The sequence below is a fragment of the Rhinatrema bivittatum genome, chromosome 1 (genome assembly GCF_901001135.1).
Source record: "Rhinatrema bivittatum chromosome 1, aRhiBiv1.1, whole genome shotgun sequence".
Lineage (NCBI taxonomy): Eukaryota > Metazoa > Chordata > Amphibia > Gymnophiona > Rhinatrematidae > Rhinatrema > Rhinatrema bivittatum.
The window spans coordinates 592,573,166-593,149,881 of NC_042615.1; the positions used below are offsets into that span (position 1 = coordinate 592,573,166).

Consider the following 576,716-nt stretch of genomic DNA (forward strand, 5'->3'; position numbering starts at 1 on the left):
TGATTTCATAATTTTTTTTATAAGATGTATGGTAATTGGTGCAGTTCGGCATGATGCAATATTACTACAGTTAAATATATTAAATAAGTGTAGTCTTGGCTCATATCAGAATCAAATGAAAAATCAAAATACTTCTTTGTTTTATGATTTTTACTTACAATTTTCTATTACCTGACAGTATCTGCACTTGGTCAGTATGTAGCATAACTTGTCATCCATAGTGCTTTCTGAGGATCCTGCCACGGAATACCATCTTAAATGTTCCTGGATCCTCAGGAAGCAATACTGTTGGTAGGAGGGAAAAGCCTCCTACCAACAATATCCAGCTATAAGCAACGTTACTTCCAAAACTAAAATAAAAACAAAATGATTTAATAGAAAAAATAAATAATTGATTTCAGCTATTTTGTTACTTCTTCTATTCATTAAATAAAGCCATTTACAGAAGTTAATGATGAAGAATGTCAATGTGTAATTTGTTATTTCAAGTCAAACAAATGATTGGATTGTAGCTTTAAAAATAATTTGGCGTCAGAATTCTGTATAAAGTATAAATAGAAAGGAGAAGGACTACAGTACTGTGTTGCTAATAATTAATTTCTGAAACTTTAATAAAGTGTCACAACAAAAGTTGACCAGGTATACAGCATTAGTGAATTACTTGGAATTCATGAGTGAAAAGCATCCTATATTATTTCACAGACTACATGTTTCCCTGGTATGCATATTTAGATATATTTTATATAATTCTGTACATATATGTATATACATACACACATACTTCATTTGGTTCTTGTGTTACAGATCAATAGAAATGGTTTCATCAATGGGTAGAACTTTTAAGGGTGGATACCTGTGTACATTTTTAAAATAGCAGCACTAAATCCATGCCCTATGCTCTATACATGAGTATTTCAACATGGCTCTATATTCTCTGTGACAATCACCCTTCTCTTCTGTTATTCAAACCTTGCCACAGCAAAACCTGTCATACACACTCCTAACAGTTACATAGCAGAAAGTTTATTCTGGATCTACGTTAAAATGTTTTAACATTTTCCTCATATTGGGATTACAAAATATATTTCTGCTGTATACTGGCCTAATTTTTTAAAATTCCGACAGCACACATATGCTGCAACAAAGCCATATCTGCTTTCTTTTAACAGAAATACCTTATTGGATCCATACATATGTCTGTAGAAACCAGTAGTAAAAAAGAAAAAAATGATTTACGCCTCAAGTGACTACATAACACTTATGGAAAGCATTTTACAATCTCAAATTATGACTTCTTTAAGCTACATCTTGCCTCACAGCTTTCTCCTTCAAAGGAAAGTTTACTGAGCATTTTATATTTGATCAAATATTTAGCATAAAATATATTTCCTATGCATTCTTGTCACCAAAAATGTTTGCACAACCAGTAAAATGACCTAGTAATGAATTCAACAGTACTATACAAACATTAAATATTTTTACGCAATCTATCCTTTAATACTAAAAAAAAAAAAAAAAAAAAAAAAAGGATAAAACAATGCTGCTTGTATTGACTATTAAGGCATCTTTCTGGAACGGACAAGCAGGTTTAATGCTAGGTTGTATTGAAAAGAAGTTGATACACACTTGCAAACGAATACAACAGGCAATTAGCAGTTATTCTTAAACATACCATTTATGGATTGCAACTATTTCTGAAGGATAACCAAACCTGAGAAGTAGTTAAATAGGACTAGATTTTCCTCTTATATTGTATTGATATTTGAAATAAACTTGCCTTAAAATCTTCACTGAACAAGTAGTCCATTTAACCATTTCTAAAAAAATTCAACAGAACTTTATTTTAACCAACATACATTAGATGGCATAATGATATTCCATAGAGTGTTTACCAATGTATTCTGTTAGATTGCATCACTAAGTTTGCAATGATATCTGAACCACTTTCCATTTTAAAGGTTTACAACAGAGTAATGCTAAGATTTAGAAGTCGAAAGCTAGAATAGGTGCTTAACTTTATTTAGAAAATGAAAATAATTCATAAAATGGAATGTGGTATGCTGCACAAATTGAGTCTGGAGACTAGGGTTAGTAAAAAGATGGCCCCATTAACCTTCTCTAGGCTGCCCTATAAGGGAATTTTTATATTTAAATAGAACAAAGAAAAGCAAAAGATTTAACCAGATAAGGCTTGCCATCATTTTATTTATATGAAGGTTTTGTACCATTTATATAAGACAACGTTAATAGCTTAAATTCTTTGATAATTTAATCCAGATTTAATTGAAATAACAGACCTATTTCATTATTCCCGCTTGTGCCTCATGTAACAAACGACTTAAAAAGCACTTAGAACTATTGAACACATTCAACACAAAGACTTATGGAAGACCCAAAAAGCAGCATTCATTTTAATTGTAAAGTGGAAGAGACTAGAAACAAAAACATGTTTGATCTAACGTCTTCGTTGAAGGCAAAATTTTGACATTCTACACAAGTAATAAAATAATAAAGTGTATGAATGGAATTTGGTTAATTTCAGAAGGCACCTCAAGGCTAAAAGGCTTTTATAAATGTATCATCCTTTCACTGGTCAAAAGTAAAACACTTTTATTGCTGCTATTCAAGTACCAAAGAAAACTCGTTTACTTGTACTTCAATCTAATACAAGGAATCTCAAGGTCCAGCTCTATTTACAGGAACAAGAGTAAAACTGAAGATTTCAAAACCCTAGATATACATTGATTTCCCCTTGTGTGCTTTCAAGTCACTGGAACAGTAAAAGAAAAGTCATAATGTGCCTTTTTGTGAAGCAAATAGTTTTGAGAGGCTCCATTACTCTTCTCTAGCCACTGAAGTACCATCTTCTCAGGGCTGCAATGCTATGCGGCTTGTTTAGGAATAAAAGGTAAGGACACTCTGATGATTCCCACGGACAAGGAGGATGGGTGGTAGATCTTTAGAAAGAGCTTCTAACCAGGCCATGTAGAGTGCACTGGATACCGCTCCCTTTCGTGCAACTGGCAGACTCCTATAATCCAAAAAGATAAATTATAAAACAGTATGAGTGAAATGGAAAATATTTTTTAAACATACAGATGAAAAGTACAATTAAATATTTTCAAGCATAAAGCTGGTTATTTATATTTAGTTACTAAAAAAATTCCTACATTATGTACAAGTAATTTTTGATTTCTAGATATCAGAGAAAATACACAATTCCGTTTTGTGGAACCACAAGTATTAAAGAACCACAAATATTAAGAGTCCAGAATTGTGGTTTATCCCTAATTTAACTCTCTCAGCAATTCATTAGGAACCATCTTTATTTTAAATGCTTTTGTTGATGACTGAAAAGAGTTCTTTTACATTAAAACTAGTTTCAAAACATATGCCTTGAAGGCCAGATTTAAAAAAAGGTAAATATGTTTGTACATGGTTCATATTTAAGTGCTAATAATATATTACACAAAAATAACATGGGAAAAAATCTTATAAAATCCTATAATTAATACAATATAAAAATCACTGAAGTGCTCAGGGATGAGATAATTAGAACAAAACACCATATAACCTCCACTTACATGACAATAATATTGGCTGTGCTCGAATGCTCCTGCAGCAATTCATTCAGTCGGATTTGTCGGTGGGTCTGGAACACATACACAAACGCATTAGGAAGAAGTGATCAAGGATGATCAAGTATTTTTATATCTTCCACAAAAACAAGGAAAACTGGAACAAGCCCTGAAAACGTTTCTGTTTATTCTTACCTACAATCAGAAATTAGCTTTAACAGCTTAGGGCACTCTGGCCTGTTAAGTTTTTATCCAGCTCGAAAGCTTAACAACATCCTGACAAATTTATTATTGTATTTCTACCTTGTTAATAGTCCAGCAATGTTTAAGAGCAGATTTTTTATTTTATTTTTCCTTATCATTTGATTTGATTTTTATCATTATCACTGTCTCACTTTTAGACTATGTATATTTTTATCTTGTAATCCACTTTAAACATTTTGTATGTGATGAAGATAAGAAATAGCAATAAATGCTAAAAGCATTAAGAACTGAGTTTCCCCAGACAATTTTGTTTTTCTTGGCATACTACAAATAGCTGCCCATATTTGGGACGTTTCAAGAAAACAGGACTTCAAACCAAAGTTGAATATCAACCAAACTAAGGAGAACACTGTTTCTGCTTCTCACAAGTAGAGATACCACCAAAATGAACACAGATTTGTAGCATTTTTAATTGATCACAAAATGAAAAGAAAATTGTCAAAGAATAAATCTCTCAATATACTTATAAGTAAATATTTTTATAAGATAAATTAATCTTACTAGGAAATTGTTTTACTAAAATAAGCACTCAATTGCAAAATGTACAAAAAAACCATACTTTTGAAGTAGAAAAGAAATATTGAAAAATTCTTTGAATTATGATTTCATCTTTTTCAAGTTCTGATGATTTTTGATAAAGAAATGCCCAATAAGATATACTTCAGCAGTTCAGGGAGGTTTAGCTGCTCCTAAATTAGAATAAGATCATATTTGGTATGTCTCCGAACCACTAAATGTTATGCTGTGCAAATAAAAAGACTCAAGTTCTATATTTGCCTAGGTTACACATGCTCAGTTTTCTAGCCAAAGTTTCTTTTATCCCTTTAGTTACTACCCCAATAAAACTATTCAGTTTGATAAAGTATAACAAAGGCTGTGCTAAACAATTACCTTACTATACGATGTCAATAAGAGGGAGAACATATTGGGCTGGATTTTTAAACCTAGGCGTGCGGGGTTCATTTGGGCGCGCTACCTGGTGCGCACAAATGTACGCCCGATTTTATAACATGCGCGCGCAGCTGCGCACATATTATAAAATCCAGGGTTGGCGCACGCAAGGGGGTGCACACTAGTGCACTTTGCGCGCGCCAAGCCCTAGGGGAGCCCCGATGGCTTTCCCCATTCCCTCCGCCCCCCCCACACCTACCTAAACCCCCCATACCTTTATTTCATAAGTTGCGCCTGCCTCTGGGCAGGCGTAGGTTGCGTGCACCTGCCAAGTGCCAGTGCGTGATCCCCCAGCACAGCCGCTGTGCCGGAGGTCTCAATCCCGCTCCGCCTCGCTCACAAAGCCCCGGGACATACGCGCGTCCCGGGGCTTTGTGCGCATCACTGGGCCTATGCAAAATAGGCTCGGCACGTAACCCTTTTAAAATCCGCCCCATTGAGCGTAATTTGAAAACAGCCCGCAAAGTGGTAAAACACACACTTGCATACATAATGTAGAGATAACTTACCTGATAATCTCCTTTTCCTTAGTGTATGCAGATGGACTCAAAACAAATGGGTATAGTGTGCTCGTGCTAGCAGTTGGAGATGGATCTGACGTCAGCACGGATACATATACCCCCACAGGAAGTGTCGCAATTCAGTAATCTTCCTTGCAAAAGCTTTATGGATATGTGTGTGACTGACCGATTGTTTAAATGAACAGGATTACCCTGACCAATTGATGGTAGCTGGAGACCGCCAGTGTACTCAGCCGGAAGGCGTTGACATCCGGCAGGGTGGATGCCCTATATAAGAAAACATGGTTTACCGTGAGTCGGCAAATCCCCATGTATACCGGCAGCCGGGCGGGATGCTGAGTCCATCTGCATACACTAAGGAAAAGGAGATTATCAGGTAAGTAATCTCTACATTTCCTAGCGTGTAGCAGATGGACTCAAAACAAATGGGATGTACAAAAGCTACTCCCGGACTGGGCGGGAGGCTGCCCGAGGACCTTGTAGGATTGCCCTCGCAAATGCTGTGTCCTCCCTGGCCTGGACGTCCAGGCGGTAGAATCTGGAGAAGGTATGGAGGGAGGACCACGTCGCCGCTTTACATATCTCTGCCGGCGACAGCATCCTAGTTTCTGCCCAAGAGGCCGATTGCGCTCTGGTAGAGTGAGCCTTGACCTGTAGAGGCGGTGGTTTTCCCGCCTCAACGTAGGCCGCCTTGATAACTTCTTTGATCCAGCGAGCGATGGTTGGCCGTGAGGCCACTTCCCCTTGCTTCTTCCCGCTGTGCAGGACGAACAGATGGTCTGTCTTTCGTACTGCTTCTGACATTTCCAAGTATCTGGCCAGTATTCTGCCGATGTCGAGATGACGCAGTATTCGACCTTCTTCTGACTTCTTCAAACCTTCCGTGGTAGGCAAGGTTATGGTCTGGTTGAGATGAAAATGTGAGACCACTTTGGGTAAGAAGGAAGAAACCGTGCGAAGATGGATAGCTTCTGGAGTGATTCTGAGAAACGGATCACGGCAGGACAGTGCTTGTAGCTCTGAGATGCGGCGTGCTGAACACACAGCCTGCAAGAACACCATCTTCAAGGTTAACAAACAGAGAGACAGGCCTCGAAGGGGCCTGAAGGTGGATCCTGCTAGAAATTCCAACACTAGGTTGAGGTTCCACAAGGGCATTGGCCACTTCAGTGGCGGGCGAATGTGTTTGACTCCTTTCAGGAAACGTGAAACGTCTGGGTGTTTGGCAATGGTGTTGCCGTCACTCCTGGGACCGTAGCAAGACAGTGCTGCTACCTGAACCTTGATGGAGCTGAGGGACAGACCCTTCTGAAGTCCATCTTGTAGAAAGTCCAAAATGATAGGAATCTTAGCGGCATGTGAATTGGTGCTGTGAGAGTCGCACCAGGCTTCAAAAACTCTCCAGATCCTGATATATGTCAGTGATGTGGAGAACTTGCGTGCTCGGAGGAGTATCTCTATTACCGGCTCCGATTATCCTCTTTTCTTCAATCTAGCCCTCTCAATGGCCAGACCATAAGAGAGAATTGAGCTGGATCCTCGTGGAGGATGGGACCTTGCCGCAGCAGGTCCCTGTGTGGAGGCAGGCGTAGAGGATTCCCTGCCAGTAGTCTTCTCATGTCTGCGTACCAGGGTCTTCTTGGCCAGTCCAGGGCCACTAGAAGAACTAGGCCTCTGTGTCGCTGAATCTTGTGTATAATGGCGCCCAGCAGGGGCCTCGGAGGAAAGGCATATAGCAGGATTCCCTGAGGCCACTGCTGTACCAGGGCATCGATCCCCTGGGATAGCGGATCCCGCCTGCGGCTGAAATATCTGGGTACTTGAGCGTTGGACCTTAGCCGCCTTTTCTCCTTTCTTTGCTCCCCCAAACAGGACAAACAAATGATCAGAACGATGGAAAGCGTTAGTGACTTTCAAGTAACGCAAAACCACTCGTCTCACATCCAAAAGATGAAGCTTGTGCCCCATCGAGGGATCCCGAGCCCAATCCAGAAACCCGGGCAACTCCACTGATTGGTTCACATGAAAACCAGACACCACCTTAGGAAGAAACTAAGGTACATCTGTAAAGACACCTTATCTGAAGATATCCGGAGGAATGGATCACAGCATGAAAGTGCCTGCAATCCAGATGCACCGCGAACCACAGGCGACGAGGCCACTCTGGAGCCACCATTATCACTGACCCTGCAAGGCCCTATACTCGCCTGAGCACCTTCGCTATCAGTAGCCATGGAGGAAAGACATACAGGAGGACCCCGGTAGGCCATGGACATACCAGGGCATCGAGCCCCACCGCCCCGGACTCCCTCCGGCAGCTGAAGAACCTTTGTATCTTGGTACTGAGATTTGTTGTCATGAGATCGAACTGCGGGGTCCCCCACCGCTCGCAGAGGAGCTCCCAGGCCCCCTGAGAGAGTTCCCACTCCCCTGGATCTAACTGTTGCCGGTTGAGGTAATCTGCTAGGATGTTGACGACTCCTGCGACGTGGGAGGCGGTGATTCCCTCGAGATGAAGCTCTGCCCACTCGAACAGCGCTGAGCCTCTGCGCTACCGCAGGACTCTTGGTTCCCCCTCTGGCGGCTCATGTAAGCTACCGTAGTAGAGTTGTCCGAGAAAATTCGCACCATCCGATCGCAGGGTAGAAACTGCTCCAGAGTTCTGTGTACCGCTCTAGTCTCCAGGCAATTGATGCACCATGCCTGCTCTGACGTTGACCAAAGGCCCTGAGCAGACTTTCCCAGACAAACCACTCCCCAGCCCTGAAGACTGGCATCTGTGGTGACCACCACCCAATCCAGGACCTTGATAGGCACGCCCTTCTCCAGATTGCTCCGTGTCATCCACCAGGCCAGAATGGACCTGGCCGGCACAATCAGAGACAGGGGCAGAAAATATTGTTGCGACAGAGGATTCCAATGGGACAACAGTGCTCTCTGCAGGGGCCTCAAGTGGGAAAACGCCCACGGCACTAGTTCCAACGTGGACACCATCGAGCCCAGGACCTGTAAATAATCCCAGACCTTCGGCACCTGCAGACGAAGCAGATGCGCTATCTGTCCCTGAATTTTGTTCACCCTGTCGACTGTGAGAAACACTCTGCTCCGCTGGGTGTCGAAACGGGCTCCCAAGTATTCGAGGGAACAGGAGGGGACCAGATGACTCTTCTACACATTTATGACCCAGCTCAGAGGTTCCAGGAGGGACCAAACTCGGTCCATGGACCGTACACACTCCTCTAGTGATTTCGCCTGGATCAGCCAGTCGTCCAAGTACGGGTGTACCAGAAATCCCTCCTGTCACAGAGCCAACGCAATTACTACCATTACCTTCGTAAAGGTCCGTGGGGTGGTGGCCAGTCCGAAAGGAAGCGCTTGAAACTGATAGTGCTGTCCCAGAACCATGAATCTGAGAAATTTCTGGTGTTCCTGACGGATGGGGATATGCAGATAAGCCTCGGTGAGATCCAGAGACGCCAAAAACTCTCCTCCCCGTACTGCCGCAATTACAGTGCACAACGTCTCCATCCGAAAATGTGACACCTTCAAACTCTGGTTGACTTTCTTCAGGTCTAAGATAGGTCGAAACGTGCCTTCCTTCCCTGTTCGGACATCGGTACTGGCATCACCGCCTCCAGACTTAACAGCTGAAGCGTTTCCTGGTCCGCTGCCTGCTTGCTTCGGGAAAGACAACGCGACTCCAGAAACATTTACCATAGAGGGCGAAAAAATTCTAAGGCGTCTCTCACCACGCTCAAGACCCACCGATCGGAGGTTATCTTGTTCCACTCCCCGTAGAACTGGGCCAGTCTGCCCCTGATTACCAGCGACGAGGAGTGGACCTGCTGGATCTCATTGTGAGGACTTATTGCCACCCGTGCCCTGGGTGGATCTGCCTCTAGATGTCCTGCCAGCCCCCCAAAAAGGACTGCTGCCTGTGCAAGGACTGTCTTGGGGCCAAGGCCCCAAGGATCTCGGTGGACAAAAACTTCTTAACTCCCAAAAGTGAGGCCGAGAGGAGAAAGGTTTCCTGCCAGACTTTTGATCCTCTGGCAGCCTATTGACCTTTGTCTCTCCCAGCGACTTCAACAGACTATCCTCACCAAACAGCAGCTTCCCTTGAAAGGGAAGATTAGAGAGCTGCGATTTTGATGACAAGTCCGCTGACCAGTTACGTAGCCACAAGTGTTGTCTGGCCGCCACCACCGACACCATAGTGCAGGCAGTGGTTCTCACTAAGTCATACAAGGCATCCACGCCATAGGCAACCCCCACCTCCAGGCGGGCCGCCTGGACTAGGGAAAGAGTCCCGGAGGCCGACTGCTCCTGCGGCTTCTGGATCCAACACAAACAGGCCCACTGCATCAGGCTTGCACAGACCGCCGCTCGCAGGCCGAGCCCCAGGACCTCAAAAGCTCGCTTGAGATGCACTTCCAACTTCCGATCCTGAATATCCTTCAGGGTGGAAGCACCAGCAACCGGGATAGTGGTCTTCTTAGTGACTGCTGAAACTGCCACATCCACCTTCGTGACCATCCAAATGGTCCTGCAGAAGAGAATAAAGCTTGGACATCACCTGCCCACTCACAGACCTGAGTTGGGGGAATCCCACTCTCGGTTGATCAACTTCTCCGTAGGCCATCCAGAGTTGGATTAACCCCCTCAGCATCTGAATCCTCCAGGGTGAGCTTAATCCCTAACTCCTCCAACACCGGTGGTGGCGGCCAGATAAAATTTGAGGTATGAGCGGGCGAAGCTCCTCTCTTTTGAAAAGAGGGATCACCCACGGATTATCTCCTTCAGCCTCCGGACCCTCCAAAGTCCCCTGTTCCGTTTTAGAGTCTCCTGGGTCCAGAGGGGGCCCGCCAATCGGGTCCCTATTCCAATCGTCGTCCGAGGAAACCTCATCCGAGTCTTCCGAGGCAGATTCCAAGCGCCAGACGTCCCTCAGGAGGCGGGATTCGGTCCCGCCGCGCCTTTAGGGGGAACTTTCCCCCGTGACCACCGGGCTTTCCGTGACACCGCACTTACCTGCCTAGCCAGGAAGGCCTCATGCAGCAAAAGTACAAATTCGGGAGACCCCCCCCCCCCCCCGGAGCCGCCAAAGGGCTTTTGGGGCTTCTAGGGCCTGAGATATCCGGGTCTTTCACTCTCGATCGAACCATGGGAGACAGGAGCGGAGGGAACCCCCGGAACAACCCCCCTATCTGGCTCCACGGCCATAGCCACTCCCTCCTGCGCCCCTAGCACCACCGCCGTGGTCCGTGAATGGCTCCGTGGCTTTAATTGCATCTCTGACCCCCCTCCAGCACACTCCATGCAGAGGAGGAGGTCAGTCAGGCAGACCGATGGGCTGCCCCAGGCCCTGCAGGTCTCCCTGAGCTGCATGTCCATCGTAATAAGCACCAAAAAATAAAGGCAAAAATAAAAAAACAGGCAAATCCTATGCTTGCTGCACTGCCACACAGCCCAGATCGCGAGGGGGAGGGGCGCACCATGCGGCAGCTGTCAAATCCTGAAGAGGGCGCACTGCCTGAAGAATTTCCCAATGGCGCTCTGAACAGGCTGCCTCTGCGACTGAAAACCGCGCTGCGTGATCGGGAGCACAGCCAGCCCCCACCGGAGTGAAACTGTCTCCTCCAAATAATTCCCTGATCCGCCCACTTACTGCCTGGCCTGCACCAGACAATCCCGCTGAGGTGTCTGCCTGCTAGGCCCCTCAGACTGCTCACTCGCGTCTGTTATTACAAAAGCGGACAGCTGCAGATGACTTTTTTTTTTTACAACATAACCATAAAGGCCCAGATACACAGGAAAGCACAAAAAACAAAAGTAAGGGCACTTCCTTGCTCCTGGCCCTGTCAGAAAATGTGTTATTAAATTGGGTTTATTGGTAATTACCCATATTCAGTGTGTTCAGAAATCAATAGGTCATAAGAGAAACAAAAGCATTGATTGTCATGTGCTTTTCTTTTTTTTTTTCTAAAGCCCAGAACTAGACAAGGGCCTCTTTTGGATATCTTCCAACCCCCACCCCAGGCCTTGAAAAGGCTGCATAGGAAATGCAAAAAGAAAAAGATCTTGTTAACTGTTATCTCTATGTCTTGTTGTAAAGAGGCCCTCTTTATTTATTGTTTATTTTATTTACCGTATTTTTCGCTCCATAAGACGCACTTTTTTTCCCCCAAAGGTGGGGGGAAAATGTATGTGCGTCTTATGGAGCGAATATAAAAAAAAAAACAAACAAAAATCTAACAAACACCCCCCCCCCCCCCCGACTCCCCCAAGACCTGCCGACTTAATTTCCTACAACCCCCCCCCCCAAGACCTGACAAATTAATTTCCTGCAACCCCCCCAAGACCTGCCAAACGTCCCTGGTGGTCCAGCGGGGGTCCGGGAATGATTTCCTGGGCGTGGGCCGTCGGCTGCCAGTAAACAAAATGGCGCCGACGGCCCTATGCCCTCACTATGTCACTGAGACCGACCGCTGCTATTGGTCGGTCTCAGTGACATAGTGAGGGCATAGGGCCGTCGGCGCCATTTTGTTTACTGGCAGCCGACGGCCCTATGCCCTCACTATGTCACTGAGACCGATCGCTGCTATTGGTCGGTCTCAGTGACATAGTGAGGGCATAGGGCCGTCGGCTGCCAGTAAACAAAATGGCGCCGACGGCCCTATGCCCTCACTATGTCACTGAGACCGACCAATAGCAGCGGTCGGTCTCAGTGACATAGTGAGGGCATAGGGCCGTCGGCGCCATTTTGTTTACTGGCAGCCGACGGCTCACGCCCAGGAGATCGTTCCCGGAGCGCTCCTGGACCCCCGCTGGACCACCAGGGACGTTTGGCAGGTCTTGGGGGGGTCAGGAGGGTGGGGGGTTGCAGGAAATTAATTCGGCAGGTCTTGGGAGGGTCAGGAGGGTGGGGGGTTGCAGGAAATTAATTCGGCAGGTCTTGGGGGGGGTCAGGAGGGTGGGGGGTTGCAGGAAATTAATTCGGCAGGTCTTGGGGGGGGTCAGGGGGGTGGAGGGTGTTAATTTAAAGGGTTGGGATGGGGGGGGGGTGGTTTTTTGGGGGTTCCCACAGAAAGAAAAATTTTCTGATCTGGGGAGTGGACCGAAATGGCCCTCCCCAGACCCGAAAACAAAATGGGGAGAAAAAAAAAAAACTATGCACTCCCCTAATTTGCTCCATAAGACGCCCAGACGCAGAGCCGGTTTAGCACAATTTTTTTTTTTTTTTAATTTTCCCCCTCTGAATCCTAGGTGCGTCTTATGGTCAGGTGCGTCTTATGGAGCGAAAAATACGGTATTTAGTGCTTTTTTGTACTGGCGTTCACGATACAATCTTATGTCGGTTTACAGGGAAACGGGGTAAAATAACCTTAAACAGTAACATAGCGAGAAGAGGCAAAAGTTACAATGAAACAGGGGTAAGGGAACTGGGGGAAGAAGACGACAAAGCAGAAAGTAACTCAATGAGAAAAACAATTATTTACAGTGTGCTGAATGTTCGGAGGTGCTAGCTATGGCGGATCGGTGATTTAGGGAAAGGCCTGTTTAAATAACCAGGTCTTAAGCCTTTTTCTGAATGTCAACAGGCATGGTTCTTGTCTGAGTTCAGGGGGAATAGCATTCCATATAGTTGGTCCCGCTGTAGAGAAGGCCTGTTCTCTGGTGGTTAGATGATGGGTGGATTTGGTTGGGGGGGGGGGGCGTGCAGGGATCCTCTGAAGGCTTCTCTGATAGGTCTAGACGAGGTGTGTAGTCTGAGTGGGAATTGAAGGTCAAGAGGGGCTTGGTTATGGATGGTTTTGTGGATGATGGTGAGGGACTTGTGTAGAATTCTAAAGCTTATTGGTAGCAGGTGTACATTTCTGAGGATGGGTGTGATGTGGTCTCTTCTGCAAGTGTTTGTTAAGATTCTGGCCGCCACGTTTTGAAGCATCTGAAGAGGTTTGATGGAGGAGGCGGGGAGACCTAGCAAAATGGAATTGCAGTAGTCTAACTTGGAGAATAGAACGGCCTGGAGATCAGTTCTGAAGTCTTTAAAGTGTAGAAGTGGTTTAATTCTTTTTAGTACCTGCAGTTTATAGAAGCAGTCCTTGGTTGTGTGGTTGATGAATGTTTTTAAATTCAGACTGTTGTCGATTAATACTCCCAGGTCTCTTGCTTGGGTGACAAAGATGTTAGTGAGTGTCCTTTGAGGGGGATCGCTGTTGTCCGGGGAAATGAGGAGGCGTTCAGTCTTAGCTGAATTGAGTATCAGGTTTAGGTTAGTGAGGAGGAGGTTGATCTCTCGAAGGCAATTTTCCCAGTACTTGAGTACTTGTACTTGAGTACTACTTCAGATAAACTTTTGATTAGCCACCTGGTTTCTTGGAAAGCTCAGAAAGCTGAATTTTTATCTGTGTCTAGTTGGAGAGGGGCCCCTTACAGAATTGTTTTTCTAAAGAACAGAAGGCATTCCAATTAAGGACACTTGGGGTCTTTGGAAAGACCGGAATACATAGTTCTTATCTTTGCTTAGCTAGGAAAAAAAAAAAAAGCAAGAGCTGTCTCCGCCTTGCTCTGCCTGTATGAAGAGATTTCAGGCAAAACTTTAATTAGCTAAAAGAAACCTCCTTAGCTACATATCCTGGCTAAAGCAGGAAAAAAGTAATTTTAATGAACTAATTTGAAACTTTAAGTTTCAGACCCCTCTTCTTGGAAAGGGGGTCCGATACGTTTTATTATTTTATTTTTTTAGCTCACGCAAATTGCTACAAACGAGACTGAAGGGAGACCCCTGTGGCTGAGAATATCATGGCATGCTGGGCATGCTCAGTGTGCCCACAGTGCCAGCCAAAAGTTTCTAGAAACTCTTGACACAAGTTTTCCGTACCAGGGCTCCATCTGATCATGTCACCCATATGTGAGGACTAACATCCTGCTTGTCCTGGGATAAGAGGAAAACTAAACCCATGGAAGAGAGAAGAAAATGAAGTAAAATAGTATACCTTTGTTTTGTAAAGTTCAAGCTCATTATCTGTAATTCTCCAGGGTTCATCTTCTTTCATTCTATCAGATACATCTTGTTCTTTATCATCTTCATGTAGTCTAAAAGGTTCAATCATCTCTTCAAAAGCTGTAACACTAAGGAAATATACACTGGAATCAACATTTGATAAGACTTATGTCTTGAGCTTGTAACAAAGATGTCTACCAACTTATGTTTTTCTGTCAAGTAGCATGATGTATTCATTATAGATAAGCAAAGATAGTTACCTTACATTCACTGGACCTGATTGGTCCACATGAGATATGCTGTCACAAGTAACATCGCACACAGTCACTGCATGAGCCAATGCTACCCCTATTCTATATAATGTAATTTGAAACAGTGTCCTCAATAGGACTGCCCAGTGTTTCAGAAGAACTACAGGGAATCTGTGTAAGAATTTTAGAAAATTATCTACTAGTAATCTTTTTAATTGACAGATGTTACTTTTCAAAATAATTTTTGGATTACTGTACAACATACAGGGTGAAACTTTAAAAGAGCATGCTTGTCTCCAATGCCACAAATTTTATAACCTACTTCTATTACAGAAGCAGCCAACAAACATACTTTGCCTCTTGAAACTAATTTGTTTTACAGATGAGTTACAAAATCAAATTCATCAACAAAAGGAAAGCACTTTTGCTTTCTGTTGCTCTCTATCATGCCATCACTGAGTACTGACCAACTAGGCATATAAAGCTAAACAGTAGTAAGTAGTAGTGAATGCAACAAAATACCCTGGTTAACCTGTAATGGATTCTATGAAGTACTACATGGGTATAAACTTTCCCTTGTATTAAACCAAACCAGAAAGGGATACCAAATGTGGCTTTATGTGCATCCATAGCACATTCAAGATGTATATAAACACAATAAGGAGACTGAACATTTCATGATGCCTGCTTACCTTTTTTGATCACAGGCACTAACTACTCTACTTCATAATGTGCTCTGACTTCTCTGAGATCTCAACTAAACTGAACAGGCCAGTTTCCTTACAGAAAATAAAAAGAAAACATTCTAAACGTCAGGTGTGTTGAGGGCACAAGAAAAGTACAAGTTGAGGGTTGCTGAATGCTCTATTTGTAGCACAAATTTGAATGCAATTGGATGAATGGTTTAAAGGTTACTGGGGATATAAGGAGGAAAACAAACACGGTGTCTCTGTCTCACACACATCCCAGTCACCTCCCTGCCCAGTCTCTGTCTCTCACACTCACCCCAGTCACCTCCCTGCTCAGTCTTTGTCTCTCACACTCACCCCAGTCACCTCCCTGCCCAGTCTTTGTCTCTCACACTCACCCCAGTCACCTCCCTGCCCAGTCTTTGTCTCTCACACTCACCCCAGTCACCCCCCTGCAGTCTCTCTCTCACACTCACCCCAGTCACCTCCCTGCCAAGTTTGTCTCACACACACCCCAGTCACCTCCCTACCCAATCTGTCTCTCACACTCACCCCAGCCACCTCCCTGCCCAGTCTCTCACACACACCCCAGTCACCTCCCTGCCAAGTTTGTCTCACACACACCCCAGTCACCTCCCTACCCAATCTGTCTCTCACACTCACCCGTCACCTCCCTGCTCAGTCTTTGTCTCTCACACACATCCCAGTCACCTCCCTGCCCAGTCTTTGTCTCTCACACTCACCCCAGTCACCTCCCTGCCCAGTCTTTGTCTCTCACACTCACCCCAGTCACCCCCCTGCAGTCTCTCTCTCACACTCACCCCAGTCACCTCCCTGCCAAGTTTGTCTCACACACACCCCAGTCACCTCCCTACCCAATCTGTCTCTCACACTCACCCCAGTCACCTCCCTGCCCAGTCTCTCACACGCACCCCAGTCACCTCCCTGCCCAGTTTGTCTCTCACACACACCCCAGTCACCTCCCTGCCCAGTCTCTCTCTCACACACACCCCAGTCACCTCCCTGCCCAGTCTCTGTCTCTCACACACACTTTCCTTAGAGCCCCAATGCTGTGTCCCCCTTTAATTTCATAGTGGCAGATTTCACAGTGCTGCCGCTGCCTTCTCAGTCACACTGAAGCAGCAAGCATTTATTTTAGAAAAATATGCCACAGCACTCATGCCTTTCTTCTGGCTGTGGGGATATCCCTAGGCTCCCGCGGCCCCCCATCTGCCTGCTTTTATGGCTACTTCGAGCTCCAATTGCCCCATCTGTAATCAGCATGGCTGAGTGCTACTTTTACTTTAATCGCGGCTTTGCCGCGCTCACTGTTGCATCGGGGGTGGTGGGGGGGGTGGTGGTGGAATCCCCGGAGTAACCGGTCTCTTCGTGCTTGTGACTCACTGCCGCTTTCAGGAATCCCTACCCTACCGCGGTTCCCTGCCACTTTGGAAGTGGGAAATCCTGGCACGGTTAGCCTCTTTTCTTTGTGGTTCGCCGCTGTGTTTAATTTCAGCACTTCCAGCCCATGGCTGCCACAGGCCTGGACACTGTCACTCCTCCCAGGCTCCCTCAAACCACCCCACCCCCGGGCTGTGAGATGCCCCCCTTCTTCCTGCCCCACTGGCCAATCAGCGGCTTCCTCCTCCCACTGGCAGGAAGAAGGAAAGAGGCTTCCCATTGGCCCACGGGGGCAAGGAAAAGGTAAAGGGAAGTAAAACTGGGGCTATGGGTCACCGGGAGCCGCAACACATCAGCTGGTGCTTGGCAACACATTGGTGTGTCGCGACACACCGGTTGAGAACCGCTGCCCTACAGTGCATGTTGCCAGTGTTCCTGTTCCTTGTCTCGTCCAGCCTTCCAAGTCCAGCCTCATCCAGCCTATCTTCCTTGTTTCCATTCTCGTCATTTCCCTTGGCTTGCTGATCCAGACCTGATCTCAACGCTGGACCTGACCATGATTGCCTACTGCTTGGACTCTAGCTACAACCTCTGTCCCAGGGCCCCGCCTAAGTCTTGCCAGCTGCCAGAGCTCAACCCAAGGGGGAGGCAGCTGGTATAAGTGAAGCTTCAGTCTGGCCTGAAATCAAGTCAGTTTGCACGCTGCCGGGTAGGCCTCGGGTTTCGCCCTCGAGACTGCGTCAACTATGCTGCAGCACTAAGAGCTCACACACCCCATATCCATTAAACAGCCTCAAGCCTCTCCCCTTGAGAGGGAAAGCAACTGTAGTGCCCTCTCCTTGAGGAGAGGCACTCTGGTCATCTCATAACTCCTTGTGAGCCCCTCTAATCTCCTACCGCCAAACTCTGAACTAGACATATAGTTCTCAGGATACTCTCTCTATATGATCATCTTCCCCAACCTTCTTAAAGATACACTCCATAGATACCCAAAATAAGTTCCATTCAGAACCTTCCTATTAGGTGACACATAGAAAGTTAGTGCATAATAGGTCAACTTGATACCTTTTAGTGACTGTTCAATGTTTTTGCAAACATAGTAAGTTTTTTCTACCAAACACTCCAAGAGAGAGATCTAAGGGTTTCTTCCTTATCCAAAATCTCTCCCTAGTGACATAGGCCTAATTTAGGGGCCTGTCACATGTTGCTACTGATGCTAGTGGCAGTAAATAAGGAGCACATTTAATAATTTCTCTACACTGCATGAAATTCAATTTGACAAAATGCCTGAAAAAGTTGAGTGTATCAGGATAAAACACACCAAATCCATAGAGAAAGATCAAAGCAGCTGAACAAAAAGAGAGGGAGCAAATGAACCACAGAATGCAAAGGTCAAAGAAACTATTTATTCTTTTTGTCTGTAAATCTTTGAAAACACCTGGTGGTTGCATCTTGAGTATGAACTCTTCCCAACTGAGTTGATATTATAAAGTATAATCTAAAATGACTACTGATCCCCAAACTTTATCATTTACCAATCTTTATAACTAAGCCACTTAAACAATGTACACAAATTCTATTTCTCTTCATTAAATATTATAGTCGCCTGTCCTAGTGGTTAGAGCAGCAGGCTAAGAATCAGGAAGCCAGAGTTCAAACCCAGCTGCCCTTGAGAGCTTGGACAAGTCAATTCACTAGGGATGTGCAGAGCAAAATTTTATGTTCATATTTCTTATGTCCGAAAGGGGGTCCCACTTGCGGCCAATATGGACATAAAAAAAATCTAATGAGTTGGGTATATGTACATATGTCGCCCATTAAAGTCAATGGGGGAAGGATTTCCAGCCTATTTTTGGCTGCAGAATTGTGGTTTTCTTATCAATTGGCCCAGGAGAGAGTTCCCTTTCCTTTGTGCAGGGAAGTACTCCCTGGAAAGGGTCCACCCCTAGAGTTGTGTGTACCCGGTGTTTACATTGGCGTCCAGTGAATATCGTTGGCGTCTAGTGAATTCCGTTGGCGTCTAGTGAATTCAGACGGTACTTACGCACTTCAGCAGATGACAAAGGAATTGGAGGATCTCTCAGAAATAAGAATACGTGTGGGAACACAAGGTCTGGATGAACAGGCAGGCACAGCAATGGAGTTAAAACAGCAGTAGGAACACAAGGCCTGGATGAACAGGCACTTCATTCGAGGACAGAGGTCAATCCCAGCTAGGGACACAAGGCCTGCAAGAACAGGCACAGGAACTAGGTTAAAACACTGGTAGCTCGCCAGCATCTTTCTGATGCATGCTAGAATATTGGCAGCGGTATGGGCATGGTCCGTCAGGTGGGTGTGCAGTAAAGCCCACCTCCACCCTCATGCTTGTTCAGGGAAGGACTCCCTGGAACGGGTCCACCCCTAGAGTTGTGTGTACCCGGTGTTTACATTGGCGTCCAGTGAATATCGTTGGCGTCTAGTGAATTCCGTTGGCGTCTAGTGAATTCAGATTGTACTTACGCACTTCAGCTGATGACAAACGAATTGGAGCCTAGGATCTCTCACAAATAAGAATACGTGTGGGAACACAAGGCCTGGATGAACAGGTACATCATTCGAGGACAGAGGTCAATTCCAGCTAGGGACACAAGGCCTGCATGAACAGGCACAGCAACCAGGTTAAAACACTTGTGGGAACACAAGGCCTGGATGAACAGGCACAGCCACTGAGTTAAAACACCTGTGGGAACACAAGGCCCGGAAGAATGGGCACAGCAACTGAGTTAAAACACCTGTGGGAACACAAGGCCTGGATGAACATGGATACTCGGATAGTAATTATGTGTTTTTTTAATGTATTTATATTTTTATTCGAAAACGTTTCTAGCACGTCATACTTGATTACACTCAGGTACTGTAGGTATTTCCCTATCCCCAGAGGAACACAAGGCCTGGATGAACAGGCACCGCCACTGAGTTAAAACACCTGTGGGAACACAAGGCCTGGATGAACAGGCAGGCACAGCAATGGAGTTAAAACACCAGTAGGAACATGGATGAACACTGATACTCGGATAGTACAATTTTTTTTTTATGGATTTATATTCTTTTTTAAAAAAGTTTATAGCACTTCATTTATTTTTATATTTATTTGTCATTTTTATATACTGACATTCTTGTATTCAATGCAAATCATACTTGCTTACACTCAATTACTGTATGTATTTCCCTATCCCCAGAGGAACACAAGGCCTGCAGGAACGGGCACAGCAACGGAGTTAAAACACTTGTGGGAACACAAGGCCGGGATGAAGAGGCGCAGCAGTCGAGCACAGAGGTCGATCCCAGCTAGGGACACAAGGCCTGGATGAAGAGGCACATCATTCGAGGACAGAGTTCAATCACAGCTAGGGACACAAGCCGCGGAGGAAAAGACACTAACCAGGATCCTCCAAGCCCTCATTTTCTCCAAATTAGACTACTGCAACTCTACATTTCTTGGACTCCCTTCCTCATACACAAAACCACTCCAAATGGTTCAAAACGCAGCAGCCCGTCTACTAACAAACACTAGGAAAAGAGACCACATTTCCCCAGTCCTAAAAGACCTCCACTGGTTACCAATTCAGTTCAGAGTCATTTACAAATCCATCACCTTGATATACAAAATCTTTCACCAACACACCATAATCGACCTACAAATTCCTCTCCGTTTATACAAATGCACAAGACCGACCAGGGAAGCCTACAGAGGATGCCTCCTTGTTCCACCCTCCAAAACCACTTATCACAGCACCTTTAGAGATTGAGCCCTTTCCACAGCAGGTCCACCGTTATGGAACTCCATCCCCCCAGATCTCAGAAATGAACCTTGCCTCCTAACCTTTCGGAAAAGACTCAAGACATGGCTTTTCAGGCAAGCCTTCCTGAACTGCACCTAACACACACCATCAATAAATTCTCAGCTCAGAAGCTGTATATATTGGACGCCATATTTGTAATGTACTCTTGTATATTTTTATATTCTACACATGTATATAATTAACCTCCTCTATCCCTCTTTATTTCTTACACTCCCAGTTCATAGCCCCAGTTAATTGTAACTGCATCTCTTCACCACGTGTATTTATGTTATAGGTTGTTTTCTTTGCACCCCTGTTTTCTGTAAAGCGACATCATGTGAACGATTTCATGAATGCCGGTATAAAAAAACCTTAAATAAATAAAATAAATAAGTAAGTACCGCAAGGGAAAGTTGAAAACAACTTTGAAGAGGGAGTTCAAGAGGGCGTGAAATTGTGAAGAGGTAAATGGGTGGGGTCCGTGCAGTCCGCCCGCAGGATTCAACCCGGCGGGTTCGGTCGGACCGGGGTTTCGGCGGATCCCCCACCCCCACCCCTTTCGCGGGGGGTGGGGGAGGGGCGGGGAACGCCTCCCGGACGGCCCCGGCCCCCGCAGGGCGCATTTCCTCCGCGGCGGTGCGCCGCGACCGGCAACGGGTCGGCTGGGAAGGCCCAGGGGGGGCAGGTGGCCCGCTGCTCCGGCGGCGCGTGTTATAGCCCCCCCTCCCGGCGTTTCCTCCTTCCCCTTTGGCAACTGTTAACTTGTCTTAACCTCATTCACTACATCTATGCAGACGATGTTCAGATTCTTATTCCCATAACAGAATCTATTAACAAACTTGGCTATTCTTACAAGCCTTCCCTGATCCTTCAAACTTTCACTAGATAAGTACAGCTACTCAGCTTTGAATATGGAACTTCGCCCCTCCAATATTCTCCTCATTTAGCTACCCTACTTATGCACTTCAGAAAATGACAAAGGAATTGGAAGATCTCTCAGAAATAATAATACGTGTGGGAACACAAGGTCTGGATGAACAGGCAGGCACAGCAATGGACTTAAAACACCAGTAGGAACACTAGGCCTGGATGAAGAGGCACATCATTCTAGGACAGAGGTCAATCCCACCTATGGACACAAGCCGCGGAGGAAAAGAAACTAACCAGGATTCCCTCCGTAACGGCGAGTGAAGAGGGAAGAGCCCAGCGCCGAATCCCCGCTCGTCTGGCGGGCGCGGGAAATGTGGCGTACGGAAGATCGCCTCTCTGGCGCCGCTCGGGGGCCCAAGTCCTTCTCATCAAGCCTCAGCCCGCGGACGGTGTTAGGCCGGTAGCGGCCCCCGGCGCGCCGGGACCGGGTTTTCTCGTAGTCTGTTTGTTTGGGAATGCAGGCCAAAGTGGGTGGTAAACTCCATCTAAGGGTAAATACCGGCTCCGGCGCGTGTTATTGCCCCCCCCCCCCCGGCAGCAGCTTCGCCGTTTCCCCCGGACAAGGGTCCACCTCCAAGTTCAACAATTTCTTACTCTTTACTTTGTCTGTCGAGGCTTGACGTCTCTAAAAGGGTTTGACCTGGAATGCTGTGCATGTCCATCCAATATCGCATACAATATAAAGTGGCATGTTTAATTCAAAATGTTGTACACGGGGAGATCTCAGAAATGAACCTCGCCTCCTAACCTTTCTGGAAAGACTCAAGACATGGCTTTTCAGGCAAGCCTTCCCGAACTCCACCTAACACGCACCATCAATAAATTCTCTGCTCAGAAGCTGTATATATTGTATATACAGGTGGCCCGCCGCTCCGGCGGCGCGTGTTATAGCCCCCCCTGGCAGCAGCTTCGCCGTTTCCCCCGCCATTTCCTCCTTCCCCTTTGCCAACTGTTAACTAGTCTTAACCTCATTCACTACATCTATGCAGACGATGTTCAGATTCTTATTCCCATAACAGAATCTATTAACAAAGCCATCGCACTTTGGAACAACAGCTTACAAGCCATCACTAATCTCCTCAACAGTCAAAGCATGAGATCTTATTAAGAAACTGACATTATCCTCAACAAATTCTTACTCCTAGCAAAACCTCTACCAAGTAAGTACACAGGGGTCTGTATTTTCATACCCCAGTGCTTGCTGTTTGAATACCGCTCTTGCCGTACCGACCCGCAGGGACCACCTAGGGACACAAGCTGTGGAGGAAAAGAAACTAACCAGGATTCCCTCAGTAACGGCGAGTGAAGAGGGAAGAGCCCAGCGCCGAATCCCCGCCTGTCCGGCGGGCGCGGGAAATGTGGCATACGGAAGACCGCCTCCCCAGCGCCGCTCGGGGGCCCAAGTCCTTCTGATGGAGGATCAGCCCGCGGACGGTGTTAGGCCGGTAGTGGCCCCCGGCGCGCCGGGACCGGGTCTTCTCTGAGTCGGGTTCTTTGGGAAATCAGCCCAAAGCGGGTGGTAAACTCCGTGTAAGGCTGAATACTGGCACGAGACCGATGAAACAGCTAGTAGCAATCGGAATCTCTGGATTGGCGCTCGCCTGGTTCAAATTGTTGCTAACCAACAGAGGTTATAAGGTAAAAATCCAGAACAAAGAATCACCACGCCACGACTCGGCCATCGGAGTCCCACAAGGTTCCTCTTTATCCCCTAAACTCTTTAATATTTACCTCCTACCACTCTGCCGACTCCTTACCAACCTCAATTTAATACACTTTCTCTATGCAGACGACATCCAGATCCTGATCCCCATCAAAGAATCATACACAAAAACCCTCGAATACTGGGATTCCTGTCACCTAGAAATCAAAAGCCTCCTCAAAAGCCTAAATCTGGTACTAAACTCCTCTAAAACTGAAGTATTACTCATAACTCCTGACAACAATCTCACAGCTTGTCTCCCAACCAACCTACAAACTACTCATGTGAGGGATCTAGGTGTGCTAATCGACAATTAACTGAACTTGAAATCCCATATCAATAAAACCACCAAAGACTGCTTCTATAAACTGCAAGTTTAAAAAAGGATAAGACCACTCTTCCACGCCAAAGACTTCAGAACCATCCTCCAAGCCCTCATTTTCTACTACTGCAACTCTACATTACTTGGACTCCCTTCCTCATACACAAAACCACTCCAAATGGTTGAAAACGCAGCAGCCCGTCTACTAACAAACACTAGGAAAGGAGGCCACATTTCCCCAGTCCTAAAAGACCTCCACTGGTTACCAATTCAGTTCAGAGTCATTTACAAATCCATCACCTTGATATAAGAAATCATTCACCAACACACCATAATCGACCTACAAATTCCTCTTCGTTTATTCAAATGCACAAGACCCACCAGGGAAGCCTACAGAGGATGCAATGCCGGTATAAATAAATAAAATCAATAAGTACGTAAGGGAAAGTTGAAAACAACTTTCAAGAGCGAGTTCAAAAGGGCGGGAAACCGTTAAGAGTTAAACGGGTGAGGTGCGTGCAGTCCACCTGGAGGATTCAACCCGGCGGGTTCGGTGGGACCGGGGTTTCGGCGGATCCCCCACCCCTTTCGCGGGGGGGCGGGGAACGCCTCCCGGACGGCCCCGGCCCCGTCCAGGAATAAAAAAATAAAGTAAATCAATAAAATCAATAAGTACGTAAGGGAAAGTTGAAAACAACTTTCAAGAGCGAGTTCAAAAGGGCGGGAAAACGTTAAGAGTTAAACGAGTGGGGTGCGTGCAGTCCGCGGCCCCGGCCCCGTCCAGGAATAAAAAAAAATAAAGTAAATCAATAAAATCAATAAGTACGTAAGGGAAAGTTGAAAACAACTTTCAAGAGCGAGTTCAAAAGGGCGGGAAACCGTTAAGAGTTAAACGGGTGGGGTGCGTGCAGTCCGCGGCCCCGGCCCCGTCCAGGAATAAAAAAAATAAAGTAAATCAATAAAATCAATAAGTACGTAAGGGAAAGTTGAAAACAACTTTCAAGAGCGAGTTCAAAAGGGCGGGAAACCGTTAAGAGTTAAACGGGTGAGGTGCGTGCAGTCCACCTGGACGATTGAACCCGGCGGGTTCGGTGGGACCGGGGTTTCGGCGGATCCCCCACCCCTTTCGCGGGGGGGCGGGGAACGCCTCCCGGACGGCCCCGGCCCCGTCCAGGAATAAAAAAAATAAAGTAAATCAATAAAATCAATAAGTACGTAAGGGAAAGTTGAAAACAACTTTCAAGAGCGAGTTCAAAAGGGCGGGAAACCGTTAAGAGTTAAACGGGTGAGGTGCGTGCAGTCCACCTGGACGATTGAACCCGGCGGGTTCGGTGGGACCGGGGTTTCGGCGGATCCCCCACCCCTTTCGCGGGGGGGCGGGGAACGCCTCCCGGACGGCCCCGGCCCCGTCCAGGAATAAAAAAAATAAAGTAAAGCAATAAAATCAATAAGTACGTAAGGGAAAGTTGAAAACAACTTTCAAGACAGAGTTCAAAAGGGCGGGAAACCGTTAAGAGTGAAACGGGTGGGGTGCGTGCAGTCCGCCTGGAGGATTGAACCCGGCGGGTTCGGTGGGACCGGGGTTTCGGCGGATCCCCCACCCCTTTCGCGGGGGGGCGGGGAACGCCTCCCGGACGGCCGCAGGGCGCATTTCCTCCGCGGCGGAGCGCCGCAACCGGCTCCGTGTCGGCTGGGAAGGCCCAGGGGGGGCAGGTGGCCCGCCGCTCCGGCGGCGCGTGTTATAGGCCCCCCTGGCAGCAGCTTTGCCGTTTCCCCCGCCGTTTCCTCCTTCCCCTTTGCCAACTGTTAAGTAGTCTTAACCTCATTCACTACATCTATGCAGACGATGTTCAGATTCTTATTCCCATAACAGAATCTATTAACAAAGCCATCGCACTTTGGAACAACAGCTTACAAGCCACCACTAATCTCCTCAACAGTGTAAACCTGGTCCTCAATGCCTCTAAAACTAAACTCCTCTTCATTTCCTACAAGCAAGAAAACCTCCCATCTCAGATCCATCACAAACACCTTCTCACCCACAACCATGTGAGAGACCTGGGAGTAATTATAGACAACAGTCTTTACCTAAAGAATATGATCCAAACCACAACTATAAGATATAATATTATATCTTAATGGGCCTCGACAAAGGAAACTCTTTCCTATTGATCTTGTTAGACCTTTCCGCAGCGTTTGACACGGTCAACCACGCCATCCTCCTAAACCAGCTTTCGTCCATAGGAATCAGCGGCACCGTCCTATCCTGGTTCAAAACGTTTCTCAATTACAGAGGTTACAAAGTTGAACTCCAAAACAAGGAATCCTCAAGATTTGACTCTGTCATAGGAGTCCCTCAAGGTTCTTCATTGTCTCCGACCCTATTTAATATCTATCTTCTTCCTCTCTGCCAACTTCTTACCGACCTCAATCTAAAGTACTTCCTTTACGCAGATGATATTGAAATCATCATCCCTATCAAAGACACATACTGTAAAACTCTTGAGTACTGGGAAACATGCCACCAGAAAATCAAACAAGTAGTAAACAACCTACACCTCATCTTAAACTCATCCAAGACAGAAATCCTACTCATCTCTCCTGAAAACAATATCTCCAACACTACTCTTCCCACCAACCTACCTACCACACAAGTTAGAGAGTTAGGAGTGATAATAGACAACCGGCTAAACTTCAAGGCACATATCAACAAAACAACCAAAGACTGCTTCTATAAACTCCAGGTTCGGAAGAGGATAAGACCTCTTTTCCATGCTCAAGACTTCAGAACGATCATCGAAGCAGTCATTTTTGCGAAATTAGACTACTGCAGTTCCCTATTGCTAGGTCTGCCCTCATCCTATTCCAAACCACTACAGATGGTTCAAAATTCAGCAGCCCGATTACTAACAGGCGCAAGAAAGAGAGACCACATATCTCCCATTCTGAAAGAGTTACATTGGCTACCCGTCCACTTCCGTATCATCTATAAAGCCAGATGTGTCATTTTCAAAACTATTCATCAACGCATCTTATGCACTTTAGCTGATGACAAAGGAATCGGAAAATCTCTCAGAAATAAGAATACGCGTGGGAACACAAGGTCTGGATGAACAGGCACATCATTGGAGGACAGAGGTCAATCCCAGCTAGGGACACAAGCCGCGTAGGAAAAGAAACTAACCAGGATTCCCTCAGTAACGGCGAGTGAAGAGGGAAGAGCCCAGCGCCGAATCTCCGCCACTCCGGGTTCGGGGATCTGAACCCGACTCCCTTTCGATCAGCCGAGGACGACGGAGGCCATCGCCCGTCCCTTCCGAACGGCGCTCGCCTATCTCTTAGGACCGGCTGACCCATGTTGAACTGCTGTTCACATGTAACCCTTCTCCACTTCGGCCTTCAAAGTTCTCGTTTGAATATTTGCTACTACCACCAAGATCCGCACCCGCGGCAGCTCCACCCGGGCCTTTGGCCCGGGCTTCCGTGCCCACCGCAGCAGCCCTCCTACTCGTCGCGGCTTAGTCATTATTATTAGTTATATTCCGGGGTGGGTATGTTGATACATAAAGATTTCCATTTTGAACTTAAACAGTGTGTGCCAGACCCGGAGGGGCGTTATCTTATGCTGCTCATCTCGGTGGGAGGGGAATTGCTCACCCTTGTATCAGTTTATGGACCCAAGTTGCATAAAGAGTAGTTTTATTCCTCGTTAAACACACGTTTAACTAATGTGCAGGAAGGCTTATGCATTATAGGGGGAGATTCCAATATTACTCTTCAGCCCAACCTGGACAACTCAGCTGGGTGAAGAACTGATTCTAAACAGGCCAGGAAATCCCTGAGGACCCTTATGAATAGCCTGGGCCTCGTGGATGTATGGCGCTCTAGATATCCATGTTCAAGAAACTATACGTTCTACTCTCACCCGCACGACAGCTACTCACGCATTGACATGTTTATGTATATATTTGTTCTTAATAAAAAGGGTTAATAAAAAAAACAAAACACTTGTGGGAACACAAGGCCTGGAGGAACAGGCACATCATTCGAAGACAGAGGTCAATCCCAGATAGGGACACAAGGCCTGGAGGTACAGGCACATCATTGGAGGACAGAGGTCAATCCCAGCTAGGGACACAAGTCGCGTAGGAAAAGAAACTAACCAGGATTCCCTCAGTAATGGCGAGTGAAGAGGGAAGAGCCCAGCGCAGAATCTCCGCCACTCCGGGTTCGGGGATCTGAACCCGACTCCCTTTCGATTGGTCCAGGGCGACGGAGGCCTTCGCCCGTCCCTTCGGAACGGCTCTCGCCTATCTCTTAGGACCGACTGACCCATGTTGAACTGCTGTTCACATGGAACCCTTCTCCACTTCGGCCTTGAAGAAGAATGCTCAGTCTGTTTAAAATAAGAAAATGAACGGACCCACTCTGAAGGACCATGCTCAGTCTGTTTAAAAGAACAAAATTAACGGACCCACTATGAAGGTCAATGCTCAGTCTGTTTAAAATAGCAATATCAACAGACCCACTCTGAAGGACAATGCTCAGTCTGTTTAAAATAACAAAACGGAACTGCCCAGCTAGGGACACAAGGCCTGGAGGAACAGGCACATCATTGGAGGACAGAGGTCAATCCCGGCTAGGGACACAAGGCCTGGAGGGACAGGCAAGCACAGCAATGGAGTTAAAACACCAGTAGGAACACAATGCCTGGAGGTACAGGCAGGAACAGCAACGGAGTTAAAACACTTGTGGGAACACAAGGGCTGCACAGTAGATGCCGGTCAGGCACAGCGATTCATGTCAAGAACATGTGCTGCAGTGCTTACATTATCTTGAGCATAGGAGGCAATTGGAACTGCTGCAAGGCTCCTTTCAATAGCTTTTATTCATCTTGCCATTCACAAGGAAAATCGGGAAAGCCAAGCAATGGCAGGTTTACTTTCAAAAACACTAGCATTTCCATCAAGACCGGTGCCTTGAGCGGTGAGGGCTCATGATATCCCCTGTCATTGAAAAAACACGTTCACTGGGCACACTGGTTGGTGGACATGACAGATATCCTTCAGCCACTTTGGCTAGGTGTGGCCAGACAGTGGACTTGTGTGCCCAATATGCCAGCGGATCTGTCTGCGTGTTCTCTATCGGCTCTGAGAGATACCGTGTCACTGACAGCTCTGCTGCTGTCTCCTCCTGTGCTTGGGAGGGCTGAGAGTCACTCAATCCAGTTACTTTCTCTCTCGCCCGTTGCACAACTGATGTATCTTTATGGCCAACATGCCTTGGGTGTTCTGACGTTGAGGTGGACGCACTAATAATAGTATCTGTCACTGACACAGTCCTTCTCCTGCCAGGGCTAGCAGCAGCACAACTCTGTGACGTGCCTGCTGTTTCCACCTGTGCTTCAAGCCTAATCTGTCTCCGCCTATGGTGCTCCTGTTCACGGACCTGTGCTAACAACAGCTCCTTCACAAATGACAGACAATTGGTCTGTAGGGCGAGTTTACCTTTCACACGGGGATCACAGACAGAGGCGAGCATGTATGTGCTGTCCTCTGTTAAAGGCCTTAATCTGTCTTTCACCTGCTGCTGCAAAACGTCCACACACTGCAGCACCTCAGCAGTCATTCCCTCTTGCCGTTTAATGCCTTCCAAATGGTCATCCAGGAATTTCACTATAGGGATGATGTCAGCCAAGGTGGAACTTCTGGAACTCAGCTCCTCCGTGACGTCCTTGAAGGGCTGCAGGATTTTTACCAGCTGACTCATGACTAACCAATCGTGATGCCCTAGGGGATTCTGCACACCTATGTCTATTGTACCAGAAAGTTCATGAAGGGGTGTCTGCAGCTCCAGTAACCTCTCCAGCATCATAAAGGTTGAATTCCACCGGGTGGCAACGTCTTGAATGAGACGCTTCTGAGGCATATCCAAATCAGTCTGCTTTTCTCGGAGAACCTGCCCCGCCCTGACACTTCTGTGGAAGTGTGCTGCTATGTTCCTGCACTTGTGTATTAACCGACGCAGGTATTCAGTCTCCTTGTCCTTGGACTCCAAGCCCAAACCTGACTTCACTACCAGATGCAGAGTGTGTGCAAAACATCGGATGTTCTTAAACCGCCCATCGCTTATTGCCTTAACCATGTTTGCACCGTTGTCTGTGACAAAAAAGCCTGCCCGCGTTTTACTGTCTCGCTGGTGTACTTTCCAGCTCGCCAGCATCTTTCTGATGCATGCTAGAATATTGGCAGCGGTATGGGAATGGTCCGTCAGGTGGGTGTTCAGTAAAGCCCACCTCCACCCTGATGCTTGTTCAGTAATAGAGCTGCTGGCTGCCCCTGCCTCTGCCATGTCCCACCAGTGTGCTGTCAGAGAGAGGTAAGAGTGTGCAGCATTCATGGCGGTCCAGATATCGCAGGTGAAATGCACTCTTCCGTCTGCCTTACCTAGCAATGCTTGCACGCGACTGACACAGTGCTTGTACAGGCTGGGGATGACCTTTCTACTAAATGTGGTTCTGGAGGGGACTTTGTAATTTGGAAGTACGACCTTCAAGAAACGTTTGAAACCCACATTCTCAACTAACTGCAGGGGCTGGTCATCAAGGGCAATCATTTCCCCAATGCTCCTGGTTACTACTTTTGCGGCTGCCTGCCTCCTACCCCGGGATAGCGTTACCGCACTCCACCCCATTTCCTCCATGGTGCATTGTCGCTTCTCCCACATGTCAGTGGGTTTCTGGCCTGCCGCCTGACTGCTAGAAGGGTATGAGGGCGTGGGCTGACTCTGCTGCTTTCCTACCACTGCACCCTGGTTGGAAGGGGAAGGGGTCCCCTGACGGAAAATGCTACCATCCCCAGATGGCAGTAATCTTGTTGGGTGTTGCCTCTTAATATGATACTCCATGCCAAAATTTGACAGATGTCCCAGTTGCTTGCCTCTGCTAATATCCCTGGCACAGTAATTACACCGAGCATAACGCGGGTCTTCTGTCACTTTAAAATGTGCCCAGATCGCAGATTTCTTTTGTGATCCTCCTCTCTTTCCCGCCCTGGGGGTGGATGGTGGCACTGGAGTTGAGGTACTACTGGGTGTGGGTGGTGCACCCACTGCACCCGGCGAAGCAATGCCAGCGGGGGCAACAGTCACCCCCTGTCTCCCTTCTGACAGCTCTTCCTCCTCCTCGATATCAGTGGAATGTCTCCCCTGCCGCAGATTTCTGGAGGTGGAGGCTAAAACAGGATTAACTGACAATTCTACCGAAGATTGCTCAGGTATTACATCTTCCGTTTCTGATGAGAATCCCATCCAAGAAGATTCTTCTTCTGAATCAGAAGCTAACAGTGCCAGCGCTACCTTGTCACCGCAAAGTTTTGCAGGACACTTCTGTCCCCTGGCTGCTCTTGGGTGTGTAACTTTTGTCTGGCTAGACTCTGCCTCCTCTTCACTCTCCTCCAAAACTACAGTGCCAGAAACACGTGCTGGCGATTGCAAAGTTTCATGGTCTGATTTCTTTTTTTTTGCCATGGAACTGCCATCCCCTACAAAGACGTTTGATTGCGACAGTTGCCTTTTTACCTGTACTGGTGGTGTTGCGCTGGTGTCTTTTGCGGTGCCTCCGCTGCCATTCCCACTAAGTCGCTTGCATCTCCCTTTCCCTGACATTATGGATTTAATGTCAATGAGTACTAGTGGTAACACTGCCCACTGTCCCACAATAATAATGTTTGGTCAGTTTAAAATAACTAAATTAACAGACCCACTCAAGAAGAATGCTCAGTCTGTTTAAAATAACAAAATGAACGGACTCGCTTAAGGTCAATCTTCACTCTGTTTATGCCCACTGCCTGCCTGGCAATGCACGGAATGTGTCTGTCTGTGTGTGTGCAGTGAGTGCACAGAGAACAAGCTTCCTTTTCAGTAGATATGAGGCAGAGTACTGCCAGTGCCAGCCCTGGCACTGCCCACCCAGCACTGAACCACTCAAGGAGAATGCTTTTAAGTCTGTTTAAAAATAGCAAATGTAACAGACTCGCTGAAGGGCAATGTTCACTCTGTTTACAATGCCCACTGCCTCACTGCCTGCCTGGCAATGCACGGAATGTGTCTGTCTGTGTGTGTGCAGTGAGTGCACAGAGAACAAGCTTCCTTTTCAGTAGATATGAGGCAGGGTACTCCCAGCCCTGGAACTGCTGCCCACCCAGCACTGAACCACTCAAGGACAATGCGGTTAAGTCTGTTTAAAAATAACAAATTGAACAGACTCGCTTAAGGCCAATCTTCACTCTGTTTATGCCCACTGCCTGCCTGGCAATGCACGGAATGTGTCTGTCTGTGTGTGTGCAATGAGTGCACAGAGAACAAGCTTCCTTTTCAGTAGATATGAGGCAGGGTACTCCCAGCCCTGGAACTGCTGCCCACCCAGCACTGAACCACTCAAGGACAATGCGGTTAAGTCTGTTTAAAAATAACAAATTGAACAGACTCGCTTAAGGCCAATCTTCACTCTGTTTATTCCCACTGCCTGCCTGGCAATGCACGGAATGTGTCTGTCTGTGTGTGTGCAGTGAGTGCACAGAGAACAAGCTTCCTTTTCAGTAGATATGAGGCAGAGTACTGCCAGTGCCAGCCCTGGCACTGCCCACCCAGCACTGAACCACTCAAGGAGAATGCTTTTAAGTCTGTTTAAAAATAGCAAATGTAACAGACTCGCTGAAGGGCAATGTTCACTCTGTTTACAATGCCCACTGCCTCACTGCCTGCCTGGCAATGCACGGAATGTGTCTGTCTGTGTGCACTGCAGTGCACATAGAACTAAAGTAGATATGAGGCAGGGTACTCCCAGCACTGGAACTGCTGCCCACCCAGCACTGAACCACTGAAGGAGAATGTGTTCACTCTGTTTACAATGCCCACTGCCTCACTGCCTGCCTGGCAATGCACGGAATGTGTCTGTCTGTGTGCACTGCAGTGCACATAGAACTAAAGTAGATATGAGGCAGAGTACTCCCAGCCCTGGAACTGCTGCCCACCCAGCACTGAACCACTCAAGGAGAATGCTTTTAAGTCTGTTTAAAAATAGCAAATGTAACAGACTCGCTGAAGGGCAATGTTCACTCTGTTTACAATGCCCACTGCCTCACTGCCTGCCTGGCAATGCACGGAATGTGTCTGTCTGTGTGCACTGCAGTGCACATAGAACTAAAGTAGATATGAGGCAGAGTACTCCCAGCCCTGGAACTGCTGCCCAGCCAGCACTGAACCACTCAAGGAGAATGCTTTTAAGTCTGTTTAAAAATAGCAAATATGAGGCAGAGTACTGCCAGCCCTGCCTGGCACTGCCCAGGATAAAATGTACAGACTCACTCAATAAGAATGTTCTTTTTTTTTTTTCCCTAACAAAGAATCTGTTCTGTGTTGTCTATCAAATCTGGTTCTGTTCTGTGTTGTCTATCAAATCGGGTTCTGCTATCTTCTCTGCCTCAGCCTGCCTAAGCCCACCCTGCACGATCCCGATCCCACCTCCCCACTGAATCGCTGACAATGTCCGTCAGTCCTCGTGCTGCTGCTGCTTTTATAGTGCTGCTGGCTCGTCAGGAAATCCTCAGAGAAGCACGGAATGACAGCGCGATTCGCTGCATTCAGTGCTTCTCTGAAAAGGTGAACGCAGATTCGCTGCGTTCCGGTATCCATGCCGACCTGTCCCACCCTTTCCTGTGAGTCACTGAGACTCACAGGACAGGGTCAGACAGGTTGGCATGGTTACCGCAGGGGCGCCGCCATTTTCAGGTAATCCGGGGCTCCGAGCTAGAGTCGCAGGTAATGGCGGCGAGAAAGCGCGCGCATGGCGATTCGCCGTATCCGACATATCTATGTTCATTTATGTCGGAAATCTGCTCGTATACGCCCCATCTTTTTTTTAAGTTAAAAAAAAATATTGAGTTGCGTTTTCCATATGCGGTCAATCCGAATGCACATCCCTACAATTCACTCTCTATTCCCTCAAGCACAAATTTAGATGATAAATCCTTTGGAGGACAAGGAAATACGTATTGCACCTGAATGAAACTCATCTTGAGCTATCAAAGAAAAGGAATGTATTAAATCTAAATGAGTAGATTTCTTTGCACTTGCAGATAAGTTATTTAGTCCTACAAAATATCTCAACACAAGTATAGTTTATGGTTTTCAGTTGAAAATTATGGAATCCATTCACACTGGGATACTTAAAAGGCACTGACAGCAATATGCATATTGTTCCCAATAGATTTTCTTTAACACTTACTTTGCCTTCTTTGGTTTTGTATTGATATCACCCAGGACCATAATATCTGAGAAATCTATCCGAAATTTGCTGAGCAATGTAGCCATCCTAAATTGACATAAAAAAAATAAAATCTGTAACTAAATATTTGTTGTGACATCATAAACCTTATTTGCAAAAAAACTTAGTGAGATTTCAAAAACCAAATTTAGACAAGAAAAAAAACATCACTGTAATCATCCTTAACCACATGCATTGAGTGTCCCTTAACCCTATTCTGCTAGGATATCTTTTAAAGTGAAATATTCTATATTAATTCCAGCTGTGATAATGGTTTTGAACAACAGATATTTTATAGAAATAAGTAAGAAAATTATTCCTTACCTGCTAATTTTCGTTCCTGTAATACCATGGATCATTCCAGACTGTGGGTTATGTTCCATGTCCAGCAGATGGAGTCAGAACACAAAATTCCCAGGGGAGGAACCATATAACCACGCCTCCCCTGTAACAGCTCTCAGTAACTAGACTAACAAAGCCCAAAAGAGAGAGACTAAAAAACAGAAGGATCAAGTAATCAAAGAAGGAATTGAAATAACCGCTGTCCAAATAAACAGCAACTAAATTCTGAACAGTGAACTTGCAAACAGCAGTGCGTGAACAAAAAAGACGCGCAGTATTCGAAATACAGAGTAAAAGATTGTTAAGACAGGTAGGCAGGGATGTCCCACCAGCAAAACCCCCAAACTAAGGGAGGGTGTCTGGAATGATCCATGGTATTACAGGAACGAAAATTAGCAGGTAAGGAATAATTTTCTTTTCCCTGTACATACCAGGATCATTCCAGACTGTGGGATGTACCAAAGCTTTCCCATCACGGGTGGGCCGCAGACAGCCCTGCTCGTATTACCTTGTCTCCAAGCTGACCGCCCGACGAAGCACCGACATCCAGGCGATAATGTCTCGCAAAAGTATGGATCGACTTCCAGGTGGCCGCCCTACAAATCTCCTGAGTGGAGACGGAGCAGCTCTCCGCCCAAGATGTCACCTGGGCTCGAAGAGAATGAGCCTTGACAACCAGCAGAGGGGACTTACCTACGCCAAGGTTCGCCGCTATGATTGCTCCCTTCAACCACAGCGCTATAGATTGTTTGGAGGCCATGCAACCCTTCCGGGGTCCGGACCAGAGGATAAAGAGATGATCGGAGAGCTGAAAATCATTAGTCACCTCCAGATAGCGTATCAGAGACCGCCGTACATCCAGTCTACGCACGTCTCCAGACTCAGAAGAGGCAAAAGATGGTAATTCCACCGATTGGTTGAGGTGGAATGCCGAAACCACCTTAGGGAGAAAAGAAGGAACCGTCCTCAGCGAAACCCCTTCAGGCATGAAACAAAGGTATGGTTCACGACAGGATAGGGCCTGCAGCTCGGAAATACGTCTTGCTGAACTGATTGCCACGAGAAAAATGGTCTTGAGAGTGACGTCCTTGATGGTAGCCAAGCATAGAGGTTCGAACGGCGAACCACAGAGGACTCTGAGAACCAGATTCAGATTCCACGACGGACAAGGTGGGCGAATCGGAGGCTTCAAGTGTTTAACTCCTTTAAGGAGACATCCGGATGCGAGGACAGAAACTCCTTATTTCCTCTGCGAAGAAAAGCCCCCAAGGCCGCCACCTGAACCCGAAGAGAATTGTAAGCAAGACCCAAATCCAAACCTGCCTGCAAGAAGGAATGGACTTGTGGCACTGAGGCCTGCATGGGAAGAATGTAATTCGCTCCACACCAATCCTCAAAGACCTTCCAGACTCGAACATAGGTAACAGAGGTGGACATCTTACGTGCTTTCAGTAGCGTTGAAATAACCGGCTCCGGGTAACCGCGCCTTCTCAACTGAAGCCTCTCAAAAGCCAGGCCGCAAGACAGAAGCGATCTGCCTCCTTGAAAAATATTGGTCCCTGGCGTAGAAGACGTGGCAGCTGACCGAGACGAAGGGGACCCTCCACCGTCAAATTGTGCAGATCCGCGAACCACGGTCGTTGGGGCCACTCTGGCGCCACAAGGATCACCGGCCCTTGGTGTGCCTCTATCCTGCGGATGACCTTGCCCACGAGGGGCCAAGGTGGGAAAACATATAGGAGACAGTGGCGCGGCCAGGGTAGGACCAGCGCGCCCACGCCCTCGGCGCCGCGCTCCCACCTGCCGCTGAAGAAGCGGGCGGCCTTTGCATTTCCGGCGGTTGCCATTAGGTCTACGTGCGGTGTCCCCCATCGCCGTACTATTATCCGCATCGCCTGCTGCGAGAGCTCCCACTCTCCGGGATCCAAGTTTTGTCGGCTGAGAAAGTCCGCCTGTACGTTGTCCACTCCCGCTATATGCGAGGCCGCTAGTCGTTGGAGGTGAAGCTCTGCCCACTCCATCAATTTGTCGGTTTCCAGAGAGACCAACCGACTTCTCGTGCCTCCCTGGCGATTGATGTACGCCACTGTAGTCGCATTGTCCGATAGCACCCTGACTGCTTGATGGCATACTATGGGGAAGAAACCCTGTAACACCAGATGGACCGCCCTGGTCTCCAAGCGGTTGATGGGCCACTTCAACTGTTCCTCCGTCCATCGACCCTGGATTGAGCTGTCCCGACAGACTGCTCCCCAGCCTGTGAGCTGGCGTCCGTGGTGATAATCACCCAATCCGGGTCCTCCAGCGACACCCCCCCTGAGCTAGGTGCCGCGGTTCCAGCCACCAATGGAGACTGATGAAGGTTCCTCTCGGAATCGGAAGGATTGCCTGAAAATCTCTAGACACCGGCTGCCACCGGGAGAGTAGGGATATCTGCAGAGGCCTCAGATGCACAAATGCCCAAGGAACCAGATCGATGGTCGAAGCCATGGTCCCCAGTACCTGCAGGTAGTCCCAGGCAGTGGGCGTCTCAAGCGCCACAAATCCTTGAATCTGCTGATGCAGAGAATGAGCTCTGTCCGCATGCAGAAAAACCCTGGCATTCTTGGTGTCGAAGTGAGCTCCCAGAAAATCCAACGACTGGGACGGGACCAGGCTGCTCTTGGTGACGTTGACAATCCATCCCAGAGATTGCAGAAGTTGTACCAATCTGTCGACTGCGAGGATACACTGCGCTCGTGACTTTGCATGGATGAGCCAATCGTCTAGGTAAGGATGCACAAGGATGCCTTCCTTGCGCAAGGTTGCTGCCACTACCACCATGATCTTCATGAAAACCCGTGGAGCTGTGGCCATGCCAAAGGGAAGAGCGCGAAATTGGAAGTGTCGACCCAAAATTTTGAAGCGTAGGTAATGCTGATGAGCTTGACAAATTGGTATGTGGAGATACGCCTCCGTGAGATCCAACGAAGCCAAGAATTCTCCCGGATGAACTGCCGCTAACACTGAACGGAGTGCCTCCATGCGGAAACGAGGAACTCTGAGGGACCGGTTGACCTGCTTGAGGTCCAGGATAGGACAAAAAGTACCTTCCTTCTTGGGAACCACAAAGTAGATTGAATAATGCCCCCGGCCCAGTTCGGCGGCTGGCACCGGCACTATGGCCCCCAATTGAAGAAGACGATCAAGGGTCTGCCGCACGGCTCCCTGTTTGATTAAGGACCCGCAAGGGGAAAACAGAAACCGGTCCCGAGGAGCGCAAACAAAATCCAAAGCGTAGCCACGTCTTAGAATATCCAGAACCCATTGATCCGACGTGATTTGGACCCACTCTTCATAGAAGAGAGCAAGGCGACCCCCCAGTCGAGGGACCTCCTCGAGGGTCCGTCTGGCATCATTGGGTAGATTTAGCGGATGCACCAGCACCCTGCGCTTCCTTACCCTGGCGGCGCCCACGAAAGGGCCAGTTCCAGGAGTGCGAACGAGAAGAGGGAGCCCGAGGTGGCTGTTGCCTCTGAGGACGCGCTCTCCGCTGGTTACGATAACGGTTTCTGGAGTAATTATATGATCTTGACGAACGGGGTCGATCTTCGGGCAACTTGTGCACCGCGTTCTCATTAAGGGACTTGATGATCTGATCCAAGTCTTCACCAAAAAGATACCTACCCTTAAAAGGAAGGGACCCCAAACATGTCTTGGAAGAGGCATCAGCCGACCAAGTGCGAAGCCAAAGGAGCCGACGCGCTGAGACCGCCGCCACCATGGTTTGGGCTAGGACCTTAAAAGATCATATAAGGCATCCGCTCCATAGGCAACAACGGCTTCCAGTCTGTCCGCCTGGTGAGCCTCAGCGTCTGGTAAGGACTGGGAGGTGAGAAGCTGCTGCACCCACCGAAGACCCACTCGCTGTGCGAGGGAACTGCAGATAGCCGCCCGCATCCCTAAGGCCGAGACCTCAAAGATATGCTTGAGGTAAATCTCCAGCTTCCGATCCTGCATATCCTTCAACGCCGTCCCTCCAGTGACAGGAATAATGGTATGTTTTGTGACCACTGATACCGCAGAATCTACGGCGGGAACTTTGAGAATTTCCAAAAAATCGGCCGGCAGAGGATACAATTTTTCCATGGCTCTACCGACCCTAAGGTTGGCCTCCGGGGAATCCCATTCCCGAGTGATCAACTGCAAGATCCTGTGATGAGTGGGAAAAGACTTGGCTAGAGGCCGCAGTCCTGTTAGGAGTGGGTCCCCCTTCTTGAGAGCCGGGTCAGGCCCCACCGGTTCTGGAGGGGGATCAATATCCATTTCCTGGAGGATGTAGGGAATGAGGTCATCTAACTCCGCCGCTTGGAAGATGCGGAGGACCCTAGGGTCGTCGCCCTCCACCTGGGCCGCCAAGGTGGGGTCGTCCACGTCAGGGTCCTGGGATTGTCCTTCCCCCAGCGAAGTCTGTATTATCGATGGTGTCCTGGTAGGGCCACGAGAAGTCCCCGCTCCCCCACCTACTAAAGAGGGGCGAGTCTGAGGGAGGGTCCCACCCAGGAGGGGGGTAGGACATGGTATCTTGGGGGGAGAGGGTCCCCAGGTCCCGAAGGTCGTGTCTCTGCTCTGAAGAAAAGCCCTGTGCATCAGGACTATGAATTCAGGGGAAAAGGCCTGGCATCCTGAGGGGTCACCCCCCGGGGGATCCCCCCTCTGCCTACCAGGATTAGACTGAGTAAGGATCTAAAACGGGCCTAGAAGTGGGGAATGGATTATCCGTGTCCTCCTCAGAAAGCGTGGCATCAGAATCTTGCAACAAAATGGCCGCCGTTCCCGCGTTGAGAGGGAACAGGGCCTGGTGCTTCCTTCCCACGCAGTCTGCAGCTCGAACATCCTTGTTAGTAGCTGGCGCACATTCCCCCTCAGGGAAACCGCCTGAGCACAGACTCTCTTCAGAAAATAATCTGGCCCTGTTGGAGCCCTCAAGGCGCCGCGGACTGCATCGCTGTAGGGAGAGAGAGAGGGGGGGAGGCTCTACAGGTGGCTCGTGCCTAAAATGAGCGCCGACCCGGCAACGGACGCTTGCCGCGGACCCCCACCGACCTGAAGAAGAACTGACGGGGAATTAACCTCCCGACAGCAGGCGGCCCCGGGGAATGGTGCTTCGCGGGGCCGCAGGTCGGGACGTCGGTCGCTCCCCAAAAGGGAGGGGGGAAAACCTGGGTCAGGAGGGAGAGGCCGGCGCTACCGACTTTCACCTCAGAAAGCCGAACGGAGTCCAAAAAATTGCAGTCTTCTGCTGAAAAAGAAGATGAAACAAAAATACACTTACCCCAACTGAGCCCTCAGTGAGGAAAATGAGAAAAGAAAGAAAGAAAAACAGGCAACAGCCTGTCAGCAAGTCACCAGGCTAGAGAGCGATGGAGCCAGCACCAGCGGAGAGCTCTCCCCCTGCTGTAAGGGGAGCCGCAGGCCCGGCAAGTCGCCTGCCGGGGCATGGTCTGCCGCGGAGCGGGAAGGAAAAGCCCGCAAAGAAAAAACTGCACCGAGCCCTCCCCTGATCGCTGCGCAAACCAGTCACCCGACCGCGAGGAGCGAGAGAGAGAAAGATGGCAGGGAACAGCACAAAAAGAAAAAAACAGGCACTCACTTTTTTTTTTTTTTTTAAACTTTACCTTGGATCCGGAGCCAGCTGGGGGGAGTGAGCCGGGATCCCCGGTATCACCCCCAGAACTGCAAGTGCCGGTATATGGGGATCCCCCACTCCTCAGCAGCCTCAACCAGGGGGAACAGTCCCCTCAGGACCTTACCCTCCCCTGGGAGGCTGGGACTGGGACCAGCAGGCAAGCCTCTGCGGTCCTTCCCCTCCTTACAACAGAAAACACCTACCTTCTAGCTAACTTTTTTTTTTTTTTTTTTTTAAATCTACCACCTAAAAACCTAGGTTCAACACAGACTGTAGGTTTGCACCCTCTCCACCTGCTAGGAGACAGAAGAATACTGCCATACTGTAGGTGGCACCAGCCTAGATATAGGCGGAGTTTGGTTTTGTAAACTTCTGTCTCCATCTGCTAGAGAGGGGGCAAAACCCAGGAGTCTGGACTGATCCTGGTACGTACAGGGAATACCTGTTCATTGAATTATTAATGTCCTGCATTTTTCTTATTTCCAGTTTGGCTATTACAGTACTGTACTTAGTGTAGTAATTAAAAATCTACTTGCAAATATATTGTGTGTTTAAATTTTAAAATGATATATGGGGGTGACAAAGAAGTTTATTTATCTGAACTACTGCCCCTTCCCCTCTTCAGCATCCCACATTCCTCCCCCCATCTCCTCTCTCTCTTGCTCTCTCCACCCTGGTCCCATCCCCCCTATCTCCCTGCTACCAACCCCTTCCCCTCCACTCTTCAGGTTCTCTCCCTCTTGCCCTAAAAACCCTACCCACCTAACCCAAGAAAAGCAACAAAGGCTCAGGGGCCCCAACATAATACCATATTATGTGGATGCTGTCAAGATTGTCATTTTCTTGTGAAGGGAGTTACGTAACATTACAGCCTTCATGCCCCAAAACAAAGACTGGGCTTGTCTTAGTCTGGGAGGAAATGCATGTCTGTTTCTAGTGCTCCAGGGTTGTATTGCATGCAAAGTCTGGCTTCTTGAGGTTATAATTATAGCTGTTTGCATATTTTTGTTTTTAATTTGTGATCTATTTTGTATTTGTTGGGGGTCATTTTGCATATGACTAAGGTGAGGTATTCTGCTAGCATGTAGTTTCTTTGTAGGGATCTGTGGCAGTCTTGTTCATTATGCGTTACTAACAGGAGATCTAGGGTTCGGAGTAATATTTGCAGTATTGCCTAATCATAGGTAGAGTTGTTGCTTTTATGAGTTAGTGCTGCTGTAGTATGGCAGCACTAACATACATACATTATGTGCTACATTTATTTTCCCAGGATTTTGTATTATTTCAGCATGTGCCCTGTAGTGGAGGAAATGTATGCTTCCGTTACTTAGATGACACCAGAATTATTTTGTATGGTGAGATGTAGGGGAAAATATTCAACTCTGTCCCCATTGTTAAAGGACTGTATATGTGTTCAGGGGTGGTCTGTGATCACAAATAGTCACTTAGTACTGACTTTTCTATTAGTAATGCTATTTTTGTTGTTTTCTTATTTACCAGTATGTCTGGGTTTCTAGCATCAAGCATTTAATTGTTTTGGGAATGAATTATACTTTGATTTATGCAAAGAATGTATGTGAGATAGAATAATTAACAGTAAAACATTGGCAGTGGAAATGTGGATGGAGCTGGGGTGGAGCTTTGTTTCTCCCTCTCCCCACCCACCAAACCTAAAAGGCGTTCCACTGCCCCTGCTAGTATGCTCAACACTTTTTGATCCAAGCAAGAGGTGAATGAATGCAAGATCTTATGTCTGACTTTTTTTTTTTTTTTACACTTTAAGGTAATTTAATCATAAATGTTTAGAAAAGATATGCAAATACAGTAGCTAGGGTTGAAGCCTTGAAGATTAACTCCTTTGCTCACAAGTTTTTAACTTGTTCTAATTGAACCCCTTTGTAAGTGCTGCATCCAACATATGCACAATATGTTTCTACCCAGAAAGCCATTTAGAAATTAAAACTTCTCATACAGATGTTTCCATAAACTTACGCTCTTCTATCATGATCTATCCTGTTGATTTTTCCACCGATAAACACTCTGATTTTACATTCTTTCCACTTTTTCTTGGTAGTTAGCAGATAAGGGATCAGCAATGTTAAGCCTGTGTTAGAAAGGAAACCAGCTTACATCAAACTGCTTATATGCAATGCTGAAAACTCTAAAGCTTACATAAAAATGAATAACTAGTAAATACAAAAAGCAGAAATATATCTAAATCAAAGGGGTACAAAACTACTGAATTCAGCTTGTCTGCATGGATTAAAATATATTTTTCACTCTGCAGCCACATAAGTAAAAGTCACACTAAGAAGAAAGTGAAGCAAAAGAATTCAGAATCATTTAACTACAAACAGGACAGTTCTAGCAGCTTTATTGGTCCAGGAGAAAACTGGAGTTGTATCTGTGTAGTTTGCTGTTGCTCCACTGGGGAAGCCTCCTGCAGAGTTGGCAGGAGGCAGGTATTGGATGGAGCAGAGACTTAAGTATAAGGCCGACAGCAGGAGCCAAGATAGGTTTGGGTTTTGAGTACCAGAGTGGTACAGGCAGCAAGGAAAAGGTTCAGTAGCAATAGCAGCAGCAAAGTAAGATTGAGTGTGATATGGCAATTTTATGGAGTAACAGAAGGCATGAAAGAAATTGCTGGATAAGAAGTGGCATCAACAACAGCTAGAAACAGGGACAAATTAAGGAGCAATGGCAGTAATGGGGGACTCAAGGAATGCACTAGAGCAGGTAGAAGGAGGGATGAGGACAGAATGAGGTGACAAAGGAACAAGGATCAAAAGAAGTGGCAGCAGCAGCAGCAGCATGAAGTGAGTCTTGGGGACAGTGGATTAGAGAAATGGTGTCAGCAACATGAAGTGGGGGGAAAAAAGTGACTGCTAGGGAGATAGTGGAGGTAAGTGGCTACAAGTGTATGGGAATTCTGGAGGGAGGAATGGCTGAAACTGCAGAGTGGTTGGAGTGGAGGTGACTGGAGGTAATGCCTAGTAAACAATTTATTTATTTAAAGACTTTTCTATACTGATATTAGTGGGGACATCATATCGGTTTACAGCAGAACTACAGAGTGGAGATTACAATGAACAGGTATCGGGGAGGGCTCACATAAGAACAAATAAATAGCAAGGAAATAAAAGAGTACAAACGCGTGGGGCTGCTTGGATGTTTTCTGATTAACAGTGGAGTTCTCCACAGACATTTATTGGGTGAAAATTATATTAAGCAAAAAAGAGAAATGTACCTTTGCATGATGCTTTTAGTATGCTATTGTCAACATTTATATATTTGGACACAACAATTGATTCAGAGTTTAGTATGCAAACTCAGATTATTTATTTATTTTATTTAAAGTTTTTTCTAGACCGACATTCGTTGGGAACATCACATCGGTTAACAAAGAACAGGATATGCAGCGAAGGTCTATACAAGGAACTGCGAACAATATAAAATAATGCAAAACAATAAATAACGTAGAGCAGATTGCTTAGGTTACAGGGCATTGAACTTCAGTGCCGGGAAAAATAGTGGAAACTATTCTCAAGATCAAAATCGTAGCGCATATAGAAAGATATGGTTTAATGGAACACTGTCAACATGGATTTACCCAAGGGAAGTCTTGCCTAACAAATCTGCTTCATTTTTTTGAAGGGGTTAATAAACATGTGGATAAAGGTGAACCGGTAGATGTAGTGTATTTGGATTTTCAGAAGGCGTTTGACAAAATCCCTCATGAGAGGCTTCTAAGAAAACTAAAAAGTCATGGGATAGGAGGCAATGTCCTTTCGTGGATTACAAACTGGTTAAAAGACAGGAAACAGAGAGTAGGATTAAATGGTCAATTTTCTCAGTGGAAAAGGGTAAACAGTGGAGTACCTCAGGGGTCTGTACTTGGACCGGTGCTTTTCAATATATATATATATATAAATGATCTGGAAAGGAATAGGACGAGTGAGGTTATCAAATTTGCGGATGATACAAAATTATTCAGAGTAGTTAAATCACAAGCAGACTGTGATACATTACAGGAGGACCTTGCAAGACTAGAAGATTGGTCATCCAAATGGCAGATGAAATTTAATGTGGACAAATGCAAGGTGTTGCATATAGGGAAAAATAACCCTTGCTGTAGTTACACGATGTTAGGTTCCATATTAGGAGCTACCACCCAGGAAAAAGATCTAGGCATCATAGTGGATAATACTTTAAAATCGTCAGCTCAGTGTGCTGCAGCAGTCAAAAAAGCAAACAGAATGTTAGGAATTATTAGGAAGGGAATGTTTAATAAAACGGAAAAAGTCATAATGCCTCTATATCGCTCCATGGTGAGACCACCCCTTGAATACTGTGTACAATTCTGGTCGCCGCATCTCAAAAAAGATATAGTTGCAATGGAGAAGGTGCAGAGAAGAGCAACCAAAATGATAAAGGGGATGGAACAGCTCCCCTATGAGGAAAGGCTGAAGAGGTTAGGGCTGTTCAGCTTGGAGAAGAGACTGCTGAGGGGGGATATGATAGAGGTCTTTAAGATCATGAGAGGTCTTAAACGAGTAGATGCTACTCGTTCAAGGACTAGGGGGCATTCCATGAAGTTAGCAAGTGGCACATTTAAGACTAATCGGAGACAATTCTTTTTCACTCAACGCACAATAAAGCTCTGGAATTTGTTGCCAGAGGATGTGGTTAGTGCAGTTAGTGTAGCTGGGTTCAAAAAAGGTTTGGATAAGTTCTTGGAGAAGTCCATTAACGGCTATTAATCAAGTTTACTTAGGGAACAGCCACGGCTATTAATTGCATCAGTAGCATGGGATCTTCTTAGTGTTTGGATAATTGCCAGGTTCTTGTGGCCTGGTTTGGCCTCTGTTGGAAACAGGATGCTGGGCTTGATGGACCCTTGGTCTGACCCAGCATGGCAATTTCTTATGTTCTTATGAATTAAAGCTAGAAAGTAAAGGGGGGAGAAAATAAGGGGGAGGATGTCATACATTCATGATTTACAAATACGAATAAAACAATGAATAACATAGGGCAAATTGCTTAAGTTACAGGGCATTTAACTGAGGAATTAAAGCTAGAAAGAAAAGGGGGGAGAAGACAAGGGGGGGGGAGGAAGTTATACATTCATTATTTACAAATATGAATAAGGTGACAAATTGTAGATTACAAATGTAGTGAGATTTTCATTTTTGCAGCTGTGGGCTATTTGCAACTTTCACCCATATTTACAGAGACAATTTGCCATCTTTGATATACATTGATCAATACCTGTTTAGATTACTGCCAACTCATATGCAGGACTCAAAGATCCAGTTGCATAGATTACATCTTATCCAAAACACTGACTGACAAGGAGTACCGCTAAGTTTAGTTTAAAGCCCTAGCCTTAGTCCTTATTTAACTAACTTCCATACCTTAGAGATTCCTTAGAAGTTTTTATTGCCATGAAATCACTGCATTCCTCTGAAGAGACTTTTCAATGCACTCCTCTCTACTGAAAGAGGTTAAACTGACGAAAAATGGAAAGAAATCTTTTTCGTAGTAGGGCATAATTTGTGCAACACAAATCCAAAGAAGTCAAGACTCTCTGGAAGATCTGGGTTTTAAGAGGTGGGGAAAATAAGTAAAGCCTGGCTCTTTAATTTAATATTCAGTGGAGAAATACGAGTTAATTTAAGAATGGACATTACATGGAATTGGGACATTACTGTTTCTTTTTAATACAGTTATTTATTGATTTTAGTATGTTATTGTATTAACCTTATGAAAATTTGCAAAACTATTTAGAGTTGTGTTTGGGGGGGGGGGGGGGGAGGGGTAGACTGTCCATGAGTGGGTTAGAACATTATGGATATTACATTTGTTTGTCTATTTTCCGCTTTTAGCTTTTTACTTTGTTTTATGATATAATATTAAAGATGCATACTCTGGGATGAGTTAGGTTTTCCTATTCGTGGGCTAGGTTTTATGTATTAGAATAATACATTATAGTAAAAATTACAAAAAGTAACAAGATAAAGTTGATATTTTATGTTATTGCTTACTATTTTGTGTTTTTAGATTTCTGGTTTATTTACTGTTAGCTAGTTAGGCAGCTGTCAATTGTTTTAATGTTTCTGACTGTAATCATTGTTGTATGACCCTTTTTGTTTTCTAAATTGCAATTACAGTTGAATGTTTTATTCTCCACTTTGAGACCAGATTGGAAAGATGGATTATAAATCTAAGCAATTACCATTATTTTATTTTATTTATTTGGACTTTTTGACTGCCATTCCCAAAAACCGTGAAACTGAATGTTAGTGAGTCTAGAAAGATTTACAAGAGGGTCATAAAATAAAGCCCTAATGTTGTCACTCAGCCAGGAAAATTAACTATAAAAGCAGGCCAAGATACCAGTTTGAAAACATCCATCACCTTTACGGCATTCAAATTGCAAAAAAAATACTTTAATTTGAATTTTAATATGTGGCAGGCCCAGTGATTTTGTTAGAGTTTTAAAGTAGGTCTTGGAGAAAGATCTGGAGACCACTGGTTTATATTTAAGACTTTTCAGCAGCAAAATTTTGTCTAGAATAGCTAGCAAAGTCCCTAAAAATAAAAACAAAAAAAAAATCAAGTTTGCTTACTGTAAACGGTGTTTTCCATAGATAGCAGGATGATTTAGCCATGTTCTCTCTGGGTGACATTATTCGACGTCACGAAGGTGGAGCTCTCTCTCCAAGACTGTAGAGTTTTGGTTGTGCGCCTGCGCAACTCTTCCTGCGCACTGTCTGCCGGTCTCTTCAGTTGATGATAAAGCTCATTCCATGCAGTAATGTAGATGGCTGCCCAGGGATGAAGGCGGGATCACATGGCTAAATCAGTCTATCTATGGAAAACACAGTTACGGTAATCAAAGTTACTTTTTTCCATCAATAAGCAGACTGACTTAGCAATGCTCTCAGAGTCACAAGTTTAGGGTTGCCTTGACTTGTATGAAAACACCTTGCATTCATGCTTTTTAGGAGTTAGACATTTCTTATTTTACCATTCTTTCCTTTTATTTTTTTTGCAACCCGTCCTCCTTGTGGATAGTGTCTTCAAGTTCTTGTCATGTGGATTAAGACTGCTGATCCCACCAAGCTGTCAGCTGCTGAGTGTTGGTCGAGACAATAGGGGGATGCGAACGTATGGATCGATGACCATGTAGTTGCTTTACAGATATCCTGAATTGGAATGTTGTAGAGATGCGTTCTGGAGACGGCTGTTGCTCTCACTTGGTGAATTTTAATGGAACCCTCCAGTTTAGCGGTGTGTGCAGAGTGTCCACCTGGCCTATAAGACGATGTCCTCCTTACTGGATCCGGATGGTAGTATTTTGGGCCTGGGGACGAATTTTTTGGAGCGGTCATTGTTGTGTGGAGCAAAGGGAGCATAACTTCCCATCATCGTTGATCCCTCCTTCAGCCTGGCAATCTTCGCAGTCAGTTACCTCGTGAGCAAGGAAACATCGGGCCGTAGTCCCGACAGGAGGCCTGGTCTTGTTCAGGCCCGAGGCATAAACAATAATTATGCCCATCAGTGATGGACAATCTTGCTGCACTGGCAATATTTAAATCCTGGTGACTTGCAGGACATATTACTGTAACTCTATCCTACTGGGCCTACCTTCCTCCTATACTAGACCCCTCCAGATGTTACAAAACGCTGCGGCAAGATTACTGACAAACTCCAGGAGGAGGGACCATATATCTCCAATCCTAAAAGATCTCCACTGGTTGCCTGTTCACTTTAGAATCCTCTACAAATCTCTTTCCATAATATACAAAACCATCCATCAACACACCCCACTCGACTTACAATTCCCATTCCAAATTTATAACTCCGCCAGACCAACAAGAGACACACTCAGAGGATCTCTTCAAGTGCCCCCAGCCAGATCTACCAAACACATTACCTTGAGAGATCGGGCCTTTTCAACAGCCGGCCCCCTTCTATGGAACTCCATCCCACCGGACCTTAGACAGGAGCCCAGCCTCCCAACCTTCAGGAAGAGACTTAAGACCTGGCTGTTTAAAAAAGCTTTCCCGGACACCGATTAATTCTATTCAGCCAGATTCTACCACTTCCACATGTAAAAATGTTATTACTAATGTAAATACCTATATCTAATGTTATTCTCTCCCTTTTCTTCTCTCCTCCCAGTTCTTTTACCTTGTTATTTGTAACTGCTTCCTTCTACACAAATAGGTTATTGAATTGTTCACTGTACACCCCTGTTATATGTAAACCGGCATGATGTGTTTGCAACATGAATGCCGGTATATAAAAATTTTAAATAAATAAAAATAAATAAATATTAGTATTGAAAAGTGCTGTTTTGGGCTTCACTATTGTGAAGGAGTTGAAAAAAAGGAGAGAAAAAAATGGAAATGTCTGCATAGCCATGAGGAGGTGCAAAAAAAAAAAAAAAAAAAAAAGAGAGGAGACTGGCAGAGAATGCGTGGGAAGAGCTGGACAGGCAAACAAGCAAAACTCTGCAATTTTGGAGAGATAGCTCCACCCCTGTGATGCCAAATGAAGTCACGTTAACATGGTTAAGTCAGCTTGTTTATTGACGGATAAAACATTTATAGGCTTTCCTAAATGCATGAAATAGAAAACGGCAACAAGAGATGAGTTGAGGAAATCAGAAGGATATTGTGATCTGTGGTAAAAATATTGCTCTAATTTCATTTTGCTTGAAATCTATAACTGTTCACATTGGTCAAGAGTTTTAAAATATTTCATTAGTAAGTATCTTTTCTCATAATAGTTCAAACTTACCTCCATCATCAAAAAGCCACCATACATCAATAGTGCTTTTGCCTTGCTTCTTTTTAAACAGTTTGCTAGCATCAAGTAGTCTTTGGTCAGTTATGTTTAAAGGAGTAGCTGGACCTTTGGATTCTGGTGTTTAAAAAAGAAGCCAAAAACAATAGAAATGACAAAAAAAAGAAAACAAAAAACTATTACACAGTTTCAATTTCTAAACAGTATATATGTTTTGTTATTCATGTGTGTGTATTCACACAATTTGTTTTCATATGGTAAACTCATCTCTGAATATTGAAAATGTTAATGTTTTACTGCTGTACTTCGCTTTGGGCCTGATCAGGGTAAGACAGATTATAAAATTTCAAGAAACTAAACTAAAATGGCTCTTAAAATACATAGCACTGCAAATATCCAAGGATCACATATTTAGAAAATAGGTTTTGTTAACTTTATGTCTTTTAAATCCCTTAATTTGTATGAATATTTACATACAACTTAGAACTATAAACTGTCTTTGAAATTAATTAATTTCTTCTACAGGTCCCCCTTATAACATTTATAAAGTTTCAATTGTGATCCAATCATCTGTTCCTACAGAACTAAGTCATGAGTAGGAAATTAGTATTTCAAATGACAGCAGGCAACAGAAAACCTAAGAACAAAAATAATGGTCTTATGCAAATAGCTTTAAGAATAAAAGGAAAGCAATTTTTATGTGCTTAATACATTTTTATAAATTTCATTTTTTGGCCATTCCATTTTTTTTTTTTTACAAACAAATCTCAATTTGTTTTAGTGCTTTGGTTATACAGTTTATATATCAATTTCTAAGTCATTTACAGATACTTTGTAACAAGGCACTCCAGTATGACTGCCTGTCAACAAGCAGGCATGAATAAGCCAAATATGTGTGGGTGATGTCATTGATGGCACTAACACAGCCTCATTTCTCCTAAGCTCAGTAATGCTTTATAGAGCATGTGTGGAAACTCCATTGTGCACATGCTCCTTCGCGAGTCCCTCAGTCTCTATTTATCCAAACTATCACACAGATTTCCATTCTCTCTTTCAAACTTTTCTACCTCGAGGCCTAGTGCTTCCTTGTTGTTTGTCTTGTTGCTAGCATTTTTACACGCTGCCTCAGTGAAACCCCTCCAACAGAATTTTTAAGTTCTAGGTAAAAATTATATATGAAGCCAGAGAAACCCAAGGCCAGGAAGCCCACAGTAAGCACGCTTAAGGGCTGCATCTGTGGGTGCTGTATGTCCATCACAAATACATCTATTATCGATGCTTGACCTGGACCACAATGCCTTCAAACTGTTATATCTGTGGTCGCATGTCTGCCAGGGTGCAGCAGTATAGTGCCTGTAAGATGAAGTCCATTCAAAAGGTGCTGATGGGTAAGAGCCCAAAGTATTGGCATTAGACCAAGCAGAATAGCCACTCTTCATCATGAAGGCTCCAGGCACAAGGAGTTCAGGCGAAACTTCCCCCTTCTAGATTCCCCACCTATATGGGACTGCTCCCCTTCCCCTGGAATCAGACTCCAGATTCATACCAGGTGAGATGGTGAAAACTCCTGGCACCTAAGCAGCAAGGGGAGCCCCTCTTCGGGGCTATCCTCATTGGATCCATAAAGCGAATTGATACCACTGCAGAAGTGGGCCCCCTTTAATGCCAAAAAGGGATGCAGCCTCTTGGGTGCAGGTGCCATTCTCATTTCTGACACAGAAGATTCCCATGGCACTGAGTCACCTGTTCTACACAGACCCAGAGCAGACAAGAGCTCTGTGTGCGCCATTAGCATGGAGCATACATTCCAAGGCATTATCTACTCTTGGTGTGGCAATCTGCGGTGCTGGAGCAGTGCACTTAGACATGTAAGTTCAAGAGTCTCTTTGTGGATATCATGGTATGGAAAGAACTACCAGCGCTATCTACAGCGTGGAGTGCTAATCCTCAAAAATGACTGACAACTAGTGTACATGCAGCACCTTAAAGCCAACTGCCATCACAACTCTGATGCTGAGCTCTTCTTCAGCCTTACCATCAACTCTAACTGAAGACGAGCCCATCTAAGTTTCTGAGGAAACTCAGGCTCAGAGGGACTCCCAATCAGTGGGGAGCCCAATCATGAGAGCTAGTGAAAAATGTCTTTGCCTCCTTAACACCTAGAAACAGGAGAGCAAATTAGAGCCTCTACAGTCCAAAATGGAGGAAACATTCCTACGTAGTGTACTTGCTTCAAGTCCCATGCTGATGCATGATTCGCTGCAGGAGTTGTCGGCACTGGGTGTAAGTCATCAGGGAGGTCCTTTCATAGATCAGAGGATGAAGAAGTGGATTATCTGGTCCGAGCTCCTTACAGATGAGGCCAGATGAGCCCTCCACCTCAGTCGCTTTCTTTATTGGGGGCATGGATTTGTGTTCCCTCATGGTCAGGAGGTAGAGGCTGCTTCCTTGGGGATTCCATATAATCTCCTTCCAGACTTAACAGAGCATACCTTCCCTGAGACCACCCCCTTCCCCCAAGAGGATCTTTGCTACTCCAGATTCTTGGATAAATTGGCTAAGACTCTAAACATTAATTTTAGGAAAGAAAAAGGATCCAAGAATGGACATCTTAATGTTTTTTTCAGTTTCTGCAATTTCCAGCAAATTTTGTAGCTATCCTGGTTCATACGTTTTGCCAGGACCTCCAGATGAGGTTGCAGCAGATACCTATATCATGTTTCCCAGTGGCTTGGAAACTGGACAAAAATATTAGAGGATAATTTTCAAACCTATTCGCAGTACAGCAGTTATACATGTAAGTGGACGTGCAGAGTTTTACCCGAGTATTTTATGAATTGTGCTGTGAGAGTTGCAGTTTTATAAAATACCATGTACTTCTGCTCTGAAAGTATGCATGTATGTTTCAGTATACATGAATATTTGCAATACATTGAAAGTGCATACTTTATTTTAGAAATATACGTGCATATATTTTACGCATACACACAAAAAAAAAATATCATACGCACAAGTAAAAACCCAGATTTATATGCATAGGCAGATATAATTTTAAAATATGTGCGCGTACTTGAAATCACCAATTTGCCAATACTTTTCCCAGTTCACCCAGTCCATCTCCAGTTCACCTAGACCCTCTAATACTTCATCTAGACTTCCCATCCAAAAAAATAGCAGACATGTCTGATTTCACTTGTATTAGTCAATTAGCAGGTGTAAAAATGCACAAATAAGTTGGCTAATGTATATTGATAAACTTTTTTTTTTTTTTAATAATTTCCATGCATACCTCTTGATCTTGCCAGGAATATCCTTAGACCACTTGTATTGCACCAGTAAATGAATATGCAAAACTGAAAATACACATGCAATTTTGATGTTCATAAAGTAGCATGTATGCGAGTACAGCTACTTACACATGTATATGATAACTTTCTGCATGTAACCGTTCTGAAAATTTACTAAAAAAAAAAAATCAAGCCGCTCCTGATTTTGGGGTAGTCCAACTCCTGTACCACTTAATGGTGGCTGAGTCAGCAGTGAACTGTGCTAAGTGCTTCTGTGACCATTGCAAAATGCAACTGCAAAATGTAATAAATTTGGGGTGTGTGAGCTCGTAAGTGCTGTGGCGAAGTTGACGCAGCCTTGAGGGCAAATCCATGAGGCCTATGCCAGCAGCGGGCGAACAGTAAGCGTGATTTCTATCTCTCTTCTGTCAATCAGTGCAGGCTCCAATCCCATTTGGGATATCTTAGATGCTCGCCATGTAGGAGAAAGGCAGACTGCCATCCGCATTTGACATCACCGGCCCTCTTAGCATGGATGCTGAACACACAGTAGTCTGTTTCTTTTGAAGGAAACAGAGGATATACTGATTTTGGCTAGAACTAGGATTTAAACCAGGGGGTCCTACACTTTCAAGTGGGAAAGTTTTTCAAGATGATGTGAGACCAGCTGTTTGGATCCCTCCTCCTGTGGCCAGAGGGATTTATTTCAGTATAGTCTTCCTTTCATCCTCTAGCCTTAATATCTTGTCAAAGCTTATCTCAGCATATCATCAGTAAGTGAGGGGCTCCCTTGCATCTGTTGGTTTCCAAATTCATGAATGGATTGCGGCTTTTCAGGCATTGGGTCAGTAAACCTCCAGAGTCTTAGAGCTCAACTCATGAAACCTCATTTCAAACTTCTCGAGTTGGTGGACTTGACATTTCTCACTTGGAAAGTGGTCTTTTTTGTAGCCATCACTTCAACTCAAAGAGTGAATTGTAAGCTCTGGTCTTCTACTCACCATACTTGCAGTTTTTTCTACAACAGGGTGGTTCTATGTACTCACCCTTAAGTTCCTTCGAAAAGTCATGTCTGCATTCCTCATTAACTGAGCTATCTACTTTCTTCCAAAACCATATATGCACAAATTGCTTAGCCTGTGAGAGAGCCCTGGCCAATTTCATCGTCAAACTTCTCAACTGTTTGTATCCTTTGATCCCAACAGACTGGAAATGGCAATGGCCAAACACTGTCCAATTGGCTAGCTGACTGCATTGCATACTGTAGTATGCTGCCTGGCCTATAGATTCCAAAGCTGTCAAGACTCAAGTGAGAGCCATGGCAACTTCAGAGGCTCACTTCAGGGCCACTTCCATCAAAAGCATTTACAAAGCTGCTACCTGGTCATCTACGTACACCTTTATGTCCCTCTACTGTCTGGACATATTTCTAAGTGACAGCAATTTTGGACAAGCAGTTCTGTGCAGCCTGTACTCCCAGTAGTTCACTCTTATTTGGTGGGCTGGACTATCTAAGTACTTCTGCTGTGCAACCTTCATCTTGGGACTAATGGCTAATTCATGCCAGCTTTTTGACTGAGGTTTGAATTTCTACAAACCTGATTTCGTTTTGTCATTATGGGGTATTGTGTGTTGACTGAGGAGGGAAAAATGTGTATTATCCATTTTAGAATAAGGCTGTAATGTAACAAAATGTGGAAAAAATGAAAGGGTCTGAATACTTTCTGAATGCACTGTATGTTTACTTAATCCTAGTAAACCTTTATAAAAATTTGTAGGATGCTATAGCTTAAGGTTTTCAAATGTACTTATTGTACAAACAATTTAAATAAAATAGATGAGTTTAGATTTAAAATCTACAAAGCAGAAAGACATACAAAGTTTGAGAAATTATAAGTTTTTCTAATCTGAAAAACATAACTCGTGATTATTTAGAAAGCTACTATAAGCCTTCCCAGAATCTGCAGCTACCAAGACAGAATTAAAAAAAAAGAAAAAAGTGAAGTGTATATGAACAGCAATTGTACTGAATAATATCCACAAAGGGATGTTGCTATTATACTGTGTTTTAACCTGAGTGCTGTACAGAAAAGGAAAACCAATTATACTTAAATAGTGAATGTGTCAAAACAAACCCAGTACTACGGTAGTTCTGTACTCAAGACTGACAGCTGTCATAGTACTCAAACTGTTCTTAGCAAGTAGCGTTTGAATGCTATGGTAGCTGTCAGCCTGAGTAGGACCCAAGTGCCAAAGTTATTGAGGTAACAACAGATAGAAATGCTCTTATTGAGGACAATTTTCAAAATGTTTAAAATAATTTACCCACATAGATTAGCTGTCTGAAAATTGCCAACCCTCAAGATGGGTAAATGACCACACATTGTTCCACAATACACATACTTTTACACGCATTGAAAGGCAACATTTCTAGGGATGTGTTAAGGTCAAGGAAGTTTTCAAAGCTACATACATTTTTACACGCACAAAAAGCAGATGCAAGTATGTGTGCGCACTTTGTACCCTCGGCAATTTTCAAAGTAAAAGTCCACATGCAATTTCACTTTGAAAATTAGGGCATAGCCCACAGATAAAAAGGATGATGCGAGGACTTTGTATCACTGCAGGCAGTTTGACAATTACCCACTATATCTATTTGCTTGTGACCTTTATGTTTTACTAACTACAGACTGCACCACCACTTGTATTTGACCTAATTAATTTCTCCTAAGATTCTAGATTTTCACCAGACCCATGTCTTAACATGCATAGGCTTTTTCTCGCTTGTTATCTAAATTTCTGAAATCATTAGTGTGTATAAAGCAAGATTCTAAAGTAAAGAGGAATTATGTACATTACTGCCTTATAGTTATTTATGTGATTGTATAGATGACTAATCACACCAGAGAAAGAGCTTCAAGCAAGTACTTGGTTGATTTTTGAAATATGTATGAGAATGAAAATAAATCTAACAATGTAAGTGAGCCACAGAAGATGGATGGTAAGATGGATGGATACAACAACAACTCTGCGGTCAGACTTCCCTATACTACTATACATTTTAAAAATATGTACTTTAAAACAAATAAGAGGAAGAATTAAAATGGCAAGTATTCATCTCAGTTCAACACATCACAAACACACCACTACATTAGAACATGTAAAGAAATTATAGGCTAAAATAATTTTTAAAAAGACAGAACATCCCCCAAAATGAGATTAAATAAAAAAGATGGAAAATGCCTGCCTTCTTTCAACAGAGGTTGTGTTGGAGTCTTGCCATCTTCTTCCTCATCTGGATTATGTTTAAAAAATACAAAATAATTGTTAGTCTCTTTTGTACTGTAAAAGTAAATAATGAAAAAAACAGCACATTAACAAAACACACTATGATGAGCAATCCATGAGAAAATAAACAAGCATTTAGGAAGCTCCAACTTCCTGCTAGACCAACACAAATCCATCATACAGTTTGCTCAGTTGAGTCCATACTGCTAAGGATATATACCAGCTGCCAGCCAAAGAGTGTGACTGCTTGTAAAGTATCACTCCTTATTCACAACAGTCTGTCTTGCTCCTTTGTACTCTACCATGATAGGCAGAAAAGAAAGCAACTTCCCCTCAACACTCATCCCCTCCCATGCCCAACCTCAAAACTCTGTAATCTAAATCAGTGGTCCCCAACCCTGTCCTGGAGGCCCACCAGCCAGTCAGGTTTTCAGGATATCCACAATGAATATGGCATGAGAGAAATTTGCATGTTCTGGAGGCAGTGCATGCAAATTTTCTCTCATGCATATTCACTGTGGATATCCTGAAAACCCGACTGGCTAGTGGGCCCCCAGGACACGGTTGGGGACCACTGATATAAATAACCAGCAGCACTAGCATGGACATTGCCTGAACATCCAGCCTCTTAAGGCCCTTGCATAGCCTACCAGACAGACCTGGCTAAGCAAGTGTCTGCATTTAAGCTAGGATTTCAAGAGCTTGATATTCAAAGATATCTTGTTAAATGAGTTAGCCAAATATGATTTATTCGGCTAACTCACATGGGATATTAAGCTGCATGGTTATCCAACTGAATATTCCTGAATATTTTGCTAGTTAGCAGGATAAATCTTATCCGGCTAACTTTAGACTTGCTATTGAGCATGTCTAACTTAATCAGTTAACAGACAGATAAGTTTGAATATGACGACTTACCCAGCTATGTTAACTGGATAAGTAGCTCCTCTCCAAAATGCCCATTTATCCAGATAAGTACTTACCTAGCTAAGTACTTATCCAGATAAGTGGTAGCCACTAAAAACGGCCAGATATTCAGCCATGCCAATTAGATGGATAAGTCCTTAATTATCTGGCTAAGTGGTGCTGAATATCGATGATTGAGTTATTTCAGAATTGAAACCTGCTAGCTGATTCTACCATTGCTGCCTGCAACAGAAACCCTGGGGTTGCCTTATTTCCTCTAGGATTTTAACCATTTATATTAACCACTTTATCATTCATTCTGGCAAACGCCAACACTCATTGTTGAATTAGGTGAGTATGCGTTATAAACACTTAAATACATTCCACTCGGCTGAAAGTGAATACAGCAGAAAATACAGCCTCAGGTACAAAATTAGATTGTAAGCCCTGTGGGGATAGGGAAATACCTATAGTACCTGAATGTAATCGGCTTTGATGTACACTTTGAAGTGTAGAAAAGTGGAATATAAATAACTAAAAAATAACTAAATAATTAAATACATACTTGGAAGGTATTAATGCACATTGTTATCTAACCTGTTGCTACTTTCTATTAAGGAATATGGGGCCGATTTTAAATATTATGTGCGTGGGGTACATTTGTGCGTGCTACCCGGCGCGCACAAATGTACACCCGATTTTATAACATGTGCGTGCTGCCGCACCCGTTATAAAATCCGGGGTCGGCGCGCGCAAGGGGGTGCACACGTGCACCTTGCGTGCGCCAAGCCCGAGGGGAGCCCCGATGGCTTTCCCCGTTCCCTCCAAGACCGCTCCTAAATCGGCGCGGCCTTGGAGGGAACTTTTTTTTTTTTCGGCCTCCCACCTTCCCCTCCCTTCCCCTATCTAACCCACCCCCCAGCCCTAACTATATCCCCCCTACCTTTGTTTCAAAAGTTACGCCTGTGCGCGCCGGCCAGCTGCTGGCGTGCGAACCTCCGGCACAGCAGCTGTGCTGGAGGACTCAGGAATGCCCCCGGCCCCGCCCCGGATGCCTCCACGTCCCTGGACCATCCTGGACCACCAGCACGCTCCCGGACCGCCCATTTTTGAAAGCCCCGGGACATACGTGCATCCCGGGGCTTGCGCGCGCCACCGAGCCTATGCACGTAACCCTTAGAAATCTAAACATATAGGGGTAGATTTTCAAAGTCTCCTCTCATAAGGCTTATGATATATACTCCTTAACATTGCTAACCCTTCTCTGGATCACTTTTTATATTTTTCTGAAAACAAGGCCTCCAAAATTGAAAATATCTCACCAAAGATCTGTGTAATGGCATCACCACATTCCTTTTTTTCTACTAGTTATAGTTCTCCCCTATGCACTCTAGCATCCCTCTGACTCTGTCCCTACCTTGAAATCATCAGATATAATCATGTGTTTCTACAAACTAATGAACTAGTGTTACTAATTCTGTAATATTTCCAAATATTTATATATAGTCTCCCCATTTTTATTAGGATGGTTTACAATAAAACATACAGTACATAAAGTAAAAAAACCCAAAAACATTACAACCATTCATAAAAGTGATTTCTTTTATCTTAACACAAGCTATTGCAAATTTATGACTTAAAATATATTTCACAAGCTGCACACACTATCTGCTTGATTTATTAAAAGGCTTTTTTTCCCCATTCTACCTCTATGAGGGAAAAACATTCAGAATAGGCCTTGTATGTTATATCACTTGGGGTTACAACCACTACACCAAAACTACATTAGTTATCTGTACAGTAACCCATAATTTTTGAAGTGCAAAGTGCTGAGTTTTTATAATTTTTGCCAGTTTGCCTTGATTTAGCCAACAAAGTATGTTTTCATCTGCACATTCTTGGTTTATTCCCTCATACACTTTTGTAAATGTGATGATTCAATGGTAAAACAAATTTGGCTAGCATATCCTCAGAAATCCAAGTGAGGTTCAATAAGCAAATTGGCTATGAATGTGTATGCCAGTTTATATGGCTTATACCCATTCCATGCTCAGATTTTGATGAATATAGTATCTTTGAAAAAGGACAATTATTGCTTTGCTTCTGGGCGAAATAAATGTAATCAAAACAATGAAATTACTGTTTGAATAATAATTTAACTGAAATACAAAAGGTGTTTGGGTGTAGAATTTCCCAAAGAGCACTATAATATATCACAAGGCAGTAGAAATCTCCTCTACCATGCTGAGGCCTGTTCTCTCTTCCACCACTCACCAGGCCTGACCCCCAGCGGCCTATAATCTCTAATCTGCTGCTGCTGGGGGAAGTTGTCCTCCTCTCTTCCTGGCACACGTGGGCTGGATACCCCCCCAATGCCACCGCCTCCTCCTGGCCGCATTGGACAGATGCTCATCATGCATCTGTCCAATCATCATGCATCATCATGCAAAAGAGTAAAATTAGTTCACTACAAGTTCCATGACCACACCTCAAGTTCCACGACCGCCCACACCTCTTCAAGGCCCGATTACACCTCATCTGGACAACCCACTTACAACCCACTTGTAGTGAAAGCCACCTCATCTGGACAACCCACTTACAACACACCTGTAGGGAAAGCCTCCCGCGTGGATGCACTAATTCTTTAGTTCATGCATTACTGATATCTAAACACATAAACATTGGTCACTGTTCAGCTCATCATTTATTTTTAGTTATCTCCACATGAATCCACGTTATTTGACAGCCCACCTGTTTGATTGTTCCACTTGTGGATGCATTAATTCTTTAGCCCATGCATTACTCATAACCAGGCCCATAAACATTGGTCCCTGATACCTGTATATCCCAAATTAACACATCATTTATTCTTAGTTATTCTCTACATGTTTCACGTATCATAACGAGTTACTGTTGTCTTTACATATATATTTTATACTATTCTATTTATTTTATTTCAAGTTAGTTATTTACACCATTATCTATTTTATTACATGTTATTTACTATATAAATTCTCGTCATTTGATGAGTCACTGTTGTTTATTTAATATTTATTCTCATGTTCTGAAACTCCGTTTATTGTAACGCCTCACCGCGATTGTTTTGTTTTATGTAAACCGACCTGATTTGATATTTGTATCGAGAACGTCGGTATATAAAAATGCTAAATAAATAAATAAATAAATGCCTCTGCCTCCTGCTCCTTCCAGCCCATATGGGTCTATGATGCAGCTGATACCCCTGCTCTACCTCCCATCAACCATGCCAAATTCTGCACAGAATTTAACAATTTTGCATGGGAGGAAAATTCTGTGCCATTCTGCATTGTACAGTGGTGTAGTACTCCCCCCTTTAGTAATGACTGCTAAAGGTGAAGCTTTCAAAATAAAATACAAGCTGATGAAATTCTTGAAAAATCAAAAACTCAAGCATTACAATTAGCACTGTGCAATACTGATAGCTGTATAAAAAGCAGTACCACTTTCTATCTGAATTGTAAAGTTTTCTAAATAATTATTTCCAAACATACAAAATCTAACTACAATGGAAGCTTATGGGAAGAGTTAACTTTACTATTCACTTTCTCCACTTCTATACCACCAAAACAAACTAAATCAGTTTTAACTGCTTTTTAGGATTATATCTTCTCAAGCCACAATCACTTATGGTGTTCTACTTGCAAATGAAAAAAAATCTAACATATCACCACTTCTAAGACTCTGCAGCTGAAAACTTTTATATATTTCTCAGTATATCAGGGTTCCAAAAAACAAGGTTTTTAGAAAGTATATTCACATTATGAAAAGGAGACAGATGTACAATGGTTTAAAAATCAAACAAAAAATGGAGCTTGCAAATGGGTCTAAAATAGGATGCTGTAAATGAAAATAAAGCAAACCTATTTGTCTGATCTAAAAATAACCTTCAAATATATATGGCTTCTTGTGCAGTATTAATATAGGGAGGGTTGCAAGACATACTGTTTTGTTGCTTTGACCCTGTCTACACTGCTCAACTAATATTTATTTCTGTCATACAAAAGCAGAGTTCTCCTTAAATATTAATAAACCTCCCCAATGTTTTTTTTTTTTGGTGTCTGTTGTCTCTTTCTTGATTAGGTTGTAATCTCCAAGGAATAAGGACTGTCCATAATGTGTATCTGTACAATGCCAGGCACATCTGATATGCGCCAAATAATAATAATGACTATAATGAAATGCTAAGAGCTGTATACAGCATCATAGTGAACGATATCTCCCACCTATCAGCCATACAAGTTTAATTGCTTTCTTCATAGCTAGGCTAATTTATCCCCTTTTTTTGAACAGTTACTCTCAGTTAAAGCTAATTTAAACAATATGATCATACTGAGAGATTTCAATCTACCACTGAATCTTGCTCCTCAAACCAAGCTATTGCACTTTATTCTTGGATATTCTCTATTAGGATGGTCTTAGTTCACCCCTCTACCTATCAGCAGGGTCACTCTCGATCTCATGCTTTCTCTCACCACCTTCCTCTCTCACACACACATTCTCTCTCACCGGCATGCCACGAAGATTAAGGCTCGGGCGCGCCGTCCGTGGCACACAGGGGCCTTCTATCTTCACCGCGAACGGAGCACACTCCATTCGCGGCACACGGGAGCCTTCCCTTTTCGCCACGAACAGCGAGCCGGGCCTTCATCTTCGCCGCGAACGGAGCATGTTCCGCGGCACACACAGACGCACTCCGTTCGAGGTATGCCAGGGTCTCCTCGGCTAGTTTCTGCGCAGAATGTGACAATTCTGCGTGGGGGGGGGGGGGGGAATTCTGAGAAAATTCTGTGCTCCACAGTAGTGCAGAATTCCCCCAGGACTAAGAACTATATGGTTATTCTGTAGAAATTGGCTTTATCATTGCTCCATTTTGGCCCGCTATCATTTTGGGTAGATGAGCATATAAATTTCTAAATCTAGTCTGACACCTAGGCTCTCTATTTCTTTTACCCTCTCTTCTCCACTACAACTGTTTCCACTGCTCTGTCCCAAGCATGTTTAAATTTGGTCATAGCTTTGGTAACTAACATTTGCTGGTAGACTATTCCAGGTACCTCTCACCCTTTCCATGGAAAGGGTTGAAGGGATTAATTTGAATTATGTAATTTCAGGGATAAAGGTTTGGATGTTGGTTGTGAAGGAAGAGTGGGATTTGGGATTTTTTTGGGGAATTGTAATCCGCTTAGTGAGTTTTTGGCTTAGGTGGAATACCAAGTGTAATTAAAAAAAAAAATCAAATAAAGCAGTATTTCTTCATTTTCCTTAGTCTACCTCCTTTCGGCCTTATATCATGACCACTTGTATTTTTTTAATTTCCCCCCCTAAGGAAATACGCCAAATCTCTATGCTTTATTGAAGGTAGCTACATATTTGAATATTCCTCTCATTCTTTTCTCCCCTCCCTTCTCTCTTCCAATCAGCATATTTCAAGTTCAATAAGCTTTTTGTGTAGGATTTATTACAGGTCCTATGCTATTTTGTTGGCCCTTCTCTGAGCTGCATTCTTTATTTCAATGTCCTTACGAGTATATGGCCTCTAGAATACATCAGTACTCAAGGTGGGGCCTCTCACTAGTGAGCTATACAAGGAAAGTATTACCTCCTTTCCCCTGCTGACAATACCTTTCCTTTTGGACTAGTGCATACTATTAGCTTTCCCACACTTACTTGCAACCTTAAAATCTTCATAGATGATTACTCCTAGATCCCTTTTCTGCTTGATAGTTACCAGGTTCTTGTCCTCCCATTGGATAAGTGGCTAATATGAAATTTCACAGCTCAGATTCAAAATTGTATACTTTTATTGCACTGAAGCACAGCTTCTAAACCCTTGTCTTTCATATCCCCTTTCATTTTTTTTTTTTTACACTTTTCTGGTGTTTTCACTGTTAAAGATTTGTCTTATCTGCAGACAGAATATTTTTTCCTTCAAGTTCCTCTGCAATGCCACTAGTAAAGATATTACAAAGAACTAGCCCTACTGCCAAGCCTTCTACTAGTCACTCCATTAACCACGACTGAGCTCTGCTGCTTAACCATTTCCTTACCCAGTTAACAGCTTTGTCTTACCTCTAGTCTAATTAGTTTACCAGTCTATATGGAAATGTTTCACAAATCTAATTGAAGTCCAGATAAATCACAAATACACTGCTCCTCTGATTCACTACTTTTAATTTTTAAATAATTATCCAGAAATGTTTGCTGTAACAATTAACTTTAAACTGAAAATGCTTTTATTTTACATTTAAAAGAAATAATCCCTCCCCATAAAGATCCATAGAACTGTAGGGATAACATATCATACTTGAATGAGCATGATGTAATTTATGGACTCTAGTCTGATTTATCATCCTTTGAATTTGTTAGAAAATTTAACTCTTGAGATATAGACCTGTAATCTACTAAATAAATTCATCAATTGCTGCCCTAGACTTCCTATTTAAGGTCACATGAAATCTGAATCTATTTTGCACAAATGTATTCAAAACATTTTTATTCTGAAAAACAGTAAAGAATAAAATGTATGCATTAGAACAGTGCTTTTCTAAACTCACTCTGCATTAGATGCTTCCCTTTTCTAACTTCAGCATGGCCATAAGTTTACTATTTTACTTTGAACCTTCAGGAATCAAAATTAATTGTGGAGAAAGTCAGATTTTCAAATAGACTAAAAATTAAAAACGTCCAAGTATTCACAGGTAGAGACAATGTGAATTAAGGAAGCTGAATGGAAAATTACCTTTCTGTATGACAGGATTCTTTTCACTGGATGAAGAAAAAGGTTTTGAAGAGTCTTCATCTTTCTTGCTGTAGTCAACGTTCACTACAACATCTTTAGAGCTTGGAGATTTCTCTTGTAACGACACCTCTTCTGCAAACACAAACTCACTGCAATAAGACTCAAGTCTTCTGACTTGGACATATGACATGTTTCTCTTCAGATACTGTTTTACTAAAACAAAAAGTTGCTTACCTGTAACAGGTGTTCTCAGAGAACAGTAGGATATAAGTCCTCACAGGTGAGATGCTTTTGCCATGCTCTAAGCATGTGCGGGCTGTCCCATGTCAGACATTGAATGGGTAAAATTATACAACAACAAAAAACTCAAAAATGATATGGCATGGGGCCAATTAACTGCACCTGCTTTGAGTGTACAACTGAAGCAGTAATCAAATCCAAATAAATTTGGATCAAGGGAGTTCAGACAGTCCCCTTTTTCTATGAAGGGAATTAAGGTGCCCAAGGAAATCATTTTGAACTTTTCTTTTAACAGAAATTGTTTTCAAAGTCCTGAGATGTGACTGAGTCGCCCTGTTTTCTTTGTAATCAGGAAGTAGTTGAGAGTAAAATCCCCACCCTCCTTTCCCTAATAGAATGGGTTTGAACACATTGATCTTCAAGAGCGAGGAGTTCCCTTTGCAGCAGTTACTGATGCTGAGAAGCAGACCAAGTGCTTTGCTGAGGGCAATTTGTCAGGGTTTCCAAATGAAGTAATCTGTATTCATTTCTGATTCTGCTGAGAACCCAAGTGTTCGAGATTATTCAGGGACAGCGGTTTATGTTAGACCTCAGCTTTCCCCAACAGGAAGGTTCTTGGGCAAGGATACTGAGATTGTGCCTATGCTCTCCTGAGTGATGTCAACACCCAGTTCCAGGTTTTGGCTGGGATACTGGTTGTGGCTTTTGGGGTCTGTCTGGGATAAATGCACTCCCTGCTGCTGAGAAGGGACAAGGAGGGCAATGGGTAACACCTCCTAGGAGGATAGAAATGTTTCCTCAGTACTCCACTTGAATACCTCCTACATGAAGAGAGGGTCTAAGTATAGCCCAGTGACTTTTAATTTGAGTCACCACGCCCAAGAATTTATTATCTAAAAGATTTCATCTATTGAATGGCAAGTCAGTCATTCATGGACATCTTGTCTGAGGCCTACAACTATATGAGTTTGCAGGCTACAATACCTATTGCTGAGACCCTTATGGCATTATAAAAACAAAGTAGGTTGAACAGACTGTGCTTTTCACATGCCATACCCCTGTACATTAGTTATTCTAGGGCAAGGTGTGCAATTTCGGTTATCTGAGGCCACCAACAAGTCAGATTTTCAGGTTACTCCTAATGAATGTATGATATATTTACATACAGTTAAGCAGTGTACATGCAAATCTCATGTATATTCACGCCTACTCTAGGGTATTTATTTTATTTATTTAGTAACTTTTATATACCGACGAACGTTGGGAACATCTCGTCGGTTTACATATAACAGAACTGAGCAACAGGCTTTACAATTTTTGCGTAATTAGATAATTAAATAAGGAACATTCAGAGCATACAAATAACAGATTAGATTATATAAGTAAAATTATAAAAGTGTGATACATGAAAGAGGTTATCTAAACGGGGGTGGGGGGGTGGAGATTCTGATATATAGGAGGGTATCCACAATTAAAGGAGGTATATATACACGTGATTGGGAACAAATTTTTTATATATAAGTTTTTTATATACAATATGTAGTCCTGATAATTCACTTTATGGGGGGTGAGGGGGAAGAGGTAGTTTAGAGTAGAGGGAGGGGGTGAAAAGGAGGTGGAAAATAGGTGAGGGGAGAGGGAGGGGGAGAGGTTAGGAGTTGTAGGGGGGTGGGGTTAGAGTGGTTGTGTGAATATAAGGGGTAGAAGTAATTGAGGAGCTAGGATTGGAGGAGATGCTCTGCCACCCTCTTCACCTCTTTCAGTATGTTTTGCATATTTTGGCCCATGAAACATGAATAGGATGCTATGTGGGTAATGACCTTAGCACCCTGGTAAACTTTTCTCCCAATCAGATTAAGGGTATGAGAATCCTTCCCCAGGGGCATTAAGAACATAAGAAATTGCCATGCTGGGTCAGACCAAGGGTCCATTTGAGAGTCTTTTTGACTATAACTGACCAATGAGGCAGTTGTTGCTTCTTGAATCTAGGTGCTTTCTAGATATGATATAGTGTCTGTCTTCTTACTGAGAACACATTAGGAGGAGGGGAGAGAGTTCTCCCATATTATCTGTCTCTTTCAGGTTTTCATGGAGGATGTCAAGCATTTTTACCCTGGACACCTCCTTTTGTAAATTAAATGAAATAGTCTCCACCATTCTATTTATAGAGTAATGGAAGGAGAGATCTTCCACAGATTTCCTCCTTTCCTGTGGAGATGACAATTATTCAGTTGTTAAAACTGCAACAGAGAATGAGAAATTGCAGAACCACCTTGCCAGATGTGCACATTTTTACACTCAGAAATTAATGCCTGCCCCAGAGCAGGCGTTAAGTTCTGAGAAGCCCCTAAAGTTGACAGAAAAGCAGAAAATACTGCTTTTCTGTAGTTCCTCCGACTTAATATCATGGTGATATTAAGTCGGAGGAACTACAGAAAGGAACTGAAAAAAGAAATTAGGTAAAAAAAAAATAATTTTTTTTAAGTATGCTATGGTCAGGTTAGGGAAAGGGAATCTCAATTAATGAGTGTCCATTTTCCTAATCCGTGGCTGTGCACAGGTTAGGAAAACGGACGCTTGTAAAACTGAGCACCTGTTTTCCTAATCCACTGACAGCCACCTCTCCTGAGCACTCGCTGCAAAGAAGACACTAGGGGTGCACATTTGTCCCTATCACCTCATTTAAATATTCGATCATGTGCCCAGGAGAGGTGGCTGAGCGCACATTAAGAAAGTGGGTGCTCAACACTGAGTGCCTGTTTCCGCACAGATTTATTGATCAGCCTGCTTAAGCACTGTATGCAGCTCTGGTTACACAATCAAGACAGATACAGAAAAACTAGAAAAGGAAGGGCAAAAAAATGACAGAGGTTCGAACGGTTCCCCTATGAAGCAAGGGTACACAGGTTAGGGTTCTTCAACCTGGAAAAGAGATGGCTGAGAGAATACATGATAGAAGTTTATACAATTATGAGAGAACAGGTAAATAAGAGACTTATTTACCCTTCCATATAATACTAAAACAAGAGGACACACCATAAAACTAACCACTAGCAGATTAAAAACAATTTTTATTTAATTTATTTACAGGGTAATCAAGGCAACTATCATAGTGAGGTTTAAGAGAAGCTTGGACAAGTCCATAAAACATTTGCCAAGTACACTAGAGAAAACCATTGCTATCCCTAGGAGTTAGTAAGAACTAGAGCTACATTTTGGGATCTGCCAGGTACTTGTAACATGGACTGACCACAATCCAAAAGGATGCTGTACTCTATTAGCCTTGGTCCATGTTCTTATGAGACAGGAAATTTGTTAAGATCAGAGATCAGAGTAGTACTCAGAGCCATAGCATGGCCCCAGGAATACTTAGACTGAACCAGTATCAGAGTTAGGCAGTTTGGTGTGAGTGTGTATTCGGCTAGAAGATAAGGCCTCTGTGAGTGGCCCCTTTTTCTGCTGGTATCTAAACCACCAATTTCTGTGCCTTGGGGGAAGCTTCCTCCCCTGATGCACTGAGAATTGTCTTCGGTAGCAGTTCCTTTCCAGGAATTGCTATCGAGGTCATTCTTCCAGATACCATGAAAATTTTCAGCAGAGGCTGGACCTCAGTTTGAAATACTACAGATACTGAGGTTGATGCATTGATGTTTGAAGCTCTAATCTAGTGCTGTATGGATACACTTCACCAATTCCTTGTAAAAAAAACTGACAATGCCAATACTATATGGGAAGCAGGAGTGATTACATCTCATGCAATGCTTGAAGATCAGTGGCTGGCATATGGACCCTTGGAGGCTGCTGCAATTCCTGAGATTGATACTAGGGTGAACTGCCCTTTATCAATGGCCACAGCCAGAATCTCCCCCACTCCTGGCATCATACTGATCATCGCTCCCCAAAGTATCTGTACTCAATGCTGGAACAATAAAGCAGAATCCTTTTTCATTAAATGGGGGGAGCTACACAATGGTCTATCTCCCTGGCCTCTTAGTGTGCATAGTATTGAGGGAGATTGAGGCATCAATGTTGATGCACCACCAGCATCTGGTGCAGCTTCTGAGCCCTGCAAAGCCGATGGGCTAGACTTTTTATGGAGAGCTTCTCCACAAGCTCAAGGCAGGGAAGACATCCTCCAAGGGTCATTTTCTTACACATGGAACAATCCAAACACTGTGGTTGTCCTCCAGGCAGTGCACATATCTATCATGGGGATCTGTAAGATAAGGCATACCACCCTCTGCACTGAGAACACTTGTTGAAGTCATTGTGCCTCTTCTCTATTTGGGACAAAAGATGAAAAATGGAGGCAAAAGTCATAACTGAAAAATGGCAGATAAAGCCCAAAATGGTCTATCTAGTCTGCCCAGCAAGTTTTTTTTGGGTAGAAACTGCTGCTCCATGCAGGTTACCCCCAAGCCTTCTGTTAAGGGTAGTAGAAACTGCCCCTCCATGCTGGCTACCTCCAAGCAGAAATGTAAACTTTAGGTGTAATAGAAAAGTTACCCCATTTCTTTATTTCCATTGTCTTGTCAGCAGGGATCCTCTGTTTATCCCTGTGAGGAGGGAGATGAATGTTGGATTAAGTATGGGATTTGTGAGAACCAAAATGGAAGATGACCTTTTGAATTCCATTACCATTCTTGTCTTCACCACCTCTTCCAGGAATGCATTCTATGCATCCACAACCCATTCCATGAAGAAATATTTCCTGACTTTGTTCCTGAGTCTTCCCCGTTAAGAGTTTCATATCGTGACACCTAATTTTTACAGCTTCCTTTTTTCAAAAAAGATTTGAATTCTAAGCATAAATTCCTTTTAGGTATTCAAAAGTCTGTAACATATCTTCCCTCTCTCTTTCAGGGTATAAATATTAAGGTCCTTCAGTCTCATCTCATATGGCTTTCTTCACAGACCCTACACCATTTTAGTTTGCCTCTCTCTGTACTGCTTCCATTCTGTCCTTACCTTTTTTTGAAATGAGTTCTCTAGAATTGACACAGTATTCCAGGTAAGGTCTCATCAAGGATCTGTAAGTGGCATTATCACCTTTTTCCTGCTGGTTATGCCTCTTGATGCAGCCCAGCATCCCTTCATCCTTAGCCATCACGTTGTCACATTGCTTTATCACCTTCAGATCCTCAGACACTATTATGCTGAGGTCTCTCTCCCAGTTCTTGATTATCAGCTTTTCACTCCTCAACATATACAACTCCTTTGAATTGCCATTCCCAAAATGCATGACTCTGCACTTCTTGGCGCTGAATCCCAACTGCCAAATATTAGACTACTTCTTGAGGTTTTCTAGGTCACCTCTCATTCTCTCTACTCCTTCAGGTAAGTCTTCTCTGTTGCAGATCTTAGTGTCATGCACAAACACAAATTTTACCTTCTAATCACTCCACAATATCACTTGCAAAGATATTGAACAGAACAGTTCCCAGAATCAATCCTTGAGGGATTCCATTTATTACTCTTCTTTCTTCTCTACTCATTGATGTCTGTCAGTAAGCCAATTTGTAATCCATTCCACCACCTTGGAACTCACTCCCAGGCTTCACATTTTATTTATGAACCTAAGTGAAATATCACTTGCTGAAATCCAAGTAAACCATATTCAGCGCTCTTCCTTCATACAATTCTGTAGTCACCCAATCAAAAAAGTCAGATTTGTTTAACTGGACCTTCCTCTGGTAAAACCAGATTGTCTTGGATCCTGTTACCTATTGGATTATAGATAGCTCATACTTTCTTTTAGCAGCCTCCATTAATTTCCTCACTATGGGGATATTTTAACAAAACCTGACGAATGCTGTCCAAGCAGACAGCAGTCTATGAAAAATGTAAGAAAACTAACACGACTGAAAAACTTAACTAGTGAATCAAAGAGGAGCAATAAGGCGAACAGAGCATCCACACAACAAAAACGCACAAGCACCCAAACATTAGACAGATCACAAGCTACTATTGCTTATTAATTACCATCATAGCAATTTATGGATTTATCCTCTAAGAACTTATCCAAACCTTTTCTAAACCCAGTTACAGTAACTGCTGTAACCACATCTTCTGGCAATGAATTCCAGAGCTTAACTATGCACTGAGTGAAAAAATATTTTCTTCGATTTGTTTTAAATGATCTACTTACTAACTTCATGGAGTGCCCCCTAGTCCTTCTATTATCTGAGAGAGTAAATAACCTTTTTCAAGTCCTTTCATGATTTTGTAGACTTCTATCATATCCCCGCCCCCCCTCAGTCATCTCTTCTCCAAACTGAACAATCCTAACTTCTTTAGCCTTTCCTCATAGGGCAGCCATTCCATGCCCCTTATTTTGGTTGCCCTTCTCTGCACTTTGCCCAGTGCAGCTATATCCTTTTTAAGATGCGGTGACCAGAACTGCACACAGTATTCCAGGTGCGGTCTCACCATGGAGCAATACAGAGGCATTATGACATCCTCCGTTTTATTTTCCTTTAGGGCAAGTGTTTTCAAATTCTCTCAGATTTAAAAAAGTAATGAAGCAGGCTAACTTGCAGTGCTTATACTCTTCCATGTTTTCCTCATTTTGACCTGCTTTCCATTTGTGAAAAATACCCTTTTGGCTTTAATTGCCTTTTACTTCACTATTAAACAATCCAACATTCGTTTGGTTTTCCTTCAGCCTTTTTTAAATGAATGGAATTATTTTGTATGGGCCTGAAGGATGATAATTTTAGACAACGTTCACGCCTCCTGCAAGATTTTAAATTTTTGAATTGCTTCTTTCAGTTTTCTTCCAACAAATTTCCTCATTTTATCATGGTCTCCCTTTTGAGAATTAAATGCTATTCAGTAGTTTTACTTTGTATTCACCCTCCAGTAATTATATCACATTTTATTACATTGATACTGTTGCCGAGCGAATCCACCACCTTTATCTTTTTAGTACCAGGTCCCACACTTCACTGAGAACTAGATTTCATACAGTTCCCCCTCTTGTTGGCTCCATGATCACCTGCTGCATTCAGCAGTCATTGATGGCATCTAGGAAATTTACCTCCCTTGTATGTCCTGATATGAAACAGACATGATGTTACTAAACGAATGTCGGTATATAAAAAACCTCAAATAAATAAAATAATAAATAAATATGAAATTTACTCAATCAATATTCAGGTAATTGAAGTCCCCCAAGATTATTGTGTTGCTATTTTAGTAGCCAATCTAATTTCTGTTAGCATTTTGCAGTCTGTTTTCTCATCCTGGCCAGGCAGGTGGTAATATGTCCCCACTACTGTTCTCTTCCCTTTTATTCTTGGAATTTATATTCATAAGGATTCCAAAGTGCAGTTTGTCTCCTGCAAAGCTTATCCTGCTTGGCTCTATGCCATCCTTAACATATAGAGTGTCACCCCTACACCAATTTTATACCCTGGTAACACAATGTCCAATTGGTCATCCTCCTTCTACCAAGTCTTCGAGATGCATATACCTTCCTTCAGCACCATACATTCTAATTCTTCAGTCTTATTTTTCAGACTTCTGGCATTTGCAAACAAACATTTTAAAGTAGTTTTATTTCTATTTTTATGTGTATCCACAACCTGCTTATTATCTGATCATACAGGCAGTTTGGCGTCATTTTTATCTACATGTTCTGCATTTAAATACATCTGGGTTTTTTCATTTTACAATTATCTTCATATTGAGACATTAACTTACTTGTTTTGTCACCCTCCCTCAAACATGCACTGCTGAGCGACTGTCTGTTTTCCCCATATTCTAGTTTAAAAGCTGTTCTATCTTCTTTATAAAACTTAGCACCAGCAGCCTGGTTCTACTTTTGTTAAGGAGGAGCCCATCCCATCAGAATAGACACCTCCTAACAAATCTACAACCCTCTTCCCTGCACCATCATTTCATCCACACATTGAGATTCTGGAGCTCTGCCTGTTTCTGGCATCCTATGCATAGAATGGGGAGCATTTCTGAGAATGCAACCCAGGAGGCTCTAGATTTCAATTATCTACCCAAAAGCCTAAATTTCCAGAACCTAAATTTCCTGCACTTTCCTATGTCATTGGCACCCACGACAATCTTCTCTCTGCCTAGCACGCTCTAAAACCTTATTTAAGTGGTGCATGAAGCAGGAAAGTTATCATGAGATCTGGACGCCCTCCAGCCACCCAGATATCTACCTTCATAATGATCAAGTCACCCACTATAAAGCAAATGTTGCTTACCTGTAACAGGTGTTCTCAATAGGACAGCAGGATGTTAGTCCTCACATATGGGTGACATCATAGGATGGAGCCCAATCACGGAACACTTTTATCAAAGTTTCTAGAACTGACTGGCACCTACTGGGCATGCCCAGCATGGCACTAAACTTGCAGCCAGCAGGGGTCCCCCTTCAGTCTTGTTTAAAGCTACAGGAAGTGCCGAAAAATTAAAATAAGAAAACGTAATGAACCCAACACCGCTGGGTGGCGGGCGGGTTGCATGAGGACTAACATCCTGCTGTCCTGTGAAAACACCTGTTACAGGTAAGCAACATTTGCTTTCTCACAGGACAAGCAGGAAATTAGTCCTCACATATGGGTGAGTACCGAGCTGAAGTTGTCCGAGAAATGCACCAAATGTACCCAAGATGTGCAAGAGGCACAAGGACTGGGGTGGAATTTGGTAGAGGGCATCCTGAACCCTAACGGGCAGGCAGAAGGGTGTTGGTACATCAAGTTGTAAAAAGGATGCGCAAGACAGACTGGCCGAAGATCAAATCTTGTCTTCCGGCCTTGTCTAAGCAATAATAGGCTGTAAATGTATGGAGAGAACTCCAGGTAGCAGCCCTGCAAATGTCAGGAAGCGGCACAGAGTGTAGGTGTGCTACTGAAGTCGCCATGGCCCTCACAGTGTGTGCTTTAACACGGTCTTGAAGTGGAATGCCTGCTTGCTGATGATAGAAGGATATGCAGTCCGCTAACCAGGAGGAGAGAGTCTGCTTTCCCACAGGCTGCCCCAATTTGAAGGAATGGAAAGAGACAAGCAATTGAGTGCTTTTCCTGTGGGCAGCTGTACTGTCTAGACAGAATGCTAGAGCACGTTTACAGTCAAGGGCATGCAGAGCCTGTTCTCCTGGACTGGAGTGGGGCCTGGGAAAGAAAGTAGTATAATGGATTGATTAATGTGAAACTCCGATACTACCTTAGGTAAGAACTTAGGGCGAGTGTGGAGTACTGCTCAGTCCTGCAGAAGTTTAGTGTAAGGCGGATAGGTAACTAGGGCTTGTAACTCACTAAACTCTGCAAGCAGATTTGACTGCCAAAAGAAAAATCACTTTCTATGTGAGATAGCGAAGATCACAGGATTGGAGAGGCTCGAATGGTGGTTTCATGAGCCGACCCAAAACCAGATTGAGGTCCCAAGAAGAGGCCGGAGGGCACTGTGGAGGCTTGAGGTGAAGCAAGCCCTTCAGAAAATGTGTTACGAGGGGTTGTATTGAAATAGGAACATCCCCAACACCTCTATGGAAGGCGGCTACCGCACTGACATGCATTCTGATGGAAGAGGTTTTTAGACCTGATTCTGACAAGTGCCAGAGATAGTCTAGATACTTCGTGGTGGAACAGGTAAAGGGATCAAGGGATTGATAAGAACACCATGATTTAAACCTGTTCCATTTGTAAAGATAAGATTGTCTTGTGGAAGGCTTCCATGAAGCAATCAGGACATGGGAAACTGGCTCCGAAAGGTTAAGTGGCTGAAGAATCAACCTTTCAACATCCAGGCCGTCAGAGACAAGGCCTGAAGATTGGAGTGGCCTAGGCACCCGTTCTGAGTGATCAGAAGCGGGTCCTTTCCCAAGGGAATGTGCCTGCGAATGGAGAGGTCCTGAAGTATTGGAAACCACACTTGGCGAGGCCAGCGAGGTGCTATCAGGATCATGCATCCCTTGTCCTGACGTAACTTCATGAGAGTCTTCGAGAGAAGTGGAAGTGGAGGGAATACATATAGGAGACCGGTTGCCCATGAGAGGGAGAACGCATCTCTTGGCTGAGAGTGTTGGCTGCGAGTGAGAGAGCAAAAGTTCTCTACTTTGCGGTTTTGAGGTGACGCAAAGAGGTCTATGTGAGGATAACCCCAACGTTGGAATATTGAGTCTGCTACTGTGGGGTTGAGGGACCACTCGTGCGGTTGAAAGGCGCGACTCAGCTTGTCTGCCAACACATTGTCCACTCCCAGCAAGTAGGTGGTCCTGAGGTACATCGAATGGGAGAGGGCCTCCGCCCATATCTGCGCAACCTCCTGACACAGTAGGTAGGAGCCTGTCCCTTCCTGTTTGTTGATGTACCACATGGCCACCTGGTTGTCTGTCTGAATCAGGATGACCTGGTTGGAAAGGTGATCCTGAAATACCCTGAGAGCATATCTGATTGCTCGCAGCTTCAGGAAATTGATTTGGTGTTTGGCTTCCTCTGGAGACCAAGCTCCTTGTGTCTGCAAATTGGCGACATGAGCTCCCCAGTCGAGGTTGGAAACATTGGTGATGAAAATTATTTGAGGGTCTGGAGCCTGGAAGGGTAGGCCTTGGAGATTGATCTGATTTTCCCACCAGGCTAGAGACTGATAAATGGGTCGGTGATGTGGACAATGGTCCATAGAGGTTGGACGGATTGAGTCCATTGTGACATTAGCATCCACTGCATGACTCCCATGGCCAAGTGGGCCATTGGGGTCTCCTGTACTGAGGACGCCATGTGTCCCAGCAAGATGAGGAAGTGGCATGCAGTCGAGCAGTGGTGAGACTGTAGCTGGTGTGCGACAGAAATGAGAGTGAGAGCTCGCTGTCGAGGCAGCAATGCCTTTGCTTGAAGGGTGTCCAAGTCTGCCCCTATGAAGGACAAAGTTTGAGATGGAACTAAGCAGGATTTCTCGTAGTTGACGAGAAATCCTAGCGAAATCAGAGTGTGTAAGGTAAGATGTAGGGACGACAGAGCAGTTTGCTGAGTGGAAGCCCTGATCAACCAATCGTCCAGATAGGGGTAGACATGAACACCTTGAGTCCTGAGGAAGGCTGCTACTACTATGAGGCACTTGGTGAAGACTCGTGGTGCAGATGCCAGACCGAATGCTAACACTCGGTACTATAGTGCTTGGGGCCTACCAGAAATCTCAGAAATTTGCGATGAGATGGAGTTATCGCAATGTGTGTGTGTGTACGCGTCCTGGAGATCTAGAGAGCAGAGCCAGTCTCCTCTTTGCAGACGAGGAAGAAGGGAACCCAAGGTTACCATCTTGAACTTTTCTCGGTGGAGGTACTGGTTGAGGGCACGTAGGTCCAGAATTGGACGAACGCCACCTGAATCTTTGGGGATTAGAAAGTACCGGAATAGAATCCTAGGCCTTGTTGGGAATAGGGCACTGGTTCTATTGCTCTAGACTGGAGGAGGAGGGAGACCTCCTGTTCCAGGAGTGGTGAATTGTCGGATGTCCCCACGTCAGCAGAGGTGGGGAGTCCGGTGGGATGGAGAGAAAGTTCAGGTAATAACCCTGAGAGATTATGGCAAGGACCCACTGTTCTGAGGTGATTGTGTGCCACCTGTTGTGGAAATGGCACAATCAACCTCCCACTAGTATCTGAGGCAGTGGAAGCTGGCTGCTGCTGCTCTCTATGCAGGAGTCAAAAACAGGAAGCAAGGCCCGGCTGAGGAGCTGCTTGTGGCTTTGTTTCAGAGATTGATGAGACTGGGCCTTTTGAAAGATCTCGTGGAACAAATTCTAGACAGTGATGGATAGGGACTTCTTTGGACGGAAGAATGGCTTTTTAGTATCCTTCCTGAATGGCTGTTTGGAGGAATACTCAGAAGACATCAGAGCTCCTTGAGTTTCTGCCACCGTCCGTTGAATCTGTTCGCCAACAGATTTGTCTCCTATGCAGGGCAGATCAGACATCTGTCTTGTACTTCAGGGCGCAAGTCCGAAGACTTACCCAGGCCCATCGTCTTGCAGAAATAGCAGCTTGGCAGATACCCTGGAAGTGGTGTCAAAGATACATAAGAGGATCTTATTTCATGCTTCCCTGCCTCAAAAACTCTTGTGTACCAGGGTTTGAAGCGTTTCCTGAATTGCTGAGGCAGGGACTCTGCAAAGTCCTGTATCTGCTTGAATAAGACCCTATTATATTGGTTCATATAGAGCTGGCAATCCGAGAGATGAGCATATGAACCCCGGAAGAACACAAACCGGCCAAGACATCCAGGAATTTCTGCTCCTTACCTGGGGAAGGAAGAATGGGGTTTTGAGCGTTTTGCCCTCTTTTGGGCAATTCTACAACCACAGATTGGTGATCCAGTTCTTCACGGAGACCTGGAGCAAGCAGCCCCGGCTCCGGAAGGGAAGAAGGAGGTAGAGACATAGCCGGAGGGACCACCGTTAAAGGCGGAGTCGCGGCTCCCGCTACCCGTCCGGATGAGGGGTGCCTCGGTGACCCGGTCGCAGAAAGGGTCGATGCCTTTTCTGGACGGGGTTTCTTCGATGGCGGGGTCAATGATTTTCTTTCATCGATGGTCCGAGACTTCCGGTGTCGATGCCGATGTTTCTCTCTACGATCCCCTCTGTCCTGAGGGGGAGTAGAGGTGGTCGAAGGCCGAGAAGTCGACGCCGCCGGACAGTCGAAAGAGGGACCCCTGTGGGGTATGAAAGTTTTTAGTAATTCCGTGAGGAAAATTCTGTCAGGAATCTCTGAGGAGCTCCTTAAGCCGCTTGGCTACTGCTGTGTGGAAAAAAGAAAACTGAATGGGGACCCCTGCTGGCTGCAGGTTTAATGCCATGCTGGGCATGCCTAGTAGGTGCCAGTCAAAGTTCTAGAAACTTTGACAAAAGTGTTCCATGATTGGGCTCCATCCTGTGATGTAACCCATATGTGAGGACTACCATTCTGCTTGTCCTGTGAGAACAGCTGCTCTAGACTTTCCCTCCTGGTCAGGGACTGCTGGCCACATTCTCTGTGCAAGAGGATAAAGCATCACCTGAAAGACAAGTTCTAGCTACAGGATCACTACCTGCTATACCATGGTAATCGCCTCCTGCCAGGTGCCTTGCTCCTCCAAAGCAGCGCAAGGGTTGCTAGACTGGAGTTGGTACTGTTCTATGGCCCTCAAGGACTCCTGTCTGCCTCAGCTCTACCAGAGCTTGGACTTGTTCAGAGAGCTAGCAAGCTCTTTGCACTGGGTGCACACATCCAATCTCTCGCCAACAGGTAGATAATCATACATGTGATATTTGGTGGAAAAGACTGAATAGCCCGCCATCTCGCTGCTGGGCTTGCCTGCCTCAATTTGTTAAGTTGATAAAGTCTTGGAGTCTGATTAAGGAGTATGTATACCTCAATTTAAGGGTTGTTAAATGATTTGGGCTTTTAATTTTGTTAGCTTTCTTAAAATCTTTCAATTTGAAATTTGATAAATAGGTGATTAATTTAAGTTAGTGAATGATCAGCAGGACTAAAATTAGTCCATCACTAAAATCAGGGCTAATCGTATATTACTTTATGTAACTGACTTATTTTGAAGATTTCTTTCCTAGTGGGGATAATTTATATATATCAAAATATGAGACAAGGATGGTGGTAATCAATCTGGTAACTAGTTGCCCAGGAACCAGTCATCTCACTTTCTCAGATCAAGTAACTGACCTTTGCAAACTCACAATTCTAACCCTGGCAAACAATATCTTTTACTATCTCTGAGAATCAAAAGCCTATTTTCCCACTTCACAGAGAATTTTAGCACTGGCAAACAAATACTAACCTAAAATCTAGCAAACAGCCAGTAACAGTTAAATTCTATAAGAATTAATCTTTTAAAATTTTGTCTCAAGATTTAAGCACTTGTTCCCAGCAAGTCCAAACTTACCTCAGCAGATGAAGTTTCTGCTATCAGAACTCTTAAGGAAATACTGACAAATAGAAATTTCATCTGCTGGTGGTAAATTTGTATGTGTAGTTTTTGCCCATTCTTCTTGGCTGAAGAACTCAAGTGCTTTCAAGCTGGCTAGAGATCAACTGTGGACTGCAATCTTCAAGTCTTGCCAAAGATTCTCTTTTGGATGCAAGTCTGGGCTTTAATGGCACTACTCAAGGAAATTCACTTTTTTCTTGCTGAGCCACTCCATTGTTGCTTTTGCTTTGTAATTAGAATCATTATTCTGCTTTTGCTTTATGCTTAGAATGAAAGTCCTGCAAAAAGGTGAATCTTCTCCCCTATCCCAGGTCTATGGCAGAGTGGTACAGGTTTTCCCCCCAGGATCTGCCTGTGCTTTGCACTATCCATCTTTCTTGTGATCTTAACAATCCTTTCTATCCCCACTGCTGCAAAACATACCCAAACATAATGCTGCCAACACTATGCTTTTCTTTAGGGATGATGTTAGCAGGGTGATATGCTGTATTTTATACCACACATCATTTAACAATGAGATCAGAAATTTCCACTTTGATCTCATCAAACTACAAAAACGTACTCCACATGTATGCAGTGTCCCTTTGCAAATGCTTTGTGGAACAAGGTATCTTATATCTTCAGCAATGGATTCCTTATTACCACCTTCCCATACAGGCTATGTATGTGAAATAATACTGAAATTGATGAACAATTAACATTTTCCCCAGAGTCAGCCATCTTTCTCACTATTTTCCTATCATCTTTATCTGTTAAAAACATGTGTCACAAATCTATTTTGAATCACACAAATATTTAGAAATGGAAATAGGTGTTTCTTAATTTTCACAATTTTCTGAGCAATTTGGCATTTTTGTTTTACTTTTTACACATGAAAGAACATTTGAAAGCAAAAAAATGTACCTTGTCCTTGCAAATGAGAAATGTCCAAACCCTCTTTTAATCGGAGGACAACTATTCCATATTGGATGTCAAAAGCATCACTGCAAAGGGAAAATAAGATACTATTTACTATTAAACAGATTACTAAACAATCATTCTGACAACAACGTCTATAAATCAAAACAAGTTGGTAATATGTATGCTTGCAGCGTACCATAAAGTAGATGCAATTTGTGGTATTTCTATAGGGAAATGGATTTAGCAAAAGTTCCTCATTAAATTCCTGCTGGTTTTTTTTGTTTGTTTTAAGCTTTAGCTCACACCTTTTCTTTGGTAGCTCAATACAATTTACATTCAAGGTGGCCTAGGTAATTCCCTGTCCTCAAAGGGCTTAAAATCTAAATTTGTACCAGAGGCAATGGTGGGTGAAGTAACTTACCCAAGGTCACAAGGCGAATCAATGAGATCTGAACTCTAGTTGTGAGTCTTCCAATACTAATTTCAGCCATATGGTCCCGTGATACATGGCTACAGACCTTCCGGGCAACCCTAATATTTGCTTTCGCTTTGATATGAAGCAAGCCCAAAAACTAGAGGTAGATAATTTGTTGCTTTCCACCCAAATCAAACATTTAAATACTATTCCAAAATAATTTTAACTGTTTTAAAATGTATTGCATATTTGTCTTCCTCTTTAATAAACCTGAAAGAAGAATTCAAAATACTCCGAATAGAATATTGACTTTAAAATATAAACTATTTTAAGCCTAGTTTCCTATAAAAAAAAACTGGCATTATAAAATTGTGTGCGCATCTACCCTCCCCTAAATAACTTCTGAATGATTCATCTAATTTCATTCAAATACCTGCTACAGATAGAGCACCTAGTGAGCCCCGGCTCACAATACTTATGTGCTCCCTACATAATCTACACTTAGAATTGTTTGTTTTTAAAAACTTTGTGCCCTGTAGGAAAGCATTTCATATTTAATTTCATGGAGGTCAGAGCACATTGTGATGTCATCTAGGACTTTTAAAGTTGCGTGTATGGGACATATTCCCAATGGAAGTGGTGGGGACAAACATAGTAATGAAATCCAAGAAAGCATGCGATAAACACAGAGAATCCCTAATTACAAAGAAGTTATGAGTTACCACCCAGGAAAAAGATCTAGGCATCATAGTGGATAATACATTAAAATCGTCAGCTCAGTGTGCTGCAGCAGTCAAAAAAAAAAAGCAAACATTATTAGGATTTATTAGGAAGGGAATAGTTAATAAAACGGATAATGTCATAATGCCTCTGTGCTGCTCCATGGTGAGACTGCTGCATCTTGAATACAGTGTGCAATTCTGATCGCCATCTCTCAAAAAATAAATAAATATATATATAGCTGTACTGGAGAATATACAGAGGGCAACCAAAATGGAAGGGCCACATAGGAAATTTAAAAGCAAGGGAGCGGGGGGGGGGGGGGGGAAGGATGGGGTTGGTGTGAGATAGTCAATAGGGCCTGGGGCTCAATGACTGTTGGATAAAGTGACCATTGTCAAAAATACAATATTTTAGGTCAGGATAAGGGACTAATCAGAATCGGACAACTCAAAAGTGGCTTTCACTGTCAGAGTAGGAACCAAACCAATGTCACATGATGCAATAGGAGCTTTGGTGGAAGACTTCAATTGTATGACACCTCGCATGAAAGAACAAAGACTCATGCATGCGCAGGGTTGATGCACAAAAATTCCCGCACATGCTCAAAGTTCTTATGTTGTACTCAGAGCTTTTCAGGGCCAGTGCAGTCAGATAACATTACCCACTTGTGTATATGATTCTGTCATACATGTCCACAGAGAAAAACTGACTCAGTTCTAAGATCTGTTCTGCAAAAGCTCTTAACCTGATGAGTTATGTCCAAATCCCTCAAGAGGGAATTATATTGGTCTCTGCTAATAAGGGAAAAGATGATCATAGAACCTTGGTTTTTCCCTGAATTTTTTTGAGTGTCTTAGTTACAAGGGTTCTCAAACTTGCTTTGTCTACCAAACTGTTCTTTCTGTGGACCCCTGGAGACAAGAAAATGGATCCTTTTTCTCCATATTTGTTCAATTACTACATGATTACTCAGTTTACCATCTGATTTCAGAATGGCCTTCATCACTTTCTTCAGAGCTGTTTCTACCACCACCAATTCACACTGAAGTTGCGCCTTCTGGAGCACAGGACAAGATTGCACTTTGTACTTTAGGTCTAACTTTCTTGCTACGAGCAAAGTGCACAGTAGTGTCTGCCACATTCTTGCCTGGAGGTTCTGTAATACCATGTGTATTGGAACAGCATGTACTTGTTTAAGGACCTGATATATTTTAGTACTCCAAAAATATCCTCTCTAGGCACTGCTTTTTCCTGCACTGTAAATGGAATAGCTTTTGCCATTTTTTGCAGAAAAGCTGGATATGATATGTCCTCAGGTGAAGATATGATTCTGGCAGAATGAGTGAAGAGTTTGATGGTAGGCCATTTGGTATAACAAAGAATTTTAAGATAATTGCAACTCTTCTTAGGAGTTGAGAGTACTGTTGATAGCTCCTATTTTTAGAAGAATGGATTCTTTGAGACTTGGTAGGAGGATCAAGTTGCAGAATACCATATTGGCTTGATATTTTATTTATTATTTTTTTATATACCGACATTCGATCTGAGATATCACATCAGTTTACATTCAGGTACTGTAGGTATTTCCCTATCCCCAGAGGGCTTACAATCTAAGTTTTGTACCTGAGGCAATGGAGGGTAAAATGACTTGCCCAAGGTCACAAAGAGTGACAGTGGGACTTGAACCCTGGTCTCCTGGTTTGTAGCCCACTGCTCTAACCACTAGTCTATTCCTCCTCCTCCCAGATATGGTGGAATATTAGACAGACATTCAGCCTGTAGGATCAACGACTACAAAATAGGAGATTACAGTTGAGGAGCAGGAGAGCCAATGATGATTCTAAATTTTTTTTTTTTTTAATCTGTCTAGTCACATCTTCCTTACAAAAGGGTGGCATAGATTTCTTAGAACTGGAAAAGGCTTTCTGATTGGTCTGCACTAAGAAATAGCTATTGCTGACAAGAACATGGGACCTTTACTTGTTGATGGAACCAGGGAGGCTTCGGAGCCCAGTAGCAAAGTGTCCTAATTCTCTGTGCCAAGACGTCATCAGCTCAGACCAGGTCTGTCTTGGCACCTAAGTTATTTCAGGTCAGAGGGTTATATTTTCTTTCCTTTGGTCAAGGAGGAATAATATCTGCATTGAGACTTCTGAGAGTCAAGGTACTTAGCATGAGAGGACTTTATTTTTTTTTTAATTTAGGCACTGGTTCCCCGACTGGATGGTTTTTTTTTTGTATTGTTTAAGGTTGAAGAGAGCTTATATATATTCTTTAAGCATGAAACTTCTGAATCTTAGAGTTCTTGGAGACATTCAGATGCAGGAAGCACAACTAGGGACATCATATGATGGCCTCAGAAAGTGCAGGGAGTGGTCAAAGATCCAGTATGGAAATTTGGGGCATCTCTGGAAGCCTGATTGTTTATTCACTACAGCAAAGAAGACTGAAGCCAAGTCAAACTCATTTTTTGTAAGTTTATGAAATAAAGAAAAATAACCCCCTCATATGAGATAGTCACATAAGAAAAAGGAATAGAAAAACAGAGAACTATAAAAAAGAAATAATAAAACTAGCGATAGAGCAAAAATCATATCCATTATCCAGATTAGAAGACACTGAGGAGATTCATGTGATGGCAGGTATATCAGAAACCTCCGCTGTCGGAGGCATTTCCTATCATTAAAAAATAGGATCTTAGCTATTGGTGCAATTTTTTTTTAAAGTTTCCTTGCAAGTGTTTTGTTTCATACCAGGCTAAGAGATTTATTTTTACTGACCCTTCTCACTTAGAAACATTTCTAGAAGATAAAAAACTTGAGGGATGGTCCTTCTTAGCTAAACTTAGGTTAAAAAGGCAAATACGTATTTAATCTCCTCTCTGCCTCACTATGATTTGTTTTTTTTCCATGGATGTTTAATCTTTCTTTTCTCCCCCAAATTATTGGGTTCAGTAATGCAGGGTTCTATTTGTTGCATTGATTTTTACTTTGAATTTGTATTTACTTACTGCATATACTGTTTTTCTTGAATTTTGTATATTATATATAATGAAAATCAATAAAGAAAAAATTATAAAAAAGAAACCTGTCTTTGAGATCAGAAATCGCTTTTCAGTCTGATTCATTGGATGATGTCACCTATTTCAGTAGTTGATTACTGTCCTGCTTGTCCACAGAAAACTGTCGATAGTTTGTAAGAACAGCATGTGTTTTGATTTTCTATTTAAATTCTGAAAACTGAGAAATTGCAATGTTTGAGCAGTATTCACGTACTCCAAGAAATTCATATTTTGTATCTGCTGTTTTTCACAAATCATTGTGTCATATTATACTAAAACTGCTGCACTGAGGCATTGAAGCAACAGATGCAGGAGAGCTTGGATACTGCACATTGGTAAAAATAAAAATTAGAATTAATTACCAATAAAAGGTATAAATGCTATAAGGTAGTCAAGCTCCATTTGTTATACTCACTGTAATACATTAATGTAGTTTTCCACGTCCTTCATATCAGACTGTAACCAATTTTTCTTAAAACCAATGACAAGCGTATTTGGTCTCATTCGACCCAAACCTGCAGCCTAAAATACAAAAAAATAAAGAAACCTCAAAATGCTAAAAATTCATGTATTTGGAAGAAAAATAAATGATGAGATTCATATTCAAAAGCCATTTAGACTGATAACTTAATAGTTATTCATCTAAATAGCTAACCCAGCTATATTCAAGCTGAGTTAACTACCAATCTAGAATTTAGCTGGATAAGGGGTGGGCAGGAGGCATTCTGGGAAGGAGCAGACTTATGCAGCGGAGTTAGCTGCATAAGTTAATGGGCTAACTCTGGTCGGGCCAAAGAGCTGCCCTAAAGTTAGCCTGTTATACATACACAGCTAACTTTAAGATAGCTAGGTATATTCAGCAGTGTAACCACTGAATAAATCCTGCTAGTTAGCCGGTTATGTATAACCGGCTAACTAGCACAGCATCTGAATGTGGACCTCTATATGGAAAACATGACAACTGAAGTGCTAACAGCAGCAGTTAACTATTCTCAAAGTTATATGTAAAAGAGTATTCCTTACCATTAAACAAATGGTACAAAATACAGTGGCACTTCCTTTCAAATAGCACTGTTTTTAATAAGTTTATACATGATCTATCATAGGGGTTCCCAAACATTTTTGTGTCATAGCATACCTAGTATTGGGGTTCACTTTACCATGTTACACACTAGCTTTCCCTTCCTCTCTCCCCACTTTTTTAGAACCATCACTTTTTCCTGCTCCTCTCCATTCCCTTGGCAAAATCACTTTTGCCTTCCTTTTCTGCCCCCACCCCCTTCCCACCCAAGTAATCATCTTTCCTCCAGCTCCCCACCTCATGATATCCTTCAACCAGCAGTGGACATCAAAGAAGCCACATTTACCTGCTGCTGCTTCCTCTTCTGTTGGCTTCTTTCTGCAGTCAGAACATGTGGCTCCACCAGAAGTGGAGTGGAAAGTGAAAGTGGAAAGTGGAAAAGTGGAAAGTGGAAAGTGGAAAAGTGGAAAGTGGAAAAGTGGAAAGTGGAAAAGTGGAAAGTGGAAAAAAGTGGAAAGTGGAAAAAAGTGGAAAGTGGAAAGTGGAAAAGTGGAAAGTGGAAAAGTGGAAAGTGGAAAAGTGAAAAGAGAAAAGTGGAAAGTGGAAAGTGAAAGTGGAGTGGAAAGTGAAGTGGAAAGTGAAGCCTTTCCAGATACCAACTGAACCCACTCTCAACTCAAGCAACTAAGAACTCCCGTCAGGGTAATCAACAACCTTTGACAACTCAATAATGTTCTTTCTTTTTAATTTGGCAGGTTTTATTTACCTTGGTTATTCTTTTGTTATCTCATTGTTAATCTCTCTTTTGCCTTCTCTACATTCCAAGTTGCATTTTATCCCTGTTTATTGTAACTGCTACCTTATTCTTCTATCACATGTTAATGTTTTAAGTTATTAAGTATTTATTCTTTTGTCACACCTTGTTATTTGTAAACCGGCATGATGCGACTCCCATCGCGAATGCCGGTATATAAGAAATTTAAATAAATAAATAAATAAGTGGAAGCAGCAGCAGCAAGTGAGTGCTACTCAGGTCAGGGAGTGCAGGGGAAAAAGAGGAAGACTTTGCAGCTGCTGGAAAATTTTGCCTGATGCAATTCTTTTCCCTCAGATGACTCTGGCAAGTTAGAAATATTTTGTAGTACACCTGTGCTTCTGACACAGCACAATGGCTGGGATAGCAAGTGTTGCTTACCTGTAACAGGTGTTCTCACAGGACAGCAGGATGTTAGTCCTCACATATGGGTGACATCATTAGGATGGAGCCCAATCACGGAAAACTTCTATCAAAGTTTCCAGAACTTTGACTGGCCCCTAATGGGCATGCCCAGCATGGCATTAACCCTGCGGCCAGCAGGGGTCCCCCTTCAGTCTTATTTGATAGCTACAGGTAGTGCCGAAAAAATAAAACAACAAAACGTTACGAACCCAACACCGCGGGGCGGCGGGCGGGTTTCGTGAGGACTAACATCCTGCTGTCCTGTGAGAACACCTGTTACAGATAAGCAACACTTGCTTTCTCACAGGAAAATCAGGATGGTTGTCCTTACATATGAGTGAGTACCGAGCTGAGGATGTCCGAACAGGCACCAAATGTACCCAACGGCGTGCAACAGGCACAACAACTGGGGTGGAATTTGGTAGAGGGTATCCTGAACCCCACCGGGCAGGTGGGTGTTGATATGTCACGTTGGAAATAGATTACGCAGGACAGATTGGCCGAAGATGGAATCTTGTCTTCCGGCTTTGTCCAAGCAATAGTGGGCTGCGAAGGTATGGAGAGAGCTCCAGGTGGCAGCCCTGCAAATGTCAGGAAGCAGCACCGATCTTAGGTGTGCTAATGAAGTCGCCATGGCCCTCACAGAGTGTGCTTTAACACGGTCTTGAAAAGGAATGCCTGCTTGCTGGTAGCAAAAAGATATGCAGTCCACCAACCAGGAGGAGAGAGTCTGCTTACCCACAGGTTGCCGTAATTTGTTGGGATGGAAAGAGACGAATAACTGAGTGCTCTTCCTGTGGGCAAGTGTACGGTCTAGATAGAAAGCTAGAGCTCGTTTACAGTCAAGGGTATGCAGAGCCTGTTCCCCTGGATTGGAATGGGGCCTGTGAAAAAAGGTAGGCAGTATGATGGATTGATTAATGTGAAACTCCGAAACTACCTTGGGTAAAAAGTTAGGGTGAGTGCGGAGTACCTCCCAGTCCTGCAGGAGTTTAGTGTAAGGCGGATAGGTAACTAGGGCCTGTAACTCACTAACCCTGTGAGCTGAAGTGATAGCTAAAAGGAAAATCACTTTCCATGTGAGATATTTTAGGTCACAGGAGTGAAGAGGCTCGAATGGTGGTTTCATGAGCCGACCAAGAACCAGGTTAAGGTCCCAAGAAGGGGCCGGAGGACATAAAAGTGGCTTGATATGGAGCAAGCCCTTTAAAAATCGTGTTACGAGGGGTTGTACTGATATAGGGACATCCCCGACACCTTTATGGAAGGCGGCTACCGCACTGACATGCATTCTGATGGAAGAGGTTTTTAGACCTGACTCTGACAAAACCAGAGATAGTCCAAAAACCTTGGGATTGGACAGGAAAAGGGATCATGGGACTGCGAAGTGCACCATGATGTGTACCTTTTCCATTTATAGGAATAAGATTTTCTTGTGGAAGGCTTTCGTGAAGCAATCAGGACACGAGAAACCGAATCTGAAAGGTTAAGTGGTTGAAGGATTAACCTTTTAACATCCATGCCGTCAGGGACAAAGCCTGAAGACTGGGATGGCGTAGGCAGCCGTCGTTTTGAGTGATCAGATGCGGGTCCATTCCCAAGGGCATGTGCCTGCGGATGGAGAGATCCTGGAGTATGGGAAACCACACTTGGCGTGGCCAGTGAGGTGCTATCAGGATCATGGTTCCTTTGTCCTGACGTAGCTTCACAAGAGTCTTCGAAAGAAGAGGAAGTGGAGGGAATGCATAGAGAAGACCGGTTGCCCACGAGAGGGAGAATGCATCTCTGGGCTGAGAGTGCTCGCTCCGAATGAGGGAGCAGTAATCGTCCACTTTGTGGTTCTGAGGGGACGCAAAGAGGTCTGTCTGGGGGTATCCCCATTGGCGAAAGATTGAGTTCGCTACCGAGGGGTTGAGAGACCACTCATGTGGCTGGAAGACGCAACTCAGTTTGTCTGCCAAGACATTGTCCACTCCCGGCAAGTAGGTGGCCCTGAGGTACATCGAGTGGGAGAGCGCTTCCGCCTAAATCTGCGCAGCTTCCTGACACAGGAGGAAGGAGCCTGTGCCTCCCTGCTTGTTGATGTACCACATGGCCACCTGGTTGTCCGTCTGAATCAGGATGACGTGATTTGATAGGCATTCCTAAAAAGCCCTGAGAGCATATCGCATTGCTCGAAGTTCTAGGAAGTTTATTTGATGTTTGGCTTCCTGTGGAGACCAAGATCCTTGTGTCTGTAGATTGTCCACGTGGGCTCCCCACCCGAGGTTGGAAGCATCGGTGGTGAGAATAAGTTGAGTATCTGGCACTTGAAAAGGCAGTCCCTGGAGGAGACTGGTCTGATCTTTCCACCAGGCGAGAGACAGACTGAGTGAGTTGGTGATCTGGACAATGGTCGACAGAGGCTGAACAGCTTGAATCCATTGTGACTTCAGAGTCCAATGCATGAGTCTCTTGGCCAGGCGGGCCATTGGAGTAACATGGATGGAGGATGCCATTTGTCCTAGCAGGACGAGGAATTGGCGAGCTGTTGCTGTATGTTGAGACTGCAACTGGTGAGCGAGGGCCACGAGTGTTAGCGCTCGTTGTCGAGGTAGAAAGGCTTTTGCCTGTAAAGTGTCCAAGTCTGCCCCAATGAACGACAAGTTTTGAGATGGGGTTAAATAGGATTTATCCACAAAGATAGTGCAGATCAGAAATAATAAGTCCCAATCAGGAGAATTCATCAAAGTTCTGGAGATCAAATTCTTTTATTCATTTAATGCGGCAACTCCACTGACTTATAGTACAAACATCTTAGAATGCGTCCCCCGACACGGTCCCGTGTTTCGCCTAGGGCTGCATCAGGAGGGAGCACAAATTTCACACAATAAGCTGTAAAAGACATATTAAAGATTAGGACATAGCAAAGGACTTCATGCCGACATAACTCATACCGTATCAAAAATATATAGGTCAAACATACCTGAGTGCAGAATCACTTTACACTTGACCGGGAGTGCATACATCCTACGTGCAGACAGGTATTTGAACCTAACAGAGTTGGCGCAAATTCAGGTGGACAGATCACGTGGTCCCAACGGGGGCCAATCAAAGGGCCCCCGTTCCTGAGGCGCAACTAGCAGTTCGACCAACAGGTGGCATTGACGACCCTACCAGGTTAAGTAAATAGATGCCACTCAAGTTCCCGATTTAAACCTTTGGGAGCTACTGTATCAAGTTGAAAGATCCATCTTTGTTCTATCCGACCAAGCTGTTCATTATAGTTGCCGCCCCGGGAGGGGCGGGGGACCACTTCAATAATACAGAAAGACAAATCAGGGATAGTGTGTGACTGCTGAACCCAGTGTTCTACTAGCGGTTCATTTTCCCGGGCGTTCCGGATGTTTGAGCAATGCTCAATCATCCGTGTTTTCGTCATTCTTGACGTCTTCCCGACATACAATAAGGGACAGGGACAAGTCATAATGTATATAACGCCTTGAGTAGTACAATCAGAAACTGATCTGAGGGGAAAGGTTTGTTGTGTGACCGGGTGTATAAAGGATGTAAGACACACCGTATGTTTACACATAGAGCAGTGACCGCAAGGTTGGTGTATAGCTGAAGATAAAGGCATCATGACATTCGAATGAGAATCTGCATGAATAAGCCTATCGCGTAAGTTCCGACCCCTGCGGTATGTAAAACGGAGAGGACCCGGAAATAACCGATGCAAAGAAAGAGACTGCCAATGCCTCCGCACGATGTTAGTAACTTGTCGACTTAAAACAGAGAACGGTAAAATACAATTATTTACCGTATCGGACGACCGGGACCGCGGAAGGAACAAAAGATCACGGTTCACAAATAGTGCACGCTTTAAAGCATTTCTTACAACCTGTTTCGGGTATCCTCTAGATCAGTGTTTCCCAACCCTCTCCTGGAGGCACACCTAACCAGTCAGGTTTTCAGAATATCCATAATGAATATGCATGAGAGAGATTTGCATACATTGGAGACCCAGGGTATGCAAATCAATCTCATGCATATTTATTGCGGCAATCCTGAAAACCTGACCGGCTAGGTGTGCCTCCAGGAGAGGGTTGGGAAACACTGCTCTAGATGATAACCTTAAAGACATCAGGTTGGCTTGTGCCACAAATTCATCCCGGGTTGAGCAAAGTCTACGAAGCCTTAGGAATTGCCCTATCGGGATATTCCTCCTTAAAGCCCAGGGGTGACAACTATTAAAGGAAAGTAATGTGTTTCTATCTGTTTCTTTACGGTAAATGGTAGTGATAAAGTGACCATCATGTACAGAAATTAGAATATCCAGGAAAGCAATCTGTGTAGAATGGATACAGAAATTAAACTGGAGATTACAATCACAAGAGTTTAACCAGTCGAGAAACAAAGAATTGTACATCAGTCCCTTGCCAAATCAGAAAAATATAGTCAATAAAGCGCAGCCATAAAGGAATCGACCGAAACCACTCAGATGGGTACACAAATGTTTCTTCGAACCGAGCCACAAATAAACAGGCCACACTGGGGGCCATTGTCGCCCCCATCGTGGTGCCCTTGATTTGTTGGTAAAAACAATCTTTAAACCGGAAAAAATTTTTTTGTTAAAGCTAATTCTGCCAGTGTCTTTAAAAAGGTTGTAGGTACACGACAAGGCATCGGTCGCGAATTCAGAACATCTTCAACAATATTTAGTGCCTCAAACTGGGGAATGTTCGTGTAGAGCAGGGGTCGGGAACCCATGGCTCGCGAGCCAGATATGGCTCTTTTGAGGGCTGCATCTGGCTCGCAGACAAGTGTCGCCACACTTCGCGGTTCCCCTGCTGACCCAGCTGCTCCCCGGTCCTCCGCCGCCCGGGCTTAAAATGCTGTCAGCCCGGGTGGAACGCGGCGGGACAGCTGGAGTCAGCGGCACCGGCGTGCTCTCTTCTCCTCCTCCCCCCCCCCCGCGGCCCGGAAGAGGAAGTGGTGAGCATCGGGTGTCTGCGCGGAAGAAGAGACGGGGCCTCTTGGGGGGGGGGGGGGCCACTAACCCCGTAGCCCCCTTCAGTCTCCTTTTTTCCACAGTGCTGTTGCCTCGTGGTTTGTGGAGCTGTGTTTCAAAATTTTTTCCTCACTGAAGAATTTGACATTTTTTCTTCAATTTTTCCCCGCCTCGGGGTCCCCATCGTGAATCGATTCCTCTGGCGTTCGGCATGACGTCTGTGTCCTGTGTCTTGGGCCTTCCCACGATGTCCGTCGGTTTCTCAGCTGTGCTCAGATGACCCCCAAAGATTAGTACGCCCGTCTGGACAAGATGGAGCACTTGTTTGGTTCCAAGCAATTGGCTCCATCTTGCCCAGACGGGCGTACTAATCTTTGGGGGTCATCTGAGCACAGCTGAGAAACCGACGGACATCGTGGGAAGGCCCAAGACACAGGACACAGACGTCATGCCGAACGCCAGAGGAATCGATTCACGATGGGGACCCCGAGGCGGGGAAAAATTGAAGAAAAAATGTCAAATTCTTCAGTGAGGAAAAAATTTTGAAACACAGCTCCACAAACCACGAGGCAACAGCACTGTGGAAAAAAGGAGACTGAAGGGGGCTACGGGGTTAGTGGCATACTGGGCATGCTCAGTGTGCCAGTCAAAGTTTCTAGAAACTGACAAAAGTATTCTATGATGGGCTCCATCTGATGTTACCCATCTGTGAAGACTACCATCCTGCTTGTCCTGGGAGAAATACTCATCATGATTTTTTTCTCAATTAAATGTGGGTTTAGTCTTACAGACCATTCATAATATATATTATGATTTGTTAAATATCATTATGTGACTGTCAGTCCTCTAATGCAGTCAACACCTTGATGCAACGATCAACTTGATGCAATGCACATGTACATGCATACACATATATAAAAACAATTAATTAAATTGCAATTGTGTAATGCTCAAAGGTGGCATTGCCTTTTTTCAATAATGTTCATAGAAAAAAATCTTCATCCAATGGGCAACAGGTACTAATTTTCTATATATATCTTTCTATCTGCTATATATTGATTTTTTTTTTGCCAGTTAGCAAAAATTACATATATTCCAAATATTACCTGCATTAGATACTGTGCGCCATCTCTCAAGTCCTCAGCATGCACTGGTGTATAAAAAGCCTTCATTTTGTTTTTAATAAGCCATCTCTGATATCTTGACTGATCAGCGGATATTTCTTTTATGACTTGTTTCTGAGGACCCTTTAAAGGAACAAACTTTAAAGTTAATATCTTAAGCGCTACATACATCAACGAAGATATTTAATCAAATTTATTTGCCATCTTCCTGAAAATCAATCAAGGCTGGTCACATTATATAATAAACTAGCTGTTAAGCCTGTTAAAACGGGCGAGATTCCATCGTTCAGACCGGCACGGTTAGAGCTGCTCTGTTCTCCACAACTTCCCTTTTCCTTCCATCCCCTCCCACCTCCCACCTCCTCCTCCACAACCCCTTCCCTCTCCCAGCCCTCCTCCACCACTCTTTTTTCTCTTCTCCAGAACTTCTTACCCTTCCCACTTGTTCGGTCATATCCTCTTCCCTTTTCCTTCCCCTCTCACCTTCCCCTTCTACCCTCTCCCTCAGCCCTCCTCCACTCCCTTTTTCTGTACTCCACAACTTTACCCTCCCCACTTACTCACATCCTCTTCCTTCCCCTCCCACCTCCTTCACAACCCCTTCCCTCTCCCTCAGCCCTCCTCCACTCTTTTTTCTCAGCCGGCATCGCCTGAACCCAGGAGAATGGGAGCTGCCGGACGCGGTCTATCGCCTCATCTGCGACAGATGGGGTCGGCCACAAATGGATCTGATGGCCACCGCTCAGAACGCAAAGGCTCCGCGGTTCTTCAGTCGGAGGTGGGAAAGAGGGGCCGAAGGCGTGGACGCACTGGTTCTTCCCTGGCCCACGGACGTGTTGCTGTATGTGTTTCCTCCTTGGCCCTTGATAGGCAAGGTGCTGCGACGCATAGAGGTACACCCGTCGGAGGTGATTTTGGTAGTGCCGGAGTGGCCAAGACGACCGTGGTTCGCGGACCTTCTACAGTTGACGGCGGAACCGCCACTTCGGTTTCGCGGGGACGAGCTCCTTCTTCGTCAAGGACCCGTCTGTTTGGAGGATGCGGATCACTTTTGTCTCGCGGCTTGGCTTTTGAGAGGAAGCGTTTGAAGTCTAAGGGGTACTCGGATGCGGTGGTAGCCACCTTGTTGAGAGCTAGGAAACAGTCCACGTCCTTAGCCTACGTTCGGGTTTGGGCGGTTTTTGAGGACTGGTCGTAAGGTGGACCCTATTTTGTCATCCGTGCCGGAGGTCCTAGCCTTTCTGCAGGAGGGTCTCGCTAAATGGCTATCGTGCAGTACCCTTAGGGTCCAGGTAGCCGCACTTGGTTGCCTCAGAGGCAAGGTTCGAGGGGTGTCGTTGGCACTACATCCGGATGTGGCGCGTTTTCTTAGGGGAGCTAAACATTTGCGTCCGCCGGTGCGGAATCCTTGTCCTTCCTGGAATCTAAATTGGGTTCTTTCGGCTCTGTGCATGGCGCCGTTTGAGCCTCTGAAGAGGGTGACGCTGAAGGATCTAACCTTGAAGACGGTCTTTCTGGTCGCGATTACGTCGGCTAGGCGTGTTTCGGAGTTACAGGCTCTTTCTTGTAGAGAACCGTTTTTGCGAATCTCGGATTCGGGAGTTTCCCTAAGAACGGTTCCGTCTTTTCTGCCAAAAGTGGTCTCTGCGTTTCACTTGAATCAGTCTGTTGAGCTTCCCGCCTTTCCGGACGTGGTGGGTCTCGACAAGGAGTCCAGAGATTTGAGAAGACTTGACGTTCGTAGGGTTCTTCCTCCGTTACCTGGAGGTCACGAATCCTTTTCGGGTTTCCGACCACCTCTTTGTTTTGGGCTCTGGTCCTAAGCGGGGTGCCGCTGCTTCTCGGGCCACGATTGTGCGGTGGCTCAAGGAGGCCATCGGGTCCGCGTATCTGCTTCGGGGCAAGTCGGTCCCGGTGGGCCTCAAGGCTCACTCTACACATTCACACGCTACGTCGTGGGCGGAGACCTCTCAGGTGTCCCCACAGGAGATCTGCAGGGCGGCAAATTGGAAGTCGTTACATACGTTTTCTAGACATTACAGGCTTGATGTCCAGGCGGCTGATTCTGGGGAGTTTGGAGGGAGAGTGATCCGAGCGGGACTCTCTGCTTCCCACCCTCGGTAATTAGCTCTGGTACATCCCAGGTGTCTGGACTGATCCGGGTATGTACAGGGAAAGGAAAATTAGTTCTTACCGGATAATTTTCATTCCTGTAGTACCACGGATCAGTCCAGGCTCCCGCCCGTCTGTTCTAGTTGGTTGATTTATACTGAAGTAACAGAGAGTCCGCTCGATTGGATTCAAGTTTTCAATTATTCAGTTTTGAAGGATTACAGTTCGCCTCTGGTTCTGGCAGTTCTGTTCCAGCTGGGGGTAGTTGAATTGGCCTGTATTAACGGGTTTTAGTTAGTTAGTCGGGCAGTTTTTGGTTGCTTTGACATCCTGTAAGACTGAGGGGCTGTGGGTGGCACCTTACTATATGTAGGGAGCCCGACAAGTTTTACTCTGTCTCCATCTGCTGGTGCGGAGTCACAACCCAGGTGTCTGGACTGATCCGTGGTACTACAGGAACGAAAATTATCCGGTAAGAACTAATTTTCTTTTCCCTCTCCCTCAGCCCTCCTCCCCTCCCTTTTACTGTACTCCACAACTTTACCCTCCCCACTTACTCACATCCTCTTTCTTTCCCTCCCACCTCCTCCACAACCCATTCCCTCCTCCACTCCCTTTTTCTGTACTCCACAACTTTACCCTCCCCACTTACTCACATCCTCTTCCTTCCCCTCCCACTTCCTCCACAACCCTGTCCCTCTCCCTCAGCCCTCCTCCACTCCCTCTTCTTTTCTCTGGCCCGCCTGACACTTAACCGCCGCCGCTGCTCCTCCATTGGAGGTCTCCGGGGGTCGGTCTCTCTCTCTCGCGCGCGGGGAGAAGCAGCGGCGGCAGCACAGACACAGAAATGGGAGGTCTCCGGGGATCTCTCTCTCTTGCGCGTGCACTGCTCCACAGGGCTTGGTGATGAGGCGCGCGCGAGAGAGAGACTCCTGGCGACCTCCCATTTCTGTGTCTATGCCGCCGCCGCTGCTGCTGCTTCTCCTCGCGCGAGAGAGACCCCCCCCCCCCCCCCCGGAGACCTTCTGTGCTGCCTCCGCTGCTCCTTCTCGCTGCTTCCAAGACAGCCGTCCGCTGGGCTCCCCTCTGACCGATGTGCACTCACGCTTGCGCAGTAGAGCTGCTCTCTACTGCACATTTGCGGCACGTCGGTCCAAGCCCATTTATATGGTAGATTAAATTAAATATATAAAAAAACAAAGCATAACCTTCATCAACTAGTAGGATTAAAGCCACCACTCAGTTTCAGATCCATTAAAATGATCAAAACACACCCAATAATCCAAAAGGTTTATCAACCTTTTCTCATCTAATGAACTCTGCTTCACTCCCTGTCTTTATACATTAACCACCTCCACATATTAAAATCAAATCTTCAGGGAACTTCTAAAGCCCAATAAAGAATATGCCAACCTGATTTCCTGAAGAAAAGAATTCCATAATCCAGGACTAGTCAATGAGAAAATCTGCTTCCCAGATCTAACCAACTTGATACAGAAGTTATCTATGCAGTAGTATTCTGAACAGGTCTATAGAATCAAGTTATTGTGGTAGCTACAAGAATAATAATAAAAGGCAATCTAAAGGAAATGAATGGCTAAATGGATTTGTATAGGCATTTTAGTTACAAGTCACTAATTTAAATCCAGTTCAGACTGGTAGTGATTGAAAAACATATGAAAAGTGTACTGCCTTAGTCCAGTCTCCAAAACACAGGTGTGTACATGGTTTAAAAAAAAAAAAAAAATCACCAGCACAATTGGACTCATTTGCACACTTTTTGGCTCTCTCAGCAGAAATGACAAACACTGACAGGCATGGAGACTGAATTGCTTTTACTTTTTGAGGTGGCACTTTCAGAACAGAATTAAGGTGCATGTCAGGCTCCCCTGTCCTGCATATCTTTTCTCTATATCTGCTTTGTGACTAAAGAAAGGATTTAATTTTCCAGTGCTGTCAATCCATCACCTTTTATGAGCACTAAATTCTTTAAAAATGTATTTTTAAAAAAGCCAGAAAAAAACATTATGAAAAATTACTAAATGTTACAAAATACCATCAATACTTACTATATGAACATGTCCACAGATCATCAAACCAACATTCTTTGTGAAAGCGTGAACGAGATTAAGTAAAGGAGGACGTGAATTTGGAGCACCTATTAAAATAAGGCATTGAGGCCTTATAAGAGATTTGAAAAGAAAAACAATATTAGAAAATTAGCTTTGAGTGTATGCTTTGTAATGGATCTCAGTTACATAGTAAATGATCATGCCAGGAGGATAAGAGAGAGGTTTCATGGGATAGGCAAGTCATTTAGCAGCATCGGGTGTTTTCCTAGAACAAGCAATCAACCAGACCTCATAAGTGGGTGATATATGTAGCCTGACATGGAACTTTGAGCATGCCCAAATGGGCATGTGCATCATGCCATACTGTCACACATCCAAGCTGGGGGGTAGGGGGGTGTCCTTCAGTCTATAACTTGGGTTTTACAAATATAAGCTAACGCCATGGGGAGATGGACAGGTTTTGGGAAGGCTGCCACCCTGCTGTCCTTGGAGAGGTGAAATAGATATCTTATATTGTAACTACCTGAAGTTTTTCACGTGATCTTCCACTCCTGCAAGACGAATAGAGTGCTGCAGTGCATTCAAGTAGGTCAAGGCTTGTGTTGAGGATCCCCAGTTCACATCTGTTAAAATGTAAAGTTAAAAAACATTAATCAAAAATAACTAGATGAACTCACTGGTGTACCCAAAATAACCAATAATCAATGTGCAAATATACACCTCACTATCAGGGTCATTCATCAAAATGCACTATGGCAGTAACACATGCGATAAGGCGTTAACGCCATAATGCTTGCAATAACTATATTACCGTATGGCGTGAATGGAAATTTTTAGAAGGGGAGGGATTGGGGAGGGTGGGATTAATGAAAATGAGGGGCAATATCACACGGTCTTAACGCTGGCGAGTCATACCTTAAAAACAGATGTTTCCAAGTACAAATTAAAAATACACTTTCGGACAAAGTCACACTGCTAACTGGTGTCCCACAGGGATCGGCCCTGTCGGCAACACTCTAACATTTATCTCCTCCCGGTATGTCACCTACTAGCAGGACTTGGAATCATACACTACTTATACGCAGACGATATACAGCTACTGCTACCAATTGTAAACACCATTGAAGAAACAATGAAACTTGCTAATATGTATCTTGAGATAATTAAACAGCTCTTAAATCAGATGGAACTCGTAATAAACATCGACAAAACGGAATTCCTACACCTTGAACGTAAAAACATACACCACATCCAACCAACACTCACAACTAAAAATAACCAAACCGCTGAGCTAGCAACTAAAGTACGAAATCTAGGAGTAATAATTGACCCTGAACTAAACATGAAATAACACATCTCCTTGAAAATAAAGGAAGGATATGTGAAACTAATGATCCTAAGATGACTTAAACCTCTACTAACACTAAACAATTTCCGCACAGTTTTGCAGGCAATGATATTCGCAAGTACAGACTACTGCAACTCCCTACTTTTAGGACTACCACAATCCACAATTCAGCCACTACAAATATTACAAAATTCAGCTGCTAGAATTTTGACTGGCAAAAAAAGCATGATCACATTACAGTAACGCTTGCCGATCTACACTGGCTCCCAATTGAACAAAGAATTCAATATAAGGCCTTATGCATAATACATAAACTAATCCATGATGAAAAAGCTGACTGGCTTAACACAGCACTGTGCGTACATGTCCCACAAAGAAACCTAAGATCTGCTAATAAGGCTCTACTAACTGTTCCCTCTTGTCAAAACAGCACGCCTCACGCAAGTTAGGGAGAGAGCACAATCACTGGCTGGCCCCGTGCTATGGAACACCATGCCACTCGAAATAAGACTGCAGAGAAACTTCAAAATATTCAAATCCAATCTGAAAACCTGGCTATTTAAACAAGCTTTTTATAAAGATAAAGAGAAGGAAAAAAACAGTTGATTGATTAGGATGCACAAAACTAGAAATTGTTATTTGTAACCTACAAATGCACATTAAAGTTAAATTCTTTCCGTCTAATATGCTCCATACAAACTTAATGTACACACATAGTTTATTGAAGTGAATTGTTACCGCACTATGATGGCATATGATTAATTGTAATCTATACCACTTACTTTATTCATTATCGTGCCTTGCTGTAAACCGTTGTGATGGTTATCTAACTTAATGACGGTATAGAAGAGCTTTTAAATAAATAAATAAATAAAATAAAAATATAATTTTTGGAAAATATACACAGCAGCTAGCAAAAAGGATACCATGCATCAATAAAAAATCTCCAAGTCATTTTTTGAACTTTTTTCATCTGAGCTAGCCATATTTGGAATAGTGTCAAATTATCTCATCTGAAATGGGTTTAGAACAGTTAATGCACGGATGCTAATAAAGCTTTCTCAAAGCCAATGAGAGAGCTAACTAATGTAACTTCCGAACATTTGGAACCAAAGATGCTCCAGAAAGCTTAAAACATTTCTATTTAACAGCACCTTCAGTGAATTAATTGCAGCTTAATTGGTTGGGCTGGATGCTAACAATGTTTCTTTTACAATGGTACATTGGCTCCCCGATATATCTGGTCCAATCCCCTATATTTGTTTAATTTGTATGTTTGTATATGCAATTTTGTGTGTGTTTTTATGTTATCTAACCCAGACTTTGGTGGGTGTAGGATACAAGCAATTTTAAATAAATAAATTGTACTCTCAAACATTAAGTGGAATTGTTAGATTGTTGCTTATGAAATTTAAAAAAAAATGTCAACAATTTTCATCTGACAAAGGGTAAATGCTACTAATAATATGTAGACTTTAAATATGCCACAGGACACCGAGGGCTTAATTTTAAGGCACCATAAAAAGCAAAATACCTAGAATTACTAATCTAGTAGGTGCAAGGGTCAGGGAACTTCATTTTTCAATTAGAAGCAGTATCTCCCATGACAGTAGAAATGCCTATGAATGTCACTTGGGATACCCGTGTGCACCATAGAAAAACAGACCTTGCAGATCTCTGTAATAAAATATTTTGTTAGCATACACATTGAACTAATGGTAGTACCACAATAGTAACAACTAGTAATCTTCTTTACCAATTCAGTTAAAAAGTTTTATCACCATACTGACCTGGCTTCTTGTAAGTAACATAAATGAATAATCCAGTGACTATGACATATGTTAGCAGTGCTGCCCACCAGTTAATGACAAACATCACTCCGCAGCAGAGAAGAGTTCCAATTAATGAAACCCACATGTTGTAGTACTTGAAGGAAGGGCGCCAACCTAATTATAAAACAATGCAATAGATTATGACCCTTATTCAATAAAGAGCTATTCAAAAATTTTCCAGTCTACTGAATGATTAGTTAAAGAAATTTCTTTAAATTGTTGCTCTAATACGTAAAATAAACTTTTGTTATAAAGGAATCTATTGTACTTCATTACATTTGACTTTTCTCCATGTTAAAACAGTTTGATACAAACACTGATGATAATTTCATATTCAAATGTCAACTTCTGTAAAGGTTCTACACAAAATTTGGCCAGTTTTCCACATACCTATGGTCAGGTAGTCTGTTTTGCTTTTTTAGTTATATTTATCTATTAAATAAATCCCAAGTACCTCAGGAGTTTTTTCATTTTCTTGTTGCATGTCAATCTAAGCTTTTACCTCCAGAGTCAGTGATAGAGGCTAAGTGTAAATTTACAAAGGATTCGGATAAGCTGTGATATGAAGGGAAAGCTGGGATCTAGCATATTTCAACAAGCACACAAGTGAACTCAGGAATTGTAGAAGGATTTTGTAAGACTGGGAAAATGGGCATCTACTGTAAATGGCAGATGAAGTGATGCACATAAGGAAAAATCTTAACTGCATGTACCCATTTCTGAGATCACTGTGGATAATACATTGAAATCCTCAACATTATGCGCAACAGTGATCAAAAAGCAAATAAAATATTTGCAATTATTCAGAAAGCAAGAGACAAACCTTAATATTGTAATGGCTCTCTATGGGACTGATGTAATAAGCAGCGGTAATGCTGCAGTGGGTTTTAGCACATACTGTGCATTTATATGCGCAGTTTCCATACAAACCCTAAATGGGTATGTAATAAGGGTTTGTACGCAGGAAAAATGTGCATATAAACCTGCTTACCAACCTGCAACTTGTTTTGAATAAGTGCATGCAAATGGCATGTAAATGAGGGTATTATCTATTCAAGGGTAATGCAGGGAGCAGCGCTAGCTGAGAGAATGGTTAGTGCGGGGTTCTTTTATGCAGGTTTTTGGCGCCTGGGTCAGAGCATGAGTTAAGTGAAAGCTGAGATTCGGGGGCCATTTTACTCCGTTGCTTGCATTCCTGTGGTGTAGCTGTGTGTCTGTGCAGCTCTGGTGTAATCATAGATTATGTTCATTTGTTCTTGATGCTGTGTTATATCTTGAGGGTCAGCCGAAGGATTACTGTGGTAGACATTATGACAGAGGTCGTGGCAGGAGACAGAGGGTCAGAAGGAAACAGGCAGAAAGAAGGGATTGAGAGCAGGTTTTTCTGGGTGAAGCAGTCCACAGAAGGGCTCGGAGGAAGCGGATATTCCGCCTCAGGACAACTCTGCTGGGGATGCCGGAGACAGATGTGGTGAGGACATACAGACTGAGCTCCAGATCCACTGACAGATCGTGGACATGCTAGTTCAGGCCTGGTGAAGCTGCTTGGAGCCCTTCATTTCCTGGCCACCAGCTCCTTCTAGAACACAGTGGATGTGGTGGTTGGCATGGAGCAATCAATCTTCTCTAGGCATTTCAATCAGATACTGAGGGCCATGCTGAAAAGGGTCAGGCAGTACATAAGATATCCACAGCAGTGTTGGGCATGGCAAGAGATGGAGAGCTTTATTTGATATAGCCATTATGCCTAATGTGATAAGCACTATTGATTGTACCCATGTGGCTCTCACCCCATCCTCATGGCAGAGAAATGGCATATTGAAATAGGACACAGCAAATAATGGAGTGGAGAGAATGATCGGCATACTGGATGGTAAACCATGTAGGAATGGTATAGTGCTAAGGGTTATAGGAACCTTGTAAAGGTGATCAAATCAACCAGTCATTAAAGATGTTTTTTATGCATTTCCAACTTTTATTCACAGTGTACAGTAAAGTTTTGGTCCCCCGACATGGACAGTGTTTTGCCACATGGACTGCGTTGGGAAGGACAGAAGCCTGAGATGTTAACTAATTGCACTGCATTCTAACGTCTCAGACCTGCTGTGATGGGGAACCGCAAATATAAATCTTTTGACGTCGCTATCAGTTTCTTGTGTGGTCCTCGCCTTGCCTGTCCGGGCACCCATCGTTACCATTTGATTCTATTTACTCAATACTTTCTATTAGACTGTAGAATGCTGCTTAAACCCAGCAAGATTCCTTGACCATCATCCTGAGATACCACTGCAAGGGCCGTTCTTTGAATCTCCAGACACCACTAGCATTTCCAATGTATGTGTATGGAGCCGACTTGTTTGAAAACCGCTGGGGCACCGTGCAACTAGTTGAATTCTTGGGCTTCTGTCCCTCCTGATGCAGCCCATGTGGCGAAACATGGTCTGTGTCAGGGGACCAAAACTTTCCTGTACACTGTGAATAAAAGTTGGAAATGCATAAAAAACATCTTTAATGACTGGTTGATTTGATCACCTTTACAAGGTTCCTAGAACCCTTAGCACTATACCATTCCTACATGGTTTATATTGAAATAGGAAACATTATCACTATGAACATTCAAGTGGTGTGCAATGCTCACATGAAGATACTCAGTGTAATGTTGAAATTTGCTGGAATCAGCCATGATTCCTTCATCCTGGCACAGTCAGCACTGGCACAGAACTTCACAGAGGGGACATATGGTGAAGGCTAGTTGCTGGGTAAATGTGAACTAGAAGTCAGTACAAGTAATTAGAATATGTTTCGATCAACTCTGTGGATTCAGGGGTGTGCACTCACAATTTAAAAGGTATGCTGGGATGGGAATCTAAGGCATGTTAATACATGCATTTTGTACAAAGTGCATACTAATCTGGCTAATCTTGTGAGCTCACATGTTTAACAGATTAGTAGTTGCTTTTTGAAAAATTTTGGGTTTGGGGGGAGAAGGGTATATTGGACTCATCTTTTTACTTTTGTTATGCATGAGAAAGTAAGGGATAACTCCGCAGCTTGCATTTATTCTATGTGGATGGAGTTAGTGGAGAGGGAGAGGATAATGTAGAAATTAGCATTTATTTATTTTTTTGCTGGGCTTGAAGGGGTTGCTTTCATTGGTAGCCCCATGTTGTTGAAGGTGGGTAAGGTAGACAGCCATGAACATTTTTTTTTGTTTGTTTGTTTTTTTTTAACATTAGTTGCAACTGTTTTTTTATTGGCCTATATGGCCTTTTAAGATTATGGAGTTGAGTTGTCTATCAAATGGTAAAGGCTTGGCCAAATTTCACTGACTCACATGAATCTTGATAGAAGGTACAAATCTGCCTATTGGCATTTATAGTAAAGGCAGCTTTATCCTGCTGCAGGCTGCCAGTATGTCTATTAACATGTAGCACATTAACAGCACAGGGGTGCGTTCCAAAGACAGAATAGTAAGGGCCAGTTTTTCTTTTTTACTGGGGGGGTGTCAGCATACACAAAAAATTCTTACAGATGTTAACTTGCAGGAAGGGAATTTAAAGAAATCTAGATGACTTTATGCCAAACAAAAATTTTTTTTCCTACAGGTGATGCTGGGTATGGATGTAAACTTTCTAAATACCATCAAGTTAATAGTGCTTGCTGTAGCCTGAATTTTTGTAAACAGTGAGACCTCATAAAATGTGGCGGGCTCAAGCGGCAGTGTCTGGGAATCGTAGGTATTAAACATTGTGTGATTTCATTTAAAATGCAGTTTTGCAAGGAATTGATTACCTTGTTTTTCATTTTCCAGTAGTGGCATTGTGCGGCCCCTGAGGAAGCTTTTGACAGAAACACGAGCCGTGTCGGGCCAGTGCCAACGCTCCATATCCCTACTGCATACTCCGCTTCAATACGCTACGATAAGTGACACGCTATGATACTGAATTTTCACTGCCTTACCTTGTAGCAAACTGACACAAGTTGCCATTACCCCATTGTAAATCTTAAACAGAGAGACCGATGATTTGAATTTCTTTGACGGTGTATTCGAAAAATTATCACCGCACTACCTTGAAAGTGGCGTTCCGGGCGCTCACACGGTGAGCCCGCCACATTTTATGAGGTCTCACTGTTTACAAAAATTCAGGCTACAGCAAGCACTATAACTTGATGGTATTTAGAAAGTTGACATTATAAGATTCCATCATTTGTTTTGTATAGATTTTGTTTTCTACGGGTATGGATGTAAAGCATGGCTGGTAACGCCACTGGCCGTGCCACATATTGCTGTTGAAGGGAGGTACCAAGGGGCATGTATTAGAACAAGGGGTGCCATCAAAAGAACTTTCAGTCTACTGAAGAGTTGTTTCAGCTGCCTGGATCGATCAGGAATGGCACTCCAGTATTCTCATGAGAAGGCAGAGGATATTGTGGTTGCCTGCCTCATGTTGATAACATGGCACTTCAGCATGATATTCTACAAGACATCCCAACCTGGAAGAAGAACATGAGATGAGCATTCCTGGTTCAGAAGAGAACACCACAGCAAGGGGGAATGAGGTCAGGTACCAGGTAATCGCTGAATGTTTTGGAGAACAGCATCCTCCCCATTGATGACTGTGTCATAATGCAAAACATGTTATAGGCCCTGATTTCTGTTGTTGAACATATTTTGTTTACTATATTCAGGCCGATACACGCATTTGGACGCACGTTTGACGCGCTAGCTTTCCCCTTATTCAGTAAGGGGTAATAGCGCATCAAAAACGCGCGTCCAACCCCCGCCCCCCCCCCCGAAACTAATAGCACCCGCAACATGCAAATGCATGTTGATGGCCCTATTAGTTATTCCCGAGCGATACAGAAAGTAAAATGTGCAGCCAAGCCGCACATTTTACTTTCAGAAATTAACGCCTGCCCAAAGGCTGGCGTTAATTTCTGCCGGCACAGGGGAAGTGCACAGAAAAGCAGTAAAAACTGCTTTTCTGTGCACCCTCCAACTTAATGTCACGGCGATATGAAGTCGGAGGCCCCAAAAGAAAAAAAAAAGTAAAAATTAAAAAAAAATAAATTAAAAATCGGCCCGCGGGTCGGAAGACGGACACTCAATTATGCCGGCGTCCATTTTCCGAACCTGTGGCTGACAGCGGGTTTGAGAACCGATGCCAGCAAAATTGAGCGTCAGCTGTCAAACCCGCTGACAGCCGCCGCTCCTTTTACCGCGGGCCCTAATTTGCATAGGCCACCCTCCTGAATCGCGCGCGCCCAGGAGAGTGGCCTGTGCGTGTGCCGGGAGAGCGGGCGCTCGCCAGCTCTCCCGCGCGTTTTTCTGAATCAGCCTGATTGTTAATAAATGTTTACTTCTTTATGAAATACTTGTCTTTTAAAGTTCTCTGTCTGTATTGGATGCTGTCCTTAGTATGGGAGGTCTTTGGGGGTTGCCAGCCTAGTGTCCACAGGCTTTCAGAGCTAGGCTGGCAGCACACATAGCACAGCTATGCCAAGCACAGCAACCTGGCTGCAGTTATTTTCCCTCCACAGTGGGGTGGTAGTCTCTGGGTTCACGGATGTTAGTTCTCTGATGATAGGGTCCTGGATCTGCAGTTTTCCAAGCTGCATTTGCCCTAGGTGGCTGGGAGGGGGGAGGGAAATGGGAAAAGAAGATGGAAATAAGAAGGGGGGTTTGGTAGAGTTACTATTGGGAAGGCGGGTTGGTAGTAGAGGAGGAGGATGGGGAAGATGTTAGGAGAAACCCATGTTTGGGGGATGGAGGGGGAGAAATGGGGTTGGTAGAGATTAAGGTGGGGGAGGGATGTGTTTTCTGCAAAAGAAGTTTTGCCCCTTTGCCTACCTCCCATGCATATCTTTCACCTTCCCTATCCACTCACCAAAACCCTAAACTCCCATTTCTCCCTCTCCCAACTTCCTCCAATACATGCCTCCTCAACGTCTTCCCACCCCCAATGCAAAGTCTTCACTTTCCTTTACCACCAATCAATACCTCTGCTTTTTCTAACCTAGAGGATGAAAACACAAACAGAAAAAGACGAAAACACAATAATGCACTGCCAGCCCCACTCTCAGACAAGAGATGAAGGAAAGGGTAAACAATTAGCACAAAAAAAAACCCTGCATTCAGCAATCGCAATAAGCTCCTAAACTACCACTAGCCTCTAATCACCTTCTCCTGCTCCAACCAACTCCTAACACTCACTCTAGGCTACCATAAGGAGCTGCTTTTTAGCCCGAAACGGGAGAGTCCTGTAATTGACATGTGTGTACAGCAATCACAACTCTCTATAGATCATGCCACTGCACACAACCAATGAAATGTGCTACATTTTCTCACTTTCACCTATACAGTCAAATCTGTATTTCCTGCGCTTACTGATACAGCCAATAAAAAAAAGACTGCTAGTTTTACTTACACCCACCATTATAGCTACCACGCGGTTTTATTTATCACACGTTAACTAAAAACATAGGTCTGCAAACCTTCCATCATATTTCTGGATCACAAATCATCCCAACAGTCGAGCCGAGATGCATTCACTATTCTCCACATTTGCACAGATTCAAACATGGTTTATTATGTGACACTGCTACCGCGCATTTATGCGCGGTTATTATATTTCTGTGCTCAAACATTTGCACAAATATTTTTTACATCCCATGGAGGCACCAGCTTGTGCCGGCGTGCTCAACAAAACCCGCAGAGACAACACACACCTGTTTCACTGAGGGTCTTACATCAGCCCCTAAAAAATCCATGATGCAACCATAGCTCAAGCAGAGCCAGATTTAAGGTTAGACCCATAGGCATCATTGAAGATTGGGAGTGAAATGCTCTGGAGATCGGAAAGTGTAGGGGGGAGGTGGGTGAGGAGAACGTCCCCAAGTGCCGGAGTGCATTAGCAGTTCACCTTTGAAGTGGGTGGAGGTAGCAGGATTCTCCTTAGCCCGGGTATTTGGTGTCTTCAAAATTTGGTGCCCTAGACAATTGCCTATGTTGTCTTTGCCTAAATCTCAGCCTGACCTTAAAGACTGTGTGCAGTTCTGATTGCCCCATGTCAAAAAAGATACAGAAGGTTCAGAGAAGAGCAATAAAAATGAAAAGGGAATGGAACGGTACAATTCTGATATGAAGGAAGATTAAACCAATTTAAAATATTTATTACCAGTGGAATAGCCAGAACACATTTTTTGGGAGCCCCCCAAAGTTAACTTGGGTAGGCAGTAGGCATACAGGTCTGAGCCCTACTAATTGTACCCTTATCCATAAATAATGGCTTAGAGGGCACCTGACAAAGAATTTCTAAGACCAACAGCTGTTATGCATCAAGAGAGAAACGTTAAAGTATTTTAACTTATTTCAAGCACTTACCAACATTAAAAATTCCTTATTAACATGTATTAATTTCATATTTATTGCAGTTTATAAATACACAAAAATATCATGTAAAAAACAAAGAAAATAAACATCAGATCCAATCAATTATGTAATAAAACATATCAATGTTTTCTTTCATGAATCTTCTTTCTAGAAAGGCAGAGATCATCATAACTACAATAAAATAGCAATAATCATAATAATCACATGAACAAGTGCAGAGCAGAACTAGGTCAGTTCACATTACAACCCAACATGCAAAAGATATATATATTCAAATTATGGAGTCACCTCAGCGAAACAAAGTCCTTCCACTGCTCACCACTTTGTGAAGTAACAAACCCCTGCACAAAAAAAAACAAAACACAACTACACCTAGAACCTTGCCATACCATACAATCACAGTACTAACTCTCAGGAATCAAACAGCACCATTATTTATGAAAAGGCAGCAATACAAATATTACATCAGGCCCTAGAACAATAACACCCCACCTACTGGGCAAAGAGAACAAGCCAGACTGCTACCAATCCCTACAAAGAAAATTCACACTAGCAGAAATACTGCACTTCAATCACACACAGGCAGAACACAGACCCACCCTTAACTAATACAGATATAAGGGGCTACAAATTGAAACAGAAACATGCAGATAAAATGGAAGAGATGGGGAGAGGAAGCCGAGGGAGTGAGTTGTTCCCATGCCTCCTACCTTCTTTTTCACAACTTTTCCCCCGCATCTCCTGAGGCCTGTCACATCACCATGGTCTTCAACCCGTGGGAGGTGGTATGCTTGCGGGCCACTCTGTCCTTACCCTGCCCCCCCGCAGGATGTAGACAACCACAGGCCAGTGTGGTTCTCTACATCCCACGGAGGGTAGGGTAGGGGGTGGTGGAACCCTTGTGAGCAGGTTTTCACTGTGCCGCGGCCGTGCTTATGTGCTCATGGGAAGGCGGGGTAGGATCATCGTCTATGCGCTGCCGTGGGACAGGATTGTCATTTACCATGTCACCGCAGTAACTTCTGCTCACGTGCTTGCGGGGGGGGGGGAATCCCTGTGAGCACGTCATCATTGCGCTGCTATGGCATCAGTAAAGTGGGTGCACCCAGGTGCACCCGTGGCTATGTCACTGTTTATTACAAGCTTATTTTTAAAAAATTATGATTTACAAAAGTAGCATGGTTGTAGAATCTAGAGACCCACCCAACTCAAAGTTAGTGTTCTTCTGCTCAAAGAAAAGTCATCTGAGGTGGAATGTAATGGAAGTTTATAAAATCAGCAGTGGTGTAGAACGAGTTGACAGGGAACAGTTATTTATTTATTTATTTGTGGTTTTTTTATATACCGAGGTTTAGCAAAAGCCTTCATCCCGGTTTACAATAGAACAAATTAATTACATAGAACGGTCAAAAAAGAACAAAGAAAGGTTACAAGGAACGGTACAAGGGGGAAAAACGGAGGAAAAAAACCGAGGTTTATGAGACCTCGAACTAAATGACTAATAGTCGGGAACTGAACATAAACATATGAGCAACATTTGAGCAAGGATGTCAAGAGCAGATTAGAAACATTGTTAGCATAGCTAACTCAACTTGGAAACTTTGCTGGTTCAGGGTGGAAACTTTGCCAGCGCAAGATGGAAACTGGGAAGAATATTGGAAATTATGTACAGGGTTATGTGTCCGGGGGGTGGGGTGGGGAGGAACGTTACAAGGTTAGGGGGTAAGGAGGGGAGGAAAGGGAGGGATCGTATCATCATGGATTCATGGTGTGTTTGTCTTGTATGGGAGATGTTAAAGATGGTATTTAGGGGGTCATTTTCAAAGGAGTTACGCATGTAAATGTGACATACTATCGTAGCAATTTTCAAAAGCTATTTACTCGAGTAAAGTGCACTTACTTGAGTAAATCCTATGGACAATTCAATGGCATATATTGTAGCAATTTTGAAAAGCCCACTTACTTGAGTAAAGTGTATTTACTCGAGCAAAAACCAGTTTTGCTCGAGTAAATGCTTTTGAAAATCTGGCCCTAAGGGATTAGCCTGCGCCGTCTCTGAATGTTTTTGTGAATAACCAGGTTTTCAGTTCTTTTTTGAAGGATTTGCTGTCAGTTATAGAGCTTAAGTATTGAGGTAGGGAGTTCCAGATGTGAGGTCCTGCGATTGAGAAGGCTCTGTTTCTTGTGCACGTGAGTTTAGCCGAAGGCAGTGTTGGTATTTCCAGTAGTAGTTTGTTGGTAGATCTTGTGAGACATTGAGGTTTGTGTTGGTTTAACATGCTGTAAAGTGAGTTGTTTTGTGAATGCCGTTGTGTACTAGAGTAAGGGTTTTGAATTCGATTCTCTGATCGATAGGGAGCCAGTGAAGACTTTTTAGAACGGGGGTGATGTGATCCGTTTTTTTCTTTCCTGTAAGGATTCTGGCAGCGGCATTCTGTAGAGTTTGGAGTGGTTTTAGTGAAGATCTGGGTATCCTTAGTAAGAGCGCGTTGCAGTAGTCGAGGCTGTTGAAGATCAGCGATTGTAGCACTGTCCGGAAATCCTGATGGGGTAGGAGTGGTTTTAGATGCTTCAGGACTTGTAGTTTGTAGAATCCCTCTTTGGTTTTGGTTGCGATGGTCTTTTTAAGATTGAGGTCTTTATCAATCCAAATTCCGAGGTTCTTTGTATTGTTTTTTATCTTGATGTTGATGTTGTCTATTGTAAGGGAGTGTGAAGTGATGGTTTGTTCTGGGATGTTTCTTCCAATAAGGATGCATTCAGTTTTATTCATGTTCAAGCATAGCTTTAATTTGTAAAGCATGTTTCTGATTAGTGTTAGATGTTTTGCTGCATTGGAGAGGGCGTCTTCTAATGTGTTTGTAATTGGGATGATGAACTGGATGTCATCTGTATACATGAAGTATGTTAGTCCAAGGCTGGAGATGAGGTGGCATAAAGGTAGAAGATATATGTTGAAGAGGGTTGCAGATAGAGCTGATCCTTTAGGTACACCGGTATCAAGAGGAAGGGGGTTCGAGGAATTGTTTATTGAAACCTTGAAGAATCTGTTTTGAAGGAAGGAGGAGAACCAATTGAGGGTACAGCCTGTGAGGCCGATGTTGGCTAGACATGATAGAAGGCTTTTGTGGTCAACGGTATCAAAGGCCGCAGAAAGGTCTAGGAGAATTAGGAGATGGTTTGTTTTGTTGTCGAGTCTTCTTAGTATCTCATTCGAGAGGTTGACGAGTAGAGTTTCTGTGCTGCGGTTTTTTCTGAATCCGTGTTGTGCATCGTGTAGAATCTTGTTGTTTTCAAGGTGTTCGTTTAGTTGATCCAGGGCAGCTTTCTCTGTCAATTTGGCAAGTAGAGGCAGGTTTGAGATCGGACGGTAGTTGTTCAGGTCATTGGGGTCTAGATTCTTCTTTAAGATTGGGGTTATGGTTGCGGTTTTTAATATGGTTGGTAGCTCACCTTCTTCGAGAGATTTGTTAATGATGGCGGCTATGGTTGGGGCGATTATATGAGCCATCTCTTTCAGGTTACGGGTGGGGATGGAGTCTAAGTCGTGCCGGGCAGGATTGATTTTATTTATCATTTTTTCGGCTGTGATGGAAGATATCGGAATGAATTGTGACCATGGTGTTATGTGCGTTGGTTCAAAATGACTATCAACAGTTGTGGGGTTGGTGAATGTTTTAGTTATTCTGTTGATTTTGTCTTTGAAGAATGTGGCTAGGTCTTGAGAAAGATTGGTTGCATTGGTATCTGGGGTGATGTAACTTTTATCCTCTGTGAGGTTCTTTACGATGTTGAATAATGCGTTTGAATTGTTAGCTGAGTTTTTTTTATCTTGTTGCTGTAGTAGTTTCGTTTTGTGTTCATGATCATGTTTTTATATGCGGCTAGATGAGTTCGGTATCTTTGTAGGTCTTTAGGGGCAGTTTGATTTTTTCCATTCTTTTTCTAATTTTCTGAGTTTTGTTTTCATCGATTTTAGATTCGAATTAAACCAAGGGTTGTTTTTGCCACTGGTAGATATTCTATTCCTCGTTTTTTCTGGGTTTATCTTGTTAGCAGTCTGTTCTGTGAGTTGGTGCCAAGATTGAAATGCGATGTTGATGTTGGATAGGTCTAGATTTGCCAATTGTTTTCCGAGCTCCTTTTGTAGTAGGTCCTGTTGAAAGGGAGGTCGGTATTTGTAGGTGTTAGGTTTGCTTTTAGCAGTTATGATTCTTGGTTGTAGGCGTGAGTTGCATTGTATGAGGAAGTGGTCAGACCATGGTACTGGGTTTGCTGAGATGGATATATCGGTGAAGTGTTGATTGGTGAAGATCAGGTCTAAGGTGTGACCAGCTTTATGTGTAGGGGAGTTTACATGTTGATCGAGGTTACAGGTGGACAGCATGTCTAGAAGTGTTTGGCAGCTCTGTGTTTTAGGGTTGATGTCGGTGTGGAGATTGAAGTCTCCGAGGATTATCGTTGGCTTTTTTTGTGCTGATGTTGGTTATTAGGAATTCAAGGAGTGGTGATAATTCCTTGTCGAGGAGGTTAGGAGGGCAATATATAAGGCATACTTGTAGATGTTCGGAGTCGAAGAGAGCGATTTCGTATTTCTTTGGTAGGTTGTTAGGGGTCAGTTTCAAATACTAGGACTAAAAAATACTAAAGGAATAGGTGCTGCTAGCTTTGCTAATTTATTTTAAATTCCTTGGTTGCTTTTTTTTTTTTAACAGGAGAAATAAAGAGGCTTTTACCTACAAGAGTTACTGAGTGTAGAGTATAACTTGCACAGCAGGGGGTGTCCAATCAAGGCACTACTAAAATTGTTAGAATTAGAATTCAAAGCATATGTGGCTCGACTAGGGCTGAACAGCTTTCCTGACTGCTGCTTGCATAAGTTTGAAGAGTAAATTTATTTTACTTTTAATTTTGACAATACATATTGATTTTATTTTTATTGCTGGACTATTAAAAAAATCACTTTTTTCTAGGTGCTAGAAGCTTAATTTTGTCTGGGGCGTTGTACTCTATACTTAAGGTCTATATTCCTAGTTATTGGTGAAACAGAGGAGTTTTCCATATTTTTGCTTGAAGAGCTTGCATAGGTATTTTTTTGCTTGCTTTGGCAGCTGAATAAGTGTTAAAACTCCTTGGAAATCTTCAGTAACTTGAGTGTCTTCCTCAAGTTTAAAGGGACATCTCTGCCATTTTCTGTTACAATGCTGGGTGTGATGTCCTCTGAGGGAATAGAATTTCTGAGAGGCTCTAGAGACAGATCAGTTGGCAGACCTGCTGACTCCTTTTGAAACTGATAAGCAAACAAACCCTAAGAATAAGTTTATTCTTCAGAATTAGACAGCTGAACTAGAGAATCCTTTTCAGCTTGCAAGGCAGAAGAGGTGATTTCCGTGGATTCAGATATGGCATCAAGAGAGACGGGAATAAAGCCTTTACAATATAGGTTGTTTTGGAGAGTCACTCAGAATTTGACGGCATTTAAGCCATGTAGGTTTTATACAAATTTGACCACAACTTCCATGCAAAGCTGTGGCATTCAGGGAGAGGAGGAAAAGGGACCTCATGTCATCATCTCATTGAGGAAGAATCTGATTCTGTAATTAAAATCTAAAGAAAATGTTTGTGCAAAGAACTACTGTGGTGTCAAATTTGAGAAGACTTTTCAGTGCCAAAAGAACTTAATGCAGTGCGTTTCGATGCTGACAGTATATTCTCTGACAAAGTCATAGTAGATGATGGTGCAGGCAAATGGTGCGAGTGACACAGATGCCTCCAACACTGACGAAGTCAACTCCATGATCACAGATGATACAGATTTCTCTTCTGGTGTTAAGCTATCTTCAGTGCAGTGTCTTTTCCTTTGGCACTGATAGCGATCAATCTCAGGATCACATTTTGGTGAGGCGAGACAGGGAGGTATTTTCTATCCCTGTGAGACACTGACCATTTAAGATTGTCTTTTTGGAGATTTATTTATTTATTTTTAATGCCAGCTGATATTTCAGTTTCATCTCTCAAAGCTTATGCTCTAGGCAACAAATGCAACAAAATACCACAGCTTGTAATTTTGTTTGTTGTCCCTATACAGCTTAAGCACATATCATGCAAATCTTGGCTTGCATCTGGAACATAATTTAAAAGGGGACCTTGGGGACTTCTCAGCCATGTCGAATAAATGAATGTCTAGGATTTGGGCTTCAGTCAGCCCAGGAATGAAAATTAAAGTAAAAAAATTTTCTGGTAAAAATTGGTGGCATCAGATGGAGCCTGGCGCAGGAAACTTTGACTGGCAGACTGAGCATGCCCAGCCTGTCACTATCCGCACCGTCCACACGTGGTCCCCCTTCAGTCTCTTCCTTTCCATGGTGCACTAGCCTCGCGGTTGTGCAGCTCCAAACCCTTGAAAGCGTTTTTGCTGAATTTTTGGGTTTTTATTTCTGCGTCGGGTCCCCCTTCGCATTCGGTTCCTTCGGTAGGTACCTGTGGCTTTTGCCATCTTTTTTTGCAGTCTATTCCCGATTCCCGCCTTGGGTTCCCGGTCATCGACTGTGCACCGGCCTCTTTTTTCGCTGGCGTCAGGTTTTCAATGGTGCCCCCAGTGTCCGTGGACCATGTCCATCATGGATCCGCATGAGGTGTGTATCCTCTGCCTGGAGGCCTCACATGACATTCGATGACCCCCAAAGGGCATCGTGCGTGCCTAGACAAAATAGAGAAGCTCTTTGGCTCTCCAAAACCCTCCACTTCATTGTCTGTATCCTCCATGCCTAAGGACCTCGGGGAACTGTCTCCATCGCTCCCCCTGGCGGTCCCTCTCTCCAGTAGCCCCTAGATGGTCTCTCCCCTCCCCCTAACCTCAGGGTCATCTTTATCTTTGGCACTGGGGAACATCCGGGCCGAGCACCGGAAACCCAGGAAACAGAAACTGGTCACCATCCCAACACGGTTCTGAGTGGCATCAGTGGCTGCCGAGCTGCCATCAAAGTGGCACCGGCCACCGGAGGCCCCATCCTACGGTGCCCCCCGGTAGCCTGAGGCATTCCCACCAACCAAGGTGCTGGGCACCATGCCTCCTCGCGATCCCTTCGAAGATGTGCCGGTGACATCTTGTCCCTCTCCATCAGTCCTTACTACCCAGGACTTTCAGGAGGAGCTGTACCGCAGAGTGCAATCGGCGTTGCGCAAAGCGTTTCAGAGCATCGAGCTGCTGGCGCCACCAGCCCCCATACCTGAGGTGCCCGGGCCTCCACCTTCATGGTTCGCACCTCTGCTGGAGCGTCTGGACGTCCTTCTAGGCATCCTACCAACACAACCGGTGTTATGCAGTTAGTGTAGCTGGGTTCAAAAAAGGTTTGGATAAGTTCTTGGAGGAGAAGTCCATTAACGGCTATTAATCAAGTTTACTTAGGGAATAGCCACTGCTATTAATTGCATCAGTAGCATGGGATCTTCTTAGTGTTTGGGTACTTGCCAGGTTCTTATAGCCTGGATTGGCCACTGTTGGAAACAGGATGCTGAGCTTGATGGACCCTTGGTCTGACCCAGCATGGCAATTTCTTATGTTCTTATATTCTTATGTCTGAGAGGCCTCCGATGCCTCCTTGGCCACTGATGCCCTGCACCAGAGCAATTCCGATTCCCGGGTCCTCTGAGGAGGATGAGGCATCGGGGACTGGGCGCCCATGCCCGCGGCTCCCCAGGCCGCCATTGATTCCTCCCAGCGTATCACAGCTGATGCCCCCCTCGATGCCTGGGGGTCCATCGATGCCACAGGTGCCCCCATGGTCTTCGGTGCCCTTGAGGCCCAGGCCTTCCGTTCCCCTCCCTCGGTGTCCGGACCCTAGCGAGGAGCGTCCCTATGACCCGTGGGGCGATGATTCCTCGGACGCATCCTCCGATGACCCCCTCTCGGAGCCTTCCCCTCCAGAGGAGCGGCGATCTCCACCAGAGGATCTGTCTTTCGCCAGCTTTGTGAGGGACATGGCAAGCCATTCCCTTCCAGCTCCTGTCAGAGGACGACTCCCATCATAAGATGCTGGAGGTCCTCCAGTTCATCGATGCTCCACGACATCTTTAAAGAGCTCCTCCTCTGTGTGTGGGAACACCCGGTGTCGGTTGCCTCGGTGAACTGGAAAGCTGATGTGACTAATCTGGTTCAACAGGCAGTGGGTTTTGAACGGCGGCACTTATCCCACTAGTCTGCAGTGGTGGGAGTCTGCGCTTAAGAAAGCCAGATGCTCCCGGCACATGCTCGACGGCATAGGGAGGAAAATGTTCCAAGGGGCTATGCTGGTGGCCCGTATTGCGGCCTACTAGCTGTACACGACCAAATACAATTGCAACCTAGGGAAACAAGTTCAGGAGTTTGCAGAGGGCATCCCCCAGCAATAGCAGGAGTCCCTCGCAGTCACTGACTCACTGGGACTCGAGGAGGGTAGACACGAGGTCAGGTCTACCTATGAGGTCTTCGAAACCAGTGCCCGCCTAGTGGTTCCAGGCCTCCGACCTCCATCCGGAGGTTCAGGGCAGGCTGCGGACCTCCCCTGTACAGGAGAGAACCTCTTTGGGGAGAAGGTAAAAGAGGTCATGATGCAACTGTGTCAGTGAAAGTCAGGATATGCTCTGCTCCTATCCTACCTTTCATAAGACCCTCCAGCCATTATGGAAGGAATTTATTATTTAGAGATGAGAGTTCCCCAATAGAGTTATTTAGAGAAATAAACCAGACTGGATGTATGAAAATAATAGTCTCTTTATTCAGATAAAAGTTATAATCTTTTAAGGCATATAATTAGCTTTATGAAGCGCTATACTTCTCAAATCTTATCTAAATCAAACAGTACAGAGCTATAAGTATGATAACAATAGTTACTGCAACTATAACAATTAATTAGATAAATATCTACTAAAGCCATTTTTCTTGTAAAATAAATGCTATGCTTTCTAGTACATGATTAGCTAATGCTAGCTAGGTTAATTATACTAGCTAGGGTTCTCTTATGCAGAAATAATTATTAATTACAAGCTTACCAATGTCATGAAGCAATTAGCCCATTTACTGTCTGTCTTTCTCGTGCGGTCAGTCAGAGTTTATCTTGCTCTGCTACCGTTCCTCTCCCCGTACTGTTCTTAACAGGGGTTTAAATAGACAGAACAGCCAGGCCGGTGGGGGCTCAGATTTTCAAGTCCCCCAAGGACAAAGATAAGAAAGTAGGAAGGCATCCCAAATGAGGAAAGTTAACGTTTTTTGCCCTCCCCCCCCTGCAAGAGTAGCCAGGTGGGGGATCTCGTTTTCTAACTCCCCAAAAAACAAAGATAAGAATTAAAGTTTCTTATACTTTTTTTAAGCCTCCAAGGACACAGGTGTCTGAAATTGGAAGGCATCTCAAAAGAGGCCCTCATCTAATTAATAGTAAAAATTGCATTTCATATGCTTCAATATAAACGTGATTTAACTGACTACACCGTACATGCATGATTACAAAGAACACATTTTCTAACACATTTTCTGACAACTGAAAGATCAACCTGATACTCTTCAGCAACTCTCGCTAGCCCTTCTGCTGCCAGGAATTCCTCCAGGCCGGGCTCTTGCAAGCCCTATCGGTCAAGGAAATACTTCCCTCCGGCTGCCCGTATTCGCCCGCCTCAGCCCAGCCCTAGAGGCCGTGGCCAGCAGCAGCAAGTTCCGAAGGTGCAACCAGCTCCCCAGCAGCCCCGACTACCGGCTTTTAACTGGCGGCGAGGGGGCACGAGCCAAATGCCAGTTCCCATGGCGGCCGATCCCCCCAGTTGGCAGCAGGCTTCCCTGCTTCGCCCGCTGCTGAGAGGCGATCACTTTGGACCGTTGGGCCCTCTCCATTGTCCGCCAGGGCTACCATCTGAATTTCAGCAGGCGCCCAGAGACCGCTCCCCCATGTCCATCGTGGGTATGGCCGCCCATCAGGTCGTCCTTCAATTGGAACTTTCCGCCCTTCTAGTGGCAGACACGGTAGAACCAGTTCCCCGCTTGCGCCCCATTCTCTTTTTTTTTTTTTTTTTTTAATTTATAACTTTTACTAATACATACATGTATTTTGTCATAAGAGATATGCATAAGCCATTACAATTATTCATTCCAATGAATAATTGTAACATTATTATGTTACATTTCTCATTAACAGAAAGACTAATCGGAGAAAATTATTTTTCACTCAACGCACAATAAAGCTCTGGAATTTGTTGCCAGAGGATGTGGTTAGTGCAGTTAGGTTCAAAAAAAGGTTTGGATAAGTTCTTGGAGGAGAAGTCCATTAACGGCTATTAATCATTTCTTAGGGAATAGCCACTGCTATTAATTGCATCAGTAGCATGGGATCTTCTTAGTGTTTGGGTAATTGCCAGGTTCTTGTGGCCTGGTTTGGCATCTGTTGGAAACAGGATGCTGGGCTTGATGGACCCTTGGTCTGACCCAGCATGGCAAGTTCTTATGTTCTTAATGGCTTATTAATACATCACAATTCATTAATTACTGATGGAGGCGGATAAAGAGGAATTCAAAGTAAAATACTACCAAGAAAAGGTATAGTCCTTGATAAGAGACGCTTACTTCCTATTTTGGAGACAATGAGATACCATTCAAGAAGTATGTGAGTCAAGAAAAACTCTTAATTGTTCTGGTACAAAAAATATATATGAATCATTATCCTTTTTTACTACACATTTGCAAGGGTACCTCAATAAAAAAAGAGAGGCACTCAATGATATTACTTCTTGTCTCATTAAGAGGAATCCTTTACGTCTTTCTTGTGTTACTTTTGAAATGTCGGGAAACAATCTTACTACAGAGTCATGAAATGGTATATTTAAATGTCGGAAGTAGGATGACATCAGTTTACTGAGGTCCTGTTCAACAACAAGAGAGACCAATAAAGTAGACTTTCAATAGCCAATGATTCCAAGAAAGATGTTAGGTTTTGCATATCTAATGGCAGCCCTCCCGGATTCGCAGCGGATGGTCTCTCAGCTAGTGATTTGGGTATGAAATATACTTTATTAATCGAAGGTGCTTCAGGCATTTGGAGTATCTTACTCAGGTACCTCAAAGGTAATTTCTGGCATTTCACCCTGGAAAGTTAATCAATCTCAAATTTTAGATGACAATTCCAATTTTCAAGGAGCTCTAATCTCTCTATTTCTGCTATGGCAACTGAAACCTTAACAGCTTCCAAGGAGTTTTCATGGTCAGAAATTTTATTATTCAGAGACAGTTAAGTGATCCATTTTAGTATTACAAGCTTTTATAGCAATACACCTGCAGAACTCCCAAAGGCTCTCCAAGGTTACAACCGCTGGTTTGACTGGGGGTTAATAGTTGCTCACCCGAGCAGAGGGAAACCTCCACCCCAGGTGTCAGCTGCTGTCCTCCAGCCTCCATCGCAGCGGGGAAATCCCCCCCCCGGCTTCCACTTATCCTGTTGACATGAAGCGCGTTATTAGCGCCTGGTCGATGAGTTGTGTTATTGAGGGAAAAAACCCTCACTTTTCCTTTCCTTTTCGGTGGCATTTCAGCAGTAACACTTGCTTTCCCAGAAACTATGAAGCCAAGCTGCTTCACGTCGAACGCTCAGGACGCCATCTTGCCTCCGTGCTTCGCCCCATTCTCTTACGAGAAAATGTTTCAAGATGGTCTCTCTGGGCACGCTGATCGCGCTCCTCCGAAGAGGAAACTGACCTCTGCTACCACCTCGACTTGAAGGAGGCTTACACCCATACTGCAATTGTCCCCAACCACAGGAAGTACCTCCGCTTTCTGGTGGGGACAGCACATTTTCAATACAAAGTGCTACCCTTTGGGCTGGCTTCAGCCCCACGAAATGCTTGGCAGTGGTGGCTGCCTACCTCAGGCATTGCTCGGTCCACGTCATTCTATATCTGGACAATTGGCTGATCCAGAGCGACTCACCCTCCGGGCCCTGAATGCGCTGGCCTTGACAGTTCAGACCTTGGGATTCGTTATCAACTTCCCCAAGTCATCTCTCGCTCTGTCTCAACAGCTGGACTTAATCGGTGCCATGTAGGATACGGCACAAGTGAAAGCTTTCCTGCCCAGGGAGCGAGCAGTCACCCTTCTCCTCACTGGCTACCCTTGTTCGCAACAGAAAGAAGGTACCGGCCCGTCTGCTGCTCAGTCTGCTGGGCCATATGGTGGTCTCGGTCCACGTGACCCCCCGCATGAGGGACCCGCAGTGGGCCTTGCAGTCCCAGTGGTAGCAGGCATCTCAGAATCTGGAAGCGCTGGTGACTGTCACGGACCCTCTCCGTCTCTCCCTAACCTGGTAGGAGGCCCGGTTCAATCTGGAACTCAGGGTCCCATTCCAGCTCGCACCACCCCAGATGACCCTCACCATCAATGCCTCACCTCAGGGGTAGGGGCCCACATGGACGGCCCTACATACCCTGGGCCTCTGGACTGCGGCCAAGTCCCGCTGCCAAATAATTTTTTGGAGCTGCAGGCGATCCGGTACGCCTCGTGGGCCTTCCAGGACAGGCTGTCCTCCAAGGTCCTACTCCATCAGAACGGATAACCAGGTAGCGATGTGGTACATCAACAAGCAGTGTGACACGGGCTCCTTCCCCCTCTGTCAGGAAGCGATACAGGTCTGGGACTGAGCCCTCTCCAGGGGGATGTATCTGCAGGCCACGTACCTGCCGGGCCACCTGAACACACTGGCAGGCCACCTCAGCCGGTCCTTCCAGCCACACGAGTGGTCCCTGAACCTGGCGGTGGCAGCCAACCTTGTTCCTTCGCTGGGGCCCACGGGACATGGACCTTTTCGCCTTTCCCCTTATCACAAGTTGAGCAATGTTTCTGCCGATTCCAAGGAAGGATCGTCCGGCCTGTGACGTGTTCTCCCTTCACTGGGGACAAGGTCTCATGTACGCATACCTCCCTATTCCGCTTCTCTTGAGGACTCTGACGAAGCTGCAAGAGGATGGGGGGACCATGATCCTGGTGGCACCTTCCTGGCCAAGGTAGGTATGGTTCCCTCTGCTCCAGGACGTATCCATGAGAGCATCAGTTCCGCTAGGGATGGCTCCCGACCTCCTATTGCAGAACCAGGGCACCCTGCACCACCCGAACCTCCGGCCCTGGCCCTCGCTGCGTGGATGTTGAACGCATGATCCTTCAGCCCCTGAAGCTCTCGGATGGTGTTTTCAAGGTCTTGAGTGAATCCCAGAAACCTTCCACTCAGAGATCTTACAGCTCAAAGTGGAAGCGTTTCTCCTCCTGGTGTGGGGGACAAAGACTGGACTTTTTCTCCTGCCTGCTCCCCCGCCTGCTGGATTATCTGTTGCACCTGTAAGAGTCTGACCTCCAAACCAACTCGGTCCGAGTACACTTCAGCGCCCTCAGCACTGGGGCGCCCAATTCAGTCCAGCCACTGGTTAGGTGTGTCATTTGGGGCCTAGTTCAACTGAAGCCCCCGCTTATCCCACCGGCAACCCCATGGGATCTCAACATTGTCCTAGCGAGGCTCATGTGACATCCGTTCGAGCCTCTCAAATCCTGTGATCTGAAGTTCCTTACCTGGAAAGTTATGTTCCTGGTGGCGATCACTTTCTGCTCGCAGGGTCAATGAGATCCAGGCCCTGGTTACATACGCTCCCTACACAAAATTCTTCCATTGATCATGTAGTGCTGCGTATGCATCCAAAATTTCTGCCGAAGGTGGTGAAATGCTTTCCACATCAACCAGTCAATAATCCTTATTGACTGGTTGATGTGGAAATGTGATCTTCACACCCTGGACTGCAAGCGGGCGTTCGCTTTCTACTTGGACCATACAGGGAGGCACAGACAGTCCACCCAGCTCTGTGTGTCCTTCAACACCAACAGGCTGGGAGCAGCAGTGGGGAAACAGACCATATCCAATTGACTAGCGGATTGCAATTGGCCTTCTGTTACGAGCAGGGCAGGCCTCCAGCTGGTAAGGCAGGGTGAAGGCCTCACTCTGTGCGGGCTAATGGTGGCGTCAGTGGCCCATCCTGCAATGCGGGTCCCTATCACTGAAATCTGCAAAAGCCGCTACCTGGAGTTCACTCCACACATTTGTGGCTCACTACTGCCTTGACAGGGATAGTCCGCCAAGACAGTGCTTTTGGCCAGTCTGTCCTCTGCAACCTATTCTAGTCCTGAATTCAACTGTTCTCATCATGCTCTGTGGCGCCCAGACTGCCCCTATTTCTCACACAGCATCGCAACTGTGTTGTGCCCATTGGCACCCTTGCTTGGCTACTATGGGTCCCTCTGATCACAGGAGGCATTTGCAGAGTGGATGAAATTAAACATTTGTTGCAGCGATGGCAACGTAAGAAAACCCCGCTCATGCACAGTGGAGTAAAGATTTTGCTTCTGAGCTTGACAAAAGTGGTCTGCTCCAGTGCCGGATGACCCCAACTTTTGTGGCCTTGTGTCTGTTTGCCCATGGAGAACAATTGATGCTTCAATAGCTACCCCTGGAAAAATTGATCAATTTTAGGTTGAGATGTCTGAAATTACTCTCAGACTTCGACAACCTAAGATAAATTACCATTTGATCTTGTGAAAACATCACCTGCATAGTAGTAAATTTCCCAGTTATTTCTTCCATGCATCCACTCTCTTGGCAAGCTCTTCTACAGTTTTCCTTTCACAGAGGATTGGAGCTCGATCATGGGAAACCACTCTGGCAATTTCATCAGAACGTTTGGAAATAGCGCACTCAAGTTTAGTAAGTACTGTCCAAATAGTATCCACTATTCTAACTGGTGGTCTTACCAGAAATGAGCTCTTCTTTAAAACCTTAGGGGGAGAAGACACTGCTATAACAAACATTGTTCTAGTCATCCCTCCATGGGATCTCCTTCCCATTACAAGGCCAAGCTGTAGAGACTACTTCAATCCCGGAGTCTGCAGTACAGGGTTGCTCGATGACTTGGTATGCTGGATGAATAGCCCCTGTGACACACTTCTTTTCACAGGGGACTCCCCAACAGACAGAAACCATCAGCAAAACAGACACTCCAAAACTGCTCCTCACTCCCACACCAAACATCTCTGGAGTAACATTTTGCAAATCTGGGTTGAAATACACCTCTCTAGTTTGGGCAGTTTCATTTCTAGATCCCAACAGCAGAACTTTCCCCAGGCATCACTGAACCAGAGGTAGGGTCAAGCCAAAGTGGTTATTGAAATCTGTTTCTCTATACCAAGAATAAGAATTTTTTTGGGGGGGGGGGGGGATTTACTCCTTACCATCCCTTTGTGTTTGGATGAAATTAAGAATCAGAACAAGCGAACCAGGAAAATAGTTCAAGAGCTAACCAATGCATCCACTTCACACCATGATCATCTTGGTTCATCCGGGGCCCAGTATTTGTATTTCAGGTTCTGTGCTGTACTGGTTGGGAGCCTGGAAAGACTATACTGGATCAGGAGGCCTTCAAACTACTGTTTCTTACCTGAAGGGAAAGAATCTATTACTTTCCATAAGGATGTAATTTAATATTGGAGGGTGGGGAGGCGTTTCACATAAGAACAAAAGAAATTTGAGGGCTAGCTTTTTAAAGGGATATATCACCTGTACTTTTGTTGTCAAACACAAAGGGTTGCTCTCCTTACCTTAACAGAGCAGTTGCAATAAAGTTTTTTTAGGTCTATTTCCCAATAGAAGAGTAGGAGGTCTCCTACTAGCGGCAAAAAAAAAGAGCTTACATTTACATCACACCCTGCAAACTCAATACCCAAACTAGAAATTGGCCTTTTTAAGTCATCTCACCTACAAATTTGTCTTATATACACCCCCCCCCCCCTCCTGGAGAACAATGCTTTAACACTCACAGAATTGATAATGCAAAACATTGATCTGGACAGCCTTTCCATTATTCTTGGGAACTTCAACCTCCACGTCGATGCTACCCCCTGCACCCCCAACATGCAAAGCCTTCCTCTCCTCACTCACAGCCATGGGATTCATCCAAATAGTTAACACTCCCACCCACAAAGCTGGCCACAACCCTTGACTTAATATTCATTAACTCCCACATACAATCCAATGCAAGCCCCCTCTTGTACACCCCTATACCCTGGCTCGACCACTCTCTTCTAACAACCCCTTTCTTGATAAGCTGCAATCACCCAGATCCCCCATCCAACAAAACTATCCAATTCAGGAAATCTTGCAGTAGAGACAACTTAATCACCACCCTCTCCAACAGCCTAGATAAACTTGACTTCACTGACATTGAAACTGCCATCTCATCCTGGAACGAAATCACCTCCAACATTGCCAACTCGCTATGCCCCCTCACCACAAAAACACTAAATACATCCACAACACAAAAAAACACCTTGGTACACTACCGAACTCAAGAAACTTAAACAAGCCCGTGAGACACCTTGAAAAGAAATGGCGACAAGACCCCACTCCGTCCCTCGTCTCAACTACAAGTCTGCCCTACAACAAATACCGAACAGCCACCTTAAAACTAAAAAAAGACTTCTATGCTATCAGAATACATGACCTACAATTTAATGCGAAAGCCCTCTTCACACCTATGTAGCTGAGCTCACCAAGGCTCCCAAGTACCACCCCGACAAACTCGGAAACAACATCGAAATGCGATAAACTTGCCTTCCACTTCAGTGAAAAAATCTCTAAACTCATACAATGCTTTCCTTTCACAGCTCTGCCCTTCCACAACCCCTCACAACTACCTCACAAAACTCCCTTTAACATCTTTGAACTAACCTCTTCTGCCGAAACAAACGATACTCAAGAAAATGAAACCACTCGACACCCCTCTGACACCATACTCACCAAAGCTCTACTATCTATCCCCAGCACCATAGCAAAACCTATTGCTGATATCATAAACTGTTCTCTGTCCTCGGGAATTATACCTGACCTCCTTAACCAGCCACCGTCAACAACCCCTACTTAAGAAGCCCAATCTCGACCCTAATGACCTCTCTCAATTTCCCGAACCATATCTAACCTTCCATTCCTATCCAAAGTACTTGAAAAAGTTGTCAATACTCACTCTCTGATCACCTTGAAAAAACATAACATCGTCTTCCTGTCTCAATTCGGTTTCCAAAAACTATACAACACAGAAACCCTCTTACTCTCCCTCACAGACACCATTCTACAACACTTTGACAAAGATCACTCATACTTTCTGGCACTACTTGACATTTCTGCGGCCTTTGACACAGTAACCACAACATACTCCTAACACGTCTCAATGAAATTGGTATTTCTGCAACCCCCCTCCTATGGTTCAAATCATATCTCACCATAGACTCTAAAAGTTAAAATAGATTACCATGAATCTAAACCCATCCACCTCCACAGAGGCGTACCCCAAGGATCCTCACTGTCTCAACCCGTTTCAATATATATCTTCTTCCCCTCTGCCAACTTCTCTCAACCATGACCTCGCCCACTTCATTTATGCGGATGACGTGCAAATACTCATCCCCATCACTGACTCCCTAGCCTCCACTCTTTAAAGATGGGAAAACGCACTATCATCGATAAATAGCCTCCTCACCTGCCTTAAACCTAGCCCCTCAACTCCTTTAAAACGGAACTACTCATAATCTCACCGCCTCATCACACCATTAGTACCCCCCAAAACCTCTCCTTCTCACAGCATGCACGAAATTTAGGCATCATAATCGATAATCACCTCAACCTCCAAAAATTAATTGGATCGACTATGAAAGATTGCTACTTTAAACTTAAGACTTTAAAAAAAAAAACTCAGACCACTCCTCCATCTTAGTGACTTCCAGACAGTTTTACAATACACTATTCTCTCCAAAATAGACTACTGTAATTCCCTCCTCCTTGGCTTACCCAAAGCCACGATTAAACCCCTTCAATTACTTCAGAATGCCGCTGTCAGAATACTCACCAACTCACGCAAACTCTTCTCCACATCACTCCCATTCTCAAATATCTTCACTGGCTCCCCATCCACTACCGTATAACTCACTATCATACATAAAACCCTCCACAACCAGAACATCCACTGGTTGAAAGTCTCTATCCACTTCCACACATCCAATAGATCCACCAGATCATCATATAAAAGGAATCCTCCACACTCCCTCTCCGAAACATTTACACCTCAACTCCAAAGAGCGTGCTATATCCATTGCTGGCCCTTATGCCTGGAACGCCATGCCACCTCAGCTCAGACAGGAGCAGTGCGCACAGAAATAAAAAAAAAAACCCCTCAAAACATGGCTATTTAAGCAAGCCTACCCCTAACCCCCACGTATCTCAACCCTCCCATGGATCACCATCAGCGAATATAGCTTTCCCACACGCTGTACTTCCACCAATTTTAGTTTTCCTTCCTTGCACGTAATCAGTGAACTCCTCTTTTTCTGTTATATGCCTCTACTTTACACTTCCTAAGACATTGAAACATGATTTGTATATAGTTTTCGATTGTTACACTTTCATTAAATGCCTCTGTATCAGTTTTTATATCTTATTTATGCCCTTCCTCCACACTCCTATGCACCTTACTTTTGCATCTCCCAATTTCCTGCTCCCTGTTTTTTGTAACTGATCTTTCTATGTTATTTACCATTGTTTCGATGTAAACCGGCATGATGTCCCTGATGAGTGTCGGTAAAAGAAAATCCTTAAATAAATAAATAAATAAATAATGCGTGTGCCTATTGTCATGTTTAGTCAGTCTGTCAATATATATCAGAAGCCTATTTTGTGGATGGATTCAGCTGAAAGTTTGTAGAAGAGTGGAGTACTGTGGTGCCACCACTCCTACCACATTTCAGCCACATCCACTAAGTGGGAGAGCCCTGGGGTCAGAAGAGTGGGTTCTTCTGTCATTTAAGAGCAAGGAATCCACAGCATAAGAGTAAAATATGTTGAATTGTGCCTTTTGTATGTGTAAAGTTATAAGCATACAAGAGAGCAGGTGTGTTGCAAAAGAAACTTGCATATGGTCCATAAACCTAACAATGTAGGAGACAGATTGTCAAATAAAATTTGCTATGTACAAATTCTGAAGGCAGCATTGCCTTCTTTTTATTGTATTCACCTACATTGTTAGGTTTATGGACCATATGCAAGTTTCTTTTGCAACACACCTGCTCTCTTGTTTCATTTAGTGTGTTTGCTCGCCTTTCCACAATTTGTGTGGTATCTCCAAGTTATAAGCATATACATCTGTTACTTGTTTTCTAATGGAATGAGAGGGCATGGCATCCGAAAGGAAAACCAAAAATTACTAAATGTTTTTATTAAATAATCATCTCCCTTCTGCAAAAAAATGAGTTATTTTCTAAATGTACATCTCAGGGTAACATTTGAATCTTGTTGACTTTCAAATTTGCTAACATGAAGTGTTGACTTAAAAGAAACAAGTTTGGTATAAAAATATTTGCTAATCCTCCAATCATCACAAACAAATAACCACAAAGACTGCGCATTTCTGCATAGTTAGATATTAATTAGAAACTCTTACCTGGGGACTTTGCAAGTGACGCATGGAATACAGAGAAATTAATTAAGGCATATGAAGCCAAGAAGAAGTTGGAGATTATCGGCGCAATTACGTTTAATTCAGCTAAAAACAAAACAAAACACAGAAGAATGTTTAGTTTGCTTTTACAAGGTTTAAGGTTTTCATGAACATATTCTGGTCACAGCACCAACAGTGCTTAAGGGCAAGCAAAAAATATAAATCCATCACTGCTTTAGAGGCAAAATGACAATGAAGGACTTCTTTAGAAAATTTGGTCAAACTACATTACTTAATATGGAAATCAATTTAGAAGTTTAAAAAATAAAGTTTGGTTATGCTAATAGCCACTTGGATACACATAAATAAAAGGTTAGTAGCAAGCTGCAGGCAATACCTTTTATTAGACTCTCTTTATCACCTTCATGCAGAATGTGTTATGGATTATCCTGCTCAAAAAAACAAACAAAAACAAAAACCAAGTAAAAAATACAATAATCTATATCGGATTCTGCATGACTTGATAAAGGGAGCACAGCTTTCAAAGCTAGTTAACAAATGAAGTACACTAGTCTAATAAAGAGAAAATACTGTTTACTTGATAATTTTATGTTCTTTAGGACAAATTGATGAATCCAGAACCAGTGGGTTATGCACCTCTACCAGCAGATTGGAGATGAAGCAAAGCTGATATCACAGTATATATACCCCTTCAGTGACATCTGCCCACCACTATTCTCTGCAAAAGCAAACTGTGGACAGACTAACAAAAGCTTAATACCAGATAACCATTCCAGTACTCAGTCAACAGGAAAACACTGAGCTTAGATAAAGAATATATCAACACTAGTCTAGGGACTGGAACCCGCGGCCACGCAGGACCACCATAGCACAATCATTCGGCAGCTAAGGACGGGAAGCTGAAGTCATCTGTCTGTCCTAAAGAAAAGGAAATTATCAGGTAATTAGTAAATTCTCATTTCTTAGCATCCAGACAGATGAATCTAGAACTAGTGGGATGTACCCAAGCTACTCCTGAATAGGACGGGAGGCTGGCCCATGGTCGTCAAAACTACACGTGCTAAGGCTGCATCCTCCCAGGCCTGCATATCAAGACAATAACACCTGGAAAAGGTGTGTAAAGAGGACCATGTCGCATCTTGGCAAACGTCGACAGCAGACAACAATCTAACCTCTGCCCATGACACTGTCTGAGTCCTAGTGGAGTGAGCCCTAACTGAACTAGGCAATGGCTGCTCAGCATCCCACATACAGAGCTGTAAATACCTTCTTAATCAGCAAGCTACTGTAGCACCGCGAAGACGGGTGCAATGTTTACCTCCACCGTGAAGGACAAACAGGCAACCTAGAAACCTCCAGATATCTCACGTCATGTCTCTTAATATCCAAGGATCTGATTCTCTAAGGATCTGGCTGAAAAAATTAAGGCAAAAAGAAACAGCATTCGAGAAGTATACAGAATCTAAATAAATAGGAACACAAGGAAGAATATCTGTTAAAAATGAGGGAAGACAAGAAAGAAATCAGGAAAATAAAACTCGAGCGGAAGAAACGAACTGCCCAAAGAGGTAAAGAAAGGAGACAAACATTTTTCAGATATATCAGAGAAAGAAGGAAGGCCCGAATTGGTATAGTGAAATTGAAAAGTGACAAGGAGCAAGGTGTGGAGAGAGATGAAGATATGGCAGAAATATTAAATACTTCAATTCGGTATTCACTAAAGAAGACCCTGGAGAAGGACCGGTGCTGGTTGTCAAGACCATAGATGGAGATAGGGTAGATGAAACTCCATTTACAGAAGAGAACATATGGGAAGGGCTAGGAAAACTGAAAGTGGGCTAGGAAAACTGAAAGTGGACAAGGCCCATGGGGCCGGGGGAGGTTCGTCCCAGGATGCTGAGGGAGCTCAGAGATGTGCTGTGGGGCCCACTGCCTGACCTATTCAATAGATCTCTGGAAATGGGAGTGGAGCCGAGAGATTGGAGAAGAGCAGTGGTGGTCCTGCTCCACAAGATTGTTAGCAGAGAGGAAGCTGGAGACTACTGGCTTATTAGCCTCACCTCGGTGGTGGTAAAATTAATGGAGACTCTGCTGAAGAAAGGATAGTGAACTATCTACAGTCAGAGGACTGCTGGACCCAAGGAAACATGGATTCACTAGGGTAAGGTCTTGTTAGATAAACCTGAATGATTTTTTTTGATTGGGCGACTAACGAATTGAAATCGAGGAAGAGAACTCAATGTCATCTACTTGGATTTCAGCAAAACGTTTGATATGCTCCCGCATAGGAGGCTTGTGAATAAAATGAGACGCTGGGAGTGAACGCCAAGGTGGTGGTGTGGATTACAAACTGGTTGATGGATAGAAGACAGTGTGTGATGGTAAATGGAACCTTCTCTGAAGAGAGAACGGTGTTAAGCGGAGTGCTACAAGGTTCGGTGTGGGGACCGGTTCTGTTCAATATCTTTGTGAGAGACCTGCTGAAAGGGATAGAAGGTAAAGTGGACATGCCGAAAAGAGGAGAGAGAATGAGATGTGATTAGCTTGAACAGTGGTCGAAGATATGGCATGTGGGATTCAATGCCAAGATACACAGAGTCATGCATCTGGGGTGTGGTACTCCAAAAGAGCTTTATGTTATGGGGGGGTGAAGGGCTGTTGTGCATAGAGCGAGAGAGGAACCTTGGGGTGATAGTGTCTACTGATCTGAAGATGGCGAAGCAATGTGACAAGGTGAAAGCTAAGCCAGAAGAATGCTGGGCTGCATAGAGAGAGCAATAACCAGTAAGAAAAAGTAAGTGATAATCCCCTTGTACAGGTCCTTGGTGAGGCCTTACCTGGAGTACTGTGTTCAGTTCTGGAGACCATATCTCAAAAGGGACAGACAGGATGGATGTGGTCCAGAGAAGGGAGACCACAATGGTGGGCGGCCTCCAATGACCTAAGAGGAGGGGGGTGAAGGTCCTAAATATGTATACCCTGGAGAGGCGGTGAAGAGGAGATACGATATAGACGTTCAGATACCTGAAAGGTTTTAATGATGCACATCAACAAACCTTTTTGCTTTGAAAAGAAATCATTAAAACTAGAGTCACAAAATGAAACTCCAGGGAGGACACTCAGAATCAACATTAGGAATTATTTCTTCACGGTGAGAGTGGGTGGATGCCTGGAATGCCATTCTGGAAGAGGTGGTGAAGACAAAAGCTGTGAAAGAATTCAAAGGGGCATGGTATAAACACTGTGGATCCTTAAAGGCTAGAAGATGGAAATGAGAAAAGAGTGCATGGGGGTAAACTTGCTGTTACCGGCAGTTACTACCTTTAACCAATAAGCCTTCATACTGTTGATGCAACTTCATCATTGCTCTCTGCTTCAATGGCAGGGAGTAAAAGGGGAATTAGATTCAGACAGCAACCAACAAGGACACAATTTTAAGGTTGAGAAAACAAATAAGCATGGGGACAACTTGCTGATGTGGCTCCAATGCTCTCTGCTTCAACAGCAAGAGGTGACATGGAATTGGACTCAAACAGCAACCAACAAGGGTTCTGACTTTGATGGTCTGGGAAACTGATAATATGGAGTGACTTGTATGGCGCGACAGATACTACCATAAGCTTGCTGGGCAGACTGAATGGACCTTTGATCCTTTTCTGCCGTCATTTCTATGTTTTCTATGTTTCTATGTAAGGTCGCAACAGGTGATATTCCATCGCATCTCTCCCTCTATCCAGAGACGGCTGGGAAATGGACGGATTCAGTGAAAATCCAACACCACTTTTGGCAAAAAGGAAGGAATAGTACGCAGTTGTATTGACCCTGGAGTTTACTCAAAGCAACAGCTCCTGGCAAGACAAGGCCTGCAGTTCAGATATTCTATGCACAGAACAAAATCGCTACAAGAAATGCCATTTTCAAGGAAGGGTTACACATCAGACAAAACATAGGGTCCCGCTAAGAAATCCAAAACCAGATTAAGGACTCCACAAAGGCAACCGGTAACCGCAAAGGAGGACGAATATGTTTCACTTCTTTCAAGAAAACCAGCCACATATCTGAATGAGCCAACAAGGGTCCACCATTCACCTGACCCCTGAAACAGCAAGAGTAACTTGCCTGTGTTCAGGGGTCAGGTGAATGTCCTGTAACTTAAGGAATTAAGAGCCAACCCTTTATTCAATCCATCATGCAAAAATTCCAACATGAGCGGGATCTTAACTGAACACAGAGATACTCTAGCAACTGAGATGCCTGGAGATTGCTCTTGGCCAGATTCACCAACCCAATCTAACTCTGCAACAAGGAGATCACCTTGTGCGAGACCCAGAGGCTCTCTTTCAGACTCTTGGCCCAAAATCAGCCAGTCATCCAAGTACGGGTGTACCAGGATACCATCCTTCTCAACTCTACCACCACTACCATAACCTTGGAAAAAGTTCTGGGTGCAAAGGCCAAACAAATAGGAACTGCTCGAAACTGATAATGATGCCCCAAAATGGCAAAACACAAAATCATTGAGGCTCTAGTCTGATGGGAATATGCAGGTATACCTCGGACAAATTCAGAGATGTCCAAACTCCCCGACTATACTGCCATTATCACGAGTGCAATGGTTTCCATGCAAAATGAGTTACAACGCAAATGAAAGGTTGACTCCTTTGAATCCAGGATGGGAGGAAGAGAGACCGGCCTTCTTGGACAACAAATTAAATGGAATATCAGCCCATATTTCTTGAGATGTGGGTAACTGGAACCACAGCCTGCAGGCTAAGGGGTCTTGACAATGTACATGCCACTGCCTGTCTTCTGTGGAGAGTTGCAGGGAGTCACCATAAACATGTGCCCGAGGAACACTGCAAAACTCCAGCGCACAGACATTTCATTTAACCTCCAGAAACCACTGGACTGTGCCGACCCACCTCTGATAAAAAAACAAAGAGGCGAACTCCTATCTCCTGTTTCCAGAGGTAGGTTGGCACTTCATTGGGAAGTTCTGGATGCTCCACAACCTGAGCCTGCTCCTCGTCTGGGCCTGCCTAGGATGATGAGACTGAGATCTACCCAAGGGTCAATTCCTCTGAAATGCCACTCTTCTGTAGGGCCGAAAACATCAGAACCCCCCTATTACGACCTCTCGAGCTGAAGAATCATGGTGCTTGTTTCTTATCCTCTGGTAATCAAGAAACCAAGGACTCACCTCACTTATTGGCCATTTTCTCCAGCTCACTCCCAAACAAGAGAGACAACCTTTAAAGGGAAACTCTGTAAGGTTAGACTTTGAAGTTGTATTGGCCAACCAATTTCTCAGCCATAGCCGACGCCTAGCTGCAACTACCCGAAGCCACCATTTCTGGCCAAAGTGCAGACCAAATCTCAGCCTGCATCTGCCAAAAAGGCAAACTGCTGGTTCTATCACCTGCGCTGGAATTTATATCAGACTCATCGACCTCCTGATGCGAGCGGCAAAAAAGAGCGAGCCACCAGGGAACAACAAGAAGCTATCTGCAAGGTAACTGCCATTTCCTCAAAGGCTTGCTTAAGAATAGCATCTATTCTCTATCCGGTGCATCTTTCAAAAGCTGCTCCCCTCCTTCGATGGGAATAGTCATCAAGACAAGCACATCCACCTTCGGAAACCAACTGCTCTCTCGCAACTCATCCCCTTTAAAATTAGCTTCCAGGGCACCCCATTCAAGATCAATTAATTCTTGAATAGCCTCCATAATAGGAAGGAAACACGAGGCTTTATGCAAGGAAAGCAGAATGGGATTTTTCTTTGGCTCAGACAATGATTCAGCCCCAGGTACTCTCAGCATCTTCAATCTCTAGAAATGAGTTCTGGTAACTCATATCTATGAAAAAGTTTGCAACATAGTTCTATAAGGTTCCAATTCCGGAGGAAGCTCCACATCCTGCAGGAAGTAAGGATCTGTCTCATCATCCATGTCATATGGATCCTATCAGGAAAACCAGTTCCAGGTAAACTTTGATGCTTTCCCACAGCGCCAGGTATGTGGGATTTCACTGTCTGTGACTGAATAAGATTGGCTGCAACAGAGGACTGCATCTTAAGAAAAGACTGCAGTCCTTGAAAGATTTCCAGCCAAGAAAAGGCTGAAGGATCCATGCCAAAGCTGGGGACAGGTGTCCTGTGCATACTGAACTACCTTCCCCTGCTGACAAATCAGTTAAGGGAGCCCAAAATCAGGCGACCCTTCTGGCAGCTTTTTTGCCATTACTGCACCAGGCTGGGAAGAATTGGGTTTAGTAAAATCAGAGAGGGGCAACTCCCCTGTGCTTCCAAACAGCACTGACAAGTTAGAAGGAACACCAGGCTGAGATGCCCAAATATGAAAAACCAGGCATAGGGTTTCTTCGCTATAGGTGCCATCAGATAAGGTGCATGACTCTGTGCTGAAAAAAAAGTGCTCAACTTGAGCTATGGATGCTCAGAAGATATGCGCAAAACAAGCGCATGCGTGGAAAAAAAGGCGCATGCATGCACAAATATGCCCCTAACTAGGCATACAACCAAACACACAACAGGCCGCAGAAGACACGATCTGACGGAACTAAAGAGGGTAGTCTACGGTGCAACAAAAAGTGAGTGAAGGCACCGCTGCGACCTACAAAGCAGCGAACCAGCTGAGCCTCGGAGTGGGGCCTAGCTGCAAGGGCTGCTCAACCCACCAATCCCCCAAATACCACCAGAGGAGGAACAGCCATCAGATTGCTCGCCAAGCTTGGAGACTGGGAGGGGATAAGGAATTCCCTACTCAACTCTTCTCTTCGTAAAAAACATTTTTTTTTAAACTTTACTTGAGCTTAGCTGTCCTAGCTGAGTAAAAGAACAGTGTCTGGCTGCGGGGGGAGAGGATATATACCTTCACCGCCATGCTCGTCTTCCTGCACCCACTTGCCTTTCAGCTTTTTTTTTTTTTTTGTTTACAGCTAAGTCCACGCCAGTTAAAAAAAAAACCTCCAGCTATCAGACCAAGGCACTCATCTGAGGTACCCATGGAAATCACCTCAGGAATTCTCAACTGAGGGAGGGATCATAAGGTAGGGCACATTAATTTCCTTCTTTTCTCCTAAACTTTAAAGCAATCCCAGTAGGGAGAGGCATGTTCACCATCTGCTGGAGACTGAGAATACTGGTGGGCTGTCACTGCAGGGGTATATATACTGTGATGTTAGCTTGCTCCATCTCCATCTGCTGGTAGCAGTGCATACCCCACTGTTCTGGATTCATCTGTTTGGATGCTAAGAAACAAGGTATTACCTATAACTTTATAACATATGACCTTTACTTTTAGTAATTTTTAAAGAAAACCACCTCAATTATATACCAAATTATGTTTTTTGTAAACTGCCTTTAATTTCTAATTGCAATGTGGTCTATAAATTTGTAACTCAAATTAAATTACAGTTAATTTAACAATTTTATTACTTGCAACTACTTAAAACACCTTTATGATTTGAATCAGCAAACAGCTGTGGGGGAAAATAGGGCTGAGATTTTGAAGGAGACTTACTGAAGGTGTACCGTATATACTTGTGTTTAAGTAAAAAACTTTTACCCCCAAAAATCTGTCCTTAAAAGCACGATATTCTTATCCATGGGTCAATCCACATAACACCAGTACCGTAATAGAAGATGCATGATTGAATTGTTTGCACAACTACTCCTCCCGATCCCATAACTCGCCTGCTGCTATGAGGACAACAAAATATTTCCCAAAAAAACACTTTTTAAAATTTCAAAGCATAAACCCAAGGAATACCCACTTCAAAACCCAAACCTATACTCACACACCATTCATACTACCTTTCATACATATATTTTCTAAAAACCTTGTTTTCCCCAAAAAATTCTCTTATATATTAAAATTCTGCAATATTTTTCATTTTCAAAATGAATTTTTCTACAAGCAGAAAAAGATTCTTATTACAATAAATTTTGTAACCGCCAAAAGATCAAATCCTTTTCTTTATATCAACAGTTATACTCTCTTCATCCTCCAAGTCCTTCTATATCCACTTCATCCTCTCAGGATAAAAATTTATTGTAATAAATCTTTTTCTGCTTGTAGAAAATTTGTTTTGAAAATGAAAGTAATATTTGCAAAATTTTAATTTATAAGAAAGGTTTTTGGGGAAAACAAGGTTTTTAGAAAATATATGTGTGAAAGGTAGTATAAATGGTGTGTGAGTATAGGTTTGGGTTTTGACGTGGTATTCCTTGAGTTTGCACTTTGAAATTTTAAAAGAAGTGTTTTTTAGGAAATATTTTGTGAAAACCAAATAAAGATTATAAAATATTATATGTCACTATATGTTTTTGTTCACTTGATTGTTTGTGATATATTGTTGATTTGCCAGTGTAGTTGTATCGCTATAAGGACAACAGCAGCACTTGTAGTTGCTAAGGTGCATCCTTTCTCTTCCCCCATGTTGTTCCATGAGGCATTTGAACAGCTTCTCCTCTGTACCCCTCCCTATTCCTTAACTCACCAGCTTGCTGCTATCAGAATGACAGGACTGAGGGTCTTGACTGATGCACTTAGAACCACATGGTTCAAAGAGCACCTCTGGGACCCTGCAGGGGAAGAGGGAGGACAAGCTTGTCATCCTCATAGCAGCAAGCATTTGAGTTTTAGGGATCCAGAGGGGTTGTGGGAGAGAAGCTGTCCTATTGCTACACTGGGACAACCACGGGGGAAGAGAGAGGATGTTCCTGAGCAACTGCAAATGCTGACATTGTCCAGATAGCAGCGGGTTAGGTTAAGGAATCGGGATAGGGGAAAGATTCAAACAGGAGGAGCAGTCATTGGGGAGGGAGGGAAAGATTCAGGCACCAGGGACAACCATGGGGGAGGGAGGGAGGGAAGGAAGGATTCAGACAGCAGGGACAACCATAGGGGTGGGGGGGGGGGGGGGGGAGGGAGGGAAGGATTCAGACAGCAGGGACATTTTCTTAAGTTAAATGATGTTTTTTATGAGACTTTTATTCTGTTTTTAAAAAATAAATAAAAGCAATTTTCTTAAGTTATTGATTTGTTTTTTTAGTACGATTTCACTGGAGGGTTTTACCCTCCAGTTATCCATGGGTGACAGATAATTCTGGATTCTGGGGCCCATAAAATAACCTCAACTTATACATGAGATTGACTTCCATGAGTCTATATGGTATTTTATTCTTCCATGTAAATTTTTCTACTACATCTGTCAATTTATCATATATTCTATATAGATTAGTGACAATGTGCACACATTTAAAGAATGTATATATTGAGGTATGTATATGTGTGGAGATGTATTAATTATGCATGTGATGCTGCTTTCAAAATACTAATGGTCAAAGACAAAAAAATAAAGCCTGTTCTTTGAAAGATTGCAGAGCCCTGGGTTAGGCAGTATTTCTTTCCATAACTTTGATTAGGGGTTAGATACACAGAACAACTTGGAATTGGTTGGCAGAGAAACGTAAGGAAGTAATTTACATTAACTGTGTTCATTTATGAAAACAGAACACAAGATCTGGGAAGCTTAATTAGTAATATAGTTGGATCCTTCAGGTAATTCAATTTTAGTTGATCTGACTTTCTGAATTTAACACAATAAGATTCTTTAGACTACACAACCAGTTAGACAAAAAAATATATTTTATTATAAACTAAAAAGATGTATTAATCCATACTTCATATTGCATATGCTCAATCAAAACAGGTCTATACAAAGGAAATCCATGTGTGGTGCTAAATTTCACAGAAAGGAAGCCAGATGATTATTCTTGCAAATCAGCTGAGGAAAAGGTAGGGGGGATTTGGTAGGTCTCTTTTCTAATTTTTTCTACAGGTACCAAAGTCCTACAAGAGAAGGATGGCTGGAAAACTGTGTCAAAGCTGCTACCACACTTACTACTTCTGCCTCTATCCAGATGGATTTCCTGATCTACAGCAAGGAACTGGTTTAGTGTGAAAGATGCCTGCAAGTCAACTCACTCAGGAAACAGGCAGAACAAAGAAGTGATGAGTCTTAGAAGCATCTGCATCAATGAGGAATACATCAATGAAAAGCTTCTTGAGGCATCTAAGATGGAAAATCCTGTGGAGGAGAAGGAGAAACTGGACTGCAAGAAAATAACTATACACAAATTACCAAAGCCAGTAGTAGAATCCTCATCCCAACCCCACCTTCCCTCGAGATGAAGAACTGGTATACAGCCCTGGAAGTGGAGAAAACTATCTCAGAATGAGGAAAACCTAAGGCTCACAAGTCCTGAAGCTGCAGAATTAGCATCCAATGTGTCTAGGAAGCAAAGTGTAGTGGTAGTTGACTTCTCTTCTGAGGGGCATAAAGCCATTAATCTGCTGACCAGGTTATGCTGTCCCAGAAAGAGTGCTATCTGCCAGATGTTAATAATCCAACACATGATGGAGAGATTGCAGAGAATCAAGTCTACTGATTACCATCCAATATTGTTCATCCATGTTAGCACAAATGATACTGCTAGGTATGCCTGGAACATAAATGACTTCATATTTCAGAGAGAAGATAAAACAGATCAGTGCACAGGTGGTTTTCTCCTCAATTCTTCCTGTCAAGGATAAAGGCATAGGCAGAGAAGCTTGCATTTTGGAGGTGAATAATGGTTGCATAGATTGCAATCAAACGAGAGCATTTGTGCTTCCTGGACCATGGGATGGTATTCCAAGGATTGCTGAGCAGAAATGGTGTCCACCTATTGAAGAAGGGATGAAGCGTCTTCCAGAACAGACTGGCAAACCTACTGAGGAAGACTTTAAACTAGACTTGGGGATGATTTAAAAAACCCTTATGTATTTAAAAAATTAAATACTTGTATAGAAACAAGAAAAAAGGCTAACATCTGAATGGCTATGTATACTTATGCCCATAGTATGGAAAATAAAGTTCCAGATCTAGAGGCTGTCATGGATATAGTGGCTGTCACGGAGATGTCATATATGGAAAACCATGACAGAGGTATATATTATTTCAGGCTACAAACTATTTGAGAAGGACAGGATGGAAAGAAAGGGAAAAAGTGGCATATATATACCTCTCTTCTCTTCCTTGGACCATGCAGCTTACACGTCTGCTGCTTGAACAGTGCAGGTCTCCATAGATATAGAGCACTGTGTGGTACTAAAAGCTGATCAGTGAACCTACATCAAGAAGAGAAGCAGTGATGCTGCTATGGGAAGAGGAGAAATATGTAGCTACTAGGGGATGGGGAAAGAGCATTGACTCCCAGGACTGTTAAGTTCTAGTGCTTCCATTGCCCCTGGAATGCTGTATAACCTGGCACAAGAATCTTCTAAACTGAAAATAAAGTTAACGTGGAGTACAACACTGCAACACTATTTTCATGTTTCCTGGGTGGGTAGGGGATGGAAGAATACAAGGAAAATTTGTAGAAACTACTAAAGGCACATTGATTACAGCAAAAATTTGAAAGTAGCAAAAAAACAAAACAGCAGCCAAGCAAATCAAGTGCAAAAAAACAGTAATGTTTTTGCACACCATATTATTTAATGTCAAATAAGAAACTAACGTTTGGAAGGGTGGGTGGTCAAATATTTTAATTTGCACTTGGCTTCCCATACATCCCATATGCTTATCCAAAACAACCAATCAAGCAAAATCACACCCTATAAACATGAGGGCTCAATATTGCCTGTATTACACTTCAGTATGGACCTTGCTTTCTATCTAAATTTAGACAGCTTAAGCTTGAACTTTGTTACTTTGTAATATTTGTATTTGAAGAACTTACCAATCAGAATAAATCCTAGTGCAATGAAGAATGTTAGAAGGTAACCACGCAGAGGTTCATTGTTCTTTCCGTATCCTTTAGAAAACATCTCAAGACCTGGATAGATGTTATCCTTGCACAAAGCCTGAAAAAATAGGGCAAGTGTACATGTTAGTATTTTAATTAAAAAAAAAAAAAACACAGTGATATGAAATGGGTAAAGATGTAACAGTTAGGATTTTCTTAGTTGCACGGAACACGTGTGGCTCTGAAAAAAAATAAATTGTGAAGCACATATGTGCCCTTTATGTCCTGAAAATCTGGATACAAAACAAAGTTATTGGTGGACATACACATATTATAATCTCATAAGAACATATGAAACTGCCATACTAGGTCAGACCAAGGGTCCATCAAGCCTAGCATCCTAGTTCCAAGAAAGCAGAGTTTACAATTTTTTGCATAATTTCGATGGCAGGGTCCTATAAAATCCTTACTAGGAAAAAATGGACATGGGTCAAAAGGCGATGAAGTACATCTTATAGCAATTATAAATGAAGTAATCTCCCTCAGAGAAAGTGGATAAAAATCTGACCAAGTGTATACAATTTTTGGCATTAACACCACCCTACAATTACTAATTGTGCCCAATTCATTTTGTACTGAAGAGATTTTATTCTCAAATTAGGCTGCAAATCTGTCAGAATCAGGGTCCTAATTACCTAAAACTACAGGTCTGGCTGTGATGGCTCATACATTACCAATACTTGAATCTCACTTCTCTTCCTCACTGTGGCATTTGCAATGAGGAATAATAGTTTCCAGGAAAGGAATTTTCACTCTGCACGTCCCACTAGTTCAAAAGCAGCTTTCCTCAATTGCAAAAGACTACATTTAAATCCCATTGTCCTGCTGGTCTCTTGACTGGTGGGCACAAGTAAAGCAAACCTTGCCATTATCTTATGAGATACCGGTAGACAGACTATTTGCTGGTTATATGCACCAACAGCTCTTAAATATACCCAGAATTAGTTTTCAAACCTGAATTTGATAGATGCACAAGATACTACAGGAATTACTAATGTTGACTAGTAGAATGGATCTTCCTGATTATGACACCAAAATGTAAATCTTCTGCATTTGAAATTATATGAACATCTAGTGACTGTTTTTCTCATCACTAAGATCATTTGTTCTACTTCATTGGAAGCTGTTCAAAGTAGAAAATCCTTGGAAAAATCCTTAGTCAAATTGGAGGGAATACAGTTAGTCTCTGAAGCCACAGGAACTATACCTGATGAGGCCAATTCACATTATGAGGATCATCATCATCCCTTTCTCATCTCAGCTTTTAGTAATGCCTCTAATTCCAAATGTATCGGTAGAAAAGCATACTTGAACTTTCCACTCCAGGATATTGCAAAAGCATCTGGTGCTAGGGAGCCTTCTGCTGGTTTCTTGGAGTACTAAAGAGGAAGCTTATGATTGTGGGGAGATGCAAACAGATCTACGTTTGGAGCTCCCCAGGATTGAAATATTTCTTTTGGAGTACTGTAATAAAGAAACCATTTGACAGACTGAAGACAATGACAGAGCATTTGCCAATTCGATGATTTTTTTTTCCAGGGAGATATCACCATCAACTATAGGCTTCTTAGAACAGCCCAATCACATATCTTGAGAGCCTGCTTACATACAATTGCTATCTGATTATCTGTTCAAAGACTCAGTACTCTGAATATTGCTGTCAGTACTAACACGTGGAAATGAAGAAAAGGGAGATTTTTTTGTCCTACCCTTTTGAGACCTTGGCTGATTAGGCACTTGACATTCTGGCAAAGATCTTAAGCTTTGACTGTCGATACCTTAATATTAATTCTCTGTAAGCCCATAGTCTAGGTGACATTCTGCCACAAGGATAGCATTCCAAAGCATCAGGAGATAGCAAATGTTGCTTACCTGTAACAGGTGTTCTCACAGGACAGCAGGATGTTAGTCCTCACATATGGGTGACATCACAGGATGGAGCCCAATCACGGAAAACTTCTGTCAAAGTTTCCAGAACTTTGACTGGCCCCTACTGGGCATGCCCAGCATGGCACTAACCCTGCAGCCAGCAGGGGTCCCCCTTCAGTCTTACTTGAAAGCTACAGGCAGTGCCGAAAAATAAAACAACAAAATGTTACGAACCCAAAACCGCGAGGCGGCGGGCGGGTTTCGTGAGGACTAACATCCTGCTGTCCTGTGAGAACACCTGTTACAGGTAAGCAACATTTGCTTTCTCACAGGACAAGCAGAATGGTAGTCCTCACATATGGGTGAGTACCGAGCTGAGGATGTCCGAACCTGTACCAAATGTACCCAAAGGTGTGCAACAGGCACAACAACTAGGGTGGAATTTGGGAGAGGGCATCCTGAACCCCACCAGGCAGGTGGAAGTGTGTTGGTACTTCACGTTGTAAACAGGTTACGAAGGACAGACTGGCTGAAGATGGATTCTGTTCTTCCAGCTTTGTCCAAGCAATAGTGGGCTGCAAAGACATGGAGAGAACTCCAGGGTGCAGCCCTGCAAATGTCAGGAAGCAGCACCGATCGTAGGTGTGCTACTGAAGTCGCCATGGCCCTCACAGTGTGCTTTAACACGGTCTTAAAATGGAATGCCCGCTTGATAGCAAAAGGATATGCAGTCCGCCAACCAGGAGGAGAGAGTCTGCTTACACACAGGTTGCCCTAATTTGTTGGGATGGAAAGAGACGAATAACTGAGTGCTCTTCCTGTGGGCAACTATACGATCTAGCTAGATCGCTAGAGCCCGTTTACAGTTAAGGGTATGCAGAGCCTGTTCCCCTGGATTGGAATGGGGCCTGGGAAAGAAGGTAGGTAGTATGATGGATTGATTAATGTGAAACTCCGAAACAACTACCTTGGGTAAAAACTTAGGGTGAGTGCGGAGTTCCGCACGGTCCTGCAGGAGTTTAGTGTAAGGCGGATAGGTAACTAGGGCCTGTAACTCACTAACTCTGCGAGCTGAAGTGATAGCTAAAAAGAAAATCACTTTCCATGTGAGATATTTTAGGTCACAGGAGTGAAGAGGCTTGAAAGGTGGTTTCATGAACCGACCAAGAACCAGATTAAGGTCCCAAGAAGGGGCCGGAGGATGTAAAGGTGGCTTGATATGGAGCAAGCCCTTTAAAAAGCATGTTACAAGGGGTTGTACTGATATAGGAACATTCCCGACACCTTTATGGAAGGTGGCCACTGCACTGACATGCATTCTGATTGAAGAGGTCTTTAAATCTGACTCAGACAAATGCCAGAGATAGTCCAAAAATCTTGGGATTGGACAGGAAAAGGGATCAAGGGACTGCGAGGTGCACCATGATGTGTACCTTTTCCAGTTATAGGAATAAGATTTTCTTGTGGAAGGCTTCCGTGAAGCAATCAGGACACGAGAAACCGAATCTGAAAGGTTAAGTGGTTGAAGGATTAACCTTTCAAAATCCATGCCGTCAGAGACAAGGCCTGAAGATTGGGATGGCATAAGCATCCGTTGTTTTGAGTGATCAGATGCGGGTCCATTCCCAAGGGAATGTGCCTGCGGATGGAGAGATTCTGAAGAATTGGAAACCACACTTGGCGTGGCCAGTGAGGTGCTATCAGGATCATGGTTCCCTTATCCTGACGTAACTTCACGAGAGTCTTCGAAAGAAGAGGAAGTGGAGGGAATGCATAGAGCAGACCGGTTGCCCACGAGAGGGAGAATGCATCTCTGGGCTGAGAGTGCTCGCGCCGAATGAGGGAGCAGAAATTGTCGACTTTGTGGTTCTGAGGGGACGCAAAGAGGTCTATCTGAGGATACCCCCCATTGTTGGAAAATGGAGGTCGCTACCAAGGGGTTGAGTGACCACTCGTACGGTTGAAAGACGCGACTCAGCTTGTCTGCCAGCACATTGTCCACTCCCGGCAAGTAGGTGACCCTGAGGTACATCGAATGGGAGAGGACTTCCGCCCAAATCTGTGCAGCTTCCTGACACAGAATAAAGGAGCCTGTGCCTCCCTGTTTGTTGATGTACCACATGGTCACCTGGTTGTCCGTCTGAATTAGAATGACCTGATTGGACAGGTGATCCTGAAAAGTCCTGAGAGCATATCTTATTGCTCGAAGTTCCAGGAAATGTATCTGGTGTTTGGCTTCCTCTGGAGACCAAGAGCCTTGTGTTTGCAGATCGGCTACATGGGCTCCCCACCCGAGGTTGGAAGCGTCTGTGGTGAGAATGATTTGAGGATGCAGAACCTGGAAGGGCAATCCCTGGAGGAGATTGTTCTGATTTTTCCACCAGGCGAGGGACAGACGGAGTGAGTCTGTGATGTGGACAATGGTCGACAGAGGCTGAACAGCTTGAATCCATTGTGACCTCAGAGTCCAATGCATGAGCCTCATGGCCAGGCGGGCCATTGGTGTGACATGGACTGAGGACGCCATGTGTCCTAAAAGGATGAGGAATTGGCGAGCTGTTGCTGTATGCTGAGACTGCAACTGGTGAGCGAGAGACACGAGAGTTAGCGCTCGTTGTTGAGGTAGAAAGGCTTTTGCCTGCAAGGTGTCCAAGTCTGCCCCAAAGAACGACAAGGTTTGAGATGGGACTAAACAGGATTTTTCGTAATTGACAAGAAATCCTAGAGAAATTAGAGTATGTAGGGTCAAATTGAGGGATGACCGAGCGGCTTGCTGGGTTGGAGCCCTGATTAACCAGTCGTCGAGACAGGGGTAGACGTGAACACCTTCTTTCCTGAGAAAAGCTGCGATAACCACTAGACATTTGGTAAAGACTCGTGGTGCCGATGCTAGGCCGAACGGAAGCACGCGGTATTGATAGTGCTTTGGGCCTACTAAAAACCCGAGGTACCTGCGATGAGCTGGAGTTATCGCAATGTGTGTGTATGCGTCCTGAAGGTCCAGAGAGCAGAGCCAGTCTCCTCGTTGCAGAAGAGGTAGAAGTGAGCTCAAGGTTAAAATTTTGAACTTTTCTCGCTGTAGGTACTTGTTGAGAGCACGTAGGTCCAGAATTGGACGAAGTCCCCCGGATTTTTTGGGATCAAAAGTATCGGGAATAGAACCCTAGGCCTTGCTGTGAGAGAGGGACGGGTTCTATTGACTCTTAACTGGAGAAGAAGGGAAACCTCCTGCTCCAGAAGGACAGAATGGTTGGATACTCTCCATGCTTGCAGAGGTGGTGAGTCCGGTGGAAGAGCAGAAAGTTTAGGTGGTAACCCTGAGCAATGATTGCTAGCACCCATTGGTCGGTTGTGATTGATTGCCACATGCTGTGAAAGCGGCACAATCGACCTCCCACTGGTATGCTCGGCAGAGGAATCAGGCTGCTGCTCTCCAAATGAAAGTAAAAAACCTGAAGCAGGCCCTGGTTGGGGAGCTGCTTGCGGTATTTGCTTTCGGGCCTGGCGAGGCTGAGGTTTTTGAGAAGGCCTCGTAGTTCGGGATCTTGCCAGTGGAGGGTAGTACTTCCTTGGACGGAAGAAAGACTTCTTAGAGTCCTTCCTAAAGGTCTGTCTTGAGGGGAAGTCGGAAGGTATCGATGAGAGCTGTTTAAGGGTCTCATGATGGTCCTTTAATTCAGCTACTATTTGCTGGATCTGTTCACCGAACAGATTGTCTCCTACACATGGCAGGTCAGATAGCCTGTCTTGTACTTCTGGGAGAAAGTCAGAAGATTTGAGCCAGGCCCATAGTCTTGCCGAAATGGCAGCTGCAGACACTCTAGTAGAGGTGTCAAAGATATCGTAAGCTGTTCTTATCTCATGCTTTCCTGCCTCAAACCCCTTGTTGACAAGGATTTGAAGTTGTTGTTGGAATTGGTCAGGCAGGGTTTCAGAGAAGTCCTATATCTGCTTGAAAATGACCCTATTGTATTGGGTCATATACAGCTGGGAAGCAGCAATTCTGGAGATGAGCATGGCCCCTTGGAACACTCGTTGACCAATATTGTCTAAGAACTTGTGTTCTTTAACAGGAGGGGTAGATGAGTGAGGCTTCGTCCTTTTTGCTTTCTTTTGAGCAGATTCCACCACCACTGAGTGGTGGTCGAGCTGAGATTTTTGAAAGCCAAGGGCTGATTGTACTAAATAGGTAGTGTCAGCTTTTCTATGGACTGGGGCAATGGATCCAGGGTTTTCCCAGTTCTTTTTGAGGAGGTCAAGAAGAACTTGATGAATGGGAATAGAAGTAATCACTTTAGGGGCATCCAGGAATTGGAGGAGCTCCATCATCTGGTGCCTATCACTCTGCTCCGTCTGAAGCTGAAAAGGGACCAATTCTGACATTTCCTTCAAAAAATTAATGAAAGAGAGGTCCTCTGGAGGAGAACGCTTTCTACTTTCAGTAGGAGAGGGAGGTGAAGGTAAGTCATCGGTGTCTGTGGAAGTATCATCACCCCAGGTGTCATAAGGATCAGCAGACTGACCTGTAGGAAGAGAAGGGAGTTGGATACCCGAAGGCCCCGGTTGAGGCTCCGAGAAAAATCGAAGGAATCGCCGGGGGCACCGTGGATGGCCTGGAAGCATCGGTGCCGGCATTGATGGCGCCGATGTGTGTATCGCCCCCGATGAATGAATCTGTGGCGAGGGATGAATTGGCATCGATGGCTGAGGCAGTACTCCCGAAGGAGGAATGCGGAACAGTGTTTCTCTTCCCGATGAAGCTGTCAACGGGGAGCGCACCGGAACCATCGGAGACCCAGGAATCACCAGTGGAAGGGTGGTCATGAGTGCCTCCATCCGGGAAAGCAGCGGTGCCAGCGCTGCTGTCATCGGGTCGGTGACCGGTTCCATTCTCGGTGCCGGTGTCGGAGGAACCTGGAGCAGTTGCATCGCTTCGTCGATGGCCTCCTGGACCAGCTGGACCAGTTCTTCCTGGAGCAAGCAGCCCCGGCTCTGTTACGGAAGAGGGAGGCGGAGGCACAGTCGGAGGGACCACCTTTGCAGGCAGAATCGCGACTCCCAAACCCCGATCGGGTGAGGGTGGCCTCGATTTCCCGGTCGCAGGAACGGTCGGTTGCCATTCCTGGACGGGGCTTCTTCGATGGTGGCGGAGGTGGATGATTTCGCTCCCTCGACGGTCCGAGACTTACGATGCCGATGTTCTCTCCCTACGATCCCCTCGATCTTGAGGGGGAGTAACTGGAGACGATGGCAGACAGTCACTGGATGGTGGTCGATGCTGGTGCGACTTCGATGGTACCGGTTCCGATGACGTTGATGCGATGCGACGGCGTCGGGGTGTGAGCAGGGAAGAGGAGTCCCATCCTCTCCATTCTGGCTTTGCGACCTTTTGGTGTCTTGAGGCCACTTTTGGTTCAAGTCAGGACATCATGCTCACAGCCTAAACACATCATACAGACACCATGAGGGTCTGTGATAGACATGGTACGAGTACAGTCTGGGCACCGACGAAACCCCGACGCCATGGCCATCGAAAAAAATCAAACCATGGTACGGTCGACGGCCAGTAGGCCACGAGGGCCAAACTCGACGGTAATCGATGAAAGACGGTCAAAAAACTTACCGGAGTTCCGCGGTCTGAGAAAAGTTAGAGGGACCCCTGTGGGGCAATTTAAGTTTAATTAACTCCGTGAGGAAAATTCCTGTCAGGAATCTCTTCAGAGCTCCTAAACCGTGAGGCTACTGCTGCGCGGAAAAAAGACGACTGAAGGGGGACCCCTGCTGGCTGCAAGGTTAGTGCCATGCTGGGCATGCCCAGTAGGGGCCAGTCAAAGTTCTGGAAACTTTGACAGAAGTTTTCCGTGATTGGGTTCCATCCTGATGAAGTCACCCATATGTGAGGACTACCATCCTGCTTGTCCTGTGAGAACTATTATATCATCAAATTATTTCTACAACGCAGCATTTCATGTTTATCTCAAACAGCATGTCTTCAGATTTTTTTTTAACTGCTTACTATCTTTCTGGGTGTGCAAATCAGCTGGCATTATGTTCCATAGCTTCGGGCCAGTGATTGGAAAGGCCCTTTCTTTCTTTTCACTTAATTGTGCAGAGTGCAGTGATGGGACTTTAAGTAAGCCTTTATTGGAGGATCTCAGGTTTCTGGATGGGATGCATAGATGTAATGAAGCATTTAGCCATTCTGTATTATTATTATTAATCATATTGCGAAGAATCGTAAGAACTTTATATTGTTTTCTAAATTTAACTGGTAACCAATGTAATGATTTCAACACTGGTGTTATATGGTCATATTTCCTATTACCTGATAATATTCTCATTGTTGTATTTTGTATTAACTGTAGTGGACGAATTGTATTGCCTGGTAGACCCACGAATAATGCATTACAGTAATCAAATTCTGTAAAAATAAGGGTTTGAAATACAGTTCTAAAATCATCATATGGGAGGGGCTTTAAATGTTTTAAAATGTTCAATTTATAACAGATTTTAATTTTTTTTTACTAATGTTTTTTCATTAACAGGTTACTATAAATTAAAACACCAAGATCATGACCATGATCGGTTAATTCTATTTTTATCTGATCATTCGTAGTAGTTAGAGGGGATGTAATTGGAATCTTTCTATTTAATAATATTTCTGTCTTTTGGGTATTTATATCTAACCATGTGTTTCTATAATTGCTTGCTCAATGAGATATATATCAAACAATTTTAGTGAATGAGCAATTGAAATATCTATTAGGATAAGAAACTGTACATCATCTGCATATACCTAATAGCGGATACCTATCCCAGATAGTAATCGGCATGGAGGTAACATGTATATGTTAAAAAGGGTAGCAGACAATGCTGAGCCCTGTGCAAAGCAGAGTTGATTACCTGTAAGAGGGGTTTCTCCTAGGACAGCAGGATGTTAGTCTCACACATAGGTGATATCATCAGATAGAGCCCGGCATGGAAAACCTTTGTGAAAGTTTCTAGAACTTTAACAGACCCACTGAGCATGCCAGACATGGCACTAGCCATGCGTCCATGTGGCTAGTCTTATAATATAGAATTCATGAAAAAATTAAAATACCAAACCCAAAGAAAAACCAGCTCCACAGGGTGGCGGGTGGGTTTCGTGAGGACTAACATCCTGCTGTCCTAGGAGAGCCTATTACAGGTAAGCAATTCTGCTTTCTCCTAGGATAAGCAGGATGGTAGTCCTCACACATGGGTGAATACATTGCTTCAGGCTGCTCCTGAACAACAGACATCCAATCAGGTGCCAACAGGCACAGCCACCTTGATGCTGTTGGCCACAGGAGGAGACAGCCTGAACCTGAAGAAAGGGCCCAAGACAGGAAGTGTAGGTTTTCATGGCTGAAAACGATTACAGAGGACCGACCAAAACTGCTGTCACGTTAACCATCTTTGTCCATCTTTTGACTATGAGCTACGCCGCCTGCCATGTCCCTTGCCTGGATACAGACTACGAGCTTTTTGTGACCTTAAACCTGAAATAAGTACTATAGTAAGCTTACACTTACCTGGAACACTTTGGGAGCACTCACTAAAGATGCTAATGCAGAAGAAAGTGTGGCTGAAAAAATGCCTGCAGTAATCAGAGGGGCAAATCCAGACACCATGCTCATTACCTACAGGAAAAATGCACAGAAAAATCACACACTAAAGTTACAACGCATTATATACTAGTTAGTTTGAATTTTACTCATTGAACACAATTCTAGACATAGAAATTAAAATCATTTTATTCACTGAAAATTAAAAATATGCCTCTCAGATATATGTCCAATTATCTCCAAGCATCCCACTGTCTGAGCTAATCCATAGTATTATACTGGTGTCCCAAATGTGGTTACACTTGCTATGATAGTATCAAAACTCAGGAAGGTATAGGATAAACAGAGGATACCATCTGCATCATGTGAATTCCATATCATGGGCACTATTCTGTTTTTCCTATGTTATCATGAATTTCAAAATTTTTTGCCAATACCATTTCCATGAGTGCATGTATGGGGGCGGGGCATGGAGGCTATTCAATGCATATTCCACCATTTCTGTGCAGAAAGATCAGTCCTGAATTCAGTTTTCATGATATTGCAGAACCGCTAACAAGAAACTTTTGCCTGTCTGCAAAAAAAAGACTTGTTTGGCGTGGATAATCCAAGTGAAAAGAAAAAAAAATGGTGTGATCTAACAGCTTAAAGATGGGTCAACAGTTTGGCAACCTAGATTTAATGTACAGAAGTGTTAAGTTAAGCAGAAATTAAAGCAGACAGTACATGATTTGGACAGGGTGGGAGTGGTACTGATGTGCACCAAACAGGAGAGATCTGAGGGTGAAGACATTGAAGATATAAAGGTTGCTAAACAATGTGTCAAGGCAGCAGCGAGAACCAGAGGAATATGAGAGTGCACAAGGAGGCGATAATGCAGCAGTTCACAAACCTGCTCTCAGGTAATAAACCTAGTCATTTTCAGAATATTCACAATACACATGAGACTTACATGCACTGCCTCTGTGTGTAGGTCGGCCTTTCATTAGGTGAAATAGACAGTCACCTACAGCACCAAAATTTGGTGGGCCAGCAAAACTCTCAGAATACTTTGGGTGCTACCCACCCACTTTTATGGAAGATATAGCATGCGGCTATTTTTTTTTTTTTTTTTTTTTTTTTTAACTTGCAACCAGCATTTTCCAATTGCTGATCTTGCAAGGCATGAGATCAGCAGTCAGGATATCAGACATGCCGTAGTCCATTAGTTTACGTATTTCCAGTGGCAGTACTAGGCTGCTGGTACAGTTCATCTCACCAGAAGCCAAAGACTGCAGGAGACCCTTCATACCCCTCTACCCCAGAGCCCCTGTGCCTCTTCTCTATAGTATATGTATTTAATTTCTTAATTCTCACTTCATAGATTATAGACTCTATACCATTTTGGTAGTCCTTCTCTAAACTACTGCTACTTAGACTATATTATCCTTTTGGAGACACAGCCTCCAAGAAGTTATGATAAGGCTCAAAGCAGAATATAAGGAAATATTTCCTCACAGAGGGGTAGATTTTCAAACTATGCGAATAGGCCTACTTTTGCTGGCGCATCAGGCGCAAGCAAAAGTACGCTGGATTTTAGTAGATACGCGCGGAGCCGCGCGTATCCACTAAAATCCTGGATCGGCGCGCGCAAGGCTATGAATTCTGTATAGCCGGCGCGCGCCGAGCCGCGCAGCCTACCCCCGTTCCCTCCGAGGCCGCTCCGAAATCGGAGCGGCCTCGGAGGGAACTTCCTTTTGCCCTCCCCTCACCTTCCCCTCCCTTCCCCTACCTAACCAACCCACCCACCCGGCCCTGTCTAAGCCCCCCCCTTACCTTTGTCGGGGGATTTACGCCTCCCGGAGGGAGGCGTAAATCCCCGCGCGTCAGCGGGCCTCCTGCGCGCCGGGACGCGACCTGGGGGCGGGTCCGGAGGGCGCGGCCACGCCCCGGGCCGCCCCGGGCCGTAACCACGCCTCCGGGCCCGCCCCCGAAACGCTCCCAGCACGCCCCCTAAACGCTGCACAGTTCGGGCCCGCCCCCCGACACGCCCCCCTCGGAGAACCCCGGGACTTACGCGAGTCCCGGGGTCTGCGCGTGCCGGTGAGCCTATGTAAAATAGGCTCACCGGCGCGCAGGGCCCTGCTCGCCTAAATCCGCCCGGATTTGGGCGGATTTAGGCGAGCAGGTCTCTGAAAATCCGCCCCATAATATTCTTCACACTGAACAGTGATTCAGAGGAAGTGGAGGTGGCCAACACAGTAATGGAAATCAGGAAAGCTTAGTATAAATACAGAAGATAACTATTTGCAAAGAAGTGAAAATAATCGAGTAGAGTCTGTAGTAGTAGATCAAGCACTTTATAATACTGCAACAAGAAAGTAATATGCATAGAATAAATAAGCCTTATGGTCTTTATCAGCCACCATGTTTGCAGTTTCTAGGAATACTTCCTTTAAAACATAAGAACATGCCATACTGGGTATGGTCCATCAAGCACAGCATCCTGTTTCCAACAGTGGACAATCCAGGCCATAAGAACCTGGGAAGTACCCAAAAACTAAGTCTATTCCATGTTAACGTTGCTAGTAATAGCAGTGGCTATTTTCTAAGTCAACTTATTTAATAGCAGGTAATGGACTTCTCCTCCAATAACTTATCCAATCCTTTTTTAAACACAGTTATACTAACTGTACTAACCACATCCTCTGGCCACAAATTCCAGAGTTTAATTGTGCGTTGAGTAAAAAAGAACTTCCTCTGATTAGTTTTAAATGTGCCACATGCTAACTTCATGGAGTGCCCCCTAGTCTTTCTATTATCCGAAAGAGTAAATAACCGATTCACATCTACCCGTTCTAGACCTCTCATGATTTTAAACACCTCTATCATATCCCCCCTCAGCCGTCTCTTCTCCAAGCTGAAAAGTCCTAACCTCTTTAGTCTTTCCTCATATTTCACAACTATCACCTTCCAGATTTCTATCATGTATGCACGTAATGTAGATGCAGCAGAAACTTGCAGCTTTCCCAAGTGACTCTGGTTTGCTGCAAGTCAACCACAACTGTCCTAGTAGTTCACAGACAGAGAACTGCAGCGGACCGCTGCCAACCCCTCTAGCATTCTTCCCACTATCACTGATTGCTGCCTGCATGGACCTGATTCAGCAGATACTCCTGCCTTCCACTTGTGTCACTTACTCCTGCTGCCCAGGCTTTGGCCTATGCCCATTATTTTATTTATTTATGCTTTTTATATACCGTCATTCCAACACAGGATCACAATGATTTACATAAATTGCATTCAATTACATTGTAAAATATTGTATAACAGGCTCTTATTTAGAGTAATGTTATGTATTGTAATACTATTGATTAATCAAAACATTCAAAGTTAATCTAATATTGATTATTACTGTTTAGCTTGGAATAGATTTTATTCAAATATTTTATGTGCCGAGTAGTAATATTTCTGGAGTAATAATGTTTACTAAGTGGATTTTGATATCTCTTTACATTAGTTCATAGGCTTTTCTGAAGAGCCAGGTTTTAAGTTCTTATTTGAATTTCTTTTTTTCCCCGTTAACAATCTTATTGATCCGGGTAGATCGTTCCATAGTTTGGGTCCTGATATTGTGAGCATTCGTTCTCTTATTTGGGTTAGATGAGTGTTCAGATTTGAAGGAATTGTAAGAAGATTTTTGTTTTGAGATCTGAGATCTCTTTGTGGGCTGTAGCTTTTTATTATTATTCCTGGAGGAAATGGATCATAGTTGTTTATGATATTAAAGATGAGGGATAATACTTTGTAATGGATTCTGAACTTTTTTGTTCTGTATTTTATATTTATCATTTATATTTGTGATTTATGTTTGTTATTTGTAAGTAATTTTATGTTTTTACATGTTTAACAAATATGTTTTATAATTATAATAGCCCCTGAAGCAGCTCGGTCACAAGGGTGAAACTCGGCCAGAGTCAGGCTTTACTGGTTACTGCAATCTGTGATAACACAGACATCAGGAAATAGCCAAATGTTTTGACCCATAAACATCTTTATGACAAAAAAAAAAGCCTCATGAGTACTAGATTCAAACACGAACAAAATCATCAAAGTGGTACAGTGAGTCATCTCTTCAGTTAACGTTTACAAAAATCAGTCAAGTCCAGATTACCCACAGATACTCGTGAATGATCCAATTCAGTCCTGGCTTCCTCTTGACACTTTTTAAAAGGCAGATAATACACTATTCAAAGGAGGAATCACATCTCCAGATGCATGCACCACATCCAACAGAAATTTCTTAAACAACTCCCTTAGGGAAATAAGTGGAACACATGGAAATTTCAGAACTCTAATATCAAAAATGTAAGCTTATTCTCTCACATTTCCAATTTCCGCTGTACAAAAACGTGACAGACCCTCCGATCCGACACCAAATGGCCCTAGATCCGTTATCACAAATAACAGCTCAGTGAGACTTCCATTCCTTTTCAGTCCCTCACAACCTGGAGGGCTGTGATTGGTTGCTTCAGGGTACTTAATGAGGCAATCAGTAAGAACATAAAAAATTGCCATACTGGGTCAGACCAAGGGTCTATCAAGCCGAGCATCCTGTTTCCAACAGTGGCCAATCCAGGCTACAAGTACTTGGCAAGTACCCAACAACTAAGTAGATCCCATGCTACTGATGCTACTGATGACTTAGGGAATAGCAGTGGCTATTCCCTAAGTCAACTTTATTAATAGCAGTTAATGGACTTCTCCTCCAAGAACTTATCCAAACCTTTTTTAAACCCAGCTACACTAACTGCACTAACAACATCCTCTGGCAACAAATTCCAGAGCTTTATTGTGCATTGAATGAAAAATAATTTCTTGGATTAGTTTTAAATGTGCTACTTGCTAACTTCATGGAATGCCCCCTAGTCCTATTATCTGAAAGAGTAAATAACTAATTCACATTTACCCATTCTAGACTCTCATGATTTTAAAGACCTTCCTTGGTGGGGAGGAAGGGGGGAGGGCCTGGGTCGGGCAGTTATATTTTTACAGTTAAAATACATTTCTTTGGGTTGGGGGATTTCTTGGCCAGTAGGGGGTTGGAACTTGTGTTGGGAGTGGACATTGGGCCGGGAGGTCTGCGACTTTGGGTTTTTTTTTTTTTTGGGGGGGGGGGGGGTTTAAGTATGCTACTTACCCAGACACCTCTGAAGATATCCGGGTGGGTAGCTAGATATCAGGCCTGCTCTGAAGCACACCTAAAGCTATCTGGCTAACCCTGCTGGATATATCAGACATTTGGCTAAGCTGGCCGGATAACTCAACCTTTCCCTGGAACCCTGCAAGCTGAATATGCCAAATTTGTCATTTAGACAGATAACTTCAGTTATCCACCTAAATGGCTTTTGAATATGGACCTTGATATGACTATTAACATTACCTGTGCTACCCACCATGTTTTTATTTCTTACCACGCCATGAATTCTGCTTCAGTGAAATAAACAGAAAAGAAACAAGAGCTCAGAATTTGTCCTTTGTAAGCAGAGATTTTCTGGCACTGTGTTAACTGTTTTGTTTTTTTTAAATTTAGACTGGTCAGGCTGCCCACATATACAAAAGCACCAGAGAGCTCTTCCTAAATGCACTTCCATCCAGTCGACAAGCGGCAGAAAATCCAGTTCTATTTATCCATACACTCAGTCAGATGTGGTTTATACTTTATCTCTCTAAATTTGTTGATGTACACACAGAATATGCCAGTTTCCAGAAAAGTTAATAATGATATTAAAATTGAAGCTTCAAAATGAGGTTCACTTATGCAGCTTAGGTGCCACCATAAGTTGATTACAGATCGCCCTCAACAAGTTAATATCAATCATCAATCCCTACACAATTCCTTCTGGCGTTCCCCAAGGATCTTCATTGTCTCCCATACTATTCAATATATATCTTCTTCCACTTTGCCACATCTTATCTTCACTCAATTTACAATTCAAAATTTATGCAGATGACATTCAATTTCTGGTACCCTATAAAACTTCCTGGTCTGACACCCTATCATTAGTTTCACTCTACCTATCTACCATTAATTCTTGGCTATCTCATAATCGTTTAAAATTAAATCCATCAAAAACTGAATTGGTTCATTTAACATCCATTACAGATTCCTCTATAGGTCCGCCATCCCATTTCACATTCAATGGTTCAACCATCCCAATTAATTGTCACGCCATAAATCTAGGAGTAACCATAAATACAGATTTATCCATGAAACAACAAATTTCCTCCCTAACAAAGAAATCATTCTATAAATTACAGCTTCTGAAACGTCTTCGTCCTCTTCTTTCTATCGTGATTTCAGGACTGTCCTTCAATCTCTCATTTTCTCTGGTCTAGACTATTGTAATGCTCTCTATCTAGGTCTATCTGATTCATCAATTCATCCGCTACAACTAGTTCAAAATAGTGCTGCTCGCTTATTATCCGGTACCTCCATTCGCAATCATATTACACCCATCCTACATTCTCTTCATTGGCTACCCATAAAGTACAGGATAAAATATAAAGTAATCTCAATCATTCACAGTCTAATTAATAATTCCTCATCCACCTGGCTTTGCACCTTACTCCGTATTTACAAACCCACCCGACACTTAAGATCACTTACTCAAAATCTCTTAGACATTCCATCACCACGACAGGCCAGACTAGACATCACCAGGAAAAGAGCTTTTTCAGTAGCAGGACCATCACTCTGGAACTCACTACCCAACCCTCTCCGCTTAATATCAAATCCTCATCATTTCAAAAAAGCTTTAAAAACATTCCTCTTTCAACAAGCATTTAATACTTCCACTAAGCAACCCCCTGATCATAAATGAAGCTTCATCTCCCAAATTTCTCTCATCAGTTACATGTCACTTTAACTTCTCCCTTCCCCTATCATCCCATTAGTGTTCTTTAAGGATATTACAATTCGTCCCTTCTCGTTCCCCTTTTACCCTCCCTGCCCTCCTTGCTCAAGGCACGCTACCTTTATTTTATTCTAATTTTAATTAATAATTTGTTTTTAGCTAGTTATCATCTAGCTATTTAGTCAAATTTATGTATTTAAGTTTATTTTAGTTATATTTTATTTTTATTTTATTTTTAACATGTTGTAAACCGTTTTGATAAAATTTTATTTTAAAAAACGGTATATAAATACCTTTAAATAAAATAAATAAATAAATAAGCCACTTTCATTCTTGGATGTCTTCTGATGGGGAATCTGGATGGTAGTTTAGAACACGTCGAGTTGTAATCAGAATGTCACTGCAGATTTGGGGAAACATCTGTTATAGCAGTGTCTAGCTTCTTCCAGGGTTTTCCTTCTCTTTAATATTCAGTGACTATTTTGTTTTGCCATCCTTAATAATAAGTTGATGGCGCAAATATCCATCCCTTAAGAAATCACTCTCTCAACAAGGATGTATCCGACTGTGCCTTCTTGTCGGGTTTCCCTGCTGTTTGCATTATTTTGCCTTCATGGGTAATATTTCTGAGGCATACTTTCAGGTAAAGAGCATATTTCACGGTGCACACTGATGAATTTGGTACTCATGAAAAAGGTTTGCCATATTGCTTCAAATTCTTTAGTGCTCTGGGCTTTGATTGCTTGAGAACAAAGACGTAGCATGCTGGGTCGGACCAAGATGCATCCTCCCTCTGACAGTGACCACTCCGGCTGTAAGTTTGGTGTGGTCATTTTTAGTTAGCTCTTGGTAGAGGAGGTTACCCTCAGTACACTCCCTGTCAGAGGGCCTGCCTTATTTTTGGATGAGAAGTAGATTTTTGCCAGATATCTTTTTGAATTTTCAATTTTGGGGAAAACCTTGGCTCCTTTTGGAGATGGACATGCCCAATCCTGAGTCCAGGTGTTGAAGACCTGTGAGCCATCCCTCTACTCCCTAGGGGAGGCAAGCACCAGTGACAGCACTACCCAATCTCAAAACTTATCCTAGTTTTGAGATTGGGACTGTTTAATCCTTGAACCCTTTTGGAGAAGACAACCCCCCTAGACCCAAAGGACAAGGGCTGGAGACCTGTGAGACTCCTTTCTACTTCCTAGAAGAGGAAAGCACCAATGACAGCATAACACCAGCCACAGACAGATTTTTGAAAATAAGAAGGTATTCCATTTTGGTTGTAGGTAGATTTTTTTGATCTATCCCTCCTCACTGGGAAAGCCAGTTTCCCATTCTCCGCAGACCTTTCCTTCAGAGAAGTCATAGACCACTGAAATTCAGGAAGGATGACCAAGATCATGGAGACCCTTCACAGGATCGCCACCTAAAGGGACCAGGACACAGGATGGGTGACAGATTTAACAATTGGACTCAGGTAGGATTTTTCCGGTTCCAATGGGATTCCCCCTCAAGTAAGGTTTCCCTGGCTCCTTGTTCACTTAAAGCATAAGTGAAATTCAACCCCAGGAACCAAATAGATATTAATCTTTCGCTGGGTATGTGTCCTAAGTCAGACAGCTGTAATTGCACACATTTGGATAAAGTGGACTTTGATTTAACTTTAAAGAATTGGAAAACTTTTATTTTAAACACCCACTACCGTGCTCTGCTTGTTTGTCCCAGTAACAACATAACAGTTACTAAGGAAGGAGCTAGAAACTCACCACAGCTGGGCCATAAGCTTAAATTTTCCCCAACAGAAAGGATCCACCCACTGGGACAAAGATAGGAGAAGCACTAGCCGGAGTAGCCCCAGAAATAGAAAATTATTTTGTATGCCCTCAGGAAACAACTTTCCCAGACAAAAGGGTTACAAAAAATCTTGTATGTTAGCATTCTTAAAATCTGAAAATAAATTCTTGCTGCAATTCCTCAATATTTCCTGTATGCTCCTGTTTCCCAGCACTTTAACCTGCTCCTTGATGTTGCTTACAGAGGTAGCCATTCCTTGCAGCCTGCCACTCACTGTCTTTTCAAGTGCTACAATGGCCTGCCAAATGTCCTTCAGCTTTATATCGGTCCAGCTGGTCTAACAAAGGAGGTCACCCAGGAGGAAGAGGAGGACTCACCAACAGTGGACAAATCTCCCACATCTCAGCAGGATGCAAGATGTTATTCCCTGCAGTAAATCTTCCCAGGTTAACAGCAGCTCCAGAAACACTTCCTGGGGCCGCATCTAACCATGCGCAGCCAATGCCTCACCCACACAGCTTGCCTTCACCACCAAGATGCTTTCGAGGGAGCCATCTCACCGCACACGAGCACAGGTAAGGACTCAAGGATGTCTCAAGATGTAGCTGGGATGTGCTTCCCTCAACATCACCATCAATGAATGACGACTGATCGGAGCACCACACTTCTGGCCATATGCTAAATGGATGATCACCTGAATGGGGGGGATGAGAAGAGGCAGCAATGCCCCATCCCAGCATTTTCTCCTGTTTCACCATTAAAAAAGGTAGTGATGCAAGAATTAAAGACAAAAGGAAGGATTCTGCAGCAAATCAGTGTACATTAGCTCAACCTCTCAGGGCCATCCTGAATCCCACAGAAAATGACAATTTTTATACAGAAAAAAAATTGCATTATGTAAAATGAAAATATGCAAAATTATGCAAATGTGCCACAACTGTTGCAAAATCTTGAAAAATATGCCACAGAAAACCAGGAGTTCTGTATATATGCACTCTAAGACTGGCCAGTAGCGTTCATTGTCATGCTATGATCTGTCCATCCCTCCTCAAGTTCATTCTCAAAGAATTATGAGTGCTGCACTCCCCCTAGCATTCACTACTTCTTCTGACTCAAGGAGAAACCACGCTTGGCAAACAAACCCAAATAGTCTAATTGGTAGAGCACTCAGAAGTCAAACAAATCCGAAATTCAGAGTCATCCTTGCAGTTTTTTTAAATACTGATGCAGTGAATGTCTGTATAATAGATTCCTATTTTGTATCTTTTGATCCCATTCCTTTGCATCTTTCCCATTATGGTCTTCTCAAATTGTAAACTCTTTGGGTTAGGGCATTTCTACATTTTAGGCTCACTGGTCTCCTTATTCTTTATCATGTTATAAGCCTTTATTTTATTTAGCTATCATAATCTCTTCTAAATATATAGTTCTCTATATACTGTGCTTTCTATAAAAAAAAAAAAGTTAATTTACAAACTTCTATGCTGAAGTCATTATAAGGCCACATATGCCTGTGTGACAAATACAGACAATCATTTCATAATGTTAGTTTAAAAACACTAGCCATAGTTCTGAGCTAGAAAATCTAGGCTATTGCTTAAACTGTGTGAAAGCAGAGTTGCTTACCTGTAACAGGTGTTCTCCAAGGACAGCAGGATGTCAGTCCTCACACATGGGTGACATCATTCGATGGAGCCCGGCATGGAAAACCTATGTCAAATTTTCTAGAACTCTGAATGAGCCTCTCTGAGCATGCACTGGTATGTAATATACCACGCATCCATATAGGGTCCCCTCAGTCTTAACACAGAATTAAAGAGAAAATAAAGAATAAACCCACAAAGTGAAAACCCAACTACACAGGAGGCAGGCAATTCTTGTGAGGACTAACATCCTACTGTCCTTTGAGAACACCTCTTACAAGTAGGCAACTCTGTTTTCTCACAGGACAAGCAGGATGAAGTCCTCGCACATGGGTAAATCCCTTGCTTTTTTTTGTTTGTCCACAACAAAAAAGGAGACCAACAAAACAGGTGCCAATAGGCACAACAGCAACAAGGTTTTGTTGGAACAATGGGAGGGTAGCCTGAAGAGAAATAACAGGACCTAGGCAGAAACAGAGTTGGGTTCGAAACCACAAACAAATGCTGAAGGACGGACTTGCCAAACCTGCTACTGCGGCCATCTCTTCCCAAACAGTAATATGATGTGAATGAGTGGATGGAACTCCACATCACAGCCTTGCAGATCTCTTCCTAAGGGGTCTACTCACAAATGGGCCATGTACGCTGCAACGGCTTGAACAGAGTAAGCCTTGACATGATCTTCCAAGAGGGAATCCGGCCTGGGGATAATAGGAGATGATGCAGTCTGCTAGCCAACTGGAAAGCATCTGCTTGGAAATGGCAATCCCCGCCTGTTCTGGTCAAAAGAAACTAAAAGCTAGGAAGACATGTTGAAAGGCCTTTGGGGAGGTTTCAACTCAAGCAGACCGCACATGAAATATACAACTATAGGCTGTACAGAGATGGGTTTAACCTCTACACCATGGTGATATGCACCAATCCACTGAAATTAACCTCGAGTTGCTCTCAAGACCAGCTTCAGATAGGTGCAGAAGGTAGTCAAGCAGTTTTTGTGCTGAGCAGGAGAAAGGATTGAGGGCCTTTCACTCGCACTACATGCAAACCTCCTCCATTTCATTCTGTAGGATTTTCTAGTGGAAGATTTTCTAGAAGCCATAAGGACACAAGGCACCTCTTCTGAGATATTGAGGGATTGCAGGATCAATCTCTAAACATCCAAGCTGTGAGTGACAGGGCCTGAAGGTTGGGATGTTGCAACCTGCCTCACCCCAGATCTCATCATCTAGGTTCAAGTCTCCAGTCTGATTGGTATCTGGATGGACAACTCCCGAAGGTGTGGAAACCATATCTGCCTTAGCCAATGAGGAGCTGTGTCCCTTTGTCCTCCTTTAGCTTCAGCAAAGTCTCCGCCACCAGCAGAACTGGAGGATATGCATACAGAAAACCCTGGCTCCAATGCAGGGCAAAGGAATCTGAGGCTAGTTTGCCACATGTCCTGTCTATGGAACCCTTCCTGTTCCAGGAAGCCACAAACAGATTCACATGTGGGTTTCCCCAGAGGTTGCTATCCCATGATCCAGAGACCATGCATGGGGTCTGAAGGAGCAACCCTGTCTGCTATCCCATTCTCTGTACTGGCCAAACAGGGACAGAAGCTGATGCTTCTTCAGCTTCCCTCAATGCTCGGCTCTGTCCTTCCCTGGTGCCAAGGCTGAAGACGATGAACCAGATGTCTTTGACCTGGAAGAGGACAGCAATGGCTCATCTCTGGTATCCCTGGAAGCCATAGATGCTGACTGAGCCAATGACTGTGCCAGTGTCAATGGCTATTGATGTGGCTCTGAGGTCCCTTGATGTTGAGGCCTCAGATGCAGGTCCATCTTATTTAGCTGGGCCAGCATCCTTTTGAGGTCATCTGTGTGCCCTTGATGCAACCCCAGACGTCACGCAATGCCCCAGGCTGAGGACAATCTATCATAGGGTTCCGTGATAGACATAGTCCTCGTGCACAGAGGGCATCACTTAAACCTGGTCAATGACATGCCATCATGAAAGAAAAGGGATGTGATGTCAAAAGAGATGGCAGTGGTTATCGATGGCCAGCAGGCACTAAGCACACTGCTACCCCAGGAGATCAACTGTGAAAGCAAACGTAACGAAAAACCTGACAGAAAATAGAGGGGAGAAGTGGGGGAACCCTGCGTCTACTGCACGATCCCGATTATGCAAAATTACTGTGAAACCCAGCAAAAAATACTCCAAGGAGAGAAAACTAGAGAGACTGAACTTCGCCACAAGACACTGGGCTCCTAGGAAAAGAGGAAACTGGGGGGACCCCGCATGGACATGTGGTATATCATGCTGGAGTATGCTCAGAAAGGCTCAGTCAAAGTTCTAGAAAATTTGACAAGTTTTCCATGCTGGATTCCAGATTATGCCACCCATGTGTGAGGACTGCCATCCTGCTTGTCCTCGGAAAAATTGCATATCTTCTCACCCGGCTCTACCTAAGAAACTATGGCTAATAAATATGAACATGACTAACATTATGGACAAAACCTATCAAACTGCAATTGTCAAATTAATCTGACAGACAACGAACTAGCAGATGTTAAATATCAAATAGTATTAAAGTTATACTTCAAGGGGCTTTGCCACTGCCCTCATTGTATGAATTGCCATTTAATAGACACAGGATCTGATTTATTAAAGGACTTATCAAATCTTGTCATTACAATAGCCTCAAGATACCTGGAGAGAAGAAAATATTTCCTAGTGTTCTAGATTATGTCCTTACTATATTTATCATTTCTACAGCATTACTAGACATATGCAGCACTGTACAATACACATTTTAAAAATTTTTAACCTGCACTGATCACAACATTCCAGGCAGGGTAGAACATACTAAAACCAACCCTTCAATACTACACAGCTATAAAAAAGTTACTCATCTTTAATGACGTGAGTCAGAGCTTTGGGAGTTTTTTTTAGGTACCAACGTTCCACAAGTGGAACATTTTTTCATATACTTTTAATTACTTGCAAATTTTTTTATACTATATTTATACTATATTTGGGTCTAGTTAACTAACATATGTAAAAAGAGGCATCAGGAAATAATTCCTTCAATGAGCAGGATCTAAAAGGTTAAAGATGTGTAAATACTGCTAGAAAAAATATGGTTTTAAATGTTTTCTGAAATGCTGGACACATGAAATTATCCACAGCTGTTCAGGTAGATGATGCCAAAAAAATTAGTCCTGCTGATCTAGTCAAGACAAATATACATGACAGGGGACCTACCAACTTGCAGCTGAACTCCCAGCCTTCCACCAGGCATGGAGGAGGACAACCGAGGTCGTTATACAGAATTTAAGCAGCGTGCTGGTGGCTCGCCGAAGCTGCACGCCAAAGGGGCATGCCCCTTCTGATGATTTTCTCCCTTCGTCAAAATGGGGAAAAAAAGAAAGAGGAAAGTAATTCCTACCTCCCCTATAAATCCACCCATACTTGGACCTATGGATCAACATCTTAGAAGAATATCAGCTCAAAGGGAGAAAGGTGAAACGGAAGAAACTGAGATCTCAGGTGAGTTATCGTTAAGTATGGGTGGAAGGACTCCTCCCCCTGCCCCTCTATTAGAGGCCCCAGTTGATTTGATGGACTCTGGATTTCCCGCCAACGTAAATTCAAGGGATTTAATGTTTCAACAGATTGCTTATGTCGATCGTGGTGCATTAGCCTTAACTAGTACTCCAACAGCTGCGGGTCAAGTTGTGAATACCTTACTTAATATTGGCTTGAAAACAGAGGATGAATACGTTGGATTGAGGGCTCTGATTTCAGAACCTGTCATTATACCTTTAAAAATAAAATCACAATTGACTGGAGACCTAGAAGAACCTGAGGATATAACCTTAAGAGACATATCAAAAGTACATAACATAAGAAATTGCCATGCTGGACCAGACCAAGGATCCATCAAGCCCAGCATCCTGTTTCCAACAGAGGCCAAACCAGGCCACAAGAACCTGGCAATTACCCAAACACTAAGAAGATCCTATGCTACTGATGCAATTAATTCACCAACTCCAACTTACAAGGGAATCCTTGTGCGGTGATAATCTTGCACGGAGGTATGTGATGAGGACAACCGATTTGCAGTTGTCCTTTCTTTTACCTCCGTCTATTATTCTTTTTATTAAGGTCAAAAAAATGCTTTTTTTGTGTGTTTTTTCTTTTTTCTTTCTTAAAATCCCTTCTCCCCTGCTGCTTTTCCGACCCACTGCTAATCTTTTGTTATACTTAACAAGGACATCGCCTTTGTTGATTTCTCATGGGTACGGAGCTGCTCGTCCGACACGGGCCATGTTTCGGCACGGGTGCCTGCTTCAGGGACTTTGGGAGAGAGTGCTGTGTCCTATATGGGGTTCACAGCATTCTGAAGTCCTTCAATACATAAAAGAGTTTAATTGATCATCAAAACTTTGTATTGCATTCATACATTGCTTCTCCGATTGTTACCCACCTTGTCTTTGAAAAACTTACTTGTCTGCAGTTTCTGCTATCTCTCGTGCGACGCCTTCAGTGTTTGCCTGGGCGTCTGCTCTATTCTCTCTGTTCTTAAAAGCCTGGTTGGAACAACCACCGCCCTCTCTGGCCAGACCGAGGCTATCTCAGGTGTGTGTTATGAGGTGTTTTAATTCTGTTTAAACTCACTTGTACACTACTGAACCCTTATACTGATACTGCTAAGTTTAATAAATGACGTGGCAACATATTATATTATATATGTCCTCTAACCATGTTTGACTGGTGTTGATTCCGGGGGTTTTTTTTGCTTAATTTTCTATAAGCGATTTGAGAAAACCTGATAGAGACCCCTCCCAATCAGCAACTAATTTCCTCTTTGGCTAGGGCGGATCTGCTTCTAACACGTTTGGTGCTGATGGGCGTTTCTAGGGCGGGGCGTTTATGCCGCGCCCGCCGACAATGCTAGTGGGCGTTTTCCGGGCAGGGCACTGATGCCGCGCCCCTCTGTAGATTAGCTGTCCACGATCTTATTACTTTAATGTTCAATCAAGGTACTGTGCTGGATTTCTCTAGCGATTCAGATGAGCCACCATCGAAAACCGGACTGATGTGAGTTCCATATCGTCTGAGAAATTCTCCGTTTTGATCTTGACGTGTCCTACTCGAGGTTATTGATGTACTCTCGTCAGGTCATGATTTAGTCATATTTTTTATTCTTTGTTATTAAATGCTTTTCAACTTCTATTCAGTAATGCTTTTCAACTTCTATTCAGTATTAATAGAAGTTGAAAAGCATTTAACAACAAAGAATAAAAAATATGACTAAATCATGACCTGACGAGAGTACATCAATAACCTCGAGTAGGACACGTCAAGATCAAAACGGAGAATTTCTCAGACGATATGGAACTCACATCAGTCCGGTTTTCGATGGTGGCTCATCTGAATCGCTAGAGAAATCCAGCACAGTACCTTGATTGAACATTAAAGTAATAAGATCGTGGACAGCTAATCTACAGAGGGGCGCGGCATCAGTGCCCTGCCCGGAAAACGCCCACTAGCATTGTCGGCGGGCGCGGCATAAACGCCCCGCCCTAGAAACGCCCATCAGCACCAAACGTGTTAGAAGCAGATCCGCCCTAGCCAAAGAGGAAATTAGTTGCTGATTGGGAGGGGTCTCTATCAGGTTTTCTCAAATCGCTTATAGAAAATTAAGCAAAAAAACCCCCGGAATCAACACCAGTCAAACATGGTTAGAGGACATATATAATATAATATGTTGCCACGTCATTTATTAAACTTAGCAGTATCAGTATAAGGGTTCAGTAGTGTACAAGTGAGTTTAAACAGAATTAAAACACCTCATAACACACACCTGAGATAGCCTCGGTCTGGCCAGAGAGGGCGGTGGTTGTTCCAACCAGGCTTTTAAGAACAGAGAGAATAGAGCAGACGCCCAGGCAAACACTGAAGGCGTCGCACGAGAGATAGCAGAAACTGCAGACAAGTAAGTTTTTCAAAGACAAGGTGGGTAACAATCGGAGAAGCAATGTATGAATGCAATACAAAGTTTTGATGATCAATTAAACTCTTTTATGTATTGAAGGACTTCAGAATGCTGTGAACCCCATATAGGACACAGCACTCTCTCCCAAAGTCCCTGAAGCAGGCACCCGTGCCGAAACATGGCCCGTGTCGGACGAGCAGCTCCGTACCCATGAGAAATCAACAAAGGCGATGTCCTTGATAAGTATAACAAAAGATTAGCAGTGGGTCGGAAAAGCAGCAGGGGAGAAGGGATTTTAAGAAAGAAAAAAGAAAAAACACACAAAAAAGCATTTTTTTGACCTTAATAAAAAGAATAATAGACGGAGGTAAAAGAAAGGACAACTGCAAATCGGTTGTCCTCATCACATACCTCCGTACAAGATTATCACCGCACAAGGATTCCCTTGTAAGTTGGAGTTGGTGAATTGTTGAAAAGGGAAAGAGGTTGGTTAGCGATTAGTGAATACTGATGCAATTAATAGCAGTGGCTATTCCCTAAGTAAATTTGATTAATAGCAGTTAATGGACTTCTCCTCCAAGAACTTATCCAAATCTTTTTTGAATCCAGCTACACTAACTGCACTAATCACATCCTCTGGAAACTAATTCCAGAGCTTTATTGTACATAGAGTGAAAAAGAAGTTTCTCCGATTAGTCTTAAATGTGCTTCTTGCTAACTTCATGGAAGGACACCTAGTCCTTCTATTATTCGAAAGTGTAAATAACCGATTCACATCTACTCGTTCAAGACCTCTCATGATATTAAAGACCTTTATCATATCCCCCCTCAGCCCTCTCTTCTCCAAGCTGAACAGCCCTAACCTCTTCAGCCTTTCCTCATAGGGGAGCTGTTCCATCCCCTTTATCAGTTTGGTTGCCCTTCTCTGTACCTTCTCCATCGCAACTATATCTTTGAGATGCGGCAACCAGAATTGTACACAGAATTCAAGGTGCGGTCTCACCATGGAGCGATATAGAGGCATTATGACATTTTCCTTTTTAACCATTCCCTTCCTAATAATTCCTAACATTCTGTTTGCTTTTTTGACTGCTGCAGCACACTGAGCCGACTATTTTAAAGTATTATCCACTATGATGCCTAGATCTTTTTCCTGGGTGGTAGCTCCTAATATGGAACCTAACATTGTGTAAGTACAGCAAGGGTTATTTTTTCCTATATGCAACACCTTGCACTTGTCCACATTAACTTTCTTCTGCCATTTGGATGCCCAATCTTCCAGTCTTGCAAGGTCCTCCTGTAATGTAACCACAATCCGCTTGTGATTTAACTACTCTGAATAATTTTGTATCATCCGCAAATTTGATAACCTCACTCATCGTATTCCTTTCCAGACCATGTATATATATATTGAAAAGCACCGGTCCAAGTACAGATCCCTGAGACGCTCCACTGTTTACCCTTTTCCACTGAGAAAATTGACCATTTAATCCTACTCTCTGTTTGCTGTCTTTTAACCAGTTTGTAATCCACGAAAGTAGTCTTGCAGACAGAGACTGCATTATCCGTAAGTCTCTCAATTATCTGATTATTCTAAGAAAGTCTCCAAAATGTTTTTGGATATGGAACACAGAATTACTGTATTAGAGGGGCAACTGGTTACTATTAATCAAACCACTAACAATATACAGTCTGTTCTAGAATCTAACATTAAGGATAGTCTATTTTTGCATAATAGATTAGAGCAGTTCGATAATGTAATGAGGTATAAGAACTTAAGGTTTGTGAATTTTCCGAAAACCAGATTATTGTCTTCGGTTGAATTGTTTAGGAAGTATATCAATAAAGTATTACACATAGCTCAAGATAGAAAAATTAAGCTCTCTAAATTACTATCTTCCGGAATATAAATCTATACAGGGTCCTGAGGGGGGCATTGATGGATGAATCTGAGTTTTTACAGGATTCACAGGATATTATATCTAAGAAAGCAACTTTGTTGGTTACCTTTGTAACAGATAGGGATAAGGATTTAATCTTTAGACAATACTTTAAAACAGTTGAATTTTGTGGTCAAAAGGTTTGCGTTTTCCCAGATGTCTCTTGTGAAACAATTTCGTAGAAGACAATTCCTCTCTTATAGACAGCGTATGACTTCTCTTGGGGCTACTTTTTTCCCTTAAGTTTCCCTCCAAGTGTTTAGTAACTCTCCAAGGGAAATCATATGTGTTCCGAGATCCAGCACATTTGGAGACCTTTCTGAATGATAAATCTTCTGAAAATAGTGAACATTAAGCAGGGGGTGGGGGTCAGTAGTCATATGAATTAATAATACAGCTGCAATATTTGTGGAGAATTTTTATTTTTATTTGCCTGTGGAATCGCCCAAAATGTGGACTTGAATTCTGCTTAAATTCTGCTTATGATAGAGTATCCTACTAAATTGTATCTTTATTTTCTTATTTTTGTACAAGCAGAATATGCCTTGATTGTTTATTCATGTAAATGATTAATAATTCAATAGAAATAAAATTTTAAAAAAAAGACAAATATACATGACAAATGAGTGCATGGGAAATACGTGTATTGGGGTGAAGTGGTTAGGATTTAAAAGCAAATTCAAAAATGTTATTTTTTAAATGGAATTTGGATGTGGCCAGAGAGGGAGCATGACTTACTGGAAAGTACTTTAAGAACTATATAGTCAGTTCAAAGTCTGCAAAACTATTCATAAACCAGAATACTTTTCTAGGTCTCTAGCAGACATACCAAAACTATAAACAGCATCTCCAAACATTAATATAGTACTTGTTATATTTTAATGCACCAATACAGAGAGAAGTAATAATCATTTCTTCCATGCCTTCCTTTCTGCTAGAAGCCATTACCCAAAAGCCAGTTTAAGCTTTTATATTCTTATTTACAAAATACTAATGTCTGGCAACAGCTCAATTGAAGACCAGAATAGATGGAGAGTTTAAGACAAATGCTTTTTTGTTGATTAAATATTTATAGTCACCACATGAGTTATTCAGTTGACTTTCATAATCCTAAAACATGCCTCCATGCAACTGATGCAATTTTCCATTAATTTGGGCAAGTCAAGAATGCTTGCAAAAAAATGTTAAATCTACTATAAACCATAGGAAAACTAAAAGGTGGTAACAAAAGGAAGCTTAATAAGTAATTCCAGTAGTACTTAGGTACTAGTTTGTTGTGCATTAGTATAACTTAGGACCTGATTCACTAAGGGGTTTTCCCACAGACACAAAATGTGAGAAAGCAAATGTTGCTTACCTGATGTAACAGGTGCTCTCACAGGACAGCAGGATGTTAGTCCTCACAAATGGGTGACATCAAGGATGGAGCCCAACCACGGAAAAACATCTGTCAAACTTTCTGGAACTTTGACTGGCCCCTACTGGGCATGCCCAGCACGGCACCAACCCTGCAGCCAGCAGGGGTCCCCCTTCAGTCTTGTTTCAAAGCTACAGGCAGTGCCAAAAAATAAAATAAGAAAACGAACCCAACACCGCGGGGTGGCGGGCGGGTTTCGTGAGGACTAACATCCTACTGTCCTGTGAGAACACCTGTTACATCAGGTAAGCAACATTTGCTTTCTCACAGGACAAGCAGGATGGTTGTCCTCACAAATGGGTGAGTACCGAGCTGAGGATGTCCGAACATGCACCAAAAGTACCCAACGGCGTGCAACAGGCACAACAACTGGGGTGAAACTTGGTAGAGGACATCCGCACCCTACCGGGTAGGCGGAAGGGTGTTGGTACGTCATGTTGGAAAAAGGTTACGCAAAACAGATTGGCCGAAGATGGAATCCTGTCTTCCAGCTTTGTCCAAACAGTAGTGGGCTGCAAATATATGGAGAGAACTCCAGGTAGCAGCCCTGCAGATGTCAGGAAGCGGCACCGATTGAAGGTGAGCTACTGAAGTCGCCATGGCCCTCACAGAGTGTGCCTTAACAAGGTCTTGAAAGGGAATGCCAGCTTGCTGATAGCAGAAAGATATGCAGTCCGCTAACCAGGAGGAAAGAGCCTGCTTACCCACAGGTTGCCCTAACTTGTTAGGATGGAAAGAGACGAATAATTGAGTGTTCTTCCTGTGGGCAACTGTACGGTCTAGATAGAAAGCTAGAGCACGTTTACAGTCGAGGGTATGCAGAATCTGTTCCCCGGAGTTGGAGTGAGGCCTGGGAAAGAAAATAGGTAGTATGATGGATTGATTAATATGAAACTCCGAAACTACCTTAGATAAGAATTTAGGGTGAGTGCAGAGTACCGCCCGGTCCTGCAGGAGTTTAGTGTAAGGCGGGTAGGTAACTAGGGCCTGTAACTCACTAACCCTGCGAGCTGAAGTGATAGCCAAGAGGAAAATCACTTTCCATGTGAGATATTTAAGGTCACAGGAGTGAAGAGGTTCGAAGGGTGGTTTCATAAGGCGACCAAGAACCAGATTAAGGTCCCAAGATGGGGCCGGAGGACGTAAAGGTGGCTTCAAATGGAGCAAGCCTTTAAGAAAGCGTGTTACAAGGGGTTGTACTGAAATAGGAACACCCCCAATACCTTTATGGAAGGCGGCTACCGCACTGACATGCATTCTAATAGAAGAGGTCTTTAGACCTGATTCTGACAAATGCCAAAGATAGTCCAAAAATTTAGGAATTGGACAGGAAAGAGGATCAAGGGACTGAGAAGTGCACCATGATGTGTACCTTTTCCATTTATAGGAGTAAGATTTTCTTGTGGAAGGCTTTCGTGAAGCGATGAGGACACGAGAAACTGAATCCGATAGGTTAAGTGGTTGAAGGACTAACCTTTCAACATCCATGCAGTCAGGGACAAGGCTTGGAGATTGGGATGGAGGAGGCATCCGTCGTTTTGAGTGATCAGATGCGGGTCCTTTCCCAAGGGAATGTGCCTGCGTATGGAGAGATCCTGGAGTATGGGAAACCACACTTGGCGTGGCCAGTGAGGTGCGATCAGGATCATGGTTCCCTTGTCCTGACGTAGCTTCACAAGAGTCTTCGACAGAAGAGGAAGTGGAGGGAATGCATAAAGGAGACCGGTTGACCACGGTAGGGAGAATGCATCCCTGGGCCAAGAGTGCTGAGTCCGAATGAGAGAGCAGTAATTGGCCACTTTGTGGTTCTGAGGGGACGCAAAGAGGTCTATGTGGGGATAACCCCATTGCTGGAAAAGAGAGGTCGCTACCAAGGGATTGAGTGACCACTCGTGTGGTTGGAAGACACGGCTCAGCCGGTCTGCCAAGACATTTTCTATCCCTGGCAAGTAGGTGGCCCTGAGGTACATCGAACGGGAGAGGGCTTCTGCCCAAATCTGCGTAGTTTCCTGACAGAGAAGGAAGGAGCCTGTGCCTCCCTGCTTGTTGATGTACCACATGGCCACCTGATTGTCCGTCTGAATCAAGATTATGTGATTTGATAGGCAATCTTGAAAGGCCCGGAGAGCGTATCGGACTGCCCGAAGCTCCAGGAAATTTATCTGGTGTTTGGCTTCCTCTAGAGACCAGAATCCTTGAGTTTGTAATTTGTTTACATGGGCTCCCCAGCTGATGTTGGAAGCGTCGGTGGTGAGAATTATTTGAGGATCTGGTGGATGAAAGGGAAAGCCTTGGAGGAGGTTGGCTTGATTTGTCCACCAGGCAAGAGACAGATGGAGTGCATGGGTGATGCGAACAACGGTCGACAGAGGCTGTGTGGCTTGTATCCATTGTGATTTCAGAGTCCACTGCATGACTCTCATGGCTAGATGGGCCATTGGAGTCACAAACTGAAGAGGCCATGTGTCCCAACAGAATGAGGAATTGGCGAGCTGTTGCTGTGGGTTGAGACTGCAACTGGCAAGCTAGGGACACAAGGGTTTGGACACGTTGATGAGGAAGGAAGGCTTTTGCCTGTAAGGTGTCCAAGTCTGCTCCAATGAAGGATAAGGTTTGAGATGGGAGAAAGTAGGATTTCTCGTAGTTGACAAGAAATCCCAGAGAAATTAGAGTTCGAATTGTCAGGGTCAGGGAGGACCGAGCTATTTGCTGGGTTGGGGCCCTGATCAACCAGTCGTCCAAGTAGGGGTAGACATGGACGCCTTCCTTCCTGAGGAACGCTGCAACCACTACGAGACATTTGGTGAAAACTCGCGGTGCGGATGCTAGACCAAATGGGAGCACTCGGTATTGATAGTGGTTTTGGCCTACTAGAAATCGGAGGTATTTGCGATGAGACTGAGTTATCGCAATGTGGGTATAAGCGTCTTTGAGGTCTAGAGAGCAGAGCCAGTCCTCTCTTTGCAGCAGAGGGAGAAGCAAGGCCAGGGTTACCATCTTGAACTTTTCTCTGTGAAGGTACTTGTTGAGGGCCCGCAAGTCCAGGATTGGTCGAAGTCCTTCTGACTTTTTTGGGATCAGAAGTACCTGGAATAGAACCCAGTCCTTGTAGGGAAAGAGGAACGGGTTCTATAGCGTTGGACTGGAGGAGAAGAGATACTTCCTGCTCTAGAAGAACAGAGTGGTCGGTAAGTCTCCACGCTTGTAGAGGTGGAGAGTCCGCAGGAAGAGTTAGAAAGTTTAGATGGTAAACCTGTGCAATTATCGCTAGCACCCAATGATCTGTGGTGATGTGATGCCATTTTTCTGTAAAGTGGCTTAGTCGACCTCCTACTGGTATGTTTGGAAGAGGGATTAGGCATCTGCTCTCTAATTGAAAGTCAAACCCCGACGCAAGACCTGGTTGCGGAGCTGGTGTGGGTTTTTGCTTTCGAGGTTGGCGAGGCTGAGGCTTTTGATACGGCCTCGTTGACCTGGACTTGGTGTGTGGGGGGATAATACTTCCGTGGACGGAAGAATGACTTTTTAGGTTCCTTCTTAAATGGTTGTTTAGAAGGAAAGTCAGAAGGAATCGATGAGAGCTGTTTAAGGGTCTCATGATGATCCCTTAATTCAGCAACTATTTGTTGAATTTGCTCACCAAATAAATTATCCTCTAAACAGGGCAGGTCGGAGAGCCTGTCCTGAACCTCCGGGTGAAGGTCAGAAGACTTAAGCCAAGCCCAGCGCCTTGCCGAGATGGCTGTAGCAGACAGTCTAGTGGAAGCATCGAAGATGTCATAAGATGTTCGTATCTCATGCTTTCCGGCTTCAAACCCTTTAAGCACAAGGGTTTGAAGCTGTTGTTGGAATTGTTCTGGTAAGGTATCTGAAAATTCTTGTATCTGCTTAAAAATGACCCTGTTATATTGGGTCATGTATAGCTGATAAGAAGCTATTTTAGAAATAAGCATGGCCCCTTGGTAAACTTTTCTGCCTATACTATCTAGGAACTTACTCTCCTTAGTAGGAGGTATGGATGAGTATGGCTTCATTCTTTTAGCTTTCTTTTGTGCTGACTCCACAACAACAGAGTGGTGGTCTAGCTGAGGTTTTTGAAAGCCAGGTGCTGACTGTACGAGGTCAGTAGAGTCCGCTTTTTGTTTACTGGAGCAACAGATCCAGGAGTTTCCCAATTCTTTTTAGAAGGTCCAGAAAAAACCTGATGAATTGGAATGGAAGTGATGACTTTTGGGGCATCCAAAAATTGGAGTAATTCCATCATTTGGTGCCTGTCATCTTGCTCCGACTGAAGCTGAAAAGGGACCAATTCCGACATTTCCTTCACAAAATTTGTGAGAGGTCCTCGGGAGGAGAACGCTTTCTGCTTTCAGCAGGAGAGGGTGGTGAAGGTAAATCATCAGTATCCGTGGAAGAATTATCACCCCAGGTGTCATAAGGATCAGGTTGTTGACCTGTAGGACCCCGAGGGGGTTGGATACCTGAAGGACCCGGTTGAGGCTCCGAAAAACCCGAAGAAATCACCGGGGGCATCGAAAATACCCTTGGAGGCATCGGTGCCGGCATCGAAGGCCTCGTTGGAGCTGATGTACGTATCGCCCCGGAGGAATGTATCGGTGGCGAGGGACGACATGGCTCCGATGGAACTACTCCCGAAGGAGGAATTCGATACGGTGTTTCTGTACCCGAAGTTGGCATCGGGGAGTGCACCCGGTGCTGTCGGTGACCCGGGTATTACCGGTGGAAGGGTGGTCACGAGCGCTTCCAACCGTGCGAGCAGCGGTGCCAGAGCTGCTGGAATCGGGTCGATGACTGGTTCCACTCTCGGTGGCGGAGTCGGTGCCGAAGGAGTCTGGAACCGTTGCATCGCCTTGTCGATGGCCTCCTGGACCAGCCGGTCCAGTTCTTCCCGGAGACCTGGGGTAACAATACCTGGCTCCGCGGAAGAGGGAGGCTGAGGCTGAGCCGGAGGGACCACCGTCACCGGTGGAATCGCGGCTCCCAAACCCCGATGGGGTGAGGGTTGCCTCAATGTCTCAGAAACAGAAGTGGACGGTGCCGCTTCTGATCGAGACTTCTTCAGTGGTGGCTCGGATGGTACAGAGGTCGAAGACTTCGATTCCTCGATGGTCCGAGACTTACGATGTCGATGCTTCTCCCTCCGATCCCCACGATCCTCGGGGGAAGGGACGGGGGTCGATGGCCGTGGAGACGTCGATGGCAGACTGTCACCGGAAGGTTGCCGACGATGGAAGGACTTCGACGGTGCCGGTTCCGAGGACGTCGATGCGATGGACGGCGGAGTGTGAGCATGGAAAAGGAGTCCCATCTTCTCCATTCTGGCTTTGCGACCTTTTGGTGTCATAAGGGCACATTTGGTGCAAGTCAGGACATCATGCTCACTTCCTAAACATAATACACAGACTCTGTGAGGGTCTGTGATAGACATGGTGCGCGTACAATCCGGGCACCGACGGAACCCCGACGCCATGGCCATTGACCAAAAATTTAGCTGCGGGACGGTCGACGGCCAGCAGGCCGCGAAGGCTAAACTCTACGGTAGCCGGTGAAAAAACGGCAAAAAAACTTACAGAAACACCGCGCACTAAATGTAGATAGAGGGGGGACCCCTGTGGGGCGTATTTAACTTCAAAGAAGTTCGAGAAGAATTTCCTGTCAGGAATGTGGTAAGAGCTCCTTCACCGCGTGGCAGCTGCTGCGCGGAAAAAAGAAGACTGAAGGGGGGCCCCTGCTGGCTGCAGGGTTGGTGCCGTGCTGGGCATGCCCAGTAGGGGCCAGTCAAAGTTCCAGAAACTTTGACAGAAGTTTTTCCGTGGTTGGGCTCCATCCTCGATGTCACCCATTTGTGAGGACAACCATCCTGCTTGTCCTGTGAGAAAAGCCTTAATTAATCTGGCCCTTAGATTGGTCAGGACAACAGGCTATTGTACCTTAAGAGAGCATCTCAAATATCTGATTTTTTTAAATTAAGTAAAATCAACACTTGTGCCTTTCAAATGTCCTATTTCATATCTGCATTAGAAAGGTCTACAATGAATACAGTACTACTTTTCAACATGAAAACCACCTAGTCATGGCTTAAAAAAAACCAAACTTCTATTATATGTTAATCTGTTTCAATATTTACATCTTAAACACAATGATTAGTCTTGAATTCTGTGACATTTTACAGAGAAGAATAGAAGATTTCATTCTGATAGATTACACTTTGTTCTATTTTACAACCTGATGGGCCAAAGTCAAGGATGTTAACTTAAAACTAGTGGTCAATCCAATTCTCTGTTTCAAAAAAACAAACACACACACAAATCAACAATCTGAGCTTGACTGGCCCATGGAGATGACCACCAGAAACAGGTCAAAGCAGTCTTGCATGGAAGGAAGGAATATTTAGAAAAGGCACCAGTAGCTTTCAGAACGGATAGTTGCATAATGCAATTAGATTTTATTTAACCAAAAATTAAAAGAAAATAAAAATAAACTAAATTTGTGACTTAAGTCAGTTGCTTTAAAACAGAAATGAAAAGAAATAAAAGTTCAAGGGTAGTAAAATACAAATTAGGAGGGTTTTTTTTTTTTATGTTGCCATTTCTGAATGCAGATTTGTATTGATTTATCCTTTTTAATAGGGACTCACCCATTTGTCCTACACTGACAGCAAAAGGTACATAGCTGGCAAGTGGCATATATATATTAGAAGAGGAGCAGGGACCAGACCCTGCCACAACCTAGATGCCAACTTTGTTCCAATATCTACTCTGGCAACATTACTGTGGAACCCAATACAGACTACAACATTTAGGGCACATTCACTTGCTCTTCTAATGTAATATATATGCTGCCATCTTCCAGCAGTGTCCTTCTGTTGTCTACAAAGAACAAATACAGTACTTTGTAAAGGTTTTCGCACCCTGTGTGCAATTCTGGCTCCAACTCAAAAAGGATATAGTTGCATTGGAAAAGGTGCAGAGAAGGGTGACCAAAATAACAGATGGAACAGCTCCCCTATAAGGAAATGGCTAACAAGGTTAGGGCTATTCAGCTTGGAGAAAGACTGCTGAGGGGCATATGATAGAGATTTATAAAATCATGGTAGAATAGAATGTATGGTTAAATGTAAACTGGTTATTTACTCTTTCATAAAATACAAAGACAGCAGAGTTGCTTACCTGCAACAGGTGTTTTCCCAGGACAGCAGGATCTTAGTCCTCACATATGGGTGACATCAGGATGGAGCCCTATCACAGAACCCTTTTGTCAAAGTTTCTAGAACTTTGACTGGCACACTGACCATGCCCAGCATGCCACTAACCATGCATCCAGCAGGGGCTCCCCTTCAGTCTCGTTTGTAGCAAACGTACGAGCGAAAAATAAAATAAAACGTAAGCGAACCCAATTCGCGGGGTGGTGGGCGATTTCGTGAGGACTAACATCCTGCTGTCCTGGGAGAACACCTGTTACAGGTAAGCAACTGCTTTCTCCTAGGACAAGCAGAATGGTAGTGCTCACTTATGGGTGAACAGCGAGCTACAGGATGCCCGAGTAAAGTGAACCAAAAGCACCCAATGACGTGCAACAGGCACAACAACATGGGTGGTTTTGGGTATGAGGGCAGTCTGAGTTTCACAGTGGGTCACAGGAAGGAAATTGGGTTATTAAACTGGAAACAAGTTATGCAGGACAGCCTGGCCAAAGATGCAATCTTGCCTGCCAGCCTAGTCAAGACAATAATGAGCTGCAAATGTGTGGAGAGAGCTCCATGTGGCAGCTCTGCAGATGTCAGCAAGAGGTACAGAACGGAGGTGCGCTACTGATGTTGCCATGGCTCTTACTGAATGCGCTTTCACTCGTCCCTGTAGCGGAAGGCTTACTTGTTGGTAGCAGAAGGTAATACGGTCCGCCAGCCAGGTGGACAGGGTCTGCTTGCCCAGCGAAACTCTCAGTTTGGTTTTATCGAAGGAGACAAACAGTTGGGTGGACTTCCTATGAGCTGCAGTGCGGTCCAAATAAAAAGCGAGCGCACATTTACAGTCCAAGGAATGCAGGGCCCGCTCACCTGGGGGGTGTGAGTGAGGTTTCGGAAAAAGTGTGGGTAGTATTATGGATTGATTTAAGTGGAAATCAGACACTACCTTTGGCAAAAATTTAGGGTGAGTGCGGAGTACCACACGATCGTGGAGAAATTTTGTGTAAGGTGAGTATGTTTCCAGCACCTGTAGCTCACTGACTCTGTGAGCCAATGTTAAAGCAAGTAGAAAGAGCACTTTCCAAGTGAGATGACGTAGCTTGCAAGAGTGCAGAGGCTCGAATGGAAGTTGCATGAGCCGTGCAACTTCCTCAATGTCCCATGCCGGTTCCGGCATGTGAAATTGAGGTCCCATGCCGGAACCGGAGGACGCAGTGGAAGCTTCAGTTTAAGCAAGCCTCTCAAAGCACCCTACAAGGGGTTGCGCCGAGATAGGGGCATCTCCTACACCTTTGTGGTAAGCGGCTATGGCGCTGACATGCACTCGGATGGAGGAAGTTTGTAGACCAGACTCCGAAAGGTACCAGAGGTAGTCCAGGAACCTTGGTGTGGGGCAGGAAAAGGGATCTATTTCTTTTGTCGTGCACCGCAAGGAAAATCGTTTCCATTTTGAAAGATAGATTTCCTAGTAGAAGGCTTTCATGAAGCTACGAAGACCTGGGACACATTGTCTGAAAGGTTAAGGGATTGTAGTATCAACCTTTTAACATCCATGCTGTCAAAGACAGGGAGTGGAGGTTCGGATAACGCAATAGTCCGTTGTTCTGCATTATCAGAGTTGGATCTGTGCCCAGGCGAATTGGTTGCTGGACTGATGTCGCGTAGGATGGGAAACCAAACCTGCCGCAGCCAGTAAGGGGCTATGAGGATCATTGAGCCCTGGTCTTGTCGTAACTTCACGAGAGTCTTGCTGATGAGTGGAAGTGGAGGGTAGGCATATAAAAGACCCTTTGTCCACAAGTGGGCGAAGGCATCCCTCGGTGGTGTCTTGCAGCTGCGGTGAAGAGAGTAGAAGTTTTCCACTTTGCGGTTGTGAATTGATGCAAAGAGGTCTATGTGCGGGCGGCCCCACTGGTGGAAAATTTGTTTCGCTACCGTGGGATCCAGGGACCATTCGTGGGGATGAAAGGTCCAGTTAAGGTTGTCCGCCATCACATTGTGCCCACCTGCCAGGTAGGTTGCTCTCAGTATCACAACACTGGGAATGTCTCCTCCTAATGTGGCTAAAGTGACCTTTCAAGCTTGCAAAATTAAAATCTTGAAAACTAAATGAAATAATGATTTTAAATATTAAGCTTTTATGTGATGCTAAAGCATCAGCTCTGCAAGGATCAGAGTTAAATTATTTAGGACTTATAGTTCAAAATTAAAAATCTAAGAATTTAAAAAATAAGAAAGGTTAAACCAGATCAATAGACAAGTCAGCATAAACAAATATTTGGTATGAAAATCATATGCAAGTTTTTAGTAGTCTGTAGAAATATGATAGAAAATTAACAGTAGATAATATGGATTATACATAACATTGCAGAAGTTTGTTTTCATTATTTTAATAGTGCACTTTAAACTGAAAACATTTTATAGTACAGAAAATGAATTTTTCAAATAAAAAAACCATAAGCAATTGCAAGATGTAAAACACAAGAATAAACCCTTTAAGTGTTTGAATTTAATGCATAATTAACTTTCAATTTTATGATTTACAAGGCTTTCACAGTAGAATGAGGGCCATCAAGTAGGTATCTATACAATGCGAAATATATTAGACTAGAACAGGGTGCTTTCATTTTGAAACCATATTATAGATACAGTTATACTTTTCAAACATTTTCTTTTTAAACAAACTATATAGTTTCACCCTGAACCTTTTAGGAAGAGAAAGCTTAAACAAGCACTAAATGAGATTAAGATATTCATGCTCACACATCTTACCTGGAAGTCTTTCATTAGACCATATTTGCATTCTTTTTACATGAGAAGTCAAAATTTAATTTGCAAGCTATATCTGTGCAGTTTGTCAGCTGAGTTGTTAGGGTGTCATTAAGGTTTCCTGAAGCATCCCGGACAACACAAGAACCTGTACAGACAAAATTTTCAAATAGCAGTTACTTATCAAAGATACTGAAATCAATGAACCTCTGTCTTTCTTCCTTCCATTAAGGGTAGGAATTCCTAAACTCAAGATGGAACCCCATGTTTAGTTGATAGCATTAAAAGCCAGGAAAAACCACCACGACACTCTATAGAATGGGAAAAGAAACTGATATAGTAAAAAATACAATAAAAGCTAAAGCATTCATGGGGAATAGGGGATGCTGGTTAGTCAAATATGCCAACTAGCTGAAAGCCATCTGATTCCTGTTCTAGCCAGGTAACAGGAGAAGAGTGGGTGTGACTAGAGAGGACAGAGCAGATCAAAGAAAAACTCTACTTCCCAATCCAACCTCTTCCCCCCTCCTGTCATCTCCCTCAATTCCTCACACTGAAGGTGCTAACTTGTACTAGATGCTGGTTAAAAGCTTGTTCTTGATGGTAAAGTGCTGGATAATGAAACTTACTGCATCTACACATTTTTTAGTTACTATTCTTCAATGCTCCAGCAGGGTTAAAAATCTAAGAATAAATGTTATCTATTAGCAGTCAGAAAATTTTATTATGATCATTGTTCCTCAGCAATTACTTACTATGCATTTGTAGATATCCCTTAATTTGCTTAACTAAATTTGATCTTGACTACAGAGTTACTATCTCAGTTTAGTATTGATATCTATCTGAAATAATTCATAAGCGCATATTATATAACTGACTTTTAGAGAAAGGGAGGAATCAAATGCACATTTATTAGTTTTTATGATGAAGAAAAAGTGAATTATAATATTTGAGTGTATAACAATTTTCTATATTTTACAATATTTGTAAAAGAAAACCATGAATATAAACATTTCTGAAGAACTTTTTGTGCAAGAAAGGACTCTGATGTTTGCTATCTGCTAAGAATGTTCATTTTCTACCATGGAATTTAACCAGTTTAACTTCTTTTTTTCAAGTACTATAGAAAAATCACTCTTACTGTGGCATGACACAAGGAGTCTTTTTCTATTTGTTTCAGTAACAATTTGACAGACTTGCCCACTAAAGATTTCTAGGAAGAAGCACAGAAGATTACAGGGCCAGTGCAACCGGATGTACATACTATGCATTTGCACCCTCGACACCTCTATCCATGTTCCCTGAGCCCTAGTGGAGCATGCCCGAAGGCCTGATGGCACCCTTTTGCCTTTCAGAATAGAGGCTGTGCCAATTGTCTCCTTAATCCTTTTGGCCAGAGGTGCATTAGAGGCTGCCTCCTCTTACATGCACCACCAAGAAAAACAAACAGTCTGTTGGTTTTCCTGAACAGGTTGTGATTTTGAAGTACCGCAGTAATGTCCACCTGACATCCAGCGCCCATGGCAGTGGGTTCCCCAACCTAAGGTGCTGGCATCTGTGGTCATTGTGATTCATTCTGGTGTGGCTAGGATTGAGGACGGTGACCACTTAGAGAGCAGGGAGTCTTGAGGGGATGCATGTGTGCCCAGGTCCCGGGGACCAGATCTATGGCTGCTAGTATGAGGCCTAACAGGTGCATGTAGTCCATGGCCATATAAATGGGCTGGGTTTTGGAAGCTTCTTGTGTGGGAAATTAATTTTTCCCGCCTCTTGCAGGTGGAGAAACACCCACCCGGCTTCCATGGTCGAATAGTGCTCCCAGAAATTCCAGGGACTGAGAAGGCACTAAGGTGCTCTTCACATAATTCACCACCCAGCCCAACTGCTCCAGCAGGTGGACTACAGAGGAAATGGCCCAAAGAATTTTCCCGGGTAGTTTTAGCCTGAATGGGCCAGTTGTCCAAATAGGGATGGACTTGAACATCTTGCTTACACAGCCTGGCTGCTACCACCACCATTACCTTGGTAAAGTTCCTTGTGCAGTTGCAATGCCAGAGGGAAGGGCTCGAAACTGGAAGTGTTTGCCCAATACACAGAAGCATAAAAGGTTCTGGTGAAATTCCCTATCAGCATGTGGAATTATGCCTCGGATAAGACTAGGGATAATAGAAACTCCCCTTTTCTTCACTGCCGCTATAACTGAGCACAGGGTTTCAGTGCGGAAATGCGGGACCCTGAGGCATTTTTGATCTTCATGATGTCTAGTACAGGCTGGAAGGAGCCATCTTTCTTGGGCACCACAAAACAGATAGAACAGGTTCCAGTGCCCTGCTCCCTAGATGGGACAGGACAAACTGCTCGTAGTTTCTGTAACACTGGCTAAAGTAGCTTCTATCGCTACCGCCATGTCTGGTGATGAGCAGGGAGAGGTAATAAATATCTGGAGTACTGACCTGATCAGTTCGAGTACATACCCTACACAGATCACTTCAAGTATCCAGTGATCTGAAGTGCTGTCTGTCCACTACAAACAGAATCCCTGCAGTTGCCCTCCCACCTGGACCACGCTCAGGGGGACCCAGACTCTTGACTCTTGCCATGGGGTCGTACCTGGAGCACCTGGCCCCTCGAAAAAGCTGATTCCTTGGCCTCCTTGCCTGGTGACCAGAGGGGCTGCTAAACTTGTGCCTACGATAGTCTCAGACATTTGCGCCTCTGATGCCTAGTGCTGTGCCTTGGTCTGTCCTCGGGGAGCCTCTGGGGCTTCGAATCCCCCAGGCCTTTTCCTAGTTTATCTAGCGCCTCCCCAAAAGCAGGCCCCTTTTAAAGGAAACATACCCAGGCCTCATCCACAGCCCAGTTCCTGACCAGAGCAGCCTCCTTATGGCCACTTCCAAGGCCAAGGTCAAGCGGCCATCCTGAGAAGGTCATAAAGGGTATCCGCCAGGAAGGCACCTGCTGATTCAATTGTGGCTGAGTCTTCCAATCCTGGCCACTTGCTGGACCCAGCAAACAACTGCCCAAGCAACATAACCTCCACAAATGGAAGCCTGTAGGGCCCATGTATTGGTGACAAATGATTGCTTCAGTAAGCTTTCAATCTTCCTGTCCTGTTGGTCTCTCAGGTCCGAACCTCCTTCTACAGGGATAGTAGTACTCCAGGTGACTGCTGATACCAAGGCACCGACCTTAGGGAATTTGAGGAGAGAATCCCTCATATCCTGAGGCAAGGGATAGATTTTACCTAGGATTTTGTCCCTCTGAGAGGGCCCTGGAGGGTTTCCCACTCCACCATAATCATATCCTTTAGGGCTGAGTGAGAGGGAAAGGATTTCTGGGACTTCTTTCACCCCCAGGAGAATGGGGTCCCCTTCTGGGTGGTCCTCCCTCCTGGGATCTGCAATCTTGAGAGCTGCCAGGGTACTAGTAATTAGCACTCTCAGCTTCTTCCCTGCGAAAAAGGCGCACCACCACTGCGTCTGCCTCGTCCTCTGAGTTCTCTTGTTCCTCTGATGAAAACAGGGCTGGAGAACATCCCCTGGACTCTGGAGTCCTTGAGGAATGGCTCGGACTCTTAGAGGGTCTGGGACATTTATGGGGTGGCCCCTAACCTACGGGTCCCCGAAGAGCCTGGGGGAGCTTGGTTTTTCTGCATAGCTTGGAATACTTGGTGCATTAGCAGCACAAGACTGCTGAAAAACCACCTGGAGGACCCCCAGCAGGAGGATCCATGCCTTCCGATTTCTCTTGCATGCCCCCTGGAGATGCCAGTGAGGGAGGACCTGAGCCCTCCCAGACCCCGAGGATACCGCTTAGCTGGAGCATTGCTACTTCTTCCTGTCCCTTCTTCTTCCTGCATATGGAAGGCTCACCGCCCGATTGTTCCACCGGGGGCAGGGCTATTTCACCTGCAGGCAGATGTGTATCAAAGAGGAGGCAGAAGGAACCTGTCACAGTTGGGAGCCTCTTTGGTCCTGCAGGCAGGACATCTCCTGACTCTTAATGCGATGCAGAATGCCAGCTTGCTGACGGGATAAGCAACGGTAGTGCTTGTGAGATTGCTGCAGAGATGCCCCCACCTGAGTAAGAGGGCCTGTGTCTGAAAGCTTTCGCGCCGAAGCTCTGAAGCGAGGAGCCGCTCGCCCCCTTAGTTCCACCAGGCACCAAGCATGCTTTACTGGCACCTACTTCCTGTTTTGCCTCCTTTCCCTTTTTAGACTTTAATTTCTTACTCACTGTGATTCCAGAGGCGGGAAAGGGACCGCGACGGGACAAAGCACTTGGTCCCTAGACTTCCAGTCTCCCCATGGGGAGGGTAAGTCCCCTACCAGGGTAGTCGCTCCAGCCCTCGTGAGGGCTTGGGGCACAACCCGAAAGATATCGCTGGGGGTGGGGGGAGCCAGACTACAACCTGGGAATTTAGGCTGACTGGACAGGCCCCAAGAGGTCGAGTTGCCAATCCTCAGAGGAAAACAAAAAAAGTTTAGACATCGAACAGCATTTATCTGTACCTGATGTGAGACAAGAGAACTACTGGGGGACTGCCACAGCAACAGCTTGGAGGCATGTTCTCTGACTGCACCAGCTACAGAAGAGGAAATCCCTATAGTGAGGACTGGTCTAGCAGGGAATAAGGAAGGCAGAGTTTTATATAATTTAAGGTTAAGAATAGAAGGCACCTCAGTATGAATGTCATGAAAATACTTAACCTCTGGAAAAATGTGAAATATACCTCTAAAGTGAAATGAATAGCTAGAAATAAGATTTAAGGAGCTTGTTAATATACAGAACTTTACAGCATGTAGTTTATTTGATATTCAGTTCACAATTTTTAGTGACAAGCATATGGCAGCATTCAGACAAAAAACAAAAGCCAATACTTACCTACAGATACTGCAACTCCCATGTAAACTATTGTAGTTATTAAAATGGCCAACATTGTTCCTCTAGGTATGGCTAATTGAGGATCCTAAAAAAGTAATGAGTAACACATTTTTACTTAATGTGTGCATATTCCTAAAAAGTCTGGCAGATAAAAACATGGGATATTTTCTATTATTGATACAGTGATGTTTCATCCTACTCACCGCAAGATCACCTGAGATATTTGCTCCTGCTAATATACCAGTAGCAGCAGGGAAGAAAATAGCAAAAACGGTAAAGAACGTTTCTCCTTCTCGAAAATCTGGTCCAAAGTTTTCAATGAATATATCAGCTATCAGGAGACGAAACAAGGATCATGTTAATGTAATAAAATTATACATGTACATTTTGAATCCAGGACATACAGCAAATGTACAGGATTAGATTAGAAAAGATGCAAGGGATGAGTTCTGTCAAGGGTATAATCATTAAAATTCTAAAATACCAAAAGAAATGTTAATCTGCAATATTATAAATTTAATTGGTTGCCCTGATCAACTATAAATTGATAAAAGTTACTGGTAAGTAAGATTGGAATTTTAAATTTAATCAAGCACTAGAGAAGAGATAATATAATACAAACTTTAAACATTTAAAACTGCACTTTGGCATAAAAATTCAGTTAAGCTGAAATGCTTTCAATTGATATATATTTCTGTACAGAAATGGGAGATATAAACAGTTTCCATAATTTTAGAATCATACAGCAGATTTAAACACCAGTTTGGAAGCACTTTAAATGCATGGTTTTCAAGGCAATGATAAAAAGTTGCTTTAACATTTCTATTTTCTCAGCAGGATGCCAATACGCTTACATACCACTATAGCCAAAGAAACCTTTAGGCTTCTTTTCTTCCATCGGGATAAATGTTCCAATGACAAATCTCCAATAGCTATTAATAGAATTACCAACAGAAACAATCTGGGCCTAAAAATATAAAAAGTTAAAAATAAATCTGTTGTTTTTCTGAAATGAATACACAAAAATATTGTGGAATGAAAACTTGATAAGCAGTTTTAAACTTGCTGAGGTGCACTACTGTCTTTTCTAGTAAAGAACGCTGTTCAAATTTGTTAATTTTTATCTCCATTCACATCACCCATTCACCTCCCAATATTCAGTTTATACCTATTTGAGAATTTATATATATGAAAATCTCTCTCTCTATACACACACCCACAAAAACGAATTTAAGTCTGGTCACAGGTTGTGCTCTGTTGTAGTTTTAACTAACTGTAGATCCACAATATTTCCACAACACAACATTTATAGTTTATGATCTTTTCAATCAAATTGATGTAACATTCCATCTTTGAAAAACTCACATGTTCTTTTAGGAGAAACACTAAGCACTTAGAAATTATTCATTTGGTTTTAAAACCACATCAGATACATGAAAGGCTCAACAAGGCAAAGTTTAGCACATCTATTTTAGGACCTTTTTCATTGGCTCAAACCCATGCACTGCATCTTACATTGGTTCAATAAAAATGTATATCTACAGCAAGTCTGCTACCCGTAAAAGGTGTTTTCCATAGCTATCAGGATGAATTAGCCTTACATGCGGCTGTCATCAGACAGCACAGAATGGACTTCTCTCAACCGGTAGTGCTTTTGCTGTACAGACCATGTGGAAGATTACTGCTCGGGCATTGCTTCGTGAGCCCCTCGGTCAATATGAGAGCTGATTTTAATTAGGTAGTCTATTCTCCAGGGAGGCAGGTAGGCGTTTAGTATGGCTAATTCATCATGCTATCTATTGGAAAACAATGTTTACAGTAAAGAAACTTGCCTTTTCCATCGATAAACAGGGCTGAATTAGCCATTACATGTGGGGAGTCCCAAGCTACGGGTTGCAGGGAGAAATTACTACTTACCTGATAATTTCATTTTCCTTAGTGTAGACAGATGGACTGAGGACCAATGGGCTTATGCTCCCCTGCCAGCAAATGAAGATGGAGCAAGCTGATATCACAATATATACAGCCCTGCAGTGACCCCAGCCTGCCAGTATTCTCTTCAAAAGCAACTCTGGACAGACTAGCAAAAAACTTGATTTTAGAAACAGTCAACCAATTCTGTACTCAACCAACAAGAAACAAACTCAAGCAACAAATGTACATACCCCAATCTAGGGACTGGATGAACACTTACCAGTAATCCTCTGGAACTCGTAGCCCCACAGGAGGACCATCAACATAATCATTCAACAGCCAAGGGCGAGAAGCAGAGTCCATCTTTCTACAATTTTGTTTTCATTAGTATCAGGTAAGTAGTAATTTCTCCTTTTCTAGCATGTAGACAGATGGACTCAAGACCAGTGGGATGTACCAAAGCTACTCCCGAATAGGGCAGGAGGCTGCCCACGGTCCAGTCAACACTTCATGTAAAGGTTGCATCCTCCCGGGCCTGCACAGCCAGACAATAAAACCTGGAAAAAGTGTGTAAGGAGGACCACGTTGCAGCTCGGCAAATGTTGATGGGAAACAACGAACCAACCTCTGCCCATACAACTGCCTGATCCCTAGTGGAATGAGCCCTAACCTGAGTAGGCAACGGCTTTTCAGCATCCACATATGCAGCCGCAATTACCTCCTTAATCCAATGTGATATTGTAGCTCATAAAGCTGATTTGCCCTGCTTCTTTCCACCATGAAGGACAAACAGGTGAGCCGTCTTTCGGAAAGGTTTAGAAACCTCCAGATACCTCACGACATGTCCTCTTGACATCCAAGGAATGCAAGAGGCGATACTCCTTCACATCCTTGTCCTTATCCAAGGACGGCAAGGAACATGGACTGATTTAAGTGAAAATCCAAGACCACCTTAAGTGGAGTTGTAATGTCCCTGGAGTCACCCGAAGGAACAGCTCCCAGCAAGTCAACACACAGAACATATCACCAGGAACACTATTTTCAAGGTCAACAACTGCATGGAAAGGCTAAGTAGCAGTTGAAATACAGGGCCTGCCAAGAAATTCAACACCAGGTTCAGACTCCACAATGGAACTGGAACCTCAAGGGAGGCCAAAGATGCTTCACTCCTTTCAAAAAATAGGCCACATCAGGATGAGATAAGGATTCACCATTCACCTGGCTCCAGAAACAGGCAAGAGTCGCAACCTGAACCTTCAAGGAATTAAGGGCCAAGTCTTTATATAACCCATCCTGCAAAAATTCCAAAGTGAGCAGGATCTTAACTAAAGAGGAAGAACACCTCAATCCTCACACCAGGCCTCAAACACTGCTGGCAACCAAAATGGGGATTCTTCTTTGGCTCAGACATGGATTCCACTCCAGGCATAACCAGCATTTTCATGTCTGGTAGATCAGGGCTGGCAGTTCAAATCTATGAAAGAACCGCAACATGGTCTGATATGGTTCCAGTTCCAGAGGAATTTCCCCATCTTCCAGGGAGCCAGGACCTGCTTCATCATCAGTGCCATCCGGGGTCCCCTTGGGAATACCCACATTTAAGCGAGGTATGCTTTGGTGCTTAAACATAGGATTGGAAGAGGGAGGGACCGCTGGCTGAGGATCTGACCTAACAAGATTGTTCGAGATCTGCGCCTGAAGAAATGACTGCAATCCTTGAACAACTACTCAAGAAATGGCAGAAGGATCCAGGCCAAAATCAGAGGGTACTGGAGAGGGGCCCACTGAGCTGCCATCCTCTGCGGAGGAACCAGTCAAGGAAGTTCCAAGGTCCGGTGTACCGCCAGACAAATCCTTAGCCAGACCATCATCAGGCTCGGAGGAACCAGGCTTAGTAAAATCAGAAGACAATTTTCCCTGAACTTCTAAACAGTGCTGACATGTTAGAGGACACTCCAGGCTGAGATGCCCGAATATAACAGGCAACACAGAGAAAGGCTCGTAGGTTTCTTATTCAACCGGCACCATTAGTTCACAGCTTAAGGAGAACGGCTGAAAAATGAGGCAGCCTGAAATCACGAAAGGTTGGATTGGAAGGAGTTGGATCATGCTGGAAACAGTTCTTTAAGACAGATTGTCCATAGGCTGAATCTTGTCGTCCTTCCTTGTCGAGTCAGTAGTGAGCCGCAAAGGTGTGAAGAGAACTGCATGTTTGCTGCTTTACATATGTCAGTTATTGGTACTGAACGATAGTGTGCTATTGAGGTTGACATCGCTCTTACTGAGTGAGCCTTTACTCGCCCCTGGAGAGGAAGGCCTGCTTTTTCATAACAAAATTGTATACAATCTACAAGCCAATTAGATAGAGTTTGCTTGCCCACCGCTTTTCCAGGTTTGTTTGGATCAAAAGAAACAAAGAGCTGGTTGGATTTTCCTATGGCCGTAGTGCGATCTAAGTAGTATGCAAGCGCACGCTTACACTCCAAGGTGTGTAAAGTCCCCTCTCCTTGATGAGAGTGTGGCTTTGGGAAGAAAGTAGGCAAGATGATGGATTGATTTAAGTGAAATTCCGTAATTACCTTGGGAAGAAATTTTGGGGGTGTACGGAGTACCACTCAATCATGTAGGAATTTTGTGTAGGGTGAGTATGTGACAAGTGCTTGTAACTCTGCTAACCCTTCTAGCAGATGTGGAAGGCTATTAAGAAAATAGTCTTCCAAGTGAAAAATTTAAAATCACAGGAATCCATGGGTTCAAAAGGAAAACGCATGAGTCGCGTTAAGACCACATTAAGGTCCCATTCTGTGACTGGTGGTCGGTGTGGAGGTTTAAGTTGAATTAAATCTCTCATAAATCTACTAACAAGGGGTTGCACTGATATTGGTGCATCTCAGACAGTGTTTGTGATAAGCTGAGATTGCACTTAAATGTACTCTTACAGATGAGGTCTGTAAACCAGAGTCTGAGAGGTACCATAGGTAGTCTAATAAAGATGATGTAGTGCAGGAAAAGGGTCAACACTGTTTTGTGTGCACCACGTGGTTAACTATTTCCATTTAGCACAATAGTTCTTTCGTGTTGGAGGGTTAACGTGAAGCTACAAGTACTTGAGAAACATTAGTTGAAAGATTGAGTGGTTGCAAGATCAAGCTTTCAACATCCACGCTGTGAGGGATAGGGATTGAAGGTTGGGATGACGCAACCTGCCCTGATCCTGAGTTATGAGAGTGGGTGCTGTGCCCAGGCGAATTGGTTCTCTGATCGAGAGGTCTAGAAGTATGTAAAACCACACTTGTCGAGGCCAATACGGGGCTATGAGTATCATGGACCCTTTGTCCTGTTGTAGCTCAGAGTTTTGGTTATTAGCAGTATCGGGGGATACGTGTTTAAAAGGCCTGAATTCCAGGGGCGAGCAAAGGCGTCCCCTGGTATGTGGTTTCTCTACTTGACAGGGAGCAATAATTGTCCACTTTGTAATTCATTTGTGATGCAAAGAGGTCTACTGTTGGGTTGGCCCCAATGTGGAAGATCTTGGTCGCCACTTCTGGGGTTGGAATTGACGACTGAGGTGATCCGCTAACTACGTTGTGAATGCCTACTAGATAAGTGGCCCGTAGAAAACATTGAGTGTGTTAGAGCCCATCCCCAAATCTGTGCTGCTTCTCGACAAAGGAGATACGAGCCCGTACCTCCCTGTTTGTTTATGTATCACATGGCTACTGTGTTGTCTGTTTGTATCACAACAGTCTTGTGGGAAAGACAGTCCTTGAATGCATGCAGCGCATAACGTATAGCTCGAAGCTCTAGGAAGTTTATCTGAAATGTGGCTTCAAGTTTTGTCCAAGTACCTTGGGTCTGCAGATGACCAATGTGTGCTCCCCAGCCTAAGGTGGATGCATCTGTAGTTAACATCACTTGCGTAATTGGTTGTTGGAAAGTTGGGCCTTTGCGCAAGTTGTTCATGGTTGTCCACCATAGGAGCGAGGACCGTAGTTGTTGAGTTACTTGAATTGGATAAGACAGTGGTTGAATGGCTTGTATCCACTGTCTTCTGAGTGTCCATTGAGTGAGTCTCATGGCTAATCTGGCCATAGGAGTGACGTGAACTGTGGAGGCCATGTGACCCAGGAGAGTGAGTCATTGATGAGCTGTCACCTTGCCAGTGAGCGTAAAGAGCCTGCTAACAAGGCGAGTGTCTGTGCACGGTTTTTTTGGAAGGAAAGCTTTTGCTGTTATGGTGTTTAATTCTTGCTCCGATAAATTGCAACAGGCAAGATGGTGTGAAGTGGGATTTCTGGTAGTTGATTAGGAATCCCAGTTAATGGAGTAGAGTTATTGTGAGCTTGAGGGAGTTGAGAGCTCCTTGCTGTGTTTGGCTTCTGATTAGCCAATTGTCGAGGTAAGGAAACACGTGTATGCCTTCCTTGCGCAGGTGGGCAGCTGCTACGGCTAGGCACTTTGTGAACACTCGAGGTGCTGAGGCAAGACCGAATGGTAGCACCCTGTATTGGAAATGATTATGTCCTACTAGGAATCACAGATACTTGCAATGAGGAGGGAAGATTGAAATGTGAGCGTAAGCATCTTGAAGATCCAGGGAACAGAGCCAATCTTCTTTTCGAAGTAGAGGGTAGCATGGTGTCCAGAGAAACCATCCTGAATTTTTCTTTCCTCAGAAATTTGTTGAGATTTCTGAGGTCTAGGATGGGACGTAGGCCTCCTGTTTTCTTTGGAATGAGGAAATAACGGGAGTAGAATCCTCTGTCCTGCTGAGGCCGGGGAACAGGTTCCACGACCCTGGCTCTCAGAAGGGTGGATAATTTTTTCTGTAAGAGTGTGGATTGGTTGTTTACTGTCCAAGACGAGGTGGGTGGAATATCGTTTGGTACAGTGAGAAAATCCAAGTGGTACCCTTGAGATGTGACGGAGAGTACCCATTGGTCCGTGGTAATGTGTGACCAATTGTGTTGGAAGAAAGTAATCCGACCTCCTACCGGCAAATTTGGGGTTGGATTGGTAGACAGGCTGCTGTTCCCTGGTAGTATTTCAAAACCCCGATGTTGCTCCTGTTTGCGGAGGGGGTTGAGCTCTGGGCGCTCTTGGTTGCCTAGGCTGTGCTCTTTGAGGTGGATAGTAATGCCTTGGCCTGTAGTATGGGCATTTGGAATCTTTTCTTGGGAGTCTTCTTGCTGATGTTTGAGACTCCTGAGGTACAGAGGACAGTTGTAGCAGTGTTTCTGAGTGCTCTTTTAGCTGGGAAACTGCTTCTTTAACTTTATCCCCGAAGAGATTGTCTCCTACACGAGGGAGATCAGCCAGTTTCTCCTGTATTTTCGGTCTCAGGTCGGAGGCCTTGAGCCAGGCCCATGTTCGAGCACTTATACCTGTGGCCAACAGTTGATGCAGTATCAAAACAGTCGTATGCTGCACGAACTTCAAGTTTGCCCGCTTCTAAGCCTTTGTGTATTATGGAAGTGAAAGAATCCTGGACCTGCTGGGGAGAGTTTTCAGAGAGTTCTTGAATCTGTTTCTATAAGTTACGCTGATATTGCATCATATATAATTGGTAGGACGCAATTCTGGAAACTAACAGATCTCTGAAACATCTTCCTGCCTATGTTGTCCAATAATCTATTGTCTTTACCTCGTGGAGTTGAAGAATGAGGCTTTATTTTTTTTTTATTTCTTTTGTGCTGACTCAACTACTACTGACTGGTGAGGTAGTTGAGTCTTCTGGAAGCCTGGGATGTGTTGGACCAGGTATGTTGCATCAGTCCTTTTATTTACTGGAGGTATGGTGCAAGGATGCTCCCATAACCTGTGTAACAATTCCATGAGGACTTCGTGTACTGGTATTGCTAACACCTCTTTACGTGGGTCCACGAACTGCAACACTTCCAGGGTCTTTTGTCTGGTGTCCTCCTCAGATTGCAGCTGAAAGGGAATGGTGTCAGCCATGTCTTTGATAAAATTTGAGAAGGATAGACCTTCTTGGAGGGGATTGTCTTTCCTCTGGAGGAGAGGGTTCAGAGAAGACTTCCTCTGAGGAGGTATCAGATCATCCCATGTATCAGGAGTAGGCGGTCGAAGAGGCGAAGATGGCATGGGCATCTTTGGCATCGACTGTTCTTCTCTGGGTTTGGACGGGAACAGTGGGGAAATTGGTGGATATGGACGTGGAACTCCCGATGGACCTGGGAGTGGTTCCGGAATTGGAGATTCTTCTGTAATGTCCTCTCCCCTCGGTGTTGGCATCGGTACTTCCTGAAGTTTCACTGGAATGGCACAGATGAGAGCATCTAATTTTGCTAAAATTGGTGCAAAAATATATATATTGGGCATCGGCATTGATGGAACCGGCGATGGGGTTGGTAATGGCATCGATGGAACCGGTACTGGCAATGGCGCTGGCCTCAATGGTGGACTTGGAGCTGGCATCGGAGTTATGTTGAGGAGCACATCCCTGACTGCCTGGCGGATATACCCGTCCAGTTCCGCCCGCTTAGCTGGTGAAACCACAGCAGCTATGGGGGGAGGCAGCGAAGGCGATACCGGTACCTCCGCAGGGCCCTGGGAAGGTACGGTTCCCGGCACAGATATCGGTGGGGATTGCCTCAAGGTGGAAGGCGTTTGCGTCGCATTGTCTCTCCGAGGCTTTTTCGGCGCTGATTCAGGATCCGATGGACCACCGGTTATTGGATCGGTCTCAGGATCATGAGGCCTCCGATGTTGATGCTTTTGCCTGTGCTCGATGCCCTTTTTGATGATAGACGTCTATTTTATCGAGGACTTAGAAGGGGTTGGCGACGGCCGATCCCCCGCTTCATCCGGTCTTCGTTTTTTTGAGGACGACCTTTCGTATCGCTCCAGCCAGAGACGACTGCGTGGACGTCGATGGCATTAGTTGTAAATGGAACAGGTGCTCCATTTTCTCCATCCGGAGTTTTCTGCCTTTCGGCGTCATCCTGTCACATCTTGGGCACGTCGAGATGTTGTGTCCCTCGCCAAGGCAGAGTACACACTCTAAGTGTGGGTCCGTAATGGACATAGTACGGCAACAAATCGGGAATTTTTTTAAACCCGTAGCCATTGTGAGAGTTGGACAGCCGTCGACTACTTTCAGGCTAATATACACGGTTGCAGAACAGATGGAAAAAACGGAAAGACACCGCGATGGTAAAAACGGGAGACCCCCTACGGTGTCAAAGTTTTTCCGAGTTTTTTAACAAATTTTTTATATGGTGAAATTTCACCACACAGGACTCCTAGAACCGCAAGGCTAACGGCTTCGCGGAAAAAAGAAGACTGAAGGGAGACCCCTGTGGCTGAGAATATCATAGCATGCCGAGCATGCTCAGTGGGCACACTGTGCCAGTCCAAAAGTTTTTAGAAACTTTGACAGAAGTTTTTCCGGAATAGGGCTCCATCAGTGATGTCGCCCATATGTGAGGACTAGCATCCTGCTTGTCCTGGGATAAAGACTAAAGAAGTTAGGGCTGTTCAGTTTGGAGAAGAGACTTGGGGGGGGGGGGGGGGGGATAGATAGAAAGTCTACAAAATCATGAAAGGACTTGAACAAGTTAATGTAAATCGGTTCTTTTCTCTCTCAGATAATAGAAGACCAGGGGGCACTCCATGAAGTTAGCAAGTAGCTCATTTAAAACAAATCAAAGAAGATTCTTTCACTCAGCACCTAGTTAAGCTTTGGAATTCATTGCCAGAGGATGTGGTTTATAGTAGTTAGTATAACTGGGTTTAAAAAAGGTTTGGATAAGTTCCTAGAGGAAAAATCTATAAACTATTACAGAAGTGAATAAGCAATAATAGTTTGTGCTTTATCTAATGTTTGGGCACTTGCCAGGTACTTATGACTTAGATTGGCTACTGTTGGAAACAGGATACTGGGCTTGATGGACTCTTGGTCTGAACCAGCATGACATATCTTATATTCTTGTGTAGTACTGACAAGTGCTGTTTGAGACTGCTGAGGTAATGAGGCAATTTTAAAGACTAAAATTAATGAAAATGTTATAGAAAGAAAGGCAGATACAGGTAAGAACATAAGAAATTGCCACACTGGGTCAGACCAAGGGTCCATCAAGCCCAGCATCCTGTTTCCAACAGAAGCCAAACCAGGCCACAAGAACCTGGCAAGTATCCAAACACCAAGAAGATCCCATCCTATGGATGCAATTAGTAGCAGTGGCTATTCCCTAAGTAAACTTGATTAATAGCAGTTAATGGACTTCTCCTCCAAGAACTTATCCAAACATTTTTTGAACCAGTTACACTAACTGCACTAACCACATCCTCTGGCAACAAATCCCAGAGCTTAATTGTGTGTTGAGTGAAAAAGAAGTTTCTCTGATTAGTCTTAAAAGTGCTACTTGCTAACTTCATGAAATGCCCCCTAGTCCTCCTATTATCCGAAATCGTAAATAACCGCTTCACATCTACTCGTTCAAGTCCTCTCACGATGTTAAAGACCTCTATCATATCCCCCCTAAGCTGTCTTTTCCAAGCTGAACAGCCCTAACCTCTTCAGCCTTTCCTAATAAGGGAGCTGTTCCATCCCCGTTATCATTTTGGTTCCCTTTCTCTGTACCTTCTCCATCGCAAACTATATCTTTTTTGAGAAGCGGCGACCAGAATTGTACACAATGTTCAAGGTACGGTCTCACCATGGAGGGGATACAGAGGCATTATGACATTTTCCGTTTTATTAACCATTCCCTTCCTAATAATTCCTAACATTGTTTGCTTTTTTGACTGCTGCAGCACACTGAGCTGATGATTTCAAAGTGCTAGTGCTCTGATGAAAAAAAAAAACTGAGGGGGAGTCATGAGGCAACACCCAAGTGGTAAATCCTGCAGATGCTAACTAAAGCAAAACTCTACCAGCTAAGAGAGGTCCATTTGGTGCCACCAGATGATATCACCTGCATGTTATGGCTAATTCAGTCCTGCTTATTAAACAAAAATTAGATTTGATTTTTAAGATGAAATTAATGGCACAGCTCAATTACTACTATCTCGGCAAAATCTGACTCATTACATTTTTACAGTCCTCTCTATTGCAAAACAGCACTGGAAAAGTATCCATAAGGGACAAAACTGAGAATCCAATTAAAGTTTTTTTTTTGCTATACAAAGCACTGTAAGTGACTCTAGATTTCTGTCTGGGATACATCAAATATATTTCTTGTAGTAAACATAAAAATTAGAGGGGTTTTTGTGGCTGGTTTCCTAGTTCTGCACCATGCCAAGAGCTGAATCACTAAAAAAACAAAACAAAAAACTCTATGGTAAATATTTGCCACAGAAGAGGCAATCAAATTTAACTGCTGGAGAGAAGACAGGCTCAAGCCCACTAGCTGAACAGATAGTAGAGGAGCTAGTATGGCTGGTGGGGTTCACTAGGTCCTGCCAGCTGACGAAATGGAGGAGCCAGATCAAGTATTCAGCCCCAAATGGGACCCAAAAGGCAGCAATAGAGGAAGTGGCAAAGGCTTTGTCACCAGTCAGGGCTCAGGTGAGGAGAAAGGTATCTTTGTCTAAATGACAGCCCGGATATAGCAGCAGGTTGGAGAACTACAGTAGGGGAAAGTCAGAGAAGAGAGAGAATACTGCAGTGGGGAATGGTAAAGAAGAGAAGGCATGCAGAAAATTGAGGGCCGAGGGAAAAAAGCAAGTTTGCTTACCGTAAATGGTGTTTCCATAGATAGCAGGATGAATTAGCCATGCTGTCATGGGATCTGTCAATCAGGTCCGGGAGGCAGAGCTTTTCTAAGAGAGGTTTGGTTTTTAGTCTCTGCGGCTGCGCATGTGTTCTTGCGCAGGAAAGTAACAGATTCTCCTCAGTCTGTGATTAAGCTGTAGTTGAGTCGAAGATGACGGTGACTGCCAGGGAGGAGGGAGGGTCAGCATGGCTAATTCATCCTGCTATCTATGGAAACACCGTTTACGGTAAGCAAACTTGCTTTTTCCCCGATGATAGCAGGGCTGAATTAGCCATGCTGTCATGGGAGTCCCAAGCTCCTGATCACGTTATTTGTGGTATATATGGTTGAACGTGATCTTTAGTCGTGTGGTAGTCACCGTGGACAGGAGATTGCTTGCTCTATCTTAGCATCCGTGGTTGCTTGTTGATCAAGGCAGTAGTGAAATGTGAAGGTATGGAGTGATGACCATGTAGCTGCCTTACAAATGTCTATGGGTTGTTCATTTCTAAGGTGTGCCAAGGAAGCCACCACAGCTCTGACTTGATGAGCTTTGGGTATAGAAGAGATGTAATTTCTGTTTGTCGTAGCAAAATTGAATGCACTGTACAATCCAACTAGAGATGGTACGCTTGGTTACTGGAAGTCCAGGTGCCTTTGGGTCGAAAGACACAAATAGTTGAGAAGCCCTGGAATCCGATTTTGTTCTTTCTTTGTAGTATGTTAATGCTCTTTTCCAATCCAGTGTATGTAGCAATTTTTCCCTATCATTAGAGTGAGGTTTAGGGAAAAAGATTGGTAGTTCTATGGTTTGATTGAGATGGAATTGAGAAACTACTTTCGGTAAGAATGATAGGCGAGTCCTGAGAACTACTTTTTAATGATAAAACTGCAAGTATGGAGTATAGTGAACTAAGGCTTGCAATTCACTGACTCGTCGAGCTGATGTTACCGCTACTAGAAATACCACTTTCCATGTAAGATATTTTTATGTGTGCTGAGTCCATGGGTTCGAACAGGGGAAGCATGAGTTGTTCAAGAACTATGTTGAGGTTCCACGGTACTGAAGGTTTTCAAATTGGAGGACGAAGGTGAATTAGTCCCTTGATGAAACGAAAGAGTAAAGGGTGGTTGGAGATAGGGATATCATTTATTGGTCTATGATATGCCCCCATGGCACTGAGATGATACATAGAACATTTAAGCTTGACTGTTCACTGACAAGAATGATTTATATAATTATCCATTGACTTCTAAAATTAGTTTCTCAAAGGTAAATCGAATGTTTGACGTCCACTTCTTTCCGTTAAAAATATATTTCCCCCCCCTTCAATGATAACACAATCCAAATTATATAAATTAACCCACTCTAAGTTGTTGTTGCTGTTGTCTTTAATTTACATAAGTTCAATCAATTTGTTGATCATTACCCGGTTTGATCACAGTTATACCCTGTTTGTATTAGTTGTTGGCAAAATGTACTAAGTTGTTATATCTGTAAATCGGAGTGAAGGCATCTAGCTATACTTCAGTATAAAAAAAAAAACATTTAAATAAAAAAATTTAAATAATGGAAGATGTGGCTAGCCCAGCTGTGTACAGCGTATGTAGGTAATCCATGAGTATTTCCAGTGCACAATCCAATGGTGGTACGCCCTTGGATATGCACCAAGTAGAATATTGTTTCCATTTGTAGTTGTAGTTTCTTCTCGTTGAGAGTTTTCTGGATTCTAACAAATGAATTGTGTTGAAGCGGAAACTCCTTGTTCTGTTAAAAGGAGCCATTCAACCTCCATGCCGTCAAATGGAGAGATGAGTGTAGTGGGTGTAGAAGTGTCCCCTGATCCTGGAGCAGGAGATGTGGACGGTTCGGTAGTCGAATTGGATCGTCGATAGAGAGCCGGAGAAGGAAACTGTACCATGGTTGCCTGGGCCAGGCTGGAGCTACTAGTATCATTTGAACTTTGTCTGCTATGCACTTTTGAACTGTCCTTGTTATAAGTGGTATTGGAGGAAAGGCATACATGAGGCCTATCGTCCAGGGAATGAGGAAGGCATCCTGAGCGACTGAGTGGGCTGGACCTGATTGACAGATCCCATAACAGCATGGCTAATTCAGCCCTGCTATCAACGGGAAAAGGGAGAAGAGAGAAATGAATCTGGTGATAAGGAGAGAAAGGACTACAGTAGGGTTGGGTGGGTTTGCAAAATCACACACCTGTTCGAATGGGCAATTCTGCTAATATAAGGGAATTATTTCAAAAGGTGGTAATTGTCTCCACTTGCTTTCTGAAGATTTCATCCACACAGTAACACCTATACTTAATATGAAAAACCTCTATTCTTCTTTGTACCACAACTTCTATTGCCAAATATCAGGCCAATGTCTTTTCAATTGTTATGAAAAAAAAAGACAAACTGATCTTCCTGAAGACAAGACATGGTCCCAAATACTTAAAAAAAAAAAAAAAAAAAAACCCCACAAAACAAAACAGATAATAGTCATGGAATGATAAGTAATCTATTATATCATGCACCATCATAAAGTAGAGTTGCTTAACAGGTGTTCTCAGAGGACAGCAGGATGTTAGTCCTCACACATGGGAGACATCATCAGATGGAGCAGAGACCCGGAAAACACTGAGCCCTATATCACTCGTCCACCCAGGGTCAATTAGACAAATTTAAAAAAACAGGAGAAACCTAACTCTGTGGGCTGGCGGGCGGGATTCTTGAGGATTAACATCCTGCTGACCTTAGAGAACACCTGTTACAGGTAAGCAAACTCTGCCTATCCGAGGTCAAGCAAGATGGTAGTCCTCATGCATGTGTGAATTCCTAGCTACAGGCTTGTCCCCCCAACATAAAAAGGGGACCAACACCCAAACCAGGTGCCAACAGGCAAAATACCACCGGTGTTGTTGGTAACAGAGGGGAGACAGCATGAACTCAAACAATGGGCCCTTGGAGGGAGAGAGTTGGGGTCTCCACCGCAAACAGATTCCAAAGGACAGATTGGCCAAACCTACTATTGCATCAGCCATCCCTATCCAAGCAATAGTAAGATGTGAATGTGTGAAGTGAACTCCATATCATCTGAAATCTTCATATCTCCTCCAAGGGAACTGCTAGCAAATGAGCCACCAATGCTGCCATGGCTGGGACAGAATGAGCCTTGACATGAATCCCAAGATGCAGTCCTGCCTTGGCATAATGGAAGGAGTTGCAATCTGCTAGCCAATTCGGTAGTGTGTTTGGTGATGACAATGCCCAATCTATTTCTATCAAAAGAAACAAAATTGGGTGGACTGTCTATGGGCTTCTGTCCGCTCCAGATAGAAAGATAAGGCTCACTTGCAGTACAAACTGTGCAGGGCTCATTCGCCTTGGTGCGAATGGGCATTGGGGAAAAAAATGTTGGCCGGACGATGGACTGGTTGGAAGTCAGTTACCACCTTAGGCAGGAACTTAGGTTGTGTAGGCAAGAGTACCCCTGTCATGATAAAATTTAGAGAAAAGTGGATAAGTCACTATGTCCTGGAGCTCGCTGACCCTGCACGCTGAGGTGACTGTCACCAAAAATATGACCTTCCAGGCAGATCCTTCAGGTCACAGGTGCACATTGGCTCAAAGGAGAGCTTTTATTAGCTGAGTTAATACCATGTTGAGGTCCCAAGACAGAGAGAGGCCTTAGGGGAGGGCTTCAGTTGAAGCAGGCCCTGCATGAAACATAGAACTATAGGCTGCACAGAGATGGGCATACCATCTATACCATGGTGGTGTGTGTCAATTGCACTCAAATGAACTCTAACAGAGAAGGTTTTCAAGCCAGCTTCTGAAAAGTGTAGAAGGTAATCAAGCAGTTTTTGTGTAGGGCAGGAGAACGGATCAAGGGCCTTCTGCTCAGACCATAAGAAAAACCTCCTCCACTTCAGTCCATAGGACTTTCTAGTGAAAAGCTTTCTAGAAGCCATCAGGACCCAAGATACATCTTCTGAAAGATCACGTGGTTGCAAAACTAATCTCTCAACATCCAGGCTGTAAGTGATAGGGCCTAGAGGTTGGGATGTCTCAACCTGCCTCGATCTTGCGTGATGAGATCAGTCTGGGAAGTCCCCAGACTGATCGGACTCTAAATAGACAACTCCTGGAGGAGTGGAAACCAGACCTGTCTTGGCCAGTAAGGGCTATGAGGATCATAGTTCCCTTGACCTCACGAAGCGTCAAGACAGTCTTTGCTACTAAGGGAATCAGAGGATATGCGAACAGAAGACCTTCACCCCAATGCCAGGTGACTGTGTCTGAGGCTGGTTTGCTGTCTGTCCTGTACAGGGAGTATAAATGGGACACAAAGAGATCCACATCTGGGCTCCCCCAGAGACAGAAGATCCGATCTGGAAACCCTTGGTCCAGAGTCCACTCATGGGGTCTGAAGGCATGACAAGTCTGTCCGCTAGCAGGTACTCAGTTCCAGCCAAGTACATAGCCCTAAATACCATCCCGTGGGACAGGGCCCATTACCAGACGTGGAATGCTTCCTGACACTGGAAGTATGACCCTGCAACTCCCTGCTTGTTGACATACCACATCGCCACTTGGTTGTCGCTTTGAATCAAGACAACTTTGTTAGACAGCCAATATCTGAAAGCCCATAGCACATACCTGATTGCCCAGAGGTCCAGGAAATTGGTTTGGCAACAGCGTCCCTGGCAAGACCAGAGACCCTGGGTGCTGAGCAATCTACATGATCTCCCTAACCCAAGGTGGAAGCATCCGTGGTTAGGACAATTTGGGTAGGAGGACTTTGGAAAGAGATCCCCCGATCCAGATTCAAAAGTATCCATCACCAGGACAAGGAGTCCTGGCAGAGTGAGGTGTCTCGGATGACCAACCCTAGTAACTCCAACACAGCTGGGCAAAACACATGGACTTGACGGCCCCTGCTTGAGAGGTACTCTTACCAGCCAATCCTCTAGATAAGGGAAAAACATGCACCCTCAGCCTGCGGAGGTGTGCCGCCACCATGGCCAGGCATTTTGTAAAGACACATGGAGCTGATGCGAGCCCAAATGGCAACACCTGATACTGGAAGTGCTGTTTTCCCACCACGAACTGGAGGTGCTTCCGGTGACTTGGGAAGGTCTCAATGTGAGTGTACATGTCCTTCAGATCAAGGGAGTATATTCAGTCTCCTTTTTGTAAAAGGGAGATCAAGGTGATGAATCAGTTCAAGGCTCTTAGGTCTAGAGTGGGGATCGGAGTCCTCCTGTTTTCTTTGGAATCAGTACATACCTGGAGTAAACTCCCCAATCTCTTTGCCCTGGTGGAACAGGCTCAACCACTCTAGCTGTTAAGAGGGAGGAGAGCTCCATTAGTAGTACCTCCTGTTGCGCTACGGCCCCCAAAACTGGCTTAAATGGCAATTTGGCAGGGCACCCAATAGGTTCATCAGTACCCTTGACGGGTGATAGAAAGAACCCACTGGTCTGAGGTTATATTGAGCCATTGGTTCGCAAAGAAACCGCAGCATTCCCCCTAGGTGGCATATCCATCACCCCCAGGTATGAGTAACTGGACTACGTACCCTATGAGCCAGTCAAAACCCCATCCCTGGAGTTGACAAGAGGCACCAGCTGGAATCTTGGAAGTTCTCTGCTGCCTGAGACGGATGCAGGAGCTCTGATGCTGCTGATGGGAAGTGAGGGGACAGAGGATAGTATTTCTCCAGCGAAAGACCTTCTGCCCCCATTTCACCGACTTCTTAGCAGAGGAAAATAGGTTCAGAGTGCTGACAGAGAGAGTTGTTTGAGGGTTTCATGGTGGTCCCGGAATTAGAGTGAAGGATGCTGTGGCCCATCTCCGAAGAGATTCTCCCAGTATAAGGCATGTCAGCGAGTCTTTCCTGTACCTCTGGTCGGAGATCCGAGGTCTGCAGCCATGCCATTCTGCGGGCATTGATTCCCACAGCAGAGGACCCTTGATGCCATTTTGAAAACATCATAAGTCACTTGGTCCTCTTGTTTTATACACTCCAGACACTTATGCACCGCACCAGCAACATGAGGGTGTCTTGCTGCTGCTGAGGAAACTGCTCGGCCACCTCCTGCACCTGCTTCTAGATGTCCTGCAGAGCTGGTAGGAAACTATGTGGGCAAACCGCACGGCTCCCTGAAAAATCTCTCTTAAGAGCATCCATTGCTGTGTGATCCTTCCCAGGGGCGGATTCGACTACCATTGATTAGTGGGGGAAGCTGGCACATCGAATCTGGGATCCTTTTGAACAAGGTAAACTCCATCAGCCTTCTTGTTCACAGGAGGCACCACGTGGGGGGCATTCCCACATCCTCAGCAATAACTCCTTAAGGATGTTGTACACAGACTGCCACGACCCTCCTTAGGAGGCTCCACAAACTGAAGGATTTCAAGCATTTTGTGCCCGGCATCATCCTCTGTCAGCAACTGAAACTGGATGGCCTCTGCCATCCCCCAAACAAAACCTGTGAAGATTAGGTCCTCAGGCGGAGACCTTCTTCATTGCTCTGGAGGAGCTGGGTCTAAGGGGAGACCATCAGAGCCATCGGTAGAGGACTCCATTGTGTCATCTCCCAGGGGTCACAGAGACCCTCATCCTCACATATTGATAGGGGATGGGGCCCTAGGCGCTCGGCCTTCGTCCAGCGGTGCAGACACTTACGGTACTGGAAGGGAGGGCTGCAGGCCTCAGTGTCTCCACTGGCCTAGGTGGAGCTTCCTCCTCCGAGGAACTGGTCACAACCACATCGGCAGGGGAGGTTGCGGTGCCCCAATGGGCACCAACACCAACCCAGTAACTGATGCTAGCTAGATCAATTACGCACTGATGAGCACATACAGAGCTCCAACAATGGCTTCCAGACAGACAGTACTGGCTCCTGTGCCGTCTGTGCTGCAAGTCCAATGTCCCACATCACCCGCTCGACTGCCAGCTGTACTCTCCTCTAGCTCCTCGTCAGACATTACTGATGCCAACAAGGACAGAGGAAGGAGAGGGTAACCAGATCCTCTCCAGAACTGAGAGGATGATCGATAGCTGGCACCTAAACCGTTGGAGACCATCACGGAGCCCTGGCACCGATGGAGGACTGGTACTCCTAGCTGAAAGGTCGCTTCGGGGGCATTACAGCATGAGCTGCCATAGACCTGCGCCCGGCACTGTGCACAGACTGAGATAGATGCCGATGCTTCTTCAGCTTCCTTTGATGCTCGACATGGTCCTTCCTCGGTGCCGAGGCAGATGACTAAGAACCCAGCGTCCTTAGCCTGGAGCAGCCCAATGATGCCCCACCAACCAACAGAACTAATGGTCCCGCCAATGTTGATGGCTTGGTGTCCATTGGTGCGGCTCCGTGGTCCTTTGATGCCGCCAATGCCTCGGACTTCATCTTGAGGTGAAAGTGGTCCTTTTGGGGTCACCTGGGCACATTTGCAGCAACCCCAGATGTCATGCAATGCCCCCAGATAGAGGACATCATGAGGAGGATCAGTGATGGACATGGTCCTCAGGCACCAAGAGCATCGCTTAAACTCAGACACAGCCATGATGGGACAAATAAAAAGGAGGCAAGATCAAATTGATGGCGACAGACATCTATGGCCAGCAAGCACTAAAGCACCGCTGCTGCGGGGAATCAACCATGAAAGGAAACATACCAATAAATGTCAAAAACCTTGAACTAGGCAGGCTATATGGAAGATGGAATGGGACCTGGCATTGAAAAGCAGGTGGCTACCATTGCAAAACATGCGGTACAACGAAAACTGGAAGTTTTCCAAAAAAAAGGCCACAATAAAGATTGAGGCTCACAAACCACGATGCTGCAGCACCGCGGAAAAAGAGACTGAAGAGGGATGCCACATGGATGTGTGGTATAGGGCATGCTCAGTGTGCCAAGTCAAAGTTCTAGAAACTGTGACATAGGTTTTCCGTGTTGGGGCTCCATCTGATGGGGTCTCCCATGTATGAGGGCTACCATCCTGATTGTCCTCTGAGAATAATCTATTTTCACATAAGGACCTTCATGTTAAAAAGTATATATATTAATTTTACATTTTGAACGAAATAGCATACTTGTGACTTACTTTTGCTTCCCATTCCATTCCTGCTACAGAGATACCCAAGAGTACCACTACTGTTATGGCTCCAATTATCTGATGTCATTCATCTCATCCAACATAAGCGCATTATTATCCTACAGAAGAAGAGATGGGGTAGAAAGCAGATAATGTTGTTGAAATTACCACCAAAATGTACAGATCTAAGGTAGTGACAACTCATCTCTAGGTGTGGTTGTACAATAGCATCAAAAAACTAAGAGCAGACATATCAAAAGATAATGAAAGAAGATGGCAGGGGACATGGAGAGAGAAAAGGATGTGAGAAAGAAAAAGGATGGAAAGTGGGTTATCAGGTGAGAGGAGGAGAGGAAAATGGAGAGAATACCAATTGCCACTATTCTGAAAGATAAATACTGAACACTCAGCTCAAACACTGGAGAAATATTCTTAGTGGCCCAGTAAAGCACAGAGTGGCCTGTTTTCATCCCAGTTTAGAAAGTATTATGACTCTACACAAGTGCTTACTTAACACCTTTACAATTTCTTTGATAAATCCCTTTAAAAAAAGCCTCTTGTCTGCCCATCTAGCCAACTACTCAATTCCTTTACAATTCCTACCACTCCCTCAGAGATCCATGTGCTTATTCCATGCTTTCCTGAATTCAGATACTGTCCTAGTCTCCATCACATCTACTAAAAGGCTGTTCCATGCATCCCATATATAAAGAATTATTTCTATTACACCTTAGGCTACCCCCTTTCACCCTCATCTCTGTTGAAAGAGGCTTGCCTCCTGTGCATAGATAACTTGGAAGTATTTAAATGTCTCTCCCCTCCCCCCTCGCCTTTCCTCTAGTACAGAGGTTCTCAAACTAGTCCTGGAGGACCCCCATCCAGTCAGGTTTTTCAGGATATCCACAATGAATATGTATGAGAAAAAAATTGCATGCTATGGAGGCAGTGCATGTACATTTTTTATTTTTTTTTTATATAAGCATAATTGCAATTTTCTTGATATTTGCAAAAACTTATTTACTATTTTAAAATTATGTACACATTTTTAAGTGCTTATATAAAAAAATTAAAAATACTCTAAAATATTAGGTGTTATATACACTCAAGTATATTAACATTTTTTTTATGGAGGTTGAACAGTTGATGGTTAAAAAAAAAAACCAAACTAAAATCATTACTGGGTGGTGATTGTTTAAATATGAAAACCTGCCACCTCGTCCATATATATTATTGGGTCTTAACGGTTTTTATTATTGGCATAGCATTTTTTTTACAATTTAAAATTCTTTAAAAAAAAAAAAAAAAAAACAAAAAAAAACAATCACAGAAGTGTTTAGATTTGGAAGATGTAGATTTTTTTTTGTAAACATCAAAAGCAATTAGTCCAAGGACCTATCCCTGCAGCACACCACTAGTAGCACCCCTCTCATTGCCATGACAGGAAAATTAGTTGTTACCTGTTAATTTTCGTTCCTGTAGTACCAAGGATCAGTCCAGACTGCTGGGTTATTTATTTATTTATTTATTTTAAATTTTTATATACCGGAATTCCTGTATGCAATACAAATCAGTCTGGTTTACAAGTAACGAAAGAGGTTGCCCTGGTCTGGGAAGTTAGACCTGGGTTTTTTTACATAGAACATGGAACAATAACAATAAACCATTGAACATTATTACAAGTAACATAGAATGTAACAATAGCATTTAACAGATTTAACTTTTTTTACAAAGAACTTTAGGAAGCGAATATGGTCTGCAGTAGACGGTTATATAAAGGTGAATAATGACTGTTAGAATTGCGAATAAGCAAGTACGGTATGAAAATTAAGTGGCAAGGTGTTGGTGACACCCTGCAATGGTTGGATCTGAAAGTCAGGAGGAGGTGCCTATTGGAAAGCTTGCCTGAAGAGCCAGGTTTTTAACCTTTTTTGAACTCTAGTAGATTGGGTTCGAGTCGAAGGTCTGGTGGGAGCGCATTCCATTGGTGTGGTCCCGCAGTGGAGAGGTGCTCTTTTCTTAGTGTTGATTTGGCAGGAGCTGCGGCTAACGTGCCTTTGTAGGCGCTTCTGATGGGTCTGGAAGATAAGTGTGGACGAAGTTGGGTTTGTAGAGATATAGGTGCGACGTTGTGAATTGCTTTATGAATGATGGTTAATGTTTTATATAGGATTCTCTGTTTGATGGGTAGCCAGTGGAGGTTGCTCAAGATGGTGGGGGGGTAATATGGTCTCTTCTCTTCGTGTTGGTTAGGATTCTGGCTGCGGGCATTTTGTACTATTGTAGGGGTTTGATGCTGTTGGAGGGGAGGGCCAAGTAAGATTGAGTTGCAGTAATCAAGTTTCGAAAAAAATAATGGATTGAAGAACGAGGCGAAAGTCATTAAAGTGAAGGAGTGACTTTAGTTTCTTTAGGACCTGTAGTTTAAAGAAGCAGTCCCTGGTGGTTGTGTTTATGAATTTTTTTTAGGTTAAGTTGATTGTCCAGCCATGCTCCAAGATTCCTGACGTCAGCAGAGAGCTCATTGTTAAAGATGTGGTTTGTGTCAGGTTAGGTGTGTGGGTGTTCGGGTTGTGTGGAAATCAGTAGCAACTCTGTTTTGCTGGAATTTAGAATCAGGTTCAGGCTGGAGAGTACTTGTTTAATTGGTTGAAGACAATTCTCCAAGTAGGCGAAGGTTTTTGAATAGATTCTGTGATAGGGATGAGGATCTGGATGTCGTCTGCATAGAGGTAATGAGTAAGTTTGAGCTGTGATAGCAGATGGCAGAGGGGGAGGAGGTAGACGTTGAACAGGGTGGGAGAGAGGGAAGAACCTTGAGGTACACCTTGGTCTGATAGGATGGGGGTTAGAATCCTTGTTATTAATTCTGACCTGGTTAAAACCTGTTTGATAGGAATGATTTGAACCAACTGAGAGCTGTGCCTTTAATTCCTATGTTTGATAGTTGTTCTAGGAGTTGTGAGTGATTTACCGTGTCGAACGCTGAGGATAGGTCTAGTAGGACCAGTAAGAATGATTGTTTTTTCTTCCAGGTTCAAAAGTAAATTATCAGTGAGAGAAAGCAAAAGTGACTCTGTGCTTAGTGATTTTCGAAAACCATATTGTGCAGGGGGAGAGAATGTTGTATTCCTCGAGATAATCGGAAAGTTGTTTATTTACGGCTTTTTCCATCAATTTGGAGATCAGGGGCAGGTTTGCAATGGGTCTGAAGTTAGCTGGGTCCGTTAGTGATGCATTGGTTTTTTCAGTAGGGGTTTGATGATTGCAAGTTTTAGTTGGTTAGGAACTGTGCCCATGGCCAAAGAGGTGTTGATTGATTTCTGCAATAGGTTTTGCGACGGTGCTAGGGATGGGCAGTGAGCAGATTAGTAGGGAGTGGGTCCGATGGATGTGCAGATGGTTTAATTTTTTTTAAGTAAATTTTCAATCTCCATGGCGGATGTGGGCTCGAATGACTCTAGTCTAGAATTCAGAGTGGGTTGGTATGAGCTATGAGGTATTGGTAGAGTTTGATGGGTTGTGAGGGAGCTAGTAAGGTTTGAGATTTTTGTTTGAAGTAGGTGGCTAATTCGTTGGCCTTGCTGAGCGCTAGTTGGTCTGGAATGGATGGTGGTGTCGGTTTGGTGAGAGATGATACGTAAGAGAATAACGCTTTAGAGTCGAAGATGAAGTTATGAATTCTTTTTGCATAGAAGTCCTTTTTTGTTTTGTGTATGGCGTTTCTGTAGGTGTTAAGGGTGGCTTTGTAGTCCAGTCTGGATGAGGGTGTAGGGTTGATTCTCCAGCTTTGTTCTTTGTTTCGTAATTTTGTTTTAGGGCTTTTAGTTCCGGGGTGAACCATGGTTTTCTGTTGTCTCGTGCCGACTGGATTACTTTTGAGGAGGTTGGACAGAGTTGATCCGCTATTTTGTTCGTGAGTTTGATCCATGAGATGGTGGCTGTGTTGGCGTCTGAGAGGTCTATTTGTTTGAGATCTTTGGAGCAGTGTTCTGTGAGTAACTCCAGAGAGCATGGTTTCCTGAAATGAATGGTGGTTTCGGAGATGTTTGGAGGTGGTGAGTTTTTCATTTTGAGGGTTGTGTCTATGATCTGATGGTCTGACCAGGGGATTGGTGTGCAGGTGGGATTGGTGTGGATGGACCAGCTATCGTTGATAAATATGAGGTCTAATGTATGACCTGCTTTGTGGGTGGGCCCGCTGATTATTTGTGAGAATCCAAGGTGACTGAGGGAGGAAAGGAAGGGTTTCGCAGTTAGTAGATTGAGGGATGGAGTCCACGTGAATGTTGAAGTCTCCCAGTATGATGGTTGGTTTGTCTGAGTTTAGGTGTTTGGCTATCATCTCTATTAGAGGGGAGGGGTTAGCCTCTAGAGTTCCTGGTGTGGCGTAGATGAGGAAAATTTGTAGATGTTGAGATTTGAATATGGAGCATTCAAGATTTGAAGTGGCGTATGATAGTTGTAGGGTTATGCCCAGTTGTTTTTTTGCAGCAAGTAGAATTCCTCCTCCTTTCTTTTTTGGTCTAGGTATTGAGAAGAGGTCGAAGGATTGTGTGGGTAATTGGTTAGTTAATGATAGTTAATGATAGTTAGTTAATGCCTCCCTTCCAGCAGATGGGAGTCAGAGAAAAGCTGAAAGGCACCTCCCATATAACCTGGTGTGCCACCTGCGATCCCTCAGTATAATCAATATCAAAGCAGAATGAATGTAACATATGGTAAACAACCAATGACTAGATCATTGGTTGTTTACCATATGTTACCTCTGAAATAACTATAAACGTTTGACAAAAAGAACCATGTCGTGTCTGAAAGAATGTTCTGAAAAAATCTACAAAGAGAAACAATACGGTACAAGCAGACGAGCGGGAATCTCCTTCCTCTGGGCGGGTATCTGGACTGATCCTTGGTACTACAGGAACGAAAATTAACAGGTAAGAACTAATTTTCCTTTCCCTGTACGTACCAGGATCAGTCCAGACTGCTGGGATGTACCCAAGCTGCCCTAAAGGGGGTGGGACCTAGAAATCCCCGCTCGAAGCACACTGCTGCCAAATGAATCCATTTTCAGATCCCGCACGTCCAAGTGGTAATGCTTGGCAAACGTGTGCAAAGATTTCCAAGTAGCCGCCCAGCAAATCTCTTGAGGCGAGACCCATTCGCTCTCCGCCCAGGACGCCACTTGCGATCTAAGAGAATGTGCCTTAAGTCCATCCGGTACTAAGCGCCCGTGACATATGTAAGTTGAAGCAATAGCGTCTTTCAACCAGCAGACAATAGTAGCCTTAGAAGCCTTAGTCCCTTTCTTAGGACCACTCCACAAGACAAAAAGATGGTCGGACAATCGGAAAGGATTAGTAACTTCCAAGTACTGCAAGAGAACTCTGCGACCATCCAACCTCTTGAGATCCTGCGCCTGAGGAGCATTCCTATCCTCATCTGAGAATGCCGGCAATTCAACTGTCTGGTTGACATGAAAAGCAGATACCACCTTAGGCAAGAAGGAAGGTACAGTCCAAAGGGAAACTCTCGAGTCAGTGATGCGCAGGAAAGGCTCCCTCTACAGGACAATACTTGAAGTTCTGAGATCCTTCTAGCTGAGCAGATAGCCACGAGAAAACACCATCTTAAGTGTTAAATCCTTTAGCGTCGCTCGCTTCAAAGGTTCAAAAGGAGGACTACACAGGCCTCGAAGAACCAAATTCATACTCCAAGACGGAAAGATCAACGCACCGGCGGCTTTAGGTGCTTGACGCCCTTCAAGAATCTGGCCACGTCCAGGTGAAGAGCGATGGAAGTACCATCAACCTTACCTCGAAAAGAGGCCAGGGCTGCTATCTGTACTCGCAGCGAGCTGTACGATAAACCCTTCTTTAGGCTGTCCTGCAAGAAAGCAAGAATGTGACTAATGGTGACCTGCTGCGGGGACACACTCAACCCACGGCACCACGAATCAAACACCTTCCATACCCGAACGTAGGTAAAAGAAGTAGAGGTATTACGAGCGTGAAGGAGGGCAGTAATAACCGCCTGAGTAACCCTTTTTTCTCAATTGCCTCCTCTCATAAGCCAAGCCGCTAGACAAAAGCAATCGGCCTGATCGAAAAATACTGGGCCCTGCCGGAGAAGGTTTGGTAGATGGCAGAGGAGTAGGGGGCCGTCCACTGCCAGGTTGATCAGATCTGCGAACCACGGCCTTATTGGCCACTCCAGGGGTCACCAGAACCTGTCCCCCGGTGGGATTCGATCCGGTGCAAAACCATCCCCACCAGCGGCCATGGAGGGAACACGTAAAGGAGAATATGTGGAGACCAAGGAAGAACCAGAGCGTCCACTCCTTCTGAGCCATGCTCCCTTCTACGACTGAAGAAACGAGATGCTTTCGCGTTCAAACGAGTTGCCATCAAGTCCAATCAGGGAGTCCCCCACCGGTTGGTAATGAGCCGCAGTGCCTGGTTTGATAGCTCCCATTCTCCACAGTTCTAGCTTCTGCCGGCTGAGGAAGTCCGCCTGTACGTTGTCGACCCCAGCTATGTGGGATGCCGCTATGCGAGACAGATGGTGTTTCACCCAATCCATCAACATGTCCGCTTCGGAGGCTACTAGCCGACTTTTTGTGCCCCCTTGTCGGTTTATGTAAGCCACGGTGGTCGCATTGTCAGATAGGACCCGTACCGCCCAGTGGTGAACCAGGGGAAGAAATTGGCACAGCGCCAAGTGAACCGCCCTGGTTTCCAAGCGATTGATGGACCACTTGCTCTGTGGCAGCGTCCAAAAACCCTGCACTGACTGTGACTGACAGTCCGCCCCCCAACCTGTCAGGCTGGCAACCGTCGTCACGACTATTCATTGAGGGGGCTCCAGGTCCACGCCTCGAAGCAAGTGATCTGGGATCAACCACCAATCCAGACTGGACCTGGCCGGTTCGAGGAGCGGTAATGGCAGTTGGAACTCTGCCGACTTGGGGTCCCAACAAGAAAGTAGTGCCCTCTGCAAAGGCCACATATGAGCAAAAGCCCAAGCCCAACTCCAGGGAAGATGCCATAAAACCAAGAACCTGCAAATAGTCCCACACCACGGGAAAGGGAAGAGCTAACAGACGCCGAACCTGAGACATTAGCCGCTCCATCCTCACCAGTGGCAGGGAAACCTTGCCCATACAGGTGTCGAACTGTGCTCCCAGAAATACCAATACCTGAGACAGAACCTGGTGGCTCTTGGTATAATTGACAACCCAGCCTAGGGAACTCAGCCGACCCAAAACTGATTGCTCTGCGAGAACGCGATACACTTCAGACTTCGCTCGGATGAGCCAGTCGTCCAAGTAGGGATGCACCAATATGCCCTCTCTCCAAAGGCTCGCTGGTACCACCACCATCACCTTGGCGAAGACCCTCGGAGCCGTCGCTAGCCCGAAGGGTAGGACAGAAAACTGGAAACGCTGCCCCATGATCATGAACCGTAGAAATCTGATGATATTCCTGGATCCCTATGTGGAGATAAGCCTCCATTAGATCCAAAGAAGCCAAAAACTCGCCTTTGTGGACAGCTGCAATGACTGATCTCAACGTCTCCATTCGAAATCAAGGGATACACAACACCCTGTTGACCTGCTTCAAATCCAGTATCGGGCGGAATGAACCCTCCTTCTTGGGAATGATGAAGTAAATGGAGTAGCGACCGATCCGACACTTGGCTGCGGGAACCAGAACAATGGCTCCCAGGGCCTGTAATCGAGACGGCGTTTGCAAAACCACTTGCTGCTTCGTCTGAGACCCGCTGGGAGATACGAGAAACAGATCGCAAAGGGGTCGTGCAAAATCCAAAACGTAGCCTTGATTTATAATGTCGAGAACCCACTGGTCTGAGGTTATCTTGGCCCATTCCTCTCTAAAGCGGAAGAGTCACACCCCCCCCCCCCCCGATCTCCGGAACTGAGGAATGGGCCAGCGTCTCTTCATTGGGACGCTTTGTTGTTGGCAAAGGCATGAGAGGTTCCAGCGCGCTGAGGCCGCCTGCCACGAAAGGAATGCGCCCATGTTTGAGACCTTGTGGGCGGCTGCCGAGGGGCATAGAAGGAAGAGCCCCTACCTAAGCGGAAACGGCGTTGTCCTCGAAAGCAGCCTTCTCCCCCAAGGAACAAACCAGCTGCTCTAGCTCGTCTCCGAATAAAAGCTTGCCCCGAAAGGGAAAAGAACCCAACTGTGACTTAGAGGAGGGATCCACCGACCAGTTACGTAGCCCTAGTAGCTGCCTTGCGGAAACCGCTGAAGCCATAGTCGGGCCGAGGTGCGGAGGAGATCATATAAGGCATCCACCGTATATGCCACCGCAGATTCCATGCGGTTCGCCTGTTCAGCTTCCTCCGGAGGAAGGTCCTGTGCCGTAAGCATTTGTTGTACCCAGCGGAGGGTGACCCTCTGCATCATGCTGCTGCAAACCGCGGCCCTCACTCCTAACGCTGAAACTTCAAAAATCCGCTTAAGCAAGACTTCCAGCTTCCTATCCTGAAGGTCCTTGAGCGCTGTGCCTCCTGTCACAGGAATGGTAGTATGCTTGGCAATGGCCGTGACTGCCGAACCGACCATGGGATCTTAAGAAGATCCAAGGACTCATTAAGAAGTGGATAAAGCTTTTCCATGGCTCTGCTGACACACAGGGTGGCTTCAGGAGTATCCCATTCCTGGGACACGAGCTGGAAAAGTTTTGGATGGAAAGGAAATATTTGCAGCGGAGCGCAAAGCCCCGACAACACTGAGTCTCCCGGCGAAGCATCCGGAATCACCTGTGGAACTGGGATCTCAAGTTCCTGAAGCACATGTGAAATCAACGGGTCCAGCTCCTCCTTGTGGAACAAACAGAGTATCTGTGGATCATCCCCCTCCACTGGATCGGCACTGCCCACATCATCACCCACATCATGCGTGGAGGGGTCCCTGAGACATGGGATCTGCAGATGGGGAGGGATGGTATGTCCATCACCCTGGACTGTGCCAAGCACCCTCGACCCAGGGCTCTCCTGGTCTGTTGTGACCTTAAAACACTTAGCTTAGACAGAAGACCTATTTTATTTATTTATTTAAGTTCTTTTAATATACCGATGCTCAAGACAAGTCTTATCGAACCGGTTTACAATGAACAAGGGAAGAAACCAATTAACAGCAAGGCGTATAAGAGTTACAATAAAACAGGGAGAGAGTAACTTGGTCATTAGAAAATGAGGGATAGATTAAACAGTAAAAAAACAGTAAGAAACAGTAAAATAACAATGAGTAGAGAGCTATTGATTAGATAAAAAAGCTAGTACATTCATTTAGTGGTTCATTTAGTGCTTCTTAGTGGAGTTGGCCGAACAGTTGGCCAAACAGTTCTATAATTAGGGGGGGGGGGGGACTGAGGGAGAGACAGGAAAGGAAGGTGGGAGGGAGGGGGTGTGGGGCAAGGAAGGGAGGTAATAGGGAGAGGGGAGATAGACGGTGCTGGAAGAAGACAGTATCTTCAGCTGTATGCTTGAGTGAATAGTCAGGTTTTCAGTTTTTTTCTGAAGGAGAGCTGGCATTTTTCGTGGCGTAGATCATGGGGGAGTGAGTTCCAGTGATGCGGTCCGGCCATGGATAGAGTTCGTTTTTTAATGGAGTTGTGTATAGTGGATTTGTTAGGGGGGACCTGGAGGGTGTCTCTGTAAGCGGATCTGATTGGTCTTGATGAGGCGTGAAGATCAAGAGGAATGGTAAGTTGTAGTGAAGATTGCTGATATATGGTTTTGTGAATGATGGTCAGTGTCTTGAAGAGTATTCTATAGTGGATGGGTAGCCAGTGTAGAGATTTTAAGATCGGAGTGATGTGGTCTCTGCGACGGGTATTTGTGAGGATCCTGGCTGCTGCATTTTGCAGCATCTGTAGAGGTTTAGTGGAGGAGGCAGGGAGACCGAGTAGTAGCGCATTGCAGTAATCGATCTTTGAGAACAATATGGCTTGAAGGACTGCGCGGTAGTCATGAAAGTGTAGGGGGGGTCTAATCTGTTTTAGGACCTGTAGCTTGAAGAAGCCTTCTTTAGTGGTGGCGTTGATGAATTTTTTGAAGCTCATTCTAGAGTCCAGGATGGTCCCCAGGTCTCTCACCTGGTTTGTTATTGGTATCATGGCGGTGCTGATGATATGGTTATCGTTGGGGGAGATGACCAGGAGTTCGGTTTTTGACGTATTAAGAATCAGATCATGACTGGTGAGAAGGAGATTGATAGCGTGAAGGCAGCTGTTCCAAAAGTTTATGGTGTTGGAGATTGTGTCCTTGATGGGAATAAGGATCTGCACGTCGTTGGCGTATATAAAGTGGGTAAGGTTGAGATTATTGAGTAATTGGCATAGTGGGAGTAGATATATGTTAAATAAGGTAGGGGAAAGTGAGGAACCTTGGGGTACTCCTTGTTAGGATGGAATGGTGGGGGGATTCTTTTTTCGATATTTTTACTTTGTAGTGTCTGTTGCTTAGGAAGGATTTTAGCCAGATGAGTGCAGAGCCTGAGATGCCAATATCCATCAGGCGGTTGATGAGGATAGTGTGATTTACAGTGTCGAATGCCGCGGAGATGTCGAGCAGAGCTAGCAGGTAAGATTTTCCATTGTCTAGTCCCATTAGGATGTTGTCAGTTAACGAGAGTAGGAGAGATTCTGTGTTTCGTCCTTTTCTGAATCCGAATTGGGAAGGAAAAAGAATGTCATGGGTGTCAAGGTAGTCTGTGAGTCGAGTGTTTACTAGTTTTTCCATTAGCTTGGCTACGAAAGGTAAGTTGGCAATGGGCCGGAAATTTATAGGGTTAGCCGGGTCCAAGTTTGTTTTTTTCAGTAAGGGTTTTATAGAAGCGGTTTTTAATGCATCCGGGACCAATCCTTGAATGAGGGAACAGTTTATGATGTCTGCCAGCAGTTTGGCAATGGTGTTCGGGATTGTGAACAGGAGTTTATTAGGTATTTGGTCTATAGGGTGTGAAGGTGGTTTCATTTTCTTGATAATAGACTCAATTTCCAAGGATGAGGTGAGATCAAAAGATTCTAGAGATTGATTGTGGATCTTAGGAGAGTAGCTTTGGCTATTTGGAGGCTGGGTGTTTGGAGTGGCGTTGGATGATGTCAGAAGTGTAAGTAGGTTTTTTATTTTGTTGTCAAAGAAGGCTGCCAGCTCTGATATTTGTTTAGTGCTTCTTCTTCCGGGATGATTGAGGAACAGGGGAGGTAAGGGCTGCTACAAAGGAGAAGAGTGTTTTAGGGTCGTATAGGGAAGCCGTGTATTTTTCGGCGTAGAAATCCTTTTTTGTGCGGGTGAATGGAGGTCCTATATAGACTCATTACTGTTTTGTATGAGGCCTGTGTGGTAGGGGATGGATCCTTCCACCAGCGTTGTTCTTTGTGTTGCAGTTCTATGAGTTTCCTTAATTCTGTTGTGAACCAGGGTTTTTTGTTGGTACGATCTGGATTTATAACTTTGGAGGACATGGGGCATATGTTATCAGCTACTGAGCGTGTGATATTTAACCATGAATTCATAGCAGTGTCAGCGTTAGTGAGGTCCAGGTTGGTTAGGTCCTTGGAGAGGCTGTTGCTGAGGGCGTCCATGGAGCAAGGTTTTCTGAATTGGAATGATGATTTAGGGATGGTGGGAGACGTTTTTTTCTTTATAGATAGTTCTGTCGTTATCAATGAATGATCAGACCAGGGAATGGGGGGTGCAAGTAGGGGTAAAAGATGGTGAGATGTGTTCATTTATGAAAATAAGGTCTAGTGTGACCAGCTTTGTGTGTAGGTTTATTTATAATTTGTTTGAAACCCATGGCTTGGAGTGAGGATAGGAGGGCTTTGCAGTTGGCAGAGGGGGAAGGGGAATCGAAATCTCCTAACAGGATAGCTGGTGAGTTTGTATTGATGTGTTTGGCTACCATTTCTATGAGGGGGGACGGGTCTGATTCTAGGAGCCCAGGGGGGGGGGCGTAGATGAGACAGATTTGAAGCTGGGTGGATTGAATAATCCGATTTCAAGTTTGGTGGGTCGAGTTGATGGCTTGCTGTGAAAGACTCAGTTCTTTTTTGCGGCCAGCAGTAATCCTCCCCCTCTTTTTTTTGCTCTGGGGATAGAGTAAAAGTCATACAGTTGTATTGATAGTTGGTTGATTAGGGCTATATCAGCGTTTTTCAGCCAGGTTTCAGTTATTGCACATATGTCCGGTTGGGAGTCTAGTAGGAGGTCATTGAGTAAGTGTGATTTTTTTGTCAGTGATTGGGAGTTAAGAAGAGTTAGGGTGATTACAGACAAACCTAGGAATTGGGTTAGGGGGGATATCATGATGGGGATCAGTGATCTCTTGGAGCGGTGATAATTGAGTGTGGGGGCGTTGACTCTGTGGAGGAGTGAGTGAGGGATAATAGGTTTCAGCTTCTACATAAGCCTTATGTAGAAGCAATACAAACTGGGAAGAAAATGGGTGAGGTCTCTAAGGGCCCCCCCGTCGATAAAAATGGGGGTGGGCCTGAGTCCTGCTGAAAATCACGTGGCCTTTGAGGACTGAGTGCCGGCAGGGACAGAGGAGGAAGCTCCTCTCCCTCCCCTATTAATCTACATCGCGTTCTAAATGGGACATGATGGACGCCGCGGGATCAGAATGAGGCAAGATGGCCGCCGCTCCCATGCCGATCAGGAGCGCGTCGGACCTCTGCCTCTGAGGAAGCGGCTCGCTTCTGTGTCCCCCTCAGGCGCGGCAGAGCTGTTCCCCTGCCCGAAATCGGCTGCTGCGAAGGCCCCTCGCCCCAGGGGATACACCGGGAGCAGAGGCCTTTGCGGGAGAGCCGGTACTTCCGGCTCCCCACACGCCGTGCAAACGGCTCCCCACGGCATGATAAAAGCGCGGCGAACTCTGTTGAGTGACAGGTCACCCCTTCCAGAGACCCGGGAGATCAAGATAGACGAGGGGCCAAAAAGGTTTGTGTTGAAATAAAAAAACCTCTCTCTAATAAAAAAGTCTTTTTTTTTTTTTTTTTTGTAAATAACTTTGATAAGCCTTCTAACTCAAGGGAATAACCTCCCCTGAACCACTAGGAAACTGGACCAAGCAAAATTGCTTACCTTGTAATAGGTGTTATCCCAGGACAGCAGGATGTAGTCCTCACATATGGGTGACGTCACTGATGGAGCCCTATTGCGGGAAAACTTTCTGTCAAAGTTTCTAGAAACTTTTGACTGGCCCTGTGAGGCCACTGATCATGCCCATCATGCCATGATATTCTCTGTCACAGGGGTCTCTCTTCAGTCTCGTATTTAGTAATAAGCTTTAGCAAAAAATAAAATAATAAAATGTATCGGACCCAACTCCGCGGGGTGGCGGGTGGGTTTCGTGAGGACTACATCCTGCTGTCCTGGGATAACACCTATTACAAGGTAAGCAATTTTGCTTTATCCCAGGACAAGCAGGATGCTAGTCTTTGCATATGGGTGGATTAGCAAGCTAGAGGCTGACTCATTTCGTAGTGGCAACAGTGAAGTATTGTTGGTGAAAATGAGGCAGCCGAAGATCATAGCAGGTTGGATGTAGAAGGAGTTGGGATTAAACATGTTCTTTAAGACAGATTGTCCATAGGCTGAATCTTGTCGTTCCTGTTTGTCCAAACAGTAATGAGCTGCAAAGGTGTGAAGAGAACTCCATGTTGCTGCTTTACATATGTCAAGGATTGGCACTGAACGATAGTGTGCTACTGAGGTTGACATTGCTCTTACTGAATGTGCCTTTACTCGCCCTTGGAGAGGAAGGCCTGCTTTTTCATAGCAAAACTGTATGCAATCTGCTAACCAATTGGATAGAGTTTGTTTACTCACTGCTTTACCCGGTTTGTTTGGATCATAAGATACAAAGTGTTGAGTGGATTTCCTGTGCACTGCAGTGCGGTCTAAGTAAAATGCTAGTGCACGCTTACAGTCCAAGGTATGTAAGGTTCGTTCTCCTTGGTGAGAATGAGGCCTTGGAAAGAATGTGGGTAAAACTATAGATTAGTTCAAGTGGAATTCCGTAATTACTTTGAGAAGGAATTTTGGATGTGTACGGAGAACCACTCTGTCATGTAGGAATTTAGTATAGGGTTAGTACGTGACAAGTGCTTGTAACTCACTAACCCTTCTTGCTGATGTAATGGCTATGAGGAAGATAGTCTTCCATGTGAGAAATTTAAGATCACAGGAGTTCATGGGTTCGAAAGGAGAACGCATGAGTCTTGTTAAGACCAGATTCAGGTCCCATTCTGTCGTTGGTGGCCAAATTGGTGGTTTAAGGTGAGTTAAACCTCTCATAAACCTGACAAGAGGTTGTATAGATATTGGTGCATCTCTCATCTTGTTATGGTAAGCTGAGATTGCACTTAAGTGTACTCTTACAGATGAAGTCTGGAGACCAGAGTCTGAAAGATGGCATAAGTAGTCTAGTAGAGAAATTGTGGGGCAGGAGAAAGGATCAATATTCTTTTGGCTGCACCACATAGTAAACCTTTTCCATTTCGAAGAATAGTTCTTTCGTGTTGAAGGTTTACGTGAAGCTATAAGCACTTGAGATAAGAACATAAGAACATGCCATACTGGGTCAGACCAAGGGTCCATCAAGCCCAGTATCCTGTTTCCAACAGTAGCCAATCCAGGCGTTAACAACCTGGCAAGTACCCAAAAACTAAGTCTATTCCATGTTACCGTTGCTAGTAATAGCGGTGGTTATTATCTAAGTCAACTTAATTAATAGCAGGTAATGGACTTCTCGTCCAAGAACTTATCCAATCCTTTTTTAAACACAGCTATACTAACTGCACTAGGACAAGCAGGATGCTTGTCCTAGTGCAGTTTAATTGTGCGCTGAGTGAAAAAGAACTTTCTCCGATTAGTTTTAAATGTGCCACATGCAAACTTCATGGAGTGCCCCCTAGTCTTTCTGTTATCTGAAAGAGTAAAAAAACAATTCACATCTACCCGTTCTAGACCTCTCTTGATTTTAAACACCTCTATCATATCCCCCCTCAGCCGTCTCTTCTCAAAGCTGAAAAGTCCTAACCTCTTTAGTCTTTCCTCATAGGGGAGCTGTTCCATTCCCTTTATCATTTTGGTAGCCCTTCTCTGTACCTTCTCCATCGCAATTATATCTTTTTTGAGATGCGGCGACCAGAATTGTACACAATATTCAAGGTGCGGTCTCACCATGGAGCGATACAGAGGCATTATGACATTTTCCGATTTATTCACCATTCCCTTTCTAATAATTCCCAACATTCTGTTTGCTTTTTTGACTACCGCAGCACACTGAACCGATGATTTCAATGTGTTATCCACTATGACGCCTAAATCTCTTTCTTGGGTAGTAGCACCTAATATAACTATAAATATAGCATGGGTTATTTTTCCCTATATGCATCACCTTGCACTTGTCCACATTAAATTTCATCTGCCATTTAGATGCCCAATTTTCCAGCCTCACAAGGTCTTCCTGCAATTTATCACAATCTGCTTGTGATTTAACTCTCTGAGCTATTTTGTATCATCTGCAAATTTGATTACCTCACTCATCGTATTTCTTTCCAGATCATTTATAAATATATTGAAAAGTAAGGGTTCCAGTACAGATCCCTGAGGCACTCCACTGCCCACTCCCTTCCACTAAGAAAATTGTCCATTTAATCCTACTCTCTGTTTCCTGTCTTTTAGCCAGTTTGTAATCCACGAAAGGACATCGCCACCTATCCCATGACTTTTTACTTTTCCTAGAAGCCTCTCATGAGGAACTTTGTCAACTGCCTTCTGAAAATCCAAGTATACTACATCTACTGGTTCACCTTTATCCACATGTTTATTAACTCCTTCAAAAAAGTGAAGCAGATATGTGAGGAGAGACTTGCCTTGGGTAAATCCATGCTGACTTTGTTCCATTAAACCATGTCTTTCTATATGTTCTGTGATTTTGATGTTTAGAACACTTTCCACTATTTTTCCCGGCACTGAAGTCAGGCTAACCGATCTAATTTCCCGGATCTCCCCTGGAGCCCTTTTTAAATATTGGGGTTACATTAGCTATCCTCTGTCTTCAGGTACAATGGATGATTTTAATGATAGGTTACAAATTTTTACTAATAGGTCTGAAATTTCATTTTTTAGTTCCTTCAGAACTCTGGGGTGTATACCATCTGGTCCAGGTGATTTACTACTCTTCAGTTTATCAATCAGGTCTACCACATCTTCTAGGTTCACCGTGATTTGGTTCAGTTCATCTGAATCATTACCCATGAAAACCTTCCCCAGTACGGGTACCTCCCCAACATCCTCTTCAGTAAACACCAAAGAAAAGAAATCATTGAATCTTTCCATGCTGGCCTTATCTTCTCTAAGTGCCCCTTTAACCCCGCGATCATCTAACGGTCCAACTGACTCCCTCACAGGCTTTCTGCTTCGGATATATTTAAAAGAGTTTTTACTGTGAGTTTTTGCCTCTATGGCCAACTTCTTTTCAAATTCTCTCTTAGCTTGCCTTATCAATGTCTTACATTTAACTTGCCAATGTTTATGCATTTTCCTATTTTCCTCTGTTGGATCCTTCTTCCAATTTTTGAATGAAGATCTTTTGGCTAAAATAGCTTCTTTTACTTCCCCTTTTAACCATGCCGGTAATCATTTTTCCTGCTTTCCACCTTTCTTAATGTGTGGAATACATCTGGATTGTGCTTCTAGGATGCTATTTTTTTTTTTTTTTTTTTTTTAACAATGACCACGCCTCTTGCACACTTTTTACTTTTGTAGCTGCGCCTTTCAGTTTTTTTCTAACTATTTTTCTCATTTTATCAAAGTTTCCCTTTTGAAAGTTTAGCACGAGAGCCGTGGATTTGCTTACTGTCCCCCTTCCAGTCGTTAATTCAAATTTGATCATATTATGATCACTATTGCCAAGCGGCCCCACCGTTACCTCTCTCACCAAATCTTGTGCTCCACTGAGAATTAGATCTAAAATTGCTCCCTCTCTCGTTGGTTCCTGAACCAATTGCTCTATAAAGCTATCATTTATTCCATCCAGGAACTTTATTTCTGTAGCGTGTCCCGATGATACATTTACCCAGTCAATATTGGGGTAATTGAAGTCTCCCACTATTACCGCACTACCAATTTGGTTAGCTTCCCTAATTTCTCTTAGCATTTCACTGTCAGTCTCACCATCTTGACCAGGTGGACGGTAGTATACTCCTATCACTATAGTCTTCCCTGACACACATAAAGATTCAATTGTGCATTTAGTCTCATGCAGAATGTTTATCCTGTTGGACTCTATGCCATCCCGGACATAAAGCGCCATACCACCTCCCGGGTGCTCCTCTCTGTCATTGCGATATAATTTGTACCCCGGTATAGCACTGTCCCATTGGTTGTCCTCCTTCCACCATGTTTCTGAGATGCCAATTAAATCTATGTCATCTTTCACTGCTATACATTCTAATTCTCCCATCTTACTTCTTAGACTTCTGGCATTAGCATACAAACATTTCAAAGTTTGTTTTTTGTTTGTATTTTCATTCTGCTTTTTAATTGATAGGGATAAGTTAGAATTTTTTAGCTCAGGTGAGTTTTTAGTTACAGGCACTTGGACTACTTTTCTTATTATTGGAACCTCACTGTCGGGATGCCCTAATTCTAATGCATCATTAGTATCCTTTGAAGATACCTCTCTCCGAACCATGCGCTGCTGAGCGACTGTCTGCTTTCCCCTTTGTTCTAATTTAAAAGCTGCTCTATCTCCTTTTTAAAGGTTAGCGCCAGCAGTCTGGTTCCACCCTGGTTAAGGTGGAGCCCATCCCTTCGGAAGAGATTCCCCCTTCCCCAAAAAGTCCCCCAGTTCCTAACAAAACTGAATCCCTCTTCCTTGCACCATCGTCTCATCCACACATTGAGACTCTGGCGCTCTGCCTGCCTCTAGTGACCTGCACGTAGAACAGGGAGCATTTCAGAGAATGCTACCCTGGAGGTTCTGGATTTAAGTTTTCTACCTAAGAGTCTAAATTTGGCTTCCAGAACCTCCCTCCCACATTTTCCTATGTCGTTGGTGCCCACATGTACCACGACAGCCGGCTCCTCCCCAGCACAGTCTAAAATCCTATCTAGGTGACGCACGAGGTCTGCCACCTTCGCACCAGGTAGGCATGTTACCAGGCGATCCTCATACCCACCAGCAACCCAGCCCTCTACATTCCTAATAATCAAATCACCTACTATGATGGCCGACCTAACCCTTCCCCTCCTGGGCAGTAGGCCTTGGGGAGATTAAGTGGTTGTAAAATCAAGCTTTCAACATCCATGCTGTCAGGGCTAGGGATTGAAGGTTGGGGATGGCGCAACCGACCCTGATCTTGAGTTATGAGAGTGGGAGCTACACCCAGGCGAATGGGATCCCTGATCGAGAGGTCTAGAAGTGTGGGAAATCATACTTGTCAAGGCCAATATGGGGCTGTGAGTATCATGGACCCCTTGTCCTGTTACAGCTCATAACCAAAACTCTAGTGAAGCTACATCAGAGAATACGCGTATAGAAAGCCTGAGTTCCAAGGGCGCGCAAAGGCATCCTTGGCTAGTTGGTGATTCTGGCTGTGTAGAGAACAGAATATGTCCACTTTGTGATTCAGGTGTGACGCAAAGAGGTCTACTGTTGGTTGTCCCCAACGTTGAAATATCTTGGTCGCTACTAAGGGATCAAGGGACCATTCGTGTGTTTGGAACTGACGACTGAGTCGATCCGCTACTACATTGTGAATGCCTGCCAGATAAGTGGCCCGGAGAAACATTGAGTGTGCCAGGGCCCAGTCCCAAATCTGTGCAGCTTCTTGACAAAGGAGATACGAGGCCGTACCTCCCTGTTTGTTGATGTACCACATTGGCTAACTGTGTTGTCCGTTTGGATTAGAACAGTCTTGTGGGAAAGGCAGTCCTTGAACGCATGCAGTGCATAACGTATAGCTTGAAGTTCCAGGAAATTGATTTGAAACGTTGCTTCGAGTTTTGTCCAAGTACCCTGGGTTTGGAGATTGTTTATGTGAGCTCCCAACCCAAAGTGGATGCATCTGTAGTTAAAGTTATCTGTGGGACTAGTTGTTGGAAGGGTAGACCCTTGCGCAAATCGTCCTTGTTCGCCCTCCAAAGAAGAGAGGAACATAGCTGGGGGGTTACTTGAATTGGAGAATGCAGTGGTTGAATGGCTTGGATCCATTGAGATCTTAATGTCCATTGCGTTACCCTCATGGCAAGCCTTGCCATAGGAGTGACATGAACTGTGGAGGCCATGTGGCCTAGTAAGGTTAGAAACTGATGAGCTGTTGCTTGTTTCTTTGAGTGAATCGAGTTTGCCAGTAGGGAAAGTGTTTCTGCTCAATCTTCGGGTAGAAAAGCTTTTGAGAGGATGGTGTTCAATTCTGCCCCAATGAATTGAAACAGGTGAGACGGAATGAGATGGGATTTTTGATAATTGATGAGAAAGCCCATGGAGTGAAGTAGAGTAATTGTTCGAGTGAGAGAGGCCAGAGCTCCTTGTTGAGATTGACTTCTGATGAGCCAGTCATCTAAGTGGGGAAAGACATGGACATTTTCCTTGTGCAAGTGTGCTGTAATTACTGCCAGACATTTGGTGAATACTCTGGGAGCAGAGGCAAGTCCGAATGGTATGTCCGAATGAATGGCAAGTCCGAATGAAATGTTGATGACCTACTATGAAATGCAGATATTTGCGATGAGATAATATTGGAATGTGAGCGTAAGCGTCTTGAAGATCCAGGGAACAAAGCCAATCTCCTGTTTGAAGAAGTGGAAGAATGGTGCCTAGAGAAACCATCCTCAACTTTTCTTTCTTCAGAAATTTGTTGAGATTTCTGAGGTCTAGGGTGGGACTCAGGCCTCCTGTTTTCTTTGGAATGAGGAAATAACGGGAGTAGAATCCTCTGCCCTGCTGAGTATCGGTTGTATAGCCCTGGCTCTCAGAAGGGTGGATAATTCTGCTTGTAGATGAATTATGTGAGATTCGTCTAGTGGATAAGGTCTCGGCGGAGAATCTGTTGGGATTGAGAGGAAATTGAGTTTGTAACCTCGAGAGACTATGGAAAGTACCCATTGGTCTGTTGTTATTGGAATCCAATGGTTGTAAAGTAGGATACTAGACCTCCTACTGGTAGATCTGCTAAAGGTCTGAAGAGATGGTTTTGTTCCCTGTTGGCCTCAAAAGCCTGCAGCCAGTCCAGTCTGCGGTGGGGGCTGAGGCCGAGCAGTCTTTGGTTGCCTGGGCTGAGTTCTTTGTTGCGGCCTAGTGGATCTACCCCTCTATGCTGGAGGGTAGTAACGTCTTTGCAGTTCATGTCTGGATTCACGTCATGAAGAATGGCGAGATGGTTGTGTAGAAGAGTCCTGTGGAACTAGTGATAGTTGGCACAGGGTTTCTGTATGTTACACATCTTGGACTTTTGAACCGAATAGGTTGTCACCAACACATGGCAAATCCACTAATTTGTCTTGGACCTCAGGCCTAAGGTCTGAGGCCTTAAGCCATGCCCAACACACCTAGCACTAATCCCAGAGGCCGCTATCCTGGAGGTTGTTTCGAAGCCATCATAAGCAGCCCTGACGTCATGCTTGCCAGCCTCAAGTGCTTTATGAATGATCGCTTGGGCTGCTTCTTGATATTGCTGTGGTAATGATGTAGTGAATTCCTGCATCTGTTTCCACAGATTCCTCTGATACTGAGTCATGTATAGTTGGTAAGAGGAAATTTCTGGTATTCAGCATGGCTCCTGATATACCGTCCTGCCCAGGGAATCTAAAAATCTATGATCTTTTCCTGGGGGAGTTGAAGAATGTGGTTGTATTCTTTTTATTTCTTTTGCGCAGATTCCACAACCACTGATTGATGGGGAAGCTGTGACTTTTGGTAGCCAGAAACAAACTGTACCAAATAAGTAGTGTCCATTCGTTTGTTAACAGCAGGTACTGAACATGGGTGGCTCCCAGAGTCGATGTAGTAGATCTAGGAGAACCTCATGAATAGGTATAGCCAATAACTGCTTTGGAGGGTCCACAAATTGGATGACCTCCAACGTCTGCTGTCTAGTATCTTCCTCCGCTAAAAATGTGAAGGGTATGGTGTCCGCCATGTCCTGAATGAAATTTGTAAAGGATAAATCCTCTGGTGGAGATTTTTTCCTTTGATCTGGAGGGGAAGGTTCTGACACACTCTTCAGATGAAGTATCCATGTGTTTATTGTCCCAAGTGTCATCTGGATCATCCTGATATGGAGTTAGCAGGGAGGATCTTGGTGGATGAAGGAGTCCCGATGGACCTGGTTGCGGGTCATCGAAGGGTATCCTTGTAGTAACGTCCTCTGATGGTTTGGGTGGAAGGGTACAGACTACCTCATCAAATTTCTTCATGAGAAGTTGAAAGAGTGCCAGTTCCGGATGTCCTGGGTCCCCAGGTGACATCGGCATCGATGGCATGGGGTTTGTCGTCGGTGACGTAATCGGTGTTGGCATCGATGGTCGCCCCAGCATCAGTTTAGATAATGGCGTCAGCATCGGTGTCGGCATCGACGTTAAAGGCACCGGCAAAGGCGCCGGAGTCGACACTTGTTCTTTAAGGGCCTGAAGTACCGCTTGTCTGATAAAATCAGACAATTCCTTTGTAACAACTGGTGTACACAGAGCAGCTGTCCACGGTGGCGGAGGCTGTGTTGTTGTTCCCTCCACAGAGTCCTATGGAGGTTCAATGATCGGCGTGTGTTCTTGGAGTGAAGGCCCCGGTGAAGGAACCGGCGTTTCCTGGGTCCTTTGGCCACTTTGCACTCGAGTCCCCCAGGAAGAGAGACGATTCTGATGTCTATGGACGTCTGTGTCGATGATGATGCTTTGATCTGTGTTCGACCGCTGACTGTACCGATGCTATCGACTATGTTGACGATGGACGGTCTCCCGATCCTTCCGGACGACGTTTTTTGAAAAGTACACATTTGGAGACTCCGTCCGGAGACGATTTCGTCGATGTAGAGGGAGATGGTAGAAGTTGCAGATGGAATAAATGCTCCATCTTCTCTTGGTGGGCCTTTCTTCCCTTCACAGTTATCTCTGCACATTTAGGGCAGGTATTGACATTGTGTTTCTCCCCCAAACGGGACATTTTTTAAAACCCGTAGCCATTTCGTATCGCCAGCCGATGACAAAAAGAGAAATCGTGAGAGAAAAAATTGTTTTACTCAGAGTAAACGAGACACAGATTTACTCACCAGCCGGTGGAAAACCAGAGAGATCCCGTGTGGGAGAAATAAACTGAGAGAAAATATGACTTTTTGTCAGAGAAAATTTTGAGTAAACTCACAAAGGCTCCTAAATCCGTGATGCCTACAGCAGCGCGGAAAAACGAAGACTGAAGAGAGACCCCTGTGGCACAGAATATCATGGCATGCTCAGTGGCCTCACAGGGCCAGTCAAAAGTTTCTAGAAACTTTGACAGAAAGTTTTCCCGTAATAGGGCTCCGTCAGTGACATCACCCATATGTGAGGACTACATCCTGCTTGTCCTGGGATAATCAGAGGAAGTAGATACTTCTCTGGAATAGCTGTGCCTCAGTGTGCTGCTTCTCTGTAGGAGGGGGAGTGTGACCGGCCCACCAGTGAATCCTCCCCCTGATAGCTCACCGGGTAGGGGACAAAAAGTTTCTCAGGGAAAAGGCTGTAGGGCAGTGCCCTGCCTTTCCTGTCTGTGTCCTTTTAGGTTTTTTTTTTTCCTAAGAATTGATCTAGTCAGAGGATTCTCCATTAAGTTTAAACCAAACCTGTGAGAGGAACCTTCCCAATTTAGAGGTGATCAGGACCGCAGGTTATGCTCTCTCAATCTGCTGGAGTCAGAGAAATACTGAGGGATCGCAGGTGGCACACCAGGTTATATGGGAGGTGCCTTTCAGCTTTTCTCTGACTCCATCTGCTGGAAGTGAGGCATAACCCAGCAGTCTGGACTGATCCTGGTACATACAGGGAACTCAATTTACCACTACCCCTTTGTCAACTAGTTTCTAACCCAATCAGTTAATCAATTTAGGTCCAATAAGGGTCCTCAGTTTACTTATAAGTTGCCTATATAGAACCATGTCAAAGGCCTTACTGAAATCTAAGGACACTACATATAGCATTCACTCCGATCCAATTCTGGTATTTTAATTTTAAAAAATTTGATTAGGTTTATTAGACAAGGTCTTACATCATGCTTCCTCTGTTTTAGTAGATTCCATTAATTTATTCACCAGAGGTCAGACAAACCAGCCTGTAGTTACCAGCCTCCTCTTCACTTCCATTTTTTATCATAAATTAAATGTGAATTACCTATATTTAATATTTATGAACTTCCTCTCTACCTTGCATAGTAAACACTAGCTTTATATAGTTCTAAAATCCTGCATCTTATAATCTATGATAGCTTATTAAAGATAATCCCGCTAACACAATGCCTTTACTGCAATTCTTTCCACAACTTATTTTTAATGGGCCAATCCTTTTTCTAGTTTCTGAAAACTCTAATACAGTTATTCCCAACTTGGGGTCTGTGGACCCACAGGGGTCCACATGATCAATCCAGGGAGTCTCCAGAAGGGAAGCAAGAAAGTTCAGCTGAGAAGAAAAGGAGTTGCTACTACTTGTGCTAAGCTGAGCTATTGCCACAGCTCAGGAGAATAACAGGGCCCATTGCTGCAGCCCAGGAGAAGGAGCAACAGGGAGGAGCCATTCATACCCAATAAGGAGCATCAAACCGCGCTGCCACATGTCAGGAAGAGAGGTACTGATTGTAGCCCTTGAGAGTCAAACCCCAGTGCTTCACATCATGAGTTGTGGGGGGAAGAGAGACAGATTGTGGCTGTCAGAACCTGCAAAAGCTACTGCTGACGAAAGCAGGAGAAAGGGTGATCACAGCAGTGAAGTATATCCCTCTACTGCCATTTGCTCTGCCACTGCTTGACAGACAGAGGATACCTGCACCAAAAAAGTAAGTAGAATGGCTCAGAGGAAGAAAGAAGGAAATAAGACTGGGGGTTGACAGAATGAAAGGAAAGAATAAAGCAAAAAAAAAAAAAAGAGGAGGATAAGGAGGAGGAGACAGAAACCCATAGGACTGTGTTTTTCATCTCAAGGGATTTGTTGAGCTGATAAAGAAAAGTTACACGTTATGGAAACTTTCAATGCTGGCTTCAGTGTTCTACAAATGTATAAAATAGATTTTCACAGAAGTGGTCAAGAAATGCTTATAACTATTTTATTAAATGTTTAGAATTATACCAGTATAACAATTGCTATACAATGATCAATAGTTCTATTCTAAAGCAGTTTATAAGTGAATTAAACTAGAAAGCTGTAACTTTAGTTAAGGAACAATTTGTACCAATATAGATACATAAATTCTAGCAATCCCTTTTTGACACAGTTATACCAAGACATCTGGAATATCATTTTAACATCCAGCCCCATTACCAATTCTGGAATTGTTCAGCTTTTTACTGAGTTTCAAACCTGTGATAATTCAACCCCTGTGTGTATGTATGAACCAGCTGAGCACAGCAATGATGTTACCAATGAAGGAACTTTGGGATATTAAGCACCACAAAAGGCAAAATACATATTTAACACCCCCAAAATTATTGCAATAGAAATATTTTGAACTAAGAACACCCATAAAAGCATGTAAACTACAATATTTACCTTTAATAGGTCTACAACTGTCTCTGCAAAGCCAACCACATACATGGCTACAGCAACAGCATTAGCAAATGCAAATATAAGACCAATTGCACCTCCAAATTCAGGTCCCAAACTTCTGGAAATTAAATAATATGCACCTCCTAGAATAAAACAAAACAAAAACATAGGTAATACAGTTCCAAAATGATTTGCTGCATTAGAGAACGAAAAAAGTAATTAAGCCCAAATTTCATACTTTTAATACTGCATTTTCTTCTATTAGGCACATAAAGCAAAGTTGATTATCTGTAACAGATTCTCTGAAGAAAGCAGTTCAGTCACACATGTAGGCCAAGTGACTGCTTAGCACCAGAGATATGAATCCTCAAACATTTCTGGAAAGGAAAGCCTCTCTCAGCACATGTGCAATAGTTCTGATGCTCCAGCAGTCTCATGGTTCACCTCAGTTCTAGATATTTGACTTGACTGGGGGAGAACTTTTCCAAAGAAGCGGAAGGATGTGTGTGACTAATGAACTTCTGTCTTCAGAGAAGATCTCCTCAGGTAAGCACTTTTTCTCAAAACAAGCACTTCAAGGAATATGTGGGACTCCATGTACAAGAATTGTCTTCAACACTGGGGGGGAGGAGGAAAAAAAAACAGAGGGATATCAAGTATTGCCAAAAGGCCGGAAATATTTTTATGGGAAGAATCAGTCTTTTAGAAAAATTTAAAAAAAAGAGGGAAACCCCAAATCCCTTTAAGTAAAACTAGAACTCATAGAAATGGGACCTCAAACAGAGAAATCACATACAAATGTGCTTCCAGGTGGCCATGTTACAGTAAGAAGATATGAATGTTTGACAGGAGTTTCACATCCCAAATTTCCTAATTTCCCCAGTGGAGGTAGAGTTTAAATGGGTAGCCAATGCTGCTATGGCCCTAACACTATGAGCCTTTATATGCCTCTCTAAGATTACACCTGCCTGAATATAATAGAAGATTAAATCTGCTACCCATGTAGTAATGTTGTGCTTGGTTACCACACTCCTAGAAGAGGCATAGAGGAAACCCCACCACCGCACCAGAGGGGGATCCCCTCCCCCCACAACTACCAAGCAAGCTGTGAGGGGGATTCTGGGGCTCTCCTCCCCTTCCAAGCCCGTTCCACCACCAATGGCATTAGCTCAGCTGGCTATTTAAGGCCAGCTGGAACACACATCGGTGCCAGAAGATAAGGCCAGCAGCCATGGGAAGTGTCACAGAGAGAGAGAACCCATCACCAAAACCCAAGGGACTCCCCTCTGCACCACTACCCACCCAACACACAGCAACACGGAGCAAGCTGGGGGGGGGGAGGAACGGGGACTTCCAAAATAATCCTGCACCAAGCCTGCCATCCGTGCCATCAGCAGCTCAGCTGAGCTATTTAAGCCCAGCTGCAGTAGATGCTGGCAGCTAGAAGAGGAGGCCAGCAGCTGCAGGAGAAGCACAGAGGGAGACACCACCACTGCACCCAAGGGGTTGCCCTCCCCCAACTATCAAGCAAACTGGGTGGAGGGGGGGGGACGGGACTCCAGGGATCTCTTCCACAAGCCCCCCACCCACCTACAATCATCATCAGCTCAGTAGGATCCTTTAAGGGCCTACTTCTGGCAGGCCAGACACCAAAAGGCTTGCCCCTTTGTAGCAACTTTACTTTGGGACTTCTATCAATCATTTACTGCCTCAAGTGTCCTATCACCTGCAACACTTCAACAACTGTAAATAGCCTCCAATCTTCATTATCTAAGAAATACAGAACATCTCTGACTGATGATCACCCCCTGGAATGCCACTGAATTCTCCTCTCTCCAACCAGTATCCTACTTTATATCTATTGCTCCCACCAACCTTTTCTGACAGTCTCATAGCTCATATTTCTCCCTGAGTAGGGAAATCATTCCATCATCATCTGGCCATTCCCCTTTCATGGATACTATATCATTACCCTAAAAAAATAAATTTCCTTTTCCTCTGTCCTACGTGTCTGCTCCTCGAAGAGAAAAGGAGTAAATCTCACAATTACACCACTAAAACCTACAAGCAGATTGGACTTGTAGAAGCACAGGTGACTTGGGGGAGGAGATCTCTCAACCACTTAAACAAATCTGTACAAAGTTTCTTCAGTCTATCCTATTACATCTTTGTGAGCGACATGTGGAGGGGATCGAAGGAAAAGTATGCCTTTTTGCAGATGCTAGTAAGACCTGCAACAAAGGACACAACTGAAGGAATAGAGAGAATGAAAAGTGATTTAAGAAAACTTGAAGAGTGGTGGAAGATTTGGCAGCTGTGATTCAATGCCAAAGTGCAGAGTTATGCACCTGGGATGCAGAAATCCTAAAGAGCTGTAAGTGATTGGAGATGAAAGACTATCATGCACAGAGCAGGAGAGGGACTTTGGCTGATTGTATCTGGTGATCTGAAGGTGGCAAAACAATGTGACAAGGCGGTAGCTAAAGCCAGAATGATGCTGGGCTGCATAAAGAGAGGAATAACTAGCAGAAAAAGGGAAGTGATAATGCCCTTGTACAGATCTTTCGATGCCAATGTCACCTGGGGACCCAGGACATGCGGAAACGGTCCAGAGGAAGGTGACCAAAATGGTTGTGTGTGTGTGTGGGGGGGGGGGGGGGGGGGGGGGGGGGGGGTGTCTGTTTCAGAAAACATACAAGGAGAGGCTGAAGGATCTACATATGTATACCATGGAGGAGAGGAGGTGCATGGGAGATATAATACAGACCTTCAGATACCTCATAGGTATTAACAATGCACAAACTTCAAACCTTTTCCACTGGAAAGAAACAGTAGAACTAGGAGTCATGATATGAAACTCCCAGGGGAAGACTCAGAACCAATATCAGGAAATATTTCTTCATAGAGAGGATGGTAGATGTCTGGAATGCTCTCCCAGAAAAGGTGGTGAAGATGAGAACAGTTAATGAATTAAAAGAGGCATGGGACAAACACTGCGGACCCCTAAAGGCATAAAGAAAGGGATGAAGTAACATTTCTGCATAGGATTAACTGCAAGAAACGGCAGTTACTACCCTTAACAGAAGGCTTGGGGGTAACCTGCATGGAGTTGTAGTTACTATTTATTTTATTTAGATTTTTTTTTTTTGTTACCATAAGCAAATTGCTGGGCAGACTGGATGGACCATTTTGTCTTTATCTGCTGTTACAATGACTTCCACCCAAGCCAAACAAATCATCTCATCAACTTTCCCTTCTTAATTCATGCTCTGCAAACAACAAATCCCATCGCATCCTGAACTTCATTTACAAGTTCAAGCTTAATATCCTATGCCTTACTGAAAACTTGATAGGACAGGGCAACACTGTTTCTCAATCAACTATACCCACTTGGCTATCTAATCCAACACACACGCCATCTCATGTGCCATGAAGAAGTTGCTATCATCTTTAAAGACATGCTGGCCCTTGACTTAGTTACTACTAACCAAACAGGCAAATCTGATTGCCTAGTAATTAAATTTCAAGGCAGCAAGGACCCAAAATTTGTACTCATCTATCAGCCTCCATAAAATCATAGACTCCTTCCTCAAACTCTGAATTCCTACAGGATACTACTACCATCACCCATAATTTCTTGGTTCTGGGAGTCTTTAATTACCAAGCAGAGGCCCCTATCCCTCCCCCAAAAAGGCTATGCTGCTACTTTCCAGTAAAACACAGATAAACCTTGGTCTCACTCAGATAATAAAGCTCTCTCACATGCAAACATGGGTACTCTTGATATAACTTAGCATTCTGCAACCATTAGGCTTGATCTCAACACAATTTCAGTGGTCTCTATCTCCTGGTCAGACCACAGACCAATCAGACACACTATTCCTATGCCCAAACTAACTCCTATCCCCACACCCAAACTTCCCATTAGGAACTTTTCTGCAATTACTAGTAAAAACTTAAGTGAACTCCTCAACATACCAGCAACAATTACCACTACAGACCAACCCAAACTTCTAGCTCGGCAATGGAATAATAATGAATTCTCCTCAGTCATCTTTCTCAAACAGACCACTACCCACCTACAAACTCTCCTAGGTTCCACAAAGATTTATCTCCTCAAAGCAATCCCATTAACTCGAATGAAGCTTTGCAAAACAAACACACAGATGCCAACCTTCATCTCTGCAAAGTACATGCCAAAAAAATACAAATCAGCCATTTGACAAGCAAATATAAAAAGCCATCTCCAAACAACTTGAACTAGCCATGAATCACCACGAGTAAACTCCAAACTTGTTCAGATACCTGAAATCCAACTGCCCTCCACTACCAGAGAATGAAACATCAGAATAAACTTTGGCCAGGTCTTCATGGAGAAAATCCAAACCATGGGATCATCCTTGGGATGCCCCCTCCTCCACCTCAGCTCCAGATCACCTGACAAGGATATTACCACCCTCCCCATAACTTGGACAAACCAACACAACCCCTCCTCGATAGTAACCAACTATCTGAATTATCACAACCCTACAAGAAATGGATAAAATGCTCCAAAGAATTAGTCCACGAGCCTGTTAGATTCCATCCCCTCGCCCCCCCCCCCCCCCTGCCCAACACTAATATCAATCCGAAACACAACTTAGCTCCCTGGCTACAGACTATAATAAGTGTCAGTCTAGCCCCAAGGCTCCGTTTACCACTCACTCAAAAGACAATAAACTTATCCTGAAGAAACCTGGCTCTTATCAAAAAACAATGGAGAACTATGCCAAGTTTCCAGCCTTCCCTTCTTGTCCAAAATAGTGGAAAGAGAGTGATTTACCTCCAACTCCTCAACTTCCTACAGGGAGGTAAGAACATAAGAACATAAGAAAATAAGAACATGCCATACCGGGTCAGACCAAAGGTCCATCAAGCCCAGCATCCTGTTTCCAACAGTGGCCAATCCAGGCCATAAGAACCTGGCAAGTACCCAAAAACTAAGTCTATTCCATGTTACCTTTGCTAGTAATAGCAGTGGCTATTTTCTAAGTCAACTTAATTAATAGCAGGTAATGGACTTCTCCTCCAAGAACTTATCCAATCCTTTTTTAAACACAGCTACACTAATTGCACTAACCACATCTTCTGGCAACAAATTCCAGAGTTTAATTGTGCATTGAGTAAAAAAGAACTTTCTCAGATTAGTTTTAAATGTGCCACATGCTAACTTCATGGAGTGCCCCCAAGTCTTTCTATTATCTGAAAGAGTAAATAACCAATTCACATCTACCCGTTCTAGACCTCTCATGATTTTAAACACCCTCTATCATATCCCCCCCCTCAGCCGTCTCTTCGCCAAGCTGAAAAGTCCTAACCTCTTTAGTCTTTCCTCATAGGGGAGCTGTTCCATTCCCCTTATTTTGGTAGCCCTTCTCTGTACCTTCTCCATCACAATTATATCTTTTTTGAGATGCGGCGACCAGAATTGTACACAGTATTCAAGGTGCGGTCTTCACCATGGAACGTTACAGAGGCATTATGACATTTTCTGTTTTATTCACCATTCCCTTTCTAATAATTCCCAACATTCTCTGTTTTTTGACTGCTGCAGCACACTGAACCGATGATTTCAATGTGTTATCCACTATTACGCCTAGATCTCTTTCTTGGGTTGTAGCAACTAATATGGAACCTAACATTGTGTAACTGTAGCATGGGTTATTTTTCCCTATATGCATCACCTTGCACTTATCCACATTAAATTTCATCTGCCATTTTGATGCCCAATTTTCCAGTCTTACAAGGTCTTCCTGCAATTTATCACAATCTGCTTGTGATTTAACTACTCTGAACAATTTTGTATCATCTGCAAATTTGATTATCTCACTCGTCGTATTTCTTTCCAGATCATTTATAAATATATTGAAAAGTAAGGGTCCCAATACAGATCCCTGAGGCACTCCACTGCCCACTCCCTTCCACTGAGAAAATTGTCCATTTAATCCTACTCTCAGTTTCCTGTCTTTTAGTCAGTTTACAATCCACGAAAGGACATCACCACCTATCCCATGGCTTTTTACTTTTCCTAGAAGCCTCTCATGAGGAACTTTGTTAACCACCTTCTGTAAATCCAAGTATACTACATCTACTGGTTCACCTTTATCCACATGTTTATTAACTCCTTCAAAAAAGTGAAGCAGATTTGTGAGGCAAGACTTGCCTTGGGTAAAGCCATGCTGACTTTGTTCCATTAAACCATGTCTTTCTATATATTCTGTGGTTTTGATGTTTAGAACACTTTCCACTATTTTTCCTGGCACTGAAGTCAGGCTAACCGGTCTGTAGTTTCCCGGTTCGCCCCTGGAGCCCTTTTTAAATATTGGGTTATATTAGCTATCCTCCAGTCTTCAGGTACAATGGATGATTTTAACGATAGGTTACAAATTTTTACTAATAGGTCTGAAATTTCATTTTTTTAGTTCCTTCAGAACTCTGGGGTATATACCATCCGGTCCAGGTGATTTACTACGCTTCAGTTTGTCAATCAGGTCTACCGCATCTTCTAGGTTCACCAAGATTTGATTCAGTCCATCTGAATCATTGCCCATGAAAACCTTCTCCAATACGGGTACCTCCCCCACATCTTCTTCAGTAAACACCGAAGCAAAGAAATCATTTAATTTTTCCGCGATGGCCTTATCTTCTCTAAGTGCCCCTTTAACCCCTCGATCATCTACGGTCCCAACAGACTCCCTTCACAGGCTTTCTGCTTCGGATATATTTTTAAAAGTTTTTACTGTGAGTTTTGCCTCTACGGCCAACTTCTTTTCAAATTCTCTCTTAGCCTGTCTTATCAATGTCTTACATTTAACTTGCCAACGTTTATGTATTATCCTATTTTCTTCTGTTGGATCTTTCTTCCAATTTTTGAATGAAGATCTTTTGGCTAAAATAGCTTCTTTCACCTCCCCTTTTAACCATGTCGGTAATCGTTTTGCCTTCTTTCCACCTTTCTTAATGTGTGGAATACATCTGGACTGTGCTTCTAGAATGGGGTTTTTTTGTTTTGTTTTTTGTTTTTTAACAATGACTACGCCTCTTGCACATTTTTTTTACTTTTGTAGCTGCTCCTTTCAGTTTTTTCTATTTTTCTCATTTTATCAAAGTTTCCCCTTTGAAAGTTTAGCACGAGAGCCATGGATTTGCATACTGTTCCTCTTCCAGTCATTAATTCAAATTTGGCCATATTATGATCACTATTGCCAAGCGGCCCCACCACCGTTACCCTCTCTCACCAGTCCTGTGCCCCACTGAGAATTAGATCTAAAATTGCTCCCTTTCTCATCGGTTCCTGAACCAATTGCTCCATAAAGCTATCATTTATTCCAGTCAATATTGGGGTAATTGAAGTCTCCCATTACCACCGCACTACCAATTTGGTTAGCTTCCCCTAATTTCTCTTAGCATTTCACTGTCAGTCTCACCATCTTGACCAGGTGGACGGTAGTATGCTCCTATCACTATAGTCTTCCCCGACACACAAGGGATTTCTACCCATAAAGATTCAATTTTGCATTTAGTCTCATGCAGGATGTTTATCCTGTTGGACTCTATGCCATCCCGGACATAAAGCACCACACCGCCTCCCGGGTGCTCCTCTCTGTCATTGTGATATAATTTGTACCCCGGTATAGCACTGTCCCATTGGTTATCCTTCCAACATGTCTCTGAGATGCCAATTAAGTCTATGTCATCATTCACTGTTATACATTCTAATTCTCCCATCTTACTTCTTAGACTTCTGGCATTAGCATACAAACATTTCAAAGTTTGTTTTTTGTTTGTATTTTCATTCTGCTTTTTAAATGATAGGGATAAGTTAGAATTTTTTAGCTCAGGTGAGTTTTTAGTTACAGGCACTTGGACTACTTTTCTTATTATTGGAACCTCACTGTCGGGATGTCCTAATTCTAATGCATCGTAGTATCCTTTGAAGATACCGCTCTCCGAACCATGCGCTGCTGAGCGACTGTCTGCTTTCTCCTTTGTTCTAATTTAAAAGCTGCTCTATCTCCTTTTTAAAGGTTAGCGCCAGCAGTCTGGTTCCACCCTGGTTAAGGTGGAGCCCATCCCTTCGGAAGAGACTCCCCCTTCCCCAAAAGGTTCCCCAGTTCCTAACAAAACTGAATCCTTCTTCCTTGCACCATCGTCTCATCTATACACTCTATACAGCCAACAATTTAGTTTTAGGGAAAGGCTGTGGAACCAAATTCATCCTATTGACCATTTCAAATGTATCCAACTACATGCTGATTCAGACAGCAGATCTGCTGCCTTGGATATCACTGACCACCAACTCCTGATTCAACACTTAAGAGACATTGATATTGAAGACATTGCCTTTAAATACTTTAAGTCATTTCTCCCTAACATAACAATCTGTTACTTGGACCAACAATCCCTCTAAACCCAGAGAGCTTGTGTGGCGTACCCCATAGCTTAGTCCTCTCTCCTATCCCTTTCAATGTTTACCTTCAACCAATCTGTGAACTCACTGTGTTAAAGAACTGAGAGTAATATCTTTCTGCAGATGACAACAAGCTCTGTATCAAAATTAAATCTAACCAAAATTTCTCCATTGCTGACCTTGATAATTGTCTCATAGCAGTAGCCCAATGGCTTAGTGGAGTAGCCGCCTAGCGGTTAGAGCATCGGGCTACGAACCAGGAAAACCAGGGTTCAAATTCCACTGTCACTCCTTGTGACCTTCGGCAGTCACTTTATCCTACAGTGCCTAAGATACAAACAGATTGTAAACCCTTTAGGGATAGGTAAATACCTAAAGTACCTGAATGTAATCCACTTTGAAGTACCAAAAAGCAAAATATAAATCAGATAAATAAAAATAAAATAAATTAGGGACCATGAACCCCTTGTGATTGCTACCTTCCTTATTAGGTACCCCATTATATCCCAAATAGTCTGTGCAAAAGCCTAGGGGATTCAACTTGATTAGAATCTCAGCATGGAAATTCACATCATGGAGGTGGTAAGAACTTTCATGCATCTGCATCAGATCCGCCAACTGTGCAACTACTTGGACAAATAGAATCTTACCACTGTGATCCATGCATTAAATTACTAGAATGCACTACTGCAACAGCATCTCATAATACAGCATGAAGCACCTCCAAATTCTACAAAGTACAGCCACAAGAATTCGAGGAGGAGCCAAAAGCAACAGACTACATTAAACCAATACTGCATTGGTTTAATGTAGTCGAGAGCAAGATAAAATTCAAAACACTCTTGCTTCATCTTCAAGCGTGTGAATAAACAGGCTTCAGAGTACCAATCCAGCCTTCTCTTTTTCACCCTCCAATTGGCCAATTTATTCTCTCCTCCTCTGCGAGACTCTGTGTCTTCAGCTGCCACACACTAAAAGCCTAGAATAAGACTCTGCTAACTTTATGTCTTGTGCCTACCACCTCACATTCAGAAAAAAAGCTAAAGCATGGCTCTTCACCCAGACCTTCTCAGCAGAAAGCAAATGTTGCTTACCTGTAACAGGTGTTCTCACAGGACAGCAGGATGTTAGTGTTCAAATATGGTTGACATCACAGGATGGCGCCCAATCACGGAACACTTTTGTCAAAGTTTCTAGAACTTTGACTGGCACCCACTGGGTATGCCCAGCATGGCACTAAACCTGCAGCCAGCAGGGGCCCCTCTTCAGTCTTCTTTAAAGCTACAGGAAGTGCCGAAAAATAAAATAAGAAAACGTTTCGAACCCAACACCGCAGGGCAGCAGGCGGGTTTCGTGAGGACTAACATCCTGCTGTCCTGTGAGAACACCTGTTACTGGTAAGCAACATTTGCTTTCTCTCAGTACAAGCAGGATGGTACTTCTCACATATGGGTGAGTACCGAACTGAGGATGTCTGAGAAATGCACCAAATGTACCCAAATGTGCAATAGGCACAAATATTGGGGAGGAGTTTGGTAGAGGGCATCCTGAACCTGAACGGGCAGGCGGAAGGGTGTTGGTACATCAAGTTGTAAAAAGGTTTCGCAAGATAGATGGGCCGAAGATGGAATCTTGTCTTCCGGCCTTGTCTAAGCAATAATGGGCTGTAAATGTATGGAGAGAACTCCAGGTAGCAGCCCTGCAAATGTCAGGAAGAGGCACCAAGTGTAGGTGTGCTACTGAAGTCGCCATGGCCCTCACAGAGTGTGCCTTAACACGGTCTTGAAGTGGAATGCCTGCTTGCGGATAGCAAAAGGATATGCAGTCCACTAACCAGGAGGAGAGAGTCTGCTTACCCACAGGCTGCCCCAATTTGGTGGAATGGAAAAAGATAAACAATTTAGTGCTTTTCCTGTGGGCAGCTGTACGGTCTAGATAGAAGTCTAGAGCCCGTTTACAGTCAAGGGTATGCAGAGCCTGTTCTCCTGGATTGGAGTGAGGCCTGGGAAAGAAGGCAGGTAGTATAATGGATTGATTAATGTGAAACTCTGATACTACCTTAGGTAAGAATTTAGGGTGAGTGCGGAGTACTGCCCGGTCCTGCAGAAGTTTAGTGTAAGGCGGATAGGTAATTAGGGCCTGTAACTCACTAACTCTGTGAGCAGATGTGATTGCCAAAAGAAAAATCACTTTCCATGTGAGATAGTGAAGATCACAGGATTGGAGAGGCTCGAATGGTGGTTTCATGAGCCGACCCAAAACCAGACAGAGGTCCCAAGAAGGGACCGGAGGGCATAGTGGAGGCTTGAGGTGAAGCAAGCTTTTCAGAAAACGTGTTACGAGGGGTTGTACTGAAATAGGAACAACCCCGACACCTTTATGGAAGGCGGCCACTGCATTGACATGCATTCTGATGGAGGAAGTTTTTAGTCCTGATTCTGACAAGTGCCAGAGATAGTCTAGAAACTTCGTGGTGGAACAGGTAAAGAGATCAAGAGATTGAGAAGAAAACCATGACTTAAACCTGTTCTATTTGTATAGGTAAGACTTTCTTGTGGAAGGCTTCCATGAAGCAATCGGGACACGGGAAAATGGCTCCAAAAGATTAAGTGGCTGAAGAATTAACCTTTCAACATCCAGGCCGTCAGGGACAAAGCTTGAAGATTGGCGTGGTGTAGGCACCCGCCGTTCTGAGTGTTCAGAAGTGGGTCCGTTCCTAAGGGAATGTGCCTGCGAATGGAGAGATCCTGAAGTATTGGAAACCACGCTTGGCGAGGCCAGTGAGGTGCTATCAGGATCATGTGTCCCTTGTCCTGACGTAACTTCACGAGAGTCTTCGAGAGAAGTGGAAGTGGAGGGAATGCATATAAGATACCGGTTGCCCATGAAAGGGAGAACGTATCTCTTGGCTGTGAGTGTTGGCTGCGAGTGAGAGAGCAAAGTTCTCTACCTTGCGGTTTTGAGGTGACGCAAAGAGGTCTATGCGGGGATGACCCCAACGTTGGAAAATGGCGTCTGCTACTGAGGGGTTGAGGGACCACTCGTGCGGATGGAAAGTGTGACTTAGGTTGTCCGCCAACACATTGTCCACTCCCAGCAAATAGGTGGCCCTGAGGTGTGGGAGGGCCTCCGCCCATATCTGCGCAGCTTCCTGACACAGTAGGAAGGAGTCCATCCCTCCCTGCTTGTTGATGTACCACATGGCCACCTGGTTGTCTGTCTGAATCAGGATGACCTGATTGGAAAGGCGATCCTGAAATACCCTGAGAGCATATCTGATTGCTTGAAGCTCCAGGAAATTGATTTGGTGTTTGGCTTCCTCTAGAGACCAAGTTCCTTGTGTTTGCAAATCGGCCACATGGGCTCCCCAGCTGAGGTTGGAAGCATCGGTGGTGAGAATTATTTGAGGGTCTGGAGCCTGGAAGGGCAGGCCTTGGAGGAGATTGATCTGATTTTTCCACCAGGCTAGAGACTGACGGAGTGAGTCTGTGATGTGGACAGTGGTTGAGCGGACTGAGTCCATTGTGACCTTAGAGTCCACTGCATGACTCATGGCCAAGCGGGCCATTGGGGTAACCTGTACTGAGGACGCCATGTGTCCCAGTAGGATGAGGAAGTGGCGTGCAGTCGTGCGTTGCTGAGACTGTAGCTGGTGTGCGAGAGAGATGAGAGTGAGAGCTCGCTGTCGAGGCAGAAATGCTTTTGCCTGCAAGATGTCCAAGTCTGCCCCTATGAATGATAAAATTTGAGATGGGACTAAGCAGGATTTTGCATAGTTGACGAGAAATCCTAGCGAAATCAGAATGTGTAAAGTAAGACGTAGGGATGACAGAGCAGCTTGCTGAGTGGGAGCCCTGATCAACCAATCGTCTAGATAGTGGTAGACGTGAACACCTTGAGTCCTGAGAAAGGCTGCTACTACTATGAGGCACTTGGTGAAGACTCGTGGTGCAGATGCCAGGCCGAATGGGAGCACTCGGTATTGATAGTGCTTGGGGCCTACTAGAAATCTCAGGAACCTGCGATGAGATGGATTTATCGCAATGTGCATGTACGCATCTTGGAGATCGAGAGAGCAGAGCCAGTCTCCTCTTTGCAGAAGAGGAAGGAGGGAACCCAAGGTTACCATCTTGAACTTTTCTTGTTGGAGGTACTTGAGGGCACGGAGGTCCAGAACTGGACGAACGCCTCCCGATTTTTTCAGGATTAGAAAGTACCAGGAATAGAATCCTAGGCTTTGTTGAGAGTAAGGTACTGGTTCTATTGCTCTGGACGGGAGGAGGAGAGAAACCTCCTGCTCCAGGAGTAGTGAGTGGTCGGATGTTCCCCAAGCCGGTAGAAGTGGGGAATCCGGTGGAATGGAGAGAAAGTTCAGGCGATAACCTTGAGAGATTATGGTAAGGACCCACTGGTCTGAGGTGACTGTGTGCCACCTGTTGTTGAAATGGCACAATCGACCTCCCACTGGTATTTGAGGCAGTGGAGGCTGGCTGCTGCTCTCTATGCAGGAGTCAAAAACTGGAAGCAGGGCCCAGCTGAGGAGCTGCTTGAGGCTTTTGTTTACGAGGTTGCCGAGACTGGGCCTTTTGGAAAGGCCTCGTGGAACGAGTCCTAGACTGTGGTGGATAGGACTTCTTTGGACGGAAGAATAACTTCTTAGTATCCTTCCTGAAAGGCTGTTTGGAGGAATACTCAGAGGGCATCAGAGAGCTGGCGAAGGGTCTCATGATGGTCCTTGAGCTCCACCACTGTCCGCTGAATCTGTTCCCCAAACAGATTGTCTCCTATGCCGGGCAGATCAGATAATCTGTCTTGTACTTCAGGGCGCAAGTCCGAAGACTGAAGCCAGGCCCATCTTCTTGCTGAAATAGCAGTTGCAGATACCCTGGAAGCGGTGTCAAGGATGTCATAAGAAGATCTTATTTCATGTTTCCCTGTCTCAAAACCCTTGTGCACTAGGGTTAGAAGTTGTTCTTGGAATTGCTGAAGCAGGGACTCTGCAAAGTCCTGTATCTGTTTGAATAAGACCCTGTTGTACTGGGTCATATATAGCTGGTAGGAAGCGATCAGAGAGAAAAGCATCGATCCATGGAAGACACGCCGGCCAATGGCATCCAGGAATTTCTGTTCCTTACCTGGGGGAAAGGAAGAGTGGGGTTTTGATCTTTTTGCCCTTTTTTAGGCAGATTCTACAACCACAGATTGGTGATTCAGCTGAGGTTTCTGGAACCCTGGGGCTGACTGGACCAAAGTAGTAGTATCAGCTTTTCTGTTGACTGGAGCAACAGAGCCAGGGTGTTGCCAGTTCTTTTTGAGGAGATCTAAAAGACCCTGGTGAATAGGGATGGAGGTTATTTCCTTGGGAGCATCCAGGAATTGTAACAGCGTTCAATCATTTATGCCTGTCATCTTGTTCAGTCTGCAAATTGGAAGGGAACCAATTCAGACATTTCCTTCACAAAGTTATGAAGGATAGGTCCTCTGGAGGAGAACGTTTCCTGCTTTCAGTAGGAGAAGGTGGCGATGGCAAGTCATCGGTGTCTTGAGAAGAATAGTCTGTCCAGGTGTCACAGGGATCAGGACCTGCCACTCTAGGAGCCTGAGAAGGACGGGACAATGGTATTCCTGAAGGTCCCAGTCTAGGCTCCGAAGGCATTGAGGGAAGTGCTGGAGGCACCAATGAAGGCATAGAGGGCATCGATGGATGGATCGGTGGCACTGATGGGCACATCGGCATCGATGGTTGCGGCATCGCAGGGCTCCCGATGGAGGAATGCGGAACGGTGGTTTCCCCTCCCGATGACAGGGTAAGTGGGGAGGGCACCGGAGCCATCGGTGACCCAGGATCCTTCGGTGGAAAAGTGGCTATAAGCGCTTCCATCTTCGAGAGCAGCAGTGCCAGTGCTGCCGGAATCGGATCGGTGGTCGGTTCCAAAATCTGCACCGGTTTCGGTGTCTGAGGAACTTGGAGTCTGTGCATCACCTTATCAATGGCCTCCTGAACCATCCAGTGCAGTTCTTCATGGAGATCTGGAGCAAGCAGCCCCGGCTCCGGAAGGGAGGAAGGAGGCAGAGGCATAGCCGGAGGGACCACTGTTAAAAGCGGAGTCGTGGCTCCCGATACCCATCTGGGTGAGGGTTGCCTCGGTGACCCGGTCGCAGAAATGGTCGGTGCCTTTTCTGGACGGGGTTTCTTCGATGGCGGCTCTGACAATGGCGAGGTCGAAGATTTTCCTTCCTCGATGGTCCGAGACTTGCGGTGTCAATGCCAAATGTTTCTCTCTACGATCCCCTCGGTCCTGAGGGGGAGTAGAGGTAGTTGAAGGCCGAGAAGTCGTCGACGCCGGACGGTCACCAGCCGGTGGCAGATACTGGTGCGAAGTGGATGGTGCCGGTTCAGACGTCGATGCAATGGACAGCATCGGAGTTTGAGAACGGAAGAGAAGTTCCATTTTCTCCATTCTGGCCTTGTGACCTTTTGGGGTCATTAAGGCACATTTGGTGAAAGTCAGGACATCATGCTCGCACCCGAGATACATTACACAGACTTTATGGGGGTCTGTAATGGACATGGTGCGAGTACAGTCCGGGCACAGACAGAACCCCGATGCCATGGCCTTTGAAAATTTTAGCCACGGTACGGTCGGCAGCCAGTAGACCATGAAGGCCAAACTCGACAGGAATCAATCGAAACAGGGTAAAAAAAAACTTAGCAGAGTACCTGTGGGGTATGAAAGTTTTTAGTAATTCCGTGAGGAAAATTTCCTGTCAGGAATCTCTGTGTAGCTCCTTAACCCGCGTGGCTACTGCTGCGCGGAAAAGACGACTGAAGAGGGACCCCTGCTGGCTGCAGGTTTAGTTCCATGCTGGGCATGCCCAGTAGGTGGCAGTCAAAGTTCTAGAAACTTTGACAAAAGTGTTCTGTGATTGGGTTCCATCCTGTGATGTCACCCATATGTGAGGACTACCATCCTGCTTGTCCTGTGAGAAACCTCTTCTGCTGGCATAACCACATATCTTGAACAAGCCACACACCTTTGGATTTTTACTGCTTAACCAACTGGGAAGAAACCAACTATAAATTGATTCTAACTATAAAACAAAGCTAAATTGGTTATTGTCTTATTAAATTTGTTGTAATCTACCTCAAAACCATAGTAAAAATCAGAATATCAAATGTCTAAAATAATAAATAGATCTAACTAGATAAAAAAAAAAAAAATCAAAAAGCTGGTGGAATTTCTATTCTATTTTCTATTTCTACTCAAATAGAAAACAATGGCTCTCTTGCATCCGATATGTATTACAGGAAAAATGTATAATAGTGACTAAGGAGAAGTCCAGTACCACCTTAGATAGCAATGTGGACTGTGTGAGAACCACCCTATCATGAAGACACCTGATAACAGATAAATCACTAGAGCCTGAAGCTCAACAACTCTGCAGGCTGAAGTGTTATAAAAAAAAAAACTTTCCAAGTCAAATACTGTATCTCGCAAGAGTCTAGAGGCTCAAAGCCGACTTTTTTCAGTTAAGAACCATGATGCCTCCCCATGACACTGTGGGAGGCTTCAAATGAAGCAAGCCCTGCATGAATCTGACGAAGCTACTCAAAAATGGGATTTCCTTCTGCATGCTGTTAAGCATCAAATACATTAAGCTAAACCTTAACATTTATTTTCATCCCAAAGTTTGAAAGTTGTAGAAAGTATTCATCCAGTTTTTATCTGGAACATATCAGATGGCAAACCAATTTTAAAATATAAGATATCCCAGTGGATTTCTTTTTTTTTTTTTTAAACTTGAAACTGTACTTGAAACTGTACTGGAGAAACTGAGGAACTATTATATCCCCATCACTCTCTAAGATAGGTGGGGTCAGAGACCAGATATTAGGGTGGAGCAATAATCCCTGTTCTATGTGATTAGTGTTGGGAAAGTTCCTAACTTGATTGATTTCTTCAGGGATAAATCTCAAAGAAGTGACAACCAAATCTGTATTGGCCAAAGGTGGCTATGGAAGAACATGGTTCACTGACCCCTTCTGAGTTTTAAGATTTAAGCCATCAGTGTTAAAAACTTTATTGGCTCCTGACTGAACAACAGATTGTTTAAAATTGTACTTCTGATACATAAGTTGCTGCAAAATTGATTATTTGCCCTAGATTAACCAAAGGCTGCTTATTTACAACCTCATGTGGCTTTAGAGTTCATCTCAGCGAAGACTTCTGATGTGTCATCAATCTGTTTTACTTCGGCTTGCGAAGTCACAAGAAACATTTTCAGCTGCTGGGCCTGTTCTATGGAACTCTCTACTTTTTGCACTTCAGACTATGGAGTGTACAAAGACTTAAGAAGTCACTGAAGCCTTTTTTTTTTTTTTTTCCATTTCATCAAGCGTATGATTGAGATCTTGCTAGAGCTTGCCGATGCTGTCTGCCTGAAAGGCTTATGACCGCCAGCAACAGCAAGCTGGTTCAGGTCACAACTCTCTTTGATCTCCCCCAATGTTCCCTCTAAGCTGCCTGCATGTACAGCTGTGCAGCAACTCCTCAGGTGGCTGCTCACACCACACCTCATATAGCACAGGACCTGAAGGTGAGCAATGAGACTGCACAGATAAAAAGGAGCAGTCCATAGCAGTAGCCAAAGGATGGGCTTTACTGCTGAGTCAGTCTCTGCTTCCTTCCTGTCCCCAACAGTTGATTTGGCCCAATGGGATGGGGCTCCCACACTGTCACAAGGATTGCAATTTAAAGGGGTAGCACACCAAGTAAATAAAAATAATAATTTGAGACACTAGGCTGGCTCCGTTACATACTGCAAGAAAACATGGAGGGATGGGGGCAAAGCAACAAATGCCCTGCTCCTACACATCTTTTGCCATCTCAACCTCCCTCTTCTATGATCAGCAGCAGAAGAGCAGTGACTGTGCCAGCAGTGTTTCTAATCTATTTTTCCTGCTGCAGCTGGAGTCTCTTCCTCCCATGCAATTCAAATTGCAATCAACTGGGGAAAGGGGAAAGAGACAAGAAAGCAGATGCTGGGGAAGAGAAAAGTGAAGGGCTGCTAGTGACAAGTGATAAGAATAGAAAAGGCGGCATGATATTGATGAGGCAGCCTAGGGTAGGGGAAGGGGTGGGATGAAGGAAGTGAGTGAGGGGATTGTTCTCTCTCCTGCCACCACTCTTATCCCTACCCATATCCCTAACCCCACAATCAAAACAAAGACTCACTAAGCCCAGCATAGCACCATATTATATTGGAGCCACAAAGCCTTTGTTGTTTATCTTCGGGAAAGACCATTGCCTGGCCCCAGATCTCTCCTCTTTCTCTCCTGCTTCCACAGTAGCGATCTCCTCTCTCTCTTCAGCATCCCACTTATATCCCCATCCCCTTTCTCAGCATCCCACCTCTCTCCCTATTCCCACTCCTTTTTGCTCTCTCATCTCACTCCTCCACTCTTCAGCAACCCACATCCCTTCCCCATCACCACTCCCTCCATCATGCTCTCACCCTTTGTCCCATCCCTCGCCTCTCTTCTCCCTAATCCTCCTGTCCCCACCCCTACATACCTCCCATAAGAAAAACGACAAAGGCATAACTAACAGCCCTCACTCCCCAGAACAATGATTAGGGCTTGGCTTATTCTACAAGGAAATTCATGTCTGTTTCTAGTGCTCCAGTGTAGCACTGCATGCAGAGTCTGGCTTCTTGAGGTTACCATTCTAGTTTTTGTCTGCATACTGGTTTTAAAATTTGTCATCACTTATTTTGTATTTGACGACTGTCATTTTGCATGTATGACTAAGACGAAGGAGAGGAATATGTAGAGGCTGATGAGGGAAAAAATTGCTTAGCAAAAATTTTTGTTTGTTGTTCACTATGGAAGGGTCTGGAGCAGGACCACAAACACAAATAAGACTGGAAGTGAGGTAAACCTCAATCGATTTTTAGAACAGTGTATTCATGAGGAGCTAACTAAACTTTAAAGCAGATAAGGTGATGGGATATATCAGAGGGTACTAAGAGAACTTAGAGATGTCCTGGCAACTCCGCTGGCGGACCTTTTCAACATTTCTTTAGAGCTGGAGTAGTTTGAGGACTGGAAAACTGGAAAAGGGCGGATGTGGGTCCTATTCATAAAAGTGTAAGTAAGGAGGAGGCTGAGCTCTGTGATAAGCAAACTAATGGAATTGCTGCTAAAACAGAGGATAGTGCAATTTTTGGAATCCAATGGATTGCAAGATCTGAGGCAGCATGGTTTTACCAGAGGTAAATCTTGGGTGACCAGAAAGTTAGATTAAGGGAGATCGCTAGACATAGTGTACTGAGATTTCAGTAAGGCCTTTGACACGCTTCCGCACAAAAGGCTTACAAACTGTGTGCCCTTGGTATGTATTCTAGAGTGACTTACTGGGTTACAAACTAGCTGAGTGGAAATAATAAAGGGTAGTGGTAAATGGAGTTTTCTGAGGAGGGGACTGTTACTAGCGGTGTGCCTCAAGGATCAGTCCTTGGACCGGTTCATTTCAATGTTTTTGTGAACGACATTACGGAAGGGTTGTTGGGAAAGATTTGTCTTTTTTCTGATACCAAAATCTGTAACAGGGTGGACAGTCAGGAAGAAGTGGAATACATAAGGAGGGATCCAGTGAAGTTCGAGGAATAGTCTAATGTCTGGTAGCTAAGATTTAATGCTAAAAAAAATGCAGAGTAATGCATTTGATATAAAAATCCAAGGGAAAGATACAGTATTGGAGGTGAAATTCTTCTAAGCATAAAGGAAGAGGAGGATCTGGAGGTAATTGTTTCTGAAGATCTTAAGGTGGATAAAGCAATGGTAAAAGACAGAAAGATGATTGGCTGCCTAGGGAGAGGAATGGTCAGCAAAAAAATGGAGGTGATATTGTCCCTGTTTAGGTCCCTGGTGAGACCTCACTTGGAATACTGTGTACAGTTCTGGAGACTGCACCTTCAAAAGAATATAAACAGGAAGAAGTTGGTCCAGAGAGTGGATACCAAATGGTCAGTGGTTTTCGTTCTAAAGCATAAAGGGATAGACAAAGATGTAAACATGTATTCTTTACAGGAAAGGCTAGTTAGGGGAGACATTCAAGTATCTCAAAGATTTCCATGCACAGGTGGTGAGAACCTTTTTCAATGGAAAGGAGGCTTTAGAGCGAGGGGTCATGAGATGAGGCTGTAAGGGGGGGGGGGGGGGAGAAAGACTCAGGAGTAACCTTAGAAAATATTTCTTTAGAGAGAGGGTAGTGGATGTGTGGAATAGCCTCCCAGGAGAGGTTGTAGAGACAAAAACAGTATCTGAATTCAAGAAAACATGGGATAAATACAGGGGATCTTTAAGGAAGTGAAAATTAAAATGCTAAATTAATTGGACGGATGGGCCATACAGTCTTTTTCTGCTGTAATGTTTCTATATTTCTATTCTACCTGCATATAATTTCTGTGTAGTGATATGCAGCAGTCTTGTTCATTGGGTTTTCCCAACCGGTGGTGTGTGTTGGTGTTCCAGGGCTTGGTGTAATATATACAGTGCTGCCTAATCATGGGTAGAATTGTTACTTTTGGATTCTTGTGAATTAGTGCTGCTCTAGTATGCCAGGTTTCCTACATTTGTGCTGAGTATTTTTTTTTCCAGGATTTTGTATTTCACAATGTGCCTGGTAGTAGAGGGAATTTGTGTTTCTGTACTTGGATGACACCAGAATTTTTTATATGGGAGGTGTAGAGGAAAATACTCTGCTCTGTCCCCATTAAAGGAATCCATGGATGCAGAGTATATATTTACAGTAATGGAGGTACAGGATTTATATTGGGATTGTCTTCCACATACAATGTCAAAAATGAACTTCTTTTAACCCAGGTACAGTATGCTGGATTTGACGTCAGTTTCTCAAATTTACTGCTAGTGCTGCTCTTAATACTTGCATTGTGTCAAACAAGCAAAACACTGAGGTGAGCTTGGAAGTTTGTTTTTTTTTTTTTAAACACACTGCTCTTTATTTATGCAGTTTTAAATGTTAACAGATATCAAAATATAAAATAAGAAAATACATTTAAAGAAATATAAGATCTAAGTACATTGTCAGATCACAAAGTAGGGAATCCAATACAGAAAGAGGGGAAATAGGGAAGTTCTTTTTAATCAGGTGTGTGGTGTCCAAATAAATGGGACTGTTTTTCTGTATCTCTAGGCCACATTTTCTTGGTCTTTGATATAATTCTCTCTCTCCATATATAGTGTAGAATAGTGCATAAATCGGTCACCATTTTACTTGGCAAGTTAGCAAAAGAATCGTATCCTGTGCCACTCAATATATCCACCTAACCTAAAAGTTAGCCGAATAAGTTATCCTGCTAGCTCTGAATACTGGAGTTAGCCAGGTAACTCAGATCCTCCTGATTACACCCCAGAAACACCCCTAACATCCAGCCAAATTTTAGCAGGATACTAAGTTATCTGGTCAGAATTTAGTCAGATAGGTGTCCAAATATTTCTTTTGTCGGGTAACTTCTGAGGGAGGCAGAGGGTTCAGATGGGTGCCTAGTATTCTATATGGCATAATATTCAGTGGGGTGTGCCACAGGGGTCAGCACTTTCTTCAATACTGTTCAAACATACTCCTTTCCCCTTTGTGCTCTTTGTTACAATCTTTAGATGTAAAATATTTTATGATGCCGATGTTGTTCAGTTTTTCCTACCTTGTGACCTTCATGGTGAACTACCAGAGATAAGACTAAGATATAATTAAGAAGGTAAAGGAGTGGCTGACTGACCACCATTTGTTTTTAAATATGAATAAAACTCAGATTGTTTGGGTGGGAAAGGGTTTTGATGAAAAGTATCTCGTAGAAGCCCTATTGGCAGATAGTTTGTCTATTCCTATCCAAATGGAAGTGAAAAGTTTGAGAGTATTTTTGGACTCTTAGTTGACTTGGAGGAAAAGTCCATTACCTGCTATTAAGTTCACCTAGAGAATAGTCACTGCCATTAGCAATGATAACATGGAATAGACTTAGTTTTTGGGTACTTGCCAGGTTCTTGTGGCCTGGATTGGCCACTGTTGGAAGCAGGATGCTGGGCTTGATGGACCCTTGGTCTGACCCAGTATGGCATTTTCTTATGTTCTTATGACTATGAAGCAGAAGATTCTTCACGATTCAAAAGTGGCCTTTTACAAACTTAAAATGGCCAGACCAATAAAAAGTTTCTTACCCCAAGATTTTATCATACAGTGATACAGGCTTTGGTCTTTAGTAACTTAGATTATTGTAGTGCCTTGTGTGTGGGTCTACAATGTGTTAGAATTGACTCAGATTACTGCAGCCCAAGTCTTGGCTGGTCTCTCAAGAAGAAAATATGTTACCCCACTGCTGAGAGGCCTATATTGGCTCCCCATTAAGTGGAAGGTAAGATTTAGGTTAGTCATTGTCTTTAAGCTATTGAAAAATGTATTTCTCTGGGCATCGAGAGGTTTTATTGACTGGTATACACCAAAGCGGGTTCTAAGATCAGAGTACTTACTTATTGGCTATTCTCTCAGCTACCGTAATAAGCATATGAGGGCAAAGGCATATGACATATGAGGGCAAAGGCTAGCGCCGGCGCCATTTTGAATACTGGCAATACGGCCCGCGTGCAGGAGGTCGCTCCCGGACCCCCATTGGACTTTTGGCAAGTCTTGTGGGGGTCAGGAGGCCCCCCAAGCTGGCCAAAAGTCCCTGGGGGTCCAGCGGGGGTCCGGGAGCGATCTCCTGCACTCATGCCATCGGGTGCCAGGAACCAAAATGGCACCGATAGCCTTGCCCTTACTATGTCACAGGGGCTATCTGTGCCATTGGTCAGCCCCTGTCACATGGTAGGAGCACAAGATGGTGCCGGCCATCCAGTGCTCCTACCATGTGACAGGATCCAGCCAATGGCACGGATACCCTGTCACAAGGTAAGGGCAAAGGACGGCCCAGTAGCCGGAGGACAGCCCGGAGCGGGAGATCGCTCCTGGGACCCCCACTGGACCACCAGGTACCTGTAAAAAGGTTTTTTGGGGGGGGGAAGCTAAGGGGTTACTTTTAAAGAGCCGGGGTGGGTTTTTTTTTTATCGGCTGGGCAGCCGATAAACAAAACGCAAACGTGCCCGATGGGAAAAAACCCACATGTGAATCTGAACCGGAATCCGAACAGATTCCGGTTCCGATTCACATCTCTATCTAAAAGTATTTAGGACAGGTCTCGACTTTTTTGAAGCAGCATTCAGATGAGTTAGAAAATGTTTAGCCTAGTTGTGTTTTATTTTATTTAATATGTTCTACTGTGATATTTTGACTGTACTATTGTAATCCGCAATGGACAGATACTAGGAAGTTGTAGAATAGAAGCATTTTTAAATAAATAAGGGGTGAGGGAGGCAGGGTCGAGCCTTGGGGGCTCCATGGAAAGGAGGAACGAGTCTGCTTAGGACCTGTATTCCACAATTTGTTTGTTTTTTTTAGATTGCTACTTAACCAGCTATATTTATTTGAATATAGCCGGTTATGTGAAAAGTTATCTGGCCACACAAGTCTGGATAATTTTAGACCTACTCTAAAGCAGGTCTAAAGTTATCTGGATAACCAAGCTGGTTATACCTAATATGCCGCTAAGTTAGCCGAATATCTCAGCACCTCCCCGGAACACCCCCTTTTTTTCTGGCTGAATTATAGATAACTACTTATCCAGCTATAATTTCCATTCTCAACTGAAATTAGTAGTAAAAAAAATGTGATGGGGTGGTGGGTGGGGATATTTAGGGTTTTGTTGGGAGTGTTGAGGCCACTGTCCACTATTGCATTGTGTCACTGTATATTCTGTTTTTTGTCTGTTAAAATTCAATAAAGACATTTACACAAAAAATAGCTTTTTTAAGCCGAGAATGTTATTGCATATCAAATATATTTTAGAACGTAATGACTTCAGATGTGTTATTCTGGCTTTTGTCCTTTCTGTGTTTGACTATTGTAACACCTTGTACTTGAGCCTACCTAAGGGACATTTGGCAGTCTTACAACTACTTATGAACGGAGCAGCATGTCTGGTTTCTGGTAGCTCCTTGCATGATCACATTACCCCATTTTGAAAGCCCTACTTACACTGGCTTCCTGTTGAGCAGAGAATTAAGTTTAAAACCTTAACCCTGACCTTTTGGGCTCTCCATGACAGATGCCCTGCATATCTCACAGATGTGCTAAAATGGTACCACCCAGCAAGAGCTCTGTGTTCTGAGAACCTATTTTTACTTGTTGAGCCTAACAAACGAGTTTGTTTCAAGGAAACCTGTCATGCCTTTTGTATAAGAGCACCTCATCTATGGAACAGTCTCCCACTAGCTATTTGTAAAATCGATTACAAAAGTTTTAGGAAATGTTTAAACATTTCTTACATGAAGTATTTGCTAACTATGGTTGACTTTCAGCTGTTTGGGGTTATTTTTAGTATTCTGTTTTGTAAGTTTAATTATTTTATTGTTATATGTATGTTTTTACACACTTGCAATGTAATTTGAAATATGGAAATTTTATGTTCTATGTTTAAATACCTGGAATCTGCCTAGAACAGTATCTGGTAATGGGAAGAATACAAATTATTGCAAATAAATAAAATAATTTAGCCAAATAAGTGGCTGAATAAATCACATTTACCATTTAGATGGATAATTTGAGATCCAGGGCCCCAGGATTCCTCAAATTCCAACTCATAAAATATTGGTTTCATAGTGACCCAATACCAAACCCACCCTCAAGCAGAGGACCTCTGAGGCCTAAAATTCAGCTCTTTTGAGCTTCAGAACAGAGAGATGTTAAGGAAATGGAGAAGCATCTGGTACCAAATCTGTTTGAGGCTGTGCATATGGTGCCAAGACAGGTTTAATGCAATTGCCCTCAATTGGCACTGGAGACGCCAATAGGAGGATCGGTCAGTGAACCAAGGGAGTCAAAATATTCAATGCCAGGACCTCAGTTTTTCTGATTCATCAAGTGAACAGTTCAGCTATCTTACTGTTCCAACTCTGCCTCAAAGAGTGCCAATGAATGCACTGGAATTCTCCTAGTAGGGGAAAGGACATCCTCCATGGATCTCTAAAGGACATTATCAAAGGATTCAAACTAGACCGCTAAAAACTAGCATAGTGTTGTCTGTGCCTAACTCGCAGACTTTTTTCAGTTGGGGCCAGTCCCAAGGCTCAGTTTTGGGAAGGAAGCATCTACAGCTGAATGTTAATGAGCTGACATAAGATTGAATGTCTGTTCTGCTCTCAGGCCCTGCATCCCATATGAAAGCCAGGAGGAATGGAGACATAATGGGGCCTGAGAATGGAGCAGACACTGGCCCCAACTGGAAAATAAATGGGCCACAGAATAGGGCAGGGTGAGGGAGGGTTAGGAAAAGTCTCTGCTATGATGCAGCCTACACTGCAGCTACAGGCCAGGTCTTATTTTCTGCTCATCTTCCTCCAACCATGATCTCTCCACAGATGGCAGAAATGCTGCCAGGGACTAGTGGTGGTAGAGAAATATTGACTTTGGACATAACCCTGTAGTATTTGAAACATCCAGATTCAGAGACTAATTCACATAGCAGCTTGGTATTCTTGATTAGGATGTCCCCTCCTCTTGAAAAACACTATGAAAGTTGATATCACATCATAATCAGTAGCTCTAAATTGTTACATATGTTAGACTAAACTTTCAAAACTGATAAAATTAAAAGTAGATGGATACTATGAAACTAGATGAATACACCAGAGAATCTGACAGAGGAAAGAGCATGGAACTTGTCAAACATTGTGCACGAAAAATATAATTCACTCATTCTTTTTGGTTTCCAGAAGTCAAGCAATGGAAAAATCTTCAATAGCAAGTATCAAAATTTGATATTCAAGAGAGATTCAGCAAAGAGAAAATGATCACAATCTGAAAAAATATTCACAATTGCAGGCATCACCACCATACTTGCTCAACATCCTCAGCTCCATCCACAGTCATGTTGACAAACACCCTCTCAATCAAATAAACTTTTTCTTTATTCACTTTCTTACAGCCCAAAAACCAGAACATAATTTATTCTGGCTACAGTCTTGCACATGACAAGTAAAGGGTGCTGCTGCAGCCACAAATGCAATACTCTTATCACTTTCTATGGGAGCAAGTTTGTATTTATTTTTACTTAAAATAAATCCATTATGTTTTCAAAGAGTAAAACAAACTCCTTCTGGCTAATTTAACTTATCACATAACATTACAGGAGAATGACAGTTTAACAAATTCAGTAATACAACATCATTTGTTTTTCCTTGCGTTTTGCTATTCTCTGAAGAGCGCATGGTGCAAAATGTTTACAAGCAATTTCATAACAAAAATATTGTTGCCTTCCCATTTTTGTTTGAATTCAACCTTTAAGTGTGGAATTCCCACTTGTATAGCCTAATCACCCTGCTTGTCGACAAAGAAAGCAGAGTTGCTTACCTGTAACAGGTGTTCTCCTAGGACAGAAGGATGTTAGTCCTCACACATGGGTGACATCAGATGCCAGGCTCCATCTGATGTAGCCCATGTGTGAGGAATACCATCCTTATTGTCCTAGGTGAAAACTAAGTTGCTTTCAGGTATTTTCTGCAGACAAATGGTCTATCAGTTCCATATGCACTCCCATCTTCCTTTTTGGAAATACATTCTTTAAAGCCCTTCAATGCAGTAGCTTCACAGAAATCTAGTGCAGGTCCAAAAGATTCTAAGCTTTGCCATAGCTATGGACAAAAGTTCTGCATCAGTACCAGACATCCCCCACTTATGTGGTTAGTCATATCTAGGGAGCAAGGGTGAGCAAAACTGCAGGGGGAGGGGTGGCGCCTGAACAATCCTGAAGGGGGATATGTTATCCAATTACGTATTTTAAAAAGTGGCTGCACAGTTGAGTCTCAGAGATGTGAAAGCACCGCAAGCTCAGGAGGGAGAGAGCTACCAGAACAGTGACATTGTAAGCATGCCACAGCTTAGCCAGGCATCTTTTGGTGAGTCAGAGGGAGGAGCTGCTTCTGCTTTAGTAGGCCCAGGTGAGGAGCTGTTTACTCTGTAGCACAACTGGACATGGGAGCATCCATAACCCAGGAAGAGTGAGAGAGTGAGAGAGTGAGAGAGTGAGAGAGAGAGAGAGAGAGAGAGACAGAGACAGAGACAGAGACAGAGACAGAGCAATGAGGAGGAGGTGGGTAAGGGAAAGAAAGGCAAAAAAAAAAAAAATGTAAAAAAAATCACAAAAGCAAATAAGAAAATAAAGAACATAAGAAATTGCCATGCTGGGTCAGACCAAGGGTCCATCAAGCCCAGCATTCTGTTTCCAACAGAGGCCAAACCAGGCCACAAGAACCTGGCAAGTACCCAAACACCAAGAAGGTCCCATGCTACGGATGCCAGTAATAGCAGAATCCATTCCCTAAGACAACTTGTTTAATAGCAGTTAAGAAAACTATTTAAAAAAAAATTAGTGAATACAATAAAAAAGCAAAAGGTTGAGCAGGGTGAGGTGAAGTTTCTTAGCTCCTAAAACATTTTGAATGGCACTTCAGTTTTTTGAAAAATGTCAGTCCTTACCATGTGTAGCCAGTGTGTCTGGGTACAGGGCAACCGTGTAGATCAATATAGATAAATGTCTATAAAGTTAGACATCATGGGGGTGCCCAAACCAATTGCATGAATGGAAAGAGCGCCTTGGCTCAAAACGTTTGCTTACCCCTGGTATGGATAACACCTGTTACAAATAAGCAACTTTATTTGCTCTTCCTGCCTCATTTTCTCTCCATTCCTCCCCTTCCTTCCTAATCATCTTCACTTGTCCTCCATTTTCCCTCCTCACTCTTTTCTTCTTCCCTCCAAAAACTCCTTTATCAACATCAGGCTGGTAGCTTCTTAAAACTGGTGATGCAAACTCTACAGAGCCAGCTGCAGAAAGGAGAGTTCAGAGCGACTCCTTTCCTGCATGATTTTGGGTACCACCACTACTCCTGTGTGTCTCGGAGATGCTGTTCTTATCAAACACCACTCCACCACTCCACCAGCCAGTGCCCATCCTAGCTCTATGTAGGTGGCCCACCTGAAACTTAATTATTTAAAGACCATACAAATATTTGGCAAGAACTGTGTATGGCTCTTTATGCTCTTGTAAATGGCTCGTGACTCCAAAAAGAGAAACTTCACAGGTTTTAAGATTTCACACACAGATTGCAAAAGACTTATTGAAACAAAGGACTATAAAAATATACTCAAAAGCAGGAAACTCAGTCATAGACATGAGAAATTCAAAACACTTAAACCAACATAAAAATAGCACCTTGCACCAAAGGAAAACAAATGAAACATGCCAAAGAAAACTGGTAGATATACATAGAAACTAAATGTTGGGTAAAATTAGTATAAAAGATTAATATATTGTTCTTGTGACATCATCAAAGCAGCTGGAAGGGAGCCCAAAGCCCATCAGCACATGAAAATAATAAAACCCGACATGAAAGCATTGGGCCAGCAGGGAGCCCAAGCCCTGCTGGCCCAAGAGGAGCACAGGAGCAGCAGGCAGGCAGTGAGCCCAGGCCCTGTCGGCCAAAGGAGGAGTACCAGAGGTACTATCAAGGAAGGGGAAGGAGAATGGGTATGCAGTGGGGAGTCACCCACACCCCCACCCCATAGATATATACACACAAACTGCACAAGACAGCATGTAAACTAACTTTTTATTTTAAAACCCACATATAAAAGTTCAGCATACATTACAATTTCACATCTTATCTGCCCTCCCTGGTTAATACCAGTGCACCAAATCATAATGATAAAATACCCACACTCCCTAATTTTGGTATCCACCAACATCACCTAATTGCCTGAAAAATAAATCCCTAAATTTGCATTTTATAAATCCCTTGAATCAAAAGCCCTAATAAAAACACTTTGAGCACCAAATGTCAAAAGACCATGAAGCATTAAATCTGGACAAAAAGCATTAGCAATGGTAAAAAAAAAAATGGAGAAGGAGCCAGCAAACTAATGAAGAGTAATCAGAAATTGCTTCAACAATAAAGGACTAAAGAGCATTTGCTGAACAGTCCATAGTGAGAAGTCAGCTTCAACTTCAAAAAAAGGCACGTAACTTCTCTGTGTACAGACACCACCAGGAAACAAACATATTAAGCAGAAAACGATGTACTTTTTGCACCTAGCAACTTCCTCAGCACTTAAATTCTAAATATCCAATCTATTTTGGAACTATGTTAACTATTCAAAAAAACTCACGCGAGTCCTCTGAGGCAATATGAATAAATGGTAAGAACTACTAAATGTTCTAAAATTTGAAGCTTGGGAAGCACCTGAGGTAGCTAGTGGCAGAGTCAAGTGACTCAATGTGAACCCAATGAAAGTATTTATTTTTGAAAAATTATCTATAACTGAAGTTAAATGTCCCAAGTCAACTCAGAGGATATTCAACAAAGTAAAGGGCAACTGCTCTAGCAGCAAAATACATAAGAGTACTGCCCTCAAAACCTGCTCTCTTTAAATACCCTTCTTGAAATTTCAAAGTTGTTTACCTAACTGGTGATCTCGACAGACAACAAGGCAAAACAGCCACACAAATAGTCGATGTCACTGAATGTGCTAATCTGAGCATACACGGGAGGTTGTGTGCACTGGCCCTACATGAGTCTCTTCAGTTTTTTCACTAAGTGACTTTCATCTCCAAGGGAAGAAAAGTGGGATTGTGTGGCTCTTTTGCCTTGCTATCTATGGAGAACACCTGTTACTTTGCTTTCTCCATGGACAAGCAGGCAAATACAGCCACATAAGTAGGGATTCCCAAGCCGAGGGTTGTCTACACTAATATTTTTCCTTCTGTGACAGATATGCCATGAGACTGTGGAAGGAGAAGAGCTGAAGATACTGTCTGCCCAAAAGCAACCATCCTAGCAGGATTGCTCTTCTCTAGTTAATATTACCTTGTAAAAGTATGTACTGAAGACCATGTGGCAGCTTTTACAAATATCTTGTAATGGTGCCTATCAGAGAAATGCCACTTTATCCTGGCAAAGGAATGCCTGCATCCTGATAGCAATGGGAAATGCAGTCCAACAAAGAGGATAAAATGTTCTCTCATTGGGAGGCTTTTACTTAGATTGAAAGAGCCAAATAACTGAGAAGACTTTTTAAATATTTTCCTTCCATCTATATAAGAAAAGTGAACTCTTCTGCAGTCCAAGGTGTGTAGGGCTTGTTCTGTTTTATTGGAATGAGATTTTGGTACAAAGCATGAGTTCTTAGTACTACTCTGTTCTTAAAGATTGGAGCATAAGAAAGGTCCACAAATAGGGTCTTGTAGTTCACTCAAATTGCAGTCACTGCTATTTAAAACTTTCCATGCTACAAATTTGGTTTTAGATGTCAAGGGTTCAAAAGGCTGTACTCAATATTATTGCTCTGAACGACCCCATCTTCTTTTGATGGGAATTGCTGATCGATACCTCAACTTTGAAAACAACTGTATTCCCACAATTCAACAATAATTGTATAGACGCTTAACTTTTGATCATCATAATAGGCATCATCGTTTAGTGCTGTTAGCCTTTATTTCTCAGCCTTATGTTTAATCATAGGTCAGTGAAATGAAATGTCAAATTATCAAAGGGAAAGATTGAACTTTGATGGATTTAAAATAAAATCTGGGAGGTATGAACAATTAATTCCCTTTCTTTTTTTTAAACCAATAGCTTCTTCCTACTTCTAGTTTCAGAAGAGATGTCATCCTCAAGTATGGTCTTCAAAAAAGTTTTCAAATAACTGAATAATTCTTTGTATATTTTATAACCTATATGACAAGACTTCTACTACTTGAAAATTTCTTCCTAGTTTTTGTACTAGCCCTACAATTAAGTTATTGCTCTGCTGCTGTTCCTTCCCTCCAATTTACCAGTGCTATCATAGCCTCTTTCCCTCCCTCTCACCAAATACTGCTAAGGCCCAGCCAAGAATTATTACTCTGCTCTACTAAACAAGGCAGTGAACATGTGCTGCGTATGTTAAGACTATGTCCTGACTTGCTACAAATTGTGTGAATAAACAATGTGGTACCAGTAATAAAAAAGAGAGGGAGGAAGCTGCAGTGAGTATGGCCGGGGGGGGGGGGGGGGGGGGGGGAAGGAGGAGAATAAGCTGGAGAAAAGAAAAAATGCTAAAGGAAAAGCAAACACAAGAAGGAGGAGACTCCTAGAGAAAGTGAGAAAGGAATGAAAAAAGTGAGAAAGAAAGAAAAGAAAGAAAATGGAGATGTTCACCAAAAAGGACAGAAAACAATGGAAATTAGTTTTGCATATGAAATACAAATTATAAGCATATTTGTGCAAATATACAAATTTGGAAAAAAAACCTGTTACAAGGTCTGTTGCAGATGTTGGTGATATGCTAAACAAAGTTTAAAAAAAAAGTGCCAAGACAAGGGTGTTAGTATTTTTCCATACATATGCACATATACAATTTTGGAGAATCTAAAAACAAGTGGTATATACAATCTAAAGCTATCTAATAGCAGTGTTATATACCAGAGGCAGAATTATCGTATCACACTTAAACTCACCTATTTGATGAAAGGCGCTATATTTTTAAATAAACTTAAGTATTTATTCCATAATTACTGTTCTAGCCTCACCAAACAATTAATTTACACAGTATTAGTACTGTTTTGTGAAGATAAAAGCTTTTTTGGTGCTAAAAAAGATAATAAAATTATACAATTAAAGGATATAACAAAACCTTAAATGAGCAAAATGAAAGCTTCCTAAAACAGAAAATTTTTTTAAGCACAGTCATAAATTAAGTCATGGAAAAGATAAAAGTAAAGTGAAACCAACATCTACAATGTGGGGACATTTTGGTAATAGAAAGAACACTTTTCATTGTGAATGTCCCTTTAGGGAAAGGATGCAAACAATAGCCTATTAAAATAGTTAAAATAAAATGTGCTGGGGTCACCACCCTTTCGAAGAAAACTAATAAGCATTTTATACTTTATATACATAAAAATCTTACCTCCTCTTACAAAGCCATTGGTAGCGATTGCAGACGTAGACAACCCTGTGATTGTTGTCACAACAGTAGCCATTGAAATGACTACAATGGACAGACCTTATAGGAAGAAAATGTACCAGAATTTAATTGCATAGGCAATATTTGGACATAATGAAACAGACTATATATGCAAGAATACACTAGCAAAAGATCTGACACTGTTTGCATCAATGTTTAAAAACGTTCAAAGTGCCAGAATGGTTTCCTTTTGAATTACCCACTTACTTGTCAGATAAGCACATTATTTGTATGCATATATCTTGTAGCTAGTTTTCAAAGGGAAACTACCCAGCCAGTTTTCAAACAGCACATGTACTTTGCAGCGGTTGATTAATGTGTATATTTGACAATCAAAAATTATGTGCACTATTTTCTTCCCCCCAGCTAAATACATCCCAAGGAACACCTTTTTACAGTAGCTAAAATTATACAAGCTATTAAAGCCTCCATATATAATTTTAGCTACTATCAACCAGGGCAATCTACCTAGGTAAGTCTCTTTCAAATAGTCTTCTAGAAGGGCAGGTAATTCAGACCTTCATAATACTCACATTAGCTAAGAAAATGGCTTACATAATCTAAGAAAACTGATCTAATAATTTGTCCAGTTTGGCATTTAATAAATAGGATGAATCTGAAATTAGTTAGCTTTATATTACATTTGGCTTCCTTTTGTCAGAGAGAATTCAAAATGGACAGGAATAACTTTTAGACACTAGTGAAACTTCAATCTGTATCAGTGCATTAGTCATGTTCATGATAGAAAGAGCAAATTTTTACACATACCTATCCCAGCCTGTCCCACAATCCATGATAATCTGATGAAGAGCATCACACCCCAAATATTTAACATACATCGTACCTGGGAGGAGGGGAGGAAGAAAGGAGAAGATAAAAATGAATGCATGATGAAAGACAAAAATAGTAAAACAAATGATCAACATTCTACCACTAAGAAAAGAGATGTGGGGGTATGAAAAATAGACTAAATACACACTTTCCTACAATTTTCTATATAGCATATATTTTTAAATATGGCTTCTTCTGAAAAACATGGGGAAAGAAACAGAGCCTGCAAATCTTTAAAAAAACATTTTATGATTTAATCCATTTCTGAGCTTGGCTCCAAACAGATATGCTTAACTGCAAATTTATATATATCAAAATACCTGCCATGAAAGCACGTTTGCTTACCGTAAATGGTATTTTCCATAGATAGGATGAATAAGCTATTACATGTGGGTAGTGTCATCCAGCAGCACAGACTCATCTCTCCTAGCTAGTAGAACTTTGAGCTCTACTGAGTATGTACGGGAGATACCGTGTGAACGTTGCCTCATGAGCCTTCTCAATTGATAAGAGAGCTAATTCCAGCTAGGTAGCTGACTCTCCAGAAAGGCGTGGGATTTCCATGGCTAATTCATCCTGCTACCTACAGAAAACACCATTTATGATAAGCAAACTTGCTTTCTCCATTGATAAGCAGGCTAAATTAGCCTTTACATATGGGAAGTTCCAAGCTGAGGGTTGCAGTGGAGCATTTATTGAGAAAGCAACCCAGACTCCACCATGGAAAGTAGACTACTGAGAAAATAGATTGTGCAAAACTGCTTGTCCAAATTTACTATGGCTCTTTCTTCTTCCCGCACACCCCACTGCATATCACTTCCTGTTCCGGGCCAGGGAGGGGGCAGGTGCGGGAAGAAGAAAAGGCCCAGCCACAGTTGCCAGCCTCCACTAAACACTGCTGCCGTTCCCATCCAGGCTTGAACGTGCTTATAGCCCGAGTGGAAACAGCAGCAGTGGAAGATAGCCTGCCTCTCGCTTGGTGAAGGAAAAGGGGGAAGAGCAGCAGGAGACCAGTAGCAAGCAACACACTTGCCGCTGCTTGGCGACACATGGGTTGAGAAGCGCTGACATGTAATATGGCTGCCACAAGTCCCAACATTTCCATGAAGGTCTTTGCAGGTGCTGATGTTCGATTGAATATGCTTTGAACCTTGAGAATTAAGATTGTGCATTATTTGCGTTCCTTTCTACATATTCAGACATGCACAGAGGAATTCTATTTGATATGACAGTGAGAGAGAGGATTTTTGATAATTTATGATTAATTTCAGAGAGAGGAATGGTAAAGAACATGTTCTTTAAGGATATGTTCAATATTATTTAATATTAGTACAGAAAAACCACAACATTGTGTTTCCTGAGATAAGCTACTACTGCTAGGCATTTGGTGAAGACTCTTGCAGCTGTAAAAGGCCAGATAGTAGGACTTTGTACTAGTAATATTATGAAGCAAAAAATAATTTCTATAGTCTGTGAAAATGCGAATGAGTGCAGGTATCTGAGATTGAAGGATGTCAGCAAGTTATCTGATTATAAGTGTGGAATGACGGTACTGTGAGAGTTCAACATTCTGAACTTTTTCTTCTTGAAACACTGGTTTAAATTTCTCAGATCCAGGATTGGGCAGATACCACTGGGATTAAAGTCCATTGTGTTACTCTCATGGCTAGTCGAGCCATTGAGGTAACGTGAACTGCAGAAGCCATGTGCCCTAGCAAGGTTAGCAGGAGACAGCTGTAGTAGTACGGCGAGTCTGTACTGCACTGGCTAAGGTTGACAGTGTGCGTACTGTGTCATTTGGGAGGAACACTCTGGCTTGAATGGTGTTGAGATCTGCTCCAATGAATGAAAGGGTGCGTGATGGAGTCAGATGTGATTTGGGATAGTTTATGAGAAACCCCCAGGGACTGTAACAGGTGTGTGGTAAGACTAAGGGATTGAAGTACTATCTCCTTGGATGGACCTCTGAGCAGCCAATCATCTAGATACAGATAGACATGGATACTGTGCTGCCTTAGGAAAGCTGCTACTACTGCCAGGCATTTCGTAAACACTTGGGGTGCTGACGCTAGGCCGAACAGCAGCACTCTGTATTGGCAATGTCTGTGACCTACTATGAATCTGAGGTATTTTCGATGAGGAGGGGATATGGCTATATGGGCATATGCCTCCTGAAGGTCTAGAGAGCAGAGCAGAGGAGAGGGAGCATGCCGATCTACACTGGCTCCCAATTGAACAAAGAATTCAAAATAAGGCTTTATGCATAATACATAAACTAATCCACGATGAAAAAACTGACTGGCTTAACACTGCTCTGCACGTACATGTCCCACAAAGAAACCTAAGATCTGCAAATAAGGCTCTACTAACTGTTCCCTCTGGCAAAACAGCACGCCTCACGCAAGTTAGGGAGAGAGCACTATCACTGGCTGGCCCCGTGCTATGGAACACCATGCCACTCGAAATAAGGCTGCAGAGAAACTTCAAAATATTCAAATCCAATCTGAAAACCTGGCTACTTAAACAAGCTTTTTATAAAGATAAAGAGAAGGAAAAAAACAGTTGATTGATTAGGATGCACCAAACTAGAAATTGTTATTTGTAACCTACAAATGCACATTAAGGTTAAATTCTGTCTAATATGCTCCCTACAGACAAACTTAATGTACACACATAGTTTATTGAAGTGAATTGTTACCGCACTATGATGGCACATGATTAATTGTAATCTATACCACTTACTTTATTCATTATCGTGCCTTGCTGTAAACCATTGTGATGGTTATCTCTAACTTAACGACGGTATAGAAGAGCTTTTAAATAAATAAATAAATAAATAAACAAACAAACAACCATCCTGAATTTTTCCTTGTGGAGATGTTTGTTTAGGGCACGGAGGTCCAGTATAGGATGTATGCCACCTGATTTTTTTGGAATTAGAAAATATCGAGAGTAGAACCCTTTTCCTCACTGCACTCAGGGAACAGGCTCCACAGCATTGGACTGCAGGAGGATTGAGAGTTCTGCCTCGAGAAGTGGAGTATGGTCGGTTAGACTCCATGCCAGACGTGGTGGAGAGTCCGGTGGTAATGTAAGGAAATTTAGATGGTAACCATGGGTCACTACCGAAAGGATCCATTGGTCAGTGGTGATTGTGTGCCATTTGTTGGCAAAGTGGCACAGGCAGCCTTCCCACAGAGTTCTCCGAGCAGGACTCTCTGGCTCCCACCCATAGTTGTGTGGCTCTGGTACATCCCAGGTGTCTGGACTGATCCGGGTACGTACAGGGAAAGGAAAATTAGTTCTTACCTGATAATTTTCGTTCCTGTAGTACCACGGATCAGTCCAGGATCCCGCCCGAGTATGCAGTGTTCGAAATGCTGATCAGTTGAGTTCTGACGAACGGAGAGTCCGCTCGGTGAATTCCGTTGTTAAGGTTCGGTTTGTTTTCCAAATTGGTTGCCCTCTGGTTCTGGCTGTTCTGTTCCAGTTGGGGGTTTGGTTGAATCGGCCCTTGTTAGGGCGGTACAATTAGTTAGTAGAGTTGGCAGTTTTGCTTTGACATTACGTAAGACTGAGGGGCTGTGGGTGGCACCTTACTATATGTAGGGAAGCCCGGCAAGTTTTGCTCTGTCTCCACCTGCTGGTGCGGAGTCACAACCCAGGTGTCTGGACTGATCCGGGTACGTACAGGGAACTGAGCTCCCACCAGGCTGCCCAGATAACACGCGTAAATAAGTGCGCTTGTGTACCAGGCTCACAACTGGATGCACAGCCAGGTGCACAATCATGAATAGACGTAACTGAAGAGGGCAGCTTTACGCATGAAAAAAGCTGCGGCGAACACCACAAGCCTGAGAGCAGGGCCTAGCCAAAAGGTTGCTTAACCCGCCAGGCTGCTCACGTCCCCCAAGCTCCCCCACAGGGGGGAACAAACGTTGGATCTGCATGCCGAGCATGGAGCCAAACGCAAGTTCATCACTACAGACTCATTCCTTGATACAGTAGTACCTAACCTGCCAAACACGATAGCCCCCAGTACTCAAGAAACTATTGATAAATGGAATTTAGCTATTTCCTCCTCATTAGACTCAATTGCTCCATTAAAAACAATAAATATACATTCAAGCAAAACCAAACCGAACGCCCCCTGGTACACTAAAGCACTACATTCATTAAAAACTTCACTTAGAAAACTCGAGCGTAAATGGAGAAAGAAAAAAACCCCTGAAACAAAAAATGCTTACTATTCCATCCTACGTCAGTATAATAAAAATATAAACTTAGCAAAAAAATCCTACTATGCAAACCAAATATCCAAAGCAAATGGAAATCCCAATATATTATTCAACATAGTAAAAACCTTAACAACCACTCAGAAAGAATGTCCCACTAAGTTTGATACTGCCTTATGTAATAAAATTGCTAACTATTTTAAATCAAAAGTTACAGATATCTCAAATCAACTTTCCAAATTTCCGCTACCGTCATATAATGATTTGGAACCTACCTACACATGGTCAGAATTTACCTTGGTCACAGAAAATACTATACAAACCATCATTAGAAAACAAAACCCCTCCAACTCCCCTAATAACCCTTGTTCTGGTGCTTTCTTTAAAGCATTAGGCCCACATGCTAGCAATTTCTTAGCGCAATTAGTGAACCAATCTTTAGAAACTGGCTCCTTTCCATCTTCTCTCAAAAAAACTTCCATACTTCCCATCATAAAAAACAAGTCTAAGGAAGATTTCGACCTTAGTAATTTCAGACCTATTGCCACATTAACATCCTTAGCTAAGTTAATTGAATCAGCAGTATTATCCCAATTATCAGACTATCTATCAGAAAATGACATACTACACACAAATCAATATGGATTTCGCAAAGGTCACTCCACTGAAACCCTTCTTCTGACTTCCTTTGACTCTATATTCCGGGCCTTTGACTCTTACACGGATCACATCATTGTTTTCTTGGATATATCAGCAGCTTTCGATACCATTGACCACCAAATTCTTATTTCCATTCTTAAATCTATAGGTATTACAGGTACTGTATTACAATGGTTCATCTCATTTCTATCTGACCATATTCAACAAGTCAATATAAATAACTACTCCTCCGATCCATACTCCATTGCATCAGGTGTTCCACAGGGTTCCTCTATCTCCTATTCTTTTTAATATCTATCTGTTACCTCTCTGCCGCATATTAGCCTCATTAAACATAAAATTCAAAATCTATGCTGACGATATACAGTTCATGGTACCATATAACACCTCTTGGACCCATACATTATCTTTAGTATCACTATATCTCACAACTATTGACACTTGGCTTTCTCATAATCGCTTGAAATTAAATCCAAAAAAAAAAAAAGAAATAGTTCATCTCTCATCAATTACTGATTCATCTATAGGCCCCCCTCCTCAACTTATATTCAACGGAATAACCATTCCCATATCAAAATCTGCAAAAAACAGGCATAATAATCAACACAGACCTCTCATTAAAACAGCACATATCCATGATAACTAGGAACTCTTTCTATAAACTTCAACTCTTAAAACGGTTACGTCCTTTACTTTTCTTCCATGAGTTTCGGACTATACTTCAATCGCTCATCTTTTCCGGACTGGATTATTGTAATTCTCTATATATAGGTCTTCCAGAAAACACACTTCACTCACTCCAATTAATTCAAAATGCAGCAGCACGTATCCTAACAAATTCTTCAATAAAAAATCATATTACTCCAATGCTTCAATCCTTACATTGGTTACCAGTCAAATACAGAATACAATTCAAAATTTTATCCATTATACACTCTCTCATTTATACTCCCAATTCGGTCACTCTATGCTCCATTCTTCGAATATACAAACCAACCAGACATTTAAGGTCACTGGAAAAAAATCTTCTAGACATTCCCTCACTTCGACAAGCCCGCCTCGATATTACTAGAAAAAGAGCCTTTTCAGTCATAGGTCCCATTCTGTGGAATGCATTACCAGACTCCATCAGATCCATATCCAACTCCAAACACTTCAAAAAATCTTTAAAAACTCACTTATTTCAAACTGCATTTCATATACCACCTACCAAATAATCACATTACATTCCCAGAATACCCGCAAATTTAGTTTGGCACCCGATTTTTTTTTACCTAATTACTGATTTGTTTATGTTACCTATTTTATTTCAAACAATCTATTATTTTATATTAATGAAATTTTTGTAATTTTATATTCTCTATAAGTTAATTTACTCTTAATTAATCTTCTGTCTTTTTATTTCATTATTTTATTCTATTTTATTTGAATACATGTAAACCGTTTTGACTAAACACTGTTTGTAAAGACGGTATAGAAATACTTTTAAATTACTCTTTACCTGAGCTCAGCCTTCCCTGGCTGAGTACAAGGTCGGACTCCAGCTGCGTGGAAAGGGCAAGGACCTTCACTGCCACACTCTGCTTCCTGCACCTGCTTGATTTCAGTTTTTTTTTGTTTTGTTTTTTTTCAAAAGCTAAATCCACGCCAGCTGAAAAAAAAAAGCTACCGAACCAAGGCACTCATCTGAGGGAGGAATACAAAGATATCACCTCAGGAATTCTCAACTGAGGGAGGGACCATAAGGTATCACCACATGAGAGCAGGGAAAATAAGTCCTTTTCTCCTTTGAAAACGTTTAAGCAATCCCCAGTAGGTAGATGCACGTCCATCTGCTGGAGACCGATGTTAATGGTGTGTATATATATATACCCCTGCACTATGTCAGCTATGCTCCATTTCCATGTACCTCTAAAAGCAGATAATCCACTGGTTAGGATCCACCTGTCAGTATGCTAAGAAATCATTTTCTGTAATGAATTACAGAGGTATTGCATCATCTGGAACTGGTGAGGGGAGATCCTGCTTTGAAGCATTGCTAATTGAAATATTTTCTTCCCAGCAGTGTCTAAAAGTCTTAGGTCCTTCCCTTGAGGAGTGTTGGAAAACATTTGATTTCTTAGCTCTTTTAAAGAGCCAATTTGACAACTGAATCATGCTGAAGTTGAACTTTGTTATGGCCTGGACTATTTCTTACTCTGTATTTTAGGTCTATTCTGGCTACCAGCAAAGTAGCTGAGACGTTTCCCACATTTTGGTATGAAGCACTAGTAACACTTTATGGGCCGGTACTGTATGTCATTCTTTTGGGGATTTCATATATTTTAAAACACCTGGAAAAGCTTTAGTCAATTCCAGCTTTCCCTCTATCTGAAAAGGTATGAATTGTGCCATTTTCTGGGAAAAAAAATTAACAGAAAACTGGGTAAGAAATATTTTGTTTGATTGAAGGGACTCCAAAGGTATGTCTGGAAGTTTTTGATTAAAGACAAATGGAAGATTGCGATTCAATCTCAGAAGAAAATCTTTTCAGCACTGGGTCATCAGAAGATAGAGGCAAAGTCTATGGAATTTTCTTCATGTAAATTGCATACAAATTCTAGCCAGATCTTCTCTTCTGGCGATGGAGAAGGTACAGAGAAGGGCTACCAAAATGATAAGGGGAATGGAACAACTCCCCTATGAGGAAAGACTAGAGAGGTTAGGACTTTTCAGCTTGGAGAAGAGACGATTGAGGGGGGATATGATAGAGGTGTTTAAAATCATGAGAGGTCCAGAACGGGTAGATGTGAATCGGTTATTTACTCTTTCGGATAGTAGAAAGACTAGGGGGCACTCCATGAAGTTAGCATGGGGCACATTTAAAACTAATCGGAGAAAGTTCTTTTTTACTCAACGCACAATTAAACTCTGGAATTTGTTGCCAGAGGATGTGGTTAGTGCAGTTAGTATAGCTGTGTTTAAATAAGGATTGGATAAGTTCTTGGAGGAGAAGTCCATTATCTGCTATTAAGTTCACTTAGAGAATAGCCACTGCCATTAGCAATGGTAACATGGAATAGACTTAGTTTTTGGGTACTTGCCAGGTTCTTATGGCCTGGATTGGCCACTGTTGGAAACAGGATGCTGGGCTTGATGGACCCTTGGTCTGACCCAGTATGGCATTTTCGTATGTTATGTTCTGTACTAAAGTATGGGTTTCTTGTTTAGGATGACAGAATGTGGAAGATGAGTCAGATTCAGGAACAAGAACTGATGCAGAATCCAATTAGTATTTTTGGCTCTGAAGTAGATAGTGCCAATGGCTTTGTGCCATGATGAAGGGAGATTATTTTGGTCAGTGTTGATGCCCTGTGCCTCAAAGATTTGTCTGTGCAGGGCAAGATGTATTGAAGGCGAGTCTCCTTACTTCTGGGTAGTTGGAGCAGTTTAACTCCTCTTAGGAGACTGACTTTTTTTTGGTGGGGGGGGGGGGTCTGATCTGTCCAAATAGTTGGCTTTTTTTGACGAATATTCTTGAAATTTAAGAGTTCTTGGTGACATCCATCTACAAGCCTCACAACTATCACTATCTTAAGAGGGGCCCAAACAGCAGGAACAAAATGCCATGCAAGTCCACAGTAACCATCTTGTGCCTGCAAGAAGCTCAAAGTTTGAAGGGTCTTCTGTCAGATATGCTGAAGAACAGAATAATTTTCACTTTTCAATAACTGAGAACTAAAAAACTGATGGTGGTGGAATATCTTCCTCAAGCACTAAACCCCGATATGTATCAGTGAAATTGGTAGGACAGAAGAAATTGGGTCCAGGGTTTGTACACAGCAGCACAGTTATAAGAGGGTAGAGAGAGAGTCCTGATGGATGCGTAGGAATGAGCATTTTGGGTGGTAGAATGGCCGCCCTTAAGATGTCCTGCCACAAATCCCTGTCTGAGTGACAAGAACTTACTCGAGATGGAGGCCTTAGGGAGCAAATGTCTGATCCCTCTCTGCTCTTTTGGCTGAATTTGTGCCGTTTTGCACAGTGGGTTTTCTTAGCCAGTTGTTCTTGCATGATATGCGCCGATGCAACTCGAAGTACTGAAGATGAGTCATGGCTGGAAGAGGAGCTGTGCGCTGTTGATGTATGACGCATTGCCTCACAGCACATCGATGTGCATGAGTCGATGCGGTGTGCACCAATGCACCATATGTCGATCCGCTGTAGGTGGATGCTGCACCTGCACGGCAACTGTGCTGAGCAGCGATGCACCATGTGATTTTTTTTTTTCCTTTGGTGGTTTTTTTATGGGCTCCCAGACTTGTGGAAGGGCATTTAGATAAGGTCTTTTGCACAGAATCTGGCTGTGGAGTGGGTGAAACATGATTTTTTTTTTTTTTTTTAACATTGCCCAAAGAGGTACCTGTAAGCTGACTGACGTCTGTTTGCAGACAGGCAATTTTCTTGGCTCTTTGGCACTGAACTCCTGGGGACATGCGGGCGAGTTCTGGCAATTTGGTTGATTATAGTGTGGGCCGAAGCAGACATAACAAGTATGGCCATCCATTTTGGACATACATACATGGGCAAAATATTTGGAGCATGCTGTGGGGCATGAAGCCACTGTAGCACTAAAAAGTGCTTCCCCCCCCCCCCCCAAAGAAAGAGTTTAATGACGTAGAAAGAATCTCCTGCATCTGTGCAAGGCATGGATGAAACTGTTCTGGAATGGTTGTTCACACAGGAAGTCCTACGCATGCTCAGTACATTAAAAGTTAACAATCTTGAGAGACAACTCCGCAACGTGCCGCCCGATGTCGTCATCCATGGAGCATGGCTAATTCTGCCTGCTTACTGACAGAAAGACTCCTCAGGAAATTATAATCATGGGATAGGAAGCAATGTCCTACTGTGGACTGGTAACTGGTTAAAAGATGGGAAACAAAGGGTAGGACTAAATGGTCAGTTTTCCAAGTGGAGAAAAGTCATTCGTGGAGTACCACAGAGATTAGTATTGGGACCTGTGCTGTTTAACATAATAAATGATCAGGAAAAAGTGAATAACGAGTGAGGTGATCAAATTTGCTGATGACCATTACACAAAGTTGTTAAAACAGCAGCAAACTGCGAGATACTGCAGAGGAACCTTGTGAGACTAGGATACTGGGCATCTGGCAGATTAAATTTAATGTGGAAAAGGGTAAAGTGATGCACATAGGGAAAAATAATCTTAACTACAGGTACACAATGCTGGTTTCTGTACTGGGAATCACCACCCAGGAAAAAGACCTTTTGAGTTCTTGTGAACCATATGCTGACAGTTCAGTGTGTGAGGGCGGTCAAAAAAAAGGAAACAATGTTAGGAAAGATCTGAAAAGGAATGAAGAATAAAATGGAAAATATTTTACCAATGTATTGAGGCACCTTGAATACTACATACTGTTCTAGTCATCCCATCTCAAAGACAACATAACAGAAATAGAAACCGTGAAAAGGAGGGTGACAAAAATAATAGGGATAGAACAGCTCTCCTGAGAGATACTACACAGACAAAGGCTCTTCAGTTGGAAAAGAGAAGGCTGAGAAATTTATAAAAACGAGTGGGGTGGACAATTATTTACCCTTTCAAAAAAACCTACTAAAACAAGAGGACACTCCATAAAACTAGCAACCAGCAGATTTAAAACCAATAGTAGAAAGTACTTATGCACTCGGCACACAATTAAGCTGTGGAATCTATTACTAGAGGACATGGTCATGGTGTCTAACATATCGGGGTTTAAGAGAGGTTTGGACAAGCTCCTAATGCACCATTAACCAGGTATACCTAGGAACGCTATTACTGTCCCAGGGAGTGAGTAACAGGAAATACTTCTAATTCATGGGATCTGACAGGCATATGCAAGCTGGATTGGTCACTATCAGGCAGGATGCTAGGCTTGATAGACCCAGCATGGCATTTTTTATGTTCTCATTGAAAGATTAGCACATGATGAAAAAGCATGGGCTACATAGAGAGCAAAATCCCGTCTGATCGCTTCGGTGGAAGAAATTAGACTGAGAAGACTTGGACAGAGCAGCTGTATGGGAATTCCCATATATGCCCAAAGATCTAGTCTTTCTGAGCTCTAAGAGCACATCTTTCTCAGCACTGTCAGATGAGCTAGTGTTGCTGAAATTGTCCCTGCTTGTCTACAAAAGAAAAAAAAACACAAACACACTCTTCAGCAATTGTTTAAGATCACAAAGAACAAATCTAAAGTTCAAAGCAAAAGCAGCACAGAATTACCATACATGGATAGTAAGACTTTAGGTCTTTCCAAAAAGCTGTGGAAAAATCCATCTGTTTGGCACTCAGCACAGTCGTATGCCCCATGTGACTACAGTGAACTGCTCCCAGAATAGGTACAGGACAGTCAACAGCATGCACACAAGCTGCCCCACTCTGTACTGCTCTCTCCCACACAAGTATCAAGTCTGAATTATAAGCGAAATCTCTCTGAATGATGGTCATGAAAACCCAATTCTACAATTGTTGAGAACAAAGGCTCCAATTAATGATAACTTATGTGATGTCCATTAGAAACTAAGCAGAGAACATTGGCAGGTGAACTAAACATCTTTAAATAGAAAAAAAAAAGTTATTTTACAATATTTAAAATCTACCAAATATTTTTAGTGCTCATTTTCCAGTTACTAGATGCTTTCTAAAATCATTATGAACAAAGCGAAGAAATTCAACATTTCCAATTACAAATGTAATTCACTTATGTAGTATTACCATATGGGTTCATCTATTTCTCCGATTGCTATTGCTTTTCAGCTTTATTCTGGGATTTCCAAAATTTAAAACAGATTTGGTTATCACCTACTTTCTAAAAGACTCATTCTGGGTTTCAGGATGGCGGGATAAGCAAGAAAAACAGTTGATGGGACAAAGTACATGCACACATTTAAAGTAATCAATATTTACCAATACACCTTTAATCCAGCCAAACTTCACCACATCAACAACAGTTGCACCTTCCCCAGTGGGTATGCTTTCTTCTCCATTGGCAAATCCATCTTCAAAGGGTTCCTATGAATGAAAGTACAAACAAGAATTTACTACTCACATTAGCAAAAGCAAATATTCATACAATTAAATGTAGAAGTTAAAATAAAATCCAGGTACACTGACAATTACACAGAGAGCTGTTCATGAAATGATACTGTAAATGGCAACAACTTTTATAAGAACTCTCACAAGTAGAAATCCAGGCAGAGTAAAGATGTGTCTTACACACACAAAATGGGGTGACTTTTTTATATATTAGCAGACCATTATAAACCTGCAGGTTCTATCAGTCTGGAACTACCATAGGATTTCAGACTGAATTATATATCTAGCCCCACATCCTAATTTTAATCCATGGCTTGCAAATCTCACCTACTTATTTACCTTAAAATGTAAAGAGCAAAGAGAAAGGGAGCAATTTTAGAAAAGGAGGTCACAGTGCTACTTTTTCCCTATATAAAAAAGTTAGCAAGTAGTCTTATCCAGCCCATAGGCTAAGTCAAATTCAGGTTAGATTAAATTACATAATTTGGCTGGCAGCAGCAATATAGGAACATAAGTTATTTGAAGAAATTTAACCTTTATTAAATTATACATTTATCTTCCCTTTACATTTTGAGAGGGAATGGGAGTTGTTAGGAAAATCATGCTGTAAATTTTGTGCACAATGTAATGCTCTAAAAGGCAGACTAAGTGGCTAGGGTGGAAATTTCTTGGTAGTCAGCTCAAAGGTAACTTGCAATAGAAGGCTGGTAAGTAATTTGGCAGGGCAGCACTATCTGAAAAGTGCAAGCCAGAGAGGCAAGCAGGAGGAAGCACTCCTCCTAAGGAGCTGTTGCTGCTCTCTTCTCTCACCACCTATTGGTTTCAAAAACAAGAGAGTTCAAAACAAATTAGGACCAGGAGGAGGCAGCAAGTGTAGAAGCAATGAGGGAAGATGTTTCCTGCCTGATCTCATGTATGCTGGAGTAATAGTATCAAAATGATATTACACTGTACCGCATGAAAAAGCGCATAAAGTGAGGCAAGAAAAAGTCAAAGAAGTGAAAGTCTAAGTCCCTGTAACAACCAAAAGTTTGATACAGAGAAAGAAGAACAAAATCAGATGGGTGTCTGCTTCCTTCATTTTACTTTGTTGGTGGCATCTACTTCCATAAAAAGAGCATCAATGCTTATATAGCAATTCGTACCACTACCACGGATCATAAAATGGTGACAATTTCCCAACCCATATTTTCCCCTCCATTTAATCAGTTACGCTGTGCTATTACAATATGGTGATATATGCACTGTGAAAGTTCCTTACAGCTTTCAATCCAATCTATGCTAAATGTTTTTATCCTGTCATAGTGGTCATAAGGAAATGCAAAAATTTAAAGGCCCATACTGTGGTATCATATTGAACTAGTTGCCATGCCTTTTCCAAAGGTTCAGCCTCTGACTCCTTATCCAAGGCCTGCTAGATTCTCCTATCTTGTTCCTCCTCAAAGACTGCCAATGCTAACAATGGTTGGAAGGTCACGTCTTCCTGGGAACCCAGAGGTGTATCTATGGCAGACACCCGGACTCCAGGACACTTATGCACCAATGGAGGCAGACGTCAATGCTTCTTTGCCTTCATTCAATACCCAGGATCAGAACTCCTCTATGCCTGAGTCATATAGGCCCAACCCTTGGCCTTCTTAAGGCAGGAAGAGTCAAACAGTCTGTGTCTCTATAGTCTTTTCTGATGCTCTATGGTTGAGAGGGTTCGATGTGTAGGGTAAAAGCCAGTGACCCCTCAACCAGGATGTGCAAAACTGAACCTGAGCCTGCAGCCATGCACAGACTAAACCAAAGTGCAGGCCTATGCAACACAAAAATGGAGTCTTCAGTCACGTGATGATTTTGGCAGCTTCATATGGGACTGTGAATCACACAGAGGAGAAGAAAGTACAATTATTCTTCCTTATCAGACATCTGCTTGCACCTCCCCATTGTAAGACATTTACTTGTCATTGTTATTGTTGAGAATGTAAACCGAATTGATCAATAATTCTGTTATTGGAAAGTCGGTATAGAAAAAAAATGCTAAATAATAAATAAATGTACTAGAACCCCTAGGACACAAACTGTGAACATGTCCTTGGTAAAAACTTTGTACCTAGCCATGAAACCAGCTATGAAATGGGCAGCATTCAACAAATGTCCACTGATGAACTTCATTACCAGCAGTGAGAATATTCATATGCATTTGGTCTCAGAATGTCAATCCTGTGTCTATAGATGACTACATCCAATTAAGATCAAACATTGGATCCTATGGAACTGAATATGCAATGAAGTTCTGAACAGAGAAAAGAACACTAAACTATACAGACTGTGGACATTTTCCTTAAGGACTTTTCCCCCAAAGGATTTTTCCCAAGGAACTTTTCCCAGGTGATTTTGTTCCCCAGAACTTTGACTGTAGCAGTTCACTATATCCGTGAACTAGCAAGCTTGAATTCTACGTTTAGCATAGCCTGCTCCACTAATCTTGAGTAGGTGCCTTGTCAACTTATTCCTTGAGAGAACTTTAGCAAGCCAAGTACTTCTTTACTCTGTTACTGCCGGGCATCTCTCAGACCTCTGGGTTCTATTTTCCTGACATTTGCTGGATGGGTTACTGGATTCTCTGTAGGAGTATGACCCACCAATGGCTAAAGGTGAGAAACTAGCTTAATCTTTCAGCTGGGTTAATTAGTTTGGCACTGTTTATTCATGAAGTGCAAGTTGACTTGGTGATAACACGTGAGTTTATGCTCATTTTTCATAACCGTGCTTGCTCTGTAAACTTTAGAAACTTAGAAACAAATACATGAACTGTATTAAAATCTTGTATACTTATGCTGCTACAAGAAAACGAATTACTTCACAAAAGTATAAGCAACTGTTCCCTCAAAACTACTGAATTCGTATCAGATTATCAGTTCACTCTTTTAATCATCTGCAGCCACTATCTAGCCTACAGATACCCTCCTGGCGTTGATGCATCATCCTGGATCCCTTGGTGTCAATGCATTCGATGTTAATATGCCAGACTAACGATGCCCAACATGCTTCTCATTGAGCACCAAGCAGAACAGTCGCCCCCTAGGCGGTCATGGTCCTGTGAAAACATCCCGGAATATCACAGGACACATCTTTCACAGGGATACATGGTAGACATGACCCTGTCGCACAGAGGGCACCTTTTAAAATGGCTGGTAAATTTATCAATGGCCAGAGGAAAAACTAAAAGGGCAAAACTGAAGAACTATGACCATGTATTGGTCAATGCTTCTTGGTATACACTAAACAACCAAAATTTACAAAAATGTCTGAAACATTTTATTTAAGGACACTACAAAAGAGAAAATACCATTGGGCCCCATGATGAGCAATTCCTGACAGTCCCTGAGTTTTTTTGTTTTCTGGAACAGGCAGGAGAGTAGACGCTGCAGAAAATAAATTGAGGGGTTCCCATGTGGAATCATGCCAGTCTGTGTATGCCCAGTAGGGCACATTTAAATTTCTAGAAACTGACAAATGTTCCAGGCCAAGCCCCATCAGATGTCACCACTTCTGACAACTGCCATCCTGCTTGTCCTTGGAGAAATGTGTAATAAAATGGGATTTGTAAAAGCTAAGGTTTGTATCTAAATGATTAATCTACAACAGAAGAAAAACAATTAAGCAAGTAGTAGTTACTGTCTCAGCACAATCTTAAGAGCAGGACAACCAGCTAAGGGATTTGGACATTACTGAATGTAGTTAAAACATTACAGATGCAGTCCCAGAAGTTCCTATTTAAGGAAAATTTTCCTTCCAAAAGGTCAACTATCAGCAGCTTTGACATCTATTTACTCTGTTTCAAGACTATGTAGACTGGAAGTCTAAAGAATCAGAGACAGCCAGAAGGGGGGAAGTTCTATAGCTCTATAGTGTAGGTAACAGCCTTGTATGCACATGCACATAGGTTCAAATCCCACCATTTAACAGGATTGCCTCCAAACTTAGAGAAAAAGGGGGAGCACTCACACACACACCAGGCCGCCATAGTGGCAAGACAATCCCATTTTGTTTCTCTTCAACCTGCTAGAAGGAGTAAGCTCATATATACACATACAGGCACAGAGAGGCAAACACCCATCATACATACAGTTACCCCATACCAAAACTCACCCCACCCAGACTCAAAGACACCACATCTAAACACACATCACCAGTGGCATGGGCTGAAAATTGTCAAAAAAAAAAGTTTGGTGCCAGCTAAAAGTTTTTGGGAGCGATGAAAAACTCCATCCCATCCTGCTCAACTTTTGTTTTTGCTTTTTCACTGTATTCACTCATTTTTCTCGTTTGTATTTTCTTAGTTTGCCTCTCTTATTTTCTCATATTCTGATTTGCTTATTTAACGTTTCACTTTTTGCCTCTTCTTCCTTCACCATCGCCTCATTCTCACTGGTCTCTCTGCCCATTCCCCTCCCCTAACTCAATACTCTTTTTTCCCCCAGGCAGGTAATAGCTGTGATCTCTCTCCCTGAACCGTTACTTGGCAGCAACAGGAACTCCTCCTGGGCTAAGGTCTGAAGTGGCAGCTCTTCGTGGATTGTGAAACACCGCAGTGGATGTTCTCATGTCCAGTTCTTCTACAGAGAAAGCGACTCCCCACTTTGACCCACCACAACAGAGGCAGTTCCTCTCTTTGGCCTACTGAAAGACACATGGTTAAACTGTGACATGCTTAGGCAACTACCTCCCTCCTGACCTTGCAGTGTCTCCACAGCACAGAGTTGAGAATGCAGTTGTTTTTTTCTTCCCTTATTGGGTAACCAGCATGCCCCCCTCATGAAGGGCCAACCCCCAGTTTGCTCACTCCCTTTTTAAGTAATAAGTTAAACTGATCTGAATGCATAACAAATCCTTTTCTAAAATTTTTCAGCATGTTTAGAATTTATGAATATAGAAATCAGGAAATGTATGTGGTTTGTACATAAGTTTACCCACAAGCTATGAACTTCTTTGTACAGAATAAGGCAAAACTTGTTTACCTGCAACAGGTGTTTTCAGAGGACAGCAGAAGGCCAAGCCCTCACAGGTGGGTGAGGTCATCTGACACAGCCTGGAGAGTAGAGTTTAATAGCTTCTAGAAGCTTTTGGCATGCTCTGAGCATGAACATGCTGTCCCGTGTCATAGATGTCAAAGTCCTCCTCCCCCCCCCAGTCCATGCTTAACTTAGCTACAAATTTGTATAACCAATTCCAAGGAGAAGTAGGTGGGTTCTGCAAGGAATTATATTCTGCAGGCTACTGAGAAAACCTGTTACAAGTAAGAAACGTTTACTTTCTGAGATCAATCAGGCTGTTAAGTCCTTACTATGGGCACAAACATTTTGGGTGGTAAACCACTTTTTGCCATTTTCTCTTAAAAAAATAAAAATAAAACAGCAATGAAACAATAATAAATGGGCCCTAGTGGGGATGCAGATGGATTGTAAAACTCAAAGACAGGACAGATAAGTCTAACTTGCATTTAAGTCTTTAAACAATAAAGAAATGTGTGAGTGTCAGTGTGCACATCACAGATTTGCTAATCTCCTCCATGGAGGCCAATCTCAGGTGGCACAATCAAACCTGCCTGAGCATAACAAAAACAATGCCATCTGCTATCCAATTAGAAAGAATGCATATGACAACAGCAGTTCCAGGACTGTTGGGGTAAAATTAAAAAAAAAAAAAAAAAAAAAAAAAAAAAAGAGCTAGATGGACTTTCAAAGGACTTTATTCCACACCAGAAAGAAATCTAAGACTCTTTTGCCGTAATCGTGAAGCTCTAAGAGGGGGGGGGGGGGAATCTACCCAAGAGCGCAGGAAAAAATGTCTCCTTATGAAATCTGAGATGGTAGCTTTAGGTGCTTCATTTGCTGTTAGACACCCATGCAAAATGTATTGTAATACTTAATGCCATTAGATATGTTTTCTTTGACCCAAGTTGCAGGACTTCATAGAGGCCAGATGTACTACTCCTTCTTACTCCATCTTAGATGATTTTTTTTTTTTGTATAAAAGAGGGCAGTGCTAGTTCTAGGCAGCTGTTATTATTCTTTTGTTACCACCTTGAATTGTATGGTCGATTTGCTCTAAGACCATTTTCTCTCTCTCCCATTATATATGTTTACCATGAGAACACTGCTGACATTTTCTTTATTATATATTTTTTCTCACAATGTACCAGTCTTTCTTTTCAAATATGTTTGTATTTGAAATAATGTTAAACTTCAATAAAAATAAAGTAAAAAAAAAAAGACTTTTGCAATCCAAACTGTACAGGACTTTTTCACCCTTGTGGACATGTGACCTGGGGAAAAATATGTTGGAAGGATAATTAACTGGTAAAGGTAGAAGTCAGACACCGCCTTAGGTAGAAATATAGGACGTATACACAATCATCCCATTAAAAAAAAAATTTCAGGCAAGGTGAATAAGAGACAAGGACCTTGAACTCACTGACTGTGTGCTGAAGTGACCGCCACCAGAAATTTGATCTTCAGGTCAGGGATTTAAGCTCATGGAAATATAATAGCTCAAAGGGAGCTTTCTTCAGTTGAGTGAACCCTCACTGAGGTCCCAAGACATAGCAGGAGGCTTAATGAGATGTTTCAATTGAAGCAAGCCCCTCGTGAATGACAAGAAAAGGCTGTACAAATATGGGTTTACTTTCTACATTACATTACACCAGTCCTCAAAGACCTTCACTGGTTACCAATCCATTATAGAATAATTCATAAGTCCCTCACCACAATCTACAAGAATATCCATGGGCTGGCTCCACTCGATCTACAAATAGCTCTCAAAAAACACTCCTCCAATAGACCCATCAGAGAAGCTTATAGAGAATATCTACAGGTACCACACAACAATACCACCCAACATATAACATTGAGAGATCGGGCCTTCTCCACAGCAGGTCCCTCACTATGGAACTCAATCCCCTTAGAATTAAGACAGGAACCATGTCTCCTAACCTTCAGAAAGAGACTGAAAACATGGCTGTTCATGAAAGCATTTCCAGACCCTTAAGGATTCACTTCCAGCAATTGCAGCAAAATCTAATACAGCAATACTGAACATTTTCTATCAAATAAAATATTTATTTAAAAGAACAATTACTTAATTGAACATTCCCTTCTAAACGGAATCAATCACTACAAACCAATCACTACAATGTTCTAATTCTTATTAAACTTGTTTATCTTTCCTTTAACTCTAATCCCAGTTAGAATAACCCCTGTTTATTGTAACTTTCTCTTCCGTGCACTTGTTTTATACTACTGTAATGTATACTCTTATGTTTTAGTTATGTATGTTATAATGTATTGATCACCCCTTGTTTTATGTAAACCGACATGATACGTACTCCCGTGAATGCCGGTATAGAAAAACACAAATAAATAAATAAATAAATACATGGTGGCGGTAAGCGCCAATTGCACAGAGATGAACCCTAATAGAATTAGTCTTCAGACCAGACTCAAAAGATGTAGATATTCAAGCAGTTGTGTGTGGAACAGGAGAAAGGGTCTAGAACCTTTTCCAGTAGAAGGTAAATCTTCATTTAAAACAATAATATTTCATTGTTGTGGAGTCTCTCTCACAAGCAAGAAGAATTTGAGACATCTTTAGACAGGTTAAGAGAATTCAATACTTCCTCTCAATATCTGCCTGTAAAAGCTATAGATCTGACCTGAATGGCACTGTTTCCAAGTGATGAAAATTGGAGAATTCCCCAACCTGAATGGTTTCCTGATGGACAACTCCTGTAGGAGTGGAAACCAAATCTACCTTAACCAATACCGGTCTTTCAGTCAGTTTCAGCAAAAGGTTTTTATACCATTAGAGGAAATGAAGGATAAGCATACACAACACCCTCTCCCCAATTTAGGAAGAAGGCATGTACAGCAAGTTTTCCATAAGTCCCTCTCCTGAAGCAGAAGTTTGGGATCTTTTTCTACTCAGATATGACACAGACCGGATCCACTACAGGTATACCCCCACTTGTGGCATACTTATCTTATTTGCTACTCCCTCTGTTCAAGGGACCATGTGTGTATTTCCAGGATCTGACAAGTCTGTCAAAACATTCTCATTGCCTGCCAATTACATGATACTTAAGACCATTCCTCGAGGATGTGGCTAGGCCCACATCTACACAGCTTCCTGACAAATCAAATTATGAACTTGTTCCTCCCTGCTTGTTCATGTAGAACATTGCTACCCAATTGCCAAGATGAGGACAATTCTGTTGGCCAACCAAATCTCTTTTCTAAGCAGACAAAAAACTCAAGTGTGAAGCCATTCTACATGAGCTCCCCAGCCCAGGTAGGACATCTTATGGTTGGAATATGGAAAGCCATATTTGATTGAATCAGCCATCGGGACAGAGTACTTGAGATGGATAACTTGGATGTTGTCCCAAAGATCCTGAGTAGCCAGAGATCACTGCGATTGTAGGGTCCACTGGGCTTATCTTATATGGAGAGCTGCCAAGGGAGTGAAGGGCCTCGTGACAGTGCACAACCACTTCAACATACCCCATGGTAATGCCTGCTGATCATTTCTCCCACTGCAGAGTCAGTGTGCTGATCTTTTCTTACGGAAGAGAGGTTTTTTTCCATATCTAGCACAGCTTTTTCCAACAGTAATGCTTTTAAAATGGTGTTTGAGATAATTTATGACAAACCCTAGCAACTCCAACACCAGGATGATTTTGTTCATTCATTCTATGGCAACTCCTTGAAATATGCTCTTGACCAGCCAATAGTCCACGTAAGGAATGTAAACAGACATTCTGTGAATATATGTAACACTAATGATAGGTCAAATGGCAATACATGATATTAGAAGTAGTGTTTCCCTACTACAAGTCTGAGATGCTGTGACCTGGAAATATCTGAGGAAAAGCATCCTTCAAATCCAAGCAGCATAAGCCAATCCCATTTTTCTATGAAGGAAATCAAGGTGCTAAGGGTAGACCATCTTGAACTTTTCTTGAGAACAGATTCATGGAAAAGCCCTTATGTTTGGGATAGGAAGGGATTGGCCCCTCTTCCTAACATACACACACACTTTTTTTTTTTTTTTTTAAAGAATAAGTTCTTAGAATAAAATGCATCTCTTTTCCTTGCAGAATGGGTTTGGCTAAATTAGGAGGCATGTTCCTTTTGCAGCACTTCCTGATGTTGAGGGATTTGGCAGTATTTCTAATACATGGGCTCTTGGCATGATTGGAAAATGATACATATTACAAGAATCCAAGGTTATTCTGGGGAGACTGTTTACATAAAACCTCAGCCTTTCCCTGGCAGGAAGGTTTGTTCTCTGACAAAGTCTCACTATGCTCTCCTGGATCCAGTCAAAATCAAAATTTTTTGGCTAAGATACTAACTATGGCTTTTGGACCCTCTTCTCTAGAACGATAATGCTTCATTGTAGTATAGAAGGTCTCCTTGATGCCCAACTCAAATGCCCCCTAGATGAAGAGGGTGGGTCTAGAATGGCAGTGAATATCTGAAGCATAGCTCAGTAGTCATTTCAGTCATTGTTTCCTTAACCTAGTCTCCAAAGGATTCTGTCCATTGCAGGGTATGTCTGAGAACATCTTGTCTAAAGTCTGAGACACCAATATCTACCACACAGACCTCTATGCCATTTCAAAAATATTGTAGGTTGATCAGACCATGGGTTTTCCACATGCCATAATGTTGTCCACTAGTGACTAAGGCATCACACATCTCCTGAGGGAGATGATCTGACACACTTCACCTCTTTCAGAATGTTTCACATATGCTGACCCATGAAGACCTGATAGGATGCTATGCAGCGCTGCGCATAGCACCCTGGTTAAAAAAAAAAAAAGATAAAATAAAAACTTTCCTCCCATTAAGGTCAAGGGTGCGAGAATACTTCCTTGGAGGCACTGAAGAGTGGGATCTAGATCTGTTGGCCTTTTTGAAAGTGGATTAGATTATAATTGACTGATGAGCTAGTTGCTTTTGGAATCTGAGAATCTTGTGGAAACAGTATATAGCACCTGCCTTCTTGGCACTATCAATTGCCTGCCCACAGAATCACACCCAAATGGGGACCAATGCTCATTAGTCTTTAACCAATGCTCAACATCAGTACTATGATGCCAATGAAATAGTATCCTTTACTTTCATCGAATTGGGGGGAGCTAGACCACGGTCAATCTTCTGGCCACCATCGGAGCACAATGTCCAGGGAGATTGATGCCTCCCACAAAGTTGACAAAACCGGATATCACCTCAAATCAATATTCAAGAAATATTTCTAACATTTTACAGTGAAGAGAAAAAAATCTCTAAATGTTTCAAACCACTATCAAATGCAATATTTCATCCACCATAAAGGTGAAAGAGAAAAAATTTTGGGGAAGAAGAGGAAGGTTTCATACAACTTCATGTCATTGCATCCAGCAATGTATAATGTTTTTAATCACGAACCAACCTCCTCCAACCCGTGAATGAATTTTTTTGTATTTTTAGCGTGATTTAATTTAATGAAAAAATGACTTAAAACATTTCCTTTGAATTTTACTTAAAGTCCTTTGCCCTCAATAGGGCTTATTCTCAAGAAATACCAGACCAATTCTCAATGAACGCCGACAAAGAGTTTTTAGTTTAACTCGGGAACCACCCCGTCACTCCTTTATGTCTGAAGATTTTCTTGATAACAGAACAATTTTATGTATTGATAAAATTGTTCTGTTATCAAGAAAATCTTCAGACATAAAGGAGTGGTTCCTGAGTTAAACTAAAAACTCTTTGTCGGCGTTCATTGAGAATAAGCCCTATTGAGGGCAAAGGACTTTAAGTAAAATTCAAAGGAAATGTTTTAAGTCATTTTTTCATTAAATTAAATCACGCTAAAAATACAAAAAAAAATCATTCACAGGTTGGAGGAGGTTGGTTTGTGATTAAAAACATTATACATTGCTGGATGCAATGACATGAAGTTGTATGAAACCTTCCTCTTCTTCCCCAAAATTTTTTCTCTTTCACCTTTACGGTGGATGAAATATTGCATTTGATAGTGGTTTGAAACATTTAGAGATTTTTTTCTCTTCACTGTAAAATGTTAGAAATATTTCTTGAATATTGATTTGAGGTGATATCCAGTTTTGTGTACTTATGATATTTATATCCCTTGAAAAATATTTGCTTTTGGTTTCCCCCAAAGTTGATGAACTACCAGAATCCAGAGCAGCTCCTTTGCAATTTAAAGCTGATACCTCTGATGCTAATGGAACAGATTTGATTTTCTCAAAGAGAACATAAGAAATTGCCATGCTGGGTCAGACAAAGGGGCAGATTTTAAAGTGTGCGCGCTACCCGGCACGCACAAATGTACACACGCTTTTATAACATGCACGCGCAGCCGCGTGCATGTTATAAAATCAGGGGTCGGCGCGCACAAGGGGGTGCACACTAGTGCAACTTGCGCGTGCCGAGCCCTGGGGGAGACCAGCTGGCTTTCCCCATTCCTTCCCCCACCTTCCCCTACTTGTCCCGCCCTCCAGCTCGAAAATAAAAAACCCTTACCTTTGTTGTGGAAGTTACGCCTGCCAGCCCAACGGCCGTACGGAGGCCTCTGGACACACCCCCACCCCACCCATTTTTTCAAGCCCCGGGACATACACACGTCCCAGGGCTTTAAGCGTGCCACCAGGCCTTTTGAAAATAGGCCCGGCGCGTGTAAAACCTCCTGGATTTACACGTGTAGGGCTTTTAAATTCTGCCCCCAAGGTTCCATCAAGCTCAGTATCCTGTTTAACAGACGCCAAACCAGGCCAAAGAAGCTGGCAAGTACCCAAACACCAAGAATATCCCATGCTACTGATAGAGAATAGCCACTGCTATTAATTCTAAGTAAACTTGATTAATAGCAGTTAATGGACTTCTCCAAGAACTTATCCAAACCTTTTTTGAACCCAGCTACACTAACTGCAATAACCACATCCTCTGACAACAAATTCCAGAGCTTAATTGTGCTTGAGTCTTAAATGTGCTACTTGCTAACTTCATGGAATGCCCCCTAGTCCTATTATCCGAAAAAATAAATAACTGCTTCACACCTACTCATTCAAGATCTCTCATGATCTTAAAGAGTTCTATCATATCCCCCCTCAGCCGTCTCTTCTCCAAGCTGAACAGCCCTAACTTCTTCAGCCTTTCCTCATAGGGGAGCTGTTCCATCCCCTTTATCATTTTGGTTGCTCTTCTCTGTACCTTCTCCACCGCAACTATATCTTTTTTTTGAGATGTGGCGACCAGAATTGTACACAGTATTCAAGGTGCAGTCTCACCAGGGAGCGAAAGAGGCATTATGACATTTTCCATTTTATTAACCATTCCCTTCCTAATAATTCCTAACATTATTTGCTTTTTTGACTGCTGCAGCACACTGAGCTGACGATTTCAAAGTATTATCCACTATGAAGCCTAGCTCTTTTTCCTGGGTGGTAGCTCCTAATATGAAACCTAACATCATGTAACTAAAGCAAGGGTTATTTTTCCCTATATGCAACACCTTGCACTTGTCCACATAAAATCTCATCTGCCATTTGGATGCCCAATCTTCCAGTCTTGCAAGGTCCTCCTGTAATGTATCACAATCCGCTTGTGATTTAACTACTCTGAATAATTTTGTATCTGCAAATTTGATAACCTCACTCTTCGTATTCCTTGCCAGATCATTTATAAATATATTGAAAAGTACGGGTCCAAGTACAGATAACTGAGGTACTCCACTGTTCATCCTTTTCCACTGAGAAAATTGACCATTTAATCCTACTCTATGTTTCCTGTCTTTTAACCAGTCTGTAATCCATGAAAGGACATCGCCTCCTATCCCATGACTTTTTAGTTTTCTTAGAAGCCTCTCAAGAGGGACTTTGTCAAGTGCCTTCTGAAAATCCAAATGCACTACATCTACCAGTTCACCTTTATCCACATATTTATTAACCCCTTCAAAAAAATGAAGCAGATTTATTAGGCAAGCCTTCCCTTGGGTAAATCCATGTTGACTGTGTTCCATTAAATCATGTCTTTCTATATGCTCTACGATTTTGATCTTCAGAATAGTTTCCACTATTTTTCCCGGCACTGAAATCAGGCTCACTGGTCTATAGTTTCCCGGATCGCCCCTGGAGCCCTTTTTAAATATTGGGGTTATATTGGCCACCCTCCAGTCTTCTGATACAATGGATGATTTTAATGATAGGTTACAAATTTTAACTAATATATCAGAAATTTCATTTTTGAGTTCTTCAGTACCCTAGGATGCATGGTGATTTGCTACTCTTTAGTTTGTCAATCTGGCCTACATCAGCTGTACAGGAGAATAAAGTCAGACAGAAGTTATCTTCTTGCATAACGAACACTCTGTGGTCCTCCAGGTATAACACACATCATGGGTATCTATGATAAACATGATGCGTCCACACCAAGAGTACTTGTTAAAGTCGTTGGTCTTTTCTTTTAGGGAAATCAGCCCAAAACTGAAATGACTTGATTGTACATAAAATGACAAAAGCACCATGGCAGCTGCTGGAGAAATCAAGGACTTGAATTTGAATATGGCTTTTAATGCTATAAAGTTGATATGAAGATTGGTTTCTCATTGTGACCTTATTGCATTGAGATGTGCCTCCCCCCACCCCCAAACTTGTAGCAAGGCAGCCATTGTTACAACTTGCCGAATAATAAGAGTATAAAAATTCATCCTTATAATGGTGGACACTGTGATCAGAAATGAGGTGAGAAATTCCTCTGAATTTCGATACATAGATTTTGAGACGTGTAGAAATTTATCATGAATCCCAAATATTGAAGAGTATGAATAGTGAACGATATCTTTAAATGAGGTATCTAAATTCTTACTGTAAATTAGCCAGTTGTCTAAATAAGGGAGGACAAAAGACATTGCTTTTCCTTAAATAGGCGGCCATTACTATTAAATATTTTAGCACACTGGGTGCAGTTGCTAGTCCAAAAGGTAAGGACTTTGTATTGGAAATGCTGATCTCTATGTTTAGCCTCAGGTATTTTCTCTGGGTTTCATTTATTGCTATCTGTGCATAACATTGAAATCCAATGTTAGACAATCTCCAATCTTTTAAGAACAGAAGAATTGTACCTAAAAAATTCATTTTGAATCTCTCTCGAGAAATGTGTTTAAATCTTAGATCCAATACTAGACAAATATCTCCTGTTTTCTTTGGGACTAGGAAATATCTCAAATAGAAACCTTTTCATCTTTGTGAGCAGGGAACTTGTACTACCATCCCTGAATGTTTAGAGTAGAGTCAACTGATGTAAGGATTGGTGTTGAAAACCCAAAGGATTCTGCAGAGAATGAGTTTGGAAATTTAGGCAGCATCCCTTGGATATGATCTTGAGCATCCATTTGTCTGTGGAAATGAGGTTCCAGTTGGACTGAAAAATACTGAAGTCTTCCTCCCACTGGAAGGTTCTGATCTTTGCGATGGCACTGAATTGCATATCAAAAACTTGGAGCAGGTCTTCAAGGAGTCTGTTTTCCCTAGAAAGAGATCTCATCTATTACTGTTGCAAAAGTTTGTGTTGCTGTTGCACAGTGTGCATAATAGGGATTGTATCTTTTTCTTCAATAATATTGCTGTCTCAAGTTTTGGTGAGAGAACCTTCTTTGGAATGGCTCGTCTATCTGAGATGTAGCAAGAAACTGAAGTGCTGTATTCTGTTCCTTTAACATCTGTTGCCTTCATTTTGTCACCAAAACTTATCTCTGCTATATGGAGTATTCACCAATTTTTCCATGTACATCTTCCCGCAACCCGGATACTTTGGGCCATGCCAATGATGTAGCAACAGCAATAGCCTATGTTATTAATATTATATCAAAGGAGTCATATTGATCTTATATTTATGCAGTCTTCTGCATCCTGAAGTAATGTGTTGCAATCTGATTGGTTTGCAAGGTCCAACTGCTGAGAGATTATGTTCATCTTCTGAATCACACTGGTCCACTGTACAATTTGTAATTAAAAGGCTCCAATTCTGGACTGTAATGTTGCTTTCTAAAATACTTTTTTTTTTAAACCTGTGCTATCAAGTAAACTGGAATTCCTCCATGGAGGAGAATTATTTTTTTTGCTCTTTCAATTGCAGATTCAATTAGTAAGAAATCATGAGGCAAATGTATCTTAGTGTGTCCTGAACAGCTTTGCACTATATTTGAGGTCTATATTTTCTGCAGCAAGTTTGAATGGAAAATGGCATTTTCCACATCTTATTTTGGACTTCCAGCAATGCCTCATGATTTGGAACTGCCTTCACTTGTTTCAGCATTTTAGGATGTCCTGATATTCTGTTGTGAAACATTTTCCTGTAAGTTAAAAGGCATAGCACTTAACCAGTTCAGGCAATGGATCAGATGGCAATTCAGGAGAGTGACTCATGGAACTTATAGCTAATGAATCGCAAGAGCTGTGAGAATCCTCTCAGAAAGCACAATAGTGTGTGTGTGTGGGGGGGGGGGGGGGTTGTTTGTTTGGGGTTATTTGTTGTTGTTTTTTTTATTAGAGAAAGCCAAGCAGTTATTGCCTTTTGTTATTGATATGTTTTAGTCAACTGAGATAAAGAGCCTCACTAATTTCTCCAGTATAGGCTGGTTATCAGGTTCCTGCAATGCTGATGGTTTTAAAGTCAGACTACAGCCTTTGGACAAAGAAGTGGCACTCAGTATAGGGGAAAGTGGTACGAAATCTTGTGTTTTCTTTGAAGAAAAACAGCTTACCAAACAAAATTGCTATTACAATTACTATAATATGACTCTGGCTCCAGGGCTGGAGGAACCACAAGGCGAGCTAGGCCTGTACCTAGAACGCCGCGATTTAGGGGGAGCCGTGGCAGGCAGCAGAATTTTCAAAGGGCAAAAAGTGCCCTTTCAAAATTCTGCCAGCCCCCTCCTCACCGTGCCACCCTCCCGACGCCCCCCCTTGTGGTCCAGCAGAGTGCCCAGGAGCGATCTGCCACTCCCGGGGCCTCGGCTGCCACTAAGCAAAATGGTACCGGTGGCCTTTAACCCCCTCCATGTGACAGGGGCCAACCAATGGCACCGGTAGCCCCTGTCACATGGTAGGGGCTAGAGGCCACAGCGCCATTTTGGTTAGTGGCAGTCGAGGCCCTGGGAGTGGCAGATCGCTCCCGGGCCCCCACCTGGACCACCAGGTATTTTGTAAGTTTTCTTTTGGGGGGGGGGGGGGGGGAGTCTGGGCTGTGACTGGGAGGGGCTGGGGGCGGCACAAGGCTGAAGGTACCTAGGGCGCCCAATCCCCTTGCACCGGCCCTGTCTAGCTCCATAATATTTGGTGACTTTAGCCATTTCTTATCTTTGCACCAAAAGCTCTCAGCAGCGTTCTCAAGGAATCAGGCAATGGTGCCATAAGACATGGCACTGAGCTTTCGGTTCTGTGGTATGATGGCAGCAATGCTGTGGGGTTTTTTTGCTTCCATCTTTTCTAATGAAGGAGATCATTACTCCCATTTCCTTGGCTTTTTAGCTTTTGATCCCAATTCCTTTTGCTCAGATGGTGATGACAAAATATATTTTAATTTCAAATCTTTTTAAGAGTGGGCCATATTCTGCAAGAGCCACAGGTGGATAGGTCATGCTCAAGGCCCAGGCATCTCAAGCTCTTCTCTAACTTTTCAGACCGTGAAGAAAAGTGGAAATTAAGTTTGCAACAAAAAGCTTATTTAATAAATACATGGTGACTGCTTGCAAAAACAGACAAAAATAGATTAAGGAGAGAGGTAAATAATGGAGTGCCTCAGAAATCTGTACTTGGTCTGGTGCTTTTTAAATATATTTATAAATGATCTGGAAAGGGAAAAGCCAAGAGTTGAACAAATTTGCAGATGATAAAATTGGGAATAGGTAAATCACAAGCAGATAGTGATAAATTGCAGGAGGATCTTGCGAAACTGGAAGACTGGGCATCCAAATGGCAGCTGAAATTTAATGTGGGCAAGTGCAAGTTGATACATATAGGGAAAAATAACCCATGCTCTACTTAAACGAAGTTAGGAGTTGCCACCCAGGAAAAAGCTCTAGATGTCATAATGGACAATACATTGAAATAGTCAGCTCAGTATGCTGTGGTGGTCAAAAAAAGCACTGCTAGAAATTATTAGGAAGGGAATGTTAAATAAAACAGAGAATGTCATAATGCCTCTGTATCACTACATGGTGAGAGCGCACCTTGAGCACTGTATTCAATTTGGTAGCCGCATCTCAAAAAAAGATATAGATGCATAGGAGAAGGTACAGAGAAGGGCGACAAAAATGATAAAGGGAATGGAATGGCTCCCCTAAGAGGTAAGGCTAAAGATGTTAGGGCTGTACAAGCTTGGAGAAGAGACAGCAGAGGGGGGATATGATGGACGTGTACAAAATCATGAGAGGACTAGAATGGGTAAATGTGAACCTGTTATTTACTCTTTCAGATATCACTTACAGGGAACTCCATGAAGATTAGCAAGTAGCACATTTAAAACAAATCTGAGAAAAACAAAATTTTACTCAATCCACAATTAAGCTCTGGAATTCATTGGATGTGGTTAAGGCAGTTAGCATAGCTGGGTTTAAAAAACGTTTGGACAAGTTCCTGGAGGAGACTTCAAACTGCTATTAATCAAATTGACAGAGAATAGTTACTACTTATTACTGGCATTAGTAGCATGGGATTTATTCACTGTCTGGGTATTTGCCAGTTACTTGTATCCTGGATTGGCCACTGTTGGAAACAGGATGCTGGGCTTCGTGAACCTTCGTTCTGACCTAGAATGAAAAATTTGTATGTTTTTATGAAGACTCCTTACACCCTCCAACCCTCTCTACCTTTAGAGACAGGGAGAGAGATTGATTAGTTCAAGTGAAGACAAAACAACCTACTGTAAAAACAAAAAAGAAGGTACAGTAAGGTAATGGCCTCCAGGGAGAACACCAAGTACGGATCCCTGCATGAGCGTGCCTTAAGTTCCAAAACATGCCTAGCAGAGGAGATGGCTACAAGGAAAACTGCCTTTGGGGAAGGTCCTTCAAAGAACAATAACTTAATTGTTCAAATGGGGATCTTCCTATGACCTCCAACACCAAGTTAAGGTCCTACTGTGGGATCACTGGTCTGAATGGAGGGCAAATCTGCTTTGCTCGCCATAGATATCTTACGATAACCTGGGTGCCCCATTATCTGCCCTCCTTTAATTGGACCTCAAACATGCACTAAATCTGTATGTGTGCTGCAAAGTTGATGCTTTGTATGCCCTCCGTACAGTAGATATGGATAAGAGAAGGTAGCTCCTTCTACATAGGCATTCTCTTTCAAAGGCCAGGCTGTAAGCAAGAATGGAGCAGTCTTTCATCATGACTGCGCCCTGTTGTAAGACCCCGCAACCTCTGGGAAGGGGCAGATGCCCAGTTAGGAGTCTCACTATGTCTGTGTACCAAAGCCACCTCAGCCAGTCGGGAGCAAAGGGTGATCTTCTATCCTCTAAGGTCCTGCTTATGAGTAGCCAAGGAGGGAACACTTACAGGAGAGAGTCTTTTGGCCAGGGTCTCAATATATCTAAGCTGTAGGTCTCCCTTTCCCTTCATCTGCTGAAGAATCTGATGGCTTTGGCATTTTTCCTGATTGGCATGAGATCAATGAATGGGGTACCCCACCTGTCCACTACTTGTTGGAATACTTCCTCGCTTTGTTCCTATTCCCCTGGGTCCAACCTGTTCCTGCTGAGAAATTCTGCCTGAATGTTCGCACTTCCCACAATATGGGTCACAGAGTCATGATGGATTTCATTCTACCCAGCTGAAGAGGTGCCTCTCCTGCTCTGCTAGGATAACACTGCAGGTTCCTCCCTGTTTATGTATGCCACTGCTGTGGCATTCTCTGACAATATTCTGATGGCATCTCTCTAGATCTTGGGTAGAAAGTGCTCCAGGGCCAGCATGGCTGCCCCTGTTTCCAATCCATTTATGGACTAAGAGGATTCCTCTGGCATCCATTATTCCTGAACTGTCTGATTCTGAGTGTACCACCCACCCATGTAGGCTGGCATCCGAGGTCACCAAAATCCACTTGGGTGGATCTAGCTGCATCTCTTTGCAGTTTTTCGGGGTTCTCCCACCAGACCAACCCTTCCTGCACCAAACGAGGTAGTGGGAGACACAACTCATAATTCTGTAGGATTGGGGTATCATCAGGAAAGGAGGGAATGCCACAGGGCATAAGTTCCCCAGCCCAGAGGACTAGGTCCAGAGTTGATGTCATTAGATCTAGGAACTGCAGATTATCCCACACTCTGTGGGCCTCCTGAACTCAGAAGACCTGGGTGGAAGAAGTTATCTTGACTATTTTCTTGTGTGTCAATGACACCCTTCCCTGGTGTCGAAAATGGCCCCTAGAAACTCAAAGGCAAGGGGGATAGGGCGCTCTTCGTATAAATCATGACCCCAGCTAGATGTTCAAAAAATTAGATCACCATGGTTGTTGTATGCTGACTCTCCTGAAATGTTTTGGCTCTGATGAGCTAACCATCCAAGTATGGGTGCACCATAATACTTGATCTGCGAAGGGCCTCTGCCACTACCACCATCACTTTGGTGAAGGTCCTTGGTATGGTCACTAGGCCAAAAGATAGTCTCTGAAATAGAAAATGCCTATCCTGGACACAGAAACGGGGACATTTTTGATGTGCTTTTCAGATGGAAATATAGAAGTAGGCCTCCTCCAGATCCAAAGTACAAAAGAATTCCCCTCTTCCTACTGTTACCATCATAGACCATCCACAAACACGAGACCCGGAGGCATGCGTGGACACCCTTAAGATCCAGCACTGGGCGAAAGGACCCATCCTTCTTTGGTACTGTAAAGTATATAGAATAAGCTCCCTGACCTTGAAGTGGTAACAGGACTATGGCCAATGAAGAAATCATGCCCCACCCCCGTCCCTTTTGGGTCTGGGAGGTACAGTGGGAAACTACAAAGGAATCTGGTACGGGTGTAGCCTGTTCCAGGTATATCATTTCACAATGCCTAGCACCCACCGATCTGTGGTGATCCATGTCCATTCCAGGTAAAAGAGAAGGTCGAGACCTAACCAAACTACTGCCATCTTTGACATCATTGGAATTGGCATTCAGCTGTTGTTTCTGGGGCAGAGTCTACATTAGGTTTCTTAACCCCCAAAAGAGATGGGACTTGGCCTTGAAGTATTGTGAAGGGGGATCTTTTAGTCTATCTATACTGATGAAAGTCCTAGGCCCTTTGGCACTTCCAGCCCCACGTCCTTGGGTGACCCTTGTCCTCCGGCAGTCTCTGGGGTTTAGGTTTCCCTATATCATCATCAAGCTTGTCTAAGTCATTGTTGAACAGTACACCCCCCCCCCACCCCTCTTAAAACAGAGTCTACACCAGGGGTGTGCAATTCCAGTCCTTAAAAGCCAGGATATCCCTAGTGAATGTGCATGAGAGATTTGCATGCACTCTGCCCCAGTTGTATGCAAATCTATTTCATGCATATTCATTAGGAATATCCTGAAAGCCCAACTGGTTTGTGGTCTTTGAGGACCAGAACTGACAAACCCTGGTCTACAAAGATGAGACACTGATGCTGAATCTGCTGCCCAATTACTCAGCCACTAAAGCCTTCGGGCTATTAAACCTGAGGCTAATATCCAGGAGATCATCCTAATCAGATCATATAGCGCATCTGTCAAACACTGCTTCTTATTCTAAACAGGCTATCTTGAGACCTTCTGGCAATTGCTGGATCCAGCATACTAGCACTTGGGCCACATACCCTCCACATATGGATGCTTGTAAGGCCGTAGCACTCGAGGTAAATCCTTGCTTAAGTATTGCCTGAATCCTATTTTGTGGGTCCTTGAGGGCTGTGCTACCCTCGATTGGGGATAGTGGGGGTTTTTTTGTTTGTTTGGGTTTTTTTTTGTTTTTTTTAGTGAGTTTGGAAACCAGGGCACCCACCTTGGGGATTCTAATCAATTTATTGTTCTCTTCCAAGGGCAGAGGGTATAATCTGCCCAGTGACCGGCCACCCCCAAGACCAGTGATGTGACTCCCATTCTGATGATACCATATTTCTTAAGACCTCTTGTAGTGGAAAAGCCTTCTGTGGGTACTCAATAATATGGGGTCGCCCTTCATAGGCTCCTCCTCCTTACCATTGGAAATAAGGTCTTCCACCACATCCGCGTTAAGGGTTTCTAGTTCTTCTCTACAGAAAAGTCTTCAAAATGGGAGACCCCCTCTTCCTCAAAGGAACAAGCTCTCTCCTCCTTTTCCACTCAACGGACAATTAAGCTTTGGAATTTGTTGCCAGAGGATGTGGTTAAGGCAGTTTGTTTAGCTGGGTTTAAAAAAATAAAAAATGGTTTGGACAAGTTCCTAGAGGAGAAGTCCATAAACTGCTATTAGTCAAGTTGACTTAGAGAATAGTCACTGCTTATTACCAGCATTAGTAGCATGGTGTTTATTTAATGTTTGGGTACTTGGCAAGTATTTGTATCTTGGATTGTCCATTGTTGGAAACAGGATGCGAGCTTGACAGACCCGTGGTCTGACCCAGTATGGCAACTTATGTTCTTATGAGGTAGGTGCACTGCAACAACAGTGCAGAACACCCATGCATGCTCAGAAAGGTTTTATTTCTTTCTGAGCTTGGAAAGCTTGTGCTCTGACTCGGCACAGGATGATGTTACCTATTTGTGTGGCTGTATAATGCTGCTTGTCCATGGAGAAAGCAGAGTTGCTTACCTGTAACAGCTGTTCTCCAAGGACAGCAGGACGTAAGTCCTCACACATGGGCGACATCATCAGATGGAGCCTGGCAGAGAAGCCTGGCAGAAGTGCCAAAGGGCCTGGCAGAGAAAACTTTGACTGGCACACTGAGCATGCCCAGCATGCAGCTAACCATGTGTCCACGAGGGTTCCCATCTTCAGTCTTATAAGAGTTCGCAAAAAAATAAAATAAACCGAGAGGTAAAACCCAACTCGGGGTGGCGGGCAGGTTTCATGAGGACTAACATACTGCTGTCCTTGAAGAACACCTGTTACAGGTAAGCAACAAGCAGGATAGTAGTCCTCACAGATGGGTGATTAAGTAGCTTTAGGCCGCTCCCACCAAGTGCAATGGAGAACAGGTGCCAATGTGCACAACTAGAGCTGAAATAACCAGAGGAGCAGGCCTGCACCCAAGGATAGGACCTATAGAGGGAGAGTTGGGTTTTCATGGTTGAAAGAGATTATGGAGGACGGACTGTTTGAAACGACTGTCCCGCTGGCCATCTTTGTCTAGGCAATAATGTGAGGAGAATGTATGGAGAGAACTCCAGGTCGCCGCTCTGCGACTCTCGTGAATGGGGACTACACGCAAGTGGGCCACAGAGACTGACAAGGCTCGTACTGAGTGAGTCTTGATCTGACCGTCAAGCTGTAAGTCCACCTGTGCGTAGCAGAAGGCAATACAGTTCACAAGCCAATGGGATAATGTTTGCTTAAAGACAGCAACCCCCAATCTGTTTTTGTCAAAGGATCAAAAAGTTGAGTGGATAGGTGGTGAGGCACCACCCATTCCAAGTAAAAGGCCAGCACCCTCTTGCAATCTAGAGTGTGCAGAGCCCGATCACCCTGGTGAGCGTGTGGCCTTGGGAGAAAAAGAAGGCAACACAATGGACTGATTGAGATGGAACTCGGAGACCACCTTGGGAAGGATCTTCGGATGCATCCACAGGACCACCTTGTCATGACAAAATTTTGTATAAGGTTGCACTGAGCCTGCGAGCTGGTGTAACTGTGACCAAGAGGATGACCTTCCAGGAAAGGTACTTCAGATCGCAAGATCACAATTGTTTAAACAGAGACTTCATAAGTTGCGACAGGACAACATTGAGATCCCAGAAAACCACTGGCAGGCGAGTGGGGGGCTTTAGTTGTAATAAGCCCCTCAAACCACCCCATAAGCGGATGGGAAGAGATCACAGTACCATCCGTGCCCCCAATGGCACTCAGGTGAGCCTTCATAGACGTGGTCCGCAGACCAGATTTGGACAGGAACAACAGGTAGTCTAAGAGTGCCGGTGGGGAACAAGAGAAGGGATCCAGACCGCATCTCCCGCACCAAGCCGGACACCTTTTCCCACTTCAGATTGTAAGATTCCCTAGTGGAAGGTTTTCTGGACTCCAGTAGCACTCGTGATACCCCTCCCAAAAGGCCCAGGGCCTGTACAGACCTGGAGTTCTCTCCATACATCCAAGCCGTGAGAGCCAGGGCTCTGAGGTTGGGGTGGCAGAGCCTGCCCTGATTCTGAGAGATTAGGTCTGGAGCCGCCCCAACCATATCGGGGGGGCACAAGGCCAGGTCCCGCAGGGTCGGAAACGAGACCTGGCGGGACCAAAATGGGGCAATCAGGATCATGGTTCCTGATCTTGCTGAAGCTTCTGCAGTGTTTTTGAGATGAAAGGAAGGGGAGGGGAGGGTAAGCAACAGCCCAGTGCCCCAGTGAACTGAAAAGGCATTCGCCATCGATCTGCTGCTCCTCCGGCCTAGGGAGCAGAAGCAGTCCATCTTCCTGTTCTCCAAGAAAGCAAAGAGTCTATGTCCAGGGTCTCCCACCAGCAAAAGATCCGGTCTTCCACCTCGATTGAGGGACCACTCATGAGGTCGGAAGGCACAGCTCAAGGAATTCGCCAGGGCATTGTCCACCCCTATAAGATGGACTGCCTCCTGACAGAGGATGAAGGCCCCCCCCCCCCTCGTTTGTTCAGATACCAAATAGCTACCTGACTGTCGGTCTGAACAAGGACAACTGAATCGTACTCAACTCCAAGAAATTGATATGGGACTGCGATTCCTGCAAGGACCAAAGCCCCTAGGTGTGGAGGCCCGCAAATATGCTCCCCACCCTGGTCCAAGATGCATCTGTAACAAGGGTAAACTGGGACTGTGGTCTCCAGATTTGAGGGGGGGGGGGGGCGCCCACCACTCGAAGGACTGGCGCAGCAGCAAGGTGATTAGAACACGAGCACATAGGTCTTGGGTAGCCTGACAACTGGGAACGCAACGTCCACTGTGCTCTGAACATGTGCAGTCGAGCAAACTGAGTGACTTGCACCATCGCTGCCATGTAGCCAAGAAATCAGAGAAACTAGTACGCTGAGACATGGGAGCATCCGGAGACAACTCAAACAATAGCCACGAGGGTCTCTGCCCTGTCCTGAGGTAGAAAAGCCTTCGCCTGGACAGTGTCCAGCCAAGCCCCAATAAAATCCAGCTGCAAGGATGGTTGGAGATAGGACTTCGAATAATTGATCAGAAACCCCAGAGATTCCAAGACACGGACCGTGATTTGTAGGGCACTCTGTGCCCCTTGTCTGGAGTCACGCTTGATAAGCCAATCGTCGAGATACGGGAAAACATGAATCCCCTGCCTCTGAAGATAGGCTCCAACCACTGCCAGACACTTGGTGAAAACATGGGGTGTGAACGAAAGGCCAAAGGGCAGCACCTGATTCTGATTCTCGTTGACTAGGAATTGCAGGTACTGCTGATCTGCCTGAGAGATGGAAATATGGGCATACACATCTTTTAGACTGAGGGAGCAGAGCCAGTCTCCCGCTTTGAGAAGGGGGAATCAAGGTGCCCAACGAGACCATTTTGAACTTTTTTCCTTTACCAGAAAACGGTTCAAAGCCTGCAGGTCCAGAATGGGCTGAAGGTCACCCGTTTTCTTGGAAATTAGGAAATACCTGGAGTAGAACCCCTCACCCTGCTGACTGGGATGAACGGGTTCAAGCACTCGAGCCAGAACGAGGGCAAACAGCCCTAAACGAATTTTTTGCAAGTTCCCTGCTACTCTCCACCAGGGACACTGAGGTGAACTGGGTGGAACTCGTTGGAAATGCAACCTGTTGCTCTGACACACGATGGACAGGATCTAGAGGTCCGATGTAATTGAGGTCCATCAATCTGCGAACAGTTGAAGCTGACCTCCGACTGGGGAGTCAGTGCCCCACAAAGAGGGCTAGCTCATGTTCCCTGGCCACCAGTCAAAACCCCATGGCGGGGCTCTATGATGGAACTGCAGTTGGCCAGGGTGTCAGAGGTTGTCTTGACGTCGTTCTTGGTAGAGGCCGTTGAGGTCTGGCCCTCTGTGCTGGTGGATAGTATTTGCGTGGCCGGTAAAAACGGCGCTTCGAGTATTGCCGAGGGGGTTTCTTGGGTGTCAGAGGTACTAGCTGACGGGTCTCATGATAGTCCTTCAGTTGCATACTGCCTCCTTAATTCTGTCTCCAAACAGATTTTCCCCATACATGGCAAATCAGCCAGGCGGTCCTGGACTTCAGGGCGCAGATCTGAGGCACGTAGTCACGCCAACCGTCGAGCCCTGATGCCCGCTGCTGTGGTTCTCATAGCCATCTTGAAGACATCATATGCATAGCAGACTTCGTGCTTATCACACTCAAGGCCCTGCTGCACCACCTTATGGAATTCCTCCTGGAATTGCTGTGGGAGGAGTTCACTAAACTCAAGGGCTGGTTTCCACAGGTTCCGGGAGCACTGACCCAAACATAATTGGTAACAAGCAATCCGGGCAGTTAACATTGTGCCCTGAAATACCCAGAATCCAAGGGCATCAAGGGCTCTATGTTCCTGCCCCGGGGGGCTGAGGCATGAGTGCGAAGCCTCTTTACCTTCTTCAAGGCTGATTCCACCACCACCAACTGATGTAGGAGCTGTCGGCACTCGAAACCCGTGGTAGGTTGGACCAGGTAAACTGCGTCCATCTTGCGGTTCACTGGTGGCCCCAAAATGGGGGAACTCCCAGAGGTGGGCCACCAGTTCATTGAAGATATCATAGACCGTACTGCCACGAATTCTTTCGGGGCATCCGGGAATTTCAGAATCTCGAGCATCTTGTGCCTAGTGTCTTGCTCCACTAAGAGTTGGAAAGGCACAGATTCTGCCATGGACTTTACGAATCCCGCAAAGGAAAGTTCCTTCGGGACAGACTTCCGCCGCTCCCCCGATGGAGAGGGCTCCAAAGGCAGATCCTCCGATTCTTCTGTGGAGAACATGGATGCCCTCCTTCCCAGGGGTCATAAGGGGCCTCCCCCTCACTGCATCCCTCTGAGGATGCAGGTGTCCGAGCACCCAACTGCGCCTGAAACACAGGCCTCATCGGCACCGAAGAGGGAACAGAAGGCATCAGTGGGCCTCGAGGCCATAAAAGTGCCGACGGGTCTAACGTGTCAGAGGGATTGAGGCCAGAGCACCATGCCTCGACGAGATGCCACCAAACCTGATGACCCTTCCTCCTCTGAGTCACTAACCAGGATGGGAGCCAGTGCCGTTGGCAGTGATGCTCCCTTTGGCCATGAAGAGACTTAGGGCATCAGTGCTGGCTGCGTCAGTAAGACACTGAGCAGCATATCGAGCCGTTCCAGTAAAGGCGCAAGCACCAGTGAAGTCTGCTCCTGTGGCAGTGGTGGTCCCAGGGGAACCCGGAAGCTCGAAGCCCTACAGGGCCTGGCCGACCACCAACCGCATGAGCCTCTCCAACTCCTGCTCAAAGGCAGCAGAGGACAAAATGGCTTGAGAGGGAGGCGGCGGAATCGGAATGTCCCCCAGACCACTGGGGTGCACAGAGCCCTCCACCGGTGTCAGTGAAGGCCACCTAGAGGCTTCAAAAGTGTCAAGAGGGAATCGCTTCCTCCGAGACCACTTTGGGGGAGGCACCAATGTCCATGCCTGTCCACTGTCCTGCTTGGACAACAATGACCAATGTCTATGTTTCTTCGATCTTTCTCGACTGTCACCACAGTCTTTGCCTGGAACCGATGGAGACAGCGAGGAACCCGACCAGGAACGGGACGACAAAAAATGTGCTTGGTCCCCAGCTCCCACCTCAGGACCGGGTAATGCTGCGGGAGCAACCCTGAAGGGGTCGAGATCGCAGCCTCTTTCCCAAGTGGGGTAGAGGTTCCGGAAGCCGATGATGGACCCAAACTTTTGGGTCTGAATAAATTCTCCATCTTATCAAGGCATGTCAGGTAACCCTTAGGGGTCATCTGGGCACAGCGATCACAACCACAGACACTGTGGGATGCTCCCAGGCAGAGGACACCTTGTAGGTGTCTGTGATGGACATAGTCCAAGGGCACCGGTGAAAACTGGTCGATGCCATCGCAAAAAGGACGCGGCGTGCGGTCGATGGTCAGCGGTCACCGGAGGATGAAGCAGTCTGCGATCGACCGTGAAAACTCAATGGACTTACCAGATCAGACAGAGGACCCGAAAAACACAAGGGACCCTATGTGACGCAGGAGAGTGAAAAAACTGCAGAAAACAGAAAAAGAAGCGCAAGCTCCACAGCCACGAGGCAAAAGCTTCGTGGAAAGGAAGAGAGACTGAAGAGGGACCCCGCTAGGATGCATGGTTAGCGGCATGCTCAGTGTGTCAGTTTTCCGTGCCGGGCTCCATCTGATGTCACCCATGTGTGAAGACTACCATCCTGCTTGTCCTTGGAGAACTGAATATTCTAGGTAGTCTCAACAGCCTCTAGAGAAATCAGCTTTTTTTCTCATTATGCCTCTCCCTATGTAACCTAGTATTCTTCTGGTTCTAGCCACCACCTTATCACAAGAGGTTTTTATTTTACTTTCTCTGGCATTTCTCTGTATTTATTAAAAACAAAAATGAGAGAAAAATCAATGGGAAAAAATTATTTTCCATCAAGTTCTCCCATTTTGTTCAATGTAAGATGCTAATAAATGTAATTAAAAACTTTTGAAGAAGTGTGCAAATTGCTGGCTGTTTCAAACTGGTGTCTTCCTCTAGGGATGCCACAAGCTGCACATAAGATAGCACTTATGAAATTATGTACAGTACGTGGCATCCCAAAGGAAGATGCCAGTTCGAAATAGAGCCAGCATCGGTATTACTGAACTTTGCACACAATGTTGATCTATGCAATTTACTTCTTCAAAAGACAAGTTTTTAACTGCATTACAAATATTTTGAAAAAAATATGACCGTATATGCGCTGGTGTGGTACACAATTACACTCTAAAGGCATCTAATTGAAATTGTAGCTCTTCTATGTGAGCATTTAACAACTGAGCCTATGCTGAGTCAATCCATACTTCACTCTAACAAAACTGAGATGTTGATTACAAGTGAGGTTAAGTTGCTAGAGTGATCGTTATTTTATATTTTTAAATAATGACCATGCCTAATGTAAACAACTTTTGCAGCTGCACCCTTTAGTTTCTTTCTAATTTTCCTCATTTTACAGAAGTCCTTTTGAAAGTTTAAAGCTAGAGTTATACATTTTCTTAATAACTGAAGGGAGGGCATTAAGTCAAATTTGATCACACTATGATCACAGTTGCTGAGCAGCTCCACTACAATTACTTCTCATATCAAAACTCCATTCCACTAAGAATTAGACCTAAAAATAGCTCCCCCTCTCGTCAGTTCCTAGACCAACTGTTCCATGAAGCAGTCATTTATTTCATCTAGAAAAACTTAACTTCCCTAGCATATCCTGACGACATTTACCCAGTCAATATTGGGATAATCGAAATCTTCCATTATATTCCATTTAAGTTTCAGTCTAAATGCTTAACTTTTTAAATAATATTTACATCTTTAAAGATGATTTTAATTTTCCGTAAATTTGTGGCATTTTAAAACAAGGAAAAAGTGCTGAGATGCCAAAAGCAAGAAAAGAAGATTTTCATCATGGTTGGCTACAGAGCCAATACTAGGATTTCAGATGTAGTGAACAAAATGAAATTGAGCCAGGTGGAGGGCCATTGATGCGCTGGAATCCCCACAAATCTAAAATTTTTCCAGTCTTCTATAAATATTCACATTCTGCTCAGTGCACATAACAGTGATGCATTGACATCTATTTGTACAACACTAGTCAGGCCATCTTGAAAAAAAGAGTGGTTACTCTATTTTATACAGTTTCAAAATATTGGAAAAGTAACTTTTTTTTTTTTTTATAAGAGTTATGAGGTCATCAGTGCTCAGTCAGCACATGTTAATACAAAGGCTCTATGTTATCACAGGTATATGAGCATATTTGTTTGGGTCTTTTAGGTTTTATCTTTCCACACTTTGCAATGTTCTGCAGAAAAAAAAAATTAAAATAAACGTGTTAAAAGATTTTTATTTCTTATCAATGCTCACAGAGCATGTGGGTGCCTTTTTAATAATACACAAAATTACAACAAATGAGGCATTCTGAAAAATGGGGGCATGACAGAATTCCACTGTTCAGAGCTAAGATCAAGATCTAACCTTCACAACTGAAAAGGAAAACTCAGCTCACTGGAGAGAATTATACATATTACTCCTGGGGGAATTCTGGGCATAAAAAATATAGAATTCTGCAAACTTTATATTGATCAAAACACAATTTACATGACAGTCCTTAAGTAATTACATTTTAAATTAATACAGAAAAAAGTTATTACTTAAAGATGCAGAATATCCCTAGAAATTCACCGTAAGAGTGTCCCTTCCATGCTCTCCCTACTCCCCAGGCCACTTTGCCCTCTCAGGCCCCAACTTCTCCACCTGCCAGTATCTCTCCTCTCGATCTCTAGGCTCAACCCCTTCCACTATCTCCACTCCCAGAGTTTGACCCCATTCTCAATACTGCCCCTCACACAGGCTCCCTCTGTCCTTCCCTCTCACACACACGATCCCTTTTTCTCTAGTGCACACACACATCCCCTCATACAGGGTCCCTCACTCTCTCACACACACACATCCCCTCATACAGGGTCCCTCACTCTTGTATGCACACTCTCACAAGCTCCCTTTCTCTCTCAGGCATACACCCTCATACAGGCTACCTATGTCTCTCTCATGCACTCCTTCACACAGGCTCTGTCTCACAAATACACAATCCCTTCACACAGGCTAGCACCCTCACACATACACAGGATCCCTTTTTCATACACACCAGCTCCCAGTCTCTCACACACACCTTCACAATCTCCTCATATAGGCTCCCTCTCTCTGGCACCCACACTCAAACACCCCCCCCCTGCTCCCCCACCCCCTACACACACACGCTCACTGGGGTCTTCATGTTTGCCACAAGTGGAGTACGGCCCGAGGCACGCGGGGGCCTTCATGTTTGCTGCGAATGGCGCACGCGCTCCATTTGTGGCATTCCAGGGCCTTCATCTTCACCGCAAACGGCACGTCAGTGGCCTTCATCTTTGGTGCACTCCGTTCACGGCCAGTGTCTCCTGTGCTATTTTCTGCACAGAATTTAGGAATTCTGCGCAGGGGGGAATTCTGCGCAAATACTGCGCTCCGCAATAGCACAGAATTCCCCCAGGACTAATATATGATGAGTGCAGCAAAAGTTATGGGAGTATGAGGGGAAAAAAAAAATCACATTCCAATGGAATGCCATAAGTTTATGATACATAAAATAATATAACTTGGCAGCAAGTTAGTCCTCTACTGGGTACTTTAGCAATACTCCTTTTAGCACCCAAGTTCATCTTGATATTTCTAGATTTTATCTTCCCAAATTTTAAGCAATATTATTAAGTTTATGCCACTGAAGTCATGAAGATCAATGTCCATCCTCTCTTCAATAAAAGTTCACCTTCCCTGATCATTTGGGCCCTCTTTCAGTAACATGAGCTCATGGAGGGGTAGGGTCCTCTCATCGCCATCATCTTGGGGAGAGGGGGATGCTCAAGTAACTCAGACAATTAGAGCCTGTACTGTTCTTATACACAAAGTCCATCAAGGAGTTTCATATTACAGTTTAGAATTATGTGGAGTTACATTTCTAAACTGACACCCATTATACAACTTGCTCTTGTTTCAACTAAGACACCCAAGCATCTCCCCAGCAGGCCCACATTGGTGTGCCGATTACCATGAGACCTTGAGATTACATCAATAGAGTACCAGGGGCATTCTTTCTCAAAACAATGTCAATGCAATATCCTGGAAGGCATGCCTTTGCACTTTACTTTTCAGTCAGATTAATGCTTTAAAATGTGTTTATGCTTTTTACATTACTATATATTAGTAAATTCTGGGTTATTTGGTAAAAATAGGGTATGGGCCCTGGTGCTGGAATCAATCCCATATAAAAAAAAAACCCACTGTCCCATAACAATGTTTCAACTTACAATACAGCTTTCAGGAACCAAAGTCTGAGGACTTCCTGCACAGTATGGAAGCAGAGTCAAGTTGAATGGACTGGCTGAGTTGTGAACCTGATCTTGGCAGGGGCCCCCTTCACCACCTGATAGTTACATTTGCTGCCCCCTTAATCCAGTAACTCCACCACTGCTGATGATGAAACATTTTAAAGTTTATAAAAATGTCTTCCTCTAAATTTACTAAACCACTACCCTGTTTATAACATTGTACCAACAAAGGACTGAAATATATGCAAATGTTACAAGTACTGTACATGACTTTAAAAGCCATTGTTTTTTCAGGAATAAAAAAAAAAAAAGAGTGGTAAATGATCTTTGTTGATCCAGCACTAAAGGAGCACAAATAACTATAATATATGCTTTAACAACCCAAATAGAGGGGTTGATGTAATAAGCTAGGCAATAAAGCTTGTGCTAAAATTCAGTGCACAATTTAACACAAATTTTTTAAGATGGCGCCGGCCATCCATTGCTCCTACCATGTGACAGAGGCCGGCCAATGGCACCGATAGCCTGTCACATGGTAAGGGCAAAGGGCCATCGGCGCCATTTTGATTAGTGGTAGCCGACGGACTGAGAGGGGGAGATCGCTCCCGGGACCCCGCTGGACCACCAGGGACTTTCGTGGTTTCAGATATCATTTCGGGGAGGGGGGGGGGGGCAGCCAAATTAAAATCTGCCCGAACTGAGGGAAAACGAAATTTCCCGCGGCGGGCCGATAACGAAGGCCGAACCGAAAGGTTTGGTCAAATCACATCTCTAGTTAACATGAGGTAAGCCAGCACACTTCTGTGCATGAGGTCTTGGAGAAGATTAATATGAGAGGATGCAAACCTGTATGCACATTGTGCACACACTGCACAAATCTTCTTGCTGCGCTAATACTAAAGTTTGCATACAAAAATGCATGCACAACTGCAAATTAAACTAAGCTCTGCTGAGTGCACCTTATTACATCACCTCCAACTTCAGAAAAACCTCTACCTACAAATTACTAGTTTTATAGCAGTTACACATCTGCCTTTTTTCCTTTCACTACCTTTCTACGCATAGCTTAAACAGTCTCTCATATGGTTCAGGATCAGGTTTGAGCTATTAAAATGTCCATAGGCTTAAAGGAAAATATCAAATTCCCTTCAGTTAGACTGCCATGCTTTCTAAATAATCCATATCCAACACATATTTCCTCTCATCTTGCAGAAATTAACTGGTCTGGCCAAGATTTGTACATGATGCAAAATAAAAATGTTGCCTTGTTCAAAATGTAGCTCAATATAGATAACTACATTTTAACCATTTATGCATTTTAGTTAATGGTTAAGGAGGATTTAAACTGCAATTTTTTTTTTTTATTTCTGCTATCAGATCACATTGCCTCCAATACCTAAATCATATTTGGTATGGGCCAATGCCTTTGGCTATCTGAGTACTGTATAATTACAGCAAGATATACAAGGAAGTAGTCTAAAGTTGCTAAGCTAATACATAAATGAATTACTATGCTATTCAAATCAAGAAAAAAAATGAACATAGTACAAGAAGCCAGGGTTCAAATTCCTCTCTCATTCCTTGTGACCTTGTACAAGTCATTTCACTCTCGGTTGCCTCAGACAAACTTAGATCATAAAACCTTTGGGGCACATGGAACTACCTACCTACAGTACCTGAATGAAATGGGCCTTGAACTACTGATAACGTGTGACCTAAACCCCAAAACAGTGTCCCTTTTATCTGGAATAACTGGCATCAAGCTTGCTCTGGATAACAGGAGTTCCTCTCATATAATTTAAAAAAAAAAAAAAGCTTTTTGTGCATAGTATAAGGCCCACGTGGGGTTCAACTAAGGATAAAATTGGAACAGGAACACACAAATTTAATTAGATTTCTAGTCACTGGATTTTGATCTGGTACAAGATAGAAATGGAAGTGAATACAGTTTAGCATGTTTAGGACAAGAGTACAAGTTCTTAAAAAAAAAGCTGATTTTTTTTTTAAGTGTAAAATTTTACCTCTTAATTTTCCTTGAGACCTGCTAGACCAGTCTGGACCAATGGAATCTCTCACTCCACAGCTGCCAAAGACAGACCACACCTTTTTTTAAATTTTCCCTTGAAGCCTCATTGCTGGCTATAAAGGGGGTGTGGAGGTAGTTGCCAGTAACTTATTGTAAAAGCAAAGACACCATCTATCCTTTAATTTTAGGAAAATGACCCCAAAACAAAATCGCTAGTAATGTGGTGGGGGGGAGGGGGGGAACGACACTCAATTACATTACTAGGTAATACATTTAAGACAACTAGGAGCACTTTTTTTTTTACTCAATGTATCAACTCTGGAATTAATTGCCAGAGGATGAGTATAGCTGGGTTTAAAAAAAGTTGACAAGTTCCTGAAAGAAAAGTCCATAAACCATTATTAAGGTGGATTTGGGGAATATCACTGCATACCCATGGATAAGCAGCATGAAATCTATTTACCTTTTGGGATTCTACCAGGTACATAATGGAAAAAATAGAAGACATAATGAAAAAAACGTAAGACAGCTTCTACAGCCAAGTCCCAAAGCAAAGAACGTCAAGCAGTATTGTCTGAATTATAAAGAAGGCTGCTTACCCAGTAAAAATGTTGCTAGTAGTAAATTATAGGTTTGACAGTTGCTTGGTTCTGGCTGATTGTAAATATTGCTACCCTTATCATAAAGCTTGGGGACAACTGCACGGCTCAGCAGTTACTAGCCTTGAGAGAAACATGGGGGTATCCTGCATGGAACAGCATATGCTGCCATAAGAAGCTTGCTGGGCAGACTGGATGAGCCAATCTGGACCTTTTCTGCAGTCATTACTATGTTACTTGTGACTTTGATTGGCCACTGTTGGAAACAGGATACTGGGCTTGATGGAACTTTGGTCTGATCCAGTAAGTCAAATCTTATATTCTAAAAATATATTTTTTCATATTTAGAAAATTCATGTTTATCTACAGTAAATTTACCACTTTCCAGCAATGCTGAAATTGAATGTGGAACATCACTGTTCTCTCCAAATCTCACACAACTACCACAAATATCAACCACAATGAGAAATTACCACTTAACTGTTTCCTTTTCCTTAGACTAGACAGATGGATTCAGGACCAGTGGAGTTATGCACCTCCACCGGCAGATGGAGACGGAGCAAACTGACATCACAGTATTATACTCCTGCAGTGACATCAGTCTGCCAGTATTTTCTTCAAAAGCCAACTGTGGACAGACTATAAAAAACTTGATAAATGGCAGAGTGCTGAAGTGCTTATCTGTTAACTAGAAACTTTGGACTGGATTTTAAAAGCCCTACACTCGACGGGACTATTTTAAAAGGCTCGGCCACGTGTGTATGTCCCAGAGCTTCAAGAAAGGGGCGGGGCAGGACTAGAGGCCCCCGGCACAGCGGCCATTTGCCACTGTGCTGGGGGATTGCGTGCCGGCACAAGGGCTAAGTTAAAAATTGGGGGGGGGGGGGGGGGTTCGGGAACGGGGGAAGGCCGCAGGCATCGGCACGAGCAAGTTGCACAATTGTGCACCCCTTGCGTGTGCTGACCCCCAATTTTTTTATTTTTATTCATTTTCATCTACATTTAAGTAATAACTCTTACTTACAGAAAAATCAGAGATTCATGAGCATATATCTTAATACATATATAATTATCAGGAATAATAATCAATAATAATCAAAAATTCTTGTGACTTTGGGCAAGTCACTTTACCCTCCACTGCCTCAGGTGCAAACTTATTGTAAGCCCTCTGGGGATAGGGAAATACCTCCAGTACCTGAATGTAATCCACTCTGAAGCACTGAAAGAAGTGCAAAAATTGGAATATAAATCTAAATAAAAAAATAATAAACAATTGTCATTCAGGAAATTCCAAATATTTAGCATACACCTTTAGATTAATCATTTACTCATGCCCCCCACAATAAAGGTAATAAAGGAATAGTAGGGGGACTGAATTATCGGGAGTTTAAACAATGAAACAATATAAAAAAAAAGAAACAGGCTTTACGTATCCAGACCTAATTATTACTATGTACCTTCAGAGACTAGATTTTGACTACGGATTGGGTAGTCATGTTCCTGGTGTTTATAAATGACTTCAATTGCTCTGATATGAAAAAAATGAAGGATTCGTCATGCGCTTTAATTAAACATTTGCATGGATATCTTAATGAGAAATTATAATCAAGGGTTGTTACTTGAGGCTTTAAAGCTAGAAATTCACACCATCTCTCCTGAGCAGCACGGGTGAAGTCAGGATATATTCTGACTTGTTGAGAAAAGAAACTAGCTGAGATATTTTTAAAATATCTCTGCATTATTGACTCAAATCAAATTCATTAAAAAAAAAGTTACTAACAGGGTTCCTCGCTCATAGACTTCCTCTACAGATGTTTCTAAAAACTGAGTTAAATTCACTCAAAGTCAGCCAGAGGCTCTTGTATTTCTCACATTTGATGGTGTAGGCAGAAATACCAATTTACTTACAGCAGGGGTTTTTTGATCTTCAAACCTCAGAATTTCTGTCATATTTTTTCAAAGTTGCAAGCGGATCTTGTCCTAAGACTTTGGGGAAATTTAACAATCGCAAATTTAACCTCCTATTGTAATTTTCTAAGTATTCTAACCTCCTGCTGGTATTATTAAAGTCCTTTATAAGTTTTCTTGCACAGTCAGAGTTTTTACACGTTAAGAATTCAAGTTTCTCAATTTGTTCCTTAAACTCAGAAGTTTGTTTCTCCACTATTTCCTCCAGTGTTTGAATTTTAGTCTTCATTTCTGTCCCTTATTCCTGTGGCATTGGCCCCAGAGACACCCAATTTTATAATATGCCCGCACTGGCACGCCAGGTACACATGAACGTGCTCAAACAAGTTTATAAAATCTACCCCACTGAGCTCAGGCAAAGAATGTATTAACACTAGTCTAGGGATTAAGAACATAAGAAATTGCCATGCTGGGTCAGACCGAGGATCCATCAAGCCCAGCATCCTGTTTCCAACAGAGGCCAAACCAGGCCACAAGAACCTGGCAATTACCCTAACACCAAGAAGATCCCATGCCACTGATGCAATTAATAGCAATGGCTGGTCCTTAAGTAAACTTGATTAATAGCAGTTAATGGATTTCTCCTCCAAGAACTTATCCAAACCTTTTTTTAACCCAGCTACACTAACTGTACTAACCACATCCTCTGGCACTTACCAGTAACCCCTGGAACACGTAGCCACTCAGGAGGAGCATAACACAGTCAGCCAGCAGCCAAGGGCAGGAAGCTGAATTCATCTGTCTGGTCTAAGGAAAAGGAAATCATCATGAAAGTAGTACTTTCTCATTTCCTAGCACCCAGACAGATGGATTCAGGACCAGTGGGTTGTATCCAAGCTATTCCCTAATAGGGCGGGAGGCTGCCTGCAGTCCTGTCAAAACTGCACTTTCATAACACTGCGTCCTCCCGGGCCTGCACATCCAGACAATAATACCTGGAAAAGGTGTGCAAGGAGGACCATATCGCAGCTCGACAAATGTTGATAGGAGACTATCTAACTTCCACCCATGACACTGCCTGAGCCCTAGTGGAATGAGCCCTAATCTAAGTAGGTAACAGCTTGTCAGCATACACATTTGCAGCTGTGACTACCTCCTTAATTCAGCAAGCTATTGTAGCCCGCAAAGCCAGCTCACCCTGTTTATCACCACCATGAAGGACAAACAGGCAATCCATTTTTTGGAAAGGTTTAAAAACCTCCAGTTACCTCACAACATGTCTCTGACATCCAAGAGTTGCAACAGGCAACATTCCTCTGCATCTTTCCCAAATCAGGGACGGCAGGGAAATGGACTGATTCAAGTGAAAATCTGAGACCACTTCTGGCAAAAAAAGAAGTAACAGTGTGCAGCTGTATCACCCCTGGAGTCTCCTGAAGGAACGGCTACCAACAAAACAAGGCCTACAGCTCGGAAATTCGACGCACAGAACATACTGCCACCAGAAACAGTTTTCCAGGTTAGTAACCGCATCTGTGGAAATGTAGGGTCCGCCAAGAAATCCAAAAACAAATTAAGACTCCACAAGGGTACCAGTAACCAGAAGAGAGGACGAAGACGTTTCACTTCTCTCAAGAAATGTGCCACATCTGGTTAAGCCGAAAAGGAATCATCATTCACCTGATCCCTGAAACAGGAAGAGCAATTTGTACTTTCAAGGAATTAAACGGCCAACCCTTTATTCAATCCTTCCTACAAAAATTCAAAAATGAGTGGGATCTTAACTGAACAACGAAGCACCCCTCAATCTTCACACCAAGTCTCAAATATTTGCCAAACCCGCACATAGGCTAAAGAAGTGGAGAACTTTCCTGCTCATATTAAGGTGGCATTCACCGCAGTAGAATATCCACGCTACAGCAAGCGAGCCCTCTAAAGGGCCATACCCCTAAGACAAAACATAGTTGTATCTTTGTGAAGAACTCCCTGCCACAACAGATTCCTGTGTGCTGGAAACCGGGAGAGGAGGGGGTCTACCAGGAGCTGTCACAGATCCCCAATACCATGGTCTCCTGGGCCAATCTGGTGATACCAAAAGCACCATCCCTCTGTGACCTTCGACCATCCGAACTATTCTGCCAGTCTTGCATGACAGCATCGATACTCAAGGACTTCGGATGTTATGATATTTTACCTCAAGAATATACTTTAAATGTCCTTTTTCATGAACAATCTATTATAAATGCATAATTTTTTAACTGTGTGGGGGAGGGGAAGGGGTGAAAGGTTGTAAGGTTCACGAGGTGCTTCATACACATGCTCTGGCCCTGGATGCACAGGCTCCATGTGGGAATGCAGGATTCCATTTCGAGCTTTATAGTCAGTGATTGAAGCAGTGATGCATGCAGTCTTGGCCATGGCAAAAAAAAATTTTTTAACCCCCCCTCAGAGGAATCTGACAGCATGGATCACTTTTAGTGTGCCCTACCCTGGAGTAGTAGGCAGAGCAGAACCCGGAGAACCAGAACACTAAAAGCAGCAGACTGTGTTGCACACAGACAAGAAGGTGCTAGAGTAAAGGGGGGGGGGGGGGGGGGGGGGCAGGAACTGGAGTCACGGAAAGGAAGGGTATGCGCCAGGAGGAAATGCCTGCGCATTGTTAGTGAGGCTTCTGTCTGAGGTGGCTGGGCTAAGCTCTGAGAGCAGTTGGGCTATGGAATCAGCGGTTTCATGAGCCATTCCAAAACCAAGTTGAGGTCCCAGGAAGGGGCCGGAGGGCGCAGTGGAGGTTTAAGGTGGAGCAAGCCCTTCAAAAAGCGTGTTACAAGGGGTTGTACTGAAATAGGTATATCCCAGATACCTTTATGGAAGGCAGCTACCACACTGACATGTACCCTTATAGAAGAAGTTTGGAGACCTGACTCTGACAGATGCCATAGATAGTCCGAAAACTTCAGTGTGGAACAAGTGAAGGGATCGATGGACATGGAAGTACACCATACCGTAAACCTGTTCCATTTGTAACGATAAGACTGCCTTGTGGAAGGCTTTCGTGAAGCTACTAGGACACGGGAAACCGGCTCTGAAAGGTTAAGAGGTTGAAGTATTAACCTTTCAACATCCAGGCAGTCAGGGAGAGGGCCTGGAGTTGGGGTGATGAAGGCAGCCATTGTTCTGAGTGATCAGAAGCGGGTCCTTCCCCAGAGGAATGTGCCAGTGTACTGATAGGTTGTGGAGAATTGGAAACCAGACCTGGTGTGGCCAATGAGGGGCTATGAGAATCATTAGTCCTTTGTCCCTTCGCAACTTCATGAAAGTCTTTGAAATGAGTGGATGTGGAGGGTACGCATAAAGGAGACCACTGGCCCACGAGAGGGAGAAAGTGTTGGCTGCAAATGAGAGAGCAGAAGTTCCCTACTTTGCGGTTGTGAATTGACGCAAAGAGGTCTATGTGAGGGTAACCCCAACATTGGAATATTGAGTCCGCTACAGTGGGGATGAGGACCACTCGTACGGTTGAAAAGTGAGACTCAGCTTGTCTGCCAACACATTGTCCACTCCCGGCAAGTAGGTGGCCCTGAGGTACATCGAGTGAGAAAGGGCTTCCGCCCATATCTGTGCAGCTTCTTGACACAGGAGGTAGGAGCCTGTACCCCCTTGCTTGTTGATATACCACATGGCCACCTGGTTGTCTGTTTGAATCAGGATGACCTGGTTGGAAAGGTGATCCTGTAAAGCCCTGAGAGCATATCTGATTGCACGAAGCTCCAGGAAATTTATTTGGTGTTTGGCTTCCTCTGGAGACCAAATGCCCTGAGTTTGCAGGTTTGCAACATGTGCACCCCAGCCGAGGTCGGAGGCATCTGTTGTCAAAGTTATTTGAGGTTCTGGAGCCTGAAATGGAAAGGTCTTGAAGCAGATTGGATTGGTTTATCCACCAAGCCAGCAATAAGCGGAGCTGCTTGGTGATGTGGACAATGGTGGACATTGGCTGAGAAGACTGAATCCACTGCGATTTTAGAGTCCACTGCATTACTCTCATGGCCAAGCGGGCCATGGGAGTGACATGCACAGAGGAGGCCATATGTCCCAGTAAGATCAGAAAGTGACGTGCAGTTGAGTGTTGTTGAGACTGCAGTCGATGGACCAGAGAGGTGAAAGTGAAAGCTTGATCCTGAGGTAGGAAGGTTTTTGCTTTTAGAGTGTACAATTCGGCCCCTATGAACGATGGGGTTTGAGAGGGAACTAGCCTGGATTTTGAATAGTTTATGAGAAACCCTTGGGAGATCAGGGTATGGCACATGAGATGTAGAGACGTTCGTGCAGTTTGCTGAGTAGGAGCCCTGATCAACCAATCGTCGAGATAGGGGTAGACGTGGACACTGACTCCTGAGAAAGGCAGCTACCACTTTGAGGCACTTGGTGAAGACTCGTGGGGCAGATGCTAAGCCGAATGGTAACACTTGATATTGGAAGTGTTTTGGGCCTACTAGGAACCGCAGGAATCTGCGATGTGACGGAGTAATGGAAATGTGTGTGTAGGCGTCCTGGAGGTCTAGAGAGCAGAGCCAGTCTTCCCTTTGGAGAAGGGGAAGAAGAGAACCCAAGGTCACCATCTTGAACTTTTCTCTTTGAAGGTTTTTGTTTAAGGTGCGAACACCACCTGACTTTTTTGGTATCAGGAAATACCGGGAATAGAAACCCTGCCCCTGTTGGGAGAGGGGCACTGGTTCTATTGCTCAGGACTGGAGGAGGAGGGAGACCTCCTGCTCTAGGAGTGATGAGTGGTCGGATGTTCCCCACGTCAGCCAAGGTGGGGAAACCGGTGGAAGAGAGAGAAAATTGAGGTGGTAACCTTGGGTTATTACAGCGAGTACCCACTGATCTGTGGTGATTGTGTGCCATGGTTTGGAGAAGTGGCACAACCGGCCTCCGACGGGAATAGTTGGAAGTGGAGGCTGGGTACTGCTCTCTAGGAAGGAGTCAAAAGCCAGATGCTGGACCTGGCTGGGAGGCTGGCTGTGACTTCTGTACTTGAGGTTGCTTGGATTGGCCCTTTTTGGTAAGGCTTATAAGCTCGAGCCCTGGACGCCGGGGCTTAGAATCTCCTTTGCCGATAGAATTGTCTCTTGGAGTTTCTTCTAAAAGAACGTTTGGAAGAGGAAGAGAGATCAGAAGGCAGTAAGGAGAGCTGGCGCAGAGTCTCTTGGTGGTCCTTGAGCTGTGCCACTGCTTCTTGAATCTTTTCTCCGAAAATATTATCCCCAGCACAGGGCAAGTCAGCTAATCTGTCCTGAGTTCTGAAGACTTTAGCCAAGCCCATCTCCTCACACTAATTCCTGCCGCTGAAATTCTGGAGGCGGTGTTGAAGATGTCATATGCAGAACGTACTTCATGTTCAGCAGCATCTAGACCCTTTTGTGCTAGGGCATGAAGTTGGTCCTGGAATTGCAGAGGTAACGCTTCAGCAAATACCTGAATCTTCGTAAACAGGGCTCTATTATACTGGGTCATGTACAATTGATAGGAAGCAATGCGAGAGATGAGCATTGACCCATGAAATACTAGTCTTCCAAACGCATCCAGAAATTTCTGTTACTTTCCTGGGGGAAAGGAAGAGAGGGGTTTGGAGCGTCGTGCCCTCTTCTAGGCTGACTCCACTATTACTGAATGATGATCTAGTTGAGCTCTCTGGAAGCCAGGGGCTGGCTGAACTAAATAGGAGGCATCTGCCTTACGGTTAACAGATGCCACAGAGCCAGGGTGCTCCCAGTTTCTCTTTAAAATGTCCAAAAGGATGTCATGAATAGGGATAGACATGATTTCCTTAGGAGAATCGAGAAACTGGAGAAGTTGTAACATCTGATGCCTAGAGTCCTCTTCAGTCTGAAGCTGGAATGGAACTGTTTCAGACATTTCTTTAACAAAGTTGATAAAGGACAAGTCCTCTGGAGGAGAACACTTCCTTTCATCAGGAGGAGAGGGCTGTGAAGGCAGATCGTCTGAATCCTGGGACGAATCATCGGTCCAGGGATTGTATGGCTCATCACCAGCTCCCATATGTTCAACAGAAGGGAGTAACTGTGTTATTCCGGAAGGTCCGGGCCTAGGCATCGATGGTTTTGGAAGTGGGACCGAAGGCATCGATGGAGGCACCGACTCGGGGGGGGGAGGTTTGGATTAACCTGCCCTTACTAAAGGAAAGGAAATTATCAGTTAAGTAGTAATCTGTCCTTCCTTAGCATTCAGGCAGATCAATCCCAATTAGTGGAATGTACCAATGTTAATCTCAAAAATGGTCCAGTCAATACTGCCCATGCAAATGTGGCTTCCTCCCTAGCCCTAATATCCAAAAGGAAATGCTTGGAGAAGGCGTGCAAAAATGACCATGTTGCTGCTTGGCAAATTTCAGCAGGCAAACAAAGTTCTGCCCACGATACTGCCTAAACCCTTGTGGAATGCAGTCTAATCTGTTTTGGTAAGGTTACCTCAGCAGCCACATAAGCTGCCATAACTATTTCCTTAATCCAGCAGGCAATCATTGTCCACATCGCCAGTGTCCCACTTTCCTTCATCGTGGAGCACAACCAATCAGACTTCTGAACAGCTTTAGACATTTCCAAGTACTGCAGTAAACGACATTCAACGTCCAAGGAACACAAAAAACAGTACTCAGCTTCATCTCTTGTTCATGTCCAAGATGGGCAGAGAAAGGACAGAATCAAAAGAAACTCTGAAACCACTTTGGGCACAGTCTGAAGTTGCACCATAACTGGATTTATACACAGAAAAGGCTCACAGCAGGAAAGAGCCTGCAGATTGGAGACCCTCAGGAAGAACAGATAGCTACCAGAAAAAACTGTCAAGGAAAGCTGCTGCAAGGAGAGAGTACACAGCGCTCTGAAAGTCAGACCTGCCAAAAACTTGAGGACCAAGTTAAGGTCCCACAGAGACACCGGAAGCTGCAATGGGGCAAAGAACTTAACTCCCTGCAAGAGCCGGGACATATCCGGATAGGAAGACAAAGTCCTGCATTGACTCTCCCCCTAAACCAAGCCAGGGCTGCAACTTGAACCTTCAAGGTGTTAAGGACCAAACCCTTAAAGCAAGCTGTCCTGTTAAAATTCCAAAATCAAAGGAATATCCACCTTGAGCAGTTGAGTACCTCGCTCAGAACACCAGGCCTCAAAGATCCTCCAAACTCTAACATAAGCAGACAATTTCTGGGCCCAAACAAAAAGAGAGTGGAAAGCACCGCAGGGGAAAAACCGTGCTTCAGAGCCCTTTTCGATGGCCAAACCACAAGACAGAAACAACCCGGTTCCTCATGCAAAATGGCCCCTGACGTAACATATCTGTTCAAGACGGGAGCTTGAGGGGACTGCACACCAGAAGGCTCTGGAGATCGATGTACCATGACCTTCAAGCCCAATCCAGAGCCATTAAAAGGACGGAGTTAATTTGACTTGCAATCTTCTGGACCAGCCTGCGTATCAGAGGCCAGGGCAGAAATTCATACAGAAGGGCACTTCGTGACCACTCCTGAACAACATTATTGCCCATCTCTTTTGGGACCCACCTACAACTGAAGAAAATGTGGAACATTTGCATTGTTGAAGGTTGCCAACAGGTCTAGATCCAGTAGGCTCCAGCAATTCTCCAGGAGCTGAAAAGCCTCATCTATCAACTCCCATTCTCTTAAGTCCAAGTTTCTCCTGCTGAGGAAATTGGCTCTCATATTGTCCTTTCTTTCAATGTGAAGGCAGATATGATTAGAAGATGCTGCTCTAGCCGCTCGGGGAACCACAGGAATGCTAACTGAACAGAGTATGCCTAGTTTGTTTATGTCCCACTGCCACTCTGCAGTATTCCAGCACCCTTGCACACCAACTCCTGACAGTGAGTCTCCCCCCAGTCCCAGAGGCTCGCATCCGTTATGAGTACCAAGCAATCCAGCATCGTCAGGAAAATTCTAACGGAAGGATCATCCTCACCACATATTTCAACGGCAGACTCCATCAGGAATACAATGCATGCTGAAGAGGGTGCATATTTGCCCTCACCCAGGGAACAACTTCTAATGCAGCAGCCATCAACCCCAGGACCTGCAGATAAAGATTACATGGTCAGACAAAGTTCTGCAGAGATCGAACTCGCAGCATCATCAACGAGTGAATCCGAGACTCTGGCAGAAATACTCTGTCCTTGTATCGAATCAAACCTCAAGATACTCGACATTCTGAGATGGCTGCAAAATTCCTCTTGGCCAGATTCACCACCGGGCCTAGTTCCTATAACAAGGAAACCACCCTGCAGGAAGCGGGAAGACTCTCTTCCATGGTCTTGGATCGAATCAACTACTTGTCCAGATAGGGATGAAGTAGAAAGCCCTCCTTGCAAAGAGCCACCGCTACCACCACCATGACACAGGAAAAAGGTCCTGGGTGCCGTGGCTAGCCCGAAAGGCAAGGGCTGAAACTGGTAAAGATAATCCAGAATAGCAAATCAGAGGAACTGCCGATATTCCTGATGGATGGGAATATGCAGGTATGCCCTCGTCAGATCCAGAGACATGAGGTACTCCTCAGCTTGAACTGCCATTTCCACCTTGCGGTGCATGACTTGTAAATTTCAAATGGCACTCTTGAGATTCAGTATGGGCCAAAATGACCCATCCTTCTTGGGCCTGACAAAATTAATGGAATAACGGCCCATATTTCTCTGCAATTCGGGAACAAGAATCACCACTTTCAGGTTCAACAGCCATAGTAATGTCACTTCCACTTCTACCCTCTTCTGAGGGGAGCTACATGGAGAAACCAAGTTGGCATCTGGAGGAATGCAAAGAAATTCTAGAGCATCACTTTGAAAACCAGCAGGTGAGCCCATCAACCTTCACCTCCGAAGTCCGCATCCTTTCAAGGTCCTCAGAGGCAAAAGGACAAACATGCAGAAGAAACGGGTCCTCTTGGAAGAACCACCCCTATAAGGCTGAAAACACCGGTAGCCTCAAAAGTGGCCACTTGCCCACTAAAGACCTGGTGATTTTTTTTTTTCCCTCTAGCAAAAATCGAGGGACCTAGGTCTCTCACCATTTAGTGCCATTTTTTTCCCAATTCACTACCAAAGGAGAGCCCATGAAGGGCAGCTTGGCAAGATTGGACTTTGAAATAGTATCTGACCAGTTGCGCAACCATAGCTTCCGCCTGGCTGCAATAACCGAAGCCGCTCCTCCGGCAGTTGTGTGAACCAAGTCACAGCCCACATCAGCTAAGGAGGCGGCCCCCAGCCTACCAAGACTGGACCTGGCACCAGAAGATTCTTGACAAAGACGCCAGGTAGCCCAATCTACCAAGGCACAACCAGAAGCAATTTGCAAGTTCATTGCCACTGTCTCAAAGGCTTTGCTCTGCTTTAGGATATCTTCAATCCTCCTATTCTGATTATTCTTCAGTGCCACACCTCCCTCTGCCAGGATGGTGGTACGTTTCTTGATAGAACACACCAAGGCATCCACCACAGGGAAATGCAACTGCTCGCTGGTCTTCAGATCCAAGGGGTATAAACCCACCAAGATGCGTCCTCCTTTAAAAGATGCCTCTGGCGCATGCCATTCCAAATCAATCAACTCCTGGATTGCATCCAGGAGGGGAAAGAAACAAGAAGCCTTACCTTCTTCTGCATCCCCAAGAAGTCAGACCCAGCCACCTTCAACGTCTGAGATTTCAACACCGGCATCTCATTTCCATGAAAGAGAAGAAGAGTTTGATATGGCTCCATATCTGGGGGAATGTCAATACCATCATCACTGGTATTATCCTGATTCACCTGCATTCAAGCTTAGTCAGGCCACATTGCGCTTGACCATGGAGGAGCACTTGGAATGCACAGACCAACTCAAGTAGGCACTGCCGATTCAAAAGACCGGCCCTGTACAAATGTCTGCCATCCCTGAAAGAATTCTACTCAGGAAAAGCACAGGTCCATTCCAACCCCCATAGGCCTGACCTAACATCATGAGAGCTAGTGGCTCGTGATGACTCTGCCCATGGATCAATCAAGGGAGGGGACACCCCCATCATGTCTCCCACAGGCCCACGCCTCTCAGACTGAAGAGATGGACCAATGCCAGCAAAATCAGAAGAGGGTAAATCTCCCCGAGCATCCGGGAAGCACTGCGCAGGCTTAAAGCTGAATGGCCCTGATGTGGCATGCAACACAAGAGATAAGTAATTAGTCTTCTTTGCCACAGGTGCCATAGTTCTAAGCGCATAGAAATGTAAAAACTTGCACCTAGAATATGTACGCATAAAACCCACGTCCAAAAACTGGACACAAAAAATGTGCATGCAAGTACACATGCCTAGGCCACAGATCCAACTAGGTGCCCACAAAATGTGTGTCCAGAAGGAATGGATGCACGAATGGACGTGCAGGTGCATGCCAATGGCCCACAACACCAAACATGCAAAAATACTTTGCGACCTACCATGCGCCCAAGAAGAGAGAAGCCTGTGAGCAGGCCTTAGGTAAACAGCTGGTTAACTTGCCATGCCTGCACCACCTCCTCACCTCACGCAGCTCCCTAGAGGTGTGAGCAGGACAGTCAAACGCCGAAGTACCAGACCTCTTTTTCTCCTGCTTACATTCTTCTTGTGCTTTTTTTTTTTTTTGATGTAAGAACATCATTTACCTGAGCTCAGCCCTCCTTGGCTGACAGCAGGAACAGGTCCTGCCTACGGGAAGGAGAGGGCTAAAGTCTTCACTGCCAAGCCTTTCTTGGCCTGCAATCACTAACCAAACGATAGGAAGACTACCAGACTGAGGCACTCTGAGGGAGGGATGCACTGTATCACCTCAGGAGGGAAGTGGGGTAATAGACATTTTGTGCTTCCGATTTTTTTTATTTTTTTTTACTCACACGCAATCCCTCACAGGGAAATGCATGTCCACCATCTGCTGAAGATCAAGAATACTGGTGGACTGATGCTGGAGGAGGGGACTATATGGCCGTGACATCAGCTTTTACTCCATCATCTCCATCTGCTGGTAGAGGTGCATAACCCACTCGTTTGGACTGACCATCCCGAACGCTAAGGAATTTACATTAGAGATATTTTGGCTCCAGGTCATACAATGTACCTCTAAAGAGTTGACTTGGCATGCTTTTGGGAGTTGTTGAAGCACATGCTGCACAGAAAGTGCACAAGGATATACAATCTGTGGGCCTATTTTGAAAAAAATCACCTAGGCTGATATTTTCCTACAATCCACCCCAACTGGAAGATATATGAGGAGAGACTGAAAGATCTAAATATGTATACCTTGGAGGAGTGGAGGTGCAGGGGGGAATATAATACAGACCTGAAAGGCTTTAATGATGCACAGACATCAAATTTTTTTGAACTGGAAAGAAAAAACTGTAGAATCGGGGGGTAACAGTTAGGGGAATTCAGGTTTTTTGGGGGATTCAACACAGGGAAGGACCGAGCAACATGCAACTAAGAGTCAAGCACTGCAGAAGATGGAGTTGTGCAGATTATATAACAATTGTTTCTACAGGTTCCAGGGCTATTGCAAATTCAAGCAATGCTGTGAGGGATGTGGGGAGAATCACCCACAGCGGGTATGTGACAGAATAGGAGGGGAGTCAGGAGCATTTAAAAAATGAGAGGTCTGCAAGCACTGGTCCAGGAAAAGGCTCCCATGCCGATTAAGCTAGATAGACTTTGAGAGGAACTAGGGGGCTATAGAAACCAGATGCACAGTTCATTTTGAATGGTTTCACTTTTGGTTTCAACATTCCCTATACTGGCCTGCAAAAACATGTACTGCCGACAACCTAAGAGCCACTAAGGAGCACCCAAAATACTGCAAAAAGAAATAGGATTAGGGAGGATAGCAGGTCCATTCACTGAGCGCCCACTTGAGAACCTCCATGTTTCTCTATTGAGAGTTGTACCAAAGAAAGAACCGGGTGAATTCCGTTTAATTCACCATTTGTCTTACCCCGGAGGGAGCTTGGTGAATAATTTATTGGATCCAGAGTCGTGCTCGGTGAAGTATTCGTCAGTTGAACAAGATCTCAACTTGTGAGACGGGACTTGGCTGGCATAAACAGATATAGAATCTGCATTTAGACTGTTACCAGTTCACCCAGACAGTTTTAACCTGCTAGGTTTTAAAATTTGAAGAAGAATTCTATTTTGATAAGTGCCTACCAATGGGCTGTGCTATTTTTGTATATTTTGAGAAATTCAGTACTTTCCTTTGGTGGGCAGCAAAGAGGGTTGTTGGTGCTAAGATCATTCACTGTTTGGACGATTTTCTATTTGTGGGACCGGATAATTCTGAGATGTGCGGGGAAGCATTGAGGGCATCCAAAAACAAAGCATCCCAACTGAGGGGTTCCTTTAGCACATAATAAAACTGAGTAGTCAAGTCAAACCATTACATTCCTAGGTATTGAAATCAGCTCTAGAGCCATGGAGTTGATGTTGCCCAGAAATAAAATTGAAACATTGACAGTTCTAATTAGGGAAACTGGTGAAAGCAAAAAAAGTAATGTTAAAACAGTTGCAGACACTGATTGATCACAAACTTCACATCGCATCCTGCCAATGGGCAAGACATTTATCTGAAAACTGGCACGTGCGACAGCCAGTGTAAAGGAGCATCACTTCATAAGAGTGACCAGTGATATAAGAAAGGACTTGGAAGTTTGGAGGCAGTTCCTATAATGGTGGAACATTAGTAAGAAACCCAGAGACGAGCAGTAACGAGATGCAACTATTTACAGATGCAGCAGGGGGCAAGGGTTTCGGTGCCTACTTGCGAGGAAAATGGTGTGCTGAAAGATGGCCTAGCGAATTGCTTTGAAAATGGATAACAAGGGACACAACATTCTTAGAGCTGCTCCTAATAGTGATAGCATTACATATTCGGGCTGCTGATTTCGAAAACAAAAGGGGTGTTTTTTTGGGCTGACAATCTTGCAGTAGTGCAGTCAATAAACAGCTTGCTCTGATTCAGCAATGGCCTTGCTTAGGCAAATCAGTTTTAAAATGCTTAGAGTTAGACAGAGTTCAGAGAACGGCACATAGCTGCCCATGTATCCCGAGGGTCCAGGCACTGGCTCAGGCTGTGTGCCCTGGCCCATGCTAGGCCTCAATGGTGCAGAGGGCACCAATGTGCCCTCATCCCCGGAGGAATCCCCGACAAGGATTGGCTTGAACGCCCTATGCTTCGGGGCCCGATGGGTCACCAGGCACCAGCACCAATTGGCTCAGGAGGACACCGAGGAGGGCACTAAGCCAATCCAATATCTGTTCCAACCCGGACAAATCCAGCACTGGCATCAGCGGGGACCCTGGCATTGGCGCAGGCACCAGCATCAGTGAAGGCACCGGCACCGGTGGTGGGAGCTCTGGTTCCCTGTTGCACAAAGCACGTTCCACCGCCAGGTGCACTCGATGTTCAAGCTCCGCCTTGAAAGTCTCCAATGAAAGGGCAGGCTGAGAGGGGAGGAGTGAGGCCAGCTTCTCCTCGGGAAGCCGAGGAGGATCTAAACCCAACATCGGAATTGGTGTGGATGATCTCGGGCCACCAGATGTGAAGGGGGGCGAAGCCTCCTCTCACTGTGGCTGCTTCGGTGGCAAGGCGGCAAGCTTCGAGGCCAAACTTAGCCCTGCACAAGGACTGTGACCGATGGCAGTGCTTCAGAGATCTCCCACGGTGCTCAGCCCGATCTTTCCCTGGTGCAGAGGATGATGATCCAGAGGTCCAGGACTTAGAAGAAACCAACGTGGGCCAATCTCCGGCACCCCCCCTCAACCGAAGACTTTGGGAGGAGGAGACGACAAAGGGTAGAGGACGAGCGGTTCCGCCCGGTCCTTGGGCATCAGTGGTGGAGTGGAAGAATCAGACTTCTGATCCAAAAGCCTTCTCTATCTTGTTTAGCCAGGCACGGCGGCCCTTTAGGGTCATCTGAGCACACAATTCGCAGCCCTGATCATCGTGCCTTGCCCATAGCTACAGGATGCGCACTTCATGTGAATCCGTTAGTAACATAGTCCGGAAGCACTGACGAAAGGCTGAGGCTGCCATGAGGCACGCAGAAGACCGCAAGGACATGATGACCAATAGACACAGAGGAAGAGGAAAAAAAGAAAAAAACTCACCGACTGATGAAAAGTCAACAAGGAACTGGAGAGAGACCCAGCGCAGGAAGAAAAGTGAAAAAAAGAACACACTTTGTGGAGCGTTTCCCACAAAAGAGAGCATGAGCTCCAAAGCCGCAAGATGGTAGCTCCGCAGAAAAGAGACTGAAGAGAGATTCCACGTGGATACATGGATAGTGGCATGCCAGGCTCTATCTAATGTCACCCACATGTGAGGACTACCATCCTGCTTATCCTAGGAGAAAAAAAGTTTCAGTCACTATTATCCTAAGCTAAATTTCAACTAGTCAATTAGAGATTTAAAAAAAAAAAAAAAAGGCATATATCCCTGTACTATATAATTTTCCAATAATTTAACGTTACCAGGAATGAGAGGTACAAATGCAAACAAAGAACCTTATTAATTAAGAGACAGTTTCTATTGTGTAGCTCTCACTCAAATCCTTACATACAGTCAAAACAACAAGACGAAGTAATGCAGCTATGACCACGCAAGATAGTATATATTATCCTGTACTTACTGTGCTCACTTTAAAGGGAGGTATCACCAACCTCAAAGCATGAAAACAAACACACACAACCTTTATCATCAAATGATACTTTTCCAATTCTTTTTTTTTTTTTTTTTTTTTTAAAGAGCAATAAAATTAGCAATGAGGTGGCCACCTCAATTTCAAGATGTTCTAAAATTCCAAAGTGCACTGCAGATGTCACAATGCTTAAGAGTTGAATACAGCATTCATGGGCAGACAGGGAGAGAATACTAGTGACACTTGCAGTTTAGGTGCAGTTATCAATATTGAAACAAAATGTCAAATATGGATGACAGAAGGCATTACCTGCTAAGAAAGCAAAACCTGCAAAGCTAAAAAGTTCTGTAACATTGTACAGTATTTTCTTTAAACTGCCCAACTCCATGTTCTGATCATATTTTAATCTAGGCCCAAGATCTCCAAATTCTAATCCCAATATAATGCAATGCTTTTTGTCCTTTAGAACAGCGGTTCTCAATCGGTGTGTCGCGGCACACTATTATGTCGCGAGGCACAGGGAGGTGTGTTGCGCACCCGCTGCTCTCCCCCCCCTTTCACCTCAGCGAGACTAACACTGCTGCCATTCCTGCCCAGGCTATCAGCACATTCAAGCCCCGATGGGAACGGCAGCAGTGTTTGTGGAAGCCGGCAACAGGAACGTGACCTTTTCTTCTTCCCACCCCTGTGGCCCGGAAGAGGAAGTGATGTTTACCGGGCACACGGGAAGAAGAAAAGGCCATGCATGCATGCTGCTGCTGCTGCAGAAGGAGCACGGTGCCGCTGTCCCCTCCCTCCCCCCGGCTCTGACCTCCCCTTCTCTCGCCAGCGCGACACCAGCAAGAAAATATAAAATTAATAATAATCAAATTGCAAAAAAAAAAAAAAGGCTGGGATGGGGAGAAAAGAATAAAATTACGGTCTCAGCTGATTGCTCTGTGCCACAATCGATCGCAATACAAGCAAACAGCTGAGTGCTGCCTTCTTAGCGCTGTGGGGCTGTGGAGGTCGCTCCTGCTGCAGTTTCCAGCCTGTCAGGACTCTGCTTTTAATGGCAGCATATCAGCTACCTTGTGCTGTAGCTGCTATGTGTGCTGTGGGTGGGGGTGAGTGAGACAGAGTGAGCCAGCATGTGTGTAAGTGTATGAGAGAATGTGTGTGTGTGTGTGAGAGAGAGAGAGAGCGAGATTGGTCAGGCAGATGACGTGTGTGTGAGATTGACTAGTCATGGGCCCTAAGGAAGAAGAACGTGAGGACAGAGCTTCAGCAGCCGTTGCTGCTTCTGGTATGTGCTATTGGCCTACAATGGAAAGGAGGAGGAGAGTTACTGGAGAGGGTAAGTAAAGGTGGCTTTTTAAGTTTATCTTTCTGGATTGACTGCCATTTTAATTATTAGGTATTATGTGATGTGTCTGCTGTTAGAAATAGCTTATTGGTGCTTGGAGAATTTTTAATAATTTTGAACATTTTTAATGATTTGATGTTCCATTTATCAGTTGTTTTCAAACATTTATTCTAGTTTTAGAATTATTTTATATTTCTTGGGGAATGTATAAATAGAAATGTGGTGACAAAAACTGAACTGGAAACAGCAAGAAGCCAAACTCTGTATGCAGTAAAACAATGCAAAACAAAAACATTAGCTTTAGCATCACTTTATTCTGTATTTGGTGAGGGTCTGTCTGTGTTCTGCGTGTGTGATCCAGCTAAGGGTGTTCTGCGAGCTTGTAGTTTCTTGGTTGGGTTCTATAGCAGCTTGGCTTGTTCTGTTTTCCTAATAGGTGTATTGATGTTTAGGGCCTGGTGTAATTTTTGCCGTGCTGCCTTTTCATAGGTAGTTGTTACTGTTTGAGTTCTGTAATGCAGATGTAACTTTGTGCACATTAGTTTGTGTACATTATTTCAGATCCTGGAAGTCTAATAGGTGTTATATTTTTGTTTTGCACAGAATGCAGAGTGGCTTTTTTGGGTTTCCATTCTAGTTTGTTTCCATATTTATAATTTGTGGTCTTTCTGTACTTGGTGAAGGTTGATTCTGTGTTGTGACCGAGATGAAGTATTTTACTAGCATGTAGGCATTTGTATAAATATTATTTGTTGTGTTTTCTCAATAGAACATGCATTGGTGGTAAATTACTGTTTTTTCATAAGGAGGGCTATTGCACCTGGTAGGAGAGAGTGTTTATGTTGCTGTTATTGAGATGTCACAATAAATATTTTTTTTGTATGGTAAATTGAACGGGGAATGTCCTAGTTCTCCTCTGCACCCATTGTTGGGGGTCGAGGGGGTTCCCCTGGAATGCAGAGTGTTTGTTTACATTTAGCCTGGTGATGGTCACATGTTCAGTGTGTCACACATGTGAGAACCATCTGTGAGGTGTGTCCCGACCGAAAAAAGGTTGAGAACCACTGCTTTAGAATACATTAGAATGAATGTTTAAAGACCTAACTGCCTCAACAAAGCTATCGCGCTATAGAAGGACATATATTGCACCATGCACTTCTTCATCAGCAAGTGATCATTCACAGACTCTCCGCGTGAGTAAGACAAGTTTTGAATTGAGTCAAAACTTGCCCGCTTCCTTTTTAGGGACTACCATCATTACCTCGAACAGCGGATCCCCGATAGGATCTGCCATACAACCCAACTCTATATCCGCCTCTTATTTTCTGCTGTACAATCACGCAATGATAGACTATCAAAGATGCATTACCAAAGGAATTACTGATCTCCCCCTGGAATGAGATCAAAAATACCTCATGAAAATTTTTTGAGCATTCTTGCGCCTAGGATAAAGGGATAGCCACGTGTACATGCTGGATAAATTTATAGGTGATGGGGCCTTTATGAGCCTAGGGTCATTTTGCTTTAACAGAACTCCGGCCTGTGCCTTGCAAGCCCTTCCTAGCACACCTGGTAGTCAGGTGCAATGCAAAGCATATTGAACAAACATACCTAAATTTGCAATCTTGGAAACTACAGGAAGATTTATTAAAATGCCAGTATACATTGCTATTATTACCAGCCTGGGTTGGGCTACCCCTGGGTGCAGCAGAATTGCTATTCTTCCGCCTAAACTTCCCCATGGTACCCACATCATTGGCCTTATTGGCAATTTGTCTAAGCCATAATCCAACATCCTGAGTACCCCAAGACGTAACAATTTTCTTCCATTTTACCCCTAAAAATTGTTCATCATACTTTAACCTGGCCCATCCCTCTTAATCACTATAGGCCTCTAATATGGTATCCTCATAGCTCAACATGAGCCGTATTGCAAGGGATGTCTGTGTCCAATTAATTATGTTCATAGAGATCTTTCTTTTATCATCCCTACCTTGTCCATTTTTCCCCGTTTGTTCCCTTTCTTCCTCTTTCCCTCCAAAAGTCAGAATATGTCTATGTAAGATCTTATTTTGATTTTGCTATGCAGTACTTTAGGGACACTCTCCCACAGCTGTGATAAGTTAGTAAGGGCCAGAGCTGCCTTACTTGCCTCCAACGATTCGGTGGCAGGCCATGATAGACTATCAGAGGAGGAACCTGAGTCTGAGGTATCCTCTGAAGTCCCAGAGCTGGACCCTGACCTGCACTTCTGCCCCCTCTTCTTTTTTTCTTACCCCCTTTACTGGTCAACCCAACCCCACCAGTCTGAGAACCACTTCCATTATCCCCAACATACTCACCCTTTGAGACCACTTCAGCTGTCACATCAGTGCTTGTTGCTTCACCACCAGCAGCTAATGAGATTGGAGCGTCTACAGTCCGGCTACCATGGAACTGCAATGTTTGTCTGCCCAGTGGCAGCCTCTTGCCCCTACCTGCACCATGGGACCTTCAACCACCGGTTGCTGCTGAACCTCCATTTGCACCAAAACACAGCATGCTGTCACCCCATCAGTTCATGAAGCACCAAACCCATCTGCTCCTGGGGTCTAACACACCATGCCAAGTAGACCGACCGACCATGGAGCCCAAAGGGGGGGGGGGGGGGGGATAACCAGGATAAAGCCCCTGCGGGAATGGATAGACTGACTGTGCCCACTGCACCCCATTTTCTCCCACCCCCACAGCTAAACTGATGCCCTGGGAGTGCATGTTCATGGGTAGGCCTTGCATGAACATTTGCACGTGTTGCAGAGCTCCCCCAGTGGCTCATGCTGCTCCCTCCTCCACCACTGAGGAGCACAAAACCCATGATCAGCTGGCACCCCTGGCAAAGGGTAAGCCAGTGTGGACCACGTTTACCTCATCTCAACCCTAGGTCCCCTTTCACACACTGCTCCCTGAAGGTGGTCCATTCAGCAGATGTGATCCATTCCCCTGATGCCCAAATGAATGCAATGCAGCAACTTGTCCATTTAATGGTGCATTCTGTACATCTCCTCCCCTATTCCGGACCGCTGACTGCCCATGTTGACTCTTGTTATTGCCCCTGCCACTCAGGGTTCCTTCCTGCCGGGACTTAGGATGACACCTCTTTGGTGCTTTATCTGGGGTCACAAGAGCCTTCCATTCATGCTAAAGGTGATGAGCTTCAGGCTGTAGGAGACTGATCTGTGGCAGCCATTTCCAACTCAAATGATCATCCCGTGGAATGAGCCCCCCACTTGAGCAACAAAGTCACATTTTCTTGGCCCTGGACAGCCGATCGCCGCTTGCTGCTGCCTCAATTCAATGTTCCTGCCGCGCTGAGACACCCGCTGCCTCCTCTCTTGAATAAATTCCCACCGGGACTGTTGGAAAATTTACCAGCACTGCTGCGTTTTAGGGCTCCGGTTGACTTATCTTCCTGCCCCACCAGTGTCTACCTCCTCCCTATTGCTGCTGCCGCTGCCTCTCTTCCAGATTCACTAACCACCACTGGCCACGCAGCCGCAAATGGAGCACACACCGCTCCAGCACGCTGCCCTCTCATATTCAGAGCTCTCCTCTGTTCGCTGCCGCCTTTCAAAGGGGGATTGCTGCCTCTGTGCCCATCTGTCATGGAGTATGTAGCCAACAGCCACCTAATAGCTCTTTTCCTCGGCTCAAGCTGGATCGCTGATTGCTTGAAAAGATAGCATGAACCATAAGACAGACATGAACCTGAACACAGTAGACCCAAAAATATGGAGACTGCCGCCGTGCAACAGTTAAAATCCCCCTCTCGTGCAAGTCTAATCGCCCAATATTTCTCCTGCTTGTCATGGGCGATCCTGCCCCCTCTCCCCCCACCAGCCACGTCATCGGGAAAGGCCAGTGCCCGATGGAAATCCTGATGCAGGGGACAGCACTCCTGCAGGCAAGGGAGGGGTAAGGAGACCACACGCCATGTTAAAAGAGGTCTCCATGCAGGTTGCACTTGACTTCCCATAAAGCAAACTAAGCATTTAAAAAAAACAAACAAACCAAAAAAAACCTACCTCACAATTCTGTGTCATATCCTCTACAGAGTATACCTGGAAGACCCACCATTTAAGTTTTTATGCTTTTTTTTTTTGTTAAGTGAGTTTCCCAAACAGCAGCATCATTAGCATTTTATCAATTTAAATGGCTTAAGATTTTCTTTCCCTTTTTATTGATGTTCCCAAATCTGCCATATTCCACATCATTAGGTTAAGCATCATCTTATAACAATTATATTACAGTTCCTGCTATCAGACAGACCAGCAATATACTAAGAGAAACCAGCTGTGTTGCCATGAACAACCCTCTCTCTCTGGACCATACCTGGAATATTAGATTTGAAAAATATCCCCCACTCATTTTTGACCCAAAGAAAACATCTCAAATAGTTCCAAGTTGACTTAATTGATCCCCCCTTCCTAACCCCCACTAGATCCTTCCCCCCTAAATGCTACCAGTTCACTTATCTTATCACCCAGTGACCCCCTCAGATTCTAACCTCTACAGAGGCTCGAGGACACTAACTGAATGTGCCACCCCACCATACATAGCACTGCCCTTACAGACAAGTGAATTGAACTAGAGAGCAATAAACTTGCACATTACTTTATTCATGAAAAAGTAACTATGAACACAACATACAATATGTATATCTGCATTGGAAATTACTACACTTCTCTCATCTGAGCATCAGAGCTTTTCAAGATTGAGGAATTTTGAAAACTAACGGATTGGCCTAACTTTCCGGTGAAGTGGGCAGGGAATAAAATAAAATATTTGGGTCTACAAATTCACAGCAACCCCCTCCTAATGGTATTTTATAAAAATGTCCCTTTGATGACTGTACCTCTTCAAAGAAAGCTAGATATCTGGAAGACACTTCCTCTGTCCTTACAAGGTCATACTGCCTTAGTCAAAATGGTATTAGTACCTAAATTGATCTATTTGCTTCAAATGCTCCCATACATTTATGAGCAAAGGCCAGTCAAAATATACCAACAACCTTTAGTGCTTTCTTTAAGGTGGGTAAAAGGACTCATTAAAATAGATCATTTAGTAATTAACTGTATTCAGCCAGTTTATTCTACACTGCCAACCTGCAGGGCACAAATGACAGACTTATTTCAGATATTATACTGCACAACATATCGCAAGTAGTCACAAAAAAAAAAAAAAGAGTTGCTGTTCAAGGACACATGGGATTCTTTTTCACAATCCCTACCTGAGGACTTACATTCTCAACTTCTAACACCTTAATTTTAATTACAAAATTTTAATATTACTTTTAAATGATGTAAATTAATTTTAGTAATTTGTTTTTGCAAATTTAGAAGATGAAATAACCTGCTAAATTCCAGTGTAGTTATCAAAGGGTTACGATCAGGGCTCCTGGAGATGCCATATTCGATTAGTAATGATACTAACAGTTCCATTATTGCTGTGTATCAATGATGCAGGGGGTGGGGAGAAAATAAGGGGGGCGGGGAAGAGGTTGAATTTATTTTGTATTTTCTGATTCTTTATCTGTGTTGAATTCCACAATAAAGATACTTCTTTAAAAAAAAAAAAAACCACACACGCAAACACACCCCCAGGTTTGAATCATAATGATCTCATGACGAGAATCTGATTACCAACACAGCAAAGTCAAATATTATGACTAAACCAAGGGAAATCCATTACCAAATTGGGACAGAGGATAGAAAAAAAAAGTTCCTTCTGAAGCAGAATCAAGTTTTTGGTTTGTTTTTTTTTTTTTTTTTTTGGGGGGGGGGGGGGGAAGTGATGTAAACCAATCCAAATCGGAAAATTCAATGAAAAAAATTTACACAGATGCCTAAAAAAAAAAAAAAAAGTGATTACACAACAGAATGCACTACTGTAATATGTGCCCTTTAATAGAGAAAAAAAATTTCAAAATGTCTAAAGTCTCTTCAGTTGAACGTAAAAGATCCTACCAGAAGCTAAATAATGAAATTAGATATGCTGTACACCAACTATATCAGCCAGTGGCCACCAACACTTCCTATCCGTGCCATCGGCGATTGTTGTATTATTTACAAGGCTTGCAGTACCAGACTGGCCTTTCAAAACAAAGTATTGTTTTACAGGAATCTAATCTCTTATTAACAATTCTTAAAGAGCAACAAAAAACTGGATAGTTGATTCATGTGATTTTACAATATACCAAGTCAAGAGTTGTTGATTGCCCTTAAGAAGATAATTCAGTATTTGATACCTGGCATATCATATTCTTTAGAATGAAAACAAAAAAGGTCAAGATTAACCACAACCCAAGAGAAAAATCTGTGGGTACAGATTCTATAAAATTACACTGCAGAAAGCTAGTTCAGCAAAAGTTGTAGCATAATTATTAAACAAACCATAGCTTTAAAGAAAATAATAAAATGGTCCTGTTCAAAAGTTTACCCTTAATTCTCAATATCATGTATTGCCCCCGTTTGCATCAATGACGGCTAATGGCTTCAAAGTTCTATCTGAAGAGTTCTGAAAGAGATGCTATGTTAGTTCATTGTTTAGGGGACTGCTCTTTTATTCTTAGTTTCTGGGGAATGGTAATAAGGGAAGCAGTTATTTCAAAGAAGAGTGCACCTATGTCAAAATCTGTTTTTATTCTGGGTCAAATAGTAGTGGGAACCTTTACAGGGAGATTTCATAAAGTTTTACACTCAATGCTTGTTTAATTGCCAAATGATGCCTCTTGATAAAATGGCTGAATAGCAAGCCACATGACATGTTGATGGAGTTTTGTACAGGTGCTATGAAGATGTCTAGGTCTAAAGAGAGATTTTGTGAAGTATGGAATCCATTTGTACAAACTTTGCTTTTGACTATCCGAAATAGTGTTCAATTCAGTGATCTGACAAGATAAACAGTAATTCCCCACCCCACCCCCACAATTTTTGGGATTACATGTTCCATTATTACAAGTTTGTCCTGCACTGTTTCCTTCTGTTCTTGGGTCTTGATTGTCTGGCGTGAACATAGTGGAAAGTAAGAGCATTTTTTGCTTGGGAAGAAAAAAAAACAATACTCCTCATGCTGGTACATAAGTTGCTGTATACAGGGAGCTGACAACGACTTGAAGAACATGCTGTCATATACCCCAGGTTGAACTTTATTGAACATTTCATCAGAGAAAGAGAGTAGGTTATCTTGAGCTCAATCCAGAACTTTTTCAGTTGAGTTGAGAAGAATACAGGATGTGAAAGACTTCAGGATGAGGGTAAAAACCTTTTTCAAGAAGCATATGGTATTAATGAGATGTGTTAATTTTATGTAATGTTTATGTATTATATGGGTATTATTTGTCATATATCTGTCAATACGTATAAGTTATGAATGTACTTATGTGATGCACCCTTGATGCATTTCAAAATTTGGAAGTTGCAGAATATAAATATTTTTAAATGCCTCATCACCAGAACAAGATTTTCCATGTGAAAGAGGGGCATCCCAAGATATTTGTCAGCCCCGTTCTGACCAAGAGTGTGCCAGAAGAAACCAAAATGTTTTCTTTCAGAACCCTAAATAGGAGTACCAACCTAAACCATGAAACATAATTGGCACTAGAACACAGCTACCAAACTCTGAAGCCTCGCCAGAACAGCCTTCACTGTCTACTCTTAGAGCCTATTATGCAGGGAAACACCAGAAGGCGTCGGAACAAAGGAGTGGCAACCTCTGGGGACCACCTGTCCCATACTACCATCAGAACCACTGGTCTGATGGAACAAGGAATCCTCCCAACAGGTCTGCTGTAACCAGCTGCCTATTGGAACTGCTTTGGGGAGAGGGTGGCAGAGGAGAACCACTGATCCTCAATGAGTAGCCAGAGAAATCCATGAATTGACAAGTCTTGTTTTCATCACCCTTCAAATGGATTGCTCGGTTTCTGACAGTACTGCTTCCCTAAACTGACTAACATCCCTGAGACCATAATGGCTTCAAACAGCTCAGAGGCAGACAGTCTCTATTCTCTGGGAATCATCCGTCTCAGATTTTGTCTGAACAGTAAACCTAAAAAGGAATACTTACTAAGAAAGGCCTTAAACTTTGAATCTGCTGTCCTATCTTACAAGCCATATCATCAGCTCAAAGGGCTGTACAGCAAAATTGCTTACCTATAACAAGCCATACCATCAGCTCAAAGGGCTGTACAGCAAAGTTGCTTACCTATAACAGGTGTTCTCAGAGGACAGCAGGATGGCTCCATCTGATAATGTCACCCATGTGTGAGGACTACGATCCTGCTTGTCCTCGGGGAAGAATATGGTGAAGGTTTCCTAGAAGCCTGAAGTTCCACTAATCAGCATAGGGGAGAAGGGTGCTGAAACCCTGCACAGAAGGGATGAGAAGGATCTGACCAAACTCCATCCCCATTCAGACTTCAGCAGAGAGCAGAAGCTTGTCACAAATTCAAACAGACTGGGCGAAGGTCCTGGGAGAGGGGAAAAGGGTCCCACTAAATCTCCTGGATGCCATCATTATCAGGAACTGGGTCCTCCCACCCTCTTCACATTACAAAAAATATTTTAAGTGCCTGGAAAGAGAAGGAACAGGACTGGAACAGTCCTGTTCCTTCTCTTTCCAGGGAAGAGCAAGCAGCACTTTTTGCTCGAGACCAGGGGAACCTTCCCACGAGTACAGAGAGGAATATGAGAAGAAAAACAGGCCTTCCATGCATGGCTTAAACTACAGACCTTCATGCTGCCTTTAGAATGATGCCCTCTGAAAATGAGCCCAGTGTTGAACACAGTGTCTCACACCACTTGTATACATATAAACAAAAGAGCTTCTCTGTTTCTGGTCATGGGACATGCCAAACTGGTGGCTTGCACTGCCAGCATGGACTTGTTAATGTATCAGAGCCATCTGCTTCCCTTTGCCTCACATCTTTTCCCATGCACGAACAACTGCACATTTTGGCTCCCTTTAAACAGCAGCAGAGCCTGCCACCAAGATACACTCCCAGAGAAATCACCCCCCTTTAAAGACCAATTGTTCACAAAAGCATGGCCCCACCTAAACATACCTCAGATGTTAAAAAGTGGGCCAAGTTCTAATGGCTACAGGTCCCACCATGACAGCAAATACTTGTACTTGATTTGAGGGTCTCCTGAAAGAAACAAGGCTCAAAGAAGGGAGAAAAAGAGGAAGGGAAAGCCCACACCCACAAACCTCAAGTAGTGGGTGACTCTCTTATGCCTACCGGACCTCTCACATCTCAGCCAGGCTCCACTGGAGGCCTTGCAACCACCCACAAGGACCTCAGCCTAAACTGTGCTCAAACAGGACCCAAAGTGAAGCCAGGAGCCATGGCCTTCTCCACTAGGGGACCAATCACAAAATGTATTGCCCTCGAAGTAGATATCCTGCTCTGCCATAGGAAAAAAAAAGCAAACAGTCTGTTGCCCTAAGAGCAAGTAAGTTTAGGGGTGCAGGGACCTGTCTGCTACAGGACACTTCCAATTGCCCTCCCACCTTACTTCAAGATCCTAAGTCAGGAAAAAACAACCTGTATTCTTCTCAGAAACAGACATCAGATTTGGCATGATACAGCATTTAGAAAACAATTCCTATCTCCAACATCCTGGCCAATAAGCACCAATTTTCCCTAAAGAAATTTCTGTATCATGGGTGGTACAGGCATGCCATAAACCTTAGCCTGCTTAATATATTAATACTTGTGGCTAACTTACTTACCCTTGGTCCCAGCTTCAGGAGATACTTCTGAAGCAGACGCTGGCTGGAGGTCTGGAGAAGGTGGGCAGGGGAGAGGCTTGCTTCCCGGGCTTGGTACTGGCAGAGAGGGCAGGCGGTCCCAGAAGGAGACTTGCTTCTGGCTCTGGTACTTGCTGGGCTATCTGGGTTCACTCTCACCCCTCACTCTCCACACCTGAGCCGGGTATATCCTCTCTCTGGTCTCCTGCCTCGATCTCTTGACCACACCTAGTCTTCTCCCTCCTCAAAAGGTAGGGCTGCTGGTCTGCTTCAGGTTCCCGTTTCTTTTTTTCAGGGGTCCCTTCTCTGGTTTCAGGGTTTTTTCTCAGGATTCCCCCTCGGGGTCCTTCGCTTTTTCAGATTTTGCTCCCTTCTTTGCCTCCCCCCCCCTCCCCATGTTATACTTTCCATTTGATAAATATGGATAAGCTCTTGCATAATCACGTGGAGGGTGGAGCGTCTTTGCCGCATTGCAGGTCTTTCCCCCTACTCCCCATTTCCTCAGCGGGGAGAAGTGCCATATCTGTATGCCAAGCTGTGTGCCAGAGTATTTTTCTCAGTCTCTGACTGCCCCCCAAGAGTGGGGGTCTTTGTGACCTGTGGACTTGCATTGGCTGATCCTTGACTCCTGCTTATGGGCTTAAGTTGTTGCATTGTTTCTGTCTTCTTTATATTTGCACAGGAACTGACAAACAGGCACATCTTGATAAAGTTCTTTCAGTGTATCAGGGCAAAGTCTCTTCTTTTTCCACTGAGACAGTGCTGTTTTGCTCGGGGCATAGGTTCTCTCTCTTGCTGTGACCGTGTTTGGGGCCTGTCAGTAACTGGCCTGTACATTTCTTGGCTATTATGATTCAATTATGGTGATTCAGTAGTAAAACATGATACACCTCCTTACAGACAGGACCCAAAAACCATCGACCTAAGAGACACCAATCCTGCACTAGTCTAGCATGAGTCCATAGCAACTGTAAACTGAGAAAAGCTGGCTATTACTGGTGCTGCACCAGTGATGTCACTGAAAAGGATGTGCCCTGTGTCTCCATCTGCTAGACAGTAGTAATCCACAAGTCTGAACTGATGCAGAAGGATAAGGAAAATATTTTAATCAGGAAATTTAGCAATTTTCAGTATAACACACTGATAAACATTTCTGGGAACATTTTGTTTCCTCCACAACCTTCGGTGAAACAAGTAGATTTTAACAAGCTGAACACAAATATGCATTTATTATGTCACGTACCGTTTGCCAGAAAAGTGCGATATACATTAAGCATTGTTACATGTCTGTAGCGGCATAAGCTATAATGGCAATGTTGGCACCAGTAAACAAAACTAAAAATGTTTTGCAACAGATTTTTATTTGTAATCACTGTCCGACACTTCATGGATGAGAGTCCAACAATAATCACCCAGCATGGAAGGGTTCCACTTGCTTGATACCATGTCTCCATTTTGACAATGTCTTGATGAAACCTTTCACCATGTTCGTCACTCACAGCGCCAAGGTTGTCTGGGAAGAATTCCAAGTGGGAATGAAGAAAATCTATCTTCAATGACATGTTGCACTTCATTAATTTGTATGCCTGAAGCAGATTTCCAACTTGTTCGACATTGTAACTTTCTAGGCAACTATAAGGCAGTAGACTAACGAAATTCTTGAAGGCTGTCCACGCAACACGTTCTGTACCTTGCAGACCACCATCAAAGTGGCTGTCCATCACAGCTCGGATTTGTGGGCCAACGAAAACACCTTTTACCTCGACATCACTTAGGCGTGGAAACATTTGTTGGAATCTTACAGCCGAGCTGGGCCTTGCCCAAGCAAGTTCTGGCATGATCAGGCAGAGTTTCTTGGTGTATTTTAAAAAAAGGTTAGTCTCTGTTACATGTTACATTGCTTATGGCAGTCAAAAATACAACATGAATTTTAAAAATCATAAAAACTACTGTCCAGCATGAAATTATATGTACGCGAGATTGTTTTAAAATTTCACAAATTGGCCGTTTCTCAAAAATCTTACGTGATGTACAAATTTCAAAGTAATATCTGTGATCAGCATCAAAACATCTATTTGGAACACCAAAAAGCCTGAAGGAAACAAAAACTTTTGTTTACCAGTGTAATTTTGTGTTAAACCTAAATCAGAAAGCTATCCTTTGGGAAAAAAAACAAGCACCCCCCCATCATGAGATGAACTTTGTAGAGAACAAAGTTTCATTAGTTAAGTGCTAAGTACCACCTATTCCTCAATAAACATAGAGTTATAAAAATTTGGTAAACATTTCCAGAATGTAAAATTTGGCACTGGCTTTTAAATCGGAATATCTTTGTTCTAGCTTTTCTTCTTCTTGAAGTCAAAGTACATTTTATAATCAAAAATTGATCCTACAAAATGAACATAATTATTATTAAAACAGAAAAAAATCTCATCTAGTAGGTGCAGGACTTAATTTATAGGCCAAAAAGAAGTGGAAAAGGGGAGAGACAGCAAAGGCCAAGGCCAAGTGTGACCTATGCAAGAAAGTGGGGCCAGAACCAGATGCGAACTCTCTCCAGAACACATACTAGAACACTACACACTTTTTTTCTGCCTCCTTACCCCCGATATCCTCCATCTCCAGCCCCCACTAGTGCTCAACCACAGCTGTCCTTTGCCCACCAGAACTGATTTATATCACTGGCTCTGTTGTACTTTCTCAGGTCCCATAAAAACGTTGGCAGTATACTGTTTAGAAACAATGCAGCAGAAAAAACCCCCCACATATCTCGCATCTAGTCTGCCCATCTGACCAATTTATATAGCCTTACAATTCCCATTCCCTCAGAGATCCTGTGTGTTTATCCCATGTTTTCTTGAATTCAGATACCGTTTTTTTTTTTTTGTCTCCACCACCTCCACTAGGAAGCCATTCTATGAGTACACTACCCTTTCTGTAAAGAAATATTTCCTAAGATTATTCCAGAGTCTACTCCCTTTCACCCTCATCCCATGACCCTTTGCTCTAGAACCTCTCTATGTTGAAAGGCTATCCTCCTGTGCATGGAAACCTTTAAGATATTTAATGTCTCTATTATATCTTCTCTATCTCACCTTTCCTGTAGGGTATACATGTTTAGATCTTCCTCTATGTGCTTTAGAACAAAGCCCATAGATCATTTTAATAGCCACCCTCTGGACTGACTCCAACCAGTTAATATACTGTTGAAGGTGTGATCTCCAGAATGGTACATAGGGTTCCAAATGAAACCTCACTAGAGATCTATAAAGGGGCAATATCACCTCTCTTTCTGCTGACCAATTGTCTCCCTATGCAGCCACACAACTTTCTGGCTTTTGCCATCACTTTATCCACCTGTTGGGCCTCCTTAAGATCATCAGATACAAACATACCCAAATCCCGCTCTTCTTTTGTGTTTAGAATTTCAACTCCAATACTATACCTCTCCTTTCGATTTTTAAAGCCTAAATGCATTACACTGCATTTTTTAGTATTAAAAGTTAGCTGTCAGTCTACACTGTTCCTTGAGCTTTGCTAGATCCCTCCTTGTGTTTTCCTCAACTTCCTGGCTTTCTATCCTGCTGCAGATGTTGGTATCATCAGCAAAAAGACAAACCTTTTCCGACATTACTTCCACTATGTCATTCACAAAAATGTTGAAAAAAAACCAATCCTAGGACTGATCCCTGAGGGACACTCCTAGAAATTCCCCCACTCCCTTCTCTGAGTAAACTCCATTTACCACTACTCTAGGTCCCATACCAAGGGCGCTCAATTTAATAAGTCTCCCGTGCATTCTTACTGAAATCAAAGATTCATCTGACAAGATTTACCTCTAGTAAAGCCATGCTGTCTCAGATCATGCAATCCTTTGGATTCCAGAAAATACACTATCCTCTCTTTTAGTAGCAATTCTATTAATTTGCTCACCAGAGGTCAGACTATCCAGCCTGTAGTTTCTAGCCTCCTCCTTACTTCCATTTTTATCAATAAGAACCATATCTACCCCTCTCCAGTCCTCCACAACTATTCCTTACTCCAAAGAAGAATTGAAAAAGGTTAGTTAGGAGCTGCCCAGACTTCTCCAAGCTTCCTCAATACCCTCTGATGTATCTCATCTGGCCCCATTGTCTCATCTGGTTTATGTTTAGTTAGCTCCTCGTGAACACACTGTTCTGAAAATCTATTGAGGTTTATCTCACTACCAATCTTATTTGTGTTCATTTTATGTGGTTCTACTCCAGGCCCTTCTACAGTGAATACAGAAGAGAAATTTTTGTTAAACAATTTTTCCTTTCCCTCATCAGCCTCTATATATTCCTTCCCTTCACCTCTGTCTCACAATGCCACTTTTGCACTTCCTTCTATCACTAACATATCTAAAAAAAGGTTGTCTCACCCCAACCCATTTTACCGTATTTGCTATTTTTTCTTCCATTTGAATTTTTGCATTTCTGACTTTTCCAGCTTCTCTTACACCAGTGGTTCTCAACCTTTTTTTCTGACATGACACACCTGATAGATGGTTCTCACATGCATGACACTGAAATATGATAGTCACAAGACTAAATGTTAATGTACACTTTGCACCCACAGGAACCACCCCCCCCCCCCCCCCCCCAGCAATGGGTATAAAGCAGAACTAGAACATTCCCTGTACAACTCATCATACAAAAAAAGATGTTATGTTGTTATATCAATAACAACAACACAAACTTCCTCTACTACCAGGCACAACAGCCCTACTTACAGACAGACAGTAGTTCACCATCAGTGCACTGAGAAAACACAACAAACAAGCGGGCCGATACAGTAAAGTCCGCAGGAGAGCGGACGAACGCCCGCTCTCGCCAGTGCGCACGATGCAGTATACAAATTAGGTGGTGCGGTAGAAACGGGGAAAAGGAGGCGCTAGGGACACTATTGCATCCCTAGCGCCTCTTTTTTGATAGGAGCGGCGGCTGTCAGTGGGTTTGACAGCCAACACTCAATTTTGCCGGCATCGGTTCTCGAGCCCGCTGACAGCCACGGGCTCGTAAACTGGACGCCGGCAAAATTAAGCGTCCGGTTTTCGGCCCGACAGCTGTGGGCTGAATTCAAAATTTTTACTTTTTTTTACTCTTCAGGATCTCCGACTTAATATCGCCATGATATTAAGTCGGAGGATGAGCACTTTCCCGGTGCCGGAAGAAATTAGCGCCGACCCTTGGGTCGGCGCTAATTTCTGAAAGTAAAATGTGCGGCTTGGCTGCACATTTTACTTTCTGTATCCCACGCACATAGCTAATAGGGCCATCAACATGCATTTGCATGTTGAGGGCGCTATTAGGTGCCGCGGGTTGGACGCGCGTTTTCCTCCCCTTACTGAATAAGGGGTAAGGTGAGGTATTTTACTAGCCATGCAAGTTAAATACCGCACCTCGTTCTCACACACAGAACGGACCTTCACCATGTACAGAAAGACCACAAATTAAAAATAGAGAAACTGGAATGGAAACCCAAAAAAGCCACTATGCATGCAGTGCAAACCTGGAAAAATAGAAACCAAAATATAGCACCTAACGTACTCACAGGGTCTGCAGTAATGCACACAAACTATTCAGCACAAAGTTACACCTGCATTATGCATGCACTCAAATGGAACAACCCTACCTATGAAAAGGCAACATTACAAATATTAAACCAGGCCCTAAAACACCAATGCACCACCAGTTAGGAAAACAGAACAAGCCACGCTGCTATAGATACCCATACAGAAATAATTGTAAAACTATACCAAATAATGTCTCAAGACAGCTGATGAACAGAACATCTAAATTAAAATCAATTAAAAAATTATTCAAAATTATTCAAACACTAATAAAATATTTCAAAACAGCAGACATCACACATACTACCCAATAATTAAAATGAAGTTTAAAAAAACTACCACCTTAACTTACCCTCTTCCAGCAGCTTTCCTACTCCTTTCCCTTGTAGGCCAATAGCACATATCAAAAGCTGCAGTGGCTGCTGAAGCTCTGTCCTCATGGTCCTCTTCCTTCGGGACCAGAACCAGTCACTCACGCTCTCTCACACATCACGTCACATCCTCAGGACCTGTTTCTGTCTCTCCCAGACCAATCACCCCGACCAGTCTCTCTCACACACACATACATACATTTCACCTTCCTGACCAGTCTGTCAATCACACAATGCTCTCTCTCTTACTTACACACAGGCTTTCAATCACATGCATGTTCTCTCTCTAACTTATACACTGGCTGGTTAACTGTCTCACTCCCACTCTCTCCCTCCTGAGCATAAATGGTAGCTGCAGCAGCCTCCTCCAAACCCCACGGCCCAAGAAAGAAGAATCCTATTGGCCATGGGGGCTAACGCTGCTGTCTCCCTTGCTGATTGCCAGCAACTTCTGATTTTGCTCCAGGCCTGCACTGCTGCTTGAGGCCGATGCTGCCAATGCTTTTCAATGCAAATTAGTAAAAATAACCCAAAGAAGCATGAAATCCGCGAGTATCCAATATATTACAATCTTGCTACTGAAAGAGAGGACATAGCTTATTTATAGAGTGACCATCATATAGCACTTCAGGCTTATTAAGTTTTGGAATAAACCCTGTGTAAGCGCTAGGGTTTTATAATGGGTATGACGCCGTGAATCAACAGGTAGCTAGCAGCACCGTGTTCATCATTGAAGATATCCAGTAGTTAGCTCACAGCACTACAATGACCAAACAAGTTCACCACAGTCCACATACAAGGACGCCGAAATTTAATCAATTTGATTCCCTGAAGGAGCGCATTCTCCAAAACATTGCAGTGTTGGAGAGGCTCAACAATATAGTGGACTTGATTCAGATAAGGGCAACACACAATAGATACCAGATAATGTCCGTTAAAATATTTTATTAGGAGACTTCTTGATCCAATATAAGAACTGCCTGACTCAGGCAGAGTTTTGCCCCCCTCATTATCTGGCATCTAGTGTGTGTGTTGCCCTCACGGCTTTTTTAGATTGCCTACCTCCCTGTTTTATCAACCCACTTGATTCAGATAAGTGCATCGATAGCTTTTATATAAAAGCTTCTATATTTAGCACCACTAGAGTGACCGATGATTATAAAGCCCTAGTGCTTACACAGGGTTTATTCCAAAATTTAATAAGCCTGAAGTGCTATATGATGGTCAATCTATAAATAAGCTATGACCTCTCTTTCAGTAGCAAGAATGCTTTTCAATGCAGCATGGCCTTTTCTTCCCTCACGTCCCACTACACATGCTCTCACACTCAGCACACTTCCTCATACCAAAGCTTCTCTCCAGTTTTCCTTTCTCTGCCACCAGCAGCAGCTCTACCGGGGCCTCTCTCTTGCCTTTATTTTTTTCAACTGCTGGCCTTCTCTCTCTTTCCTTCCTTTCTTTGGCTGCAATGGCCCCCTCTAGGTCTCACCCTACCACTGCTGCTTCCATCTTCCAGGTGTGAGACCCTATCCCTTCCCTTTCATTCACCCTTCTCCCCCCAATTCGCACCCTTCTCTTTGCTCCATCCATCTTTTCCTCCCCCTCTCACACCGCCCTTTCATTCACTCCTTTCCCCTCCCATCCACCTCTACACTCTCATCCCAACCTCTCCCCTCACTTCCCTTCCTTGCCTGCTTGATTCAGCCAGGTCTTCTTTGACGAGGCATTGCCTCCCAGTCAGTAGCTGTGCTCCTACAGTGCCTCATTGTTCTTTCTGTGGGTGATATCTGGCCTCCCCATTGCACACCCGGTAGTGATTCGCCGAATGCCACTTTCCCTTCCTTCCCTCATTAATCCACAGCTTCTTACCCTTCCCACTCACATTCTCTTTCCTTTTCCTTCCATCCCCCCTCACCTATTCCACCTCTTACCTCTCCCTCAGCCCTTCTCCACTCCCTCTTTTTCCTGGCAAGCTTTTGCTCTGCAAACAGAAGGTGGAAACCCAGCCAGCAAACCATTATTCTTTTTGCCGGAGGGGCCAGGTATCTCATCGAATTGCACTGCCGCACCCGCGCGGAACTCTCTGCCTACTGGGAAGTCAACAAATCACGCTGTCCTCATTCTGCTGGTGGGGGGAGGGAACCTCACCAACACATAGCTAAAGCGCACCATCCTCGTACTGCCGGTGGGGGTGGAAACCTCACCGGCACATAGCTAAACCACACTGCTCGCTTTTACAAACACTGCTGCCATGCCCCTCCGGGCTTGAATGTGCTGATAGCCCAGGCAGAAACGGCAGCAGTGCTCATCGAAGAAATGGATGCTTCTCGCTGGGGTGGAGGAGAGGGAGGGAAGAGCAGCAGGAGACCAGGAAGTGTACGACACACCTATTGAGATTTGCTGTCTTAGATAACAATATCTGGAAAAGCTATGTTCCACTTTCTGTGATCTCTTGTAGTTTATGAACACTAACCTTTTCTCTCTTACCTTCAAGCTTCTTTAGAAAAACCATAGGTTTTTCTTCTTCCCTTTATTTACTTTCTAACAAAAAGGTTTGGTTTTGTTTTTTTTTTTTGTCATATCTTCCTTTTATTTTGTCCCCTGCTCTTCTACTTCACCAACATTTTCCCAATCAGCTAACAATTCCTTTAACAAAGTCTAGGATTCTTGCCCTTGAATGAACCTTCATCTTTTGTGCTCCAATACTGAACCACATCATCTAGTGATCACTGAATCCCAGATGATCAACATCAGAAATGTTGTCTCTGTTGGTAAGCACCAAGAATAGTATCGCACCCTTCCGAGAAAATTCCGTTGCCAGTTGACAGAACAATTCTTCTTGCAGAGAGTGTGAGGGGGAATAGACTTAGTTTTTGGGTACTTGCCAGGTTCTTATGGCCTGGATTGGCCACTGTTGGAAACAGGATGCTGGGCTGGATGGACCCTTGGTCTGACCCAGTATGGCATTTTCTTATAGCAATTTTGTGAATATCCTCCATTAAATCTCTATCCATCTCCTCTGTCTGCGACTGAAGTCTATATTTTATACCAATATTAATATTCCATTTCCTCTTTCCAAATTAATCCACAGTGCCTCCTCACTACCTCATAAGCCTTGCCACTCTGTTGCTTTAATTTTTTTTTTTTTTTTTAATATGCCATCACAACTCCTCCCTTATCTATCTGGTCCTTCCTGAACAGACTGAAACCCGGTATAACTATATTCCAAGTCATGGTTTTCTATGTATCATGTCTCTGTGATAACCACTACATCTAAATCAGCGTCTTCAATGACTGCCTCTATATCTGGGACTTTATTTCCCATACTATGGGGCAGATGTAATAAGGTGCACTGAAGCTGCTGCGGGTTTGTAAGTGCATTTTCCTGCGCAAAGCCCTATACAGAGACGTGATAAGGGTTTTGTCTGCGGGGGAAAAAAAGCGCGTACGAAAATGCTTACAGACCCGTGGTTTTTCCTGCGCGAATGCATGCTAACGGCATGCAAAGGAGGTGATTTAGCTAATCATAGGCAATACAGGAAGCCACACTAGTGTGAGTTTTTTTACCGCCATGGTCAGGCTATAAGTTAAGTGTCAACGCCAACTTGGGGGGCCTATGTCAGCGTCAGAGTATCCTGAAAGCCACCTAGCTGAGCACCAGTCTTAGTATCTGAATGGCCAGCTTAGCTAGGCGCCTTTCTGGGCGCTCGACGGCATACATTTGCGACCAAGTAAAGTGCCTAGCTACTACTGCTGCTCGAGCAGTAAACCAGGCACTTTACTTGGTTGAGAATGTATGCCGTCAGGCGCCCAAGAAAGGTGCCTAGCTAATCTTGCCACTTGGGCGCTGAGCTAGGCATACATTCCCGACCAAGTAAGCGCCTAGCTCAGCACCCAAACGGCAAGGTAAGCTAGGCGCCGAGGTAGGCGCTTCCCTGGGCGGACAGATACATGGCAAAACTGTTTTGAATTTGCATCCATGAAAATATTTGCCCTGTTTTCTACAGCACAGTTACTGGAAATATTAAAAATACTTTCCAGGGTCACACTTTCACTTAATAGGGAGACCCATTCGCTCGCTCACTCTTTTTTATGCGCGGATCATCGGCATGGGTTTTGAGTGCGGATGTGGCCGCTTATTACATAGGCCCTTACCACGTATTTTTCCATACGTATGCGGAATTCTGCGTGCAGATCATTTGCATAATTTATTTTTTACATCCCACGGAAGCGGTAGCTTCAGCTGCGCATGGTAATCAAAACCCACGCACATAAAGTGCCTGTTTTGCCGCATGTCTTATTACATCGGCCCCTACGAGCATTAGTGTACATAGCTTTCCATATACTGCCCTTTTTCCCCCCCATTTCTATACAAGTATTTAATGTTTTATTTACATAGTAACATAGTAATGGCAGTAGAAAAATTCAAAATTGTCTATCCAGTCTGCCCAGAAAGTCTCTTATGGTAGTAATTGCCACTCTGTGCAGGTTACCCCCAAGCCTTATTTTAAGGGTAGCAATATTTACAAACAAACCAAGCAACTGTCAAAACCATAACAAAATTACTACTAACAATATTTTTACGGGATAAGCAGACTTCTTGATAATTCAGACAATGCAGCTTGAACATGCTTTGCTTTTGGATATGGCCATAGAAGCAATCCTGTGAAAAAATTAAAATATTTTTATTACGCCTAGATTGACTTTGCCATGCTAGGTGGATTAAAGCAAACACACATTCCTTCTGTGTTTTGATTCCTGCACTGTAGTTAAGCAGAGGCTTGGGATGCTGGCTTGACTCAGAATAAGGCTTGAACAGCATACATATCCCAGTATACCAGAGGAAACAGACAAACATCCTGCACTGCCATTGGCCAGAAAACTATTATTAATCAGAAGGCTATTGGTCAGGGAGCTACTGTAATTACTTTCTGCACTGATTGGCCCTTCAGACAGAGAACTAGCCCTGATGAAAATGCTAGAATTCTCTAGTCTCTGCTGGGAGTACAGAGGGAACAGATTTCTGTGCTGAGGCCATGTTCAGTTCGTTTAGACAGCATAATTTTCCTGGCCTCCTTAGGCACTAGATAAGTATAGTGAAAAGTTTATCTAGTATTTGCTGTTTAATACTCATTTTACCTGTTCACAGATTTAATGTTTCTCCATTCACTGTTCCTACTTTTTTTTTATTTAAAATATTTATCCCACATACCAAAATTCTATGTTGTTTTACATAGGTACATTCATAATAAACTCTTCAAAAGACAGAACCAAAAATAAAAAATAATAAAACATTAAAATAGTATAAACACCATATCATTCATTTGGTTTACAATTCACTCAGCCATTTAGCTTAAATCACAGACTTAAGACCTAGTTTATCACAGTACTCTAAACCTATTCATTTGGCATAGTTTCTTCTACAGCCACGTATCAGCATATGCCTTGAGAAATAAATGAGCCTTTAGGTGTTTTCTAGATCTTAGTATCGATACATAGAGTCTAGAGGACGTGAATGAAGAGTGGGTGGCTCGCGGGAATGATGGCTACTACCTGGAAATAATACCCTTAATTCAATAAACATACACATGGTTAATGCGACGCCAACATTGCTCTAAGCTTCAACGGCAAAAGGAAATGTGGAAAAAAGGATTTGCATTCACAAAAAAGCGGGGAGTAGCTTGCTTGTTACGGCAGTTACTACCCCAAACCAAATAAGCCTGATACTTCACTTTCAATGCATATCCAGCATAGCTCTCTGCTTCAACGGCAGGGGGGAATGAAGAAAGTGGATCTATATACAGACAACAACCAACAAGGACTGAATTACATAGTCTGGGTAAACAAATAAGCATGGGTGTAGCTTGCTTATTGCGGCGATTACTACCCCTAACTAAGCTAGATATTTCACTTAGATGCAGTTCCAACACTGCTCTCTACATTAATGGTGAGGGTGGAAGGGAAATAGAACCAAAAGGTTACTAAGAGCCAAGAGAAACAGATAAGTATGAGAAAAAAACACAAGTGCGAAAGCTTGCTGGGCAGACTGGATGAGCCGTTTGTTCTTCTTCTGCCGTCATTTTTATGTTTCTATATGGTTCTATGATACCTCCTCAAGAGGCAGCATATTCCATAACACTGGCCCCTGAACCATAAAAAGCCTATTTCTTGTCTCACTGAGTTTAATACTTTTAGGTGAGGGGAGAGCCAAAAGATGTTGAAATGATGACCTTAAGCACCGAGATGTTTGATAGGGTTTCAATACCATGTTCATACTAGGGGAAGCTAATTCATTAATATTTTTAAAATACTAACATAACATTTGTTCATTAGCTTTGTCTGTCTTGGACTGATGATCCCAGTATCTTTTGTATTTGGTCTGCAGGGTATTTCTAGGAACTGTGTACCCTGGGTTGTGTGGGGTCTCAAGAGTCCCTAAAACCCATCCGGAATAGCTTAAGAGAGGGGTATTTGCCCAGAGGCAAACAGGAACCCAGTTGGCAGGTGGGAGCTGGCCAGTGTAGCAGCATGTGCAGAACTGCAAGCAGGCCTGGGCAGTACTTGGTAGGACCCTCCGAGTAGCCATTGGTTTAACCCTGAGTGGGTATTAAGGGTAGCGCTGCGGCATTATGTAACAGATAAATAATTTATATATACATCTGACGAAGTGGACTCTGTCCCATCTCGTGCCATTTTTGTTACACTAACCTAACCTGGCTATCCCTCTGATTATTATATATACAGTGAGGTTGGGGGAATTCCATTATCTAAGAGCAGTTCTTCTAGATATGGTAAAAGGGGGTGGAGAGAAATCTGAACTAGTGAGTGCTGACAGGTTATCGGGACAGACTGATCTGGCTGCCTCAAAGAGATTACAGAGGAATGACAGGCATCATAAGGCTGGATATTTGAGAGGAGTGGGCCTTATACGTAGAATTTCTCATGCGAGTCAAAAAAGCAAGTTTGCTTACCGTAACTGTGTTTTCCGTAGATAGCAGGATGATTTAGCCATGCTGTTTGGGTGACGTCATCCAGGTGTCACGGTGCGGAGCTTTTTCTCTCTAAGCTCGAGAGCTTTTGTGTGTGTGGCTGTGCAGTTGTTTCCACGCTCCTCGAGCTGATCTTCTCAGTTGGTTTCCAAGCAGATGTCCAAGTGTAGCAGATGGCTGTCCAGGGTGGAGTGAGGGGAAGCATGGCTAAATCATCCTGCTATCTATGAAAAACACCATTTACAGTAAGCAAACTTGCTTTTATCTGTCGATAGGCAGGCTTATTTAGCCATGCTGTCTGGGTGGGAGTCCCAAGCAGATAGGTTCTTGTGTTACCACATCACTTCTAGATAAAAGCAACCTGTCACCTGTGGACAGCCATTAATGTTGTTGGACATGATGTAAGACTGCTGATCCCAATGCACTGTCTGCCACTGACTGCTGGTCCAGGCAGTAATGGGATATAAAAATATGAATTGATGACCATGTCGCTGTTTTGCAGATTTCTTGAATTGGCACATTGTGCAGGGGTGCTAACGAGGTTGCTGTAGCTCTGACCTGATGTGCCTTGATTGGATTATGTAGAATTTTTGAATTTGATGAGTAACAGAATTGGATACAATGAGTTAATCAATTTGATAGTGTCCTTTTGGAGACTAGTTTACCAGGGTCATTTGGATTAAAAGATACAAAAAGTTGAGAAGTGTGCATAATTGAGTTTTTCTTTTGTAATAAGCTAATGCTTTTTTGCAGTCCAAAGCGTGAAGTGCTCTCTGTCTTCTGTTGGTATGTGGTTTTGGAAAGAAGGTGGGTAATGAGACTGACTGGTTCAGGTGGAAGGCTGAAACCACTTTTGGTAAAAAGGATGGATGGGTACGCAACAAGACCTTGTCATGGAGGAACTGAAGGTATGGATAATTGACTACATGGGCTTGAAGTTCACTTATTCGCCTCGCTGATGTGACTGTGACGAGGAAGAGTACTTTTCAAGTGAGGTGTTTTTGGGTCTCGAAGGAAGCTTCAATCAAGCTTTCGAGGACGTTTACATCCCATGGTACTGAAGGTTTTTGTATTGGTGGATGAATCCGTATTAAACCTATCATAAATCTTGAAATGAGAGGATGAGAAGCAATTGAGGAAGTTCCTTCTGTGTGATAAGCTGCTATAGCACTTAGGTGTACATGTACAGATGTGACTGCTAAGCCTGACACAGAAAGAGTGTAAATGTGGCAATAAATCCCTTAGGGAGCAAGTGAAAGGGTCAATTTTCCACATGTTACACCAACTGGAATATCTTTTACACTTGAAGGCAAAATCTTCCTTATGGATGGTTTTCTGGCTGTTATTAATACATCTGTCATATGGGAGGGAAGCTGGAAATGCCCTAAGATTTCCTGCTCAATCTCCATGCTGTCAGTTGGATGGAAGAGTGTATCGGGTGCATGAGACTTCCTCTCTCATGTCAGAAGATGTGGGCTGTTCCCTAGGAGAGGGAAAAAAAAAAAAAAAAAAAGAATCACTGGCTGGATCATGAGGTGCACTAGCTAAGAATACCATAGCTGCCTTGGCCACACTGGAACGATGAGTATCATGATGCTCTGTCCGATATGTATTTTTGAATCGAGCGTGATATTAGTGGAATTGGGGGATATGTGTATAGTAGGCCCCTTGACCATGGAATCAGAAAAGCATCTTGGGATAATCTCCGTGTGCTGGGAAGAATTGAGCAAAAGGTGCTCAGCTTCGTGTTGTCCACCGATGCAAAAAGGTCTAAGCATGGAGTTCCCCATCACCTAAAAAGATCCTCCATCACCACTTGGTTTAGTGACCATTCATGGGGGTGGAAGATTCTGAGTTTGTCTGCTCTTAAATTTGCAAGCCCTGGCAGATAAAGACGCCTGAAGGATTATTTTATTTTCCTCTGCCCATTTGCCAATATGTACCGCCTCTTTGCAGAGAATCTTGGAACCTGACCCTCCTTGCTTGTTTATACTGCCTGTGCTCAAGACAGCAGCTGCAATGCCACTGGATAGAGAAGCCGGCTACCCAGCCACTGGCACCAAATAGTGCAGGGAGCAGACTAAGAGCGCTCCTTCCTTCCCACCGACACAGAAAACAGCACAGGTGGGAGCCAGCACCAAGCCAGCGGCTCTTCCCCCAGCCTTCCCCACCACCACCACCAGCTCAAGAGAGCAGCTGTAATGCCGAAGGTGCTTGTGCCACGTGCGTGCCCTTGGTGCGCAACTAAGGAGCTTTCCCCTCTGTGCGTCCCTTTGCGCACGTCTGAAGTGATGTAGCCTAAAAGCAAGTAAAATCTAATCATAGCCATAACCAAGCACATCTCAAAATGGACCCGGTTCACCCCACTGAAACTATCACTAGAAGAAACCAGGGAAACCAACAGGGAACTTCAAAACACAAGCAAAGAAAAAAAAATCTGATCTATCCCGATAAGTAACAATCCTTCTATATTCTCTCCCAGTCTAAACGTTCACTCTGCTATTATTAAATTTTCAAGTGCTCTCGAGAAAAGTCCCACTGATAAATGACCTGCTAGAGGAACTAAATCCCACTATCTTCTGCATTACTGAAACATGGTTGAAAGAATGTGATATCTTCCTAAACCAAACTGACCACCCCAACTATGATATCTTTCACTCCCTAGACACAAACGAAAAGGCGGGGGTCTCTTAATTTGCAAAAAAGAACAAAACACAAATCTCCACTCCTAAATATTGGTCTGATCTATAGCCCACCCAGAACACTCCAAAAGACTGCTCACCTCTACTCGAAATATTCACTCAAGCATTTCTGGCCCCAGGATCAACACTAATCGTAGGAGACATTAACCTTCATATAGACAGCAGACAGAAATATACAGCATGCAAAATCTTTTGAGATACTATGGAAGCCATGGGGTGGACACAATTTGTAAACACCACAACCCATAAAGCAGGACACATCCTAGACCTGTCACCAATCACAATAACTGCATAATCAATTCTTCTCACAGAATATTCCCTGATCTGATCACCAGCTAATAAAGGCAGACGTTAACTCTCCTCACAACACAACAAATAAACACACATAATCAATCCCTTTATGTACCAAAAAAAGATAGAACCTAAAACATTCGAAGAGACCATTAAAAACAAAATATCTGAGTTTCACCATGATAATGCCTCCTCAGCCTTCGACTCCTGGATAAAATCAATGAAATAGCAGAAACCCTATACCCAATCCAAAAAACAAAAATTCCAAAATGGAAGCATAACTAAACAAAAGAAACCTTTGTATAACTAAGAGCTAAAGATACTAAACAGACCATGAAAAACTCTGAAAAGCAATGGAGGAAATGCCATTGTACAGAATCCTGAGGAAAATACAAATCCCTGTTAACAAAATATAGTCAACAAATCAGCAAAGCAAAAAAAAATGAATACTATGCAAAACAAATTCATGGAGTAATATTTAACTCAAACTATTCTTTGAAACAGTGAAAAACCTAATCAAGGATCCATCCTCCTCCATCTCAAATAACTAAAACTTCACAAAGTACTCTTGTAATGAATATGCTAATTAATTATTAAACAAAACCAATACACAATTTTACACCTGCATACTAACAAAAGAGCTGGGAGAAAAACTTGATAAAGTGAAATAGAACACATTTGACCCGTATCTAAAACGCGAAACAAAACCAAATCACTAAAATGAAACCTACAACCCACCTGCTGGACTCAATCCCAGCAAGTACCCTAAAAAAAGGTAAACAGCATAACAACTCCGATATCCACAACCATAATAAACCAATTGCTAGTGGAAGGACTATTCCTGATAGGGCAAAACAAGCTATGACCAAACCAATTCTAAAAAACAAAACCGGCAAAAGCGATGATTGTCCCTATTATGACAATATCCAACCTGCCTTTCATCGTGAAAGTCCTAGAAAAAGCTATTCTCTCTCAATAAGAGAACCACCTAGAAGACATACTATACCCAAACCAATTTGAATTCAGAAAAATATTTGATCAACAGAAACCCTACTCATTTCTTTGACCCAATTCTACAAGTCTCTAACAATAAAAGATTTAAAGGCAGCATTTGACACAGTTGACCACACCCAACTATGCCACCAACTGAAGAAACTGGAATAGATGGAAATGTAAATAAATGGTTTCCTTCCTTCCTAAAAGAAAGGACATTTCAAGTCCAACTAGATAATCAAATTTCAGACACACTCCCAATCAATACAGGTGTCCCCAAAGGTTCAGCACTCTCGGTCACTCTATGCAACATCTACCTGCTACCTATCTGCGCATTATTAGCAAATCTAGGAATCAACTTCTTCCCATGTACAGACAACATACAATTCTACATCCCTTTCGATAAAACATTAAAAAAAACAAAAACTACAGCGTCTGTCAACATACATGAAGGCCATACAATAAAAACTTGCTCAACTGAAACTAACTCTAAACCCGAAAAACAAACTTCTCTCCTTAGCCAAACAATTTCAATCTAATTAAACTGCCAACCCTAAACCTAGGAATCACCAATATTACTCCATCAGATGAAGTACAAGACCTAGGAATTCAGATAGACGAGAACGTTACAATGAAAAAGCATACACACAAATTAATTAAAACAGGATACTCCAAATTGAGAATATTACTTAGACTAAAACCTCTATTAACAATACAAGACTTCCGCACTATATTACAAATACTCATATTTTCAAACAGACTACTGCAACTCATTTTTACTAGGCCATCCTTCAGGTGTAATAAAACCACTACAATTACTGCAAAATGCATCTGCAAGACTCTTACGGGGAACAAGGAAATTCGAACACATCACTCCATCGCTGATGCACTGGCTTTCTGTACAATCCAGAATGCATTATAAAAAGTATTAACCCTAATTTTCAATATCATCAACCTGGCTACTCATCACAGATCCCAATCAAAACTGCCACTATACTGAAAGTCCCACCAAGGCCCGTGTTCGATTGCTAAGTCGCTCCCTCTTGAGCACTGAACAGAGGCTCCCTGCCCAGGAAACGCCAGCCCTGTTGACATTTCCCCAACCCCACCCCCCCCCCCAAAAAAAAATCTTAAACAACTCCCATTGTAAACAAGAACTATAAAGATATACTTTCTTGTTCCAGGGCCTTCCCCTCTGGATGTGACCTCCAAGCAGGGGACCCCAAGGGAAAGAGGGTAAAGGACAGAACATGAGAGCCAGACCACTGGCTATCAAATTCTCCCCATGCAACCTCGACAAAGCTCCTTCCAAGGCACACTGATCCCCTGGCCAAAAATTTGTAAGAAGAAATGCTGGCACAAATAAAGAGCAGCAGCCTGCTGAGACCAAAAATGATCCTGCACAATTCCTCTGTAGGATTATAAGTAACATACATTAAAAAAAAAAAAAAAAAAGGAGAAGGGCAAGAGATTAATAAAAGTCAATTTTAGTACAAAAAGTACATTGGAAGTAGAAACTCTCTGAATTTCTATAGATCTTCAAAAATTAAACAACCTATACAGCAAATGTTTCTCATAACTAAGAAAATGACAGCTTCCTTCTCTGAGGGTTAAACTCAGGACTTTCAGATTATGAGATTGACACACTGCCTGCTTAGGGTTTTGTTAACCCACCCCAGACTGCTATTTTAAAGCCTTTGTCAACAGGTTTGCCAGTCTCTGTTGGAAGATGCTTTTCTAGGTCATTCCACCAGACATTAAGAACTAGGTAACAAAGGGGCTGAATTAGCACATGACAAACCTAAGAGAGAAGTAGCACTGTAGACAGGGTTAACGCCTTGACATTCAGAATTACTGCATTCAAGTACCACTTTTAGGGTCTTTTCTTTGTGCAGCAATGTCTGCTTCAGGATCATGTCCCTCCCCTCCTCTTCCCTGTAAAACAGGAGGGAGGGGCTGAATTAAGGAGCAAATTGGCTGCCCTCCACTTTATCAACTACAAGATCACCACCTTGCTCCCCTGTTCCCTGCAGACTGCCTGGAGGGGAGGGGCTAGAGCAGAACATCTGCTGCTCTGCCTCTTATGTCTGAAAAGAAGTGAAACTTAATTCCAGGCCATTCTACCACAAACTAAACCCTATGCAGATGTGTCAAAAAGAACGCTACAGTTAGAGTGTAAAACATTTGAAGGGAATTAAGAAAAATGCAGATTAGAAAAAATGTTTAGTAAATGCACTTATTGCACTGCACATGGGATCAATTTGCTGATTTAAAATAAATTCATTAGTTTAATATGCCTTTTTCGTGAAGAGGCATCAGCAGCATGACTTTACTCCTCGATATCCTTTCATTTTTGTCCTAAAATTGTATTTCATGTATTTCTATACATTTTTTAAACCAGATTTTAGCATCTATTACTATAGCTACATCCTGTTTCTCAAATCTCCAGCCCTGAGTCAATTTCTACTTAAGTCATGAATTCATATCTGCCACAGATCAGTGTTATGTCTGCCCAATAAGGATTAGCAGCACCCCAATTTACTTAGCCATGCCACCATCTAAGTAGATGAAACTTCTAAATACTGTAAGGGTCTGGCGTAGGTAAAGAGTCTACCCTCCGCGGACCCAATGTTCTGTTTGGTTTGTATAAATCAATAAAAGCTGTTGAATATAAATGCTGCAAACATGGATTATCCAATTAAGGTTAAATAAAACCAGAATGGAATGAAGGTTATGAATGATTTGAGGATGGAAATTACATTGCTGAACAGTTTCTCATTTCAGTGTCATATGAACATAAGAACTGTGCCATTTACTTTTGGCTCACACTGTAGCTGCAAAGGTCTCTATTTCAAAACATTATCACCATAAAGCTCACGAAGTCACTGAAAAACGATTTTACTGGATCAGGTACAGGATTGGAGAAATTTACAAGTCAGTAGCTAGCATTTAACTAGCAGAAACCAATAATGTAAGGGCATGTTAACAAACCTATTTGCCTTGATTTTGCAAGTACGATTGGAAAGGACCCAGAGCAAGCAGCCACATCTTTGGCTCTATCAAGGTCTGGAGGAGCAGTGTCAGCTTTGATGGAGGCCTGGAAGTTAGTAGAAGGACTGCAAAGAACAGAAAGGGAAGCTTTTTTTTTTTTTTTTTTTAATATATAGGAGGCAAGGAGATAGCGATTAACTTCTGGAATAATCAATCTCTCCTCTCCCCATGGGCCATAGGAACACAAGTGCCATGCTAGATCAGATGAAGGTCCATAGAGCCCAACATCCTCTCTCAGACACTGGTCAGTCCAGGTTGCAAGTACCTGGTAGATTCCATAAAGTATATCTATTTCCTGTTACTCACTCTCAGAGATAGCAATAACTCTCTTTAGTTTACCTAGCTAATAATGTTTTATGGAATTTTCCTCCAGGAACCTGTCCAAACATCTTTTATAACCCACTATGCTAGTAACCTTGGTCATGTCCGCTGGCAAGATTCCCCATCTTGATTGTGCACCAAAAGAAAGTAATTTCTACAATTTTTAAATCTGCTGGTTGTTAATTTCATGTAATGTCTCTGTTTTAGTATTAATGAACGGGGTAATTAATCATCCTTTATTTCAGTGCTTCTCAACCATTTTTTTCTGTTGTGGCACATCTAGCACTGGGCTCCCCATTCTCCCCTTGCCACATTCAGTTGTCCCTCTTCCCCTCTCCCCCATATCGTGGAACCAATAGATGTCAACCAGCAGCACTTACCTGGTGCTGCTGCTTTCCCTCTGCAATTAGAAATGCATGGGACCAGCAGGGCTTGCTACAGAGACCCATGCAGTTTCAATTGCAGAGAAGAGCCAGCAAGGAGGAAGCAGATAAAGGCTGCTCCGACTCCCTCTGCTAGCAGGACAGCCAGCGTAGGAGAAAATTAAAACGAAGACTGCCAAGAACCTAAATTATTCTTATGGCACTCTGGTAGCCAACTAAAACAGAGGTACCCAAACATGTCCTGGAAGACCCCCAGCCAGGATATCTACAATGAATATGCATGAGAGAAATCTTCATGCACATTCATTGTATATAAAATTCTCATACATATTAAATGAGGAAATCCTGAGAACTTGACTGGCTGGGGTACTCCAGGACAGGTTTGGGCACCACAGAACTAGAAGAAAAGAAGTTTCAGACAAACCTGCATTTTAGCCACGGCACATTAGAGTGTCACAGCACAGCTGATGGGGAATGCTGCTTTAAAATTTACCCAATTCTCCTCCACTCATGATTTTATAAACTTCTATCATGTCCTCTCTCAGTCATCTCTTTTCCAAGCTGAAGAGCCCTAACCTTCATATCCTCTCATCATAGGAAAGCAGTTCCATTCCCTTTATGATTAGTTCCACCAAGTCTTATCTGATATGGGGCCATCAGAATTGCACATGCATGTTGATGAGGCTATTAGCGAATCACCCATAATGCAAAGAAAAAAAAAAGATGCACACTCTCAAAAGTACAATAAAGTAGAAAATACTGCTTTTCTGTACATCTTCCTACTTAATATCATTGCGGTCGGGTTCAGGAAACAGACGCTCAGTTAACAAGCATCCATTTCCTGAACCCCTGGCTGTGCGCCGATTAGGAAAAGGGACGCCCATAAATTTGGCGTCTGTTTTCTAAACCAGCAAACAGCTGACAACTTGCAGGCTCCCGTTGTCAAGGAGGTGCTAGGGGCACGCAAGCGACCCTAGCGCCTCCTTGACAATACGACCCCTAATTTAAAACACTCAGTGCCTGCTTTGTGCATTTTAATTGCATCGGCCCCAAGTGTGGTCACACCATGGATCAATGCAGATGAAATATTTTCCATTTTATTCTCCATTGCTTTTCAGGTTATTCCTAAAATTCTATTTGATTTTTTGACTAACACTGCACACTGAGCCAAGGATTTCAATGGATTTTTCACACAGATGCCTTTTCTTGGGTGGTGACTCCCAATACAGCACTTAGCATAGCTACTGTAATTGGGATAATTTTTCCCTATATACATCAAATCACACATTTCCACATTAAATTTCATCTGCCATTCAGATGCTGTCTCCTAATCTAACAAGATCATTGTGCAGTTTCTCACAATCTGTTGCTGTTTTAACATCTACAAATGTGATCACCTCACTTATTGTTCCCTTTTCCAGATCATTTATGAATGTTAAATAGGGTATCAGTAGTACACCACTAATTTTTCTCCATTTGGAAAACTGACCATTTCCTGTCTTTTAACCAGTTACCAAACCACAATAGGACATTGCCTCCTATCCCATGACACTGTAATTTCCTGAGTGGTCTCTCATGGGGACTTGTCAAATGCCTTCTGAAAATCCAAAGACACTATATCAACTGGCTCATCTTTTACCTACATTTTTATTTACACCTTCAAAAATCTCTTCCTTTTGCTAAAGACATGTTGACTCTTCCAAATTAAAGCCATGTCTGTCTATATGGCCAGTGATTTTGTTTTTAAGAATAGCTTCTACCATATTGCCCAGTATCGACTTAAGAGTCACTATTTTATAGTTTTCCGGTTCACCTTGGACCCTTAAAAAAAAGAAAAAAAAAAAACACAAAACTGCATCAATTTGGCTATCCTCCAGATCTTCAGGTACTGTGGCTGTTTTAAATGATACCTTACAGATTACTAGTAACAGGTTTGCAATTTCCATATTTTGAGTTTTTAGGGCTGGACCATTTGGTCCTGGTGATTTTTACTGTGTCAGTTTAATCTATTACATCCTCAATTATCACAAAAATCTGTTTTAGTTGCTCAGAATCGTCACCATTAAAGAATTAAGATGTGGGTAGGTTCCAAACATCCTCTTCAGTACAGACTGAGGCAAAGAATTCAGTTTTTCTGTTATTTCCTTATCCTTCCGGAGTACCCCTTTTACGCTTCGAATATCTAGCAGCCCAAATGACTCCCTTCTCAAGCTATATGCTTTGCATGTAACAAAAAAAGACTTAGTTTTTGCCTCTCTGGCAAGCTTCCTTTCAAATTCTCTTGGCCTGTCTTACATTAACTTGCCATTGCTTATGCTCTTGCCTATTTTCTTCACTTGGGTCTGCTTTCCATTTTTTTGAATGATGGATGAATTTTTGGCTAACTGCCTCCTTCACCTCACTATTAAACCATGCTGGCAGTCATTTGGTCTTTCTTCAAACTTTTTAATGCATGGAATTCATTTTATCTGAATTTCCAATATCCATGCTTTATGTAAGCTTACTTTTCAACTACTTCTTTAATATTTTTTTCTAATTGCTTCATTCTGCGATAGTCCCCCCTTTTTTAAAGTTATATGCTACTGCAGTAGTTTCACAAAATGTCCTCCCTCCAACAATTATGTCAAATTTGATTACATTATTGCTATTATTTAGCAACCTCACCACAGTAACCATTGCACCAGGAAAAGTAGATCTTAAGTAGCTTCCTCTCTCATTGGTGCTAGATCAAGCCTGCTTCATGAAGCTATAATTTACAGTATCTAGAAATTTAACCTCTCTAGCATGCCGCAATGAGACAATAACCCAATAAATCAATACTGGGCATAATTGAAATCTCCCCTTATTACTATTTTACCAAATTTATTTGCCTTTCTAATTTCAGCTAGCATTTCACAATCTGCTTCTTCTTGTTGGCCAGGTGAACGGTAGTATACACCTATTGCTACACTCCTATCCATCACATGGAATTTTTATGCATAAAGATTCTAGAGTGCATTTGTTTCCTACAGGAATTTTATCATGTGCAACTCTGCATTCTTTACATACAGTGCAACTTCAATTCAATCTGCCTTGTCATGTCAATATAATTTGATTCTTTCACTCTCTCATCTCTCTGAAATACCTATGTTCATATCCCCACAGAACGCCAAAACACACACACACACTAAATTCTCCATTCTTATTCAGAGTTCTGGCATTTGCAGACATATTTTATATTTTTATTTGTATTTTTATTTCTATTTGTATTCACAACATGCTTATTAGAAGATAATACAGGCAGTATAGAAATCAGTCACATGTGTGCTCATTACCTACATCCATTTGGGCTACTTATGCCTTAACTACAACCACTCTACTTGGCTAATCTAATTTTCCTGTTTGGTAGGATCCCATTTTTTCCCTGTTAGTCTCTCTTTAATGTAAATAGGCATTTTCCATGTAAATACAAAATTGAAGAAAACACTTAGTAGATCTGCTAAGAGGGCTTAAATCTCACACAAAAAAAAAAAAAGAAGAATTTGGAGGGCTAAACTACTTCTGATACCGGCGTCTGTTCTCGAACCCGCTGACAGCCACGGGTTCAGAAAAACAAACGCCGGCAAAAATTGAGCGTCCGTCTTCCAACCCGCGGGCAGATTTTAAATTTTTTTTTTTTAATTTGATTTTTTTTTATTTTTGGGGCCTCTGACTTAATATTGCTATGATATTAAGTCGGAGGATGTACAGAAAAAGCAGTTTTTTCTGCTTTTCTGTACACTTTCCCGGTGCCAGCCGAAATTAACGCCTGCTTTTGGCAGGCATTAATTTCTGAAAGTAAAATGTGCGGCTTCGCTGCACATTTTACTTTCTGTATTGCGCAGGAATGACTAATAGGCCCATCAACATACATTTGCTTGTTGCGGGCGCTATTAGTTTCGGGGGGTTGGCTGCGCAATTTCCACGCACTATTACCCCTTACTGTATATGGGGTAAAAATAGCGCGTCAAAAACGCACAGCCAAACGGGGCTAACAGTGCACTCAGCCTGAGCGCACTTTACTGCATCTGCCCGTTAGTGATTTTAAAATAATGTACAATTAATGATTTTGACGACTAATTTTAGTCCTACTGCTGATCATTCACAAACTGATACCTAATAATCAAACCTAAAAACCTTAGGATTTAAACAGGTCTTTAATATAAAATTAAAAACCCTTAGATTTAGATATATCCACTCCTTAAACAGCTTTAAAAACTTTTAACAAAAAAAAAAAAAAATCAAGAAGCAAGAAGAGGATCAGTCTAATCTTTTGTATAGAGAGTGTCACATGTATGTTTATCTACTAGGGATGTGCATTCACTGCTTTATGTTATTCATTTTGACAGTACATGCATATCTCATGAACGGACAGAAGGCACGCCAAAATGGATGGTGTGTGCATATGTGGTCAGCACATAAATACGCATACACTATCTATTTTCGCATGCCTACTATCCATTAGTGAGATACGCACGTACTATGGAAACGAATAAAGCAACGAATGTACATCCCTTTTGAGGTTCAATTAGGTCTTACCTGTCAATTGGCTTTCCCAGAGTCCTAACAGATCAGTAACCTGTGGGATTCTCCTTCCCACCAGCAGATGGGGGCAGAGTGCAAAAGCTTCCTCTCTGATATCACTAACAAAGACTGGCCCAGCAGAGGGGAAGTCAGTAGTCTTTTGCCAAAGCATGGCTTGTTTGGGGTTTTTTTGGTTTTTTTTTTAATAACTATCAACTCATTACCTGGCTTGTTCCCTTGCCTGTCTTGACTTCCCTAGGGTGCCATTTTCCCTGGTATTATAGGATGCTGGTTCCCTACTTTCTGCAGTAAGGGATTCAGGCCACATCACAAAACGAAAGAAAATGTTGAGAATAGTCTGCCTTCGCATTCTGTGTTCCCTTGGTCATTATGTTATAACTTGCTTATCAAACTCTGTTCCTTTGTTCACATGCCTATTTATTCTTTTCTTACAGGTGGGATCGAGACTGGTCTGCCAGGATTCAAGGAAAGCAAATTAGCAGGTAAGACATAATTGAACCTTCCTCTTCATCCTGCCAGACCAGTAACCTGTGGGATGTACCTTAAGCTGTACTTGCCCCAGGAGAGATCCCTAGTGCTGCTTCCAAGACACCAATACCAAAACTAGTCTCTCCTTTTCTTGAAGGTGTAATCTATGATGTTTTGTAGAAGTGTTGATAGATGACCACGTGGCCACTCTGCCAATGTCCATAGGCATAACTGTTCTGTATTCTCCCCAAGATACTGTGCTCTCATGGAATGCACCCTCTCCAGCTCTGGTATGTTTCCTTATTATAAAAGCTGCTATTGTCTCCTTAATCCATCTCACGATTGAGGCTTTGGATGCTGCCTGCCCTCTTCTGGGTCCTGTGAACAAGATAGTCTGACTTCCTAAAGTCATTGGTCACTTCAAAGTACTTTAAGAGGCACCTGTGAACATCTAGGAACCTCAAATCTGTTTCCCTATACATCCCGCCTTCCTAAATCCAGGAAGAAAGATGGGCTGATTGAGATGAAATTCCGATACCACCTTGGATAGAAAGGTGGATACTGGTCAGATTGTCACTTGAAAAGGATAAGTATGGACTCCTGCAGGACAGCGCTTGCAATTCAGATCTTTCTGGCTGAACACATGGCCACTAATATCACCGTCTTTAGTGTTAGGTCTTTCAAGGAAATCTCCCTAATGGGCTCAAAAGACTCTGACTGTGTCTTCAATACCAAATTCAGATCCTATGGCAGTACTATGACCTTCCGAAGAGGTCTCATCTGCTTCGTTCCCCTGAGGAAGCATCCATCATCTGTGTTAGCAGACACAGAGTTTCCTCTGCAACACACAGTTGCCGCCACTTGCACCCTCAATGTGTTAACTGCTAGCCCTTCCTATAGAAACTGCAGGATTGAAGCAATCTCTGCTTTCATGAGAGCCAACTCTCTATTTGTACACCAGGCTTTGAAAACTGTCCAAATGTGACTATACGTGAAGGAGGTGGACTTCTTTCTGGCCTTTAGTAGGGTCACGATACTTGAGCAGAGTACCTTCTTCTGTTAAACTTTCTCCTTTCAGTAGCCAGGCCGTAAGAGAGAATTTTTCTGAATTTGCCATTATTACTGGCCCCTGCTTGAGGAGTGCTGCTATCCCTTTGAATGAAATCAGTTTTGCCTTCTTCAATCTTATCATCTGCATACCAGGGATATCTTGGCCAGTCTGGGGCTATCAGGCATGGGAGTTGATAAATCTTCCTGACCACCTTCCCCAATCAGCCAGGGAGTGGGGGAAGGGAATGTACAATATTTGATTTGCCAACCAGCGTTGGGACGGTGCGTCCACTCCCCTGCAACCCTGTTTTTTCCTTCGGCAGAAGAACCAACTGATCTTGGTATTCATTTTCTTGCAATTAAATCCCAATGCCCCAGGAATTCCCATATCTTTACGGCTGCCTTTACTGTAGCAAGTTATTCTGTGCAAAAATGAGGAATTACCAAGGCCCCATTTACTTGCTTTAGGTCCAGCACTAGCTGAAAGCTTCCATCCTTCTTTGGTACTAGAAAATAAATGGAATATACCCCCATGCCTTCCTGTTCAGGTGGTACCAGAATAATGGCCTGGAGTTGAACCAGCCTGTCTAATGTCTACATGACCGTGCCTCCCCTGCTTGCCTTGCATGGGGAGGAAAAGAAGAAATCTTCTAAGAGCAATCTTAATAAGCAAAGGATATCACCCAGAATTATGTCCAAGACCCACTGGTCCTTTGTTATTTTGGCCCATTCCTGATAAAAGATCTGTAATCTACCCCCTAACCTGGTGAATCATGGAGCAGGCCTGCTTCCTGCCACTGTGCAGTTTTGCCACTAAGGGGGCTTGGGGGTTCCCCTCCTTTGGAAATCTTCTAGTCCCCCAAAAGGACTGAGATCTGCCCGGAATCCTGTCTGGGCAAGAGATCTGGCCTCTTCCGCCCATCTGTCTGTACTCTCTGGGCCACTGTCTCCAGTTGCCTCCCCTTGCGAAGCCTCTGGGCTTTTTTTCTGGTAACCTTTGGGGCCTCAATCCTCCCCAGTTTTTGACCATCCTCCCTAGGTCTTCTCTAAACCATTAAAGGCTAGCTTTCCTATCCTGGTCTTGGATACTGAATCTGCTGCCCAGTTCTTTAGCCATAAAAGATGCCTAGCCATGCCCTCTGTTGCTGCTAACATTGCTGAAGCTCTAAGCTCATTCATAGTATCTGCTAAAAAGGCTGCCATCGATTCCACTAGGGCCGGCCCTGCCCTATCCTCCAAGGATCCTACATCTTTGGGACCAGATTAGAAGGATCTTGGCTACATAACCTCCACAAATAGCTGCCTGGAGGACCAGGGATAAAAGCTCAAAACTTCTCTTTAGTAATGTTTCCACTTGCTGTCCCTGAGGGTCTTTCAGGGCTGCTCCACTTTCTACTGGTATAGTAGTTTTCTTTGCTATTGCTGAGATTGCCACATCTATTCTATGCAGGTCCAGAAGTCTATCCTTATCCTACTGTTCTATTAGATACCGTCTCTGCACAGTTCTATGGCTTCTAAGCCTAGACACTGGGATTTCCCACTCCACTGTCAGCATATCCTGGATTGCAGAATGGATGGGAAAGATTTTGCAAAGTTTCTTAATACCTGTCAGAATGGGATTTCCCTTCATTCTAGCTTTGGGCATTTCCTCTTTCAGACTTAGGACCTGCGAGGCTTTTGTAATTAGGGCCCCTAGATCATAAGCCCTAAACATATGCCCTGGGCTCTACTCTTCCCAGCCTAAAAGTGGCTTGGGCTTTTCCCCTAAAGAAAAAGTCTTATTCTGCTCAGCATTCATCTGGAGACAGGCTTGATGCATAGCCAAGATTAAGTCCTCCCCCAGGGACTCTGGGGCTGCCCCACCCTCCAAAGCTGCGGAGGAATGCCTTGGCCACCCTGAAATTTGTTCCAGAGGTGGAGGAAAGGACACACTCCCTGGCATGCACTGTTCAAGTGACCCAGTCCCGCCCCCTGCTTTTTGCGGTCACAATTGCAGCAGAAAGAGCCAGTAATGCTAAGGACTCGCCAGGCCCCGCACCTGACGCACTTCCTCCCCTTGTTCATATCTGGGGCAGGCAGCAATGGTTAGGGCCTAGCTGCTTTTTTTTTTTTTTTTTTTTTTACTCAGAGTTAAGTGATTTCATTGGGAAACCAGGAGACCAAAACAACTGGTTGCCCAGATGAGACCTACAGAGGCTGTCGTACCATGGGGGGTGGGGGGGGGGAGCCCCCCCGGTCAAGGCTCCTAGGGAAAGCGACCATTGCCCTCGGGCCCTTCTTACACTGCTGGACTAGCAACTTCTGTGCTCCATCCTATCTGCTGGAGGCAGAGACTACTGTCTTCCCCTCTGCTGAGCCAGCCTTTATGGTAGTGACTTCAGAAGAAGCTTTCACACTCTGCCCCCATCTGCTGGTAGGAGGGAGAATCCCACAGGGTACTGATTTGGCAGGACAAAGAGGAATGAGAGATTGTGTGTATGCACTCAGTGCGAAGAGTTCCTGGAACGAGTCTATCTGGAAATGTAAAGAGAGTAAACTTTCTGGGACGTAGCAAAGCAGTCCCAACTCCAGTCTAGTAGCACTGGAGCTTCTTTGGAGGAACAAAGTCACCTGGAAAGAGGCCATCTCTTTGGTATAGAAGAAAGTGATCCTGTAATTAGAACCTGCCCTCCAAGTGATGCATTATCCTTTTACCTAGGGGCATAAACCAAGGGTTAGGACTGCCATTATAGTTGATTTGAACATTGGGTAGCTGGGTGGCTATTGGGCACAAAGATAGCTTGGTAGCTTGCCTACTTGGCGAAAGGTAGCAAACCTCATACGCCACCTAAATAAGATTTTAGAGAGTGCTGGAGAGAAGCTTACTTTTGTTGTGCATGTATATAACAATGTCATAGGAAGGTGCAGGAAGGTGAGGTTCTGGAGGATAAATTTAGGATTTTAGGTAAGAAAAACCCAGAACCTCCAGGACTGCGTTTTCAGACCTGATCCCTGTTCAATGTGCAGGACCCTTCAGGCCGGCAGAGCTCTAATCTCAATGAGTAGATGAGATGATAAATCTAAACCCCTCTTCCCTGCATTATTAGGAACTGGGACACATTATGGGGAAGATGGGAGCCTACTTCAGGATGGGCTCCACCTTCACCAGGGTGGAACCTGGCTTTTGCCACTAACATTTAAAAAGGGAAGAGAGTAACTTAACCAAGATCCTAGAGGAAGCCAAAAGTAGCTCAGAAGCACATGGTTCAGAGGGAGGTATCTTCCAAAGATACTTGCAAAAACTACAGTTTGATATACTTAATGCCCTTAAGGAAAACAAAGTAGTATATAAAAGCAGCTTTAACAGCTTGTCATGAGGAGCCACTGGTTTTCCTACTGTCTACCTTGGTTTCTTGCTTGAAGAACAAGATGGTACAATCAGAAAAGGAAAAACAAGACTATGGTTACAGGAAGAAAGATCAGCAGCAGATATCTGAAAAAATGTGAATACACTGAGACACTAAATTAAATAGAGCGAGTAGGGGCCATCATAAAACAGGATTAAGTGACTTAAAACAAACGAAAATCTCTACTTTTTAAACCATATTATCTTTCCCACTTATGAAAATTAAAATTCATAACTCTCCAAATACCAAAATATTCCCCAAGAAAGTTTGTACTACGGCAAGTCTGTAGGGGTTTCATTCAGCTTAGTATTGGCATTGTCTGATCACACAAAACGTAAGCACCAACTTAATTGTTCACAGAATTCACAAAAAAAAAAAAAAAAAAGCCACACACTTTTTTCAATTTGTATTAAAAACAAGACAATTTCTTAGAAAATAAAAGCAGGGAGGCCTGTCTAATGGCACAGCCACAAATGTTGTGTTCTGTCATGCCAAATACCTGCACTCGATTCCCAGGCCAAACTTCTACTCTCAGGGCTGGCTGGTGGTGATGTTGCAGAGAAAACCTTCAAAAGCCTCAGAGGGAGGGAGTTTCAGCCATTGCTTCAAGGCAACATCTAATAGTCAAATCATTTTTCTGTCGCCATCTGGTAAAGTTAGAATTAAAATTAGAGCCCACATTCATGTATTGTTCCCCACCTTTGGAATGCCCTTCCAACAGCAGCTCAACTGATTATTTGTCTTTCAGTTATCTTTTTAAATTCTTAGCCATTTCATCAAGCTTTTAACAGAAGCAATAATGGTGATTTTATTTTAAGTGTTTTCATTGTTAGTATTCTGATTTGTATTTCTAATGATTTTATCATACTACTTTTAACCCATTAAGTTTTTGGGGGGTTTTTTGGGGGGAGGGGGTTATTTTGTATTTTACTATTACTGTATTTTATGACTAATGTTCCTCACTTTTGGATCACTGAAATTTAAAAAAAAAAAAAAAAACCAACAACTTGGGAATTCACATTAGTCCAGTTTTGAGGGAGGTAGGAGGGGAGCGGTTTCATAGCCCATGGCCCAGGACAGCCACTGCGATAGCTAGGCCGAGTTAGTGATATAAAAATAAGGGAGCATTGGGGAAGGAGGGGGGGGGGGGGGGGGGGGGGGGAGGGGAGTTAGTTGCAAATTAAAGCTTAAATGCTGAAGCCTTAAAGAAGAAAAAACTGCCAAGTAGAATAACTAGATGTATGGTTATAAGGCAAAATCTTGGATTTATTAAAGAGCCATGATGTGACAGTATAAAGCTGATCAAGAGCTCTCCAACTCAAAAGTTTCCCAGGTCCATATGCTATATACACAGACATTTTTTTTTTTTTTAAAGCAGTCAATCCAATTGATCACTTTAGATTCTTATAGCACAAGTCTAATAAGGACAGAAGTTATGCAGAACCAGAAAAAGTAAATAGGTCTGAGAAAGCATATTTATCAGTTGTAATTAGAGAAAACAAATTTAGGATTTAATTAAACTATGATACCACAGTGACACTAACAGGACTACATTTCTTTAAAGCTGACAAGACACACTACAAAATCACTTACCAAAGAACATTGTATAAAAAAGGGTTCCTGCTGATAGGCTGTTGCTATTGACAAAGGCTGCTAGAACATGTGTGAAAAGAATAAAAGTACATTTTAAAGCTTTGGAATGGGAGACATCTGTAAGAAAATAGTTTTAGCATAGACCTTTTCAGAAGTTTTGAATGTAGTGGATTTTTATTTGACCATTCACTTATGACTGCTCATAGTTCTTAAAACATTCATCCTTAAATGACCAATTTAAGGCTTTACCAGTTCACTAGTTTAAAGAACTAGAAACTAAATGCAATTAGGTGAAAAATGTACCTGCTTCAAGTCATGCAAGTGGCCAATATTACTCCCCACTTTATGCCCATTTGTTATAATGCAACACTGTGCAAAGAAATGGTATTGGATTCACTGAGAAATCTTGTGCTGAACACAACTTTTCTCCACAAGAAGCAAAATTCATATTTCTACCTATTTCATCTTACAATTTATGATCTGCACATATTCCCTAAATTAAAAAAGGTAATTAAATTTTGTGTGTGCCCCACTAATATTACTTGCCTACCAGTAATATGAACTATCCCAAATTTAATGGGTTTATGATTTTTTACAATACTAATCTACACAGAAGATATCACTGAAAGAATAACTAAATCCTCATAAAAATTATAAGCAATATAGTAAAAGGTGAATGACAGCATATTAAGACCAAAGGGGTCCAACAAGTCTGCCCAGTGTCATTTAGATTTGTAACCGCAGCTCCATGTGGGTTACCCCAATGCATTCCTAGAAGCACAAAGTAGTCATACCACAGTTACAGGCTAACCTGCCATTTCATGCAGGTTATCCAGTGCTTCATTACCATCCTGTCTCCTGGAGTCTGTGGAGTTGAAAAAAATAGTGGGATAAACTCCATTACCTTTTTTGACTCCACCACCTCCGCTGGCAGGGAAATGCAACCATCCAACACCCTCTCCATGAAAAAAAAAAAAAAATACTTCCCAAAATCATTCCTGAGTCTTCCCCATTGAAGTTTCATATCATGACCACTAGATTTACCATTTCCTTTCTATTGAAAAAGGTTTGGTTTTTTGGGCATTAGTAACTTTCAGTCATTTAAATGTCTGTATCATAACCCTACCACATACACACACTCCCATCTCTCCTCTCTTCTAGGGTATACATGTTGAGATCCTTCAATCTCTCATGGGACATTTTAGTTGCCTTTTTCTGAACTGCCTCTAGATTATTCAAGTCTTCTCTCAGATTCACCTCCAGAATAGAACACCATACTCTAAATGTGGTCTCACCAATGACCTGTACAGAGACATGATCACCTTTTTCTACTAATTATGTCTCTCTCTATGTAGCCCACCATCCCTCAGATTTTGGGCATCACCTTAATCCACTATTTTGCTACCCTGACCATCCTCAGTCACCATCACCACAAAATCTCTCTCCTGGTCAGTGCACATCAGCTCTTCACTACCTATAACACTCCCACATATTTCTGTACCCCAAGCAGATTCTGCACTTTGACAATTAAATTTTAACTGCCAAGCATTCAACCACTCAAGCTTAAAATGAGATGATCTTTCTACTACCACATGTAATACTGACACAGATCTTAGTGCCATGCACAAAAAGACATGTTATTGCTTAAGGATGACACCTAGTGGCCATATTCGAGGCTCGGAGTTGCAAGGTTCCAGAAAGAGCCTCCTGGCCCAGGACCACTGCTGCAGTGACCAGTAAGTGTGTGTGTGGTGGGTGGGGGGGAGACAGAATAATTAAAAAATAGGGGGGAGAAACCCAGGGCAGCTGAAAATGAAGGTTCATGGTGCCAGATCCCAGCCATGGTTCAAAAATGAGCAAAAGTACTAAAGGAATAACCTGTGTAAAAATAAAAAAAAAAGACAGCAAAGAAATAAGATACACACACACACACACCACACTCATCGTATTTGCCACGCTGCTGATACAGTACTCCTATGTTAAAGTAAATATATGACTCTTTCTTCGTTTAATATGAGGCAGTCCCCCGACTCAGTTGCAAAGAAACCACATGTTCTTAGTTTAGGTTTGAGCGTAAAAACAATTCTCAATCACATAGAAAGTTCCACTCTTACAGCAGTAATTAATGGCTAACCAAAGAAAAAATAAGTTGCTTAAAGAGCTGCCTCTGCTTAGTCACAGGAGGTGCTGCAGAACTCAGCTGGGATGGTTAGTAGAAGCCCTGGAAATGAAGTGTGCAAAGCTCAGTACACATTTTTTTTTTAATTTAATACGTGGCATCACGTAAATTAGGGGCCAATGATTATTTTTTATATTGTGTTAGATTAGGTTAAACTTGAATGTATAAATCTGTGTGTATTCAGTTTTTATTTTAAGTTTAGTCCTGCCATAAACATGACTTTATTAATCTCACTGCACTTTTGATCTTTCAGAAGGATATTTTCAGAAAAATCAAAACAGAAAAAATGTGGTTGAAGTCTAGGAAAAATTTTACTGCAAAAATCTGATAAAACTGTTTACTGCTAGTTACTTTTCATCTGAAACATTTCACTGCTACAGAATGACTGAACTTCCTCCATGCCCTAATATTCTCAAGTCTAGGCAAAGAGCTGGATTCAAAATAACCTATGACTAGTATGCAAGTAAAACTCCTGGGACAAGTTACCAAGGACTTCCTACTCTCATTAAAAAAAAAAAAAAACCACCTAAAATTATGTTCAGGATTATTTTGATCATCACAGGTGGATTAATGAAAATGCCAGTGTGACAAAATGCAACCAGAAGTGTTTCATTTCTATGAATGTAATTAATTTCATTCACTAAAAGATGGTGTACAACTACAGTTAAGCAACTGAAAAAACACATGCCAGACAAGAGACAGCAGAAATGCTAAACATTTCATGCAGTCCATCCTAGAAATGACAGAACAGGGATTAATTCTAGCAAATACTTATTCCTATTTAATGCAAAAAATGTATTTCCTGTACTCAAAATTTAAAAAATACAGGAACTATAACTGCAGTTTTAAATTGACAGTAAATACAGTTTAAGAATATGAATTGCAGAAACTTCATCTTATGTTCTTGCTCACTTTCTGCACTGAAAGTCTTTATATACATTTTAAAATTTCAACAGAATTGCTTTTCAAAATATTTTGTTCTTGACAGTCCAATGGGTAAAAGTAAAACTCATTTGGTTTAAAACAGTACAGTCAATTTTTAAAGGATTTTCACTGTTCATAAATAGGCAACATCAAGCAAATGTTTCCAGTGAGAAAAATCACTCAAAAGCATGTAGAGCATGCAATACTTCTTTAAATGGCCCACAAGGAAGATGCTGTATATGAGCTTCTCAAGACATCACAGGGCATCTAGCAAACACATGTACTAGGATATCTGGTTGGTCCTTTAAGGAAGTATTGCAATTAAAAAGATTCCACTAAAACAAATTCTCTTCTTGGTGTTAATGCTCCTATAAGATGTGCACATGCACACAAACACACAGCATGCACAATAAAAAGGAAGATAGAATGGTGTTTCAAAAAACAGCTTCTGAAACATTACTCTTAAGAACTTTTATGCACACGGAGTAATTTTCAAAAGGATTTATGCGCATAAAATTGGGTTTTACACGTACAAGTGCACTTTATGCACATAAATGGCTTTAAAAAATTGCTAGGATGGTGAACTTACACTTGTAAGCCTTTTGAAAATTACCTCCACACTATATCGATTATGTGCCAGCAATTGGTGATATATCAATTCACTGGTACTCTTCAGTGAAATAGGAGATATGCCAACATGAATAATCCTTCTAGCAGAATGAGGTTCCAGCCTAACAAATGGAAAAGGCAGCAAGTAACAAGAGACATACTGCAGGTTTGGCCACCAGAAATCTGGGGGGGAAAAGGCCATGTGGTTACAAGGGACAGCTAGGACTCCTTTTTTGAGAAATACACCTGGGCCAAGAGCCTCTCACTTGTACCTCTGCCAAAAGGATGACCAGATGAGGTGGCAATACACCTAACATATTTGCTGCCAATAAGACCTTCACACCTTTTGAATAGGTAGATGTTTTACAATAAAGTTGAAGTGCCACGGGGAAGCCCACAATTCAGAGATACAAGAGATGTTTACATTGCCAAGTGCTGAGGCCTTAGAAACAGCTAAGGGGACAATTCGACTGTCTTAAGCAGTCACTACTACTACTAAACACTTCTTTAGCGCTACATAACATTCGCAGCACTATACAAACACAAAAATAACACAGTCCCTGCTCAATAGAATTTACAACCTAAAAAGAAACATACAGGTCAAGATGAGGGCATTTCTTAAAGACAATGATTAAAAAAAAAAGAAAAGAAAGAAAGTCACTGAAGGGCTGTCCCACCTGCCCAGAACAGTTGCACCAAGTCTCCTGCAAACCTCACCGCACTTAAAGCAACCCTTTTCCTGCAGTCAGTGTTTCTTCTCATTTAACTCGTGCAACTAACGCCTCCATCTGCCCCCGACAAGTACAACACATACGGAGCATCTTTCTTTGCTGCGAATCATTTACTTTTTTGTTTGTGTTGGGGGGGGGGGGGGGAGTAATCGTTCAAAAACGTATCTAAGTTTCAGAGTACGAGATTCTTTTCTCTTTTTTTTTAAACTCAAAGAGGTATAGAAAAAGCAGCACCTCCTTAAAGGGCCGGGAGTGCGTTAATAGAAGTGTGCGAAGAGATTGGGGGTGTACAGACAGGCAGGGAGGGAGGGAGGGAAGGTCTGTCCCCCCCCGGGTCGCCGGCAGCCTTACCTTGTCCACCTCGCCGTGCAGCTCTGCCAGGCTGGGCCGGAGCAGCTTCTCTCCCAGGTCGGCCGCCGTGTGCCGGTAGTGGTCGATCCTGGGCACGGCGTCGATGGTGTTGTGGCCGAAGGTGCGCAGGTAGTAGGTGTTGGTGTGGGTGTCGTAGTAGTAGTGGTGATGGCCGGCGCCGCCGGAGTGCAGGCTGCCCTCGCTCAGCACCGTGTCGCCGTTTTGGAAGCTCACCCCCCCTCCTCCTCCGCCTTCTCCCGGCTCCGGGGAGCTGCTGTCAGCGCTGCGGTCCACGAAGTTCACCCGAAAGCGGCCCTTCGCCTCCTCGCTGCCTCTCTCGGGCTTGTGCGCCTCGCTCACCAGGTCCACTTGGAAGCGGCTCTGGCTCGGCGTGGGACCCAGAGGTCTTCCCTGAGCGCCGTCGCTGGCCTCAGCCGAGAGCCCCGCCGCGCTCTCGCTGCCCGCCGAAGGCGGCGGCGGCGGCGGCAGCACCAGCGAAGAGTGGAGCTCCCCGGAGCCCAGCTGCGCCTTCCTCTCCATGACCAGACAAAGCCGCTACCACCTCGCTCGCTCTCCGACGTGCGCGTCCGGCGCACCGCAAGACCTGACTCCCGGGACACGGAAAGCGCCTTTAGAGCAGCACGTCTCGCTGCTGCTGCTGCTGCTCCTCCTCGCTGATACACACCTCACGCCCTGAAAGCTTCAGGTGACAACACCAGCTCTCCGCCCTGATATCTTGAGAGACCCTCCTCCTCCCCCCCGCGAAATCTATACAGCCTCAGCCCGCCCTCCGTAGAGATATATCTACTGCCCGCGCGCCAGGCACCCCAGCTAGCGTGGCCGGGCTTCACGCTGGGAGGAAGGTGCCTGCATGGGCCGCGCACGGTTCATGCCACAGTATGATTAGTATTTTATGCTTTGACGGTTTTGTTTTTTTTTTTTTTTAATCCATCTCTCTCTCTCTCTCTCTCTGTAGCCGGCCGAGAATGAGATGGGATGCTGCGGTGGGTGGGGGCTCGCTTTCTCTTCACTACGCCCAGCCCAACATGCTGCTGCTGCTGCTGCCTGCGTGTGCGCGCGCGTCGCCGGCCGGTTTCTGACTCAACTGAAGTGAGCGGAAAAAGAATCTCCCACCTTCAAACCCGCCGAGGTTCTTCCGTCAACTGCTCCCCCCCCCCCCCCCCCCCCCCCCCAACACACACCCTCCGCCCTGCCCCCACCCCCTGGTGCAGGGGAGAAGAGAGAGAGAGAGAGAGAGAGAGAGAGAGAGAGAGAATACGGCGTGGCCTGCCGCGCTTCCCTGAGAACGAAACAGCAGCGGCGGGGCTCAACTCCCTTCTTCCCGGTCGCAGCTCCCCAGACGGCTGCCGCTGCTTCCTTCCACGCCCAAGGACCCAACAGCAACAACAACAAAAAAAAAAATGCCTCCGAGGGGGGAAACAGGAAGGAAGAAGAACGCTAAGAAGCACGCTCCCTCCTTGCTGACAATGTACAAATGAAACCCGTAAGGCCTGAGGAATGTCTACTTAGGGTGGTGGAAAAATAAATATTAAAAACATGTTTCTTCGGCCGCGCCCTCAAAATAAAAAAGGAAAAATGTAACAAAAAGATTCCCAGTCGGGACACGCCGCTGATTTATTTTGTTTTCATATTTATTCCTTGTTTTGTTTTTTTGCCCTTTAAAGTAGAGAGAGAATCTGGAAGGCGGCTGGCGTGGTTGATGAAGGACCTCGAGATGCTTCCTGCACTATCCTCTCCTCCCCCTTTCCTCCCTCCTCTGTTCTGACGGAGCCTGCTGAGGTTACCAGCGCTGCCTACCCCCACCCTTCTCGGCTGCCTCACCAGCAGCTGCTAGCGCTCCCGCTGTCCCTTCAGCGCTGATGCAGGGCGAGGAGCATGTTCCGGGTCGGGTAGCTGCGGCCCGCCCGGGAGCTGGGGGAAAAGAACGCCTTCTGCAGCCCTTCTCCTCTACTCTGCTGCTCGCAGTTTTTTGGGCTGTTTTTTTTTTTTTTTTTAAATATAAATTTCTCTTTTTAATATCAGTTTTTATTAGTGTTGTTATTTTCATTTCTTTCAAAGTTCGGAACTCCCACACAGCTGCGCCGGTGAAGTATCGCGGGAATGATGGGAAGGATTTTGCTGCGGCGGGGGTGCTAAGTGACTGCGGTGCCAGCTCTGGGCGATGACAATGGCTTTTGTCTGTACTTCTTGGTAGAAGGCCAGGAAAGAGAGGAGAATGACGTTCGGCTATCTTGCAGGCCGTCATTCTTGGCTTTTAAGGCGAAGCGTTAAAGCAGTATTTGCAAGCTAGCTACCTAAAAAAAATAGCAATTCGTCTCCATCGGCGCCTGCTTCCTCTGGGTCGTTTTCCTTGTTCTGATTTCTCTCCTTTTTTTTTTGCCCGGGGTGGGGTCGCTATAGTTTATTTCGTACGTTTTTAATGCTTCTCCAGCAATAACCAGTGTGTATATATTCTTATAATTATTATGGCAGCGGCCCCTGTTTTTTAACAAATCCCGCCCCCGATTACACTCTGCAGCTACTCATGTTTTCCATGTGGCAAGTGATGCTAACATGGACTTCTGACAAGGTCCGATGAGCACCGCCCAGTTTACAGCCATTCGTAAGAGAGGGGGTGGCTAAGTAGGAGAAACTTCTAAAAAAAACTTTAAAATCGTGGAAGAAATACAAATCATAGTAAAAAAAAAATTCTTAGTGATATGTTTTAATTACCAACTTTATACTTAAAATAAAACAACTACTTTGTCTGAAAATAGTTCATACACTTTATTATAGTCATCAAAACTTGAGACTTTCCAGGATTAGCAGTAACTATCTTTTTTTTCTTTTTGTTACAACTCATACTGTAGTAAAGAGTTTTTGCAGTAGTATTGGATATATACATAAATATTTTTTTTAAATTTCTATTCCACATCAAAGCCTCTATAGACTCCACTGACATCTAGTATCAGAATTAGCCCATTACAGTTATGACATTCTTTTGGTCTGAAAACTGTAAAATCCCCCCTTATTAGCTAATTGTATGATTTTTTGATAATTCAAAGTTACACTATCAGAGTTTTTTTTTAAAGGGAAATGGCATTTCTGAAAACACTGAAACATAGATTATGATGGTAAATAAAGGTCATAAGATCTGTGTACTCTTTCCACAACCAAGAACTTTGGTACTCTTGTTATGTTTTTTGGTTTTTTTTTAAGTAATTTAGCACTGTCTTGTTGGCAGTGTCCTTTGTATAATTTTGCAGTAGGTAAAGCTTTGATGCGCCCCTTTGCAATGACTGATAATTTGTTTATAGTTCTAGACTTTATGGCGCTCAGAAAAATGTTGTGTCAAGTTACATAGTTTTAGTACTATACCACATCAGAAATTGAAATAAAATGAAAAAGCAGAAAGATGTTCCAATCACTGTAAAAGTTTTGAATTACAAATTGCATGTGTGCATATTAAATTATGACAATTATTGTGCATGTTTCAAGGAAAAAAATGTCATTTCCTCCGCAGTGCCCTCAAAAATATGTGAAAATTTTAGCAAGAGGATTGTCTTAAATAAATAAATAAATAAATAAATTCCTTAGTAGCTACAACTGGGTTCCTGTTGCTTCAGTTTTCATATCTGCTAAACCACATTTGTAAACAAATGTCATTGTTGGCCATGTCCATGTTACCAATCTCCTCAATATTTGTTTAAAAGGGAATTTTGAATGTCCTTAAAGTCCTAGCATATAGCATTATTGAGAGAGAAAGACTATAAGGCTTTCATATAAGTAAACTATACCACTGTAAGAGGGGCAACTAGTAACTTGGGGTGAGGTTTTGGTGGTGGCTGGGGTTTTTACATGCACAGTCAGAGACATGAACATCACAGTAGACATCAGTGAAGACTGTATGTGATTTGGAGTGATTAAAGGTACACAAAGATGAGATTTGTACAATGTACTCTCAACTTAGCTTGATAGCAGCAAAGATGAGATTTGTACAATGTACTCTCAACTTAGCTTGATAGCAGCTAGGTAAAGAGTGCTTCAAGCTAGGTTGAGAGTACATTGTACAAATCTCATCTTTGTGTACCTTTCATCACTCCAAATCACATACAGTCTTCACTGATGTCTACTGTGATGTTCATGTCTCTGACTGTGCATGTAAAACTGCCCCCAAAACCTTGGCCACCACCAAAACCTCTCCCCGAGTTACTACTTGCCCCTCACACTCGTATAAAATGTGGGCTAATATGTGTGCCTCCCCAAATGTTCTCTTGCTCTCTTTCTCTTTATTAACATAGAAATGACAACAGAAAAGGAACAAATGGTCCATCCAGTCTGCCCAGCAAGCTTGTGGTAGCATAAAAAATATCAGGCTTATTAGTTAAGGGTAGTAACTGCCACACAGCAAGTTACCCCCATGCACTTCTTTCTTCATTTCCATCCTTTAGTCCTTAGGGATCCACAGTGTTTATCCCATGCCCCTTTGAAATCTTTCACTGTTTTTGTCTTCACCATCTCTTCCAGAAGGGCATTCCGGGAATCCACTACCCTCTCCATGAAGAAATTTATTTATTTATTTAAAATTTTTTCTATACCGTCGTTAAGCTAGACGCCATCACAACGGTTCACAATGAGGCACATAACTTCATGTTGCATAAAATGTCTTAAATTATATCAACTAAACAGGTGCCATCAAAATACTGTAACATAGTTTCATAATAAATATTAATTGGTATGTGTTATAAGTCAAGTCCAATTCTATCTGTATCAGCTATAAGATAAATTAATACTTAACTCTAGTCCTTTGTTGTTGAAAGAAAAAAAGAAATAAAAAATGAGAAACAAAAAAAAGGTGTGCGTCTGGGAGTTCTACTGACTGCATCCTACATTTCCCTGGATTCTACTCTCCATTCTCTTTGTGGTATGCTTGCTTAAATAGCCTTGTTTTTAAACTTTTTCTGAAAGTTTTGATGTTTCTTTGCAATCTGATTTCTAAAGGCATATAGGGCCCTATCCCTTACTTGAGTTAGTCTAGCTGTTTTAACTGAGGGAATAGTTAGCAGTGCTTTGTTTGCTGATCTCAGGTTTCTGTGGGGGATGTGTACGCGAAGGTCTGTGTTCAGCCATTCTGCTTTTTTGTCATGTATTAATTTATGTATGGTACATAGAGTCTTGTAGTGTATTCTTTGCTCAGTGGGTAACCAGTGTAGTTCAATTAGGGTATCGGTGATATGTTCTCTTTTCCTTTTACCAGTTAGAATTCTTGCAGCTGTGTTTTGTAATATTTGTAGTGGTCTTATTGTAGTGTACGGTAAACCCAGTAGAAGGGCATTACAGTAGTCTGTACTGGCAAAAATTAAGGCTTGTAATACTGATCAGAAATCGGTAGGCGTTAGTAGTGGTTTTAGTCTTCTAAGTGTCATCAGTTTGGCATATCCTTCTCTTACTTTTAGAGAAATATGTTGTTTCATACTTAGTTCTGTATCGATTATCACTCCAAGGTTTCATACTTTCTCAGCTAGTTGTATTTTTTTGGTTGTTATTGAGTGTGATTGGGTTTTTATTATATCTAGATACATGTTGGCTATGTTTATATTTTCTGACATTGATTCGGAGTCTTTCTCCCTGGAGTTTCATTTCGTGACCTCTAGTTCTACTATTTTCTTTCCAATGGAGAAGGTTTGTTGATTGTACATCATTCAAAACTTTCAGGTATCTGAAGGTCTGTCATATCTCCCCTGCACCTCCTCTCCTCCAGGGTATGCATATTTAGGTCCTTCAACCTCTCCTCTTAAGTCATTTGATGGAGATCCCCAACCATTTTTGTCACCATTCTCTGGACAGCCTCCATCCTGTCTCTGTCCCTTTTGAGATACGATCTCCAGAACTGAACACAATACTGCAGGTGAGGCCTCACCAAAGATTTGTGCAAGGGTATTATCACCTCCTTTTCCTTACTTATTCCTCTATGCAGCCCAGCATTCATTTGGCTTTAGCTATCACTTTGTCACATTGTTCCGCCATCACTAGACACTATCTCCCTAAGATCCCTATCTTGCTCCGTGTTCCGTGTACAGCAGCCCTTCACCCCCCCCCCCCCCCCCCCCCCAATCACATACATCTCTTTTGGATTACCACACCCCAGATGCATGACTCTTCACTTCTTGGCATTGAATCCCAACTGCCATGTCTTTGACAACCGTTCAAGCTTCTTTAAATCGTCTCATTCTCTCTACTCCTTCCGGCCCATCAACAGATCTTAGTATCATCTGCAGAGAGACAAACTTTACTTTCTATCCCTTCCACAATGTCGTTCTCAAAGATATTGAACAGAATCGGTCCCGACACTGATCTTGTGGCACTCCGCTTAACACCACTCTCTCACACGCTGCCTTCTATCTGTCAACCAGTTTGTAATCCAGTCCAATACCTTTGCGCTCACTCCCAAGCTTCTCATTTTATTCATAAGCCTCTTGTGTGCAACCATATCAAGAGCTTTGCTGAAATCCAAGTAGACAACATCAAGCGCTCTTCCTTGATCTATTTCTTTAGTCACCCAATCAAAAAAATAAATCAGATTTGTCTGATAGGGCCTTCCCCTGGTGAAAACATGCTGCCTTGGGTTGAGCAACCTACTGGATTGTGGATAGCTTACTATCCTTCCCTTCAGCAGAGTCTCCATTATTTTTACCACCACTGAGGTGAGGTTAACCGGCCTATAGTTTCCAGCCTCCTCTCAGCTCCCACTCTTGTGAAGCGGGACCACCACCGCTCTTCTCCAGTCTTGCGGCACCACTCCCATTTCCAGGGATGTTTTGAACAGGTTATGCAGTGGACCCGCCAGCACATCTCTGAGCTCCCTCAGTATCCTGGGATGAATCTCATAAGGCCCAATGGCTTTGTCCACTTTCAGTTTTCCTAGCTCTTCCCATATATTCTCTTCTGCAAACGGAGTTTTGTCTACTCCACCCCCCCCCGCCCCCCCCCCCCCCCCCCCCCCCCCCCAATGTCTTGTTAATTAGCGGCGGTCCCTCTCCAGGGTCTACTTAGTGAACACAGAACTGAAGTAATTGTTTAATATTACCGCTTTTTCTTTGTCTCTTTTCACACATTGATCCTTGTCATTGTACTGAAATGGACAAGTAAACAAATGTTGCTTTTCCAGCTGTTTGGAATAGCTGCTCTCAGCACCTGAGATACATTTTATTCTGCGAAGAAGATAAACTCACATGGGTAAATGCGAGAGCTGTCTGCTTTAGGCACATGAATGTTGTCCTTAGTGGTAGAAAATAAGAATGGCAGACCTCAATACTAGTTAGTTTTATTCCTCCCCTCCCCTACCTGCAGGCATACACTCCCCTCCCCCACCTGCAAGCATGCATTCTCTTCCTCCACTTTCCCACACCTGTAAGTCTACACCACTGCAGCAAAACAGCCTCTTCTTTATCAGCAACATAAAACGCCCTACACCTCACTTTAAAACTTACCAACTTCATACCCTTCTTTTCATCCATCTCCCTCCCCATTGCTCCTTCCCACCATTCCATTTTTCCCACCCCTTCTTCCCTCTCTCCTCCTTTCCCCCAACCTAGTCCTAGGCCAGCAGCATCAGGCAGCATGAGATAGAGAAAGCATGACAAGCTCACTATCCCTACAGACTGCTTTTCTTCCTATGCAACAGACCAGAGAATAAACCTGGGCTCTTTCTCTCACTTTCCCATGCTTTCTGCAGCTAATTCTAATGCTGGCCTGAGCCCATGGGAAGGGCAGGTGAGAGTTGGAGGACCTGCAGGACAGGCCATTTTGAAGGCTGTAAACCCTGGCAGATGAAATTTAATGTGGACAAGTGCAAGGTGTTGCATATAGGGAAAAATAACCCTTGCTGTAGTTACACGATGTTAGGTTCTATATTAGGAACTACCACCCAGGAAAAAGATCTAGGCATCATAGTGGATAATACTTTAAAATCGTCGGCTCAGTGTGCTGCAGCAGTGAAAAAAGCAAACAGAATGTTAGGAATTATTAGGAAGGGAATGGTTAATAAAATGGAAAATGTCACAATGCCTCTGTATCACTCCAGAGTGAGACCGCACCTTGAATACTGTGTACAAGTCTGGTCGCCGCATCTCAAAAAAGATATAGTTGCAATGGAGAAGGTACAGAGAAGGGCAACCAAAATGATAAAGGGGATGGAACAGCTCCCCTATGAGGAAAGGCTGAAGAGGTTAGGGCTGTTCAGCTTGGAGAAGAGACAGCTGAGGGGGGATATGGTAGAGGTCTTTAAGATCTTGAGAAGTCTTGAAAGAGGAAGATGTGAATCGGTTATTTGCACTTTCGGATAATAGAAGTACTAGGGGGCATTCCATGAAGTTAGAAAGTAGCATATTTAAGACTAATTAGAGAAAATTCTTTTTTACTCAATGCACAATTAAGCTCTGGAATTTGTTGCCAGAGAATGTGGTTAGTGCAGTTCGTGTAGCTGGGTTCAAAAAAGGTTTGGATAAGTTCTTGGAGGAGAAGTCCATTGACAGCTATTAATCAAATTTACTTAGGGAATAGCCACTGCTATTAATTGCATCAGTAGCATGGGATCTTCTTGGTGTTTGGGTAATTGCCAGGTTGTTGTGGCCTGGTTTGGCCTCTGTTGGAAACAGGATGCTGGGCTTGATGGACCCTTGGTCTGACCCAGCATGGCAATTTCTTATGTCCTTATATGTAGTTGCATGTTATTGCTATGCCATTGCCTGTAATAATCCAGTTGTCTCTACATCTGTCTCCTGTGCTAAAGCAAACGAGAAAATTGATGCTTCTTTTCTAGAGCAGAGACCTTGAGAAATACTAAAAGTAAGGGAACAATAGGAATGACTGCTAGAGTCTATTTATTTTATAGATTGCTCATTTTAAGGCAACCAGCTCAAGGCAATTATTATTACTATCCGGCCTAAAATAATAATTTAAGAACATAAGAAATTGCCATGCTGGATCAGACCAAGGGTCCATCAAGCCCAGCATCCTGTTTCCAACAGAGGCCAAAACAGGCCACAAGAACCTGGCAATTACCCAAACACTAAGTAGATCCCATGCTACTGATGCAGTTAATAGCCATTAATGGACTTCTCCTCCAAGAACTTATCCAAACCTTTTTTGAACCCAGCTACACTAACTGCACTAACCACATCCTCTGGCAACAAATTCCAGAGCTTTATTGTGCATTGAGTGAAAAAGAATTTTCTCCGATTAGTCTTAAATGTGCTACTTGCTAACTTCATGGAATGCCCCCTAGTCCTTCTATTATTCGAAAGTGTAAATAACCGAGTCACAATTACTCGTTCAAGACCTCTCATGATCTTAAAGATCGCTATCATATCCCCCCTCAGCCATCTCTTCTCCAAGCTGAACAGCCCTAACCTCTTCAGCCTTTCCTCATAGGAGAGCTGTTCATCCCCTTTATCATTTTGGTTGCCCTTCTCTGTACCTTCTCCATCGCAACTATATCTTTTTTGAGATGCGGCGACCAGAATTGTACACAGTATTCAAGGTGCGGTCTCACCATGGAGCGAAACAGAGGCATTATGACATTTTCCATTCTATTAACCATTCCCTTCCTAATAATTCTTAACATTCTATTTGCTTTTTTGACTGCTGCAGCACACTGAGCCGACGATTTTAAAGTATTATCCACTATGATGCCTAGATCTTTTTCCTGGCGCGGGCCATCCAGTGCTCCTACCATGTGACAGGGGCCGGCCAATGGCACGGATACCCTGTCACAATGTAAGGGCAAAGGGCCATCGGCACCATTTTTATTAGTGGCAGCCGACGGCCCAGGAGCGGGAGATCGCTCCCAGGACTCCCACTGGACCACCAGGTACCTGTAAAATGTTTTTGGGGGGGTCAGGAGGGTGGAGGAAGCTAAGGGATTAGTTTTAAAGGGTCGGGGTGGGTTTTTTGTTTATCGGCTCGGGCGCAGTCGATAAACAAAACCGCGATCGGGCCAGATGAAAAAAAAAACACGATGTGAATCTGAACCGATTCCGGTTACGATTCACATCTCTAATTCTTATCACACACAATCTATATATAAAAGGCTTGTGTCCAGTCATACTGACTGTGGCCAGCAGGTAGCACCCAGAATAGTGAAAGATGCGGTGTGCAAAGACAATATGTTCTGTCTGCAAAGCCCTGTCACACAGGCACACACACAGGCTCCCATACACACACACACACACACAAAGGGCTTCTTCTACATGCACAGACACAGACTGGGCAGCCTGAATGTACCGTTTTGTCTTTTCTGCCGTCATTTCTCTGTTTTTATGTGCACTTACACACTGGGCATCTTGAGACACCGCCAGACCCCTTCTTCAGCTGTTGCAACATGAGATCCGAGGCAGCCTTCTCTTTCTTTGACTGCCATTAGATGGGAACCTCTGGAGCCATCCTCCAGGTCTCTTCTGGTGTCGAGCAGCCCTGATTGCCTGAGCCTAAACTCTAAGTGGGTAAAACAGAAAAGAGAGAAGGACTAACTGATCAGTTCTCTCAATGGAGCACAGTAAATAGTGCAGTGCCCCGTGGATCTGTACTGGAACCAATGCTTTTTAATCTTCCATAACTATCACTCTTTAGCACTCTTTAGAGTTGAGCAATGAGAGACGTCTAATATACTGTCAATGTAGTTTATAGAGAGGTTCTCTCAGTGTTTAAATGCTTTCTGTTAATTAAGAAAACAAAACAATATTTATAGTTTTTACTTGTTCGATTTTAAAATTTAAACCAATTATGAACCAGACAACCTAACCAACACAGGGCAGTTTTCACTATTATCACTTTTTGGCCCTATATAAGCATATCTAATATATTTTTAACAGAACATCAAAAAACAAATCTTAGTTCTTGAGGAGTACTGATAAACACAGGTGCTAAATTATGTCCTGAAGTACCAAAGGTTGCAAGTTTAGTGCTTCAGATATAACTTTTTTAGACTTTAAGTTGCTTTTCAAAGTTCAGTTATGCTCAACACATTTCTGAAACACTGAAACACATTTCTGAAAAAAATGATTAACTTATAAAGGGGTAGATTTTCAAAGGGTTACGCACATAAGATACGCACGTAACCCCCGAAAACCTACCCCTGCGCGCACGCATGTCCCAGGGCTTTGAAAAAGGGGCGTGGCCGGGGCGCGCAAGAGGCAGGCATAACTCGACGAAATAAGATAGGGGGGATTTAGGTAGGGCTGGTGAGTGGGTTAGATAGGGGAAGGGAGGGAAAAGGGGGGGACAAAAAAAAGGTTCCCTCCAAGGGAGCGGCCTTGGAGGGAACGGGGAAAGCCATGGGACCTCCCCTAGGGCTCGGTGCATGCAAGGTGCACAAGTGTGCACCCCCTTGCACGCACTGACCCCGGATTTTATAACATGCATTTGCGCGCCGGGTGGCTCGCACAAATGTACCCCGCGTGCGTTACTTTTAAAATCAGCCCCAAAGTGCACAATGCTATTTATTAATCAGGTAGAAAAAAATAAATTGTTACGTCCCCTTGGGTTCCACAAAGCAGAGCTGTCCTTCAGCAAATGAGTCCCCTCAAAACTGACCATCCAATTTGGGGGCCATATTTCAACAATATTCATGTGTGTCAGGGATGCAGTTTTTAATGGGCATTTGCATGTTTTATTGCTGTAAAAGGTTAAAACTTAATATACTGGACAATTCATAAATTTCCACAGTATCTGTAACAAATTAGCTGCCTACATATATTTTTAAGCCTTAGCTAACCATTTTGGCTTTTGTAGATATAAATACATTCAGATGACTCCCATAATGTTTTTGCTAACATTTAAAATATTTTTTGTTTGTTTTTTTTGTGAAAGAATTGTAGGTGTTTTACTATCCTTTGATCAATTTTTTTATTGGAATTTTGCAGAATATACATTTATATAAATAAATAGGATGAGAACTCTGATCAGCCTCAACAGTCAGCTCCTTTAAATCTGCTGGGGGATGAGAAATTCTGCTGTAGGAAGCTCAGCATCTTCGGCAATATGCAAAAAAAGAACATATGTACTTTTAGAGCCACTGAGGTGTACCTCAAATGCATATCCATCTTAGTTAGATCAAGTAGAAATGGATTACGCCACCTCTTTGTTTCCCTTTTGTATGGACTGCTTTTAATTGTGAAAAATGAGGATGCGATTTGTCTCAGCTGTGACAAGTGGCTACCCCCCTTCCTCCAGCTGGCCTCCCAGACCAAATGCTGACAGAAATGGTGTGGCTATCATGATATTGCCTTTTCTAAAAGCAGTGAGAAATAGCTCCAAATTCGGGTCTTTTATCCAGTCTATCCAAAACTCATTTTTTTTCAGTTTCTTCCCAGTGGAACTGAATAGTGTCAAAGGTCAGAATGGCACAGGCTGGCTCCCATGATTTTCCATGGTGGGAAAATAAAATGAAAGTTATATTTTCCTGAGCAGCAGTAAATCTATTTACGACACCGACCTCAGGAAGGTGAATAAAAGCCACATATCTAAGTGGATGAATAGGTGGGGATGGGAGCCAGAGAAAGGGAAGAGCCCAGTAACACAAATAAGATCGAAACCTGCAGAAGGGTGCTAGGAGGTCTGCCCTTCTTATTTCATCATCTTTGCCATTGCCAGTCATTTTCAAGCACATCCCCATTACCTGCCTTTTTACTATGCGTTACACCTCTCCCTTCTGCTGTTCTAACATTCTGCTCTGCCTACTCACAGACTTTATGGTCTCCCTAGTTGTCTGTTTAGCTTCAGGGGAACAGAAGGATTTAATCGTATTAAATAAACTTCCTAAACCAACATAACTGCAGTAAAATTGCATTTAGAGCAGAGATATTTGCATACATTGGAGACTGTGCATGCAACTTTATCTCATGCATATTCATTGTGAATATCCTGAAAACCTGACTGGCTAGGTGGGTCCTGAGAACTGGGTTGAGAACCCCTGATTTAGAGGGCAATTTTATAAGAGCCTGCATAGGGCTAAAGTCTGCAGGTACTTTGTACCTGCAGATTGTAGCCCAAATTTTCAAAGCAAACATATTATTTTTTAAATTCTACTTTTCAGGCATTTCAAAGTGAATTACATTCAGGTACTGCAGCATATAAGTCATGTTTGAAAATTTGCAGGTTGTCCCAATAGATGCAAAAATCAAAAGTATGCACATAAATGCTTTCTCTGCCCCTACACCCTCCACTAGAATAATATACCCCTGTTTTATTGTAACTTTGATTGTTTCGACCTTTCTTATTTATAGTTACTTGGTTTTTCCCTTGTTTCATGTAAACCGGCCTGATATGAATCCCATTCATGAAGGCCGGTATAGAAATATTTTAAATAAATAAAATAAATAAATAAATATATGTGTAGAAGTACACACGACGTGGGGGCTTCACATGTCCATTTACATGGGCAACCCCCCTTATTGATTTTCAAAGCACCACTTAACATGCATAAAACTATGGGTGGGTGGCTCCAAAATATTTGTAATGTATTTTTCATTTTGGGGGTTTTCTTTTTCTGAGTATCATTTTGTTTAATATTTATTTTGTTTCTGTCTTTTGCAGAAACAATACTTTTTAAAAACCCCAAAAACAACAAAAAAAAAAAATTCTGAAATGGGGCCTCCCCAGGCCTCTCTGCACCCTTTCTCACCTGCCCCAAAATAAGTGCCGGGGCCAGGAACCATCCTGGCCCCTCCCCCTTACGCCATCCATGGGGGTCCTGAGGAGCAGAAGGGATGCACACTTACCATCTGCACCTAGTTTGTCTACTTTGGTTTCCCCAATACCTCATCCAGTTGTGGAGGCTTGGGCCCAAGGCTAAAACCTGGTCCTGTCGTCAGAGCCTAGGGCCAGGCCCCAGTCTGAATCATAGTCTGAGACTTAGGTTTAAGCCTGTTATAAAATCAGGTGTACATCAGGTGATCCTAGGCCCAGAGGCCTCGGATCAGGTCTTCTGACTTCTTCAATTTTCCAAAATTGATACCAGCCACTTGAAATACACGCCAGATTGACATTACTATGGCGCCTTCCTCTGGAGAAGATGGTACCATTTTGATGTACGGTCACATCAAAATGGTGCCATTCATTCCGGAGGAAGGCACAGTAGTGATGTCACTGCAGCAAGTGGACGGCATCATTTTTGGAAGGTCGAAGAAGAGGCCTGATCCAGGCAAAGAGAACAGGCCTCAGGCTGGGCATAGACCTAGACCTGGCTGGCTTAGGCCTCAGCGACAGAATCAGGCCTTGGGCTGGAGCCTGGCAACAGGATCAAGCCTCAGGCATGGCATAGGTCTAGGCCTGGTTGGCTTAGGCCTCAGCGACAGGACCCAGCCCTCAGGTTGGGCCTTGGCAATAGAACTGGGCCTTGGCGATTGAACCAGGCCTCTGGCCTGGAGAGGCCTCAGGGAAACTTTGAGTCTGCTTTGGATGGTTTTTTTCACTTTGTTTTTTCAAGATGAAACAAAAGTAAAATCAATTACATTTCATTGGTTTTTCTTTCATTCCGTTTTAAAACTGTAATGAAACAAAATAGGAAATGTTGGCAATTCCTATTTCATTTCAATCAAATGTACATCCTTATATAAAACCGAGTTTTATGCATGCAAGTCCTTTGAAAATCAAGGTCTTAGAAAACAAAACACATATCAAAAACCTTCAGCTTATCAGAGAATTGTTTGTGTTACATTATGCCCAAATATGCAAGATATGCAGGCAAGACCTTTGACAAATTTGATATTGAAATCATTCCCTTAAAAATATTCTGCAAATCTTTTGACACAATAAGGGATATCATCTGCAACAAATGTGTAACTTCTACCTGTGATGAGGATAAGGTAACTGCCATTCATGTGTTAACCAGTCAGAGAATTCCTTTTTTTATCCCTTTGGTTTCCTCTTGCACTTTTTGGGCCTGCATCTCAATGGGAACCAGGGTTGGGATCTGGCACCATGAGTCTGCATTCCTGGGGATTTTCCCCTACCTTAGATCTGCTTCCAACTTACTTTAGTCCAGCCATTGCAGCAACAGTCCTCAGCTGCAGGTCGTGCACCAGAGCTCCTTCCAGAGCACTATGACTGTGGGTTCTAAGCCCAGGAATTAGGTGTCACCCCATTTCCCTCACATGGTTGTACACAGCACTGCCTCCATCAGACTGACCAAACCATCCATCGAATTCTATTTTGTTCATCATGTCACAGACTTCATTGCAATATGGAAGGTCATAAATGCCATTAAAAATGGTTGAAGTGGGGGTAGTAGCTTGTCTGATTTAATATTCTATCTCCATGCCATTCATTACTAAGGGCCCAATTTTTATTGCAGTACTTGGCTGGTGATTTCATTGGGGTGGGGTAATTTTTCACATTATTTTTTGCTTGCAAGGTACTCGCTGTCCCCACAGTCATCCTCCTGCAGCAAAATCACACTTCTTTTCTTTCTGCTGCTTGTCTGGCACACATACCTCCTCCAAATTCGGAGTAGCAGTGGTTCCGCCCCATTCCCCAGACTTCATTCCTTCCTTTATACCATTAACTCCTAATCCAATCTTTCCTCCACCCTGGAAGGCAGGAGGAGAGCAGTGCTTACCTGCATCTGCCTCCAGAGCTGTAGCCAGGCAATTTGGTTCCTGTGGCCAAGTGAAAAGCTGCAAACTCACCCATTACACAAAGCATGACACTAGAAGTTAGGAAACTCTCAAATGTTTGTACAGCAATGCCCAAGGCTGGTACAAAGGTGTTAGGCATCCTAGGCAAATCTTACAGCCTTGCATCCCCATCCCAGCTGTCCCTTCCTCCCTACACACAATTAAAATTATGCATTTATAATAACGGATTTTACGTGAAGTCTTCTCAGATAAAATATCACTTATAATATGTATGTTATATTTACATTCAGTGCTGTGGTACCAACCAGAAAAGCCTACAAAAAAGCAAAACAAACTCTTGCAACCTATATGACATTAGGGCTACTATAACACACCATGGACATGGGCTTGGCCCTCTGAAAGCCACAAGAAAACAGAATTACAATACAATACACTTTTTATATCAAAACTGTACTAACTGCCAGCACTCAAGCAGCAACAACTCTACCTATGAAAAGGTAGCAATGCAAACATTAAGACAGGCCCTAAAATACTAGAACATTATTAGAAAAACAGAACAAGCCAATACAATATTAGAAAAACAGAACAAGCCAAGCTGTTATAGATCTCTACACAGAAACTATACACTAGCGAAATACTTCACCTTGGTCACACATGCAGAATACAGACAGACCCTCACCAAATACAGAATAAACAGACCACAAAAAATAAATGGAAAAGTCCAGACAAAAACTGAACTGGAAATCACAAGAAACCAGACTCTGTATGCAGTGCAAGAATGGAAAAAATAAACATAACAATTCCTCATAAAACAATAAAATCATGAAATATACATTTCGTTAATAGTAGTAAATCCACCTGAATAAAGAGTTTAATTCAAAACAGCTAGCAAATAGAATAACAACCAATAATTAAAAACTCATATAAACATTTTCCGAGCACCAATTACATATTTCAAAATAGACACATTAAAAGCACCCAATAAATAAAACACATAATGATTTTTAAAATCCCTTGCTTTCCCCTCTGGGAACTTTTGATTTCCAAATGCCTAAAATTGTAATGATTTAGAAACAGAGGAAGGACGTTTGTTGAACACAAATTTTCTACTCTCTCGCGCACACACACACGTGCGCTCTCACAGAAACACACACACACAAACATGGGCTCTCTCACACGCACATGCTCTTCCTCAATCTTTCTCTCACACAAACACACATATGCTCTCTCTCACTCTCACACATGCTGTCTCACACTCTCATGTACACGCATGCACAAACATGTTCTCTTATTCTCTCACACATGCTCTCACACATACACGCATGCATATACATACTCTCTCATTTTCCCACACTCTCAGACATACACACATACTGACTCTCTCACACACAGGCCTCCCTTCTATCTCTCACACACACACACACACACACTCTCTAAAATCTCCCCCCCCCCCCCCCCCACGAAATAGCAGCAGTAATCCCCTTTCATCCTATGCAGCCAACAGGACTGACTCAACTCTAAGCCAGAGCTGAGTCAATTGACCCAGCACTGGCTTAGAGCTCTTTCCTGCAGAGCAGATCATGCCAATCCTCTTTCTCCTAAGTTCCTGCCGGTGATACTGTCAGGGCCGCAGTGTTGTTCCTCCTCTCTTGGCCCCCCCACTGATTCTAGCAGTGCCGTGGTGTTGCTCCTCTTCAGGGCGACATCTCCGGCAGTAGTATTGCGCCCTTCAGGTAGCAGTGCCTATGGCTGACGCCATATTTGCCATAGGCAAGCTACGAGTCTGCCTCTTCTGCTGGCTAATCAGTTTTGCCTTTTGAATTGTGGTGCTCGCAGGTAGTCCATGACTACAGAGCACCGCTTGTTTCAAAGCATCGGACTGAAATTAGAACATAAGAACATAAGAAAATGCCATACTGGGTCAGACCAAGGGTCCATCAAGCCCAGCATCCTGTTTCCAACAGTGGCCAATCCAGGCCATAAGAACCTGGCAAGTACCCAAAAACTAAGTCTATTCCATGTAACCATTGCTAATGGCAGTGGCTATTCTCTAAGTGAACTTAATAGCAGGTAATGGACTTCTCCTCCAAGAACTTATCCAATCCTTTTTTAAACACAGCTATACTAACTGCACGAACCACATTCTCTGGCAACAAATTCCAGAGTTTAATTGTGCGTTGAGTAAAAAAGAACTTTCTCCGATTAGTTTTAAATGTGCCCCATGCTAACTTCATGGAGTGCCCCCTAGTCTTTCTATTATCCGAAAGAGTAAATAACTGATTCACATCTACCCGTTCTAGACCTCTCATGATTTTAAACACCTCTATCATATCCCCCCTCAGTCGTCTCTTCTCCAAGCTGAAAAGTCCTAACCTCTTTAGTCTTTCCTCATAGGGGAGTTGTTCCATTCCTCTTATCATTTTGGTAGCCCTTCTCTGTACCTTCTCCATCGCAATTATATCTTTTTTGAGATGCGGCAACCAGAATTGTACACAGTATTCAAGGTGCGGTCTCACCATGGAGCGATACAAAGGCATTATGACATTTTCCGTTTTATTCATCATTCCTTTTCTAATAATTCCCAACATTCTGTTTGCTTTTTTGACTGCCGCAGCACACTGCACCGACGATTTCAATGTGTTATCCACTATGACACCTAGATCTCTTTCTTGGGTTGTAGCACCTAATATGGAACCCAACATTGTGTAATTATAGCATGGGTTATTTTTCCCTATATGCATCACCTTGCACTTATCCACATTAAATTTCATCTGCCATTTGGATGCCCAATTTTCCAGTCTCACAAGGTCTTCCTGCAATTTATCACAATCTGCTTGTGATTTAACTACTCTGAACAATTTTGTGTCATCTGTAAATTTGATTATCTCACTCGTCGTATTTCTTTCCAGATCATTTATAAATATATTGAACAGTAAGGGTCCCAATACAGATCCCTGAGGCACTCCACTGTCCACTCCCACTGAGAAAATTGCCCATTTAATCCTACTCTCTGTTTCCTGTCTTTTAGCCAGTTTGCAATCCACGAAAGGACATCGCCTTCTATCCCATGACTTTTTACTTTTCCTAGAAGCCTCTCATGAGGAACTTTGTCAAACGCCTTCTGAAAATCCAAGTATACTATATCTACCGGTTCACCTTTATCCACATGTTTATTAACTCCTTCAAAAAAGTGAAGCAGATTTGTGTGGCAAGACTTGCCCTGGGTAAAGCCATGCTGACTTTGTTCCATTAAACCATGGCTTTCTATATGTTCTGTGATTTTGATGTTTAGAACACTTTAGGAGGCAGACATAGGTATGAAATGCTGCTCTCCCACTGCTGGGGGGAGACGGGAAGGCAAGGGTATTGGGGGAGGGGAAAAGAGAAGGAGGCCCAGTATTTGGGCCTGGAAGAAATTAAGAGACCAGGGGAGAGAGTAAGAAGCCATACATCAGCTCAGCTCTTCACAGGAAAGTTGTTTTTTCTTTATTCAAGGGCTGATTTTTTTAAGTTTATGGGGGGTATTTGTGACCATGGTAAAGCCATGTCCCTACTCGTTACATTGCACAGATTTAATGATTATCACATAAAAGAATGTCTTACTGCTCTAGATTTATGCTATATAATGACATGTCTCCGTGTTAAATCTCTAAAATAAGTAGAGGAGGCAAATTCCAATGGTGGTTTCCAGGTTTTCCTGGTTTCAGGGAAATCAGTCAGTGGCAGAGGCAGCCAGATATATAGCTAAAAGTGTCAGCTGCAGACTGTAGGGGGGACTGGTTAGCAGCTATTAGAAAATCAAATGCCAACTGACTGAAGCTGTGGTTCTAAAACCGTGCATAAAGGGAAGTACCACAAAAAATCACAACTATACTATGGACCTTTATTGAAAAAAAACTGTATGGCGCAGCTGTCTTGCACAAATCAGGCAACAAAGCAATCAACAAGTACACCACAATATAGATAAAAATTCTTTCTTCTGTATGACTTTCAGCACAGGAATTATCAAGAAGTTTACCCAATGAGCATTTAACTAAATAGCTTCTTTGTAGAATCTAGTTTCAGGGAAAGGTTTAGCAGCAGGAGTTAAGGGTTAAGTGGCGGGAAGACACATGGAGGAATAGCAGCTAGAGATAGAGGGAAGTGAGGAAGAAGGAGTAGTGGCAGTGGAGTACTTGAGGTTGTGGTGGTGGGAGAGGTTGGAGGAGCAATGTTAATAGTATGAAGTGGGGGGCAGACATGGATTTGTCACTAGGCACACTAGGCCTGTGCCTAGGCTAGCAGATATCTGGGGCGCGACAGGCATAGAAAAAGAAATTGCTTCACACAGTGAAAACTAAGCCTCTGCCATGGGTACCCCACTAATATTTGCTGTCAGACTCAATGCTATAACAAGAAAAACTGCCTAGTGGCATACCAAAGGGGAGGAACCAATGTTCCCTGGTGCCAGCCTCTATAGGGTCATTGACAGCCAACATAGGTGTGTCTATGGAAAGGCCTCTGCAACCATCAATGGACCCCCATCCCACCAGCAACCGAAAAAAAGGGAGCGAGGCCTGCACAACCAGTGGTGGACCTCATCCCACCGACAAAGAAGAAAAGAAGAGGCCAGCATGACTGTCGGTGGACCCATTCTACCAGCAGTGGAAAAAGAAAAGGCTAGGCCCTGGGATGACCAGAACTGTCACAATACTCAAGGTGTGGTTGCACTATGGATTGATACAGAGGCATTATATTTACTTTTCTTACTGCCACCACATACCAAGCTGCTTTCCATGTACTGTTGACAAGATCCTTTTCTTGGGTGGTGACTCCACATATGGAACCCAGCATTGTGAGCCTATAGTTAGGTTTTGTTTCCCTGCGTGCATCACATTGTACTTGGCAATCCCAGTCTTTGAAAACATTTTTGCTTCTGGAACTAGATATCATGAGAGAGGGAGCAAAAGAGATTCTCTCACTCTTGCCTCCAGAAACCTACAACTTAGATTATATGTTTGATAGTTAAAGGCCAACATTGGCATATGTTATTTACATTGGTAGAAAAATTATATACAAAATTCTTGGTATTGTGCCCTAAAAAACACAATATCAAGTATATAGTCCTCCAAGTATGAAACATGCAGATGCAAACCTGAAAATAGTATTGCCAACATATTTTAGCCTGAATATATTAATTAAAAGTATACAAATGAAACATTACTATTAGTCTAAAAAAGTAAAAAAAATCTAAAGCTAGGACACTTATTGTGTTTCAGAAACATGTTTCTGCTATCTATCCAGACATGTTTATTCTGTTCTCCTTCCCTTATGTGATAGCACGGGACAGAGATTGGGGTCATGAAATCCAGAGAGCAGTGGCACAGCTGCAAGGCTTCCACTGGAGCTTCGTTGAAATTCTACAGCAAGAGTTAGAAGGTTTTGTGGCAAAAGTGTCTGAATAATTGAGTTTGTTCTGGGATCTTTATGGATGGGCAATCTCAGGTATTGATGAGGCAGTAGAGAGGAGGAGGAGGTAAGAGAGGGAGGATTGGGAATGGAGAGAGAAAAGGAGAAAGAGGGAGGAGGCTTGGGGATGGAGAGAGTGAGGAGAAATGATCAGGGATAGGGAGGCAGGAAGACGGGGGGGGGGGGGGTTGGGAGAGGGGAAGAAAAGGGGACGGTTCTTTGTATGTGCGGGGGAATCCAGAGGTAGAAAAGGGAGGCATCCTTCCCCTCTTTCCTACCCTAATCCCCATCATGCCCCACCCCCTTTTTATTCTTTCCCCACTCCCTCCTCCTCAAACTTTCTCTTTCCCCACCCCGTCCTCTTTCTGTTCCTCTTACCATCCCAAGTGCCCTTTCGCTCATTCCATTTGATAATATATGCACACACACTGTCCCCTAGCTCTTCTTTCACAAACCCCTGATCCCCCATCCTCTCTTTATCGGCCCCTTTTTCACACAACCCACCTCTCCCCCTTTTTAGCCTGCCAATCACTGATCATGCCAGCAGGAAGAGAAGGAGGAGAGCACCAGGCCATGTCCTCTTCCTCCTCTGCCATCCAGGGTCCAACTGCTGCTTTGAACCATGTCACTGTTGAGCCCCGGGCAGCAGAGGACAAAGACATCTCCCAAGGTACTGTTACACTCCTCCTCTTCCTGTTGCCCAGTCAGAAGAGAAAGAGAGGGGGGGGGATTGGACAGGGAGGGGAAGTGAGTTACAAACATGCCACCATCCAGCCACAGCCTTTCTGACTCAGCTCAGTCCCTGGACTCCTGCAGCAATTCTAGGAAACCAGCAAATTCATGGAAAGGGTCTAGTTTTTTTGCCCTTCCCATGGTCACAGATGCATGGGAGAACAGGGGCCCTGACCAGTAACTGTCCAGATGGACCAGAGCCTCTTACAACACTATCTGCATGCAAATCAATGAGGCTGCCTATACACTTTTCTATCAATAGTTCTTATCAACTAGTAGAGTGTCTATTTCAAGTTGGTGTAGGCAAGGGGGCATACTTATTTATATATGGTATTGTTGCCCCAAAATACAAAAGCCTGGCAAATGATACAGAATCTTTAGCAATAATTACTGAGAATAATTCACCCTTTAGCCTTCTCCAACCTGGACTACTGCAACGCTCTACTCCTTGGCCTACCATTCGCTACCATCCGCCCTCTCCAGATCCTACAGAACACAGCTGCCTGAATCCTGACTGGATCAAAAAAACATGAGCACATCCCACCAACCCTCATCTCTTTACAATGGCTCCCAATAAAATACCGTATTGAATACAAAGTACTTACAATCCTACATAAAATAATCCAAGGACATCAAAACAACTGGCTAAGCAAATCCATAGTAATCCATGCTTCAAAACAGAACCTGCACTCAAAGAACAAATGCCTCCTCAAAATCCTTCACGCCAGAACCACCTAACTGGATACAACCTGCGTGAGAGCCATATCCATCGCAAGACCCACTCTATGGAACTCAATACCAATTGATATTAGAAATCAACCAATTATCAAAACTTTTAAAAAAGACTTGAAAACCTGGCTTTTCGCCAAAGCCTACTCAAACTCATTCAAGCAACCAGATCACCAATCAACCAAGCAGCCCAACACAAGAAAAATGCCCCGTCCCTTGATCAATAACTCCCACAAATGGAACACCTAATATAATGTGCAACTGACCTCACTCATTACCCCCAGCCTATATGTAACAACAGTGTTTTTCTCTTATATGGAATTCACTCCCAGATCATCTTCGTCTCACCTCTTCTACTCAACAGTTCAAAAAATCACTTAAGACTTATCTATTTCAGAAAGCATACTCCTTATCTTCTAATTCATAATAAAAACATTCATTCATTCATTACAACAGTTCCATCTTCTACAATTCACATAATACCCATACGAAATTTATTTTTCATTCACTCCGTTTGTTATTTTTATTGTTTAAAAAACCGCAGGTCTTGAATGTTTATTGTGTTATTATTTTAATTGTTAGTTTTAATTTGTTTTAACTGTTATGTTGTATTATTATGCATGTTTGGTTGTAAACCGTTTTGATTAATTCCTTCGAATTGTAAAAGCGGTATATAAACATTTTTAAATAAATAAATAAATAAATATGTACCAACACCATCATATGTTATTAACATTGCTGTCATAGAAGATTGTTAATAAGTAATAATAATTTTATATGTAACAAACTAACACGCAAACCCCAAAACCTCTTTCTGTAGGATTTTTTGCTGCATCGAAGTATGTAACCAATCTTATGTCACGACCACTGTAAACCATTCTGATGGCAAAACCGAATGACGGTATACAAAACACGTCAAATAAATAAATAAATAAATAAATAAATAAATACTATTTTATCATTTTGGGCTTCCAATAGAAAGGACTGGAGTTTACTCTTTAGAAAACACCTTTAACTTCCATTTACTAGTGGCAGCTACTTGTTCTGTTGCTTTATTCTAGAAACATCTTCCCCCTCCTCCCCACATATCTGATAAATCCATTTGGTGATCTAAAGTGTGATAGATACATACTTCTATAGAAAAGCTGACTCATAAGTAACATCCATTGAGCAATAAATGCAATGATTTTTGGGTTCTATTTGTGAGCTATGCAGAAAAGGAATATAATCAAGTCTCCATCAGAATTTTAAATTATCTGTCATTTTGCAATTACAATTTTTCTGACAAAATTTGAGAGATTCTGATTTGGGGTTGGATTCTCCCACGGAGTAATACTGTAACATTAAGGGGTCCATTTATAGCTATTTCTGGCCTGCAAAGTTAGATGGATAAACTTCTCCGGCTAACTTTTATTGGGATATTCAGCGGAACAGCAGTGCTGCTGAACCTTCCTAACTTTCTTATCCAGCTAATTTTAGGACTGCTCTACAGCATGATTAGAGTTAGCCTGATTAGTTATCTGGTTAATTCTGAATATTGGAGTTAGCTAGCTAAAATATTCAGTTAACTTGACTTTGCCCCAGAACGCCCCCAGAGTACCTCCAGCTAATTAATTACCTGGATAACTCAGAGGTGGTCAGCCAGCAAGAATTTTCAAGATTCTGCATTTGTCCAGCTAAGTCCAAAACAGCTGGACAAATGGTGCTGAATATTGAGCCCTAAGTATCATTCATGTTGTGCTTTAGATGAAGGACTTAATGCTGTTGGGGGCTTTGGGGTGGTTTTATTGTGGTTTTATTTTCATGTACTGTGTTATTCCCCTTTTTTCCATAATATATAAAATAGTTCCTTAGAAGCTTTTCTGTATAAATAGAATTTATTCTTTATTGGATTATGAGGTTGAACTGCATTGAGATTTTATATTTTTTTCAGTGCTCTGTAAACATCTTTTTGATACTGTAAACAGGATCTGATGTACCAAAGAATTTCTCCATTTTGTATGTATTTTATTTATATTCCATTTTTCAAACACTTGTCCCCTAAGTTACAAAATAAAAGTACACAAATGTTCATAGATTATACAAATACGTTTTTCTCTTTAATAAATCACACCATATCTCAGAAAGAGAATAAAATCCAGGTAATATGACAGTTGCCTTGGTAATTAATCTACTTTTATTGAAAGGTTTATTCAGCAAAAAAAGCTCAGTATTTTTTTCCATTGAGCCTTTGCAGGCTTCTATGGGAATCCAAGTGAGGTCAGTGTTTAAAAGCTGCTTAATAGATATAATAAGGTACAGCTAGTCAATTCTGGTCATGCAAATGTAACTTGTTACAGTTGTTAAAATAGTTAAGGTTAGAGTTGCATTTCAGATAAGAAGAACACTGGGCTTGATTCGCTCACATTAGTTTTTCTTATCTTGAAGATGATTGTCCAGAAAAAGTTAAATAATAAGTTTTATAAAAGCAGATAATGATCAGGTATTTAGCTGAAACAGAATATGTATTTAGCATGTCCAAAATAAAAATATTTGAGGCATGCAGGAAGAAGGAACATCACTAACACCCTCCTCTGCCCACAGACCTGCCCACAAAGATTGATTCAATGAAATTCGATCAAATGCCTTTTATTTAACTCATGCAGCCCTTAAACTTGAATATATTTGCTTCTACCTCAGACAGAAGTAACTCTGGGCTGGTGCACTATTGCCACAGTGCAACTCCCATTTGTGTCAGTGGACGCTCGTTTGACACTGTCAAAAAGGTTTCTAGTTTGCTTACCTCCTGATTCCTCCCCTTCGGCTTTAAAGTCTGAACGCCCCCATCCAATTATAATTAATCATTTATATCTTTTTTTTATGTACTTTGCAACAGAAAACATTTTGTTCAGAAATTTGCACCAGACACAATAAATATTTCCAAACTGAAAGGTTTATTTAAATAATCAAAATAAAACTCCAGACTAATCATCAATCATTTGTTGGCTAGCTAAAAGAATGGGTAATAAGGTGTGGTGTGTGACTGGGCCTCTCCTGGCCTCTGAGGCCACAGCTATTGCTAGAAGGACATGATGGTCACTATTTCCCCTTCTCCTGGGCAGAACTGCAGAAGACAAGAAACAGCATAGCGAAACACGTACTTAAACCCTACTTAATAAACAAAAATGGAAATCTTAAATGCTACACCTAGAGAGAAGAAGACAAAGCAGATTGATAGGATTGACTGATACAGAGAACAGTAGCAGAAACAGGATTAATAGAAGAATAGCTGTTGTAGGCTATCAAAATAAACACTTAATACCAGCAGTTAAAAGATAGGTCTTAAATATGGGATATCCCACAGTGAGTGCAGGATTACCAGCAAGGCAATTCAGAAGCAGTCTCAGAGAACATTGTTTACACAATAGATTAAATAGGTAATACCACCAATTTACACACAAATTATATTCATTTGTTTGCATAATATTGCCCTAATTGGCTGACATTATAATTTTATCTCATATGCTAATAGGATTGCATTTTTGTAAATCCATGTGATTTCTTGTAACTTGAGCCCAGAAGGTAGGAATGAAACTTAAGGCTAAACTTTGACATTTTTTTACTTTTGGCATACATTCTAGCATTTTAGCATATTCTGGCATGTCAGCAACCTTGAATAATTTTTACATGTCTGATCAGTACAATTTCACAGTACAGTAATAATTTTCTACTTAACTAGTCTAATCTCCTTTCAAAGCACCCCCAAATAATGGAAATCATAACAATTGTGAAAGTTACAACACCATAACCAATAACATCTGACCAGGTTACAAAGGAGAAAAAGAAAATAGGAAATACTTTGGAAACCATGTGAATAGACCTGAATTGCAATATGCTACTCCACTCATGTCCATAGTAACACATGATAATCATATACAAAACCTACCACAGACTTAACACTGAAACACCATCAATGTTACTATTCATCATATGGCCAGGTGCAGTTGCATGAAATGAACAAAATAGCCATCCTGTCACAAACATCCACATACATACATGTGCATATTACACGAGAGTTTTTTCTCTGGATCGCATTACTCCCGGAGCACATGTTGCAGAAAGGTAGACAACCAGAGTCTCTGATTGATGAGACAAGCTGGGCCTGTTGATACCATTAAAGCTTTCGGTCAGGCAACGAAGAAAAACATATGACATGCAACCTAAGCTCCCCGTATGTGTACACAAGTACAACACAGCAGAGGAATTTAAAAGGCCATTTCACAAAATGGATAGATTAACTGATTCCATGCTGAATAGCCAAAATTAAAAGACCAGAATATGGACCCTAACTTCCTTTTGATTGGGAACAAGTATGATATATATAAGGCTTTATCTTTGACTTGTATGTCTATTTTTCTGCTAATGGTCCTGCTCATTGTACGAACATAATATGAGACTTTGCCTTTCATGTAGGAGAGTAGTCCAGTTTAGACTGGATCTGGAATAATTGATCAATAGGCTGCAAACTATATTTCATGTTATCATACAGGCCATTCATCTCTGAACTGTGTGAGATGTTCCATGGCTGGCTGTGGTCCCTTGCCTGTCACCTTCACAATATGTCTGAGCCATCTTTGTTTCCTTGCTCCTGGTTTACAGTGGGTAATATAAGGCCTCATTACCATCAGTCCTTTTCTCTGCAGATAACATTATTTCTGTTTTGGATTCCACGGATGCCTATATGCACTCTGCATCCCATATCCCATGAGAAGTCAATGGGCTTCTGTGAGATTTCTTATTTCCTTGATGTGATATGAGTCAGAGGAAGGCTGCGTTCTCCTTGCCAGATGCCTTCTCTTTTCCTCTCTGCCTCCCCTTCCTGTGCTGCCTTACTCTGTATTATGCTGTGTAAAGATGTCAATGCATCCTATCCTACAAGAGATGGACTAGAAAATGATTTCAGTACTGTGCAAAGAAGTGATTTTTTTTTTTTGTTGTTGTCTGAAAGGAATGGTCATCTTTAATGTGCTGTTCTGTCAGAATGTAGTCAGTACAAGTCAAATTGCTGTAGGGATATGGTATTGTTTATTTTATTTTGGTTTATTATATACAGTATGTGCCAGGAATCCCAAGCTTCTGCAAGTTCAGTATAAACATTGAAACATAGAAATGACGGCAGAAAAAGACCAAACAATCCATCCAGTCTGCCTAGCAAGCCCACGGCAGCACCCGCCATGCTGTACAGGGCACCCTCATACTTATCAGTTTCTCAGACTGTAAAAGTCAGAGCCCTTGTTTATTGCTATCTGAGTCCAATTCCCCAGTATCTCGTGCCATTGAAGCAGAGAGCAATATTAGAGTTGCAACAAAAGTATCAGGTTTATTGGTTAATGTTAGTAACAGCCACATCAGCAATATACCCCTATGCTTGTTTCCCCAGACCATAAAAGTCAGGGTCTTTGTTGGTTACTGTCTGAATCCAAATCCCCTTTTCCTCTTTCTCCCTTCCATTGAAGCAGAGAGCAATGATGGAGTTGCATCGACAATGAAGGCTTATTGGTTAAGGGTAGTAACTGCCACACCAGCAAGTTATCCCCATGCAGTTTTTTCTTCATTTCCATCCTCTATCCTTTAGGGATTCACAGTGATTATCCCATTCCCCTTTGAAATCTTTCACTGTTTTTACTTCACCACCTCCTCTGGAAGGGCATTTCAGAAATCCACCACCCTCTCCATGAAGAAATATTTCCTGATATTCATTCTGAGTCTTCCTCCCTGGAGTTTCATTTCATGACTCCTAGTTCTACAGAAAAGGTTTGTCAATTGTGCATCATTAAAACCTTTCAGGTATCTGAAGGTCTGTATCATATCTCCCCTGCACCTCCTCTCCTCCAGGAAATACATATTTAGGTTCTTCAACCTCTCTGTTGTGTCCGTCGGTGCCCGACGCCCTCACTCCACCCTCCTTACCTCTCTGGCGCCTCCCTCTCCGTCCACGGGAAGATTGGCTACCGCAGCATTCTCCTGCCAATTGTCCTCGGGCGTTCCTGGACCGGCTCAACGCTGCAATCACCATGTTTCCTGGAGGCCTAGGAGCGCGCGTGCGGTGCGGGCCCGATTGAAGTACCGGCATTGGCGCGAACCTCGGGGGCGTCCCCTGAAGATGAGATCACCCACGACGGATATTTAAGTTCTTGGAATTTGCTAACACATCAAGTTAGCAAGGTTTTCGCTACCTAAGCTACTCTGCCTCCTCGAGAGCCTCACTCTCTCCTTGTTTTTTCAGGTGACAGTCTGGAACCAGTACTCGCTTCTCGAGGGCCCAGATCCCAGACTTGCTTCGTATACTTCTCTGCCTGGAAGACTTCACTACCATCTATATCAGCTATATCAGTGAGTTATGATCATTCTCTCTGAGCTTTCCCTGGAACCAGGTACTCGCTCCTCGAGGGCCTATACTTTCCAGCTCATGGGCTTCAGTGGGACATTGTGTGAGTGTTACCATCTGCATACCCTGCCTACTCACTATATCTCAGTCTCTCTTCAGCTCAGCCTCCAGGGATTGCTGTTCCAGTAACTGAGGGACTACAGCCCAGCCGGGCTTACCAGCTCACCAGCTCACTACTGCCATCTCTGGTAGTTCAGTATACTGTCTAATAAAGAACTAGTGTGTGTTTGTCTCCTAACTCTGAGCCTGACCGGTGGTCCCCCTCAGGATCATTCCCCGGGGGAGTGGTCATCTGCCACTGGTCCAAGGATCCACCCTCAACTCTCATATATAACTACAAATCCTGAACGGATTGCTAACTATTATCTGATTGCTCCTCCCATCAAGCATCAGATTCAGAACAGATTGCTAACTCCCTAGCAAATCCAGAACAGATTGCTAACTCCCTAGCAAATCCGGAACACTCTCCTCATAAATCATTTGATGGAGACCCCCCACCATTTTGGTTGCCCTTTTCTGGACCGTTTCCATCCTGTCTCTGTCCCTTTTGAGATACGGTCTCCAGAACTGAACACAGTACTCCAGGTGAGGCCTCACCAAGGACCTGTACAAGGGGATTATCTCCTTTTTCTTACTGGTTATTCCTCTCTATGCAGCCCAGCATTCTTCTGGCTTTAGCTATTGCCTTGTCACATTGCTTCATCGTCTTCAGATCGCTAGACACTATCACCCCAAGATTCCTGTCTTGGTCTATGCACAACAGCCTTTCACCTCCCATTACATACATCTCTTTTGGATTACTGCACCCCAGATGCATGACTGCACTTTTTGGCATTGAATCCCAGCTACCATATCTTTGACCACTGTTCAAGCTTCCTTAAATCATGTCTCAATCTCTCTACTCCTCCCGATGTGTCCATTCTATTGCAGATCTGCAAATACAGAAACTTTACCTTCTATCCCTTCCATAATGGCGCTCACAAAGTTATTGAACAGATCCGGTCCCGACACCGATTCTTGTGGCATTCCACTTAACACTGTCCTCTTTTCAAAGTAGATTCCATTTACCATTACACGCTGTCTTCTATCCGTCAACCAGATGGTAATCCACAGCCACCACCTTGGTTCTCACTCCCAATCTTCTCATTTTATTCACCATCCTCCTTTGTGGAACTGTATCAAAAGCTTTGCTGAAATTCAAGTAAATCACATTGAGTGCTTTTCCTTGATCCAATTCTTTAGTCACCCAATCAAAAAAACATTAATCAGATTTTTCTTGCAGGTCCTTTCCCTGGTGAATCCATGCTGCCTCGGGTCCAGCAATCCTCCTGCCTGTAGATAGTTCACTATCCTTTCCTTCATCAATGTCTCCATTAATTTTCCCACCACCGAGCTGAGGCTAACTGACCTGTAGTTGCCACCCTTCTCTCTGCTACCACTCTTATGAAGCGGGACTACCAGCGCTCTTCTCCAATCACTCAGCTCCACTCCCGTTTCCAGGGATCTTTTGAACAGGTCATGCAGCAGACCGACCGGCACATCTCTGAACTCCCTCAGTATCCTGGGATGAATCTCATTAGGCCCTATGGTCTTGTCCACTTTCTGGTTTCCTAGCCCTTCCCAAATGTTCTCTTCTGTAAACAGAGTTTCATCAACCCCATCTCTATCTACGGTCTTGTCAACCAGCAATGGTCCTTCTCCAGGGTCTTCATTAGTAAACGCAGAACTGAAGTATTTGTTCAATATTTCCCTCATTTCTTCATCTCTCTCCACACAGTGCTCCTTATCTCCTTTCAATTTCACTATACCACTTTGGGCCTCCCTTCTTTCTTTGATATATCTGAAAAATGTTTTGTCTTCTCTCTTTACCTCTTTGGCAATCCTTTCTTCTGCTTGACTTTTTGCTTTCCTGATTTCTTTCATCGTGTCCCTCAGTTTTAACAGATATTTGTCCTTGTGTTCCTTTTTTTGGGATTATTTATAGTTCTTGAATGCTATTCTTTTTGCCTTAATTTTCCCAGCCACCTCCTTAGAAAACCAGATTGGTTTCTTTTTCCTCTTACTCTTCTTTACTTTCCAAACATTTATTTTATTTATTTATTTATTTATTTATTTATTTATTTATTTAAGGTTTTTATATACCGGCATTCATGATAAAATCACATCATGCTGGTTTACATTAAAACAGTGGTGCATAGAAAGAAAAAACAAACTGGAACTGTAGTGCGGAAGAAAGCAGTTACAAAAAACAGGGATGCTTAAACTGGGAGAGGAAGGAAAAAGAAAAGGTTAATAGCATTTTAAATATTTACAACGAACAGTTAAAAGAGCTGGTTGTGTTATAGAACTTGAAGCTGAAGGACATTAGCTGGAGTCCGGGAAAGCTTGTTTGAAGAGCCAAGTCTTAAGTCTCTTCCTGAAGGTTGGAAGGCAGGGTTCCTGTCTTAGATCTGGGGGGATGGAATTCCATAAAGGGGGACCGGCGGTAGAGAGGGCCCGATCTCTCAAGGTAATATGTCTAGTGGCTTTGGTTGGAGGAACCTGGAGTGAACCTCTATATGCGTCTCTGGTAGGTCTTGAGGAATTGTGTAAGAGGAGAGGAATTTGCAGGTCGATAGAAGTATGTTGATGAATGATTTTGTAGATAATGTAGATGGATTTGTAGAGAATTCTGAAGTGCACTGGCAGCCAATGAAGGCTTTTTAGGATAGGGGAGATGTGATCTCTTCTTCTGGTGTTAGTTAATATTCGTGCTGCCGCATTTTGTACCATCTGAAGCGGTTTGGTATAGGAGGAAGGGAGACCTAGTAGGATAGAATTGCAATAGTCTAACTTTGAGAAAACTAATGCCTGAAGGATTGTTCTAAAGTCCTGCAAGTGAAAGAGAGGTCTTATCCTTTTCAAGACTTGGAGTTTGTGAAAACAGTCTTTGGTAGTTTTGTTGATAGAAGCTTTCAAATTCATCCGATTGTCAATTAAAACTCCAAGGTCTCTCAGTTGCGTGGATTGTGGGATGCCAGTGTGAGTGGAAGTGATGTTACTGTTCTCGGGAGAGATGAGCAGGAGTTCGGTTTTGGAGGAATTTAATACTAAGTTTAGACTAGTGAGGAGGAGTTTGATTTGTTGGTGGCAGTTTTCCCAGTGATCTAGTGTTTTCAAGTATGTGTCTTTAACAGGGATTATTATCTGAATATTGTCCGCATATAGAAAATGTTTTAGGTTGAGGCTCGAGAGGAGCTGGCATAGCGGTAAGAGATAAATGTTAAAGAGCGTAGGGGACAGAGAGGAACCCTGTGGGACTCCTACGGTTGAATTGTAACGTGATGATTCTTTGTTTTGGATTTTAACCTTGTAGCCTCTGTTGAGAAAAGTTTTGAACCAATTAAGTGCGGCGCCAGTAATTCCTATTGCCGCCAACTGATTTATGAGGATGGAGTGATTGACAGTGTCAAACGCTGCCGAGAGGTCCAGTAGAATCAGTAGAAATGATTGTCCTTTGTCGAGGCCCATGATGAGGTAGTCTGTCAGGGAAATGAGGAGTGATTCTGTGCTAAAGGCTTTGCGGAACCCATGTTGGGAGGGGAACAGGAGATTATTATCTTCTAAGTAGTCTGACAGTTGAGTGTTCACTAATTTTTCCATGAGTTTTGCTATGAAGGGCAGGTTGGCGATCGGGCGGAAGTTATTTGGGTCTTTAGGATCCAGATTGGGTTTTTTTAGGAGTGGTTTGAGAGAAGCCAATTTAAGGTCCTCTGGGTAGAGTCCTTGGGAGAGAGAACAATTAATGATGTCCGCCAGAATTTTGGAAATGGAGTCTGGAATTGTCAAGAGGAGTTTCGTAGGAATGTGATCCGTAGGATGAGAGGAAGGTTTCATTCTCCTTAGTGCTACTTGTATCTCAGTGGAGGAGATGGGATCGAAAGCTTCAAGACATGTGCTTTTGAAGTAGAGATTAAAAGAAGTCGAGTATGAGGTGGTATTGGAGGGCAGCTGTGTTAGAAGGCTGGCAATTTTGTTTTGGAAGAATAGAGCTAGTTGTTCCGCTTTAGCTTGTGCTAGGTTGCTAGGAACTTCCAGGGGGTTGATTTGGGTGAGGCTAGATACGTAGGCAAAGAGTGCTTTGGCATTGAAGACCAGGTTATGGATCTTGGAGGCGTAAAAGTCCCTTTTTGATTTTAGAGTAGAGGACTTGTATTGGTGTAGTGTAGATTTGTAGGCGGAGAGTGTGCTGCCACATGGGGCTTTGCGCCATTTGCTCTCTTTCTGCCTTAAGCATTGTTTTAGCCTTCTAAGTTCATTGGTGAACCAAGGTTGTCTTTTGGAAGCATTTTGAGTGTGCCCTTTTTGTAGATAGTGGGCAGAGCTTGTTGGCTATATCTTCTGTAATTTTGTTCCAAGAGCAGAGAGCCGTGTTCGGGTCGGTGAGGTCTATAAGGGAAAGTTGAGCGGTCAGGAGGTTCTTAAGGTCTTCTGAGGAGCAAGATTTTCTGTAAAGAAATGTGGGTGAAGGAACGTGGGGGGTGCTGGATTCTTTCAGTGAGAATGAGGTCGAAATAAGAGTGTGGTCTGACCAAGGTACTTTCTTGCAATTGAGGAGCGATGCAGGATAGATGTCTTTGTTAACAAAGATAAGGTCCAGAGTGTGACCGGCTTTGTGTGTCGGTTTGTTCACTATCTGTTTGAATCCCATTGCTGAGAGGGCTGTGAGAAAGGCTTCACAGCTGGTAGTAAGAGTGGGATTGTCTACATGCAGGTTAAAATCACCTAGGATAATGGCTGGGGCGTCCAAGTTGAGGAGAGTTGAGACTATTTCCAACATAGGAGATGCATCTGTTTCCAGGAGGCCTGGGGGAGCGTAGACAAGTAGAATTTGAAGATGGTCTGAAGTGAAAAAGCTGATTTTTAGTTTGGAGTATGAGTTGACTGGGTGTTGAGAGAATCTTTTTTAGTTTTTTTTAGTTGCTAAAAGAATTCCGCCTCCCATTTTTCTCTGTCTGGGGAGTGAGAAGATGTCATATGTCAGCATCGGTAGTTGGTTTATTATGGCTGTGTCTGAGTCTTTAAGCCATATTTCAGTTATTGCGCATATATCGGGCTTAGCATCGGAGAGATAGTCGGCGAGAATCAGTGATTTCTTGGTTAGAGATTGTGCGTTGAATAATGATAGCGAAAATAGGGTGAGGCCTAGAAGTTGGGTGATCGGTGTAATCAGCATTGGAGTGAGGGATTTTAGGTTGCGGTGCTGTGCTTGCCTGGTTGATTTTCCTATCAATGGTAGGCAGTGATGAAGAATCGGGATTGTAAAAACTGGATGCATTCTGGGAGGTCGGTCTGGCAAGAGTGGTAGACTGGAATGAGGGGGTAAAGAGGTGGCAGGCGGAGGATGCTGGAGAATTGGATAAGAATGGGAAGGGAGAAAGGCTTCCTGGACTGCTGATGAAAGACCGTTGAAAAAACTGTTGTATTGTGTTAAAGGTGTTGCGTTGGCTGATTAGAGTTGGCCCCGTGTGGGTGTGGTAGAAGAGGGGTGAAACACCGCCAAGGTTTGCTTGCAGGGGTACGTGGAGCTGATATGATGGTTGGTAGCTGCCTGAGGGCCCTGCAGTGACATAGGAGGAATGGGTTGAAGTGACTGTAAAGAGGAGTATAGTCTGCCCTCCGGGTCTGCACAAAGGGGCGCACTAAGGGGCAAGCCCCTTAGTGCGCTGGGTTGGGGGTGGGAGCAGTATCACTCACCACGTGGTCCTGCTGCTTCTCTTTATTTTGCAGGTTTCTGAGCCCTCTTCTCCCTTTTTTTCTCTTAATTTCCCGGTTCACTGTTCACTTCTGGCTCACAGAAGGGAGGGGTGAGCGGGCTCTTGCCCCGACTGGGCTGTGCCGACCGCACAAGCCCCTGCAGTGGAGGAGGAGAGAGATTGAGAAAGGATCGCGGCAGAAAGAGGGATGCCCAGGGAAGCGTCTGTAATTTAAACACCTGAAAACAGTGCTGGGCTAAACCGGCTGGGTTGGGGTGGGAGCAGTATCACTCACCACGTGGTCCTGCTGCTTCTCTTTATTTTGCAGGTTTCTGAGCCCTCTTCTCCCTTTTTTTCTCTTAATTTCCCGGTTCACTGTTCACTGCTGGCTCACAGAAGGGAGGGGTGAGCGGGCTCTTGCCCCGACTGGGCTGTACCGACCGCTCAAGCCCCTGCAGTGGAGGAGAAGAGAGATTGAGAAAGGATCGTGGCAGAAAGAGACATATAGCTTTGTTGTTTTTGTAATAGCTCCTTTTAATTTGGCCCACTATTGCTCCACCTCACCCGTTTTCTCCCAGTCTTCCAGTTCTTCCTCCAGGTACATCCCCATTTTGACAAAGTCCATATTTTTTAAATGAACCACTGGATTTTTCAGCTTAAAGTAATTATTTTCTTTTCCTATTTATCTCATTCATTTCTATGGCGTTAAAGCATGTGAATCTTTTGAAAAGGGTGTGTTTGGGGATTAGAGTATGGGCAGGCATAAGAACATAAAAACATAAGAAATTGCCATGCTGGGTCAGACCAAGGGTCCATCAAGCCCAGCATCCTGTTTCCAACAGAGGCCAAACCAGGCCACAAGAACCTGGCAATTACCCAAATACTAAGAAGATCCCATGCTACTGATGCAATTAATAGCAGAGGCTATTCCCTAAGTAAACTTGATTATTTATTTATTTATGTATTTATTTATTTATTTATTTATTTAGCATTTTTTTTGTATACCGTCGCTCAGGATCCATCGAAACGGTTCACAACAAGTTAAAAAACATTTTCCTAATACCTAACAATACATTGTTGATTTCTTAAAATACATAATAAATTAATAAAATTTCCTAAATTAAGAATATAACATACCTAAAACAGCTACAGTTCAGTATATAGAATCCTACAAGTAAAACATTTAGCGATCCTATCTTACTTAAAATTAGTTAAAACACATATTAATACAGTCTCAGCTAAAACTAAAAAACAGTTTCATCTACAGTTGCTTTCCATATAAAACTCAGCGAGAGACCAGAGCTAATGGCTTAAACTGAGATTTCTTAAATTTAGTTCGCATAAGCCTTACTAATAGCTGTCAATGGACTTCTCCGCCAAGAACTTATCCAAACCTTTTTTGAACCCAGCTACAGTAACTGCACTAACCACATCCTCTGGCAACAAATTCCAGAGCTTAATTGTGCATTGAGTGAAAAAGAATTTTCTCTGATTAGTCTTAAATGTGCTACTTGCTAACTTCATGGAATGCCCCCTAGTCCTTCTATTTATTTATTTATTTATTTATTTATTTATTTATTTAGGGATTTTATATACCGATATTCTTGATACAGATCAAATCAACTCGGTTTACATAGAACGATAGTACATTAACAGTAACTAGTCAAACCTCAAAAGAGGAGACAGATTAGGAGCAGAAGGTAAAAGTTACATTATAACAAGGGTGAATAACTTGGAATTGGAAATGAAGAGACAGATAATCAAAGTAGAGAGATATAACAGAGAGAAGGGGGTTGAAGCCAACCTCAGGAGAATAACTCTAGCATTATAACATAATTATATGACATTCTGCTAGTTATTGAAGTACAGCTGATTGAATAATATCTTAGTAGAATATAGTCTAGGAGACAGGAAAGGCTCTACCGAAAAGCCAAGTCTTCAGTTTCTTTTTAAAATTTATGAGGCAGGTTTCCTGTCGGAGGTCTGGGGGTAGTGTATTCCAAATGGTGGGGCCTGCTGTTGAAAAAGCCCGGTCCCTGATTGTTAATCTTTGTACCAATTTGATTGAGGGAACATGAAGGGATCCCTTATAGGCATCTCTCAAAGGTCTAGCTGAAGAGTGTAATTTGAGAGGGTGTAGTAGGTCTAGTGGAGTCTGGTGGTGGATGTTTTTATGAATAATGGTAAGGAATTTGTGAACAATTCTAAAATTAACTGGAAGCCAATGTAGGTCTTTTAGAATGGGCGTGATGTGATCTCTGCGCTTAGTGTTGGTCAAAATCCTTGCAGCTGCGTTTTGGAGTAGTTGCAAAGGTTTTAATGTAACAGCTGGTAGACCTTGCAGGATCGAGTTACAATAATCGACCTTAGAGAACAGGATTGCTTGGAGTACAGTCCTGAAGTCATGGTGATATAGGAGAGGCTTGAGTTTTTTAAGCACCTGTAACTTGTAGAAGCATTCTTTTATAGTATAATTTATAAACTTCTTCAAGCTCAGATGATTGTCAATTATAACTCCAAGATCTCTAGCATGAGTGATGTGAGAGATAGTGTGCATTTGTTGTAAGTGTAGACTATTTTCAGGGGTGATAAGCAGGAGTTCAGTCTTAGCAGTATTTAACACCAGGTTGAGGCTAGTAAGGAGATGGTTAATAGTTTGAAGGTGAGATTCCCATAATTTGATTGCTGAGTCCAAAGAGTCTGTTATAGGAATCAAAACTTGGACATCGTCTGCGTATACGTAGAATTTCAAATTTAGCGACGAGAGGAAATGGCAGAGAGGGAGGAGATAAATATTAAATAGGGTGGGAGATAAAGAGGAGCCCTGGGGGACTCCATGTGGGGAATTAGTATAAGGAGATTCCATATTATTGATTTTAACTTTATAACCTCGATTACTGAGGTAAATAACCGAGTCACATCTACTCATTCAAGACCTCTCATGATCTTAAAGACCTCTATCATATCCCCCCTCAGCCGTCTCTCCAAGCTGAACAGCCCTAACCTCTTCAGCCTTTCCTCATAGGGGAGCTGTTCCATTCTCTTTATCATTTTGGTTGCTCTTCTCTGTACCTTCTCCATCGCAACTATATCTTTTTTGAGATGCGGCGACCAGAATTGTACACAGTATTCAAGGTGCGGTCTCACCATGAAGCGATATAGTTTTAACTCCACCCTATTCTAGATTCTGTTGCTGCTATGAAGACATCTCACATATTAAGGCATAGTAAAACTTATGAATTGAGGCTGATAATATATTATGTTATTTCCAAGTGGAGACTGATCTCAGAAGTGCTGTCAAGGAGATTTATACAGTTGTAACAAGATATGCAGGACATGAAAGCCATTTTTTCAACATATAATGGTCAATACAATAAGATACGTGTTAAAACGGGCCTCATATTGAGCACCTGTTTCCCTAAAGCGTGCACAGCCACATCCCCTGGGCACCTGATGCAGTATTTAAATGAGAGGCTGCATTAAAAAGGATGCGCTAGGGAAAAATTGTGCATTCCTAGTGCTCAAATGCTTTGGGGCACCCATAATTGCAACAGGCACGGGGCCGTTTTAGGACGATATCGCCCCTTTGCTATTGTTTGTGATATTGTGCATGTAAAGTGTGCATCCAGAATTATTTTTTTACATCAAGCCATTACATTATACCTTTATTTTTAAACACCAGAAGCAGTAGATTTAAGTGTCACAACATACTAAGTAGGAGGAACCACAGAGGACAGTAGTTTTAAATTTCTTAAACCTTTGATTCGGAGATTGATTTAACGCCATCTCCAGGGTTGGCATTAAATTTGTCACGTTAAAAAGTGTGCATTGGGCACCCAGCAATTTTCTGCATCGGGGATAATAACTAATAGCCTCATCTACATGGAATTTACATGTGATGAGTACTATCGGCTATGCATTTGTTTAGGTGCACATTTTGGTCACACTAATCTCCTTATTGCATTAGGCGCTAGTCTAGCGTGTCCAACCACATGTAAACCTGTACATTAGGCTAGGTGCACTTTATTGCATCGGCTCCATAGTGTGAGCATATTTATTTGCTGAAATTGTCAAATATTTTTCTGACAAATCTTTGTAAATCCTGATTTTGGGTGAATTACTCTCCCTATGCATAAGAGTACTGTTGGAGTACTGCCTTAGAATTTCAGAATGAGGTAGTTCTTATTATGTATTTTCATTTCTATTCAAACTTCATCATTATTTTCAGCTTCTTTATATATTTAGAATTAGTAGCTTGATGTAAATTTAGTGTGAAACAGGTATATAAGAAAAATCTAATATTTTAGAGTTGATATTTCTATTCAATATCTCTATTCAGCAAGAATGAACTATTGAAAAGACACTGGAACTTCTAAATTATTAACTTTCTTCAAGTAAAATATGTATTGCTGTACAGTGGCAATGTATAGTGAATGTGCTAAAGCTGGTTTATTGGTCTAAAAGGAAAAGTAGGCTTAAAAAGGGCAAGTCTTTATCCCTGCCACAGACTGAGCAGAAAGACAGGACTAGGATGCCTAAAGGCTAGGCCAGATAGGAAGAAAGCCAGGAATTTTATTTATTTATTTATTTATTTAAAGACTTTTATATACCGGTATTAGTGGGGACATCATACCGGTTTACATTTGAACAGCAGATAGAAATTACATGTTAACAGGGAGTTACAACTGGGAGGGAGAGTCACACAAGAGCAGAGTAGACAAGTAACTTAACAACTAGTGAACAGGGAGTCCTTGGTAGCAAGGAACAATGGGAGTCCTTAATATAAGGAAAGGATAGGATTGCTTATGTGAGAGTTCAAAAGTGCAATCATTATGGAGGGGTGAGGGACGAAGAGAGGTGTGTTGGATCTATGTAGGGGCATGATGAGGATGAGGGTGGGAGGGGGGAGGTTAATTCGGATAGTTCAATTCAACAGTTAGAGATCAGATTAGCTTAAGATGTGCACTGAGGTTGCCCACATATTCTCTGGTATACATTATGACAGCATGCTTATGGTCAGTACCTCTAGGCTCCCATGATTGTGTGGTTACAAGAAACTGCATAATTAGTTTGTTGCCACATATTTGCCAACCTGATTCAGAATCAACATTCCTCAAAGCTTTCCCACTCTTAATTCAATCATTTGAAGAAAGCTGCCGAGGTGCCTGCCTGCCTTCATTCTCAGCTCTCTCTCTCTTTCTGCTCCTGCCCCAGCCTCTCCCCTCAGAAACAGCCTGCAGGGAACCCTCTTCTTCTTCTATTGTCCCTCTCCCATCTCACCCCCTCAAAAACAGCCTGCAGGAAACCCTCTTCTTCTGTTGTCCCTCCCCCTCCCCCACCCCTTTCCTTCTGTCCTGATGTGAACAGGATGGGAGGGGTGAAGTTGGAATAGACAGAGAAAGCAGTTAGAATGTTTGATTCCTGAAAGATTTAAATCCTTTTCAAACCAAAGATGATTTTTTATATAATTCCTTAATGGAGTGATGTCCTTTTAGAAGAATTTTGTCTTTAAACAAAGATTCTTGCGCCTGTATATGTGTTCAACCATAAACTTGCTACAAAGACTTGGACATATTTTTTGGAAGTCTGCAACTACTAATGTCCTGCAGCTATCAGAAAGAGCATTTATTTAAATTCATGGAAGCCTTGATGACTTGCAGTACTGCTGACAAATTTCAATCTTGTGTTAAGCTCCTTTTTGTATCTGTTACCATTTGCCCAATATATATGCACATATTTTTCTGTATAATTAACTGCATGACAAACTGCTGATCCTGAGGGCATTTTCAGCATACATAATCTCATCTACTTGGAAAGACGTGAACTTGTCAAAAAATATTTCAGTTCAAAATAAAAGTAACATTTCACAGTTAAGTTTGTAACATATGTTTTTATGTGATAAATGGTTTTTTTGTACTTGGTAAATTTTAGTTATAGAAACATAGAAACATAGAAATGACGGCAGAAGAAGACCAAACGGCCCATCCAGTCTGCCCAGCAAGCTTCACATTTTTTCTCATACTTATCTGTTTCTCTTAGCTCTTTGGTTCTATTTCCCTTCCACCCCCACCATTAATGTAGAGAGCAGTGATGGAGCTGCAACCAAGTGAAATATCAAGCTTGATTAGTTAGGGGTAGTAGGGGAAGTAACCGCTGCAATAAGCAAGCTACACCCATGCTTATTTGTTTTACCCAGACTGTGTTATTCAGCCCTTATTGGTTGTTTTTCTTCTCCCCTGCCGTTGAAGCAGGGAGCTATGCTGGATATGCGTGTAGTATCAGTTTTTCTTCTCCCCTGCTGTTAAAGCAGAGAGCTATGCTGGAAATGCATTGAAAGTGAAGTATCAGGCTTATTTGGTTTGGGGTAGTAACCGCCGTAACAAGCCAGCTACTCCCCGCTTTGTGAGTGCGAATCCTTTTTTCTTCTCCCCTGCTGTTGAAGCAGAGAGCTATGCTGGATATGCGTGAAGTGTCAGTTTTTCTTCTCCCCTGCCGTTGAAGCAGAGAGCTATGCTGGATATGCGTGAAGTATCAGTTTTTCTTCTCCCCTGCCGTTGAAGCAGAGAGCTATGCTGGATATGCATTGAAAGTGAAGTATCAGGCTTATTTGGTTTGGGGTAGTAACCGCCGTAACAAGCCAGCTACTCCCCACTTTGTGAGTGCGAATCCTTTTTTCCACATTTCCTCTTGCTGTTGTAGCTTAGAGCGATGTTGTTATATAGTTATATAATGATTTTCAACTGAAACAATTTTTTTTGGGATATCAGAAGTGTGAATCATCATGCAAATTATTATAAAATTTGCCACAGAATTGCGTCAAAATTTTGAAAAATTCTGCCACAGAATTTGCTAACCCGAAATTGATTACAGCTACTCAGTTTACTTACATATAAGTAATTACATAGCTGTAATCAATTACGGGAAGATTTTCAACCAGCCGCGCATGTAAATTCCGGTCTTTACACATGTGGCTGGACCTTGTGCGCGGCAGGTGAATTTTCGAAGAGGCTCGGCCACGTGCGTAAAGGCCAGTACGCGAATAAGTGCCGGGCCTCTTCATAGGGGCGGGCCGGAGCGGGGCAGGGGACGGGCCGGGACAGCACCATTGTTCACTGTCCCAGGCCGGGCAGCAACTTGCTTCACCACAGGAGCTGAAGGAAGTTGCACAACAAAGACAAATGCCAAACGGTTTAGGGGGTGGGGAGGAGAAGGGAAGAGGGAGGGAGTATGGGTAGGGGTTAGGGAAGTTCCCTCCCAGTCCGCTCCTTAATTGGAGCGGACTGGGAAGGAACTGGGGAAGGCCGGAATGTGTTGCTGCGCAGAAATTGCAAAAATCGCCCCCTGTACATATGCGCGCGTATTATAAAATCCGGTGCGCATGTGTGCGCGGCCCACAGATTATCCACCATGCGCACGCTGGCGCACACAAGGTAGAAAATCGGCACATCCGAGGGTGAGCACCGGGAAGTGTGCTGAGCTACCAGACTGGATGAATTTCAAAATTTGAAGTCTTTCCATATAGTCCTAATGAAACTATCCAAATTAACCTCCCCCCTCCCACCCTCATCCTCATCATATTAATCAAAACTCTGCGGCCCTTCTTTGCCATGGCAGTGAGCTCACAAGTCTAGATCCCCAAATCATTACCACCAAAGTGAATCATAATGATTTCCAGCATGCATCTGATTCATAACTGCTCCAGTTTTGTCAACATCAGCTAATCCCATCTCATTTCTCTTATTTCAAACCACCGTACTTATCTGTTCGCATCAGCCATGCCCAAGAGCTCACCAGAAGGACACGTGTGAGATCTATGAGTCTGGTATACGAATTAGTGACCCACAACCCAGGCACACCCCTTCTCGATTATGACCTCCCAAGTCCATATGAAGAAAGACAGTACAGTTACTCTAATTATTGTGTTCTTCTCCCCCTAATGATTGTGGGCTAATGGGAACAGTGTGACTTTTTTTGTCCCTATTTCTTCTTTTTATGCATTCCTTGCTTCTTGCAAGATTATTCTTGTTTGTAAATTAAAATCCTAAAATAAAAAGTTTAAACACATTTTTTTCCTTTCAGGCAGATTATATGGTTACACAATTTAGATTTTACACAGTGTTCACTTCACATGCCTGTTATCTCAACTGATTTTAAATATGTCTGAAATATGTAAAATATGATAGCCTTTGACATCACAAAAACCTGTCACTTTTCAGAATTTGTATCATCACTTACAGAGCTTATGCTATTTTTATCATCCAAGCCTTGATTATTCTCAAACATTTTCCCCCAGAAAAATCAGTCCTGGACATTTTCTTGCACAGAAAGGAAAGGAACTCTGAAGTAAAAACATGTCTAGGACAGCTGTGAGAAAAGCGCACTATTTAAACACTCCTTTGAAGTTTTGCAGTGATTGTTATCCCTGCTTATACACAAAAATCAGACGTCAGGTTAATGGGTGTGATTCCTACTCCAAATTTATCTCCTACATTTGGAAATGGAAGGAGTCTTAAACATTTAGGCTACATTTACTTTTGGAGATGAACAAGAGGCGTATAAAAGAACTTCCTGAACACCATGTCCCTATCCCGCTGCTATTTCTAATTATCCTAATTCTCGAGCAGACATTTTGTTCTTATCTTATTAATGTTTTGTTTCTATCACATATTACCAGGCTGCTGTCCTGTTCCACACAGGGATACAAATTTATTTAATAAATAAGTGCTACATTCCCTAGCATTGGTTTATTAAATATTTTCCTAGGTGCTAAATGTTGGTTATTGTTGAGCTTTTCCAGCAGTATGTGTGAAATTTTACAGATAACACTCATATGCGCTCTAAGCCTGCCTTGTATTTTGGTGCTAAATGTTCTTTCATCTCACATGGTGCGTTACATTCATGTCACTTTACTCAGATTTGTTGTGATGGGTACATCTTGTACAGCAGTTGTAAGGATTTACATTTTATGACTCATTCACATTTAATGTAAAAACTCTGATCTTATTGCTGTCTTGCACATCCATGTAATCCACATGCAATATATATTTTTAAATTTCTCTCCCTCCCCTTCTCCAGAAAGTATAATTGCTAAAGCTGTAATACAGCTATATATATAAAGCATTCCCTTGTGGTACTATCTTGGCACAATGGTAAAACTAATGTTGCTTTATCCTTAATTTTTAAAGAAAATACTGAGAGAAGTATCCTTTTTATGATAGCACAAGGTGCTTATATTGATATTTTACTGATTCAAGAAAGGGGTTGTAGCTGGCAACCATTAAGAGGTATTTCTGGTACAGATATCACTGCATCCAAGATTATGGTATCAGACAGGATATGAACAGAAGTTCATGGCACAAAGAGAAGTCTGTGATCGTTCCTGTGAAAATAAAATGAATATACAGTGAAACATAATCATGAGACATCATAAAAGCTAAGAATTAAAAACTGAGGGCCCGAGAGGTAGTAAATACGGTTGGATCACATCACAGACATATGTGCTGAACCACAAAGGGTGACACATTACATAAGTATACATTTTAATTTTATATCTTTTCCTTAAGATCTGTCCATAAAGGCTACAAATCACATTCCTAGAAATTGGCAGCTATTTAATATTTTAGCAAGTTTTTTAGGATTAATTAGTATGATAACATTTTCTTTTTGAACACTGCAATACTTTTTCTTTAATAAGAAGATGTTTCATTGGTTCAGATGTTACCCCTTCCCAAAAAAATATTTTCTGTAGATAATAAGAACTATTAACCCAAGTACAAGTAAGTTAAACTTTAATCTTGACCTTAAATCCTATAAATCCTATTAAATTATGAACATAATAAAACCAAAGAGCAGCCCATCAAAAAAATAAAATAAAATAAACCGCTGCATCACTTATAACAAAAGAGCATGAAAATGTGAAAACCGAAGCAGAAAATCAAATTACAATATCAGCTATCAAAACAGAATAATGTAGACCAGCAAACAGAATATTGTTCTGGAAAGATACAAATAAGATGTAAATAAAATACTGAGAAGTCAGTAACCCAAAAACCAATACAGCAGGTTTTGTGTAATCTGGATTGGGATTTTCAGGAGTTGTATATGAATTGGGATGATTTCTGTAATAGAGGGGGTTAGTAAGTGCAGGGCATTTGGAGAGAATATTAAATTGCTCTGTAATTTCTGGATAGAATGTATTATATTTTGATATCTTTGATATTTTATGGAATTTAGAATGTATTTTATTTTATTGTTTATATGTTATGTAAGAGGGTTTGATAGTTGGAGAGAGAATATATTTTTTGTTAACATTGGCAGCTCGGTCATCCCCCTCCTCCCCCCCCCCACCAAACTCTTCGTGCCTGACCCCGTTTGCCACTCACTCACCACGGCACTGGAAGGTTAATCCCTCCAACCCCCATTAACAATCAGACGCTATAGTTGTGGTATAATAAAGACCACAGCTTTATTGAGCAGTAACATGAAGTAATATATACAGTACCTGAGCTGTCGATATCACATGCGATATCATCATGCCGCCCCCCACGATCTGCCGTCCGCCACGCTCGGGCAAATCAACCAGGGTCTATCTGACACCCCACTGTGTTTGAGCAAGGGAGGCCCACCCCCGGGTGCTACCACGTCCCAATGTCCCCTCAAGAATCATCCTTACCAGGACATATTACAACAATTAGACCAGCGGCATGTCAGACATCGCCTTGGCCCCCCTGGCCCCGGCTCAAGTACCCCACGACCAGCATGAGGCAGTTACTATCTTGCCTCATGCCCCCCCCCACCCCCATCACCTAGCTGCGGCCATGAAACACCCTAATGCCCAGGATTTCCTCTAACGCCTCTTGCAATGCAATATTGAACAAATCCTGGCCTTTGTCTGATAAATGTACCATATCCTGCCTGTAAAGCCCACCACATTGAATATCGGCCCACCCATGTTGTATCTGACCCCCGCCTAAGCCGTGCACTCATGAGCCTACCTGCCTATTCAACTTCCTGAGTCCCCTCTTCCATAACTTACAGTCGCCCCGTTTCCTGCGTGTTATAATGTCAGACCATACCAAGCAACTGTGCCTGAATAAGGTAAATAATGCCTTAAAGTCCTCCTGAATAACTTCCAGCAACTGCCTACAAGACAATCTCCCAAGATCATTACCGCCCATGGATAAAAATAACATGTGGCTGTGTGCATGCCGCTCTTCGAAACCACATCAAGGGCAAAAGCTGTTCTCACAGCATGCCACGCTGGCCAATCCATTCCACGTGGACCCTGGATGGTGCCAACTCCAAATGCTCACTTGCCCTCCTGGCTGCCCAAAGGACGAAGGAGTGTCCCACAATCCATACTGTCCTTTGCCCGTAATTAACAACAGTGTTAATTACCATCCGAACCCATTCTCATATACAAATTAACTGCGGACGACTTCCACCTGCCTATTTTTTGTATTATTTCTACATTTAAGCCCGCCCTCATGGTACTAGTCACTGTGCCAATCCTGAATGAGTGAGTGCCAAACTTCCTAGGATTTAGCCCTAGGAAAGTTACTGCCCTCCTAAACACCGCCGTAAACTGATACTTGGTGAGTGGTGTTCCGTTGGCATGTATCAATAAATGAAGTCCCCCGGAAGGTCTGCCTGATAAATATATTTCCAAATTACGCATTGGGCAAGTGACTTGTGATGGAACCTGCCTCAAATATAACAGGTCCCCCCTTTCCTCCAGGTCAGTCTTTGAACGGTGTATTATTAGAAACACTGCTCTGACCCTGATCCTAACATTTCTCATCTAAATGCCATTGTCGGTCTTGGATGCGGCCACCAACTCACTCACCCTCAACGCTCCGAAAATGGCCAATGAGAAAGCTGCCCTAAAGAGGTGAATTTCAAAATCGGAGCTGCACACCCTGGCGAGGGTATCCCATAATTGTATTAGTAGCTTGTATGTGATAGGCTTTCCAAGATCCTTCCTTTTACCTACTCGCCGGCCCCACCCTAATAACATCATCTTTGCCATAAGAAGCCCGGTTGGGTGGCCCCATCCTTGGGCCTTGGAGAAGAAGAAAAATCCAGCAAGGTGACTCACCACAGTCCCCCTGGACAATCCCATCTCCTTAGCCCCAGCAATATATTGAACCAACAGACTTGGTGACACCGGCCCGTGGGCTCAACTATGCCCCGCCAAAAATGCTCACACATGATCATATCCGTGATAATAAGCGGCCCAAGTTGCTGGGGCCAGCGCTCCACGCAACAGCTCAGTGGTGGTCACATCCCAATGCTCTATAGGGACTCCAGGAATGTTGTAACCTCTGCATCCTTGTTCGGAACCTGCATGTAAAATTAATCTCATTTAGCACGCAAGAGTGATTCAGCCACCCCGTTGCTCATGCCTGGCACGCCCAGGCCCTAATGGTCATGTTAAAATGCAAACACCACAAAACTATTTACCTACATAACTCCGCCACCCAGGGGCATTTCGCCACGTGCTTTTTAATAACCTCGAGCACCGCAGAATTATCACACCAAAAATATTAATCATTTGTTGGCCAGTTTTATCCCTCACACTACCAGCACCAGAAGTATGGTGAATAACTCCAGGAATGTTATATTCCTCGTCAGAGCTGTGTTCCTCCAAGCTGCTGGCCAAGGTTTGGTGCACCATGACCCCTGACAATATATTCCAAATTCCCAACCACCTGAAACATCTGAGTAAATGTCTAAGTCATGGTTAGACACAGGAGGATCCTGCCACAATGATACCCCGTTAAATTCACTCAGGAAATTGACCCATATGGAAAAATCCTTCTTTATGTCAGCAGAAACACGAATAAAATGATGTGACCTGCTAATACCTGCAGTAGCCTGGGACAACCATCTGAGAAATACCCTCCCCATAGGGATCATTTGACATGCAAAGTTTAAACTACTGACTAAGGACTGTATGCTGGCCAAGGTCAACCTCCTTGCCGCTAACGTCTTCTGAAGCATGTCGCGCAATTTGTCCAAAGGCAGCCTGGACACCATTTCTTCCAAATCAAGCTCAATACCCAAAAAGAACAGGACCATGCAAGGACCCTTGGTCTTTTCCCCAGCAAGTGGCACTCCGAACTTGGCAGCCATGTCCTGGAATTTGATAAAAAATTTGGCATATATGTCCGACTCAGCAGGCCCCATGAATAAAAAACTGTTGAGGTAGTGCACGACGTTTGGAACACCGACTCACTGCTCCACTAACCAATGTAAAAAGGTACTAAATAACTTAAAGGAAGCACAAGACACAGCGCAAGGGCATGCACTTGTTATAAAAGTACTGTTCCTTGAACTGGAAACCCAATAAAGGGAAGCTACTCAGGTGGACCAGGGCAGCCTAAAAGTTAATTCAATGTCAGTCTTTGCCATCAGAGCCCCCTTTCCACAACTTCTCAACAGTGCCACGGCACTGACAAAAGATGCATATTGCATGGAGCACTCATCCCACGGCAAATGATTGTTCATAGACCTCCCGTGCGGGCGAGAAAGGTTGTGAATTAGTCTAAACTTACCCGGCTCCTTTTTTGGAATGACCGCCAAAGGAGAGAACATCTCTGCAAATGGCAGATCAGTGAAATGGCCAGCTACCCTGCCCGTTGTTATCTCATCGTTAATCTTCTGCTGCACTATATCCGTGTGGAGCGATACCGAACCCCCACTGCGCACCACATTCTTTGGAATCTAACTCTGAAAAGGAATTGGGAACCCCAGTCAAAACCTTCTTACAATCTTGCAAGCCACCCTACAGTTGGGGTAGCGGTCCAGCCAGGGCATCATCCTGCCCAATTGGATCGGAGTTGGTGCCCTGAAATGCTCTTTGCAGAACTCCCTATGCTAGATCTCTTTGTGCACCTCGCGGCTGGGTGAGACCCAGTGCAAATGGAGCAGGCATGCTTGAACTTGCAATCCTGAAAATTGCAATTAGATTTGTTAAAGTGCCAACAGACCTTGTTATTCATGGAAACAGAAGAAGAAGGGATGACCGAATTACTGGGTTATTGCGCTGCCACCCCACCTGCGCCCATGTCAACCGCTTTACTCTTCATCTGCCTAAGCCACAGCCTGACATCCTCCATACCCCAAGACATGAACCAATTCTCCTCCATTTTGTCCCGGAAATGCTCATCATAATTTAGCTTCGCCCACCCCTCGTATTCCCTATATGCCTCAAGAATGGTATCAGCATGGCTCAATATCGGTCCATACTGAGCCGTATCATTCTGCCCCACTATGCTGATCATCCTGAGAAAAGCCCTGGTCCAGTTAACTATATTCCTCGGAACCTTCGTATCTGGACCACCTGCCCCCTCCTGACATTTGCTCCTTTTCCTGTTCTCCTTCTCCCTCCTCCCTTCCATTATGCTAAAAATATCAATATATGTGCGCTTATTGATTTTCTTCCGCATCGCCCTGGGCACGCTGTCCCACAGTTGTGACAGGGTAGTCAACGTAGGTGGCCCCTTGTTCACCTCAGCCGCATCCTCCAAGTGCCTGAAAATACCCTTGTCACCAGATTAATCTGAATCCAATGAATCGGATGAGTTTCTAAATTGGAGCGCACCCTTGCAGACTGCTTCCTGCTGCACTTCTTTTTCCTACCCAGCACTGCAGTTTCCCCATTAGATGTAACCCCCTGACTTTTCCCCGTGGCCACGCTCTCTTTGGGCTGCTCTGAACTTTCGCCCATGCTGGGAGTATCCATTCCCCCACTGCTGCAATGACTGCTGATGCCTCTGTACCTCCGTTGCGACCTGCGCTGCTGACTGTGAAGGCACCTCCATAGTCCTGAGTGCTCCCTCTCACTCTTCGACTTGGCTGCTGTCGCTTTGGGATTGACGCATCGCCTCGCCCATCTCAATGCTCTCTGTCCTCGTTGCTGCTGCTTGCCTGCCGCTTCTGGCTATTGCTGCAGGAGGGACATATGGTGGCCAAAAAGGGGGAACACGAGTAAACATCTGCATAACTCGGGTAACCCGCGCTCCACTGGGCATTACATTACTCACCTGTGGCCCCATACCTAGGGGGCCAAGCCTACATCTGCTGCGGGCCTAACCATGGCATGACCACTGTGCCACCATATCCGGCACCGAATCTGGCACCTCCAGGCATCTGGCCTGTCCAAGGGGATGATCCCTGTGGAGCCGCAAGTACCTGACTGTTCTGTCAACCGTCTACTGACCCATTGCTGGGCCTGCCGTTTCCATGCTGCCCTGGGTACTGGCTTCCACACCCGGCCAGTGTGCCACTGCCTCACCGTCGTTCACCACCACAACCCGGGATGCCTCCATCTGTTGTTCTCTTCCTCCTTGGTTGCAGTGACTACTTGGTGCTGATCCACTTCCGCCTGCCTTGGACTGCCTTGCAGATCTATTCCCGCTTGTGGCCTCGCCTGCATGCTCGGTCCTCCGCGCAGTGCCCTAGTCTGCAGTATGATGTTGATCTTGGCCCACCATGCTCACCACACTCCACCACCCGGAGACCCAAGCTGGTGAATCCCCTGTCGGCAACCTCTCCTACCGTCAGATGACTGGACTGCCTCCTGCGATGATCACTGCCGCTGCCACAGGAATGCCGCCGCTGCCTTTGCCGCTGTCCTGGTTATGATCATTGGTGGATGAACAACGAAGAGGAGAAACAGATGATGGTGGAGCCATGAAAAGAGCCCAGAAGGATGAGTTCCACTGGCTGATCTGGGGAGATGGAAAAGCTTGACTAGTACCCACTTTCCACTTCCCTCCCTAAGGTGGATTCAAACTCGCGGCCCTCAGCATGTTGCGAAATGCCTCACGGCATAAGCCACCGACACACACACAAAATATTCTCAGCTTTTTTTTTTTTTTTTTGAGGCTCGGTATTGCTCTGCCCCGAGCAACAGACCCGAAATCTGCTCGTGTGGCAAACTAATGCCAGGGCTGCCGCAAAATAGTGCTGCCAGGGGCGATGGCCGAGATTCAAATAGAGCCGGTGCATCATAACTATGCGCCGGATGGCTGTTGCCCTTCGTCTGGGGCATGCGTGGGCCCGCAGGAAACCCTTCAGGCCCACACATGCACAAATCTGCTCCCATAGCACCGACGTGGCAGGAGGCTCGACATCGCCGCCGCCCCTGCCAGCCACCCGGTAAGATGCCCGAGGGCATGCCGGATCGGGGGAAGGGGTCGCCTCGCCCGTCGCTATGTTTCTCGGCGCACCGGGCAAGGGGGGAAGGTAGGGGCGGGGAGCCCGGTGCGCTCATTTAGATTTTGGACATAATTCTGCCTATTCCCTTCTCTGAGAGTGGTACTGAGGGTAGAATTTGTGTTATAAGGACATTTATTTTCCACCACTTAATTCTGTGAACTGCTCTGGATTGAGGATTTTCTTCAAAGAAAGGTAGTATAGAAATAGAAATGGTTGAAACCAGGGCTATTCTAGATAATGAATATTTTCTGATAATGACAATTATTTTATGTCAATAAAAGAAACAATAGCTGTTTTGAAGAAAAAGTATTTATGAGTACAAAATAATTATAAAAAGAAAATAGTGGAAAGTTGCATGTGTGGAGTCTGAAACTAAAGCTAAGTGCACAAGTGAGGACTTCAAGCCACCTGGCATTTTGTTTAGAGCATGTAGATGTTGTGGCTTCAAGCTACCTGGTGCCTGATTAGAGCAGATGGCTGTTCGGACGTCAAGGGTGGTAACTGAGTGTCAAGATGGTCATTGTGTGATGGTGTAGGACCTATGGTATAATGTTATAGATATTCAAAGCAGGAAGACTTTGCAGGATAATCAATCATATCAGCTGAATTACAGCACATTATCATGGCATTCAGTCTATCAGTTGGTATGGTGGTTTCTTAGTATACATGGATGACTCATAGATCTCAACCACAGACTCTCAGCATGATTGCCAGAATCACTCAAAGGCATTAAAAAAAAAAAAAAAAAGAAACAAACAAGTTAACTGGCTTGTAAGCATGGCTAGATAACTCTTAGGTACTTGAAACTTTTTCCAGGAACATGTAGAAGCCCAAAGCTTCTGCCCTGCATTCTTCAGTTTGAGTTGTGACAGCGTCCTCGGCTCCTTGATCCATTGGCTGAATGTGGGAGACACAGCTGGATGTGAGAAGGTGGCAAAACTCAGCAACTAGATGAGCAGCACCGTTCAGCAGAATGAACAGTACACACCTCTTCTCATTCACGCCTGGATTTTCCTCTGAAGTAAACAGATTCTTTGTTTGCAAACTTGCTCCTGGACTTGATTTTCCAGATTTGGTGTTAAGGCATCTGCCTCCACTGCCAAAAATATTTTAAGAGAGGAGCAATTCTACTGATCTGCCATAGCTGCATCTGCACATGAACAGCTGTGAGCAAGGCAGGATGGGGCTGAGGGACAGGCTTATGATGCCTTTGCAGTGCTCAAACACCAGATAACAGAAGTTTTTCTGGATGATGGAACACAGCCTAGGGTCTGCAACTGGGTTTTTTTTTTTTCAGATATTGGGACTTTTTTTTAATAATAGGCCTTTGGATACAAGGAACTGCATGATATATTGCAATTACAAATGTCAAAGGTCAATTAAAATAAGTAAAGAAAGAAAGAAATGAAACAGAAAACATTAGAAATATTAATCATTAAAAAACTAAACATGGCCATTTTTCAGTGAAGTTTCAGATAGTTAAAGTATTGATCATTGTGCTTTCACCCTCTCCCCCACCTCCGTGAGGCTACCTCCATCACTCTGTCCCTTCCTAACCAGTCCTCACCACTCTTCCCCTCTAACTCATCTTATTGCCCTTACCACTGCTAATCTCCTGATCCATGCAGGCTGAAGCTACCATCTTCAATTTCCAGTCCATGTGGGCCGCTGTGGTAACTGTTGATTCTGCAAACATTAGAGCCTCATAATATTTTTCTTTTCTATGAAACCCTTGTGATGGCCTCATGGACCATGAGCAGTCTGCAGAATACAGATTGGGAATCACTGTTCTACAGGATGCAAAAGTACATGGGTTTCAACAGTTGGTATTCAGGAAAAAAAACAAATATTCTGAGATATTCATCTTCCAGAGCCAAAAAATGCAGGGGGTGAATGGAGCCTTGGTCATCTATTTAATGTTGTTTTTTGCTTGGAAAGTCAGATTAAGTTAAAAGTCTTGTTTTCAACTGAGTCCCAGGTGGTAAAACCCTTCTGTGATTAAACAATCATGAACTATCTTCTGTTCATTTAAAAACTGCAAAATATGTTAATATCACTGGAACTGACAATAACAGCATGCACGTCTCTGTGTGAATACCCAAAAGATCAAGCTACAAAACAAAGAGAAAACTTCTCCAAGAGTTTTGCATAATAAAATCATTTCATTTTATACATGGAAATGTATTTTTAAAATGTAGGAGTAAAATCAGTGGAAAAACAAGTGTTAGTTTGGCTTAGAGAAAAATCAATACAGCCCATTAAAAAAAAGTACATGAAAATTCTGGTTATATATGCCCATTCTTGAGGAGAGATTGAATTGAAGTTGTGCACTACAAATAACTAAAATACTGTGCTTAGGGGTCAATTCACCCAACTGAGACCAGAAAGGAGGCCATGGTGAATAGCTACTCAGGAAGGCTGGACAAAAAAAAAAAAAAAAGGATAGGAATTGTACAGAAGGCCAAACAGCGGAGAATTAGACAACAATAAAAATGTGGGGTTGGGATGGAATGCATTATCAGTAAGAACATAAGAACATAAGAACATGCCATACTGGGTCAGACCAAGGGTCCATCAACCCCAGCATCCTGTTTCCAACAGTGGCCAATCCAGGCCGTAAGAACCTGGCAAGTACCCAAAAACTAAGACTATTCCATGTTACCATTGCTAATGGCAGTGGCTATTCTCTTGGTGAACTTAATAGCAGGTAATGGACTTCTCCTCCAAGAACTTATACAATCCTTTTTTAAACACAGCTATACTAACTGCACTAACCACATCCTCTGGCAACAAATTCCAGAGTTTAATTGTGCGTTGAGTAAAAAAGAACTTTCTCCGATTAGTTTTAAATGTGCCACATGCTAACTTCATGGAGTGCCCCCTAGTCTTTCTATTATTCGAAAGAGTAAATAACCTATTCACATCTACCTGTTCTAGACCTCTCATGATTTTAAACACCTCTATCATGTCCCCCCTCAGCCGTCTCTTCTCCAAGCTGAAAAGTCCTAACCTCTTTAGTCTTTCCTCATACAGTTGTGCTTTTATTTTAAATGTGCTTTTATTTTAAATCTGAACCAAAAAAATGGGCTATTTTTGGTCCATTCTGAATGGAATAAACTGAAAATGGCCTTTCCCCAAACTTTTCATGTATGTTTGGTTCATTTAAAAATAAATAAATAAATAACTAAAGGGCCTTGTGAAGGAGTGTCCCTGAAAACTCTCCTTAAATGGTGCCAGACCAGACATCTGGCCTGGTCCACCTTAAAACATTTAAACAAACATGTAGCTCTGATGGCGGTTCCCCTGATAATAGGAATAACCGCTTAGGTACAGACAGGCCCTAGTCTCCAGGAGAAGGCAGTTCCTGCAATATTACTGTCCTGAATGTGAATGTTGTAATTGTTTGCACTGCTGAAGGTAAGCAGTTTGAATTCTGTTACTACTATTTGTGTTATAAATAAATCACTGCTTGAGAAGAGAAGGCTGGACTCCTGTGTGTTCCATGTCTCCAGCCCAAGACTACTTGCTATGTGATAGGCCTGCTGGGCCCCTCTGATCCTCAAGAAACTCATGAAGCCGGGCCAACCCAGCTGGGCTGAACTGAATTCAGCAGAGGCCTCCCTGGGCCCCCTCCCATCCCATGAAAAATTATCAGGGGACCTCCGCAGCCTCTACTGTCCCCTTCTGTGGAGTTCTTGAAGAAGAAAGGAGCAGGAATGATGCCTACTCACTCCTGCCCTGCTGATGCCCCTTTCAAAATGGTGCCAGCTGGCCCTGAGACTGGTGCCAAAGTGATGTCAAAATGCTGCCCGTCTCAGGACCATCTGGCACCATTATGTTGTACCTTTTTGCTATCTGCACATTCTTTATTTTCCATCCTTTACTCACAGCTGTCCTTTTCAGTAGGGACAGCATTGATAAGACATTTTATGCATGCTGTGTAATCGTCAACTCCCTTCATTGCTGCCATTGCCTCACAACCTCCATTTACTCAGCTGCGCAGCTCAGCAAGGCTGGGTGTACGGGTCAATTAAGTCTTATCTGTCATAAAGAAGGGATCCATAAGTATATCACCTATCCTATGTCCTCAGCTATCATGCCATAATAAAAGGAGGTTCAGCTTTCATATATCGCACTCCTGCTACTACATCCTTATCTCTTTCTACAACCCAACTTAGCCCTAGCCACCATCCTTTGTTAGAGGTTTCTCCAGAATTATTGCATGCATTAATCAATAATGACAAATATGGCAGTCATAAAACCTTAGAAATTGCTGGAAATGAAAGCATGACTGCTGTCACTAAATCTTACGGCCCTGTTTATAAAAGCAGTTCTGCATTGACCGACTGTATGGCAAGATGTATTCCTACAGAGTGACCTTTGCTATTGTAGATGTGGAGTTTTCAAACATCTTTACTGTCCCACCCTTGTGGACACACTATGTAGTGTAAAAATGTTAATGACGACATCAGCTAAGGCAGGCCTCCATTCTTGCAACTGCTCTTTCTGACTGCCTACTGGAATACCAGAGACATGTGCTGAAGGGTCATCCTTGCTATTCTGGTAAAAGAAAAAAAATCATAGCAATCCACATTCAGTGGGCTGGTGAGCTGGTGGATAAAACTAGCCTCTCACTGAATATACTTGGCTAAAGTTACTCATTTAAAGTTATCTGTGTATCTTTGCTGCTCACCGGCTTACTCAATATTTGGGGAAAAACCTTTGCAGGCCATCAGTTGCTTTCCTTCTACACCACCTCTAAATTAAGAAAAAAAATCAGAGCCTTAGTGGCCCTGTCCCACCTTCCCTGCTTAAAATTGTTAGGCAGTATCCCAACCAACCCATCCCCTGAGCTCCCCAAAGCCTTCTATAACCCCAGCAGGAGGAGAAGAACTTACCTTATCCCCATGATGTAGAAGTGTTATGGCAGGGGGAACCACCAGACCCCCTCCCCCTCCCCTCCCCCAACCACACACATATAAACAAGTCATCCTGTTTTGCACCCTGTACCTTTAAAGGTTTTCCCATGTACCCACCAGCAGCTCTCTGAGCATCTAGCGTTGCTCTGATAGTAACATAGACAGCGTATGCCAACAGAGTTGCTGTCAGAACAATGCTGCATGCTTAGCCAGCAGGACTAAAACTTGTGTCCTTCCAGCTAGGCTTTTCCTCATATTAAATGTGGGCTTCTTGGAAGTGGTGGGAGTGGGGGATGGGCAGGGGTTTGACCAGGATTTTCACTTCAAGCAGGTGGGAGACAGGTTCTGGTGCTATGCACCATTGTGGCTATTTGCGGGTAGAAGTAAGATTTGGAGGGAGGCATTAGGCCCACATTTTTAAGGTAAGGGTGGCAAGAGGGGGATAATGGGGGCTGCCACTTCCCTGGCATTACACTTTCACATCACGGAGAGGAGGTAAGTGTTTCTCATCCTCCTGCTGGGATTATGGAAGGCTTTGGAGGGATGGAGGGGGGATGGAGGGGAGGTAGTGCCCCACATTTTTAAGCAGTAAAGAGAGGCTGGGCCACTAAGGCTCTTGGCCTGCAAGGTTTATTTTAACTTATCCGGCTATATGCTTAATATTGCTGGGTAGATATAAAGTTATCCAGGTGAATGTATCCTGATAACCTAAGCCTTATTAGAGCTAAATATCAGTATTACCCAACTAAGTTTAGGTTCTGCTCCCACACCACCTTTTTTTTTTCCCATTCAGGAAGTTTTAGCTGGGTAATGACTTATTTGACTAATACCCATTCCGCAGTTAAGTTTGAATTTGGTCAGACAACCCCCTTTGAATATTGACCTCATCTTGAAATTATGTCCGATTTCTGAGGATGGCACACTTTATTGATGTGTCCATTTTTGCAGGGAGGGTGAGAGTTTGTATGAATGGTAGGTCATGCTAAATATTGTTTCTTTTTTATGCTTTTTCATATATGAATGGGAAAGATTTATGTAAAAGGGATTGCTGTTCATCTTGCTGTTCATCCAGCTGTCTGTGGGCACAATAACTCCAAAAAAGGAATGGAAATTCATTAAATTAGGCATGCGAGTAAGCAATAGACATTGCTTACTCGCATGTCTATTTAACATTCAATATTCACCTTTATATTACCGCTTACTGCAGACCATTAACGCTACTAAAATGCCTTGTAAAAAGGTGAACACACACATACTATTCAATACACGAATAAGTTTATTTGTTATTATGTTTAAATTTGTTAAATTTTTTTTTTTTTTTTTTTTAATTTTATTGTTACTTTCAATATTCCCTGAAATAATGTTCAATGGTTGATTAGTTATTGTTCTGTGTTCCATGTAAAAAAACCCCGGTCTAACCCCAAGACCAGGGCAACCTTTTTGTTACTTGTAAACCGGATTGATTTGTATTGCATACAGGAATTCCGGTATATAAAAATTAAAAAATAAATAAAATAAATAATAAATGCAGGAAGAAAATGTGAATATTTCAGACAAATTCAAAAACCAGAAACATAAGATCAATATTTTCAGAGAACAAAGTCTTCACAAAAAAGTCCTCATTGCTTTCTATGCGCAACTGTTAGAAGCAGTTTGAACAGTTTGGAATGGAGCACTGACCAGTGCTCCATTCCAAAAGCCCCCCCCCCCCCAACCCCACCCTATTAGCATTTTGCCAAAGAGCAACAGAGGCAGAAAGAGAAAGGATGGCACAAAAAGGCACTTCCAAGGTGTGTGCATATATATATATACATATATACATCTCCATTCCCCACATACCCTCACATTCACCCCGCACACACCCCATATACATCCCACTCCACACTCCCACAGCCACTCCCACACACCCCACACATTCCTACACTCCTCACAAACAGGCACCCTCCATACACATGCCTCATACAACTGTTCCCAGCACATCAACACTCACCCATACCTACACTCCCCACATAGATAGGAAAAATAAATTATGCACCTTCTCAATTTACCTTCCCCAGCTACACACACTCACCCCACACACTTACCCAAACCTCACTTCTCACAGCCACATACCTCCCACTTACACACATATAGCCATATCCCCAAAAAACCCACACCCCACATTATATCACCACATATCCATCCCCAGTACATATCCTAATGCCCCCACACACCACTTACACCCCCATATATGTACCCATATTCCCCAGACACCTTCATGCACACTATATCTTGCCATACATTTATCTTACACACAACACCCACACAAACACCCACATGCACCTGCCTTCATAATCACATCTGCTTCTTATAAACACTCAGCCATATCTCCAAATGCCACACTCCACAACCCCCATACAAAAAGAACCTTTCTACAAACACCTCTCACTCATGCACCCCTTACCCATCCAAAAACACACCTCACACATCAATCCCTAGATGTCCCCCACACATCCACACTAAAGACAGCACTATACCCCCCACATGCACACCCTTCCACCACACACACAGACATCCCCAATACACAAAATCCCACCTAATTTATACTCTCTCATTCAACCACATCCTCCATTCCCCCTCCCACACTTCAACTACCCCTATAGCCATAACCCACACCCACACAATCTATGTTGGAAAGCATTTCTGAAGCCATGCCTCCACATGCATTCCCTTCTTGATCTGTTTTTCAAAGGGACTAAGCAGTAATTACCAGAATGACATTGATCTAGGACATCCATAAGGGCACTCTCCCATATATCATCCTATTCCCATTGACCCTTTGGTTGTATGAAAGCTTTTCAATAGTGCATGGCCCTTGTTTGTGTGTCTGTTCTTTGTATGTTTTCACTTTACAGTCTTGGTATTGGGCATGGTTGACGTTACAAAAAGGTATCTACCGGTTCTGTGTGATATGTCTGCTTAATGATGTAGTTGAGACCTGTCCTATTACTGTTACATTATGTTTCTTTTCTATTCTGTGGGATCTACCTTTCTTATATGACTGTTTCTACCTTTCTTTTATTTATTCTTTCTTTCTGGTCTCTAATATAATTTTGGAGTGTACAGAGACCATCCGGGGGCAACAGAACGCTTTTTCTGCTTGAGGGGGGCCAAGTAAATCGACCAAGCTCTGTCTCCTCTTCCCCCGACTTTGCCCTCGTTCCCACTGCCAATTTCTTACTTTTTCTTTACAGTTAATGTCATTCTTTCTTACATACCTTCTTTACGTAAATCATAGAGTATAATGATTCGTCCCCAAACCAACCAATTTAAAGCTTGTTCCTAGACATAGTGAGAAAGGAGAAAATGACAAAAACAGCATTACCAAAGAAGTGCCAGTACTAACTGGCCGATTTTAAAAGCCCTACACGCGCCAAAGCCAGGAGATACCAGCGTGACTCGGCCTGGCACGTGCTGCACCGATTTTAAAACCAGCGCGGGTACATGCACATCTCTTGGTACACGCATAAAATTGTTCTCACCAAAAGGGCGTGGGCTGGGTGGAGCACGGGCAGGACATGGGTGGGCTGGGTCTGTAGCATGAATCCAGCGTGTAAGTATTTGTGCACACAAGTGCGCGCCGGGGTCCTCTACCGCATAACTTTACTTCTGCTATGGACACATCGTAACACAAAAAAGACATCAGTTAGCGGGATTTTAAGGGTTTTTAAGGGTTTGGGTAATTTGGTGAAAGGGAAGCAAGTTAGCTAGGGAGTTTAGGAAGTCCTCTCCTTTCTTGGGGCGAACTTGGAGCAAACTGGGGAAAAAGGCCTATTGTGCTGCCACACAAACCTACTAAAAATTCCTTCCTCTTATGCTCTCAAGACTGCATTCGCATGCACATGCGCACATCAATATAAAATTGTGCGCATAAGTACGCTCGGAGAGCCGATTTTATAACTTGCGTGCATATATGCGCATATACTCGTGTATGTTATAAAAGTGGTACGTCCATGTGTGCAAGCGCGTGCATGGGTCTTAAATTTCACTTCTAAGTGATTATCCTGTACTATGTATGGAGAGAGAGAGATCATCAAGTACCAAAATATAAAATTGGAGACCAAGAAAATGTGGACTACAGAGGTCAATATTCAAAAGTGAACATTTAAATGATTAACTTGGAGTTAGATGGATAACTTGGATAAGATGGAGTTGGATGGATAAAATGAGTTAGATGGTTAACTTGGAGTTAGATGGATTAACTTGCCGTTTAGATTTATTTATTTATGTGTAAGGTTTTATATACCGTCATTTAGAAAAATTCCATCGCAACGTTATCCATCTAAATGGCTTTGAATATTGACTTCAATGAAACAGCTCCTAATTGTTTGCGCACCACTCACCTTATTTAAAAGAATTTCCGAATCACCTTCATACGCTGCCTGTATATATTACATTGTGCAAGCTTCAGAAATAATGTCTTCACAAGACAAGTATTAAGAAGAGCACTAGCAGTAAATTTGATAGACTAAGATCATATTCAGCATACCCTGGCTTAAAAGTGAGGCGCATTCTCGCTATGGAATGTGCACTATAAACCCTGTACCTCGAGTTTTGTAAATATATGTTCTACATTCACAGAATCCCCCACCCCCATCCCTCCAAGTATGGATGCAGAGGAGAACGGGAACATTTTTCACACAACTCACTATGCAAAAAAAAAATTCATATTCTGCTGTCATCTCAGTAATAGCAACACAAACTCCCTCTGCTACCAAGCACATTGTGAAATAATATAGCATCTAGCAAACAAAACAAAACAAATTCAGCACATATGAAGCAAATTTGCCATATCATAGTAGCACTAACTCCCCGAACTCAAGCAGCAACAACACTACCTATGAAAAAGTAGCCCAGTAAATATTGCACTGGTTTCTAGAACACCAGTCCACATCCTATTGGGAAAACACAACAAAAAAATAACTGTTACAGATCCCTACACACTAGCAGACTATGACTAGGGCCCGGCGGCCCCAACAAAATATAGGCACCCCACCCCTTGCACTACTTTGCTGCTCCTCCCTCCCTGTCCAGCACCAACTCCCAACTCTCTCTCTCTCTCTCCCACACCTCCCCTGGCCCAGAGTGCATCTCTCTCTCTTTTTCCTTCCTTGACCCCACCTCCTCTTTCTCTTTCTCTCTCCTGCCCCCACTAGAGGACCAGGGATGGGGAGAGGACCGGGGACGGGGGAAAGAGAGTGAGGGTGTATGATTGATGGGGAGGACAGAGGATCTGGGATGAAATAAGAGGAGGGAGAGAGAGGAAGGGAAAGAAGTTCTAGGGCCTGGAGAACAGAGTCTGGTGTCAAAGGTAAATCTGGTTTGGCAGGAGGAAGATAGCTGTTCTTACCACTTCTCTGGTCCTGCTTCCTCTCACATCTCTTCTCCACTCCTTTTCTAGCCTATTTATCTCTCACCCACAATCTTGCTTATCCTCTCTATCACACACAGACCCCCATTTATGCCTTCTGGTTTGCAAACCTGTCGGACATTGTCCCCAACCAATCAGCCTGCCCTCAAAACTAGCCAATGCCAGCCCCCAGCTGGACTGCCCTTAATAGCCATTCCCTCCACACCAGCCAACCCCTGCCAAAGAAGGCCAGTCAATCTCCGATCCCCCCTCCAGCCAGCCTGCTTGCTTGTCTTCTTCCAGTCCCTCCAGCAAGCCTGTCACCTGCCACCTGCCTCCCATGCCCCCCACCCCTAAGCAAGCCTGCCTCCTGCCTACCTTGCTGCATAACTTCACCTCTGCAATCTTTGTTGGCCATCCCCAGAACAGCTAACATCGGCACCGCACAGCTCTCTGTGACTTTGAGTGGGTGTTTCCACTCTCACGCTGATCTTGGTTTCAGTCTCATAAGATCATCACAAGAGGAGAGGCACCCATGCAGCTCAAATTCACAGAACTGTGCAGTGTCCATGTTAGCTGTTCAGGGATGACCAAAAATCTCCAACAGAAGGTAAACTTGGCCAGGCCAGGGCCCGGGTGGCCCACCCTGTTCTGCTGCCTATGAACACCATGCAACTATTATTCCTGGGGGATTTCTGCGCTATTGTGGAATGCGGAATTTCTGCAGAATTCCCCTTTCCCACAGATTCCCCCTTCGCCTTGCAGAATTCAGGCCACACTGCCACTTCCAGGCTACCCCCCCCCCCCCCAGCTCTGAACACCATTGCAGGCAGGATCGCGGCAATAAAGGCTCTGCAAGCCTGCCACAAGAGAAACCACGATCCCCAGAAGCATGTGGAAGGCTTGTGGCAGGCTCGTGGGAGACAACGTGGCATGGGTCAGGCTCGCGGGAGGCAGCATGGCATGGGTCAGGCTCGCAGGAGGCAGCATGGCTGTGCTTACAGCCTAGCTCTGTGAGCCTGCCTGAAGACTTGGGCAGCGGCCTTCATACTTACTACCGACTAGGCAGTTTGAAGACTCAAGAGTGGAGTGCAGTATATTATTATTGCAGAAAGAGGGTAATGGGCTGTAAATGTATGAGATGATGATGCTCAAAGGGAGAAAAAAATGATTGGTGGTGGGTGGTGATTGGGGAGAGGAGGGAAACAGGGATAGTAGCAGAAGTCAAAGGAGGATTCATATTTCCATTGTTTCTAGGCAAGGGGTAGGGGGTGGAGGTGCGAGGGGAGAGGAGGTAAATAGGGACCGAAGCAGAAATGAAACTAGGATTCATATTTCCATTTGTTCTAGGCCAGCGATCCGCAACCTTTGGCATGTGTGCCATGGCACTAGACAGTTGAGCAGACTGACTTCGGCCGCTACTGAATCAGGAAGCTAACTCCAAGCTTCATATGTGGCGATAGCAGAAGCCATATTTAACCAAATGTCCTCTCCTGCTGTGCAAGACTGGCTCCACAGCAGCAGGAGAGATCATTTGGTTAAATGTGACTCCTGCTGCTGCGAGGAGCTGGTTTCCTGATTCAGCAGCGGTGGTGGTCATTTTCTGCTCAGCTGCCCAGTACCATGTCGTGCCATAGGCTGCCGACCCCTGGCCTCGAACAAATGGAAATATGAATCCTCCTTTGACCTCTGCTTCTGTTTCTGTTTACCTCCTCTCACCACACCCCCACCATGGTGAAAGAGAGAGGACCCAGAGGCCACCAGTGGACCTCATGCTGGCAGCGAAGAAGAGACCCAGCCCTGAGAGTATATGTATGAGTCCATGTGTTTGTTATGAGCTGGTGTGGGTGAGTAGGTGTCTGCTTGGGAGTCTGTGTGTGTGAGGGGGTGTAAACATGTGTGTGAGAGAGATGATATATGAGAGAATGCATGTGTCTGATTTCATGTAAGAGAGAGAGAGAGTGAGCACGTGGGGGATTCATCCAAAGTCTCCCATTATGGCAGTACATGATGCAGCCATTGGACAAGCTACTTCCATTGCAATTGTATCAGAGCCCATGCAGTGAAGGGGCCTTGCCATGGACACTCAGGTGGAGGGTAGTAACAACTGCTGCCAGTGCTGGCAGACAAGCCAAGTTGCCAGGGACACTCAGGTGGAGGTGTGACAGCAACTGCTGCCATTGCTGACAGATGAGCCTAGTGTCACCGAGGGCGAGTGGTGCTGGGCTGAGGAATTTCCTTCTGTTGCAAGGGGTGGAAGGCTGGGAGTGTCCTTATCTCCACTTATTTACCACCTCTGGAAAGAAATATTTCTTACATTTTTTATACTTGAGTCTACTCCTTTCACCCCATCCTCCTGACAAGACCTGTGCATGACAGAAGCATACTGTGAAGAATTCTCAAGGTTTGAGGAGCAGAGCAGAAATCAAGAAGTCTGCTGAAATGATAAAAACAAGTACCGAAGAAGCAAGTACTTCCCCCTACTAGCCACAACAGAAGTCAATTTGTTTGCCAACACAGTGCTGGCATTGTTGCAGCTCCAGGCAGAACTCAATGGGGCAAGACTCTGCTGCTGCCATATGTGGCCCTACCCAAACCTGCCATTGTCCTGTGCCACAAGCCTGGAGCAGCAGCCTAATGTGTAGAGCAATGGGCTGAGAACCAGGAAAGCCATGGTTCATAGTATAGCTTTTCCCACCAAAATTTCTTGTGACCTTGGACAAGTCACTTCGCCATCCATTACCTAGGGTACAAACTTAGGGCCTCATTTATTAAGCATTTTTCCCATAGAAACAGAATAGGAGAAAAACCATAGTATATCAGGCCAAAACTGTCCCTGCTCTACTACATCCTTGCAGAATTGAAGAGGATGGGAGTAGAATGGAGAGGATAAGTATTTTTCTTCATTGTGTTTCCAGAAAAACACTGCCTTATGGACAGTGAACTAATACTATCTTCATCATAACAAGTCATTTATGAATCAATTAGGAAATATGTCAGAATCAAGTACTTCTCAATGTAGCCAGTCAAGCCCAGAACTCACCAAGAAACAAAGAGACATTTGTTATTTTGCACAACATTGAGCTCGACCTTCACACGCATCAAGAACGTCTATACTAAGATCTCTTGTTTGAATATTCCCTGAAAAACTGCAGCAGATGAGAACAAATTATTCTGTACATTCTGCAATATTCTTCTCAATCATGACTACCAATCTGTGATTCTGGATCTCTTTGCATCCAAAAAACACAAAATGAAGGAAGATGTGCTTCAATGGAGTGGAGGAATCAAACGCCAGAAGACCATCACAAGAACACTGAAAAACAAAATGCAGGTGGATGTAAATCTCGTCACTTTTGCACTTTTACATGATTTTTATTAATTGCTGTGTGTCACCTTGGATAAAGGCACTCAAGAATGTTCTAACTTCCTTTTTCAGATTTGTAAAGCATGGGTGAAGATGCTCATAGGTGCAAATATCCCATTGTCCAAAAGTGAACACTCACTTGTAAGGGAATTTCTCAACAGCAGGATTTGGAATGGTGGTGAAGTTCCTGGAAGAACACAACTGATTGAGACATACTTACCAGAAAAAGAAACATTTACAACTGATGCTTAAATACAAAAAATTGCAATTATCTTTGATGAAACATGTGATGATTATGATGATGAACGTATTGTTTGCACCATTGGAAACTGATTGCAGTGGGCATGTAAAGTCTTTTTGGCAGATACAATGTTTTTAGATGCTGTTAATCACTCAACTGTTGCCCAAGCTGTAGTCAAAGTGGTAAGTGATTACCAGATTGATTATGACAGCATTTTAATAATCGATACCGATAATGCTAGCTATATGAAAAAAGCATTTAATTCTGTGTTTTCTACATTTTCCAAATTCTGTGCATATCACTTTTTTTTGGCACATATTGTTAACTTAGTTGGTGAAACATTCAGAAAGCCTTTTTAGTTAGTTGATACATTTGTAAGGTGCTTCAAAAACATGTTCTATAACTATGGTAGTAGGAAAGCTAAGTACCTCTATTTCTTGAACAAAAAACTGCAAGAGAAATCTCCAGTTGCCAAAGCATCCATGCCTCCAAACCCTGTCGGAACACGTTGAAACAGCTGGTTCCATGCTGTTCACTATCACGTTAAGAATTTTCAGGTTTGCAAAGTGTTCTTCAATGCAGAATGTAATAGTAACTCCCCAGTTTCTGTGCACACTATTCAGAAAATGCAGAATGACCCATGTTCCCACTGTTAAGACTACAGATCAATTTTTTTTAGCAAAAAAAAATGTGAGCAAATTCTCAGTTTAAATCTGGCCTTTGAGAGTAGGAAACCTTGCACTGTTTAAAGTATTTGATCTTCTGGAAGAACTGCAGATATATTTCAGTTCACATCTAGAAATCCCTTCAGAAAGCACTTCTGAGTTCTTTGAATTTAAGGAGGCCAAAAACTTATGTCTTGTTGAAAGACTTGCTTGTCTAGATCTCTTTAAAGAGGCATTCTATGAAGCTTCTTGAAAGCTTGACAAATATTTATAATTTGGCCAACCAGGTCTTAATTATCTGAAGGCTTGTGGGTTATTTGATTGTCATTGAATTTATATTCTGCCAGAACATATGAGCATTTTCAAGCAATACCTTGTTTCTCCGAGGTACCTGAATGTGAACTAAAATTGTTCAAAGATTGTGCCTGAAGCTATTCAGAATCAAGCTATGATAGACCTTCTCAAAGAGAGAATTCCAGATATCACCAGATATCACCAAATTGGCCTTCAATTGTATAAAACTCTTTCTCCAACTCTGCAAATGCAGAGATAAGTTTTTCTCTGTACAATTTGATACTTTTTGCCAGAAGAAAATCACTAAGCGGGTCATTTTCTAAAGGGATCGCACGCGATACCTAGATTGGGGTGGTCGGGGCGGAGCCCGCACTGGAAGGGGAGGAGTCTGGGTGTCATCGGGGCGGACTCCGCAACGACTTCACTGACGGCGAAAGGTAAGACTGCTTATCGCCGCCAGTAATGTGCCCAATAGCACCACCTTTCACGGTGGTGCTATTGGGTATGAAAGCCGGCAGCGATCGCACCGCAGTGGTGCGATCGCTGCCGGTTTTCGCAGGCCCGCCCCCCGCTTTGCCCCCCTGCCCCCCAGTACCGCTCGATTCACTAAGGCCTGCAATTTTAGAAAATCCAGGCCTAAGTTAGAAAAACATGAAGGCACTTTGTTTTCTGTACTATATGAAAACACTGGATTGAGTAGAAGCAGATAAAGATACCCTTAGGGATTTGTCCCAAAATTCAGACCAACAATTAGAATCCTGAAGTCAATGTCCTTCTCCCATAAGTTTTCAAGCAAAAGGTATATCCTTCCTCAGTTCTAAATCCTGAGTCAGTGTCCCTTAAGTGGCAAAGCACTGGCAAAATTCAACCCTCTAGATGTTAGAAGGTATTTATTTATTTCAAAACTTTTATATACCGGTATTAGTGGGGACATCATACCGGTTTACATTTGAACAGCAGATAGAAATTACATGTTAACAGGGAGAGACAACTGGGGAATGGGGTCACATGAGAGCAGAGAAGAATGGTAGCATAACTAAAACTTAGACAACAGGTGATTAAAATACGACCTTAGTAGAACAAAAGAAGATTAAGCTTCAACAGCGGGTGATTAAATACATCCTTAAAAGAACAAAAGAAGCAGGTAGACTCTTCATGGGGCTTGGATCTCCCTATCTATCTCTCTTTCTCTTGGATGGTAAACAACAGCTTGCCATCAGAGTCCCAAAGAAGTGTCCAAAATCCAAAAATCTCTTCTTTTTGAGTGGGCAAGAATCTACAGCAAAAGAACTCAAAAACAACCAAACCAAAACTCACTCTGATAAATACTACTCTCTTCTCTGGCAGGTCACTGTTGTCCCTGCTTAGCTGAGCAGCAGGGAATAACATAACAGCACCTTTTCTTGGCCTTCTAAGGCAGAGGTGGAAATCCTCTTTAGGCAGGTGCAGACAGCAAGTCAAATTCTTGTTGCAGATTGTTGAAAGATTTAAACTCCAACTCTCTCACCCCCCAGTTAAGCATATTACCTGAAAGAGATTGTCTGGTGTTCCCATTTCTATTGAAACTTTGAAAATCATCCAGAGTCACAAAGAAGACTGATTCTCAAATGAAGAAGTTAAACATTTTCTGTACAGTATGATTCTTTCTGCCAGAAGACAATCATTAAGTGAGAAAAATGTGAAGGCTCTTTGTTTTCTGCACTATTATTTAAATGAAAATACTGGATTGCACTGAAATGCAGAATGATGATTTGCAAGAAATAGTGTGTTATTTTGACAAATAAATGTACAGAATTTTGCAGAATTTAGAGAATGTGTGCACAGAATTTTTAATTTTTTGGTGCAGAATTTTCAATTTTCTTGCGCAGAATTCCCCCAGAAGTAAACTATCTCTCTAAAGACAAGAACTCCTGAATCCAGGTTTTGCATTAATGGAAGCATAGGAAGCTAGGAATGGCTTGAGAAAGCCGCAAGGCTCTCTGCTAGAGCAAGGAGCCAAGAAGGACTTGATGTCGAAGCACTGAGGGGAAGGACAGATTGGATTAATTAGGGGAAGAGTCTGGGTGTGGCTCTTCATTGCACTGTTTTATGATGATACAGAATACCTATGCTGGTTTCTTTATTCCCTTTCAACACCAGTATAACATACTGGTTCTTCAGATGAAGAAACCCTATGACCTGAAGAGGAGAAAGGCCACCAAATCCCTCAAAAATGTCAAGGATTCCCTACCCATCTCAGCTTTTTATTTATTTATTTTTTTACAATACTCAAGTTTTACTTGGTACAGCATTTATTACATAGAAACATAAAAACATGATGGCAGAAAAAGACCATATGACTATATGATCTATCTAATCTATTCATCCACAACTACTACTCTGCTCTATAATCCTTACTACTCCCTCAGATATCCCCCTGTGCTTTCTTCAATTCAGGCACTGTCCTTATCCTCACCACCTCCACTAGGAGACTGCTCCATGCATCATCCATTCTCCCTGTAAAGAAATATTTCCTGTAGTCTATCCCTTTTTACTTTCATTCCATGACCCCCTCATTCCAGAGCCTCCTTTCCATTGAAAGAAGCCTGCTTCCTCTGCATTGATATCTTAGAGGTATTTAAATGTCTTTATCATAGCTCCCTTATCCTGTCTTCCTCTACGGTATACATGTTTAGATCTTTAAGTCTGTCCCCATATGTTTTATAACAAAGACCATTGACCATTTTATTAGCCACCGTCTGGATCATCCTCATCCAGTTTATATCTTTATGAAGGTGTGGTCTCCATAATTGTACATAATATTCCAAATGAGGCCTCGCCAGGGACTTATACAGGGGCAAGATAACCTCCTTTTTTCTGCTGGCCATTCTTCTTCCTGTGCATCCAAGCATCTTTATGGTTTTTGCTGTTTCCTTTTCCACTTGTTTGGTCAATGGCCAACTTAAGATCATCAGATATGATCACCTCAGATCCTGCTTTTGTTTCTTGCTTAGAAGAATTTCACACCCCCCCCCCCCCCCCCCGCCCACTGAACTACTTCCTTGGGATTTTGCAGCCCAAATGTATGATGCTACATTTTTTAGCATTAAATCTTAGCTGCCTCACTCTAGGCCATTCCTCAAGCTTTGCTAGCTCCCTCCTCATGGTTTCCACACTATCCTGGGTATTTACCTTGTTGAACATTTTGGTATCATCTGCAAAAAGACAAATCTTTCCTGATAGTCCAAGGCAATATTGCTTTTGAAAATATTGAAAAGTAAAGAGTAGGTTCAAAGACCGTGTTGTGAAGAGCAACTGTAGATGGGGTGCTATAGACACTAACTCCTGGAGTGGTGCAGGGTGGCAAAGCTGAAGGCTAAGCGTGGACAATCCGGTGACGCTGGAATGGAGCTCTGGAGCGTGGTGCTGGCTGGTATAGAGCTCCAAAGCAGAGTGCAGATAACCAGAGGAACAAACTATAACTGAGTGCTGGTAGGAGTGGAGGGAATGCAGGTATATGTAGAACTGGAACGCTGGAACAGACAGGATCTGAGTGCAAGTAAGCATGGACTGGAACAGCAGGAACAGACTGCATCTGGATGCAGGTAATAGAGTGAATGCAGGTATACATGAAACTGGAATGCTGGATCAGACAGGAACTAAGTGCAAACAAGCATGGAAGTGAGACTCTGGAAACAGAGAATAGGGCAAGCCAGACTAGGACATGACAGGACAATCAGGATGCGGACTATACAGAACATGGTACAAGAAAGCCCGAAGGCTGCATAGGCAAGTCAGAGAGAGGCCTAGTATCTTAGAAGAGAACTGGGAGAGGCTTAGCATAGGCCGCAAGGCAAGGAAGGAACCAGAAGACCCCAAGGTCACAGAGCAAGGCTTGGAACAGAAGGCCGTTTAGCCACAAGGCAAGACAAAGGCAAGCTGGGATCAGAACGCTTGGAAGCCAGGAGATAGGACAAAACAAGGCTGGAGTCAGAAGGTCCGGAGGCCATGAGACAAAGCTAGGAATGGCTTGAGAAAGCCGCAAGGCTCTCTGCTAGAGCAGGGAGCCAAGAAGGACTTGATGTCGAAGCACTGAGGGGAAGGACAGATTGGATTAATTAGGGGAAGAGTCTGGGTGTGATCCAGGCAGGCAAGGGGGGCTGGGATAGCTAGGCGAGAGAGCTTCTGGAGATCCCCTGCTAGCATGGAGGCTGAAGCACAGGCTGAGGACAGGAGCCAGAGAATGCTGGATAATAGTTCAGAGCTAAGTTCACTGGGGTCCTCTGGAGGAGGGGAGGCTGCACAGCAGCCGGAATTGCAACAGACTGATCCCTGTGACACTCCACTAGTAATGCTCCTCTTCTCAGAGTGAACTCCATTTATCACAACCCTTTGTCACCTCCCATTCAACTAATTTCTAACTTAGTCAGTTCCTTAGGGGCTTATATCAAGGAAACTTGATTTATTTATGTTGCCTAGTGGATTTCAGGCCTTACTGAAATCCAAGTACATGAGACCTACCTCTGGTAAATCCATATTGCCTTGGATCCTGTAATCCACTGGATTCCAGAAATTGCATTATCCTCTGTTTACTTTTAGCTATGATTCCATTAATTTACTCACCACTGAAGTCAGACTAACTGACATGAAGTTCCTAGCTTCCTCCTTACTTCTACTTTGGTGAAGAGGAACCACATCTACTCTTGACTCTAAAACAGCATTGAAAAAAGTCAGCTAGGCATGCTGCCAAAACTTCTCTAAGTTCCCTTAAAAACTTCAGAAGTATGCCATCTAGCCCCATTGCTTTATCTACTTTTAGTTTAGTTAGCTCCTCACAAACATAGTCTTCTACAAATCATTTGAGGTTTACCTCCCTTCCAATTCTATTTGTGTTTGTTTTCTGTGGTTGTATCCATGGCCCTTCCACAGTGAACACCGAACAGAAATATTTGTTAAGCAATACTGCTTTTTTCTTGCCAGCCTCTACATATTTCTCCCTTTTGCTTTTGAGTCTAAAAATGCAACAGTGAAAGCTATTAGTTTAGCTGCATTTAAAAAACGTTTGGACAAGTTCCTGGAGGAAAAATCCATAAACCATTATTAAGGTGGAGCTACAGAAATCCACTTCTTATCCCTGGGATAAGCAGCATGGAATCTATCTACCCCTTGGGATTCTGGCAGATACTTGTGACCTGGATTGGCCACTGTTGGAAACTGGATACTTGACTTGATGGACCTTTGATCTGACACAGTACGGCAATCTTATATTCTTATGTTCTGTGTCCTTATGTTATGTTCTCCTATTTTATTTTTAACATATCTAAAAAAATGTCTTGTCTTCTCATTTTACCATATTATAGCTATTTTTTTCTTCAGACTCCTTTTGCAGCTTTTAACTTTTCCAGATGTTGTTTTCTGTCTTTCTCTTTCTGCAATCTCTTATAGTTTATAAATGTTAACCCTTTTTCCTTACTTTTTCAGCTACTTCTATAGAAATCTATTGTGACCTCTTTTTCCGCTTACCTTTATTTACTTTTCTAAGGAAAAGGTTTGTTGCCCTTACGATATCTCATTTTAGATTTATCATAGCTCTTCTACTTCCCCTAGATTTTCCCATCCAACTAATGACTAGTTTTCTTGGGGGTCCATTTAACCGCTGTACAGCTTGGCTAGTTAGCCGGATAAACATAGCTGGCTAACTTACAGGGTTTATTCAGGGGTGCAGTAGTGCCCCTGAATATACTCAACTATCTTAAAGCAAGCCAATTATGTCTGAAGACCCTCACCATTGTACCCCACTCTGCGGATCATTGCCGTATCATCTCTACAGAGGTATCCTGTCTCCTGGGTATACTCCACTCCACAGACCCTGTGGTACCTCTGTGTCTGTGTGACTTTCTTGCTACACTCCCCGCTCCGTGGGCAGTGTCTCTCTCCCTGCTCTCTCTCTCCAGTACCTGCTGTCCTGCACACCCCGCAGCTGAGACCTCGCCTCCCAATGGTGAGGCTCACAGGGCTCCTCCTCATGGGCGGTACCATCTCTCACCTCGGCCCAGGGCCCACAAACCCACAAATCCTAACAGTTGCATGAGACTGATCGATGTGTGTAAGTGCAGGAGTTTGGATATAAGTAAAGATATTGAATGTATGTGTGAGAGTGTTAGCATTATATAAGACTGGATGAGCTTGTGTTGGTAGCAAGTATTTGGACAGACATGTGTAAGAGGCAGGATTTGAGAAAGCCACTTTTAAACAGACTATTGCGGTGATGATCATGACACTTTCTATCTTTCTCTCTTTAAAAAACAACAAGAATCAGTTCCCAGACATGTTTCAAATCTTTCTTCACATTCTTTTTCCTATTTCTACTTCGATGGAGTATGATGGAGAAAAACGAAAGATTGTGTCATAGCATAGTTCTCATGAGTCTCCATGGGATAAAAAAAAATATAAAAATGATTATTTTTCCCATAGGAATAATGAATGCCAGAAGTCTACAAGGGAATCTACTTGGATTTATTTCTGCTCTGAGCAGAAATTAATTTATATACAATGGAGACCTCAGTGCATGTATAGGTAGTGAATAACTGTTTGGGGACAAACCAAGAGGCAGAGCACAGTCTGGTAATAGAGAATATAATTAGGCTTGACTTACTGCACACTCCAAATATCTTTTTTTGTGCATATTCAAATAACCTTTTGCCTCTTCTAAGCCACTACAAATAGAAGCCAAATATTTTTTATGACAACAGAGTCACATAAACATAATTTAGCTGCTGTTTGTCAAATGGGGGCCTAAACTTTCAAAGTGAATCAACCTCTTGATATTTTTTTCAAAGCTCAAATATGAACAAAGATAAACAAGCAAATCTTTAAAATATTTTTCTAGTAAAAAATTAAAATCTCAGACAAGTAACAAACTTGAAAGATTTCAAACACAATTTTCTTCATCTAGCCTCAATACATTTTTAAATCAAACTCTTATAAAAGGTTTCCAATTTGGATGTGCACTCATTTGAAATGAATGGGTAAAATGCAAAAAATGAGACCATTTTGGTTTCAGGTATAGACCCCTGGATCAATTAGAGCAGTGGTTCCCAACCCTGTCCTGGGGACTCCCCAGACAGTTGTTTTCAGGTTATCCACAATGAATATGCAAATTTTCTCTCATGCATATTCATTGTGGACATCCTGAAAACCTGACTGGCTGGGGGGTCCCCAGGACAGGGCTGGGAACCACTGAATTAGCGGGTGCCCATGAATTTAAACAAAAATTTATATTTCTCATTCAAGTCTATGGCACTTTGAAAAGTACAAAATCATCAAATGAACTGTGAGGAACAATATTCTTAGGGGCGGATTTTAAGAGCCCTGCTCGCGTAAATCCGCCCGGATTTACGCAAGCAGGGCCTTGCGCGCCGGTGCGCCTATGTTCCATAGGCCTACCGGCGCACGCAGAGCCCCGGGACTCGCGTAAGTCCCGGGGTTTTTCGAGGGGGGCGTGTCGGATCGGCGCGGCGTTTTGGGGGTGGGACGCGGCGTTTCGGGGGCGGGCCCGGGGGCATGGTTTTGGCCCGGGGCGTTCTGGGGGCGTGGCCGCGCCCTCCGGAGCCGCCCCCAGGTCCCGTCTCGGCGCGCTAGAGGCCCGCTGGCGCGCGGGGATTTACTTCTCCCTCCGGGAGGCGTAAATCCCCCGACAAAGGTAGGGGGAGGTATAGATAGGGCCGGGGGGTGGGTTAGATAGAGGAAGGGAGGGGAAGGTGAGGGGAGGGCGAAAGCGAGTTCCCTCCGAGGCCGCTCCGATTTCGGAGCGGCCTTGGAGGGAACGGCGGCAGGCTGCGCGGCTTGGCGCGCGCCGGCTACACGAAATCGGCAGCCTTGCACGCGCCGATCCAGGATTTTAGCAGCTACGCGCGTATCTACTAAAATCCAGCGTACTTTTGTTTGCGCCTGATGCGCCAACAAAAGTACGCGAAGGCGCGCTTTTTGAAAATCTACCCCTTTATGTTTAAGTCAATAAACATATATCCAGATGCTTCTCTTCATCTTTATGTAATTTTATTCCAAAAGTTCCAAATATGAATTTTAGTAGCAAAACTTGAAATTATCACTGTGTCCCATATAAGCTGGTTTAACGTTATGGTCCCCTGACATAGCCATGTTTCACTATACAGCTTCTTCGGGAGGGACTGTAGCTATTAAATAATACAGAATAAAAGTATATATAATAACAGTGTCTATACAGACAAGATATAAAGGCATATCGCATCTTATAACAGCTAAATGGAAAAAATGTAACCAGGAAACATTCCAAACCAGCATACCCCGCAGTGAGCTACAAAAGACAGCATCTGACAGAACCAATTTAAAGTCCTCATAAAATTGGTGCAAAAAAGTCATGTGATGATCAGAAGCCAATCACAAGCAAATGTCATATTCAGAAAAAAACAGACTAGTCTATTTCCCGATTGAGGCCAGTGGGATGTAATGTCCATAATTTAAAAATCCAACATTGTTCCTTTTGTAATAACATCCAGTCCCTGTTACCACAATGTGGAGGTGGGAGAACCCAGTCAATGGCACAAAAATGGAGATCTGAAACAGTATGTTTGTAATCCAGGTAAGGTTGTGTAGGAGGTGCAGATTCAACTTGTCTACAAATACTGCTACAATGCTCGTAGATATGGGTTTTCGGGGGGGGGGGGGGGGGGCGCATTGTTTTCCCCACATATAACAGATCACAGGGCATTTGATAACATAAACCACCCATGACGAGTTACAGTCTAATGTAATATGTAACTTATGAGGTTTATCCAAAGAGGCATGAGTAAAAACAGATAATATCATAGACATATCACAGGTGTGGCAACCCCCGCAAGGTTGATGGTCAGTTGGTGGTGGTAAGAGGATTAGGTTGGAGTTAAAATCAGAGGACACCAGGGATTATGGCGTTGAAAAAAAGCAAAGTGCGGAGGGTCCTTAAAATATTGTAACGGAGCCAGAATAGACCAATTGGGGTGAATCAACTTGAAGATCAACCCTTCATGGATGAATAAAGGAGGATACATGTCAAGTCTGACATTTGTTCATTAGGATGCTGGAGAAAAAGTAGATCTCTATGAATATAAAGAGCTCACTTAAAGGCTCGGTGAATAATCCAACGAGGATAGCCCCTTTCCTAAAATTGTTAGGACATAAATGTAGCTTGTGCAATACATTTTTTTCTAGAACTGCATACTTGCTGAAGGCAAAAAAACTGACCAATTGGAATGCTTTCATGAAGGGAGCATGGATGGCACTATCATAGGCTAGTAAAGTATTCTTATCTGTACTTTTCTTGTAAATCGATGTAATTAGATTATGTTGTGCAATAACCACTAGCACATCTAGGAAAGGTATCTGAGTAGTGTTGTAGGCATGTGTGAATTTAAGGTGGTCATTCTGAGTATTAATCCAATCAACAAAAAACTTCACATGCCAAACTCATCCTCCACCCCATTGCAGACTCAGCAGAACACCAGATTGGAATCCTTCGAGACCTCAGCATCATTCAACTCTTTCGAGATGACCACATCACTTGAAGTCACGAACATTCTTAAGAAACTCAAACCCTCCTCGCACCCGCTGGATACTATACCATCAAACATCCTCATATCAATACCCAACTCCATAGCGAAACCCATAGCAGAAATCATTAACTGCTCACTTAATCAAGGTACCGTACCAGATTCTCTCAAACAAGCTATACTGAAACCTCTCTTAAAAAAACCAAATTTGTCTACAGAAGAACCAGCGAATTTCCGTCCCATTGCTAATCTTCCCTTCATCTCAAAGATCCTGGAAAAAATAGTAAATAAACAGCTCACTGACTACCTGGAAGATCACAAAATTCTGGCACCTTCTCAATACGGATTTCGAAAAACACTAAACACAGAAGCTCTGCTGATATCCCTCATGGATTCAGCTTTCCTAAGCTCAGAAAAAAGACAACCGCACCTCCTTATTCTCCTCGACCTTTCTGCAGCCTTTGATACGGTCAACCATACTATCTTACTTGACAGACTAGCTGCAATTGGTATTTCAGGCACGGCCCTAGACTGGTTCTGTTCATTTCTCAACAACAGATCTTTCAAAGTGAAAATAAATAACAAAGAATCACAGGCAATCAGCTCTAACACGGGAGTCCCTCAAGGCTCATCTCTCTCCCCTACCCTCTTCAACATTTATCTTCTTCCCCTATGCTTCCTCCTATCCAAACTGAAAATCAAACACATGATTTACGCGGATGACATACAAATCCTCATCCCTATAAGGAAATCCCTGCAACTATCTCTGATGTTCTGGGAACAATGCTTTCAAAAAATTAGCACTCTCCTCACTGAACTCAATCTAGTCATCAACAAGGACAAAACAGAATACCTCATCATCTCACAGGAAGATAACTTCATCCAAAGAGAGATCACACCCATTATAAAAGATCAACAACAAAAAGACACCGCTCATCAAAATCCACTCTCACCAATCCTAGACAGCCTCAAAAATACATCCTACGTAAGAGACTTAGGAGTTCTGCTAGACAATCAGCTGAACCTAAAAAGATTTGTAAACAACACAACCAAAGAATGCTTTTTCAAACTACAAGTACTGAAAAAGCTTAAACGATTACTTCACACTCACGACTTCCGCCTCGTCCTGCAATCTATTATCCTGACCAAAATTGACTACTGCAACGCGCTACTAATCGGATTACCAGCCTCCACCATCAAACCTCTCCAGATGGTACAGAATTCTGCAGCTAGGGTCCTGACCAACTCTAACAAGAGAGACCACATCACGCCCATTCTTTACAATCTCCACTGGCTCCCAATTAAATTTAGAGTCTCCTACAAAGTCCTGACCCTCACTCACAAATACCTAAACAACAAAGCACCGATAGATCTCACCCATCAACTACGTACCATTAAATCAACAAGACCAATCAGAAAAGCCTACCAAGACACCCTGATCATCCCTCAAACCAAAACTCCACTAAGAAATAGGGCTTTCTCCACAGCAAGTCCTTCACTTTGGAATTCACTACCAACAGAACTCAGACAAGTCACCTGCCACCAGTCATTCAAGAAAAAACTGAAAACCTGGCTATTCAGCCAAGCATTTCCATGATTTCTAAGAAGCTGTTTCAACGAACTCTTATTACACCCTCTCCGCTCCAACTATATAACCCCTCCATTCCCCGCCCTCCATTCTTTTCTCCCCCTTGGATTTAGACATATAAGACTTTGTTGTGCCATGTATATCTTGTTCTTATGTTTATGTTTAGCCATGTATTTTTTTGCCACTGTTTAAATGTTACTCAAAAAGTTATACAATATGTTACTCTAAAAAGTTATTTGTTATATGTAATTGCCCACAAGCAAGCTTTTCAACTGTTCTCTGTAAACCGATTTGATTTACATATTTTGTAAGAAGACCGGTATATAAAAACCATAAATAAATAATAAATAAATAAATAACAAACAGAAATAATTGAATCTCAGTACCTTTCCAGACAAAGAAAATGTCGTCTATAAATCTGTTCCAGGTCACAATAAAGGGCCAAAAAACAGAAGAATAGACAAGAGATTCAAAGTCTGTGATATCGGGGGCCATGGTGGCCCCCATCATGGTGCCTTTAATTTGTAAAAACAATGATTGTCAAATTTAAAATAATTCCTCATGAGGGCAAGGTGAGTCAAAGAAACAAGGAAATCAGTAGGACATATATGGAAGAAGGACATTATTCTAGAATCTTTTGAACCATGGAAAGAGCTTGAAGCTGGGGAATATTAGAATATAAAGATTCAATATCCAAAGTAACCAGAAGGACATGTGCAGAGGGACGTTTTAAGACTCAATCAAAGAGATAAAATGGCTAGAATCTCGAATATATGATTGAATTTTAAATACAAAAGGTTTCAAAAAATGGTCGACAAATTTGGAAAGGGGCTCGAGAAAAGTACCAATACTAGACATAATAGGACGGTGTTCAGAATCTGCTAGGGAGTTAGCAATCTGTTATAGTTAGGGTGTATCCTTGGGCCAGTGGCAGATGACCATGCTCCTGGGGGAGGAAGATCCTGAGAGGGACCACCGGTCAGGCTCAGAGTTTGGAGACAGACACACACTAGTTCTTTTATTAAACAATATATTGAACTACCAGAGGTGGTAGTAGTGAGCTGGAAAGCCTGGCTGGGCTGCAGTCCCTCAGATACTGGAACAGCGATGCCTGGACGCTGAGCTGTAGAAAAACTGAGATATAGTGAGTAGGCAGGGTATGCAGATGGTAACACTCACACAATGTCCCAATAAAGCCCAGGAGCTGGAAAGTATAGGTCCTCGAGGAGCGAGTACCTGGTTCCAGGGAAAGCTCAGAGAGAACGATGGTAACTCACTGATGTAGCTGATATAGTTGGTAGTGATGACTTCCAGGCAGAAGAGTATGTGAAGCAAATCTGGGAACAAGGGCCCTCGAGGAGCAAGCACCAGTTCCAGACTGTCACCTGAAAAACAAAGGAGAGAGCAAGGCCCCCAAGGAGTGGGTACCTCTGGTAAGTCCGAAGAGGCAGAGTTGCTTAGAAAGACAAAGTGAGTCCGTTGTCAATCCTTGCTAACTCGATGTGTTAGCAAATACTGAGACCTTAAATGTCCGTCGCTGGTGACGTCATCTTTGGGGGATGCCCCAGAGGTTCACGCCATAGCCGGTACTTCAGTCAGGGCCGCGCTGCGCGCGCGCTCCTAGGCCTCCAGGAACATGGCGGATAGCAGCGTCGAGCCAGTCTGGGAATGCTTGAAGACTTGCGGCAGAAAAACGCTGTGGCAGCCAATCTTCCTGTGGTCAGAGAGGGAGGTGCCAGAGAGGTAAGGAGGGAGGAGAGAGGGCGTCGGGCACCGACAGACACAACAGGTGGCTTGGAGGATGAGATAAAGATTTATGTACTTTCAGCAGAATATAAAAGACGGGAGTAGTAGGATGTTTCTCAGTCAAAAACTAACTTCCCGAGAAATGACCCAACTTGTTCAAGACCCAATTGAACCAATTGGTTAATCTCAGTTTGGAGAGACCTGGTCAGATCTTCCAGCAACTCAATATAAAAATTATTATCAGAAAGTTGCCGAAGGACCTCAGACGTATAGTCCGTAGTATTAAGAATAATAATCCCACCCCCTTTGTCAGCAGGTTTTATCTGAATGGTGGAATACACTGCACTGGTGATCTGCAGACAGACTGAAGTGAAGAGAAGCACAGCTTTGCCAGTTTGTTCTTTAAAAGTTTTTTTATGTGTGTGCAAAAGGAGTCAGTCAGCAGTGCTGTTATGAGAACCGGCCATGGAGGGCCGCGGCAGGCTCCCTCTACCTACCGTTCTCGTGCCGGTGTCCTGACTGGTCCAGGGACCCTGGTGGCGGCGGGAAGCCGTGGCGGCCACACCCGGCCGCATGGGCCCTGCACCGGACTTCCGCTGCCAGCGCGGCCTTCTCGGCATGCCCAAACCCGTCCAAGCCCTCCTGCCTCCCAGCTGCCTTAGGTTCGCGTGCGCCTCTGAACTTCATTTAAAGGGACCGCGTCAGGAGGCGCTCCAGCTCCACCCTCCTGATCCGGCCTATATTAAGGCAAGGCCTGCCCCTAGACCTTGCCTTGGCTTCCTTTGGCTCCCGTTCCAGTTCCTGGAGGTTCCTGTTTCTGATTCTACGTTCTGAGCCACTGGACCTGAGACCCATGCTTGTTCTTGGACTACGTGATTCACTGCCTGCCTTGAACAACACTTGACCCTGGACTACGAGATTCGCCACATGCCCTGATTCACGCTTGTATCTGGACCACGTGCTCTGCTGTCTGCCACTGCCATGCCGAACTAGGACCATGAGAAACTCCGGACCCAAGACCCATGTAAGTCCAGCCGGCCTCCAGTACCCAAGGGCTCAACCTGAGGGGAACAAGGGCTGGTAGTGGTGAAGTCCCAGTGGGGTCTCGGCCTCTCTCCAGCCTCGCCAACAGACAGAGGGGATCTGTGGGGCTCCTCCCCATAGGTAGTGCCAACTCCCCCTTGGCCCAAGGATCCACATTCTTAAAAATTCACACACCAACACTGTATATATATGTGTGCCTGAAAGAGAGATACATTTTTGCATACTCTGGGGCAGATTTTAAAAGCCTTACGCACGTAAATTCAGCTGGATTTACGCGCATAGGGGGATTACACGCACCAAGCCTATTTTGCATAGGCCCGGCGACATGCGCATATGTCCCGGGGCTTGGAAAAAGGGACGGGGTGTGGGCGGTCCAGGGCGGGGCGTGAGCATGGTCAGAGGCCTCCGTAGGGCCTCTAGGCCGGCGCACGTAAGCTACGCCTGTCCAGAGGCAGGCGCAACTTGCATAACAAACGTATGGGGGGGGGGGGGGTTAGGTAGGGCTGGGGGGCGGGTTAGGTAGGGGAAGGGAGGGGAAAATGGAGGGGAGGAAGGAAAGTTCCCTCCGAGGCTGCTCCGATTTCGGAGCGACCTCAGAGGGAACAGGGAAATCCATTGGGGCTCCCCTAGGGCTCAGTACATGCAAGGTGCACAAGTGTGCACCTTGTGATTTTATAACATGCTGTGTGCGCATGTTATAAAATCGGTCATAGATTTGTGCGAGCTGGGTTGCATGCACAAATCTACGCCCGCACATAGGTACTAAAATCTGGCTCTCTGTGAGGGAGAGCTCTAAAAAGACAGAGACTGAGTTGATAACATAGTAAACTCCTAACTCTGCTTGGCAAGTTGGCACTGTGCTTGTTAAGCACTGAAGTGAACTTAGTGAACTTGGTCCGTCAACTTGATTGAGCGTGTGTGAGAAACAGACAATCAGTATTAGAGTGCTATTGGTGTATGCTTGATCAATATCAATAAAATACACGATGATATGAAAAGCCCCAGTAACAACTTCCAATTCCATTATGCCACTGCGAGGAAAGGGAAGAAGTGAGAATGGCAGCGAGCAGAAAAATGGCAAAGGCAGAGAACTGGGTATTGGCATTGCTGCAAAGCCAGTCCAGTCTGTCAGAAATATAATCAGTACTAGTAGCAACAAGAATAAAAGGGAATTTGAGGAGATACTGGTTCCAAAGATGGTTTTCAAGGGTGATAATTCAGATGAACTAAACCAAATCACGGTGAACCTGGAAGATATAGTAGGCCAGATTGACAAGCTAAAGAGTAGCAAATCACCTGGACCAGATGGTATGCATCCCAGGGTTCTGAAGGAACTAAAAAATGAAATTTCAGAAATATTTGTTAAAATTTGTAATCTATCATTAAATTCTAGGGATGTGCAATCGTTTTTCCCAAATTAGGCAATGTCAACAAAATTTCCTAATTTGGAATGTTTTGGGAGAACTGAAAAATGATTGAATTGGAAAAAATTCATTTTTGAGTTAGTGCGCACTATCGGGAGTTAGCACGCACTAACAAAATTTTTACCAAAAGCACATCTCTATTAAAATCATCCATTGTACCTGAAGACTGGAGGGTGGCCAATGTAACCCCAATATTTAAAAAAGGGCTCCAGGGCAATCCAGGAAACTATAGATCAGTGAGCCTGACTTCAGTGCTGGGAAAAATAGTGGAAACTATTCTAAAGATCAAAATCACAGAGCATAGAGAAAGGCATGGTTTAATGGAACACAGTCAGCATGGATTTACCCAAGGGAAGTCTTGCCTCACAAATCTGCTTCATTTTTTTGTAAGGGTTAATAAACATGTTGATAAAGGTGAGCCAGTAAATGCAGTGTATTTGGTCTTTCAGAAGGTGTTTGACAAAGTCCCTCATGAGAGGCTACTAAGGAAACTAAAAAGTCATGGGATAGGAAGCGGTGTCCTTTAGTGGATTACAAACTGCTTAAAAGACAGGAAACAGAGAGTAGGATTAAATGGTCAATTTTCTCAGTGGAAAAGGGTAAACAGTGGAGTGCCTCAGGGATCTGTACTTGGACTGGTGCTTTTCAATGTATTTATAAATGATCTGGAAAGGAATACAATGAGTGAGGTAATTAAATTTGCAGATGAATTAAAATTATTCAGAGTAGTTAAATCACAAGTGGATTGTGATAACTTGCAGGAGGACTTTGTGAGACTGGAAGATTGGGCATCCAAATGGCAAATGAAATTTATTGTGGATAAGTGGAAGGTGAATCATATAGGGAAAATAATCCATGCTGTAGTTTCACGATGTTAGTTTGCATATTAGGAGCTACACAAAATTTACCTCCAGTACCTGAATGTAATCCGCTTTGAAGCGTTAAAAAAAAAGTGCAAAAAGAGGAAAGTAAATAAATAAATACAAAATAAATACAAAATAAAATACCATCCAGGAAAAAGATCTAGGCGTCATAGTAAATAATACATTGAAATCATCAGCTCAGTGTTTGTCAAAAAAGCAAACAGAATATTAGGAATTATTTGGAAGAGAATGGTGAATAGAACGGAAAATGTCATAATGCCTCTGTATTGCTCAATGGGAAGACTGCACCTCGAGTACTGTGTAGAATTCTGGTTGCTGCATCTCAAAAAAGATATAGTTGCGATGGAGAAGGTACAGAGAAGGGCAACCAAAATGATAAAGGGGATGGAACAGCTCCCTTATGAGAAAAAGCTAAAGAGGTTAGGTCTGTGCAGCTTGGAGAAGAGATGACTGAGGGGGATATGATAGAGGTCTTTAAGATCATGAGAGGTCTAGAACGGGTAAATGTGAATCAGTTATTTTCTCTTTCGGATAATAGAATGACTAGGGGCATTCTATGAAGTTTGCAAGTAGCACATTTAAAACTAATCAAAGCAAATTCTTTTTCATTGAACGCACAATTAAGCTCTGGAATTTGTTACCAGAGGATGTAGTTAGCGCAGTTAGGGCCAGATTTTAAAACTTATGCGCGGGCATAGATTTGTGCACGCAACCCGGCGCACACAAATCTACGCCCGATTTTATAACATGCGTGCGCAGCCGCGCGCATGTTATAAAATCCGGGGTCGGCGCGTGCAAGGGGGTGCACACTTGTGCACCTTGTGCGCGCCGAGCCCAAGGGGAGCCCCGATGGCTTTCCCCATTCCCTCCAAGGCTGCTCCGAAATCTATCTATCCCATCCCCCGTCCCTACCTAAATCCCCCCTATCTTATTTGATGGAGTTATGCTTGCCTCTGGCAGGCGTAACTTGCACGCGGCGGCCAGCTGCCGGTGCATGAACCTCCGGCACAGCTGCTGTGCCGGAAGACTTGGAACCGCCTCCAGCCCCTCCCCCGGACCGCCGCCATGCCCCCGGCCTCGCCCCCGGCCCCGCCCCCAGCACACCGCCACGGCCCTGGCCCTGCCCCCGATCTACCCATTTTAGAAAGCCCCGGGACATATGCGAGTCCTGGGGCTTGCGCGCGCCCCCGAGCCTATGCAAAATAGGCGCTTGCAGGGGCAGATTTTCTCAGGTTACACATGTATGTTATACGCATAGCCTTTGAAAATCTGCCCCTTAGTGTAGCTGGATTTAAAAAAGGTTTGTATTAGTTTATGAGGGAGAAGTCCATTAACTTCTATTAATCAAGATGTCTTACAGAATAGACACTGCTATTACTGAAGAATGCAGAGCCTAAAACCAGGACCTCACTCTTTCATTGTTATTACTTCTCAGATAATGAAGGTAGTATTTAAAAAAAAAAAAAACCAAAAAACAAACCAACTGATTGAGAAGAAGAACCTCCATTTCCTTAATCACAGGACATTGTATAGCTAGTGGCTGAAGAGAATTTGGCACCTCTAGGAAGTAGCATCTTAGCTTCCAGTGAGAAGGTAGATGAAGCAAATGATACTGGCAAGGCTGAGATTATAAAGACTTAGCTATTTAGCCAAGCATTCCCTGATAGCTAATAGCCGATGAATAGAGCGTTACAGACGCTGGTCCACCAATCCCACTGTAAATATGTTTTGAACTGTATATGCTTTGAATTGTACTTCTTTTTGCTAATTATGTTTTGAATTGCATTCCACTGGGTTCTCTGTAAGTTTCAGTTTCAACCATTGTTTCAATGTATCTGCCCCTGAGGTGACAGTTCAGTTCTCTGTAAACCGGTGCGATATGTAATCTTTACAGGAACATCGGTATATAAAAATTAAAAATAAATAAATAAATATACACAGCAAATGGAAAGGCCAACTCCAGACCTGAACAGCCAATTTTTTCTCTAATGTTGCTGTATGGAAACAACATTAGGCCTCCTTAAGGGATTTCTTTTGGCTTCTTCCTGTCTAAGACTTTGCTTCAATTCGGTTGGTACCCTTTGCCCCTCATTTGGAGTTTTAGGGTGTTCTTTTCCACTGAGTGACTTCTTTTGTGCAGTCATGATGCTTTTGAGGTTTTCATGCCACTCTTTCTGCTGCTTTGACCCTCTATCATCACCTTGGGATTTTTCCTACCTCTTTTGGTGCTTTGTTCCCTTTTCATGGTGACTGTTCAAGCCACACTTGATGCCATTTTTCCCCTCTCGTTCAGCCTTTGGGTATTCATCCCATTGTTGTTGGCACCCTTTGCTCCACTTTTGGGGCCTTGGGGTGTTCTGGCCATTCTTGCTGCTTTTTTCCTCTGATGGTGCCTTGAAGAAGTCATGCCACTGCTGGTAGCATTTTGCCCCATTGCCGATCCTTGGGCTATTTATGCCACTTTTGGTGCCACATTGACACAGGCTTGATGCATTGGAGTGCCTTCCCTCTTCTGATGAGGTCTGCCCACAAGTTTAATAAGAAATGATTAGAAAACTCCAATTTGGGTATTCGTCCCTCACTGACTTTAATGAGAAACGAATGAATAAATGGAATAAACAACTTTTTTTTTTCATTTTAAACAAACCAAATGAATGATTGTGACCTACATAAAATTAATAATCGAACAGAAAATATTTTTGCCTTTGTTCATCATTTGTTTCAAATTATATCTAAAACAGAAGCTGAATTATCTCTCTAGGAGAATCATTGTAACAGAACTATAATTTCTGCAAAGATTGCTTACACTGCCTTTCTATGTTCAAGAATCAATGGATAACTTATCTGCCTAAAGTTATCAAGGACATTCAGTGGGATAAATATCCCTCTGAATAATCCCAAATAAAGTTATCTGGTTATATGCAGCCAGATAACTTTGATAGCTAGCCAGCTATCTTTGAATATTGCCAAAGTTATCTAGGTACATGTACACAGATAACTTTTGCCCATAACCAACTATATTCAAAATAATATATAGCTGGTTAAGTGCCAATGCTGTACTTACAAAAGAAAAGGCAGTGGTGTTGATCCTTTTCCTACCCCACTGAAATACTTAGTGCACCTGTTGGATGAGTTTCCCTCTAAGCTTCCCCAAATCAAGAAAAATGTTCGAAAACTTGCCCTCCTCTCCCCTTCCTCCAAAATCCAGAAATTGGGAAGCCATGTCTACCCGGCAAGTTCACCTTTCTCCTTCTTGACCCTTCCCAAATCCTTTCACCCTACCTGGACCCGTCCCCCCTTCCCAAATACCTATAAATGCTACTGGGAGCTGGGAATTGGGAAGAAGTGCCCAGCTCCCAGCACATCCGGTGTTGCTTAGACACCAATGCTGGTTGCATAAGCTACAAGCATTCCTGTCAAAAGTTTGCTTTCCCTGGGTTGAGGCAGGATGTACTGTTTACAAGCTTTATTTACATAGTGCACTTTTCACAACTTGCTTCTAGTTAGGGTCTCAGCCTTCTTGTTGTGGACTCTGTTCATGGCTTAGCAGCACAAGAAAAACTGGCAGTTAAGGTCCCAATTCATGGCTAGAATGAGTCTTTACACTACCATACTCAGCCCTTGTGCTTTAAGCTGACCATCCCTGATTACCAGATGAACAGTCATCCTACTAATGCGGAATTCCCTTGGGATCCTAGCCTTTTCCAGAGCCTTGTCCTTTCCTGAGTCTGAGGCCCTTTTGCTTCTGTTTATCCTTCCTCATCTACCTCTCTACTAGCAGTTTGGGCTTTATACCTTGCTCTATTTATGTCTTGTGTTGAGCGTAGAGGCTGCCACAGTCAGCCCTGCCCACTTGATATTGGGAAAACTTTCCAGCAATGAACTTGCACTTTTTACCTAGCTCTATTTATGCCCTGCTATGTCCTATTATGAAGGTGGGTGCTGCTATAGACAGCTCTGCCCTCTTGATATTGAAAAACTTTCTGGCGATCAATGTATGCTTTATACCTTGTCTGAGTCTTCACGGATTAGTTTCAATTACCCAGTTGACTACAAATTGCCATAGGATTATGCCTCCCAGAAGGCTTTGCTCCTATGGTAAGCTCACTTCCTGTTAACTCGGCATCCTCAAAGACTACTTCTCCCAGTAATATCATGAAGTCATGTCATTTCTGAGATCCAACATGCTCTCCTGAGCTCCTCCTAGCAATTAACTGTTGCAGTGACAAGCTGCCTAGTGTATCACACTATATTAGTAAGTTTTTACTGATCATGACCCAGAAAGAATTGTAGAGCATGAAAAATTATAATCACCTAGAACATTCCTATTCCAACCAATAAAAAGCTGATACAAGTAAATCGGACATTGTATTAAAGGAGAAAGCACATGAATGGCATTACTCATAGAAGTGTCAGTTCTAAGCGACTATTCTGTGGAATATATGAAGCAAAAAAAGATCCTCAAGTACCAAAGAAGCAATCAGAGACCAAGAAAATGTAGCAGAAACATACAGAAATAGTCACATTTTTATTGGGTGCCAAAGGCATGATTAAAAATAACTTTCTAACACCCCATGAAATATTTCCTATTCATATTAAACCCTATGAACTCTAGAAGGAAACTCTCTTTGGTACAAAGTAAATATTAAGAAGGAAATTAGCAGTAAATTTGAGAGTGTGATCATATCCAACATACCCTGACTTAAAAATGAGGTTCATTCCTGTCATGGTATATGCAAAAACTAACCTGTGAAAACTTTCCTAGTTTAGTCAGGGCCTTTAATATAAATTAGCACTGATCTGGTTTAATTAAAATTCCTCTATGCGTAAAAATTAAGAGTGGTCCTCGAGCTATTTTGACAGCTCAATAATGTAAACACTAGCCGATTTAACTTATAAGAGTAGCAAAAAGTTAACCTGGACTTCCATGCAAATTCAATAATGTGACTCTCCCATTCAGAGTTAGATATATTTGCCCTGTGGAGGAGCAGGGTCTGCTTTGCTTATGTGAAGCAGGAGTTATATCTCAATTATGATGTTGGATAGGAGATTAGAAGCGGTTTGATGCTGAAAGAGAGTTTAAACAAACACACAACACACACAACTGTTCTCTAACTTTGTTTTTTTTCCCCTGCTACCAACTGTGCCATCAAGCTGTCCTGCATGAACTTTATAACTCTGCAGGAATGCAAGCTGTTAGAGTTTCAAAAATTATTTATTCTTCAAATGATGGGAGTGAAGATCAAAAGGTGAAACATTCATGTGGAGAATTTCAGCACTCAAGTCCAGGTGGAACAGAACAATCCAAAACTTGGCAGGAGAAGGAGAGGCACAAAATCTACAGAACTCAACAAGAAAGACCCTTCAAAATCAGAACTGGCCTGACAAAACTGGGGTGATGTACACAGTTTCATTAACTGAAATCAGAATCTGATATGCAGCATAAGGTAAGGATGTGCATTTGTTTAAAATGAAGGTGTTAAATGCAACAAATGAGGCCATTTTTGATTCATTCTAATTGAAAGGAGTCAAAAATAGCCTCCTATGAAAATATCCCAAAACTTTCAGGTATTTTGGTATTTGTGGATTTAGAAAAACAAACAAACAACAACAAGCTTCCAATGGGACCAGGCATTGGCATGGTCCCATCACTGAGGCCTACATCCTGCACTAGGGTCCAGCCCGGAGGTCTAGGCCCGGTGCTGGGGTCTGGCCCAAGGTCTGGTCCAATTGCCTTGGCTTAGGCCCAGTGCCAGAGCCTGGCCAGAGCCTGGGTCCCAGCATCAAAGCCCAGTCCCAGTATTGGGGCTCTGCCCAAGGCCTGTTCCAGCAGAGGCCTAGGCTCAAAGCCTGGTTCTGTCGCCGGGACCCCGACTGAGATCAGGTCCCATCACCAAAACAAAAATAAAGAAACAAAAAATAAAAAGTGCCTCCATCAGGACCAGGCCTTGGTGTCGAGGCTTGATCCAAGGCCTGGTTCCAATACCAAGTATTAGTCCTAGGCCTGGTCCAGCTGCCAAGGGCTAGGTCTAGGCCTAGGGCCAGGCCTCCCAAAGTCTTCTTTCTTCTTAAATCTTCAGAAAAATGATGCCTTTCACTTGAAGGATGCACTGCAGTGCTGTCACTGTGGCCCATTCCTCCTGAACAGATGGCTCCATCAAAATAGCACCATCCGATCTGGAGAAAAATGCCGCAGTGACTTCACTGCAGTGCATCCTTCAAGTGAATGATGTTATGTTTTTGAAGGTAGATGAAAGATTATGTTGGGAGGCCTGGCCCTAGGCCTAGACCTAGCCTTTGGCAGCAGGACCAGGCCTAGGACTAATCCTTGGGGTTGGAACCAGGCCTTGGATCGGGCCTCGACACCAAGGCCTGGTCCTGATGGAGACACTTTTTATTTTTTTGTATTTTTTGTTTGGGTTATTTAATTTAAATTTGGGGGGGGATTTGGCAAATGCACTGTACCACAAAAAATTAAATTAATCAATCTTAATTTAAAAATACCCAAAAGAAAAAAGGAACTGAGCCAAAAATGGTGGGGCTACATATCCCTAGCATAATACTCTACTGACAGCATTTTTTAAGGTATAAAGTAGGAAGCAATAAGGGGCTTACCTTTTTGGTGCCTATTAACTGGCTAAACTATCACTGATGTTATGGAAGATTCAAACATCCTTAGATTCCAGTGGGTTAATATTAGGAGACTTGTGACATGGGCTCCTAGATACTAAAGATGATGAAGAATGGGACAGGTAGCTGATACTCATTTTAGATAAAGGCTGTATCATCTAGAAATCTGAACCTGCAATATATCTTCAGGGAGATGTGACTGTGACTAATATAAGCAGCCATACTACTACTACTACTACTACTACTACTACTACTTAACATTTCTGTAGCACTGCATGACATATGCAGCGCTGGACAAACACACAAAAAAAGACAGTCCCTACTCAATAGAGCTTACAATTTAGTAAGACAAACATACAGGACAAGATACTTGGAGCATTTCATAAAGCCAGACATCTCACAAAGGTGAGATTTTGTACTATGTTATCTTGCCCTCAGATGAGCCCTTCACTTTACACAGGTGCAGCCTCTGTGGTAGTGCATCAAATCTCCACTGGGAGATTTGGCACTAATCAAGCTTTTTTGTGTTCTTGCCTGGATTGGCTATTGTTGGAAACTGGATGCTGGGCTTGATGGACCCTTGGTCTGACCCAAGGGTTCTTAGGGTGAGATAACATAGTACAAAAGTTCATCTTTGTGAGACTTTCCTCACTCCAAATGATGTCAAATCTTCACCAAGGTGTACTGTGCTGTTTGTAAGTCTCATTCTACATGAGAAACTGGCCCCTAAACCACCACCAGCACCTCACCTCGAGCTATTAGATGGCCTTCCTATTGAGATATAAATACTTGACTATTATGAAGGTCTTGTAGATTCTCTCTCTCAGTCAGTCAGTCAGTCTCAGTCTCTCTCTCTTTCTCTCAGTCAGTCAGTCAGTCTCAGTCTCTCTCTCAGTCAGTCAGTCTCAGTCTCTCTATCTCTCTCTCAGTCAGTCTCAGTCTCTCTCTCTCAGTCAGTCTCTCTCTCTCTCACCTGCTGAAAAGTAGAGTAGTTGTTCCCAACTGCTCTTGCTCACATCTTTCTTTACAGCATTGACTCTGTTGGGTAGACCTGTGACCATCACCAGCCTGCCTACCACTCTCTGGACAGTACAGATGCTGACGACCGCCATCTTGCCCTTGAAATCCTTTAGGTGCGTGCATGGGCCAGTCTTAAGCACGTCATGGCGGGAACCTCGGGGGCATCCCCTCCGGATGACGTCATTCCACTAGGATACTTAAACGACTTGGCAACAAGTTCCCTCATTGCTGAATCCGCTTCGCTCACTACGGACTTCCCGTTCCTGTTCCTGCCTCTTCGGTGTGAGACGCTCTGGGTACCCGCTCCTCGGGGGCCCTTTCCTCATCTCTGGCTATCCGCTCCTTGGAGAGCCTAAAGCCTTGGATTGCTACCTGCCCCATTCCCCGGGGTTTATCTTGGAACCTTTGCTACTGTGAGGACCTCCACTCTGTGGACCACTACCGTACCATCTCTAGTGAGGAACCCTCATCGGTGCACCCCGTGTTCCGGACCACTACCATGTCATCACTAAGTGAGGAACCCTCATCAGCGTACCCCGTGCTGCGGGCACTTACCGTATCACCTTTACTGAGGAACCCTCACCGGCATACCCTGCTCCACGGAGCACTACTGTATCATCTCTACTGAGGAACCTCATCGGTGTACCCCGCTCTGCGGACAATTGCCGTATCTTCACTACAGATTTTCTCTTGCACTCTCTGCTCCATTGGCAGTGGCTCTCTATCTCATAATAAAGACTATCTTTAGCTGTGTCTGATGTCACTGAGACCTCACCTCCTGACGGTGAGGCTCACAGGGCTTCTCCCTGTGGGCGGCTCCACCTCTCACCTCGGCCCAGAGGCCCACATACCTACAAATCCTAACATCTACAGTACAGTATTGCTTATACAACAATGATCCTCAAGGCGGCTCAAGGCAATCTGCTGCCTGAGGCGAGGAACGAGACAGATTCCCCCCACCCTCAAGTTACAGCACAGGTCAAATCATTGAGAGAGCTAATTGGGGGGTCCCCTTGGAATCTGGCCCTTTTGATGATTTGAAAAGCTACAGAAGGGGGAAAGCAGGGGTTAGAGTTTCCAGAGGAGTGGCAATTAGTGATGCTATTTCTAGGAAGCTAGCAAACCTGCTACACACTACCAGGAATCCTACAGCCTACTTCAGTTTCCTCAGCATTTGCCCTGTGTATGGTGGAGTCTCCAGATTGGTGCAAGGGTATTTGGTGCTCTAGGCAAACTTTGCTGCCTTACACCCCTTCATCCCAGCCCTTTACATAATTAAAAAGATATGCATTCATAACAGATTTTACATAAAAAGGACATTCATAGTCTTCTGAGGTAAAAATATCACAACAACATATATATTGGGGTGGATTTTAAAAGGGTTACGCGCGTAAATCCTCAGGATTTACGTGCATAACTGCTCCTGCATATGCCGAGCCTACTTTGCATAGGCCCAGTGAAGCACGCAAAGCTCTGGGATGCGCGTATGTCCCGGGAATTTGTGAAAGGGGAAGGGTGGGGGCGGGGTGGGACCGAGGCCTCCGGCACAGGGGCAGTGCCGGGGATCATGCGCCGGCACTTGGCCGGCATGTGCCACCTATGCCTGCCCGGGGATAGGTGCAACTTATGAAATAAAGGTTAGGGGGGGGGTTTAGGTAGAGGAAGGGAGGGGAATGTGGGGAGGGGTGGAAGGAAAGTTCCCTCCGAGGCCGCTCCAATTTTGGAGCGGCCTCGGAGGGAACGGGGAACGCCATCGGGGCTCCCCTAGGGCTCGGTGCACACAAGGTGCACTAGTGTGCACCCCCTTGTGCGTGCCGACCCTGGATTTTATAACATGTGTGCGGCTACGCACGCATGTTATAAAATCGGGCGTACATTTGTGTGCGCCGGGTAGTGCGCACAAATGTACCCCGTGCGCATAGGTTTAAAAATCCGGCCCACTATTTTTACATGCACTGCTATGGTGCCAACCAGAAAACACTGCAAAAAAGACACTGCGAATCTTTATGGTATTAGGCCTATTGTAAAATGTGTTTGATGAGGGCTTGATCCTCAGAATGATATATGTAAACTGAATCATAATTACAATTTAGTAAACCTCCCATACCAAAATAGCTCTCGAACAATATTTACTCTACTTATGAAAAGGCAATACTGCAAATATTACATCAGGCACTAAAACATCAATACAGCTCCTATTAGGAAAACAGAGCAAGGCAGTCTGCTATAGATCCCTTCAGAGAAATTATATGTCAGCAGAAAACCTTACTTTGGTCGCACATGCAGAACAATGATGGATCCTCACCAAATACAGATTAAAAACACTGTAAAGTAAAAATAGAAATGTACAGAGAAAAACTGAACTGGAATCCACTAGAAGCCATACTGTATGTAATGCAACAATGTAAAAAACAAAAACACCATCAAACCTCACAAAACAATAATAAAATCACAAAATATAATACATCAATCAAAATATTTATTTATTTATTTGACAGTTTTTCTATAACGTCATTTGGAAGTACCATCACAACAATTTACAAATCGAACAATAAAAGTATAAAATAAAATTATAATTCAAATTATTACTAAAAATTCAATTGTAGTGTTGAGCCAACTTGCATGCTCATCATATATCAGTTTGTGTAATGTGCTGAGAACTTTGTACTGTATGCGGTATTCAACTAGAAGCCAATGTAATTCGGCTAATACTGGAGTGATGTGGTCCTTTTTCCTTCTGCCGGTTAATACTCTTGCCGCTGCGTTCTGCAGAATTTGCAGTGGTCTAATCGTGGAAGCTAGTAAACCCAATAAAAATGCATTACAATAATCGGTACTGGCGAATATTAAGGACTGTAGAATAGTTCTAAAATCCTTGTGACTAAGTAGTGTTTTAAGGCATTTTAATATCATTAGTTTCCCGAATCCTTCTCTTACTTTCTGTGTGACATGTTGTTTTAGACTGAGCTTATTATTGATTATTCCTCCAAGATTGCGTACCTTATCAGACAGTTTAATTGTTAAATTATCGTTGATCATTATTGGTTTTTGAATAATCTGAGAGGCCTTTCTTTCTAATTGAATAAATTCAGTTTAATCCATGTTGATTACTAATTCTATTTGTGTTAAAAGCTGTTTAATTATGTTTAAATACATGGCTGCTAGTTTAAAAGTTTTATCAAGGGTATTGGTTATTGGTAAAATTAGTTGGATGTCATCTGCATATAAGTAATGATTAATCTCTAATCCTGCTAAAAGATGACATAGCGGCATCATGTATATATTAAAAAGCATAGCTGAAAGGGCAGATCTCTGTGGTACTCCTGTCTCTAACATGAATTTTTCTGAAAGAGTATTGTTTATCTGTACTTGATAAAATTGGTTCTGTAAATATGATTCAAATCATTGTATAGTAATGTCACTAAGTAAAACTATTGAAAAAAGAAATATTTCAAAAATGCTGAGAAACAGAATATCATCTAATAATTAAACTCAAAAAAGTATTTTTAAAGTTTTCAAAAACCCAATAAAATATTTCAAAATAGACACATTAAATAACATCCAACAATTAAAACTAATAAGAAAAAAATATTCCCCCTCTCCATACCTGGCATATTTTGATTTTTAGTCACTCTGAGATTGTCGTGGATTGGGGGAGGGGTGAAAAAGCTTTATCCTCTCTCACACACACACCGTCTCTCACACAAATACACATAGGGGCGGATTTTAAAAGGCGCGCGAATAGCCTACTTTTGTTTGTGCTCCAGGCGCAAACAAAAGTACGCTGGATTTTAGTAGATACGCGCGGAGCCGCACGTATCCACTAAAATCCTGGATCGGCGCATGCAAGGCTATGAATTTTGTATAGCCGGCGCGCGCCGAGCCGCGCAGCCTACCCCGTTCCCTCCAAGGCCGCTCCGAAATCGGAGCGGCCTCGGAGGGAACTTTCCTTTGCCCTCCCCTCACCTTCCCCTCCCTTCCCCTACCTAACCCACCCGCCCGGCCCTGTCTAAACCCCCCCCTTACCTTTGTCGGGGGATTTACGCCTCCCTCTGGGAGGCGTAAATCCCCGCGCGCCAGCGGGCCTCCTGCGCGCCGGACCGCGACCTGGGGGCGGGTACGGAGGGCGTGGCCACGCCCCCGGGCCGTAGCCACGCCCCCGTACCCACCCCCAAAACGCTGCCGACATGCCCCCGAAACGCCGCGACGACCGGGCCCCCGACACGCCCCCCTCCGAGAACCCCGGGACTTACGCGAGTCCCGGGGCTCTGCGCGTGCCGGGAGGCCTATGTAAATTAGGCTTCCCGGCGCGCAGGGCCCTGCTCGCGTAAATCCGCCCGGTTTTGGGCGGATTTACGCGAGCAGGGCTCTGAAAATCCGCCCCATAAGCTCTCTCACACACATATATACTCAGACTCTCTCACAAATATACACAGACACACTCAAACATACATACACACTGGCTCTCTCTCTCAGATACACACAAATCCAAGCTCTCTCATACAAATACAGGCTCTCTCATACACATACAATCTCCCACACACACTTAGGCTCACACTCTCTCTCACAAACAAGCAAGCTGCCTCTCTCTCTCACACACAAACTGCCTCTCTCTTATACATACACACAAGCGAGCTGTCTCTCTCTCTCTCTCAAAGACACAAGCGAGCTGTCTTTCTCTTTCACACACACAAGGGAATTACCTCTTTCTCACAAACACACATTAGTGAGCTGCCTCTTTCTTACACACACACATGAGCATGCTGCTTCTCACTCTCTCTCTTTCTCTCTCATACATACACACACACACACACTTAAGCTGTCTCTCATACATGCAAGCAAGCTGAATCTCTCTCACACACATAAGCTGCTCCTCTCTCTCACACACACAAAAGTGAGCTGCCTCTCTCTCTCTCTGCCACATACACAGACATACACAAACAAACATGCTGTCACACACACACACACACATACAAGCAAGTTGCCTCTCTCTCTCTCACAAACTCACACATAAGCTCTCTCTCTCTCTCTGGGAACTTGCTGGCATTAGTATTGCAAATATAGACTGAGGGTGAGGCGGCCACTGCAGGGGTGTTTTGGTGGATGATTGCTGACGCTCCCAAACATTTGCCACCTGAGGTGGCCACCTCACCCTGCCTTATTATAGAACTGCCCCTGATGATCTGCATGGAGAGTTGTCAGAAAGAAACCTTTTCTACAACCTCATCACAAAAGTCATTGTCTAAAGTATTATACATTAGACAATGAGGCATACATTAGAAGATAATGTTTGCGATGAGCTTGTAGAAAAGGTTTCCTTCTGACAACTCTCCTATGCTGATCATTGTTGTGTAAGCAACACTGTACTGTGGACGATTATTAAAGTGGCTGCTAAACTTTTCAGCAGATGTCTGCAGTGATCTATGGGCTCTGCTTTGCAGTCCTGACAAGTTTTGGGGTAGTTCTATTAGAGATTTTTCTTGGTTTTTCAGATTTTGTGTTGATTTCACAGTTGCAAGTAATTTCCATTTCTTAACAATGTTTCTGACATTTGAAATTGCTAGCTGGAAGCTTTTATTTATAGCCATCCCCCACTTTGTAAGTGTTAATTATCTTCATTTTAAATTGCTCAGTCTGCTGTTGCTTAGAGGAGCCCATGTTTTTTTTTAAATCAACAATCAGAATTTGAGAGGTTAGAAGGGTCAGAATATTTGTTCAACTGTGAATTGTTTTTACCTATCTGAAAGCCTAATTATTCACTTAATATTTAGGGGCTTATTAACAAATTTTTTTAAAAAGTAATAATGAATCAAAAAAAGGTATCCAAACCTTTGCACCTACCATATACACTGTTTTATTATTTTTAATCAGTAATTACACAATAATTTTGCATTAAGCATTGGAAAATATGTTGTGTTTAACTTTGTTCAAATAATAGTATTAAAAGTGATCACACAAGGGCTCAGAATAAGTTGCATGAGATGCTGGCATCCTGTTTGAAAAGAGTGTCAAAGCTAAATACAACTTTAATTAACCCCATAAAGCAGTTTTGTTTTATGAAACATCAGCTGATGTCAGGTTAATAGAGTGGCTTTCTAGGTTTGTAATTGATGTAGTGTCACCATTTATTGATACAACACTATTTTTTTTTAATATAACCTTTTTATTGGTTTTAGGAACACAAAGAAATACAGAACAATTGCAAAATAACAACAATAAACCTTCTGATACAGAGAATACGTTTTAAACATAAATACAATTTGAGTAATTCGTTGTGAACCAATATGAAAAGAGAGTTCCTTCACTCTTTGTATAAGATGTAAACCCTCCTTCCCCCTCCCTCTCTCCCATTGCCCTAGAAGGTATTCTTCAATATCTAGGTGTAAATAAACCCTTGCCACATAATGTCATATGCGGAATCTGTCCATTTTGACTATTGGCTAACGCTGTTACTTTAAACAGATAGATCAAGAAGGCTAGACTTTTTACTCTTTATCATACTCTTGGCATATCATTCCTAAATATAGTCAGCATTTAAACAATCAGCATCAGCATCTTAATAAATATAATCGGAGTATGTCTCATAAATTCTTTTTACAAGTGTGAGTTCTTTTAACTTTCATAAATTGAAGATAGTGTTCTTCACCAAAAGAGAGAGTGAATCCACATAAGCTTGCCATATTTGTAGCATGGCCTCAAGACAAGTTTCTGAGATTGATTTTGCAGTTAAATATTCGAAAGAGGGAAGTTTACTTTCCTCGCTTTCCATTGAGCAAAATTGGGGCCATCATTTCTTACCTAAGTGAACAGTATAGCTTTTTATTGCTATAGTTGTAACTTTATCTAAGAATAACTTTTTATTAGGCCCCAAATATAAAGAGACCTTGTCATAAATACCAAATAGTCAAAGTTTCTGAACCGTAAGTAATCATAACTTCAAAATAGACTATATATAAGCTTGTACTTGCAAAATTCCTGGACTTTGGGACATTGCCAAAAACTATGAAAGAAGACTACTATCACTTTACCACATTTCTGACAATCAGGAGAAGAACATATTGTAGCTTGGAAAGCTCTCTCCTGAGATAGATCTACCTGACAGAGAAATTTAAATTAAGTTTCTCTTAATTCCACATTCTCTGTTGTTCTATTAATCTTTTTAAAGCATTGCTGTAACTCTTGTACCATACGTTTACAACTTGCCCATTTATTCCATTTACCATGTATCTGAGACAAAAGGTCGCCTAATTGTGCGTTCAGCAAGGCCCTATTAAACCTGGCACAAGAAGGTTTTCTTTCTTACTACCAACTAAGATTTCGTGCAATAACTCCATCTTACAAAACACAGGATTATTCTGTAGTAGGTCAAATGCATAGTGCCTTACTTGTAAATAGGCATAAAAATCGCTATGTGGTAATTGGTACCTAGATTGTAGTTCTTGTGTTAGCCCTTTTAGTTTCCACACATTAAAAACCTGATTCTCTAGGCCAGGTATAAACTGAGGATTATCCTGTATTGACATATATGGGGAAACAATGCCTACTTGTAATAAAAACTTACAGAGAAACAACACTCAAGCTGCACAGTAGAACAAAAGTATATTGTTTCTAATGCCTCACAGTACTTCCCTCTCATTAATTTGGATCAATGCATTTAGTGAGTAAGGTCTCAACGAGCCCCGTACCAGGTCAAAAGGAGAAAACCAAGATGTCTGAAACAGCCAATCATGTAAGTGACTTAATAAACACACTAGGTTATGTATCTGAAAATTAGGATTCTTCAGACTTCCTCGAGCTGATATTCTCATCATGAAATCTATTGATAGCCTCGCTCTCTTGACCAGCTATAAAAAATTCCTAAGCATCCTATTCATTTCCCTGAGGTCTTTCATTCTCAACCAGATGGGGAGCATCTGTAATACATATAGCCATTTAGGGACCACCATCATTTTAACTAAATTAATTTTTCCAATAGTGAGAGAGGGAGAACCCGCTATCTTTGAAGAGACTCCATACTCCGTGAAAGATGCTTAACATTTGGCATAATAAATCCTGCCTACATCAGCTGGAATATTAAATCCCAGATACCTAAATTCCCCTTCAACCTAACATAAGGGAAATTATCCCACCCAATGCTCCCTGAGTGATCCTGAAATATCTAATACCTCAGATTTGTCTTGGTTAATTTTCAGTTGCACAAATGAACTAAAATCCAATTGGTATTGTAAAACTTTACATAGTGACTCCTGTGATTTAGTAAAGGAAGACAAGGACATCATCTGCAAAGGCACTGTTTTGAAGATATGCCCATCCCTGCTGAGGCCCTGGATAGAGCTGTCTGCCTCAATTTTCCTTAGTTAATGGTCTATAGATAAGATATGTAGTAACGGAGATGGGGGCAACCTTGTCTCACTCCTCTTAAAACACAGAAATCCTCAGATTTAAATTAATCGGCTATAATATTGGAAATTGAAGATAAGAACATAAGAACATAAAAATTTCCATACTGGGTCAGACCAAGGGTCCATCAAGCCCAGTATCCTGTTTCCAACAGTGTCCAATCCAAGTCACAAGTACCTGGCAAGTACCCAAACATTAAATATATTTCAAGCTATTAATGCTTATTAATTAATAGCAGTTTATGGATTTTTCTTCTAGGAACTTATCCAAGCCTTTTTTATACCCAGTTACACTAACTGCTGTAACCAAATCCTCTAGCAATGAATTCCAGAGCTTAACTATGCACTGAGTGAAAAAGAATTTTCTTCAATTTGTTTTAAATGAGCTTTGCTAACTTCATGGAGTGCCCCTGAGTTCTATTATCAGAGAGAGTAAATAACTGATTTACATTAACTTTTTCAAGTCCTTTCATGATTTTTGTATCATATCCCCCCTCAGTCATCTCTTCTCCAAATTGAACAGCCCTAACTTCCTTAGCCTTACCTCATAGGGCAGCCGTTCCATGCCCCTTATCATTTTGGTCACCCTTTCTGCACTTTCGCCAGTGCAACTATATCTTTTTTTGAGATGCAGCGACCAGAATTGCACATAGTATTCAAGATGCGGTCTCACCATGGATCGATACAGAGGCATTATGACATTCATCGTTTTATTTGTCATTCTCTTCTTAATAATTCCTAACATTCTGTTTGCTTTTTTGATTGCCACAGCAAACTGAGCCAACAATTTCAATGTATTATCCACTATGATGCCTAGATCTCTTTCCTGGGTGGTAACACCTGTGCCGCATCTCAAAAAAGATATAATTGCGATGGAGAAGGTACAGAGAAGGGTGACCAAAATGATAAGGGGAATGGAACAGCTCCCCTATGAGGAAAGACTAAAGAGGTTAGGACTTTTCAGCTTGGAGAAGAGACGGCTGATGGGGGATATGATAGACTTAGAAAATAGCCACTGCTATTACTAGCAATGGTAACAGAATAGACTTAGTTTTTGGGTACTTGACAGGTTCTTATGGCCTGGATTGGCCACTGTTGGAAACAGGATGCTGGGCTTGATGGACCCTTGGTCTGACCCAGTATGGCATTTTCTTATGTTCTTATGATAGAACCTAACATTGTGAAACTACAGCAAGGGTTATTTTTCTCTATATGCATCACTTTGCACTTGTCAATGTTAAATTTCATCTGCCATTTGGAAGCCCATTTTTCCAGTCTCGCAAGGTCCTCCTGCAATTTATCACAATCCGCTTGAAATTTAACTACTCTACATAATTTTGTGTCAACCACAAATTTGATCATTTCACTAGTTGAACCCTTTCCAGATCATTTATAAATATATTAAAAAGCACCAGTCCAAGTATAAATCCCTGAGGCACTGCACTGTGTTGTACACTTTTTACCTTTGTAGCTGCACCTTTCCATTTTTTAAACTATTTTTCTCATTTTATCAAAGTTTCCCTTTTGAAAGTTTAATGCTACAGCCATAGATTTACTTACTGTCCCCTTTCCAGTCATTAATTCAAATTTGATCATATTATAATCACTATTGCCAAGCGAACCCACCACCGCTACTTCTCTCACTAAATCCTGTGGTTCACTGGGAATTAGATTTAAAATTGCTCCCTCTCTCATTGGTTCCTGAACCATTTGCTCCATAAAGCTGTCATTTATTCCATCCAGGAATTTTATCTCTCTAGCATGTTCTGATGTTTCACTTACCCAGTCAATATTGGGGTAATTGAAATCTCCCATTATTACTGCACTACCAATTTGGTTATCTTCCCTAATTTCTCTTAGCATTTCACTGTCTGTCTCACCATTTTGGCCAGGTGGACGGTAGTATACTCCTATCACTATACTCTTCCCCAACAGACAAAGGATTTCTACTCATAAAGATTCAATTGTGCATTTAGTCTCATGCATGATCTTTATCCTGTTCGACTCTATGCCATTCCAGACATAAAGCGCCACCCCACCACTAAGATGCTCCTCTCTGTTATCGCAATATAAATTGTATCCCAGTATAGCACTATCCCATTGGTTATCCTCTTTCCACCATGTCTTTGAGATGCCAATTAAGTCTATGTCATCATTCACTGCTGTACACTCTAATTTTCCCATCTTACTTCTTAGACTTCTTGCATTAGCATACAAACATTTCAAAGTATGTTTTTTGTTTGTATTAACATTCTGCTTTTCAGTTGACAGGGATAAATTGTAATCTTTTAGCTCAGATGAGTTTTTAAATATAGGCAGACTACTTTTCTTATTATTGGAATCTTTCTGTTGGGATGCCCTAACTCTAATGCTTCTTTAGTATCCTTCAAAGATATCTCCCTCTGAGAGAGCTGAGTGACTGTCAGTTTTCCCTTTTGATTTAGTTTAAAAGCTGCTCCATCTCCTTTTTAAAGGTTAGAGCCAGCAACCTGGTTCCACCCTGGTTAAGGTGGAGTCCATCCCTTTGGAAAAGAGCCCCCTTCCCCAGTTCCTTACAAAACTGAATCCCTCTTCCTTGCACCATTGTCTCATCTGTGCATTGAGACTCCGAACTCTGCCTGTGTCTGGGGACCTGTGCATGGAACAGGAAGCATTTCAGAGAATGCTACCCTAGAGATTCTGGATTTAATCTTTCAACCTAAGAGCCTAAATTTGGTTTCCAGAATCTCCCTCCCACATTTTCCTATGTCCTTGGTGCCCACATGTACCATGACAGCCGGCTGCTCCTCAGCACTGTCTAAAATCCTATCTAAGTGACATATGAGGTCTGCCACCTTCACACCAGAACTATAGAGAAAAGAAATATATTTTAAGAAAGCTCCAAATATCCCATATCTGTGCAATACAGAAAACATATATGGCCAAGAGACCCTATCAAAGGCCTTTTCAAAATCAAACCTAATTCCTCTGCCTGAATGTTACTGGATTTGTAGATAGACATTGCCAAGTTTAATTTCACTATATGAGAACATGCTGCCCTACCCTTAACAAACCCCATCTGTTTAGGGGAAATAACAGATGGTATAACCATACTTAATCTATCAGCTAGGAGTTTTGCTAAGATCTTCAGATCAAAGTTTAACAAGAATATTGGGCGATAGGAACCAGGGGAGAGCTGGTCTTTCCCTGCCTTGGCCAACACTGTAATATATGCTCTATTGAAATTAGGAGGAAAGCAATTGTCCTGGAGAGCTCCCAGAAAAAAGGTTCCCAAGGGTCCCACTAGATGCAGACTCAAGATCTTGTAGTAATCATATGGAAAACCATCAGACCCTGGGGTTTACATAATTTGCTATGAATTGAAGAATTTCAGATGATTGGATAGGTCTATTCAGAAACTCCAACTGTTGGCTGGAAAAAGAAGGAATTGGCAAGCTCTGAGAAAATTGGTTTTCGTCCTTGCTACCAAGAGTTCTGTGCTCCAAATACAGAAGTTCATAAAAATTATTCAAGACTGCACAAATATCTGAACTCTTATTTACCATGGTCCCTTTGGGAGATTTGAACTTTTCAATAAATGATCTCCCTCTCCATACCTGTATCCTATTAGCTAGAAATTTCCCTGCACTATTTCCAAACTGAAAAAAGTTATGTTTTTTTGTAGCATACGTTGTGCTCTCTGATGACGTATGGTATTTAAACTTTCAAGAGTATTTCTATAGTCCTTCTTATACATTTTGGAGCCTGTCTTTATCAGCCTTTCCATTGCCAATTTCAATTGTTGTTCTAGTTGTAATATTAATTTATTCAATCTCTTATTTCTGGCTATTAGATATGATATAATTTCTCCCTGTAATACTACCTTGCTGGTTTCCCAAAACAGGGCAAGGGAGCCTCTGTGTTACGCTCAGGCTTGTGGACCCTTGGCCGACGAGAGGATGGTATACCTTTCGGAGGATCCGTAGGTTCTCTTGTCGAGAGGCGAGGCAGAGCAGAAGAAGGAACGAACTGACCCTTGGCACTGGAGACTGAGACAGCAGCGGAGACTGATGAAGGGAAGAGAAGAGGAGTTGTGTCTTCACCCTTGGAAGTCTGTGGTCCCCCCAGGAGGAGCCCGTAGGGACCCAGACCGCTGGGACTTAGGCGGACCTTTGAGAGGTCAGGTGTCAGTGCAAGGGCTGACTGGAGATTCGCCCTGGAAGCCCGCAGTCCCCCCAGGAGGAGCCCATAGGGACCCAGGCCGCTGGGACTTAGGTGGGCCCTTGGAGATGGTGGTCTTGAAGGAGTCCTAGGTCAAGTGCCAGAGGGTGATGCTCACCAGTCCGAAGTCGTGTACCAGAGAATCACCGCTTGCCAATCCAAAGTCAGGAACCAGAGAATCACCGTAAGCCAATCTGAAGTCAGGAACCAGAGAATCACCGTAAGCCAATCCGAAGTCAGGAACCAGGAACACCAAGACGAAACAGGAACCTGAGTCCGAGCACAAGGAACTCAACAAAGCAAGCAGACTAGACAGCGTTGGAGGATGTTGCCAAGTTGAGGAATGGTCAGAGGAAGTCTCCTTACATACTTCCTCTGGCCCTGGAGGTAAGAATCAGTTGCAGGCAATTAAAGGGACAAGGTCCCTTTAACTCTGGTGAAGGTGTGCGGCCTCGCGTCCAAGGATGGCGGTGGCCATCTTGGATCCGGGCCATGGAGGAGAGCAGCAGCGGCCGCACGGGAGGAGCAGGAATGGCTCCAATCCCGGTGGCCAGCCCGAGGGCCCGCACCGCCGAGCGGGGGTGCGGAGCTCGGGGCAGGGCAGTCGGCCCCGACGCTGCCCTGGTCGTCGGAGGAGGTAGGGGGCTGCGCCCGTGGACGGCTGCGGAACACAACACTCTGTGCTGTAAATTATTTGTTTCAAACTCCTTATATTTCTTATTTAGAAAAGACTGAAAATCTGTGTTCCTCTCAAATAACTCGGGAATCTCCATAGATGTTCTCTAGGATCTGCATCACTCAATTTAAAATCAACTCAAATTAAGGAATTATCAGAGATAACAGGAAGGCCTGTTTCTGCCTTTGATATATTTGAGAATAAACTTTAGGATACCAAAATATAATCAATCCTAAATAAGGAGCCATGTGCCCTAGAGATGTGGGTGAAATCCTTAATCTCAGGATTTAGGGAGTGCCAAACATCTGTTACCTGTAACTCATTACATAGAAATGTAATCCCCTTGCCTCTCATATTTCTAACCCTTCTACCCCTGGAGATTTATACAAAGATGGGTTGCTCACACATTTATAGTCTCCAGCCAAAACCAAAGTACTTTGAGTGTTAACTAAGAGTATGTTCACTAAGGGGGTCATTTTCCAAAGCGATCGCACGTGAAAAAGTGACATTTCGCGTGCGAAAAGTCCCTTTTCACGTGCGATCACTAAATGGGGGCGGAGTCAGGGCAGCGTCACGACCAGTACAGGAGGAGTTGGGGCAGCACCAGGGCCCCCTGTACTGCGCGATTCAAAGAGCCCGGCAGTATTAGAGAATCTATAAGTTGGTAAAGTAACTGAGTATATTCATTAGGCACATACAGATTACAAATGGTAAATTCTCATCCATTCAATTTAGCAACAAGAATGATAAATATCTCAGCTTCATCCTGAATTATATTTTGTTCCTGCAAATGTACATTCTTATTAATCAATATAGGTACCCCAGCCTTCTTTCCTATAGGTGCTGAGAAGACACATGACTGAACCCATTCTCTTTTGAGCTTGTTGCTTTTTCTGTCTGTGAGATGTGTTTCTTGAATGCATGCTATTGATGTTGCGATCCCCCCTGCTGCTGCGCTGCAGGAGGTCTCTTACCTTCCTCCAGAGGCTGCCTTGAAGCCAGGGCCTCGCCTGCGCATCATCCAGGACTTGCTCCAGGGCCTGAGAGGCCTAGCTGTGCCTGTGGCTTGCAGCCTCAGTGTTTGGACTTCCTGCTTCCAGCCACGCCCGTTTCTCTAGGGGCTGGCCCGCAGCTCTCTACCCTAGTTATAGGACCAGCGGTGGGCGGTCCTGGCAAGCTCCTCCCAGGGAGTTGCCTTCTACCTCCAGTATTTAAGGACTTTCTGTTCACTGTGTCTTTGCCTTCGGATTGGGTTACACAGTTGCCTGTGGCCTCTCCCGATCCAGGTCCTCCGTGACTATGACTCCTGCTTGTTGTCAGCCTGCCTTGACTCCGACTCCTGCTTGTCTTCAGCCTGCCTTGACTCTGGTCTGTGTCTCCGACTCCTGCTTGTCTTCAGCCTGCCTTGACTCCGGTCCGTGACTCCGACTCCTGCTTGTCTTCGGCCTGCGGATCAGGTCCTACAGTCGTCTGTATCCTTGCTGATCCAGGTCTTCCGTGATCACTTATGCTTTGATGGATCCCTGCCCAGTGTCTCTGCCTGATGTTTGTTCCTGTGCCTGCCAGCCGTAAGGACTTCGGATGTGAGTATCCCAGCATCGGAGTTCCTGTTCGCCTGGGTCTTCCCCGCGCCCTCCTTCTCAGCGTGGTCCGCGACCAGCCTCCCAGGGCTGTGTAGGGCGCGTCTGGGACAGGGTGGTCCGTGACTCAGTCCCACGGGCGGGCTGAGTAGGGCGCCCTGATGGACAGTGCAATGTTCCCGTCCAGCCTTGTCTTCAGTGTCTGCTTCAGCCCTTGTCCGGATGTCTACCTGTCTCTGCCTTGACCTGGTTCCTGAGCCTTCTGTCCTGTTGGGCCCTGGAGTGGCCAACAGGAGGGATTCGTCCCACGGGCTCTTGAGCTTCTGCCAGCCGAGGGGGCTTCGGATGTGAGTATCCCAGCATCGGAGTTCCTGCTCGCCTGGGCCTTTCCTGTGTCTTGCTTCAGCCCTTGTCCTGATGTCTCCGTCTTGCTTCAGCCTGCTTCTGCCCCGTCTGATGTCTTCTGTTTAAGGACTCTGTCTGCCCTCGCCTCTGTCCGGCCTGCTGCCCATTGCCGTTCCCTGCGGCAGGTCCGAAAGGGCCGGGAACAGTCGGAGGACCGTTCATTAGTCAACTTCCCCGTGTTGGCTACCATGGGCATGCAGGTCCGGCTGAGGGTCGGACTCCCTGCTTCTGTTCCTGCCTGCCTGGCTCACCATGCCTGCTCAGCTCACCTCCCACGGTGTGGCCTTGGGCTCCTCCTGGGGTCCTGCCGTGGCCCAAGGGCTCACCACCCGCCCGAGACGACCGCGCCCGCGCGCGCTCGTAACAATTGAGACCCGATTTTTACTCAAAACATATAGTACCTTTTTCCTTTACTTATTTAGATAAAACATATAGAGTCAATAAAGGGAAATCATATTAATCGGCCCGGGACATCCAGCCTTGCCCTGTGCCGAATCAGATGTCTGTGGTATGCATCCATGCTTCCTGAAAAACTGAGGATCTATCATACTGTCAAACCCTTTTTTTAAAAGAAAAATTCCCTCTAACTCTCCCCCTCTCATCTTCTCCACCCCCCTCCCTTTTAGTTCCCACCCCCCCACCTTTCCTCCCTCTAACCCTATCCAACCTTAGGTGCTCCCTTTTTGAAAGCATGAGGTATTCTAAACATATGGATGGGTGCCATCCCCCACTATAATATCTAATTTATTTGACGGCTTATTCACAATACCCCTGTGAATGTTACTTATCTTTTGAACCAGCTGAAAAATATATATCATAATAACTATAACAACAACAATGAACCTCTCTACTTTCATAGCTCTTTGCAACAGTTCAAATTAGTCCATTTCATTGTTTCATTTTTTTTCCTTCTCCATTTTAAGCAGAGGGAGACTCTATCATGATCATGAGCCTGTTGAGTGAGTCGTCTCTGGCACATCCATCATAAAAGAAAATCAAGATCTTGATCAATAACTGCCATAAAACTTTCGACCTCCGACAATGTCAGTGCTTAATAAGGTCGTCTTTGGCATGGCCCTATGAAAAGTCCTCAACTCCAGTGTTGCCTTTGTTTCAAACTCATATCCAACCTGAGTCACTTGTAAACACTCAGTAGTTGCTAACCCAAATCTACACATAGCCCTGTGAACTGGTCAAAAGATATCCCCATCAGGGATGTCCTTTCTGCTGACTCAGAGCAAAGTTATATGTAACCAAAACATGTTGGAATCCAGCCCTGGTATTTGAAGTCCTGATAACCTATCTGCAACATCCAACCTCTCTTCACAGTGTATCTCCGAACTCTGGGCAAAAATAACTATTATTATTCAGGCAACTGAAATTGATTCAAGCAGAAAAGATTCCAGCATTGTATTAAAGTCAGGGATATATTTGCTCCTCCTTTACAAAAGTCAGATGATGCACTCTAAAGTCCAGAGAGATGTGGGTGCTTCAGTCAAAACCATTCTTCATTAAAGCCCCACATGAGATACAACAAGAACTTTATTAAAACCAACATCTTGCAAACATACCACATTGGGCTATTGTTTCTTTTTTTTTTTTTTGTTAGTGTTAGCAGTTGAAGTTTGTGGTAATCTATTGACGTCCTCTGATGCCAGTTTATGATGCATCTCCTAATCCTGGGCAGATATTTGAAATTAACCCGAGCTGGAAGGACCCCAATATTGCATTAAAGTCAAAAGTGTGCTTACCCCACTTGTGTATCAACCAAGCTCTGTTCTCAGAAGTCTGGGGTAGCTCAGATTCTTCCTCTGCTGTCTTTGTCCAATGAGACCCTGAGTTAGGTACAACAAGAACTTTATCAGTCCAATAACTTGCAAACAAACTACAGCTGAGGTTTTTTTTCTCCCTTCTACTCCAATTGTGAACATAGCTTTTCATAGCCCATAGATTTAGGACATTTTGTTCACAAATTACTTTGCATCTTTACATTTTTCAAAAAGATGAGTCTTGCCCTCATGCCAGATTTGGAGACACATGGGATATTGTAATGTAAATTTCACTAGCCTTTTTACTAATGTTGTGCATAAAGGACTGAATTCTTTTCATTTTTGAGAGACCCCCTGACAAGAAGTCCTGGAACATGCGAATCATCCCTTCTTGGTACATCAACTCTCTGATCTTATGATAGGACTGCATAGTGCATAACCTTTTGTTTCTGTGACCAGTCAAGGAATTTGGCTATTGTGATACGGGACCTCATTTCCCCTTCCCATTTATTTCTGAGCCTGTGATCCCGCTCAATTCTCAATTTTCCAACCAGTTCTGGAAGAGCGAGGGCCTCAGGCAACCACTTTTCTAACAACCCTGCCAAATTCTGATCTTCCACACTTTCAGATAGTTCCACTAGTCTTATGTTGTTGCGTCTGAACCTATTCTCCAGATCTTCAAGCTATTCTTCTTACAGTTCAACTTTCTTTTCTAATGAAACAATTTTGCTTGTAAGGGCCAGGGAATCATCTTCTAAGACCAAGACTCTCCTTTTTATCCCCTCTAGCCTCGGTCAAAATTCTGATAATTTAGTGCTTAATTCAGAAATCTGGCCAGAGATAGAATTCAGCCTGCTATCTAAAGCTGCCACTACTGCCGCAGTTATCTCCATTATAACTTCACTATTGCTGGGAAGGCTGATCTGATTCTCTGTGACAGCAGCCAGGAGCCTTCAATCAGTTTCTCTCTTTCTTTTTCCTCGCTTCAGGAGCATAGCTGACGGTGATTTTTAAATGTTCTTATCTATCGACCTATGATGTTTCTTCCCAACTTGAATATGTTCCTATGTGACCTCAAAAACAGCCAGATTCACATGATAATCTGGGGATGGCAGCCAGAGCCAGGATCAGCATGTCTCCCTGGCTTACTTCATCATGTGACCGCCCGGTACAGCACTATTTTAAAGAAACCCAAAATTTTTGGGTGACTGACGATTACAACACGGACATGATCTGAAAAAGGCTTTGAATCCACAGAAAACATGGATGTGAATAAGAATATACACGTGCATATATGATAGTCATTCTTCATATTTTGAATATGCTATTTATGTGCCTATAAAGTAACAAGGTAAATTCTTGCTTCTCTTACCATTTATTGATGACAATGTTTGCTCCATCTACTTGAAGGATGACACTCTTTCCTTATTAAGTGCAATGAAAAATACTTCTAAAAAAAATTAATGGGTGAATGATTGAGAAGTCCAGTGGGGACCTAATGAGTTCTCACATGTTCAGCTTGCTGAAACCCAAGTTTGACACTATTCATATTAATTATGGTGTTATTGTATTGTATTTACATTTGTTGTGTTTAATTTTGTACCATATAGAGATTGGGTCAGCTGATTGGATTCATTTAAACATATAATTTGACCAGGGCTGACTAAACTTTTGCATACAACTGTATTGATCAACTTAATAAAAAGAGAAATTATAAGGATTATTGTGTAATCATTTCAAGTGTTAATTGAACTGGTGCTAAAGCCTGTGATTATTGATTCCAAGCCTTGTATGCTAAACATCTGAGTGTTCTGAAGGAACTAAAAAATGAAATTTCAGACCTATTAGTAAAAATTTGTAACCTATCATTAAAATCATCCATTGTACCGGAAGACTGGAGGATAGCTAATGTAACCCCAATATTTAAAAAGGGCTCCAGGGGCGATCCGGGAAACTACAGACTGGTTAGCCTGACTTCAGTGCCAGGAAAAATAGTGGAAAGTGTTCTAAACATCAAAATCACAGAACATATAGAAAGACATGGTTTAATGGAACAAAGTCAGCATGGCTTTACCCAAGGCAAGTCTTGCCTCACAAATCTGCTTCACTTTTTTGAAGGAGTTAATAAACATGTGGATAAAGGTGAACCGGTAGATGTAGTATACTTGGATTTTCAGAAGGCTTTTGACAAAGTTCCTCATGAGAGGCTTCTAGGAAAAGTAAAAAGTCATGGGCTAGGTGGCGATGTCCTTTCGTGGATTGCAAACTGGCTAAAAGACAGGAAACAGAGAGTAGGATTAAATGGACAATTTTCTCAGTGGAAGGGAGTGGACAATGGAGTGCCTCAGGGATCTGTATTGGGACCCTTACTTTTCAATATATTTATAAATGATCTGGAAAGAAATACGACGAGTGAGATAATCAAATTTGCAGATGACACAAAATTGTTCAGAGTAGTTAAATCACAAGCAGATTGTGATAAATTGCAGGAAGACCTTGTGAGACTGGAAAATTGGGCATCCAAATGGCAGATGAAATTTAATGTGGATAAGTGCAAGGTGATGCATATAGGGAAAAATAACCCATGCTATAATTACACAATGTTGGGTTCCATGTTAGGTGCTACAACCCAAGAAAGAGATCTAGGCGTCATAGTGGATAACACATTGAAATCGTCGGCTCAGTGTGCTGCGGCAGTCAAAAAAGCAAACATTGTTGGGAATTATTAGAAAGGGAATGGTGAATAAAACGGAAAATATCATAATGCCTCTGTATCGCTCCATGGTGAGACCGCACCTTGAATACTGTGTACAATTCTGGTTGCCGCATCTCAAAAAAGATATAATTGCGATGGAGAAGGTACAGAGAAGGGCTACCAAAATGATAAGGGGAATGGAACAGCTCCCCTATGAGGAAAGACTAAAGAGGTTAGGACTTTTCAGCTTGGAGAAGAGACGGCTAGGGGGGATATGATTTTAAAATCATGAGAAGTCTAGAACGGGTAGATGTGAATCGGTTATTTACTCTTTCGGATAATAGAAAGACTAGGGGGCACTCCATGAAGTTAGCATGGGGCACATTTAAAACTAATCGGAGAAAGTTCTTTTTTACTCAAGCACAATTAAACTCTGGAATTTGTTGCCAGAGGATGTGGTTAGTGCAGTTAGTATAGCTGTGTTTAAAAAAGGATTGGATACGTTCTTGGAGGAGAAGTCTATTACCTGCTATTAAGTTCACTTAGAGAATAGCCACTGCCATTAGCAATGGTAACATGGAATAGACTTAGTTTTTGGGTACTTGTCAGGTTCTTATGGCCTGGATTGGCCACTGTTGGAAACAGGATGCTGGGCTTGATGGACCCTTGGTCTGACCCAGTATGGCATTTTCTTATGTTCTTATGTCCTCTATGTATCATATGAACGCTATAAAAAAAAGGCATTTAAAATCTTGCAAAAAATATTCAAAAGAGTTTACAATATTACTCATGCATTTCTCACTTCCCTTTTCACATTGTCAGCCTGATTTTATTTAGAGCTGCCCTTTGGCCTATACTCATTTGATAAAACAGGTAATTTGACAAGATGCAATGACAAGATAGGTGATAGCAAAGCTCTCAATCTAAAAGCTGTATTAGAAAACCATCATGATGGAACAGACTGTTATACATCAGATAACATTAAAGTTTGTATTTCTGTATTAGTTCTCATATATTAGAAAATCTATTTCATGATATAGTGCTTATCTTCTTTTTAGAGGAGGATTAAGAGTTTAATGGTGCAGTCATATCATTATTATTATTTTCATACCTAAAATATAGTTTGATAACAGTATTAGGGTAAGTAGTCAAAATATATTTAGCAAAAAAAAAAGTTCTCATTCATTGTACAGAAAGGATGTGGTTTTACATCTTGTAATCCCAGCATTACTGATGATATTCCATCACCGATCAGGACTTCTGCTGGCAGATTGTACGGTATTGCATATAGTGACATGATAACATATGTTACCATGTTAATAACATTGTAAATTACATGTACAAAGTATATGCAAAATGTTTAATGAACTGAACATTGTTATCTATTTGCAAACCAGAGTGTAAGATTAGAGTATGAGTCTGAATGAAGTATCATACAGTTGTAGTGCATATAGTTATTTCCATATAAATAAAATTAAAAAAAAAAAGTTATTGCATAGAGTTGGTATCTTTCTAAGGTTAACAAATATTTAGAGATACAAGCTTTCAGGATTACTAAGGACCCTTCTTCAGGCATTGTGGAATTTGACAATGAAGTGTATTAACTCACAAAGGGATGGCCATGACCAGATTCTGGAGATAGAGAAAGTTATATTTCCAACAGTGCCAAAGTCTAAAGATGGGATTGTGAGAAAATAGGAGCCTCAAGAGTGTAAGGGGAAGGAAAAGAAATAACGTGTTTAGATTAGAGAGATATGGAAGAGCAGTCCCATGGAGGATTTTATAGACAAGGAGTACAATTTTAACTCAGTTCTGAAAGTGATGGAAATCTGAAGATAAGAAATCTAATTGTGTTTTTGTCACTTATCGGGAAATGAGCAGCAGAACTGTGAACATACCAAAGTCTGGAGTTTTAGGGCTTGGGGGAGTCAAGATCAGAGAATACAGAGGGAATGGCAGAAAAGGGTATAGAGATACTTAGAGTCTCACTTGTTTGACTTTGCTCAGATCTTCCTATATGGAAACCACCATAAAAACTTTGTTTTGGTTGGGGAAGTACCTCTTATTCTACTACAGTACTGTACACTTAAATCTGTAACTTGACTAAGGATCCTTTTTAGTAATGTCGCACGTTAGTGTATTTAACCTATTCTGCTCACTGTAGCAGTGAATTGGTTTATTACAGATAATAGACTGTAAGTTGGCGGCAATAAAACAATCAGGACAGCATAAAAGGCTGATTGAATGAGAACAGTTTTTTTGTTGCATAAATTCTCACCAATCAGCAGTGATAAGAAAGGCAATGCAAAACAACAATTTAGAAAATGTAAGTTTATATGCATGGGTGAGTGGGAGCTGCTGTTGAGCAGATGGAAGGCAAGTGGCTTAAAGTGAAAGCTGATAGATTGAAACTTTGGAGGTAGAACTATTTCCAAAGTAGTCTATTAGAATTATAGCAGACTATCAAGTCTCATTGGATGTATTTAAGACAGTTACACTGTAGTTCACAAAGATATGAAATGAGTTTACCAAGATCCATATTCGTATGATACATACCAAAGGGATTAATGAAGATTAACTTCTTAGGAGCTGTGCTTTTCTGATTATGGGCATACACAAGTAAATATGTATTAATTACAAAACCATTCTTCATATCCAAAGGACCAGTTAGTTAATAAGTACTGCACAACATCAGCATTGTGTTAGAGTACTGCAGCTAACATACACGGTATGTAAGATTATCTGCTACTCTGAGACCCCCTGATAGAAGACCATATGGGCTGCAATAGCTGGACACAGCAGGGTAAATTGAGAAAACTACGTCAGCCTTAACTCAAAAGGATTTAGTATTTGATCCCTAACATTATTTTAAGCTGTTTTTATGTAAAGTTTAGGAGGAGGAGTTGGATGTTGTTTTTGTTTGTTTTCTTTTTTTTATCCAGATAGATTTTAATTGTTAATGATGTTAGTCATAAAATAATTAAATTAAACAAGAGTAATTTCAGTAGAAGTAGCTAAACCTCAAAAGACAGAAAATTTCACATTAAGAACTAATCCCCATATGAACTTCTAACAAAAAAAAATTAGATCATAACATTGATCTCATATCGTGGGGATACCTTATTACAGAATAAGTCTGCAGGTAATGGACAGCAGCGAATGGGATTGGGGTTTTTAGGCGATGCAGTTAAGGTTGGTCCTTATTACAGAACTCCCCATCTTTTGGGACTGTGATATTTCTCCTAACATAAGGGCCGATGCAAAAAGCTGAGCATTAAACTTTGTGCTGAAATTCAGCTAAAAATGCACACACACCAGAAAATGTGGGCAAAGAAAAGATTAGTACACAACAAAACATGAGTTGTGCGCATAAATCATATTTTATGCGCAGAAAACTTTTTATGTGCACAAATCATGTTTTCCACATATGATTTATGGGCAAAAAATGCTTTTTGCCCATAAACCATACTTTATATGCGGAAAACATGATTTGTGCTCATAAACTATGTTTTCTGTGCATTTAATATGAGTTCTGCACATAAAATATGTTTTCAGCACTGAATGAATGCAGTATCTAAATATACATTCCCTGGAGGTGAGAAGGTTGTATAATTTTTGCTGTGCAGGGGTATTAACGATGCACAAACTTCAAACATTTTCTGCTGGATAGGAAACAGTAGAACTAGGGGTCATGATTTGAAACTGCAGAGGGGCCGACTAAGAACCAATATCAGGAAATATTTCTTCACGGAGAGGGTGGTGGATGCCTGGAATGCCCTCTCAGAAGAGGTGATGAAAGATGAGAACAATTAATGAATTCAAAAGGGCATGGGACAAACACCGCAGATCGCTAAAGGCATACAGAAAGGGATGATGTAACATTTCTGCTTGGGGGTAACATGCACGGAGTGGCAGTTACTACCATTAGCAGAACACATGGGGGGGGGGGGGTTTACAGAGTGGCAGTTACTATCAAGTAAATTGCTAGGCAGACTGGATGGACCATCTGGTCTTTATCGGCTGGTATTACTATGCCTACTATGAGAATTACATCATCCCCAATATAAGAAGTGTGTGTAAAAATGATTTGTGCACATAAAAATGAAAAGGTACACTAGACAGGAATAACGTGACCTTAGCTGGGGGATGAGTTAATGGATGGGTAGAGGGTGTTAGTGGGTGGGTAGAGGTAGGATGGGAGAATAGAGTCCATTTGGCAGTTTCTCTCTGGCTTGGGGGTCCTGGGGAAGAGTTAATCTGTCTCAGGTTCCTGGGGCAGAGAGCCTCTGACTCAGGAGTCCTGGGGTCCCCCCTCTGCCTCGGGGGAACTCAGACTCAGGTACCCCAGCACTTTTTAGGCTTGAACTTGTGGATCAGAAATGGAATAAAGGTTAGCTCACATTTTTGGGACTAGTGTTATTCTATGGTGCTGTGCCAGCATGGTCCCAGACCTGGGGTTTCCCAGGTGTAGTGCTTGTATGTTCTCTATGTGCCAAGACGGAAGGGAAATGGCTAGGGTTAAGATGAAGATGACTTTCAGAGGCAATCCAAGTAAGAGAGTACTGCAAGTCCTAGCAACTTTTGCTGGTGAAAAAAAATTAAGTGTTATATGATGCTCTGAGGGTGGAGTCTCTGAAGTGAAGAGAGAGCGGCACACAGGTGAAAAACTCACTTGCCTCAAGGGGGAGGAAGGTGGAAGATCAGCCCGTGTAGGGAAGCTGCATACTCTGATAATGTAAATCTAACACTGATTTATTTTCCATGGCCATTCTAAACCAGAGAGACAGCAGCAGATTACACTACAGTAATCTTTGTGACCTAAGAACAGATGGAGGTCATTTTTACTCCATGAAGCCAATACTGAGGAGGTGCAGAGGTCTGTAACTATATAAAAACTTGATGTAATGGGACCAGAATTGGGGCGGATCATGGGAACCTAGGAAATTCCCCTGTAGAGGACCAAGGAAATAACCCGAGAATGGCTGAGTGGAATCGGAGAAGTAAATCTACCGTAATCTGTGCTCTGAGGACTTCCGAGAAAACTAATGACAGTGGCCCACCCCAGACGTTGGAGACCCGAGTGCAGGAACCCCACACCCAGGAGCACCTGGTCCAGGACCGCATTGGCACAGCACCGCAGAATTACACTAGCCACCAAAAATATGAATTAACTTTACTCCATCTCTAACCCAGGAGTTAAATTGCTGGTGTTAAACAAATATGAGTTAAGTTTCAGGGCTTTAATGTCTTCCTTGCACTGGGGAAAAATAGCTCATGCGCTCATTTGTGTGCACATTTTGACTCACACGTGTGCATGCTTTTTTTTTTTTTTGCTTACACCCTCATCCTAGTGCAGCTTATTATATTGGCCCAAGAGACTGCTGTCAGATAAATATTTCCAGACCCATTTAGTCTTTCCATTTCCACTGCCTTTTGAAGTAAGAAGGATTTCTGGCTTCACTGTCATTTTCTCCCCTGTGGCTTCTTGAATCCTGATAATGTTTTTGTCCCACTATCTCCACAGAGAGCCTGATCTATCACTCTGTTTATACAGTTCTTTATTTGTAGCTTTTTTGCATGTGTTTCTACAAAGCACAGCATAAAATAATATAACAATAAGTTGACAAAAATAGTTTTGTACAAATAATACAAGGATAAAGTTGTACTAAATGTCAGGGACCACAGTTCTGCTAGTGGAGAAAAAAACCCAGTGAAAGGAGATATGTTGATGATGAAAGTGTTTTTAGTTAATATGCACAAAAACTCAAGAAATGAGAAGAGTTAAGATATCAAGTTTTCTTCCTTATGTATGGGAATAGGTCAATACACAAAAAAATATAAGGTGGCACCTTGTTATTGGACTTACTTAACAAATTTCTTGACTAGCTTTTGAGAGTTACATTCCATTCATAAGGTCAAAACAAAATGAACATATCAAAGAAAAAGATTACCTTGCCTGAACATAAGGGAATAATATCATTACAATGATAGTGTGCAGGGGAAGGGAAGAAGGAGGAAGACTGATGTATTGTGTTTGCGGAGAGGTAGTAGAATTATATCTGGCAGTTAAGTTAAAACATACAAGTCTCTGTTAAATAATTTTATGTTAGTTTTGAAGTGTATGAACATTTTAAGCTCAAGACAGTAATTTTCAATAGTGTGTGCAAGTCAGCACATACACGCATAAGTCGGTGCATCAAAAATTAAGGCTGTGTTTTATAAATTGTGTGGTGGCATTAGCACGGTTTATAAAATGCCACGTATCTCTGCTCTGAAAGTATGCACATGTGGCAATATGTGTGTTTTTTAAATGTAGGGATCCGCATAGGTTGTGCACCTATTTTATAAAAGCATGCATATATATTTTACACAGGAAATAATTGTCCCGCGGTGACCGGTTGTCAATTTAGCCACGGAATGGAATTTATGCTGATGGAACGGCGAGAAGAATTTGAGTCATTTTATGAAATGGAGTATATTTTTTGAAGATTGTTTCCCCTGAAGCAGGACCGGGTGGTCCGATACACGATCGTGTCGGGACTGTATTTGAAGATGTTCAGATGAGTATTGCTCCATTGGGTTACTGACTCTTTTGTGATAATTTGCAATATGAACTTTAATGGTATGCTCATTTTGTGATAAATATCAGAGTTCCTCAGCTTTTATGAAGACTTTAAGATAGAAATCAGAAAATATAAAAAAATTTGAAGTTAATAATAAAAATATAGCAAAGGGACCTATGACCAAATTATGAGTTTGATTGATAGACAAACTCTGTGAGTGTGGGTCCTACAAACAATGTGTGTGGTTGAACTCACATGTGGCTATATAACAAATGAGAAAATTTGACCAGTGAAACTTATTTGGTTTTGTGAGTGTGTTTTCACTTTAAAGGGTTTCTGGAATACACTTTGGGGCAGATTTTTAAAAAGTAGCCGGTTGCGCGTACTTTTGTTTTCGCAACCGGCGCAAACAAAAGTACGCCGGATTTTAAAAGATATGCACGTATCTTTTAAAATCCAGGGTCGGCGTGCGCAAGGCTGCGCAAAATCAGCAGCCTGCATGCGCCGAGCTGCGCAGCCTGCCTCCATTCCCTCCGAGGCCGCTCCAAAATTGGAGCGGCCTCGGAGGGAACTTTTTTTTGTCCCCCCCACCTTTCCCTCCCTTCCCCTATCTAACCCACCCCCCAGCCCTAACTAAATCCCCCTCCCCTACCTTATTTCATTGAGTTACGCCTGCCTCTAGCAGGCGTAACTTGCGCGTGTCGCCAGCTCCCTGCCCCGGCACAGGCCACTGTGCCGGAGCACTCGGCCCCGCCCTGGACCGCCGTCACACCTCCAGCCCCTCCCACAGACCACTGCCATGCCCCCAAGACACGCCCCCGAATGCCGCACCACCCCTGACATGCCCCCCCCAAGCAAAGTCCCGGGACTTACCCGCGTCCCAGGGCTTTGCGTGCACCAGCGGCCTATGCAAAATAGTTGCGCCGGCGCGCAAATGCCCTGCGTGTGTAAATCCAGCAGGATTTACGCGTGCAGGGCTTTTAAAATCTACCCCTTTGTGTGTATATTCGGCTAGTTTTTTGTGATTAAAGCAGGAACAGCCATTTAGGCAAAATAATCAATTGAAATAGGTTTATCCTACCTGATAAAGAAAGAGGGAAATCTTGCCAAGTCCACAGAGTAGTCTTAGTAGACTGAAGCAATTTCTGAAAATTAACCCTGTATAAATTGGCCAAATCAATTGTCAGAGTAATACCCAAATATGTAAAGGAATCATTCACCCACCGCATCTGGAAGTTCCCATCCTAATTCTTTCTCAAATCCCTATCCGTCGGGAGAACTCACATTTGTCCAAATTCAGTTTGAAACCTGAAGCCTCCCATAAATATTTGCTTCTTTAAGAAAGGCTGACAAGGATGAGTCTAGTTCAGCCATGTGTAGAAGAATATCATCTGCAAAAACAGACATCTTAAAGCAGGTTCTGGAATGATCTCCTATGGGAATCCCCAGAATCTCTCCATGAGTACAAAGCCTACATAAAAAAGGCTCCAGAGAAAGAATGAATACCAGTAGAGACAAGAGGCATCCCTGCCTGGTTCCCCTACTGAAAGAGAAGTTCTCCGATGTATAACCATTAACAGACACATAAGCTTGTGGGTCATGATATAGAGTGCATATTACCGGAAGAAAATATCCCCAAATCTCCAAAAATGCCAAAGCTTTTAACATAAAACTCAATTCCAACTTATCAAATGCCTTTTCAGTGTCCACATGCAGAAGCATGGATGGGAGATTATGACATCTGCTGATGATGAGAGACGTGATAATTTTGCGTATATTCATAGTAATATACCTACCCTGGACAAAGCCTACCTCTTTTGACCCTATGAGCCCTGGAAGAAATTTTGCCAGCCTATTTGCCCTGATATTTGCTAAAACCTTTTCATGAAAATTAATAAGAGAGATGGGACGATAAGAGGTGTGAGAAGTCAAGTCACGTCCTGCCTTAGGCAATACAATTATCATGGTGCTATTTGATGTAAGAAGAAACCTCTGCATATCAACTAAGTGTAAGAGCATATTGCCCAGAGGGGCCACCAATTTTGTCATTAACAGTTTGTATAATTTGGCTGAGAGACCGTCAGGTCTGGGTGCTTTGAGATGTTTAGACTCTTTAATTTCCTGTATGATTTCTTGCAGCTGAATCGGCCGGTTTAACTGCCTCAACTGTTCTTCCGTTAAACAGGGCAATCCTGCAGTATGAAGATAATCTGAGATCTCTGGTTCAGAGCCCAAAGACGCCATATAAAGTTCCTGGTAGAATTCTCTAAAAATATTATTAATATCCTTCTAAGAATTCACTAATCGTTCTGCTCTGGTAATTTATTTAGTGCTCCCCCCCCCAATTTTTCATCAGATTTGCCGGTGTTCTACCAATTTTGTTCCCATGCTCAAAAAATTTACCTTTGTAATACATCAATCCCTTTTTTGCCCTTTGGTGGAGCAACATATTTATAGCTACTTGTATTTAAAAAAACTGGTGTCACTTACTTGCATTCATACTGTGATCATACTGTTTTTTTTTGCAGTATAGAGGCATTTTTCCATAGATAACATTTCCAATGTCAGAACTTTCTGCCTAGCGGCCAAATAGGAAATAATATCCCCTGCAGTACTGCTTTAGCTGTTTCCCAAAATACTATCAGATAGGCCTAATGACCCCGATTTAAACAGTGCATAATCGTCCCATTTCTTTTTGCAAGTAAACTCTAAACTGAGGATCATTGTATAAAAATTTGGATAAACGCCAAGCACATCTCACCTGGCAAGGCTGAAACCCTTCCAAGTCAAACCAGTTGGGCGCATGATCTGATATTATCAAAGGCCCAATCTGTGCCATCGCAACCCTAGAGAAAGTCCCCTATCCACCAGTAAATAATCTATTCTAGATTGGATGCCATGAGCTCTAGAGACATGTGTAAATTCTTTGTCTAAAGATTGTAATGCCCACCAGGCATGCACCAAATCTAGTCTATGACACAGATATTGTGCCCCCTTGTTTGAACCCTGCGATGCTGCCTCTGCAAAATGGGACTTATCTAAGCCATTATCAATTACACAATTAAAATCCCCACCAACCGCCATTGGGATATGCACAAGCATGCACAAGCATATACATTGCAAAGAACAATCGGCTTTCCATAGAGAACACCTTCTACAATTACATAGCGACTTGCATCATCTGTAATAATCTTAGTCTACTGAAAAGGGATGGTTTTACCAAGTAAAATTGCTACCCCTACTTTTTTAGCACCTGATTGGGCAGAATATACCTTACCCACCCACGGCTTGATATTCAGTAGCATCAAGCTGTGTTTCCTGCAACACTGCAATGGGTATCCCCCATCTTCACAATATGTTTAAGTGTATGTTTAAGATTCTTTTATTTTGTGGATTATATCTTCATTTTATCGTTTATATGCCTACATTTTGTTGTGGGAAAAAGTTATAAAAAGCAGTATCAGTTATTTAAAAATTTTCTAAGTGGGGGGTCAGTATTTAAAAGCTGAGATAGCATTTATCTAAGTAAAGTGGACATATCCAGCTAAACTACATTTTCTGTGATTGCAAAGTTTGCCGATCATAATTGTACAGAGGTATTTATCCAGCGAAAAAAGAAGTTATTTCAGGGTTTGCTGGGTGTGTACCAAAATGTACCCTGACAAGTCAAATTTTCAGTGCCATCAAGGCACACAATTTGTTAGGGATGTGCATTCGGATAAACCAAATCTGTAAAATAAAACAAATAAGGCCAATTTCTTTCGTGGGGCCCTGAAATGAATTGAGGAGACTCCTGAATTAAATAATCCTATTTGTTTCATTAGTAAATTAAAAAAAAAAAATCTCCCATCGGGCCTCAGCCTAAGCCTAAGGCCAGTGCATTGCCTAGGGAACAGCCAAGGTCTAAAGCGGGGGCGGAGGCCTACACTTGAACGTGATGCTAGTGCCTCAGCCTAGGCCTACGCCTGAGGCTGGATCCTCACCCAGGCATAGGCCATGGCCTACATTTAAGCGTGACACTAGGGTCTCAGCCTAGGCCCAGGCCTAAAATGTTTTGTCGGGGGTCAGGAAATTTCCTGACTTTTACCTATCTGATCTGTCAGGGATCCAACAATGAAGACCAGGTCCTGATGCTTGAGCCTTGGCCTAGGCCCAGTCCTGACACCAGGGCTGGCCCAGAGTTTGGTCCCGACGCCTGGGCCTTGGCCTAAGACAGAACCTGGACTCAGGGCCAATGCCAGGATCAGGCCCAGGCATCGGAGTCTTTCTTCTTCTTTCTTCTTGAAATGACGCAGTCTGTTGGGGATGCGCTAGAGTAAATTGACTCTGGTGCATCCTCCTCAGCGGAGAGCGCTATTTTGCTGGACGGCCATACAAATCCTTATGTTTCCTCACCCATGCACTTCTTTGCAGCAAGGCCAGCTCAAATGGAAAGCTCCCTTCAGAGGGTTCCTTATCCTTCTGTAATGTTTGAGAGGAGGTTGGGAGAGGCTGTGGCAAATGGGCACCATCTGCCCAGGGAGACAGAGCTGGCTAAGGGAGAAGGTAATGTTTAATATGTGCTACAGCAGCATATAAGGGGACCACCTGCCACATAAGAACCTACATGGCAGAGACTATAATGCTCAAGTATTGTGCCATCACCCCCTGCATGGCCCACATCCCCTGTATATCCTGTAGCAATTTCTAGATGTAGGCCAGCATTTGCTAATTGACTGTCTTCAATGTCTCCTCTTGTGGGACATCTTCTGGCAGCTTCTTCTCTTGTAGCCTTGCTATTTCTGTATCAGGAGGTCTGCAGGTTACTTCTGCCGGGCTACTGGTTGTTGTTGCTGTGCACAACCTGACTGCTGTGCAAAGGGCTGGATTGGCCCTCACCATCCTGGCCATCTCCTGAAAATAAGAAGAGGGCAAAAACAGTTCACTTGCCATTGAATTAACAAGTGAACTGATTTATTAAGGCTTTTATAAAAATCTGAGTCTATGGGGGGAAAATGCTAGGAAATCAGAAGGGATGTGCTATTGTCTGAAACAAAATAGGAAATGTCAACAACATTTCCTATTTTGTTTTGTTTTATTTTCAAAATGGAACAAATGGAAAACAAACCAATTTTGTTTGTTTTTTTTTCTTTCATTTTGTTTTGAATATTCAGCTGCAACCAAATGAAACAAATTGTTACAAAATCCACAGGATATGGGTTCCAGTCTCTCCCTCCAACTACTAAACCCACTAAAGGAAGGGTCCCACTCCTCAGCCCCCAGGACCTCCCCAACCTCCTCCATCCCAGGTTTTACCCCATTGCAAGTCAATGGGTTTTCTCTAGAGGCAGAAGTGAGCCCCAGTTCTTTTGTCCCACAGCTCCAGCATTTCAAAATGGCCACCGATCAACCTGAGGCCGGCACCATTTTTATGGTTAATTGTGTAAACTAGTAAGCTACATTACTGAGAAATGTGAGAACTTTGCTTAACAATGTGTGAATTCATTTGTGTTTGGTCGAGCTCTTTTCAGTTGTGGGTGCTTGGATGGTTAACACATTGAAGGCAAGATGTGATCTGTGGTCTCATTGCTGATTCTTTTCAGCAATGAGACCGAGCCATAGAGGAGGAAAGGATGATATGCGTCTCCTGGGCTGGTGAGCACATTTTGAAAAGGAAACTTTCCATGGCTTAAACTGTGCCGTGCCCTCAGTCCTGGCACTTTTCAGGGCAGGTGTTCCACAGCCCCAATAGGTTTACTCACAGAAGGGGAGGGGTAGTTTCAATCCCCCATTTTAAGTGGGTAACTCCTTAGTTGCTGGGGGTGCAATCAGGTGATAACTGTGTTCCCCGCTACCCATTTGGGGTCAGGACCCATAGTTTAGCAACACCCTGGACTGCTTCTCCTGAAGAAGACCGTAGGTAAGTATTCCACGATAAGCTGCATGCTCACTGGTTAAATGCCCAAAGGATGTGGGCCCAGGCCACTGTCCTCTTCTTTATATCCCCTCTGCTTTTGCCAGGGGTATGCAAGAGACACTTCTTGATTGGGCGATTATATTTGAACATAGCTGGTCAAGTGTAATGTAACTGCTTAAATCCAAATGTACCTGCCTAAATAACATATTTAAATGCATTCAGGCAGATGAATAGTCAAATATGCAGATAACATATTTTAACTGCATTACGTCCTGCATGAATACAACTGGATATTTAGATTCAACTGGGTATGTTTTAGCACATTTCAAAAATACGCTCTCTTTTTTACCTTTTCTGATTGAACTGGCTATATCACCGCTTGCCAGTTTATACTGAATGCTGACCTAAAAAATTATAACTACCAAGTTGCTTTCCTCCAGCTGCCAGACAGATTTATCATGTTTCTGGCATTTACCCTCATACAGTACGTGTTTTTTTGCTTTCAAAGCAATCAGTGCTTGCAACTTTCTTTGCATTGCTCATCCTTGATGGATCTTTCACATATTTTAATTCCTGAGGGACTCTCACAAGATAACTTAAACTATTTAGATAATATAAATGTCTGACAGCTTTTATATTTTCTGACCTATGATTCATCCCATTTGAAGGTATCAGGTGTTCAAAGCAGGTACTTTCCTGCTCTCTAATTTGCAATTTATCTGGGTTTACCCTACAATTCTTCATAAATATTACCAGATTTTATTCTTTTTATGTTGCTTCATATACAAGGAACAAAAATGCATTCCAAGGAAGTTTTAGAAATATACTTTGTACTCACCAGACAAGATTCAAAAAGTCCCACACAATACCATTTAACTGGCCAACCCAGTATGACATCAATTCCCAGTAATCCATTTATAGTTTTATGGAACCTCCTTTGGAATTCTTATTCGGATGAATTCTAAAAGGACCTGGGTAAAATGCCACTGCCTGAAAGTATTCATTATTAAAGTTGGTTACCGCCCTACTGGCAGTATTTAATTGCCAGTTGCTAGCTTGTGTATCCAAAACAATAAACCACTTGCTTTAGATTTGTGCATGATGTCATCCAGTGTTGATAAGCTGTAGTGCTCCCTTTTGATGATTGTAATCAGGTCCCATGGAGCTATGCAAATACTAAGCTTTCCAAAATTCTTTTTCTGTATAGCCATTATGATATTTAGTTAAGCTGAAGGATTTCCCATTTCTCAATGATGCCTAAGCTTGCCATTCTGTGTCCTTATGTATTTTTTATTGTAGAAAATTCTAATGGTTATAATAGTGCTGGAGAAAACTGGAATGTTTGTAAATTCTGATATCATTTATTGGGCTAGCAAAAATGTGGTGGCTCATTTGGAACCTGAAGGACCCCTGAGACCCTTAAAAATAGGAAGCCTGAGGTATGTTTGTTCCCAGGATTGTCTGCATGAGGGCCAGGTTGAACAGCACCCTGAAGTGTATCAGGACTGTTGCATGATTGTCTATTAAGGGTGGAGCTTACATGGAAACATATAAACGTAGAAATGATGGCAGAAAAGAATCAAACGGTCCATCCAGTCTGCCCAACAAGCTTATTGAAATACCCCCAGAGTTATCAATCTCCCAGATCATAAAAGTCAGGATTCTTTTTGGTTGCTGTCTGAATCCAATGCCCCTTTACCCCTTGCTGTTGAAGCAGAGATCAATGTTGGAATTGCATCAAAAGTATCAGGTTTATTGGTTAAGGGTAGTAACAGCCGCATCAGCAAGTTACCACCCATGCTTATTTGTTCCCCAGACCATAAAATACAGGGCCCTTGTTAGTTTCTATCCAAATCCAATTCCCCTTTTCCCCCTGCCATTGAAGCAGAGAGCAATGATGGAGTTGCATCAACAGTATCAAGGCTTACTGGTTAAGGATAGTATTGGCTGCATCAGCAGTCTTTTCTTCATTTCCATCCTCTAGCCATTAGGGATCCACAGTGTTTATCCCATGGCCTTTTGAATTCTTTCACTGTTTTCATCTTCACTACCTCCTCTGGAAGGGCATTCCAGGCATTCACCACCCTCTCAGTGAAAAAATATTTCCTGACGTCCTCCCTGGAGTTTCATTTTGTGACCTTTAGTTTTACTGATTTCTTTCCAACGGAAAAGGTTTGACAATTGTGCATCATTAAAACCTTTTAGGTATCTGAAGGTCTGTATCATATCTCCCCTGAACATCCTCTCTTCCAGGGTATACATATTCAGATCCTTCAACCTCTTTTCATAAGTCTTCTTATGCTGACCCCACACCATTTTGGTTGCTCTTCTTTGGACCACCTCCATCCTGTCTCTATCCATTTTCAGATACTGGCACCAGTACTGAATGCAGTACTCCAGGTGAGGTCTCACCAAGGATCTATACAAGGGCATTTCCACCTCCTTTTTCTTACTATTTATTCCTCTCTCTGTGCATCCCAGCATTCTTCTAGCTTTAGCTATCACCTTGTCACATTGATTTGCAACCTTCAGATCATCAGACACTATCACCCCAAGGTCCCTCTCCCAGTCCGTGCACATTAGTCTTTCATCAACCATCACATACAGCTCTTTTGGATTACCGCATCCCAGATGCATGACTTTGCACTTGAATCCCAGGAATATGAACCAATCAATGTCAAGGATGAATAGAGAACCTCAGAATGGAGCCAGAGAGCATTGATAAAATGAAGACAATCTGCAGTCTGTTATCTGCATCTCCTGTAGTTTTAAGACTCATAATCTGTTTAGGCAATAAGAGAGGCAACTGTGTGAAAGATTGGCCACAACTCTGAGCTACATTTTATATACTACACCCCTCCCCCAGAACAATTTCACTATCTTAGGGTCCTGGAAGGGTCCAGATGCATATCTTCTACCACTACCACTGATACTGATGCTAGATACAGCAGAGGATGCTGCTGCTCTGGGGTAAGATAGAAGCAGTGCCATGGAGTGGAGGAGTAACCAGGTGGTTAGAGTAGCAAGCTGAGAATCAGGGAAACCAGGGTTCAATTCCTACTGCTATCATTGATGCACCTTGTGACCTTAGGCAAGTCACATAACCTTCCATTGCATCATGTATAAATTTAGATTGTAAACCATCTTGGGCAGGGAGGTATCTACTGTACCTGATTGTAACATGTCTTGAGCTTTCTGCCTTTTCTTGCTTGCTGGCCTCATTCCTCTAGCTCACAAATACCTCCTAAAGATAGGCTCTTTTATACTTTCTGTGATGAATCTGCTGACAACTTCTGCTGAACTTTTTGATTTGAAAGAACTGCCAAATTATGAAACGTGTTTCTAGTTGCACGGAAATTATCAGAATTTTAGAAACTTAAAAAAACAATTCTGACGAAATTCAGTTAAAACCATTTTTTCTGAAAGGTTAGCATGTCTGTGCTGCGGCAGCCAGAGCTGAGTACACAGCTCTCCTGAATGGAGGCACTGCCAAGCACCAAGCAACTTCTCAGACAGAAGAAGCTCAATTTCCTGTCCCAGCAAATGAGAGGTAAACTGAGAGCCCCCTATACTGAGAGACCAGGCTTGTGACCACCTGGTACACCAGGAGGGGGGTTTTATATGTCCATATTCTGAATATTTGTTTTATAGCTGTTTATATATTTTTTAATGTATTGTAATTTATTTTGTTTTATTTTAGATTTGTCGACCACTGTGGCCAGATATGGTATCTTTTGAGCATTATAAAAGAATAAATAAATCAATAAATAAAATAAATATGAGGGAATAAACATTAAACTGTGTAATTTGATTTAGTATAATTTTTGTTAGAATTCCTTTCATTATATGTAATGAATTATACATATTAAATGATAAATTCACACAGTACTGATATACTATCTGCCGCATTCAGATAAGCAATACTGGATTTTCATTAAGTGTATGTGTTGGGGGCAGAGGGAATTGTATATTCAAGAGAATTTTTGCATACATACAGTATAAATATCTTTTCAGAATGTTAAGCACCACTATAATAATATCTATTAGCTGTAGTTAAAGATCAATATGGTGAAAATGAGAAGCACACAAGTGACAAATTCTAACAAGTTGTTAGTCCAATAATTAAAGACAACTTGAAAAAGTTATCAACATAGTAACATACGTGCTAATACAGTAAAAGTCGCGGGAGAGCCGGCGAGCGCCCGCTCTCCTGACGCGCGCACAGGCTAGTGTCCTGGGTGTGCGATTCAGTATCGGCCTGTATGTAAATTAGGGCCTGCGGTAAAAGGAGGTGCTAGGGACACTAGCGTGTCCCTAGCACCTCCTTTTTGACAGAAGCGGCGGCTGTCAGCGGGTTTGACAGCCGACGCTCAATTTTACCGGCATCGGTTCTTGAACGCTAACAGCCACGGGTTTGGAGAATAGACGCCGGCAAAACTGAACATCCGTCTTCCAACCCGTGGGCTGTGGGCAGATTTTTTATTTTATTTTTTTTAATTTTTAATTTTTTTTAATTTTTGGGGCCTCCGACTTAATATCGCTAAGATATTAAGTCGGAGGGTGTACAGAAAAGCAGTTTTTTTCTGCTTTTCTGTACACTTTCCCGGTGCTGGTCGAAATTAAAATGTGCAGCTTCGCTGCACATTTTACTTTCTGTATCGCGTGGGAATGACTAATGGCCCATCAACATGCATTTGCATGTTGCGGGTACTATTAGATTCAGGGGGGTTGGCCGCGTGTTTTCCACGCGCTATTACCCTTACTGCATAAGGGGTAAAAATAGCACATCAAAAACGCGCGGCTAAACGGGGGCTAACAGTGCGCTCAGCCTGAGCACATTTTACTGCATCGGCCCGATAGTAAGTGATGGCAGATAAAGACCAGTCTGCCCAGCAAGGTGTTTAGGGTTGTAACTGCCGCTCCGTGCGGTTTCTCACCATGCAGAAATGTTACTCCAAAATTTCCACAGGTTACCCCGTTTGTTCATTTCCATCCTCTAACCATTAAGGATCCTTTGTGTTTATCCCCCGCCCTTTTGAATTCTTTTACTGTTCTTGTCTTTACCATCTTTTAGGGAAGGGCATTCCATGCATCCTTCACCCTTTCTGTGAAAAAAGTATTTCCTGATTTTGTTTCTCAGCTTCATAACATAATCTCTAGTTCTACAGCTTCCTTTCCATTGAAAATGGTTTGATTATTGGGCATTACTAATACCTTTCAAGTATTTAAAAGTCTGTATCATATGCCCCCACATCTCTCTTGTCCTATAGGGTATATATATTTAGGTTCCCAAATCTTATCTCATATGTCGTTCAGGGCAGACCCACATCATTTTGGTTGCCTTTTTCTGGACCACTTTTAACCTATCATTTTGTGATGCAGCCTCTAGAACTCCAGGTCTAGCCTCACCAGTGACCTGTAGAGGTAGAGGGACAATAAATATCCCTTCCTTATTCCTGCTGGTTATGCCTCTCTGTGTGTGGCTCAGCATCCATCTGGTCTAAGTCACCAGATTCTTACAATGCTTCGCTACTTTCAGATCATCAGATACTATCACCCCGAGGTTTATCTTCTAGTCAATGTACCTCAGTCTCTTGTCCCCTATCATGAAAAACTCCCTTGGATTTCAAAACTCCAAATGCATGACTCTGTACTTCTTGACATTGAATCCTTACTGTCAAACTTTTGACCTTGAGCTTTCTTATATCACTTCTCATTCTCTTTACTCCTTCAAGGGTGTCCCTTCTGTTGCAGATCATAGTGTCATCCGTAAAAAGGCAAACTTTTCTTTTTAACCTCTCCACAATATGACTCACAACAATATTGAACAGAATTGGCCCAGAACCAGTCCCATTAATCACTTTCTCTCCTCAGAATGACTTCCATTTATCAATATCCTCTGTCGTCTATCAGTGTACTAATTTCTAATCAGTCTACCACCTTGGGACCCACTCCCAACCTGCTCATTTCTTACTCTTGATGAGGAGGAATTTGAGGATGGTTTTTCCTCTGGCTTGGTGGTTTTCTTAGGTAATGTGGTTAGGTCCAAGCTCAGTGAGAGTGACTGGGATCTGGAGGAGGGGGAGTATGCTTCCAGGGAGGAGTTTGACTCTCCTATGCTGCATTTGTTTTATAAGGAAGAGCTGTCTTCACTAATCTCACAGTCCTTAGGAATTTTGAACATTGCTGAGAAAAAGGCTAAGGAAGCAGAGTCTGCATATAATTCAATTTATGGTGAGGCATCTAAAGCCTCTTTAGGCTTTTTCTTTTCCTAAGTCAATTTTGGAATTGATCTTGGCAGAGTAGGATGCTCCAGAAGCTAGTTTTAGGGTAGAACAGCCATGGCGAGGTGCTGTCTCCTGAGTGAGAAGGAAAAGTTATAGGTTCCAAAGGTGGATGTACTGATCTGTGCAGTCACCAAAAGGACTACAATTCCGGTAGAAGGGAGTGTTTCTTTAAAGGATGCCCAAGATAGGAGGATTGAGGCAGTCTCAAGCATACCTTTGCTGCCACCAGTGTGGCTCTCCAACCTGCAAGTTGCAGCAGAATAGTAGTCAGGATTGGGCTTTGCTTGGCTTAGCGTATCCAGGAAAATTCCTTGGAAGGGACTGATTCTGTGCTTGGGGAGGCAGCCCAGATAAAGCCTGGGGCAGCCTTTCTGGCTGTTGCTTCTTATAATTTTGTTCAGGCTACTGCTAGGAGTATGGTTTCTATGGTGGCAGCCATGCTTCTGTTGTGGCTGCGCAATTGGTCAGTGGATGCTATTTCTAAAACTCAGTTGGTGAAGTTTACATTTAAAGGACTCTCTCTCTTATTTTGGGATGATTTGGAGAAGTTTGTAAAGTCCTTGGGAGGAGTCAAAGGCTCCCAGGTTGCTGGAGGATAGACCAAAAGGAGCATCTTATTCAGCACCCGCAAGGATCTGTTATTGAGACATAGGGCACAGAAGAGAGGGTAAATTGTTGAGTGGTCAATGTTTCAAGTCTTATAGCAGATTACAGCCCTTTAGATCTAATAAAAGAAGCACAAATGATTTCAATACTGGCTTGACAGCTGGTGCTTGGATTTTCCAATGAGGGTGCTGGAACCCAGGCCATGGTACTGGAGATAGGAAGCCATTAGTCAGCCTTCTACCAGAGATGGGTCCAGATTACTTCAGGTCAGTGGGTTCTGGAGGTGGTCAGAGATGGCTATACCCTTGAGTTTTCCTGTTCTATTTCAAACGCATTTATGGTTTCCCCTTGTCTGTTCAGAAAAAGGAGGTAGTTGAAGTACTCTAGATTTTTGGTCTTTGGAAGCAGTAGTTCCTGTTCCAGAATCAGAGCAGAACCTGGGAAGATATTCCATTTATTTGATAATTCCAAAAAAAGAGGGTACCTTTCATCCATTCTGGATCTCATGTATGTGAACAGGGCTCTGAAGGTTACCTATTTCAAGATGGAAACATTAAACTCAGTGATAGTAGTGGTCAGGCAAGGGGAATATCTGAAGTTTGTGGCATACTTTCATATCCCGATAAGAAAGGAACATAAGAAGTACTGGGTTAGCATTATCATTTTTGGTCTCTTCTTTTGGATCTTACCATGGCTCCAAGAACCTTTGCAAGTTGATGATCATGGTGGAAGTAGTTCTTTGTCAGGAAAGTATTCTGGTTAACCCTTGTTTTGTTGATATGACCAAAGTCGCAGCATGAGAGCAAATCGGCAATGTTTTACTTTTTAATGTATACTCTTATGTTATTAGTTATTTACGTTATAATGTATTTCTCACCCCTTGTTTTATGTAAACCGACATGATACGAACTCCATGAATGCCGGTATAGAAAAAAATACTAAATAAAGAAATAAATAAATAAATAAATAAATTTGGTGCTTCAGGAGTTGGGATGGGTTGTCAATTTTCAGAAGAGCAGTCCTATCCTGTCCCAGATTCTGGAATATCTCAGAGCAATGTTCAACATGAAGTCAAATTCATCTGATGAAGGACAGTATCATGGGGTTCCTGGCTGGGATTAGGGATACACCCACACAGGTGTGGTTCAGGACGTCAGGGCTGGACAAGGGCTGGTCTTCTATGTAGCCAGCCCCCTCCCCTTCAGGTTGAGCCCTTGGGTTCTGGGGGCCAATAGGGCTTGGCTTCAGTGACAGAACATCATGGCTAGTTACAACTGGAAGCTGGGCTGTTCTTCTGTTTAGTTCCATGGAGGTTGAGCTCTTGGGTTCTAGGGACTGGTAGGGCTTAGCTGGATGAGGCTGGACAAGGCAGGACAGGCACAGGCTGGAACTGCGGTCTTTTACAAGCTGGATGTTGTGGGTAGAGACCGACTGGCAGCAGAGATCTAGGTACTGGAAAAGGCAGAGAGCTAATGACTGGATACTGGAACAGGCTGGACAAGGTTTATTAGACCATCTGATTCGCCAGCAGGAGCGGGGTTCTTCTTTGTGAAGAAAAAAGATGGTGGACTTCGTCCTTGCATTGACTATCGGGGTCTCAATGCTATAATGTGCAAGGACTGTTATCAGTGAATTATTTGACCACCTGGAAGGCGGCAGAGTATTTTCCAAATTGGATTTGAGAGGTGCGTACAATTTAGTATGTATCCAACCTGATGACATCTGGAAGACAGCATTTAATATGAGGGATGGCCATTATGAATACGTAGTCATGCCCTTCGGGTTATGTAACGCCCCAACCGTCTTTCAGTGTCTCATGAATGAGATCTTATGAGATTAACATTAACCTCATAAAATGTTATGTTACATTTAGTAATTCACAATGTAGTTATCGTATAAGTATACTATTGTTGTAACCATTATCATTTATATGTCCCTTCCTTCACTCCCTACCTCTCTTCTATCTTCCTAGCTCTAGTATCCCTCTTTCACTGTAACTTACATCCCTTCTTAAATGATTAAGTTAATGTTATTTTCACCCCTGGTTTGATTTAAACCGATGTGATATGACTTGTGTCACGAATGTCGGTATAGAAAAGAATTAAATAAATAAATAAATAAATAAATAAATAAATAAAATAATCTTCAGGGACCTCCTGTACAAATTTGTTGTCATCTACCTTGACGACATTCTGATATTCTCCAAGGACATCAAAGCCACTGTGAACATGTTCGTACTGTCCTCCAACGATTAAAAGAGAATCACCTGTACACTAAATTAGAGAAATGTTTGTTTGAACACACTCGTCTACCTTTACTAGGATATATAATATCTGACCGTGGCTTTTCCATGGACCCGGAGAAAGTCCAAGGAATCCATGACTGGCCCCAGCCAGTCAGGCTGCGAGCCTTGCAATGGTTCCTAGGCTTCACTATTATCGAAGCTTCATTGCCAACTACTCCTCCATGGTCGCCCCACTTACAGCGATGACTAAGAAGGGGGCCAATACTTGAGTCTGGACACCTAGAGCCATTGCGGCCTTCCAGAAGCTCAAGGATGCCTTCAGCTCCGGTCCGTGTCTCCATCACCCGGATCCCAAACTTCCATTTGTAGTGGAGGTAGATGCCTCATCAATCAGAGCCGGGGCTGTCCTAAGTCAACACTTGCCCACGGGCAAGTTAATTCCTTGTTCCTTCTATTCACACAAGTTCACCCCCACAGAACAACGCTACACCATTGGCAATTGTGAACTACTAGCAGTGAAGTTAGCTCTTCAGGAATGGTGCCCCTGGTTGGAGGGGACGCAGTACAAATTCACTATATTCATTGATCACAAGAACTTAGAGCACCTCAAAGAGTCTCAGCTTCTAAATCCCCATCAGGCCTGCTCGGCCTTTTTTTGAGAGATTTGACTTTAATTTCTGTTTCCATCCTGGTTCAAAGAATCAGCGAGCTGACACGCTGTCTTGATCCTTTGAACCCGAGGATCTTCCGGACGTTCCTAGTTATATCATCGATCCTGCCTGTATATCAATAGCAGCAACCACTACTGTTCCAGTCGGGAAGACTGTCATCCCTCGCCCATGATTCAAAGCTGGCAGGTCACCCTGGCCGTGCCAGAATGCTGGAGATGCTGTGCCGACACTATTGGTGGCCCACCATGGTACAGGACTCTCGGAGTTATGAGGACTCCTGTCCCACTTGTGCACAACAAAAACAGCCAACAGGAAAACCTTGGAGCTTGCTATAGCCACTCCCAGCACCTACTGAACCTTGGTCTAGTATTTCAACAGATTTCATCATGGATCTTCCCCCATCGCAAGGCAACATGGTGATTTGGGTCGTAATCGACCGCTTCTCGAAGATGGGGCACTTCATCCCATTCCTGGGTCTTCTGTCAGCCCCGGAATTAGCAAAACTCTTCTTGAGAAACATCTTTCGACCACAGACTTTCCAAGGAGATTGTCTCCGATCAGGGACCACAGTTCGCTGCCAAGTATTGGCGCTCCCTATGTCAGAAATTCAGTATTTCCTTGAATTATACCTCGGCCTATCACCCTCAGGCCAATGGGCAGGCTGAGAGAACTAATCGGGCCTTGAAAATGTTCCTACGTTCATACATCAATGACCAACAGAATGATTGGTCAGACCTTCTCCCTTGGGCCGAGCTGTCACATAATACTCTTCTCACAGCAGCCACCAACGTGTCTCTTTTTTCAGTGGTCTTTGGAAGGCAGCCCCGTCTGCCTCTTCCTGTTCCTGTGATGGTTCCAACTCCTGCAGCACAATCCATGGCTCAAACCATCCACCAAGTGTGGACTCGAGTAAGAGAATGACTCTCACAGGCTGCTGAGCATGCTAAACGCACCTCAGATCTCCATCGACGACCTGCTCCACTCTTCCGACCTGGCCAGAAGGTCTGGCTGCGTGCCCGACACATCCGCCTCCGACTTCTGTCTCATTGGCTGGTCCCGAAGTATATCGGTCCTTTGCCAGTATTCAGAAGAGTGGGAGCCATTTCCTATCAGCTCCAGCTACCCCGGTCCATGGGCATTCACAACACGTTCCACGTGTCTTTGTTGAAGTCTCTTGTCTTGTCTTGGCCCTCTCGTAAAGACCCTCCAGCTCCACACGTCTCGGCAGAACCTGATACTTCTCTGCAGATAAGAGAAGTCCTTGATGTACGATGACATTGAGGCAAATGGGAGTATCTCCTAGCTTGGGAGGGCTATGGGGCCGAGGAGAACTCATAGGAACCCTCTCAGAATATCCTTGACAAAGATCTCTTGAAGACCTTCCATAGACAGAATCCTGAAAAACCCCAGCCACGTAGGGGGAGGCCTAGAAAGGGGGGATACTGTTACGCGTCCCAACTGCGGTCGTCCCACGAACGGGACTGCTCACCTTCGGGGTTCCACAGCGGGTCCTGGTCCTGTCTCCCTCGTGGCCCTTGCAAGTCCAGCTAGGCCCCGGTGTCCTGCAGGGGCAGTCGCCGGGCCTTCAACTGTACGCCAGGCCTCGGCGTCACAGCAGCTAGCCACGCCCTACGCACGCATGTGCGGACCAGCTGCCCTGTTGTAGGTTCCAGGGCGGGGCCTAGTTCCGCGGCACACCCTGATTGAACTCATGTTAAAAGGAAGTTCCTGGCCTCACGTCCTTGCCTTGGCAATCAGGTCGGTTTGTTCCTGAGATTGCCCTTGCTTGTGTTCCTGCTTGCTTGTTCCTAGTCTCGTTCCAGGATCCTTCTGTCCAGTTCCGTTCCTGCTTGTTCCTGCTTCCTAGCCTTGCTTGTTCCAGTGTTCGTTGTTCGTCTCCCCGGTCTTACCTCGGACTGTCCTTCTGGTATAGACCTCAGCTTGTTCCTGACCTGCCTGCCGCCTGCCCAAGACCTCAGCTTGTTCCTGACCTGCCTGCCTGCCTGTCGCGTGCCAAAGACCTCAGCTTGCTCTTCGACCTTGCCTGACCTCTGGATCTTGACCCTTGCTTCATTGACCATTCCTCAGACTGACTTCTGGACTCTGACCATGCTTGCCTGAACTTGCTTGATTCTGGTGCTGTCCCTAGCCTTGTCATCTCTGTTCTGGTTCGCTCTCCTCCAACCTGTTTCCAGCCTCGAACCCAATAGCGCTCCTCTAGCATCTGTGGACACGCCGGACTTACACTCTCCCAGGAGACCCTGTGGGGCCCACCTAAGTCCAAGCGGCCTGGGTCCCTACAGGCTCCTCCCAGGGGGACCTCGGGTTTCCAGTGGTGAGGCTCTACACTGCCTCTTTCTCCTTCCGTGCTCCACCCCCTGTGGACAGTCCCTGTACTACCACAGGACAAGGGTCCGCCTCCGAGTGCAACACTAAACAGTAGGACCTTCCTTGTGGAAAGTCCTCCCACAAGAGATTAAGAAGGAGTCAGCAATTTTAAAGAAGAAAGTAAATATTTGTATTTAAATGGCTTATCCATTACTTTCTTGAATAGCTAGCAATGTATAAAAGTTAGATTTGCTGAGTTGTACATACTTACTATAAAGAAAATAATATTGTTATATCTTGTCTGTATGTTTTTGATTATTTGCTTATAAGATAATGTTTTTGCTTCAGGTTGTATGAGAGAGACTACACATTTTTAAAATGAGTAAAATACTGTATCTGACTGCAATTCAACTTGAGCTACCAAACAAAAGGGATGAACACATGCATATGTGCGTGTACTATACATGTAATTTGGAACATGTATACATATGCACATAACTCAGAACTTAGGTATATATTCAGCATGTGTTTAGCTTGGTGAGTAAGACTTGCCAAAAGTCCAACGGGGGTCCGGGAGTGACCTCCTGCACTCGGGCCATATTGCCAGTATTCAAAATGGCGCCGGCGCTACCTTTGCCCTCACTATGTCATAGGGGCCGACCATCGGCCCCTATGACATAGTGAGGGCAAAGGTAGCGCCGGCGCCATTTTGAATACTGGCAATATGGCGCCAGCGCTACCTTTGCCCTGTCACAGGGTAAGGGCAAAGGGCCATCGGCACCATTTTTATTAACGCAGCCGATGGCCCGAGAGCGGGAGATCACGCCCCCGCTGGACCACCAGGTAATTTTAAAAGGTTTTGGGGGGGAGGGGGGTCAAGGGGGTCATTTTAAAGGGTTGGGTGTTTTTTTTTTTTATCGGGCCATCGACGCCATTTATATTAGTGGCAGCCAAAATGGCGCCGATGGCCCGAGAGCGGGAGATCGCGCCGGGACCCCCCCACTGGACCACCAGGTAATTTAAAACATTTTGGGGGGGTTCGGGAGGGTGGGGGATTTGTTTTAAAGGGTCGGGGTGGGTTTAGGGGTTGTTTTGGTGTGCCGGTTTTCCCGCCCTCCCCCCTCCCCCGATTTACGATTTTTCACGATAAATCAGGGGAATTTCTATTGTATCGCGACTCTAACGATTTTTGACGATTTAAAAAATATCTGACGATTTTTTAAAATCGTCAAAAAATGATTCACATCCCTAGCAGCCATACACACCATACCAATCCTCAATAACCATATATTACCTTAGGCTAAGCATATGATTTTGATAAGGTAATTTGTGTAATTTTCAGGTATACATCCCTCTTTCATTCTAATTATTTAACATTTTCAATTTAGTCAGTGAGCAATAGACCACTAATGCTATTGCTTTAAAGGCATCCTTTACTCAAACAGACAAGTTTTGGAATATTCAGTCATAGCTATTTGATCAATTTTATTTCCTGTTAAACTCTGATTAGCTAGCTGCAGCTTCAGAAACATTCCTTGATCTCTGATTTTTTTTTTTTTGTTACTGAATTTTTCTGCTACTTGCTAGATACAACAATTTTATGTTTCATTTTTTCAGTATCATTATTACAGCTTATACAGGTCTTTAAGTATCTGCTGGTGTCAGCAAAATACAGAGCCACAGGCTTCAGTTCAAGATTCTGGAACTTTGTAAACATATTTGCTATAGTGGTGATGAAATGGCATTTCCATTTTTTAAAGATTATAGGGTAGAGAAATACAGTGTACATACTTAATGGAGAATTTCAAACTATTTATTCTGGCAAAATATTTGCTATATCTACTAGATTGCTGTTAGTGCTGAATTTTTGCACCTCCTTGAAAATAATTTGAACACACACCCATATGCAAGCATTAGTGTCTGGGTGCTAATTTTAATGTCTTCTGCCAGCTAACTTTCAAAGGGAAGCTCCCCACAGACTTTTGCTTTGAAAATTTAGGTCCGTGGGAGAAATGTTGGTACATTATATCTGTGTACTTCATACCTGCTTTGAAACAGGTACAAGATACATGCAGGACAGCACACATGGAGATATCAAAATGAAATCTCTGCATGCACTTTCCCTCTTTTGACTTATCCATGCCCATTTTTCCTCAGGGGTAAAAGTGCATGCACTGTGAACAGAGCACAGACTTTTACCCGGATAAAAGGGGGTGGGAGGGAGAAGGATTTTCAAGCACACTTTTTATGCAGGTAAACATCTGTTTGCCCATGTAAAAAAATGTCTTAAAAATGCTCTCCCCCCCCCCCCATCTCTTGATTTATTTTGAAGTTTCCCAAACTTCAGAATTGAGAGTTGTACAAAGGAACGAACCTTCCCTACTCTCATACACACAGAGGCAAAATCAAGGTCTTTATAGAGTATAGGTAGGCCTCGTGCCAGCAGGGGAGCCATCCTCCATACATGGAAAAAAATCCTGATGGTCACTCCAACCGCTGGAACACTGCTGGCCTGCCGGAAATCACAGGGAAAGGAGTTGCCATTCGTCCATGTGGGACTTCAGGAGGAGGAGGAGCTGCAGCTGGTCCAGGTAGGGCTTCAATGACGGGGCGGGGGGCCTCAGGAGGAAGCCTTCTCATGGCTTAGCAGCCTGTTGTCTTCCGTTTCACCCGCAGACGTCAGAATGCTGTGGCTGAAGCAACTTTTGTCAAGGGGATTGAAACAGAGCTTGTGCACTCTCTGTCCTGAGACTGAGTTTCCAGTTTTAAAAAGGATGTGCCCAGTGCAGACAGAAGCAGAGGCCTCTTTGGAGATGGAGTGTATATATGCGCTTTCTATCTCGGTCCCCCATGGCACATGCTGGTGCCTGGGAGAGAGAGCTGAGAGGTTGATATATTCAGGAAGAGAAAGAGATAAATAGGAGAAGATAGATGACTAGGAAGAGAAGAGAGAGGGAGACGGGGAGTTGGGTGTGAAAAGAAAAGAAAGGAGGAAATGAAGAGCTGAAGGGAAGACACAGGGGGGAAAACAAAAGAATAAAATGGAGAGTGAGACATGAAAGACTGACAGAAATGGAAAGGAGGGATAAAAGTGAAAGGAGGTCAGTAATAACCCTTGCTGTAGTTACACGATGTTAGGTTCCATATTAGGAGCTACCACCCAGGAAAAAGATCTAGACATGATAGTGGATAATACTTTAAAATCGTCGGCACAGTGAGCTGCAGCAGTCAAAAAAAGCAAACAGGAAGTTTTGAATTATTAGGAAGAGAATAATGAATAAAACAGAAAATGTCATAATGCCTCTGTATCGCTCCATGGTGAGACCGCACCTTGAATACTGTGTGTAACTGTTAGTGTTTGAGATAGTTGTGGGTGGATCCTTGGGCCGGTGGCAGATGACCACGCCCCTGGGGAATGATCCCGAGAGGGACCACCGGTCAGGCTCAGAGTTTGGAGACAGACACACATTAGTTCTTTTATTAAACAGTATATTGAACCACCAGAGGTGGCAGTAGTGAGCTGGAAGAGCCCAGCTGGGCTTTAGTCCCTCAGTTACTGGAACAGCGATCCTGGATAACTGAGCTATAGAGAAACTGAATATAGTGAGTAGGCAGGGTTCAGGAACAGAACCTTGATGGTAACACTCACACAATGGTCTCTTAGAAGCAGCCCAGGAGCTGGAATGAATTAGGCCCTCGAGGAGCGAGTACCTGGTTCCAGGGAACGCTCTGAGAGAGAGATGGTAACTCACTGGTGTTATAGGCAGCGATGACTTCCTGGCAGAAGTGGAATTCAGTAGCAAGTCCGGGAACGTGGGCCCTCGAGGAGCGAGTACTGGTTCCAGACTGCAACCTGAAAAACAAGAGAGAGATTGAGGCCCCCGACGAGCGGGTACTCCTGGTAAAGTCCGAGGAGGCAGACTAGCAAGGTATGTGGAGAGCGAATCCCATCCGCAGCGATACCTGGAGGAAGCTAGGTAAGAAATCCTATGCTAAGTCGATTAGTTAGCAAATTCAGAGACCTTAAGCATCCGGTGAGGGTGACATCATCTCAGGGGGACGCCCCTGAGGTTCGCGCCACTGCTGGTACTTGAGTCGGGCTGCGCCGCGCGCGCGCCCTTAGGCTTCTGGGAAACATGGAGGAGTGCAGCGTCTAGCCGGTCTGGGGATGCCGGAGGAGGTCGGCAAGATGACATCGTGGCAGCCAAACTTCCATCAAGCAAAGAGGGAGTCGCCAAAGAGGTAAGGTGGGTGTAGTGGAGACATCAGGCAGCGACGGTCACAACAGTAACTCTGGTCGCCGCATCTCAAAAAAGATATAGTTGCACTGGAGAAAGTACAGAGAAGGGCGACCAAAATGATAAAGGGGATGGAATGGCTGCCCGATGAGAAAAGACTAAAGAGGTTAGGGCTGTTCAGCTTGGAGAAGAGACGGCTGAGGGGGGATATGATAGAGGTCTATAAAATCATGAGAGGTTTAGAACGAGTAAATGTGAATTGGTTATTTACTTTTTCAGATAATAGAAGGACTAGGGGGCACTTTGTGAAGTTAATAAGTAGCACATTTAAAACTAATGGGAGAAAATTATTTTTCACTCAACGCACAATTAAGCTCTGGCTTTGTTGGCAGAGGATGTGGTTAGGGCAATTGGTGTAGATGGGTTTAAAAAAGGTTTGTATAAGTTCTTGGAGAAGTCCATTAACTGCTATTAATTAAATTGACTTAGGGAATAGCAACTGCTGTTTCTAGCATTAGTAGCATGGGATCTACTTAATGTTGGGTACTTGCCAGGTACTTATAACCTGGATTGGCCACTGTTGGAAAAAGAATGCTGGGCATGATGGACCCTTCATCTGACCCAGTATGTCAACTTCTTATGTTCTTAAACAACATTGCTCTACTGGCAGATGACCAGGGATTCCCTCAGACCTGTACAGCATCATCTCCCCTGTACACTGTACTGTTCTGGGACCATGTATGGGCTTCAGGGGAATCCCTCTATGGATCTGAAATGACCTGTGGCTCACAGCCCACATCTGCAATTTATTTGGATGATTTAATTTATCCAAATAAATCCCAGCTCACTAATTATGAGGCTCATGATCAGTGGCTCATAAATTTTAGATCAGTTTACCCTCTTGGTAGCATCCATTATGTCTCACTTAAGCTTGAGCCCATGGGAATAGCATTTTCATGCTTTCCGCAATAATTCACATCTGCTGTCTGTTTAGAGTTGAAAAGAAGGTGCCTGATTTAATAATGAAAAATAAAAATGCTACTATTTTGCCTAGTTTATATGAAAGTGAGACATAATGCTGTGGCTCCCGGCTGCGGCAGGCCCTGGCCGGTCCCTCCCACCTGCTCCTTCGCTCGCCTCTGCTGCAGCGCAGCGTGACTCACTCCGCAGCAGGCCGACCACGGCCTACCGCATGGCCAAGAATGCTGTCCTCCTCCTTCCAGTGGTGGCTCTCCCTAGTCGCGCGTGCGCGGGAGGCCCCATCCTTTCAAAGGGCCGCGGCAGGAAAACTTGGCCCAGCCCCGGAAGATGACATCACTAGGGAGGGGTATTTAAACCCCACAGCAGCCTGCAGTCCTTTGCCTTTGCAACAGGTCGTCTCCTCGGAGTGCTAGTTGCTGTTCCAGACGTCTTTGTTCTTGTTCCTGCTTGATCCTGTTCCTGGTTCCGTTCCTGCTTCTCCAGTCCTTGAGTTCCTGATTCCTGTTCCGGCGTTCCAGTTCCTGCTTTCCTGCCCGTGCCCTTCATTCCAGTCTCTGGTCTTCTTCTTGATCCTCAGTTCCTGTGACCCTGTCCTTGGCTTGATCTCCTGGTTTGACCTCGGCTTGTCTTCTCGTCTCTGCCTATATGCTGCCCATCTCAAGCCTTGGCCTGGTACTTCGCTCTTGCTTGTCTGCTGCCTGCTTCGGATCTTCTGCCTGGACTCCGTTCTGCTCCTCCACTGCCAGCCCAGACCCGGACCTCTGACCCTGCTTTCTTCATCAGCTTCACCTGCTTCCTTGAGGCACCCGCACCTAAGTCCTGCCGGTCCCGGCACCCAAGGGCTCAACCTGCAGGGAACAAGGGCTGGTATAGGTGAAGGTCCTGTCGGGTTGTCCTCACCAGCTCCACCTTCCAGAGACGAGACCCATTGGGGGCAATCCCTCAGTGGTCACCACCACTCGTTCTGGCCCAAGGGTCCACAGTCCTAACAGAGGCTTGCTGGAATGGTGAACTCCTGTGTGAATAAGAGGGGGCATTTTGAGTTGGAGTTCGAGGTGGAAGGAGTTGATTTTGTTTGCAGCTTTTTGTTTTGGGCCTCACAGGCTGAGACCTCTGGAAAGAAGTACAGCTCTCTCTGTCATTGCATTCCCTCCCTGAAGGGTGTTCCTTGAGGTGTTTGACTAAGAGAACCATTTGGAAATTACTTTTGGAAATTCACTTGCCTCTTTTTGTGAATCCCTGTCCTGGCTGGAGGAGGGACAAGCCCTGCCTCAGGAGGCCAGAGTAAAGAAGACATGTTGAACCTGTTTTCTCTTGAGGAGGGACAGCTATGATTTGCCACAATAGAAACTGAGAGTTTCCTGGGGAGTTTATGAGGTTTTTGATTCTTGGCATTTTTCTTGAGTTGGGAAGGAAGTTTAAAGCCACCCTTCCTTACCCAGAAGTTGGAGGAATAGCATTTCATCTAAGCATCTTGGAGAAGAGTGCAGGAGAAATAGAAGTCTGGACATAAGGAGAATCCACTGGTGTCTTTACCTCAGAACATTGGACAAGTACAGTTTTGGAAGATCTGGAGTTTTCTGTGGACCTCAGGTATAGTTGGGGGAAAGGATCCTTCCACACATAGTAACAACCCACTCACTTGGAGCACTTATCTTTCCACTCCCTGGAGGGTAAGCAATTCTCAGGACCCGGTGACAGGGACACTTACATAGAGAAGTTCTGGAAATAGATTAATCTGGACACAGATGTAAAAGGGAACAGTTTTGTTAATGTCACTTGATCATTTTGGACAAATCACAGTAAATTTTTATTTTGTAACACCCAACCAGAAACTCCAGCCTGTTCTTTCAGTATACTTATACCAAAGAGCTGCTTAGTAACAAAACAGGGAAGAGATTCCACCTACCTCTCATTTGAAAAGGATCCACACTCCAGGGCAAAAGGACTGGTGACTTTACAGTTGGGACTTAGCCCTGGGATTGAGTGTGGTCCCTGCAAAGTGAAGAAAATACCCCGAATTGAAGCTACATTTAATTCTCCACCTAGATTTTCAAGCTCAAAGTTGAGTAGACACAACAAATACATAATGCACATGTGTTGTGAGAACATTTTGAAAGAGATAATATTTCCCAGTCACTTTACAGCATAGAGACCTGCTTTGCTAAAGGAATAATCTTTGTTTATATGCCCTTCAATTTAGTAAACTGCAAAGACAGTCTGAGAATAGAAGATTAAGGAGTGAGCTTATTCCAGATGCACTCTCATGTGCTTCTTGTTTGGATGTGATTCTTAGGAACCTTCATTTTCAGTTTCTATTTTATTTTTTTCTTGGGAAGTTCAATGTTATAACTAAAAAAAATTAATGGAAAAATAACTGTATAACCAATAGGAGAAAAATCCATGGAAGTAATATTTCCACTAATTTTTTTAATTATAACATTGAAATTACCAGGAAAAATTAAATAAAAACTGCAAAAGAAGGTCCCTAGGCATACTAAATGCCATTAATCCTGAGTGGTGAAGGTGAATGGCATTTCAGTGCCACAAATCTGTTGGAGGTGTTAATGCAGATGGTCAAACAGCACAGTATTGTCTTGGAAAATTTTGTTCTCTTTAGAAAGTTTTTTTGTGTCCTGTTCTTCACCAAATAGAGAGGAAAAAGAAAGACTTGAATTTTGAGGGTTTTACTGATTTTGATGTGGACAAGTTGCCGGAAAAGAAAAACCAGTGGACAGGCCTAAAAATTATCTGCCATTAGCAGGGATACCACAGTCTTCCTAGCCAAGAAAATCATTTGGAAGTCATCAGTTCAGTCCTAGTTTTGACTCATCACTGGCCCACATATCCATACATCCAAAAATAGAAAAATAAACCTCTATTAGTCAAAGCAGCTATTGATGAAACACAGAATTTTTAGCAGTCAACTCTGAAACCTAATTGCTTACATTTTATTTAGGTACTGTATTTTTAATCTTATCGTTGGTTACAAATGGACTGTTGAACACTCCTGAGTCCCTTCCATCTGCTTTAATCTAAACAATTTTAAATAGGGATTATTTGTCAAATAGGGAAAGAGAGAGGAGGAAAAAAAAAAACAAAACAGAGAGGAAAAGCTTGCTGTGGAATACAATATGTTCCAGCTGGCATATTTTCATTTATGAGAATCTAACTTACGAAGAAATTCCTCAGTGCCTTCCCCATCCCTCAGCACTACAGATATGCAAAATAAGCAATGCTCCCAGCTAACTTCAGTTATAGGATTACCTTTATGAATGTGTGATTATGGATTGTGTGGTAAATATGCTGATGTGTCCATGCACTCATGATGAATTGACTAAATAAAGAGGAAATTAAAATTAAGAATTTCAGAATGCAAAGTGCTTCTGTATATTGAAAGGAAAGAAATCTAGGAGTGCCATTGTGTTACTTGTAAGCATTCCAGTTCCACATTTATGACCATTAAGGATTAGAAGGTTGGTCTCTATCTTGAACAGTTGTTTATTGTTTTAGATTGGCAACCCACCTTTCTGTAAAAAGTGCTCAGGGTAGGAGAGAATGAACAAAATATACAAGCATACAACTCAATAAGACATATAAAAGCAGTACATCAAATACAACATTAAAATTAGAAAAATCAATAATAGCAATAAAATTATTAAAATGTTATTGCCTACATCACTATTAATTAAACAATAGAATAAAATGAAAGAAAATTATATATAACAGTAAGACTTGCTTAGAAGCCTGTACAAATAGCTATGTTTTAACAAGACACCTAAACCATGTAATCTTCCAACAGATGGACCTTTTGAGACAGTGAGTACCAAAGCTGAAAAGCATAACAAGGAAAAGCATGATCACACATCCTAGCAAGTCTCACCAGATGGTACTAGGATTTATAGAAAAGCTTCCAGGATTAAACACAACTCTTGAAGGTGCACAGGGAACAAATCAATCTTTCAAATACATTGGGCCCACTCCATTAACACAAAGTGACACAGATAGAACAAAGTTCTTTCTTTAGCAGGCTAAGATAAGTTTACAGCACCATCACATTCACCTTATAGAGATAATTAGAAATGTGTCTAATTTGTTTCCATTTCAAATCACATAGATTTCAGCCTAGCTTGAGTTAGAAATATTGGGCCAGATTAATCAAAGTATATTCAGGACTTATCCAGGTATCTAGCAGGCCGCTGAATAGCTGGGTATATTTGGCAGACCCTAGATAGCCGGATAAGCCACTTATCCAACTATCCCTTAGCTGGTCAATTTGTGGGCGAGCAATGAGCGGATCATGGCGGTGCTACTTAGCAGGATAAGTTATCCAGCTAACTGGCAATATTCAGCCTTAACCAGTTAACTTATTAGGCTAAGTTAGACCTGCCAGTGAGCACGTTTAAGTTAGCCAGATATAACATATCCAGCTAAGTAGCGGCTTATACGTGGATGTTCAGCAGCGTAACCGTACTGCTGAATATCCCTTTGTAACTTAGCCAGATAAATCATATCCGGCTAAGTTATATATCTGGGTAGATTTGAATATCTGGCCCAACCTGTAAATAATACCAGAGATCTATGGCAAACTGCAGAAATTCATAGAAAATCTGAGGATTTCAAGGATTGCTGAGCAGAAATGGGATCCACTTGTCGAAGAAGAGGTGCAGTGTCTTTCAATGCAGAATGACAAACCTATTAAGGGGGGGCTTTAAACTAAAATCATTGGGGATGGGTGAACAAAACCCTAAGGTAAGTAAAACATTAAATACTCATATAAAAATGGTAAATATGGAAAAAAAAAGGCAATATTTAGAAAGGTATGTACATTAATGCTCATAGTATGGGGAATAAAGTCCTAGATCTAGAAGCAGTCATGGAAGAAGCTGATTTAGATATAGTAGCTGTCACGGAGACCTGGTGCATGGAAAACCATAACTGGAATATAGTTATACCTGACTACAATTATTCAGGAAGGATCAGGTAGGAAGGAAAGGAGAAGGCGTGACATTAAATGTAAAAACAGCAGCATTTCTGGGCTTACGGGGTATGGTGGAGGCACTGTGGGCTAATCCGGAAAGAGGGAATGGAACATCTATTTTTACTAGTGTGATATACAGACCTCCATCACAGACAAGGAGTTGAATAGAGATTTAATAGAGGATATGCACAGGATTATTGTGAAAAGGGAGGTGCTGTTAGGGGATTTTAATTTACCAGATGTTGCTTGGGACACCCTAACTGCAGTATGTTCTAGAAGCAGGGAGATCCTGGATTCTCTGCAAAGAGAACTCTTTGGTCAACTGATAACAGAACCCACATGGGAGGGTGCGATACTGAATCTGGTGCTTGCCAATGGGGACAGGATTTCTGATTTTGTAGTGGATGATCATCTGGGAGCCAGTGACCACTGGATGGTGTGGTTCAGTATTAGGATGCAAGAGATGAAGGTTCATTGTAAGGCAGGGTCCTAGACTTCAGGAAAACTAACTTTCTCAAAATGAGGGAGTATCTCAAGGAGTCGTTAGCTGGATGGGAAAATCTAGGGGAAGTAGAAGGGCAGTGGGCAAAACTAAAACCCCGTTTTTATCAAAAATCAATTATAGTCATCTGTTCTTTCGTACTGTTATCATGTAACAAATAGTTACCATATTATAATGTAAAATAATCAGTTCATGTTATAATGTAATGTAAAATAAGCAGTTCATGTTCTTTCGTCCTGTTATCTTGTAACAATCAGTTAACATGTTATAATGTAAAATAAGCAGTTCTTGTCTTATTTGTTTCAGTTATATGTAAACCGATGTGATATTGCGATCGAATGTCGGTATATAAAAACAATAAATAAATAAATAAAATAAATAAAAATAAGAGCAACTAATCTTTTTGTTAGGATAGTAAATAAAGGGAAGATCTAAAAAAAAAGGCCATCACAGTTTTCTAAAGAAGTAGCTGAAAAGGTAAGGGAGAAAAGGATAGCATTCATAAATTACAAGATATTGCAGAAAGAGGAAGACAGGCGACAATATCTGGAAAAATTAAGAGAAACTGGGAAAGTAGTCAGGAATGCAAAAATTCAAATAGAAGAGAAAATAGAAAATACGGTAAAACAGGGGAACAAGACATTTTTAGATATGTTAGTGATGGAATTGCAAAAGTGACATTGTGAGACTCAAAGGTGAAGAGGAGGAATATGTAGTAGCTGATGAGGAAAAAGCAAAGGCCCGGATTTTAAAAGCCCGCGTGTAGGTCGGCTTGCAGGCGCTGGGCCTATTTTAAAAAGGCCCCACCACGCGTGTAAAGCCCCGGGACGCGAGTAAGTCCCGGGGCTTCAGAAAAGGGGCGGGGACAGAGGCTCCCGGCAAGCGGCCATTTGCTCTGTGCTGGGAGATCGTGTGCCGGCAGGCTGCTGGCGCATGCAACGCAACAGGTATAACAAACATTTTGGGGGAGGTTTAGGTAGGGCTGGGGGGGGTAGGTTAGGGGAAGGGGAAGGGGTAGGGAGGTTAGTTTAGTGGGTTGGGAAGTTCCCTCATAGGCCGCTCCAAAATCGGAGCATCCTGGGAGGGAATGGGTAAAGGCCATGGATGTTGGCGCGCGCAAGTTGTACTAATGTGCACCCCCTTGCGCGTGCCGACCCCCGATTTTATAACATGCACACACCAGCGCGCACATGTCATAAAATCACACGTCCATGTGTGCATGCCGGGTAGCGCGCGCACATGGACGCGTGCGCGTAGGTCTGAAAATCTGCCCCAAGTTGCTTAGCAAATATTTCTGTTTGGTGTTCACTGTGGAAGACCATATAAAACAAACACAAATAAGATTGGAAGTGAAGTAAACCTCAATCAACTTTCAGAAAAGTGTGTTCTTGAGAATCTATCTAAACTTAAAATAGATAAGGCAATGGGGCTGGATGGGATACATCTGAGGGTACTAAGTGAACTTTGAGATGTTCTGGCAGCTTCTCTGGCTGATCTTTTCAATGCTTGTTTAGAGTCTGGAGTAGTTTTGAAAGACTAGAAAAGAGCAGATGTGGTTCCTATTCAGAAACGTGAAAGTAAGGAGGAGGCTGAGAATTACAGACCAGTTAGTCTGATCTCTGTGGTGAGCAAACTAATGGAATCGCTGTTAATACAGAGGATAATGTAATTTTTAGAATCCAATGGATTGCCTCAGGGAGCGGTCCTTGCATCAATTCTCTTCAGCATATTTGTGAGTGACATAATGGAAGGTTTGTAGGGAAAGGTTTGTCTTTTTGCTGATTGATACCAAAATCTGTAACAGGGTGGACATCCAGGATGGTGTAGAAAACATGAGAAGGGATCTAGCAAAACTCGAGGAATAGTCTAAGGTCTGGCAGCTAAGATTTAATTCTAAAAATGTGATGGGTGGATTGAGTTGCTGTGGCATAGTTGACAAACTTGACACTGCTTTGTAGGTGGACCTACGAGGCCTATGCTGACAGCTGGTGAATGTGCCTTGTAGAGGGACAGGCTAGAACTTCACTTATAACAGCCGCCTCCCCCGCAGGTTGAGCCCTTGGGTTCTGGTGGCCCACAGGGCTTAGGTATGTCTCTAGGGTGGACAGGTTTGCAAGAGTCTGCGGGCACGCCGGGGTCAGGACAGACAGCAGACTGGAGGAGCAGAGGTCAGGGCAGGCTGCAGAGAAGTGTGGTCAGGTCCAGACAAGAGGTCAAGATCCAGAAGTCAGGCCAAAATGAAGACACACTGAAGACATGGGCAAGACAGACAGGGCAAGGCAAGGCTAGACAAGGATGGCTAGATGAGGCAGGCTACACAAAGCAGATGGGACTAGGAAAGCTAGATGTGGAAGGCTGGAAAAGGCAGGCTGGATGGGGAGAACCAGGAGCATAGGAACATAAGGCTTACCAGTCTGGGTCAGACTAAAGGTCAATCAAGCTTTTTTTGGTCTTTTCACATTTTTTCTGGGGACAAAAGACCCCAATATTGCCAACTAACAAACTAACAAGGTGGGTGAACTAGGCTGAGATCCAAACAGAAAACATGGAAGCACCAAAACTCCCATGCTGGTACATAATAGGCATGGCAGTTAGGCATATTAATAGCATGACCCCCAAGGGGGTATATCTGGGACTGGCAGGTAGGCAGAGTGGAAGCAGAAAGGGATGCTGAGTGGAAGAGACTCCTTAGGTAAAGAATAAGGAGTATAGCAGTAAGGCAGAATTGCACTATGGCTGATAGAATATTCAATAAGGAATGGGGGCCATCGATAGACTGGATGTGCAGCAAACACCACCTGCACCCTGATGCTCGGTTCCACTAGAGCTGCTGCCTACCCTGCTTCATCCAGGTCTCACCAGTGTGCTATCAGGGAGAGGTAAGAGTGCATAGCGTGCAGGCCAGCTATCACTGGTGAAATGCATGCTACTCCTCTCTGCCTTAGCCAGCTGTGCTTGGATGTGACTACAGCACTGGTTGTACAGGCTGCGGATGACCTTCCTATTAAATGTAGGCCTGGATGGGATTTTATAATTCAGGGCTTACTCCTGCAGCAGATGCTAAAAATCCATGTTCTCCACTAACGGCAGGGGCTGCTCACTAAAAGAAATCATTTCTGTGATGCTCCTCATTGTGACTTTTGATGCTGCCTGCCTCTTGCCCCAGGACAGTGATAGTGAATGCCGTCCCACTTCCTCCATGGTGGGCTGCTGCTTCGGATGCATGGTAGGGGGCTGCTGGCCTGCCACTTGGCTGCTGGAAGGGGCTGTGGGATAAGCCTGGGGAAGAGTCTTCCCCTATTTAGCCTCTTTCCTCTGGCTTTTCCCTGGAGTGGCGGAAGGGGCCCCCAAGCTGGTATTGCCGCCCTCCCCAATGCCAATGCTAGTGGATATTAATTTGTCAAGTGATACTGCACACCAGTGTATATGAGGTGGCCTTTTTGCTTCCCTTTACCGACGTCCTTCACGCCGTGAATGCACTGTGCAAAATGTGAATTCCTCCCTCATTTTGAAGCATCTCCAGATCAGGGATTTTTTTTTTCTGCGACCCCTTCTCTATATCCTTGGGGGCAGATGCTGGCACTGGTGTTGAGGTAGAGAGTAGATCCTGAGGAACAATGCCAGGGGCATCAGTCATGCTGTGTAATTTGTACTGTTTGCTCTTCCTCATTATTTTCAGTTTCCTCCATTTCTCTGAGCAATGAACTGGATGCTGATAATGTATACTTTTTCCAAATGCACTTCTAGTAGCGCTTCAATATCTTGCGATTCAGGCAGTCCAAGACAAGATTCTTCCTCTAAATCAATTGATGAAAATACTGTCTCTTCATAGCCTGAAAGGTAGTAAATAAAGAAGTGTGCAATGCTGCTTTTGGGAGTTGCTCTTCTGCTACCCCTTTTGCCTTGCTACTACTGTCTGCCTTGGATAAATTTCCCACTCTCTGCTCCAAAACAGGAGGGAGAGAAACACAACCAGCACTAGATTGTGACGGCGCATACTCTCCAAATTTCAATTTCCGTTGTGTTGAGATGCTTTCCCCCTGTTGCCATTCTGGCCTTGAAGAAGTCCCTCTTTAATTAAGGGGCAATAATAGTACTTTTCTTATTGTTGCCGACCCTCCCATCATTCCTTTCCCTCCTGATGGAATTTGTCACTGCCTACTGGGGCTTTGGATATTACAATTTTTTTTCTTTATTTGTACAGTAACTGTACCCCCACTTGTACCACTCTGTGTGTGTGTGCAGAACAGTCCGCCTCACACACACACACACACACACACATATTACAGTATGCAAAAAAAAGACTGGCAGGCTGGTAACGCTCTTCTCTTCAGCCTCTGTGCACTGCTCACTTTCAGGTGCCTAGACAAAAATATTTCTAGCACTGCTGCAACTCTACGCCCTGTCTCCCTCCTTCTCCCCCAGTGAAGAGAAAAATCACAGGAGAAAGTGCACTGGCTGTCTCTCTGGCCGGCTCATTAAGTAAGCCCACTATAGCACAGAGAAGATTAGAAGCTGTACCAGTGCCAAAGAAAGCTTTTTTAAAAACTCTGTAAGAGCTTTCTCCGATGACGTTCTTCTCTGATCAAAATCTGGAAAGGAATGCAGACTTCTTGCAAATGCTGATACTTCAAGGTGGAAGTGGGTCAGTGTCACTTGATCCAAAGGGCAGCAATAGGGTGGTTTAGAAATGTTTCACTCTGATTTGTCATGTGTTTAGTTACCTTGCCAGCATGCTTGAGTTAGCTCTGACAAAGTGGTAAGGTCACACAGGGGAGGGCTGGTTGCTATAGTTACTTCCAACTATTGCAGAAAAGCCATAGACTTCAATGGGCCATAGGAAACAAAGGGAAATGAAAGCAAATGAGACAAATTATATTTGTTTCATTTGTGGAATCTCTCCATTCATTTTGGGGACCTACAAAAGAAACAAATAAGGTCTTATTCATTTTGGATTGTCCATTCATTTCAAACGCATGCACATTCCTAGATGACATCCAGACAGTAACTTTTAAACAGGCGCATGTTTGCTGGCTTGCGCCCAGGAACATGTCTATTTTATAACACATGCACGTATATGTGCTCATGTTATAAAAATTGCTGAGCGCGCACAAGTGTGCACAATTTTAAGTGGGTGTGCACATATGCACGCAAATGATGCTTCTATCGTGTAAATGGGGGGATTTTAAAAGCCATGCACGCTTACATCATTAGCCATTTTCCTAGTTCATTTCCAGTTCGCCCAGTTAAGGGATAAAACTTCCAAAACCCCCCAGATTTATTAGACTCCCTTCCCCCCTGTTAGCCCCAATCCTTAAAACCCTGCAGACATGCCTAGATTTTATTTTATTACTTACACGCCATCCAAGCAGAAGTAAATTTACGTGGCAGGGAACTCCAGCCCATGCTTGTGCACATAAGTATTTATGTTCTGGTTTCAATGTGAAATCCATCAATGCCCATGTCCCATCCAGACCACGCCTAGACCATGCCTATACCCCACCTTTTTTTTTAACTTGTTTGTGTGCATAGCAGGAGATACATGTGTACACAGACGGCTTTTAAAATGCACGTGGTGCACGCCTTCCCAACTTGTGTGCTTATCTCCCGGTTTTGGTGCATGCTGGGCTTCTAAATTCACCTTTATGATCCTCAACAGGATGCACATTACAGATGGAAAGTTAAATTATCATACATTTTATTTTTATCTGGTTAAGTATGGTCATGCAGGAGAACAATCCTAATGTTAGACAGATAAATTAATCTCATAGCAGGGCCCTTTGTTCTAGAACTTCCTTTCCACTGAAAAATGCTTGCCTCTTGTGCATTTATATCTCAGAGAGGTTTAAATATTTCTATTATATCTCTACTCTCCGATCTATTTCTAGGGTATCCAAACATAAGAACTTAAGTTTCTCCATTTGATAGTTCTCCTTTAGACTCCCTCTGCCATCTATACCATTTTGGAAATATGGCCTCCAGATCTGGGTACCTTATGGCCACTATTTAAATGGTTTGTCCACCTAAGTTTAGAACTTAGGTGGGCTTTTAAAATTCCCACGCTCTGACCATCATCAAGTTATCTGGCTAAATAGGGAGCTGGCTAAAACTTAAGAGTTAGCCAGATAACTTATCCAGATATCTTAAATCTACTTGGAATGCCTCGATATCTTGGTGGTGGTCAGAGCACAGGAATTTTAAAACCCTGTGGTTTATCCACCTAAGTCCCAAAATTAGTTGTTAAAAGCAACAATAACACTAGCTTTTTAAATCAATGAAAACTAAAAAGTCCACAGTTCTCAATCAAGATACTTTATCAACCACTTCTGCTTGAATCAGGTTAGTGTGAGCAACAATTATTCAAAATCACTTCCATCCAGGAAAATAAGAACAAATAAATGTTCCCATTGGATTTGCATTTAGGTGACCTGTGGTAGTTTAATCTGTACCCTCCTGTAAATATATATAAACTTATTTCCTTAATCTGATTCTATGTATGTCACAGAAATTGTGCATTTAATATAAAAAATCTGTGTAAAAAAATTTGATTCCTCCCCATCAATTGTGGGATATCCATAAGCATAATAACTGTATAAAAACATTTGTGGGTTTTTTTGTTTTGTTTACTTCTGTTTTTCATGTTTGAATGATGTTTGTTCTTGGTCTTTTTTGTTTTCTTTTCCTTTGCTTTATGGTTTGGTGTTTTTAAAATGTTTATTTTAAGTTGTTGGTTAGGTTAAGTGGTTTGGATTTTCATTTGTTTGGGTTTTTAATTGTATTTTTAATAAAAATTTCAAGAGTAATGTTTTTTTCTATTTATTTTTTTTTAAAAGCATATCAACAATTTTATTCCCCAGATATGAGCCCTGCCTATACATGTCCCATTTCAGTGAAATAGTTTTGAATGGGGCTTTCTGGTTTCCTTTTGATATACCCAGCTGGTCATAATACACAGAAGCCTTTAGTATGCTATTATATACCTAGCCAAAAATCTCTTAAGTAATTAATAGGCAGGTGTTTTTCCACACCAGAATCATGCAGAAGAGATGGCATGGATTAGGTGTGGATAGTAAGTGGATAGTATGTGGATAGTAAGTAATGCGCAACCGCGGCGTTTTGGGAAAGGTGAAGCACAAGTGAGAGGCACGCCAGAAGGTAAGGTGTGTTGTTAATTCATAAAGTATTAGGAGTAAAACTTCGGTTAGTTTAACAGTAAATAAAAGGGTTGTTATATGTTATAGATGAGAATGATGTATTGGAATCAGCGTTTGTGATACAGCTATTGAGCGCATGTGAAACAGCGGCGTGTATGAAGGTAGCGGCGTAGAGTAAGAAGTTGAGTTTAAAAACGCTGCAGTTTGACGTTGACGGTATTGAAACAAACAGTGGATATTGGAAGGTTAGTAGATGCATAAGAATGAACCTACATTAATTTATGTGGTATTTGGTGGTGGATTATATTGTTTTCTGGTTTAATTGGTAGGTTCTGATTAATAAAGAAGAAGTTAAGAATAATAGTGGTAAGGAATTATACAGATGGATATATAGGTAAGCGGGTTTGCTGGGATTTTAAGGATGGTGACTGGATTAATAATTTATTTTAATACAATACATTTTATGATGTGAATTCATGATTAATAATAAAATATTTATGTATTTATGGTGATGGTTTTAGTAACGATAGCACATGCAACAATCATCCTATACAGTGTATAGAGGAGTTCCCGGTTCTTCAAACGAAATTATAGAGTTGATAATGGTCCCCTGAGGAAACCATCTCGGTGAAACGGAAGCTTGTCGTCGGGAATGTACAACAATAAAGAGGAAATTTATGAATAAATAAAGAACATGAAAGGGAACTAAGAGGAAGATAAGTCGATAATTGTTCGTTCAATAAAAACTGATAAATGTAATACAAAAAAATTTTTTGGAGCTATCTGAGTGCAAATTTATTTTGATAAATGGTATATGGATGTATTCCAATACATTAGTATAGGTGTACTGTTGTATTAGAATTAGGTGCAATATTTGTTTGTATAACAATGATTGAGCATGTGTGTATGTGGTGTGAATGATGGGGTGATGTTTTAAAGTGTATTATTTGAATAATGAAATTGTATTTAAAGATTAAAAAACAATAAATGAGACAAATAATACACAGGTATCTAGATATTATTTATTCGTTAGAATTATACCTGTGGGTTACCCATTTGATATGATATTGATCTGACCTTTATGGATTAGGTTTAGCAATTTTCTTTAGAATCTGAGGAATACCAATAATTGTTAATGCCCCTAGTTTCTATTCTGATGCCTCAGGCCTGGATTTTTAAGGGGGTCATTTTCAAAAGCGATCGCACGCGAAAAAGGACTTTTCGCACGAGAAAAGTTGCTTTTTGCATGCGATCACTAAATGAGGGCGGAGTCGGCCCCGGAAGAGGAGGAGTCGGGGCGGCACCGGGGCCGACTCTGCGGAGACATCGCCGGCAGCCACAGTGGTGCGATGGCTGCCAGCTTTCGCAGGCCCGCCCCTGTTACCACCGGATTTTCTAAGGTCTGCAACCTTAGAAAATCCAGGCCTAAGTTCGCAGAACTTAGAAAATCCGGCGGTAATGGGGGGCGAAGCAGGGGGCAGGCCTGTGAAAGCTGGCAGCGATCGCACCTCCATGGTGCAATCGCTGCAGGCTTTCACACCAAATAACTACACCATAAAAGGTGTAATTATTCGGCGCGAAACTGGCGGCGATAAGGGTCTTTACCTTTCACTGCCAGTGATGTCTCCGCAGAGTCGGCCCTGGTGCCGCCCCGACTCCTCCTCTTCCGGGGCCAACTCCACCCCCATTTAGTGATCGCACGCGAAAACTCCCTTTTTGCGTGCGATCGCTTTTGAAAATGACCCCCTTAGTTACCTAATACAAAATGTCTCCTTGTGTAATACAAAATGTCAGCGTCAATTGAAGGAATGACTATTCAGTAAATTCTCATTGATTATAGCCAGCTGAGTCTAAACCTGATAGAGGATGATTTCTTTTGCTTAATCCCAACATTAAACAATTTTGGGGTAGATTTTTCAAAGCAGCACGCGCGGGGTTCCCAGCATGCGCACATGGATGCATCGATTTTATAACATGCGCGTGCCAGTGCAAGCATGTTATAAAATCCGGTGCCCATGTGCACATGCACGCTGGATTTTAAAATCCACGCGCATGTGTGGGCGGAGCATGCAGGGGGAGTGAATTTTCATGAATTACACACGGTGACATGAGTAGGGCTTCCCCAGTTCCCTCCCGGTGCACTCCAGTTAAGGAGTGGACCGGGAGGGAACTTCCCTATACCCCTATTTAACCTTCCTACCTTTTCCCCCTCTCCTCTCTTCTCCTCCCCAACCCCTACCCCCTACCTATTAGGCTTTTTTTTTGTTTTTCTACTTACTTCAACTTCGCCCATTAGCATACACATCGCTTTTAAAAAGGGAAGCCTTTTTTACAATCTGCTCTGTAGCTTAAGGATAGGTATTCCTTTGATCACAATGAGGTCAATATTCAACGGCTTTATCTATTCAACCTTTTGGAGCTAGCTGGAGAAAACTCCAGATCTCGATATCAGGTACAAACTTAGGGCCTTATTTTCTAAAGTATCGCAGGCCTGCGATACTTTAGAAAATTGCGCTAATGAGGGGTGGGGGTCGACCCGGGGGGGCGGTCCTGCGTTAGCCGGCAGCGATCGCACCACAGTGGTACGATCGCTGCTGGTTTCGCACCCAATAGTGCCACCATAGAAGGTGTAGTTATTGGGCGCGAAATAGGACGCGAAAAGGCCCTTACCTTTTCACTGTCCGTGTCGTCATCGCGGAGTCGGCCCTGGTGATGCCCCGTCTCCTCCTCTTCTGGGGCCGACTCCGCCCCGATTTAGGTAGCGCAGGCAGGTAAATAAGGCCCTTAGATTGTAAGCCCTCTGGGGATAGGGAAATACCTACAGTACCTGAATGTAAACCGATGTGATATCTCAGATCGAATGTCGGTATATAAAAAAAATAAAAAATAAAATATTCCCCCATTGCTCCCTGGCTAAATTTTGTCTGAGCAACATGGAGAAATGATTAATCTTGTCATGCCTTCTGAGGACTATGCCTGGTGCAGGACCCAACCATCCTATTGCATTGTGACGTTGTTTTGCTCTGACATTTATTTACATAACTGCTGTATTTGATTGAATGATCCTTATCCTTGTCTGTGTTTATCTTTAAGAAAATAATGCTAACAGAATCTGAGTAAATATATATGTGGTGACTTCTACTTGAAGGGTACTTTCAATAAACTTGAAAATGATTACTGTAACTGAGTATGTTCTCTTTCCAGCCATGGAAGGAGGCATAAATCTTTTCTACTTTGCTATGAGCTGGTGTAACCATAATCCTAACTCTGCTAATACAATCACAGATGTGCTGTCAATTCTGAAGTGCACAATGATTAAAAATGTTTTTGTTATGGTTATTTGAGAAACAAATATCTAGGCATCAGGAACAATAATTCAATTTAATTAGTGCTGAAAACCTTTATTTTACCTCCTCTCTTCCTTTTGCTACACATGGTTTCTATGGGATACATATTAAGAACAGACAATGGGAAGCATATGACCAATATTAAAAAGTGATAAATGGATATATTGTATTTCTTAATTGCTTGTCCTAGTAGCATACATAATAATTCATGATAAACATAGCAGAAAATAAATGTACAGAATGTAGATGTCAACTCCAGCAACCAACAGCACTGTTCTTTTAAATTGCCTCTTCTATCATAATTAGGAACATTGTTTCATGAAGTAATAAGAAAATCAAAGGTAATAAGCCCATGCATTTCCGGAGTTTTGCTGTATAATCCATGATGTTCAACATTTTGCCATGCCTAATCGATGATTTCCCCCGTTCAGCATGCCAAAAAATATTTACAAGTTTTCTTGCAAGGGCAGGCAAAGATAACCCTGATTTTAAATTGGCATCTTGCCACATATATAGAGTTATCCCATTTTCCTCAGGAAGATCAGAGCTATCTGTGACCCTGCTTTTCCTGTCACTAAGCTTTGGCTATATTTCTAGCATAGTAGGGGGTGGACAATTTTTGGGGGATCCTCCTTTGCACTTATCCCCACCTTTTTGTGGGACGGCTTAAGGGGACTATAAATGTACCCTCTAGCATGTGATTTGGGTCTTTGCCATCCCCCAGGTGGATTGGAGAAGTGAGGGAGGAGACCAAGGAGGCAGCTTTGGAGTTTGGAGGTTATTGTTATTTTGAAACTTCTATTTGCACCACCCGGTACAGAAGGATTTCCCCAGTATCTGTACAGACTGGATGTGGATCTCTTCTTGCCTCTGGTGAGGGGCAAGGAGTCGTTGGGGTAGAGAAAAGGGAAGGCAGGACAAGTAGTTGGGGGGGGGGGGGGGGGGGGGGGGGGAGGAGGGAAAAATGGAGACAGGGCAAGTTGTGGGGATGGAGAAAAAGAGAGACAATGAAGGGCAGAGAATGAGGGGGGGGGTGAGAGAGATGGATACAAGGAGCGGAGTGGGGGAGAGATGGGGAAATGAAGGGGAAAGACATAAGAGAGAGAAAGAGAGAGAGAGAGAGAGGAGGATGCAAAACAGTGTGGATTGGGAAGAAGGAATGAAGGGTAAGAGGGAGGGGATCCTGGGCAAAGGGTATGGGAAGAGAAAGAGGGGGATGCTTTGCTGGAGCTGCCATTACCAGAGGGAGAGCTGTGCCTTTGCCACTGAAGGAAAAAAACACTGTGCCAGAGCAGCCACTGGAAATTCAAAAAGGCTGTGGCAGCGGTGGTGGCGGTGGGGAGTAATTCTGAATATCTGTCCCGGGCGCAGAAAAAACTGGTAATAGCACCGGAAGCAAGAGGTGAAAAAGTCTAAGATGAGCCTTTTCCAGCAGGAATGGCTGAGGGGGACCTGATTTTTGAAATATTAGTTTTTTTAGGGGATTTTTTCCAACCTTTTCCCAGTTTGGGGCCCAGGGTAGGACCAGGAGTTACAAAGGGATATCCTACCCTAAGAGGGGAAGGACTACTTGATATGGATGAAGGTGCAAGGGAGCCACGAGTTACAAGGAGGAGAGGCAGGGATACAGGGACTGTGGCATTTTTTACTGTAATTTTCCTCATGTTTTTGATATTCACCCTCCTGCCTCGGATATTAATTCACAAACTGAAGTAAACTTTTGTTTTCAACACCAAGTGGACTCTAAGACTAGTTCTTTTTTTCCTGGACTTTGGATTGTTTATTATTCTGTGCTGTTTGGTCCCTCCAGCCTCCTCCCTTGGCACCAATCTCACAAAGAAGTGGGTATTTGACGGATTGTTAGTGTCCAGGGAACACGTCTCTGCCAAGGGCCCAGGTCGTCAAGGTTCCCCCTCCTGCTGAATGAACCCCAGCACCATAGTGCCCCAAGTGCAGCCAACTGGGGGTCCCGCTACATATAAATTCTCTATAAATGAGGAAAAACCAAGGCTGGCTTACCTTTATCCTTGGTGCCGTACAACCTGCTTGTAACCCTAGTGCAAACAGTATCTATAATTCTGAGAAACTGAATATGCTTGACTTTACACTTAAATTCTCAGTGAAATGGTTTTGGGCAACATCAGGGGGTGTTAAGGGCCTGATTGGACTAACAAAAATTAATGTTGAAAACTGCATATTTGATCTGCTGCGTTAAAGCAAGATCCTTCATTGGATTAAAGATAAGAAATGATATGACAGAAAGAGGGCAATAATGAAAGCCCTTTCCATGCATAAAATGCTTTTTTTACCCGCGGACTTGGGTTTTTGGATTATTGTTCACCCTCTACACAGATAAAAGTACCCATGCATGTCAGCAACAAGGATGCTTTTACCCACGTATCTTCTTTAAAGGTGTTCCCAGAATAGGATTAGGTATGGAAGGCATGTGGGTGGTTTTTAAATAATCAAAACCACCTGCGCAGTCTTGCCTATAGAGCTCTGGTGCATCAAGCAAATGGAAACTTGTGTGGGCACATTTTGTGGGGTAATAATGAAAGCAAAATTACCTGTATAGTTGTTGTTCGATTATTCCTGCAAACTCCTTGGTTAAACTACCCATGGGATTTGTTTAGATTATGGGTAGTTTGATTGCCTATCCTAAAATGTGCAAGCCTTTATAAATTCTATTCTCACAGGACAAGCAGGATGGTTGTCCTCACAAATGGGTGACATCGAGGATGGAGCCCACCACGGAAAACTTCTGTCAAAGTTTAACAGAACTTTGACTGGCCCCTACTGGGCATGCCCAGTACGGCACTGACCCTGCAGCCAGCAGGGGTCTCCCTTCAGTCTTCTTTTTTCCGCGCAGCAGTTGCCACGCGGCGAAAGGAGCTCTTCTTACCACGTTCCTGACAGGAATTTGGTTTTTTCTTTCCGAAGAAAATTTGCCCCTCAGGGGTCTCCCTTCGACAAATTTTTTTCAACTTCGCGGAATCCGGTAAGTTTTTTGCCGATTTTCATCGACTTCTGTCGATTTTGGCCCTCGAGGCCTGTTGGCAATTACCGATCCCGTGGCTAAATTTTGGCCCAAGGCCATGGCGACAGGGTTCCGTCGATGTCCGGATTGCACCCGGACTATGTCAATCACAGACCCCCATAGGGTTTGTGTTTTGTGTTTAGGTAGTGAGCATGATGTCCTGACTTGCACCAAATGTGCCTTAATGACACCCAAAGGTCGCAAAGCCAGGATGGAGAAGATGGGGCTCCTCTTCCATGCTAGCACCCCAACGCCATCGATAGCATCGACGTCATCGGAACCGGCACCGTCGAAGTTGCACCATCACCGTCAACCCTCCGGTGACCGTCCACCATCGATGACTTCTCGGCCGTCGACTCCTGTCCCCTCCCCGGATGGGCGAGGAGATCGGAAAGACAAACATCGCCATCGACGGCACAAGTCTTGGCCCGTCAAGGATCCAGAGCCATCGACCTCCGTACAGGCCGAGCCACCGACTAAAAAGCCTCGGTCAGACCTGGCACCGTCCACGTCTCGTTCGCAGGCACCGAGGAAACCCTCACCCTCTCGGGGTGTGGGAGCCGTGATCCCACCGGTTATGGTGGTCCCTCCGGCTCAGCCTCAGCCTCCCTCTCCCGTCGAGCCGGGTATCGTTACCCCTGGTCTCTGGGCAGAACTGGACTGGCTGGTCCAGGAGGCCATCGAGAAAGCGATGCAGAAGTTCCAACCTCCACCGGCACCGTCTCCGGCACCGATTCCGGCACCGATTCCGGCACCGACTCCGGCACCGACTCCGCCACCGAGGAGGGAACCGACCACCGAGCCTCTGGTGGAAGCTCTAGCACCGCTACTGCGCCGCATGGAGGCACTTATGACGGCCCTTCCATCGGTGATTCCAGTAGCACCGACAACACCACCGTCTCCGACAGGATTCTCATCGGCAGGAGAAACACCGTTCCTGATTCCCCCTTCCGGGGTGGTCCCATCGGTGCCTTCTCGTGTCTCTCCACCGATTTATCCTTCGGCTCCATCGATTCCAAGACCGGCACCGATTCCATCGGCAGCGCCGAAGCCCTCGATGCCATTCCCAGTTCCGCCTACAGCACCGATGCCATCAAGATTTCACTCGATGCCCTCGGATCCTCAACCAGGACCTTCAGGGCTTCAAGACCCACATGATCCCTACGATACCTGGGGTGATGATACATCTTCTGACACAGATTTACCTTCACCACCATCTCCTACAGAGAGTAGAAAACGTTCTCCTCCTGAGGATCTCTCTTTATTAATTTTGTGAAGGAGATGTCAGAAATTGTACCCTTTCAGCTACAATCTGAAACCGATGACAGACACCAGATGATGGAACTGCTCCAATTTCTGGATGCTCCTAAAATCATCGCTTCCATCCCTATTCACCAGGTGTTTCTGGATCTTTTAAAGAAAAACTGGGAATCTCCTTCATCTGTTTCACCAGTTAACAAGAAAGCTGACTCCACATATCTTGTCCAGTCAGCACCAGGTTTTCAGAAGCCTCAACTGGATCATCGCTCTGTTGTGGTTGAGTCCGCGCAAAAGAAGGCCAAGCGTCTAAAGCCACACTCTTCCACTCCACCTACCAAGGACAATAAATTCCTGGATAGTGTGGGACGAAAAGTGTATCATGGAGCTATGTTGATTTCACGCATAGCTTCTTATCAACTTTACATGACTCAATATAACAGAGCCATCCTTAAACAGATGCAAGACTACGCTGACACCTTGCTGGAACAATACCAACCACAGCTTCAAGCCCTTCTTCACAAAGGATTTGAGGCAGGGAAGCACGAAATTCAAACGGCCTATGACATCTTCGATGCTTCCACAAAAGTTTCAGCCACAGCCATCTCAGCCAGACGTTGGGCTTGGTTAAAGTCATCCAACCTTCGCCCAGAGGTCCAGGATCGTCTATCTGATTTACCCTGCTTAGGGGACAATTTGTTTGGAGAACAAATTCAGCAAATTGTAGCTGAATTAAAAGATCACCATGAGACGTTGAAACAACTCTCATCCATACCATCTGAAGTGCCCTCCAAACAACCACCTAAGAAGGACTCTAAAAAGTCGTTCTTTCGGCCACGACGTTATTATCCTCCATCGGCTAGGCCTCGACCTGCACGGTCCTCCAACAGAGCTCAGCCACGCCAGCCTCGGAAGCAAAGACCTGCTGTAGCCCCACCTCCTGGGCCTGTGGCGGGCCTTTGACTTCCCTGTAGGGAGCACATGCCAAACCCCTCTTCCAGACATCCCTGTGGGGGGTCGACTGTACCACTTTTTACAACACTGGATACAGATCACCTCAGATCAGTGGGTACTAGCAATTATCGCACAGGGTTACCACCTCAACTTCATTACTCTTCCGGCAGACTCCCCGCCTCTTCAAGCATGGAGTCTAACCAGCCATTTGCCTCAATTACAACAAGAAGTATCCCTTCTTCTGCACTCAAATGCTATAGAACCCGTCCCTCCCTCTCAACGAGGGAAGGGATTCTACTCCAGGTACTTCCTAATACCAAAGAAATCAGGGGGGCTACGTCCTATTTTGGACCTTCGAGCCCTCAACAAGTACCTTCAAAAAGAAAAGTTCAAGATGGTAACCCTGGGCTCGCTTCTCCCTCTGCTGCAAAGGGGGGATTGGCTGTGCTCTCTCGACCTCAAAGACGCTTATACCCACATTGCGATAACACAATCCCATCGCAAGTATCTGCGTTTTCTGGTGGGCCGAAACCATTATCAATACCTGGTACTACCTTTCGGTCTGGCGTCTGCTCCACGAGTCTTTACCAAATGTCTCGTCGTGGTAGCAGCATTCCTCAGGAAGGAAGGTGTCCACGTCTACCCCTACCTGGACGATTGGCTAATCAGGGCCTCCACCCAACAGATTGCTCAATCCTCCCTAAAATTGACAATTCACACACTCCTTTCCTTAGGGTTTCTTGTCAATTACGAGAAATCTTGCTTAGTCCCATCTCAAACCTTATCCTTCATTGGGGCAGACTTGGACACCTTACAGGCAAAGGCCTACCTTCCGCTTCAAAGGGTCCAAACTCTCATGTCCCTAGCTCGCCAGCTCCAGTCTCAAAACACTGCCACGGCTCGCCAATTCCTCATTCTCCTAGGACACATGGCATCCTCGGTTCAAGTCACTCCCATGACCCGACTAGCCATGAGAGTTACCCAATGGACTCTGCGACATCAATGGATTCAAGCTCTTCAGCCCCTGTCCTCCATTGTCACAATTACACAAGCGCTACGCCTATCTTTAACCTGGTGGACGACTCAAGTCAACCTCCTTCAGGGCTTACCTTTTCTTCCACCAGATCCCCAAATAATCCTAACTACCGATGCTTCCCACATCGGTTGGGGAGCCCATGTGGACGATCTCCAAACTCAAGGACTCTGGTCTCGAGAGGAAGCCGAACACCAGATAAATTTCTTGGAACTGCGAGCAATCCGCTACGCGCTCAGAACTTTCCAAGCTCACCTATCGAATCAGATAATCTTGATCCAAACGGACAACCAGGTGGCCATGTGGTACATAAACAAGCAGGGAGGCACAGGCTCCTTCCTTCTGTGTCAGGAAGCTGCGCAGATTTGGGCGGAAGCCCTCTCCCACTCTATGTACCTCAGGGCCACCTACCTGCCAGGAGTAGACAATGTATTGGCAGACCAACTGAGCCGTGTCTTCCAACCACACGAGTGGTCACTCAATCCCTTGGTAGCGACCTCTCTATTTCACAAGTGGGGTTATCCTTACATAGACCTCTTTGCGTCCCCTCAGAACCACAAAGTGGACAATTACTGCTCTCTCATTCGGAGCCAACACTCTCGGCCCAGGGATGCCTTCTCCCTCAAGTGGGCAACCGGTCTGCTTTATGCATTCCCTCCACTTCCTCTTCTGTCGAGGACTCTCGTGAAGCTACGCCAGGACGGAGGAACCATGATCCTGATAGCACCTTACTGGCCACGCCAAATATGGTTTCCCATACTCCAGGATCTCTCCATCCGCAGGCACATTCCCTTGGGAAAGGACCCGCATCTCCTCACTCAAAACGACGGATGCCTCCTCCATCCCAACCTCCAAGCCTTGTCCCTGACGGCATGGATGTTGAAAGGTTAGTCCTTCAGCCTTTTAACCTTTCGGATTCAGTTTCTCGTGTCCTGATAGCTTCACGAAAGCCCTCCACCAGAAGGTCCTATTCATACAAATGGAAAAGGTACACATCTTGGTGCACTTCTCAGTCCCTTGATCCCCTTTCCTGTCCAATCTCGAAATTCTTGGACTATTTATGGCATCTATCGGAATCAGGGCTTAAAACCTCTTCTATAAGGATGCATGTCAGTGCGGTAGCCGCTTTCCATAAAGGTATCGAGGGTGTCCCTATTTCAGTACAACCCCTGGTAACACGCTTTCTTAAGGGCTTGCTCCATCTGAAGCCACCCTTACGTCCTCCGGCCCCATCTTGGGACCTTAATCTGGTTCTTGGTCATCTAATGAAACCACCTTTCGAACCTCTGCACTCCTGTGACTTGAAATATCTCACTTGGAAAGTGTTATTCCTTTTGGCTGTTACTTCAGCTCGCAGGGTTAGTGAATTGCAGGCCCTAGTTACCTATCCGCCTTACACTAAACTCCTGCAGGACCGGGCGGTACTCCGCACTCACCCTAAATTTTTACCTAAGGTAGTTTCTGAGTTTCATATCAATCAATCCATAATCCTACCTATCTTTTTTCCCAGGCCCCACTCCAACTCCGGGGAACAGACTCTGCATACCCTAGACTGTAAACGAGCTCTAGCTTTTTATCTAGACCGTACAGTTGCTGACAGGAAGAGCACTCAATTATTTGTCTCTTTCCATCCTAACAAGTTAGGACAACCTGTGGGTAAGCAGGCTCTTTCCTCCTGGTTGGCGGACTGCATTTCTTTTTGCTATGAGCAAGCTGGCATTCCTTTCGAAGACCGTGTCAAAGCACACTCTGTGAGGGCCATGGCGACTTCAGTAGCACACCTTCGATCGGTGCCGCTTCCTGACATCTGTAAGGCTGCAACCTGGAGTTCCCTACATACATTTGCAGCCCACTATTGTTTGGACAAAGCTGGAAGACAGGACTCCATCTTCGGCCAATCTGTCTTGCGTAACCTTTTTCCAACGTGATGTACCAACACCCTTCCACCTGCCCGGTAGGGTGCGGATGTCCTTTCCCAAATTCCACCCCAGTTGTTGTGCCTTTTGCACGCCGTTGGGTGCCTTTGGTGCAAGTCAGGACATCCTCAGCTCGGTACTCACCCATTTGTGAGGACAACCATCCTGCTTGTCCTGTGAGAAAGCAAATGTTGCTTACCTGATGTAACAGGTGTTCTCACAGGACTGCAGGATGTTAGTCCTCACGAAACCCGCCCGCCACCCCGCGGTGTTGGGTTCGTTTTATTTTTACTTTTTAGGCACTGCCTGTAGCTTTGAAAATCAGACTGAAGGGAGACCCCTGCTGGCTGCAGGGTCAGTGCCGTACTGGGCATGCCCAGTAGGGGCCAGTGAAAGTTCTGTTAAACTTTGACAGAAGTTTTCCGTGGTGGGCTCCATCCTCGATGTCACCCATTTGTGAGGACTAACATCCTGCTGTCCTGTGAGAACACCTGTTACATCAGGTAAGCAACATTTGCTTTCTCATGTTTCTATACCACCTTCCTCAAGGAGAACCCAAAGTGGTTACAATACATCATACAATAGCAATAGATATAATAAAGACAGTATCACAATATAATATAAAAAAATACTATAAAATCCCCAACTCCCTAACACCATGCCCCTTCACTCCAACAACCCACTCATAACAGAGCCTTGCCAAACTCCTTACAAACATAAAAGAAAAAGCAACCCCAACCTATGCTCCAGGAATAATTCCTCCTGGTCAATCCCAAAGGAGCAACCCACTAGCAACGAGAGATTTTTTACTAATAAGAAGAAAGCAGCAAGCTTTTTTTTTCATAAAACGAAGCAAATATAACCTTTTCCCATTGATTTTAGTTCTTAGATGGGTAGCACTGCAAATTAAAACATTTTATATATATCCAATGTACAGAGAAAGCAGAAATATTAGGCTCATGTCTAGAAACTGAGTGACTAAGGGTTTCTTCCATTCAGTGTCTATGGGGAAAAACTTAGTAAATCAAACCTTACAAACAGGCTGATTCAGTAAAAGTCGCGGGAGAGCGGGCGACTGCCCGCTCTGCTGTGCGCGTAATTCAGTATTTAAATGAGGTCCCGCGGTAAAAAGAGGCACTAGGGACACTAGCGCATCCCTAGCGCCTCTTTTTTGACAGGAGCGGCGTCGGTTCTCAAATCTGCTGACAACCACAGGTTCGAAAACCGGATGCCGGCAAAATTGAGCGTCTGGTTTTCAACCCGCGAGCTGTGGGCCGATTAAAATTTTTTTTTTTTTAATTTTTAATTATTTTTTACTTTGGGACCTCCGACTTAATATCGCCATGATATTAAGTCGGAGGGTGTAATTTCCCGGTGCCGGCAGAAATTAACGCCTACCTTTGGGTAGGCGCTAATTTCTGATAGTAAAATGTGCGGCTTGGCTGCACATTTTACTTAGTGAATTGCGTGGGAATAACTAATAGGGCCATCAACATGCATTTGCATGTTGCGGGCGCTATTAGTTTCGGGGGGGTTGGACGCGCAAGCTAGCGCGTCGAAAACGCGCGTCCAAACGCGGGTTAACAGTGAGCTCCACCGGAGCGCACTGTACTGCATCGGCCTGACAGTGAGGTTTATTCTCACTCAGGCCGAATCTGTAAAGTGTGCGGGTAAAATGAACACTCAGTGTTCAGCACCCGCTCTCCCAACGTGCAGCCATCCACCTCACCTGGGCATGCGATCCTGTATTTAAATGAGGGGTTGAGCTAAAAGGAGGCACTAGAGACGATTATGTGTCCCCAGCGCCTCCTTGGCTCAGGATGGATGGCTGTCAGTGGGTTAAAAAAACCAATGCTCAATTTTACGAGTGTCCATTTTCTGAACCCACCGACAGCCACGGGTTAAGAAAATGGGCAATCATACAACTGAGCTTTCGTTTTCGTAACCTAACCTGCCATCACTTTTTAATTTTTTAAAAATCTTTTATTTTACCTTTTGGTCCTATTGGAGGATGTACAGAAAAGCAGTATTTTCTGCTTTCTGTACAATTTCTGAGCGCAAAATGTGCGGGCCGGCTGCACATTTTTTTTCGGTAACCTGGGCAAATGACTTATAGCCTCAGCAACATGCATTTGTATGTGATGAGTGCTATTAGTTTCGACAGGGGTTGGACACATGTTTTCGACGTGCTAAACCCCTTACAGTATAAGGGGTAGTGGACATGCGTCAAAATGTGCGTCCAACAGCAGGTTAGTGCGCTCAGTTGAGCGCACTTTATAGTATCGGCCTTACTGTCTGGTTAATCTGCCTTGATACCTTTCTGGAGGAACCACCATTAAGGTAAGCAAATAATTGACTACTCTCAATACACTTTTAGTTCTTGCCTTTTATCCTGAAAATACCTAAAGGTTGTAAATTCAGATTCTTATAAGAGAGCTTCCTCTATTCCCATTTTTTTCTAATGTTCTTTTGACCTGGTTACCTTGCTGATTGTTCAATACACTTTGGTGTGCTTTTATATGGTGTGAGTAATAGTTGCATACCTGTTTCTTTTATTTGTGAATTGTAATTGTTTCCTGGTGTCACGTCATTCACAGACCTGATAATTGGGGTTAGCAGGTTATGTTAAGGAATAGGTCATTGATTGTCATCCAAGAAGGTAGTAAAGCATGACACATTTTCTTCAAGCATAATGAGCACATGAATTAATTAATGAAACCAAAGGCTGTTCTTTTGTATTTGGAAATGTGACTTGATAATCATAAGAAAGGATCAATCATTCCTACCTGAATGGGTGGTTTACTGTGCTGTCTCTAGAGTAGGACTGACTTAGGCGTAAACATTTCTAAAACATGCCCTTCCATTGTAGCTTTTTTTTTTGTAATTGTAAGGGAGGGTGGAAGTTGGGGACAGAGCGCATTCAGTCCTGCTTTGCTCTTTTGAGCAGATAATATCTCAGTTACAGATGTCAATGTCCTCCATTCTTCTGTACCTTGCGGGGGAGAGGGGAGCAGTGAAGTGGTGACTTGTGCGGGAGGAAGGGAGCTTTTGTTTAATAGAACAACTGTGGAATTAGCTTATTTTCAAGTGAATTGTGTGGGAAAACTATGTTACTACTGATTATATCTTTAATGAACAAACCTCTAAGAATAATTCAATTAAAATACAAATATATTTCTAGTACAATTAATGGCATTTCTAAAAACCACTGGAAGTAAAGCAATGAACCGTCATTCTTAAAATTAGAGGTGGATCAAATCCACATCCTGAAATTTGAGCAAACCTGAAATGGGTTTGTTTGGACATATTTAAATCCCCCCAAAAAATCTGAACTTCAACTCCAGTTAAATTCAGTTTCAGTATCACAAACCACTCTGATGGGAAATGATGGCAGTCCTGTAAGAACAGGGATTCTTTGGAGATTTCCACAGTGCTGTCTGCTCTTGTCCAGTGCAGGGGAGCATGAAGTTGGTGTGTGGTGAGAGGGAAGAGTCGGTAGTGGTCAGTGAAGGCTATGTTACTATCTGCCTAAAGTTCTTGATCAGCATGGTGTCTCATTTTACCAGTTGACTTGACTTGTAGGGACAGGGCAGGTATGGTGGTGACTGGTCCTGGTCCAGAATCCACTGAACCCCTCCTTTAAAAAAAAAAAAAAAAAAAAAGTGTCCCCTGAATTGTAAGGACTAGATAAATTAGAGAATGGGCAGACTGGATGGGCCATATGGTCTTTTTCTGCTGTCATGTTTCTCGGTTTCTAACTCTGGAGTATTTGTCCAACCCACGAAGATCCAAAACTGATGGAGAGGGAGAGAATAACTGGCAGAGCCAATGCTACCAGTTTTTGAAGGTCATGACTTGTGGGGGGAGAAGAGGGCTGATGGGGGTGCCCATTTCTCCAGTCATTCTAAATCCTAACTGATAAAATTCTGGAAAGAGGTAAGGGATCAGAAAAGTAGGAAAGGGGACAGAAGGACAATGAAGGCAAAGAGAGATTAAAGGGGGAGTCTGGAAGAAGTAAGTAGAGAACAGTAAAAGAGACAGAAAAGAGAGAGAGAGTCCTGCCACTGTACATATCAGATTATGAACTGTAAAGATATAATGTGGAGGTTATATTTCCACTCCTGTTTGGTTGGAGTCTGCAGGATGTCTGAGAGGATTTTGAGGCTGCAGTGTACTTGAATGGATTTTGATAGAGAGCAGTATAATACTGGTTTCAGGAAAAATCCCATTTTTAAGATTAGTTAGTAAACTTGTACTCTCAAATTGTAAAACCAACAGACAACTTGACTCCCTGGTAATAAACAAAACTAAAGCACAAAATGTTTGGGGAGATAAGAACAAATACTGCATGTTTGGTCCATCTTTACTTAAAGCCAAAGCAGTAAGCACTGGTTCAGTTTTTCAAATGATGAGTTTAGCTGTTTCTTGACTTTTACTGCTATGTCATTTGATCCTCTTCCTAGTTCTATGTTACCTTTTTTTTCTTATTTCTGATAATTGTATAATGTCAGAATAACAATGTTTGGTTGTATGTTTATCAGGAACCCTCAGTTTTTCAAATCTCCTATTTTAAATCTACTCTTCTACTGTTCTCGGTTCAGTGTGGACCCTTAGTCCAGAAGGTACTCACCGAGGAATAGTCCCGTCGAACTCCTCTCCGGAAGGTGGAGCAGCAAGTCTAGGGAAGATTCTAGACAGCTGGTAGCAAACTGGAAACTGAGTTCAAGCAGGAACAAGGCAGGTGGGTGGCGAGGCAAACTCCGTGTCCAGGCAAGGTCAAGGCAGGCAGCAGGCAAGCAAAGTCCGTGTCCAGGCTGGGTCGAGGCAGGCGGCGGGCAAAGCAGAGTCCGGGTCCAGGCAGGGTCAAGGCAGGCGGCAGGTATAGCAAAGTCCGGGTCCAGGCAGGGTCAAGGCAGGCGGCAGGTAAAGTAAAGTCCGTGTCCAGGCTGGGTCAAGGCAGGCGGCAGGCAAAGCAAAGTTCGTGTCCAGGCTGGGTCAAGGGTAGGCGGCAGGCAAAGCAGAATCTGGGTTCAGGCAGGGTCAAGGCAGGCGGCAGGCAAAGCAAAGTCTGGGTCCAGGCAGGGTCAAGGCAGGCAGCAAGCAGGGCAAAGTCAGGTCTGAGCAGGGTCAAGGCAGGCAACACAGAGGAGCAGCAAGAAATACACAGGAACCTATTGCAAAGGCGTCTGCTGGAACCCAGGGAGAGGTTTAAATCTCCCTGGGTCTTGACGTCATCTTCCAGGGCCGGTCTGGGCCGCGCGCTGCGGCCCCTTTAAGAGGTGGGACCTGCCGCGCTCTCCCCACTCCATAGTAGAGACGCCGGGGAAAACATGCCGCGGTCCGCGCGCCGCCCGTCGCACCTGGTGAAGGCCCCGCTCCAGAGCTCCAAGGCAGGTAGGGGGTCCTGGCCGAGGGCTACCTCGGCCAGGAATCGCAACATCTACATTCTGAGAGGCTATATTCAAAGCCTCTGATTTCCTGCAGCAGACTCTGGAATTATGTGGCAAATTTGCATAAAATTTCACATCTCTCACTATGCAAAAAAGCCATTTTTTTTTTATTGAAAACCTTTTACATTGTTTTTAAACAATATTTATACTACATATAAATACATTTGCCCTATAGAAAATCAATTATTTATCAAGTAAAGACATAGAAATAACAACTTTTCAATTATGAAATGTCATTTTTGTTTTGAATTGAAATATAGTGTAACTATCCTTTTTACATTTGCTTGAGAGTTCTCATTGGGTTTCTAAGATTATGAGCTTATGTACTTTGAAGCCATGTTCAAAATGAGCAGAGACTGTCAAGCTATTAATTGACATAAATGCTGTTTCTGCCAGCTGTGGGTCAGCAGCAGCTGCATACTTTCAAAACACATTCAGGTCTTTGTCATCTGTTGTGTGGTTGGTCATAAATGCAGGTACAAGAGCCTTTCTATAAAGATAAAATTCTTCTAAAGGGACATCAGTCCATCTAAGAAGAATATCAAAATTGTCTTTGATCTGACCTCAACAGCATATTTAAATGTATATGTATATTCTTGTGTTTGTGACCCTTGTGTCGAGGCAGGATTGGCACAACCATTGACAGGTGGACTCGGACAAAACAGAGGCCCAGCTGGAGCTTCTCATATACCAGCCCTTGTTCCCCTTGGGTTGAACCTTTGGGTGCTGGGGCCGGCAGATCTGGGGTAGGGGCCTCTGCTGATGGTGGAGGAGGTCGTCGTAGAGTAGCAGGGTCGAGGCAGGTGGAGGTCAGACGTATCGGGAGGTAAGCAGCTCTCAAGCGTATCCAATGGCAGGCAGTTTCCAGAGGCTGGCAACAGTCAATTACTTCTGCTGGCAGGCAGTGGTCAGAGGCAGGCAGTGGTCAAGCGTTTCCGAGATCAGGCAGAGGTAAAATCAGGTATCTGGCTGAAGGGAAAGGAGGGACAGATAGGCAGGGCAGGAAAGTGTGGTGGAGAAGAACAGGCAGGCAGCGGAGGGGAAGGTGAGGAACTGAAGACAAGAAAACTGGAACTGAAGAACTGGAGGCAAGGACATTGGAGCTGAAGAATTGAAGACAAGGACACTGGAATGAAGAACTGAAGTCAAGGACACTGGAATGAAGAACTGAAGACAAGGATGCTGGAGCAACATGCATTACTTCAGGAGTAGGTGGACCTGTTGTTGAGGTGCTGAAGTGGAGTTCAAGAGGGCCTTTTATAGGCCTAGCTGTGTGAGATCATCATAATGCGCCAAAGGGCTTTTCCCACCGCGGGCCCTATAAATACTATAGCATCAGACGCACGTGCACCTAAGAAGGAGCTCAGCAGTGGGGAGTTGGTGGCATCCAGGTGCAAAGTCAGCCAGCGGAAAGTTGCTGCGAAAAGCAGTGGCACCTTACCATGAAGAGTGACGATATGTCGGTGCATCTGGGAGCCTGGCAAGAGAGGTGAGGGCGGCACTTCATGGGAACCACTGAAAGCAACATATATGTTTTTTGTATTACATTGCTGCCTGCATCAATTTATGTCATTGCTTAACTTAGGTTCTCTTTATATTGTAGAGCTAACCCTTCTTATTGGTTATTCTTTAAATGTTGCTGAGCTTCTGATTGGATCTGTTCCTATTTGCTCCTCCTCTGTCTATGTTCTCTTGCTTCTTCCTATTGATCTCTTTCCCCTTGGAATCCCTGGGATATCCTACTTCCTGCAGAAAGTTCAGTTTGGAACTGGCTCTGAATATGCTTGTAGCTCTCCTGGATTCTCTGCAGGTACCTAGAAGTATCACTCTATTCACTTGCTTCCTTTCCCTCCTGCTACTGATTTCTGCTATCTGCTGGTAGTCACAACTTCCTCTATGGCTTCAGTCATCTGCCTTTGACTGAACTCTCAGAGTTCCTCATCACAGCAGTATTAGTTGTGCCATCTGTGCAGAATTCTTCAATACAACATATCAAATAGCTAGTAACCCAAGAGATACAGTCAAATTACACCGTGAAATACTGAATTTTTGTTCATTCAAAGACCTCATAGAAAGGCATACCTTTCTATGAGGACTTTGAATATTTGATATATATATTTTTTTTCTATGAGGCTTTGAATATTTGATATAATCATAGGTCTTATGTATGATATTTTTTCATGCTTCTTTTATCACAGAAGCATGAAAAAATATCATACATAAGACCTATGATTATATCTAACAGTATACACAATATCTCAGCCAATGGGCATTGATTAAGTATGCCTTTCTATGAGGTCTTTGAATGAACAAAAATTCAGTATTTCATGGTGTAATTTGACTGTTTCTCTTGGATTACTAGCTTTTTGATATGTTGTATGTTTTCCTGGCTATTACCCACCTGTTAACAAAAGTTTTGAGAGAATAGAATTAGCTGTTGCAGATATCTTCAATACCATAACATTCGCAGTGAGTATCAAAAGGGTTAACATTCAATAAATGTTTTGGATTAAGATCTGAGTTCTCTGACTTTAGAAGCTAAAACATTAACAGGCCGATTCAGTAAAGTCCACGGGAGAGCGGACGAATGCCCACTCTCCCGGCGCGTGCATCGGCCACTCGCCAGTGCGCGCAATACAGTATGCAAATTAGGTGTTGCGGTAGAAACAGGCAAAAGGAGGCGCTAGGGACACTACAACAAACCTGGGTTGGACGCGCGTTGGACGCGCGTTTTCTGCCCCTTACTGAATAAGGGGTAAGGGAAAACGTGCGTCCAAGAGCAGGTTCTGTATCGGCCTGTAAGAGATTTAGCTTTCTGTATAAACTCCCAAGCTAGGACATCAGGAGCTGAGGGCAGAACTAGAAATCTTTGAGTGATCAAGCATTCTAACTGCTTTGGCTGTGCACTCCAATCTCACCCCCTTCCCTCCTGTTCCCTTCAGGACAGGAGGGGAATGGAGGGAACAACAGGAGGGAAGGACTGGATTAGGGAGCAGAATTTGCTCTTTTCTTTCTTCTCCACCATCAGCCTCACCCTCCTTCCTTCATGTTCCCTGCATGCTGCTGGGGGGCTGGAGAAGAAGATAGAAAGAGCTGAGCCAGGCTTGCAGGCACAATGCATAAAATAGAGAGAGCTGAATCAGACTTGTGGGCATAATGCAGCTTCCATCAGATGATTGAATTACATGGTGGGGAAGATTCAGGTTTGTTGATGGTACAGCAGGCTGTAAATTATGCAGCAACAGGTTAATTATATGATTTCTCCCATAGAAGAAACATGGGATCCTATGGCCAAAGGCTATATTTATGCTTTATATGTATTGGTGTGATGCCTTCATGGAATCTGTTAAAGATAACCATAGCAGCACTCCAGTTTATTTACATTATTATAGTGGGAAGAGATTTCAAATTTTAAACATTAGTCCATTCTTGAAGAGATGTCAGAGATCATAATACAAAAGGGGTTCTTAGTGATTTTGTTTTAAATACTGACTATTTTCTTTTTTCCTAGTGTTAGTACAGCTTGGATCAAGTTTTTCTTAAGCTGGCAAAACTACTGACTACTAAACATATGATACATGTAGCACTTTGAAATAAATACAGTGCTATATCTGGGCACAGTAACTTTTACTCACTTATGCATTAATATTACCAATCTGAATTAAGAACATAAGAACATAAAAAAATACCATACTGGGTCAGACCAAGGGTCCATCAAGCCCAGCAGTGGCCAATCCAGGCCATAAGAACCTGGAAGTACCCAAAAACTAGGTCTATTCCATGTTACCATTGCTAATGTCAGTGGCTATTCTCTAAGTGAACTTAATAGCAGGTAATGGACTTCTCCTCCAAGAACTTGTCCAATCCTTTTTTAAACACAGCTATACTAACTGCACTGACCACATGCTCTGGTAACAAATTCCAGAGTTTAATTGTGCGTTGAGTAAATAAGAACTTTCTCCGATTAGTTTTAAATGTGCCCCATGCTAACTTCATGGAGTGCCCCCTAGTCTTTCTACTATCCGAAAGAGTAAATAACCGATTCACATCTACCCATTCTAGACCTCTCATGATTTTAAACATCTCTATCATATCCCCCCTCAGCTGTCTCTTCTCCAAGCTGAAAAGTCCTAACCTCTTTAGTCTTTCCTCATAGGGGAGCTTTCCATTCCCCTTATCATTTTGGAAGCCCTTCTCTGTACCTTCTCGATCGCAATTATATCTTTTTTGAGATGTGGCAACCAGAATTGTACACAGTATTCAAGGTGCGGTCTCACCATGGAGCGATACAGAGGCATTATGATATTTTCCATTTTATTCACCATTCCCTTTCTAATAATTCCCTACATTCTGTTTGCTTTTTTGACTGCCGCAGCACACTGAACCGACGATTTCAATGTGTTATCCACTATGATGCCTAGATCTCTTTCTTGGGTTGTAGCACCTAATATGGAACCCAACATTGTGTAATTATAGCATGGGTTATTTTTCCCTATATGAATCACCTTGCACTTATCCACATTAAATTTCATCTGCCATTTGGATGCCCAATTTTCCAGTCTCACAAGGTCTTCCTGTAATTTATCACAATCTGCTTGTGATTTAACTACTCTGAACAATTTTGTGTCATCTGCAAATTTGATTATCTCACTCCTCGTATTCTTTCCAGATCATTTATAAATATATTGAAAAGTAAGGGTCCCAATACAGTAGTAGTTAGCTATTTATGCTACTATAGGAGGCCCACCTAGTAACTCGAGGTGAGGTTTAGGTAGTAGTGTAGGGGTTGGGGCCACTTTTACATGCAGAGTGAGACGTACAAACAGAACAGTACACACTTGTGAAGATTTGATGTCCTTCTGCGTGAGGAAACTCACACAAAGATGAGATTTGTACAATGTTCTCTCAAGCTAGCTTGATGTAGAGAGTCCATCTCTCTTTCTCTCTCTCTGAAATGAGCACTTTGCAGGTAGGAAAATGCAATTGTGTAGGTATTACCACAAAGTGTGAAAAGTTAATGCACTTTGTGGTATTTCTTATGCAAAGCACCAAGATAACACACATTGCAATAAATAGGCTATTACCATAAAACATGCCCCTATTGCATGCAATGTTTACTGCATTTTGATAAATCTAGGCCTTAGATTGTAAACCCTGTGGGGATAGGGAAATACCTATAGTACCTGAATGTAATCTGCTTTGATGTATACTTTGAAGTGCCAAAAAGCAGAATATAAATCTATAATAATGTCTTTTTCTTTTTGAAACTTTTTCTTTGCAATAATGTCTAATTTTTTCAACTTTTTTTTTGTTTGCTTATAAAAAATAGGAAGCAAATTTCTTCCCATGAGATTACAGTTAGTAATCCTTGGCCCAACATGGTACTATGTTTTGACAACTGCTGCTTCAGGGGCTTTCCTACTCAGCACCAGTTTTCCAATTTTGTTTAAATGACAAGTACCTTGTTCCTTCAGCATCTCAATGGGTGGCTAATACTCACCATGATGAAATTTGCATTATTAATTTGCATTCTAAATTTGAGAGTGGGAAAGCCTGCATAAGCAGTACTGTAAACAGTGTTATTCATCTCAGTGCTACTATCTGGGCCTAACAAAGTGGGATTTACACTGCAGTTTACTTACAGTAGTAGTGCAATCTCTAGACAAATCAGCTTTTTCTAGGTGAAATGCAAAGCTTTTGCAACTGTTATGCGAGAAAATATTGTTTGTGCATAAGAATGGGAAGCACAATATCTGTAACAGCCATAAATTCTAGTCATAATCAGCTGCATATTTAGTGCATAAATAATATTGAGGCAACAGCCACTTTCAGGTAAAATATTATTAAATAAAGTTAAACATTGCCCAGATATAAAGATTGCATTGCTGAATTGTGCTATGTGTTTAGAGCCTAAGTTATAAGGCTCCCATTGCCTGCAGGCAAATTAGGCACATTGTTATTTATCATGTCTGCTTATTTATTCCTCAGGTGTTTTATATTTCCCTTTCTTATTTTCAGTTCACACCACTAACAAGCTATGCGATCAGTCTGAAATCTGAGGGAGAAACTGCAGACAAGGGAAGGATTAGGGGTGTGCATTCGTTTGCAACGTATCGCGAATCCGCAGCGTATATGGCCGGATTCGTTGTATTTGTTGCAAATTCACGAAACCTTGCAAATGTGACTTGCCAAAAGTCCCTGGTGGTCCAGCGGGGATCTGGGAATGATCTCCTGCACTCGGGCCATCGGCTGCCAGTAATCAAAATGGCGCCTATAGCCTTTGCCCTTACTATGTCACAGGGGCTACTGCTGCCATTGGTCGACCCCTGTCACATGGTAGGAGCACAAGATGGCACTGGCAGCCAACGGAGGTAGGGCAGGAGACGCTCCGGGACCCCCACTGGACCACCAGGGAATTTAGGCAAGTCTTGGGGGGTGGGGTCAGGAGGGGGGGTTGTAGTTAATTAAATTAAAAGGGAAACAAATAAGAATGGCACGTATCAACAGATCGGGGGGTCCCTTTGAACGGATACAACGTATCTGGCCCCGACGAATACGAATGCCGTATGAAACGTATGCGGCTCCTCTGCACATCCCAAGGAAGGATACTTACAATATCTGTCAGTCAAGATATGTGTTTTCTTTCTTCCACTCATTCCAATATTTAGAGGTAACTCATTACAGAGAAAAACCAGAATGACAGCTCAGTAGATGAACATTTCTCAAAGGAAGATCACTCCTTCAATGACCTCACCAACAGGGTACCTAAAGGGAACTTTGGAAGTACAAAGCACAAAGTATTTGAAATTAAGACAGAAAAATAGAATATTATGGCAGATAAGGCCCATCCACTCTGCCCATTCATGTCTCCTTTTCAGCTTTATTGTTCCTTCTTCTCCCAAGGAAATCCTCTGCACTTGACAAGCTTTCTTGAACTCTGATACTGTCCTCAGCCACCTCAACAGAGAGGCTGTTCCATGCATCACCACCCTTTCTGTAAAACAAAATATTTTCTTAGATAGCTCCTAAGTCTACACTCTTCACCCTCATCCTAAGACTCCTCTTTCCAGAGCCCCTTTTCTGTTGAAAGTGGCCCACCTCCGGTGCATTCATTACTTGGAGATATTTAAATGTCTCTCATATCTCCTCTTTCCCTCCTTTTCTTCAATGTATACATGTTTAGATCTTTAAACTTGTCTCCATATGCTTTATTGATCAGAAAATTGAGAGGTAGATCTTGATCTGCAGTGCGGCTTGGCAAGTTGGCTGGATAAACTTATCTGGCTAACTTAGCCAATATCTGAGTTAGTTGCATAACTTATCCAGCTAAGTTGGCTCCTCCCTGGAACACCCTAGCCCCGCCTGCCACTTAGTTGGCTATTTAGCCAGATAACTAGTTATTCGGCTAAGAGGCAGCCATTCAGTGGGGCTGGATATTCAGCCTTCGCTACTTAGCCGGATAAGTCCTAACTGATCTAGCTAAGTAGTGCTGAATATTGCCCTCTGACTATTTGAGTAGCTTCCCTCTGGATTGAGACTATTCATTTGGAATACTATATACAATTCTGGAATCTGCACCTGCAAAAGGGTATAAACCAGATGAAATTGGTTCAGAGGGTGGCTACTAAAATGGTCAGTGGTCTTTGTTATAAGGCACATGGGGACAGAGATAAAGAACTAAACATGATTACCCTTGCTCTAGGATATATAACTCTGGTCCTGCAGTTCTACAAATAGGTCTGGTTTTCAGGATATCCACAAATATGTATGTAGTATTTTTGCATGCATTGTCCCCACTGTATTCAAATATATCTCATGCATATTCATTATGTATATCCTAAAACCAAGCCTGTTTGTGGCACTCCAGAACCAGAGTTGTCTATCCCTACCCTAGACGAATAGTAAGATAGGGAATATATGAAAGAGACATTTAAATATCTCCAAGATATCAATGCACAGGAGGTGGCCCTCTTTCAATGGAAAGAAGGCTTTGGAATGAGGGATCATAGGATGAGAGTGAAAGGGGGTAGAATAAGGAGTAATCTGAGGAAATATTTCTTTATAAAGAGGGTGGTAGATGCATAGAACAGTCTTCCAGTGGAGATGGTGGAGACAAGGACAGTATTTGAATTCAAGAAAGTACAGGACAAGCACAGGGTGTCTTTGAGAGAGTAGTAGGGATTGTAGAGTGGAGTAGTTGGTGTGGATGGGTAGATTAAATAGGTCATATAGTCTTTTTCTGCTATCAGGTTTCTATGTGTTAGTACTAACCTCCTATTTGCCAAGTTTTGGTGCTTATTCCATAGTTATACTCATGGATTGATAGATGCAAAAGGCCTCTAGAACTACTGCATCCTGAAATGACCACTAATTCGATTTATTTATTTATGAATTTGCCACTGAACCTACTTGGAGTTTTCCATTTGCAAAACTGTTCTCTCTACCCTAGGCACACTATATTCTTCTGCCATATTAGACTACTGTTACATTGCGGATCCAGAACAAAATTAATGTTTTATGTTTACTTCTAAACTTCATGTGTTTTGCAGTGCCAGGTCTACTTTGAGGGTGTTGTTCTTCATTATACAAAGATGATCTTTAATTTATAGAGGCTATGTGTGATGATTCATAAGTTACTAGGGGTAGGGACATTGGTATGAGGAGAGGCTGTTTTTTGCCCATCACCTGTGAAGGATACTAGTCCTCTATTATCCTTCAGACCAAGTATTAATTATAATTGGGAAACAATAAATGTATGCTGTGTCTGCTTGTCATGCATGGAAGAAAGTGAATTATGATGATTATATTTGTTTATATTAGGCTTTATTCTCTTTAAAAAAAGACCTTATCATTGTGACTTATTTACCAGTATTTACCAATACTGAGCATTAAAAGCTACTGCTGGTGCTGAATTCAATGTTATTGATACCCTCAAACAGACAAAATTCAGAAAAAGCAAACTTTGCCCATTCAAGTATCTGACGAAGTCCATAAACTGTTATTAACCAAACAGACTTAAAGCCTGATTTTCAAAAGCATTTACATGCTTAAAACTGGGTTTACATGTCTAAATGCACTTTACCCTTGTACATGGGCTTTTGAAAATTGCTAAAATATATGCCATTGAATTGTCAATAGGTTTTACCTGCATTAAGTGCACTTAACAGGGTTAAATGGCTTTTGAAAATTGCTATGATAGTATGTTACATTTACATGCATAAGTTTGAAAATTCACCTGTATTAGGGAATAGCCACCACTTATCATTGCATGATAGCAGCATGGGATTTATTTACTCTTTGCGATCTTGCTAAGTACTTGTGACCTGGATTGGTCACTATTGGAAATAGGATACTGGGTTTGATGGACCCTTGGTCTGACCCAATATAGCAATTCTTATGTTCTTAAGGACTATTAAGTGCCTACATGGAAGACACACTTTTCCTTTCCTTTCTTAGAGCCTGGCACCACAGTGACTTGCTATGAATCATGAAGGTAACACATTTCACAACTTGTCTGCTCTCCTTGACATGTATCCGGTATTTTCAAGCCTTTACACATTCTTCAGCATTTTCTGGTTTTCTGACTCACTTCTTGTCTTTCTTTTGGCAAGTATGCAAAAAAAAAAAAAAAACCAAACAAAAAACAAAAAACCTCATGGGCATTGTTCTTCTATGACAAACATCTGTCTGTTCTTCTGAAAAATATTAGAAAGGTAGAGCATTCCTTGTAAGAGGATTTAGGCAGGGGTGGCTCAAGGAAATCTGCTGCCTGAGGCAAGGGATGAAATGGTGCCCCCTTCCCCATGGTGTGGTGAAGGTGAAATTACCAAGAGGGCCAGGGCAGGGGGGAGGCAATAGAGGGTGAACTAACTTGCCCAAGGTCATAAGGAATGGCAGTAGGATTTGAACCTGGCTTCCACTGTTTGCAGCCCACTGCTCTAATCACTAGGCTATGGCCTCAGTTTTTTGGGCCTGTTATTTTCTTGTTCTCAGTCTTCGGCATCCCCACTAGGGGGTGCCAGAGAAATGTTTAATGGGAGTGGGGTGGCCTTTGGAAATAGGACTCCTCCATTCTCTATTGCCTTCCTCCCACCCTTCTCCAGGATCTGTCCCCTGGGGGTGTGAGAGGTTGGTGAATGGTGGCAGTCTGTGTGTGTGACGCACTCTCTTAGGGCCGATGCAAGGGTAAATATGAGGGCACGTGCTAAATACACGGTAGCTCTACCTTAAAATTGAGGCCACAGGTCGGGACTACCCTCCCCTTGTAATGGTAGAGGGCTGTCACATCAGGAGCTTGGATCCTATCATCCCTCCCCCCTTGTGCGCAAGCTCGCATCACGGCCAGGCGACAAACCCAGGTAAACCGGGCATGCTAGGGATTTCCCCTGTGGTCCGGGGTCAATCTCCTTTTTTTTTCATTAAGTACTGGTGGCTGGCACCAATCCGCCGAGGTGTGCAGCGTAGACCGTCTGCGAGTAAGGGAGCTGGGATGAGTGACATGGCATAAACACAGTCCTGGTCTTTGAGATCCAGCATGTGGAAAGGCATGCAGGCCAGCATGGAGGAGGGCGCCAACAAGAAAAAAGAGAAGCCAGCAAAGTGCCAACGGAGGGGAGAGTTAGCTTCCGTCTACTGCCCAGGCTGCTCACCCGAGCTCAGGGGGAGGGGCGCACGTGCAGACGTGGGACGTCACAATTTAGGCCCCACATAACAGGGACAGGTGCCCAGAGTCCAGCCAACTCATGAAGTGAGTGCCTACAGCAATGGGGCTCCTGGAGGACACGAAGGAGGTGCAGGCATCATTCAGTCAGCGTTTCCTGTAGGGGGTTGTGCAGCCTGACCTGGGCCTTACAGGGGCTTCCCTGCACAAGGCCCTTATTGGAACATTACCAAAAGCTGGTCCTCCCCGAGTCCCTACACACCACTGCCTCAGATAGCCAGCTACCCAAGGGTTCAGGCAGTCAGAGTTCCACATGGTACCACGAGTGCAGGCACCCCAGGGTAGGCGCCGCAATGGTTTCCCACCACCTACCCAGGTTATAGTGGTCATAATAATTATCACATAGCAGCTCCAGTATGGGGTCCCCAGCTTCCCCCAGTAGGGGGGGGGTGTCAAGACAAGGCACAGCAAAACTGGCTCCACTCGGAGGGCCACATGGGCACACGATGGCCCCTGCAATCGACTGAGCACCATCAACTGCATAGAATGCAGCAGCACAGGCCCTGATGATACATCCGACAGTCTCAGTGGCAAGTCCCAATGCAACACCACATGGTGAGAGTGACATAACACTGGGGCCAGAGACAATACCCCCATGCGCAGTGCCAAGAGTCAATACAACTGAACCGGATAGATCTAATATGGGTGAGTCATCGGAGGTTTCTGGGGAAATTTAGATTGCATGTAAGGGGATAGAGGCAAAAAAGGTGAGCAAGCAAAAAGGCAAATTTAAACAAAGGACCAGGTCAGACTCTAGCATGGACAGTTCTTCCGATTCCTTGGATTTTCAGTCCTCTTCCGATGATAGTTCCAAGAAGCAGGAAGGAAACGGGGCCAAATCATCCACAGGCCCACCAGCGCAGACGGCTTAATTATGGGAGTGCATCTCCAGGGTCCTGTGAAGGAAGATTAAGAAACAGACATATTTTGGAAGGGTGGAGAAAGGGAAGAGATAGGAGAACCAACAAGAAACGGGATGAAGCACCTGACGCAAACAAAAGGATACTGAGAAACATAATCAACTGGGCAAGGGCTTTCCTACGGATGACAAGCATGGTGGGCCAGATGATCCTTATCAGTACGGCCCGATGTTGAGCTACACGGACACCATACTGGAGGCATACAGGGAGTACAACAGTTGGGCTTGGTTGAATTATGACGAGTGATTCAGGGACAAAATGGAGGATAATTGTTTTATGTGGTGGGCCACCTAGGACATTGGGCTATGGCTAAGACAAATGAAGAACAAAGCAGCATACACGGGAGTTACCACACAATCCTCACAGAGTTTGGGTCGGCAAACAGCACAAGCCAGGCAGGCGGCTGTGGGCTCACATAACAATGACACATGTTGGAGATACAACAAATCATTTTGCAGCTTTAAGGACTGTAAGTTCAAACATGCCTGCTCAATTTGCCTTGCCTCTCACTCAGCCTCTAGATGTCAGAAGAGTAACAACTGAAGGAGTAATGGCAAGCCATATCAAACACAGCGTGTTCCGGAAGGCCTCATCCCTGATAAATTTAGATGCAATGTTAGATTGGCTCAATCGCAACCTGAAGAAGAAAGAAGCAAGGAAATTGACTGATGGTTTTCATGAAGGGTTCATTATACCTTTTCAGGGCGACAGTTAAGGCACATGTACTGCTAACACCCCCTCAGTGGTTAGGTATGCGGACATAGTGCAGCAGAAGCTGGATTCAGAGCTGGCAAGGGGCTGAATGGCAGGTCCCTTTGAGTTACCACCTTTTGACAGGATGATGCTTTCTCCTTTGGCAATCATACTGAAGAAGGAGCCGGGCAGATACAAGTTAATCCAGAATCTGTCCTACCAAACAGAGCATCAGTAAATGATCACCTGCCAGACGAGGCATGCATGGTGCAGTATGCTTTTTTTGACAGCGCCATAGTGATTCTCCACCGGTGAAGAGGGTCTCTCATGGCAAAGACCGATATTGAGCCCACTTTCTGACTTCTCCCTGTACACCCCGATAGCTTCCCAATATTGGGTTTCTCCTTCAAAGGTGCCTATTATTTCAAAAAATACATGCCAATGGGGTGCTCTGTGTCATGTGCATACTTCGAGCTGTTTAGCTCCTTCCTACATTGGGCCACCACGCAGAAAGCAAGACTGGAGAACATCGTACACTATCTTGATGATTTCCTGTTCATGATTCCTCACGACTCCCCAGCATGTTCTCATTTATTGAGCACATTCCATGGCCTTGTGGGTGAGTTTGGAGTGCCTTTGGTGCATGAGAAAAGAACCAAAATAATCAAATTTCTTGGAATCGAGCTGGACTCAATGGAGATGGTATCCTGGTTGTCTCGAGATAAACTTCAGACATTTCAGCTGGCACTAGGACAGGCTATGTCAGCCAATAACACTGAAAAAAGTGCAGTCCCTCATCATCAGCCTTAATTTTTCATGCAGAGTGATCCTGATGGGGAGGGCGTTCTTGAGGAGACTGATGGTAACAATTGCTGGCATCAATCATCCGAATCACCGCATTAGAGTCACGCAAGTGGTAAAGGAAGATTTGGCCAAATGGGTCTTGTTTTTGGGCAAGTTCAATGGCCTATTTCTAACTGCGACCTGGACATACATTCAGACGCATCTGGGGGATGGGGTTTTGGCATTTATTGCCAAGCTTCCTGGTCTACGGTGTCATGGCTTCTAGCATGGGTTGAAGTGGGCTTGACATGGAATGCCACCTTTTTGGAGTTCTTTTCCATTCTGGTGGCACTGGTCATATGGGGTGAGAAGCTCCATAATAAGCACATAATATTCTGGTGCGACAATGTGGCCATAGTTCAAGTGATAAAACAAACAGTATACCAGATGCCACAAGGTAGTGGAGCTCCTTAGGGAGGTGGTTCTTACTTGCCTATATTGGAACACTGTCATATGGGCATGTCATTTGCCTGGAATTCGGAATGGTATCGCTGACTCGTTGTCGCATGTTAAATGAAATTTGTTTTGAAAACAGGTTTCCAGAATAGATGAGGAAGAAGTACCGGTGCCAGAACATTTATGGAAGATTGGAATGACACCACCAAAGACCTCTTGCAGAGATCGGTAGCCCCGGCCAAATGGGGTGAATACGACGTCATGTTCGAATTTCTGAGTGGTCGGGGTTGGGTCAAAGGGCCCGTCCAGAGGGTTTAATAGTCAAATACATATCCTGGGCTAAGGGCAGAGGGAAGTCAAGGGGCTTGGTATCTAACTAATTAGTTCGGTTGGCTTTCTTCTATTATGCTCAGGGATGGGGAGACCCGACTAAGAGTTTTATGGTAAAGAAGACGTTGACAGGGTGGGCAAGAAAAATAGGGCTGGTGTGCGATCATAGATGCCCAATCACTCATGAGTTATTGATCTGATTGTGGCAGCCTTTTCCAACTGTATGCAATTCTATTTTTGAAGTCAAATTATTTTGAACCACCTTCTCGCTAGCATTTTTCGGCACTCTAAGAGTCAGCGAGCTGGTGACCACATCCAAAAAGGACACAGGTTACCAAGGTATATTGTTACAGAACATTAGGGTATCAGAACAATCCATCCACATAGTCTTGCAAAGGTCAAAGACAGATGAGGTGGGGCGGGGTGCCAAACTTTGCTTGAGGTGGGTGGCATTGCAGGTTACCAGTCCCGTGCAAAACCTGCTCACCTTCTTGGCGGTGCAGTTTGCTGGGGGTAAGCATCTGTTAACGCACGCCGATCACCTACCTCTCACCAGATACCAGTTTTCAGCAGTATTGGGTTTGGCTCTCACTGCTTCAGGGTGCAATGCGAATGAGTTTGGGACATATTCTTTTTGGATTGGAGCAGTCACCAGTGTCGCCCAAGAATAGCTATGTATTTATACTATCCAAAAAATCCGTAGATGGAGGTCAGACGCAGTTAACACATACATTAGGACAGATTGTGTATGACAATATAACGTGTTTCTTTTAATTTCTGTTTGCAGATTTACCTCAGGAACAAAGGACGATCTGGATTGTTGGACCCTCCTTCATCCATTGGGCAGGGAAAAGGGTCATAGCATGCACATACGGGTCACATCTGGGACTGGCCATGTGCGAAGTGTGCATATTATGGATGGGAGAGAGAGGAATGTCCTGGGATCATCTATTGCCATTTATGAAGCTCAGAAGGATTCCCTGGCCAATCCAACACCATAATTATTCATCTTGGTGGCATCGATCTAGGGACTTGGTCCTGCATACATTTAATTCATCGCATAAAAAGTGACTTAGGCGAGATTGCCACCTGGTTTCCGGGTACTTGCCTAGTGTGGTTTGATATCATACACTGAGCAAAATGAAGTGATAGTAAATTGTGGAAGAGGGGACGTAAAAAGATTAACCAAGAAGTTAGCGTATGGGTGTGAAAGATGGGCAGGTGACAGATTTTACATGAGTAGGCAGATGAGCCTTGCGAGGGCCTTTTAGGAATGACAGAATTCATCTTTCTGACATAGGCTATGATCTTTTCAATAATGTGATGCAGGAGGTCTTAGAGGATATCTTCAGGTGAGGAGGCTGCAGCTTTAGGTTGGGGGCATGAGGCAAGTGGTACTACCTCATGCTGGTGGCGGGCGCATGAGCCAGTGACTGACTTTCTTGGTTGGGGTGGCCCCCTTGGTTGGAAGGGTATGGTGGAGGGTTGGGCTTGATGGCTGTTTTGCTAGGTAACACGGCAGAAAGCGAGGGTCACAGTTGGTGTCATGGGAGATCTGTGGCTCATGAAGTTACCATGTGGCACATTTAAAACTAAATCGGAAAAAGTTCTTTTTCACTCAACGCACAATTAAACTCTGAAATTTGTTGCCAGAGGATGTGGTTAGTGCAGTTAGTGTAGCTGTGTTTAAAAAAGGATTGGATAAGTTCTTGGAGCAGAAGTCCATTACCTGCTATTAAGTTCACTTAGAGAATAGCCACTGCTGCTATTACTAGCAACAGAAACATGGAATAGACTTAGTTTTTGGGTACTTGCCAGGTTCTTATGGCCTGGATTGGCTACTGTTGGAAACAGGATGCTGGGCTTGATGGACCCTTGGTCTGACCCAGTATGGCATGTTCTTATGTTCTTATGTACCGAATTATTGTTCATACTTTCCATAATAAAGCTGCAGCCTTTACATCCAGTTTTATGTCTCTGCTTCACTTTGTTTGAGGGAATGGCTCTCGATCAGGGAGGGGGGGGTCATGACAGTCATTGCGGATGTCAATGTTATTACGAGGGCACGCGCTAAATGCACGATGGCCTTACCTTAACATCGAGACCATGGGTCGAGATTACCCCCCACACCCATGATAGTAGAGGGCTGGTGCATCAGGAGCTCGGATCCTATCCTCCCTCCCCCCTGTGCACAGGCTCGCATCACGAGAGAGGCACACAGATGCGGCATCGGGCTCCAGCGCTGGTAGATGACATCATGGGGCATATTTAAGTGGCTTGCTTTCCCCGTTCCACCCCTTTTCATTGCTCCTACGTTCCCACCCACCCTCCCTTCCTTAGGTACGAGTTAGAAGCCGCAATATTGTGCTTTGCAGCAGCTACTGGCATTAGTCTATTTCATTATCAGTTATTGGGGAGAACTGTTGTTAAGGAAAGGGAAGACAGTTGAACTATGTTAGTTAGACTTGTATTAATTCTGTATCCTGTTTAAGGAATTGTCGCAGCTTTAGCGGGTGCACGAGCTGGTGGGCTGATTTTGCTGGTTTGGGGTGGCCCCCTAGTTTGGAAGGGCATGGCGGGGGTGTCGGGCTTGATGGCTGTTTTGCTAGGTAACACGGTGGACAACGAGAGTCAGACACTGTTGGAGGCATGGGAGACCTGTGGCTTGCGTACCAAATTATTGTTCATACTGTTCATAATAAAGCTGCAGCCTTTACATCCAGTTTTCTGTCTCTGCTTCACTTTGAGGGAATGGCTCTCTGGCAGGGAGGGGGTGGGATCATGGAAGTCAAAGCGGATGTGGATGTTATAGATGCCCTAGACAAACCTTACAGCCTTTCATTTCCCCTTCCTTCCCTTCCCCACACAATTAAAACTTATGCATTCTTTTCTATTTTAAAATTTATTAGCCACATCCCCAACCTAAAAAGGCAGACATGGAAAACAGACATTCAAAGTACAATATTCTGAAGTTAAAATATCACTTACAAGAACATATATATATATATATATATAATATTTACATTCACTGTAAAAAAAGATACTTTCAATATTAATAGTTTAATAGACTTAATAAACTACCTTTCTCATAGTAATCAAAGTGGTTTACTGGATCCCATATGATATTAGGCCTATGGTGAAGTGCACTGGGTGTGGACTTGGCCCACAGAAAGTCAGAAATAAACTGAATTACAATTCCAATATAGTAAGCCTTCCATAACATAACTGCCAGCACTCAACCTATGAAAAGCCATACTGCAAATATTACATCAGACCCTAAACACTGATACACCTCCTAGTAGGAAAACAGATTAAAGCCAGGTTATTGTAAATCCCTACATATAAACTACATGCTAGCAGAATAACTAAAGCCTCAGTCACACAAGCAAACACAGGTAGACTCTCACCAAATACAGAAGAAAGAGATCATAAAATATAAATTGAAATGTGCAGATAAAAACTGAACTGGAAATCACAAGAAGCCAAACTCTGAAAGCAATACAAACACAATCAAGAAATATAAAACATAAAACATACCAATAAAAAGAATGTCAAATCTGCTGATAAATTCAGCCAATTAAAAACACATATAAATTTTTTAAAAATATTACAAACACTAAATATTTCAAAACAGCAGATACATCACATCCAATAATTAAAACTAACAAGGATTAAAAAAAAAAATCTCCCACTCTCCATACCTGGGAACTTTAGATTTCCAGTCCTCCTGGGATTGCCGTAGATTGGAGGAGGGTGCACAAACTTTAATCTCTCTCACACACAAATATACAGGTACTTTAAACACGGACACACATCTGCACAGGCACTCTCTGTCATAGACACACATACAGAGGTATTCACACACACAAACACCCTCTCATATATATATATATATATATATACACACACGTACACACACCCTTCCACACCCTCATACATACACCCTCTTATATATATACTTACAAACACACCCACTCATATATATACCCATCCACTCACCCCCCCTCTCCCCCATCCACAAATGCCCATCCTCTCATGTATTCCCTTTTTTATGTTTGGAATCTTATTCCAAGGGCATAGTCAGGCTTTTGCAAATATATGTGAACCAAATGTGACAGAGGATCAAAAAATCAGCCTGTGGGTGGGGGAGAGGGGGGTGTGGGAGAGTGGGTGTATATTATATACACAGACACACATTCACACCCACCCTCCCTTTCATACACAAACACATTCACCCCCACACCCTCTCACACACACAAACCCTCTCATATGCATACACATACATCCTTTTAATCACACTTACTAAGTTTCTCTCACACACAGGCACTCACTCTCACAGGGTCAGTCTCTTTTACACACACATTTTGGACCTTTTCTCTGGCTGCACAGTAGAACTTCATCTGTCACTGGCTGCGGGGAAAATGCTAGTGAGACTGTAGGACCTTTTCTGCCGCTGGCTGCAGGGAAAATGCTGGCAGCACCGCAGAGCCTTTTCTGCTGCTGACTGTGTAGGAAACACCAACGGCACCACAGTGATTCTTCTTTGGCCTCTGGATCGTCGTTTTGCTGGTAGGGAGTAGGAACCCTCACCATCATGTCGCAATTCCACGCCTCCAGAATCTTCCTTTTGCTGGCAGGGAGTGTGGAACCCTGCAAGCACGTCACAGTCCTGTGCTGCCGCGGGACCTTTATTTTGCTGGCGAGGAGAGAATACCCCGCCAGCATGTCACTGTGCCACGCTGCCAGCACCGCAGGTTTTCCTGCTGGAAGAGTTGTTTGCCTGAATGAAGGGTGAGGTGGCTGTGGCCTGAGGTAATTTTGCTGCCCGAAGCGGCTGCCCCACTCTGCCTCATTATAAAATCGCCCCTAGATTTAGGAGTTACCAGCAAAATATTTGCAATTAATTCTGACATCATGCAGACTAAAATTTATCTGAAGGGAAGGGACTGCCATGAAATTCATGTGAGTAAAGCTCAGCAACAAGTGATTCCTTCCTAACATACTACTAAGAAACCTGGGGATGATAAGATAGGAGTTCATTGGGGAGGGAACCACTAGATACCACTGGCTGAAGAGTATTGAACATATTTATTCAGTTACTGAAATACTGCTGGCAGGACTGCAAGAAAGCACCTGACTGAAATGTAGTGTGCTTTTAAAAGCTGAAAATAAACCCCAGAGGCCTCAGCAGAATAGGAATTTAATGCTTATATTTTTTAGTTGACGTACAGTCTGATGGTATGGGAAGAAGAATATACATAATAAAATATTCATGCACTATCAAGTGAGAGATGCTCTGATGTCTTCAGGCTATAACCCTAGAGTATTTAGATTATATTGTAGCATATTTTAGTTTTAATAACTGAAACACAACAACGTATTCCCTTTTTTATGTTTGGAATCTTATTCCAAGGGCATAGCCAGGCTTTTGCAAATATATGTGTGCCAAATGTGGCAGAGGATCAAAAAATCAGCCTGCCTTATACAAACTGAATCCTAGCTTCATTTTCTAGTGTACACTGCACAATACATTGGAAGTTCTTTATTTTTACCCACTGTTGGAATTCAGGCAGGCTTGTCGCAGTTCCAAATGGTAATGCATCATGGGGATAATTTTCAAACAGCCCACATAGCAGTAAAGTCTGTGTAAGTTTGCTTTGAAAATACTTGTGTATTTGGCCAGGTATCTGCACACATTCACTTATTTAAAGTTATATCTCTTCAGATGGCATAACTTACTCATTCAGTGGGTATTCCAGTTCTCACTTCGGCAGTGTTACATCTACCATATTTCAGCAAATGGAACACCCTGCTTTTTCTGGATGCAACTTATATAGAATCTCTCAACCAATCAAATTCAAACATGAGTTGCCATCACAATCTTATTCATTGTGAATAAACCAATAGAACGCCTGAACTAAAATCCCATTTCCTCCATGTTCTTTATAAACATAAATTCCAGTCAACATTTATATTCAGTCCCCCCCCCCCCCCCAATGCTATTGTATGTAGATGGAATATCCAACGCTACTCAAGTCTTAAGAGATAGCCCTCTTGATCACCCCCCTCTTATACATTTACTTATGTGATCCAAAACAAAGCATTTTAATTGGTCAAAGGAATGTGATTTTGACAAACAATATTGAACAAGAGGTGTATTGAGGTTCTTTAATTTAAACTACTTGATTGTAAATCTCTATGAGATAATCCTTTTGGTTTTGAATAACTATTGCCCCTCCTTTATCTACTGCTTTAATTATAATGGAGGAATCATTAGATAATTTCTGAAGTATAGACTTCTCATTTTTAGTTAAATTGTAAAACTCCCTGCTTTTCATTGACTCCAAATTCACCACATATTTTAAAACTAGCTCCTTATAAGTCAGCAAAATAGGATCAAGAGGTCAAAGTGATGTCCAAGCAAAATAGTTTTTAACTACTGAGGCTACAGAAGATGAGGAGGGATGTTCAGAAAAGTACAATTTTAAAGAGAAAGTATATGAACTTATGTAAGTCTATTCGAAACTAGAAAGGATCATGTCTGCATGATGGAACCAAAGTATTCCCTTGGAGAGCAAACCCATTTCTGTATCAAACAAAACTCTATTAGATAAATTAATCACTACTGATTGTGCTGGATGTGTATTGTTGAACTTGTACATATCTGAAACTGGGGAACATCCTTGCAATTCCTCCTGAAACCCCTGTTCCTCTTGTCCCAGCTGGTCTATTCTGAAACATGAGAAGACACTAAATTGCCCTGGTCATCTGAATCAGAGGAGTTCCTGGATGAGGAATCAAAGGTCATCGTCATTTTTGTCTTATAGACTGAATTGCTCCACTAGTACATTGAGCCTCTTATATAATTGGCTTCATCTCTTGAAAACTTAATCAGCTTGGATTTGCATAGTTCAGCCTTAAAATTATCAATTGATTTTTGGAGATCTTGATAATCAGTATCAAATCAGTAGTTGTTTCTTATTTTTAAAAAAGTCAGCTGTTCATCTATTTTCTGTTTAAGTTGATTGCCCATATCTTTTGTGGTTTCAATAATAAGAACCATGAGGTCTAAAGAATATTTATTCAAAATTGAATTCCACTTTTCAATGAAGATCTTATCCATGAATAATCAAGGTTCCTTCATTATTCTGAGACCCCGTGGTATTTTTCTTGTCTACAATACTCAGTGAGTAGTGCTCCATTGAGCTTTGTCCAGACTATGCGTTTATATAATGTGAGAATTTCAGAACAAAGTGTCAAGCTATTGGATTGTAAATCAGCTTGTAAAAGTGAAGGTTCACACATGCTCTTGAGAATAAATATAAGTGCTACACCATGGGTATTGTGCCATATTCTTTTGTAATCCGATATATAATCATTCCAATAGAAAAAGAGATAACTGGAGTTATAAGACTACTGTGGAAAACACATCAAACCACCATGTTAAGACATTTTATCTTTAAATTTCCAACTTAACAGGGTTCCTTCAGGTTTCACAGCTTTAAATTGCTCATTTTTTTGTATTTTTTTAATCAGAGGAGAAAAAAGACCTCAGTCTGCTGGTATCTGCAAAAATATACAGCTAAGATGATCAGATCATAGGTCAAAAAAACTCCTTAGAATATCTTACAAAATATACTTAAATCTAAACATGCTTTAATTACACACTTCTGAAAAAATAGGGAACCAGTGGGAAGTTCTACCAATATTATGAGTTACAACTGCTTTCATCTGTTCTAAACAAGTCAATCAGGAACTGCTGGCAGATCATTGAAGAAAAAAAGATCTATTAAAGCCTCCATTCTTAAAGACTGCTGATATTTCATTCACAGAGATTGAATTTAGAAATAGTATGCCAGCATTTAAAAATTTCAGACACTGTGTTACATAAGTCCAATGCTGTAACTCTATTTGAAGGTCAATATTCAAAATACTGTAGATAACTCCTCAGAAGTAATTCAATTTTATTTTATTTTCATTTGTATATTTTTTTTTATAAAGAAAATGCCAATATGACCATTGTTTCACCAAAAGGCTTCTTCAGGGTGAATCTGTCAACAAAATTAAATGCTGTTAGGTGAACAACACCAACTTATCTTTTTAGACACAACCTCTTCAAGAAGATCATCAAGGCACATACCCCATGTGCATACTCGAATTCATATTTTGCCTAGACAATTGTATTTTGCTCAACTCTTACTCATTCAGTGGATATTCAGGTTCTCACTTTGGCAGTGTTAAATCTACCACATTTCAGAGCACCCCACTTTTTCTGGATGCAATTTATCTAGAACCACTCAAACTGTACTAGCTGTCAAGGTCAGTTTCAAAACAAAAAGATGTTTTTATAGTCAGACAACCTAGCAGTAGTCCAGTCCATATATTTACTTTCAGCACACTCTGTGCTGGATTCATCATTGTTCGCAGAATGATGAATCCTGCGAAAAAGGGGGCGGGATGAAGGGGGGAGGGCCTGCAAAAGGCCGTTTGCACTGCGGCGGTGCGGCCGGCTGCAGCCTTTCGCACAAATAGCGCCACTGTAAAAGGTGGTGCTATTCGCCGCGCTACTACTGGTGATAATGTCCCTCACATTATCGCCGGCAGCGGTGCCGTGGCCAACTCCTCCCCCTCCCCGCCCCGACTCCTCCCCTCCAGCTTATTTGCATCTTATCACACGCGAAAAGGCCCTTTTCGTGTGCGATAGGGGTTTATTAGGTGTGTTTAGGGCCTTATTGCATGAGATAAGGCCCTAACGCACACGATAAACGTTTAGAAAATAACCCCCTCTCTTAGGCCATGCTAGCTGCTAAGGGAAGTAATATTGTTTTGCTTACTAAATAATACAGTATTCATGGCAAATTTTGTGCCATGGACTAAGAATGTGATTGCTGATGCATTGTCACATTTTCAGTGGTCTCATTTCAGATTGCTGGCCCCCAAAATGGAGGAACAAACCACGAGGAAACTGCTATGGTTATGGAGTCCTAGGTCCCCAGAGCAGTAACATTGTTGAAAAAATCTCCAGTAGGCAACACCTGGGTTGGGAAACATACCAGAAATTCTGCCATACATCCAGTGTTTTACCAGTCATGTGAGCACTGAGAAGGAGTTGCTGAATTGTAGTCCACATGAATGAGGACTGGAGGAAGCCTCTGGCTCAATAGCAGATACCTATCCAGTAAGCACTGGCTTCTTCAGGAAATTAATAGATGAGAAATACAGGACTGGCTCTAGGGCAAATGGCGCCCTGGGCAAAAATTTGCACCCTGGGGGGAAAATCGGCTCCCTTTCAGCTCTTCATTTAGACCAGCATAAGTTAGTGCCCAGTGCGCCCCTCAGCTCATGGTGTCCTGGGCAACCACCCAGCATGCCCTACCCACTGGATAAATATATTAAGAAGTTCATTCTGATAATGAAAAACTGCTAGAAGTAGAGAGGAGGAAGGGGAAGACTCGAATGGACACCAGGAGACCAATGACTTCCAGAATCCTACGGACATTTATCCTATGGGCATTTATCTCAGAGTAAGTATGGTACTGCCATATTTACTCTAGGATAAATTTGAAGAGAAATTATGAATGGCATTTTTGCTAATGTTTTCTAGTGCTTTTAGAATCAGCAAGCAGGTGGCCAGTTATAAGGAAATAACCACTGTTTCAGGAGCAGTGAAAGGAGATGTTCTAGCAAACCGGAACAGGGTAAAGATACATATCAGAAAATCTAGGTTAGGCCCAGAGTCAACTGTGGTGGAAGTGCTCTATCTCATTTCCAGTTGAATAGAATACTAAAAAAGGGTCATAAACTAACTGGGGTGAAGCAGAAGACTTTTGGCACCCATTCCTTCCATATTGGGGTAGGATCACTAGCCTGCAGATCAGGCTTGGATGGCAGCCAAATTATGGAAATAGGAACATTAAAATCCAGTAAATGTTATATCCATAATATGCAGACCCACTAAATTGACCTCCATGTTTATTCCTCTGCAACAGGGCCTACACATGTTACAGTAAAAAAAGAATGGATTGTAGAACATTTTTACGTATACTGGGCACTTCAAAGAGTTCAATCCATGACTAATACACAGCAAAGTATCCATCTACTGGCTGGGAAGAAAGGGCATGAGGTGCCACCATATGATACCCATGTTGCTACAGAACAACTCAGGCTGGACATATTGATCATACACCTCAACGGCAATGACATAGTTTCAATGAAAACCATTGACCTGATAATAAACATAAAGGAAGATTTAGCTTTTCTAAAGCCAATTTCCCTGAGCACGGATATGATCGGCCTACATGATTCCAAGATTGGAATGGAAGGATGCACACAGGCCAATTTTAAAATGAGCGCAAGTGCCCATTCATGTGCATATTGGCACGTGAGTGGAGATAAGTTAGAATTTTAAAAAATGCACACATTTACACACATATGATTTAAAATACACCTACCACGCATAAGTATGCTCCTAATTTTAAGAGATTATTCAAGCAAACCAATTTCACATATCTTCCATAGGACTGTGTTGGCTTTACGCATGTATGTAGGTGGATTTTAAAACATGCTCGTGTGAGAGACATTCCCAGTTTTTCAAATTAGTTCACTAATTTATCCAGTTAATATCAAGGTCTTTCTGACCCATCTAGTTCTTCATCCTTCATGCTCCCCTGTTAACCCGGACCCCTCACCCTGTCCTGTAAGCCCTAAAATGCAAGGTGTACAGACTTGCTTCTCATCAGGAGAACGAACTGTATTGTCACAACATTGGAGTCCAAAAAAATATTCTCAGTAGGTGGATGGCCTATCCTTTATCTTTAATGGACAGGTGTGTGGTATTTAAGATGATGATCTTACCCAAAATTTTGTATATCTTGCAGATAAGTCCTCTGTGGTTCATAAAGAAAGAGAGTCAAGTGTTTAAAGCAGCATTAACAACATTAGTATGGCGTAATAAGAGAGCTAGTCTAAGTTACTCTACCCTGAGTAAAGATAAAAAGCATGGTGGATTGATTCTCCCAGATCTTATATTCTATAACGTGGCCTTGTTGCTGTGTTTCATTCAAGATTGGGTGTCCATGCACTCCAAATTTGATACGGAGACGCTAGCTATTGGAAAAATTGGCTAAGCCTTATCACACCATTAATATTCTTCACTTTTCCAAGAACAGGTTAATACTTTGGGAGCTTAGGGTTTCTGGTTCCCTGCATTTAGGAAGGCATGACGTTTGTGGAGAGAACTTCAAAATCTCTGGTCAAATATGTCCTCATTTATGTTCTTAGTAGGGAATTCTAATTTCCCAACAGGTATTGGACAAACATGCTATCTTTCAAGTATAGAGGAGGAAGGGATTGTATTGCCTGGGCCACTTTGTTCAACAAGACCTGAAATGTCTGTATCCATTTCAACAGCTGCAAGAAACTTGGAAGCTTCCTAATGATTTCTTCGCTTATCTTCAAGTAAGGCACTATTGTTTGAGTATTGGAAAAGCAAACCTGGGAGATATCGCTCTTTCTGGAGAGGATGAGACCTTTTTGGAAACGATTCCTAGGTTTAATAAAATTGGTAACTGGAATTCAGCCATCAAAAAATGCCTTGCTAATACACATATAAGTAAATTAGCTTCTTAGTGGGGACATTTGGGTTTCTTGTTTTAAGAAGCAGATATGGTCACGGCCTTTGTAGCACTTTATAGGTCCCTCTTACCTGCAAATCTGAGAGAAATTCAGTTCAAAATTTTACATCACATTTATCTCACTAGTGTGCTTGGTGCAAAAATGTGGCTGTGGCAATTGAATCTATGCTTAAAATGTAGTTATACAAGAGGTGATTTCTGTCCTATGTTTACTGAATACCATAAAATACAAGCTTATTGGAGGTAGATAGCCAGATACATGTTTTAGATTGTGTGATGGACAGACATATAGAATGGAATGGTAAAATGTTGTAACAGATTATCTTAACCTGTTGGCATAATGACGTGCTACCTGCATCTCAAGAATGGGAGGCAGAAATGTTGCAATTTGCCATAATGGAAAATAAAAGGCAAAAAGGTCTTCGGGGTCAAATCATTAAAGCAAAGGAGATATTTTCATCTGATTTAGACTGGAGCAAAGATACACCAGTTCTGTTGGTATTACTGTTAAAGAATGAAAGGGGGATGAGTGTGGCTTGAAAAGGAAGTTGATTGGAATAAAGGGGAGAAAATGTAAAACTGTGAGAAATGTATCTGATGGTATAATACCTTGCATTACTTTGAACCAGTTAATAGCGTTGTTTACAATTCATTGTATTTTGTTTATCATTGCTTACTTACAAGTGAATTTTCCTAAAGCATTTACACGTGTAAATGTAACTACTAGCATAGCAATTTTCAAAAGCCATTTAAGTGTATAATGTGCACTTATACGAGTAAAACCCAGTTTTACACATGTAAATGCTTTTTAAAATCAGGCCCTTTACAAATAAATTTGCAATATTCAGCCACAGTCTAGGCCTGTGCCTATTCTCTGGCCATTCTGATTGCTCACGGTGCCACAGTACAATTCATTGAAAGGTTATGAAAAGGTTTAAATGTTACAGAATATATTATAATGTATTGTAATCTTATTTATTATAATGCAATCTGAACACTTTTCATATAGACCTCATCATATGTTTAAAAATACATCCATCTGAAACATTTTTTTCTGAGGTAAAAGTTTTTGAAGGAATTACAGGATTGTATAATGAGTCACACTAATTGCATAAGCTGTAGTTTATATCTAATCATAAAGTATTCACCAGAAATGGGTTGTAATGCTGCACCCTTACCTGGCTTAAAGCATTAGTGTCTATAATTTGACAGCTTAAGAATCTGAGTTACAGCCATTCCAACAAGTACAAAAGTTTGTATTAACATAAATAAAAGCACTCAGACGTGTAAAGGAATAGAAATTTTCAGATGTGATGGTTGCATTCTTGACTGGATGAATCAGGATTTTTGTTTTTAGGAGTGGTAGCAGATGACGGGGAAAATCTTACCAGCACAGTTGCCTCATTTGAACTCTCTCGATAGGATCAGTGAACCCAGATTCACCAGAATAACAGTGAGAGCCATACCCTCTAGAAACAGTTCAGTACCACTGCAAAGATGAGTCATCAGGATACAGTGACACCCAGGCAGCCAGAAAATGTCCCTCCTACACTAAAAATATCACATTTGCAACACAACTGCTAAAGCCTGAATTAAAATATCTCTTGTTCCTGCCATGAAAAAGGCACACCTGAGCTCACAGAGGGAGGGAAGATGTTTGCCCCTACTGTGCAGAGCCCGTGCTGGTCACAGAGTAGCACTGAGTGATATCTTCAAAAGAGTCACAGGGCATGTTGGTTAGAGGTGAGAGGGGTGGGGCCTTAAAGGGAACATGGGGTAAAAAAAACAAATATATCCACTCTGGTATTTTAATTGTTGAGACTCTGAAAGATCAAGACACAAAAAATATGTAAGAAAGGCAAACTATGACAGCAAATGAAATGTAATTCACTGTGAGTACTTTAGCATAGACATATGTTTATATTTCTACCGTGGTCAAAATTCTGATATTTTTAAAGGTCCCTTCCTGGAACATACATATTGGTAATCAACCAATACAAAGAGTACAAAAAGAATGCAACCAATATGCATCACAGATAAGAAACAGCATTGAATGATCATTAATATTGCTTGAGTAGATAATGCAGGATAATACAGTATATCCTCTGCTACAAAGCACAGGAGATGTGCTTTGTAGCAGAGGATATACTGTAGCTTTCATTGATCCCAGGCAATTGCTCATTCAAATAACTTATTTTTAAGAATTTTTGTAGTGCAAGTAAAAGTTGTTTTGATGGTTTGGGTAAACATTATGGAGCTTCGGTAAGAAAACCTGACCCAGCTCTATGTTTTGATGCACTCTTCGTTAGAGGTTGAAACTAACAATCAGTTAAACATACCTTCAAATAGAGGTTACATTATGACAGCAAAGGGGGGACATGCCAATCAGAGGGAGACTATGGCCACCATGGTCCCCCTTTGATTGGCTCCCTTGCTAGATGCTTTTGGCACCTTTATGCTTTTAAATATCTGTATCGCCTATGTAATCCATGAAACATAATGTTAGTTTCTCGGCTGCCTTTAGTCTTTGTGATCTGCTGCTTTAACCTATTTTTTAATTCCTTTTCAGACTTATTCACAATAAAGATCCCTTTAGGTCTTCTCTGTCCCTCCAGACGCAGCTTACCGCAAAATACTGAGCATGTTGGAGGACCTATTTTCGACTTTTACAAGATTGCCATTTAAACTTTTGATGCTTGCATGCCTGCTTATTTTAATTGTTTGAACCTCACTGATTTAAAAACTTTCATTAAACGTTTCAATTTTAAACCTGATTGAGTAATTTTCCACTGCTGTGTGACACACCTTCATATTTGTGTACTACATTTATGTGCGATTCACATTCTCTCCAGTTTGCCTGATCATAAGGTCCATCTAGTCTGCCCAATTTCACTCTTGGTGCACTGACTTAGATGTCAGCTGATCTCTGGTTTTCTCTTCACTTCTTCACAGGCGGGAAGGTGAGGTTTAGGTATTAGGGTAGGGGTTAGGGGCCCCTTTGACATTCAATGTGAGACGTACGAACAGAACAGTGCTCTCTTTTGAACATTTGATGACCCTCGGAGTGAGGAAACTCACCCAAAGATGAGATTTGTACAATGTTCTTTCAACCTAGCTTGATGGACTCTCTACCTGGGTAACACTCCAGAACCTTCAAAAGGAAGGGGCTACACATGAATGGATCTTCCCTTCATTATTTTCCCACTCTAATTGCACTATCCCCAGCTCAAAGGAGATCATCCAGGGCACTACTGGTAATTTGCCTGGAGGTTCCATTACATAAGATAGCTGAATAAGTCTTAATAGAGCTACTTAGCTGGATAAATAACTCAATTAAAACTTATCCGGGTACCTTACTTACCCCTAGTTACATCAAGCCACATTAGGGCATTATGGCGCGATAAATGGGGTCTATTGCATGCTAAAGTGGTACTAACCCCAATGCTTATTGCAACATGCGTTAGTATTAAAATATGCTAATGAGTATTCAAAATCAAGAAAATTATGCAAATGAGGGACTCCTACCACATCTAAGGTGGGAAATAACTTTTTTTATTTGTGGTAGGATGACAAAAAAGCTTCAGAATGCTCAACAACAATAAAAGGGAGGAAGATTCAAAAGCTTCCTAGGGAAGTACAATGGACCCTTGACTTATGAACTCAATTCGTTCCAGAGGACTGGTTTAACTCAAGTTGGTTGTAAGTCAAGACTATTTTTTCCATAAGAAATAATGGAAATACCCATAATGTGTTCTGAACCTCCCAAAGCACCCTTACCTAACATTTTCATAATAAAAAAGGGTTGTATAGTGTGTGTAATTACCAGAAACACCAATAATTTTTCTAGTGTACTTACCAAAAAGTTATAAAATGTGCCTAGTCTACCAGAAACAACAATTTCATACTGTACTCACCATTCAAGTTGACATCTTTGGCTTGCAGGAAGAGAGGAGGGGGAGGATGAAATGGAAGGTGGTTATTGTTCGGAAGGAGAGTCCCCTTCCATAAGAACATCAGGAATCTGGTTCTCTGGTGTCCTTTCTCTCCTTGGGAGAGTCTGTAGCCCTCTAGGACCTGCTTCTGGCTCACTAGGTCTCAACGTTTTCACAACTAAAATCTGGTCTAAGGTTGTCTTTTCTTCAACACTGTTCTGTAGTATGAATGACATTATCATTAAGCAAGTGAATGCAATGATTGGTTTTTTTTCTCTGTCTGGGTAGGTCTTCTCTACAAATGTTTGTAGCTCTGTCCATTTTTCAGGATTTCCTTAATTTCAGAAGAGGAAATTTGCTGCACTCATTGTTGATTCTCTCCCTCCTCTTCAGAAAGCTCCTCGGCTGTTGCTTAGCCAGAAGTTGCTGAAGTTCCTTTCTAGACTATTCCTCTGAATGTTCCTCCACCAGTTCCTCAACATCACCACCTTCTTCTTTTCGATTGTGATTGCTTTCTTTATTTTGTCTTCCTTCCTTTGCTTCTTTTCTAGCCTTTTTGGGGCCATTTTGATAGCAATTAGCAAAATGAATCACTGCTCTGATGCTTACAAACACTTCTATGGCATCTCGGGTCTTTGTTTACAACCGCACCAGGGTTCTCATTGCCAACAACAGGCAAAGGTGATGTTCTTCAGGGAGAAGAAATAAGAAAAAAATAAGAAATACAAAATGGTGTAGAACAAAAAAAAAAAAAAAACCCCACCAACCACACACACTCATTTCCCTCTCACCACCCACTTTGAACACATCTCTGGCCCCTCACATGCTCATTTCCCCCTCACCACCCCCTCTGAGCACATCTCTGGCCCCCCAAATGCTCATTTCCCCTCCCCACCTCCTATGAGCACATTTCTGGCCCCCACATGCTCATTTCCCCCTCCCCACCTCATCTGAGCACATTTCTGGCCCCCACATGCTCATTTCCCCCTCCCCACTCCATCTGAGCACACAGGTGGTACAGGGAGTTCATCTTTCATCTCCGTACCACATTGTTAGGGCTGCTGGAAGAGCACGTGATTAAGAGTTATCGCCTGAGCTCTCACATTATCATGGATTTATATCAAGAACTCAGAGAAAGGTCCCATGTCATAACTGGCCTCACCAAACTTTTGTCTGTTCTGCATTTTATGGCATCTGGCTCATTCCAAACAACTGGGGGCATGTCACAAAACTCTTTTTCCCACTGTCTGGGCCAGGTCATAAGAGCTGTACGCAGGCGCATTCATCATTACAATCAATTCTCTCATGAAAGGCAGGACTTGCAGGACTTGAAGAGAGGTTTTTATACCTTAGCAAACTTTCTACATGTTCTGGGAGCTATAGACTGCACTCATATAAACCTCGTCCCAACCTGTCACAGGGAGCAGCAGATCTATTTATTTATTTATTTATTTATTTATTTAAAAACATTTCTATACCATCTTTCAAAAGCGAGATCGCTCACCAAAACGGTTTACAAGAATAAACAAGTATTTAAAGTAAAAGAAAAAAATAAAAATAAACATAGTAAATAAAATAAAATAAAATACAAATAATAATGACTAAATTAAATAGATAAAGTAAATAAACTAAAATAAAATAGACTAAACTAAAAAAACAATAGAAATGTAAAACAAGAGTGGTGAAGATAAGAAAAATACAATAAATTCAATTAAACCCTAACTCTAATAAATATCTCTTAATAATTAAAATTAACTATACTAAATTATTTTACAAAGAGATTTTACAGAGATGTGTTCATCTATTGCAAAGAGATGTGTTCATCTATTGCAAAGAGATTTTACAGAGATGTGTTCATCTACTGCAACTAAAAGCTCTTCTACTCCAACAATGTGCAAATGGTCCAAGACGATCAATCTCATATCCTTGATATAGTGGCCAGGTTCCGGGATCTGCACATGATTCTATTATACTTAGCTAATCTGGACTGTTGGAACAATTTGAAGGCGGCCTCTATGATGATGGTTGGTTAATAGGTAAGAGCTGTGCTTCTTTCTGTCATCCCTCTCAAGTTATGTGTTAATGGCAAGTGGCTGAGATGGGGGGGGGGGGGCTGTCATTGTCAGGAATCTGAGTGCATTAGTTATATGAGAATTGTCTTGCTCATGTATTTAAAGAAGCAAGAGTGGCAGGGCCCAAGGTCTTCTCTCCATGCTGTACAGGCCTGCTAATGTATCACGTGCATAGAATACAGATTCCAATAAGGACACAGTGTCACCAAGCACCCCAGCGTTTCTATCTGTCTGAAGGCCTATAAAAACAAGTGGCTGTAACAATCTTCTTCTGTTATAGAGCAAAAAATATTGTTCCTCTCTCTTGTAGCTGTTGAAAGGGTTCACAGTGCGGGGACTCACTGGTCAGGTGTGCTCTGCTATAGCTACATCAGCTGCCTGAAATCAACAAAAGCCATTTTCCTAACAATGCCCATATCTGTATGCACTGCAGTCTGCAGCACTTGTGCTCTGGCAGCCAGGATTTCAGGCAGTGTTTTGCCACTTACAACACTACCTCCCTTTACCATCAAAGGAATATATGGGTTCAAGTGAAGCTTGGTGATCTACACCATGTGTATTTAGGACCAATGCTCACTACTGTGTGATGTGTTTCTGTGGAACACATTCTGCAGAACAGGCAGGGACATGATCAGTCATACTGCAATAGTCATGTCTTTCTGCAATCACTTGTGTGGTAGCTGTGATGAACGTCTGCATAGTTATAGGAGTGGCATCAACTGTTAGAGAATTTTTTTTTTTTTAGTCACCTGTAAAAATTGTGTAACAACCTGGATGCAGGTCTACATTCATGATGATCAGACACAGCATTACAAAGTGCTATTAGTGTATATACTGTGTAGGGATGTGCAATCGTTTTTCCTGAATTAGGCAATTTCAACAAAATTGCCTGATTTGGAATGGTTCGGGAGAACCGAAAAATGATTTAATTTTTTCTGAAATTTCGGAAAAAAATTCATTTTCGGTTTAGTGCACGCTAACTCCCATTAGTGCGCACTAAACCGAAAATCGGGCCCCCGAAAAAACCCCCTGAACGGCGGGAAAAACGAAATTCCCACGGAGGGCCCTGAAACGAAGCTTAACACGAAATTCAATACTAAAGCACATCTCTATAACTGTTGAAGGCAGCATTGACTTACTGTTAGGGCATAGACTTTGCATGCTCATGTCAAGCTATAGCTTAATATAACCTCACCCCGGTGTGCTTATCCTGCAAAGGTGGGGCTACAAACTTATTTGTAGTCTCTTCAGGGCAAGGGCGCTGAATAGCTTTTTTTTTGGTGCCTCTTTTCCCCAGGGTGTGGATCCTTTGGCTTGGGGAAGAAAGGGTTCCTTTCAGGTCCCAGTGTAGGGGTGATTAACTTCCCTCCTGATTCTGAAAGATACCCAGGCAGGATGGAGCCCAGGCCCCAGGCAGACCAAAAATATGACTAAAGCAAAAATCTCCAACTTTTCTCCTGAACTGTAACTTAGACTGCCTCCAGAGCCCTTGGTGGAACGCTGCTATAAAACCTCTGAATGGGATGTCCATTATAGCACCCTCAATGGGAGGAGCTGCTCATGAATAGATTCTCCCCTAATTATTTATCTCACTAACTAGTAACTACATTACCATGACATATCTCAGGGCTTATTGGTAACCCAAAAAGGTGCCCAGATTACATTAGCTTCTATGGCGTTATAGGATCCAGTGGATTGGAAGTCAAAAACAAAGTTACAATGTTGTGAGTGACACAGCCATTATCCTTTGCCATAGGAGATTCGGGATATGGCTGTAAGACCTGGCTTCTAACACCTGTCATTATTCCCAACACACCAGCAGAGAGGAGGTACAACGAGGCTTCATGTTCAACCTATTGTGTCATAGAACGCACCTTTTAGAGTTTTAAAAAGTCAATTTTGCTGTTTGGACAAAATGGGAAGTGGGGGCGGGGCGCTAATATATGGCCCAGACAGAGTAACAGAGATAGTGCTTGTCTGCTGTGAATTTTATATTGGTATCCCAGTTGACCTTATTCCAGATCTACTTGAGGATATGAGGTGTCCTCCTGCATGCTCCAGGGAGAGCACACGGGCTGGCAGCCAGCTTCGGCAAAGTGATATACAACGCTACTTTGCCTGCTAGCTGCATCTGTTTCCTACCATTGCATGGAAGACAGCACAGATGAGTGGTTCTTGTTTCTCACATGTGCATATTTTCTTTTGTGAATGTTCCTCTATCAAGATCAGTGTTTAAAAGAAATCACCTAGGCCTAGTTACACAAGATCATGAAAGTATGTCATTAGCTGTTGTATAGACATAGTTTTTTTTTTTGGACAATAATGGCACCCATTTGTGCGATAGAAAAGTTTCTGCTCATTGAACCAAAGGCTAAGCATTGGAAGAAGCTGTAAAAGAACGGTCTTTTGGAATAGGTAGCCATAAAAAAAGAATCTAATATCGGGAGCTGGGGCCCAGGAAGGATCTTTGCCTGTGCAGCTCTAGGCTATGCTTATAATCCAGTATTCTGTTGGTACAGAGAAAATCTGTGGAGTTGTTTGGATCTGATTGTTGGCATCTGTTACTGTCTTTTTATTGTTATGTGGTCACACTTAAAAATAATGGCTTTGGACTCCAGGGGGGGACATTAACATCATCGTCATCTTCCAAGCAGAGGTGCACACAAGTGTATACAGGTTTGAGTCCCTTTGTTTTCCAGGTGGTTGCCATGCAGGAGAAGGAAAAAGTCATCATGTGGCCAATATAACATAGTGACAATCCTATAGGATGTGACTTCTGTGATGATTCTGCATATGTGTCTTTGTGGATGGAGGTACATAGGCAGGCGTGCTGTTCCGCTGTTCATCATTAGCTCTGTGTATAGCAGTAAGGCAAAAGAAGGTGTTGTCAGCTGATGACTTCATGAGCCAACAAGCTTCTTTCTCAGGATTGCCACAATGATGAATGCCTAGCCTAAAGCTCACTTAGGTATAATGCGGAAGGAACGATGTCCTTTGCATAATCATTGATCTTTTCTTTACATAAAAGCATTTTTGGCTTCCAAGGCCTGAAGGTGGCCATGTGTGCTACAAGAAAGAATCTATTAGTATATATGCTTCTAACAGATGTCAGTCAGGCTGCCTGGTCCAGAAAATCTTCAAGGAGTAGTCAAGATTCTGACTACCTAATTTGCAGATAGGAACAAGCTTGGCCCAGACTTCATTGATGCTTCATAATGAACAGGAAAGAAAGGAAAAAAAATAGCTTTGAAGGTTACCCCAACCCCGGTCCTTGTACAAAAGAAGTCTGTAAGCAGGCTTACTGACTGCTGCTTCTTCCTCCTTTACAGCTTCTCTCTGCAATCTTAACTGCATGGAGCCAGCAGGTTTCATGAGTCTTCAGGACCTTGTGCAGTTTCTGTTGCAGAAGAAAACCAGCAGAAGGGAAAGCAGGAGCAGCTGCCGATAATTGCTGTTCTCTGACACCCCCTGTAGGTAGGAGGACATCCTGCAGGCCAGGAGGGAAACAGGAAATGGGCTTGCAGCTGTGGCATATCTGCACTTCAGCCACTAGTGTGCTGTGGTACACCAGTTGGGAAATACTGACTTAGAGCCAGTAAAGAGGTGGGGTAGGAGGAGAAATTTGTGTTTTTAAATTGTTTTTACATTTTATTTTGGGGACAATATAATCCAGTATAAACAAGAAAGAAGCAGGGTGCAAGAAGTAGGCCAGAATCCTGAAGTGTACAATGAAAGAGACATTGAAAGAAACAGAAAAGAGGTAGAGTGGGAGGAGAAACTTGAATTTTTTTTCTTTTTTTTACATTTTAATTTGGGGACAAAACACCCCAGTATAGCCAAGAAAAAGTAGGGTGGAAGAACTAGGTTGAGATCCAAGCAGCAAACAGTGATCTTGTGGGTTTGGAACTGAGGGAAGAGAGGTGGATAGAGTTTGAATTTATTTCAAGAATGGAGATTAGTAATGTTATCTCAGGACTAAAGTCTACCTCATCTTTCTTAGATCCATGCCCTTTTGTTTTGATTAAAACAATAATTTTACCTTCTTGTGATGTAATTCACCTTTTGGTAAAAAAAAATTGTTGCAGGAAAGGCTGATTCCAATGCAATTGAATAAAGTGATGGTGAAATCATTGTCCGATCCATTGAACTATAGACCAGTGTCTAATTTGACCATGTTAGCTAAGATTTTAGAAAGCTGTGTCCTTAAATATCTTGAGGAATATTTAAGCTTGGAAAATAATGTACATATCATGCAATATGCATTCAGAAAATGGAATAATGTGGGGGGTTACTATTTTCATTGATGGATTCACTGTTAAGCTGTATGGAAAGAGATAAGACTGGGATCTTGATACAATTTGATGTTGCTTCGGCTTTTGAGTTAGTGATACGCAACATTATTATTTCTTGTTTGGAGCATCTTGGTATATCTAGAAAGATTATTGAGCTGGTTCCAGTCATTTCTTGACTCAAGACAGTTCAGGATGCACATGGATTCAAGTTATTCTAGTTGGCGACAAGTAGAGCATGGGGTACCTCAAGGGTCATCACTATTGTCTGCATTATTTATTATTTATTTGGCTTGTTGAGTTTAGATTTGGAGAAACTACACGTGTGCTTTTTCATAAATGCAGATGATGTTTAGATGTATTTACCAAGTGAGATTTCAGAAGAATTACCATTATATTACTTTAATAGGTGCTTTTCTCTCAGGAACGGGATGGGGACAAACGGTTTACTTTTAAAAGTGGAGAAAACAAATTCTATGGATAGGTAAATAGCCAATTACTCAGCCAATTCTAGTCTTTTGATTGGTGGCAATCAGCTTCAGTTTTGCATGAGGCTCGTAGTTCGATGTGATCCTAGACTTTTCATTGTCAATGAAGTCCCATGTTAGTCATATATCACATATTGCTTTTCACATGTTAAAATTACTAAAAGTAGTAAAGCCTTTTTTGCCCAAGGGGTTATTCCATATTCTATTATAATCGCTGGTTTTGGGTCAGCTTGATTAATGTGCAATGTTATTGGTGGGTTTGCCTGATAACCTGCTGAGAGCATTGCAACTAGTGTAGAATGCTGCAACATAGATTTTCTTAGGTTTGTCCAAATTTGAGTATGTGTCATCCACATTCCAGCATCTACACCGACTGCCAGTAAAATGTTGGGCTAGGTTTCGTCTATTAGTAGTGGTACATAAAATGTTGTTTATGAGAGATGATTGTGAATTGAAGGAAAAACTGTTTCATTATACCCCAAATAGAACATTGCATTCACAATCTCTGGGGTTATTGTTGTGAGTGCGTAAATGCGGTCTCTGCTTGAGAGAGTGAGCCCTTGGACAATGGCATGACCTCAGGACAAGGCTTCAAGATACGCACTGCAGGAGGCATATGTACAGAGAAGGGCAACCAAAATGATAAAGGGGATGGAATAGTTCCCCTATGAGGAAAGGCTAAAGAAGTTATGGTTGTTCAGCTTAGAGAAGAGATGGCTGAGGGGGGATATGATAGAGGTCTTTAAAATCATGAGAGGTCTAGAATGGGTAAATGTGAATTGGTTATTTACTCTTTCGTATAATATCATCTCACTGGTTTTGAGATGACATGTTAGGTTTCTGTTATGCTTTGTTATGACCCTATCCATTGTTAACTGTCTCCCCTGTTCATTGTATCGCCCATGAGCGAATTTTGCGCTACATTGTAAACCGATGTGATTTGTATCTGTTACAGGAACCTCGGTATAGAAAAGTTAAAAATAAATAAATAAATAGAAGGACTAGGGGGCAATCCATTTAGTTAGCAAGTAGCACATTTAAAACTAATTGGAGAAAATTCATTTTTTACTCAATGTACAATTAAGCTCTGGAATTTGTTGACAGAGGATGTGGTTAGTGCAGTTAGTGTAGCTGGGTTTACAAAAGGTTTGGATAAGTTCTTGGAGGAGAAGCCCATTAACAGCTATTAATTAAGTTGACTTAGGAAATAGCCACTGCTATTACTGGCATCAGTAGCATGGGATCTACTTAGTATTTGGGTGCTTGCCAGGTACTTGTGACTTGGATTGGCCACTGTTGGAAACAGGATGCTAGGCTTGATGGACCCTTGGTCTAACCCAGTATGGCAATTTCTTATGTTCTTAGGTGAGTGTGTCCAGGCATCGGCTGAACTTGGGACATAGCTTGGATTTGGAACGTAGCTCGCTCAGGCCTCTGCTGAACCCTCACTTGATAGCCCTTTTGGACCTGTCGCTTGGGAACAGCTTGTGTGTCAGGGCAGATAGAGGTTGAAGACTGTTGTGTCTGTCGGTTCCCGACGCCCCTCTCTCCGTCCTCCTTATCTCTTTGGCGCCTCCCTCTTCGCCCGTGGGAAGATTGACTACTGCGGCGTCTTCCTGCCGAGGTCTTCTGGCGTCCCCGAACTGGCTCCATGCTGCTAACTGCCATGTGTCCTGGAGGCCTAGGGGCGCGGCGCGGCCCCAACTGAAGTACCGGCGATGGCACAAACCTCGGGGGCGTCCCCCGAAGATGACGTCACCCGCGACAGATATTTAAGGTCTTAGAATAGAATTAGCAAGGATAAGGATACGATTACGGATATGGATTTGTTCTATCTGTGCTACTCTGCCTCCTCGGACTAACCAGGGGTACCCGCTCCTCGGGGGCCTCGTGCTCTCTCTCTTACTTTGTAGATTGCAGTCTGGAACCAGTACTCGCTCCTCGAGGGCTCTTGTTCGAATTCACTTCTGCCTGGAAGTCAGCACTGCCTACTACATCTGTGAGTTACCATCGCCGGCGCCATTTTGCCCTCACTATGTCGACATAGTGAGGGCAAAGGTAGTGCCGATGCCATTTTGAATATTGGCAAATCGGCCCGAGTGCAGAAGGTCGCTCCCGGACCCCCGCTGGACTTTTGGCAAGTCTTGTGGGGGTCAGGAGGCCCCCCCAAGCTGGCCAAAAGTCCCTGGGGGTCCAGCGAGGGTCCGAGAGCGATCTCCTGCACTCGTGACATCAGGTCACAGGAACCAAAATGGCGCTGGCGCTACCTTTGCCCTATCATATGGTAAGGGCAAAGGGCCACCGGCACCATTTCTCTTAATGCAGCCGTGGCCCGAGAGCGGGAGATCGTGCCGGGACCCCCCCCACTGGACCCCAGGTAATTTAAAACATTTTGGGGGGGTTCGGGAGGGTGGGGGATTTCTTTTAAAGGGTCGGGGTGGGTTTTAAGGTTGTTTTGGTGTGCCGGTTTTCCCCCCCTCCCCCCTCCCCCGATTTACGATTTTTGACGATAAATCGGGGGAATTGTTATTGTATCGCGGCTCTAACGATTTTTGATGATTTAAAATATATCTGACGATTGTTTTAAATCGTCAAAAAATGATTCACATCCCTACTGCTCATAGCTGAAAGATTCTCTTTCACCTGTGGCTCAAACGTTTGGCAAGCATGTAAGTTTTGTTATGTCAGAGGTTTCATTCTCTCTTGCGCCTGCTGCTGCAAGGAATCAACAAACTGCAACACCTCTGCTTCAACTCCCTCTTGCTCAAAGAAATTCTTGAACTTTTAATCCAGAATATTATTATGAGGATGACCCCGCCCAGGTTAGTCAAAGACCCTCCATGCCATTCTTGAAGGGCTTCAGGATTTGTAACAGCTGCCTCATCACTACCCAATCATGATGCCCCAAGGAGCAATCCACACCTATCTCTGATTCTAGAGACAGATCATGAAGGGGTGTTTGCAGCTCCACTAACCTCTTCAGTATTAGATAGGTGGAATTCCACTGGGTGGCAACATCTTAAATCAGATGCTTATGAGGCATCTCAGATCCTTCCTGCTTCTCATGGAGAAGCTGCCTACCCTTCACATTATGATGAAAATGCCATGCTGTTTTCCTGCATCTCTTTACCAGTTCCTTCAGGGCCATGGCACCCCTTACTACCAGGTGCAGCCAGTGTGCAAAGCAATGGATCCCCTAATAGCCCCCATCTTCTACTGCCCTTATCATATTTTTCCCACTGTTTGTCACAAAAAAGCCTGCATGAAGACTCCTGCCTCTCTGGTCAAGCTTCAAGCACTCCCGCATCTTTTTTTTTAACTGTTTGGATATTGCACAAGGTACGGTGCCGATCCGACACCTGGGTGTGCAGCACAGCCCACTTATATCCAGATGCTCGGTCCTTACCAGAGTTACTGCCTACCCCTTCCTTGGCCATATCCCACCAGGATGCCATCAGGGAGAGCTAGGCATGGTCTAAATGTCACTGGTGAAATACATGCTACTCCCTTCTGCCTTGGCTAGCTGAGCCTGTATGTTACTACAGCACTGTTTGTACAGGATGGGGATCACCTATCTACTAAATGTGGTCACAGAGGGCACTTTGTATTTGGGGATTAAGAGGGTTTTGATATCACAGTAGAATTTATTGATACTGTACCAGAACTCGCAGTACCAATCTAATATTAAATGGATGTCTGACTATCACATATACTCAATCAAGTTCACATACTGAATCCACT

General features: G+C 43.3%; 1 protein-coding gene across 1 annotated transcript; it reads right to left on the minus strand.

The window, feature by feature from the left end:
* Window positions 1–401: 401 nt before the first annotated feature.
* On the minus strand, window positions 402–368,952 carry SLC12A2 (solute carrier family 12 member 2). Its single transcript, XM_029619121.1, is given in 29 exon segments — window positions 402–3,031; window positions 3,585–3,652; window positions 14,314–14,449; window positions 33,726–33,812; window positions 41,767–41,878; window positions 48,583–48,705; window positions 55,123–55,170; window positions 62,848–62,979; window positions 77,931–78,010; window positions 82,542–82,648; window positions 90,463–90,603; window positions 94,662–94,773; window positions 95,188–95,287; window positions 97,803–97,958; window positions 124,768–124,869; window positions 136,589–136,712; window positions 146,080–146,187; window positions 175,759–175,790; window positions 175,793–175,903; window positions 180,640–180,724; window positions 180,843–180,970; window positions 181,498–181,606; window positions 200,391–200,458; window positions 200,461–200,500; window positions 225,151–225,290; window positions 256,715–256,810; window positions 257,540–257,615; window positions 269,450–269,554; window positions 367,804–368,952. Coding segments are annotated over 29 exon segments (3,402 nt in total). The 5' UTR covers window positions 368,344–368,952; the 3' UTR covers window positions 402–2,895.
* Window positions 368,953–576,716: the final 207,764 nt, after the last annotated feature.